Genomic DNA, 506,062 nt, shown 5'->3' with positions numbered 1-506,062 from the left:
AGGCACGCATGACCTGAGATGGGACCTTGTCTCAAGCCACATGACGTCACGTTGTGCATATGCACATGGGCTACATCTCCAAAGGTGTTAGTAGAAGTAGATGCTTCTACTTCTCATTGAAGATAGAAAAGCCTAATCTCTTTTCCAGACTGACAAGCAGGAGAAGTAGGCATCTGCTCCCTCTCTGGTCTCCTGGACAATTCGGACTATTGCTGTGGTTTCAACCACCACCTCTACTGAATACCAACCTTCTATTTTAGCCCTGAACTTTTTGATACATTTTTCGAACCAGTTCTGGTGATCTCAGTCCGAATACCTGGTAAGCCACTTAAATTCAGTATGTCTTAGACTTTCACATGATCAGTAACTGCAAGATCTCCATAATTTCCATGCCAAGTGGCACACTCTCCACTTAGCATTCCCTGGCTGCTTACTCCTGCCATATCTTTTGCCTCTCTTCACTCTACTATCCTCATTTCCCTAATAACCTAGTTTAAAATAAACACTCCCTTCGCTGACCTTCAGCTGCCTTGACCTTTTATTCTATTGTCATAATCACGTTGCATAAAACCTCAACTTTTGTTAGATTCAATTCATCTTCATAGCACCTGCAGAAGTAGATAAACCTGGCTGAGAAAAAGTTCACACCAACTAGTCTCACTTTAAACTTACGAGCACAAGACCTCAATATGACCCTTAGTGTTGCCTAGTAATCATACTCCATTTTATTCTCCTACTTTCCGAGATGGCTATTTCATTCCTTCTCTCCTCAGACCTCCAAAAACCTCCTCCACCTTCCTGCTGCTCAGTTGATGACTGCAATTTCCCTGAAGAAACAGAAACAGAGAGAATTTCCATAATCTTTTACCACAGTGCTGCCCACATACCTCTGTGTGTGCCCATCTATCATGCATCTACTCTTAACTGTCCATGGGTATACATGATCTTGTCCCCTCTTATCTACTCAAAGACATGTGTCTAGAAATCACCTCCTCTCTATTGCTTCATCCAATGTTTCTACTCTTCTGGAGTCATTCCCATTTTTTTTTTTTTATAAACATGGAATTATTTCCCCATCTTAAGAAAGAAAAAAAAATGTCTCCACTTTCTGCTCCAATTAGAGTCCCCATTTAAAAAAATTTCTTCAAAAAAATATCGGGAAAGTTACGTATACTCACTATGGCCCAGTCATATCCTCCTCTTGTCTTTTGATCTCATGTCAATCAAGTGTGCACTCCCATATTCCACTCCACTAAAACTAACTTGTGCTCCTCAGGATCACCATGAGTCACTTAGACAATTGATCCAAGAGTTAATCAGTCTGTCTTCACTACCTGACGCAATTGTTCCTGAGGCACCAAGTCCTTCTAGTGTTTCTCTTATCTCACAGGCTACTCCTCAATTCCTTCACTAATTGCTCCTCATCTTCTGGCTCATTCATGCTGGAGGGCTCCAGGATTAGTTGTTTGGTGTATTATTTTGTTTTGTTTTAGGTATAGCTGACATATTACATTTACATTGGTTTCTGGTGTACAATGTAATGATTAAATATGTACATATATTGTAAAATGATCACCACAATAAGTCTAGTTAACATCCATCACCACACATAGTTACAGTTATTTTTCTTACACTGAGAACTTTTAAGATTTACTCTCTTAGCAACTTTCACACATGCTTTACAATATTGTTAGCTATAGTCACCATGCTGTGTGTTACATCCCAGGATTTATTTTTTTTATAGCTGGAAGTTTGTACATTTTGATTCCATTCACTCATTTCACCTACCCTCCCACCCCCATCTCTAGCTACTACCAGTCTATTCTCTATATTATTTATGAGCTCAGTTTTTAAATTCCACATATAAATAGTATTTGTCATTCTCTAACTTATTTCACTTAGCATTATACCCTAAAGGCCTATCCATGTTGTTGCAAATGGCAAGATTTCCTTTTTACGGCTGAATAATATTCCATTGTGTGTGTGTATGCGTGTGTGTGTGTATACATATACACATGACATTTTCTTTATCCATTCACTTATCAACAGGCACTTAGATTGTTTCCCTATATTGACTATTATAAGTAATGCTGCAATGATAATGGGGTGCAGATATATTTTCAAGTTAGTGTTTCCATTTTCTTTGGCATTACTGGAGCATATTATAATTCTATTTTTAATTGGGGGGGGCAGAAATCTTCATACTGTTTTCATAGTGGCTGCTCCAATTTACATTCCCACCAACAGTGCAGAGATTGCTCTTTTTGCTACATCCTCACCAATACTTTTGGATTGTACTTACCAGGAATGAGGTGATAATCTTATTATGGTTTTGATTTGCATTTCCCTGATGATTATGGATTTTGAGTACCTTTTTGTGTACTTGTTGGCCATCTGTATGTTTTCTTTGGGGAAAAAATGTTTATTTAGGTTACATGCCCATTTTTAATTGAATTTTTTTGCTACTGAGTTATATAAATTCTTTATATATTTGGGAGATTAACTCTTTATCTGTTATATGTTTTGCAAATATTTTCTCCCATTTCATAAGTTGGGAATTTTTGTTGATGGTTTCCTTTGCTGTGCAGCAGAATCATTTTTAAAGCTCTTTTCTTCTATATTTTTTCTCACTTCTTTAGTGACTGCATCCATTCAGATGGCTTTAAATATTTTATTTTGTGAGTATTCCAAACTTACATCTCTAACATAGGATATTTCCTTGAAAGCCACAACAAATATCCTACTGCTTACTCATATCTTTTCTTCTAAATCTAAAAGGCATCTAAACTTGTCCAAAACCAAAATACTCTCCTAAAATTTTTTCATCTTCTGACCTCAATAAATCGTTACTCCATATTTTGAGGACTTATACTAAAAATCTTGGAGTCATTCGCTACCGTATTCGCTACCGTATTCAGCTAATGGTGTCTGCTTAATCTTGAAAGTACATTAAAACCTGACCACTTCTTACCTTTTCAACTTCTGCTTTGCAACATTGTCTAAGCCATCCTCCTTTGTCCCCTGGATATTGGCAATAGCCTCCTAATGGGTCCCTTGCTTCTACCCCTGACTGGCCTATTATCAGTGTAACATTTAAGCTGTGAAAATTTCATTAATCCTAAAGTATGTGTTTATCTTATTTTATTTTTTACTTATTTGAGAGAGAGTGTGTGTGTGTGTATGGGTACAGTTATTGTGTATGTTGACAGTGTCTGGGTACTATTTATAGTCTATAAAGATGTGGGTAAGGAAAGCCCCTTGGCACACCATATGAGCACAAAAGTACTTCCCACCTTCCGCACACTTTCTCCATCTCTATTTTTTTAATTAGTGAGAGAAAATGGGCAACCCGCTTCTTAGACCAGTGTCACCGAAGCAATAATTTTAGGTAAATAAAGTTAAGAAGATATGCAGCAGCAGAAGGCCCTCTGAGACATTGTGGAAGGAGCTGCCTCCCCTGCTGAAGCCAGGAGCTGGTCCTACCCAGCAGCTATTCACTGCTCTCCAGAGCCACTGGGCATTGACTGAACTGCAGGACTCTCTATCAGATGAGCCAAGAGAGCAATAATTCAACTCGATTCCAGTGGATCTCATTCAGTGATTTTGTGTCTAATGGGGAAATAATTTGACCTGAATGAATGAAGATTTGTCTCCAAATGTCACCAGAAACTGTAAAGGAAACATAGTCTCCCAAATCTATTAGTTACTGAATGAAAAGAGTCCCATTTAACAAATGAAGATCAATCCCTTACATGCCTACTATTCAGGCCACAGTAAAAATGAAAAAAGAATGGCTGTCAATATAAAATGGTTCTATGACTTTTGACATCCAGTTATACCACCACCCTCCAATATTAACAGCAACTGTCTCTGGAACTTGGGAAATGGCTGATTTGTATTTGTATTTCTTTATATTTTTCTGGATATACTAAATTTCTAACTAACAAATATATATTATTATTATATATATTATTTTATAATTTAAGAAACTGTTTTGTTTTTGTTTTTGTTTTTGTTTTTGTTTTAATTAAAAAAAAGTGGGGAGGGGCAGCCTGGGTGGCTCAGCGGTTTAGCGCCGCCTTCAACCCTGGAGACCCAGGTCCTGGAGACCCAGGACCGAGTCCCATGTCAGGCTCCCTGCATGGAGCCTTCTTCTCCCTCTGCCTGTGTCTCTGAGTCTCTCTGTGTCTCTGTATCTCATGAATAAATAAATAAAATCTTAAAAAAAAATGGGGCGGTGAAAGAGGAAATGAGAAATTTCTTCTCAATAAAGAAAGAAGAGTTGAAAGAAGTTATTGAAAGTTATTCAATATTGAAAGTTATTGAAAGAAGGCCTAAAAGTCCAAAAGTGACAGAACAGGTTTAATGCCAGCTTGTTGTGTCTATAGTATTGTGATTCAGTCCTACATTTTCTTGCAGGTCTTTGAGGTGCAATAGCTTCTTCCTTCCTTTACTTCCTTTATCAAGGGAAGAAAGAAAGCAAGAGATGGTTGACAGCCAGCAGAGAGCAGATTCTGGAGGCTTCTGTTCATCCCATGGCCACTTCACAGTAGACATGCATCCTCATGAATTCCTGCCACAGGAAAGGATAGGTGGTCGTTGATGGGTGTGCCAGCTCCTAAAAGAAGGTTCTTGGCCAGTGGCACTGCATGGATGTCTTCATTATCCTTCCTTCACTGTGTCCCAGTTGCATAGAAAATAATTACACCTAGACCAGTAGACTTGATGTCCATTTAAACAAGCTGATGTTTCTTGGTTGAATTTTAAACCCCTTACCCATCAAACTTCTCAGCCTCCAAAACTCTCCAGATGCAGACCCTTCTACAGTCATACACAGAGCCTTGTATCTAAGGAAAGAGAGTTCCCTTTCTTAAATACTAACTATAGACAAAACCAATACCCTTGGCCTAGTTTATATGGCTCTTCACTATATATCCTCAATTTATAATTTCAGCTGTACCCCTACCCAACTCATCTGACAGTTCAATTTTACCGGGCTGACATCTGCCTGACTTTACCTTGTGCTTTCTTACCTTTATCTTTGCTTCTATTTTTTCCCCTCTGCCAAGAATATAATCCTTTTGTATTGTCATTCATTTAGAAAATTTCTACTCAGCCATCTACACCTAATATTTTCATTTTTTTGACACCTAATATTTTCAGATGTCTCCCAGACCCAAAAAGCAAATCCTTCCCCCTCTTAGCGCTCCCACACTACTTTGTACCTGCATGTGGACTATCACACTTCTATCTAACTGGTGATTTGTTTGTCTTCTTATACATCTAGACTTCATAGGGGAAAACTATTCACCTCTATGTTTGCAATAACCAATCACATACTAGGAGTTCTCCTAATGTTTGATGAATAAATGAGTGGTTTCTTCTGCCAGATTTTCGAATACGGCAAGATCATGCATCCAAACGTAATATGGAGTGGGGTTGTTTTTTGTTTTTTTGTTTTGTTTGTTTTAAATGTCTTCCATCATGACTTGATCGTTTTGGCTTTGTGTTTTGTTTAAGAGAGTGAATGATTGTAAATTTAACTAGATACTAAATAAAGATGGGTGAATATATGCCACCGATCAACAAACAGTGAAGCCTTATTTTAGGCTAGCTTTGTGTTGTGTACTGGGAAGAAAGAGAAGGACATATGTTCTAAGTGAGGAGATGAACCTGAGAAAACTTAAATATGTATTTATTTTGGTTAATACAGATTAATTATGTGAGCCCGATTTACATTTTATTACAGAAGTACCTTTCAATAAGTGCATCTTTTCAGGGGTAGAAGGCAGCACTATATACAGGAATACCAGGAGAAAGCCAAGGAAGAATGGTGGGCTGTAGCTACTCCTCAAAGGACTGAGGCTTGCATATGTGCATGGGTGCAGAATCGTGCATGTGCCCAAACATCAGAAGGGGAGGAAGCCTTTATTTTCTTTGTGAGAGGCTGCCTTTACACATCTGGGACAGCTTATTTTCAGTAGATTGATTTTCTACAACAGGGTTTCTCTACCTCAGCACTATTGACATTTTCAGACAGGTTAGCTCTTTGTTGTGGGAGCGGTCCTGTAGTCCTGTATACTTAGAATGTTGTGTAGCATCTCTGGTTTCTACCCACTAAATGTCACAGAAACCCACCTTGCCACCCGCATTATGACAATCAAAAGTGTCTCCAAATCTTGCGAATTATACTCTGGAGGGCAAAATTTCTAAGGGTAGCCACGGTAAATGTGTCTTTCAGATTTGCATTGTTCAAGTATTCTTATGGTTTGTTTTTTTAGAATTCTCTCAAAGAGAGAGGGAGGGAGAGAGAGAAATCATGTGGGTTACCAGGAAGACAACTCTTAAGGATTCAGTGTTTTTGTTTTGTTTTGTAAATAGCTAGTATTAGGAAAATAAGGAGAACACACTATTCACCGTGTATTTCCTAGTGTTTATTACTCATCCAGGATGAACTGATAATACTCTAGTGACATGAAAATGGTGCCCAAGGCTATTGAATATGACTTTGAGTTAAGCTTTGAAAATATTCCTAGCAACACGTTTAATTAACTAGGATACTTGGTTTATATTAAATCCACATCAACTAATATTAAAAACATATATATTGAAGCTTAACAGCTTCAGGAGGGCTCAGGATCTGATTGTGGTGTTATTCATTTTCAGCATACAACAGGTTCATTGAATCTTTCCAAATTGAGCATTGGGGACTAGAACATTACCACTGATTTGGAAAACAAAATAGGGAAAATTAAATTCTTGTGTAATAATGTTTATATTTCTAAACAATGTTTAGAATCAGCTTTAAAAAGAAATTGGGGAACCCTGCTTCATTGATTGCAATATTCTTCTTTCTACCTCAAAATAACTGGGTCTCACTTCCTTAAGCAAATGCAGGACAGAAAGAGTGATAAAATTGTGATGTGAAGTGACCTTTCCTATTTATAGGAGGAAATCTTGCCCCTCTGGCAAAGTTTAGGTCGATGTCCAAGATCTTTACTAAGGCAATTTTTCACTGGACCTGAGCTTGGAGGAAATAAAATGACCAGAATCTGGAAGCAGTTTATCCTGAGATGAGGAAGGCATTGGACAGTGGGGTTGAGGAGGATACCAGGACAGCAAGGATGGTGGTAGATGCAGAGAAGTGGCAAAAACAACAAACAAACAAAAAAAAAAAAAAAAAAAAAAAACACCTCACTTGATGCTTTACCCAACAAATATGATAGATCTCAGTATAAGACATCTGATCTATAAAATTCAGTTTTTATCCATAAAATTCAGTTCTTACAACAGAATTCTTCAATATTTTGTTTAATGTTATAACTTTGTCTTACTCATCACATTCTATGTGTCATCGAATGCTCATTAATGGTTTCTTGGGTATTAGTTTCATTATCTCCAGAATATTAGAGTCCAAAAGACTGAATTAGAGAAAGGAGCAGAATCTACCTGGAAGGAAGTCTCAGCCCCAGATTCCTGTCTGAGCCTCATGCTCAGGAATTTGTTGACTCTGCCCTTTGAAACTACCCTTGGACCTGCCACAGTTACCAACATGGGGATCTATGGTGGGTGCTGGGATTTTAGTGCCTGTGCTGGTCGCTAAGGCCCTGACTCTTGGCCTGTGCCGACTAATATTAACCTGAAAATGTCAGAATACTTTGATCTAGCAAAGGCCCAACACCATGTACTACACTCACTACCACCAGCACCCCAATCCCAATCTCCCACTGAGTGCCTGCCAGGGCATTTTCCTAGACCTGAACCATTCTTAAGGCTCTGACAACCTACAATTTTTTTAAAGGTAACAGTGCTTGTGAGGTTTTCCTCCTAAACAAGAGACAAAGCATTTTTATGTTAATAAATTCCTATAACCACAAGATCTATCTGCAATGTTTATTTCTGAGTAATGTTATCACCTCTCTACTCATAAATCCGTGTTTTGAATTAGCAGACTCTGGATGGGATCAATATAACTTTGTGTAGGTTTGGCTGCTTCACCATAATATGCAAGTATCTTTGTGCTTGCCCACCAGTCAGAAGGGAGGAGCAGAACAGACTTATATATCCCTTTTCCACATTTTAAGAAATAGAATTAGCCAATACTTTGGAGTCGGTGTTACTTGAGCATGATGACATAAAGCAGAGAAGGGAAAGGCAGTTGAAAAAAGAGAGGGATCCTAAGGACATTTAAGAAGAAATATTGCCATTGTTATTCTCACATCTTAAGAAACAAGACAAATGTCCCCAGTATGGGATTCTGAGAGGTTCCTGACCACTTTAAGATCTTGTTTTGGCTGAGACTCATCTCTTTTGCTTATTTCTTTGACTTGAAGCTTTTTAAAACCTTTGGATAAAAATCAGAATAGCAAAAAAAAAAAAAAAATCAGAATAGCCACCTTATTAGGTGGACTCACATGTGTACCTTTCAGCTCTGGTTTCATGATGCAAATCGCAGCCCAGGGTAAGTTCCTGAAACTTGTGCTTTCCCTGGCTTCAGGGCTGAGCAATGGACCACTCAGCACACCTGGTGTAAGTGCAGAAGGTGATATCTACTGATATCTATCCACTGAGGATAGAACAGGATCATAATGATCCCATGGACATGGCTCCAGGAGCACCTAGCAGGTGTCTTGCCTTCTCTGCCCAACTTTTCTTAATGCTCCAAAAAAATATTATACTTGCATATGACCTTCAGAAGCCCAAAATTCTGATGAAAGAGGAAGCTCTGGGCAGCATGTCCTGTTTGCATCCTAACAGGATCTCATACCGCATGGGTAGTCATTTTAACATTAGCTGCCAGCAATAATCCTGTCTCATGGGTTGTTATAGAAGCTGAGCTCTCAGCTCTGCCCTCTCCCACTGGAGACTTAAGACTTCACTGAGAATGTTGATGTGTATGTGATAGGCACAAGTACCTTTTTCCTCTCTTTTTCTTTTTCTTAATTAATTTCAACTCCCAGGCATGAACACTGAGGTTGCACACAGGCACACCAGCACAGGTGCACACAACACAGAGATAGACAGATAGTAAGCTACCGTTGAAAGGAGTGTATAATTATGTGTGTACCCATTTCACACCAACTCATTAAAACTAGGAAAAGTCTATTAAAAGTTAAACCCCTTTTATAAAGTAAAAGAATTTGAGCTTGAATTTGGCTGATACAGCACACCACAGGACCCAATATATGCCACAGCACTCTGTGCTTCTGGGTATTTGTATGTGCTGTTCTATCTGGAATGCTCTCCCACCGTTAGCCCCCCAGTGAAAGGATAATCATCTATCACAGGTCTCCCAGGCCACAGAAGCTGAGGGCACAAAGAGGCACACACATTAGTAACTGGGCAGGAATTCATGGCTGGTCAGGAGCAGATCTGTATAAAGGTCAGTCCCAAACATCTCCTTCTGGTCCTCTGGCCATCACAGACCTTTTCCTGTGTGTTTGCAACTTTCCTGTCCTAGGTGTGATAACAGTCTCATCCTGTGCACCTCCACTCCTTTTCTCTGCTGCTCCAGGTGAGGCAGCAGTGACTTCTATGGGAACATTCTCTTCAGGAACATTGTCCTGATGGGAAAATTCTCCTCCCAGGGTCCTGGCCACACAGGCTCCCTGGGCACTGACAAGTCTTCAGAGCAGAGATGCCTTGGGCTTTAGTGATGCCATCTGTGTTGTCAAGGTGACCTCTTTCTGCTGTCGTTCTTCCTCTTCCTCTTGTGTCCTTCAGGGTGACTTCTTTGCCTCGCAGCTTCCCTCAGACAACTGAGGAGTTCCTCTTAGAAGGCCGCCAAGAAACTCTTTCAGAACAGTCGTTCCCTGGGCCACATGGACTTGGTTTCTCCCCCTTCTATAGCTCTGATGGAGGCAGAGTATTATTGTCTGCTTTCATGTATGTCTCCAAACCATAAGCGTGAGATTTAGAAAACTGAGTCTTATTCATCCCTGTGTACACATTTATACATCCAACTGAACACCTCACATTTTCATTTAAGTATCTAATAGACCTCCTAATGCAACTTGTGCAAAACTGAATTCATGATTTTCACCTTAAAATTTATTCCTTCCGGGATCCCTGGGTGGCGCAGTGGTTTAGCGCCTGCCTTTGGCCCAGGGCGCGATCCTGGAGACCCGGGATCGAATCCCACATCGTGCTCCCGGTGCATGGAGCCTGCTTCTCCCTCTGCCTATGTCTCTGCCTCTCTCTCTCTCTCTCTCTCTCTCTCTCTCTCGGTGACTATCATAAATTAGAAAAAAATTAAAATTTATTCCTTCCCAAATTTTGTGCAACTAAGTAAGTGAAAACTCTATTTCTCAGCTACTCAGGTCAAAACTCCGGGAGTTACCCCTGACTGGACTTATTTCTCATAACCCATGCCCTTTTCAGCAGTAATTCCCACAGGCTCAACCTTTAAAATACACAGAATCTAACAACTTCTCACAGCTGTCACCACAACCACCCAGTCCAAATCACCATCATCTCTTTCCTGAACTAATAAATAGCCTGCTATGAAAGACCTTTGCTTACTTGCCTTCTGAGATCTATAATCCTTGCAGTAGGCTGTAGAAGATGGAATGATGTCCCCCAAAAGGATATGTCCATATCTTCATCTCCAGAACCTGTGAATGTGATCTTATTTGGAGAAAGGGTCTTTGCAAATATAATTAATCTAAGGGTCTAGAAATTAGATCATCCTGGATTATCACTGAGGAGCCCTAAACTCAATATGTTTTTATAAACCCAGAGGAGTGCCTGGGTGGCCCAGTAAGTTAAGCATCTGACTCCTGATCTCAGTTCCCGTCTTGATCTCAGGGTCATGGATTCAAGCCCCACATTGGGCTCCACACTAGGCATGGAGTCTACTTTAAAAGAGAGAGAGACAGAGAGAGAGATTCAGAAAAGAGACCTTGGGAGGAGAGATGGTGATGTGAGTGGAGTCTGGTGATGTGATGTAACCACAAGTAATGTCAACAGCCACTGGAATCCAGAAGAGGAAAGGCAGGAACACCCCCTCTAGTTTTTAGAAGTACAGCTTTATCCATACAAGTAAAGCCCTTGATTTCAGACTTCTGGCCTCAAAAACTGTGAGAGAATATTTTTCTATTGTGGTCCCAAAGTCATAAGAATTTGTTATGGCATCCATAGAAAACTAAACATGGCGGGATCCCTGGGTGGCTCAGCGGTTTAGCGTCTGCCTTTGGCCCAGGGCGTGATCCTGGACTCCCCAGGTTTGAGTCCCACATCAGGCTCTCTGCATGGAGCCTGCTTCTCCCTCTGCTTCTCTCTTTCTCTCTCTCTCTCTCTCTCTCTCTCTCTCTCATAAATGAATAAATAAAATCTTAAAAAATTTCTTATAAAAAAAAGAAAAAGAAAACTAAACATGGGGCAAGGAACACTTTAGGGTATCATGCCTTTTATGTTCTACCAATATCCCCCATCTTAACCTAGAAAGTAGTTTTCATCTAGTTTCCTTTTTAGGAAGTTGAAACAAAGTCACTCTTTAAGAAAGCCCAATAAACATTATAGTACTGATGAGAGGTGCTTTCTATCCCCTGATAAAAGTAGCATCAGCAGTGACATGAGTTCCAGTTCCATGCCAGCTACTCAGAGAATTGCCAGGCCAACAATGGCAGATCAGAGAGTGACAAAACCAATATCAGGTGTTTCAGTGGCAATATTGGTGGAGTAAAAATGGTAAACTGAAAGACAAAGAACACTAGCCAGAGCAACACCATACCCTGGCCAGTGGGGTAGAGGATGAAGGCTGTGATTCTGTGGCTGGACACTCATGCTGTTGCATGTACTTCTTGAAGATTCTCCTTGTAGACTTGTGTGAACTTGGAAAGTAGGAGAACTAGGGATTTCACTCTACATTTACAAAGCCTTTTCTTTATATCATTTTATTTGAACCTAATAACTGCTGAAGAAAGATGATTTTATTTTTCTTTTTGGAGTTGTTTGTTTTGCCTCAAATTTGTCTCAAATTTATTTGTCCAAGTCCATTCAAATCTTTATTTTTCAACAGGAACAAAGTAACCAAATAGCTGGAGATACTCAGAGTCAATCCATCATTTTGTTGTTGCTATTGTTCTGGGTCAATTAAATATTTGATACTAAAATTAAAATATCTTAATTAAGAACATTTTTGACATTCTGCAAGAAATCCTAAATATTCGTTAAAGACAATACTGACTTTCATAGTCAGTGAGATAGGATATATATGTTGTTGGCCCAATTAGAAAACTTTTCACTGTGAATTTGATTGTACAATTTTGCTGGTCAGTCTAGAGGAGAAAAATGCATTTGGGAGGAAAGAATAAAAAAGGAGAAATCAACTGCAAATCATTTGCAACCCTTAGAAGAGTATACACAATCAAACTTGTTCTAAGCGATTGTGCTCATTTCTAACCTCAGAGCAGGGAATAAAGGAGAAAAAGGCAGGAAACTAACATTCTTCTACATTCTAGAATCTTAGTGCCTAGTAGACTTATTCTTCATGTAGTCGTTTCATTTAATCCTCACCACAATCTGCTTGACTGCATTACTTATCTGTTTTATATACATATAAAACATATGTGTGTGTATTAAGATGTTAAAAATCTTACCCAAAGTCACCCAGTTTTTAAATGACCAAAAACATTTTGAAATAAGCTACCATCATATATAGCTTCCCTTCATCTTAGGTATAGCACGGGCATCCTATGGAATTTTATGGCAAAATGTGAGTTTCTTCTGAGGAAAGGTTTCTGTATAAGAAACATTTGTTCACAGACCGGGTGATGAGTCATTATTATCGGGGAAACAGCAGCAGCATCTAAATCTTGAGTGATGTCTATGAGGACCAAGAATGTGCCAGCTTCATTAACCCCATTCATAACAGAGTTCTTCATTAACCTGCCAATAAAGTCAATAATGAAGATCTCTGTTGTTTTAGAAATGAAACCTGGCTATTTGCATTCCTGGAAGTTTGACTCTGAATTCTTAGACCTCTCTCTACCATTTGTGCTTTAAAATAGCTCTTTTAGGGTTACATGGGAGGCACAATCTGTTAAGCATCTGACTCTTGGTTTTGGCTCAGGTCATGATCTTAGGGTCATGAAATTGAGCCCCACATCAGGCTCCGAGCCAGCACAGGGTCTACTTAAGACTGTCTCTTCCTCTCCTTCTGCCCCTTTCTCTGTTTCTCTCTCTCTCTCTCTCAAATAAATAAATAAATAAATAAGGCTCTTTTCCTAGTTCTTGATTTGTTTACTAAGATTTTCTCATGTATGAACTCATTCAAACCTTGTGATAATCCTAAGGCACATATGAATATATTCCCTTTTCAGATCAGTAAACCGAAATTCACAGAATGTTAGTAATGTGCACAGAATCACACAAATAATGAAGAGGAGATACAGGATTTGAACTCATGTCTTTTGACCTTTATTAGGATCCCCCTCCCTGTACCCATCTGTCAAATGCCTTGGGCCTTCAAATATTATAGATATTGGAATATAGACACAGTTTTCTCTGGAGTACCATATATGCTTTCTAAGAAGAATGTTAGTGGGGCACACATCTTATGGTGCCAAGTTTAGTGTTAGACATTGCTACTTATTCACCATGCTTGAGACTTCCTTTACTCATAGCCAAGTTAAATAAAACTATCCAATCCCAATTATTTTATACTGTTTTTCAAAAGAATCCCACATTGGCTGTGAAATAGAGAACTTCAGATCTTTTCTTTTGACTTTTCATCAGAAGGTGTCCTGTTTCCTAGGGACGTAGAACACGGTCTCATACTCCTCAAATCTGCAAATCGATATACCCTCATACTTCCAAACTATGACATATCTGCTTCATTCTAAGTCTAATATTAAGCCTAATCAGAAGGAATAAGAATCCCTGGAGAATAAGGTAAGGAGTTAGTATTCCATCTCTCCATTGAAAAGTAGCTTCCCCATTAAATGACAAATCCTTCATGTCAGAGGTTGAATAGCACAGCACTTAAAAAAGACTTCCAGCTGGTTACATCTAAGGGGCTGGAAAAAAGGCCATTCCCAGAATACCCACTGGCTCGAAGCTGTGATGTATTTTTGTTTGATACGGAATTGGAAACATTGCACTTGTTCTCTCTTTCTCCCCCACGTAATTTGGTCATGTGGACACAGCGCATACACGTGAAAGCCTGCAGGGCCACAGTACCCTGCCATCATAACTCCACCAGACCTGCTTCTCTCATGCCCGCTGCCAGGCTGAGAAGTCCTCTAGATCAGACTCTCTGCTTGAGGATAAATTTGCAAGACCAAAGGCTGTTTTCCCATGAATCTTGATTTCACAAACTCTTCTGAGAAAGGGCTGCAAGAATGGGAAAGAACAGTCCTGCTGGGGCAGGGGATGTAGGTTTGGCTGTCTCTTTAATACTTCTTTAGGATTTGTTACCGTCAACCACCTCAGCTGCACCCTCTCTTGTCTCCCTCACGTGGCCCTGCCATCCTCCTACTACAGCCCTTCTATTCTTTCTCCTGCTTCCCTATTAGTAGACACTCTCAATGTTCAGGCTTTTAATCTCTAGTCACTTTTAAGTCTTGTTTTCTCAAAAAGTTATTGAAGAAGAAATAGTGCTTTGTCCTCTCCCAAATATAGCTGCTTTTTCTTTTGAAAAATAGTGTCTTATTTTTAAAAAGACAGTAAGAATTGGAATGTTTCTGGATGCAAAGTTTTGCTCTTAATGCTACTCGCTGACACATTTGTCCGTGTGTATCTGACCGTTACTTTAGTAAGTAACTGTAATTATGTGTTTATCTATGGAGATGACACAAAATCTGGATGTCTAACTCTGACCCCTTGTGTCAGCTTCAGTGTCTTACATTGAACTACCTCCCTAACATTTTGAATTGTGAATCATGCTTTTATCACCAACGATCACTTAGGGAATAGCCATAGTCACCCATCTCACAAGAATTTGAAGAAACCAAGCAGTGAGCTGGTTTTGATACCAAAAACTGGTGACAACTGGTAGGGCTAATCATAGTCACAAAGAAGGGGTAATCATCTAGAGAAGGAGAAGGACCAAGGCCACAAACTCAAAGCCTTTCAAGCTGATGTCCATAGTTAAGGGGCCTGGTTCAAGTGGGAGCAGAGCACTGAATGGCAGTGGTTCTCAGGATCAGGAAGACAGCAGAGCGTTAAATGAAGGTGATAAATCTAGGTGAAGCAGAATAAGGCAGAAACAAGATGTAACCTTGGGAAATAAGGCAGCAGGAACTTGGCAAAGGGTCATTGAGGTGAACTTGGTCTCAGACATGAGTTCTAGACCCAATGCCGGTCTGAAATAGCAACATCAAATTCTGATTGTAGGTGAGTTGGCCATGAAGATTGGCTGTGAGATGTGGAGGCTATAGGTAGAGACCATGAGACTAGCAGATAATGGCAAATCCTACCCCTGGGAGAGAAAGGGCTCCTGGGGAGCTTTAAGTCTGGGTTCTCAATGGTGTAGGAATGAGGCGGGACTGAGTCTGCAAGAGGCAGGACTCTGTGTCTTTAGCCAAACAGGGTACTGGCCCAAGCACAGGTGAGCATTGACCAATGGGAACACCACCTGCCTAAACCAAAACTCACAAATGGGCTTCCCATGGTGATAAATCTCTACCACCATTTTCTTAGACATCTGAAAGCTCGGTTAGGTTTGACTCTTCATCCCTCACTTCTTCATACCTAAACTACCATTAAGTCCTAATAATTATGCCGCCATTTCTCTGTTGGTACTTTTTCTTTCTCCCCCAAGGCTTTTACAACCATGCTAGTTAAGCTCCTGTTGTTTCAACTAATGTATCACCAGCTTAGCAGTTTTTCTCTGTCCACCTCTCTCCTATCAACCTATCCTGTGCGGTAACAGATTTATTTTCTTAAAATCTAAAAATATTTATTTTTCAATCATGCCATCACCCTTTCCGACAGTCCCTAACAACTTGGCATTATCTATAGAATAACGTCCAAATCCTTTCGTTCAGCTTTCCAGCCATTCCCTGACCTGGTCCTCGCACACTTTTCTCCTTTGATCTCTCACTCATTCTTAACAAAACTCTCTCTACTGAGGTTAGTCTACCCACTATAAATAATTCCTATTAATTTTTATCTTACAACTTCTGCCCATGTGGTGCATATCCTTCGGATAGCCTTGACTCCTCCTCATTGCCACTTCCACCAGCCCAACCTCACTTATTAAAATCCTGCTCACCTCTTCTCTGAACTTCCATTAGCCATCCCTGCCCACAAGGAAACTTCCTAGCATTACTGCCTGTTCTCTTATTTGATACACAGGTACTCACTTCTCTAGTTAGTTAACTTCCCATGTTTCTCATACTGCATCCTGGTAGCTAAGTATCATTGGGGATCCTACCTTGTGATTATCTGTTTCTACCAGAGTACCTACCTCCAGAGAAGATGAGTAATAAATATATTCTCAATAAATAAATGTTCTGTTTTTTTAATATCACACAAACTGTGATGGTTGCTATTACACTGAATACATACAATGCAGTGATCAGTTCTATTTTCCTTATACATAGGTCATATTTTGAGTTGCATTCCTTCTGATGGGAATGGATTTGTGTGGATCCAGTTATACAGTTTCACGAGGTTTCCTCTGTGACCAATAAAGTGAATTTGTGAGATGGCTTGTTGAGGTCATAACTTCTCAAAAGAGGTTTTTGCTTCTTTTGAACTAACTGAACATAATGGGCTTCGAACCCACAACTTTGGCTTCTGTGGCAGAATGCTTTAACCATCAGAGACATATGGGCCCTGGTCTATTTCAGTTTGGTTCAATTATTTTCCTTATAAATTAGCCCAAGTCATATAAATGAGTCCATGAGTGTGGGCAATAATGCCCACAGATATGCTCAATACAGGTGGACACTCCATTTCTCGTTCTACTCCATTCCTGTGTTATTACATTCCACTTAACAGTTTACCCTCCCCCCCACAAACAAAACAAAACAAAACAAAACAAAACAAAAAACCCTGTAAAGCCTTGAGGTGTTCCTTTATTGAGTAAAGGTAAAGGGTAGGCTCTGAGTACCCATGAGTGGTGAAGTCTTTGAGGAAGGGCAATAAATAACATATATTTTCCTCTGTCTTAATTCAAAACAAATTAAGCAATTAGATAAAGGGAAATAGCTCCCAAGTATCACTTTTTTTAACTGATTTTTTCCCCAAAGTTTCCAATCAGATTAGACACTCCACCTCCCTGGCAGAAAAATAGGTGAGAGCAGAAAGGAGCCAGGAACATTATACTTTGTAAGGTTCCCCTACATGGAGGGAAGCATCAGGTGTGGAAATGAAACACCCCACCTGCAACAAGGGATGTCCTCAGGTTGGCCCGAACTGCAAGTTTGCATCCATCTTGTTCCCACTGAGGTTCAGAACACTTCTGAGATACTTTTTCCTCATCTCCCCAACAATTTATTACTCTCCTAATCAAGTTCAAAGCCATATTTGATTTAGGACTGGAGGCTTCAAGAGAAAATAAGTGCTGGATTCCAGAGTGGGGACTAGACAGAAACATGGATGATCCAACAGTTCCATTCCAAATTCTGGAAGGCAGCTTATGCAGACATATGGCAAGAGCTCAATAAGATCGCTTGGAATTTGAACCGCAGTAGACCTGCACACATGTATATGAAACAGCCCGGTTTGAAAAACATTAATTTTGAAGGACTGGAGCTGGAGAAATTAGCTATGTCAGCTTCAGGCTTTGACTTGGTGGTAGGTAAGGATTTTAAGATTATCTAAAGGCTTAAGCTTTCTAAATTAGCTTGAAGAAGTAGGAAATAGGGTATGTATGACTACTTTTTAAAAAGATTTTATTTATTTATTCATGAGAGACACAGAGCGAAAGGCAGAGACAGAGGCAAAGGGAGAAGTAGGCTCCCCGTGGGAAGCCCAATGTGGGATTTGATCGTAGGACCCCGGGATCACACCTTGAGCCGAAGGCAGACGCTCAACAGCTGAGCCACCCAGGTGCCCCTGTATAACTATTTCTTATCAAATCTGTGTTTATTTGTTTGTTTTCAATTGTCTGTGTGTCGATAGATCCTGGCATGTGTGGCCCTTCCTATTCTCAGAGATTGAGCACCCCTTAAGTACCAAGTGTTGTGCTGGGGATTTATCGATATTAGCTCATCTAATGTTCACTAGAAAACTCTTGGAAAGTGGGGACAATTTCCAGCAGAACATCATTAGAGAATTTCTTCAAAGTCACAGAGCAAATATGTGCCGAAGGAAGGATGTGTCAAGGTCTTACTGATTTCAAACTTGTTTCCCACCTCGTGAGGTGCCAGTCCCAAGAGCATAAGAGAAAGGGATTGACCATTTGAATCTCACCCTGCTATTAACATAAAGACAGACTCACGGAAGGTTCTTCCCATCAATGTCCTATTTCTTTATCTGTAAAGTACCTGCCTCCCTGGGCTGTTGTGAGGAATGAAGGAGGTTGTCTATGTGAAAATGTTAGATGAACTCTAAGGAATTACAGGAGTGAAGATGCACCAGAATTTTCTTCACTTCCTGATCCACACCTCAGGGGACTGGTTCTGGGTGGCAAATTCAGTCCCTCCTTAGTGACTCGTCATCCCAGTCGTGTTGGCTCCCATTTCTGTAGCTCTGCATGCCCTCCACTTCTCTTCCTCTTTGTCCTTCTCTTTGCATTGGCAAAGCAGGTGGGGGAAGGCTTGGCATTTGACAAGTGCTTGACATGTGGCGGTAGTGATTGAAGGCAAAGATTCGGTATAAACAAATGATTTTAATGTTTCCATGGAAAGTGAGTGAAATGGGCAGAGGGAGTTCAGAATGGGAAACAGTTCAGGGAGATATGACACCCAGAGTAATGACTTCATTGTCTTCATACAAATAAATCAAATATAAAATCTCTCTTGACTTGGATATTGGTCAAGTTACTCCTACGCTTGCTTGTGGATGTATTTTCTTGGATTAATTTCCCTTCCAGTTGGGCCTTAAATAATATGTTTCAGATCCTGAAAGCCCAGGAGAGAAATAATTCATTTCAAAAGGAAAAGAGAAAAATTACATGCGAATATATATATTTTTTTCTTTTTTTTTTTTTTCACAGTGCCAGAAAATTCTATAGCAAAATGCTTACTGAGTAGCCCTGGGGAAGCCATGTTATCCAGGGAAACTGAAAACTCCCCTGAGGGGAGGCAAAGATACTGAAGGTGCAGTGGGAGGGACTGTCATAGCACAAGGCACAGGACATCCCTACCAGATGGGCTCAAACCTGGAAGTAGGAGAATTAAAATGTCAGGTGACGTTTCCTGTCCCCTTGGGAGGATGGAAGCTGGGAGTCTAAACTAATTTTTAATTTAAAAAATACAATATTCTCTGCACACCTGAGTTTGAGAACTTGGGTTCCTACTCACTATACCATCAGATGGAAAATCAGAAGAGACTCACAATGATTTTAAAATGGAAATGAGCCTGGATGAAAAGTTATATAATATACATAGAGAAAACTAGCTTTCAGACTGATCATTCTCAAATGTGGTTTGTAAACAAGCCACATGCACAAGGCAGAAGCTGGTTCTTTTCAGGGATTTTCAGAGTTCTTCATTTGTTTAGTATCATCCAATTTTGCCCGGTAATTGGGGGTTCATCCCTCATTTTCTTGCTCTGGTGTCAGGCAGCATAACGGAACCAAAGAGACCCAGGTTTCGGGAGCTGCTCCAGCAGAAGGGCCATCAATAAGACAGGGGCTTCAGTGCCCTCATCAGTAAATGAGAGGCTTGGGTTAATCCACTCTCAAGCAACTGCACCTCAAGGCACAGGCCACCCCAGTAAGAAGAATATTTCATCACTGCATTGTTTAGAATTATTCGTGCCTGGACAATAAAAAGCAGACTGACTGTTCATTCCTCTCCTATTGTTTGGAAGTTCTTCCAGACAATGCACTCCCTAATTGCTCAGAGGCTCAGACTGGTCCATCCCTGTTCCAAAGTCTTTTTCATTTCCTGAGGCCTACGACTTTTCTTTTCCTCATCAACATTTAAAGGTATCTTCTGCTTCTTTCTCAGTATTTTCCTGCTGGACTGGGAGAGATAGCAAACGAGGATTGTGTGGGTTACCAGCAGACATGATCTTGCAAATTGGCAGGGAAGGAGGCATGCTTTAGCCTGCCAAATGATGAGTGTTATTGAAGATGTAAAATACTCCATGACTTTGATAATGTAGAGAAATGGCTTGACATGAACTCGAACTGCCAGCCAAACAGAAGAAGTGACAGCTGATTCATTAGGCCTTCTTAGTTTCCAGGCATGAAGGTTCTTGTTGGTCTCCTGTGGCTTATTCAGAATCTGGCCTGAAGTATTAATTTGCAACCTGCTAAAAGAGCGGTGAACTTGGATAAATACAGATAAATACAAGTCAACACATTTTAAAATGCTCTTTTCCTTGTTCTGTTGATTTTTCTCCAGTGGGTATAGTATTTCCAAAGAGTTCTAAAGTCACTTCTTGCATTCCTTATGCGTGATTTTTACCAGCTCTGCCAACCTGGAAAACCCTTAAGTGCGCAGAGAGAGTAACTTTGAAGCTTTAGCTGTCAGGGCACAGAAAACAGGAAGCCAAGTGGCCCAGGAACAGAAACCTCAGAAGTGAGCAATTTCCTGTCAACTACCACAACCCTGGCCTACCCCAGACCCCAGTAATGATGCACTCAACATTCATTGTTAAACCCACTCCCAATACCTAAGCTATTCTTTTTTGTTTCCTATTTTATCTTTTGGGTCAAACTTTTTTGGCTTGTGGGGAATGGGGGGTCTCATTTGCCTTCTTGGTTTCTTTGTTTTGTATTTTTTTTTTTAAGAGAAAGGTAGAGAGGTAGGGGGGAGGGAGGAAGGGGCAGAGAAAAAGAGAAAGAGAGAATCTTAAGCAGACTCACCTCCCAGCACAGAGTTGGACTCAAGGCCTGATCTCACGACCCTGGGATCATGACCTGAGCTGAAATCAAGGGTTGGATGCATAACTCACCGAACTGCCCAGGCACTGCCTTCCAGGTAATTCTTACCTCATCTATCTTTTGTCTGTCTCAAAGTCCTTACTTTTTAAACTTTTTTTTTTTTTTTCTCAGTCCCAATGCTACCTTCTTTCAGCCCCTTACTATCTCAGAGTCATAGCAGGTTCTGACAGCCATGAGATGCCACTGACCTCACAGCCCATGGCAAATACTTACATGTTACAGTGGGACATCACTGCTGAGCCTGTGATACCAGGAGCCCACAGGGAACCTGAAGGATGAAGGACGAGGGGAATAAAAGATAAAGAATGAGGGAAGTGGAAGGAACACCTCAGTAGGTAGCACTCTCTCTCACCTTAGGAAAGAAGCTTGGCCTTAGATGGGAGCAGGGAGTACCAGGAGATTTCCTGGGGTCATGGAGCAAGGGAATTTTAAAGATCTCTAGATCAGTGTGGTGTGGAGAACAAACAGTTCTTTGGGGAAGTCTTTACAGGCAAAGAATCTTTAAACAAAGTAGCATTCATATTCAATGCATATTTTTATTGAACTTCCATGATGTGCCAGGCACCACACAGGCAGAGGTTGAACATGATGGACAAGGCTCCTACTCTCATGGAGCTCACACTCTAGTACAGAAGATAGACAATTCAATAAGCCATTGATTGCAAGTGTGACACATATTACAAAACAGAAGGTACAAGAGTCTGTTGGAGCATCTAAATTTGGAAGAATGTATTGACCTTGATAGGAAATGAGGAAAAAGCCCTAGAATGTCCTCCAAGTGAAAGCTCGGGGTAGAGTAACAAAAGGATCTGAATCCCACCAAAGTACACATTCCACCACTGCTAGAGACCAGGCTTGCACTGACCAACAGTTGGCCCCAGGCTGGATTGGCCTTGTCCAGATGCAGGCGCTACCCCATGGTATGTAACTTCTGTAACTTCTATCTGGATGCCTCTGCCTGACACCACATGTTCCCTTTCATCTGCATCGAATTCAACCCAGACCAGTGCTACCTCTCACAATATTATCTCAAGGGTAGAGCTGCAGAGATCCAACTGACTACAAACTAATTTTTAAAAATAAATACAAGCTCTGTTTGCATTACGTTGTTTCAAACTCAGTGTTCCATTAATCTACAGCTGATGATTAAGGAAGGACAAAACCATAGTACTACTGTTGACTCTATCCCTTTCACAGAATCACGGAATGTCAAAGCCTAAGGGGTCTTTGGGGACAATTTAGTCCAATGGTTCCCACTTGGGTGGGGTGTTCTTATCCGACCGAATATCTGGCAAGCTTTTCAAAGTTCACATCCTGCCTATACCCAACTCCAATTCTGATACATTTGGGTTGGAATGAGGGAAGGAGGCTGGCATTCTATTTCAAACATGATCCTCAGTAGATAACAGCATACGTCTGATAGTTCTTTTCCCACCTCCCAGCCTTCAAGAATTGTGATCTAATCCAGTTCCTCCTTTTATAGACTATCTGGAACTAGAGAGGTTAAGTGACTATGTTACACTTTATTTAGTAGTAAAGCTGGAAGTGGAACACACAGCTCATAATATTTTTATTGTTTTTCTATGCTTTGGGATCTAAAGGCAGTACTAGCTTTGGGGTTCCTTCCAGGCTTAATTGCCAGCTGGTATTTCTAGTTACAGCCGTGAACATAGGGTATGTTACAGATCTCTGCAATGGTCTGGGACCAGGGACAGGAAGGAAATGTTCCTCGTATCTTGGTCTGTCTTAATGCTGCTGAAGCCATGAGTGTTTGTAGTTGGAGTAGAGTGACCCCTGACCCCTAATACATTTACTATGTGGCCTTTTACAAAAAAACCTTTCCTGGTGCCTGATACAGAGTAGAGAGAGATTGAGAAAAGTCATGATGGAAAGAGGATTTGTCCTCATTCCCCCGAGGCTGGGATATAAAGAGAGGTCTCTCTAGTAGGACCCTCAGATCCTAGTCTGTGTGTATTTTTTCATGCCACCAATATCAACCTTTGCTCTGTATGTTCTTTCCACATAATAGGTGGTTATATCAGTTTTTACCACTGAAACAACAGGGAAGGAAGACTATCCTCATGCGTATAACCACACAGACATTAGGGACTTAGTCTCGCTGTCCAGAAACAGCTCTACCTTTGCAGGCAGACCAGTGAACTGGGGTATTTTGAATATATTCTGATACTCTGTAAAAAATAGAATGATGAACATGAGGATAGCCAACTGACTCATTAATTAACCCCACCTTATCTCTGGCTCTGACCTCCTCACCAATCTTTAAGTCCCCATTCACCCACACATCTCTGAATAAACACATGATTTTGATTACAGCAAATGGATCAGAGTGAGCACAGAACTGGGAAACAGAAAATGCACTTTGTTTTTTTTTTGTTTTTTGTTTTTTTTTAGAAAATGCACTTTGATACTAGCTCTCTATGTGTCCTTGAAAATGAATAACTGCCATTATAATTGGTATTCTTTGTCAAATGACTACTTAAGCTCATTGTCTCGAAAGAATCCTATAAGGCAAGTATTATTAATCTAATTTTAAAGAAAACTAAGACTGAAATCATTTAATCCACTGCCTAAGATCACCTTCCACTATCTTCCTAACAAGTGATGGAATCCAGGTTTATTCAATTCCAAGACTGTGCTCTTCTATGATTAAAAAAAAAAAAAAAAAAAAAACTTGTTTCCCTTCTGCTCCTCAGTTTCCTTATCTGTGAAATATGATTATGGTAAATTCACTTCAAGACTCTGTCAGCAAAATAAATTGTTGATCCTGAAGAGCCTAAAGGTTCTATTTGGCCACTTAGTAAAGCCAAATGAAGATATGCATTTTCTACAGGTTGAGAGAATCCACCAAGACCTTGGGGAAAGAGTGGCAAATAAGCCAGACCCACTGCCTTCGTGGAATTTTGTCTATTCCACGTTGGCTCCCTCTCTGTATGGCACAATAAGATTTCAGATAATTTTTCCGGACAAATGGAGTAGAAAGAAGCAAGTAAAAACTTTCATAAAAGAAGAAATTATTCCAAAACTGTACCTTCATTCTTATTAAAAGAATGTGTTCAATGCTGTACATTTCCTGAACTTCCAATTAGGTATTATGCCAGAGGAGACATGTATCCTGCAGGGAGCAGAGAAAGATGCAGACAAGAAAGGAAGAGACGGAGACGCAGAGCCACTGGCACCCAGTGGCGAGAGGGTCACAGAAAGCAAAGCCTGTGTAAGCACACTCAGGTGAAGACAATTTCAACTCTGATATGTGGTTTTTCCTTCCCTCCCTTTCCCCTGGAACAACCTTTAAAATAAAAAAGGCAAGTTAAATCACAGTCTCTCTGGAGTGAAGAAAATTGATGAATGGTCTTGTACTGAGTAAAACATAGGTAAAGCTTTGAGGTACAACACCTAGCCATGCAGACACAGGGGCAACTTTCACTATTTTGACTGTCTATCCCTTCTTGAGATGCAAGGGATTTTGGTCTAACAGAAGGCCAGCAGCTATACCTTTATTATGAAGCAACTGCTCTGTAGTGGCTGGGGCCTTTTCCCTCCCCTGTATCCATCCACCCATAAATGCAATCTGCAAATAGTCTCTCTCTGGGGAAATAAATTTCTCTGAGCATGGCTTTTCTGGGAATCATATTCTCAGCACTAGCCAACATGAGGAGTAGATAAAGGGGAATATTTTACATCTGGGAATAGTAAGAATGCAGTAAAGGGGGTGGAGATAGAACATAGGAATGATACTCGCAGTCAGGTCACTGTGGAGTATGCACACATGAACCCCACTATCTAGCACCATCGCCAAGTAGAACTACTTGCAGTGATGGAAATGTTCTGTGTCTGCACTTAGTGCCCATTAAACACTTGAAATGTTGCTGGTGCAAATGAGGAACCACATTTTAAAGTTTATTTAATTTTAATTAATTTATAACTGTTATGTGCCCAGTGGCTTCTGTATTAAACAGGGGAGGTCTAAAGGATACACATTAGGCAAATAAATGGTAGGCACCAGAAATTCCCCTAAGGCTTCTAAACTTCAACATATCTTTCTGCTTGAGATATAACATGAAAATTCAAATTGGTAAAAACAGGGTAACTAAGAAATTCCATTCTTTTTGAGGGCAAACCACAGACCTTAATACCTCTTGCCCTGTTTAAGGATGAATAGCAATAAAAAGAAAATACACTTTAGACCCAAGAATATATTTTGATACACAAAAGCACAAACATATCAAATATATATTTTTCATCATGTAGTGCAGGAAATAAAAATATATTTTGAAATTATTCCTTAATGTTGATTAAATTCTCAAAAATATTCAAAAATAAAAGAACTATATAAAAGGGAAGCTGAAAAATTAGCTGTTGACACAACATATTGAGTTAAAAAAATAGGTAGCTGAAAATCAAGAAGAGATAAAAAAAAGTCATTAGATGATACAAGGGAAGATTATAGACAGTTGGAATGCAGTCATAGAACTGCAATCTGCATGAGAAGTCCCAAAACACATAATCAATACTGTAAAAAATCAAAGGAGCAATCTGGAGGGTGCATTTTCAAGCTCCACATAAGTGTAGATTAAAAAAAATGCAAAGAGATGCAAACAACTAAAGTTAAGATAAATAAATGGAATAGAAGCAACAATCAAATACATAATCAGAGGAAAACATTTATATATATGAAGACAGACCCAAGGCACAGATTGAAAGAGTTGCTGAAAGCTAGCAAAATGAGTGAAAAGAAATAAAGAGCCATACATACCTTTAAAAAAAATTATTTATTTTAAAGAGAGAGCAAACATGTGAGCAGGGGTAGGGGCAGTCTCAAGCAGACTCCATGCTAAGTGTGGAGCCCAATGGGGGGCTCAATCCTGCAACCCTGAGGTCATGACCTGAGCTGAAACCAAGAGTTGGAAGCTTAACCAACTGAGCCACCCAGGAGTCCCTTTTAAGTTTTGTTAAAGATTTATTTGAAGAGCCATATATGCCTTTAATAAAAGGTTTATATTTCAAGAGTTAGTAAAAAACTACAAAAGTGTTCAGACAAATGTACCTCTCTTTCCCCAAATCCAAAAGTGGATGAATATGAAAGAATGACACAGGTAATATTTCTGTGAAGTTCTATAACATCACCCTTGATAGTCAACTGTATATATGCACATTCGAGCTGCAGACCTTTCACTCATCCTCAGTCTTTATCCAGATATACAGAACAGAATCATTCTTAAAATAAGAAAAAATATTTTAAAGTGATAATTTAATTAGGTAATTGAGAGCTAATATATTGAAGGGGTGTTAATTTTTTTCTCAATAGTCAATATTTCATCAATAATATTAGGCTTTTTTCCTTGTTAAAATATAGATGGTACTACATCTCCAGCATTTCTTTCACAGACTGCTCAAGGCGATTACATTTTGAACCCTTCATAAAAGTACATTTTTAACAATATTCAGAAATTGGTCCAAAATAGGCTATAACTTTTCATAGTTATATTTTTTATGACTGCTAAAACTGTTAAACTTTTATGTATCATGATAAAACTAGATCAGAAGATTCTTAAGGTCAAACCTCCCATGTTAATCTTGCTCAGAGTCCACACAGAGCTTTGTGCTTAGTAGGAATTTAATAATAATTTTAATATACCCTTGTAACCTGCATTTTCAAAGTAACAATGTACTGCAATACATCGAATTGTGTCTATTTTCAAATACCTCTTTCCCGGAAACTCTTCTGAATTTGTAAGTTCAGATACCACATCACCCTGATGGTGGTGACAACCTCTCAACCCTGTTTCAAGCTATTCTCCGTGATTTGCCTATTCTCCTTCATCCCACAGACCCTCCCTCCTGAACTTCAGACCACAGGACTGAGCAGAGCCACTGAGACTGTTTATGAAAACATAACATAAAGTGGGCAAGGAGTTCTGTGGCGGCTGTAACAGCCAGCTTTCTGCTTCCTCTCCAAGAACAGGCTTATGACCTGTCCCTCCATCTTTCCAACCCTCCACCCTCCAATACCTTGGGATTTTTTTCTCAGTCCTGAAGTCCAAGAAGTTTAGTTGATTTGAATTAGATTTCTGCCACTTGTCACTGAAAGACACCTGACTAATAATTATATACATAAATGAAATTGAAAAAAAAAGTACTTAAATTTAGATTTTAAGCTTTGGTTAAAAAGCTTGGTTGGTTAGAAAGAGGTACTCATTGTTACAGTTTAATTTACTGTCTGTTCTCTTAGATAGCTAACACTGTGCTTCCATATTGTTTTATAATTGTCTGTTTATACCTCTTGGTAATCCATTTCTGTGTAGCAAATTATTCTCATACCAAGTGGCTCAAAATAATCATTTTATTTTTATCTCACAATATAATGGGTCAGGAATTCAGGCAGGGCTTGCTGAGTGAATCCTTGGTTCCAGGTGGCAACCACAGGGTCACTTGGTAGTGTTCAGCTGGCAGCTGGTCTGGTCTGGTGAGTCTAAACAGTTCCGCTCATATATCTGCTCTTTGTAGGGATGATTAGGCCTAGCTGGGTGCCTCTTCTTCCTCATATGGCTTCACAGTCTCCCAGAGACCACCCAGATTAGACTTCCTACATACTGGCCCAGGGTTGCAAGAAAAAGGACCTGGAAACTGGCAGTTGGTAGGGCCTGGACCCCAAACTGGCACCTCATGGCACATGCTATATTATAGTGGTCAAAGCCAGCCAAGATTCAAAAAGGGGGAAAGTGTCAAAGGATCTGTGGCTTCTTTTATCCTCTTTTCCTAGTAGTCTCTGAGCACCCTGAGAGCAAGACATTTATTGATCTTTGCATTTCTCAATCAAAAATTGGGCCAGAAACACAAGTTAGAAGGGTAGAGAAGTGCATCAGGATCTAGACCCTTGGAAATATCCTTAAGTAGCTGCATTAGTCCTGGGCTGCAGCCCTCTCAACTTCCTGCTACATGGAAAGACAAACAAGCAAAACTCTCCTCCCTCCCCTCAAACATGTGTTTAAAGTATTGTTAATAGAGGATCGGACTAGGCTTAAATCTTCCTCATCTGTAACAGATCTTAGAATGCAGTTGAACAATGTTCACAGTAGGGTTTTCTTGGAGGGATCAAACAATTTTTACATAAACCATGCTGATTTCTAAATTTCATGTTAGGGAAAATTGATTTTTTTACATCAAAAGTTAAGGAAATATACTTTTGAGTGTATGATTAGAAAATGTTAAAGGTAACCACTACAAAATTTAAACTATTGAAAATTACAAATAACTAGAGGAAAAGAAAGGAAACAGCACATATTAGAGATACAAAGGAAACACACAAAACACAAAACAAAATGACCTCAAATTAAATGTTCTGGGACTGCCAAAATAGATAATGGTTTAATTCTTCTGGTAAAAGAAAAGACTCTCAGTAAAAATGTAAAAGAAAGAGAACTAAACCCCATAGTAATACACTTTTTATAAGAGACACAAGTAAAATAAAAATGACACAGAAAGCTAAAAAGCAAGGGGAGTGGGTGGGGGTAGGGTGAGCAAAAATAATCAGATAAATTAAAATTAAAAGAAAGAAGAGTGGGACAATCTTAATAACAGAAAATACAGTCTAACATCCTAACCAGGATAAGGAAGGTTTGTCCATAATATTAGCAATGTTAGAATTATGATATGATATCATAGTATAATACAACATAGTATAATACCCGTGATACTTCTCTACCAGGTCATTTTGAAATGCTTGTGGTACGACTACAGTGCTAAGCACATTTACACCTAGTGTCTTATTTAATTCTTACAACTGTGCTTTAGAATGGGTATCATTATACTTAAGTCACAGATGTGGAGATCAGCGATCCTGTCTTAGATGACAATACGGACTTGAAGCTTTGGAAGTACAAATGGAAGATGAAACAAAAACAAACAAACAAACAAAAAAACCACACACCAACCTGGGCCGAGCTGGGGTCTTGCTTTGAATTCTGCGGAACAAAGGAACCTGCAGGAGTCAACCGCCAGGTCTCATTCCCACGCTGTCAGGCATTTGAAATGGGCTCCAGAAACCCTGAAGGGGGCGCTCTCTTGCAGGTGGCCCTCATCGCAGCGGGAAGAAGGCAGGCTAGGGTGATTTGGACAAGGGAGGACATTTTTCACATAGGAGTTTTATGTCCTGCTTTTAAGAAAAAGAAAGAAGATTCCTCTCTGCCCCAGCAACGGCGCTGTAACCATCACTTGCAGCCAATGAGAAACCGTCATAACCTCGAATGCTTGTTCTTGTCAATGAACTTTGTTCAAATCAATCCTCTGCAGTTTCCTCCTAAAGCTTAATGAAAGCTGACCTTCCCCTTGCCTTTTCAGTCTGGGCTATGTTTTGTTTGTCTCAAATTGCGATTCCCCCACTCTTTCTGGGTTAGCTCATTTTGCTGGTAAAGTAACTGGCAGTTTTATTATTAAGGTTGACAGGAGCACTGCCTCTCTCCCTCCAGATCCAGAGACTCCCTCCCAGGCTTCGGAATGGCCCAGGACCTAGGGGTAGGTGGGCAGTGAGGGGCTCCACATGCACACAAGAGGGGTGCTTAGCCAGAAAAGGGATGGTTGGAAGGCTCTCTGTTCTGATCTCCTACTCTCTCCCTGGTTGCAGGACAGGGCCTGGTTTTGCTCCTGAAAAAAAAAATCACCCAGAGGCTCAGATAGCTGCATACTGAAAGCGTTCAGGCTACATCCTAGAACCAGTTGCTGATATCCTGACTCCAGGTAGGGCAGTTTGAAACAGCTTTGCTCACTCTTTCAACAGCTAAGAAATAGCTCAGGGCCTATTTTTGACTTGTTATAACTCAGCTACGGAAGTTTTTCTGCTTACAAACCATCAAATAATAATGTTCAGAGGAGCAAGCAGAACTACACACCGGAGCAAAAACCATCAATTATGGTTACCACCAAAGGTGGAGCCTTATGCTGATACACTCCAGCCCAATCATTGTCTTGGTTGGCTGGTTGGTTCAGTTGTGTTTGGACTTTGTAGTGTTTTACAAATATCATTAAGCTCATCGGGTGCAAAAAGTAACCAGAAGAATTTTTGAAAGCTCCAATAGGAAGAAACGTTTGACTTGGATGGGGCGGGGGGTGGAGGGGTGGGTGAGTAAAGATAAGGCATGAAAAAAATTAAATGTGGATTTTTTAAAAATGAAAAATATTGCATGTGCTTTTGCTTGTGGAAATGAGCCATTGATTGGGCTGTTGCAAGGATTCTGCAAGACAGAACAAATTGTGCAACAGCAAAGCATATTGCACAACAGCAACAACTAGGAAAAGTGGTGAAAAAGTGACTGACTACATGGGATATTCCCTTGGTCAGCTAAGATGGGTAGGAGCTGTTGAGGGGCTCAATGTAAATGTGGGAAGTGCTGCAGAACCATCTCCCATGTGAGCCACAGCAACCCAAGGGTTTAAGGCAAATTTGCCAGTGGTTTAAGTTCACCTGCCAACACGTTGGGATCATCAACACATTTATAATGCTCATGAAACTGCTGTATTCTAGGAGGAGGTACCAGATATGATGCACACATAAGCAAGAGAGAGAAGTCTGCTGATGTCAAATCTGTAAAAGGTGTTTTCTCCTCTCCTTTCTGTTGGAAAGATACTGTGGGCTGAGGTGAAACCCTCTCATCATTGGTTAGGGATTACAAACATATTGGTATATTCTTTCAGGTTTCTCTTTGGGGATTGTATCCCGAGTTCTCAATCCTCAGGGGTGCATAAAGCATTCTCAGGGCCTGACTTGTCACCAGGGGCTGCTGAGGCCATGCATGACCTGGGGCCTTCGCTGCCCTTGCCCGAGGTCTGGTATGGGAAACACCAAGCACTTTAGTTCACAGAGTGAGCACACCACCAAAGTTCTAGTCCTAATTGTGCCACTAGTCAGCTGGGACTTGACAATCATCTCTCCTCTCTTTGCCTCATTTTACTCAGCTCAAGAGTTCCAGCTGTAGCCACCCCAAGAAGTCTACACTTGGAAGGGAGCCAGAATACCACAAGGACCTGCCCTAGAGAAGGATGCTGCATCCCACAGGTGAGGACGTGTCTGCCAACAAGGCTTCCTTCTCTGATTCATTTTTTAAGAGACTCTAACCAAGTTCTTGTTAATTACTTCTCACCATCTATCCTTCACATTCCATGTCTGATGGCCATCATGCTTCTAAGACAACAATTAGTCCATCAAGTAATGGATGAAAATAACTGCTTTCCTGCCTTCAGCCTCTCATAGAAGTCATTTCACTTACTTTTGGAGGAGGAGGATTAATGAGGTCTATCTAATTTTCTTTTGCCAAAGTTACTAATTTAACAGACTTTCCTCATCAAAAGACCACATGGATGATCTATAGTTTTCTGTAAATGTGTGAAGAACTAACTCGTTCCACTCCCACAGAGTGATTTGATTTCATCTCTTCTCCTAAATTTGGGGAAAAGTTTTTCAAAAGGAAAAACGGCAGCTATTCCAAAACAATGGTTAAAGTTTTAAGATATTGTCTGCCTCCTGTCCATACCTTATTAAATTGGCCTGAAATATTTCACAAATATTTCACTCTGGAGAAAATTAACACAAGTTATTTTTTGTGAACACCAGAACACATTGGCTTTTCACGAAATAGAAAGCACTTCGTTTATGTATTCGAGAGCCTCATATTACTCCAGCACAGTTCTGTTGGTTTATCAGTGCAAAAAACAGTTTTACTTTCTGGGTGTATAAATTCAAATATCAATTATGTGATTAGCAATTGCATTTCTAATTAGAACTTTAAGTTTGTGACAAACACAAAGCTTCTCAGTTAACCTGTGAGAATGTTTCTATACTGTATTTTTAGCTTCTGAAATACATCAAAATAAGAACTACAGTAGCACAGAATGTTACCCACAAAACAGGTCTATCTTTTGGTACTAATTTGAGAATCAACAAAAGAGCCTAAGTTAGCACCTACAGGCAGCTGCTATCCACCTGTCTCAGCTGCCCTCATTCCTCAAAGTCATCCCTGCCAGGGCACTGTTTACCAACAGCTTTGCACCCACTGAGGCAAACCTGTACTGTAGTACCTGTGTCATTCCTGTATCTTGGTCTCTGAGTACCTTGGCTCACCTGACCACCTGGCCAGGAATCAGCTATAATCATCAACCCACCACACATAATTATGGGCAGGCACCCTGGAAGTCCTGGAGTCTCTACAGAATTCTGCAGAAATAGGAAGAGAAATCTGAAATAAACTTGGGGCATATCCAACTATTTGGTAGAATGTTGTGGATGTTTTGGGGAACTCATTCCACTCTCGGAGCTCCTGCTCTAAGCGCTGCTCACTTGGTCTCCTTGGTGCTGCTCCTTGGTCTCTCCTATGAGATTCTGCGCTTAATTCTGATTGTTGCCTTCCACTCTGCATCGCCTCCATGTCTGTGTGCTCTCTCAGCTCTCACCCTTGCTTAGCTCCTGTTCAGTCTGTGGCCAGCAGGTTGTAGCCACCTAGTCCCTGCTGCCAGCACCAGATTCACACAACCTGGGTCCGCTCTTCGGAGCCCTCCCTCAAGCACCAGCTGAGGAGCCATGACCAACCCCAGACAGCACACCTGTTACCCAGCTCTTGAGGTGGTTTTTTTGTTTGTTTTTGTTTTGTTTTATTTTGACTCAGAGACCTGGATCCCAGTCCCTCACTTTCCAGCTTCTTCCTGGCAACTTTGGATCTGCTGCTTGGTCTTTTTCACACATCCGTGTTCAGACAGTGCCATGTCACTGGATATGAACACTTTTCCAAATGTCACCTGAGTTTTACACTGTTGTCTGGAAACTTCATAATGGCCTTTCAAGCAATTCTGCCCATGGCAAGCCCTTGTCATCTGGCCATTCTCCTCAGTGTCTGCCCAGACTCGGCTGCTTCCTCATCCCTGCTGAGACATGATGCTGAGGTGTCTGGTGCCTCACTTGGGAAGGCACCCAAGATGTGATGACTCCTCATTCCCAGGCATGGCCACACTGCAGTAGGTCTCCACTGTAGACCAGCAACAGCAGGTGACCAGAGGCTCCTTCAGTTTCTACTTCTCTAAAAGGCCTAGAGCTGACAAAGTATGGTCACTTGGTACAGAAGGTTAGGCTCAAGCAGAGTGAGCTATCCCTCTGTTTTGCAGAGAAGGTAGGGCTCCATTTGATGGTTTCTTGACACATTCAGATGATAGTAAGCAGAACAGGCCAGTGTGAACTGACCAGAACAGGCACCTAGGGATCCTCTCCTACCAAGCCTACATCATATGAGGAAGGACAGTGAGGTTTCAAGAAGGGCTTTTCCAGAGTCTCAGAGTCGGCAGGAGAACAAGAACTAGGATTCTAGTGCCTGAGCCCTTTAAGACCTTGGGGGTGGGGGTACCTCAGAAGATGCCCCACAGGCACCATGCAAACTCTTAGCTTGTTCCCATTTCAAGTGACACTAAGGGAGTTCAGTTTCCGGCTCATCCTCTTTTGACTAGTAACAAATACCTAAAGAAATTTGTAATAACCACTCATACTTTTCCCCTTTCCTAAAGCCAGGATTTTGCCTGAATTCTATTTTCCTGTCCTTCTTCTTTTCCTCCCCTGCTCCCCCTCTCCCCCCAACAATCTAGAACCTTTGTGTGGCTACAGTGATTCCACAGAAGCCAGCCCTCCCTCCTGCCCAGGGAAGTAGAAACTAATATAGTGCCTTAATATTCCTAGGGAACATTATTATCATTTGATATGCCAATGTGATAATGGGCAGTTTGCCAGTCTTGTCATTTTAGAAGCAAATTGGCTTAAGTAATCACCTAAAACATCCTCTTCCAAGGGACTTCTTCCCCCCCACATAAGGAACAGCACCTGTCATTTCCAGCTGTGAGGCACAGAGAAAATATTTCCCCTACTAAGCAATAGAAGGAATTTGTTGGAAGCTTTTGCAGGCCTTCCATTTAAATAAAGCTCTTTTGTAAAAAATAAAAATTCAATGCACGCTCGCAGATCAGTGTTGTCAAATATTCAATTTAAACTCTCCCTGTTATTTACATTCTCCATCCTAACAACCATTATTACACAAGAGAGGTTTTTTTCCCCGCAGAGAGCATTCGTGCAACGTGGTGCTGGTGTTATTACCCAAGCGATCCTTGTCTCCCGTTCGCCCGTGTTCCAAAGCCTTATCTCCATTGTTCCCTTTGTCCCTCCAGCGCCGAGTGGGCGTTCTCCACGACAGCAGACAGCGATTTTCCGTCTCTCAATAGTCAGCCTGATTCAGATGGGATCGATTGGAGGGAGCCAGAGCCTGAAAACCACTGCAGCAGCACGTGCCCAAGGGTGTGACAGGTTCCTGCTCCCCACACCCTGTTCTCCCTGCAGCTTTCAATGTGACAAGGGCCCTGCCTCTTCTCTTTCTCACACAGGCATTTGCTAGCATGCCTGAAACCAGGCTAAAGAGTGCTGCCTCATTTCTTCTCAAAGGGCTCTCCCGTGTGTGCTTTCTTTCCAACTCAGGGGTCCGGGAGTAGTAACAGAATATTCTCTTTGGGCTGCGACAGGCAGGCGGTAATGGGATGACTCTTGGCAGTGACTGATGGCAGCTATGCCTCTGAGTTTTTGAGGACACCTAGGCTGCAGAACAGTCTAACTGTCATTATGACTGGGATGAGACTATTCCTTCTGCTGCCCTTGAGCTGCACATTGATTTGATCTTGGATTCTTTAGTTGTTTTCATTGCTAAAATTTTTAACATTTTTGGTAATAGAATTGAGGTAGCTCTCTTCACTGTAAGCTGAAACCAGGGGCATACTGGAAAATTGCACAGTCAAGAAAATGAAGAATGAATAAGTCAGAGGCATGTCATGTGAGAAGTAAGCAGAGGCTGCCACAGGCCACCGTTCTGTCACTACTAAGGCCACAAGGTAAAATGCCAGAGATGCTCTGGGCATTTCCAGTAGTTTATGGTAGTATAATATTCTGGGCGAAGTAATTGCAAACTCTGTTTAGTGATGTAAGTGGCATCAGTGCTATCCTCGTGTGGTCTGGTCATATGAATTTGTCTGCGCTGCTTTAATTCACACTCCTGAAGACTGAGATAATCTTGAAGCAGAGGCCATGCTTCATTATTTGTACAACAGTAAAAATGCACAGTCACCTTCTTTAGTTTTCCTTTGACTTCTCTGTGTTATATAGTCACGAATGCCGCCTAGTCCATACCCATCTCTCTGTTTCACCCCAAACAGCTGATCTAGGGAAAGGAAAGTAGCTTGCTTTATGAAAGCCCTCATTTTTTTCCCGGAGAGAATATGGGTAAACCTCCAGCCTCCTAAACTTCAGCTTCCTTCTTGCTACTGCACGTTGATGCCTCCTAATTCATAAAGTCTCAAATTAAATTCATGATTATTTCTATACGTGATTTCTTCAGATAATGAAACCAGTGAAACACTATACACTATATATATTCTCTATATAATAAATGTGTACAGACCATAAAAACACACGGTTCCTTTCTCCCCACCACTTGTCAGGACTACCAAGGTCCCAGCCAGTGCTGATGACAAGGCTAGCAGGAAGAGGCTTGTAAACTAGGAATGGCTGGTGCAGAGAGCTAACCAGGATTGCAGGACCCAACTCCTCAAGGGAGGAGTCAGCAGTTGTGAGTCAGCAAGACTGAAGGGACTAGTGAAATAAACACAACTTCTACGTAACTAGGCTTCAGGAATGAGGACAGAGGAGCTGGGTCCTGGACAGAAGAGTTAGTAGCTGGACACACTTTGAGTGCTGAACAGAGAGACACAACCTGATAGTACTTGAATGCCTAGTCTGAATTGCTCAGGTCCACCAGACTCCCAGGTTGAAGGCAAAGTATATTCCCAGGACTTTCCTGCTGCCAGGCACAGTTCTAAAGAATCTTGAATTCTTTGGCTCAGAGGCTGGGTCAGGTGGGACTCCTAAGCACAATCGTGCCCCTAATGGGACTAGGGCAGAAATAAGGTGGTTCCAACCACACAGGAATTCACTCGTCCACTCCCACGCTATGCACCGATACCTGCCGGTTTCTCTAACATCCGTGATATGGAGAACTTGAATTGTAGGGTAGATTTCTGAGCAAATGCATAGGGAATTCCAATCAGTTAGTAATGAAGGCCAATTTATAGTGCTAAAGGGTAGACATGTTTAGAGAGCTGCAAGATCTTCGAACTTCATGTCCATTGTAGTAAGCTAACTTTTTGGAGGGGTGGGGGGGCTCTTATCTAGTAAGCTGATTTATGTAGTGGATTAGGCTCAAACTCACAGAGTTTATGACTCAGCAATGTCTGTCTGACATTTATTACCACTCAACAGACTGGCAGTCATAAATCCAGCTTCATTTTTACAGTAAAATAGCTCCTATCATGAGACAAAGGAACAAAGGGAAATATTCCACAGCTGTGCTCTTCATCTTGCATCTTATCAAAAAATAGAAAAAAGTATAAAAATGAATAGGTCATGTTGTAATAGGTTCATATTTATACGCATACGTGCGTAGGTACTACATACAAATACTACCTAAAACGTGCTGAATTCCGCCTGATGCTCATGCTTTGCCTGTGGAAACATGGTCAGGAGCTGCATGTCTTGTCCTTCTGTGTGAGAGCAAAGCAGGTCATGGGCTCTCCTTCCTAGCTGCAAGTGTTGGGCTTTGGGGTCAAAGTCCAAGAGATAGAGCTCCAGCCTGGAGTAGAGGTAGGGGTGTGCAGAGGAAGTGAGATGAGAAAGATGCCCATTGGAAATTCACATTGACAGCTTCAGGAATACTTCAGGCTCTGTTCTTCTAGGAAGCTGTTCCCTATTGGAGTTTTATCAGCAGTGACCTTCTTGCTTGTAAGGTTCTATCCCATCATGCTTTTTTTTTCTTTTTTGCTACATAATTTTTAATATTATACAAAGGATACATATAAATAAGTGTAGGGGCACCTGGGTGGCTCAGTGGGTTAAGTGTTTGCCTTTGGCTCAGATCATGATCCTAGGGTCTTGGGATCAAGCTGTACATTGGGCTCCCTGTTCAGTGGGGAGTCTGCTTCTCTCTCTCCCCCTGACCCACCCACTCATGCTCTCTCTTGGTCTCTCTCAAATAAATAAATACAATATTTAAAAAGAAGAAAAAAATAAGTGTATATATATATACATACTTTATCATATATGTTCTTTTTCAATATTTCAAATTTTTATTTAAATCCAGTTAACATATAGCGTAATATTAGTTTCAGGAGTAGAATTTAGTGATTCAACACTTACATACAACACCCAGTGCTCATCACAGTGAGCACCCTCCATAATGCTCATCACCCTACCCACCTCACTCTCAGCAACTCCTCAGTTTGTTCTCTATAGTTGAGTCTGTTTTATGCTTTGCTTCCCTCGCTCCCCCCTTTTTTTTTCCACATGAGAATGAGCAAAATCAGAGAGATGGGCAAGATAGTTTTACAGGTGTCTGCTAGCTCTCACACTGAATGGTTTTATTTTATCTCGAGTAATTATTAGCCAGTTGAGTTGGATGGTGGAAAAGAGGGGAGAAGACAAAATGAAATTGTTATTTTGTTTAATTTTTATAACTCTATAAGAAATGTATCATTTGGGGACACCTGGGTGGCTCAGTGGTTGAGTGTCTGCTTTTGGCTCAGGGCGTGATCCTGGGATTTGGGATCAAGTCTCATATCGGGCTCCCTGCATGGAGCCTGCTTCTCCCTCTGCCTGTGTCTCTGCCTCTCTCTCTCTGTCTCTCATGAATAAATAAATAAAATCTTAAAAAAAAAAAAGAAATGTATCATTAGTCCCATTTGAAACATTGAGAAAGTGAAGCTCAGAAAACTGATTTTAACTTGCCCTAAATCATAAATAAATTGCAGAACCATATTCTAAATCCAGGTTTGTTTTAATTATGATAGCATTTCCCCCATAACATACTCATTGTCTGAAATTTTGTTTTCCATAAGTAACTACTAATTTGAAATATGCATATATGATCAATGTAACACATACAACTCCTTAGCACTTGTTATTAACTGGATTACTAGAGTTTGCAAAAAAAAAAAAAAAGATAAATAGGTTTTGGTTTTTCCCTCTCAGGGGTGCCTACCTCTACTCTCAAAACAATATTGGCTAAAGAAGATTGTTGCAAAGGAGATATGATTTGTTTTCTTCAAATCCCAGAAAAAAGAGAATATCCAAAATTTATGAAAGTTACGGAACTCCACTGTCTTGCACGCAACATCTACAGAGATAAGGTGCTATAGTAGCCAAGACATGTATAAGGCTTGAGTTTAAGTCCTCTCAGGGAGGCTTACCATTCATCAGGAAGATGGACAGTTTCTGAACCAGTGAGTGGGGAAAAAAACTCAAGTATTTGGTTCATTCACACTTCAAAACTATCAAAGAGTAAATGGCTGATGCAGTTCCCCAGGTGGAACACTCACCTTATTACACACCCTCATAGGTAGCTTGTAAAGGTACTTATTAGCTTTCATCACAATTAAACTCTCTACACCTAATGGACATGGAGAGATGGTAGCTTATATAAAGAGGTAGGAGATGGGCTTCTAATTGGCCTTAAATTAAGTGGTAAAGAAGAAGATAATGAAGACAGGCTTTAAAAAAGATGTCTAGTCAAAAGAAGAAACTTGATGAAATGGCAAATATTCTCCATATACTGACTGTATTTTCCTGTTACTAATTACTTTTTAAAAATAGCAGCAAGCTCTAGGTAAACAAAAGAGTGATGGAGAAGAGCACAAGCCACTTCAAAGTTTGCATATGTGCTCCTTAATGACAATGGACATGACAGCCACAAAGCAAATCTAACAAGTGACAAGAAGAATTAATTCAGAAGAAGAGAAGAGGGAACACTTGAGCCATTTATTACTGCTCCTGAAGTCAACTGTGGACATCTAGAGGGCAGGGATTTTCTTTTCTCTGTATGGTGCACTCTCCCTGATGTTCTGACAGTTCTGTCAGAATAAGAGTTCTGAAGACGGCCTTCCTTGCATTATGACTGCTCTTCATTCTGTTATTCTTAAACTCAATGAAGGAGATTATATTTTTTGACAAAATAGAGCAACATCCTTACTACCTTGCTTATATATATGAAACATTAATAGTTTCCTTGGAACTAGTATTAGGGAAGCTAATACCATCCTCCATTCTGAGCGTCTTGGAGATGATTTACAGCCAGAGTAGTGGACTGATAGAACATGGGGTAGACCCAACGTGGCAACTCTTTGGACTTGCAATGATAAAATCATTAACACCAATGTTATGCACACTGGTTAACCCTTCCACTTAGCTGTGAGGACAACTTCAAGAAATATGAGAATATACAGTAAAAAATTTGATTTCAAAGCAGAATATGTGGTCACTGAGTTGACCATCACAGGAAACCTTATCTTAGCATCATTGGTGGTCTTACAGTCAGACTTTTAATCATTTGAAGAGTGACAGGTCAAGTAGAAAATGTGCTAAGAAAGTAGTAAGGATGCAAGATGGGATTTCATTATTGTGTGTATCAATTTCACTTTTATTTCTTTAATTAAAAAATGAATAAATTTAGCAGCCAAATATCCTACATTTGTACATTACTTAAACATTCTGAAGTTGACACAGCCTCTGCGGAGCCTAGTGCCCACCTGCGCAATGAGGAAATCTGAGCTGGACTTCAGACAAGTGCAGATGATGTCCAGGTTTGGTGTATAACAATAGCTTAGTTCTTCAGAAACGATGTAATTTGTTAGTGATAGTTGGAAGTGGGGGAATAGGTGAAATAGGATTCTTCCCCTTCACTCATACAATTTGAAGACGATAGAATGTGTTTTCTAAAGGTCAGAATGAATTGCTAATTAAGTTGAGGCATTTGAAATTAGCAAATAAAACTGCTACTCAGAATAGTGACTAAGGAATAATTAATCATACAGGAAAAAAATGGCAGCAAAGTAGACCACAGTAAATTTAGTTTTTAAATAGCTGCCATAGACCCTTCAGATGATGTTACTAAGGATGGTGAGGTATTAATTCCTTTCCTTTCTGTTTAGGTTATACCCTTTCAAAAAGACAGTGTTCAACGTTTTTCTAGGAAGATACAAATCAAAGCCAATGTCCACCCAAACAACCTCTCTGGTAGGTATTCAGAAACATGTGGAGTAGTTATAACTCTTCCCTCTGTGTTTCACTCAATGTGTTATCATTATCCTAACCTTAAACCCATTATAATTAATTTTTAAATATAAATCACTGACATGTTTTGGCATTTTAATTATTATAATACAAAATTACTTAATACACTCTTTAAAACCAGTGTTAACCACCCCCACCCCCGACCTTTGTGAATGCCTGCTTTAAAATCTGCTTAAGAAAACATTTTGGTTTTGCTTCTAGTTGCTACATTTGCCAGCTTGAGTTTGAGTCCATACTGGGGCTCTCAGAGTTGCATTTTACATCAAGATATTTGTATATTAAGTTTAAAGACAAATTTACCAACATGAATATTACAATGAAATATATAGATAGTTATTTTGACATGCACATCTTAAACTAGAAAGCCAACTAAGGCAGCATTTATATAGAGATTTATATTTTTAAGCACTTGAAATTTATTAATTAGCGAATTCACACCACAAACCTATGAGGTAGTTTAGCATGACTTTAGCCTGAATAAATTAGGTAAGAAGCCAAAAAAAAAAAAGAAAAAAATCTGTCCCCATAGTAATATGTGGATCAAATCCTTCTCATTTTGGTCACAAAAGAACAACAATCAATTCTTTGTCTGAGCTGGTCAAACAATGGATAATTTAGTCTGAATAGAATGTAGAGAGGGTGGTTATTTCATTACCTGACAGTTCAGAAAGTTAATTTTGTTACTGGAGTTTAAAGATGCTGTGCTCACAGCGACTTGTCAGGAATGCCTCCCTCAAAGATCAGCTTTGGGGGAGGGTGGCTACTGCCCCTCCCCAGGGCTCAAATTCACCTCAGGGAGTCCTAGCATTTTTCATCTGTCTCATATTCTTCTTCTCTTGGTCTGGATGATCTAATAAACTCAATTCAGTAGAATGGTATAAAGACCCTTGCAGGTCCAATTTATGTTTATATGTTATCTAAGAGGCAAATGAAAAACAAATCCTATATGGGTCTTTGTGGCCAAACAATTGCAGATGAGAGTTTTATTACTATTTTTATCAGCCAAAGGGATCACTGCGGTCCTCTCTACTTAGCAGATTGCTTTATGATGATATTTACTAGTGCACTGGGCTACGGAGGTTATATATAATGAACACTCATTAATTCGGGTTTTGTTACCATGGCATTTGTGGCCACTGGCACAGATGCTAGTCAGAAGCGCACCTCTAAACTTAAGGAAAAAAACTTTGAAAAGTTAAGTGAATTCTATGACCAGGTCTGTAGGAGTATTTTGTCTCTATACGAAGACATAGATGATTTCAACCACTTAGCAAGAATCCTTTTAAATACAGAGAAAAAAAAAAAACACTCTAATAAAAGGTGCAGTTAGGCTTCTGCAGTTGTTAATTTTGCAACATTTTTCCCTCCCTGGGACAAAATTTCAAATGGCAGTAGTTGGTTACTTTAGTTGCCATTACTCTAAGTACTCTGGAATAGTGAAAAGGGTTTCTATACTGATAATTTAGGTAGTTTCTTTCAAATAGAGTTTTCTCCTAGGTCCCTTGGATTGAAGTTTAATGGGAAATCCCAGGATTCATTCTTATCTCTCTGGGAATCTGCTGACACCATGGGGCCCTACCCCTACCTGAGCAGCTCCGCATGTGCCAGGTCCCCATGGGTCTGTGCCTCTCTGCCAGAATTAATTTGGCTATTTTAAATTATTTACCTTACATCTCACTCCCATTGGTTCCATAATGAATTGGAATGTAAGACATGACCTAATTAAATATAACCATACTACTACTATTATGACTAATAATAAATAAGAACAGAAAAAAACAAACAACTAGCTTTCCAAGCAGAGGTCTCCATCGAAGACTTCCAAAAATATAAATAACATTCATAGGCTGTTCTTGTTTAAAACTTAGTATGTCAGCTCCATGGTATATTGGAACAATAATTTCCCTTACTTATGCAAAAATTAAAAAAAAAGAAATTTGAAAACAAACAAAATCTCTGGTTGGATATTCACTTTCACTTGACAAGTTGCCAAGGAGCGATGATATTTAGATGAGAAATTCTGAGATTCTGAGATCTCAGAATTCCTCATTCTGAAATAATCTGATTATTAAACCCAGAAGCTTATCTGTAAAGGGTTTGGCATGCCTCTCTATAAAGCAAAAGAGATCTATGTTCATAGACTCATCTATATCAGGTCATTAATAAAGTAAAGGAAAAAAACAAAAACAAAAACATAAAACTCGAGGGTATGAGCTCCCTCACTAAACAAACAGAAACAAAGTTTTGTTTTGGTTTTTTTGTGTGTGTGTTTTCTTTTTGGGGGGGGGGGGCTGTTTCGATTTGTTTTTTGTTTTTTACTTGGATAGTGCTTATTTTACAGCGGAATTGACAAATAAAGCATTATTTCACACATTGGCAGAAGAGTCGTCATCGCAGGTTTGTAGCTCTGTTCTGTGCTTTCCAAAACAACAAAATAGACTGCTTCCCATCAAACCCTCCTTCCTTCCCAGGGCACAGCATGTGGCTGGTGTAGCTGATTCTCTCTGTAGGCACGGAAGCTGGCAGCCCTGGCCCCTCCTGAGTGGGCTCTCTTGAGGAAATGGTGCCAACTTTCAAACACCTTTATAACAATACTGTGCATTTGTAAGTCATTTAATTTATTGCTCAATGAGCTGTAACCACCTCAGCTCTCTGTGGAAAAACAAGAGACATCCAGAAAATCCTGACACCAGGAGATCAATTGCCTGTGGTCAGAATGTACAAAGGGCAACCCCAGTCAGAGCACTGAGAAGCATTGTGAATAGAAGTTACATGTCTGACTTCCGCAGCCAGCCTGCAGGACACCAGATCCAGTCACGACGAAGAAGAGTTAAACCCAGAGAAAGCTTTAGAATTTATACTCAGAGGCATTCCCCATCAGAGCTTAACAGTTTTCCAGTCTGTCATACTGGCCAGTGGTGTTCTTTCCAAGTGACTGAGCCTTGGCTCAGCAAGAGGATTCAGTGAGAAACAGAGGAATAGGGGGACTCACCATACCCAAGGCTGTCATTTCTTCAGGACTTAGGCAATTCTTCCCAAATCATCAGCACCCCACATCAGAGCCCACAATTCAGGCCAACTTCATAAGAAATATTCAGTTATTTCCCTCTCATTCAGGGGTTTTTGTAATTCTTCTCTTGGCTGCCTTTGGGAAAACATTTCATCAAGGTCAACTGCTGTTAAGACATTTTTTGCCTAAGAGGATCATCATGCAGGCAAACTAATTCTTTTCCTAAGCTATTATTTTGGCAGCTTGCAAAGAGGACTTGGCTTAACCTTGAGAAACTGTTCTTTGAATGATCAGAAAAAAAGGATTTTCACCCTCTTTATTCTTGTTGTTCAGATGGCAAACCTGGCTCACAGTTTTGAAGGTGAAATGAAGGAGCTGTATTTGTGTCCATTATATATCTTCTACTAGTAGTGATTCATTCTGCTTCTGTGCATGTTGCCACCAATCATGTTCAGCGTGATGAAAAAATAATGTTTATGTCTTGAAAGAGGTGCTTCACATCTCTATCATCAAGGATTTAATGAAATAATTATATGTTGAAGAAATCTAGAATAAATTAGAAATTTAGATCTTCCCACTGTCTTTAAGTTTGAATGAAGTTCCCACTGTTTGCTATAGAATCATAATTGAGAACATGTGCTAAATAGATAATCAGGAAAGAATTAAAAAATCCATCCAAATATCATAACTTACCACAAAATTAAAAGAAAGAAAGCAACAAAGCTCACTTGCTCTCCAAAACTAAGATTAGTTATATGTTAATCTGTGAATCCTCATAAGAAATGTTCATTGTTCAAGAAAGAATCCTCCTCTGGTGGTTGATAAGCAATTCTCCAGGGCAGAGAAATCCTGACATTTTTTTTTTTTTCTCATCTCTTGATTGATGTTTTCACTACTTATTCTTCAGGCTATAAGACAGAAGGGAACACAGTCTTACCTTTTTTCATAATTACATATTCCAACCATCCTCTCTCTTTCCTCCCCCCTCTTTTTCTCTCCCTTTGTCTCTCCCCACATCACTTTAGCTATCAAATTAAAGTAAAGCTGAATTTATATGATGAATCTTTTACATTCTAAATAACCTGTAAATATAATAACTCAATTACCAATGTCATTTCTATGTATGCAAAAGAAAATATATGTCTCAATCCTGTCAATCCAGACACTAAATTCATTCTGCAAGTTCTTAAGATGAAAATAACAAACTGGTTTCTATTCATGGTAGACTGCGTATACCCATCCTGAAGTTTCAGATATAACAACTTGTAGAATCCTCTTGTTGGGAGGGAGAACATTATAGCATTTAGAATTCAAATTATTGTTATAAACCTTATTCTCAATTCATTCAGAATTTTCTCTTAGATAAATAGGAAAAAATGTTTTCTGGTTTTACTCTCAAAAAGTATTGACTTAAATAGGTAACTAATCCTCTTTTTTAAAAATATTTATTTTATTTATTTATTTATTTATTTATTTATTTATTTATTTATTCATGAGAAAGGCAGAGACATAGGCAGAGGGAGAAGCAGGCCCCCTGCCGGGAGCCCGATGTGAGATGGGACTTGATCCCTGGGCCCTGGGATCATGACCTGAGCTGAAGGCAAATGCTCAACCACTGAGCCACCCAGGCATCCCAATAGGTAACTAATCCTTAAATGTTCTTGGTTTTGTTTTTCTTTTGATGAGAAGATACTATCACTTATTGCATGCCTATTATGTGTCAAGAATTTCACTTTTTTTTTTCACTTATAATTTAATCCCCACAACCACCTTTAATTTGGATGTCACGTCTTCGCATTTTAACAGTGAAAACACTGAGGCTTAAATTGTCTAAGTGAATCACACAGCTGCTTAAGGGTGGGGGCTGAACCCCGGGAAAGATCAGAATCAAAAGGCAAAATGCTTGTTGACATCCATACAGTGAATTTCTCTCATGGTGCAGAACATGTCCTCTGGCTGTAGTGAGGCTGCCAAAACAGTATATGTTCATAGTTGACAATGATCCCTAAAGCTATATTTTAGAGGGGACGGTGGCAAAAGTTCAGGGGCAGGTTAGAATCCTTACACAGATTTTCATTTTCATTTTCATCACTAAAAGCTAAATACTGTAGTGGAAATCTGGTAAATGAAAATTCACAAGCTACAAAGGAAAATTCTATCACTCACCTAGAAGCACACAGCATATCTTAGAATTCTATTTTCCATAAAAAAAAAAAAAAAAAAGGTGCTGTCACAGAATATTCTTAGGATCCAGATAAGAATTTGAATGTTGTTGTATAATGCAGACCAAAAGAAAAAGGAAACTATATGCATCTCTGGGAAAAAAAAAAAAAATCACTTTGGAATTTTGCATTGGAATGACCCTGGTAAGCACAACCACTCCTAAATGGTTGTTATAAAAAGAAAAATCCTGTTTTGGAATCCCACATTAGGTGTCTGTTCCATCTGGTCATGACCGAGGAAATTCTACAGTCCTTGTCATTTTCTCATGCTAATCTGACATAAAGGTTAAAAGTTCTCACTAAGCAAACAAGTATAATCTCATTTTAATATATTGCAAAGGTGAACACTTTTCCAATTAAAATGGTTTGAAGTGCCACATCGCTGTGCAACAGTGAGAGGACCAAACACACACACACAGCTGAACAGTCTTCAGTTATGATTACATCATTAGAGGAGACTGAAAGAGATTTTTTTTTTGTAACTTCTAGTAAAAGTGGTATAGTAAGAACTTAATCCCATAATGAGCAAAAATATCACACTCATCCTTTTTATAGTCAGAATGATTATTCAGATCCTTCTGAACACAGAAGTAATGACAAATTAAAATGTCTTTCAATTCCATATAGCTTTTATAATTATTCATCCATTACTCTTATTATTGCTGAAAAGGCTTCATATTTTAGTCAGCATCCCATTTGATACAAAAGAACATGGAAAATTTTACTGCTATTAATAAATATACAGCCATCCAATCCAAGAAGAAAATTCTTTTTCATCTGAGAGATAAGCTGCATAATTCATGTATTTTCAGAAATTTCTTTAAATAGAAAATGAAGAAAGGCATAGGGAAAAAAGAATTCATTATACAGTTTCTATTTGTGGTGAGGGACAGTCTCTTCTCAGAGTCTGAAATTTAATTCAATTTGAAGAGAATTTCAATTGCATTGCATATGTACCAACATACTCATAGAGCTCACTTTATTTTTGACATATATCATCATAAAAATGATGCAACATAGCTGCCACTTCACTTAAAAAAATGTTCCTGAAGGTTACTAGGTACTTTTCTTTGGGTCTTGGAATGTAGTTAGAAAAACTTACAGCAGTTTAGAATGGGTACCTCTGCTCTCCAAAAAGAGAAATGTCCATGTCTGTGAAATCGGGGGCTCCATCTGACTGTGAGCTCCAGCCCCTTTAGGAGCTCGCCTCACACAGAGACTTGATGGCTTTGCAGGGTAGGTCTGCATCCTGAGGCCGGGAGCCTAATGCAGAACCAGTTAAGTGAAGAAGCTTCTCTTTGTACTAGCTGTCCTTCTGCCCATTCAGACCTGGAAGGTTCAGAGGAGGCGGTGCTCCAAACTGGGAATGGATAGTAGTCATATGTACATGGTACATTGGTAATGACTTCTTTTTTTTTTTTTAATTGAAGTATAGTTGACACACAAATGTTACATTAGTCTCAGGTGTACAACGTAGTGATTCAACAAGCTCTTCACATGCTGTGCTCACCACAAGTGTAGCTACCATCTGTCACGTACAACCCTATTATGATACTATTGACTATGTTCACTATTCTTTACTTTTCAACCCCATGACTTATTCATTCTATACCTGGAAGCCTGTACCTCCTACTCCCCTTCACCCATTGTGCCCAATCCACCTCCATCCTCCCATCTGGCAACCACCAGTTTGTTCTCTGTATTTCTGGCTCTGTTTCTACTTTTTAAAAATTTTATTTGTTAGTTCTTTAGATTCCACATATAAATCAAATCACATGGGATTTGTCTTTTTCTCTTAGATGCATTTCACTTAGCAATACCCTCTAGGTCTACCTAGATTGTTACAAATAGCAAGATCTCATTCTTTTTACCTTAAAAAGGAGTCTTCAATGCCAAAATCGAACTGTTTTCACCATTGAAAATGACCAGAAATGTATGCAGTCTTTCTGAGATGTTTTCAGGGGGAGGGAGAAGGATGGGGAATTTGTTCTGTTCAGTGTATTTGGAGATGGCTACTGGACCAAAATTGATGTGTGTTATCACGCACTGAATTTAAACTAGTTGATAAGCCGATTAAAAAACAAAGCAGAGTAACAACCTCAGCCATCATGAAGCCTGGTGTCTGATACCCAGAGAGCAAGTTTACAGGGACATGAGAAATGAACTCATGGACCATGGCTTCTATGAAATGATGTAGCCAGAATTTGTTCGTTTTGTTGGATGAGGAGCTTTGTTCTAGACATTTCCACACACATGCTGCTGAACAGTCATGGTTTCAATTTTGTTCAATCTACTGCCTGAGATGTGCCATGAAGGATATCTAAGGATTTGTCACCTTTGTTCAGTTTATTACCATAAGACACAGATAAATCAAATCACACTAGATTTCCCAAATCAAGCTTCTCCAAATTTCTATTCTTCCTTTTCCTGCATTCTGTAACTCAGCAAGTAAGAACTCATGGCAGAAATGCAGTGTTTTCCCAGGTTTGTTTCTTTTTCTCCCCTACCCCATGAGCAGTCAACCACAAGTCTTATTGGCCTCCTATTTCATTCTGAAATATGTCATGTCCTCTGTACCCCTGGCCCATGTCCAAATCTTGGCGCTTGACATGACACTAAACTTTTCTCTGGCATCTTTGCAACCAGCTCTGCTTCATCATCACACTGGTGTTCTAGTGCTTCACTAGGTTTCCACCGTCTACTGGAGAAAAATGTAATACTCAAAGGTCATTTGCAATGTGACCGCTTGCTTTCTTCTCCTCCAGCCCCATCTTTTTTGTCAGTGATGCCCATAATCACTCTAAACTCTCATCTCAGAGAGTTACTTGAGGTTTCTGAAACTGCCACACTCCCCCGCGCTTCTACAGTTTGCATAGGCTCTTCCTTCTGTCTGGGAATTCATCCTTCACCCCTGGGCTTCTCCAAATTTTCCCATTCCTCTTAGTGGAAGCATGTTCCCTTAAAATATCCTTTCCTGAACTTATCCAGACCCAACCAAATGTATTTGGAGTGTTTTGAGCAGCCCCTAAGGAATAGAGAACAAAGTCTCAAGAAATTGCCCAAGCCACAATAAGTGATCAGTAAACTGCTATGCTTAAGACAGAGGGGTGCAATGTGTCTTGCTTCTGAGAATGGTGAAGGGCAGGGGAATGCTGGGGGTGGGGGGTTGGAGAAGAAAGAGGAGAAGGAAAAAATGTGGGAGAAAAGATGAAGCATGGAGAGAATGGAACCAGGAAAATGGATTTGTTCTTTGCAAGGTGCTACCTCTGTATGATGTCCTAATCTTTGAAATCCATCTAAACGAATAAAATATTTGCAAAATGTTAACTGTTAGTGGGAGTTTAGGTAGTCTGAGTGATACGGGGTCAGGTGAAGGAGAGAAGCACTCAAATTTATAGAGGAAGAAAAATGTAGAAAGACGACAAGACACTAGGAGCTAAAAACATAGGCAGGTTAGGATCCTAGCAGGTTGCTGTAAACTTTGCTGGGTAGTCTCATGCTGGTCCAAGAGGGCTGAAAGTGGGGTGGAGTTTAGCTGGCAACTCTAACATCTGGGTAGTGCAAGGTGAATTTCCCCAAATCCTTCTTGGAAAAACAAGTCCCATATATTTATAACCTATTGTATAAAGAAATCATTTAAGAAAATTCAAGCTAATTCAGAGAAAAGTCTGATTTTAAGAATGTTCGAGAAGCTGTGAATATTCAAAAGTATAGAATATTTAAAATGAATGCAATCCATCACTTCTTAATACACAAAGACTAGCGAAATTGACAAGAATGATTTGTAATTAACTTACCAAAACACCTAAGAAAACAAGTCTCCTCTGTTTATATAGAATTTGCATTGTTTATATGCAAATGAATGCTACTGAAGTGCTAGAGAACAATTTATTCCCTTAAGAAGGCAAATATTCTCTCTATAATCTTGTTTACACTATCCATTTGCTTTGCAAAACATTTTTCATAAAATCACAAAATAATGAAATGTTGGAGGCAGAAGGACCTCAGGGATCATATAGGAAAGTCCATCATTTGATAGATGAAAAACTCAATGGACCCCCTGACATATCTGTATATCCCTAGCAAGTCTGAAACCTGCATCCCCAAACCCCCTTCTCTGGGGGACTCCATTCCTCCTACAATGGGGTGCTAGCCACAGCTGGGGCAGATGCAAACAGAGTAAGGGAGCTGCAAAGGGCCAGGCTTTGGGGCATTACCAGGACCCCTCAGCCTCTTAGACCTAGGTGAGAGAGCCCAGTATCCCTTTTCCATTCACTTACAGATCTGGAGGCCTGGTTAGTCCCTGTTTGTTTCTAAACCTCAGCTTCTACTTTGTCTCCTGCAGGAAATCTTTCCTGTCGATGTCCTCTTCTCTGTCTGGCCCATCCTAAGTGCTTTCCTCTACTATTTCTCTAACCACATCATGTTGCCATCTTAAGTATATCCACTGTCCTCCCTCCAGAGAAGCCTTGGGACTCAATTTCTGTATTTTCAATGCTTACAATAAGGCCTGGCACAGAATCTATGCCTAACCTTCTCCAAATAAATACCAGAGACTAGAGAAGGAATGCATTGGCATGTTGGGAAGAAGCCTAACTCCCAGATGCTCACATTCCTCAGTTCCCTGTCCTATATCTTGGGCAAATCTACTTCTGGCTTTAATTTAGAGAAAAGAAAAACAATTAAGAATTCAAAGTATCTCTATTTTTATCTTTGTCTACTATTCTTATAGATTCAAAGGGCTTGTGATTTAAAGTTAGAAATCTTGATTTTAAACTCCAACACCCATTATTACTACTTGGGTATTTATGTACCACACTTTCAACTTTATTTAGTTTCAGCTCATCCATCTATAGAACAAAGACATCAATAGTATTTTCCACAGAAGAGTGTCATAAGAATTAAATGAGATAGTATATATTAATATGTCCAGTACCTACAAAAAAATTTAGAGATTCTTCTGTCCTTATCCTTATTTTTAATCGCTTGAAGGAAAACTTTCTGAGGTAGCTGTTATATAATAAATAATTTGGGTTTTTTTGTCCTAGGTTCTTGGGGTGAAGATAAGCCTTTGGAATTTCCCAATCATTAGGAGTGTCTTTGCTTTTTGTTTTTGTTCTTAACATATACAAAGTGACATTTGGCTTTTTTCCCTTTGTTTGTTTGCTTATTGATTAATTGATTTTTAATTGAGATATAGTAGACATACTATATTGTATTAGCTTCAGGTGTACACCATGGTGATCTGGCAGTTATGTACAATAAGAAATGCTCACCATTATAAAAATAGTTACTTTCTATCACCATACAAAGTATAGTCAATTCACCTATGATAAAGGAGGCAATAGTATTCAATGGGAAGAACAAAGTTGGAGGAATTACAATTTCAGATTTCAAGATGCATTACAAAGCTGTAGTAATCAAAACAGCATGGTAATCACACAACAATAGATACACAGATAAATGGAACATAATAGAGAGCCCAGAAATAAACTCCTACTTTTCTGGTCAATTAATCTGTGGCAAAGAAGGCAAGAATATACAATGGGAAAAAGACAGTCTCTTCAATAAATGGTGTTGGGCAACCTGGACAGCATCTGTAAGAGTAAAACTGGACCATTTTCTTACTCCACACACAAAAATAAAACCAAAACAGATTAAAGACCTAAATGTGACATCTGAAATCATAAAACTCCCAGAAGAAAACATAGGCAGCAATCTTTTTGACATCAGCCATTGAAACATTTTTCTGGCTCTGTCTCCTTGGGCAAGGCAAACAAAATCAAAACTAAACAAGACTATATCAAACTCAAAAGCTTTTGCACAGGAAGAAAGCCTTAACAAAATGATAGGGGTGCCTTTGTTATTCACTGTGGGCCCTGAGGGGCTATGCTAATGAGCTGATTCATAGGGAGTTCCTACAGAATTTCAAGATGGAGGCTGGCCATTCTGGAAAGATCTACCATGTGATTAGAGGATTGAGGCTTTGAGCCACATTATGAGCTTTTTGTAGAGGTGAGAGGGGCTGAAGATTGAGTTCAGTCATGTGGCCAATGAGTCAATCTATCATTTATCATAAGTAACAGTAAAAACTCTGCACACTGAAGTTGTCAGAGAATGAGCTCTACCATCAGATGCCAGACCTCAAATCCCAGATCTGGCACTCAGTTATCTCTGTGGCCTTTACCTCAGTTTCCTGATCCATTAGATGGGGATGATATAATAAGAGCACAGGTCTCACAGACTGCTATGAAGTTGAAATGAGTTAGTATACATGGAAGTATAATGTACCTTGTCCATATGGAACAACAAATCAATGTCTCTTACTATCACTACCAGTATTAGTATTACTCTGCTACATGGGCCCCTGCTTTAGTTAAGTAGATTATTGTGCCTTATGTAACTGGCAGAAAGAGAGACAGTGTTGAAGTGAGATATGCTTTCTGGAACCTAAAGGCAGCTCTGGTTCTGTGTTTCCAGGGTAGGTGAATAATCATGGAAAACAATGGCATGTAGCACAAAGATAGTGGGAAAGGGATGAATGCTAATATTTGATGGGTGCACAATGTTCCCTCAATGTAAGACAATTAAAATTAAATACAATTACAAATTCAGTTCCTCAGTCACATTGGCCACATTTCAAGTTCTCCATAGCCACATGTGATTAGTGGCTACTATAATGTATAGAGACAAATAATTTCCATCATCACAGGGGGTTCTATGGGATAGTGCTGCTCTAGAACCACCAAAAGTATCTGAAATCAGATATGTTTTCAAATATAAACCATAGTTCTTTTATATGTTCTTTTATGTATATTTATACATGTATATACAATTTTATTATATATGTCTGGATATATTTAATTCAAGTATAATTAACATACAGTGGTATATTACTTTCAGGTATACAATATAATGATTCAACAATTCTATGCATTACTCAGTGCTCATTATAATAAGTGTACTCTTTTTAAAAAAGATCTTTATTTATTTATTATTTATTTATTTATTTATTTATTTTTTATTTATTTTTAGAGACAGAAAGAGTATACACAAGTGGGGGGAGGGGCAGAAGGAGAGGAGGATGGAGAGAGAGAGAGAGAGAGAATCCCAAGCAGACTCCACACCCAGCACAGAGCCTGATGTGAGGCTCGATCTCATAAACCTTAGATCATGACCTGAGCCAAGACCAAAAGTCTGACGATTAGCCAATGAGCTACCCAGGTGCCCCTGATGAAAAGTATACTCTTAATCCCCTTCACCTGTTCATCCATCTTTTCGCCCACCTTCTTTTTGGCAACCACTGGTTTTATTCTCTATATTGTTTGTCTCTTTCTTGCTTTGTTCAATTATTTTATTTCTCAAATTACATGTATAAGTAAAAGCATATGGCATTTGTCTTTCTCTGACTGACTCATTTCACTTATTTAGCATTATACCCTCTAGATCCACCCACATTGTTGCAAATGACAAGACTTCATTCTTCTCTGTGGCTGAGTAACATTCCATTGTGATATATATATATATATATATATATATATATATATATATATCACATCTTTATCCATTCATCTGTGGTATTTTTATTTTTAATTTCTTCAGGAACCTCCACACTATTTTCCACAGTGGCTGCACCAATTTACATTCCTACCAAGAATGCACAAGGGTTCCTTTTGTTCTATATCCTCATCAGCATTGGCTGTGTTTGTGTTCTTGTTTCTGTGTTTTTCATTTTAGTCATTCTGACAGGTGTGAGGTGATATCTTATTGTTGTTTTGATTTGCTCTTCCCTGATGATGAGTAACGTTGAGCATCTTTTTGTGTATCTGTTGAGAATCTGGATATCTTCTTTGGAAAAATGTCTATTCATGTCTTCTGCCTATTTTTAATTGGATTGTTGAATTTTTTGAATTAATTTGAATTATTTGATGTATAAATCCTTTATATATTTTGGATATTAACCCTTTATCAGATACATCATTTGCAAATACCTTCCCACATTTAGTAGTTTGCCTTTTTGTTTAGTTGATTGCATCCTTTGCTGTGCAAAATCTTTTTATTTTGGTATAGTCCAAATAGTTTAATTTTGCATTCATTTCCCTTGCCAAAAAAGGCATTTCTAAAATAATGTTTCTATTGTTGCTATCAAAGTGGTTACTGCCTACTTTTTCTTCTGGGAATTTTATGGTTTCAGGTCTCACGTTTAGATCTTTAATCTATTTTGAGTTTATTTTTGTGTGTGGCATAAGGAAATGGTCCAATTTCATTCTTTTTCAGGTAGCTGTCCAATTTTTTCCAGTGCTGTTTGTTGAAGAGACTTTTTTCCCATTGTATATTCTTGCCTCCTTTGCTATAGATTAATTGATCATAAAAGTGAGGGCTTATTTCTGGGCTGTCTATTCTGTTATATCAATTTATGTGTCAACTCTTGTGCCAGTGTCTTACCATTTTGATTACTACAGCTTTGTAGTACATCTTGAGATCTGGGATTGTGATACCTCCAGTTTTGTTCTTTTTCAATATTGCTTTGGCTATTTGGGTCTTTTGTAGTTCTATACAAATTTTAGGATTATTTGTTCCAGTTCTGTGAAAAATGTTTGCATTTTGATAGAAATTGCATTAAATCTATAGATTGCTTTGAGTAGTACAGATATTTTAACAATATTGGTTCTCCCAATTCGCAAGCATGTAATATTTTTCCATTTGTTTATGTCCTCTTCAATTTCATTGGTGTTTTATAGTTTTTAGCATACAGGACTTTTACCTCCCTATTCCTAGGTATGTTATTCTTTGTGATGCAATTGTAAATGGGATTTTTATCTTTCTGCTACTTCATAGTGTATAGAAATGCCAAGATGTCTGTATATTGATTTTATATCCTGGGATTTTACTGAATTAATTTATCAGTTCTAGTAATTTTTGTTGGAGTTTTTAGGGCTTTCTAGATATAGAATTATGTCACCTGCAAATAGTGAAAGTTTTACTTCTTCCTTACCAATTTAGATGCCTTTTATTTCTTTTTCTTGTCCTATTGCTATGGCTAAGACTGTCAATACTATGTTGAATAAAAGTAGTGAGAGTGGACATCCTTGTCTTATTTTGATCTTAGAGGAAAAGCTCTCAGTTTTTCAGCATTGAGTAGGATATTAGCTGTGGATTTTTCATATATAGCCTTTATTAAATTGAGGTATGTTCCCTCTATCCTACTTTTTTGAGAGTTTTTATTATGAATATCTGTTGTACTTTGTCAAACACTTTTTCTGCATCTAGTAAGATGATCATATGGTTTTATGTCCTTTCTCTTATTAATGTAATCTATCATGTTGATTGATTTGCAAATATTGAACCACCCTTGTATAATTGTAAATCCCACTTGATCATGGTGAATGATTTTTTATTTTTATTTATTTATTTACTTATTTTAAAGATTTTTATTTATTTATTCATGAGAAACACACACAGAGAGAGAGGCAGAGACACAGAGAGAGAGAGGCAGGCTCCGTGCAGGGAGCCCGATGTGGGACTCGACTCTGGGACACCAGGGCCATGTCCTGGGCCAAAGGCAGGTGCTTAACTGCTGAACCACCCAGGCATCCTGGTGAATGATTTTTTAAAATATATTGTTGGATTTGGTTTGTTAGTATTTTGTTGAGGATTTTTGCATCTATGTTCATCAGAGATATTGGACTATAGTTTTATTTTATTTTTTTAATGTTTATCTGGTTTTGGTATCAGGGTAATGCTGGCCTCATGGAATGAATTTGGAAGCTTTCTTTCTTCTCTTCTAATTTTTGGAATAGTTTGAGAAGAATCAGTATTAACTCTTCTTTACATATTTGGTTCAATTTACCTGTGAAGTCATCTGTTCCTGGACTTTTGTTTGTTGAGTTCTTTGATTACTTTCTCTTATTTGCAAATACCTTCCCACATACTTTCCATACTTTCTCTTATGATTCAATTTTATTGCTAGTACACAGTCTATCCAAATTTTCTATTATTCCTGATTTTGTTTTGGAAAGTTAAATGTTCCAGGAATTTATCTACTTCTTCTAGGTTGTCCAAACATTGGCATGCAATTTTTCATGCATAATATATAATCCTTTGTCTTTCTGTGGAGGTGGTTGTTATTTCTCCTTTTTTTGTTTCTGCCCTTATTTACTTGAGTCTTCTCTCTCTCTCTCTTTCTCTTTGATGAGTATGGCTAATGGTTTATCAATTTTATAGATCGTTTCAAAGAACCGGTTCCTGGTTTCACTAATCTTTTCTCTCTCTCTCTCTCTCTCTTTTTTTTTTTAGACTTTATTTCACTTATTTCTGTTCTGATACGATTTTAATCTTTTCTGATTTTGTTGATACTTATTTTGTGCCCTAACGTGATTTATCCTGGAGAATATTCCATGTGCACTTCAAAAGACTATGTATTCTATTTTTAGATGGAATGTTCTGAATATATCTGTTAGATCTTTCTAGTCCAAAGTGTTATTAAAAGCCATTGTTTCTTTGTTGATTTTCTGTCTGATGATCCATTCACTGATGTTAAGTGGAGTGTTTTAACATCCCCTACTATTGTATTATTATCAATTTGTTCCTTTGTATCTGTTAACGGTTTAGTTGGGTGCTCCTATGTTGGATGCAATTGTTGTATCTTCTTGTTGGATCATTCCCTTTATCATTATACAGTTTGCTTCTTTGTCTCTTGTTATAGTCTTTGTTTTAAAGTTGGTTTGGTCTGATATAAATATTGCTAACTCAGTTTTCTTTTTGCTTCCATTTGCATGGTAAATGTTTTTCTATCCTTTCACTTTCAATATTCATGAAATGAATCTCTTGTAGGCAGCATACAGATAAGTCTTGCTTTTTTTTTTTTTTTTTAGTATATGTGCTGCTGAAGCGAGCACTACGTCTTGCTTTTTAAACCACTTAATCACCCTAAGTCTTTTGATTAAAGCATTTAGTCCATTTACATTCAAAATAATTATTGATAGGTATGTACTTACTGTCATTTTGTTACTTGTTTTATGGTTATTTTTGTAGTTCCTCTCTGTTCCCATCTTGCTCTCTCCTTTGAGGTTTGATAGTTTTCTTTATTGATATGCTTGGATTCCTTTCTCTTTGTTTTTTGCATATCTATTACAGGTTTTTGATTTGTGTTTATCAAGCATAAGGTTGACATATAACATCCTATGCATATAGCAGTCTAAGTTAGCAGTCACTTAAGTTTAAACCCATCCTAAAGCCCTAAATTTTTACTCCCTCCTCCCATGTTTTATGAACATGATGTCATAATTTACATCTTTTAATTTTGTGAATCCCTTAACTGATTTTTATAGATATAACTGATTTTACTGCTTTTGTGTTTTAGCCTCTGTATTGTTTTTATAAGTGATTAATCTACTACTTTTATTATGCATGCATTTACCTGTGAAAACTTTTTTATCCTTTAATAATATTCTTAGTACTTTTCTTTCTACTCAAAGAATTCCCTTTACTGTTTCTTGTAAGACTAGTTTAGTGGTGATGAACTCCTTTAACTTGTGTTTGTCTAGGAAACTCTTTATCTCTCCTTCTATTCTGAACAATAGCCCTAATGGAAGGAATACTTTGGGTTGCAGGTTTTTTCCTTTCTGATTTTGAATATATTACACCATTCATTTCTGGTCTGCAAAGTTTCTGGTGAAAAATCAGCTGATAGCCTTATGGGGTTTCCCTTGTATGTAACTATTTTCTTTTTTCTTGTTGCTTTTACATTTCTTTCTCCCTTTTTTTGTCATTTTAATTTCTATGTATCTTGGCTGGACCTCCTTGGGTAGATTTTTTTTTTTTTGGAGGGGGTGGCGGTCTCCAAAAAAAAACCTCCTGGATCTGGACTTCTATTTCCTTCCCCAGATTAGGAAAGTTTTCAGCTTCAAACAAATTGTCTGGCCTGCTTTCCCTCTCTTCTCCTCCTGGGATCCCTATAATGTGAATGTTATTATGCTTGATGATGTTGCTGACTTCTCTTAATCTATTCTCGTTTTTATTATTATTATTTTATTTTTGCTGTTCAGCTTGGTTGCTTTCCATTATTCTGTCTTCCAGCTTGCTGATCTGTTTTTCTGTTTTCCTTAGTCTACTTGTTATTCCCTCTAGTGCATTTTTAATTTTAGCTATTGAGTTCCTCATCTCTGATTGGTTCATTTTTATATTTTCTATCTCTTTGCTGAAGGTCTCACTGAGATCATCTACTCTTTTCACAAGTCCAGTAAGTATCTTTATGACTATTAATTTGAATCCCTTATCAGACATATTGCTTATTTCCATTTCCTTTAGCTCTTTTGCTATGATTTTGTCCTACTCTTTCATTTGTGACATATTCCTTTGTCTTTTTATTTTCTCTAATTTTCTGTGTTTTTTTTTTTCTATGAATTAGAAAAGTCAACTATGTCTCCTGATCTTGGACACAGTGGCCTTATGAAGAAGAGGTCCTGTGCTCTGCAGTGCAGACTGTTCACCAGACTCAGATGATTCAGAGGTTTCTCCTATGTGTGTTTTGTGCACCCTCTGTTGTGACTGAAATGCTTTTGCCTTCTGTCCAATCGGCTGCAATTGTCTCCTTTATCTGTTGCAAGCAGGGTTTAGTCCCTGTGCCCTAAGGGACCAGTCTGCAGCTGCCTTGGGCTTGTAATTGGATCCGACCAGATGTCTGTCCTTAGTGTACCTGTTGGGGTTGCAGTGACCACAAACTACAGGTCTGACTTTTTTTCCCTTACCCCATAAAGTTTTTGTTGGTAGGTGGGCTGGATGAGATCAGATATCTGCTCCCAACCCATTGTTGGAGTTGCAGTTAAATTGGTGTGTGTGGTTATCTTCCCCTCTACTTAGGGCAAGAATCATGTCAGAGTGCTGCTGGTCACTATTGAGGCTGCCTGCAGAATGTCAGATGCCATCTTAGAGGGACTCCCATCAAGTTGGGTGGGTTAGTTGGATCAGATCTGCAGGAGAACATGGGGGCAGGGTGTGCAATTAGCAAGTTAGGTGGCAAGTGTTCGCACACTGGTTCTGGCAGGTGTTTCGTATCTAGGCTGGAGGTTGGGGGGTGGTGAGGAGAAATGGTGCCTGCTAGCTCTTGTTCTTGGAGAAATTTCAAAAAGATCCTGCCCCATCCAGTGCAAATTCTGAGATTAGTAAATAAATACCCTTCCCATATACCCCAGGTGCTTTTCAAACTGCTGCTTCTATGCTATATTTCCACAGGGTGGTTTGTTATCCTGGATCTTTAAAGATAGGGACTCAGTTTCCTATTGCTCTGTTGTTCTCCCGTTGCTAAGCCTGCTGATTTTTGAAGTACTCAGATTTAAGCCCTACTGTTTGTAAAAACTTGCATAGTTAAGTCCCTCTGGTTCCTAATGCCAAATGTTATGGAGACTCATCTTCCCAGGGCAGGTCCCCCATATTTGGGACGCCTGGTGTGTGGTGTGCTCCTTGTCTTTCTCATGCTCTTGGTGTCCCTCTGTTCTGTGGTTGGCCTCATAGCAAGTTTGGTTCCTTACCACATCTCTGACCCTCCTAGCATTTTCAGTGTGGACTCCTCTCTATGATTAGTTGTAGAGAGTCTGTTCAGACAGTCTTTGGGTTATTTTCTGGGTTGGTTGTAGCTATGATCTAGGTGTATTCACGGGATGAACTGAATTTAGGATCCTCCTACTCTGCCATCTTCCCAGGTTCCTTGCAGAGTTTTGTTTTTTTTTAAGAGTTTTTTTTTTAAAAAGTTCACTAATTTTCCTCAAAATGTGAGATAAAGAAAATTTAATGAGTACATTTAATAAGGAGAATGACCACCATTATACTCAAATAATGTATAGCTATCTCTCAAACATTTCAATGCCTCTAAGCTTGCGGATCAGGAAAGAAGAAATGTCCAAACTTTTGATATACTGTCTTCCTCTCCTTCAGCCCATGTCTAAATGTCCTGGGATACATGTCTTTGAGAACCTGGAGGCCAGCAATTCCAAATAATTCCTAGTATGCACAGATCAGCAATTGTAGAGGTGGAAAGCCATTCCTGAAGCTAGCCCTTAGGCAGAGAGGGGCTGAAGCCCATGAAGCATAGTAGCAGAAGCAAAGGAATGAGTTGGCAGAAGTATGTGTTGGTGGGGTACGTGGTGAGCTCACAGGAAAGGGGAGGACAGGTAACCAAAGAGATTAAAAAAAAAAAAGAAATATTGTATGAAGCAGATTACTAGGAAGGAGGCTGAGAAGCATGGTGGGATGGGATGTGGCCAGCTTGCAGGGAGAGATGCCAGGCAGAGATAGAGAGGAGGAGAGCTAGAAGCTGATGGAAGAGGCATGGGGTCTGATGCCAAGGGGTCACAGAGGATGCTGGTACTAGGGCTTGACTGCTGATAGTAGAAGTAGGACTTCAATGATAATGTAATTTTCTTAAGAAGTTATTTCATAATTGTTATATTATTATCAAACCCTTAAAACATTATGCTATGCAACAAGTAAACTCAGAAAAAGCATTCAATTAGGATCTGCACCTGGATTTACCATTAAATGCTACATTACATGTTTAGCTTTATCACCCTACACCCCGCCCAAACCTCAACTTCTTCATCCATTCAATGAAGAAATGGACAAGGCTACTCCTGAGGCTCTTTCACCTTCATCATGCTGAAATACGAGGGCTGGTCCAAGGTCATTGCTGTGGAGATAGACTGAGTCCTTTAAGATATTCAATTCCAAGTTCAGCAGTTTTCTGTCAGCCCATTTAAATTATCACAAACTCCAAAATGACAAATCCACAGATACAGAGAATTCTGCACTAACTTTCTTTTCCTTTCTTTTGCTTTTCCCTTCAGGCTCAGTTTATTTTCTAACCAGCATCAACTACAAACACAGTCAAACCTTTCAGGAGATGCTCAAATCCACTACTGAAAGCTGTCAGTACATTTTACAAACAAGGCTGAACTCTGTCTTATACATGTACTGATGGGCCAAGGAAGAGGATCAAGAAAGCCAGCATGTGCTCACAGTGAGTCTCTGGGAGACCATGGTCTGATGCAGCATCCTCCAGGGAACCTGGGTGTAGATCAAAACAAAACAAAGCCCACACTGCAAAAGTCATTGCAGTGTCTGTAGTAGGAAAACTCAATGATGTGGAAACAATCAGGTACATGTAGAAATATTCCTAGTGAAAATCTATCACTATCCCCACTCCAAATACCTGCACCTCATATGTTGTCCCTGTGATGCAGAGTGGGGTACACTGGGGTGAAGTCTGGAGTCTTGGTGCCACGTGACATCATCTAAATCATGTAACAGATAGAAAATGACTAACTTCTGAGCCTCAATTCTGTAATCTCTCAACTGAGGTTAGGACATCTCCTACATAGCACTTTTGTGAGGAATAAATGGGTTACCTTTGTAAATGGTAAAATTAGTGGAAAAGCTATTCAAATGTAAATCATTAGAGTTATACGACTTTACTAATCCTTAAAGTGCATTGAGATAATGTAGTGAGAATAACATATTAGCTAACTACAGCATTGTCAATGGTTTGCTTGTAAGATGAATCTGTCATTACAGATCTCTAAGCGTCCAAGGACTTGAATCTAATATACTTGAACTATTGGAAACAAGATGTTTGTCAGGCTAGGGGTGCTAAAAAATGTTGGTATAAGTAGTCAGGAACTGCAAAGGGCAATGAAGCCATGGCGTGGGGTCAGGGAAGAGAAGAGGAGGAAGATGACACAGGGAGCATCTGTATTTATTCCCAGGGTATGTGGGGGGTGGCTGTTAAAATACATTTTCCACCTCATAATTTGGTCTTGACCAGCACTAATGAACTTGGTGATCTAGCTCAGATTTTCAAGTTGTGTTGAAAATCACAACTTGAAGAGCAAGCCTCTTCTTGCTGCTTACAGTAAACTGTGAGAGTGACAGATTGAAGAAGAACTGCTATATAAATAGGAGCCAAGATTTGATGATTTTGAAAATTCTCAGCATCTCTAGATAGCAAAAGATGCTAAAATTAAGAAATGACTTCCAGGTAGTCAGGAAAATGTGGTCTAGAGATAAAGCTAAATGAGACAGCATTACCCTTGGTGTGGACTTCAAAGCGATCAAAGGATCAGACTGTTAGTGGGTCCCACCCAGGCTGCTAAAGAGAGTAAGGGCCCTACACACATATTGTCCCAATGGAACAACAGGGCCTCTGGGAAGTGGGAGGGCTTTGTCTCTGCCTTCTCAACGGGGCCCAAAGTTATTTTCTCCAAGAGATTTCATAGTGGGACTTTTTTTCTAGTACAATAAATCCCAGTAAGATTCCCAGAAGTCTCTCAGAGTTTTTGAGAAAAATCTATCAGTAGAAACACTGTTATTTTGGGTTAAAAGGAGTGGAGACAGTAAAAACACGAAGAGGCCAATAGACCCAAGCAAACTACTTGGGTGCAAACATATACTGGATTTCATGAAAAAGGATGACCCAGAGGGCAGACCAAGCTAAGAAGCTTCTGAAGTGGCTTCCTAAGATCCCCGTATCCCCGTATCCATGTCCTGATGCAATCCCCTCCCCTTGAGTGTGGGCTGGATCTGGTGACTTATTTCTAACAAATGGAATATGGACAGTATTATTGCACAATTAGGTTTTAGAAGACTGTGATTTCTATCTTGTTCCCCCCCACAGTCTCTTGCCTTCTTGCTTGCTTGCTCAGATTGTTGTGAGCTGCCCACACCCTGAAATGCCTCCGGCCAGTACACCCTGAGGAGCAAAGACTCTCATTCCAACAACTCACCAGGAACCAGACCCAGCCGACAACCACTTGAGTGAGATTGGAGGCAGACTCACTCTTCGTACAGACTTGACTGAAGCCTTAGAAAAAAACTCAGAGCCAAAAATCCTAGTGAAACTATGACCGGATCTTGACCCATAGTCACTGAGAGATAGTAAATGTTTAAGGGACTGAGTTTAGGGATAATTTGCTAAGCAACAACGAATAAAAATGATCAGGGTTATGGATTGAATTATGCTCCCCCATTCATATGTTAAAGTTCCAACCCCCAGTACCCCAGAATGTGACCTTATTTGGATATAGTCATTACAGATATAATTAGGTTATACTTCAGTAGGTGGGTCTAATCAAATCTGACCAGTGTCTTTACATCAAAGGGAAATTTGGACACAGACATGTCTATGGGGGGAAAAGCCATATGAAGATTGGAGTTAGGCTGCCACAAGTGAAGGAACTATCAGAAGCTGGGTGAGAGGACTGGAACATCCTTTCCTAGCACCTTCAGAGGGAACATGGTTCTGCTGACACCTTGACTCCAGACTTCTAGCCTCCAGAACTATGAGAGAATAACACTCAGCTTGTGGCACTTTGTTACAGCAGTCCTAGCAAACTAATACGGCCAGTAAATGGAGAAGAGGTGTTAAGTCATGTCAAGTAGAAGAGCAACCAAAGAATGATTTGCTCTGATCCCAATAGTCCTTAGAAACACTGACATACCTTCGTTAAATCTAGACAAACAAACAGATAAAAGAACAAACAAAACAATCTGTGTGCACCTAATCAAATGCCATCACCGCAGGCTCTTCTGCTCACAGCAGTTGTGGGGCCACTGCAATGAATCCCTCATGTGGGCATGCCCCTTGCCTCACAGCCTCCTTCACGCACCTCAGAAAGGTAAATGGGGTGAAGTAACTGGAGGAAAACAAACCAGAGCAAAACCTTGAGACACAGTAAAAAAAAAGAAAGGTGGATGGATATAAGGAGAATCCACATGTATCTCACCTCCTATAAAGATTTGATCCTTAAGCAAATAAGTAGTTTAGAGAGGATTTAATTCTTTTGTGTAAATTAATTTACAGCATGAGTTGACCCATTTGAAGAAGCACAGGGTGAATCACTTCAACAAGAAAAAAATCAGCTTCTAATATACCTCTTACATAAGTTTGGGCTCTATGGAGAAGCGCAGGCCAGCCAGGTTCTGAATGCAAATGAGATGTCTCCTAGGGGTCAAGATCTAGCAATTCTCAAACTTGATACATATTCACTGTCAATTAATAAACAAAAAGAAATTGATTATGGAAAATTCAGGGCTGAAAAATAGACATTGTGATTAAAATTCATGCTGACTGCTCTTCTCCAGGGCTGGCAAGTCCTGATGGGGAAAAAAAAAATCCTTTTTTGTTGACTTTGTTAATACTTGAGAAGAAAGACAGAAGAAATGAATTACATTCCAGTGGTCCACAGAGGCAAGCACTGATTCCTGAGGCAGCATAATGATCTGCTTCCAGCCCCTGACCTGTCCTCCCTGATGACTGACAGAGAGGGCAGGGAGGAGGGAGCCAGGGCTCTCCAGGACAATGTGTAAGCATAGGTGCCAGGAATGACTCTGCTCCTAACGGCCTGCTAGAGAAATGTAGGTTATGTGTGGCACATAAAGCTGCACTGAAATATGGTTTAACACTGTTTCTGCCCAATTCTCTGAACAGACTCAGACACATCCTGCCACCAGGGGTTAGTATGAGTAGCGTATAATTTTTAAAAACGTCTCATACACACACCAAACAAACACGGAAAGAATATGGAAATGCAATCATGATTAGGAGTGACATTTCTCAAGGTGCATCATTTGCAATATTTTGATTAACTCTCATTTCTGAACATCAAAGCAGCTTCTGTTAATAAACAGCGAACTCCAATTAGACATCTGTGAGCGTGATCTAAAAGGAACCCTTGGCTGACACGTGCGAGTCACCAATTTTTCCACAGTCTGAGCGCCAGCGATCAGCCTGGGTGTGGGGAACCAGGTTTCTGGTGAGGTTATGAGGCATTGGGCACCTATCTCCTGTGAGCATGCCGATCCCTCACTTTCTCCTTGTTGTCATTTCTTTCCTTTCTTGGCATTTCACACAGGCCCCTCACAGTCTGACTCCCTAACCCAGAACTCAGAGTCTAGAGAACAGCCATTCTCTGAAGGGAAGCCACTCCCTGATCCTATGAAAAGTATCTAGTCGACAATTTGAAAAGGAAGGAAATTATACTGTGGCAAAAAGAACGTGGATCTTAGAACCAGACAGACCTTGGTTTGCTTTTAAGCCTCATGGGTGACTAATGACATGATCTGGGAAAATTATTTTGTTTTTTTCAGCTAGGTCACTCCATCTATGAATGGGAATCATGAGCATTTGCCCCTTTAGAGTCAGGCCTTGTTGAAATGTGATGAGGACACAACAGGAAATCAAAGTGGCAAAACTCCATGCCTTATAGTCCAGTATGGAGAGACTCCTGATGGATGAAAATAATAAAATTATACAGCATATTGGAAGGTGATAAAGACTATGAAGAAAAACAAAGCAGGGCAGAGGATGTGGATGATGTGGGAACACGAGTTGCAGTTTTGAATCCAAGGAGATTGCCATTTGCATGTGCTAGGAACTTGCCAGGTGACAGGTGGTTGTTGTGGGGGAGAGGGATCAGCAGGTATGAAGACTCTGAGGCTGGAGTGCTGCTGAGGGCTCTAGGAGAAGCAAAGGGGTCAGTGTGGCTGGAGCAGAGGGAAGGAGGATGAGAAGCTAGAGGAAGGCAAAGGGATAGCTAAAGGTGGGAGGATTTGAATGTGTGCCAGGTCCTGTAGTTCAAGGTATAGGCTTGGATTCTTATGGTGAACAAATGGAAAACCATTAGCATGTTTTGAACCAAGAAGTGGCCTGATCACTAAGGATGCAGTGAACTAAAAGAAGATGAAGATCAAGAAGAAGATGAAGAGGGGAAGGGGGGAGAGATAGGGGATGAGGAGGAAGAAGAGGAAAGGGGAAGGGAAAAAGAAATGCAATAAAGTACTGAGCACACCTAAGGACTTAAAACCCTCCTCACATTCCCCTGAGAATCACACTCATCTTTCTTTCTCTCTCCCCTTGCCCCAAGATTGTGTGATTTATGCATACAATTTTGGTTGGCAATTTTTCTGCGGTCTGAAGTAATGGCATGAAACTTAAATAATAGGAAGGAAGTCTAGAAGCAAAGCATATTGTTTTGTTAGAGATTCTGATGATTTCTGTGGGTGATTTTTGCCTTTCTGGGGCAAAGACAAGGATGGGGTTGAGAAAGTACTTTGTCCATTTGGTAAGAAATTAATTCTGCAATCTCATGATCTCATAGTCATTACATTAATCTGCATCTGTTTTTCTTTTTACTAACTTCTGCTAAGGGGACAAAGGTCAAAAGAGAGACAGGGATTCAAGAGAAACAAGCTCATCCCCTTACAAGATTCGAGGCAGTGGGCCAACTCTGCTGGGTCATTAAAATGTCTCCTGAGGGAGAAATGAATGGGTGAAACAGTGCTGAGAGACCTCAAGTGCCACATTGTCTCAAGACTTTTTCGCTCCCAAGCCAGTATCTTTCCACATAGCCCTTTAGTCCTTAGCTGAGGGAATGGCTCCATGTTCCAGTCGAAGCCAGAACTCTGGGAATCAAAGACCCCTCACCCATAAGTGGTGATCGAGTGTTGTCCGTTCCACTGGTCAAGTACCTCCCTGAGCCTCTGCACTTCTAGTGTTGCTGTGATCGCTCAGGACATCAGTTCTTCTACCTCCCCCCTCGTTTCTTGCCACATCTTCTGAACCATCCACTGATTTACTAAAACCTTGATTAGGTCCCTTCCCTATTCAAAATTCTCCAATGTCTCCTCATTGCCCAAAGCCCTTAGATTTACACATTATACCGTGATCTGGCTACTGAACCTCTCCAGCATTCTTTCTTAATACCTGCCTTCTTGCTTCCTCCTTTCCTCAGCCAAAATGCACCTTATACTCCAGCCATTTTGAGCTGGTTGTTCTCTTAAAATGCACCAAACTGCTTTAAAAAATCCTTTATTTAATCTGGCCTATTTGCCTGGAGTGCCAATTCCACAGTGACCACATGCCTCCCAGACCTGCAGTTACAGGGAGCAGAGTGGACCAACAGTCTCCACTGCTGAGCTCTGACAGTTCCCCCTTGCCCTCCCCTCTACCCCATGGCTCTGCCCAGACCTTGACAGACGGCAGCCCAGATGTTAAAGCAGATCCTTTCCTGGAAGGCAGGCAGTTCTTCTGAGACCAACTTTAGTCAGTCTTCCAAGGACCATTCAGTGGTTTAGGATACTTCCACCCAACTTTCCTTCCCTCTTTCCCTTACTCAGGGCCAGCCATGTGGTCTGACAGCTTTCCCAGTTTCTCCTGCACCACATTACACTTTGTCTCTCAGATCTTTGCCTTAATGATGTGCTTGCACATTTCATCCTCTTTTAGCAGCTGCTTCTCAGAGGACCCATCCCAGGCTCCTGCAGTGACCATCTGGTGAAAGCCTCCTCTTAATCTGACATGTTTCTCCTCCATCTTATGACTCCTAGGTAAAATGACACATCATAAGTTATAACCGTATATTACTTATTGTAACTAATAAAAGCACTATTAATGTTAGACATGTAAATATTCAAACATCTCCCCTGTATCCTATCTGAAATACCACCACATCTCCTATCACATTGCATTTGTTCATGATAGTGATGGTGTCTTACACAACATGGCTGAGCACTGTGGCTGGCTCACGACCAAAACGGTTCATCAGTAACTAGAAAAGTGCTTAGCACATAGTACATGCTCAATAAGCACATGTTGAGGGTATGAATGAATGATGACTAAATGAGAGAATGCACAAATGAATGGCACACAAGCCTGGGGGTGGGGTAGTAACCAAAGGCCATAGAAAATCGCAAGGGAGAAAATGAAAATGTTTCCTTTCCTTGAAGAAGTAATGATGAATGAGCAAATTCTAACAGATAATGATTGTTAAAAAAGATATCAAATTGTCCTACTGATATTTTAAGTAAAAGGATAATTACAAATCAAGTATTTGAAATATTGTAATTGCATGTTGGCCTGTGTTAGTAGTTGGGTTGTCATTGGTTGTTACATGGTAGAAGATGCACTGGGATTGGATATAGCCTGAATGTTCAAGAAAGGTGGGCAATTTGCTGTGGGGAGCACACAACCTTATCTCTGAAGGAGAAAGATATAAATGTGCAGAAGAGATCTGAGAGAAAGTCACCACTCCTATTCTAAACTGTGTTGTCAAGACCAAGGTACTCTTCATGGAACAAGGTAGTCCTCTAGCTTCCCCATACCAGTCAGTTTTTCAATTAGGGAGTTACTATATTTTAAGAAATATTAATTAATCCCTGATGCATCTGCATTTACAATTTCTCATTTAAGAAATGAAAGCTAATAAAGTTTAAAAACTTGGATTCAGGGGTGCCTGGGTGGCTCAGTGGTTGAACATCTGCCTTTGGCTCAGGGTATGATCCCAGGGTCCTGGGATCAAGTTCCACACTGGGCTCCCCACAGGGAGCCTACTTTCTCCCTCTGCCAGTGTCCCTACCTCTCTCTGTGTGTCTTTCATGAATAAATAAATAAAATCTTTAAAAAGATTAAAAAAATAAATAAAAATAAAAATTTGGATTCAGATCCCGGGTTTCCCTTTTGCTACCTATGTGACTTTGACCAGGGACATAACCTCCCAGAGCATTAATCTCCTTTAAAAGGAGAATACTAGTAAAACTTCCCAGTGTTTTTGAGGGTTGAATGACATAATAAATGTGTGCACCATAAAACCAGTGTGTGACACACAACTGCTGCTCAGTAAATGCTGGCTAAATTGACAGCCAGAGTATGGTGGCAACTAATGCATTTTAAACATCTGAGATGAATTTACAACTTGGTATTTCTCCAAAATTGAAATCTACTTGGAAAGGTTTATCATAATAACCCTCTCCTACTCCTGTGAACCCACTCATTCTTTCGGGCTATATTCCCATCTCCAGTTCTGAGGAGGGCTCCTCTTTTGCAGGGTCTGAGAAATTTCTCCAGTATGGTTCCCACTCTTTAGGTCACCTGGCCCCCAGTCAAGCTGTTGCTGCTACTGCCACTTTTTAGAGAGTTTAGTCCCCATCAGTCTTACAGTCCAGCCCTCCTTGAACACATGCACTTGTGAAACTTGCTTTCTCTGTCTTGTTCTTACTCAGCACCACCCCCATCCCTGTTCCTACTCTTAAATTCTCATGTCTGCTCCCTAGTCCACTTATTAACACCTGTCTCCTGGAAAGGACCAGATAAACTATTTACATTAGAGATCTTTCAACAAATTGAACTAATATTTATATCAGATAAGTCTCCTCATGCTAAATGTATCACCAACCAGCACAGGTGGCCACACACTTTGCTGATGTCCAAGGGGAGCCCAGATGATCACTCCTTGACTTTAACTATAGAGAAGCATGGTGACTATAAAATATGTCCACAAACTCTTTTGCAGTCTTCCTTTCAAGAGAAGAGGCCTAATTTCCACCTCAAGTCCCATTGAGTACGGCTGGACCTGACTGGTTTCTAGAAAAAAAGTATAGTTAATGGCATATGACTTTAGAGACTTGGTTGCACATGATATTGTGTCTCCCACCTCACTCTTCTTGGATTTCTCACTCTGGAAGAATTTAGCTGCCATCTCATGAGGAGAAAGCCCCATGGTGAGGAACACAGGCCTCTTGCCAATAGCCACGTGAGTATGCCATCTTGAAAGCATACTTTTCAGCTTCAATCATGCCTGTGGATGACTGCAGCCCCAGGCTATGTCTTGGTATTTTTCCTGATTCACAGAATCAATGAGATAGCAAATATTTGTCATTTAAGCTACTTGGCTTTGGGGAAATTTCTTACACAATAGTAGGTATTTAATACAGAGGAAACCTGAACATTCTGCTGTTTTGGAGTTATAAGTAATAGGTGGTACACTGTGCTTCAAGGTAGCTGCTAAATCTCTTGTGTCATCACAGAAAAACAGGGCCTGAAAATGCTAAAAAGTTCTAAAGCCATGGTGGACTTTCATCCTAAGGTAAGAATGTCTATCAGGTAGTTTTAAGGACCAAAATAATGGCACCTTACATTCATACAGCATTTAATGCCTGGTGTCATTTGATCCACACAATAATCCCATTGGGAAAGTAGGAAAATTATTATTCCGCATTTTGTAGATGACTTAAAGTGAACTGCTTAAAGTTTCATAGAACAGAAGTGATATGGATGGCATGAGAATTCAGGACCCCTGAATTTCAATCTAACATAATTTCTTCTATATTACACTCTTGGCATGAATCCATTCCTACGCCAATGACTGCAGTAGTTAATACAGGAAAGAAAAGAAAGAAATACGTACCGATTATTCATTCTATGCCAAGAAGTACACCAGGTATTTCACATACTTTATTTCATTTAATCATTATATCCAATGGCACAGCTCTTGTTAACAACAGTTTTCAGATGAGGACACTTGAAAATGGGGGAAATTAACAAGAGCATAGCCAATGGTCATTTCTGCCCTTCGAGGGTGTAGGTATTACAGGTGTCACATATATCAAAGCCACTACTGTTCCATCTTAGTATTTCTGTCCCTAAATTCCTCATAGTTACAACCTGACATGATAAAAGGCGGGATCATCCCTAAGTAATTTTGTCACTTCAAGGTGTTTATATTTGGGTAAAAGGCAAGGAGAGAGCATACTTCAGCGATGACTGCAACCAGACCACCAACTTTTGCTTCTGCCTTGCACAATTACAAACCCACCACTGTCTTTTAAAACAAATGGAAATTCACTAAACAAACTAATCTAGATTTTGGAACTACATCAGTGAGAACACTAGACATAAATTTCTGCCTTCACAGAGCTCACTTGAAAGTATGAAACAATCGTAAATACACCACAATCTTCGGGAAAGGTCACTCTGCCTCATGCCACTCCCTCATCTACCTCAGGGGAGTTATCAATAGCATTTGCCAGGGGAAAAAAACAGCATTTGCCAATCTTTTTATTGGTTCTTCATCAACCACTTCTCAAATACTTCTTAGTCACCATCTCCGATATCCCCTGCAGCCTTCAAGATCAACAGTGACAACAATAGCAGAGTTAACATGAGAGTTTGCCTTGGCAGAGCACCATGGCTTTATGGTAACCTTATTGGATTCTCATAATGCCAGGAGATGTGCATGGTGTCCCCATTCTACAGATTAAGAAACCGAGTTCCAGAGAGGTTAAGATATTTTATAGACATCATATAATTAGTGAGTTATTTGACAACTAGTACCTGTCAGAGCCTGTGTTCTCTACTAGAAGGTATACAGCCTCTCCTCCAGATGGTCGGTCCTTCCTCACTGATAAGATTGAACTCATGCAGCTGAAATTCCCCCTGCCTCCTTCTCTCCAATGAATAACGTACCTATGATCCCTCTGTTCTTCCTCCAGTCTTAGAGTGCGTGTTCTTCTACCGGAGAGCAGAATCTTATCTTTCAAGCCTTGAGCTCTCTGCTCCTATCTTCTCTAGGTTCTCTTACATTCTATGCAAAGTTAAGTCATCCGGTGAATATTCCCTCCTCTTCCCTTCCTCATCTCTCACTCACCCTTCAACATGCCAGTCTATCTTCTCTCCTGACTGCTCCACATGCTACCTTCACTAAGGTTTTCGAAACAGTGCACTTCCAGACTTACGCAGATAGCACTTGGCCTGTATCTTACTGGATTTCTCTCCTGTTTTGACTGCCCATTATTCCTTCCTTCTTTAAAATCTGTCCAGTGTTGAGATGCTAGCCACATGATTCCCCTACTTTTATAACTATTCCTTTTTAAAAAAATTTTTTCAACTATTTCTTTTTGATCTCCTTCATATAATTTCTTTCACCCACACTTAAATTTTGCCATTTTCCAAGGTTTCATCCTTGCTTGCCTCTCTTTTATTCCATATCCTCTTTTTATTCAATAGCACCTTTGCTCATCGTTTGAACAAGCACCTCTATAAGGATTCATAAATTTCTATTTTCACTCCTAACTGATTTTGTAACTCCCTCCCATCTAAACTCTTATATCTGATTTTTATTGGAAAATCTTTCTATAATGCTGCACAGACATCTCAAACTTAACATGAATAAAAGTGAACTCATGATTTTCCTCTCTCTCTCAACTCCGCGTTTCCTCCTTTATTCAACTGATGCCACCAGTCCATGCAGCTTGAGTCTGAAGTCCAGATCATTGTACAGAGCCCACCTCACACATCATTCACTCACTGCATAGTGCGATTCATGTCTTAGATGACTCCCTTAGCCCTTCTTCCACCCAGGGCTGCAACTACCTTCCCAGTTCAGAAGCTCAGCACCTATTGTTGTCTCTGTTTCTAGGCTTTTACAATCTGCTGCCAGAGTGATATTTTTAAAGTCCTTCAACGTGACTCCATTACCTATAGGATAAGTATTGTCTGTCTCTCTCCTCCTCATTCTCTTTAATGACACAGAGGACCACGTATTGTAGCTCCTATCTCCTGCTAATGTCTCAGGCTTATTTCTCTCTCTCTCTTCACTGCAGACTCTTTTCTAAAGGTATAAATCAGCCTTTTCTAATGGTAGTGTCACACCTTAGACCAACATCCTTAGCTTTCTGTACATCAACTTATTAAAAACTCACGTCAAACTCCACCTCTTCCAGGGAAGTCTGCTAACACACTGAGCCAGTTGCCCCTCTTGTGCTTCCATAATACTCCCTGCCTTCCGTGACATGGCATTTCCAATTTTAAATTAAAATGATCTGCCTCTGACTGTCTTTAATACTAGAATACAGTTCAGGCTTCCTGTGTGTTGGTCTCTTCTAGGCACTAGAGATATAGCAGGGAACAAGATACAGAAAATCCTCGCTCCTCTGCAACTTTTGTTCTATTTGTGAAAGTGTTAAGTGGATAGATGGCTGGATGAATATATATATATATATATATATATATATAGAGAGAGAGAGAGAGAGAGAGGTGATAGATGATAGATGAGGGGAAGAGAGAAAGAAAGAAAGAAGAAAAGAAAAGAAAAGAAAAGAAAAGAAAAAGAAAAGAAAAGAAAAGAAAAGAAAAGAAAAGAAAAGAAAAGAAAAGAATGGAATGAATGCTAGGTACAGAGTTAAAATAGAGTGATGTGACCGAGAACACCTAGGAGACATTTACGCTTACAGTTGGTTGACAAGAAGGAGCAGTCATGTGGTGGTTTGTAGAAAACACATCAGGAAGAGGTTCCAGCTAGTGTAGGAAACATAAAGTTAAGACAGACAAAAGTTTGCTGTTTGAGAGTCAGAATGAAGGCTGGTCAGCATTCCCAGAGCACAGTGGGCAAGGGGAGGTCGATCTGACCTAGCACAGATTGGTGGATAGAGATCAGATCACACTGGGCTGTGTGAGCCAGCAGGAGGATTGGATTCTCTTCTGAGTTCAATGGGAAAGAAACCTTCAGTGGATTTGCAGTGGAGAAGAATAAAATCTGATTGCATCTGTAAAAGGCCACTTTTGCTGCTGTGTGAGGAATGGTATATAGAAAGGCAAATGTGCCTACAGTGTGAGTTAGGAGGCTGATGCAGGGAGTCCAAAAAAGATGGAGACTGGAGGCTTGGATAAGGATGCCAACAGCAGAGATGGAGGAATGAGAAATGCAGAGGTAGCATCACAGGACTGGCTGATAGATTGGACATGGAAATGAGGGGAAGGAAAGGCATCAAGGTTAGCTTGCAGACTTTCACTTTGGGTAACTGGATAAATGGTAGCACTGTTTAGAGATGTGGGGAGCCTAGGGAAGAAGGAGGTACAAGGAAGGAAATCAAGTGTTCTCTTTTTAATCATGTTAAGTTTGAGATGCCCGACTATAGAATCTGGAGTTTGAAGGAAAGGTGAGGGCTGGATTTGATGGTATGTATCAAGTGGATTAGATCTCTTCTGGAAAGTATGCTAATAGAAAACAATACAGCACCAAGGAAGGATCCCCTAAGCTCCTCTGTGACCAACATTTGTACCCTACCTGTTCACAAAGTGATGAAACTATTTTCTTTAGAATAATCTTTCATAATCCTGTCAAACTTCGCACTAAAGTGTTGAAAGTAAAATAGACAATTTCACAAAGGGAAATTGGATATTTTATGGTAACTTGTTGTCCTGAACAAATTATATAAATAATAATACTTGCAACCACAGATGGTCCATTTCCCATGAAAACTCTGCAATAAATCCTTGAGCCGTAGCACTAGCAGAATTTTTGTTTTGCTCATCAATGAGAAAACAAATCATTGTATCTCTCCCTTCAAATTAATCTCAGTATGCAGATAAAACCAAGTATTCTCCAGGTGATACTTTAGTTTTTTAGTATTCTGGGTATAATTCATTCCCAGGTGGATATCAATTATCTGACACATATGATCTAGAATATTTTCATTAAAGACATATGGTTCAGTTAACAAAGAAATGGTCTTTCCTTTATACATTTCATGTGTACCTAAAGCAAAGAGATTCAGAATGGCACTCATTAATAAAACAAGTTTATCTTCCTGAGAAAACTGGAAACCTTTGAAGTCACTCTATTTTTGGTTTTTTAAATTTTTTTTCAAAGAGGGACAAAACGACTCGGCCTTGATATTTTGGCCTCTCATTTGGCATTTGACCGTTCTGCCATATATTGTTATTCAGCACTTTATTAGTGTGCTGTGGTAGTTCCGTATCTTGCCTACAAAACATATATGCTACAAGGCATGGCCAGGCTGAATGACATTTCCTAGGATTCCCTTCCCTGACCATGTCTTGCTTTGTCTTTTTATACTCGGAAGGTCAGTGCTCCCATAGCTCATACACATGTCAGATTCTTCTGCAAAACATTCTCCACTGAGGTTGAAGGTGGTGAGCATTAACATGTTTCTGTCCACCCTCACAGGTTCCAGCTCATGCTTGGGAATTCAAGCTTGTCCTTGCTTTCCCCCACTTTATACCCATTCCCTTTCCAACATCCTCTCTTGCAAATGTCAGGCTCCAACATCAGATGTAAAGGCTACAGTTTTAGAGGGTGCTTAACTAACTTCCACAATTGTCTAGGGTCAAGTCTCTATGTGTGTGTGTGTGTGTGTGTGTGTGTGTGTGTGTGAGGGAATGTGTGTATGAGTGTTTGCCTGTGTGTTACTGTGTCTGTGAGAGTGTGTGTGAGACTATGTCTGTGTAAGTGTGTCTATGTGTATGTCTGTGTAACAGCATATATGTCTTTGTGCATCTGTGTGTGTGTATGTCTGTGTGTCTGTGTCTCTGAGAGTGTGAGACTCTGTGTGAGAATGTGAATGTGTGTAAGTATGCACCCTAGTATGAGTATGACTGTGTGTGAGTCTGTGTGTAGTGTGGGTGAGTGTGTATCTGAATGTGAGTGTGTGTGTAACTGTGTGTCTGAAAGAACGTGTCTGTGTGATAGTGGGAGTCTGTGTGAGTGTGTCTATGTGTGAGAGTGTAAATCTAGGTGTTTCTGTGTGAGTGTGTCTATGTGTAAGTGTATGAGAGTGTGAGTCTGTCTGGGTATGAGTATGTGTTAGAATGTGTGAGTGTTGTGAGACTATGTCTCTCTGTGAGAGTGTGAATATGTATAAGTATGTATCTCAATGTGAGTATATCTGTGAAAGTGTGAGTCTATGTGTGTGTGAAAGAGCATGTCTGTGTGACAGTGTGAGTGTGTGTGAGAGCATGTCTATATGTCTGTGTGTGAGCATGTATGTGTGGGAGTGTATGTGTGTGTGTGTGTGTGTGTGTGTGTGCATGTGCGTATATGTGTATATGGCAGAGGAGTGTGAATGGAGCAGGAGGCACCAAGAGAAGTGGTTTTGCTTCTCTGACTGAATCCTGGCTGATAGATGTTCATGGTGCTGCTCTTTCTCTCTGCCCCTTTTTCTACTCTGGAGGCTACACCCGCTCTCCAGGCTGTACTTTTCACCATCCAGCACACTCCAAATCTCCATTTTAGCCCTGGCTTGTATGTGAGCACCAAACTTGCCTCTAACTACCTATAACACATTCTCACTTGGATAAAGTACCATTACTCCAAAAGCACTTGTGTCTAAAACTTAACTCACTAAGGTGCTTCCAATCTCTATTGGAATTGCTTCCATGCCCAGACAAAGGCAGGCACCTGTGACTCTCCTCTATTGTCCTGTCAACATGGTTATCAGAGGGTTCCTCAGAGCTCCAGAGATCAGGAGGGCCCAGGGGAAAAGTTCAGTGGGTTTGCTTTAGACCCTATATGTCCACTTCTAATAGAGTTCTGTTTTTATGAAATTCCACATACTATTTGTTTTAAAAAAGGGTTCTTCTATTTAATTTGAGTTCTCATGCATGCCACGTAGCTATGCATCCTCCTCTGCCTTTCTCGCTGGGTCCATCTCTGGGATGGCAAGGCCCTTTCCCTCACTCAGTGAGAACACTGGTAAGGAACTAGCCGACTTTGTTCTTACCACAGCCATTGTGGTCATTATGGTATCAAACTTCAGCAAGATTCCTCAGAAAAAATCAACCACTACCTCCTCAGTGACAAACTCTGGATTTTTTTAGTCCTCTTCCTACTTGACTCTGGGATTTAGTGACTCTGATCTGCACCCTCATTCTCAACAGGTTTTTCTGCCTTGGGTTCTGAAGCACTAATCTGTCCTGCTCTCCTACTTAGAAAATAAATATTAAATGTGTCATTATGAGAAAAGGTACTGACTTCTCTTCCTCTGTCACCCTGTGTGTACGTGTGTGCATGAGTGCACAAGCATGCATAGATTTGTGTTTATCCTTGTTCTTCTCTATACACAATCCCTGAATGATCTCATCTATTCCCATTTCATCTACTTCAGTAATCTGCTATGAGTTGATGACTCCCCAATATGTATCTCCAGCCATTATTTATTTTCAGAACTCCAGACCCATAAAGCAAAATAGCTACTGGCATCTCCACCTAGTTGCTCCTAATCACAGCCCACCCCAACCTGTTCCCCAGCTCATCTCACCTAAACTCATTTTCCTCGTTATTCAGGTCTGCACTCATTGCTCCCTTCTCTCAATTCTTTGAGTAATATTATGTAGAATCGCTATCATATATTAGCATTGTAATGCTCTTTTATTATGTTTGTTTGTTAATTAGTTTTCTCAGTTAAACCCTACGTTTCTTGAGGGCAGGGATCACACTACTGACTTTTTTTTTATTGTGATATCAATATCGTAGCTAGACATCGAGTAAATACACAGAATGGAATTGAATTGAAAATGTTTAAGTATTGCATATAGCTTTAGAAAAGGAGGACATGCCAGGAAGTCATAACTATATCTGCTATCTAAATCCAAAAGTAACTTGATACAATTCATTTTCTTTGAACACTAGTATAGTAGGAGAAATAGTTTTAAAGTAAAAAAAAGAAATTAAGAAGAAAAGAGGGGGATCCCTGGGTGGCGCAGCGGTTTGGCGCCTGCCTTTGGCCCAGGGCGCGATCCTGGAGACCCGGGATCGAATCCCACGTCGGGCTCCCGGTGCATGGAGCCTGCTTCTCCCTCTGCCTATGTCTCTGCCTCTCTCTCTCTCTCTGTGTGTGACTATCATAAATAAATAAAAATTAAAAAAAAAAAAAAGAAGAAAAGAAAAAAAGAAAGAAAAGAAAAGGAAAGGAAAGGAAAGGAAAGGAAAGGAAAGGAAAGGAAAGGAAAGGAAAGGAAATATTCTAAACTAGATTTTAAAATTTGACTTAGAACAATGTTTAAAAAAATTTTTTTGGTCAGCACAATTCTGCATGACTTGATAATGTATTTCTTTTTAAAAAAAAAAAGATTTTATTTATTTATTCATGAGACACAGAGAGAGGCAGAGACATATAGGCAGAGGGAGAAGTAGGCTCCCTGTGGAGAACCCGAGGCAGGACTCGATCCTAGGATCCCGGGATGATGACCTGAGCCAAAGGCAGATGCTCAACACCTGAGCCACCCAGGTGCCCCAGTGATGTATTCTCTCCACTGCCAACTTTTTGATTGAACCCATGGATGATAAGCACATGATTTATTAGACTACAGTGGTTCTGTTCCTTTGTCTCTGAAAACCAGTCAGAGACTAGGGTAGTGGGGAGGAGGCTCAGAAGCAGACATGGGGCAGCTTAGACTCTTCCAGCCCCTACTTTTGCTCCCCATAGTCAGACCAACCAACAGCATAGGCCATTGGCCTTACATCCAGTAGCTGAGAGAGGAGAAATCTTCCCCACTCTCATCCCAGGCTCCCCTGGACTCTGGGCGGCCACATATCTGCTATCTACCCATCTCTCCCTGACTGAAAACAATAAAGGAACTACTTATTCCATCTTTCAAAAGCATACAAACAGGTGAGTCATGAGGTCAGGTACATTTATGATTGTTCCAGAATCTTTGCTTTATGAGCACTAAGCTAGAGAAACCAAAGAAATCATAATGGACAAAATTGTGATAGTAAGGGAATCTGGAAATATTTTTGTGTAGAAAACATATTTAACTCATTAAATGCTATATTTCTCTCTTGTCTTTCTCTAAGTCCAGAGTATAGGGAAGCAAGTATTATCTCTTCCAGCTTGCCTGGCCCTGGGCCCAGACAGGCCAAGTTTGCTCTTGCCAGCCCCAGTTCTCCCTTCTGCATTCTCTACCCAACTCAATGATACCCTCTGTATTTCTATCTCAGGCCCCTCCCATCTAAACTTCTTGCAGGTAAGATTCTGATATTTGTCATTTCCACATCCCACATCCCATTGTGCAATTATCCCCAGGACTTCTATGGGAAAGTAGACAATATTTTTTTTCCCCCTGTGGCAAAAAAAAAAAATAGTTTGGCAATTAGCTAGCAGGTGTGTATGGGGGAAGGGTATCACTCTGAGAGAAGAAAACAACTCCCTGAAATCACATCATAAGGCAGGTCCAGTGTTACGGCCTGTCACATCCTCTCCTGAGAATGAAGAAATTATTCACAATTAGCAGAGAATATTGTGGAATGATATTCATGATATTCACTGACTTTAGTCATTCAAATCCTGGGCTGGTCTCAACTCTAATTAAACAGTTGAGAAAAAGAATACTAATTGTTGAGCATCCACTATGGGCCCAGGATGAGATATTTTAATCAAAAAATCCAGGCATAATCCTACTTCTAGGTTAAAAGAAAAATTACCGACATGAATAGTAAAAAAAAAAAAAAAAAAAACCTGCTTTCGAACAATAAAGCACTTCTTGTTATAAAAATCTGACTTGGTCTTACTCTTTTATCTGTGCATTATCTTATAGGAGCTAATCATTTGCTATCATTTCCTAGAACTGTACACGAGAGAAAGTGTTATGAGCATGAAGGCAGAAAGAATAATTAGAGTGGTTTCTAACAGAAGTTGGACAGATAAATGTCTCTAATCATCATTCTTTGATCACAAATGTCATTTATTCTTAACATAATTTTCATTCTTGGTTTCTTCTCTCGCTTATTAATAGCATTGAAATATCCTATTAGGCGTTACAAGATTTAAACTACTATAAATAAGTAATGAGCACTCTTCAAAAAGAAAGAGAGAGAGAGAATCCAGAAAATGTGAAGTTTTAAAATGAAGAAAGTAGTTTTTTGTGGTAAGGCCTTTGAAGTCCATACAACAAAGCAACAAGCATTTCTTGGTGTGTTATCCTGTCTGTACCTGACATCCCTGATGGCTCCTGAGCCTGACTTCTTTCTGTTCTTCATAACTCAGGGTTCAGGCTAGCTTGGGCACTAAAAGCTGCATTTCTGGTGATGACATTGCAGGCACAGTGGTCCATGTTGTGCCCGATCCCCAAGCTCCACTTCACTGCCAGCCACTCACAGAGTTCTCTGACCTTCATCACAGAGAAGAGGCACCAGTGTCCTCTCCAGCAATTACAGTGGACCTAAGGACTGAGGGATCTTTCTGGAATCACAAAGTTTTAAGGTTCAGATTTTTAAAAGATTATATAAATTATATGAACACTTTAAAGAGAGGAAATGTGGGATCCCTGGGTGGCGCTGCAGTTTAGCGCCTGCCTTTGGCCCAGGGCGCGATCCTGGAGACCCGGGATCGAATCCCACGTCGGGCTCCCGGTGCATGGAGCCTGCTTCTCCCTCTGCCTGTGTCTCTGCCTCTCTCTCTCTCTCTGACTATCATAAAAAAAAAAAAAAAAAAAATTTAAAGAGAGGAAATGTAACATTAATTTGTTGTTCTCTACTAGGTGATTTAGAACCTATTACACAGTGAGTTACTTATTTATTAAGCTAATGACCCAATCAGTGAATGTTCATGACATGTCATCTTACTGAAAATCCTCAGACCATGAGTGGACCAAGTTCCATCCACAGAAATGAACTCTTTAGATTCACTATAGAAATGAGAAATATAGAACTTGCATGTTCCAGAAGGCTGATTCATTAGTTAGCTGCTACTGGGTTTCTTGAGAGTTAAACTTGAAATGAAAAGTGCCTCTCCAATGTATACATACATTGAAAACATCGATAGATCTTTTCCTTGCACTGATGTTTTTCTGATATACTGGTATGAGAGTGCCTGACCTCTTTCCTTCACTTTTAAAAGGGGAATAGTCTGCATGGCCTCTTGATATTGGCCCAGGTCATGATCTCAGGATGCTGAAATTGAGCCCTGTGTTGGCTCCATGTCTAGCATAGAGCCTGCTTGAGATTCCCTCTCTTCTCCTCTGCATCCCCACCCCCCCCCCATTCCCATACTCTCTCTCTCTTAATCAGTCAATCAATCAATAAAAGAGGAATAGATGTTGGCCACTAAATTTCCTGGCTATAGTGACCATCTCAGCGTACATTTTATCTGGTCTTTCTTTGCCGTGGGAGGCACATTTTCACTTTCAAGCCTCTTACATAATATAAAATAACACAATTATGACATCTGGCTCTAAGACTAAGAAATTGAAACCTATATAGTTGATTCCAACTTTCCAGGCATGGAGGCTGCTGAAAAATCTGAAGGTTTCCCCTACTCAGTTGCCACGAGTAAGAATTATGCTGACCTAAAGCTGGATTTAAAATGAGCAACTTTAGAATATCCAGCTAAACCCTTCTACCACAGAAACCTAAAGTGTCCTTTTCTGATATAGATACTATAAGGACATAGATTCTAATTTAGTAAGTTGTCTGACCATGAAAATCTTACCCATTAGTAAGTTTATCTTACTTAGCACTAAAAAGATGTTAGGAAATGAAATCTATTATTTCAACACTATCTATTGTCAGGGAAATAAAATTAAAGGTCTAAAACTCATCTTCTTCAAGGTTATTATAAGATCTTTTTGTTAGAACAGAAATAAGTTCGGTGGTGATGGTTTTGGAAATCAAAAAGAGTAAAGTGCACATGTTATCCTGTTAGGTGTCTTTAGAAGAAAGGGCACTTGAATAAGGAAAAGAAAAGACATAGATCTCTGGAGAGTATAATAGCACCAGAGGCTGTGGGTAGAGCTTTGAACTACTTGTGTCCTGTGCTTGAAGTATCACCAACATTTCCGAAAGCTAACTTTATAGATTTTGATTTGTATTTGACTACTCAGCATGAAATGGACTGAGATTTTTCTGTAACCCTAAAAGCTATAGAAAAACACATATTTTCTATTTGCTGTTAAGGACTATTAAGAATGACAGATTTATATGACTATAATGATGGTTATGTAAATTTATATTCTGACTGAAGTCCAGATTCTGGCTGTATCTTGCCATTCTTAACACAACATAGAATGGTCTAGATAATATTAACTCAAAAAAAAAAAAAGCACAAAAGTCTTCAAAATGTTTATCATTAAGTTATAACTTAAATAATAGCAGCCTATGCTTAAAGAGATGTCACCCTCATACACAGAGATCATTTGTTTCTTGAGAAAATCCTACCAATTCTGGAAGACCAGGCATTGATCAAACACTGTGACTCAAACTTGGATTTAATCAGCTAATGTTGACATTAGCAAGAATCTAGTATGAGCTGTAACATGTGGATGTCAGAGTAGAAAGGATACATATACTTTTAGACTGGTAAAATAAAAAATACAAATGGGAAAGAAAAATAGACTCATATACTCAAAATAGTAAAGAAACTCTATCCAGGGAGTCACAGAGAATGTTAGGACAGTGATTTTAGGAAATTCAGTCAGGAGGATTGTTCGATTTATTTTATTTATTTTCAAGATTTATAATCTTTGGAGCAAAAAGTGATAATTACAGATGTTTGACAAAATGCAACTGGTAATCAAAGTGCTGGGTAAAGGAGAAAACCTGAGTAGGAGCTGCAGTGTAAAGACCACATGTAAAGGGGAATATTCAGAAAATGCTCTTTCTGGTGTTGGGAGATTGTATATAAAGCTTGAAACTGTTGTATAAAATGAGGACTTGGAGCAGGTAGAAAGCATAACAGCACAAGAAACTCAAAATGAGGACATTCTTTGAAGCCCTCACTCAGATCACTGTTTATATCCAGCTGTCTGCTTAAGGTCGGTTTGAGTTCTAAACACTGAACACGTTTGTACTGGTGTATGAGTCCAGAAGCGGGCAAGAAATGAGTCTGTTATCAAGAATTCTGAAACAATCTTGCATAAACAGTACTTGGAACCGAAGTACTAAATGTTACCTCAGCATTCACCTACCCATTCTTTGAAGTGCATTTCGAATGCAATTTCATTAATATGAAATGCAATTAACACTTAAGAAAAAAAAACCATCATGCCAAGTACATATCTATACACTTCAGTATATTTTGCTATTGCTGTTTTTGTTGTTCTTAAAACTCAATTCTCACTACAGTCAGTTTGTTTTTTAATAAACATCTGCTGTATTTTCCTAATGTGGAAACTAAGTACAGAGAGGCCTTTGAGTAACATGCTCAAAGTCACACAGTTAGCAGACGGTGGAGCAAGGATTGAACCCAGATGGTCTCATTCCCAAACCACTTCATGGCACTCACTTCCCAATCACCTTTCCTAATGGTCCCCTACCAGATGCAATGACTTCTTCCTCTGAATTTCACAACATTTTCTTACGCTTATCATATCTTGCGTAGTTCTTAACTATAATTACTTGACTACTTGTTGCATTCTCTCAACTAGATTATAAACTTGTTGAGACGTATAATTATCTCTGCCTCTCCTTCAGTTGTCCCCAAGGCCTATTTAATGCCCCACACAGAGTAAAGTGTTCAATAGATTTTGGTCATGGAATTGAATTAAGTGGGGTGAGGGGCTGATCTGTCTAATTACTCACCACTACCCCATCCATACTATGGAAATCACAGCCAAGTGGACCTGCTCAATCCTCTCTCTCACCCTGAAGAGAGGTGATAGAGAGCTAAACAAGGTAATACAACCAAGAGCAAGTTTCCATTTTCATCTCATTTTCTCTCCCTACTTCCCCAACAAAATCGACTTACATAAAGTGAGATCTTTAATTTATTTAATCTGATTCCCTGGCATTTCATGTTCTAGGATAACCTTTAAGAGATTAGACAAATGCTAGCAAAACTCAATATTCTACTGAAGTCTGGCTGGAGTAAAAGTCAATGGCAGCTAAAGATAGCTTACAAATGGACATACTCTCATTTCTAATAAACTCTGGTGAAATGTGAGAGAGTGGTTATAGTACCTTCCAGAAGACCCAGAAGGAGTACAGGACTAGAAGCCTGAACTGCTCAGGTGAGGGGCCAAAGTCTACCTTAGAACCTTCCTGACTTTCTCTTACCTATTACTGCACCTAAGGAGCTACCAGCATTATGCTCTGTATTCACAGCTTGGAATAAAGTTAAAAATAAACTTCTGGGGCACCGTAGGCTCAGATCATGATTTCAGAATCTTGGAATCAAGCTCTGTCATCGTCAGGCTCCTTTGCTCAGTAGGAAGCCTGCTTCTCCCTCTCCCCCTGCCTGCTGCTCCCCTGCTTGTGCTCTCTGTCAAATAAATGCATTTAAAAAAATTAAAATAAGTTTGTTTCTCTGTCTTCTTGTACAACCAACTCCAACTCCTTTTGCCCAAAGTCATAAACATTTGAAAAGCCTCTTTGCCTTTTGCTTAAGGCCAGGCCTCCAGGACTAACTCTGCAAGGATTGGTCAGCTTCTGGGCCACCCACCAGTAGAGAAGTAAACACAAAAGCAGAATAATTTTACAGTCAATCTTCTGCCAGCTGAAACCTATTAAAAAGTTAAAGAAGTTAAACCTCAAAATCATAAAATTAGAGAATGTTAGAAATGACAGTCTTTGATGACCCCATATTCCAGCCTCCTTCTGTTTCCTTGAAGACACTGAAGTTCACTGAGGGGACGTGATTTGTTCAAAACCACACAGAGAAAGAAAGAACTGCTGCCACATGAAACCATGTGAATTAATTTCGAAAACATTATGTTGAATTGAGTGAAAGAAGTCAGACAGAAAAGAATGCATACTTTATTATTCCTTTAAGTTCCAGTATAGGACAAACTAAGCTATGGGGAAAGAAATCAATGTTTGCCTGGGGGTGGGGGGTTGGGGGGTTGGGTATGAGCCCAGCTGGGGCCCAAGAGAACTTTTGGTAGTTTTGAAAATGTTCTGTACTTTGACTGGGCTGCTAGTGACACAGTGGACCCAAGTGTCAAAACTCATCTCACTGTACCACTAAAATCTATTCATCTTGTTGTGTGTAAATTGAGTCTCAACAGACTGATTTTAAAATATATATTTTTTTGTTATTAAAAGCTGCACAGGGTGTGAGAGGTGGTGCTGACATGGGGACTCAAGCGATGTGCCTCCCAGGCCAGGCCTGTTGGGCTCCACCACCCTTCTTTCAATTCTTTTTCTTCCTGATTCAGATGGTCTCTTCAGTACCAAATCTTAGTGACTGGTTCTGGATGACTCACTGAAGCAGCATAAAAAGAACATGAGAGGTATCCAATGGGGTCCACAGTTAAATCCAAGAGATTAAACCATAGGCTCACAACTACTCTAGAGACAGCCATGACTTATGCAAATTTCAAACAAGATGAAATAATCATTATCAGTCCCCCCAAAAGGAGGAGGCTAGTAAATGAGTGAGCTAAAGAATATTAGGTGCCATTGGTAATTCTAGATGTAATATGAAAGAATGAAAGTGCTCCCCATTTAGTTCTTCTCAAACCTGCAAGGGCCTCATCTAGTCACACACTGTAATTATAATGTATCCCTCGTTATGGCATGTGTAGCAAAAGTATGCAAGTGAGACTTGGAAAAAATAGACTTGTCAGGATTGCCTGTGCATTAGTGCTATATATAGATGTATAGCTTTTCTCTGGCTTTTCTGGAATTCTTCCCTCCATAGGCTGTGGTCTCTTCCTTTTGAGAAGGTGAACTCTGTTTCATCAGAGGCCATCCTCAAAGAAGAAAGGGCTTTTGACACCGGTGGACTTGAATGTTCTGCCTATGAAAACCAGGGCTAACTAGAGAACTCTCCCTGACCCCCAGGCCTGCTACATCTTCATCCCTCATGCCTGCAGCAGGCACCTTATATACAGTGCTTAGGATTCCCCTTGGCTGCAAAAGCTTGGTGATAATCCGTAAGCCCCATTTCCTAGAAGAGCCATTTTGCACAGCCAGAATCATAACGTGAGACAAGCAGAGCAGTTGGCTTGGGTTCCAGATTTTGCCCTTGTATCCATGCCTTTCTTTCCTAGCAACTTACAAATGATTATCTGCTAAAGGGAAATAACTTGATGTCCTTTGGGAAAGGCACCTCTGTTTTAAAATCAGTCTTTTGTCCTGCTTATCCCAGATGTTAGTGGTAATACATATATTCCATGCTTTCAGAAAAGAAAACATTCTTATGAAAAAATATAATACCAAAGCCTCAACCCTTTTGATTATTGAAATCCGTGGTTAGGGGCACCTGGGTGGCTGCCGGTTAAGTGTCTGCCTTTGACACGGGTCATGTTCTCAGGATCTGATTTTTCCTCTCCCTCTACCCAGCCCCCCATCTGCTCATGCTTGCTCTCTCCCTCTCTCTCTCAAATAAATAAATAAAATCTTAAAAAAAAAAAAAAAAGGAATTCTTTGTTAGTGCCAGTAAACCACATTGAAAATTCCACAAAAAAATATCTAGATCTTGAATCTTTGAAGACATCCATGCATTGATTTGTTGCTCATTTATTTGCTTGCTTCCTACATTTCTTGGGGTTTTAAACTACTTTTATTTATTAAAAGTACAGACAGTTCCTGATGGCCGGCATATTTGTAAAAATATTTATTATTGTACACTCCTCAGATTACTAACTGCTATCCTAAATGCAGAAACTGATTTCCAAGGTATTTAAAACAAATATATTCCAGCTCTGAAAATTAGTCTAAATATTCATTCAATCACTGAAGAAATAAGTAAGTATGATGGGCAAATGAATAATATGAAGGCTTTGTCTAGAGCACTCATAATAGCTGGGAAAAACTGCAGAAAAAGAAATGGATATCACATTTAAAACTTCTTCTCAGAGGAGAAGCACATTTAGAAATTACTACTAACTTTTGGTCAGTCTGACTTACTCTTTTCAACACTTGTGTCTCATTTCCACCCAACTGAAGTATCAAAGTAAGTAATGACAATTTTTATACCCATTATTTCTAGGTAATATAATGTCCTGAGGCTTGAAGTGTTCCCTAAACTGAAATTTAAGTACATTATGGGAGAATTGTTCATTAGTCTATGATATGTACTCATGTGTCTTTAAATTTCATTTTAATCATTTGTACTAATTGACAGACTATATCCCCTGGAAACCCTGAAAAATCTACTAATAGGCAATTGCTTCATATGTCAGTGTGATCATTTGCATTTCTAAACCTTTAATCTCATTAGATACTTAATATTTCTCTTGTTATTTAACAGTAGAGCAAAATTTGAGTGCCATTTTGCTGTTTATGACATTTGCCAAAAAAGGAAAAAGCTTCTTTAATGCTAGTAAAAAGCAATATGATGATAATGGTATTATGTAAGTATTATTATATCAGTAATAGCACTGATGGGCAATAACCTGACTTCTGCTCTTGGGTCTGCCAATCAATTATTTTTGGGGCTTTGGACAAGTCACTTCTGTGAATCTCAATTTTCTAACCTTTAAAAAGGAGATGTGAGCATCTGATCAATTACAGGGATGCTGTGCATCTTATATACATTAACACTTTCAAAGAAGTTTAATTTGTTGCTATACTCCAGTTGTACAGAAGTTCCCTTCTAGTTAACAATGGTAGCCCCCTCCCCATATCCACCATCACCACCATCATCATCGTCATCATTATTGGCATAGACGTAGGAAGAAGGTGCCCAATAAAACATGACTGAGGGATACTTCTGGAACAAGGTAAATAGGTTTCACAATGTATACAATTCCTAAGGCTTCCCTAAAAAAAGTACAACAAATTGGGTGGCTTAAAACAAAGAAGTCTTATTTAGATTCTAGAGGACAGACGTCTGAAATCAAGGTATCAGCAGCTCCTTCCAAAAGCTCTAGAAGAGAATCCTTCCAGCTCCTGGTGTTCCTTGACTTGTAGAAATAATCCTAGTCTCTGCCTCTGTCTTCCCATGAGCCTGCTTCTTCATGTGTCCCAATATCCCTTTCCTTCCTCTCATAAAGACACCATGCACTGGATTTAGGGCACACCCTAAATCCAGAATGATTTCATCTTGGGATTCTTAACTGTTTACATCTGCAAAGACCCTATTTACAAAAAAGTTCACATTCTGAGCTTTTGGACATAATTTTGTGGACATAATTTTGGAGGAACATTGCTAGTTCCAAAGAATGGTAAAGGCTGACTAGGGACCTGTATTAAGAAAAAATGGTAAGGCTGAATTCAGGATTAGTAGGAAAAAATCTCATAATCATGAGCAAGATACAGGAAAGTGAGCACACACTCGTTATGTGCTTGTCATCACTAAACACTTATCTACAAGGGAATTGAGACCTAAAGAAGATTTGTCACTGCCCCTGGTCACTCAGTGGCAAAGTTGCACTAGAAATAAAATCCTCTGACTCAAAATTCTTTCCACTGCACAATTTAATAATCTCTCATCTCAACACCTCTTTAGAAGTTATTATTAAAAATATAAATATAAGACCTTGAAAATTACTGACACCTTAATACTTATGTTGATTTAATTGGTCAGATTAGAGTCGTTAAGAACCATCTGGCTGACTTCCAGTTCCAGCTCTAATAGAGGAATTGGTATTGTACTAACCTTCCACTTGAGAAAAAAACAAAAGCTGGATAAAATTTAAAGGGAAACTTTGAAAGTTTTGAAGAGTTGGGGGTACCAAAGTAAGGAAAGTATTACTAGTAATGAAAGACATTTCATGAGGACAAAGTATGGTTCAAAGGGCCAATTCAATAGGAATATTTTTTTAAAATTCTTAAATTTGTAAGCATCTAATAATGTACCTTTAAGTATATAAAGAAAAGAAATATAATTAAAAGGGCACATAGGCAAATTCATACTTATAGTCAAAAGTTTTTCAAATACCTCTGTTTCTCATGAATATAATAAAGCAGACAAAAAATCAGTAAGGACGTAGAAGATTGTACAAGATTTAAAAACTTGACTTAATTGATATATAGAACCATTTACCTAATTACTGAAAAAGGCACATTCTTTTCAAAGAAACATTGAGTTTTACCAAAATTGAACATTTGCTTGGGGCATAGAGCAAGTCTACACAAATTTCAGGAGATTGAAATCATTTAGAGTATGTCCTCTGACCACTGTGGAATTCAGGTACAAATTAATCCCCCAAAGCATAAATAGAAAAAGCCCCCACATATTAGGTTGTAAGCAAAGCACTTTTAAACAATCATGAGTAAAAAAAGAGATCAGTAGAAATCAGAAAATAAATTGAAATAAATAATAATAATAATAATTCTACATATTAAAACCTCTAGGATATAAAAAATAACTTGTGGAGAGTAGCTAAAACTATCTGTTGAGGAACATTGAGAGCTTTGAGTGCGTATATGAGAAAAAAAAGGAAACAATGATAAATGAAGCTAGGAGGAAATTAAAATTAAATCCACAGAGAGTAGAAAGAAAATTTTTTAAGTGGCAGAAAAGAACTGTATCCAGAGAAAATCAACAAACCTTAACATTCATTGAAAAGACCAATAAGGACTGATAAACTTCTAACAAAGATAAACAAAAAATTTTTAAAAAAGAGGAGACAAATAAACCATATTAGGAATGAAAACATCCTAAAGACAATTATACATAAAATCAGGGTATATCGTGAACAACTTTATACCAATACATGTAAGAGTGTAGATAAAATGCAAATTCACTGAAAAATAGCTAATTTAAAACTGATTACAAGAATAAATAGAAGATATGAATAATGTTCCATTAAAGAAATTAAATTTTGGGGAATCCCTGGGTGGCTCAGTGGGTTAGCCCTGATCATGCCTCCCTTCTGCCCAGGGCATGATCCTGGGGCCCCCGGATCGAGTCCCGCATCAGGCTCCCTGCGTGGAGGCTGCTTCTCCCTCTGCCTGTGTCTCTGCCTCTCTCTATCTCTCTCTGTGTCTTTCATGAATAAATAAATAAAATATTTTAAAAAAACACTTAGTATAGATCTAAAAATTTCCCAAGTTTTGTGAAAATGTGTTCAGCTGATCTTGAAAAAAAAATAAAGAATAAAACAAGCAAACAAAAGATCTTGTCATTACTTGTGCCAAAAAAGGAGAAGCCATTTTTAAAGTTGTGCTAGGTAGACCCTGGAGGCTCCAGCATAAATATTAGGGAAACTTTGGAGATAAAGAGATGTCATTTCTATAGACTTATTTTGTAATATGTAAAATGTTTAGCCTTTTTTCACGATACTATAAATTATTGTATGCAATAGGACTGAAGGGTGAAAGCATGAAAGTACCTACTTGGTCTGGTGTTTAGCTCCTTTCAGATGGGCATGATACTGTTCTATGGAGTTTAGAGAGACACTGCAGATGGTACATCTGTAATTGCGCCTCAGACCTGTGGACAACAGACAGACTTGATTAACTGCATCTTTGCCATCAGTTACCTTAATGAATACCAGGATCTCCAAAAGTTTAGGATAGAATATCTTAGAGGGCCTCTGGTCTACCCCACCAACACTTCAATATTCCTTCCAGAGCCCAGCCAGCATCTCCCTTAGCAGAAGTTAGAAGCAGACTGCTCTATTTCTAGATGCCTAAAATTATTAGAACATGCTTCCTTGAGATGCAATGTTTCTGGATATTTTATAATCCAAACAAAGGCAAATTCTACTTTTTTCTTATGGCATATAGACATGGTAAGCTGTCATCTCTGTAATGAAATTTGAGACTCCAGAGAAACACTGTCTCAATTACTCTTCCAACCCTATTACAATGGTATAATCACAAATTCAACTTTAGACCTCATTTGTTTGAGTTCTTCCAGGATCATCTTATAAAATGTAAATACCCAAGACAAAGATAACAATCTAATTCACATAAAAGCTTACTTTCTACCGAAGAGTTTAAAAGAAAACTATTCATTAATTTGTTTATTAATTTAATTCATTCAATTCATTCATTAATAAAGTACATTAATAATAAACTTTGGGCCAGGCACTGGGGATTCCAAGATGAATAAGATGTACTTTGCTTTCAAGGAGTTTAGTAAAAACATTGACTTCTTTATAATATTGATTCATCTAGAATCAAATGTGTTAGAAAGTAGCTTTAACCAAACTTTAAACATTTGCCACAGCTCAGAGACCTACATGAAACACATTCCTTCTGCTACTATGTCCCATCAGAGTAGAGAGAAAAGTAAACTGTGAGTCATGATCTGAAATTTTGAATTTAAATCTTGGCTCCAATTATTCCCGGTTGTATGATCTAGGGAAAATCACATAATTTCTTCCTGGTCTCAACATGCTGACAAAGTCCTTCACATCACAAGACTGATGTGAGAATTAGGCAAATAAAATATATTAACATCCTTATCAAGCAAGAGTTGTTATTAATTTTGCTCCAAAATTCTGTCTTACCCTTGTAAAGCCAGAATTATAAACAGTTGTAGCATTTTCCCCCCTGATGAATGCAAAGCATTTTCTAAGAGACAACATCATTCTTATTTTTCTAAAAAAGAAAATTGTGTAACTTGCAACCTGGGTGACTTTATACAAATTAGTTGACTTCTCTGGACTTCTCTTTCCTAAAAGGATTGTGGGAAGGACTGAGTGAGATAAAGTATGTATCAAAGAGTATCCAGTACATAATAAGTGATCAACATAAATTAGCTCTTATTATTTCAAAGTGATATTAAAATGGAATTATATTTTTCTTCAAGGTCACAGATGAAGCCCTAAATTGAAGCCCTATGCGCACATTACTAAAGTGAAGCAGGTCAAAACATCCAAAAGAAATAGTCAAGAACCAGTTTCTAATCCTGAGCTGACCACCCACCACCAGTCTAAAATAAAGGTTGGAGAAGAAAGAAATAGGTAGACTATTTCTTACTTACCCTCCTCCTGAATTGGAGGTGTCCTCTTTCACCTCAAACCTATGGGGAAAGAGTTTAATGGAACTAATGCCCTAGAGGGCTTGAGAAGTGCCTCCTCTTGCACTTGGGAAGTGAAGTACTAGACCCTTTATATGCCCTGCAAGATCCAAAATGCTAGAGTCTATGGCTAGTTGGCTATTTTGATGGCAAAGCAAGAAAGAGGGCAGGATTGGGGATGTATTCTCACAGCTTTTGATAGAGTAAAAGATTCATGACAGTTTCCCACAGACCATGTGTGTACTATGTATGAACAGAGCTGGTTTGGTGATGTTTTGGATATCGGAGTTGGAGGCAACATCTCAGCAGATAGATGCTAAAAGTGTTCAGCTGGATACCTAGAGGCTTAAAATGACCCCAGAGGGAATACCCATATCAAGTAATGCTGAGTTCCTGAAAAGCCATGAAATCACCCCTGAAAAGAAGAGTCAGTTTATAATCCCTGCCAGATCTGGTAGCTTCTATGCCAGCTTTGCACGTGTATCTATCAAGTCAATTTTTATCCCCCTTGCCTTTATAACCTAACACCCTGCATGCCTCAGCCCTGGAGGAACCTGAGGCAACCTTCTGAGCTAAAAGGATAAAAGCAAAAGCCCTAGAAGAAAAGCAAAAGTCCTAGGCAAAGAAAAAGAGAGGAGCCTACTGAACTCTCTTTTCTTGCAGCAAATAGGCAGCCTAGCAGATCTGACCTGAGGGAGGGAAAAAACTAACTTTTAACAAAGTTTGGAGATACTTAAAAATTATTTTTCTATCCTGGATATATCAATTAATGGCATAAAACTTTTATGTATCTAAGAATGAGAGTAAAGAACTCTTTCCAGTTTAAAAGTGAGTAAAAATTCATGAATCTTATCCGAGTTTTTATCCAAGGGGTAGGAATGAATTAATCCTACAGAGATGGTGGGGTTAATAAAGTTGTTTTCTGACTATATCCTATGAGTCCTACTGACAGAATGTTGTAATATCATCAATAATGCAACAAACAGCAGAACTTCCTGGAAACTTTCAAGTTCTTAGGGCCTCCGTGCATGTTTCAAAGAAATATGTCATGTCATATGATAAGCTAGGCTGGCCAGTGTGAGGACTAACTTGTGTTTATTTCAGTTTCAATTATATAATTGGACACTGACTTACCTAATTGCTCAAGTAAGAGTCAGTTTGGTTATGGGAAAAAAAAAAAAAACAATAAAACCGCATATCTGGGATCTTCTTGGAAATCAACCTAAGGAACTGAAAACTTTCAGCACAGGCTGACAGTATGCAATAGACAACTTTTAACTCTCTATTACTTCAAGCAATGACTCTCAAACTTCTGAGTGTGGATTCATCTTCCAGCAATCATGCTGAAATGCAGATTCCTAGGGACAGTTTCCAGAAATTCTGATTGGATGAGCTTTGCATCAGGCCTAAGATTCTATAAGAAGTTTCAGACCTGTAACCTAACCGACACCACACACACATGAACAAACACACTAACACTTTAAAAAGACTGGCCCATACACTCATACCCCTTTTTACTTGAATTTGTTAGAACAATATGGGGTCTTAAAAAAGAAATAAAGAAAAGGAAAGAGAAGAGAAGAGAGAGAAGAAAAGAAGAAAAAGAAAAGAAAAGAAAGAAAAGAAAAGAAAAGAAAAAAAGAAAAGAAAAGAAAAGAAAAGAAAAGAAAAGAAAAGAAAGGTATTCCATAAAGAAGAGCTGTGCTTACATCACCTTTCCATTTCACAGGTGTGCATGACTCAGAAAGATGATTGTAGTTCCCAAACCCAGAGAACATAAGTTATCACAAGCAGCATGTGAGTTGTTTGAATGCTTCTCCAGGACTGATCCATTCCTTCTTTTATGCATGGAATCAGAATATGAAAACCAGCTTCAGGTCTTCCTCCTTCCTGGGTTTTCCATCAATGCTGTCATAATAAATGGTAACTGCTATTTATATGGGTCCTCTTCAGACTACAAACTAATCAAAGTTCCCTCATAACAAATAGAGGTTCAGCTTGGCAACAGACATAAATATTTATGTTTAAAAATGGGCATTTTTAAGATCACCAACAAATCTAAAAAATATTCTGATCTGTGCTTTTCATTACAGTTCTCATGCTCTGCAGCCCAACAGAGGCGTGGGCAGAAAATATCTGGTACTTTATTACGATGTAAACTACAGGAAGCATAAACTAGAAAGGCAGTGGGTATAAACAGGAACAAAGGCAGAGAAGGGGCAGAGGAGTCCTCCCCCACACATGACACAGTGTCCTTGGTGGGAAGTTAGGCTTTTATTAATGCTCACTTGAAATCCTAATTAGTTTGGAATTATACAGCTCCTTTTCCTCAGAGAACTAGAGAATCTTATTAAACAAAAATGCCAACTTTCTTATTCAATTCATTTTCAGTGCAATACCATATGAAGAGTATCCTAAAACTTTTGCATACCTAAAGATTATTTCTGCAGGATTGCCAGTATGTGTTGGAAAATATAGCCACTGCTACAAAGAACTGGTAGCCCAGTTGGAGAGAGAAGGCATGTATACAAATAGCAACAGTGCAAGGTAGATCATAAAAAAAAAAAAAAAAAACAAAAAAAAACAACACAGTCAGGAGGAATGGAATGTAAGGGAATAGAGAAGAAGATTGTTTCTAACTCAGAGAATCTGGGAAAGCTTCACGAAGATGCATCACTTTTGTATTTATATTCTTAGCACAGTGTGTAAAACAGATGGTCCTGGAGTGTTTAGCAGTATGGGACTACTCAGTATGTCTTTTCAAGTCTCAAAATGCCAGACTTTAGATGCCCCTGCAACTTCAGTTGTATTCATTTTACATTACAGAAACATCATTGTACCTTTATTATGATGCCAGGTAATTTTGCTGAATGCCAAGAATGTAGGAGAGAATAAAACATATCAAATAATTTTGATGGAGGTGGTTGGGTAAAAGACAAGAAACAAGTAAACAAATAAACACATAACTACAGATTGTGAAGGTGTCATTCAGGCTGTTAACAGGACAATGTGAGAGAAACAGAGAAGGATGATTTTGGACAGTATGCTCAACAGAGTTCTCTCAGAAGTGTGAAGTGAAACCAGAGGGATGAGATTTAGGCTGTGATCTGAAAAACTGGTTAGAGTTGTCCAGGGAGAGGGAACAGTAAGTAGAGAGGGCCAGGAATGGAAATGGGCTAGGACTGTTAAAAATACCAACCAAACAAAACAAAGCAACTGTCAACCCAGGATTCTATATTCTGCAAAACTATCCTTCAAAATTGAAAGTGGAACAAAAACATTTTCAATAAACAAAAACTAAGAGAGTAGTTTGCCAGTAGACCTACATTACAGAAATGCTTATAAGGTTTTCAGGTGGGGGTGCCTGGGTGGCTCAGTTGGTTAAACTTGGGACTTCAGGTCATGATCCTGGGGTCCTGGAAGCAAGCCCCATATCAGGCTCTCTGCTCAGTGGGGAGTCTGCTTCTCCCTCTCCCTCGGCTGCTCTCTGTGTTCATTATCTTTTTGTCACACACACACTTCTCTCTCTCTCTCAAATAAATAAAATCTTTAAAAGAAAAAAAAAGATTCTTCAGGTGGAAGGCAAATGGACCAGATGTAAACACATATCTACAGGAAAAAAAAAAAAAAAAAAAGAAGAAGAAGTGATTAACACGTGGGTATCTATCTTTTTTATTTCTCTAAATTTATTTGAAGACAGAAAACAATTTAAAAAACTATGACATCATATTGTGTATTATGATATTTATGTAGTATATATGTGTTAAATATATGACAACAATAGCATAAGAATGGGTAGGAGTAGAATACTGTTAAAAGATCATATTGTACTAAAATAGCAAATATCAGTTTTAAATAGATAGTAGTCATTCAAGGATGCATATTATAATCCCCTAGAAACAAATACAAATATATAAAGCTAAAGAGCCTATGGAGAAATTACATAGAAAACAAATAGCAAATGTTTTAGTTATATTCAATCATATCAGTAATTATATTATATGTAAATGGACCAAACATTTAAAAGGCAGAAATTGGATAAAAAGCACGATCTAAATATATACTGTCTCCAGAGGTATATTTTGTATACTTATAGTTAAAAGTAAAGGGATAAAAAAAAAGATATACCATGCAAGCAGTAAGAATATGGAGTGGAGGTGCCTATATTAATGTCAAGAAAAATAGATTTCAAGATAAGAAATATTGCCAGATATAAAAAGGAAGTTTTATCATGATAAAGTGAGAAATTCATCAGGAGAACCCAACAATTCTAAGAGCAGTTTTGCTAATAATAAGGCTTATGGATATATGAGACAAGAACTGGTAGAAATATAGAAATAAATAGACAAGTCCATAAGAATAGGAGATTTTAACACTACTCTTTCAGTAGTTGATAAAGCAATAAGACCAAAAGATAAAAAAATAAAAACAGTCAAGTTTAAAAGATCTAAATAAAGTTATCAGCCATTTTGTACTGCTTGATATTTATGTAACACTACACTAAATAATTGCAGACTACACAAACTTTTTGAGTGTATATAGGAAGTAAACTAAGGGAATATACTGAGCCATTAAAAAATGGTACTAAATTTCAAGTAATTATATTTTGTATAGTGGTTTCTTTGACTACAATTGAAATAAATAAATAATGGTAATATTTATAAAAAGAACTAAAATACTTCTAAGTAATCTGTAATCAAAGAAAAAATCCAAATGGAAATTAGAAAATATTTTGAATTGAACAATAATGACAATATTACATATTAATCAGTTAATCAGTTTTTAATTTGTTTTTAGAAGGAAATGTATAGCTTCATACCACAAAAGAAGAGAGGCTTAAAATCAATGGTCAAAGTTTAAATCCTATGAAACTAGAAAAAGACAAGAACACTGAACCAAAACTAAGTAGAAGAAAAGAAATAATAAAGGGAAGAAATCAATAAAACAGAAACAAGTTACAGGAAAAAATAACAAAACCCAAATCTACTTTTTAGAAATTAATGCATATATTAGCTAATAGCAAATCTGACAGAGGTCATAAAAAAGGGAACATAAATTATGAAAAATAATTATTAATACAGATCCCAAAGATGTTTTTAAAAGGATAATTAAAGAAAGAATATCACGAACAATTTTATGCCAGTAGATCTGACAAAGTATATGAGACAGACAAATGTCTTTAAAAATTCAATTACAAAGCTAACACATGAAATGGAAAATCAGGATAGCCGTTTATCTATTAATTAAATTGAATTTCTTCAATTAGAAATAAAATTTTCCCACAAAGAAATCTCTAGACCTAGCAAATTCCTTGGAGAATTGTATCAAATATTAAATAATTACATAATATCAACTTATATAAACTCTTTTAGTAAACAGAGGAGGAAGAAATATTTCCATACTCATTTTTGGGCCAACATAACACTAATAAAAAGGTTTTCAGACTCTAAAAGATAATAAAATTGTAAACCAATATTTGTCATATGACCAAAAAATTCCTTAAAAATTAGCAAATCAGAAACACAGAACAGATATATGTGTGTATATGTATGTATGTGTATATACATAGATACATCAGTTCTATCATAATCAAGTTTGTTTATTCCAGGAAGTAAGAGTAGTTTAAGATTTAAAAATCAAGTAGTATAATTCACTACATTAACACACAAAATGAGAAAATAATATAGTATTAATAGATGCAGAAAAGGGAATTTGACAAATTTTGATATCCACTAATGATCTAAATTCTCAGCATAGAAAAGAACTTTCTTAATTTAATAAAGGGCAACTATAAAACACCTACAGCTAATATATTTACTGTGAAATATTGAATAGTTTCCTAAAATCAGAAAAAAGCCAAGAATATCACTCTTGTCACTTATACAACCTTGCATCAGAGATTCTAGGTAGTGCAGTAAAAAAAGAAAAAGTGAAAGGCCTGCAGATTGGAAATGAAGAAGTAAAGTTGTGTTTATTCATAGGAGATACGATTGTTTATGTAGAAGATCCTTAGGGATCTACAAAATAACTACTAGAATAAGTGAGCTTAGAAAGGTCACCATACACAAAGCCAGCAGCAAAAAATTGTGTTCTTAAAATAGCTTCAAACAACTGGAAAATAAAAAATGAAAAATACCATTACAATAGTATCAAAAATTTTTTAAAACACTTAGAGAAAAAGAAATAAATTTAACAAAAACTATACAAGACTGAGAACTACAAAACATTGTTAAGAGAAATTAAGAGCTACCTAAATAGTGACAGAATATACCATATTCATGACCCAAAAGAATTGTTACTGTTAATATTTCAGTTTTCCTATAGATTCAATGCAAACTTGATCAGAATTCCAACAGGCTCTTTACAGGATTAGACAAGTAGATTCTAAAATTTGTGTGGAGCTCTACCTAGAATGGCTAAAACAATTACTTTTAAAGATTTATTTATTTATTCATGAGAGAGAGGGGCAGAGACAGAGGCAGAGAGAGAAGCAGGCTTCTCGCAGGGAGTCTGATGTGGGACTTAATCCCCGGACCCAGGATCACACTGAGTCAAAGGAAGACCACTCAAACCCTGAACCACCCAGGCATCCCCCAATTTTCTTTTTTCTAAAAGAAAATATTGAAAACTCTCACTTGAGTATTTCAAGATTTACTACAAAAATTTATGTAATCATAACTGTATTACATTAGCATAGGGATGGAATATTGTATAAATGGAACACAACAGAGTCCAGAACTAGAGGTACACACAAAGGATAAATTGATATTTTTTCCAGTTTTACTTAAATATAATTCACATACAGGCATGTAGAAATTTAAGGTGTACCCCATAATGACTTGACATACCTATATTATTAAATGATCACCACAGTAAGTTTAGTTACCATCCATCATCTGCTAGATCAAAAAAAAATTTTTTTAAGAAAAGAATAAAGAAAAAATAGATTTTTCTTATTATGAGAATTTTTAGGATCTACTACGTTTAGCCACTTTCGAATATACCATATAGCGGTGCTAACTATAGTCATCATGTTGTACATTACATCCTCAATAGTTACTTATTTTATAACTAGAAGTTTGTACCTTTTGACTACTTTCATTGATTTTCAATAAAGGTGTCAAGGCAATTCAATGGGGGGAAAGAAGCCTTTTTCAACAAGTAGTGCTAGAACAACTGGATAAATGTAGGAGACAAAAAGATAAATATCAAATTCTGCCTCATAGCACACAGTAAAATTAATTATAGATTTCAATGCAAAAATTTAAAATTATAAAGCTTCTAGTAAAACATAGGAGAATATCTCCATTAAACTTGGCATAAGCACAGATTTCTTAGGGAACAAAACACCTTAAACTTAAAAAAAATGATAAATTGGATTTTATAAAAAGTGAAAGTTTCTGCTTATAAAAAGACACCTTAAGAAAACAAAAAGGTGAGCCACATCCTAGAGAAAAAAAAAAATTGCAATATTACATCTCATAAAGCACTTGTGTCCAGAATATGTAATTAACTCCTATATAATGTCAATAATTAAAAGATATACAACCCAGTTTTTCAAAGGACAAAATACTTGATCAAATTAGTCATAAAAGAAGATATAAAAATGATCAATAAGCACATGAAAAGGTACTTAACATCCTTTGTCACCAGTGAAATAAAAATCAAAAGAACAACTAAATAACTATCTTATGCTCATTACAAATGCTAACATCAAATAAAATAATACCAACTGTAAATGCCCATGTAGAGCAACTGGAATTCTCACATCTTCTGGAGGAGATTGCAAAAATGGTAAAACTACTTGGGAAAGCTGTCAGTTTCTTATAAATTTAAGAGAGATTCAGAAAGTCTATTCTTAGACATTTATCTCAGAGACACAAAAACTTAGTAAAATAAAAAAAAAAGACTTGTAGAAGAATGTTTACAGCAGGTTTATATCTAATAGCCAAAATCTCAAAACAATCTAACTGTTCATCAATAGAAATTGATTAGCAAATTCTTATATATTCATACAGTGGAATAATGACAAGAAACCAGTCTATAAATAAATAAATAAACAAACAAAACTGATCAATTCAATAACATCAATAAGTCTCAAGAATAACATGAAGGTAAAGAAGTCAGACACAAAGGAGCACATAATGTATGATTTTACTCATATAAAGCTCAACAACAGCAAAGCTATTCTCTAATAACAGAATTCAGAACAGTGGAGTGGACTGGCTTGAACAGGGCACAAGAAAATTGTCCAGAGCAAAGTATGTTCTATATGTTGATTGAGATGGTAGTTACAGGGTATATTCATTTACCAAAATTCATCAGATTGTATACCCAAGCTCTACATATTTCATGTCATTAATAAAAGTGAATGAATGTGGTTCTACACAAAAACCTTAGCAAACTAGATACTCGAGTTTTGCCCGTTTCTGTTCCTCCTCACGTACACCCTACGAATTCTATTGTTTCACATTACTAGAAAGTAAACTTCATTTTCCTATTTATGCTTTGATAACCTTGCAACACACAAAGAAATATTTCCATAGCTTCTGTATTACGGTGTTTACTAAAGCTGGGACCATTTTGAAAGATGATTAATAATATAAAAGTAAAAACAATAAGGCATTTGGTCTTGAATTATTTCTTTCTCCTCCATTTCTTACACATTCATTAATCAAATAGCCCTCTAAATGGATTTGTCATCTTCCAGTATAAAAAATAGTAGCTAATACTTACATTAGATATGCCATACATAAGCACCATTGTGCTCACTTTACCCATTTACTCATTGACTCTTTGCAACACCCTGTGAGCACACACTACTGTTATCCTGATTGAACAGAAGAGGAAATTGAGGCATGGGGACTTACTCAAAATTAGAGTGGTTGGATACACAGCTGGATTTTGAACCCATTCATTCTGCTCAGGAGTCATATTCCCAACCACTATGCATACTACTTCCTGTAATAGGTGACTAGGAATGAAGTCACAGAAATATGAAAGGTTCTTTAGGACTCATCTAATCCAGTGGTCCTCACACTGGCCACTAGAGAATCAAGTATAAGTTGCTAACACAAATTCAAGGTGACTATGATTCAATAAATCTAGAGTGGAACCTAGAAATCTACATTTTCTAATGTAGAAAGGTTCAAATTTTGGAGAAACCATTGGTATGGTCCAAAACCTCATGGCGGATGGATGAACTTTTTTACAAGCAGAATTCTTTATATGGGCTTGCACTTGGAGGTGTTCCTTTTTTAAAATATGGCTAAATTCAACCACTGGTCTCAGTTCCTCTTTTGTGCACAAGTTTGTTACCATCTCTCAAAACATATCACAATCTTTAGGAAAATTATCATATCCCTTAAGGTTCTGTTAACCAGGTTGTAAGTCTGTTGGCACTTTGACAATGTTTTTCATTATAACATAAGTTCAAGTTCCCTGCATCATCTCTATTGTTACTTTCTGAATGGCATTTCCTGTTTTTTTGATGACATTCCTAAGCTATGATCCTCAAACTGAAGGCCAAATCTCTAATGTGGTTTCATCAGTATACATTGTATAGCAGGACTGCCACAGCCATTGTGCACTATTAATTCTAACAATACCTTTAAAGCTTTGAGAGAGAGACAGAGAGAGCGAGTGTGTGTATGTGTATGTGTGTGTGTGCGTGTGTGTATGGCAACAATGACCCACTGAAATCTGTACTTATATTGAACCTACTGTCAATCAATTCTAAATCTTTTCCACACAGGTTTCTGCTAAGCCAAATTTTCATTTCCTCTAATTTTATATTTGATTACTTAGATGTTACTGTTTATCCCATTAAACTCCATCTCCATGAATACTACTTATTCCTCCAGGGATAGCAAATATAATGCAGCTCATGTATCAATTCGGATTGGTTGGTAGTAGCTGCCAGAGTGCTATGAAAAGATTATGAGCCTTCCTTGCAGATGACAGAGAAAGATCGTCATCATCTGTTGGCTAAGTCTGTCATTGATGAGGGGTAGAGTGCTAGTGGCATGTTTTTTATGACTGTGTCATTCCAGCTCCAGCATATTAACACAAATCATAGAAAAGTCAGACCAAGGAATATTCTGGTAAACTAGGAAGTCATCAAAATGTTGGTGGTAGTTAAAGCCATAGGAATGGTTAGATCATCTATGGAAATGGTATAGGTAAAGGGAAGAGAATAAAGGGAAGAGATTAAAGAAGTTAGTACTTCTTGATGTCAGAGCACTGATCACCTGATATCTCATCCTGATGCACAGGGTAAGAGCCAGGTCCATAGGCATCTCCTGCTCCCACTGGATCTCCACTTTTGGTGTTGCTGAATCTGGGGCCAGATGTGGGTGTGGGAAGTGGATGTGAGGTCATTTATATCCTTGAAGCTGGAGCACCAACACTCAGACACAGTCTTCAGTTCCAGTTTTCTCTCCTTAGTAGTTTGTCTTTGCTCTTGCTTACCTCACAACCATTTTTTCTCTCCTGGCTGCTGGCCCTGCTGACTTTAGGCCCAATGCTAGATATAGAAGAAACAGCATTACATAGACTGCCTCACCAGTTCCCATAATTACATAAGGTCTGATCCTTACGAGTTACTTACTCTATACCAATCATGGTGGCTGTACTCCTCTGATCAAATCCTAACTGATAGAAGTGGTATTGAGGAAGCAGAGGAAAGCCTTCCTAGAAAAATGATGAAGTCACTCTTATCATATTGAATAATTTATGATAATAATTTAATAGTTATTAAATATTACCACATTTAATGATTTAATAATAATAATTTAATAATGAGGTGGTTACTTTATGAACATTTTTCTTAGCTCACTTTACAGGTGCGAAAACTATGGTTTAAAGACATTAAGATGGGATCCCTGGGTGGCGCAGCGGTTTAGTGCCTGCCTTTGGCCCAGGGCGCGATCCTGGAGACCCGGGATCGAATCCCACGTTGGGCTCCAGGTGCATGGAGCCTGCTTCTCCCTCTGCCTATGTCTCTGCCTCTCTCTCTCTCTCACTGTGTGCCTATCATAAATAAATAAAATAAAAAAATTAAAAATTAAAAAAAAATAAAGACATTAAGATCACAGAACTAGCAAGTGGAAAAACCAGATCTGAATCTACCTATTTCTGATTTCAAAGCTAGTGACCTTATTAACTACATTAGGACTTTTATTAGAAAAATGGCAGTGAGGAGGTAAGTAGAAGAATCCTATTTCTAAAAAAAACCCCTTAACTTGAAACTAATATGTAAAATAGACAAAGCACAGCTGCTTTAGTTAAAAAGGGGGGTTAGGGGCTCCAATATCAGTTTCCCACCACACTCCAGGCATAGCACTTAGGGTATGCCAAGTAAGGGATGCTGAGCTCTGTAGAGCAGAATTTGAAAACCACTGCATTCTGTTCAGCTACCCTCACAAGGATAACATGAGGAATGCTTGTATGTCCAACATTAGACTTGCCTAGGGAATATCTCTTCCCTGTGAGTTTAAGCCAAGGAGACCTCACTAAGATCAGGATTAGCTGCAGTCCCAGTTAAAGAAGAGCCTGTATTCCTCCATCTTCCAATCATTACCATGTACAGGATGCTTAAATTCTTAGCCTTCTGAATTCACCCCATTGCCTACGGGTATAGACTGCAGAGTATCAAGCAGTCAATTAAACAAAGAACACACATTTTCTACAATTCTTTCTTTGCTTAAATTGTATATATGCAAAGCCTTAAAAATAGAATCAGGAAGCAAATGGCTTTGCATTATCAAAAGCTATTTCCAAACAAACAAAACCTAAAGCTATGGAATAAATTTATTCTCAGTAATTAAAAGACAATTTGAGCCATGTTGGATGCCTGACCCAAGAAAGGACTGGAAAACTGGCACACTACAGGGAAGACTCAGAAGGGACAGAGTAGTTTATTCTAAATATTTAAAAAGCTGCTTTACTGGAAGAAGGTCTAGATGTATTCTACATGGCAGAAGATAGATGATATGTTTTCATGCTTTGAGTACCTCAGCCCCATACAACCTTGATTTTAGCCTTAGAGGTTATCACTACTATTATGATAATACAAATGATTGAACTGGTTTTTCTTTTATTTTTGTGAATAAATTAAATATTAAGAAAACAAAAATAAACCTACTTTGAAGGAATCTATTATTTGAATTGTACTCAAGTGATTTTTAAAAACATATTAAATAACCACATATGAGCCAAATACCTTCTTCCTGGTCTTGATGTTGATGTGATACAAATGGAAATTCACAGAACACAATATGTGCTTTTTTTCATTTAAGGCCCACAGCCATTGATTTCTATGATATAAACAACTAATAACATAGCAGGGCCATTTTTTTTAATGTAAAGTGTTTTCATAAAATTAATTTTTTTTCAATGACACAACTGCTGGATTACAGATTCCATTATGCCTAAACTTGGCTATAATCCTAACATGAAGTTATAGGTTATGATCAAATTAAACAATGGGTTAAATTAAGGCTCAAATAGTCATTTGTTATCAACTAGGTATGTGGGAAAGCACAGATCTTCCCTTCTTCTCTGTCCTGTAGGGGTACCTCTTCAGACTATCTCTCATTTCTTCCCAAGGGCTCAGGATCACAGGCTGCTGTGATTTCCCTGAAGAATTGTCAGTAGCGCTATTGGGGCCACAGCTGTCAAAGAATCATGGTTTCGACTTTTAAGCTGCATCAGCTGAGGATGCCGTTAATTGTCAGCTCTTTCAGACATCTGGAAGTCCAAATGCCTCTTTAGCAACTCTTACTCAGGAGTTGCACCAGCTACCTGGCCAATCAAAAGGCCCCAGGAAGCAGGAGAAGCTTTGGTGGTCATTTTTAAGAGCTTGAGCCAAAGAAGGATTCAAAGGTGAAATATGAGCAGCAAAGGTGTCTTAATTGTCTGTGTATCCTTTGAATCACTTTATAAGTGAGACTATTCTCTTTCTATCATTCACACACAAACAAGTCACAAGGTATATGAATATAATCTTTGGTGTCCTTCTGGTTCTTTCAATCATTCTTCTAGTTGCACTTGCCTGCTTGTAGATGTCCATCTCCTATGGCCAGGTCTTTATCATCTTACTTTGAGCAGACAGCCTGACAAAGTCTGTAGAGTCTGGGCTATATGCTGCTTCTCTGCAGGACTGGCCTTTGTTTGAAATTAAACAGGATTTGAAATTCAAACAGGATGTTTGAAATTAAAAAGTCTTCAACACGTGGGGTGCCTGGGTGGTTCAGTAGGTCCAAGGGTCTGCCTTCGGCTCAGGTCATGATTTCCAGTCCTGAGATGGAGCCCTGCATTAGACTCCTTGCTTCTGCTTCTCTGTTGCTCCCCCTGCTTAATCTCTCTCTCTCTCATAAATAAATAAAATCTTTAAAAAAAAAAAGTCTTTAACATGCAAAGAAAGTAACTTTAAAGTTGGGATTTCAGGTTTGGTCAGATGGGTGGGAGAGAGCTTTATGAAGCCAGTGGCCTTCAAGTCACTGCAACATCATAGCTGCTGCTCTGCCTTCCACTGGCAGTCACCCTGATACATGCAGCCCCATTGTTGACTTGAGTAAGTGACTTTTCTCCAGAACACATGGCTAGAGAGCTCCCAACTTAATAACATTATTGCGTCAGCCTCATCTATTTATAGGAATGTGCCTGATCTTGTCTGATTTGCAGTGTAACATATTATAGCAAAATGCACAACTTACAAGTGGAAGAAACGTGATTTTAGAAAAAGAAAACATTGTGAAAAATCTAGGAAAGACTGACTCTATTACTCACAAATATATTGGAGCTCAAGAAGGGAAACGAATGACATGAAGAATGAAGGACCTGTCAATCATTTTTAGGAGGAGGAACCCGTGTTTTTCTCTCTTTTGATCTAGATTTGTTATTTAAACCTCAGGTGTCTCCATTCCCTCCTCTGTAAATTGGAAATAACTGTGCCTATTTTAGAGTTTATATGAAAAGAAAAAGAGTTAATATAGGTGAGTGACAACACAATAGCTCAATAAATGTAAACTACAATTGTTATTTTTAAGTGATGATCCTTTGTTTTGGACAAAAATACAGCCCCAACTCATGAATGGGAGAGTCATAATCATTTAATATTCCAGAAAGAATTCTCTTTTTTAGCATTCTGAGGCATATTCAAATTATTCTGGCAAGCTGCCATCTCTACAGATGCTATTTATACACATCTTTTTTGACAGGTCAAATACTTCTTTATATACTAATCATTCTATATATTTGCTTGGCATAAAGTTGAATTGAAAATTATCTCTATTCTTCATTTTAAATTTTTTTTGAAAACATAGGAGTTATGACATTACATGAACTGCTTCTTAGAAAGCTGTTGACACAGTCAATCTCTGTATATTTTGCCTGCTTTGTTCCTAAATTGAGTGATTGAGTCTATTGAATAGGTAATTAGCTAAGTTCATAAATTAGATAAAAAGGAAAAAGCAGAAGGGTATATTGGAAGTCGTGTAATTGCATCTTTTTTATTCTTAAGAAGTGCACTCAAGGATCTATCTGAAGACTTGGGGTTTTTTCTTCCATTAACAGCCTCTCTTAACAATGCCATTTGTTCTCTAGAGTCCTTATAAATACTGAGCAGGCAGCGACTCTGGTAAGAGTGGCAATTCCTTTCCAATTGCTCAAACTGATTTCCCAATAGACTTGAATGTATCTAACTAAGATATCTATCTACCCACCTTTCTTCTATTGTCCATATATCCATATGATGATAGATGATACAATATGACATGATATAGGATATCATTCTTGGATTCTTATTTACAAAATCACTTACCCGTGAAAACTTATTTGTAATCCCTGAATCAACAAATCCAACAAATCCAGCTTTGGAGCTAGTTGATGAGTTTGAATCCCAGTTCCTGTTAGTGGGGAGGCCTCAGGCAAGTCACTTAACACTTTCATAATATAAAGAAAATAGATTTTAATGGTATGAGTGGTTTATTGAGAAGATTATAATCTATGTGACATGTGTATACAGACAAATGTACATATTTCCCCCAGGAACGGTGGTTCAGTAGTAGCTCAGTCAGTTTTGGGTTGGAGGGATTTATAAAATAAGTAGCATAAATAAAGAGAATTGACTGTATATATTCAAAATGGGAGGCTGAGACCATGTGAGGGCCTGCAGTCCATTGTGATGGGTAGCTCAAAAAGCATAAAATACCAAAAATGAGGTTAGAATACCCTGTCTTTCCCCAAAAGAAGAAAGGCAAGAGAAATTTAACAGAAATATCTCTATGTGTAAAACCAAACTTTTTGCTTTCCATTCAGAACCATTCCTCCCTCAGTGCTCTGCTTTCTAGGCGGTTCAGACGCAAGTGTTACAGCCAGCCTCAATCCTCTTTCCACGGAACCCATCCAGCTCAGTGGCATGCTGCTTCCCTGTAGGACTGGCTCCATCTTCAAAATAGATCCAGAATCTATTCTTACATTTTAAAAATGTAAATAGTTTTCATTGTGGTAAATATACATAATATCAATTTGCCACTTTGACCATTTTGAGGTGTTCAGAGGTGTGAAGCATATTCACACTGCTATGCTGCTGTTGCCATGGTCCCCCCATGGGACTCTTCTCATCTCATAAAATGGAACTCTGCACCCATTGAACAGCAATGTCCCCTTTCCCTCTCCCCCAGCCCCTGACAACCACCACTCTACTTCTGTCTCTGAATCTAATTGCTCATATGAGTGGATCCACACACAGTATTTGTCCTCTTGGATTGGCTTATTTCATCTAGGGTCATGTCCTCAGATTCATCCATGTTGGAACATGTCAGAATCTTCTTCCTTTTTAAGGCTGAATACTAAACCATTCATGCATATATGCCACATTTTGTTTTTCCATTCATCCATCAACAAAAATGTGTCACTTCTACCTTTTGCCGATAGTTAATAATGCTGCTATGAGCATGGGTGTGCACTTCTTTGCATCCTTGCTTTCAGTTCTTCTGGGCATAGAAGAAGTAGAATGTCTAGATAAAATAGATCCCAAATCTATTCTTGACATCACTGCTACCAACCCTAGCCTAAGCCCTGCTTATTTCCCATCTGAATGACCACAATTGGTATCTACATCCATCTCCCTGCTGTTGCTCTTTATCCCCTGCTTAGTTCTCAACACAGAAGTCAGAGTGATCCTGCTAACATGTCAGTCCAATGGCTTCCCATCACACTCTGATGACAAGCCAGAGTCATCACAGTGGCCTCACACTATCATGCTGGCCTGACCTCCCCCATTGTCTCTCTGCCTCGCCTCCCTTGACCCGTGCCCCTTGCTCACCCCTCCATCTGCTCATAGCTAGATCTATGCATGGCTTGTCCTCAGCCAGCTCACGTCTTCATTCAAATGTCACTTCCTCTGAGAGGCCTTTTTTTGACTGGTCTGTTTGCACTGTAAACCTCCTTACCTCACCCCCTCTCTTTTCTCCTGATATTTCTTTTAGTACTTTGCAGCATCTAATATATTTTTTACTTTTAAAATTTTTTAAATGCTGTATTAAAATCTAACTTTCAAGAAGGCATATAGTTTTGTCTTTCTGTTTACCAAGCTCAGAGGAGTGTCTGATATATAGTGGCACTCAGTAAATATTTGAATGAATAGATGCATGGATGAATAAATGAGGGTAACAACCATTAAAAGATAATATAGAAACCAATATTGCACTGTATGCTCACTAAAATTTAAATTAAAAAATAAAAATAAATAAAAGGTAATACAGGTAAATAGAACACTGAAGAAATGCTTAATCTTTAGAGAAATATCCAAATGACACTTTTTTTTTTTTGGTTATCTGGATGGGAAAATTCATGTGACTATTATCTGAGTTTCACGCCTATTTAAAACCAGTGTTTGTGGGGATCCCTGGGTGGCACAGCGGTTTGGCACCTGCCTTTGGCCCAGGGCGCGATCCTGGAGACCCGGGATCAAATCCCACATCTGGCTCCCGGTGCATGGAGCCTGCTTCTCCCTCTGCCTATGTCTCTCTCTCTCTCTCTCTCTCTCTCTCTCTCTCTCTGTGACTATCATAAATAAATAAAAATAAATAAATAAAACCAGTGTTTGTGGATAGGGGAGCAGGGTATTTAAAATAACTATAGTGCCTCTCTTCCTCCCACCAAGATTCCAATGTGCCTCTCCTAAAGGAAGTATTTGAAGAGACAGAGTATGTGTATTTTAAAAAAATTCCTGAGTTTTATGATATGTTAGACTACAGATTAGAAAAAAAGAACACACACGATTCATTCTTTTCATATGCCAGCATGTGATATGCTTATTTTGAACAACAAAGTAATGTACAAAGCATGTTATTAAAGGGTACAATGAAATTTATTGTGGAATTTTATGTGAACATGTAAGAAAAATATAAATTAAATATTAGGCCTAGAATCCCATGAGATAATTCTCAACAGCTACAAAATTCCTTTTTTTATGTTCCAAATAATAGTTTTTAAGTATAACTATTGCCAGGTATGTGGATTGTCACAGGATTTTTCCTCATCAGCCAAGACACATAAGTGATCTTTAGTCAACAGTTAGAATTTGGTGGGAAAATTTGACTGGAAAAAAGTTAATTTAATAAGATAAGTAGACACAGTCAAATCAAACAAGTTATTTTATTTATTTATTTATTTATTTATTTATTTATTTATTTATTTATGATTTTTATTTATTTATTCATGAGAGACACAGAGAGGCAGAGGCACAGGCAGAGGGAGAAGCAGGCTCCATACAGGGAGCCTGATGTGGGACTCAATCACGGGTCTCCAGGATCACGCCCTGGGCCAAAGGCAGGCGCCAAACCACTGAGCCACCCAGGGATCCCTCAAACAAGTTTTTAATTTGAGATTTTTTTAGAACTCTTACAAATGCTTGGCATTGACCTCTATTCTGATGTATTTCCAAAATAAATTTTTAGCATCACAGATACATTTATTGCAGTTTCTCTCATCCTTTTTCCTCCTTTTATTTTCCTCCACTGCATTTTAATCACCTAATGCTCTGACCTCTTTTCCTACTTGATTATAAATCCCTGGAGAATAGGGGATGTCTAATTTATTTGGTATTTCTAACATAAAGCCTGATACACAGTAGGTATTCAATTTAGGTCTATAACTAAAGTTAATCAGGGCTCTGATTGTCAAATATACACACAGATACATACATATACACACACATATACACATATACATATAGACTTAAATGTTTTCTACACCAACTTTCAGGAAGTTGAATAACTAAATTTCCAAGGAATATTAAAGAATTTCACCGAAGAAGGGCTTTCCTAGTATAAGGGTTCCTCTCTACTAAAAGAGCTAAAGTTTTCTTTCCTTTGGTAAAAAATAGGGTAACCTCACACAATGATACATCATGTTTGAGAACCATCCATTTTCTTTAAATCTAAGAGTTGGAGTATACTGAGAGTTCCTAAGTACGTGGCTGTGTGGTGTCCCGAGTGTGGTTTCCTCTCCCCAGGCTGTGCCTAGAGGCAGCTTGGGGATTGGGTTGGAGACATCCAGAGGGAGGATGTATGAGGATGGTGATGGCTTAAGCATGTGCTGCATTAAGGAGAATGGTGGGGAGGCGGATAGGATACCTATCATTCAGTCCAACCAGTTCTGGCACCAATTCCTTCTTCCATCTATCCTTCTCATGGTGCACAGTGCCCAGGTTATCCTCTGGATCCTCAGATAGTGATTGTCTCTACCAATCATGCAGTTTGCAACTTTTCTGGGTCCTGAACTGAGTACTCAAAGTAGTACAGTTTAATTTTTCCTATGTTTGTGCCTCCCCATTTAAACTTAAAGCTGATTTGAAGCAACAATGGCATTTCAAGACAGTCACCCTTTTACTCACCCCAGCACCTGCAAAGAATCCTGCTCATAGAGCTGCTCACTAAACAGCTGTTTAATTAAACAAGATGGCAGGGGGAGGAGTGCAGGTGATGGAGAAAGCTCTTTTTTGCCTTATTTCCATGAATTGGAACATCTGTCATTCCTCCTAGGACAAAAACTATAGATAAGGAAGGTAAAGATTCCCCTGAATTCCCTTTTGCTATTATCTTGAACTTCTTTGTGGCTGAAGCCCTGTTAATTTTATCTTCAAGTTCTACCAGGATAAATATGGACCAACTAAAGCATTTCTACACAACTCAGTACAGGAAGTTGGCAGAGACTTGTCTGGATCTTAGCCCATATATCTTCTCTCCTCCTTCACAGGTGGGCCCAAATGCCCTTAACCATAGGCAAATATACCCACATACCCGTAACACCCTGCCTCACCTGGATAGTCCCTAGTGCCCCCTTCAATCTCAGGCAGGAGCAAGTGAGGGAGTTCTAGTCTTCGACCCTGGGACTGAACAGCCAGCCAGTCATACTCTGATCTTGCTGTGGTGCCCCACATAATGAAGCTTCTGAAGGGGCTCCAATGTCTAGACTGCTGCGTCTCCATCTCATGCTAGGTCGAGATTAGATTCTTGCCTTGGTCGTGCTGCCTAAAAAGTGCTTATGTCCTTATGTCAGTCCCCACTGCTGCCCCAGTGCCATTCCACCTGTCCACAAAGAGCCCAGCAACTGCTCTATCCTTCTCCTTAGTTACAGTATTCCAACACAACCTGTCTGGCCAGGTAAGTTTGAAAATCTACTGTTCAGTCTATACCTGAGCACTTACATGTCAAGCATACAACATAGACTGGCAGCAGTGTAAGACTCATGTCCAACCCTTCAATTTGAAAATAGTTTTCATTTTCAGCACCTTTTATTGCTTGAATATACTCAATTGTTGAAGGAAATCACTTAAGGGATGCAAATGAAACTGAAAGGCTTTATTCGGCTGATGTGCCATCAGGGAGCACTGAAGACCAGGTGGCACCCAGTTGAAACAGGTCAGGATTTATAAGGCAAGGGAAAGTTGAGTGTGTGTCCTTGTGGTTTTCAGTTAGGCTGCAGTCCGGGTACTGATGACCATCACCATAGTTTTTTTCTGCAAAGTGTTTCAGTAAGCCTTGTGATTTATCAGGTCTTCAAAGTTCCCAGGCAGGGGAGATAGACAGCAGGGGGGGGAAGAAAAAGGAAAATAGGGCAAAGGTAAAAGGCAAGGAAGAAACTGGGACCCACTGAAGTCTGTTTTATTTCTCTTACATAGAGCTTCTCGAAATATCTGTGATTAAAGACCAGATTTTTTCATTTTTATTGACTTTTAATTCTCAATATGTTGCAGACCATACTTGCATAAAATCCAATAAAAATTAAATTAGTAGCAAAATAAAATAAAAATAAAAAACAAAGACATTTAAGATGCAAGCCCAAAGTTTTATTATTAGACTGAACAGACTTAAAGTTACTCTATAAAGTTATGATAAAAATTTCTAAATGTTTGCTCTCAATTTCTATACCTGCCTCATTACAGATCAGTAAAAATCAGTTTTTGCACCAGTACCAGTCCATGAACTACATTTTGAGTAGTGCCATTTTAATCAACTGAAGTTTCTTCATGGCCTCTAGATCTCAAAAAATACTCCTCCTGCCTACTGGAACATTCCCCCACTTCACATTGGACATCCTTGTGGCTGGCTGTATGTTACACTGACAGCAGCATGCCAACCACTGCCCACGAACACCTCACTATGACAAAAGAGCAGTCAGATTTTTTTTTTCCTCTGGATTCTCAATTTTCTTCTTACATACCCTCACTTTTTAAAATTCTTTGATGGATAAGCAATCCTAGACCCTTTGGTCTGTCACCCTTTCAAATTTTCTCATAGCCTTGGACCTTGGCTTCCCTCAACTTCCCTTTCAGTTTGCTCAGTTACCTTTGAGACACTTGATGTTCCAGTTGAGCCCACATAGTGCTACCTCAGAGAAAATGCAGGTCTCAGAATTTGCTGTGCCAATGGGCAAATCTATGTGCTACTCTCTTGTTTACTCTATCCTGATGTATTTAAACAGTTCTGAGGGAAGGCAGCATCTCTAAACTTTATGATTGTTAGTAGATTAATCAGTGCACTACAGTTTTAACAGATTCCAATTGCTGAACTCTACATATTTGTTTAAAGAATACAAACAAAAGTATCTTCCAATAATACCAATCCTTAAAAATAAAACTACAAAGAATCCACAAATAAATCCCCATTGATTATTGAATCCAGGGCTTGGAAAGCTTTCATTTTATACAATATGTCCAGAAAACTGAGAAAGTATTCTTAGAAACACACATGATTAAATTTAAAGACTACCAAAAATATTTTTCACATGTACAAGGAACGCGTGGGTGTAGACTTATCTTTTATCCTAAATCAAATAGGCAAAGCTTTGTAAGCACATTACACTATAGATAGACACTATTACAAAGCAAAAATGGGTTGTGTGAGGAGCAATGCAGGGTCAGAATTCATTCCATGAGGGGCTATCCAAAGAAAATAACACAGAAATATCCTAATCAAGTAGATGATTCATCAAATTATATACATTTTTTTGATTACATCTGTCTGGAAAGCTTGATTGCCAGTTAAATCACTTAAGGGAAAATGAGTTGTATGCTTTATTTGGATGAAAGCAGGAACAATTTCTTTTATAAATGGCATGAATACAATTTAATTCTGTTATCTTTTCTGCCTGGGAAAACTGCCTGGATTTTGCACAGAAATAAGAATTTGACGTTAGTCACGTTTGCCATGTTTTCCTTGAGAATGTGAATAAGAAAGAAAGATGGTGCCTCATGCACTTTTGAATCTTTGGTTGTGTTTTTTATTTAAATTTGCAGCCTCTATAAACAATAAAAAGGTGGGCAATACAGAAAACAGGTTATGTGTGTAACCCAGGACAGTTCTAGACTTTCTCCATTCTCCTATTCTCAAACTAAATTGTCTGGTCTTAGCTCATGTGTGTGATGACTGTTATGGAGATTTCCCTTCATCATCACATAACAAATATAGAATTATCATTTTCAGAAAGATCTAGAGTGGCATCTGCACTTTCCTTGGAGTTCTGAGAATAGTGGTCTGTGCTTAATTGAAGTTTCTTTTGCAAATGCAAAAGTTGTGAAATCTTTTGCTATAGAGTCACTTAAAAGTAGTTTTAATGGACCATGTAAGAGCTTATTTCACTGTGGTCTTTTATTTTAGCATAAGGTCATAAATATTCCATTCAAATGTTGAAAATCTATTCAAGGCAAAAATATAGGTCCAGCATGTCAGCTACAGCATTATTTGGGTAGTGGCCCACTTAAACTACATTAATATGTCACCATTGATTGTGTCTGCCTAGGACTTTTACATATTATCTGTGAAATATATCTAATCTCTAAAATTCACACTTCAACGTATTATTTGGTCATGTAATCACATTTATTTTATTTTTTAAAGATTTATTTATTTATTTATTTATGATAGACACAGAGAGAGAGAGAGGCAGAGACATAGGCAGAGGGAGAAGCAGGCTCCATGCCAGGAGCCCGATTTAGGACTCGATCCCGGGACTCCAGGATCATGCCCTGGGCCAAAGGCAGGTGCCAAACCGCTGAGCCACCCAAGGATCCCCTGTAATCACATTTAGAAAAACATTATTCTGTCCTATTGCATGTCAGTGTAGGATTTCCTTCTGCAGAAAACGTTTGTATGGTGTTCACTATTCAGAGCATTAGTGAGGAAGATCAGTAGTGATGAAAAGTAAAAGTTTCAACTGTTCAAATGGTTTCTCAAGAGACGTTAAAAATAAAATTTTACTATCATCTATTTTAGTTTTAGAGACAAGCAGCTTAAGAACAGCTCTAAACTGGAAGAAGTAGGGTCTGGAATTCTCTCTTCAATCTAGAGAGCTGGTTTTACAGCAAGATTTTAAGGTCAGATCTTCACAGCTGTGGTTGAAAGTCAAGGGTAGTCCAGTATAGGGGAAGTACCTGGATCTTGGGTTCAAACAAACCTGAAGTTCCAATCCCAGCACCATTGTCTACTACCATCAGGGCCTGAGGCCAAGTTTCCTGCTTTGTAAGAAGTAATAATAACATCACTCACCTCACAGGATTGTTGTAAAGGAATAAAGGTGGCACCATATGTCAAGTGCCCAACATAGCTCAGGATCTAGTACAGATACTCAATAAATTCTCATTTGTATTCTTTCTTTTTCTCTTTTTCATGAGTATGTGCATACTAAATGAGTATGTGCACACTAAAGGTGATATTTACAGTCCCAAGGACTCATTTCTGTATCCACACAAAGAGTGGGCAGGAAATTCGGGTTCCATGCCAAGTAAGTTACTAGTGACACCCATAGGAAATTTCTAATTTTGTATCTCCAACAACTCTTTCTAAGTGTCCCTATTGCCAACTCTTGTCACAATATCCATTCCTTGGACATTGATAGTCCTCAAGTGTCTGTGCATGGTCCACTTTTCTCCTTCCACTTATCACTGATTTTATCCATTCAAGGATGTCCACACTCCTTCCATGCTAATGACCTAAAGTCCATATGGTTAGTCCTGGCTTCACTCCCAAGCTCCACTCACATATCCAATGGCCCACTGAGCATCTTCATCTGAGTGACCTGCAGGAGGCTCAACTTTCACACATCCAAAATCCTTTTACCAAAAAACAAGTTTCTCTTAATTTCTATATTTTGTTTACTTGGATTTCTACTCAATCATTTAAGCTAGATTTCACTTGCTGATTTAAAGTGGTTAAATAAACTTTGCCCTCTTCCCAACCTTCTTACATTCAGTACTCTACTAGCGATGGATTTTTTTATTCCCTCTTGCCTTTTTTCCACCCTACACCTTTAACCTGTTCCCTACTTCCTTATCTACTTGTATGTACATCAAGTGCACATCTTCTCAGGCATCTTGAATTTCTTCAGCTGGCCAGTTTCTTGGACTTGATGCCACTACCAGGTTCCAATAAGTCACCTGGCATTACTGAGAGTGGTGAGCCAGGCACATACACTGAGTTACTGACTTCTTCAAACAACTTCTGAATTTCAATGAAACATCACTTTGAGCATGGGATCTGGCAACCCAACACAGCCTGCCAAAGGCTTGGCTAACACACTCTGAAAGTAATCCATGGAAAGGATTAGCTTTCCCTGGGGCCAGTTTTGTTCCAAAGAAAATCAGAAATGGAATGAGTCTACACAAAGGACTTCCCCTCCATGTTCCTTCCTCCTATGGGCTTGTTTAAGGTAAGTCTTCTCAGTACAGACAGTCTAGAGTCATTCCACATACTGAGTGATAACCTTGCTGGACCACCTTCTATGTCTCTTCACAGCTCATCATGAAGCAGCAGCCCACACAGCAATGTATCACATTTATTGCCTCATATCCTTCTTTGCATTCCCTCTATTTTTCCTCACTTCTGCAACCCTGGGTTTGCACCTAGCAAACAAAGCAGCAACATTTAATCCTTGCCTCAAGCTCTGTTTTCTAGGGAATCCAGGACTGAGAAAACTTCTAAAAAGGATTTTATGCAACTTTAAAGAGAAGCCTCTTTTCAATAAGATAAGAACCGCTGGCTCATTTTCCTTTTCTCCAGCAAGTCTTAAAGGAAAAGAAAAATGAATATTTATAGTTTGAAATCCTACTGGGGGAACGCTGTAGTAATTTCAAAATATTTTGCTTTAGTTTTTCTAGCAGCCAGAATGAAGAAGGAAAAAATAAGTTTCACAAGTGAATAATAATTGGAAATAAATTTATCAAGAAAACTATTACTAGACCCTAAGCTTTGGGAGAAATTTCACATGATGTCATGATGATCTTTACACAAGGGTCATAAAGTGAGGTAATGAATCATATATCCTTCATATTATATAATTTTAAAAATACTTAAAAATACACAGAGTGCTCCCCATGTGTTTCTTTGAGATATATATATATTAGAATTTAGGGAAAAACAATAGCAAAATTTCAGGGCAGTGATTGTAAAATATTAATGTACACAAGAAGATTCTTAAACAATACATATTTCAGGGCCCTGTTCCAGACTCATGAACCAGAATTTCCAGAGCTAAGGTCTAGGCATCTGTATTTTGGACAGGATGAACCTAATGCTCACTAAAGGTTGACTACTGCTAATTTCTAACAGTTCAGCCTACATATTACCTAAAAAAATTGTTAAAATCTTGTAGCAGAAATTTTGTAGCTCTTAAGACTATATTCTAAATGTTACCATAGAATGGAAGATCACTACACAAATAGATACCATCTTTTGGATTTTGGGAATTTCAGAATGCTAAAATGAAATGGAAAATTTTAGATCAAGAACATTATGAATATTCTTTGAGCAAATATCTTTGAAACACCCTCTGTGGTTCCAATGCCTTAGTTAAGTAAGTAGAGTGATGTGGGATATGGGATACTTAAGAGTAGAAGCAGGGTCTCCACCATCCATAAGTTTATAGCATAATTCAGAAGAAAAGTCACACAACTAAATATATCACTGAGGACCAGATGATATACTATGAGCTATGCTCTCAGATACAAACTGTTTACTGACTATGCCACCCCAAGATCAGCCAAATGTATTGTCTTTTCTAAAAGGAAGTTTCCCTCCCATTGGTAGTTTTGCTGTAAATGATTGGTATAAGATTAAAAATAAAAAAAATAAGGCACATGGCACAGATCAGACCACTAGAATTACCTCTTAAATTCTATCCCACTCTCCACCTTTAGAAGTCTGATTGAGAATCACTATTACTTTTTCACATGAACTTATAGGTACTAGGTTTCCAGTCTGTGTGTGTTTTAATGAGACTTAACAACATTTAGAAATAGCACTATCATGTGTGGGAAATATCAGAAAGGGAGACAGAACATAAAGACTCCTAACTCTGGGAAACGAACTAGGGGTGGTGGAAGGGGAGGAGGGCGGGGGGTGGGGGTGAATGGGTGATGGGCACTGAGAGGGGCACTTGACGGGATGAGCACAGGGTGTTATCCTGTATGTTGGTAAATTGAACACCAATAAAAAATAAATTTATTATAAAAAAAAAGAAATAGCACTATCTTAATCTGTTCAGATTTGATATTTAGAGATTTTTAAAAATATCAGTCCAATTAGAACAAAAAGGAAAAAATCTTTTTCTGGGGTATCCAGGACAAAGGCAATATAAGGCAGTGTTTTTCTTTGTAACAGAGGGTCCCACATGACCCTCTGTTGGCATTTATCTACTATATCACTGCTCTAAGAGGCTAAATGCTCACAAACAATTCTGTCAGAGGGTCTGGGAAAAAAAGCAGGCATAAATAATACTTCTTGACATCAAATATATTTCATAGTGTCTAACCTGTGCTCCTGATTTAAAAAATGAAACCATAGTTTAAATATCTTTTAAGAGGATGCAGTCTATGTTGACAGAAAAGCAGCTACTACTTAGTACAAGGTCTTTAATTGTCCTTTAATACTTTGAAATCCAAGCTACTCACTCATGTATTTAATACAAACACTGAATTGCGTGGTCATTTTTACTGAGCATGTTACATTTTCCTATACCTAGAAAAAGAAAAAAAAAAGGGGGTTTTAGAGGTCAGATCCACACAAAATGTGGAAAGGAGAAGAGCAGCAAGGGGCTGGCTCATGCAAGCCAACCATGCATTAGTCTGAAAAATAGCTTCCTTAGTCATGTCCCTATTTGGTATTGTTTAAGTGGCATCTTTAGTTTGGGTTTGCCCAGAAGTGACTGATTCAAGGGATTGAGTGCAAGAAGTTTATTCTGGAACCAATTCCAGGAAACTCTAATGAGGGAGTGGGGAGACAGGCAGGTAAGTTTATTTTCCAGTAAGTGTGTTCTGAGAGTGCAGCTGACACCCACTGGGAACTGGAAAGTGAGTACAGAGCATCTGCAGCGTGTTGCAGATGAATGCCAGCTGAGGGGCAAAGGTCTTACACACCAACACTCCTTCAGTCATTTGAAAGTAGATTGCTGGGGAGGCAGGGGTGGCAGGGGATATTAATTCTCTGATACTTTCAGCCTACCACAGGGACAGGAACGTGGACTCTGATGATCAGAGAAAGCCCTCAGACAAAGAGATGCTGGAGATAATAGTGTTAACTCAAGTTGATGTGTACTGAGGAATATAGGTGGGGAGCACCTATGGGGTTGGCCCCACAAAGACTCACTAAAGGACATACAAATGCCCATTCAAACTCTTTGGAATTTCCCTAGTTCAGGAAGATGCTTCAGGGGATGGAGGAAACAGTAAAAGAAAAAAGCCAAATAAAATAATTTGGACTTCTCTACATAGGTGGAACATGCTTGGCACCTTCAATGCTTAGGCTGGGCTGGGTGGGATTCAGGCTGCAATGAAGCAGAGCTCACAGATGTGCTCTTAAGGCAGACACTGATGGGGAAGCTGTGAGTCCAGATGGGGACAACAAGAAGGGATAAGCAGGGAGAGAGACTGCGACAGAATCTTTTTCTCAGTCATGGGGTCACACAAAGGGGAGATGGTGTAGCCAGCAGAAATGAGGTCCAAGCAGGCAGGTACCAAAGAGAAGCAGGGACCTGGCGACAGTCCGCCACATTGGGGAAAAGGGCTTACCAGTAGCAGTTTTATCTCACCCATTTCTTAGCTCCAGCTGTCCACTGCTAACTTTTAAAGCCCAGGCATCAAAGGGGACTCAGCCATTTCTGCACCCCCCTGACTGAGGAAGCACACCCTGCAGAGTGCAGAGAGATCCACATAGACCCCATCCACCATAAACAGCCCAACACACGCTCTTTAATTGTGGCTTAACATGTTTTCCAGACTTGAAGAGCAGCTCATGACCAGTGGTCCGAAATACCTCAATCTCATTGTTCTAAGTGAATCATTAACTTACAAGAAGAAAGAATACTAGAAACATCTGGCCACCAGCCAAACAAAATCCCAGCATTTGGAGGGTGTTTGATACAAAATATAAATCTGGATTTTTCTCCCTAGCTATATAGAGTTCAGAGAGCTCCCAAGATATTAAAGTGTCTCAGCTTGTTTAGGAAGCAGCAGGCTGAGAATTGCTAGAGGGCGTGAGTACTGACCCATCTTGCGATAATTTCACCTCTGCCACTCTGGATCCTGAAGGGTCAACAGAAGAAGTGAACTTTAAAGTGAAAAATAAAAGTCTAGCCATGTTAAAGCAACAAGACAGTTGATGTCGGAGCAAAGGTTGATGTGGGAAACATGTCAGAGGGCTCCCTCCTCCAGCCTTCCCCAGAGCATGACAGGACCGATGGCCACAGGCCACAGAGCCTAGACAAAATGAGTTCTGCTCTGCCCAGGGCTAGGGGATCTGTTACCTGATTTACATAGCTTTTATTCCTCGGTCAAAGAACATTTTTGCAGCTCAAGATTCTTCCTATATAATCTAGGAAACCCATTTAATAGCAAGGCAAGGATTTTGTTCAAAGAGAGACAGATTCATTTCAGCTCTTGAGATGTTCCCATTGTAAAATCTATCTTACATTATTATAACATAAATTATCCAACTAACAATTCCTCACTACCAATTGCTCGTTTTATAGATTTTATTATTAAGGTCTTGATCTAGTCACTTGGTTTCCTATTGCTTCGATTTGAGTCATCCCATAACAAATGGCCCTGATGGGTTATATTTCTGCAATTATAGTGCCTAATGCAATCTGTATACGAACTGGTACAAAAGTATTGAGGAAGATCTGTTTATATTTAGTGGTATTCTCACACAAGCCTTTTTGTGGCTGAAGCCCTTTTTAAACTTGCACTGTATATTTATTTTTCAGCAGAGGCATTTGATTATATATCCCCCACTGCAATGCATCTTAGGCCATTTGGAATACTAGTAAAGTGTTGACAGAATTATTTATATTCTAATATTATCAATGTTCTTTTTCAAAAAATGGGAGACTAAGTCATTTTACTAGAGAAGTGACAGCCACCTTTTTTTGGTTTCTATCATTCTAGCTTAATATGAGTAGGTAATGTACTCACTGTAATGAGAGTACAGTGGGCCAAATGGAAAGAGAGACACTGTTATTCCAGTCTCAGCCCTAGGAGAAGACTGAGGGACTTTGGGAAAGTTACTCAGTGCCAGATACTGAGCCTGTACTCTTGAGGTAGGCCAGAAAACACACCTTGTCTGGGAAAAACCCACCAGGCAGAGAGATGGGAGCATGTCAGAACAAGGCCAGGTCTTGCTTCACTGAAGGATACAGACATAAGGGACAAGATAGTCTCAAACAAATACTCAAATCTGGAAAGAAATGGCTAGAAGCAAGATATAGTTCTACTAGCAGGTGCTCTGATGTGAGTCCAAGTCTGAGCAGCTTGTAATTTGCAGATTCAAGGGTTCAGCAGTTGGAACAAATAATAAAGAAGGGGAAAGAAAAGAGATTCACCCTGGTGGTACTAGGCAGGGCTGGGAATTTAAAGTCCCAGGGTTAGAGTCAAAAGAAGCAACAACAGTGATGCAATATGACATCATTAAGTTGATGGCATTGAGTCCTTGGGCCTCACCCTCAGGCATGTTTTATATCAGATCCGGAAGTGGTCTAGAGGCCTTGGTTTTCAAGGTCACTGGAAAATGGGATGAGGAATCAGATAACATTGAACGTCTCCTCTTTGGATATTCCCCTCTGTAAAATGAATGACTGGGACCAGATCTCTAAGTGTCACACAGGGTCGAAGATTTAATTCTTCTAATGATTCTTTCATGCTATCCATGAATCGTTCAAGGCAGGTCAAACCATATTTTTAAAGCTTACCCATTGAGGATCCCTGGGTGGCTCAGTGGTTTAGCGCCTGCCTTCAGCCCAGGGAGTGATCCTGGAGTCCCGGGATCGAGTCCCCACATCAGGCTCCCTGCATGGAGCCTGCTTCTCCCTCTGCCTGTGTCTCTGCCTCTCTCTCTCTCTCGTGAATAAATAAATAAAATCTTAAAAAAAAAAAAATAAAGCTTACCCATTGTTTTCCTATACCACTTGTGTTAGAGCTAACACACCTATTATAGGGTCATTGAATTTACTTAAAGGGCACTATAAATATTGAAACTTTCACTTACTTTTAGTAAAAATAGAAATCCTACTTCCATTTACTTAATAACAGTTATCATAAATTTAGTAACAATATTTCAAAGGATTTAACAACATGTGCAAACTGCACATCAGCAATCTGTGAAAACACAACAGGAAATTCAGTTGATAAATACTTGGCTTGGCTGGCACAGGGTTCTGGAGAGGAAAGAACCCTAGGCCAAGAATCTGTTCTCCTTGAAACAATGGCACTCACAAGGTGAGCTTACACAAATCCTTTCCTTCTCAGAGTTTTGTGCCTTATTTGCTAAAGAGGGTCTTTAAGGCCAGCTCAAATGGATTCTAAAGGAAGATATGACAGGAACATTTTGTATGACAAACATGTATTGTCCCCCTCCTAAGTGCCAGATTCTGTTACGACTAAAACATCAAGACAGGAGAAACAGCATCTGAGGCCTCAGAGAGGCTTCCGTCTAGCTGGGGGCCTAATAAGAACACTGTTAACCACTGAGCAGAAGGAGTGCTGGGGAAGGCGGCATAGGAGGCCAACAAGACAGAGGAAGGATCACTTAATTAGTGACTGGTCATCTGAGTACTTGGCTTCACGGCAGCCGCAGGGGGTGGCATGTGACACTAGGACAACATGGCATAGAGGCAAGAGTGTAGACTTGGAGGTTGCTCTTGGCAAGTACCATAATCACTCTAAGCATTCTTCTGTGAATCTGAAAAACAAGATGAATACTATTTTCCTTGCAGAGTGGGTGTGATAATGCATGAGAAAATACCAGCAAGTGCCTAGTGTGATTATTTTGCTTATTTTCACTTTTGCTAATATGCATCTTACCCAAAAGAGGAGGTAAGAAATCAAGAAGGCAAACTTGGCAATTTTGCCTCAGTATGGCCTTGCTTAATCTGGCTGGATGGAGTAGTCATCACTAAGCCCATAGATCCCCAGATCTATCTTTCCTCTTTCAGGAAATACCAAGAGCACAACGGACTGCATTAAACATTCTAGCAACAACCAAGAAACAACAGTTCTCTCAGTTGTTGGAAATTCATCATATCAGGGCATGAGACATGTATGGGTCTAGAAACCACAGGGACCTCTGACAGGTCACATCAATCCTAAGATGAAATAATGGACCCTTCTTCCTCGAAGCTTCGGCACTGCAGTAATAAACCACAGAAACAACCAAGTCTCTGCCTGTCCCATCCAAACAACATGGTGCCAATATGTTGACTTCAGTGGGAGACACTTTCTGGGAGACTTGGTGGCCCCTTATCCCTTGTGTCCTACAGACACTCGAGGCTTATGAGGAATATCAGTTTGCCAGGATCTCATTACTGGCCCATGCTGACTCCTTAGGGGAAGCATCTGGACCAGCTAACCCCTGCTTGAGCTACCTTTTCTTGCTTATGCTCCACAGCACCTCAGTTTCCCTCTGTTGGTGCACTGCAAGGACCTGTGTATGTGTCTGCTATGGACTGAACTGTGTCCCCCCAAATTCATATGTTGGGGCCCTAAGCCTAATGTGGTGGTATTTGGAGATGGGGTCTTTAGGAACTAAGTAGAGTTAAATGAGGTCAGGAAAGTACGGTCCTAATCCAATAAAATTGCTGGTTGTAAGAGGAAGAGAGAGAGAAATCTCTCTTTTTCTCTCCTTGCATACTCACTGAGGAAAGGCTGTGTGAGGAAACAGCAAGATGCAGCCATCTGCAGCCAGCAAGAAAGCTCTCACCAGAACCTGACCACAGTGGCACCCTGACCTTGGGCTTCCAGACTCCAGAACTGTGAGAAAAATTCACTTCTGTTACTTAAGCCACCCAGACTTTGGAAGTCCAAGCAGACTAAGACATGGTCCACTCTCTTTACCAAATGATAAACTCCTTAATAAGAAAGATCATGATTTACCTATCTTTGTTGCCAGCCTCTATTGCCCAACCATCCTTTGATCTTTAAGAAATATTTGTTGAATGATATTTGATTAAATGATTAGCTATGAATATATTTCAAAGTGCTCCTAGACTCTTCCCAGATCTCAATACACATTCCCTTCTTACCCGCCTCAGGGACTGAACTGATGGGACTGGACTACATAAAAGAGATTCTCTCCTATGAAGGTAACTTCCATGTTTTCAACCAGTTGCTGAATATGCAAAGCAGCAAGAGTTGGTTGAACCTAGTGGTCAATTAGTCAATCAACAAATAGAGACTGTGGACATCCCACAGGCCATGCACTGAGGATGTGGCTATGAATACATGAACAGAGTCACTGGCTCAAAGAGCCTATACTCTGGTAGACAGAAACAGATAGTGAACATTTGGGAAAATGTCAGTTAATTTCAGATACTGCCGAGTGCTCTGAAGAAGTTGAAATCAGTTAACGCAGGAGAATATAATGGAGTAGGAGCCACCTTTCCTAGAGTGTCGAGAAGCATCTCTCTGAAAAAATAACATTTGAGTTCAGCCTGAATAATGAGAAGGTGGCAGCCATGTGGATGTAGAGATCTGGGGAACAGAATTCCAAGCAATTAGGAACAGCAAATCCAAAAGCTCTGCAAATGGAATAGGCTTGATATATCCAGTGTACAGAAAATTAGGAGCTGGAGAAGACTGAATGAGGGGGAGGCAGGGGCCTGATCGTGTGGGACTTACATAATTTTACTGAGTTTCAATGGGAAGCCATTAGAGATGCCTTAACAGGGGTATTTAAGAATATAATCTATGCTTTAGAAATAAAATTCTGACTGTCCTGCAGGAAGAACATGGAGCCTGTGGCTGTGGTTGGAGGGATGAAGTAGCTTAGACTGGGGTGTTTGTGATAGGTAGATAGATAGATAGATAGATAGATAGATAGATAGATAGATAGGTTAAATATGACCAGACTATGTTTTGGAATAGAGAAAATTGGACTTGTAGGTGGATAAAATATGGGAATTGAGGGAAAGAAAAGAACCAATAATGGCTTTTATCAAGGTTTTGAGGATGAGTGACTACATGGATGTGGTATCACTTAGGGCGACAAGGTGGGGAGCAGGGCTGGCAGTGGTGGGGGTGAGGAAGCGACTGGCTCATTTGAGACATATTTAGTTTAAAATACTTATCAGACACCAAGTGCAGATGTACAACAGGCAGGGGGATACACCAGGGAAGAGGTTAGAATGAGATAAATAAATTTGTCAATCATCATTGTAAAGACAGTATTAGAAGTCATGGGACCAGGTAAGAGCATCAAAAGAGAACACAGAGATGGAGAAAAGAAGATAGGTCCCTGATAAGATAGGGCCCTGGGGCACTTCAATTTCTAGAATCAGATATGCAAGAAGAAGACAGGGAGCTGAAGAAGGCACAGCTACTGAGGAGGAAAACCAGGTAAGTGTGGTATTTCAGAAGCCAATAGGAAATAAAAATGTTCACAGTTGAGTAAGACAAAGATTCTAACAAAATTGGAATATGTGTAGCTGCTTTCTAGGAATAGCAAGATTAGAAGAGATCTCAGTTCTCGAAAAAGGAAACTGAAGAAAAAAATCCCCCAAGAAGATACAAGTCATCTGTTTATAGGACCAAAACTGCCCTCCCAAGAGGAAACTCACTTGCTAATTGCCAATCCTGCCTTCTCAACTTGTCTACCTGTCCCATCTCTTGTCACTCTCCCGTCCACCATGTGGGTGTGTGAGGAGTAGTAAACCAATTGTTTAAAGATCTATTTATTTGCAATTGAGCTCTGTACCCGGCACATTGGGAGGACAAATCAGCATCCTGCTAGTGTAGTTGGGCATCAAACTGAAGGAAAATGCCTGTGTGTCTTTTGAGTGAACAGAGGGCAAAGTTGCAGGTGCTAATGGGAGATGGTGGATGGACAGGCAATGAGTAGGGCAACTGAAGAGATGTTTACAAAGCACAGAGGAGATGTGGGTAAGGCTGGAGTGAGCTGTTTACTACTGCAGCCTTCCATAGGAGAAGCCACAATGCATAGGATTTGGAATTTGAGTAAAAGAAGAATAGAATGAGGAACTATGGAATTACTCATTTGAAGAACCAGATTTCCAAACCAGAGTGAGGGTCATATGACCCTGTGAAACTTTTCCTGATAAACTCATCTGAAGTGTTTGCTCCTTTTGCAATTTTCCTGAGCAATTCAGTTTATAAAATCACATCACTCTAATCTACATTTGCACCTACCTTCTCCACTGTACTATGCCTGGTCTAGCAGATAGTTAATAAATGATTATGAAGCTAATCAATGATTAAACAACTAATGGGTCAGGATATTTGAAATTTGTTTTGCCCTTATAAACCTGAGATGTGTATTTCTCTCAAGAATACTGCTGTGGGGATGCAATGAAACGCCGGGACACCTGCACCCCAATGTTTATAGCAGCAATGTCCACAATAGCCAAACTGTGGAAGGAGCCTTGGTGTCCATCGAAAGATGAATGGATAAAGAAGATGTGGTTTATGTATACAATGGAATATTACTCAGCCATTAGAAATGATAAATACCCACCATTTGCTTCAACGTGGATGGAACTGGAGGGTATTATGCTGAGTGAAATGAGTCAATTGGAGAAGGACAAACATTATATGTTCTCATTCATTTGGGGAATATAAATAATAATGAAAGGGAATAGAAGGGAAGGGAGAAGAAATGGGTAGGAAATATCAGAAAGGGAGACAGAACATAAAGACTCCTAACTCTGGGAAATAAGCTGGGGGTGGTGGAAGGGGAGGGGGGTGGGGGTGGGGGTGGATGGGTGATGGGCATTGAGGGGGGCACTTGATGGGATGAGCACTGGGTGTTATTCTGTATGTTGGCAAATTGAACATCAATAAAAAATAAATTTATTATTATATAAAAAAAGAATACTGCTGTGGGATATTCTATGAGAGACTGCGATTTTGAAGGGCATTAAGCACTCAAAGAATGTGTCACCACATTATGTCACTAGAACATTTCAGAACCAGATATAGCTGTAGTATAGTCAGGCATTAGAATTCTATGCTTAAATAAACAAAAGACAAAGAAAAATATATACACACTCACATATACATATACACAAAAGTATATATATGTGTGTGTGTGTGTGTGTGTGTGTGTGTGTGTGTGTATAGAGAGAGAGAATGAATATTCATTGTTTTACTGTCTTCATGGACTGGAAAGACATATACACTCCTAAAATTAATATTCAGTAACATTTATTAACAATACTATAATTCAATTTATCATTTGAATTATATTTCTTCTACCATTTAGAATTTTTCAACTATGTATAAGCAGGGAATATAATTAAAACATCTTATACCGGGATCCCTGGGTGGCGCAGCGGTTTGGCGCCTGCCTTTGGCCCAGGGCGCGATCCTGGAGATCCGGGATCGAATCCCACGTCAGGCTCCCGGTGCATGGAGCCTGCTTCTCCCTCTACCTGTGTCTCTGCCTCTCTCTCTCACTGTGTGCCTATCATGAATAAATAAAAAATAAAAAAAAAAATCTTATACCTGTGAGATTTAAATACTTTGTAAGCTTTTTTTTTCATATTTGAATTATTTCAGCTTGCTTATTCAGACTTTTAAATCCAGTGAGAGAAGAATCTTTTTTCATATAGCAATAAGCACTGTGTTTAACAAACAGGTATGTTAATAAGGTTTTGTAATTGATACAGCTCTATTTCTAAAAGAATCCTTTGAGAGGATGGGGGAAGAAGGCAAAAGCAACTCTACAGATGAAGAGGCAGGAGTCCATGGGATTTACCTCCTGAAGTTCTCAATTTTGTCTCTGTAGGACCAGAGGAAGCCACCTGCTAAGAAAAAACGTGGTAGAGGGCAAAGACTTCAGACAAGTTGTCAGACTTGAATTGTCTGTTTATAGGGAATGGGAAAGAATGTTATATAGGGATACACAAAAGAACTGAGGTCTGAGTTAGGAGCTAAGGAAGGTCTATATTAATTTATCATGGCACAAGTCTTAGGTGATTTTTCCCATTGGAGTCTCAACATCTTGATCATAGGTGAGGAAGTGAAGAACACAGGATGGCTCCAGGTTATAGCCTGTCTAAGGGGTTGCAAATACAAGAAGGCAAGGGACCTGAGGATACTAGAAAGATCAGGAGACATGTTCACATCTAGGCTAAATAAGAAATGAAATGAAGACAGGAAAGATTTGTTAAGATGCTAATGTATGGGTTAAAGGACTAAAGGTTGTAACACTGAATTGCAAAATTTTTGGAAGGCTTATTATCCATCAACTATGGTGCTAAGCATTTCAGATACATCATCTTATTTCATAATAACTTTATTAAGCATATACTATGCTTATTGCTATTATAAACTCAGAGAAGTTAAATAAATTATTCAAGGTCATATGCTATTAAATGGTGGGGCTGGGACTCAGACCCCTCATCTGTTACATGACAAGACCACATGGAGAACTGTTATAGTAGAATTAACAAACTATTTTAAAGTTTAGAAAGCTTTGGTTCAGGCATGAAATTCTGGATGGAACGGAGGAAGTGCTGGAGGGGATGACAAGAAAATCTATAAGTTGGTAGCTGGATGGCATGAGACTCAAAGGAACATGATTACTAATTTAGAGCAGAGAGATAGGAATTTGGAAATGACATTAATAAACTAGGAAGATGTCCATATTGTTTCCGGGTTCTTTGGAATTTAGAGAGCATGAAACTAAGGGGTAGTCACAAAGGGAAATGCCAACACAAATCAATACTATACAGAATCAATACTACTTCAAATCTAAATATGGTTATTAAGAAACACCGTACAATGGAAATAAAAAGACTGCATGTCTATGGAAGATCATGCGTAAACATTTTGTAATATCTACTTGAGAAAGTCTTACTCTCAGTCTTCCTTTTCAATCTTAATCCTGCTTCCTCTCAGAAATCTTATTTTCAACACCCTCTTATGATTGGCTGTTCCATAGGGGACGTTTCATGTCACTCATGTCATTTGGAATATCCCACCCTCACCTGTATTTAGGTAAACTCTCTCTTGTCTGGACCAAATCCCACACTCTACACAGCTTTCCTTCCTTCTTCAAACAGAAGAATGTACTTCTTGTTCTAAAAACTTCCCAGCACTTTTATTTGTACTTCAAATGCATATATATATATATATATATATATATATATATATATATATATATATACTGATTCCTTTAAGTGAATTATCTTCTCTAAACCTCATACATATTCTATGGAGAAGATAACTGGTATCAGTTCCATTTTGTAGATGAAGAAATTGAGGTTCAAAGAGATAAAGTTACTTGCATAAGCTCACATAACCAAACAGTAGGAGACATGGCATTAAAATACAGGCATTGTGATACTTATTATTTATCTTGTGCTTACCCCTGCAGTAGACTACACCGCATATACAGATTGACATTCTGTAACCTTACACACTTCCCAAAGAGTAAGTACAGGTTAAGATCTGAGTCTAATTTATCTTTGCATTTCCTTGGGTGCTTATGACAGTCTGCCCAGAGCAGGCTGTGCAAAGATCTTGAACAAGGGGATAAATGAATCTGGCTTATGATACTTAATAAGGGAGAACTTTTTTCTGAGAATTTAAATCATAAGAGTGGATAAATTATCAGCAGAAAGAAAATAGGCTTAGGAAATGAGGAATAATTGGTGATGGGAGAATAGAAGGAAAATGGGGCTACAAATGGTATATGTATCATAGGTGCTAAGGAGAACTGAGCCAGAGCAGGGCAGTAATACCATCACCGACCCCCCAGTCACCAGGAACACATGCCTGTTGTGTGAGTGTATCTGTGGATATGTTCATGAGGTCATCTTCTTATCCTTAAGAATTTGATTTTTTCTAATTTTAAATTTTATTTTTTTCTCATTTCCTTAATGCCTTACCAATACATAACCTGTCAAGGGCATGTATTATTTCCCCCACCCCCCAAAAAAAGTGATGTTTAAAAGGGTAATCTACAATATACATAATTTGCGTGAGGTCAGAACCTTTATTCTTCTAAATTGAGAGTTTATGATCAAGACTGGTGATGCTAGATTGCCTGATAGCAAAGGAAGGGGATGAAACATGGTTTTACAGTCATGTTGTTTTTTAAAAGATGTCTTATGTATGTGTATCTGTGCAGGTATTTATATGTATATACATGCAAATATAAGGCACACATGGCACATAATTACTGTATGTAACTCTGGACATATGATCCTTAGTCTCAAAACTGTTTTGCATAGATATTATAGAACAGCACTATACAATAGAAATATATTGTGAGCTACATGTGTATGTTAAATTTCCTAGAAGCCATAGTTAAAGAAATAAAGCCAAACTGGGGTGAAATTAATTTTCATAATGTTATTTTATCTCAGATATCCAAAAAGCTGTCATTTCCAACATATGATTAACATAAAACTATTATGAGAAATGTATATTACTTTCAAGTGTCCAACATGTGGCCAGTGGCTATCACATTAGTGCCATAATGGAAAGTTAGAGCTAGAAAGGCACATATTAGGGATTATGCATCCCAATGCCATTATTTTAAAGATTAGATACTATGGAGCAGAAAGTTTGAGTGATTTGTTTAATTCCACTTAGTTATAATGCAAGATAGTTTCAGTTTCCTTTTCTGTCCTGTTCCCTCATTGTTTTTTGTTTGAATGGAGGCATATGGAGATAGATTGGGATAGCCAAATCATAGTCTTTAAAACTTTCTGACATAAGAGGAGCATAATGGTACCATGTAATGCAAACCTCTTATTTCTCAAATGAGAAAGAGGAATGGAGTCACATTTCAAGAAGTTTTCACATTCCAAGATTTGGGGGATGAAAATTCCAAGGCTCTGATTGGAGAGCTACCCCTTAAAAGGTTCCTGAATCTAAGCCTAAGCTGGCACCCTAACCTTGAGAAGATAACACCTGATCCTTCAGTTCAAGGTGAATGCTTTAGCTTCAGATACAAAGACTAACGTAACCTTCTTAAGTCAACACTGCCCTGAAGATGCATTGTGTGTGTGTGTGAGAGGACTAGATTTCCGCTCACCTCTTCTTTCCAAGTTAAATGACCACAGGGAAACCTTTGCTGCCTTGTCCAACTAGTTAAGTAGAACCAAGAATTTCAGTGATTCTATTTATAGGGCTGTTTAGTTATTGAGCAGACAGGGCTGTGAATTCCTGGGGTGCAATATTTGATCCTTGACATCTTGAATACCCGCTTTACAGAGCTCATTTTTAGATAGAAGAATTGCTGTATAAAATATGGCCAGGCACAAAGAACTTCCTCAGGAGTGAGAGGCAGGGAAAAGTTGAGAAAGAGGGAAATCAGCACAGAATTTCATTGATTTTTTTGAAATCCATGCTATTTTATTACTAATAGATAATGTAGAAACAATACTATCACAAGAATAAATAATATGAGGGAATAATACATCACTATAGTGGTTTGAATAGTGGCCTCAAAAGATATGTCTACCTAGGACCCCTGAATGTGACCTTATTTGGTATGAGAGTCTTTGCAGATGTTGTTAAGGTCAGGATATCAAGATGAGATCTTGCATATTTTTGTCTTTTTTACTTCTTAGTCACCTCTGCTTTCCCAACCATCTCTTCAATGCAGCATTTGGGTATATGTGGAGAGTTGTGGCTTATGCAATTGTGTGGTCATGGAAGGTCCCTGGGCTCAGTTTCCTTCAGCAATGCTGACCTCCAAGGTGACATCATTCAGCCACTTGGTTCTTTCCCCACTAGCATTTGCAGTGGTAGCTGGGGTAACTCAAGGTCCAGCTGCTTTCTGAGCATGGACAGATCATAGCACTGCTCCTGGCTTCCCTGGACTCCCTTCAGCTCCCCCAGATACTGGAGACATCTTGAGACTCTGACTGTGAAAACCACGTACCTCTGCTGGGTTAGCTATTCAGAAGCTCTTCCTATAAAGCCATCCTGGACCTACTTCTGGAAGCTCCCAGCCAGGATTGCCAATATTTCTGGGACCTACCTATACCACTAAGGAAGCAAGGGAAGCTTGGAGAAGTGAAATTTTCAGGGCCTCCTAGTTTGCTTACACTATGTCTGGTCATTTTGATATTGCTGCACCAGGTTTACATGGGGTGGCTCATGGGATGGTAATGGAATGGAGAAAGCCCTCTTCTGCACTAAATATCACTTTCACTTAACACATTTCTGACTAGTGGTTGACAAGTTTCTTTCTCTACTCTATATCTTCTGCTGGCAAACAGCATGTGTCACTGACAAAGGCCTCACTATCAGGGCAGAAGCAGTTTTCTACTCCTAGGAGAACTCTGAATTGAGTTGCCCAGGCTTGACTTCTTATATACTCAGAAGGGTAGACTTGGGAGATGGACTTGTAGGTAATGAAAAAAAAAAAAGATTTTAAAAAATTCCCATTTTTTACATTAGCCTAGCTTCCATGGCCATTGTATTACTGCATAATCATATTTTGAATATCAAAAGGAGTAATGTTAATTGTTTTTCTTTGCATTTTTTCTGTAATAGATCATTATCTGCTCCTCATTCCAATCTACTACTACTAACCCTGGAAGATTCTTAGGACTAGCAGGATGAAAAGCATACTCAACAAAAAAGGAAAGCTCCATGACAGCAAATGCCCACTTCTGTTTGGCACACTGAATATGCTCAATAAGTAACAGCTTCCCTCCCCCCTTTAACTGGAACCTACACCATAACACTACTATGTTAAATGAGTGTGCACAGGAGGAATATAGAATGGAGACAAACAATTGGTGGGGTGCAGTAGAATGGTAGTCTCGAGCTGTATTCATTTCCTAAGGTTGCTGTGACAAATTACTACAAATTGCATGGCTTAAAACAACAGAAACTTATTCTCTTCCACTTTGGGGGCTAGAACTCAAAAATCAAAGCGGCAACAGAGTCCCATTAGCTCTGGAGATTCTAAGAAAAAGTTTTTTTTTTTTTTTTTTTCCTTTTCCAGCTTCTGGTGGCTCCTGGCATTCTTTGTTTTCCGATATACACAATTCCAGTCTCTTCCTTATCTCTTATCTTCAAATGGCTTTTCTCTCTGTGGTTCTGGTTTTTATTTTTTCTTCTCTATTTCTAATAAGACATTCATTATTGGATTTGGTGCCCATTAATCCAGATAATGTCATTTTGAGATCTTACCTTAACTACATCTGCAAAGACCCTTCATCCAAATAAGGTCACAGGTCTAAGGTTCTGGGTGGACATATCTTTTGGAAACCACTATTCTCCCCGCCATAGTGAAATATTGTTCTCTTTTACATTTTCTTATATCTATGATGGTATGCTTTTTATATTATCAATTGGTAATAAGAAGGCGAGAAAATAGCATAGCTTTCAAAAAAATCTATAAAACTATTCAGCGAGCATGATTTCTTGTTGTAGGCGGGGCAAAAGGAAAGGTCTGAGCAAGTACCTTATAGATGGAGCGTTATCTAAAGGTTGTTCAAATATCAGATACAACTAAGATTTTTAAATACTGTTGGACTGAATAAAGTTAATTTCTTTTCAGCCGACAGCAGTTAGAGGTACATGGAAAAGTCTCGATAGGTTTAGACAAACAAAAGAGTGTCCTTTCTCTATGCACCTAAGAACTGTGTGAGTGAACTCGTGTTTACCCTAGCTTTGTCCCTTTAAATAGCTGGGGAGAAATATCTTCTATTTGCTGTCACCTCTAAGAAATTATCTTTCATTAGCCTAGAAACACTCCTAATAACACCAATCCTAGAGAAAGATTATTTCCACATCCTTAATTTCACCCAGAAATTTAAAAGTAAGTCAAGGCAATAATGTTATGCATCAAGCAGTCATTCTACGTGTAATTAAGAGGCTCTAGAAGTTCCAATTCTGTATGTGGAGAGTTGGGCAGGAAATGTGCACTGCTTTCAGGTAAAGTTTTCCTTTCTGGGGGAATCATTCAGCACGGTGATCTTTAGCTCAATTGCCTTGCTTGCATTCATAATACCTTCTGATAACTTTACAAAAAACAACTCAAACATCAATAATCTCACACAATTAATTTGTGTGTAAAAGCTACTAACAAATGGAGCCATCCACCCAGTTATAGAAAGCTACTAATAAGTAATTTATTTTGCAATCTAGCTTCTTACAGATTCTGATGAGTCCATTACCCACATCCCTTCAACACCGTGTACATCATTTGCAGTATATTAATTTGTATACATTTACAGGGGTTTTCTAGTGATATTTCTGGAGTCCAGTCATATGTTTCGATTCGGTGTCCCCATTTAAATGGTAGATGATCTTCTCAAAGGGAAGAGTAGTAAGTAATTTCCCAGTGGTCTATGTATAAACTGCTTAGCTACTAACACATACAAGTCAATGCCCCCAAATCACATGAGCAACAGATAGCCTTCTTAGATTTTCTCTCCGAAACCCACACAAAACATTTCCATTTGTATGATTCCTGAGAGCCCCCCTTAGCCAAGGAACCAACTTGGCTTGGGAAATGATTTTCTATAAATCTTGATCATTATTTTCTTCAGGGACCTGAACACAAATGGTGAGAATAACTAGGGAAAATTCATTACTACTTCCTTCCATCTTACATTATGTATCTTCTTTTCCCCTAACAATTCCCTGCTAACTCCTCTACTCTCTGTGATCTCTTTCCTTTTAAAGAAAATCTTTACCCCACCACATGGAGACACACTCCACATACCTCTGCCTAGCAAGCACCCGGCCTACTTATGTTCTAAGATACCCTGTCCTCTGACCAAGCAATCAAAATTCCCTGGTGGCAGAGGCACACTAAATATCTATTTAAAGGAATTCCCAATCTCAGGATGAATTAAAAAAATTTTTTTTAAATTAAAAAAATAAATAAATAAAAGAATTCCCACTGAAAGAGTAGCTGCAATATTCCAGAAAAAGCACTGGAGTTCAACTTGAAAGTCCTGGGTTTGAAACCTTGTCTTATCATTTACTAATGCTGTGCCCTTAAAAAATCACTCTGCATTTTCAGTGATTAACTTTGGTGTCATGGCCATGAAAAGACTCCTGAAAATATCTGCTATTATAGAGCAGGTGACTAATAGACCTAGCCTTTATACATATGTTCTGAAAAACAATGTTTTAAAAGGAGAGCTTATTAAGTCAAATGAAGTATAATCTAATTAGTAAACGTTTGACAAGGAAAGACTACTTTCTGAAACATTATAGGGGCCACATCACTGCCGATCGGAAACAATGCCAGTGGCCTAGGTCCCTTTTCTAAAGGTTACAGACATTTGAGAAAGCTTCTTAACTGACTTCTGGGAGATGTGTGGTACAAAACTGACAAATTCTAGCAACCATAATTGAGGAAACATCCAAAAGAGCCCATGATTATTCAAACACACTTTGCAATATGTCATTGCTTTTTCATTTAATCGACATAAGAAAATCCCTTAATAGAAATTTAAGTATGCACACACATACACACAGACACACACACACACCCCTTGCCTTTTCTCCTTGAGAAACGTGTTTGCACTCACGGAACTGATTGCAATTGAAAAAGCAACTCCACTGAGCAGTAGGGGTTGAAATATGGTGCATAAAAGCTTTCAGTTTGAAAAAAACCAGCATCTCTGACACAAAGTCAAATAGTTGCCTCAAGTCCTGCATGTATCCATCATTTTTTTAAGCCACTGCTCCACTTATTCTGACAAACAAAATCAAAACTGCCTTACAATAGCTGTTCATTTGGGTTTTTTGGTGTTCAGAAGGTCAGCTTTAAATGCCTTCACATTTCTTCCATTGCCTTCTATTATTCTTCCAGGAAAATAAACAACAACTTAGAAAAGGAGGATAATTTGCTGTGCCTGCTAAAGCTTCTGAAGCTAAAAGAGAACAGAGAGCTATCACAAGTGGCACAGCCCAGAGGAGCTCATGATTAAATAGTGGAGTTCCGAGTACCAACAAGGAACCACTAACACTGGATCAATGGGCAGGGAAGAGTCTGTGTCTCAGACAATCAAGTAACAGTCTAACAGGTACATTTGGGGCCTTGAGGAATCTTTTATGAGAGACTGGGGCCCTGAGATCAATTTTAATTTCACTGAACTCATAAGATGCAATTGCCAAGTTTTTTAATGAAAACCTTTCATCTTTTTAACAAACACCTCCCTCCAGAGGGAGTCACAGTACCTTTTTCTGATCTGAGAGCTGCCAAATGGAGGACTAGGTATCCTTAAAAAGTAATTGCTTCTGTAGCTGAGGCTCGAATGTATAATTCCTGAAAAAATAACTTCCTTCAAAAGTTCCAAAAAGAAGACGACAGTCTGAGTCGCAAATATAAAAAATAATGAAATAGATTAAAAAAACAACAACAACTCTACAATTCCCATGAGGGTGCACAGCACTCATGAAATGTCTTCTCTGTCTTGAAGCTACATTTCTCAGCCAAATTGCAAGTGTCGGAGAAGGGGTTGGAGGGAACACTACAGTAATATGACCAAAATAGAATAACATGAAATTAGTTTCAGATTATTTTCAGAATGGAACCAATTTTAGAGAGACAATAAAAGTCAACAGTTGTCATGGGAATTGCTGAGCACCAAATCAGAATTAAAGACAATGAGGCTGACAATCCCAGTAAATGTGTGACTTCTATATAGAAGTCCCCGAATCACTCAAGGTCTGGATAAGGAGACTTGAAAAATGTGTTAACACACAATTCCTTAAGGTTATGCACCCACCACTCCTTGTCTCCCCAAAAAGAGAAAGAGAGAGAGATTAAAGGACTCAATCAGAGAATTATTAAAATTAAATTTCAGACACATAAATCCTCCTCATATATTAAAAATATATTAAAATAATCATTAAATGGGTCACTTGCTGCAATATAAGCTGTGTACAGAAAGCCCCTGAGACAGTCCAGGCCATGACAGCATCCTGGGTGAATGGCTATTATAAGAATACTTGAGCCACTCACTTTGCTGTTGGATGGAGGGGTCCTTCCTTCCCAAACCTGGCACAACACTGTACACCAGTTCCTGGAGGTCAGTGTGTGGAGTATCATACATCATGGCACTGCAGGTTTGGGGGGTGCCAGGAAGATGTTCATGCCAACAAAAACAAAAACAACAAATCTTTCATTTATCTTTTCTTTATATACATTAAACAGGAGATAGACTCTTTTAACTCATTGAATGGGACATAGTTTTTCATTGCACAGCTGAAGGGCTAAAGAGAACCTCTTATAGGAGGAAATCCACTGAGCGTCTGCTCTGTAGTACTTGCTACTGCTTACTGACACGAGAATATATGTGTCATCAGACACAAAGCAAAGAAGGTTAGGGGCATGGGCAGCAGAAAGAGAGGTACCGTAGGAGAGGTTCCGTGAGAGCACACAAGGCAGACTTCACCCACCTCTCAATTTTGTATTTCTCAGGCTCTGTCTGGAGGCCAAGGCCTCAGAAATTACTTCTAGTGTTTTGGAGAAATTTCGCATAAACAAGAGGATCAGCAATGAATACATATATTGTTTGGATTTCTATTAAATAGGGAAGCACTGAGCAAATGCAGAAGGTTCATATTTGAAGGTATAAAAAATGATAGTGAAGACACATTACAAATACTAAATGCAAAAGAAATGCTTTAATGAATTCAGTCTATTATCTAATTGTGACGAATCTAATACATAACTGTTAAGTCATTATATAATAATGGAATAATTACTCCATATTGTAGTTAGCTCACTCTACTCCTCTGGCACACTCTATGCTGGCAGACAATAGGGCCTCTCCTCCTGCCATGCAGCTCCCAGGCCTATGACTTGGGGCCTGGCCCTCCTGCTTAAGGTAAGCAAAGCCTGGAGGTAGTAGGGACTCATGCCATGGACAGGAACATGGCCAGAAACACTGGCTGGCTACACCTATAGAGGGAATTCCTGCATTCACTTTTTCTAATCTCTATAACTTTATTTCTTGTCTATGACTATTTAGATCTAGATGGGAAAATGGGGGTTATAAAAATCGTACCCTGGTAATGAGAATGGATATAGTTTGTGAGATGGCCAAGTCTTGCAGGGACTAATGCACTCAGGCTGGCTCTGAGTCATCAAATCTACATGAGATTACCAATCCAATTCAGGGATCCAGCTGTGGCAGTGATTCTTGAGCTCCAGAATTTCCACCATTCTTGGTCAGGGGGATTTTTCTAATGACCCTCTACAGAGGTGGAAAGGAAAGACAAAAGACTCTATCAAAGTAAAGTTGGATTTTCCCAAATGACTTTTACTACAAAAATAAAGAGGGGGAGGGGAAGAGTGAGATAAGGCATGAACACACACATGCACATACATTCATACATTCAGACATTGATGAAATCACCTGTATCTGAGTTCCTATTTGTCTGGGTCTAATCTTCTAATCTTTATAGCTTTGAGGATGGATGCTTATCTCAAACATTGTGTATATATATATATATATATATATATATATATATATATACACACACACACATATATACATATGACATATAATTACACAATAGAAAAATCAAGAAGAGGACTTAAGTGAGAAGGAGATTTTTTTAAGATTTATTTATTTATTTGGTGGAGGGGAGATGGGCAGAGAGAGAGAATCTTAAGCAGACTCCATGCTGAGCATAGAGTTCCACAAGGGGCTCGATCTTATGACTCATGAAATCATGACCCACACAATCATGACCTGAGCCAAAACCAAGAGTCAGATGCTTTAACTGACTGAGTCACCCAGGTGCCCCATCAAGTGAGAAGAAGTTTTAAAAACAAAAAGGAAAAATGACAAGCTAACATAAGTCCCTCCCTTACTCTGACTTCTTTTCTTTTCCTGTACTTATCTTAATATTGGTAGAAAACCTTACAGAGGATGTGAAAGCTAGGAAGGTGGCTCAGTAGAATCCAAATTGTGCAGACATTAAGTGATGTGTGAAGAGACACAGTTATGAAACCCTCCAACAATCACTCCACCTTGATTGCAGGGAGGAAGAATCATTATCCTAAGAGTTGCTTCTTTTTTGTATGGTTCTTATCACAAAGATAGAACAATCAGGGACTGCTAATAAACAACTAACAAAAAGTATTTTTTAAATTTATTTATTTTAGAGAGAGAGAGAGAGAGAATGCAAACAGGGGGAGGGGGCAGAGGGAGACAGAGTCTCAAGCAGACTCCCCACTGAGTGCAGAGCCCTGCTTGGGGCTCAATCTCATGACCCTGAGATCGTGACCTGAACCAAAATCAAGAATTAAATGCTTAACTGACTGAGCCACCCAAGTGCCCCATAAAAAGCATTTTTTGATATCTTGGCTTGGTATGTTGCCAAGTAATTTTGAAGAAATATCAAAGGCTTTTCTTGGTAGTTCTAGGGAGTTCTTGCTTGGAAGAATTTTTTTAAAAAGAAGCCTTTGTTAGCTTAATTCACTTTAAAAAAAAAGGCAGAATATATCACAGCAGCAAAAACAAAGCAGAAGACACATGACTTGCGCTGTTGGGGATTTACCCCAAAGATACAAATGCAATGAAACGCCGGGACACCTGCACCCCGATGTTTATAGCAGCAATGGCCACGATAGCCAAACTGTGGAAGGAGCCTTGGTGTCCAACGAAAGATGAATGGATAAAGAAGATGTGGTTTATGTATACAATGGAATATTACTCAGCTATTAGAAATGACAAATACCCACCATTTGCTTCAACGTGGATGGAACTGGAGGGTATTATGCTGAGTGAAGTAAGTCAGTCGGAGAAGGACAAACATTATATGTTCTCATTCATTTGGGGAATATAAATAATAGTGAAAGGGAATATAAGGGAAGGGAGAAGAAATGTGTGGGGAATATCAGAAAGGGAGACAGAACGTAAAGACTGCTAACTCTGGGAAACGAACTAGGGGTGGTAGAAGGGGAGGAGGGCGGGGGGTGGGAGTGAATGGGTGACGGGCACTGGGTGTTATTCTGTATGTTAGTAAATTGAACACCAATAAAAAATAAATTAAAAAAAAAAAGACACATGACTTGCTTAAGAATTCATAAACTTTTCTTTTTTTTTCATAAACTTTTCAAATCAAACTTTTTAAATATTTAAGAGAATGGCTAATGTTAACTCAATCCCAATAAGAACCATTCTGTAAATGTGTTAAATATTTCCAATAGTTCTGGAGCTTTATATCTAGGGGGCAGACAAAATCATCTACTTGAGAAAAGTATAGCAAAGATTAGTAATGGGCAAAATTGACATAAAGCCCCTTCAAAAGAAAAGATATGGCTGAGGCTTTGATGTCACAATATAATGGAAAAGAAATCAAACTTTAAGTAGAAAATCATGTACATTTATTTGGCTTAGGTTACTTATCAAATCTTGTTAGGGAAATAGGAATGTAGTAAAAGCTCAGAAATGTGTACATACTTTAAACTTCCTGATAATTTGCACCGAAATGAATTATTAAAAAAAAAAAAAAAGGCAGTGTTAGCAACCTGATTCTTTTTTTTTTTTTTTTTTTTTTTTTTTTTGTCAAAATGACTTCACAGGGCACCTGAGTGGTTTAGTCAGTTGAGCTTCTTGTTCTTGATTTCAGCTCAGGTCATGATCTCAGGGTTGTAAGACCCAGCCCCACATGAGGCTCCATGCTCAGAGTGGTGTGGAGTTTGCTCATCTCTCTATACCCCTGTCCCTCCCTGCCCAGCTTGTGTACTCTCCCCTTCTCTTTCTAAATAAGTAAATAAATAAATCTTTTAAAAAAATGACTGTAAATTTTGGGATAATAGGGAGCTCAAGCCTGATGTAAAATAGCGGTGAACCCATTTTCTTCTTCTAAAATAGTCCTTTATTCTTTTATTGAAATTAAAACTATTAAATATGTTTTGGCCTGAAGGAGTAGGCATGACATTAAGTTAACCAAATTTAGCAAATAAAAATATAGGATACTTGGTTAAATTTGAATTTTGGGTAAACAAAAAATGATTTTTTAGTGTAAAGATGTCCCAGATATTACATACTTGCATATTTATATTAAAATCCTATTTGGTTATCTGAAATTCAGATTTAACTGACCAGCCTATATTTTATCTGACAACCCTAGTAGCTATAAAAAAAATCATACCTGTACTATATGGCTCACTATTCTAACACATGAGCATTAAATAATATAGAGTATTGATAAAATGATTATCTTAGGTTATCAAAGATAAAGTGTAGGAGAAAAAATTAAACAGCCATCCTAATTAGCATGGCCAAGAGGGACAGTACATATACACAATCAACATGGCTTCTAGGAGACCAAAGAAACCAAACCCTTTAGTGTATTCTGCTGTTCTATCTTCCTTACTTAACCACACAGAGTATATCCTTTGAAGACAAACATATCCAGTTAACTCCATTTAATACCAAGGTGAAAGATTTTCCTTCCAAACCTGGGATGCAAGCATGTTCTCCTTTATGTGAAAAACCTGGTAAAGTTTGGCAGCTTTAGGCTCTCCCCTGGAAAAGCTATCTGTTACAGGAGGGTTATTAATATTCTCTCCATTCCCCCTCTAAGGGAGATCTAAGTTAAAAGGAGAGGATTGAAGGCAATGTCTATAATATACTATCAGATTTAGAGGAAGAGCATTGCTGTGCATATGTACAGAAGTAGAGATCATTTCCATTCGGGTAGCTCTGGAAACCTCACATTCAAGCCATATTTCCTGAGAGCAAAGTGATTGTCCTAGCTTCCCAAAGAAAAATATTTAAAAGATACCAAAGTTTTCCATGGGTATAAAAGGATGTGGGTGAGCAATGCCAAACTTATCTGTTCTTGTGTGAGAGTCTGAGAGTGTGTAACTGTCAGGATGAAAGTAGAAATTTTGGAACTTGTTTGGTAATACCTTTGAGACCAGGCTCTATTCTGAGCCATGAGGTGCAGGTGTAAATTTCTTGGCAGCTTTAGAATTCCTGTTCATCTCTCCATGGCTGGTTTCCCAGTCTGTTTAACCAAGCACATGCCCACACACTAGATTAGAACTGATCTCAAGCAGCCCAGAAGCTGCACTCGGCCTTCTGTTTGCATTTAGAAATGAATAACAAGGAAGCCAGAAATTCTGCTAGAAATTATGAGTAACAATAGATTGGTTGCAATAACTGTTCACATCTTCCCATTATGAAGATGTCTCACGTACTGAGGGATACTCTACCTACAAACATTCATATACATTTAATACTTGACAAATCTTTGGAAATACATCAGCGACTACTATATTGCTGAGACCAGCCTGACAGAAAATACCCCATGAGACACTTATTGATTCGCTAAACAAATGCTTCTTTAGTGTATATCAAGTGCTAAACATTTGGTTATGTTACTAATACAGTGATGAATCAAATGTACAAAGTCCCTGCCATCACAGAGCTTTCTGTCTGGAGGGAAGAGACACGTGAAAAGGTGACTGTCAAACACTGTGATGAGGCTGTGACAAGAAACCAATACCTTGGTTTTCCCTGAGGGAGAATGCAGGAAGGGAGCACCGCCAGGAGAAAGTGTCCTAGAAGATCTAGAAGATGATCATCTAAAGAGAGATCTTGAAGTTGAGGAGGAATCTATCTGAGGAGAGGGGTGTGTGCATGTGTGTGTGTGTGTGTGTGTGTGTGTGTGTGTTGGCAAAAAAAGAGGAGTAAGGGCAGTGTTCCCAGAATGAAACTATGCAAGGCTTATAAGGAACTAAAATTATTTCAGTATGGATGCAGTGTAAACCGAGGCTGAGAGTTTTTAGAGGTGAAGTTGGAGAGGAAAATAGCAACCAGATCCCAAAATCCTTTCCAACAATATTAAGTTTAAACTTTCTCCTGAGGGCAATGCTGAGCTTATGAAGGTTTTTAAGCAGTATAATGGCATAACGAGGTTTGCATTTTATAAAAATCCTCTGGCTGCCAAATGGGAAATAGATTGAAGAGAGAGACACTTTAAGAGACTCTTATAGTAGAGGAATGATGAACTAAAGGGCCTAAGTGGAAATTGCAAAAAAAAAGAAAAGAGAAAGAAAAAAGAAAAAAAAAAACAAAACATTTGAGAGAAAGAATTTGACTATATAGAGTAATGGAAGAAATAAAAGTAAGCAGGAAATCTAGCACCAGATCTTAGTTTCTAGTATCTTTCTCTTAAAATAAATAAATAAATAAATAAATAAATAAATAAATAAATAAATAAAGCCAGAACACTTTCCAGAAAATGCTGATTCTAGGACCAGGGCAGTAAATTTCAAAAATGAGACTTAAGTATCTTGTTATGCCAGAAAGTAAGAAAGTGCAAACAAAATAAAACAAACAAATAAACAAAAATCCCAATAAATTAAATCCAATAAAATTCCCAGCAATATGTGAATACATCAAAGAGACACAGGAGCTAACTAAAAGAGCCCTTAATGGTAAAATCTAGAACAATCTGAGCAACAAATAGAGTAGAACTGGCTTATAATCAAAAGTATAAAAATAAATGTATCATGAGTTTATAAATAAGTGATATAAATAAATGATTGGATAAATAAATGAGAAAAAGAGACAAATCTCTCATGCAGAAGAATTCTAATTAATTTATGTAGATACTCCTTTCTCACAGAGGTGGGGGATAATTCCTCACTCCTCAAATGTGAGCTGTGCATAGAGACATCCTTCCAAAGAGTTCAGTATGACCAACATCATGAGGCAGTTATCAAGGTTAACATCAACAATTATAAGTCATATTGATAATATGTATACTTAATATGATGTGATAAGAATGGCACTTTACTACCATAGCCTTTTCCTCAAAAACCCTGGGTGTCTGGTTGGCTCAGTGGTTGAGCATCTGCCTTTGGCTCAAGTCATAATCCCAGGGTCCTGGGATTGAGTCCCACATCAAGCACTTGGGGGAGCCTACTTCACCCTCTGCCTATGTCTCTGCTTCGCTCTGTGTCTCTCATGAATAAATAAATAAAAAAATCTAAAAAAAAAAAAAGACAGGAAGTTTAGTTCCATTGTAGTAAGGGTCTTTACCTGGTTAAATATCTGTACAAATGGAGAAAAAATAAATAGGAGAGAAATTTTATGGTCAAGACATATTCTTGCTTGTGGAAAAGAATTCTCTTTAGCCCAGGGGATGGGCCATGAATAGCCTTAAGTTAAAGGTATAGAGAAAATTCCTGATTGAGACATAATTGGGATGCTTCAAGTGTGGCAGTAAGAGACTTCTAGTACAGGTAGAGATGTTCATGCAAGGAAAGTGAGCTAAGTACAGCTCAGTGACAGCTCAAGAGGTGCATAGTTTCCATATGAAACAAAATATGTTAAAGTTAAAATTTCCTTTGAACACCCTTACATCATCCATAAAGTACAGTATACATAGTTGTATGATCACAGCCATCTGGAGTAATATGTACATAGTAATGTAACAGAAATAAAACAGGGTATTTTGCAGTGATAAAACACATATTTTACCAAAGAATCATAATTTTCATTCTGTGAGCTATTCACACTGTCATAGATAAACATCCCCTCTGGAATAATTTACACAAAGAGGATTTCTCCATTTTAAGCCAATATTGTTTAGGTCTTCACTGGTTTAGTTGAGTCTCAGATTTTGTCCACTCTGAAAATGTCTTTTGATCCATTTATATTTAATGTAACTATTAAGATGGTCAGATTTGGGGTCCATTTTTACTACTTGTTTTCTTTTCTTTTTTTTTTAATTTTATTTATTTATGATATTCACAGAGAGAGAGAGAGAGAGAGAGAAGCAGAGACATAGGCAGAGGGAGAAGCAGGCTCCATGCACCGGGAGCCCGACGTGGGATTCGATCCCGGGTCTCCAGAATCGCGCCCTGGGCCAAAGGCAGGCACCAAACTGCTGCGCCACCCAGGGATCCCTACTACTTGTTTTCTATTCATCTCATGTACTTTGTATTTTCTTGTTTCTCCTTTCATGTGTTTTTTTTTAGAATATCATTTTAATATATCTATTATCTTTTAACTATACCTCTTTGTATTTTTTTGTGGTTTCACTAATGATTGTTTTACACATACTTTAATTTGTTATTCTATTTAGAAATAATATTGTATCATTTCATATAAAGTGTTAGAACCTTACATTTCTGTTCTTTATGCTAGAGTTGTCAATTTTGTTCAGTCTAAATATGGTATAGAGATAAAGAAGAACATTTTATAATAACATAGATAAACTATCAATAATATATAACAATTATATATGCACCTAACAACAGGGCCTCAAAAGTACTTGAAACAAAAACTGATAGAGTTTTAAGAAGAACAGACAATTCGACTGTAATAATTGGAGATGTCAATATCCCACTTTCAATATATATAGAACAACTAGGCAAAAGATCAAGAAGGAAATTGAACACTTGAACAACACAGTAAATGAAGTAGACCTAAGAGACATTTACAGAACACTTAGCTCATCAACAACAGAATACCTATTCTTCTCAAGGGCAAATGGACCCTTCTCTAGCACAGACCATATGTTGGCCCATAGAACATGTGTCAATAAATTTGAAAGGACTGAAATCACGCTGAATATATCCTCCTACCATCATGGAATAAAATTAGAAATCAGTAACAGAAAGAGCTTTGAGAAATTCATTAATATATATAAAAATTAAATCACATATTCAAATAACCAGTAGCTGAAAGAAGAAATCAAAATAGACAACAGGATATACACTGAGATGAATGGAATGAAAACAATATATCAAAACTTATGGGATACAGCAAAAGCAACACTCAGAAATTTATAGCTGTAAATACATGCATTAAAAAAACACGATAAAGGGGTGCCTGGGTGGCACAGTCAGTTAAGAATCCAACTCTTAATTTTGGGTCAGGTCACGATCCTAGTATTATGAGATTGAGTCTCGTGTCAGTCTCCACACTGGGCATGGAGCCTGCTTAAGATTCCCTCTCTTCCTCTTCCCCTGCCCCCATCCCCCTAAAAAAACAAACAAGCAACAACATCAAAAAATAAAAACCCATAATAAAGATCTGAAATCAATAACCTAACTTCCCATCTTAAGAAACTAGAAAAAGAGCAAAATAACCCCCTCAGAAGCAGAAGGGAGTAAATGAGTAAATAATAAACATTAGAGTAGAAATATTGACATAGAGAAAAAATTAAAGAAAATCAACAAAACTAAAAATTGATTCATAGAAAAGATCAACAAAATTAATAAACCTTTAGCTAGATTGACACCCGAGAGAGAGAGAGAGAGAGAGAGAGAGAGCACTCACAAATCACTAAAATCAAGAATAAAAGTGAGAACATCACTAATTATCTTACAGAAATAAAAAGGATCATAAGTGAATCCTATGGACAAGTGTGTGCTAACAAATAAGACAACCTAATGAAATTAAATAAATTCTTAGAAAAAATATACAAAAATAGGTTTAAAAAGTAGAATATATGAATAGACCTGTATAAAATAAAGATCAAATTAGTAATCAAACTTTCCACACAAAGACAAGTCTAGGACTAGATGGCTTCAATGGCAAATTCCACTAACTGTTTAAGAATTAGTATGAATCCTTCACAAACTCTTCCTAAAAATAAAAAAAGCGAAATACTTCCTAATTTACTCTATGAGTACATGAATAATGGACTGGTATGAGATGATACCAAATGATCCAAACATAGCCCCTGTATATTGTCTCTACATTGTTTCCTTCTTCACAGTAGGCTAACATTTATTAACTCAAAGCCCACTGACACAAACTCAAACTCTTACACATCTAATTGTTTTTTTTTTTCTCATGAAATCCTTTTATTGTTTCATTTAGGAGGTGAAATGTAATCCCTTAAGAAAAGTACACCCCAAAAAATACTGTAAACAAAATGAAAGGATTCATTTTCATAAGACAGATCAGCTTATCTTTTTATCATATAAAAAAATTCGTTACCAGTATCTTTTCCACTGCATTGACATCAGAACAGGCTAAACTCTTTAAAGACTGACCTTAATACAACATTATGGAAGATTTACTTTTTAAATAAGGATAATTAAGTGAAATATAATGCTACTTTCCTTAATATCCATGAAAAAAAATTTAACTCATGTTTAAACGCTTTTGATTTTATTAAAGAAAGTATAAAATGTCAAATTCTATTTTTAAACACTTATTCTTTTACGAATCCATTGTCTCTTCATAGTGCCAGCCAGCATTTTTCCAGTATTTCTGGATATTCTAAATAGTGTAGCTCTAAAAAAATCTTGATATCTTTGAATAGGCTGGCACCACTTTTCAAGGAGACTAATAAAACTTCTTGGGTTTTCCTTGGGGTTTCCCCAACTTTCTTTCCGTTTCTTTTCTTAGTCTATGTGCCTCATACCTCTCGGCCATTGCCACAAGTTCCTCTGGGACGCTCTGATGTGCTATTTCCAGAATATTGATTAACTCGCCAGCAACTCTCCAGTCATTTCTGGTGAGGAGCGTAATAGATATCCCTGTCTTCCCTGCTCTTCCAGTACGCCCCACTCTGTGTACATATTCTTCGATGTTCCGGGGGAAATCGTAATTATAGACATGTGTGATATCGTTGACGTCGAGACCTCTTGATGCCAAATCGGTGGCAATCAATATTCTTACTTTACCTGTTTTAAAGTTTTCTAATGCTCTCTCTCGGTCACACTGCTCTCGATTGCCATGAAGAGATTCTACTGATACATGTTGCAGAATCAGGTCACTTGATAAATGGTCAGCAATGGCTTTTCGGCTGACAAACACTATGACTTTGTCCTGAGAAGATATGCTTTCCAGAAAACGTTGGATATGAGAGCGTTTCTCCTCTTCCGTGGTGACAATTATATTCTGTTTTACAGTACTTACAGCAACTAAATCCAAAGTGCCAACATATACAATCATTGGTGCTTTCAAATATGACTGTGCAAGTCGACGGACAGCATATGGCCAGGTTGCACTTGTCATAATGGTTTGCCTATCTGGGCGCACATCTAACAAAATCTTCATTATCTGGGGTTCAAATCCCATATCTAGCATCTTGTCAGCTTCATCTAATACCAAGTAGGTTATACTTCTGAGGTTGACGAAGTTATTCATTTGTAGATCATTCAGCCTCCCAGGAGTTGCAATAATAATATCTACTCCTTTTTTCAGGTCTTGTATTTGTCCATTTCTATCTCCACCACCATATATACACACACTTTTAAGGCCTTTATACGAATACTTAGAACATTCAGCTTCTACCTGAAGCGCTAATTCCCTCGTGGGTGTGAGGACTAACATGCCGGGGCCGTTCCTTTTTTCTCTAATTACAGGCTGTAAGTCAAGATGGATGAATCCTGGCATTAAATAAGACAACGTCTTCCCCGTTCCGGTTTGAGCTACTCCAATGAGATCTATTCCTTGTAGAACTATTGGCCATGCCTGTGACTGGATTGGTGTTGGTTTTTGAAACCCTGCCCTTTTAAAGTTTTCCATAACTTCTGGATAATATTGAAAAGCATCCTCAAATTTACAAGTAGGATTGGGTATACGGCGCTTTTCGCCTTCTTTTAAGTCATCGCACATTATATTATTATTTTCTTTCCTCCATGAGTCTACTTGCTCTTGTGACATTGAACTTGTTGTTTCTGATTGCCTATAAAAGTTTTTCTTAATTGGAGGTAAGTCAATTCTGGATTTCGAATTGTAATTTTCTTGTTTTTTAACAAGATTATCTATCGCTGTTTTGGCCTTTGCTTGCATCACCTTGTTCCCAAAAATTCTGACCTCTGCTTCTGGATAAGCTTTTATTATCTGTATTTTCGTGTTTGTTGTAGTTTGGAGGTCTTTTATTTTGGACCCCCCACGACCGATCACAGCGCCGACCCATACATTCTTCAACCCAAAGCAGAGCGGCGGTTCCCGGGGACCGGCGGCCACAGGCTGCTGGAGGCCGGAGTTCTTCCAGACGCCGCCCCTGCCGCCCCTACTGGCCTCCCTACTTCTTCGATTCGGGTCCTCCACCGGCCTCCTCTCTGGAGCCCGGGACACTGCCGAGCTTCGCCGAGAAGCAACGACCCATGAGGAAGCGTTGGCGCCTGCTTCTTGTCTCGACGTGGTTCCGAAGGAAGATCCGGCGTGTCTGACGTTGCTCCAATCCGGGCCCGCACCTCTCCACCGTGCCGTCGTGCCTTTCCACATCTAATTGTTTTAAATAGAGCTCAAATAAACAGATTTTTAGGTACTTAGAGCCTGCCTGTTTTGCACACCCCAAGAAACTGCATCCCAAATCTGCTAGCCATAGATAAAATAAGTCTTGTAGCTATAAAATCCTAATTGAAGCCCTGCCAGTTTCAGAGCTCTTTGATTCAGAGATACTCTGCCAAACTGCCCAGAGACAGCACTTATATATGTAAGCCTCTTCACTAAACCTTTTTTTCCCTTAGTAGGTCCCTTAACCTTCTTTTTCTGGATAGTGAGCCCTGTGCTATAGCCTCTGAATGGTCTCATACTATGAGGGACTTTCCCAGCATGCAAATCTGCCAAAGCATCACTCAAATGAATATCCTATGAGCTACTGTCACCTAGTGGTCATATCTTTTTCCTTGATCGGTCCCCAAATTCCTCAATCTCTATCTCATCACAGACCTATTATATACTCTGACACAAAACCCAGACAAAATCATAAGAAAACTATGCCAAATATCCATTGTAATAAAAGTCCTCAAAAAAATACTGGCAACTGAATTCATAAAAATAAAAAAGATTATTCAGCATGACCAAGTGAAAATCATATCAGGAATTCAAGGTTGGTTCAACATATAAAAATCCATGAATATAGTTTATCATATAAGTAGAATAAAAGACTCAAATCAAATGATCATCTCAGTGGATGAATAAAAAGTGTTTGATATTCCCAACAGTCTTTCTTGATAAAAACACTCAACAAACTAGGAATAGAAAGGAAATTCCCTAACTTGAAAAAGAGCATCCATGAAAACCACACAACTAGCATCATACTCACTAGTGAACAACTAAATGTTTTCTCTGTATGACCAGGAATAAGAAAAGTATGTCCACTCTCACCACTTCTATCAACAATGCCCTGGAGGTTCTTGCCAGGGCTGTTGGAAAAGAAATTGAAATAAAATGCATCCATATTGGAAAAGAAGAGATAACACTATTTGCAGATGACTTGATTTTGTATATAGGAAATCCTAAGGAATATACACACTCACAAACTGCTAGTGCTAATAAATGAGTTTTATAAAGGTGTAAGGTCAGTATAAAAAGTTCACACAATTGTATGTCTATCCACTTGCAATGAACAATCCAAAAGTGAAATTAAGAAAATTCATTTACAGTTGCATGAAAAATAATACAATATTAAGAATAAGCTTAGCAAAATAGATGCAAGACTTATACACTGAATACTATAAAATATTGTTGAAAAAAATGTTTAAAAGACCTAAATAAAGGGAGAGTCATCTTGTGCTCATGGAAGACAATATTGTTAAGATGGCAATATTCCCCAAATTTATCTACAGATTCAACATAAGCACTATCAAGCTATAGATGTTATTTTTAAAGAAATTAATAAAGTGACCCTAAAACTCATATGGAAATGAAAGGGACCCAGAATAACCGAAATAAATTTTGAAGAAGAAAAGCAAAGTTGCAGCACTGATACTTCTTGATCTCAACGTCTACTATAATGCTACAGTAATCAAGATTGGGTGGTAATGGAATAAAGACAGACCTATAGATCAATGGAATAGAACTGGTAGCCCAAAAATAAACCCATACATTTATGATCAATTGATGTTCAGCATGGATGTAAGATAATTCAATAAGGAAATAGTCTTTTCAACAAATGCTGCAGGTACAACTGGATATTCACCTACAAAAGAAAGAAGTTGGACCCCTTCCTCAAAACATATACAAAGATTAACTCAAAATGGATCAAAGTCCTGAATGTAAGATGTAGAAGAAAATTAGGTGTAAATTTTTGTGACAATTAGATTAACCAGTGGCCTCTTAGGTAACATACCAAGAATACAAAAAACAAAAGAAATATAAACATAATCAAAATTAAAAATATTTGAGCTTCAAAGGATACTACTAAGAAACTGAAAAAATAACCCATGGATGGAAGAAAAAATGCAAATCATATGTCTGCTATAAGTCTAGTATTCAAACTATAAAAAACTAAAGGTAAAAAGACAACTCAATTAAAAACTTGACAAAGGACATGCATAGGTATTTTTCCAAGAACATACACAAATGTCCAATATGATAAGATGCTCATGTCATTAGCCCACTAGGATAGATGGGATTAAGAAGATGGATAATAATAAATGTTGAGAAGGATGTGAAGAAACTAGAATACCTAGACATTGCTGGTGGGAATATAAAATAGTGCAGCCACATTTGGAAAACAGGTATATAGTTTTTTAAAAAGTTAAACATAAGAGTTATCACATACCTTAGCAATTCCATTCCTAGGTATATAACCAAGAGAACTGAAAACATACATCTACACCAAAGCTTTTACATGAATGTTTAAATTAGTACTAATCATGATAGTCAAAATAGGAAACTATCCAAATGTCCATTAATTGATGAATGGATAAACAAAAGGTGATCCACACAATGGAATATTATTCAGCAATAAAAACAAATGATGTATTGGTACAATACAGGCTACAACATGGATTAGCCTTAAAAACAATATGCTAAGTGAAAAAAACAGACTCAAAAAGGCTCATATCATAGGATTCCATTTACATGAAATGTCCAGAATAGGCAAGTTCAGGGACAGAATGGGGAGCTGTGGTAGGGGAGAACATTGAATAACTGCTGAGATAGTACAGGGCCTTATGATGATGATGAAGCATTCTAAAATTGATGGTGTTCATGGTTGCACAAGTTTGTGAATATACTAAAAACCACCATATTTGATACTTTGAAATGGTGAATGATCTCTCTGTTGAATTACATCTCATTTTTTTACAACAGAGGCATAGGAAAGGATCATATGTATTTCAAAGAAATTAAAATAAAAGAAAGCCTGTTATGCTAATCTACATTCTTATCATGCCTAATGATTTTCATTCCTTCTTCAAGATCTGATTTTCCATCTGGCATTTCTGGATAACCTAAAGAAGCCTTTAGCACTTCTTGTGTGGATCTGCTGGCAACAAATTCTTTAGTTTTTGTTCATTTGAAAATGTCTTTACTACACCTTTATTTTTGAAGAATATTTTCACTAGTTGACAGGTTTGTTTATTTTTCTTACAGTACTTTGAAGAGTTTCATTGACTTCTGGATTTAACTTTTTTGTTTTAATGAGAAATCAGCTATAATTCGTATGGTTGTTGCTTTATTTGTAGTATGTAATTTTCCTTCCTCAAGATTTAATCTTTTGTTTTCAGCAGTTTGACTATGATATGCATGATTCTAGGTGTGGTTTTCTTTATATTTATCACTTTGTGAGTTTCCAAAATATTTAATTTGTGTCTTTCCATAAATTAGAATTTTTGACATTGTCACACACTGCTGTGATGTTTTTATTCTTTTTAAATTTTCTTTCTGATTTCTTTAGATCAGAAATTTCTCCTGATCTAACTTCAAGTTCACTGACTCTTTCATCAATCCAATTAGTTATAAACACAACCAGTGTTGTGGGGAGATAAACACATGCAAGAATTTTAAAATTCTGGATGTTTTTCATATCTAAATTTTTCACTTAGGTCTTGTTTCTATTACAGATTAGATTTTCTATTTCCCAACTCATTATGATTGTATTTTCTTCTATATCTCCAAGCATATCCATTAGCTAGATCATCTCAGTATTATCTCCATTTATTACATTTTCTTTTGAATATGGGTCATATTTTCCTATTTCTTCAGATGCATATATATTAATTTAGTACTATATCTGGACATTATGATTCATTGTATAAACTCTAGATTTTGTTATATTTCTCCAAAGAGTACTTATTTTTAAAGCAGACAGTGAACTTAGCTGAACTCATACTCCAACCTCTGTGTCTCTAGTGATGCATGTGTTGGGCAGAGGAGGCAGCAGATAAAATTTCTACTCAATCCTTTAGCCTTAGCTAGGCTGTTTGGAGTTGGCCTCATGGATGTGTTGCTTAGTATCAGGTCCAAGTTTAATCTGAGTATATAGATAAAATTTGAGCCATCCCCTCTGTGGCTTTCTCCTTTCTTTAATTTTCCTTCAACTTCCCGGTGGTATGCACCCCATTACTCTTTCCTCTGGTTCTTCAAGCTAGCAAGACTATGGGTTTTTAATCTGAGTTTTAGCTAACCAGCTGGTGCTGTGTGGGGTTAGCCCTGAGTTAAAGAGCTATTAAAATTAGGAAAACCACTCAATGTTGTTTTCTTCTTCCAAGTATTCATTTTCTTCAAGTTTCTGGTTGCTTTTGAATGTTCTTCATTGCCTTCAAGTAAATAATTTTAATATATTGACCAGAGTGTATAATTATTGGTAGAGATTGATCTGATAGGAATTATTCCACTATTATTAGAGTAGATCCCCATGATTAGGTGGCAACAATGGTCAATTCCATTCACATGGTAACCATACTTGGGAAAAGTGAGAGATGATTGAAACAATATATATGATTAGCAATCAAGTATGTATGTGTGGGTACATGTGTGTGTGTGCATGTATGTTGCAGAGGCCAATGACCACTGATTACACTGAAGAACTTTTATGTCTGAGAATTAAAATAGGAAAGTTATAGATGTGCACTTGAAATAGAGGGAGAGCTATGGAACAGAGACCAGATAAAGGGATGAGTAAAAAGATAAAGTCAGCATTGACTTTTGAGGATTAGCAACAGTTCCAAGTATGAGGAGAATAGCTTGAAGTACCTCCTCGGTTGGTCTGCAAGTCGAGATACAGTTTGTTCAGATTCAAGCTAAATAGAATTCAAAAGCTTTTTTGCTATGACCACATACCTGAATCAATCCTTACATTGCCCTTGAGCTGCAGAAGTCCATGGGTAGTCAAAATAATAGAGAGGGACAAAATAAAACTCTTTCTTATGGTCCCAAGGTAGGATCAATTCTTCATTAAAACTGAGCTTGGACCATCTAATATACCAAATCCAATTCTGGAGGTGAAACTATCCATATGTCTAGCACACAAACTCACAAGGAAGTGCTCCTCTGTGGTTCACACTGACCTAGATGGAAACTAAATGGAAGATAATGTGAGAAGAGATGCTGTGAATGACCCAGCCCAACGCCTTCATTTTATAGAGCGGAAACTGTGACCCATGGGGTGAAGCAATTCATCAAGTCCTCACAGCTACTTGGTAACAGGACTTGAGACTCACCTCCAGGGTTTCTGACTCTGTGTCCACTGCACTGAATCTTAATGATTCACCAGGATTTTGTGAAACCATGGCTTTCCCCTAAAGGACTCATATTGAGCAATACATGCCTCTCTTTCACGTGTAAAGGCAAAGGAAATCAAGACTTATTTACAAAACAACAATGCTTGATAACTCATTTCAAATTATTTAACAGTTTGCCAGCTGGTATCTGTGAAAAGCTATGCTACCACTTCACTGGTCCATTAGCTATTTCAGTAAATGTATCATTATTTGTCATACTTTGTAAAAATAGACTCCAAATTCAACTTATTGCATATTTTTGTTCATTATTCAGGTCTAAGAGCCCACTTAGCTAATGTAGGCATCATACACACCTTCCAAATAAAAGATCTGTTTTGGTAAATAACATTTCTATTGGCAGCACACCACCAGCTTCTATATTCCCAAAGAAGTATTTAATTTTATTGCTGTGTATTTTTAAGTTAAAGAGGTTTTTCCAAGATTTTAAGGGGAAATTTTTCCATTTCTTACAGTAAATACATATAAACCATTCGGGGATTTTAAACACAAGTTTTAAGTAACATTAGAATGCTTAAATTTCCTACTAGCAATGAAGTTTCCTGAAGGCAAGGTCCATGCCTTCTTCATTATTGCATCTCCAGCGTTGAACATGATGTCTATTACATAATAATCACCTAGTAAGTATTTGTTGAATGACTAATGGATGAATAAAGAAAGATAACTTTCTTCCAGGTGACTCCATTATAGAAAGCATCTACAGGATTGAATTTCTCCATTTTCATGTGGCAGCTTTGGTGCTGGGCATACAGCCAATCAAAGATTCCAGACACAATTTATCAGGATGCCTGCTGATTCCTTCCTCATCTCAACCTCAAATATAAAATCCCCATATTCTTGGGGAAATATTCACAAGAGATGATAATTGCCAGTAGCAGAATCCATTTGAAAAAGAGATTGAAAGTATAGAATGGACTATACTTTTGTCTGTTTCTTTCTTTCCCATATATCTATACATTTACATACAGAAGATACACGAAAACCTTCAAGTAGAAAGCTTTATGGTATTTCACTTGCCACAGGAATTACAATTCTATAGACTTCTTGAAAACAGAAGAATGTCCTCTTTCACATTCCAGGACAATGTCATCTTTATATTCCAGGGTTTATCACAATGCTTGTCACATGGTAAGTGCGGATTGAAAATTAGTAAAAATAAGGCAGTGAACAAAAACATCAGTAGATATGTTCTTCTTTGAATAAACCTGACATTTGTTTCATATACTCTAATATCAACTTACAATCAACTTTATAGAATCCCACCTACTGCAGAAAATTAGGTTTATCTGTAGTAGTTTTATTTTTATTTATTTTTTTAAAGAGTTTATTTATTTACTCATGAGAAACACAGAGAGAAGGCAGACGCAGAGGGAGAAGCAGGCTCCTCACAAGGAGCCCGATGTAGGACTCAATCCTGGGACTCCAGGATCACGCCCTGAGCTGAAGGCAGACGCTCAACCACTGAGCCACCCAGGCATCCCTATCTGTAGTAGTTTTAAAATAAAAGACACATATGACTGCTTTTCTGCATGGAGTTAAAGCTGTGATTTTAGAAACAAACAAAATGGTTTTCCTATTTGTTGAAGGACAGGTTTCTCCTGATTTTGCATCTTTTCACAAGCATCCCTTCTTTTGTCAAATGAATACCACTAACAAAGCCCATGGCTATTTAAGATCCTTCGTAACAGATACATCTTCTTAGAACTTTAGGAAAACATTGTGCTGAGCTCTTGCAAAATACTATCCTAGTTCTTGAGCTTACACTAAATAGTAGAGAATTTCAATCAATACTGAAGAAGGGTCTTAAGGTACCAAGAAAGAAAAATGACTTGGTTAGCAGCTTCACATGATACTGTCAGCTTCCTCAGTGTAACCCAAATTGGCAACTACAGAACAGTTAAGTGGCTTAGATTTTGGTAGGTGTGTTTTGATGTTGCTTTTGTCTTTTTCTTGGTCAATATCTCACAGCCAAGGACACTGGTTCCATGTATGAAATTTGAGGCTGTTTCTAATGTATTAGCCAACTCTGAAATGACAGCACCCTACAATCCATAAATGGAGGCAGAACGATTCCATTTTAAAAGCCAACCTCATCTTTTTAAAACCTAGTCAGTGATGATAAAGAGTTAGCCGAATTTCTCTAGACAGTATTGCATTTATTAGCTTCATTAATAACAATAATAGGCAAGAATCTGTCTTGGCTGAAGAAAGATTTGCCTACAGGATGTAAATAGACAACTGTGAATGTTTGACCACATTCCTTGTTGAATTTGAGATTGAGCAGAAATTTAAGTTATTATTCATATTACTCATTAAATTTATATTTTTCCCTATTAGTGTTCCCAAGGCCTTGCCAAGGTATCTTTCAGAATTCTAATGCCTCTGCTCCCTTGCACTTTGTTGAGGGGAAAAGTACGCTGACTGATACAGAGAAATATATCTTTCACTGTCCCACTTCTCCTCTGACCCTCCAGTCCTCTCAAAGCCTTCACATAGACTTCTATATTGATTCCATCTGGTTTTCTGTTCTCTTGAACCTCCCACAGTCATCCCCCTAAAAAACACACATGAGACCAGCCATTTGCCATTCCAAAAAAAAAAAAAAAAAAAAAGTCTGTGGCTGGCAAAAGAAGTACAGGTTTGCCTGACATTCAAGGCTATACATTATTTGGTTTTGAGCTGTCTTCCCAGCTTTGTCTCACTTATCCATCTAACCCCACTGAACTTGTTTGCTAATTATGCTCATACTTTTCCCATCTCTCTATGCCTTTCATCACACAGATCTCCTGGCTCTAGAGAACCTGGTCACCAGTTTTCATATGTATGATGCTAACTCCAAGTTGGAAGTAGTTTCTCCATGATTTTCAAATCCCAATGTATTGGGCTGGAGTAATTCCTAAGCTCTCATTTTTTTAAGATTTTATTTATTTATAATTCATGAGAGACACAGAGAGAGGCAGAGACATAGGCAGAGGGAGAAGCAGGCTCCCTGTGGGGAACTTGATGCAGGACTGGATCCCAGGACCCTGGGACCATGCCCTAAGCTGAAGCAGACGCTCAATCGTTGAACCACCCAGGCATCCACAAACTCTCATTTCTTTTCCATATTTTGTGTTATATTTATTTCCATGAAGGTATTATCTTGCTCTCTACCTCTTCTTCAGACTTTAAACCCTTTAAGATTTGGAGGAGTCAGACATTTCAATATTCTATATAACTTCAGTCACAAAGCCTGCAGATAAGAGATATCTAGTAACTGTGAATGAATAAATGAATGAGTGAATGAATGAATGAAAATGATCTCTTCTATATCACACTATTTTCCCACTTCAATAATATGACAGGAACACGAGCCATTTAAGCAGTTTAATTATCTAACCCAAAATGTGGGCTCTGAAGATCAGAGTAAGTCTATATGCAACAGCTGAGGTGTCAAAACACATTAAAAATAATAATGCAAAAATAACCAGGTGTAATCTAAGCTGAGTATTTTCTTCTGGCACCTCTTCCCCTACCATTCAATTTAGAATTGTGTTCTATAATTATCATATCTGCTTTAAGTTCCTATTTTCTGCTGATTCTTAACTAGATAAAATACATACAGCTTTCAGAGATTGAAAATATTAGTACAAGGAATGAACTAATGTTTTTGCTTTAATGTACTAAATATAATAAAAAGGCACCTTACTTGACATAGTAATTTTTTTATCAAGTATTCAGCACTGTGAAATATCCACCCATCAACTTGAGAGCCACAATTCTGACTGCACTTAGAAATTAGAAAATATGGTCTTTGATTAGTAGGATAAGACCATGCAAATCTGTAGACATTCATTAAGAACCTTCTATCAATAATATACTGCTTTGGATTCTGTCAGCGATGCAAAGAAGAATAAGAATTCTGAAGAAATTTTGACAAGACCAAAACTGGATTAAAAGTATCAGCACTGATAGCACCAAATGTTCAGAGCTGGGCTTCACATTTCAGAAGAAGGCTCTCACAGTATGTGGGATGTAGCATAGTAAGTTAAGAGTAAGTCATGGACATGCTCTGCCATGGGAGAGGCAGCTGTCAGAGGCTCTAAAGGGCCAATTGGGACCAAATTCTTTGAGCTCACATTCATATTTTTTTCTCATTTTATTCCCTTTACTTATATGCTTAGTGCTATGATTTTCCTTATTTAAATTGGCATAATTACTCACTGGATTAAATTAATAGGCTTCCAAAATACCTCCTTGTCTTTTGTCTAGTTCCCTAACCCACCCTCCTCACTGCTGTCTCTAGCAACTTCTTTCATAAAAACAAGTTTCCTGCCAGAAATCTTGAAATCACTCCCACAGCCTTCAGGGCTAAGTGAAAGTATTTAAATCTAATTATGATCTGACTCTTTCTCCAGCAACTTCTCCCATTAATCCCAAACCTGGCATTAAACTCCAGCCACATCATACAGTTCCTCAAGGGGATCCTGTTTCCCTTGCTACCATGCCTTTTCATGGCTCTGTCCTCAGACTGCAACTTCATCCCTCTCAGCTGCCCTGTATATCTTCCAGGTGTCTTTTTTTTTTTTTAAGATTTTATTTATTTATCCATGAAAGACATACAGAGAGAGAGAGAGGCAGAGACACAGGCAGAGGGAGAAGCAGGCTCCATGCAGGGAGCCTGATGTGGGACTCCATCCCAGGTCTCCAGGATCAGGCCCTGGGCTGAAGGCGGCACTAAACAGCTGAGCCACCCGGGCTGCTCTTCCAGGTGTCTTTCAAGGCCCACTTGACTCCACTGATCTGAAAGTCTGGCAGCTTCACTGCTCTATTCTCACTATTACCTTTACATTTCCATACTTAAACAGTCTGTCTCTTCTACTGGCTCAGTTAGACAAGGCTTTTTTTTTTTAATTTTTATTTATTTATGATAGTCACATAGAGAGAGAGAGAGAGAGAGAGAGAGAGGCAGAGACATAGGCAGAGGGAGAAGCAGGCTCCATGCACCGGGAGCCCGACGTGGGATTCGATCCCGGGTCTCCAGGATCGCGCCCTGGGCCAAAGGCAGGCGCTAAACCGCTGCGCCACCCAGGGATCCCTAGACAAGGCTTAATCAGTGGCCAGAATGCTCTAAAATGAACACTTCAGTGGGTACTTGTTAGACCTATTTTTCCCATGAATCAACTGCCCCTAATATCCCCGAATACACCTACTACATTCCTATTTAATACCCCTGCTATTCTGCAGTAGCCAATATGCTGTTCCTGAGTTTGTTTCCTCTTCAACTCAATGAGTGCCAAGTAATTGTCCTTCACAACACATACTACATAGTAGCACATTTTCTCTTCTCCAAAGCACTCACTTACAGCCAACACCATGAAGGAAACATAGGTCAGTTGTTCTTTCCTTCAAACACTAAAGGAACTCCAGGGTTTTTTGTTTTGTTTTGCTATTTCGTTTTTTTTAGCCCTGAAAAACATGAATGAGTGATGGATTTCTTACCAGAAAGTTTTGCTACCCTAAAAATCTGCTAGAAGCATGAGAAATGCAGCCTTGAACAAAGGAAGTATGATAAAGGGTGTATTCACAGGAATGACGGAAGCAAGACAGTGGGAAGAGAGGTAACCTAGAGTGGAAATGAAACCAGCCCTTCAGTAGAAAATGTGGATCATGTGAATTCACAAGTAAGATGAGCTGCAAACACCTATGTATACTTAGAATAAATCAAAACTCTCACAATGACCCATTAAAATCTGCACAATGTGATTCTGTCTAAACCCAATCTCACTTTTTATCCCTTATTAGCTTCAGGCACTCTGCCTACCTTTAATGCGATAGGCCCCTGAAATGTGCCAAGCCCCTTCTCCACACTGGGCTGTTTGTACTTGATAGTACCTCTGCAAAAAATGTGTAGGTGTTTCATGTCTGGATCCTCTCCCTCATTCAGGTCACAGTCTAAAATGTCAGCTTCCCTGTAAGGCTGTCACTAATCATCCCATTTAAAGGAACCTACCTCCTACTTCATTATTTATTATAACACCCCACTTTTCTCCCTTTAGCATTTGCCATAGGCTAAAAATATGCTTCTTTATTTTCTGTCTTCTTGCCAAGATAGAGGCCTTTTTCTCTCATTCATCATAGTATCGCCAACACTTTTTGCCTGGTATACAGCAGGAGTTCAATATCAGTGAATGATTAAAAAATGAATAAATGAATAAAGGAAGAATCAGAGAGGAAACCAAGCAATAACATGTAACAATCTTCCTGTTTCTAAAATCTTGATTGGAACTTCTGTTTCTATCAACTCACATGGAGATTGGGAGCCCACAATCAAGTTGTTAACGCCAATTAATTTGGTCCCCAAATCTTTTGAATCCTTCAAGTATATTGAATTGGCCAAACACAAAGGGAGTATGGTTGTTGGATGAAGAAACGATGGTTGTTGGATGATAGCAAACTTCAGATGGTATGGTTATGTCCTGTCTCTGCTGACCCCAGCCGTGACATCCATCAGGCCAGGCCCAGACCTTGGGCAGAGGAAGACAGAGTACTTTCTTGGTTCTCCTGAGGATAGGCAGAAATCTCTGTTAGATTTTAGTTAAAAGTAAATAAATAAAATAAAATCTTTGACTTGATATGTTGACTGCATATATTAATTTCACCCGTAGATGAGATGCTTTTCACTCTAAAATCTACAAGGCTATGAGAGAACAGTATTTATCACATAGGTCAGTTGTCCACTTGCTTTCTGACTGTGTTGGTTTTAGTATGTTGCCACATTCTCTAACAATCCTCTCCTCAAAGATGGAGTCTACTGCTCTACCAGTCCTTGAATATGGTCTAGTACTGACTTCTAACTAGTAGAATGTGAAGCAGGTAATGCTATGCAACCTTCAAGCACTCCACCCAATCTCTCTCAAATGTCTCATTCTGTGGGAAGCCGGCCACCATCACAGGAGCATGTAAAACAAATCCTGGGAAAGTACTGTGAGGAGAAAAACTGAGGCCTCTTGCCATTATATGAGTGAGTCACTTTTTCTTTCTTCTTTCTTTCATTCATATTTTCAAATTTTCCAGAATCACCCAGCCAAGCCACTCCCAAATTCTTCCACAGAAACAGATATTTAAAAATCTATTGTTTTTTTTTTTTTTTTTAAAGCTCTACACTTTGAGGTAATTTTTACATAGCAATACTTAGACTGGTTGCCTTTGAAAACTGTTCATTTTGGGGGCACCTGGGTGGCTTAGTAACTTAGTGTCTGCCTTTGGCTCAGGTGGTGATCCAAGGGTCCTACATTTGAGTACCGTATTGAGCTCCTAGCATCGAGCCTGCTTCTCCCTCTGCCTGTGTCTCTGCCTCTATCTCTGTCTCTCATGAGTCAATAAGTAAAATCTTAAAAAAAAAAAAAAAAAAACCTGTTCACTTTTCTTACCTAGAGCACCTTTCTTTCCACTGGAACAAACTTTCAAGCAGACTCAATGCCTGAGCCCCCCTGCACAGGTATCTTAGGTAACTGAAGATAGAGGGGTGATAAATGATGGAACTAAGCTGTCTACTCCCTGAGATATGACCAATGACCAAACTAAGGAAGTGTGACAAAATATGAGACAGAAAACACTGAAAGTCCACAGCAGAAATAACAAAGAGTAAAAATCTCTTACTCCGGTGTTCTGTTCATTTTGAGGTACATCTGCTTTCTGACTCATACTACTTTAATGATTTGAAGTCCTATATAAGCTTCTTGTATCCCTTGGAAATTAATCCCCATTCCTATTAGTAAAGGTAGAAACTGCCTTATAGAGAGAGTAATAAATTCCCCTCTGGGAATATGTTTTCTCTTCACAAAACTTTACTTCTCCATACCAGGTCCCTGTGAATAGTGAATATGATTTCTCTGCATTTCTATATTCACTCCTGTTGAGATGGAGTCATGAATGTGAGGAAAACTCCTTTATTAAAGCTATATAAGGCACTTTGTAAGTGATTCATTCCCAGAAAACTGAGAGTTGACTGTGCCCATTCTATACTATAGTTCAAGGCTAGCTATATGTATTTAAAAATATATTAAGTCCCCAAACTCAACTGTTTTTTTTAAAGAGTTAATTATTCAGAGTTCTATTTAGTCAATGATGAGTCACTAGAAATTGGTGTGCACACAATCAGGAGCTGTGGGTCTAGCCATAATTTAGAAGGGTAACAGTCACATCTTCCCTTCTCTGGGCCTCAGAATGCTGCTCCACAAGGGGGGAGGGAAGGGAGAAGGGAGGGAGGGAGGGAGGGAGGGAGGGAGGGAGGGAGGGAGGGAGGCAAAAGGAGTATAATTCAATGATGTTTGATGTCCTTTCCAACACTACCTGCTTATATGCTCAGAAACATTATCAAATTTTCAAAAGAGTTCTTTGCTCTGTGTCTACAGCTGAGAATTGCATCAGATTTCTAGTTTCTTCTGAAGCAACAAAATAACTGCATTTTCTACCCTACAATGTTTAAAAGAATAAATAATAAAGAGCTGCAAAATGTATATTCTATTTCCCCCTAACTTTAATTTCACATTTTATACTGTCACTATTTTTAAATAAGAAACTACCTAATATCTGTGTTTTATGATAGCAAGAAGAATTTAAACTATAAAAACCTCTGAAGTACGTTGTGATCATTGAATTTTATAATTTCATAATTCAATGACTTCCTTTGTTTCCTACATTATACTCCATCTTCAGAAAAAGGTGACTATTTTTCTTGTTAAATTAAAACTTGGAAGTAGAGACATCTGTTTTCTGGAACAAATAACACTAACATTGAATCACTAACCAGGTTATACATATTAATAACCATTTAGGCCAATCTCATTTAAAATTCTTTGCTAATCTACAAGAATAATTTTTAAAATTCGACTTCTCACTTGAACAAAGGAAGGCAAGAATGCTAACACAATTCTATGGAGTTTCCAATGACTAAATAATGTGACTACCAAAAACTACAAAAGGTACAATTTCTTGTGCTATTAAATTATATACCAATAATGGGTAGCAAGTTATGCATAGGTAACAGAATCAAAACCAATGTAGAAAAACCAGGTGCATTTTCCATATCAGTAATCAACACATAAAAATGAAATTCCAAATAAATAATCCACATTAGTATTAAAGAGCAAAAATAGTTGAAGAAATTTTTTTAAAATGTGAGAACCTTTACACTGAAAACTGCAAAATGTTGCTAACAGAACTTGAAAAAATCATAAATAAATAAATAAATAAATAAATAAATAAATAAATAAATAAATATAGGATTTTCACAGAATCGAAGACTCAGTATTGTGAAGAAATAAAATAAATCTCCCCACATTGATCTTTAGATTAAATTCAACCCCACTCAACATTACAACAAGCTTTCTGTGTAGAAATTGACAAATTGACTGTGAAATTTATATAGATATGCAAAGGATTTAGAACAGCCAAGCAATACTGAGGAAGAAGAAAAAGCTGGAGAGTTTGCATTACCTGATTTCAAGACTTCCGTAATACTAAAGGAATCAATACAATGTGGTACTGGCATAAACAAAACAAACCAATGGAACACAATAGTTGGATGCAAAGAGACTCATGTACAATTAATAGATTTTCAATAATGTTGCTCAGATCATTCAATGAGGAAAAGAAGATATTTTAACAAATTTTCTGAAATAACTCGGTAAATATATGAAAACAAAATGTATTTCAACTCCCATCTCATGTCACACACAAAAGTTAGTTTGAGATACATCATAATCCTAGATATAAGAGCTAAAACTATGACATTTGTAGACAAAAACATGTAAGAACATCTTTGATCTTGGTTGCAGGCAAAGATTTTTTAGATGTGACACAAAAAGCAATGATCATAAAAGGGAAAAAAGATTAATCAGACTTTTATAATTTAGTAATGTCTGTTTGCCAGACATTATTTAAAGAAATGAATAGCCAAATCGTAGACTAGGAGAAAATATTTGCAGTGCATATATCTAACAAAGGATTTGTGTTAATAATATATGAAAAGCTCCTATTATTACTCAACAATAAAAAGACAACCACACTTTTTATTTATTTTTATTTTTTTTTAAGATTTTATTTATTTATTCATGAGAGACACAGAAAGAGAGGCAGAGACACAGGCAGAGGGAGAAGCAGGCTCCATGCAGGGAGCCTGACATGGGACTCAATTCCAGGTCTCCAGGACCACACCCTGGGCTGAAGGCAGCACTAAACCACTGAGCCACCCAGACTGCCCCAATCAACACTTTTTAAAAGTAGACAAAAGACATGCACGGATACCTCACAAAGGAAGATATACAAATGACCAATAAGCACATTAAAAGTGTTTGACATCATTAGCCAACATGGAAATGCAAATTAAAGCCATAATGAAATACTTTTCTATACCTACTAGAATGGCTAAAATTTTGAAAACTGACAAAAACAGATATTGGTGGGAGTATGGAATTTGTATATGTTGCTTTGGGGAATGCAAAAGAATGCAGTTACTTCAGAAAATATTTTGACAATTCCTTATATAGTTAAAAATACTCCCAACTTTATGACCCCATGATTCTATTCTCAGGTAAGTGACACACACACACACACACACACACACACACACACACACACAAGAATGTTCATGAAAGCTTTATTCAAAATAGCACACACACATACAAATTTAAAGGAGAATAAATAAATTGTGGAACTTTCATATAACAGAATACTATTCAGCAATAAAAAGGGGCTAGTCTGCTTTACATGCAACAAATGGATACATTTCAAAAACAATATGCTATGTCAGAGAAGCTCAACACACAAAATATATGTCTGTTCCATTGATATGAAGTTTAAAAATAGGCAAAACTAATGTAGGTGAAAAATTAGGAAAAGTGGTTCTCTGGAATGGGAAGTTGGATGGACTAGGAAAAGGCACTCAGGACCTTTCTGGGGATGGATAAATTATAACTTGATAGGGCTGTGGGTTATACAGGTGTTTGCAATGTCAAAACCCCCCAAACTATATGACACTTAATACCTGCATTTCACAGTACATAAAATAGACATCATTTTTAAAAATTAGAAGAAAAAATCATAATTTCATTTTAAAATTATCCAGTCAGGATCCTTTTAGAAATAAAAGTGATTATCATGTTAAGAATAAAGGCTTTCAGGTGCACTGGGTGGCTCAGTGGTTGAGCATCTGCCTTCGGCTCGGGTTGTGATCCCAGCGTCCTGGGATTGAGTCCCTCATCAGGCTCCCCGCAGGGAGCCTGCTTCTCCCTTTGCCCATGTCTCTGCCTCTTTCTCTGTGTTTCTCTCATGAATAAATAAATACAATCTTAAAAAAAAAAAAAAAAAGAATGTAGGCTTTTAGGTGAATTTTAAAAGTATTTGCTTCCCCTAGTTATCTATTCAATTATTGAGTACCTACTCTATGTCTGTCATTGTTCTAGACATTTTGAACATATCAGTGAGCAAAACAGACATAAATGTCTGTTTTCCATCTAACAATCTATAGAAGTCGGGAGAAGGACATAAGTCAGGATAACTAAAATAAGTAAGTAAAAGTTGTAGTGTTTAAAAAACTGAGAAATTCTAGGGCACCTGCGTGGCTGAGTCAGTTAAGCCTCTGCCTTTAGCTCAGGTCATGATCCCAGGGTCCTAGGGATCAAGCCCTGGGTAGGGCTCCCTGCTCAGGGGGGAGTCTACTTCTCCTTCTACCTCTGCCCCTCCTCCTGCTCATACTCTCTCTCAAATAAATAAATAAAATCTTAAAACAAACAAACACCTGAGTTCTATGAAAGAAAGAATGCCTGGAATGTTCTAGCTGCATGACACAAGTTTTTAAAAAGTTATAGATATATTTACTAATTAGTAGTTTTGTCCTTAGTATCTGATTAATAATGCATTAGAAGCATTCCAGAAATATGGGTGGGTGTGTATGTGCATATGCATGTGTGTGGTGTGTGTAAAAGTGCTGATTTATCATCATTGTTTTATTCCTCAAGCTTTTCCAATATTTTATGCCTGAATAAACATATATCAAGATGTCACCTGGGGTGGGTGAAAGGTTGGTTTCAAGGACATTGTGTTCAATGCTAATCACATCTCATGTGCTACTGAGTCATAGTCACATTGAGTTATCAAGTCAAAGAGCAGCCCTTTTTGTCTTCTGTATAAAAGACAAGCTGCTCAAATGTTACAGAATTCAGACGCCCAAGTCATTAAATGTGGTTGTACATAAAAGATGCAGCACTGATAATTCAAAATAGACAAGAAGAATGTGCTCTAGAAATAATTCTTCTACAAGTCATAATATCTGGCACAAAACATAAATAAAGCCCTATTTTTCTCCTTCAGTGCCCTGCCGTGAAGGAGTCACTGAGCCAACTCGTTATCTGCCAGTAACAGCGAGTTTCGGGAAGGCCTTCAGCTATGGAGAGACTTTTTCTGTATTTTTTAACAAGACATAGACAGAGAATACAAGAAATCCCCCAACAAAAAGCAATAGCACCAACAATTTGAAAAGCTTTGTGATGAAATTATCCAACATTCTGAAATATGAAGCCCTGTGTTGTTTTTCTATAGCTAAAAACAAACCTGAAATACAGTGTTTTTTAATGTTTGTTCTTATTTGTTGTTCTTAATTACATATCTTGGAAAAATCCATCTCTAATCAAGCTCTATAGATGTACTAATGGACCTCCAATCCTAAATCTATATGGTATTAGAGGATTCTTTCATGGCAACGTGTTTATTTGCCAGCTACAGCTAATGTTTTCCTGCCTTTTTCCCTGTATGTATTTGAATCTGCTCACATGGAAGTCCTGCTGAAATGCTACCCACATTTCTAATTCCCATTCAAATGTCTTTCCTGGGTGAAGTCTTCCTCAACCAACAAACTCAGAAGTGGCTTGTCTTTAGTTCACACAGCATGATATTCAGTCCCACTTGTCTGGTCTAGAATTATACCATGGCATTTCCTGACTACAATGACCCCTCCTGGAGGCTCATAGCCAGGTTAGGGAAGGAATTATAGGCTCCACACATAGTACCCAGTTTAAACTCAGACTGCATTCTCAAAATTGAGTTGCAAATATTCTTATTAGAGCTATTATGAATAAAGATTCTCGGCCAGCCCATAAAAGCTCATCTGGCCCATATAACACTTAATAGTATTCATAGCACCCTTTGCAAAATTATTTTCATGAAAAAATGTATTTTCTCAGAAAAAAAAATATTTTATGTGATTCTGTACTACTTCTACACTGCCAACATGAGTTGATCAAAAATGTTGAAGTGATTGAAAAATGTTTAAATGGTTGTTGATGAGAAAAGATCCTATTAAGTCCCACGATGTGGTATATGTCTTCTTAAGGAATCCACAGGAATGATCCTCATCCTATGGTTCCTGAGAGAAGATGCTCAAAAGGTCAAGTAGCATTACTCAGCAGCTTCTGTGAAACCCCATACGAATTTCAAAAGCTGCATGCTTTCCATTACTTAAGGAAACATCTGGCAGGGTGCGATTGGGAAGCTGGCTATTGACCATATGGTGGAACCATCTTACCTCAGCTTCCTAGATATTTCTATTAAAGGGACTTGGGCTTGTTTTAGCTATTAGAGTCAACATGCTGCTTCATTTCCGTTGGATTTATAAAAGCACAAAATTTCTAATAAGATAATGCTACTTGGCCTTTTTAGCATCTTCTCTCATATTGCTCATCTACAAAAGCATTCATTAGTGAAGGTGTTTAAAGATAAAGCAGAGGTACTCCTGGATAACTCAGTTAAGCATTTGGCTTTTGCTTTTGGCTCAGGTCATCATCTCAGGGTTGTGAGATTGAGCCCCGTGTTGGGCTCTGCACTGAGCATGGAGCCTGCTTGAGATTCTCTCTCTGCCCCTGCCCCCCTTAAAAAAAGGTAAAGCAGAAGAAAAATATCTAGTTCATATATGAGTGGCTTCAATCTGAAAAATACTCAATAAAAATATGGAAATAACAAAGAGTTTGAAATGAAGGAGATTACAAAAATTAAGCTAGCTCTCTGCTCATTTCTCTTTCCATCTATTTCTTTTAGATGAGCCTGGATTTTTCCTTAGTAACCAATGCAATCTGTGAAGACAATCTTTCTCAGACAGCCCAGTTTTGTGGCAGAAATTAAGAGTTTCGCTTACCTCTTAGTTCCCCCATGTCCAGAGTTGTCCCAAGTTGTTCTAATAAAGCAACTCTTGCTGCATTCTTTTTGTGTTTCTTGCCATCGTAATGTTGCTGGGCCATGAGAGGATTGTTAAACCAGGCTGCACAGAGTCCACAGTATCTGTCTGAATCTCGTCTTTGATAGGGAGATGCGACCACTGGAGCAGTGTCCACCCTCGGAGGCTTAAGTGAGTTCAGGGGTGTTGCTGTGAAGGAAAATAACCAGAGAGAACCACAGGCTAGGTTAGTTCGTTACTGAGTACACTTCTCTTCAATATTCGAAGATGGATGAGTCTCATGTTCATTCTAGAGCTTGAAATCCAGAGTTTACTGAAAGCAGGAAAATGATCTTTGCCAGCCTGCATTTTTGAAGCTGAGATACAACGGAAAATTCCTAATTTATTGAGATTAGATTTCTCACATTGTTATGCTTAAATCTGATGGTTCAGGAGATCACCCATTAGGAAAAAAGTAAGACTTTCAAAAATAAACTCTTGGAGGTAACGGACAGATCCATTCAACAAATTGTAGGCAAAACTTGAAATAAACATTGAACAATGATGGCTTGAAAGATTCTGAATGGATGAATTAGACATTTGTGTGTTACAATTGGAAATAGTCAATAAATAAGAATTTTCCTAAGTGATAGAAGCAGATCTTTCAGTGACAAAGATTGTACCAGTTGACAAAATCCTGCTAATTTTGTTGTCAGTTTCTTCTGTTTACTGTGATTGTTATTTTCAACCCATACCTGCTAAAATTGTTGTTGTAAGTACAATATTGTTTTAAAAGACCAAATGACAAACAGTATAGAGCTGATGTTGCTTATCTAAACTGAAAAGGCATAATATCACTATTTTGAGATTGCACAGCCCCTGCTATTAATTTAACACATTCCATTTTGAGCTTTCAGTGAATTTTGGCCCAGAAACAAAAAAGAACCTAACTTGAAGGAGTTTACTAACAAAAAGTAAAAATAACTTTTTCTTCTGCATACAACGTACAATTTGCTTTCATCCTTATAATAACCATGACTTGGATTCCTGTTCCATTTCTTACATGATGGGCTTGAGAGATGCCAAATGGTTCACTGATGGTGACAAATGTAGTTATGGTAAAGGCAGCACTCCAAACCAAATCCTTAATTTCCAAGGCTAACGTTCCTTACAATACCTACCTCTAAAGACTCTTTACACACTTCTAATAAGCAATTTTACAATAAGCAAATTTATATATTTTTCTAGACCTCAGTCATCTTTGCTTTATATAGATTTAATTTAATTTTGGAAAAAGGTTCTAATCCAAATATTTTCAAAAGAAGAAGCAATTTAAATTCTCATATGGTCCATTGGTCATAATGCAATATAGAATACCTTCTATTGGTCTTTACCCTGTAATGTGGAGTGCAGCTGGCAAAACCATGAACATTAGGGTTATTGCAAGGAAAAGCTGAAATCTGGAACCTCAACAACAAGTTAAGTAAACACTTACTCAGTTCCCTCAAATTTCAATCAATTTCCCAATTTTCAAATCAGTTTTATGTGGGCTTTTTTTCAAGTTAAATAACAAATCTACAAATAAATACTTGCTAAAAAACATTTTGATTCAAGAAATGACTGGTATTATGGCAATATCTTCAATAAGTCTTTTCTTCTCTATCCAGAGATTTCATCAGATAGAGAGATTTTAGCTAGCTTACATGAAACTAAATGGTATTATCTCTATAGGGACTTAGAGAAATAGTATGTCTCCTAAAATCCACATTGTCAGATTCAGTCATATATCACCATGTGAAAATAAAGTTTAAAAGTGGGCCATACCACCCCAGCAGCCACCCAATATCATCTGCTATGACTTAGAAATGCTAGTAAAAGCTACAAATACTCAGTTGACCTGTATGCAAAAGGACTTCTATCTACTTCTCTGAAGGAAATTAGATCTTACTTTCAAAGTTTCCTGCAACCTTATCAATTTCTGAGGATTTATATCCATCTATTGTTTTTATGACAATCGAAAACATATCAAATGTTTGCAATCAGAATGAATGTTGACTCTTGATGCATAACTTATTTTTCTCTAAACTGGGCCCTAAAAACATCTGAGGTCAATTTTACCTATTGATAGTCTACATTTCATTTCTGGCAGGAATGATGCACAATAGAATATCAAATAAGATAATCTTATCTTTCACACAAGAAATTGTAAGTTAATGCTGCATCTGTATTGCAGCTTCTTCTCCTTAATAATTCTATTACCCAGTGTACAGCTCCAAAGTTTAATTTTTCTTATGCCCCTATTTCTGTCACCAGTCTCAACCCAGTTTATATTTCCTTAAAGGCAAACAAAGGCAGCAACATGAGGGAGTGGAAACTACCTTGACTCAAAGTCAGAAATCAAGATTGGGTTGTACTCCATCACTCACTGAGCTGTGTGATCTTTGGTAAATCTCTGATGTCTCTGGTTTCCACAAGGTTGAAATTCAGGGTCACCATCTCTTTAAAACCCATTGTGTGAGGATGGAACGAATTATAGAAGCTCCCTCTGTCACTGTCTCTCGCTCTCTCTTTTATGGCTTTGATAAAACCAAATAATGTTATATGGGAAGAGCAGTTTCCAGATAATAATGCTAAATCTGTGTGTGAGCATGGATCATAACAACCATAGTTCTTTGGCAAAAGTATATTATTCTAATAAAATGAATACAAAGTAGGGCAAAGATTATTGTTTGGTTCGAAAACACATTTATGACAAAACATTTTAGTTGATGTATAGTTCATTTTTATTTAAATTTCATGCTTTATGTGTTTATTCTAATTGCAAAAATAGTTAGCTAAATACTGACTTTATCTCCTCTATGTATAACTTAAAACCAAGAGTTCATTCATCAAAACTAGTAGTTTTCAACCTTGGGTAAACATTAAACTCAGGGGGAGCTTTTTTCCCCCCAGGGGGAGCTTTAAAAATCTCCATGTTCAGGCTGTCCCCCAGACCAATTCTGTTCAATTATATCAGAATCTCAGGGTAGGAGCCAAACGTCAGGATGCTCCAGTGCATCCTCCCACACTACCTGATCCATGTTTCCAAAGTACAGCCAGTGTTGAGAAGCACTAATACAAATATTGCCAGATTTTGTCTGAAATGGCTATATAATAGTCTCCCTCGATCTTTGCATTAAAGAAAGTCACATGTTACATCCAGGGCCAATTATTTTGTAGACAATAACTGAAATGCCACCTCTTTATCTATGAGGCAGAAGGAAATAATAATTACTTGGCATTTTTAAAACCCTGATCAATTTCTCCATTTCTCCAAGATATAAAAAAGTTGCTATAAAATAGCAGCATGTTATAAATTTATATTATAAAAGTTAAATAACAATTATGACCCCTTGTCCCAAGCAGAAACTCATGTACACATTGAGCTGCAGAGGCACTGGACTGCCTACCTTGGACTGGCACCATTCCCAGCCTGATCTACCATCCCTCTCCTCCTAGCTAAACACCTACCCTGCGGGGTGTTGTTCAGTTCCATTTGCTCTGTGAGACCTTGACAACCAAAACAAGAAATAGTTCTCTCACCTCTAAATTCAAAACATTTACTAACTGAACAATTCATTTGACATTTCTTAAAAGTGCCTTATAATCTTAGTTGTGTACACCTATGAGTATATGTGTGCATGTATAAGGGAAATTAGTTCATAATATTGCACTTCAATACTAGATATTTTGGTGTGTGCTATCTTCTCTCATACCTGTCCATAATTCTTTGTTTCAATTCAGAAAAAAATTAAAACCATCTACAATTCAATTTTCCTTCATGATTCATTTTTTATTAAAACTGGACCTGAATTCAGAAGAGGCTATGTATAGTCTTTATATATATATATAACTTATATAAGTGTTTTACATATATATTTATATAAGTGTATATATAAGTTTATAAATAAATAAAAATAAGTAAATAAAATGTAAAGTAAAATATATAATATGTATAATATAATCAGTGTAAACATACATACATGTTGCAATAGAATTATTAATGTCTCTAAACATGGAGTCGTGTCTTAGATCTGTTGAAATATAATATATGGTATATGTACTTAATTACAAATCTAAAGCCCTAAAATTTCGGATTCTCAAAACACATTCAGTTCCCAGTATTTTGAACAGAAGATCATGGATCTGTAGCCAATTCAGAGGGACTAAAATAAATTTGTTGTTCTAATGCTTGAGACGACTGAAACAAGTCAGTCTCCAAAAGTTGATTTCTAAGAATCATCACCTGAAAATAGGAATCATTTTCAATATCGCTTTTACATCTTGTATAATATTTGTCAAGAAGCAAGTTCTCAATAGCTATTTATACACTGTTGGTTAAGTTGTCTTGAGTAATAGCGTAGAATAATATGCATCTCTGTCCTATATTTGTTTCTTCCTGGTAGGATAACCTCAGTTGATCTAAGGACAAAAATACTTTCAGAACACCTGGTGTGTGCCTCTCTCAGAACACTTCCTCAACTCTGTAATGTAACATGTATAACCAGACTCCCCATGAGTCAGCAGTTGCATGGTGGCACTCACATAATGTATATATCTCATGCCTTTTGCTAAATGAGTGAATAGCTAGATGGATGGATGGATGCTCTTTGCATTAGAAGTGAATAAAGTGCAGAGTTTTCTTGTTTTTTCTAAATTGTGTCATTTAGGGCTTGAGTACTAGTCAATATAAATATAAACACTAGCAACCCAGTGGCAAGATTCTGGGTGGAAGTGAGGGGAGGTGAAGGCTAAATTGCAGAAAGGCAACATGGCAAACTATAGACACATGCCCCAATCTCCCTATCTTTTGGATTTAACTGGATATACCGAAAGTCAGTATTATTTCAAACTTCTGTCTATTAGCTGGGGTGGTCTATTTCCGTGTATTTTAAAGAATTCAAATTATGCACATCATTCTGGAAATTTTACTTTCAAACAGGAAGCCATTTCCTCTGATTGGTTTAGCACAGCATCTGAACTCATCTCTCCAAGCTTCTGGCTTGGTACCACCCATCCCAGTTTGCCTGGCACTGAGAATATTCTCAGGACATAGGACTTTCAGTGCTAAAACAGGGAAAATCCTAGGCAAACTGCAATGAGTTGGTCACCCTAGCTTCTGGGGTCAGAACTGATTTAACATTGCACTGAAGAAAGGGATTAGTAAAAATTTTGGAAATAACTGCTTGGGAAACTAGAACAAGTACTCTTTCAACCAACCAGACAGGCTCTATCAATATATCTCAAAGCTTTACTCGTCAGCTTTTCCTTGTGGGTGTCCATAGCCAGAGAAGGGAATAACGCAGTCAGCAGGCAATAGTATTCTCACCTGCCTGTCTGCCCTCTGGAATATGGCCTCAGGGTGCCTTCAAACCAAAAACATGCAGCTTTCACTGACATTCACTACTCTCTCTCTTTCTCTCTCTCTCTCTCCCTCTCTATCTCTCCCCCCCCCCCCCCCCCGTCCCCATCTCTCCTCTCCCTTTCTCCCATGTCCTTTTCTTTCTCCCTCTTTCACTCATTCCGGATGCTTTCAAGGCCTTAGGGTAACAAAAATTAATCCATTCTCACAAAAGACTTGGGGGTTATTGAAATAGTTTTAGGAAAAAAAAAGAAATAGTTTTAGGAATTTACTTCTTTTAAAGTCCATGGCTTTCTCATCTAAGGCATTCTTATCCATAGTATTAATTCTTTCAGTTTGTATGCTATAGTGAGGTTTACTCCATTCTGTCTCTTCCATATCTTTTCTTCTTTAAGTTGTTCCCAAATCCTATTTGACCAGTGAAGCAGCTTGAGGTTCAGGGAGATAAGTCAGCTCTCACAGGGACCCTTAATTAAATAAGCAGCAAAGACAATGACCAGATCTTTTGACTCAAAGACCAGCGCCATATTTTAATGCCAACTAGTTTCTAATGATGCTGAGAAAGTGATAGGCCAAATAAACAAACAGATTAACTATAGAGTCAGAACACATTTTCTAGGCTTCAACATCCGTTCTCAGCAGGGATTATTTGGAAATACTCATTTTTCTCTAAAACAATTTTTCTAATTTCCAGTGCCTATAATCAACTGCCTTTCCTTTTTCTCTTTTTTTTTTTTTCCTACTCTAAATCAAATTAATGACAGTAGGAATCCTTTAGCAAGTATCACTGGGTTTTGGGGTTTTGTTTTGTTTTGTTTTGTTTTCTGTTTTTTTTTTGTTGTTTTTTTGCAAATGCTGTTGACAGTTAAATTTGAATGGGCCACTTGGTGTCTGGCTGGGGAGATGGCTATCAGTGTGGATGGACAGCTCAGAATTCCAGCCTCTTCTGCAAGTAAATGCCTCAACTTGATATAAACCGCAAAGTTGGGGCTCAAGATGTACATTTCTTTTATATCTCTAGCAGAGGACAGGGCCTCTTGTGTAGATGGCAGATATTCTATGAACATTTAATGAGTAAAGGAAGAAAAGGACTAACAAATTTCAGTTAATATCAATTTGGTGGATTTTCATGCTTTCATAAATGGCTTATGAGAGCTACATTTTAAATCTTGAATGATTTTGTTAGACTTTATAGGGTTAAAAACAAGTTAGATGTTCATATGTGGTGATAGATTAAATAAATTGCAGGCATCCATACTCTGAAATACCATGGAGCAAAGGAAAGCACATTTTAGAAAAAATATTTAGTGACCTGGAGAAATGCTCAGAATATAATGCAAACTAAAGATGTGTTTATATGTAGGGTGCAAACCTAATTACTTGTTATTAAATTATATACACCCATCTATTTAAAACTATATAAAGACTAGAAAGCTATAAATCAAATTTTTAGCAATGGTTATTTCTTAGTTGTGGATTATAGTGATTTGTTTAGTACTAAAGGATATACACTCTTTGATGCAGAGGGAAAACATTTTTATTTTACAACTTACATATAGGCCACATTTCATGCTAAGTTGTTTTAGAGCAAAGTGGAGAAAACACTGCTTAGGGGACGTGTGGTGCCACAACCAGGTCTTAAATTAAATCACAGATTTTATTTGCAGTGATTTATTTATTAATTTATTGTTGATTTGGGGGAAAATGTGTTGGGAAAAAAACTAGCTCTGTCAGAATATGATGTAAAAGCCCACGCTTCTCCTATTTCTCTCCAAAAGATACAGAGGAAAGCTGTTTTCCCACTGTATGGCAGACCCAAAAATCACTTTCATTATTTAGATAAAATGAAGTAACACTCTTCCTTCTCATATGTTTGGAAGTGAGTTCCGCTATCCAAGGCTGCAAGACAGAAAAATCCATGTGCTATTTCTTTTATGCCATGAAGGAAATTAAAGAACACTGCAAAATATCTCATGTCCCAAAATACATGCTATTAAACACTTCCTGAGAATAAACAAAGGCGAGGATGACTTAACAGAACCATCATTCCAATTCAATTTTGTATCAAAACTCTAATTATAATCAGCCTATTAACAGGAACTGCTTCCTCACCCACACTACATTTATATATCATCAGTCTTCATTAATATAGATTCATAGATCATTGATTTTCATTAATATAGAATAATTCCCCCTAGTTTCAGTCACTGATTAGGTTCTAAATATCTTCAGTACGCCTGTTTCCTGCAAAATCCCAATCTTTGAAAATGAGCCATTAAACAGAACTTTAGAGAAGATGCAAGTCCATTTATAATTTTCTCATGTTGTTTGACAAAAGGATCCTAAGGCTGCAACACTCCACATTCTTCCAGGTGTTGAAAACAGAGGATGTAGAATGTAGGTTCCATGAGGACAGGATCTTGCACTATTTTGTCCACTGATATATCCTAGGTCTAAAGAACCAGCCCTGGCACACAGTATGTGTTAAATAAACTCTTGTTGAATGAGGGGAACAGTTTATGCTCTATAAAGCTATCTGTGTAAGAGAAGGGATTTTAGTTTAGGAAATTCTGCTAGTAGGAGAACATCCTCTCTGTACAGACTGATCTTAAAAACACCTGTTTCATTATGGGTATAATGCTTTCATGGTGTTTGGTCTTCAAACATGATTCAGTTAAGGTGTTTTGCTCCCTCTGAATTCAAACTCAGAATCTTTGGTTAAGGCCATAGTTCCCAAACTCTGTGCAGAGGTACCAGAGGATGATGCAGGGGATCCATAAGATTATTTAAAATTGTGAGAAAACCATAGAGACATCCATTTAATACCATAGGAACCACTATCTTAATGAAGTTCATGATTTCAACATTAGATGCTACAGTCCTTTGAATGAGTTCATATTCCTGTGAACCTGGATTTTTGGAGGCTGCTGCCTACCTCTAATCCATCTAGCCAACCAATGAGGAACAGGACACAAAGGTGACAATGTCCAATCTAATCCAAAGATTTGAGAAGTTATACAGTGTCCAATAGGCAAATGCATCCATTAGTAAGTGTGGTTATTCAAGGATGAAATACAAATGTCAACTTTTCCTTCAATATATGCTGGCTGATTTATTAGGACATAAATATTTATTAAGTTGTTGGGACACTAAGAGTTATGACATCACCCTACTATATTTACTTATTGCTTGAGCAAGTATCAATGGTCTGCTAATTGGGTGCTGCTGTAAAAGCCTTTCCTCATGAACCTTAGACAAGAGGCAGAGTCTCAGAGGGCAGAGTGGATTTCCCTGGCGGGGATTCATTGATTTACTGAGACTCCCATGCCCACGCCAGCAGATGCCATACTTGGAGGAGCTGGAGGGCATTATCCAGATCAAACAGTATTGGCTGAGAGGGGAGGGTTGGTGAGCTGAAACCTGAGGACTGGTATCAGCTTTTATGCTTTCCTTCTGCCACCACCATCCCGATTTCACCTAACCTATACCCCATGCTCACAGTTGGGAATAATTTACTTATCCAGCAGCATCAGCTATTCAACTAGAGAGCCAGCTTCCTGGATCATTTCTTACATCCTATGAATATTTATGCAGGATTCAAAGACAAAAAAAGCAACCAGTTCCAGAAGCACAGCAGATATAAAGTATAGGCTAAGTTCAGAGGTAGACAGAGAGAGAGAGAGGGTGGCCTTTTTGAGCTGAAGGAAGCTGAAATCTTAGAAGTAATTTTAGAGAAGTTAGTCCTGACATTGTCCCCTGAAGAGAACATGTATATCTCTACATCACCCTAAGCTAGCATGCTTCCCCAGTCACTCAACCTGAGTGACCTTAAGCATAGATCCCTAAAAGTCACATTGTTGTAATAAACCACATTTTTCAGGTTACAAAAATTGCCTCTACTTCCATATTTAAAACTAAATGAATTTGAATATTAGCTATGCATATTTTTGCATGTATCTATTGGATTTAACCTAGAAATAAAGTACTTTTTATTAATTGGAAACTGCTAAATCTGAAGGTTCTATGCTATTCTGAGTCAGGTCTATAAAACCATAAAGCAATTCTAGAACTTCCTGAGGTCTTCTAAGACAGATGGAGCTACTTTGCTCCATACCACTACTTCTCATATTAAGCAATGAAGTTGGTGGGCAAAGGACAATTGCAAATAAAGAAAAGGTTTTAGGCTAGATAAGATTTTGCAAATCAATGTTAGAAAATCATTAGGTTAATTTAGTCCCTGGGGAAATAGAGGCCATCCCAGAGCCTGAATTATTTAAATGCATCATCCATAATCATTCATTTAACCATGGCTTGACCACAAATTGCATACTCCATTGTTGCCATGCAGACACAGCCAAAAGGGAGTGCATTAGAGAGAATATAAATGATTCCTATTGAAGAATCTTTAGGACAAGGGTGCCATTAACAGCTAATGAAGGTGATGTTGCTTAAAATTTGCAACTGCAAGTGTGCTCCACAGACCAAGAGCATCAACATAACCTGGCAGTTTATGGAGATGCAAATCTCAGGTCCACCCTAGACCACTAGATGAGAATTGACATTTAGGAGAGTTTCATGTGACTGGCATGCAAATTGAATTTGGAAAGCACTGGATTAGAATCAGTGGCTATCAGCCCTGGGAAGGGTTATAACCACCTGGGAGTCACTGAACACTGATGGATTCTAGGTCCCATCACAGGCCAATTAAATCAGAACCCCTGGGGGTGGAGCTGAGCTATGGCAGGCTCTAAAGCTTTTCAGGTGCTTCTATTGCGCAGCCAGGGTTAGGAAGGATCAGACAACAGCTGGCATGGACCTCACTTTACTTCAATCTTATGAGGCAACTGTATTTGTATGTTTCATTCATTCAACTCTATGCACTGGCACCATGTTCCACATTAGCACACAAGACCAGCCCTTGTGCAGCTTGAAATCCAGAATGGAAACACTTTTTTTTTTTTTTTTTGGAATGGAAATACTTTTAATTCACAGAACTATTTTATTAAGTTGCATTAATTCTACAGAAGCCTATTTACTCAAAAAAATTATAAGAGGCAACAGATATAGAGAAAATAAAAGGTTTTGAAATAATACCAAATGAGACATAACTCAGGATAAGGTTACTTTAACCATAGTGAGAATATTTCCTAAAGTAAAATGAGGCTAATGATTCTACCTCATTATCTTTGTTGTGCCTGATGAGAAGTTGGTTCCCAGACATCCTGGCCATAGAGAAAATGAAAACCGGAACCCAGATATCCTAATTCCTACTTCATGTTTTCCCTTGTCCCACACTGACATCAGTTCTGAAAAATGGATGCAGGGGCTTCCCTCAAAGAGACTGGGAAGATGATGAGCATGAGACAAGGGAGTGTGTGGGAAGAGGAAGTCAGAAAAGCTCACCTGCTGGTCATGAAATGTTCATGTATCTGGTCAGAAGTGTGTAGTGACTACAGCAATCTTAAGATTCTTTCAAAGCAATCCAGGATGGATTGTAGAATGTCAGGAAGTAGAGGGAAGATCTTGCCAGAGAGGTGGTGGCTTAAGGAAGAAAGGTGTCTGAGTAATAGTTAAAGGATTTGGGATTAGCCAGAAGAGAAGCTGAAGCATTACTTAATAACACTTGAGACACATAGAAGATTATAGAATTTAGACTGATGGCCAGCTGTTTTTCCAAAACTGCTAAAAAGGAAAAACAGACTGAACCTGAACGGTAGGCCCTTAGAAGACAAGAAGCTTAAGGGAGCTGTTGCATGACATTAAGACATGTTTACCGCCCCTAGGGTGGGCAGCTGAGGAAAATTCGTAGAATAAGAGCATTATTAATACCCAGCAGTGAAAGAGAGAGCCAGATGATGGGACAAGAGTTAAATGGAATCTTGCTGGAAACAGGTGGATAAGGTGGTAACTCAGGATTCTGTGAATTCCTCAGGATAACTCATTCACCATCCTAGGCATGGGAAGAAACAACACCTTTTTCAGTCAAAACTCTTGAATATTAAATCATCAGGCTGATGAAAATGTATGGACATCTTTCTTACTTTGACTAAAAATGATCTCCCCTTTGTGTAAAGAAAGATCTAGTAAAATCTTCACATATATGCCAGAGTTACTTCTTGCTTCCCTGTCCAGCAGCACACTTGGTATGAGTTTTACTAATTGAAAATGAAGGTCCAGGTATTAAGATTTCATCAGCTCTGTTGACTAAAAAGCAAAATAAAGATGATAATCACTAGCACTTTACACTAATCAAGATATAATTACAGTGGGAATTCCTGAGTACACCTTTAACCCCGGTCTCCTGCTTCTCAGTTATGAAATTTCAACAGGTGGTATAGAGCAACAATCATGCTTACAAATGACTGAGGACACTTCCAGAGACCTCCATATCTCTTAGCATTGAGGACTGCACTCAGAACTCCCAGACCATGCCTGTAGCCAGTATCAACAACAATAAGAATGGCCGCAATTCATACCTAAAAGTGGTCAAAATCCTCTTGAAAACCTAGATGTATTTATAATGACAGCCATAGGACTCAATAAGTGTGTGCTCAGCAGATAATTAGCAGGAAATCCTACACAAGAGAAACAGCTTCTCTGAAGGCTGAGAGTAAAGTAAGAAAACACAAATGTTTATCATTTCTAGCTTTCAGATAAATAAACTGGTTTGGCATCTGTGTTACATAACAATTTATATTGCAGAATAATCTATTGAGAAGTTAACTAATTGCCTTATTTTCCAATAGACTCACTTCATAAAAATGAAGGGTGTTTTCCATTGCATTCCAAAGTGAGGGCTAATCTTGAACTCTGGCTTTCCCCCACCCCCACCCGCCAGGACAGAATAAATGACAATGGCAATAACTCTTAAATCAACTGTTGGCTATCTGAAGAGCAAAGGGATCTGACTGTCAAAGAAGGGTGTGCCTTCTGGTATCAGGAAAGGGATTGGCTCATTAGGGGCTGGGAAAAAGAGAGTTACAAATATGGCTAGAGACCTGGCTATCTTAAAAGCAGTATGTCAGGGCACCTGGGTAGCTTAGTGGTTGAGCATCTGCCTTTGGCTCAGGTTGTGATCCTGGAGTCCTGGGATCAAGTCCCACATCAGTCTCCTCACCGGGAGCCTGCTTCTCCCTCTGCCTATGTCTCTGCCTCTCTCTCTCTGTGTCTCTCATGAAAAAATAAATAAAATCTTTAAAAAAAAAAAGAAAGAGCAGTACGTCTAAGGGGGCAGGACATCCCCCAGAAATGTCCATAATGGAGACTTGGCCTTCTTTATAACAGCCTCACCTGGCACAAAGGGGATGAAACCATCAGTGGAAGTCCTTGTCCTGAAGGAATATGTCAGCCTGTGAGGGAGACAGGTAAGTGAGACTCACTTCTCAGGAAGCCCTGGGGCTTCACCTACAGCCTGTGGACCAGCACATAACAGCATTCTGGGTGACCATAAAGTACCCAGAGCTCACAGGCTGGGAGATTTCTTCAAGGGTGCCCTCATGCCTCTAGGCCCTTGTGTGGCCCTGAAGAGGGAGAGGGTACCCCAGAGAATGACCAAGATTATCTTTCTAAACCATCTTTAGGGCTAGAGGACAGAAGTAATTTATACTGATTTCTAAAATACGAATATGATATTTATTGTACTCAAGTGCTATCCAGTAATTCATACTTATCGTATCTGATTATTAAAGAAACTAACCTGTTACACAGAACCTTTGAGGCTGCCATTTAAAATATACAGATATTTCAAAGGATGAGAATAAAATCTGGGACATTTGCTACTAATTATTTTAGGTAGAATGCTTACTTTACAAGTAGCTTCTCAATTTCATAGACTAGACGGTATTAGGATTCTAATCTTTAACAGTTGATTTAAGAGTTATTGCCAGAAAATCTTTCACTCAGAGTCGTTTCTGAATAGTAATGCATTCTGTATATGGATTTCGAGCCCTGACCACATCTCCTATTGTCAGTTTCAGTATAAGCACAAGAAACTGACAATTTTATTGTCTTCATAAAAATGTGTTAAAGAACACTTTCTGGAATAAAGGTATAACCACATCATAAAAGCTGCTGAAATCATCACCTATCTTATGCCACTATTTGATCATCCAAAAAAGAAAAGTGAGTTTATACTATTTTAAAGGATTTGTGAAAATCACCTAGGCAGTAGTCTCGTTGTTAAAATCTTTAATTCCATTCAATCTTTGATCCTTTGTTTCGCTGGTCATCAAGTATAAAATAAAAAGACAGCAGCCTTGATCTAACTATTGCTCCAAGCTTCTTGTGATCCACTGTTCAAAAGTAGTGGCCATAAGAAGTTAGCTCACCTCACATTGCTAATTTATTTAAACCCTATTTGCTGAATGACAGCAGCCTGATTCACATGTTTTCTCCTGACAGCGTGACATCATGGAAAGATTACTGCAAAACAAAAGAAGTCTCTTTGCCATCAACTGTTATATCATCCCAGCCAGATAGCTTTACCTCTCTAGGCCTGTTTCCTCATTGGGAAAATGAGATGGTTGAAACAATGACTGGTAAACACCTTCCAGCTCTGCAATTCTATGAATTTATTACTTGTTGTACTTGTAGGCATTAGAAAAGTCAAAGACATCATCGGAACAAATGCATTGATCTAGAAATGACATCTTAGAACATGCCAGCATTTCTAACTTAAGAGAAAATACACTGCTATGAAGATTTGCCTGTTTGACAAAGTATTGTTTGCGTCTATTAAAACAAGTACCTAGACAGGCTATGCTGGCAAACCAAATAACCTGATTCAGATGATAGAATTGCTGCAGTGTATGAAATCTTATATGCAAATAGGAGGTGCTGATTGAACCTGGACTGCATACATTATTTAAAATTTGAATTTATGTAACTTACAAACAGATCTAGAATCCCTGATCTTTATTCATTCAACAGAGAACTTAAATAAGCAATTCCGTGTCTGGCATAGAAATTTATGGAAAAGTTCTGAAGCTCTGTCTCTCTCATTTTCAGCAGCAAATAAGGAAGGAAAGAAGAGAACCAACAAGACTGCAGAAGAGGACTATATGATAAACACACACACAAGACAAGCAGAGTGGACGAGATCAGTGCTTATGGTTTCCTTTTCCCACACTGTTCCTACAAATGAGAAATACTTGATTTAAAGTTTATAAATATCTCTTTGTTGCTTCTGATCATCCTAGTGAGAGCCTTAGAGTCTGATCTGTGCTGTTCATTAAGTGAGCAAAAATCTGTAGATAATTTTATGAAGCATTATTTGTCACCACCTTGAGATGAAGGAAAGGTCCCAAAACGTGCAAGCAGAGGCCCTGGATTCAAGTTCCAGTTATGTCATTTTTACTACATAGCATCAGGCGGGTCACTTTACCCTGCCATCTCAGTTCCCTTATCAGTGAAGTGGAGAGAATGGTTTTATAAAAGGCAAGTGAAAAAATGAATGTGATGTTTCTGAGAGAATATCTTTAACATTATCAGTTATGATCATTTATTTTATTACTAATTTAGAGTCTGCCCTCTCAATTATAGTTTTACCACACCCTAGGATCTTTATAATATTCTATGTTTTTATTTATTTTTAAGTGATTTTTGAAAATTTTTTATAAGTGTGATGAATATAACTTCAATATAGTCAATTCCTGTTATTCACAGTCGTGTTCCTTACAAAGTCTCCAAAGAACACTGAATAAGCACATACCAAATCATTGCTCCCTAGGGGAAATTCAGGCTTAGTTCTTGTGAGCCTATGGTCACATTTTGGTCAACTGATCAATATAGAATCTTGTTTTATGTGCGCATCTGTTCAAAGAAACCTTATTTAATATACATTTTAGATTCATTAACATTAAACTCAAAGTAAACAACATATAACTCATGCCTAAACTAAATTAAGCTGAGTGTTGTATGTAGGTGATGAACCACTGAATTCTACTCCTGAAACCAATATTGCACTGTATATTAACTAACTAGAATTTAAATAAAAATTTGGAAAATAAATAAATAAATAAAGTAAGTAAGTAAGTAAGTAAGTAAGTAAGTGAAAATGCCTAAACACAGGCATTTTGCCATAGGCACATCACAGCTTTCTTGGATTTAGAAATAAAAGACTTCAGTGCTACCCTTAGAGGACATTTTAAATCACAAAGTCACCAACAAAAACCACAAAAATGTGTAAAACCTGGCGCTAAATGGATTGCAAAAAGGACACATATTTGCAGTATGAAAGTTGAAACAAAAGGCAGAGTATCGCCTTGTTCATCCCCAATGAGAATATGCACATGGGGCAACTCAAATTTTTTACCACTTTGAACATGACCATTAATGTGCCATGAATGTTGATTTTTCGTGTTACAATGAAATCTTAGTGAGTTCTCAAATTCACAAATACAGAATTTGCAAATAATGAATATTGACTATGTGTCTGTGCGTGTTCCCACCTATAGATATTTACATACAATAATAGGCTCATTGAACACTTACTGGTGTGGCAGGACTGTATTAAGTATTACTCATGTCTCCTTTTTGCATAATAATTCTAAAATTTAAATATTATCATTATCTTTCCAATACGAAATGGAGGGTTAAAGAATTAAAATAACTTGTAAAAGTTCACAAAGGCATAAGCAGATTGTAAAACTGAGTTTACCTTAGAGCCTTTGTTTATACCCTACATTACTCTGTATTTCACCTATTTTACTAGGAGAGAAAAGTTTCTTTAAATCAGGCAAGCAGATAGGCAGGACACTTCCTATAAAGCTGAGAAACCACTGCCTTTGAGCATTATATTTAACAGAAATTTAAATAACCAAGGTAACTTCATTCAAAAATAAAGCTGTAGATTATTTATTTATTTATTTATTTACTTATTTTTAAAGAATTTATTTATTTATTCATGAGAGGCACAGAGAGAGAGAGAGAGAGAGAGGCAGAGACAGAAGCAGAGGGAGGGAGAAGCAGGCTCCATGTAGGGAGCCTGAAGTAGGACTAGATCCCGGGACTCCAGGATCACGTCCTAAGCCAAAGGCAGATGCTTAACCGCCGAGCCACCCAGGGATCCCCAAGCTGTAGATATTTAAATGCTTATCATTATTATAATCTCCAGTGCTTTCAAGTTTCACTTATCCAACAAGTATTTATTAAATGCCTACTATGTGCCAGGAAGTGTCCTACATGCATTCATCAACAGAGCCATAATGCTGTAACGCCTCTGGAGCACACTGCAGAAGTATTTGCTATCAATCTTCTAATGCTGTTAAGACATACACACATTACAGCAACTTCCAACTCTTAAGGGTCAGAAATGAAAGAAAGGTTACTGCCAAGTTTGATGCCATTTCCTGTCAAGCCAATGATGTCTGAGGATTACATAAAAGAGTGCTCAATATCCATTTTTGCTAAGAATGATAGATGTATTCATAAAAGCTTATATGTGAAACAGTAACTTTAAGGGACAATGAATCAACCAGGATAGATTAGGCTCTCCTGCAATAACAAACAACCCCGAAGTATCACAATAAACACATCTTTCTTGTTCTTGCAAAGTCTAATGCAAGTTGAACAGCTCTCCTCTGTCTTGTAGCCTGGTTTTAAAGTAATGCTATGTTACATCTACACACAATCAATTCAAAGTCTGGGGAATGTAGGAAGCAAATGGATTTTGAATGAGTAACTCGTCTGCCACAAACACGAATTAATTTTCTTATTAATACTAAATGTAATACCTAACTATTTAGATTACAGATAATCTTAAAATTTCACTTTGTTTAATGGGAGACAATGGGGAGTACCTGTAGTTTTCAGTTTCTTTTTTTCCCTATGCTTCAGATTTCTGTTACATAATTCATATTCTCTTCAAAAAATTTTTTAAAGCACAGCTAAATGATGTCGTCTTTAGAATTTTGAGTAAGAAAGTCTCATTCTTATTTCAATTATCTTGTTTGAATGAGTTTATCATGAGAAAGAGGGGAAAAATACTAGCTAGCAGGCAGAGTATCAGGGCCCGTGACCTTTGTCATGTGCCATCATTTAAAAGAAGTTGGCCAAATACATATGCACTCAGAATTTCAGAATGTCCAACGAAAGATGAATGGATAAAGAAGATGTGGTTTATGTATACAATGGAATATTACTCAGCTATTAGAAATGACAAATACCCACCATTTGCTTCAACGTGGATGGAACTGGAGGGTATTATGCTGAGTGAAGTAAGTCAGTCGGAGAAGGACAAACATTATATGTTCTCATTCATTTGGGGAATGTAAATAATAGTGAAAGGGAAAATAAGGGAAGGGAGAAGAAATGTGTGGGAAATATCAGAAAGGGAGACAGAACGTAAAGACTGCTAACTCTGGGAAACGAACTAGGGGTGGTAGAAGGGGAGGAGGGCGGGGGGTGGGAGTGAATGGGTGACGGGCACTGGGTGTTATTCTGTATGTTAGTAAATTGAACACCAATAAAAAAAAATATGCTATTTAAAAAAAAAAAAAAAGAATTTCAGAATGTGAACCCCTTTGGAAACAAGATCTTTGTAAAGCTGAGATGGAGTCATACTAAATGAGGGTAAGCCTCAAATCTAGTAACTGGTGTCTTCACATGAAGAGGAAGGACATAGAGACACACAGGGAAGATGGGAATGTAGCAATGGAAACAGAGACTGGAGCGATAAAGTTAGAATGCCAAGGGAAGCCAGCAGCCCCCAGAGGCAGGAGGAAGCGAGGGAGGATTCTTTCCTAGGGCCTTCAGAGAGAACATGGCCCTGCCCACATCTTGATCTCAATCTTTAACCCCCCAGAACTGTGAGAGAATAAGTTTCTGTTATTTTAAACCACCCAGTTTATGGTAATTTGTTGCAGCAGCCCTGGAAAACTAATACACGTAGGATAATAGAGTTCAACTAGGAATTAAAAATCAGGAGTTATAAACATACTAAGGTTTTGGCAAAATCCAGGTAATACTCATCTGTTTATTCTTCACAAACGTCTTAAGATTTTAGACCTGGTGGAGACATTGGCTATCACTCAAGTCTTACAGCTTTTCTGGAGAACTTTCTTGCTCTTAACGAGGAAGGGTTCCCCTCATTCTCAATTCTTGGGGTACGTCCCCAAGGTGCATGTCTCAAACTTGCCTCTGCCCTCAGTTACATCTATCTGCTGATCCCTGTCTTGGTGCCTCCCCCGCTCCTGAAGGGTAGGTACCGCCCAGGAAAATGCTTGCATTTTATATACAAACCCATGCCAGCACCATTCTCCCCACACTGCCTATTCCTCGAGATCACTCATTATCAGGATCAGAGGTCAGCAGCAAATCTTTCATGTAAAGGATCACGTAGCAAATATTTTAGGCTTTTTGGAACATATGGTTCCTGTCACATCTATTCAGCTCTGCCACTGTAGCCCAAAATCCATCTTGACCGAACATTCATGAATGTGTGTGGTTGTGTTCCAATAAAACTTTATTTATGGACACTAAAATAGGAATCTTATTTATTTTCCCTGTGTCACAAAATATTCTTTCAGTTGTTTTAAAACCATCTGCAAATGTAAAAACCATTTCTGGCTTGCATGTAATACATTAGGCAGCAGGTCAGATTTGGTCCTCAGGTCTAAATTTGCTAATTCCTGATTTAGATCAGCAGTTCTTCCCTGGAGTCGGATTTGTCACCTAGGAAGCATTTGACTATGTCTAGAGACATATTTTTATTGTCACAACTAGTGGGGTTCTTCTGGAATCTAGTGGGTAGAGGCCAGTGACGCTGCTAAACATCAGGTGGTGCACAGAACAGTCCCTGCCCCAACACAGAAGGTCGAGACTGTGGAGATGAGAAACCATGTCTAGATTAAGGATTCTTTTAAGAAACTGAGACCCTTCCCTAACAATCCTCATTGGTTAGGTTAGTAAGATCTGACTTAAATGGCTCTCCTCCTAAATTCTTGTCAGAACAGTTCCACCGCAATTACTTTAACCACTCTTCAATATCCTATTGTATTTAAAGACCTTCACGGGGGGTGTTGTTTATTGTATTCCAGTGTCCATGTAGCCTCCTACTCCATAGGGAGCCTCCAGAGGGCAAGAGGTGTCTTATTCACCTTTGTGTTTCCAGGATGAGGGATATTTATTGAGAGGAATTAAGCTAAGAAAATAGTGAAATAAAACTTCCATGTTTGGAATTCTTTTATGGCAGAAGCCAGATGAGGGAATTTCAACTATGATGAAGAAATGGCTCTTATTACCTAGAGTGAACATTTTCTGCTGACAATGCCAGTTTTGCTGGGTGAGTCAGTCACCCACAGAAGGCCTCATGGTCGATGCAGTGTGACTATCGATGGCCAGAAAGCCTGGAGGGACTGGAGCTGGCTGAGCCTCCACTCATTGGAAAGCTCCCTTTAGAGGCAGCTGCAGCCACATCCTGCAACCACTCCTAGAGGCAACAGCGTCAAACCGTCAAGCATCACTTGAGCTCAGTGTTAGAAGCCACACTGCCTTCCGTGAGGTGGGGGCAATTGAAGCCACAGACAATAGTGCATTTGGCAGAACCACTCAGCCCTGACTTTGCTCTGTTCTGCTCCCATCTGACATACCTGACGGCCCTTGGATTCCCAACTCAGCTTCCCTCCCCATCTCTGGATTCTTACCTGAGATCTTCCCGGCTCCAGGCTCCTGGCTCATGTCTGCCCCCATCCCAGCCTCTGCACTGACTGTTCTTCCTCTTAAGATTGCTGGTATCAGCTAGTCCACACCCTGGACAGTGGAGTCCACTACTTTACTAATAGCTCCCTGCCCAGCACACACCCAAAACCCCCAGGGACCAGCCTTTTGAACATTCAGGCTGTTTCTCTCATCTTCCAACTTAACCTCTGTTCAAATCTGGTCTCCTGCTTCTTTCTCTTCGCTTTCCCCCTCTCCCCATCACCCTGGATTAAGGTTTTGTTTTGGCAGATTCCTGTGGCTGTTGTGATTCTTCTCACCCCCACCCCGCACCCCAGCCCATACTTCTAGGCTTGTACTTGTCCTCAGGGAGGGACTGAACACCAGTTACATTTTCCCGTCACTTTCTGTCATAGAGAAAACAAGGCAGGCAAGCCTGTGTATGGAACGTGGCGGAATTCGGAATGAGCGTGGGGACGTGGTTCCTCTGTGAAGAGTGCTTAAGGGCCGGTGGGTGAGGCAAGCTCACCAAAGGGAAGCAGACTTAGACAACAGACAATAAGATATTTTAAGTGCAAAATTCTATGGCACAGCGTTCATATAAATAGCTGCGTTTCCTGAGGGGACAGAGCTAAGATTTATTGAGCGCTTAATGATAAGCATTTTGCGTTGATTAAACAGTTCATCTAATCATCACGGAAAACCCTCGTTAGAAGTCCCGGTATTATACCCACTGTACAGATTGGGCAAAGGAGGCGGAGGCAAGCGAAGCCGTCTGCTAGTAAAGGGACGGCCGCACCCCAGGCCTGGGGAGGTCCGGCAGCCGTGGCACACTCTGGAGGCTCGCGGGGCCTGCATCGTGCTTGGGAAAGAGGCTACGGAGAGCCGCAGCAGGAAGACGGGGCGGCCTCCGGGGCAGGGGCAGTGGCAGGGAGGCACAGCTGGCGACGGACAGGAGGCCCACCCGGCAGAGCACCGGACAACCTGTGGGGGGCAGAGAGAGGACACAGGGTGGGAGGTTGGGAAGAGCTAACTCGAGCAGGCTCCCGCACCTGGGAGAAGGCGCTGGCCTTGCCGTCAACGGCAGTCGACCAGAGGCTCGGCTCAGTAGCGCACCGAGTCCTGTTCGGGACATAAGACCCTGCTACAGACACACCTTTCATCCCTCGGATGGGTGATGGCAGCGCCGCCCACGCTGCCTGCGAGGCGCCCGAGGTGGGTCTGAGGACTGCACAGAGAGGGCGGCCTGGTTGGTTTGTGTCTATCCTGCGGCCGCTGTAATAAATTACCACAGTCAGTGGCTTAAAACCACACAGTTTTATTATATTACCATTCTAGAGGCCAGACATGGTGATTCATCTGCAACCGTGACTCTCCCTTGCTGTGTAACACCCATTCATAGATTCTGCGGATCAGGCCGTGGACATCTCTGGAAACCCGTGTTTGGTCTCCTGCAGGTGGTGATCTTGCCCTCGGGGCTCCGCGGCTGGCAGACCTGCAGTCGTCTAGCTCACGTTCTTATGAGCCACCCCAGGCAGCCCCTTGGGATAAACCACGGTGAAGGGCCCAGGATCCCAGAACGAAGCCACCGTGCTGCGCACAGCCTCAAGGCTCTGTCTGCTCCTCATCCTCCTCACTCTGGCGGAAGTGCCCTCTTTCATGCACAGACTCAGCTCCCGTGAGGGGCCTCCAGGGCCAAATCTCAGCCTGACATAAGCAGAATTAGAGCAGCAGCGGCGCTTGACCTCTGAGGTTCGGCACCAGCTCCTAGCCCTTTATCACTTGGTGTTTCTACTCTATCAGAGCTTCTTCCACATTCCTGAGATTCACACCCTCTGTGGGCCCTCATTTGGGTGTCCGGGGCCTTCTTTTATCCTCTAGACATCTTGAGTTCTAGTCTGGAAAATGATTTACTACTGCATCTACTTGCCAGTTACCAGTTTCAGAGCCAAGGTACTGCCCCCAGCATAGTGACGGCGTCTCTCTCCCCCTGTCAGGTCCCCTCCATGCCCAGAGCCCTTTGTCTCCTCTGCTCCGTGGCCATCCCCTGCCTCCCCACCCCCACCAGCCCTGCTTCACTCCAGTGGGCAGCGCTGGTGCCAGGCCCTGCCTTAGCTCATGGAACTCATCCCAGAAAGGCTTGTCTCCAAGGAGACACACACGGTGTCACTTTGTGCTGTTCCTAAGGTAGTATTTGAACAACCTCATGTTAACCAGGAAGTCAGAGTCTTTGCTAGAAAGGAGTTAGGCCTCCCCTCCCCACCACCAATCAACTTATTTACCACATGCTCACCTGTGCATGAACTTCTAATTTCCAAAACTTTGAAAATCTATTGTTTCCTCCATAAAAGGGCCAGTGAGATAAAAGCATCCAGTGTTACAATCAAATGACAGGGGTGCCTGGGTGGTCAGTGGGTTGGGCATCTGCCTCCAACTCAGGTCATGATCCCAGGGTCCTGGGATCCAGCCCCATGTCGGGCTCCCTAGTAGGCAGGGGGTCTACTTCTCTCTCTGCCCCTACCTGCCCCCTTGTGCTTGCTTGCTCTCATTTTCTCTCTCAAATAAATAAATAAAATCTTTTAAAAAGAAAGGAATTAAATGACAGACGAGAAAGGTGAGGTTGGAAAGGATAACCCTGCCAAAGATCACAGAGCACCTTAGGCCAAGCTGGGGCCTGGGCTCCTGTCTTGTGACTCCCAGGCCAGCATTCTTACTGCCTGTCATGTCAGTGGGTCAAAGCTGCAGGTAGCAAGGGGCTGAGAATTGGGATGGAAGGACTCTAAATGTCATCTAGGCTGATGTCCTTGCCAAGTGCCAGCCAGCTTCCGTTTCAACAGCCCCTGCGCCCCACCAGCCACACACCCCGAGAGCCTGCTGTCAGCTCTGGGGCCTGCTGCTCCAGGGCGGCTCACCAGCACAACTGGGCAGGGACCGCCCTCTCCGGCATCGGGAGCCAGTGGGTTGGCTTGCCTTGTGGCCTCATCACAGAAATCTAATCTCTCTGGAACTTGGTCATCTTTTTCTTATCTTGAGTTCAGATCTAATGCCTTAATTTTCTATCCACTGGGTACAACTGTTGCATCCAAGTGCACACTCACACACCCCCTCACACACACTCATACTCACACATGCATATACACTGTTACATATGCTCACACATTCTCACACACATACACTTATACACACATATTCTCACATATTCTCTCACACACATTCTCAACAGTCAAATATGCGTACACACATACATATTCTCACACTGACACCCAGGCACACACACACTCTCACATATTCTCATAATGCTCTCGTGCATTCACATGCACACACATACACTCTCACATATTCGTGCACACTCACACATTCTCACACTTTCCCTGAGACACATATACACACATATTGCCTCACACACTCACATATTCTCACACACTTTATTACACACATACACTCATATACTCACATATTCTCATACCCACACGCACACACTCTCATATTTTCTCACAATGTTCTCTCACATTCACACACGCACACAAATGCACACACTCTCACCTATTCTCACACTCCCACTCACATACATTCACATATTTCTACATACTCTCTCATACTCACACGCACACAGACACACACACCATGAATCTCTTTTTTGCCATAACAGCCTTCCAAAGATCTGCTATATGCGGAATATAAGAAATAGTGAAAGGGACTATGAGGGAAAGGAGGGGAACTGAGTGGGAAAAATTAGTGAAGGTGACAAACCAGGAGAGACTCCTAACCCTGGGAAATAAACAAAGGGTTGCAGAAGGGGAGGAGGTTGGGGGATGGGGTGACTGGGTGACAGGCACTGATGAGGGCACTTGATGGGATGAGCACTAGGTGTTACAGTATATGTTAGCAAATTGAATTTAGATTTTTAAAAAAAGAACAAAAATAAATTAATTAAGTTAAAAAAATTTGAAACCAAAGATTTGCCCCTGAGCAATCTCTTTTCCATGCTAAACCAATCTGGCTTCCTTTATTCTCCCTCTAGTGAGAGGATTGTCATGCCCTTCACTATTCAGGCCTCTGATCGATGCCTCCTCTACATCCTTCTCACAGTGTGGCAAACTACCTGATTATGGCCACCTCTGACCTGGGCATGTCCTCCATGTGAGGTCTGCTGACCCTGAAAGAACATGTGGATCTAGAATTCTCCTCAAGCTTTCATCTTCCAGCAGGATCTAGAACAGCATGAAGGAGAAGAGATCCAGAAGCACACTGACCAACAAGAATGAGAGCTGTTATTTGCCCCAGTAGCTCTGTCAAGCATTTCAGAAATTCTAGTAAACATGCTCCCATCTGGAGAAGACAACCCAAACTGCAATAATTGATAATTCTGCAAGCTATCCAGTTGATGCTTGATCAAAGCACATCTTGAGTAGGCAGAAAGGTAATGATTCACAGACACCAACTGCTCACCCTCATCTGATGGAGTAGCTGGGGGAGTCACTGAGTCGTACTTCAATTATCCCTACCCAGAAATCACTACAGTTCAACAGCCTGTTATTCTTGGAGGGGTAGCTTACACAGCATACCTGAACAGGGGACTTGCTTCCCAGTTCAGGTGGTTGGGTTTTATATGTTCTTTTTCTTTTCCTTTTGTTTTCTTTATAGAAATAATTTCATGCCAACCTGGTTGGTTAGGCAGAGCCATTCCTAGACATGCATAGGGCAGCCACAGCTTAGAAGGTAAAATCCTTCAAGAACATCCATTGTGCTTGGCCTCAGGCAGCACGAAAGTATGGCAGGCTATCTTGACTCTTTAGGGAGCTGGAAGGACTGAACTTAGCAGCTCAGGAAGCCCACGGCCTAGGTATTCTTTTCTGGTGCCTCTTGCTCCTTACGTAAAGTATATGAATTTGTCTGAGACCAAGCTTCAACCTATATCCTCACTCTGCAAAGTAGGTTCCTGATTTGTTCCTTACGCTTGACTTCTAGTCCAGTATTCCTGTCTTAAATGATGGTGCCCTGCCACACTCATAACAGCCTTTACTTACACTAGCCTACAGCTAGGGCCCTCCTACCACCTTCCAGACTTTCCCAATGCCAGTACCTGGCCTGAGTCTCTGCAGGATCACTGTCCCCAGACTCTCCATGGCTGGGTTCCACTCTTCTATTAAAGCCCTCAACTCTTATCCTATGCCACACCTCCCAATGACTACCCTCTGCTTATACTTATACCTAATGACTCACCTGGCTCTAGCAGGACACACTACTTCCTTGGCTCCCTGCCAGAAGCTGAGTTGATACTAACCCAAGCCCAGGGATCAATTTAGTTCTCAGACCCTCTAATTCTGTCTGGTATTGCCATCTTCCAAGACCCCTTCTGCTCCAAGCAGCTTTAGATGAAACAGATGAAAGCCTAAGGAACAGAAGGGGGATGTGCAGGCTGGGCACCATGAGTTATATGAGGAAAGGAGATGCTGGCATAAAGCAATTGAAATCTGTTTCCCCAGCCCAAGCTACAGGCTGATAGAGCTACTTACCTCCCACCCCACCCCCATCCCCTTCTGGCCTAACTGGCAACCTGATTCTGGTCACACTGAGGACTGGGCCAGCTCTGTGGACACCAAGACAAAGTCATTAAGTAAAGGTTGCAGTTTAAGTGCTCTTGGTCTCACCTTTGAAATATATTGATGGGAACTGACAAATTACCCCCAAGTTATATTCACCAGCTCAGAGGGTATTTGAATTCAGGAAAACAAACTGGTGCTTGGTTATCTGGAGGATGCATTTAAATTCAGAAAGAACCATTTGTGCCATGTGGTGATTTTTTTTACAGAAATAATAACTCTCCCTTTTGGTAATTGACGTGATAAACAAAGATACAGCTTCTCCTCTTCCATCACTATCTCCAAAATTAAATTTAACAGCAATTCTCTGCTTAGGCAGAAAGAACAAATGGGCTAGTTACTCACTCGTGGAAAACAGGTAAAAATTTTCCAGTGACTGTTTCTTTGAGGTGTCTATTTTAAGAAATTTGTCGGGGAGTAGGTTACAAGGTGAATATCCAATCTTTTAGAGAACAAAAGTCAGGAGTTTCAACCGAGTGGCTGCTTATAAAATGCTAGCACAAGGAGTATGCCCAGGAACAATCTGAGCTTGGCTCTAGATTTCAAGTGTTTTGCAACCCCGTCCTACATCTGAATGTCATAGCCACCTTTACAAAAACAATACCCTTTAGTTAAACTAAGTAGAAAAATATAGTGAAAAGATTCCTTGCTATTCTCTAGGTGAAAGAAGATATTTTTCTTAAGGAAAACACTGGTGAGAATAAAAGCCAAGTATTGTTTTAGGCTTTCTCCAATCTCCAAAATACCATTTAAAAATAATTACGCCCACAATTTATGCACTATTCATTAGACGGAAAGATAAAATGAACTGCTAAATTTTAATTGCATTGGAAGAATAGACATCATGAAATATACTCCCAACTTCTTGGGATTATAACCCAGCCTCAGAGCATCTTTACCACAATTTAAACCTTGTCCAAATAATCTAACTTGATTCAATTATAACAGTATTTTAGTTTCATAATTTGATAGACTTATAAAGAATTATTTTAGTTAAGCAATTACAGGGTCACACGATCTTTTATCAATATTTAAACTTCTTGTTGTGAAAGTTAACGGGCTTGAATTATAGATAACAACAGGAATTGTCACCTCAGGGGAAAAAAAATAAAAAACACTTTAACCATCTGCAAAGGGAAGTGTTTTTAAAGACCACAGTTTTCCATGTCCCCATCCTCACCAACATAAGGACAGGATGATAACCTGCATTATACAGATACAGGTAGTGAATCCACCCACTGGACACAACACACCACCCATTACCCACATGGATTACACACTGAAGCTAAGGAAGAAGAGCATTTGTTATATAATAGGCATGGTATTTTATATAATATACAATAAATATGATAGGCAACATCTTGCGGGATGCAAAGAGCCTTGCAGAAGATGCCAGCTGCTGAATTACTAATCTGAAGGAGCCAGAGTTAGAGAATGAGCACCTGCAATTATATTTAATAGTCGTACAACGGCAAGGTCTGCTAGGCTACCTGTCCATCCCTTTAGGTTTCGAAAGGCATCAATGTTTAGACTCTATTCAGGCAGCCTCTTCTAAAGAGGGAGCACAATTAACGGGACAGGCACAGTGCCTGGACTTCAGTGTCTCCTGGGATCATTGTTCATACACATACCTGTGGTCTTTAGTGGTGTTTTCTCTCCTAGCAACAGTTTTAACCTTTTGGCATGGATTTTGCCTTGATAATGTGAGTCCGCCACCACTGCCGAGGTAAAGGACATGTTACAGAGTGTACAGCACTTATTCTTATCCACCATATCAGCGTCATTTCCCTGCAAGGAAGAAAGAAAAAGTAATAACATTAGAGAGAACCCCAAGTCCTATTTTTCCCCATTCTATTCTGTTGCAAATGAGATTTACGGCAGACTTTCTCACTGAAATGTCTAGTTTTTGCTCTGCAACCTTTTTTTTTTCTTCATGATAATCATCATCAAAACATTTTCAGTTACTGACTTCAATCTACACTTATTTAGTGGTTACTACTGCCAGAAACAGAAAATATAGGACACATGTGCAGGTACGAGTTACCCAGAGAAAAACAGTTCCCATGATTAGGTGAGAGCACATTGTGTCTGGCACCATGAGGGGAACAGTCTCTAATTGCACCCATTAGACTCATTAAAGTAACTAAAATATCAGAGTTCAGATGGCCTGAATTATTTAGCAGAAATTATCATTTAGCATTCAGCTCTATCTTCCACCAATTTTAGCCTCACTGGGATACATGGCCGCATGTTCAAGATTTTCTTTTTTTTAAGATTTCTTTAAAGAGTTGAACATTTTTCATAATTAACTGGAGTATATGCCATCAAGCTATGATGACCATGCTAGTAGAATTTTCCAAGAGAGTTTGTATAATTTCCTTTTCTTTGGGAAAGGTGATTAGTTAAACACAGCATAAAATATTTAAATCCAGATTGATTTTGATTCTTTTGTAAGACAATGAAAATGAATCATGAATCAGAAAACAAAAATAAATCCTTTGTTAGATCATGCGACCTGGCTATTGTGCACAAAGATCATCAATTACCTATATTATAAAAAGGGAAAATTAATCCATGGGCTCCCCTCCTGCCTAGTTAGAAATTGAGGGCAAAGCAGACTCTCAGATAAGGAGTTAATAATCTATTCCTTAATGGGATAGCAAGAGCAAAGCATCTTTCTGTTAAACAGCAGTGTTGAATGAGGACCTGGCCCCCTAATAGCCCCTTCTCTTATTCCAAGCAGGCCCGAAGAGTGCAGTACAATTTAAAATGGCATTAACAGAAGGATGAAGGTGGGGATAGGATGGAAAAAGAGAATTATATATTTTCTGCAGAATAACAAGATGTCCAGACTGCTGGAGAGAATGTTGCCTTGCAAATTATGTGGCAGTTAGAAAAGTAACTCCTTTCTCCTTAAGGCATTCATCTCTAATATCTCTCATAATTAGTGTTCATCTCTGAAAGGACTGTTGTTGGGTGGGGGGCACCTACTGCCATTTATTCTCTTGACCTTAAATTATTAAATGTTAGTGTGTCTCCCTGACCCCTTTATCACAGTTAATGGATAAGATTGGAAGAAATGTAGTGCTAGGGGTTGGGTCATTGAGAGGAAATGGGTCCTATATAGAGAAGAGGAGCTCCTCCAAAGGTCCTTTCCGGGACAGAGATAAATATTTACGGCAGGACACCTCGTTAAGGCATGAGGCTATGTCTACTGAGTCATCCTTACTGATGACATTTAAAGCTTTGAGTTACTTTGAGTGTTCCCTTACTCTCAGTAAAAATACCCAAACAAACAGAAAAATCACTAACACTTTCACACCTTTGTGCTGTATACTATGGAAACTAACTAGACCAAGCAATACAGGGAAGAGTTGGTTTTTCTTCACCTACTTCCCCAAACAAACCCAGGAGATGTCACAGAACCCATGGAGGGATTTAGAGCCCAGGGATGTCAGGACATTACAAATCAGGGGGTTACAAAAGTGCCTGCCAAACTTGGCCTTTCTCCATGGAGCTCTAAGATGTAGACATTTCTACAGAGACACAGGGGCTGGTATCAGTATATGAAGAACACTCAGAAATAGTTTCTAGGGCAAAGTACTGCACTTTAAACTGGATAATGATCAATTGATTCATTATACTCATTCATTCAACACATTTTTAAGGACCTGCCAAATATGTTAGATGCTGTGTTAGATGACTATGACTTTCTTCTCTGTTACTAAGGAGGTTGAGAGCAGGAGAATTGGAGAGGGGACTCAGAAAATAAAAGGAAAATAGCATAATCAAGAAATCATAGTCTCCTATTAGACTCACATTCTCCCAATCATAACAATTGTTTTAAAAAATTATGTAAAGTGGGATCCCTGGGTGGCGCAGCGGTTTGGCGCCTGCCTTTGGCCCAGGGCACGATCCTGGAGACCCGGGATCGAGTCCCACATCGGGCTTCCGGTGCATGGAGCCTGCTTCTCCCTCTGCCTGTGTCTCTGCCTCTCTCTCTCTCTCTATGTGACTATCATAAATAAATAAATAAAATTTAAAAAAAAATTAAAAAAAAAATTACGTAAAGTAAGCCTATTTGTGTGGATTTTCATCTCTAAGCCTTTCTCATGCCTTCCTTACCACTTATCTAATCAGTCTTTCTAGAATCTGCTTCAAGATGTAGTTTAATCATAATTTCCTTGAGATGAAGCTTTTTCTGCCTCCTACAAAACCGAGCATTGACCTTAGGTCCTCTATATGTCCTGCATACTTCTTTTATAATGGAACACTGAATTATTATATGTGTCTGTTTTCATGTTTGGTCCCCTCACAAGCCTACAAAACTCCTTTAAGATTAAGGAGATCATCTCATTGGTATTGAAGTCAAAGAACCTGGTACAATGCCTGTAACACCAGGGGCACTATAGATGTTTACTGAATGAGTAGGGCTGAGGGTTGGTTTGTGGGGTTAGTAATTCACATAATGTGAAAATCAAAAGAGGAGACAGATAATGCAAGGACACCTAGTTGTCAGCTAAATTATTTCAGACTGACAGGACAATGGCCAGGAAAAGAATCAGAGGTATCAGCAATTTATAAACTAACTTTATAAATTGGGTTTATAAGGTTCAAGTAGGGGAACATTGTCCTAAAATTCATGCTAGTTTCATCATAGTTTTAATATATATTCCTAGCTTTCTGTCTCCTAGAGAATCTCATTCACATAATCATATAGAAGAATCAAAGGATAATCAAAGAACCAATGGTTAGGCAAGAAAATATCATAGGATATAGCTATGCCATAGTTGTAGAAGAGGGATCAAGAAAGGTTAAGTCTCTGGCAATAGAGAAACTGTAGTAGTGTCCTGACAAGTTAGGCAGCCGTTGAAGCCAGCAGGATATGTTTATTGGATATTTTACTAAAGGAGTCACTGTAACTCATATTGTAAATACCACCAACTCAGACTATTCTAATGACCCTGGTGGAGCTACAACCACCCAGGAAGAATCTCAATACTGTCCAAGTACCTGTAAAGTGTTAGAATTTAATTGTGTACTCTTAGCTATTCTACATCCCAAACTAATGTTTTTTTTTTACATCTACAGATCATATCATCTTTACTGGAGTCTCCCACTGCACCCAGAGCAATGTTGATATATGGCTCAGGGCAGAAATTCCATAAAGTTTGATTAACTGACCTCAATGAATACATTTAAAGTTTCTGGCTTAAAAAAAAAAAAATAAAGTTTCTGGCTTAACAAATTTAGAATGGCTCCAAGATATCAAATAAATGAAGAGGAGTCTAAGATTGTCCTAAATTATGGGTTTCAAACTGGAGGCAAAAATTCAGACTTTTTCAATGTAATGTCCACACTGCTGAAAGAAAAAAAAAATGTGTGGAGTATCCTAAGGCAGCACAGTCAAAGCATTTTTCAAAGGTAAGAAGTTTTCAGAAGAATTCAATCAAGGTGGAAAAGGCTGGCTGACTCTAGCCAGAAATCAAGTCCTGAAAGTCCTTTTCATATTTTATAAGTATTTTTTTTTACTAAATTCAGATAACTGCCTTTATTCTCTGTCAGGTGCATACAAAAAGCCTAAGAGAGGGATTTTCACTTCCAGAATGTCAGAGTGAGAAATTCCATACAATTACTCCCAGCAAAACAACCATAAGTGCTAAAGATTATTAAAAAAAAAAAAATTATTTAAAGTCTCTTAAAATTATACTAAGAGCAAATAGGAAATTAACAAGTATTTATTCAAAAAAATATATTAACTCCCAGTAAGAATAGCAAGAATCTATGGCACTTTAGAGATAACCCTTTCCCTTCCTCCAGGTAAGCATGATAGAAGTACCATTTTGATTGGGTATGGTCAAGAAAATAGAGCTCCCTCTCTCATCAGCTCCCAGTTAGGGGATATTAGGAAAGTCAGACCACCAACATTAATACCCCTTTGGCTCCAAGATACAGAAGATAAATTCCTGGCAATTTAGCCAAGAGATTAGATATTCTCCTCCCCTACCCATACTCATCCATAGGACAGAAGCTCTATCCTAGGCACAGCAAAGAATATTGGCTTGTCCCAGCTTGCTTGTAGGACAGGGGTTCTATGCCAGGAGAGAAAAACTGAGAAGATCAAAACCTGCCATTTCTATCTAGCTAATAAAGCAGGGTTGTCATTCTAGGAGAAGCAAGCCACTGCCCCTATTCCCTACTCTGAAGCAGTGGCTCAGAAATTTTTCCATAAGAACAGATGGGGAAGAAGGAATCCATATAAACAGAAAGCTCCTAAACTCACTCCAAAGGAACTGACTTCATTTGAAATAGGGTATTGAAAGGTTTAAGCATAAAGTTGCTCTCAAAAGCAATGGAGATTTTAGTGGTAAGCAATTAAGAGAAAGCTGATTGCTCCATTAGAACAATGACCTAAACCATGGGCCAGCTAGCTTAGCAGAGAGAACCAGAGAAAGCAATAGCTCAGAACCAGCAATTCCTAGAGTCAGAAAAAGCTTCAAAGACTTCACTCAAAAACTAGCCTTACAAAGAGTACAAAATTTAATTAGATCACACTGTGCAGCATTTATACACCAAGGCATTGACAAAAACAATAGAGCAATTATCCAGCAATTAGCAGAGCCTGAACGATGAGTATGATTCCAGTAGTGGCAGGCAGTTTACCAGAGATCAGAGAAAGAGACAAAGAGTCTTATACAAATCACTGCAATCCTATAGTGACTGTCTCATTCCTATGGCTGAGCCTCTGAGCAGGGACATTAGTGGCTGCATATCATGGGAAAATAGACACTATTAAAATAGTCTTAGACATAAAGTAGCCAAGACATTGGATAAATAAATATGCAACAACAACAAAAACAAGTCCTGGAGCATGGAGTAATCTGTATCCAGCATCACTACAATATATTAACTAAAATATTCAGTTCTCACCAGCAACAATTATAAAACATGCAAAGAATTCAGCAAAATATAACCTATGCACAGGAAAACAACAACAGAAAGGGCTCAGATGTTAAATTTAACTGGCAAAGACTTCAAAGCAACTTCAAAATTTCAAACAATTAAAAATGTGTTCAAAAAATTAAAGGAAATCATACTTAAAGAAGAGAATGCATGATGACAATATGTTATCAAAAAAATTAGAAATTACAGCAAAAGTCAGACGGAAATTCTGGAGTTAAAAAGTATAATAACTAAAATGAAAAACTGACTAGAGTTCTGTAACAGATGTGAACTTGTAGAAGAAAGAATTGGAAACTTGAAGATATATCAATAGAGATTATTAATATTATAAAATAAATATTATTTATTTTCTCTCCAAGAGGAGAAAAAAATAATTTAAAAAATTGAACAGTTCCTGCAAGAAATGTGGGACACTATTAAGTATGCAAATATATGCATAAAAGAGTAATACCAAAGAGAAAGATAAAAGAACAGGATAAAAAAATTCATAGAAATAATGACTGAAAACCTCCCAAATTTGAAGAAAAATATCCATCTATGCATTAAAGAAGTTCAACAAAATTCAAGTAGGAGAAGTACAAAATGTTGTACACTCAAATACATCACATTAAAATATTGAAATCCAAAACAAAGGGAAAATGTGGAAGCAGCAGAGTAAAAGAGCTCATCATATACAAAGGAACCACAGTAAGAATAACAGCTAATTTCTTATCAGAAACAATGCAGGCCAGAAGTCAGAAAACACACCCATAGTGCTGAAAGAAAAAGAAATCCATCAAATAAAAATCTTATATCCAAACTATCTTTCAAAAACTAAGGTGAAATAAAGACATTGAGATTTAAAAAAGAAGAAGAAAAGAAGAAGGAGGAGGAGGAGGAGGAGAATTTGTTACCAACAGATCTATTTTAAGAGAAATACTGAGACCTGGTCTCATCAACTCACCTAGATAACTTTCAAATCATCCTGAAAACCTACCAATCCGACCTGAGATTTAAAGAGAGAACAGCTGGAACTCTACAGAGAAGGGTTTCGCTTCTAACAAGGTAGGAAAGGGGGGAAAAATAAAATAAAAAAGAATCAAGTGGCGGAGGGGCACCGTGAGGAGCTGGGCTAAGGGCCGAGGCTAAAGCCTCCGGGCAGGAAAAGCCCAGTCCCGGAGAAGCAGGAACTTTAAAAATCTGCACCGGATTCTTCCCAGATGGAAAGGTGAAATCGGGCAGAACCGCAGCAGGGAAATCGGGCAGAACCGCAGGAGGGGCAGTGGAGCCTCCAGTCTCCTGGGGTCATTAACAGAGGAGGTGCGCCCAGGGGGAGAGGGCACCACAGACCACAGGCCAAGCGTGGTAAAGGGCTGGGGCACACCCGGCGGGGCCTAGGGGAGAAGCTCGGGGAGGGGCTCCGGGCGGAGAGGGCTGCACCTTGCTGCCTTCGGGAGCCACGCCCCAGAGCACGATTCCAACAGGCCCCGGATCACAGGGTGCTACATGTAGACAGCCCATGATCCTACACTCCCCTGAAGACAGGCGGAGGCAGGGAGGGCACAGGACAGTGAGGACTCTCCTGCTGCCGGGCGCTCCCAGCTGTGTAGGTCAGCGCCCCTGCCACCCCAGGAGCATCTAGGCCAGTGTGGATGGGGGAGACTGTGTTAGTTACTATGGGGAGCTGACTCCAGGGCTAGAGAGCTAGCCGCTGCCAGTGGGTTTGTTCCTCCTTGTGTCACCCTGTGCCTGGGAGAGGCAGGACCGCCAGGGAACAGGGGCCTCACAGGATAAACAGCTCCTACTAAGCCCGGCACCCGGCAGGGGGGTGGGGCAGCTCTGCAAGGTGCACACACCTGAGAATCAGCACAGCAGACCCCTCCCCCCGGAAGACCAGCTGGAAGGACAGGGGAAGAGCAAGTTCTTGACCAAGCAGTGCTGGAAAGCTCCAGGGGAAAGCTTTATATACTTTATATACTATATACTTTATACACTATAAATATACAGATTTATGCTATATAGAACTAGAAGGTACCCCCCTTTTTCTCCTTTCTTCCAGTACAACTTGTTTTTATATCAGATTAAAGTTTTCCAATATTTTTTCTCTTTTCCCATCTTAAATACAATATTTTACCACCTCTTCATTTTAAGTTTCTTCCTTTTTGACTTTCATATTTCTACAATTACATGTCTTAGATATATTTTCCAATTCCAATTTAATTGTGGGAGATATACAAGATATGTTTTGTTCTGTTTTGTTTTATGTTTTTTGTTTTCTCTGCCTCATTTTGTTCTACAATAGCGGAAGTTAATACCTCCTAAAACATGTCCAGCATACACCCAGAACCAAGTGGAATGCTGTGCTGGTTCATTCTATGAGATTATATTCTCTCTTCATTCACATTCTGCCCCCCTTTTTTATCTCATTTATGTTTTGGTGGTCAATGTTGGGGCTCTCTACAAGTATTGCTGGTTTATATAAATTTGGGACTGAGCATCTTTTACATACGACTTAATACACTCAGAACCAAGAGGATCACCCGCTAAGACCCCACAGGTAGATTACATTCTCCTTCAGACAACACTTCTTCACCATCACCATCTCCCAGTCCCCCCCTTTTTTCTTCTCTCTTTTTTTCTTTGTTTCCTCTTTACTTTTGCTTTTTTCTCTTTTTTTTTTTCTTCTTTGGGATTCTTGGCCTTTTATTTTTTATTACTTTGTTTAAAAATTTGTTTTTCACTTTAGTGGTCCTTTTGTTTTATTTTGTTCTGATCTTTGTTTTCATTTTCTGGTCTCTGATCTCATCAGAATCATCTAGGGCTAAATTTAGTTAGGTCGTGGTTGATATTCTTGACTCAGCCGGCTCAAACAGCCACTCTGCACTGAGCAAAATGACTGGATGGAAGAACTCACCACAAAAGAAAGAATCAGAAACAGTACTCTCTGCCACAGAGTTACAGAATTTGGATTACAATTCACTGTCAGAAAGCCAATTCAGGAGCACAATTCTAAAGCTACTGGGGGCTCTGGAAAAAAGCATAAAGGAATCAAGAGACTTCATGACTAAAGAATTTAGATCTAATCAGGCTGAAATTAAAAATCAATTAAATGAGATGCAATCCAAACTGGATGTCCTAACAATGAGGGTTAATGAAGTGGAAGAAAGAGTGAGTGACATAGAAGACACTGGTGTATCCACTCTGGAGATTCCTCAAAGAGTTAAAAGTAGGGCTACTCTATGACCCAGAAGTTGCACTACTGGGAATTTACCCCTAAGATATAGATGCAGTGAAATACTGGGACACCTACACCCCAATGTTTATAGCAGTAATGTTCACAATAGCCAAACTGTGGAAGGAGCCTTGGTGTACATCGAAAGATGAATGGATAAAGAAGATGTGGTATATATTTATACAATGGAACATTACTCAGCCATTAGAAATGACGAACACACACACACACAAAAAGAAATGACGAACACCCACCATTTGCTTCGACGTGGATGGAACTGGAGGAACGTGGATGAACTATGCTGAGTAAAGTAAGTCAATAGGAGAATAATAATCATTCTATGGTTTCACTCATATGGAAAATATAAAAAATAGTGAACCGATTATAGGGGAAAGGAGAGAAAACAAGTGGGAAAAATCAGAGAGGGTGACAAAACATGAAAGACTCAACTCTGGGAAATGAACAAGCAGTAGTAGAATGGGAGGTGGGCGGAGGGATCGGGTGATTGGATGACGGGCACTGAGGGGGGCACTTGACAGGATGAGCATGGGTGTTAAACTATATGTTGGCAAATCGAACTCCAATAAAAAAATACATTACAAATTTTTAAAAAGTGAAATACTGAAATAAGTTCTTTAGGCTAATGGCAAGTGACACCAGAAAATAATTTAAATTCTTATGAAAAGAATTAAAAAGTCATAAGACAAATACGTAATCATAAAATAAAACTATAAATATATATTTTTTTCTTTCTTTTCTTAACTAATTAAAAAGTAGATGTGCGAAATATCTGTTTTTTATAGTTGGGCCAATAACATATACAAATATGTATTTGACAATAACAGCACTAAAGAGGAAGGTGGAAGTAAAGCTGTCCTGGAGTAAGGAAATGCCACTGTAATTCTCAAATCCACAGGAACAAATGATGAGAACTAGAAAGGGTAAATAAGAAGGTTAATATAACAAATGCTAAAATATATCCAGCTCACATTTCTTTTCTCAGCTTCTTTGAAAGTTATAAAATTATATAGATTAACTGGAGCACCTGGGTGGGTCAGTCAGTTAAGTGACTCTTGATTTCAGCTCAGGTCATGATCTCAGGGTCATGAGATTGAGCACCGTATTGAGACCGGGATCAGGCTCTCTGCTCACTGGGGAGTCTTCTTGAGATTTTCTTCCTCTCCTTCAGCCCCTCATCCCCATGCATACATTCTCTCTCTCTCAAATCAATAAATAAATCTTAAAATTATATGGATTAATAATTATAACAATATATTGTTTAGTTTATAATATAAATAGATCTAATATGCAAAAAAATAATAGCACAAAACGGGGAAATAGAGAAGACAGCTATATAGGAGTAAAATTTCTATATCCAGGTACAATTAAGTTAGGATAAATTTCTGATAAATTGAAATACATATGGCAAGCCCTAAAGCAACATCTAAAGAAAAAGTCTAAAATTATATGGGGAATAGTCACTAAAGGAGTTAAAATGTTGCAGTATAAAATATTTTCTTCATGCAAAAGAAAGTAGTAAAAAAGAAATAAAGGAAAAAGACACTATTCCTACAGTAAAATAAAAAGTAAAATGGTATACATAAATCCAACTGTAGCAATAACACTATATTTGAAAATAATATAAAATCTAATCAAAATATAGTGATGATAAGATTAAATAAAAAGAAAAACTAGGGGGATCCCTGAGTGGCTCAGTGGTTGAGTGCCTGCCTTGGGCCCGGGGCGTGATCCTGGAGTCCCAGGATTGAGTCCCACATCAGACTCCCTGCATGGAGCCTGCTTCTCCCTCTGCCTGTGTCTCTGCCTCTCTCTCTCTCTCTCTCTCTCTGTCTTTCTGTGTCTCTCATGAATAAGTAAATAAAATCTTTTAAAAAAGGAAAACTATATGTTGTCTCAAGGAGATAACACTTTAGCTTCAATGATACAGATGGATAAAAATAAAAATAATTAAAAGGTATATCAGGCAAACAGCATACAAAAAAAGTTGTAGTGTAGTCAAACTAAAATCAAACAAAGTACAACTTTAAAATAAAAACTTTCAGTAAAGATAAAGAGGGACTCTGTAATGATGAAAGTGCTGAGCCATCAGGAAGATATGATAATTATACATATGCATGCATATAATTATACATGTAGTTAGAAAATTCAGGAAGCAAAAGCTGACAGAATTAAAGGGAGAACTAGACAGTTCTATATGTGTCTGTTAGGTCAAGTTGTTTTAAGTTTTCTCATTCCTCCTATTCCCTTATTAATCTGCCTAGTCATTCTATCCATTACTGAAAGTATGGTATGGAAGTCTCCTTAGGAATTGAAAATAACCCAAATTTAAAAGTTTGCAAAGTAGGGCAGCAAGGTGGTTCAGTGGTTGAGCCTTCTCAATCTGCCTTCAGCTCAGGTCATGATCCCGGGTCCTGGGATTGAGTCCCTCACTGGGCTCCCTGCAGGGAGCCTGCTTCTCCCTCTGCCTATGTCTCTGCCTCTCTCTGTGTCTCCCATGAATAAATAAATAAAATCTTTAAAAAATTTGCCAAGTATTTGAATATACATTTCTACAAGGAAGATTTGCAAATGGTCAATAACATAAAAATATACTTGATATCATTAACCATCAGGAAAATGCAAATGAAGCCACAAATAGACACCATTTCACAACCACCAGGATGGCAAGAATGAAAAAGATGGGCAATAAAAAGCATTAGCAAGGATGTAGAGAATTGGGAACCCTCACACACTGCTGGCAAGAGTGCAAAATGCTGAAGCCACACTGGAAAGCCATCTGGCAGTTCCTCAAAAGTTTAGACACAGAGTCACCATATGACCCAACAATTCCATTTCTATTTACAGTCAATCTCCGTTACTTATATATATGCATTTTCCAATTTACCTACTTGCAAATATTTATGTGCAACCCCCAAATCAATACCCATGACCTTTCTGTCATCATTCATGGACATATGTAAAGGGGCAAAATTTTGAGTCACCTGATATGCATGATCCCAGCTGAGATTCAACTAGGCAATGCTCTGCCTTCTTGTTTCACCTCCCATACTATAAGCAAGTGTTCTTTTCATGGTCTATTTAGTGCCACATATTTTGCATTATGTGCTTTTTGTTAGTGATTTCACTGCCTAAAATGACCCCCAAAGGTAATGCTGAAGTACTTCCTAGTGTTCTGAAGTAGAAGATCATGATGTGCTTTACAGAAGAAATACATGTGTTAAATAAGCTTCATTCAGGCTTGAGTAATAGTGATGTTGGCTGTGAGTTCCATGTTAATTGATAATACTGTACATCTAGAACAAGGAAGAGGAAATTTGCTGATGTGTATATGAAACCACTCCAGAAAGTGCTAAAGTGTCATCTATAGTACACTTTACTTTCCATATGAAGCTATGAAAAAGATGGAAAAGTGGCTAAATTTGTGGATGCACGAGATAATAACTGATAGTAAAAGCATAATTGACAGCATTGTTATAAAGCTAAAAACCAATGGGATTTACCATATTACCTAGAGTCAGGAAAACGTTAGTCTTCTCAGTTAGAGTTTTATTATAAAGAAGTACTACAGGTAATCAATCATTTGTAAGAAATATATTAAATAAGGCATTTTTAAACAGAAGCACACATAAAACAAGCTTATGTATCGATCAGTTGATGAAAGTCTTGTGACCAGTGATTTACAGGCACTTAACCCTGTATTCCTCCTAGGAACAAATGGCTCAGTATTTGTTAATTCAGAGTTGGTGACTTTATACAACATAACTACCATGAAAAATGAGAAATGAATATATATTTCATTTGAGAGAAATAAAAATATACGTCCACATAAAAATTTGTACATAGGGATCCCTGGGTGGCGCAGCGGTTTGGCGCCTGCCTTTGGCCCAGGGCTCGATCCTGGAGACCCAGGATCCAGTCCCACGTCGGGCTCCCAGTGCGTGGAGCCTGCTTCTCCCTCTGCCTATGTCTCTGCCTCTCTCTCTCTCTCTGTGTGACTATCATAAATAATTTTTTTTAAATTAAAAATTTGTACATAAACAGTCATAGCAATATACTTTATAATAGCCCAGAAGTGGAAACAGTTCATATGGCCATCAACTGAAGAACGGGTAAATAAAATGTGCTGAATCCATACAGTGCCATATTATCAGCAAAAAAAGAGTACCAACACATGCCAAAACACACATGAACCTTGAACAGACTATGCTAAGTGAAAAATGCCAATCACAAAAGACCATACGTTGTATGATCCCCTTTATATGAAATTTTCAGAGTAGAAAAAATCTATAATTCAGAAAGTAGATTAGAGATTGTCAAGGAGTAGGAGAGCAGTAAAAGAGAGATTAGGGAACATGGGGAGCAAACACTAAGGGGGCTTCTTTCTAGTGATAATGATGCTCTAGTTTTATTGTGGTGATAGTTACACACCTGGGAACATACTAAAAACCTTTGAATGGTATACTTTAAATAGGCCAACTGTAGGATATAGGAGTTATATCTCAATAAAGTTGTTATAGAAAAGAAAAACCCTATGAAATGCATTTAAATTATTTCAAAAGCCTCAAGAAATGACACTTGAAGCCTAACTTTTCTGGGCACCTTCTGCTTGGAGGCAGACCCATTGAGAAAGGAAAAAAAAATAAATGAAAATCATTTTGTTCATGTGGGCTCCCATGTAATATTTGGAACTCTTCTGAGCATGAGCTGGCCATCTGTAGAATTCTGGTCATTGATGTTTATTTTGTCCAAAGGCATTTTACAGCTATAATGGAACTACCTGGAGCTGCTACAGAGCTACACCTAAAGGTAGCCCCCTGCTAGAGGCAGAAGGAACTGTCCTTCTCAATGCATACCCTATAGTAAGATGAATTGTCCAATAAATGCAAATTTTTCCAATGTTGTGCATGTTGTTTCTTATAGTCTGGTATTTAACTTTGAAAAGAGGCAGGAATAGTTAAGGATGTATTTCCCTTCTCTCCCACTTTATTGGGATCCAAAGACCTAGAAGTCACACTTTCCTCAGGACCCTGCAGTCAGGCAGAAACTTACCCTATAGTAAGACGAATTGTCCAATAAATGCAAATTTTTCCAATGTTGGGCATGTTGTTTCTTATAGTCTGGTATTTAACTTTGAAAAGAGGCAGGAATAGTTAAGGATGTATTTCCCTTCTCTCCCACTTTATTGGGATCCAAAGACCTAGAAGTCACACTTTCTGCCTGACTGCAGGGTCCTGAGCCATCTTCTCTGCTACTGTCTCTCCCATATGTCCTGTTCCACTCCATTTAGGTCATGCTGTTCTCTCTTCTCTCAGTCTATTCAAATCACATCTAGACGTCAAGGCCCATTTTATGCAGGAGGCCTTTCAGGACTGCTGTGAACTTCATCCACACCTTCACTGCTGACCTCTCTCCCTCCTTAACATCTGTGCTGGAAGTTTGGATTAGGTCTCAGCTTTTAATTGTTTTGCTAGTGTTTTTTTTTTTAGGATCGTCTCTCCAAAAACATCTTTTTAAAAATTATTTTTAAATATTTGATTTATTTCTTTGAGAGAGCACGCACATGCGAGAGAGAGAGAGAGAGAGAGAGAGAGAGAGAGAGAGAGGCAGAGAGAGCACAAGGGGAGGGAGAGGGAGAAGCAGACTCCCTGCCGAGCATGGAGCCTGATGCAAGGCTGGATCCCAGGACCCTGGAATCAAGACCTGAGCCGAAGGCAGATGCTTAACCCACTGAGCCACCCAGGCACCCCTCTGTAAAAATATCTTAAAGACAAGATTAATTTGGGAATTAGGCTTCCCTTCATTTCCATTGTCTGCCACAGGTCTGGATACACAGAGGAAACTTGATAAGCGTGATATAAATAGTTGTTGACAGAATGACTTGAAGTGGCCATTTGTTAAGCAATTCTACCTCAGTCACGCAAATCTGTTTTCCACATAAAATAACCTCTCCTTTGCTCTTTTACCAACAGTAGTGCTCTGTCTTAGGAAAAGACAAATGTCATTTGGCATAAAGTTCATACCCAATACTGATATGTATGTAGTGGCAATGACATGTTACAGTGTGTATTTGCCCATGTAAGGATGTGTTCTGCTGGCTAGAGAGGTGGGTGGTGTCTGGATAGCCCATGTGAGAAGGTGCATTACCTACATCTGCAGTGTCTACATTGTGCTGGCTATGAGTGTTGCTTTCCATCATTAACTAGAGAGATGCACTTGCACTTGAATCCTCTGTTCCCATAGTACGGGGGGGAAATGGTCATTTTGACAATAAAAGAAAGAGAGAAGTGAGATTTTTTTACTCAGGAGGGATATAGACTTTGCTATGTGCCTTTGGTATTTGGAAGGCAGCATCAGTTTGTTTTTCAGTCACTGAAGAAATATTTAAACAGATGGTAACCATACTTACAAGACCCCAAAAGGGAGAAATTAGCAGGGCTCCTGAGAGAGGATAAGTACCTAAGTTAGATAAACCCCACTAACAAAGAGAAGTAGCTGACAAAAATGTTACAAATAAATAGACATGCTAGAGAGAACGAAGATGGTATGAGAGGCAGTTGGGAAGACAGGAAGACAAATGTCTGAAAACACTGGGCATATCAAAAACCACCAAATGAAGTTTTATTTCTAGTTTGAGACATCACTTTGAAGATTGGATAGAGACAAAGCAGTCTTAAAATTGGAACAGAATCCATGCCAGAGAGATCTCCTTCATAGCAGCCCTATTCACCATGGCCAGGCACACCCTCAGACCCCATAGATGAGTACAGCTGGCATTTTCTGAGACACATAGATGTCAAGCATTGTAGTAGGTGCCTCATAAACTCTATCACCCTTAGCTTTCCTAATGCTCCCCAGGTAAGTGTGGGATTTATTCCTCTTTTCTTTTCCCTTATCCTCTAAACCCAATGCATCCACAAATCCTGTACCCTCAAACTATCTACTTCTATCCCTCAACCCACTTTTATGTTCTTTTCCCCACCACTCCTATTCAAGCTTGAGTGCCTCTCTACTGCACAGCCCTCTTTTACAGTCTTCACAGAAACTATTTTGCATTCTAAAATTATATGATTTTGATATTTGAAATCACTTATTTATTATCTGTCTCCTACCACTAAATTATTCAGTACTGTATGCCCAGTATCTAGAACAGCACTGTCATATAGTATATAGTTCAAGCCATAAATATGGTCACATTTAAATTTTCTAATAGCCAGATTAAAAAATAAAAAGAACTTGTGAAATTAATTTTTTAAAATATATTTTTATTTAGTCCAATATATCCAAATTCTTTTCCTTTCAACATATATTGAACATAAAAATTATTAATGGGGTATTTCATATTCTTTTTCTCATACTAATATTTTTGAAATCTGGTATATATATGTAAAATACTTACAGCACATCTCATTTCAAATTATCCTCATATTAAGCATCCTTTGGCTCCATGAGCTAGTAGCTACTAGATTGGACAGTGTAGCTCTAGAACATAATGTATCATTTTTAAATATTAGTTAAATTTAAAAATGAATGAATACATGAAGGAAAGAGTGGACAAACAAATGAATAAATTCCCATTTTTACATATCATGAAAATGAAATTTGCCAATTTGTGGTGCTTTTAGAATGTGGGAGAGCTGATTTTTTAATCTTTGTCTAGCTAAATTCAAAGTGGTACTATTTCCATCATACTACACTAGCATCTTGGGTCAGTCTTCCCACCAAAAACATTCAAGGGCTCTTTTCTAAGGAAAAATAAATTTCTTATCATGACATTAAGGTCTGCTACCAACTAATTCTCAACATACTTTTCTAGTCTTTTCCCCTAGCACTGCATCTCAAACAGGATATGCTCCAAGAAAATGGATTTCTTCAAGGCAGGAACATGAAGGACCCTGCCAAGAGAGTAGTTCAAAATCCCAGGTCTAAATTTCTCTGCTCTCCAGCTCCTAGCTGCTTACTCTAGCAAGCACTGCAAGTGAGTGAACATTTGATCCTTTGGGTCTCATTTTTATATCAGGTTAAAGTGCAATAGTTCCCTCACTAGATAGATTAGGCTCCTTTCTTACCTCTCCTTATATCTCTCCCCCAGCACAGTGCCTGGCATCTAGTAGCTAAAAAGTTGTTGAATGAGTATATGTTGGAACAAATAAACCAGCGAATGAACTCTAGCTATCCTCCAACTATATTGAGTACATCCCTACATGTCTTTGCTTACATGGCTCAGCCTGCCCAGAATTCCCTCAGTTTCCCTATATGCAAGGGTCACCCAAACACTATCTCCTTTATCAAGGCTTCCTCAGTAGTTTCCATCACAGAGAGACCCATTCTTCCCTCATACCTGCAGAACTTCCTATTTAACTCTCTCCCTACACACTAACATCATTTAGCATACATCTTACTATCTCTTATGGAATGTTAATTCCTTGGGCTAAAAAAGTAACATCCCCAGCCTCTAGCCTCCAGCTGGGGATATGGTATGAAAAACATGAAATATTAAATTAAAGAGGGGCAGAGTTGGTTTCAGAAGATGCCAGTTTAAGCCCTGACTTTAAATGTCCTGCAAGTCACTTAAAATTATTGTGTCTGAAATCCCTCCACATTATGTGGGAAACAAAATCTTACCCTATTTGTGAGATAAAAGTCAGGGTAAAAAAATACAATATATGAAAACATGCTTTGTCATTTAAAAAGTAATTTTCTAATTATATAAATGTTGAAATGGACTAAAGATTGGGTACATATTACCTTTTTGGATCTTCTTCATAGAGTTTACTTATACTCAACATTTTCTCACTTTTTTACCGGTGTACACATTTAATACCTATCTTTTTCCATTATAATTTATGCTTCTTGAGGGCAGGAACTTTGTTTTGATCAGAAGTATAATCTCACTGTCTATAAGAGGATCTGTCACTTAAAATCTGAGGATTCTGAGACGTTGGCAGCAGCTGGTATTTTTTTTAATTATTATGATTATTTCTCTAAATTCCCCAATAAAAACAGAACTGGATAGCCAAAGAAAAAAATACACAGACAATATTAACAATAAAACAAGGTAACAAGATATTTCTATGAACCCCAAAATATAAGCAAATAAAAATAAACCAATAAAAGCCATGAAGATATTGTACAATATCAGCATCTGTGCAGGGAAAGAGAGTGAAACAGCGGGGCATCTGATGGCTCTCAGAGTAGCAGAACCTCCAATAGCCAGTAGGTGCTCATGAGAAAGTGATCTTCCATTGCTTCTATTTGAAAGCAAATTGGGAAACTTCAGGAAAATTAATCAAGAAATGAAAGAGCAACATAAGAATGAGAAAATTCACAAGTTAGATATAAGAACCACAAAAATAATTGGAAATTAAAAAATAAATCACTTTGGAAATAAAGACTAAACAAGAAACAGAATATGAATACACACAATGAATAGTTCTGTAAGAGAAACAGAAAATAAGATGAAGGAAACTATTTAAAATTCTTAAAGAAGAGATACAAAGAGATTCAATAGCAAGACAGACAAAAATAATCTAATCTATGAATAATAAACCTTGAAAAAGATAGCCAATGAAGGAAGGGAAAGCAAGTATGCTGGTATTTCCTAAAATTAAAATTAAAAAAAGTATATATCAAAAGAACTGAATGCTGATTCAAAACAACTATTGAATTTTAGAGTAATGTTTTTAAAATTTAGTTGAGCCTTAGAGAAAATGACTTATTTATAAGGGAAATAAAATTCAGTTGCTATCAGACTTTTCTTTTTTTTAATTTTTATTTATTTATGATAGTCACAGAGAGAGAGAGAGAGAGAGAGAGAGGCAGAGACATAGGCAGAGGGAGAAGCAGGCTCCATGCACCGGGAGCCTGATGTGGGATTCGATCCTGAGTCTCCAGGATCGCACCCTGGGCCAAAGGCAGGCGCTAAACCACTGCGCCACCCAGGGATCCCCGCTATCAGACTTTTCAAATGCAATGTTTTATTCCAAAAACAAATGGAGTGATACATTTTACATTCTCAAGAAAAGAAATGTGAGCCTATTTTTTTTTTTTGTATATCCAGCAAAACTGACATTTAAATTTAAAAGGCCCAAAGTGAAAACAGACAAGAACTCAGGTAACTTTGTGTTCATGAGCTTTACTTGTATCTACTGGAATATAAGATTCAAATAACCAAAATGACTAGAGAGATATCAATATAAGAATTAATGATACCATGATATATATAATGACTTACAGAATCAAGATAATGGGGGTTTGTATTTATAAATGGAGGTCTGTATATAGTATGCAATGACTGTATGTTCAGGTAATGTGGATATACTTTGACGACTTAAATGAGAAGAATATATGCTACAAAAAAGATTTATCAGTTCATATATTAGTGGTGTAGTATTAACATGGTTATTCTGCAGAATGGTATGTGTGCAATATTGAATAGAGTAAATGAATACTTTGGGGATATTCTAATTTTGTCATTTCCTGAGTCTTTGAGAATCAAGATGCTCACTGTGGGAAAAGAATACAGAAGAATATAGGAGAGTAAGCACAAAACTCTGCAATCATGACTGAATTGGAAGAATCAGTATTTACTCATGAGGTTTTGTGTAAAAATATATTTCTTAGTCCACTAAAGAAACCTAAAAACAATTACAAACTCAAAACACCATCCTAGCACTCAGAAACCTTAGCAATCCTGAAATACTGTTCACACTAAAAGAAATTCAGTCTTTAGGGGGAAAAATAGGTGATTCCAGGAAGTCTATAAGGTTAGCCTGCCACATTAGCTAGCAAGAAAGGTATCAGAGATCACTACCACAGTCATGACACAAGGACTTGGGAGCACATTTCAAGAGGCTACCCCTGGCAAAACATGAGTCACAGTTTAAACTTGAAATGAGGTAGTAACTGCAATTGATCAAAACCCATCAAATATGTTAAACCTCTGCATTCATAACAGTATTTCTTAAAAGCCTATTTGGTCACCTTTGCAGAAGGATAGGGAATCAATTCCTTAATTGGAAAATTGGTAAATAAAAGGACAGAGTGAAGTAATTTTTCTGCCTTTTCTAAAGGAATCATAGCACAGAGTATCAAACAGTAAATGAGGAGACTGCTTGTTTAAAATTACTCCAGTGAATCAATGAAAAAGAAATGATAAAAGAAAACAATTTTGCAACCTTCAATGAATTAATGGATCTAGGCACTGTGTATCAGGAGCTGCTATCATCACAAAAAGAGAAACAACCAGATACTATGCACCTTTTGATGAAAGAACTCAACACCATTACACTCTTGCCAAACATATCCATCCCAATCAAGTCTCTGGAGCTACCTGCCAATTTGCAAGAAACAGAAAAGATAAAGTGTTAAATGAAACCACAAATACACAATCAGCAAAATCTACATCTTAGAAAACCCCATAGGTCAAATGCTCCTGAGTTCTTTAACAGGTAAATTAATAAGGAAAAAAGCAAATAGAGAAAAAACCTATAGACTTAGATGAAAAAATACGCCAAGCTTTTAAAAATTGGGCAAGACCTAACTTTGGTCACTAGGAAGGCATACTTTATAATCTAACTATACAAAAACCTGAGAAAATGGTTGTGGAAAAGTCAGGATAGCAGTTACCTTTGGTGGAACAAAGAGATTCAAGATAGGGATGAGACAAATAGAGGAACTAGTAGGAAGATGGGTCTCAGTCTATTTCTTGACCTGGGTAGTGGTTACAAGAGTATTTGCCTTAAAATTTAATAAGTGAAACAACCTTCTTTGGTAAATTTTGTATCTCTGCTTTATTTTTAATAAAAAAAAATATGAATCCCAGTTTAAAATGTACCTAGCTGGCAGCCCTAAGTTTTTCCCTAAGTATGACTATAAAATATTAATGAAGACTGAAAAAGATGGAACATACACTAAAAATTAATTTGATAGACCACCTGATGCCAGAATTTCAAGTGAATTTCTGCCTGCTGTAAGGCATAAGGAGTTCAATTGAGATAAGCTATAAAACTAGAATAAGATTTCCTTCATAAGGTACTAGTGAGGATTAAATGAATTTGTATATAGAGAGTATTTAGAATGGTGCCTGACCTAGAGCAAGACCTATATTTAGGAATAAGCTATTGTTTTTATCAGAAACCTCCCCAGAGCTGCAGCTCACAAAGGAGAAACCTCTAAAAAAAGACTGCACCCCCCCATCTTTTGCCCAAACACAGAATTGTACCAAAAAAAAAAAAAAAATCAAACAGCTATCCTTTATCATTATAGCTTCTTTTATTTTTTTTTAATTTTTATTTATTTATGATAGTCACAGAGAGAGAGAGAGAGAGGCAGAGACATAGGCAGAGGGAGAAGCAGGCTCCATGCACCGGGAGCCTGATGTGGGATTCGATCCCGGGTCTCCAGGATCGCGCCCTGGGCCAAAGGCAGGCGCCAAACTGCTGCGCCACCCAGGGATCCCCATTATAGCTTCTTGAACCGATAAAACATTTACTGCTTGTTCGCTTTCTGCCTGCATTCTGTGGCATTCATTCCCAGTTACCAGCTGGGTAGGGAAAGGCAAACTAATGCATTTACACTGGTGGATACAGCTTTCCATCTCACTAGCAAAAAGTTAGGCGACAGGGACAGACACAGGGGAAGCTGCAGTGACTCAGCATCTTGGGAAAGGCAGCTTTAATGTAAGGCATCAATTCCTAATGTTGGAAAACCAGGTAGCTAGGGTAGGTAAAGGTGCCACCCAGCCCAGTAGAGCTTTACTGTGAAGTTGAAGAATTTGCAGAAACTAGGAACTGGCCAGGAGCTGTACACATTGAATGACATTTAATAATGGCTCTTTAAAAAAAAAAAGAAAGAAAGAAAAAAAGGGTTAGATAATTAGCTAACCAGACACCAAGAGAAGTAATTTCTTCTCAAAGTACATACAAATTATGTACAAATGCAAGTTTAACCACTGGAGAAAAATTTTTAAAAAAAGAAAAAGTAAAAAATGCGGAACACCTGGGTGGCTCAGTGGTTGTGTGTCTGCCTTTGGCTTAAGGGCATGATCCTAGGGTTTGGGATGGAGTCCCATATCAGGCTTCCTGCAGGGCGTCTGCTTCTCCCTCTGCCTAGTATCTGCCTCTCTCTCTGTGTCTCCCATGAATAAATGAATGAAATCTTTAAAGAAAAAGGAAAAAATAATTCTGAATTTATTCTGCAAGCAAAAACAAAACAGTAAAAAGCTGATATAATTTTAAAAATTAAAAATGAGGAGTGATTTAGCCTCAAATATGAAAAACAGATGACACAACTAATAATTTTTAAGGTGGGTTTCTCCTACAGAAAGATACAGGTTTATTGGGGGATCCCTGGGTGGCTCAGCGATTCAGTGCCTGCCTTTGGCCCAGGGCGTAATCCTGGAGTCCCGGGATCCAGTCCTGCATCAGGCTCCCAGCATGGAGCCTGCTTCTCCCTCTGTGTCTCTGTCTCTGTCTCTGTCTGTCCGTCTCTCTCTCTCTCTCTCTCTCTCTATCATGAATAAATAAATAAAATCTTTAAAAAAAAAAAAGAAAGATACAGGATTATAAAACAAAATAAATACAGAAACAACCAAAGAATGCATTCAAATTACTATGTAATTCAGGGAAATTTCAAGTCAGCAAAGGAAATGACATTATCAAATAAATAGAAGTGCAAGATTAATAACAATTTAGGAAAAGTAATAAAGCCACAAAACAAGAAAAAATTATAGAGATATTCAGATAGTCTCAGCATGGGTTAAGATTTTTAAACAGAAAATAAAAAATAGTTTGAAACAGAAAAGATATACATATCTCATTCCATGAGCATTAAAATGTTCTGCATATCAAAAAATACCATGAAGATATTGAAAAGAAAATGGTAAACAGTATTAACCACATATATTTTTTAAATGCTTATTCATATAAAGAGCACCTGCAAAGCTGTAAGAGAAAGCTGACCTACCCCCACCCCAATTAAGCAGAGAACACAAGCTAAAAATGTATAAAAGAAATATGCATGGGGGTGACTGGGGAGCTCACTCTGTTAAGTGTCTGACTCTTGATTTCAGCTCAAGCCATGGTCTACGGGTCATGAGATCGAGCCCTGCATTGGGCTCTGTGCTCAGCAGGGAGTCTGCTAGAGATTCTCTCTCTCCCTCTCTCCCTGACCCTCCCCCCACTTGTGTGCCTCTCTCTAAAATATATAAATAACATTTTTAAAAGAAATATCCATGTCCAACAAAAATATGAAAAAATGATCAATCATACCAGTAATGAAGGAAACATGATTTTTCTAAAGTAAACATTTTTTACTCATAAAGGTGGGAATATTTTTAAAAAATATCTAGTGTTATCAAAGGTGAGAAGAAAGGAGCTTTCTAAATCATTGTTTTGATAAAGATACACCTTTTATGGAGAGTTATTTGAGAATATATATTTAGAAACTCAAAGACACATTCTTCTTGACCAGGAGTTTCTTTTCTGGAAATTTATCAGAAGGAAATTATCAAAGATATGAGCAAATGTATACAAGGTTATTTGCTAAAGCACTGATTACAGCAGTCAAATAAGCAAACATTTATATCCTGAAATTAACTGAGGAAAATATTCAAATGAAGTGTGGCATATTAAACTAATTTTTAATAAACTGTAGTGTATTTACATTGGTATATTGGAAAACAACGTTATTAAATGAAAACAAAGGTATTCAAATCAAGGTAAAAGGTATTAATGGACATGAGCCACGATTCCTCATGCATTGCTAAGCTTCTTCATTTGACATTTAAAAAAAAGTATTCACGGAGTGTCAGCTCTGCACTGGGGACAGTACAGGGAATAATGAAGGTGATGGTCCCTGTCATGGAGCTTATATTCCACTTGGGGAAGCTGATAATAAATAAGATAAATAAGTAGAATACGTAGTATGTTCATGATTGCTCGGGAGGAGAAATAAAATGAAGGGGAATATGAGGTTTGTGTAAGAAGTATGTGATATTTTAAAGTTGTCCAAGAAGACCTCACTGTGGAGGGAACTTTGGACTAAAGACCTGAAAGACATGAGGAACTGGTCATGCAGGTATCTGGAGGAAAAGTACTCAAAGTAGAGGGAACAGCACAGAGAAAAGCCCTGAGCATGAGGGGGACTCATGAGTTTGCTAGTTGGCAGGAGACCCAGCATCACTGCAGCAGAGTAAAAGGAGAGGCAACGGGCTCAGGAAGTGGACGTTGGGGTGGGGGTGGGCATGGTGCAAATCATAGGCCAGAGTGAGGGCACTGATTGGCCTCTATACTGAATGAGATACACAATCATCTACAGGCAACATCTGGCATGGTCCACATGCTGCCACATACAAAAAGCAATATTTGTATATGCCTGCATAGACTTTATTTATCCATATGTACATGAGACAGGGGAGAAAAGAGTGAAAACAAAAGCTAGATAGATAGGCCTTTAAACTTCATACAGATTGTATCTCTATGATCACATAATATATGTTTTTTCTTTGCCCTTTGTAAGTTAACTAGACATTCCATATTGACTATGTATTCCTTTTCCATTTTAAAAAAGAAACCAAATTTTGAAAAATAATTTTTAAAAGGAAGAGTGAGCAAATCTTGATTCCCACCATCTTGGAAGTTCACAATTAAAAGGGGAGAGATCATGCATGTTTAGATGAGATTCTTTTTCAGCTCTTTGGGAAGAGACCAATGTGGAGCAGATCTTCAGGGATATCTCTAGTAAGCAGAGTCACAGTATGACCCACTTCAATATCTGGTCCCCTGTCCATGACCCCTTATCCTACAGGTTCCCACGTGGGTCAGGTTACTTACCTATGCAGACTTCTGAACAAATTGCAGGGCTGGTAACACCCTCACCCTATAAGCTCTGAAGAAAAACTCCCAAGGCCGTAAGACACATGGTGCTTTCTGCCCAAATTTAAAACACTCAGGGTTTTTAATCTTTACCTCCCCAAATGCCTCTCTTCCCACCTTCAGTATCTATAGAGAGGACAATCATAAACAGACACTTGGACTCTAGCTCCTGCTGCTGTCTTTATTGCTACAGCACTGTAGTTTAGGAAAGAACTAAAAGGATAAACAAGAAAAAGAAAAAGAAAAAGAAAAAGAAAAAGAAAAAGAAAAAGAAAAAGAAAAAGAAAAAGAAAAAGAAAAAGAAAAAGAAAAAGAAAAAGAAAAAGAAAAAAAAACATAATGGAGGATTTTAAAGTAAAAATAAATAAATATCTCAACTAGATTCACCATGAATACACAGAAAGAAAGTCTACATTCTTGGGCACTTGATGGGATGAGCACTAGGTGTTACACTATGTTGGCAAATTGAATTTTAATAAAAACTTAAAAAAAAAAAAAAAAAGAAAGCCTACATTCTCAAATTGTGGTACCCTGGTCTGCAGCATCAACATCATGAGAGAACATGCTTCAGGGTCACATTCCCAGGGTCTCATCCTAGACACACTTCATCAGTAATCCTGCCAGTGGGACCGAGCTCAGGGAAGTCTGTCCCTGTCTAGGGAGTGCCCTAAGTCCACTGCGAGAATGGTTTTCTCGGACTCTCCCTACCTTTTACTTAAGGGAAAGAGCATTTGACCAGGGGGTGGTATGGGGGGGTCAGAATGTCTAAGAATTTTCTGTCAGGACAAAGCTCTTCATTATTGCTTTGTGCTTTATGGAGGTTTCTCAAAGCGGAGCCTCCTCAAGATAGCAACACCTACCAAGGACCATTTACTTTGCTAGCTGGTCTGAGTGGGCTGGAGTTGAGCATTCACACCTTCCCTAGCACAGCATGCAGAGACCACGTGCAAGCCCTACTTTTTCTGATTCCCTCAAATGCTAGCACATCTATCGCTGTGAAATTGTTTCGCTGGTAAGTTAATCTCTCTGGATAATAAATACTGTCCCTTCACGAAAAGTTCTGAGCACTTTCTTTTAATAAGGCGACTCACTGAAACATTCTGCATCTCTGTTATAATCCTGTAATTTCATCTTTGATTGCTCAGTAATACCTTCTCCCAGCAGGGTGGGATCATCCCTTTGCTATTAAACCTTGCACACACTGAAGGCCCTTAAGTCTCAATGTGAGGAGGCCAATGGAAAGGTATTCTGAGATTCTCATTTATCATTTAATATGTATTTGGTCTCTGATGCAGAATGTACAGAAAGGTCAGAAGAAATCACATATTCACTAGTCTTTCTGGATCAGTTCAACGAAGCAAGCCATCCAAAAGAAATACCTCCTAATAGGAAATATGCAAAATAAAACATTCAGTAAAAATGCATACTCCTTGAAAAAAACTTCTGTAAATTATGTAGTAATAAGTTCAGAGAATCTTATAACATCAGAGACCGGGACACCTGGGTGGCTCAGCGGTTGAGCATCTGCCTTTGGCATGATCCCAGGGTCCCAGGATTGAGTCCCGCATCGGACTCCCTGTGGGGAGCCTGCTTCTCCCTCTGCCTATGTCTCTGCCTTCCTCTCTCTCTCTCTCTCTCTCTCTCTCTCATGAATAAATAAATAGGATCTTTAAAAAAAAAAAAAAATCAGAGACTGAGTTTAGCAAAGTAAGGTTACTGTGAGTTTGTATGGTATGTGTCTTTTTGTTTTATTTTTAAATAAACTTTTATTTTGGAATAGTTTTAAATCTATAGAAATTGGAGATGACATAGTATTGAAAGTTCCTCTCCACCCTTCACTCAGCTTCCCCTTATGTTAACATCTTACATAACCATAATACATTCTTCAAAATGAAGAAATTAGCAATGGTATATTACTATGACCTCAACTCTAGACTTTATTCAGTTTTCATCAGTTTCTCCGCTAATGTTCTTTTTCTGTTCCAGGATCCAGTCCAGGATACCACATTGAGTTTAACATGTTGCTTTTTAGTTCTCTTTTACTCCTTCCTGCCAGCTTCTGGATTGGAACTTCATATAGAATAGCCACTTATAAATAGCTGTTAATTAACTAACACAGCACCCTGTGTTTCATAACTGGCAGCAATTCTGCCCTAACATGAGGTGACCCATCGTGCAGTGTCACCAGCCTACCTCAGAGGTTCAGCTGGCCTAGACCTTGGTACCTCTCAGCGAGGTCTGGAGTTGGAACAGGAAATCTATTTTGGGCCTACATAAACGGGACAAACTAAGCCCTACTGATTCCTACCCCTGAAGACAAAAGTAAGCACATTTGTTGTGGGGACAGTTTTGTAACAATACTTCCAGAATGGCTGGAACAACAAATAGTTTAGGAGACTGTAATTATTTATTTATTTATTTATTTATTTATTTATTTATTTATTTATTTTAATTACCAGCTTATTCAAAGGCCACAGTACGACAAATATCTGGGGAAAGGTGGGAGAAACAGAAATCCCTCATGATTCCTTGGATAGGACAGTCTTGACAAACCTCCTGTACAGTCAGCTACTCACTGGCCTCCCACTTCCTATCTCAGGGGATTCACCTCTATAACAAGGACAGGACAAGAGAGAGAGACAGGCTCAGAGAAAAACAAAACCTTTAGCCAAAAGTAAAGTTCCCAAACAGCCCACCCATACCGTTGTCCTCAGGGCAGCTCTAAAGATATGGTTTCTGGGGGTATAAGAAAATGGCTTCCCGAGTGGAAGCAATTATCTGTCACATTCCTGTGAATTCAAGCTCTAATATTTTTCCTCTAAATATCTCTCTCTCACACACACATACACACACACACACACACACACACACACACACACATATTTCCTAAGGTTCAACTGTGACATTGACACAGAATCTTAGAAATGGAAAAAAAAAATTACTCAAGTCTAATTATTGGAGGTACTTTATACTAACCGCCCTGATAGGAAATGGCGCAGGTCCAAAAACAAAAGAAAACAAAACAACTCAGGGGCCCTTCTTAAATGCATCGTATGAAAGTGATGTTTTTTTTCTTTTTATCTTTTTTAAATTAATAAGTTGGCATAAGAGTTCAATGGCAATGCATTAGAGAAAAAAATAATTTAACTAAAATATAAAATTTGTCAGCATAAAAAAATAGAAAAAAAATAAAAAGAAAGCAATGGAAAAAATATAATTGAACAGGTAGCAAGTCACATGGAGAAGATACTCAAAGCCTTATGTGCTGCTCTCCCATGAGCATAGGGCACAAACCCCCACACCCCTCAGCAGCTCCATCCTTCCTCAAGGCTAATTCTGGCTGGGTGCCAAGCCCTGGAGAGAGTTCTGGTGTGTCTTCCACAGCAGGACCAAGCAACCATCTATGTAATCTTCTGCCTCCCATGAGTGTAGGTCAACAATGGATTCATCTTTCCCTAATTCGAAAGTAAGGATGAATGTCTGCATCTGAACATACTTATCAACTTCTTGGCAATATTATTTAGCTTCAAAAATGTGTTTGGAAACACCAATACCATGAATGATCCATATTAAAGCAATCTCATTTAGGTGACTTTTGTCACCATGGATGGTGTCAATCAGCATTGTTGAGCATGAATGGCACTAGGATTAGTGCACCAAGCAGGGGTGGGACACTTGTCCCCAAACTTTGCTTAATAATTTTTTTTTAACTTTCTAGAAAGTGCTATGACTCCTTTGTATGAACACAGGCATTTGTCTAAAATCAGAAGCACTTGCATCATCTGCCACCTCTGCTGTCATCATCCATTTGAATTACAGGAAAAAGATGACAGGGAGTATGACATCAATGGCCAACTAGGTCACAGACCAGACAAAATTTCAGAATTATTGTGTAAACTCTTTTAGAAGTCCCCATCTCCTGACACCACAATCTGAATGAGGGGAGAGAGTGGAGAGACAGGCTCAGAGGCAGAATAGCAAATGTCATGAGAAAGCTATTTTTAAGACTTAAGGTGACATTGAGGTTAGAGGTTTCCTGAACCATACAGCTTTATCTTAAAGTCAAACCATGTGTCTGCATTTTAGAACTATTAGCTAGAAGCATCTTAGGGGGCAGGAAACTCGTATTTAAAACCAGATAAGAACACAATCAGATCACAAATATTTTAAAGCCACTTCCCCACCTCTTCTTATGCTTGAAATGATGTTTTTGTAGCATTCTCTGCTTTTCTTTATAGAAAGTCCTAAATGTGTCCATAAGTAAAATGTCATTAGACATAATAAAGTCATATATAAATCATTCTCTTGTTTCTCTGTGATATGCAAAAATAAAACTACATGATGAAACCCTAAGAGGAAAAGCCAGACTCAGCACATCAACAAAAAACCCTCTCTGGCCAAGAGCAGGAGGAGACAATTAAGGAGAAATGTAGTAGGCTGAAGGACTCATCAATGGAATGATGGGAATCTACATGTAGATCAAATTAGCACAAGGAAGTCAACACTGTTTCCATCCATCTTGACCTGTGAGCCCATGCACACGTGAGCACATACATGCACATGTACTTGCACACTCATATGCTCATAAAATTGTTCTCCTAGCCCCCAATATATACACTCTTTACACAAGAATGGCCCACATGAAGAACACAGAGTTGGAGGCCCCACCCCACCACAGGGACAAGGCCATTTCTTCCCCACCTGACTGACTCTCCAAGTGCATTTTCACTCAAGGAGAAGATAGAGATGGAGAAACATCTTTGAATGCAGTAGCAAAAGTGTGGCTTATTAGAACCATGGGAAACTACCCAGGACTTCAGATTGTAGCCTTCAGAACGTTGCCTATGAATACCAAGGGCCTAGAAGCTCCTGAGTCAAGACAGAGAAGGAGGGGAGAATGAGCATCCCAATATGAAGTCCAAAATGTGTCTCCTCACAGAAAGCATATTGTAGAGATTGGTTAGGTGTAGTTGAAAATGTTCTATTGATTCCCGGCCCCAGGTACATAATGGGCTAATGAGGATTAGTAAATCAAGTGGAAATTTAACCAGCTTTTAGAGTATTAGTTCTATGGATAAAAGGTTCCAAACTGGGATCCCTGGGTGGCTCAGTGGTTTAGAGCCTGCCTTTGGCTCAGGGCGTGATCCTGGAGTCCCAGGATCGAGTCCCACATCAGGCTCCCTGCATGGAGCCTGCTTCTCCCTCTGCCTGTGTCTCTTGTGAATAAATAAATAAGATCTTTTAAAAAAAAGCTAAAAAAAAAAGGTTCCAAACTCCAGGCAACAGATTCACAAATGAATTATTGAAACACAATACATTAATACTTTGGTGACTCCTGAGGAGGGCCAGGGTTAGGCACTCGATATTTGCCCTTTGTCTTGAAGAAAGGCAAACTTTTCCACTGCTAGTGGAAAGGGGGACAGTGCTCTGGGTGGGCAGTGAAACGTCCTAAAATGTTACATCTAAAAGTGCACTCTGATAAATGCCTGTCACCCTCCCATGTGTAGAGCAGTCTCCTAAAGCCCCTGTGGCAGGTGCCCCTTCACATCACACTCAGCTCACACTGTTCCCCAAAGGGCCAGATTAGCTACCCTGCTTCATTTACAGTTCAGGGTTCTCCTGTCCTCTGGGTGATTGTCTTCTCTATACTTAGACTTCTCTGTACAAAAGCCGCTTCCTCTTCTTCTCAGTTCTCTGCCCAGTCGAGTCACCCTGGGAGAGAGAACCATGGGAAAACAGATAGACTGACCACATTCCAGGAACTCCCTGGTGATGTAATCCAGATAGGATGCAGGGGAAGGGATGACAAAACTCTGCATGGAGCCAGATGTGGTATCAATGGTGGACCTAAGTCCCACAGGAATCAAGGTATAAAATTACTTCTGTGGCTTTGAATAGTATTTAAAGCTTATCTTACACACAGGTGAAGGCTGTCAGCCTTCCAAAAAAAAAAGTTTGATTTTGTCCTAATCTGTTTTGAAGATCAGTACATCATTAGACAATGTTTTAAGATGGCATCTAGCTTTTCAGTTGTCTGACACACTTGCAGCTATTTATTAATTTTCTACTATTGCTAGACTTCAAAGATGAATAAGATACAGGCTCTGACCTTCAGAAACCTGCCAGAAAAGGAGGGAGAATAACACACACCTGGATAAGTTGATTTCAATATGTGATATGTTCTATCACAGACAAGGGGAGGCACAGCAGACAGAATAACTCTTCCTAAGAGAGCTGGGGCCTTCTTGGAGGAAGAAACTTTTTTAAAAGATTGATTGATTGGTTGGTTGATTGATTGATTGATTGATTGATATGAAGGGGGAAGAGGAGAGGAAGAGGGAGAAGGAGAGAAGCAGACTCCTCACTGGGTACTGAGCCTGACACAGGGTTCAATCTCAGGATCTGAGATTATGACCTGAGCCAAAATCAAGAACCAACTGACTGAGCTACCCAGACACCCCAAGAAGAAATATTTAAGATGAATTTTGAAGGATGGGTGAGACTTTGCCAAACCTGTGAAATGTGGAGATGAGAAAGGAGATGGCACCATCTGGAAAAGGGAAGAAACGCAGAGTAGGGTACTTGAGGGAGGAGATGAGGTGGACAGGTAGGCAGGAGCCAGGACAAAGAGGGGCTCAAGACCTAGGATGAGAGGGGAAGCTTGTACTCACAGCCCTCCATGCTCATCAGCAAAAGAGCTGTACTAATTTGAAGGATTGCTAGTCAAGATAATACTTCTTGTTTAATCCATCCATATTTCCACTAATAAAGCTGGCATGATGATTCATCTTCACCTGACTTGCAAGTGGGCCACTTTCCGAGAGAACCAGCTAGGAGCCAAGCTGCAGGGAGAACACTCAAGAGGGAAGTCACTTCAGAATCATCAGGCATTAGAGTTGCACTTCCTGAGACACCTGTAAGTGTGTTAATTCCTGCTAAGTCACCTGGCAGCAACTTAAAAGCATAGGTTTTTCAATTAATTGTAAAGTGGCAAACAGACTGTGGGGAGAGTGATACGGAAGAGTTAGAGAGATTCATGTCTTGTAATGATTGTGTTCACTCAATCCCCAAAGAGGCAAAGAGGACCTAATTAGAAACAAACCTAATGTAACATCTTTCCTGAGGTGCTTCTTACGGGGCAGTATCTTTGGTTCTGTTTTCTTCTTGTGTGTGTTTGTATTAACTAGAATCTGCAAAGGAGCTGGAAATAAATATCTCATGGCAGCATACATTAGCATTACACAATATATACTGCTCTATTAAATGGGTGCAAGGAGCCATTGCTTGTGCAATCAGAGATACACAGATCTTGCTGATTCTGAGCTGCCATCACAGGGGAGGATCCACCCAACCATCCTTTGGGTGGCTTTCACCCTGGGGCTATGTACACTGGGGAACTCCTTTAAAATCATGATTTCATTTCTACCTACTGTCAGAGCATTGCATTTAAAGAAACAGGGAGAATGAGAGATAAGAGAAGGGCTTTATAAAGTCAATGAACATCCTCCTGACCATGCAATTACATAATCATATAATTTTGATAATATTTTATAATATTTATCACTATACAGTGATACAATATACAGTCTAAGCTGGCATACTCCAATTTCTGTTCTCCTTTTTCTCTCTTTTTTTCAACAGATACCCATCCATGGTACTTTCCTACACCAATCTTTCATCAGCTTTCCACTACCCCATGTTGTTTTTGACAGAGTTCATTATTATAGATACCTGTAAATATGTTTAAATAGTACATTGGCTAAATGTGACAGATGAGCACTTTCAGAAATAAAATCTTTCCCATTTCCCTAATTAGAACAACATCCTTGCAGGCTACCCAAATGCACCGACCGTTGTGCAAACCCTGAAGGCTAATCATGTTGCCTTTATTTGGTCAAAGAGGTTGTGTGTTAAAGCAGATGGACTGGAGCAAACTGCTCAGATGCATCTTTTTTCATTCATTCAGTGCCATCAAGTTCATGGGCTTTTCTAGACAAATGGTTTCAAAAAATGTAGCTAACCATCAATTATTCAGTAACTGATTAAGTAGACTGTCAATGATATTAATCTCTTATCCATTTTCTCTCTTGACTTTCCACCTTTCCAACATCTTATTGCAGATGACTCTTTCCCAGAGGACACCCAATTCAAGTGTACCAGAGAGAAAATGAGAGTCAGGCAGGTGGTCACACATAGTGAACTGTTCAGGGCCCCATCAGCCCTGAGCATCCCTGGCAGTCTGAGAATGTATATTAGGTCACAGATGGACAGACTATGGCCAGCCCAAATCTGGCCCACTGCCTGCCTTGTTAAACAAAGTTTTACTGGAGAACAGACACTCATTTGCTTATGTGTTGTCTATGGCTGCTTTTTCACTACAACAGCAATGGTTGAGTAGTTGCAATGGAAGTCAAATGGCTCTCAAAACTTCAAACGCTTACCTCTTGACCCTTTATAGAAGAAGTTTGCTAACCCTGTCTAAGGTGCTTGGCTAGTGAGGTCAGCTTCTTAGAGCATGCTCTGATTAAAGTGAAGCTTTCCATTCTCTAGTTCATTTCCTGGATTTCACACTGGCCTCCAATAGAACCTTTATAAATTTTAAGGCTAACCTAGCTCATCAGAAATGTAGAAAAAGATATTTTGGAAGGATATCTTTAACTGCAAATTAAAGAAAACCCTACAAGGACTTTTTTTATTCTAAGGAATTTGTTTTCTCATATAATAAGTCAAGCAGTCATTTAGCTCCTGGGTTAGTTTTGTTAGTGGCTTAGTAGCTCAATAAGTACTTGGGTTATTTTGATCTTTCTGGCTTGCCATGCATAGCCTGTCTGATTCATGCTTCAGGCTACCTCTCCTTAAGGTCCTAAGGTGGCGGCTAGAGTTCCAGTCATCTCATGCTGACACAGCAATGTCCAGCAGCAGAACAATCTTCTCAAGTCTATTTTTAAGATTGAGTGAATCTATTCCCATAACTGCCATCCCTACCCTCCAGCTGTCTTGCCTTGTATCTCAGTAGCCAGCACAGCACCATATGCTACCATATTAAACCAATGACTGACAAGGACACAAGAGCCACTGCTTACTCCAACGAAGTCTGAGCCCTTAGAGCTGGGATAGATGTCTTTCTCCCCTAAAGCTTATGGCTTAACTGAGAAGGGCCCTGATGTGAAAAATATGAGGGCTCTGCCAGAAGGAAAAAGAAAAGGGAAGATAGATATTGAGTAGACAACCAACAATGTCAGCTACAGGTTGGCATGAATCCCTTTTCACCACTAGAAGAATAACTCACAAGGTATGTCTAATTAGTGATGAGCAAGCTGCATGCCAGATATAAAGTACAGAACTTCATATATACAGTGGAGAATACTTTGTATTTTAAATATAGTTTCATGAAACATCACCATGAACTTGAGTACATTATTTTATCTCTCTGGACCTCAAGAGGTTAAGGTAAAAATCTCTTCAAGGTCCAGGATACAAAAGCCATTATTAATTCAAAATCTTGAAGAAAGGGACACTGGGTATTTGAATAAATATTTTATTTATATGTTTTTTATATTTATAAGTTGTATTTTTACACAAAGAATATGAGCTCACTTTTAAAAAACCCAAATACCAAAAGGAAAAATAAGTAGTCATGGGAATTGGTGCTGGCAGATAATAAAGGGAGGAAAACATTAATGATAGAGGTAAGGAGAACATGTAGAAATGTAAACCATATGTTCCTGGAGAATTGCTAGAAAAGTCACCTAAAAATTCCGTACTAAGCTCTTTGTATGTTGAAAGGAAATAGAGTAAGTTATAAGATTGACAACCTCCATGAGATAAAATCACAGTAACGGTTTAGAGGCAGAAGAGATTTTCTTGATATTAAGACTTCAGATAAATTTCATTCATGTCTCTTAATAAAGGAGACATTGCAATAAATACTATTCTTAGTATCAAAATTTGGAAGTATGAAATATTAAGGTAATATTACCACTAAAACAAACAAACCCTAATATTTCAATACCATAACATAGTAAAAAATTATTTCTTGCTCATACAACATTCAGTGCTGGTATTTTAGGCCAGTGGGTATCCACTAGTTTTCCATCTTGTGGGTTCATCTTTCTCTAAAGGACTCAGAGCCATTTGCATTCAGTTAAAGTCGAGTTTCTCAACTTTGACACTATTGGCATTTTAGAACAATGCTCTGTTGTGGAGGGCTATCCTGTGCACAGAAAGGTGTTTAGAAGCATCATAGGGCACTATCAGCCAGATTCCAGAAGCATGACAATCAAATATGCCTCCAAATATTGTCAAGTGCCCCCTGGGGGATAAAACTGCTTCTGGCTGAGGACTATTGAGTTAGAAATTGGGTTAAGAAAGAGCAGAAAGAGTATGTCTTCCTTTTATTGGTGTCTAATTTACATACACAAATGATCAGATCTTAAGTGTTCAGTTCAATGAGTTTTGACAATTGGTACATCTTTGTAATAATCACCATCCAAAACAAGGTGTCAATCATTTCCCATACCCAGAAAATTCCCTTGTCCAGTCAATCCATCATCCTCTCCCAGGCAACTACTTTCTGATATCTAACACCATTGGTTAGTTTTGTCTATTCTTGGGCTTCATATAAATAGAATTATACAATATGCATTCTTTAGTGTTTGGCTTCTTCTGCTCAACACAGTATTCTGAAACTCATTTTGTTGCATAAACCAGGAGTTCTTCCCTTCATACTGCTGAATGGTATTCTACTGTATGACCATACCACAAATGTGTTTAATCTATTAGCTGCTGCACACTTTCTTTTTTAAATAATTTTTCTTGAACGTGATATACATCACTTCTGTTCACATTTCATTGGTGAGAACTAATATTAAACCTGTCTAAATGTAACAAAGCCTGGGAAGTGACATCTTTACTGGGCAGACACTTGTCAGTGATGATTCTGTCCTCTGAAAGTTGGAACATAAATCTTGGAGGACAGTTAATTGTCTCTGTCAGATCCAGTATCCAAATTGGAGATCTATGTATTGCTTTCTGGCCTTTAGGCTAGAAGAGGTGAAATCAACTTGAACTTTTTGCATGCAAAAGTATATATGTATATACTTTTGAAATATAGTCTCAATAACTATCAGCAGAGGTACCTGGATGGCTCAGTAGGTTGAGCATCTGACTCTTGATTTCAGCTCAGGTCATGAGCTCAGGGTAGTGAGATCAAGCTCCACGTAGGGCTCCATGCTGAGTGTGGAGCCTGCTTAAGGTTCTCTCTCTCTCTCTCTCTTCCTCTGCCCCTCCCCCACCACTCATGCACTCTCTAAATAAACAAATAAATAATAAAAACTATCAGCTCTGCATTTACAAGTCAACAATGTTAAGTAACAAAATAAATTCATACCACAGTTAATTCCCCCAAGTTCTAATGAAATACTAAATAACCAATCAATATCCAAAGCAGCAAAGAACTTCCAGCTAATCTATATTAGTGGGTTTTTTGTACATTTTTTCTTGAAATCTCAATATTTTAAAAATAAATTGTTATTGATTAGAACATGATTGACAAGATATAAACAGTAATATATTTGCATAACCATATTATGTTTAAAATCTGCAGACCTATGATACACAGAAGGCTCAACTTGAATTTCATATGATAAAATACATTTGCTTTAACTCAAATTAAAAGAAAAAAGATTCCCATAATAATAGAAATGTAAACTGAATATTTATCACAGTTCACCATGAATGGATGCACCTATTTATGAATTCATGAATATTTTCAGAACAAAATCTTTCCCAGACTAAAGGGACTGGGACCCTAAAAATATAGTAAGAAAACACAGGTAGTCTTTTCATCAGTCTTTGAGTGATGCTGAAAAGTAATCAGACCAGCATCCTCTGCTTTATTTTTATTAATGACAAAATATATACAAAAACCCAATGAAAATACATAAAACTGTGACTGAAGAGGAGATGATATAAATATATCCCTCATTTCAAGAGATGTGCAAATCTTTTGCATCATATAGGCAATATATGATGCAATAGATAATCAGGCTTGGCATGAGTTTCATAAAATGGTTCAGATCTAGGTATGTACATGGTGGGTCTGACTGGGTGGGCCTATCAAGTCTCACTCATAAGGATCTAGGGAAGCCCTAGGGAAATAGCTCCCCCTGAAGGAAGGATCTGGCTCAGAGACAAAGGGTCCTGATAAGAGTGCCTGAAGAAGAAAGGTCAGAATCAGTAGCAGGTATTGGGAGGCTGGAAGTCCCAGCATGCAAGGGAGAGCAGGCTTAAGCACACAGTTGGCTTTAGAGAGCTAGAGAGCATACAATGAAGATACTGAGATTAGCCCTCAGAAGCCTGAGCAAAAATGAGGCACCTGACATTAGGACAGTTGGTCATTGGAAGCAAGGCCATGCCATTGGGCTTGATCTGTGTCCAGAACCCAGGACAGAAATGGGCTCCTGCCTCAGAAGAGCAGCTAAGTCACGAAGGTGGGACTCAAGTAAAGAAGAACAATTTAACAGCTATGTAAAGTATCCAGTGGTCCATGAGGTCAGGATAAGTCTCAAAGCAGGCATGACTGATGCTGATTTTAAGAGTCATAGGACAAATCTTCATCATTGCTTCCCCAAAAATGGTCTGAGGCCTGCATGCCTCAGTTGCCCCAACTGTGGGAAGAAAATGAATGCAGAAGTTGGGAACCAGGGACACCCATAAGCCACAAGCTGAACATGACCTCCTGTTTTTTAAAAAAATCTTAGCACAGTTGAAGTAAACTGACATTCTTTTATAAGAGCCTGAGTCTGCCTTTGCAGGGAGAAAGTTATTATAGGGGTACAGTGAGCAGAATAGAATCCACTCTTGGACCTCCATTAGGTATGACACTGTCTTTGAAAAAATCAAAAACTCTGGTATATTTCACTTCCAAAATGCCTTGAAACTCTATTATGTTCTACATTTTAAAAAGTCTTTGCCAGAAAGATGGTAACTGAATCTAATTTGCAATGCGCACCTAGTCATAATGTTAATTCACAGGAGTTGTATTAATAATATTATACACTTCAAAGTGAATCCTGTATATTCTAACAGGCGCCTGTTAACAAGTTGCTAAAATGCAGAAGCTTTTGAGTTTGTTGTACAGTCACAGCCTATTACAAGTTGTGTCAAGGCAACTCCAGGGGTAGGCAAAAAAGAATTGCTACTCTCTATGGAGCCTTAGGCACTGCTTTCAGATTTGATTAAGAATGACATATCCATGGATTCCAGATAACTATTATAGGTGGGCTTCATTTTAAGAAATATTAGTTATGAAAGGCAACCTTAGAAAATGTCTAAATTAGCAGGAAGTTACTTGCTTCAGTAAAGGATTTTCTATTTAATCATCAACTGTAATTCATTCATTCATCCATTCATTCATTCATTAAATGTCTCCTAAGCCTTTCCCCAAGTAACTATGCTACAAGGAAAACGTGATCCTTACCCTGAAGGATCTGACATCCCTGAAGACATGTATTAACAATTAGCTATATACAAGCGGTGACAGATACAAACAAGATGTTTGGAACATTAAAATAACTGAGACGCCATTTCCAGGAGGAAATTCAAGGAAGACTTAATTAAAAATATGGTAGAGACTCAAAGATAGCCAGGTTATAACTATTAGTGATTGTAAGTAGAAAAGATGAGCAATCTAGACATGCATGAAGGAGTGTGCAAAGAACAAGTAGAGGAAGTTATAAGGTATGCATGGGGCATAGCAAAAGGGACCTGTCTGAGTGTGGATTCTGACTTAGAGTGGATTGTAAAATTGTAAAGGTAAATTGGAGCTGAATCAGGAAGAGTCATAAATGCCAGGGGAAAGGAATGTGTGATGGATTTTGTTAGGGAATCAAAAGCCGCTAAGTTTTCTGTGAAGAGAAAGAACAGGATTGATGCTTATTTAATGAGAACAACATTTGCTTCTGAAATGCTGTGCATCTTATAGAGGAACAAAAGACTAGGAGCAGCAATATCAGATAAAAATATGTCACCACAGTTGGGCAGAGAAGTGATAGTGGCCTGAGCCCACATTGTGTTATCCACCAAGTGTGCTTAAGTGGTAATGTCACATGAGCTGTTGCCTGGAGGATGTTCAATTGTGCTACACAAGACATGTCACAGTGTTGCCAAAACTGAGTATAAATTTTTAGTTGGAACTTCAAAGGGAAGGAGGCTTTTCCTCTCAAAAGAGTTTTTCAGTGGCTCCATCATCACTGGCCTTGAGAAGGTGCTGCACACATGCACAGAACAGGTTAGAGGGATAGAACTGTAGTGCAAGGGCACAGTACCAAACCGTGACCAAGTTATTGATGAGGGTTTGAGGCAAGTACTGGACATTCCAGAACAGACCGGATTCTTTGGGGCAAGAGCAGTGGGAGCTCAGAGAACATCAGCTCTGAAATGATTTCCTTGGAGTTGCCAGTGAAAATCACTCACCAGTTCTTTAGAAGGGAGAAACTACAGACTGCTCTGAAAACCCACTGTCTATTCTTAAGTTGCACATAAGGCTATCCAGAAAACCAAATATCACTCCTCTTGGGCTATAGATGGGCTTATGTATTGCACATCCTCTCATCAGGGCTGGGGAGTGCCATGAGGAATGACCTCTCTAGGACCCATCTGAAATTTAAAGTCAGGATTCTTGTGTCAGAGAGCTGGTGTTCAGAGGCAAGAATAATGAGTTATGGTGTTAGGCTTGGATACATGAAGGAGAGGAGCTGAGAATCACTGAATGTTGAGTGTAGGTGCTGGGAGAACAGTGATACTACCCACCAGATGATAGTTGGGAAGGGGAAATTAGTTAGGTAAGATGATAATTTTAGTTGAGAACATGCTGAGTTGGGGGGGGGGAGGGAATCCAGAGTAAGATGCAGGCACTGGAAAGACAGGATAAAATATCAGCAGTAGGATAAGAGCAGAAGATCAAACATTTCTCAAAATAAAATACAGACCAATAAAAAATTACTATTGGAGTGAAGAATTCACTTATGTATAGCTTTCTAGAACTATTGCAAAAGTTTAAAATGAGGTACACCTTAATAGCATATTTGATATTAAATTGAAAGTCCTTTTATACATTTTTAGAGTAATAAGTTAAAAAAAACACCTCTTTTTAGGGAATTGTAAAATTCTTGTATGTTCCTCATTTTTGATTAGTCAATACTCTTATTGAGATAATACTATCACTTCAGGGTGCCTGGGGGGCTAAGCAGCTAAGTGTCTGCCTTGGGCTCAGGTCATGATCAGGGTCCTGGGATTGAGTCCCATATCGGGCTCCTGCTCTGCAGGGAGCCAGCCTCTCCTTCTGCTTCTCTCTCTGTCTCTCATGAATAAATAAATAAAATATTTAAAAATAAATATTAAAAAATACTATCATTGCAATAAAAATTTGAGTATACAATAATTGCTAATATTTAATATTTAATAAATGTAGTAGCTGTTAATTTAAGACATTCTGAGCTTCAAGAGTGGTTTTGATCATAAATTAAGAATCAATATTTGCAAAATTTTATTGGTATTTATAATTTTTAAAAACACAGAACTAAATCCTAATTCTAAGAATTAAAATATGCTTTGTGTTTCTGTCTTATGGATTTTCTTCCCCCACTGTCCCTCAGATGTACCGAGTATTGGAATTAATGACTTTTAGTCACTCTGGAAACAATTTATAAAGTGCTTCATACTGCAAGGCAGTCACCCGTCTCCCTTGTACTTAAGAGGCCATCTGTGCAATTGTTTTCCAACTCCGAATTCAAAATAAAAATAAAGCACACCTAAACAAACTCTTGAAACCAAGGAGACACCAGATTACTCCACTTCACAAGGACAGAGACGTTATTCATTGTATCCCTGATGCCTAGAACAATGTCTGCCATACAGTAGTGTTCAGTAAATATTTGCTGAATTGATCAATCAATAAACAACAAAGTTAAATTTTTATTTCTTGGCAGAAACATTTTTGGCATTTTAGATGGGACTGTTCTTACCTGTGAAATATTGCCTTGCATATCACAAGACATATAGGATCCCTAGCCATCTTCCTTTCAATGCCAGTAGACCCCAACACTAACAACCAAAAATATTTCCTCATTTCCAAATGGCTCCCAGGAGGAGGTATGGTTTCATTTTAAGATCTAGTATGTGAAATATGTAATTAACTATTGGCATCTGTCTATGAACCAGGACCAATTTCATGAGATTCTGCAAAATTAAAGAAAACAAAATCTGGAATAGTTGAGAGTAGCCTTTGATGATTTCCACATTAAGAAAAAAATGCCTCCTGCTATGAAAGTGCCCAGTGTCCCAGATTCTGAATTAGACAGGTACTACCAAGTGAGACAAAAAAGTAGGAGTGACCTGCTAGCATGATAGCATGTCTTACATTCAGGAAGACCCTGGCAAGCAGCCTTCTCTCAGGAGAAAATATTCACCAGTCTACTCCTCACCCTCTGAAAAGCAACTTTTCTGGAACACAACTACTTCATAGGACTACAGATAGCTATTTCAGAAGCCAACCTTGAAAGTCTCCTACCAAAAGAAATCTGAATTGTCCAAATTTAAGACATTAATGTCTTTAAAGACATTAATACTGAAATTACATTTTTGCAATCATGTTTTCTTAGTTGAACTTTGCAACAAGTATTTTGGCTTTGGAATTAAATAAATGTGCAAGGATTTGAAAAATACCCCAAATGCATCATATGGGCTCTGTATCAGTTTCTATTAAAAATAATATAATAAGGGATCCCTGGGTGGCTCAGTGGTTTAGCGCCTGACTTCAGCCCAGGGCATGATCCTGGGGTTCCAGGATCGAGTCTTGCGTTGGGCTCCCTGCGTGGAGCCTGCTTCTCCCTCTGCCTGTGTCTCTGCCTCTCTCTCTCTCTCTCTCTGTGTCTCTCATGAATAAATAAATAAAATCTTTAAATAATAATAACAATAATATAATAAAATCAGTACCTATTAGGATCAAATAATTATAGGGCTGGTTAAGTTTGAGTTTTGAACAACATAAACTATTTCCAGCTCTTTCTTGAGAGAACACCCATGACTAGTGCCTAAAATGCTGGGTCTGAAGCATAGCTGACCACTCTTGTCACATGCTGATAGAACACATGACAATCTGAACTGCTCACCAGGTTGGATGTTCCAAGTAGAAACTCTACCTTATCATTACTCAAAACTCCAGATGTCATATATAACAGCAAAATAGCCAAGTTGTATAAGTGGAGCCATAATAGTAAGGCATCTCTGGTGGTGATAAATCTGCACATGAAGATACTAAATACCCAGCACTTAGGACTGTGCTTGGCACATATTTGGAGCTTAATAAATATTTGTCAAATAAAGGAATAAAAAAGATGACCTTAGTCACACAGGAAATTTCAATTATATTCAATATTTTCTGTTTACAGAAGACAACATAATGTTCCATATATTTTAGGATTCCCATAAACATGGTTACATATTTTTAGTGCTCACAGTAGCCAATTATCTTAAAATGGTTGTCATCTAGAATAGTCCATATTTAAACAATACCAGATTTTTTTAAAGTTTTTATTTAAATTCCAGTTAGTGAACATAAAATGTAATATTAGTTTCAGGTGTGCAATATAGTGATTCAGTACTTCCATACAACACCCAGTGCTCATCACAACAAGTACACTCCTTAATTCCCATCACCCATTTAACCCATCTACCCCCATCTCCTCTCTGGTGATCATCAGTTTATTCTCTATAGTTAAGAATCTGTTTCTTGGTTTTCCTCTTTTTCCCCCTCTTTGCTCATTTGTTTTGTTTCTTAAATTCCACTTATGAATGATGTGATATGGTATTTGTATTTCTCTGATTCATTTCTATGTCATTGCAAATGGCAAGATTTCATTCTTTTTGATGGCTGAGTAATATTCCATCATATTTATACCACATGTTCCTTATCCATTCATCAGTCAATGGACACTTGGGCTGTTACGTAATTTAGCTATTGTGGATAATGCTCCTATAAACATTAAGGTGCATGTAGCCCTTTGAATTAGTATTTTTGTATTCTTTGGGTAAATACCTAGTAGTACAATTATTGGAATATAGTGTGGTTCTATTTGTAACTTTTTGATGAATCTACATACTGTTTTCCCCAGTGGCTGCACCACTTTGCATGCCCACCAACAATGTAAGAGGTTCCCCTTTCTCCACATCCTCACCAACATCTGTTGTTCCTTGTGTTGTCGATTTTAGCCATTCTGACCGGTGTGAAGTGATATCTCATTGCAGTTTTGATTTGTATTTCCCTGATGATGAGTGATGTTAAACCTCTTTCAATGTGTCTATTGGTCACATGTTCTTTGGAAAAATGTCTATTCATGTCTTCTGCCCATTTTTAAATTGAATTATTAATTTTTGGGGTGTTGAGTTTGATAAGTTCTTTACATATTTTGGATACTAACCCTTTATCAGATATGTCATTTGCATCTATCTTTTCCCATTCATTTAGTTTTGATTGTTTCCCTTGCTGTGCAGAAGATTTTCATTTTGATGAAGTCCCAATAGTTTATTTTTGCTTTTATTTTCCTTGCCTCAGGAGAATATCTAGAAAGAAGTTGCTATGGGACAGTGCTAGATTTTTTTTTCATTACTAAAACAGATTATGAGTTAGAAGCTTGATAAAAATGTTTGAGAGTTGGTATCAGGGATTTAACCCACTGTAAAGTCTGAGGAAATAAATTTTGTGTTGAAGCCACTTTTCCAACTCTCCTCACAGAGAATGGACATTCAAGAAACCACCTACCATTTCTGGCAAAATGTGTGCTCAGCACAGGCAACAGTCCTCTTAGAGCAGTGAGCTAAGCATCTCTCTATTAAAACATAGCAAACAAAGGCATATGGACATTTAACTACAGGAACTACCATAGTACTTAAAATCCCAGAATAGCATGCCAGGATAAAAGCTTGGAAAGCATCTTTCTTTTACAGATAAAAGAAACAGGCACAGAGAGTTTGAGTAGCTTGTTCCAGGCCACACAGTAAGTTGGTAGCTGAGATGAGACTGGAAGTCAGGTCTTCTAAAAAAAAGTAAGCATCCCAGATGAATTACAAAAGAACACAAAGGGGAAAGATGAGAAAAGCATCACTGTACATAGTGATGCTAGCAATATAGAGCAGCAGAAACATGATACACATTCATCTGCCAACTTTTCAAACCTCCAGTCCAACAGGTAGAATAAGGAAGAGCCTGAATTGTCTCACCTGAGCTCCCAGGTTGGACAATAGTCTCAGGAATATGAGGAAGAAAGGCCATCAGAGAAGTATATTTGCTGGCTGAGGGCCTGAGTCCAAGAACACATATAAAGCCTACTGGTAAAAATGATGATAGCTCATCTAATTTTTGCTGTTCCACTGCAAAAGACCCATCATGAAAGTGTACAGGACATTAAAGGGAAGGATCCTGTGGACCATGTTATATCAATAACAAGAAACCAACATAATTCAGAAAATGGCAGGCACTTTCCCTCAAATTTGGATATTACCCAGAAGCCTTTGCTTTTCTGGCATTGCTATTTTTGTATCTTTCAGCACTAAGTTTTAACTAACAACTCAAAGTAGCATCCTGTGATCTTCATTCATTAAGTAAATATTTATTGAACACCAACTGTGAGAAAAGTACACTACAAGCACTGGGAATACAAAATGAAAAGGCATGGTAGCTGCTAAGAAGGAATGCAGTCAAACTAGAGAAAAACAGTAAGTAAAAGCTACACAAATGTTAGAAGTATTTTATGACAAGTTATAGAAGAGGAAAAGGAAGCAGCCCCCAAGAAGGAGAGCAGGATGAGATTAGAAATAATAGTATGAACAGGGGAAAGATCATAAAGGAATGGATTTTGCAATTTGGAAGGATCCTCTGTCAGATGTGTGAAAAATGGATAGGGGTGAAGCCAATCGGGACACAGAAACCAGAGTGGTGGTGATTGGAGGAAACAGGTCAGAGAGACAAATGGGTACACAGATGGGACTTATTTAGCGTTGAAAGCAGTGGATGAAAACAAGAATGACCCCAGGATCTCCAGATTGGAGCCTCATTTACCAAGACTGGGAATATACAGAATGGGTTTAGTTCTGGCTAAACATGAGCAGTGCCTATGGGACTTTCAGATGTCCCATATGGCGAAATTCATGAAGCGTGTAGATATCCAGATCTAGAAGTAGGAGGGAGGGCTGGTTGTGAGTAGGCAGGGTGGTGACTGAAACCATGGGAGCAAGTGAAAGAATATAAATAGAATATTCAAAAAGAGAAGAGGTGGGGACCAAGGCTGGGGTCTCTAAGTATATCAGAATTTAACTTAATGAAAGGCAAGTCATCAGAGGAAGAATGAAAAAAAGAAAGAGAAATAGGAGATGAAAGAAAAGTCAAAGAATCTGAGAACAGGGGATCCCTGGGTGGCGCAGCGGTTTGGCGCCTGCCTTTGGCCCAGGGCGCGATCCTGGAGACCCGGGATCAAATCCCACATCGGGCTTCCGGTGCATGGAGCCTGCTTCTCCCTCTGCCTGTGTCTCTGCCTCTCTCTCTCTGTCTCTCTCTCTGTGACTATCATAAATAAATAAAAATTAAAAAAAAAAAAAAAAGAATCTGAGAACAAGTTATTTTATTTGTTTGAATATTAGAAGTCATGGCTGTCATATGCTCAAATCATGTAAGAAAAGGACTAAAAAGTCCCACTGGCACTGGTCATTGGTAACCTTGGGAAAATTCCAGCGGTGCCTGTTGTCCATGTGAGTGGAAGGTGAATGAGTTGAGAAGACAGTGTAAATGTGCTCAAGGAAAGGAAGTGAAGTTGAGGGGAGATCTGATTACATATCTATATATCTATAAGCATATACATATAGATAGATTTATCTAGAAATCTCTCTATATATAGACTGTGAAGAATGACAAAATGTCAGCTCTATAACTTTTAAATATTTGATATTAAGCGAGTTATTTCACCTATTTTATCCTCAACTTATTTTTTTTTAATGGACACAATAACAGTACCCACTCCAAAGAGTCACAAAAAAAGAATGAATGTAAAACAGTTCAGAGTTCAGTTGAGAGTCTGGCACCCTGGCTGCACTCAGTAAAGTGAGTCACTATATTCCTACCATTGTCACTACTATGGCTAGGACACTGAAGGTGCTAGCAAAGACTGGTGTGGAAGAGCACTGAAGAAAGCAAACCAAGGAGGTAAGTGCCAGATGAGTTGGAAAGAAAACAAGCAAAGAGGTTGGAGATTCCTTACAGGTAAAAAGAAAGTGACTCCCTCCACATTTAGGAGTTGGAGAACTAGAAGAATAGAAAGTTGGGACTTTCCATGTTGCATTTTAACACCTCAGAAGAGATTCAGTACTAGGTAACAATAAAGGAAAGGGCAGTGCTGACCTGGAATGGAGACAAAGATCATTTATTCACTCTCAGGTAGCAAATCTCTCTTGAGAAATGTTGATGTGTTGCCTGAGGAGCTGGAGATACACCTGGAACAAAGTTGAAACCCTGCTGCAAAGGTTGGAGGTTGGGGGGCAGGACAACTTGTCCACAAATGTAACAGTTGGTCAAGGAGGTGGCTGGAAGGCAGCCAGGAGACTGGAGACTCACCAGTCAAAGAGCACAGAGGACAGGAGCGAGCACGATAGCTAAAGGAGAGCTAGAGGCTGGTGTGTGTGGCTGGGATGAGCCTGGAAAAAGGGCCTTGCAAGTGAGTGGAAGATGTTAGGAGCTGGAAATGAGCTAAACTGCTTGTAGGGCCCTTGGAAAGGAGAGCCAGCAGCATCTCCTCCTCTGGACAGTGGCCCCAAAGTCCCTTTGATGGGGGGAGAGAGATTTTTGTTGAGGCAAGGAGATGGGAGATGTGTTCTACACAAAGGCTGCTTCTGGCAGCACATGCCCCACTGGCAGGACAAGCAAGGCCTCGGGCCCTAGGTGCTCTCCACAACCTACAAAACAGACTTTAAAAAATTGGTTCCAAAATAGAAAAAGAAAACTGCAAAATTGCTACCACTAAATGTTTAATTAAATGTACATAAAACATATCATTATGTCAACTTCATTAATTGTTAAATTTAGTGCTCATAAAAATTTCATTGCATTTAGAAAACAATTTGTATGTTGGATTTTCCTGCTTTTGCAAGAACCCCTGAGTAAGCACTATGGTTGTCAAGAAATCGCAGTCGGTTGTAAATTAAGGTAGTTTCTTATAATCAAGTAATTTAAAAAGTAAAATTACTATAATTCTTTCAAATGTTTATAATAAAAATGTATTTAATGTGGAATATGGATAGATGCTAATATATATATATATATTGTATATATATATATATGATAGAACATTTGAAAAGCTTCCATAGGCTCATAACAGGTACCCCAGAGAAGGTGGAAGAATGCTGAGAAAGAAGGAATCAGGGCAAAGGAAGGAGCACTAACTTCTCAAGGAATAACTTAGAATCTTCTAGCAGCTTTACCACTCTCCCCAGCTCAGAGATTCCTAACCTATGTGTGCCTTGGATGCCTTTGGGAGTCTGATAAAGCCTGGAGACTCCTTCTCAAAATAATGTTTTTAAATGCATAAAACAAAACATACAGGAATTACAAAAGAAACCAATTGCAGTGAAATGCAACTATCAAAATATTTAATGTTTTTGTGATAAAAAGAGTAACATGATTTTTTAATAAAATAATAAGGCTAGCTTCATTTCATTATAGTGATGAGCACAAATGATATTGCAAGGTCTCTTCAATAGCATATGATTTTAAAACGGTGGTTTTTATTGGTGTCAGCTATAGGGAACTGCTAATATTACTACAGTTTGTTGCTCACATTTATAGTTGAAAGAAATACTAAATTTCAAGACATCAGTGCACATAAAGATGTAATTTTTTTCCTATCTAATAACCTTACAAATCTCTAGAATTCTATGCATAAACCTCTTGAAAGTTCATCAATCTCTGATTAGAAACTGTAGCTCCTGTGCAAAAAAAATGAACAGAGCAGGACAAACATTCAAGGGACAAGGAGCAGGAATGGTCACAGACTAGCTGACTCTCAGGGACCCCAAATTCAAAGGTGCTCTCCCAAACTTCTAATCTACCTCATACATTCTGGCAGAATTTGTCTCAGTTGACTTTGGTTTCTTCTATTTTAGCAAAACTTCATCTGGCCTTTGACAAATACACACACACACACACACACACACACACCTCAAAGTTAGAAGACAATTGCCCAAATGGTGTGGGGTCAGGGGAGAGACAAAGAACAAAAGTAAAAGTCAGTAATTAAGGATCAATGACATAATATAAGATTTGGAAACGGTAATGAATATTTAGGAAAGGTGAACATACACAGGACATGATAATCGACCTTGTCAGTAATTCAAGCTGTATCAAATAACAAAATCTTATTTTTATCTAGCAAATTAGCCAAGATTAAAAACATTGATAATATCTACAATTTGTGAGGATGAGGTAAAGTGGACAACTTCATACACTGATAGTGGGAATATAATCAGTACAATATTTTTGCTGGGCAGTATGATTATATATCAGAAGGCTATAAAATGTGCATACACTTTACCATAGCAATGCCACCAGGACTTTACTTGTACAAATGAACAAAAACACAACTAAAAAGTTGATGTAACATACATAACCATTGATTGATAAAATAAATTGCAGAATATTCATTCAATATAATACTAAGAATATAAAGCATTAAAAATGATAAGATGTATCTGTTAAGTGTTGGATTAGGAATTTGACTAAACTGTTTCATTACACAGATCACTACTATAGTGTGACCCCATAATATATATATGTATATATGTGTAATATAGTCAATATATAGTTAGTATATAAATATTATAGCTTATATATAAATGTTATGTACTATATATACATCTGCAAACATATACACAAAACTATCAAAATATATAAATACATAATAGAATATTACATGTGTATATATATGCATACACATACCTACATGCAGATATATCCAAGTAAAGAAACCAGAAAGGATTTATACCATAGTGTTAATAATAATAGTGTTAATAATGTTAATAATAAAAATAATGGGATTTTCATTTTCAACTAAAATAAATAAAACAATATAGAAAATAATAATCATTGTATGTCATTTTATAATCAGAAAGCAAAATAATAAAATAATTATTTGACAAAAGGTAACCTGGTTTCTGGGTCTGTGAAATGTAGACTTCTTTGAAAGGAGTTTTGAATAATTGAGCTTTTTCTCTACTCAACAAGAATTCAGAGCTTTAAAACACTTGCTTAATTGGGTCATTTCAGTTAACACCTGAAAGTAGTAACCCAAGATGACAGCTGAGCAGGGAGCTTCCTTCCTGATTATTTCTTAAAGGTTCCGTCAATGTCAGGCAGGAGCCCCAGACAACTGATTCGAGGTCACCTGCTAAGCATTTCCTAAGAACCAAAAAGTCCATTTTAAAGGTAATGACACTCTGCACTGACAGATGTCTGGCTGAAACCCCAGAGCCGTTCTCTCATTCACAGATTTACTCACTCCACATGTACTAAGTATCTACTATGGAAATGGACTAATATTATCCCTACCCTCTGGACCTTACTATGGAGAGAGGAGAGCCCTGGACATACAGGAAACACACACATATATACTACAAAACAGAATGCTGCTAAGGGGTCATAGGTCATGGTGATCTTCATGGTGCAGGTGCTATCATCGTCATCAGGACGATGAATGAGAAGCAGGCTTCTCAAGGCATGAAAGGGGGAGAACAGGCTTTTATTCTGGAGGGCGAACAGCTTTAATAAAAGGCTAGTGATGAATCCTAGTCTGTAGTGAATAAAGAGTATCTGGTTTGACACGATCTTAGGGTCCATCTGGGTAAACGCCAGGATCTGAGTCCAGAAGGTTGACTGGGATGGGATAATGAAGGCCCATTAAGGGACTCTTTGGAGAAAACCCCATACCTGGGACTGAAGGTTCCCTGGCACTGCATGTTAGATGTCTCTTTCTCAAGGGAAGCTGAAGGGATTGATTCACAGATTGTGTCTACTGTCTTAGGTTTTTTTTATGCAGATTCTCCAAGAACTCTGGGACCCCAGCCAGCAGAGATGGAAGACAGCCCTGCTCAAGAGTGGGAGCTAGGTAATGGGGTGAGGAAGTAGAAGAGAGGCCATGGGGCAAGACCCATCTGTGGGTCCCCAGCTGGTTTAGTCATAATGCTTGATTTCTTATATGCTTCTATAAAATAGAGGGACACCTTGCTCATCAGTGTCCCAAATGAGATAAAATAAATGTGATCAGATATATTCAAGGGCCTGCCATTTCTGTCCTAAGTAAAAGAGTACATGGGGTCTGATCCATCTGTCACCTCCAGCACCCCTCTGTGGGGAAGTCACCTAGAACTGATTAGCAATAACCCACAAGTGTCCCTCCAACTGAATGACCAAGCAACACCCACCCTGGATATAGGTCCCTCGTAGAGTTCTAGAATTGCATCTTCAGACAGAGGCATAGAACTATGGACACCGCATTTGGCTGGTAATGAAGGGTGAGTGAAATCATTTGGTCAGTCTTTGCCCTTTGCATCCTACAATTTCTATGTAATTTCAAGCAAAAATAACAGGTAAGTCAAGTCCTGGTTTGGCAGCCCTCAGAAGGGGCCATGGGTACTCTGTCGTCAAGTTTAGGCTTTATCCTACAAGAAAGTACATCATCACAGCTGTACACAGAGGATAGGGACAAGATCAGATCTAGACATTGAAAGGCAATTCTGGTGACATTTCCAGGCTGGATAGAAGACAAGAGAGATTTAGAACAAGGGTCAGGAGGCAGAGGCATCAAGCCAAGTGGGAGTTGATGAAGGCTTGATATCCTTTTGAAATAGCAGAAAGGGACAGAGATGAGGTGAACAGTGTCAGACAGAGCTGAATCCCAGGATCAGGATGTGGCAGGTGAGTGGGGCCAAGTGTAATTCAATAGTTTTCAGCCTGAGGAAATGGAATAAGTTTGGTACTATTAAATCATAAAAGGAAATATAAGAAGGGAAACAGGTTTTTATGGAGATAAAAGGTAAGTCCATGGAAGTGTGGTTATTCTAGATTTGAAAACACCTAAAAGTCCACAATTCTATGACTATGGGGTTCTATTTTCAATATATAAAAGCAAATTGCAGAGTATATTCCAACTAAGTGGCATATTAAAACATCTTCACTGCACTCATATTATTGCACTTTTCAGAACAGAGAGAAATTTCTTCTTGTTTAAGATTTAGTGGTACATGAGATATGCACACAGAAAGGATTACTCAGCCATAAAAAGAATAAATTTTTAGGGGCATCTGTGTGGTACAGTTGGTTAAGCATCTGACTCTTTGGTTTCAGCTCACCTTGTGATCTCAGAGTCATGAGATCGAGCCTGACTAGCTCTGAATGCAGCAGGAAGTCTGCCTCAAACTCTTTCTACCTCTCTTATGCCCCTTCCACCATGCTCGCTCGTGTGCTCTCTCATTAAAATAAATAATACTTTTTAAAAGAGAATAAATTTTGTAGTTTGTGACAACATGGATAGATTTTGAGGGCATTATGCTAAGTGAAATAAGTCAGATAGAGAAGGACAAATACCATATGATCTCACTTACTTGTGGAATCTAAAAACAAATGAACAAAAACATGGTTGTAGATACACAGAACAGATTGGTTGTTGCCAGACGTGAGGGGTGGTGGGTAGGTGAGGTGGATAATGGTTGTCAAGAGTTACAAACTTCCAGCTATAAAATAAAATTGTGGGGATGCAATGTTCAGCATGGTGACAATAGTTAACATACCATACTGCATATTTGGAAGTTGCTAAGAGAATAGATCTTAGAAGTTCTTAGCATAAGGGGGAAAAAAATCTGTGACTATATATGGTAACAGATGTTAACTAGATTCATTGTGGAATCATTCATTTCACTATATCTACAAATACTGAATCATCATTATACATCTGAAACCAATATAACATTCTATGTCTATTATTCCTCATTTCTTAAAAAGAACTAAAAAATATTTAGTGTTCTGAGCAACACTAAAGACTTAGGCTTATCAGTCATTTGCACCTTAGTACGAATTAAACTTATAAAGTCCTTTTCCAGGTGAAGGCTTTGAGAAAGAAGTGAAGAGTGCCTGAGACTCAAGCACAGTGGCCCTCAGAGGAAATGAAGGTATAGAAGGAGGACTTCAGGCAGCATGCCTCTTACTTTACAATTGTGCCCAGAGCCAGAGCTGCCAGGCAACAGTGCCTCACTTCTGGACAGAGAATGGGCTTATCCTATATCATTTCTAAGGTCATCAGAACCACTGTCCTTCAACTCCATGTTCCAGAAAGTAAGAAAATCAAGGGACATTTGATATTTGTTAGTGCTGATCACTCAATTCCCCTCTTGAGGAAATAAAAATAGACCATTCAGTATTGCTGTATTGAACATACAATAGTAAAATGCACAAAACTTTGTTTTAAGCTAGTTTTATCCTCTATCACTACTTTGACAGTAATCAGCTAAGCTTCCCTTATACAACACACTTTCATTTGATGTCACTTCCTCAAAGTCAGCATGTCTAAACTAAACTGGTGCTCTTCCATGGTCTTCTTCCAATGAATACCTTCTGTATCTACTGCTATGTAACAAACCATGCCAAAATGTAATAGTCTAAAACCACAACTGTTTATCTCACTCCATGATTCACAAAGTCAACAATTCAGGCAGGGCTCAGCTGAGTGGTTCTTCTGGTCTGAGCCAAGCTCACCTGCTCTCCACATTTGCAGTCAGCTGTTCACTTGGCTGGTGCTGGCTAGGTTTCCAGATTTATGATGGCCTCCACTGATGCCTAGATTCTTTCCACATGTTCTTTCATCCTCCTATCAGCTAGCCCAGATTGCTTGCAAGAGTCCAAGAGCATCAAGAGTCCAAGTGCAATGCATGCATGTTTTTCAAGGCTTTGCTTGTGATGCATTTGCTCCCAGTCCACTGGTAAAAGCAAATTTCCTAGCTAAGCCCTGAGTCGAGTGGGGAGGCTACTACCAAAAGGTGTGGATACAAAGAGGGAGAAACAAATTAGGGCCTTTAGTGCAATCAGTTTCTATCCTTGGTGATATTAACTTTAACTTCCTTTATATCTGCTTACTTCCTATCTCTACTAACTTCTAACTCCCCTAAACCTCTACAACAGACACCTAACAGGTCCACCCACTCCCCCTCTGGGATGTCCTTTAGCCTTTTCTTCACATTGCAACACAGTGATTTTTATTTCTATATTTACTTTTATTGAAGAAAACCTGATATACAATTTCATATGAGTTTCAGGTGTATAGCACAATGATCAATCAGCATTTGCATACATTACAAACTGATCACCACGGTAAAACTAGCTACCATCTATCAACATACAATGTTAATACAATATTATTGACTGCATTCCCCATGCTGTACTTACATCTCCATGATTTATTTATAACTGGAAGTTTGTACCTCTTGATCCCTTTCATCCACTTTGCTCACTCGCATCTCTCCCTTCTAGCAATCATCAATTTATTCTCTGTGTCTATCAGCCTGGGCTTCATTTGTTTGTTTGTTCACTTGTTATAAGTGAAATCATGCAGTATTTGTCTTTTTCTGTCTGGCTTATTTTACTTAGCATAATACCCTCAAGGTCTATCCATATTATCACAAATGATAAGACTTCATTCTTTTTTATGTCTGGGTAGTATTCCTGTGTGTGTGTGTGTGTGTGTGTGTGTGTGTGTGTGTGTGTGTGTGACATCTTTATCCATTCATGTATCATTGAAGGACACTTGGGTTGCTTCCATATCTTGGCTACCATAAATAATGCTGCAAGAACATGGGGGTCAAATGATTTCTGAAAGCCAAATCTGATCATTTTATTCTCCTGGCTTAAAACTTTTCAGTGGATTCTGGTTGTACTTAAAATAAAACCCAAAACTTCTTAAAATGGTTTTTAAGTAGAGTCTTCCATCTTATACACGGAGTTACACCCATTGTTCTAGTTTCATATTAATAGTGCCCTTTCGCACTTAGAGATGTGCCCGTTTGGATGATGAATTACACTGTCTCACCTCCCCTAAAAACCTCAATGGTTTGCTTCCTACCCGTGACCCTTCTAGCCTCTTCTACTATCACACCTGCTGTATTCTTCCCTAGTCATGCTTGCCTTCTGTTTATATCCCAATGCTGGTCCCTCTCCCTAGCATGGTCTTCACCTACACCTTTACCCAGTTACTGCCTGTGCACCCTTCAGATGCCACTGAGGAATCACTACTCAGAGAAATTGTCCCTCAATTCCCAGATAGGTCACCTCATCTGAATGATCTCTCTCAGCACCATGCTCACTCAAGCACAGTGTTTATTAGAGTTGCCATTTCAATTGAAGGCAAGGACTCTGGGTCTGGTTTTGCTCACCACTTACTCTATGCCTGGAATAGGCACAAAGCAATTATTAATGAATTACGTGGATAATTATTGTGTTACAAAATAAAATAAATATTTGAAATTACAAACAATCCAATGATCTAGTTTATTTATGAATCATAATATCGGTTTCCAGAGAATATTTAAATCATGATTAATTAAAATCAGAAAGCAACTACTGGTCATTTGGTCCAAAGGAAGAAATAATCCATAAACGATTAATGACCCATCTAAGATCTCTCAACCTTTCTTGAAGTCCAAGTGAAATGCAGACAGGACAACAGTTTTCAATATGATTTCTAGGTGACAACACTTGAGTTGAGAAGCCTTAAAATCCCTTCCAGGCTCAGATATTCATTGGTTACAATTTAACTTTACTTTTGCCTTGATAGCATTTTTTTCTTTTTCTCTTCCCCTTATTTCTCTTTCTCTCCTTTTTGCATCATTAGCCATGAAAGCAGAGAACTGATGTCCAAGATGCCATGTCACAATGCAAAAAAACATAAAAATAAAAATCTTTATGGAAAAAGGGATGAGCAGGAAAAACACACTAAAGATTCATGTCTTGGTTTCCAGAAAATTTCCAGTCATAAATTCATCTTGAATGTTTCCATCCTCCACTACAGCAATGGATACAATTGCATAATGAGAAATCAAACAAACTAATTTGTCAATTCTAGGATGTGACATCATGACCATTCATTTCTGGGGTTGCTAATACCAACCAGTGACCTTCTAGAATTATGTACAGCTGAAATGTGAAGAGGAAATTTAATTAGAAAAGGTCAACCATCACTCAATGCACCAATAAAACAAGATTTTTTCCTTTACAATAAAATCTCAAAAATTAAAAAATATATATCTTATGATATACATTCAGTGCTTATATCCCAAACTATAATGACTATTTACATTATATGGAGGATAATATTTGCCCAGCTCTTGAGTATCTAAAGTCACAGACATTCCTTTAAAGGTCAGCTGAAAAACCAAGTTAATAACTAAAGAAAAATGCCTTTTTTCCATCAGGAATTCACAATAAAAATAATCTCCTTCCCTACACAATTTTAACTATGCTTGGCAAAAAGACAAAACTAATAGACAAATTATACATGATTACAAGACTATTTGGCTATTCAATGTCACAGATCAAGAGGAACAGTTCCTGTTGCAGTAAGTAATGGCCCTGTACCACATTCACTCACATATGCTTCCATAGAGAGTTTCAATGGGGCTTCAAGAATGACACGCTCAAACAGCCACATTTTTAATATCTATTAAAGTCACTGTGCCATGACTGAACAACGCCACCTGTGAGCAGAAGGGAGGGAAATATGAGCAACTGCACTGTGCATGTGGCTGAGGGGAACGTGCGCTGTCACCCGGGGCTGTTCCAAATATCTGACTCTCTTCCAGCTAGACTGAAATATTGGTGCTGGATAATAGCCAAGGAATGACAAGACATACATGTTCCTCCAAGCAAACCCCGAGGTGCTAATGCCAACACCATATTTTTCCCTCTTTGTATTAGTTTAGGTTCTTTAAAACAAGAATGTTATTGAACACTGCAATATTTTCTCAGTTTCTCTAGTTCCTTGGCAATTACTTACAGCTTCTATAGAAAACATCTCTCCCAGCAGCATTTAATCCTTGAATACAGACTGATGAATTTCCCCACCAGCTCACTCTAATTGGTCTGTTGTGTGTTTTCCCCTGATCAGACAGTATCAGACAGTATATGATTCTGACAGTATCAGAAAGAATGTCACTCTTACCCAGTGCTTTAGATAGGGAAATAAGTGACAGTTGTTGAACACCTACCCTCCATGCTCTATGCCCCCTACTCCTTATGTTTTCATGATCATTTTCATTCTTCATGGGAGTCATGGAATATATGGGCTGTTCCCACTATTTTTCAGTTGGCGAAACGAAGTCTAAGAAAGATCAAGAACTTGACAAAGGTCACTCTGCTAGCAGGAATTAGAGGCTATATTCAATCCCACGGCAGTTCACAATGCCTGTGCTCATTCCTTTACATGACACTGAATCAAGTGGTACCGTATAGTATCTGCCTTACAGATTTTCAATATGTGTAAGGCCATCAACCCCCAGTAAGGACCTGAGGGGGAAAAAAGAACATGATTAGGATGGCCCCGTGAACGTTGCCCCAATCTGCTGGAGCCTTGAGTGGAAGAATTCTTTGAGCCACTCCCATAAAGACTGTTCTACAGGGACCTAGCACTACTCATGTCACCAATATGTGAAATGGCTTAGGCAGAAGTGAAAGCATGTTCTTAAAGAAATGCAATGCATCAAAGCTGATGGGCAAAAAAGGCCCAAAAGTCAGATGACCTCTAGTTACATGCGCTTCTTTCCTCTCTGAACCTTCTTTATCTCATTTACAAAATGGGCATTGTAATGCTCACATGATAAAATTTTCTGAAAATTACATAAGACCACACACACGGAGCTCCCAGTATCATCTGTGATACAGGCCAGGTGCATGAAACAGGTTTGCTGGATCCAAGTCCAAAAAGACATTTTACTTCAAATTAGTAGAACTCAGTGCATCATCCCTATTTTTCAAATATATTTTTCTCAAGGCTTTCTGGTGTTTATCAGGGCACATTCATCATTGTCTCAGCATTACCTGCACCAAATCCAGGTCACACGAAGTTATTAATGTATCTTGTATTCTAATGGCACAACCCTTGGCTGCTTCTAGGGCAAGAAGAAAAAATATATATTCTTAAAAGAACACATCAACCTAAACAAAGCCAAACAGTCACAAACCAGAATGTAGTGAAGCAAACAGACTTCTTTGTTCTGCAAGAATAATATTTGGAGCGTGAGGAATGCCCAGAGGTTACTAAGGAGAAACAGAATAGGCACATGGGGTCGCCTAATGGGAAGACAGCAGGCATGATTTATGACATAGCCTTAAGAGAGTAAAGACTCATTGTGCTGTGTAGGACAAAGGGAAGAAGGGAGGCAAGATCCTCTCACACCCCTTTCTGCAGCAGGGGAAGAGATGGAGATAAATGGACCCAGACACAAAAGGGCAGACGTTTGATTAAAAGTGAGTGGTAAAATTTTTTCAGGAAAGAGTTGGGATTTAAGAGAAGAATAAACTTACATTTTGTGAAATACTAGGATATGAAGAAAGGAAATCTATCAGGGGAAAGAATTGAGAAAGGAAAGATTGCTTGAGATGCAGACACCTGAAAAGAGGAAATGCAGCAGACAGAGAAGAGAGCAGAAGAACCCACCTGGCCGCCCGCCACATGCTAGTGAGCCATCAAGCTGTGTCTAGAGGTTCCTGCCCAGCCCTGCTAGCTCCACAGAAAGGAAAGCCAATATATAGACTGACAGCTGAAAGCTGAAGTTAGTGAAGTCTATGGTCCCCAGAATTCTTTTATTCTCACTATCCTAAACAAAAACATATTTTGATTCATTTTTAAGAGCCCATTTGCTATGCAAAGTGAAAGACACATGCTCAGGCATTTGACCTCTACTCTTCCATATTTTATGTTGCCCAGTAAGTATGATCTACCCGTTTACCCTGGAGATAATGCCAAAAGGTCCTCCAGAGAAGTTCCTGACTACCAGTTTCCTTTTTTCTTACAGCGAAAATTGGGTGGGAATATGGGAAGGACATTTACCTCCATTAGCTACACATCAACTCCTGTACAAACAGCCTTGATTTGTGATAAAATAGGGTCAAGCCTCCAGGGCAGACAGGAGAGGACAGGCAACAGTTAGTCACAGAGCAGCCAGTGAGAGGGCAGCTAATAAGTGAGCAAGGTGGTTACAGAACACGTGGGTCCCCACCAGAGGCACCTGCTGGAGAGATCAGCTTATGCTGTGACATCAAGACCTTCCACATCCTCTCCCTGTCCTTACATTTTTCCTATCTGAAGATGACCCACACATATAGCCAAGCACCTGGTAAAGATTCTCATAGAAACAATATCCATAACTCTCAGATTTTCCTGAACAAACCCAATTTCACAAAATCTTCTTTTAACAAGGTACTTTGATAGGGATATAACTAAAATATGATCTCATGGTAATACTCTGTAAGACTTTGCATACAAATGATACTGTTTTTATTAAAACTATTTTTTAGTCATAATTGTTTTAAAGAAAAATAGGATAATATCTTATTATGAAAATATGAACAATAATTTATGGACTACCTCTATGGGAAGGGGTAAAAAGATGAATAAGGTAAAGCCTCTGCCCTCATGAAGTCTGAAACTGTGGGTCTTGCCATCTCTGCTTTTTGAACTAAGGAAGAACACTGGACCTACTGGAAGTCACTGGATCTAGGCCCTAAGACCACATCTGAGTTATTCCAACTCTTTAAATAACCCCAGTCCTCCTCCTGGAAGCACATTATATAATCACTGACAACATCATCTATCTCTAGAAGCCTTCCAAAAAACTCCCTGCTGGCTTAATTCAGAAAACCAGAGTTCTGATGCTATCTCTCCCCAACCCCTGCACTTGGCAACTGACTTGAATTCATTCAGCATGCTGTCCTGACTTTGGACATCAGTGGTCCCATAGCAAACCTCTTGCCCTTGCAAGAGGGATCCAGCTCCTGGGCTGGCATCTGGCTAGGCCTCACCCTACCATTAAAAAAAAGTACAAAACCTTTACTGGGAAGAAACACAGAGGACAAAAGTACAGTAGATGCTTCTTTCTTGCTGTCCTCTATGCTTGGCTGGAGGCACACTCACCTCTATGCAACTTTAGCTCCGCTCAGCCTGGACCAACATGGAACAACCTAGAGAAAGGGTTTTCCTCATCTTCTTCCCTGATTCTCAGATCTTTCTGCTCTCTGGATTGTGCTTTTTTTTTTTTTTTTAATTTTTTTTTAAGGTATTTATTTATTTATTTGTGATAGTCACAGAGAGAGAGAGAGGCAGAGACACAGGCAGAGGGAGAAGCAGGCTCCATGCACCGGGAGCCCGACGTGGGATTCGATCCCGGGTCTCCAGGATCGCACCCTGGGCCAAAGGCAGGCACCAAACCGCTGCGCCATCCAGGGATCCCTGGATTGTGCTCTTAAGGATGAAGACCACCTTGCCTGCAGGAGGGGCAGCAACAACTCAGTGCAAGCTCTGAACTGGTCATTCAGAAATCTCTTTCTGTTGCACATCCATTATCCAGTGGATCTATTTTTACCAACCTAATTATCCCTCAAATCTATGTATTTCTCATTGTTTGTTGCTGCCATTAGCCTCACTCAAGGCCATACTCTCAGTGGCTTCCTGAAAGCCTGATGCTCAATCATCCACCTCTATTCCTCTCTCCACTAATCCCTTCTCTGCATTTGACATCACTGCCTGCTTCCATCTCTGAACACCAGCCACACTGGCTTTCATTTTCTACTTTAAGTGTGTCGTAATTTCTTTAACTGCAGAGTCTTTGACATGCTGTCCCCTCTACCTGCATTCTTTTACCTACCCCTTGCCTCTTTGACTAGTTAATCCTTATCCACCTTTCAGTCACAGCTGAAGCAATCAGGTGTTCCGGGAAGGCTTCTCTGATCCCAAAGACCTATGATTTCCCCCATTCTATGCTTTTTCATTACTTTCCTTCATTTATATATTTGAATGATTTTTTAAAAATTAATGGCCACTTGCCCCACTATCCTATAAACTCTAAATAACAACTGTATCTGTTTCTTTCACCATGAAATTCTCAGCAATCAACATAGTACCTGACTCTTATTAGGAAGTCAATTAACATTTCTTAAAAAAATAAATAAATAAATGAATAATACATAGTAACACAGAGCTCCAGTTCTAGTGCCAAACTGTATTGTGTTTGAATCTTGGCTGTATCACTCACAAGATCTGTGAGTTTAGATAAGATATTTGACCTAAGCTTCAGTCTTCACCCCTTTTTAAAAATTTTTAAGAATATTTTTTAAAAATTTAAAGTAATCTCTACACCCAATTTACAACACCGCCTCCACCCCTCCATCCCAAGATCAAGAATCACATGCTCTTCAGAGCCAGCCAGGTGCTCCTTAACCCCTTTTTAAATAGAGGCAATAAAGATTCCTACTTGCATTTGTAAAGTTCAAATAAAATATCTATCAAGTATTTAGCATAAAGCTTGACACATAAAGAGGGCTTAATTAGTGACCAGCTAACAAGAGAATGATCTAAGGATATGTCAACAGTAGAATCAAAGACCCACTGCACTACCCCTGTTGTGGCAAAAATATATATATATTTTTTTCATAGCTGTCTTTGGGAAATCCTTTTCTTCCTCCTCTCTGGATCAGATTTTAGGTAGAAGTGATAACTATGATATAAGTAAGTTTCAGAACCACAGTCCTAAGCTAGAGCCCTAGTCTGGGGCCCGGAGAGTCATATACAGCCAAGTGCCATGCACACATTTGGATTAATGAGGACTTCTGGGTTTGTTTGTTTGTTTTCACTTAAATTCTTATCTGTGTATCTGTATAACAAAATTTTGATTCCACTTTTGGGTACAGTTTAGAGAGGAAATATTGGACTTTGCAGGACATACTATTGAGTTGTAGTAACAAGTATGAGTATCCTAAATCAGGATTACCTCAAAAAAGTCAGAGTTTTGATCTACCATGAGGTGGCTTTGATGTGTAGATGGCATAAGAAACCAGTTGTTATTGCTTCCACAATGTTGCAGGCTTCAAACAAACTCTTATGACATGACTCCTTCCTAAATTGCAGGCTATCTGCACTGAGAGAACCTAAGCAAAACAGCAAGGGTGTCGATTCTTCAGAGGTTTGGAATGATACTTCCTATTGGTCAAAACTTCCAACCTGCTGGCTACTAACAAACTAAAACTCAAAAGGAACAGAGGACAAGGCAGCTTTGATAGTCTGGAATGTCTTAAAGGAATCATCCCTGCAAGCAGAAAGACACACAACAAGAAGAGTGGCAAACCCCCTTTTCTTCACCGAAACTGTCCACTTCACAAAGGGGGCAGCAAACACTTTCTGTAAAGGGCTGGAGGGGAAACATCTAAGGCTTGTGGGACATGGAGTCTATTGCAATAGCCCAGTTCGCTGCTGCCCTGTGAATAGAGCTGTGAAGGGCTGAGTGTGGCTATGTTCCAAAAAGACTGTATCTGTGGACATTAAAATTTAAAGTTCAGGTATTTTTCATATGATAATATATTCTTCTTTTGATTCCCGCCCCCCCCCCCAACATGTAAGCATGTAAAAACCATTCTTAGTTTGCAGACCTCACAAGAATAGGCAGTGGCCTGCATCTGGCCAGCAGTTATTTCTGACTCTTGTTTTAAGACCCATAAGTCAACATGATCTCACACTTATTGGGGTCCTAATTGCTCTTCAGGGGTTCTACATGAGAACAGCAGGCCTGCCCCTAACTGAACTGTAGAAGTTGTATATTGCATGGTAGAGACTACAGATTGGAATGCATAGAAAAATTAAAATTAAAAAGTCAATGAAAGAAGTCTCCGCACACACTGTACCATTTATCATGCAGCCTCACAAAGAGGAAGCTTTTATTTGAGTCCCTTAACAACTCTGAGAGGTAGGCAGGGCAGTGTTTACAGGCCCTGATTATAACCACAGCAATAAAGGTTTAGAAAGTCAAAACAAAGCTGTAAAACTAGTAAACATAGCAAAACCAGGGACAAAATCCCTACTTCTACCTCTCAATACACAGCTGGAAGCCAAAGCATGCAGCTTTCATGGGTAATACATCTGTCTTTGAGAAGTGCCCATGAGTTAAGCTGCAGACCACTTGAGAAAACATTTTGACAAAGTAAATGCTAATATTATGCACAGTATATGTTTGTACCTTTCTTGCACCATCCCACACTTCACTTTGGTCTCCACTGCTATATTGATTGAATTCTGTGCCCTCCAAATTCACATCCACCTTGAACAGGTGACACTTGAAAATCTCTGCAGATTAATTAATTATAATGAGGTCACACAGGATTATTACAGCAGGTTCTAAGTCCAATGACAGTTGTCTCTCTAAGAAGAGGAGAGAACACACAGAGACACACACAAGGAAGAGTCCAGATGAAAATAGAAGCAGATTGGCCTGATGCAGCTGTAAGCCAAGGAACACCAAGCACTGCCAGCAGCCACCAGCAGCTAAGAGAGAAGCATGGAACTGATCTTCAATCAGAGCCTCCAGAAGGAGGCCCTGCCTCCACCTTGATTCAGACTTGTAGCCTCTAGAACTGTGAGAAAATAAATTTCTGTTGTTTTTAGCCACCTAGTTTGTGGTACTTTTTTACAGCAGTCCTGGGAATCTAACACAGCTACCCACTGGCATTTTACACTCTAGAAATACCTCTGAATTTTGTTTCCCTGAAGACATTACTTGTGTTGACTCCACACTCAGAAGCATACTTTGTGAGGCACTTGGGTGGCTCAGTTGGTGAGGGGGCTGCTTTGGCTCAGGTCATGATCTCAGGGTCATGGGATGGAGCCCTGCCTTAGGCTCCTGCTCAGTGAGAAGCAGGGTCTGCTTCTCCCTCTCCCTCTCCCTCTGCCCCTCCCCTCTCACGCAGGCACAGAGTCTCTTTGTCTCTCAATCAATAAAATCTTTCTTAAAAATTTTTAGAAAAGAGCCCTTTGCCCGCCTTATTCACTAGAATCACCCACATGAATAAGGGCTCACCCATCCCTCAAAAATCAGTTCAGTGTCACTTTCTCCAGGCAACTTTTTCCAGGAGAGGTTGGGGACCCTTCCAGGGTACCAGATGATGCCCTGGGAGACAACTATGGTAGCACCTGTCCAGCTATCACGCTGAAGTAGAAGACATGACTGCATACTGGACCTCTCTCCAAATTAGATCCTGATTTCTCTTGGGGAAGGGTCTGGGTTCTTTCTCTCTGTCCCCCTAGCACTTACTTGATGCTTACCATCTATACCAGGAAGTGACATGGTGAGCTAGTTTGCAGCACCAGACAAATTTTCTCTGGTTTTGTTTTATATTTCCCCAGCCTTGTCTTTGCCACTTACCAGTGGTGTAACCAGAGTCAAGTGACTTAATTTCTCTATTTCAGCTTGCTTTTCTGTAAAGTGGGGATAATGATAGTTCCTACCCTACACAGGAGTGAGGATTAAATGTGCTAATGTATGTAAAACATTTAGAATATAAGTGGGAAGTGCCTGCTAAGCACAAGCTATTATTACTTTGCCCCAGAACAGCACTGCTCTCTGGCTCTGGACCCAGCAATGGCTTCAATGCCTAAATATAAGGTACAATTTCAAGATATGTGGGAACAGCAGTAGGAATAGAATTTAGGGAAGCAAGAACAGTCTTAATCTCAGGCCTGAGTAATTTGGGCAAGTCATCGTACTTCTTTGGGCCTTATTTTCACTTTTGTCACAAGATGGGATGAAATCAGATAGAGTTGTTCAGATCTGAAACCTAGGATTTTAGGAACCCATGAAAGTTCTTGGGGGTACTTCAGCTCCATTGAATATTCCAGACCTATAGGAAATCATAAACATATTTAAAAGTGATAAGCATGATCACACTAACCAAATGTCAAGTTTCTCCACTGAGAAGGAATTCTATTAATTTCATGTAAAAACACTATTTACTTAATACTGACTGGTGATTTTTGTTGGTAGCTACTTATCCTTACAGAATAAAAATAAAAGTAAAACTAAATCATCTTTTTACTTAAAAATATTGTTTCTTAAGTAGATTTTTTTCCCCCAAAGCAGGTGAGAAGATACTAAAAAGTATCTTGAAAACCTGAGACTTTCAATAAACTAGATGTTCTCCAAAGTCCTTTTTGGCTCTAATGCTCACAGGATTACAGAAAATTTCGCTAAGGCAATCAACTATAACAATTTATTTCACATTTAATTTTACTCTGTGGCCCAGGAGGAAAATGTCTCATTCTACAATTTCAGGGAAAAAAACATCAATGTTCAAATGAGGATTCTACAAGTAAAGCATATGAAGGGGGAATTTAAAAAGCTGGGAATGCCAGGATAGGAGGCAGAAATGAATTTTTAAGTTTTTGAAAAACAACAAAAACAAGGTCAAATGACCTGGAGTAGAAATGATAATAGACCTTGGAAATAATAATAGGCACTTCTGTTCATCTGTATGTAAATTTGGAATTACTATGTATTCCCAGAAGGCTAAGAAGTGGGGAGGAAGAGATGACTGCCATTAATTATAAGCCCCACCAGTTTTAGGAATCAATATGCACCCAAGGGTTCAGGTATCGTCAGGATGTGGAAACTCAGCAACAAGTTTTCTCTATTTTCAGAAGATCACTCACTCTGTTGGGTATTCAGGGAAGCCATGAAACTGTTCTTAGGTAAAACTGTGACACAAAACTGTCACAGCCCCTGGAAGCAGAGCAATGGGGAGGATGGGCAAGGATGGAGTGGCAAGTGGAAGAGAGTGTTGCATTCTCCCAAGAAGCAGGGTATTGGTGGAGAGAGGCTCAATAATAATAATCCATGGAGAAAGAGCTTTGGAAACTAAGTGCTGAATAAATGAGTTATCTCATTTGGGCCTTGTGATAAAACTGTACATTAGATGTTCCTTTTATCTCCATTTTACAACCCCATGGAAATAAACAAAGACCAACCAGATGGGAAAAAGAAAGGCTATTTATTCAGAACTTACCATAGCAAGGATGTTAGCCACCATCACATGCATTTGGAGGAGACTCAAAGGCAAACAGACAAGCAGGAAAGCTTTGTAATAGAATAAAGGGGAGGCCTCAAGGGTGCCCTGACTGGAGGCTGTTCATGTGCAAAAATGATAGGTAGGCAAACAAGAAGTACACATCCTATGTGATTGATTAGGGGTACATATTTGGCTTTCTCTAACTGGTTTCAAATTGGAAGCACAGACAAAAATTAGGAAAGCTATCAGGTATTAAGAAAATCCAAACCAGTTGGGGCCTATTATTTCAGGGATTACAGTTTGGCTTCCTGGATCATTACTAGAGACAGTGGTCTCACCTCTTATAAGCTTAACTTAGATAGGCTTAAAAAAAAAAAAAAAAACAACTTAGATAGGCTTCCCAGACTGCTTACTATACATTTATGGGTTGGTTTCCAAGGTTAGTTGTTACAGGGGTGGGTCAAAATTCTATTTATTTTTTTTTCAGTTTTTTTAGTTAAAGTATGGCTGAAACCCAATGTTATATTAATTTCAGGTGTATCAAAGTGTTTTCTCTCTTGTTCTCTCACTCTCTCTGGCTGGTCTTTTTTTTTTTTTTTTTTTTAATAATCAGTCTTCCAACGCTTAGGTATGAGTCCATACAAAAGAAAGTTGGCCAAATAATTACAAACATCAACTTTCACAGCCCTACTGAGGAACTGGGGTGGCTTCCATGCTGTACCCTGTATGTCAAAATGCCTACGGCAAATTATGTATTCACCTTTGAAATGTACCATACACCCTAATAAAAGCATCAATAATTTCCTTCAAAAAGTAAGTTCATTATGGAGGTGCCTGGGTCACTCACTCAGATAAACATCCAACTCTTGATTTGGGCTCAGGTCATGAGATTGATCCCTGCATCAGGCTCCACACTCAGCATAGTCTGCTTGAGAGTCTCTCCCTCCCTCTCTAAATAAATAAGTAAAATCTTTTAAAAAAAAATTTTAAGTAAGTTCATTATGTTTCTTTTCCTGCTTACTGATTTACTCTTATACTATGATTATAGAAATCTATAGAAAACAATTTAATAAACACATCATTGGTAGATCCAAATTTTCAAGGATACACAGATTCCATGATAAACCAGAAGAAAAAGTTCTCAAAGGAGTCTGCAAATACTGCTTGCTCTTCAATGATCATATATTAATTCTTAGTCAGAAAAGAGACTGGCATTCTCTATAGCAGCAGAAAGAGAAAGGGATCACAAGCATAAGAGAGGGCGGAGGGTATAAATTATACACCTGCAGCCTCCTCAGAACTCAAAGGACAAGAGATCCCTGTTTAATCTGTGGTGTTTATCACAGAGGACCTCTGCAATGGATGGATATGAACACCCACTCAATAGGAAAAGTAACCCCTGCTGGGAGGAAGGATTATTTATTTCATTAGTCCCTACCTTGGCCTGGCTGAAGTAAACCCTTTGCTCTGTCTTTACAGCCTCAAAGCAACTTCCTAATTGTCATTTTCTTCCCAAGTAAATATTCCCTCAGGGAGAGGGGCACTGATTAAAAACAGAGTATTTTTATTTGCAAGATGTGCACAGTCTTTATTATAAACGAACAAATTTGCATTCAGTTTTATACACCAAAAGAAAACTAAAATATGTAAACAGCAAAGTATCTGATATTTCTCACAGGGTTTCTCCTTAGGCCACCTTTCCTACTCTTTTTCTTCTGATGACTCCTGCCTCCCTTCAGCCAGCTGCCCTCTGTCCCCTCTGTATATTCCTTCTCTGCTCCACCCCAGCACAGAATCATCGCAAAGTCCTCCAACACCATACTGGCAAGTTTGGGCAGGAAAAAGGAAAAACACTTGCTTACATGTAATATTTTCTGTAGTATTTAATAAGAACTATCTCTACTCCCTTAGCTTTCCTGCCAAGGTGGACATGACTTTACTCTCTAGCCCTACAAAATTCTTAGCCAACTGAACAAATCATCTAAGGATATCAGATGGTGCCAGATACTCACATTTTCTGACCGGAGCCTCTTGGCAGGACACCCACCATCCCTGGGATGAAGCATGTAATACAGTCGGACTTTGCTTGCATGTTTTCGACTCTGGGAAGGAAAAGCAGAAGCAGACACTATGAAAGAGAAGGCATTTTAAATCCTTGGAAACATAGCCAGTGACTGCAAACGCAAAGTAGTACTTTCATTAAAAACACTTTCCACGTCTCCTGAAAATTACGTGAGTTGAAGATTCAGATAGGTTAAGTGACTTGCCCAAATTATAAAAAGCCAACATAATTTCAGAATTAGAAAAGATAGTTTAAAAAGAAAGGCAAAAGCACTCCAGGACTTAAAGCCTGGAGTGAATAATATATTTAATTGTCCTCAAAATAAGAACAGATCAGCAGACAGACTCATACAAGGATCGGCTGTGATGGAAGGCTAGGTCCCCTGCCTTGTCTCACACTCCTGCTGTCCTGCCCTAAGGAAGTGGGGACAAAGCCCTCCGGGAGTCGGCACACATTGCATCTCCAACAGAAGTCTCTCTGTCTGGTTCTCCATGTTGGAGCCTCAGTAAGACGCTATCAAAAGAGATTTTCCTGACTCGGATGTCATGAGCAAACAAAAGATATCATATGCAAGTCTGAGGACTGATAAGAGCCCAAACTGCATGTCAACAGGCAGAGCAGATGAAGGATTGAAGCCCCGCCTCCTGCAGGATTAGTAGGACTATGGGTTTCGGCCCCTATGGACGGATCTATGTGCAGCATGAAGAACTCAATCGTATTTTAGTTCTATCCTTCCTCTACTCCTTTGCTCAACTGAGAGTCCACCTGAACTTCCCTCACCTTTAAAGAATACTGCAGTTCTAACTTCTCAGGTGCCGCCTGAGGCAGAATGGCCAAGTGAAGGGTACTAACAGCAGCGCAAGTTCAGAACCCAAGTGCAGCTCCGTGACTCTCTGTTGTGTGATATTGAGCAAGTCAGCCTAATTTGTTTATGGCTAAAATGAGTCTCATTTTCTCTGTGTACAAAATGAACATAATATTTATTAGGGTTGCTGTGAGATTTAAATGAAGCAGTGCATATGAAAAATTGCAATCTATGTAATGCTTAACATATCTCACCAGTGAGGGCACCAATCCTGAATTCAGAATCTACAAGTGGTGTGATATCAATTCTCCTTGAACCCATCACTACTTAATTCTGATTCCCTAACTCCTTCCTTTGCTCAGGGCTTATTTCCTTCTTTTCCAGGCCTTAGTTCCACTTTGCCTTTACTTACACGTGGGGTCCAGCCAATCTCCTGCATGATGGTTTGCCTTCATGGATTAGCCACAAAGGCAAAGTGATTTTCAGAGGACACACAGCAAATTGCAACTTGTTCACAGGATATGATATAAATCCCTCCGTCAGGCTTTCCTCTTTATCACTTTTTTCATTCCTTTATTGCGCTTCTAAAAAACATGCTTCTACACAGTCTTTGAATACTTTTAAGGCCTTTAAATGGGTTTAAAGGTGCTAATGGAACATGAAAGATATTACAGATGTGTAAAAGTATTGATGTGTGATTTTGAAATATATTTGTAGCCATTTCTAGGTTGCATTGTAAGGTGTGATCAAAGGTTACCTGGAGTCTTGTTTGCCTGGGAGATTGGTAGGACAGCAAAATTGAGACCTATGAGAACCTGTGCCAGATGATTTCAATAGCACTATTCAGCTTCTGCATGTTTTTGAGAATGATGCAGTCAGTGCAGACTAGTGCAGGTTTTTTTGCAGAGAAAAATGCTGATTATTAAAATCTGTATACATTTTTTAGTTTTGTTGGTTTTTTGGAAGCAAGGGATAGTGGAAAAGTGAAGAATACTGCTACACTTAAAAAAAAAAAAAAAAAAAGAACATTTAAAAACCTGCAGGTTGCTGAATATGGCCACAGGGGCTGGGCTGGAGAAAAGCACAATGGATAGGCAATTAGTGAAAAGACAAAGCGATACCAGTGAGAGCTCCAATGTGGCTGAAGGGGGCTTTCAGTGCTGCATTTGTTACCATAGAAGAAAGAATCACAGTACATAATATCATCAGTCTACTAGAAGCCCTGGATTCCCAGAGAAAAAAATCATGGCAAAATAGGAAATCTCATAATGTGGCCTGTTTTGTGGATGGAGTTCTTCCCTTCACTAAGATTCTTTTCAGCAAAGGCAGAGTTCACTAGGTTATTTAATTGCAGTTTGACAAAACTATTAAAAACCCGTATGTTAAGTTCTGCTGTGAGGCCATTAGTGACAAGAGATTTTAAAATCTGAGCCTTATTAGAGATTTTGTTCATTAAAGGCCTGTTGTTCTCTGCCAATTCACCCAGCCTCCAGTTTTGATGGAAGAACTGACCACCCTCCAGGTACTGCTTTTGCCCTTGAGTATGGTGAAGAAAAACAGAGCTTTGGAAAATCCCACCTCATTCTGGAATGATGGTGGAGGGATTCTAGTTAATTATGTAACTGCTTCCCCATTGCCTCTGCCCTCCTGCTGTTTTTCCCCTGGATGCCAGGGACTGGACTCAAAGCCTTCCCTGCCCACAAGCCAACCCTGACTTAGAATAGGAAGTAAAAACCCTAAAGACAGTCTACATCTCAGTGAGAGGAGTGTGGAATCACACCTGTTCAGGTAGACTGATCCAAACCCAACACCACTTCCAAAAGATGTCGGTTGATGAAGAGAAAGGTTGGTAGCAAAATGCTTCCAGGTACCCTACAACTCGCCTGCCTTGGCCTTGGAGCCTTCAACATTGGGGCATGCGGAGGCTGAGAAAATTAAGGCCATTCTACTTTAAGTTCAGAGTTAGCACAAGTACAGCCATCCCAGGCCCCTGTGAATAAGAACTGAACTTTACCTTACTTCAGTTACAGGAAGAAAACAGCTTACAGCTTAACGTCCTAGAAAGCCCCATATTAGAATAAAAACAGAGCCCAAGCCAGTGGCAGGAAGCCCCTATTAGAATAAGAACAGAGCTCAATGCCCTTGAAGGCCCCATATCAAAATGTAAACAGAACTTGAGGAATTGCTCCAGCCCTTCTGGAGGTCCCCTAGACCAGCCCTTAAAACTAAGCTGAAACCCACCTCGGGGTCCAAGTCCCTGCTCCGCGTGTCGGGTACACTTGGACCCAAGGTCGAGCTTGTAAATAAACCCTCCTGTGTTTGCATCGGTGTCGGCTCCTTGGTGGTTTCTCGGATTCCCAATCTTGGGCACAGCAGGGTGCAGCTCTGCTAGTGAGTCCTCTCCTTGCTTCCTGGCATCCTCCCCCCCTTCCTCAAGGCTGGACACACTGAGTTACAAGAAGCGTCTTCCTCCAAAGGTCTCCTCTCCACCCCTGACCTACCAGAAATTGCTTGAAATTTGGCATGGTAACCTCACTGCTTCCAATTTATTCTAAAAACAAACAAACAAACAAACAAAAACCTTCCCACAAAAAGTTAAACTTAAATTTGAGCAAAGATGTTCACTGCACATTCCCTAACCAGGAATAGCAAATCAGGGAAGCAGTTATATGTCTGACAAGAGGCTGGTTAAAGCAGCTACTGGATGTCCTTATGTTCAGTTAGAAATTGAAAAAAATACATAAAATACATAAAATACATAATTAATGCTGAATGAAAAATGCTAAGCCAAAAATTGCTTATATACTGTGATCAAAATTATATAAATATTTGTAAGGATATCAATAAGAAGTAGAAAGGAAAAATAAAAACAAGCATGACTGGGGATCCCTGGGTGGCGCAGCGGTTTGGCGCCTGCCTTTGGCCCAGGGCGTGATCCTGGAGACCCGGGATCGAATCCCACGTCGGGCTCCCGGTGCTTGGAGCCTGGTTCTCCCTCTGCCTGTGTCTCTGCCTCTCTCTCTCTCTCTCTGTGACTATCATAAATAAATAAAAATTTAAACAAAAAAAAAAAAAAAAATTCTTAAAAACAAGCATGACTTATTAGGGTAGAAAAAGTATGGATGATTTTCGTTCTTTATTTCTACAACAAATTTTCCCTTAAAGTAATAACTTCACAATGCTCAAGCTACTGTCATTCCTCAATAAGTATACTTTCTACTTATAATGATTATAATTAGTAAAAAAGCACACTGATCTGAAATGCTTTTATACTCGTATATTCATATACTGGTATAATTGACTACATCTCCATCTACCCTTGTTAATGCCTTATCCACATTCAAAATGTATCATTATTTTCACTGCAATACTTGGTGATTTGATGAGCCTACTGAACCCAAGAGCAATACACATTACTTTAACTTTTAAAACTTTATCTTGGGAGCAGCCCTGGTGGCTCAGCGGTTTAGCGCTGCCTTCAGCCCAGGGCGTGGTCCTGGAGACCCAGGATCGAGTCCCATCGGGCTCCCTGCATGGAGCCTGCTTCTCCCTCTACCTGTGTCTCTGCCTCTGTGTGTGTGTGTCTTTCATGAATAAATAAATAAAATCTTTAAAACTTTATCTTGGTACATACAAAAGCCATGGTAAATATAGGTCCTCTTCACGATGTGATCATTCCACTTCCTGTGTATAAATGGAGACTATAGGCACAGTGGGAAAATGCCATTCAGACAACCAAACTGGAAGGAAAGCCATTTCTGAAATGCATTTATGTCATCCAAATAAATATGAACAACAAAAACAAATCCTTATGATTTTTTCAAAGATTTATGAATACCTAAAATACACACTGCTTTTAAGAGTTTAAAAAGATTAATTGCCAAATTAAAGGAAATGTAAGGAGAAAAAAGTACTTGGCATGTTAAATGTATATATTACAGAGTTTCAGGGGGAAAAAAAGGACTATTTCTTTAAGGGAAGAGCCATGAAAAAGAAATTACAGTCTCTCGCTTGCACCAAAAGTCAGTCCCTGGCCCTCGCATTAATATTTGCATTTTAAGCAAAAGTCATTACTTTCATTCAAACCACATCAACTTTAAGCTTCCCAGATAGGCCAGAAATTACCAACTCTTCCATTTTAATTAAAGCCTTTGCCCCTGATGCTGGGCATTGTGCAGGGGGCAGACCCATCTGCAGATTAGTTTCTTTGACTGAAACAATCTCCTGGCACTCAAAGAAATAGTCTAAAGTGGAAATTCAGGCCAGCCTTCCCTTTGAGGGGATAAAGAACAAGACAAACCTCTATTTCAGAAGTATTGTGTGAAAGAAGGGGGTGGACCACATTGAAATAGAATGGCTTTGTGCTTCACCTAAATAGCCATCTTCCATTATCACATACTCTTAAAAAATTCACAACTCAAATTTGCTTCCAAAAAGGCTACTGATTTCTGGTCTCACAAAATGAAAAGATAACAAAGTAACTTAATATTTGCATAATGCTCCAAACAGCCTTCAAAGTCCTTTGACATTTACCATCTCATTTTATCCTCAAATCACAGTTGTGATGCTGGCAGGAGAGGTGTTATTTCAAATAAACTTTAAGATCCATTCCTGATTTCCTAGTTAAGTCTTCACCATTTTATTTCATCTTAGGTATCTAATTATACCTCTTCCAGAAACCAGCTAAAATAAGCCAAAGAGTATAAGAGAAAGGGAAAACCTGAAATACTGATAATTACAGAAAAGTGATTCTCACATGTCACCAATTTTGAGCTGTTTATACTCATTCTAGGGTGAAGAAGAGTTGATTAAGGGAAAGACAACAAATACCAAAGTCTAACTCCTCAGCTACCTGAGAATGACTGGTGAATGTGAGACACGGGCTCCATCCCTCAGGAAGGAGAAGGCATTCTGGTACAGTCTCACATAGCACTTCCAGGTTGAGAGCTCCAGGGCTGAGCCCTAAAAAAGCCAGAGCACAACTTCACTAGGAAGTCAAGGTTAAGTATAGATAAAACAAAGAGAAAACCCCAAGTGTTGGATATACCCTATGATGACTGGGACTCTTTTCCAGAGTGAGGCATCTTTCCATATTATCACAGGAAAGAGACTCGATACAGAAACCCCCCATATCTAGAGTCGGAGATGGGTCAACTAAAGATCTCAAAAGAGAAACATCCCCTATAAGGAAGAAATAAATCTCCTCTGCTGGAACTGCCCAAGGACCCACGTTCCAGACCTCCAGAAATGGTCCTACAAATGGATCAGATCAGAAAACCTGCAAGCTTTCAGCGGTAACATGAAAGGATCAAAAGCCAATCCTCACACACTAGGGACAAATAGGAGGCCTTTCATAACCTCTATTCTGCCAAGGATTGGTAGCACCTAGGAAAAATTTCTGTAATAGAAAAGAAGACTTTGGATAACTCTCAAGGAAAAGACATAAAGCAATTATTTGCAAAATATTTCCTACAATAAATAGAAGTATATTTTAAATGGCACATGCTTCATTCATTTAATTCAAGAAAATACAGACTGAGGGTGAAAGCTAAAAGATGAGATAAGACAGCTGATTGAAATAAGGATGTACTGTCTGAGTTAATAAAAAAGGACATAAAAAATATCATGGTTTAATTTTGAATGTCTTTCACATCAGTACAAAAGCAGAACCAGTACTGCAGATCAGTGTAGAAGTCAACATAGAGACACTCCTAGAAAGGAGAGGGATCGGATAAAGAAGTGGAAAAAAAATGATACTGGAGATTTTACATATGAAAGATCGGAACAAATGGGCAAATAGAATAAAAAACTCCCAAAATAGATCCAATAACTTGGAACCAAAAGAAAACTAGAAACTTATGTCTAACTTTGTCATTGGGAAGTTTTCTAAACAGCAAAGCAAAAGAAGGCCTGATAGATATAGCTTTTAAAAATAGATGTTTTTAATTGAAATACATATAAGAGGTAAACCATAAAATAGGAAAAATATTTGTAAGATGTAAAATAAAATGGTTTAATACCTAAGATACAGTATTCTAACAAATTTATTTAAAAATATTAAGATAGGAAAAAGATATAAATAGGAATTTCAGAAAAGCAAATAGCTAAAATATATAACAAGTTCATCCAAATTCTACCTTTTAATTTTTAAATAAAAAATATTTTTTCACCATTAAAGAACAAATATTTTCAAAATAAATATACCTATATTGGTGAAGATACAGGAAAATGAAGATTCTTGTACATAGTTACTAGGCATATAAATTGATATAAGCTTCCAGTATAGAAATTTTGCAATAGGGATCCCTGGGTGGCGCAGCGGTTTGGCGCCTGCCTTTGGCCCAGGGCGCGATCCTGGAGACCCGGGATCGAATCCCACATCGGGCTCCCAGTGCATGGAGCCTGCTTCTCCCTCTGCCTGTGTCTCTGCCTCTCTCTCTCTCTCTCTCTGTGACTATCATAAATAAATAAAAATTTAAAAAAAAAAAAAAAAAGAAATTTTGCAATATATATTCAAAACAGAAAAACTTTTCAATCCAATAATTCTACTTCTATGAATTGATTTTAAGGAAGCAAAAACATGTATTGCCATTTGCTTATAATAGTGAAATTGAGAAAATAAATTAGATATCCTAAGTGAGAAGAATAAACATTATATCTATATGATAGATTACCAAACTGCCATCATCAAATACATTAATAATATCAATGACATTTTAAAAATCTATCAAATAATATCAAGAAAAAGTCACTTTCAAACAAGAATATAAATGATGCCATTTTTATACTATATATATATATAGTATATGTACACATAGAAAAATTCCAGGGAGAAATATACCAAAGGGTTAACATTGCTTATCATGGATCACAGTCGATTTCAATTTTTCTTATGTAGTTTTTAAAATTTCTGTCACCCTACAACACTATTACAATACCATCGACTATATTTCCTACACTATACCTTTTACCTGCATGACTTATTCATACCATACTTAGAAGCCTGTACATCTCACTCCCCTTCCCCCATTTTGCCCAACACACTGTCCCCTTCCACTCTGGCAACCACCAGTTTCATCTATTTATGGGTCTGCTTTTTTGTTTTGTTTTTTATAATGCACATATCAATGAAACCATAAGGTATTTGGTTTTTTCTCGGACTTATTTCATTTATTATGATATCCTCTAGCTCCATCCTTGTTGTTGGAAATGGCAGGATGTCATTATTCTGTGACTGAGTAACATTCTGTTACACACACACACACATACACACAGATCCCAAATCTTCCTTTTTATTTTTTTAAGATTGATTTATTGATTTATTGATTTATGAGAGACACAGAAATGGAGAGAGAGAGAGAGGCAGAGACACAGGCAGAGGGAGAAGTAGGCTCCATGCAGGGAGCCCGATGTAGGACTCAATCCCGGGTCTTCAGGATCACACCCTGGGCAGAAGGCAGCGCTAAATGGCTGAGCCACCTGGGCTGCCATCTTCCTTTTTAATTCATGTATAATTAACATACAAAGGTATATTAGTTTCAGGTATACAATATAATGATTTTAATAATTGTATACATTTCTTAGTGCTCACCAGGATAGGTGTACTCCTAATTCCCCTTATCTATTTATCTATTATGTAGTATCTATCATCTGTCTGTCTGTCTATCTATCTATCTATCTATCTATCTATCTATCTATCTATCCACACACACACACACACACATATGTCACATCTTCTTTATCCATTTATCTATTGATGGACACTTGGGTTTCTTCCCTACCCTGACTACCATAAAAAGTACTGCAATAAACAGGGGTGCATGTAATTTTTCAAATTAGTGTTTTCGCTTTCATCAGGCAAATACATAGTAGTGGAATTACTGCAGCACACCGTAATTCTATTTTTAATTTTTGAGGAAGCTCCACACTATTTTCCACAATGGCTACAGCAATTTGAATTCCTACCAAGAGTGCACAAAGTTTCCCTTTTTTCCACATCCTCACCAACATTTATTATTTCTTGTCTTTTTTATTCCAGTCATTCTGACAGGCATAAAGGGATACCTCATTGTGGTTTTAATTTGCATTTCCCTGATGATTAGTATTGTTGAGCATCTTTTCATGTGTCTGCCATCTGTATGTGTCTTCTTTGGGAAAATGTCTATTCATGGCTTCTGCCCAGTTTTTAATTGGAATACTTGTGGGTGGAGGGGTTTGGTGTTGACTTGTAGAACTTCTACAAATTTTGGATATTAACTGCTTATTGGATATATCATTTGCAAATATTTTCTCCCATTCAGGAGGTTGTCTTTCATTTTGTTGATTTTTTTGTATGTTTTTTTTTTTAATTTTCCAAATTCTTTAAGAGACCTCATCATTCCAGTCAGTAATTAGAGAGGGGGAAAAACACAATTTTAAAGATTCATTTCAGTACTCATGATTTACCATTCTAATAGTCCTACTTTAAAATGATTATTAATAAGTCTCCAAAAGACCAAGAGACTTGCTCAAGATCCTACAACTAATAAATTCTCAGAGAATAGAGATTGTATCTATTTTGTTCATTATTGTTTCTCATCCTCTATCACACATAGTCAGTGCTCAAAAAAGGTTTTTCAGTTGAGTGATTGAAGGCCTGAATAAAAGAATGAGGCAATTCTAGAACGCGAGCCTAAGACCTTTGATTAATGAAAACAACAGTTTGAAGGTGGCATGTGAATAGTTGTTACACATTCCCTTCCATTCTAAAACGAAATCAAACCCGTCAATCATCTGTTTCCATCTCTGTACCCCACTACTGCAGTGCAGGTCAGAGAGAAGCACTGAACCTGCAGACCAGAGAGAGTTCTAAGAAACCATTTTGTCCACTGTGCCCATTGGAGGAAAAACTCTCAGCAGGTGAACTGATGAAGATTGTGAATGAAGCATAAACTCTGAAGAAACTGAGGAATTGATGCAATTGGCACAAAAGTCAAGATTCGAAGTAAGTCATATTGCCAAGGACATTACCATGGCACATACAGATCCAGCTTACTGAGGTAGCAGAGGTTTGGGAGAGGACAGAATCAATTCTTCCACTGTTTCCAAGAATTCCCCACTCACCAGATGCTGGTTTGAAAAAGTCTTACTTATCTTATGGTCAAATATGTAACCTGTTGTGGGCAAGGGTAATATATCTTTTAGTTTTTACTTATACGATCTCAGGCATTTGTGCTACATAGACTGAACTGTGTCCTTCCCCAAATTCATATTGAAGCCCTAATCCCCAACATTATTGTATATTGACAGGGACCTTACAGAGTTAAATAAGTTTCAATGGGTTAAAGGTGAGGTCCTAATTCAATAGGACTGGTGTCCTTTTAAGATGAGGAAGAGATACCAGAAACCTCTTCTTTCCATATGCACAAATTAAAGGCCATGTGAGGACACAGCAAGGAGGCAGCCCTTCTGCAAGCCAAGATGAGACACTACCAAAAACCAACCCTGCTGGCACTTCACTCTTAAACTTCCAGTGTCCAGAATGGTGAGAAAATAAATATCTATTGTTTAAGCCACCATTCCATGGTATTTTGTTATAGCAGCCAGAGCTGACTAATACATGTGTCATCCATGGGGATCCCTGGGTGGCTCAGCAGTTTAGCACCTGCCTTTGGCCCAGGGCATGATCCCAAAGTCCTAGGATCAAGTACCACATCAGGGTCCCTACATGGAGCCTGCTTCTCCCTCGGCCTGTGTCTCTGCCTCTCTCTCTCTCTCTCTCATGAATAAATAAATAAAATCTTAAAAAAAAAAAAAAAGACATGTGCCATCCTCTCAACTAGTTACTCTCTTGGAGTCTTTCTTCTTAATACAGTAATCAGTCCATTTTTCAAAAGCAAAGTTTCTAGTCATTTCATTTTTTCTGAAGTATTTTTTGAAGAGCATTTGAAATAAGAATGCTTATCTTAAACAAGCATTAGGAAAAATTAATTTCTGTTGGAAAAAAATGTATATAGTGGGATGTGCAATATTCATGGCTGTGTAAAAACATGTTTGCATTAAATCTGTACTTCTGTCTGCCTACACAAGTGACTATATCAATGCATTACAATTTTAAATCAAAGTCTTGCAACTCAGAATATTAAATTACCACCAAAGTGAAGAGGAACCATTTTTCTGTAGTGTGAGGATAGAGCTAAATATGTCTCCATGATGCCATGATGTCTGCACATTTTAAGCAGAATAATATGAAAAATAAAACACCAGAAGATAAATAATATGACTTACCTCATCTAGACCTTTCTTTTGCTGTTTGGGGAAAAAAAAGATATTTCCCCCAGAAGCCCTTTGTAAAGAAGTTGAAGTTAGAGATGAGGGGAAAAAAAATAAAGCCAGTGTGATCAGTAATTAAAGCCAAGGAGGACTGGGTGATTTGAAGCAACAAAGCTCTAAAATCCTTCTGAAATGTGAAAGCTTAAGCATCACAAGCCAATCTTGAGCTATCATTTCCCAAGGTGCCTTGGTTTCTCATATAAAATTCATGTCTAGAATAAGAAAAATTTTAGCACACTATAAGCACATCACTGTGCAAAGTCCTCCAAGATTAACCCTCCACTACCATGAACAGACACTAGTGCAGTCTCCACCTATTTGTCTAGAGTGAGGCTTAGTTTGGGGAGAAACCAAGGTAAGAGAGTCCCTGCCCTCATGAAATGGATGACTAGCTGAGCAAAGCAGGATAGTCACCCAGATGGCCATAATAAGAACAGCAGCAGGAAGGTTCACATCTGGCCTCTTTACACTGTCTAACATTTTCATCTTAGATTCTCTTTTTTTTCCTATTATGTTATTCTCCTTGGCATGTACCATATAATTTTTTGAAAGATTTTTATTTATTCATGAGAGACACAGGGAGACGCAGAGGCATAGGCAGAAGCAGGCTCTTCATGGGGAACCTGATGCAGGAATCGATCCCAGGACCCCGGGATCACACCCTGAGCCAAAGGTAGGCACTCAACCCCTGAGCCACCCAGGCGTCCCTGTACCATATAACTATTTTCAAGTAGAATTCTGTTTGTATGACTGAATCCTCAATTTCTTGTTATTATTATAGTTCTGATCCATCAATGCACCTTTAAAAGTTCTGCACAGAACAGTTCCTCTATAAATGCTGTTAACAATTTACACAGCCAGGTGAGAAGCTTTTTTGTTCTGTAGTTGGTTTTTGTTTTATATTCCCACTTGCTTATTTTTGCTTTTGTTACCTTTCCTTTGATGTCAAATCAAAAAAAAAAAAAAAAAGTCATGGCCAAAACCAGTGTCAAGGGGCTTATTCTCTATGCTTTTCTCTAGAATTTCTATGGTTTCAGGTCTTGTGTTTAAGTCTTTACTCCATTTTGAGTTGAGTCCCTATCATAGGGACACAGCTTCATTTCCTTGCATGCGGCTGTCCGGTTTTCCCAACATCATTTGTTGAAGAAATTATCCTTTCTCCATGGTATATTGTTGCCTCTTTTGTTGTAAATTAAGTAATCATTATAATTGTGGGTTTATTTCCATGCTCTCTATTCTGTTCTATTGATCTATGGGTCTATTTTTATGCCTATATCATGCTGTTTTGATTACTACAGTTTTGTACTATAGTTGGAAATTAGGAAGTGTGATGTCTCCTGCTTTATTCTTCTTTTCCAAGATTGTTTCAGCTATTCAGGGTCTTTGGTGGGTCCATACAAATTTTAGGATTGTTTGATCTTTTTCTGTGAAAAATGTTGCTGGAATTTTGATAGCACTTACATTGAATCTATAGATTACTTTGTGCAGCATGAACATTTTATCAATTTAATTTTTCCAATCCATGAGCACAGAACATCTTTCCAATTTTTGAGGTATCTTCTTTGATTTCTTTCATCAGTGTTTTGTAATTTTCAGTATACAGATCTGTCACCACCTTGGTTGAATTTATCCCTACATATTTTTTTCTTTTTAATGCAATTGTAAATATTTTTTAAATTTCTGCTTTTGATAGTTTGTTATTAGTGTATAGAAATGCGACAGATTTCTGAATTCAGAATCCCGGGATCACGCCCAGAGTCAAAGGCAGATGTTCAACCACTGAGCCACCCAGGCATCCCACATATGGGCTTTATTATGTTGAGGTACATTTCTCTATACCCAGTTTGTTGAGAGCTTTTATCATAAATGAATGTTGAAGTCTATCTAATGCTTTTCCTATATTTATTGAGATTATCATATAATTTTTATCATTGATTCTGTTTATTGTGTTGTATCATATTGACTGATTTTTAGAGGTTGAACCATCCTTACATCCTTGGAATAAACTTTACTTGATCATGGCATGTTATCCCTTAAATGTACTGTTAGGTTTGGTTTGTTAATATTTTGTTAAGGATATTTTCATCTATGTTCTTGAAGACTATTAGGCTGTAATTTTCTTGTTGTGTCCTTTTGTGGTTTCAGTATTAAGGAAATTCTGGCCTCAGTCCTTAAGGATGAGTTTGGAATTGTTTCATCCTGTTTTATTTTTTGGAAGAGGTTGAGAAGAATTATTAATTCTTCTCTAGATGTTTGGTAGAATTCACTAATGTAGCCATCTGGTCCTGAGCTTTTCTTTGATGGGAGGTTTTTGATTACTGATTTAATCTCCTTATTCACAATAGCCAACATATGGAAACACCCTAAATATCCATCAATGAATGAATGGATAAAGTAGTTGTGGGGTGTATATACCATGGAATATTATTCAGACATGAGAATAAAGGAAATTCTGCAACTTGTGACACACTAATAGCCCTTGAGGGCATTATGCTAAGTGAGATAAACCAAAGAAAAAGAAATACTGCATGGTGTCACTTATATATGGAATCTAAAATAAATACATAAATAAAAAGTCAAACCCCTACAAATAGAGAGTAAAAGAATGGTTGCCACGGCCTGGATGTGGTGAGGTGTGGGTAGGTAGGGAAAATTGGGAGAAGTTGGTAAAAGGGTATAAACTTTAGACTATAAGATGAATAAGGTCTGAGAATCTATCTAATCTAAAACATTGTGACTATAATTTATAACAATGCATGGGATAATTGAAACTTGATAAATGAGTAGAACTTAAATGTTTTCATATATATTATATGTATATATTATATTTATATGTATATTTATATATTATGTTTGTATATTACATTTAGACATAATGCATTATAAATTATATATGTCCATATATAAAATATGTGAGGTGATAGATTAATTAACTGGATGGGGGAATATCCCTTCACAAGGTGTAAGTATATCAAATTATCATGATGTACACTTTAAATTTATTTACCAATTATGCCTCAACAAAGCTGAAATAAATAAATAAGTGACCAAGGCTATATAACATGAACTCAATTAGGCCTCAGTGTAAACATAGCAAAAAAAAAAAAAAAAAAAAAGACAGAAAGAAAGAAAAGAAAGAAAAGAAAAGAAAAGAAAAGAAAAGAAAAGAAAAGAAAAGAAAAGAAAAAGGAAGGAATGAAGGAAGAAAGGAAAGAAGGAAGGAAGAAAACACTTTAAAGGACCAAGAAAACTGCCTGACAATATCTGCCTGACAAAGAGATTCTCTAATTCACAAAAAACTTTTATAACTTAAAGTCAGGTTCCTCTGGTGTACTTGAAATATGACTTCATATATGTCAAAAAAAGTTATCAACAAATTTATTAGGAACATTTCTCAATGTAAAATAATAGTCACAGAATGACATATCCATGTCTCCCCACCCTACTGTTTCTCACCATGTTTGAGCTAGATTTTTGCATGTGACATAGGGCACAGGTGAGAATCCTCACTGCTGCTGAATTAGAAGAATCTGGCTGTGCTGCTAGTGGCTGGTAGCTTTGTTTCACCTAATGATCAGGAAACAGACGTTTGGATTGGGGTTGGGATTTTTTTGTTTTGTTTTTTGTTTGGGGTTTTTTTTTTTCTTTTTTTTCTTTTTTTTTTTTTTTTTTGAGAATCCTGAAACAGAGTCAAGTACCCAGAAGCATATTTAATTTTTCCAGCAATAGTTGTTTTGTTTAATACTACTCTGCAGACCCTAAGGGGAAATATGCAAGTGGCTGCCAGCTGCAACTCTGCTATCATCTGCTGCTCCACCACCACCTGATTTTCAATTTGCTTATTCAAACTCACTGATTTTAGTTTGTTTGCTGGTTCTTTGAACTGATAGCATGATTAAAGAAAAATTGGAAATTTCTGAAATAATCTATCTTCCCTAGGTGGGTGGTTCAGAGAGATACAAGTGTTTGCTAGAAGACCATTTTATTCAATAAATACTCCCCAGATGTTCCCAGAGTCCCTAGGGTCACTCCTTGTCCTCATCTAGAGGAACAAGAGAGAGACAAACAGGGATTTACATTTCCAGATGCAGTGGAATGCAGAGCCCTGCCTCTTGGGACAATAAAGAGGGGAGTGCAGGAATTCCCAGCTCCCACCTTATTGTCTGCCCTTCTGCTTAAGATTAGATTGGAAGTAGTCATTTTCCTTCCAATCTTTCTCAAAGTTTGGTCTTTGGACTACCTGATTCAGAATTGTAGAGTTTTTTTAAAAAAGGTGTCAGATATTATAAAAATTTGCTAGGGTAGGGACCTGATGTTAGGGTTTTCAGCTGCTCCCTAAATATTTAGAAGGCAAATAGATTTTTGAAATCCACATCTTCACTTTCTACATTTCTAATCTTCTCTTCTCTTCCCTTCTATGGCTGGTAAGCCCACGTTGAAAGAAAAATGAAGCAGACTGAGAAACCTATCTTCAGCTGGACTGCACTTCTGTGGGAGACAAACTCAAGAAGAAGCAATCAGTCTCAAGGCCCGTCTTTCAGAACCAGCAGGAGCAGAGTGAGAAGTGCAGGGCTTGAAAGAAAACAGCTTTCGGCAGAGGCACTCCCAGCTCTCAAACTCTATGACTGTGAATTTTCATTTCTCACAATCTCTTTCCTTCTCCTTCCCAATGTCCATTCTCTTCCTAACTGCCTTCAGAACAATCCCCTTAGTCATCCTACTATCCTACTCAAATTCAATACTTCCAAAAAGAAGTCTTCAACTTGTTTCCTGGGTTTAACTCCCTTTTCAAATTCCATCTTTATCTGGTACAGCAGTGCTCTTGCAGGCAGGCACAAAACCAAGTGAAGCAAAGATATTTGAATGTACCAACTAAAAATTTAAAATAAGATTAATAAATATGTTAAGGAATTGAGAAGATATTATCAATATGAAACAAAAAGATACAATCATTAAAAAAACAAAGAACAAAAGTGTGAGATCGTAGGATTACCCACCACAACCACGTGAGATGTGAGATACAACAGATGAAAATCCATCAGTGTAATATACCACATTCATGAACACTGAGCTGTGTGAAACTGATGTTTCTGTAAGTGAAAAAATTATCATATATTTGCAGTTCTATATGGATCAACCTTTTTTCCTTTGCTAATCAGAAAAAAAGTCCTGATTTTTTTAATTGAAAATTAATGTCCACAAAGAAACTGCACATAGATGTTTATAGCAGCTTTATTCATATTTTTCAAAAATTAGAAGTAAATTTTTTATCTATTTTATTTATTTTAAGAGAGAGAGAACTCAAGCAGTGGTGGGAAGAGGGACAGAAGCAGGAGTGGGAGAGAATCACAAGCAGCTCCACACCCAGTGCAGAGCCCAACCCTGGGCTTGATCTCACAAGCCTCAGATCATGACCTGAGCTGAAATCAACAGTCAGGAACTCAACCAACTGAGCCACTCAGGCCCCAAAGCAGATTTTGAGATGTCCTTCCATAGGTGAATAGATAAATTGTCATACATCTGACAATGGAATATTATTTAGTTCTAGAAAGAAATGGGCTGTCAAGCCATGTAAAGACATGGAGGAACCTTAAATGTATATTACTAAGTGAAAGAACCCTGTATGAAAAGTCTACATTCTGTATGAGCCCAACTATATGACATTCTGGAGAAGGAAAAACCGTGGAGAAACTAAAAAGATCAGCACTTTCCCGGGGTTAGGGAGCAAAAGGGATGACAGGGTGCAAAGGGTTTTTAGGACACTGAATATATTCTATGATTTTTTTTAAAGATTTTATTTATTTATTCATGAGAGACAGAGACAGAGAGAGAGAGAGGCAGAGACACAGGCAGAGGGAGAAGCAGGCTCCATGCAGGGAGCCCGATGTGAGACTCGATTCCAGGTCTCCAGGATCACACCCTGGGCTGAAGGTGGCACTAAACTGCCAAGCCACCCAGGCTGCCCTATTCTATGATATTATAATGATAAATATCTGTCATTATACATTTGTCCAAAACCATGGAATGTAAAATACCAAAGATGTTACACTAAGGAAAACTATGGACTTTGGGTGGTTATGGTGTGTCAGTATAGGTTTACCAATTGATGCCCAGATGCAACAATATTGTGGGAGGTATTGATAATGAGGGAGGCTATGCTTGTTTGGGGTAGGGTGTATACTGGGAACTCTGTACCTCCCTCTCAATTTTCTGTGAACCTAAAACTGATCTTAAAAAACACAAAGTATTAATTTTCTTAAAATGTAGATGCCAAAACCCTTAGGTAAAATTAATAAACCAAATACAACAATATTTTTTAAAAGGTAATGTGTCACATTCAATCATGGATTATCTAAGAAGTGCAAACATGACACATTTTAAAAAATCAATGTTATTTACCACATGATAGGCTAGAGGAAGAGAAAAACATACCTCAACAATGAAGAAAAAATTATATGATAAAATCCATCACCTATTTATACTTTCTTTAAAAAGCTTATAAACTGGGGAAAGATAAAAATATTCTTTTTTCTCCCATAAGTTATATGAAGAATCTACAACTATTAAATTTGATGAAAAAAATTCTGATTGTATTCCTTTAAAGACTGGTAACAAGAAAAATATGACAACTGCCACTGTGGCTGCTGAACACAGCACTAGAGTTCTTTACTAACACCACTCAGAAAAAGAGAGAGAGAGAGAGAGAGAGAGAGAAAGAAAGGAAGAAAGAGAAAGAAAGAAAGAAAGAAAGAAAGAAAGAAAGAAAGAAAGAAAGAAAGAAAGAGAAAAAGAAAGATCTATGAATATGAAGGAAGGAGCTAAAATTCATTGTTTGCAAATACTAATAAAAAATTTATCTAGAAAAACTGAAGGAATCAATAGAGCTCACAGGAGAGCTTAGTCTTTGTGATGGATATGGAGATGCACTACTCAGATCCTCTTCAATGGAGAATCTGTTGCCCCTGCTCCTGGGAGTGCTATCAACCTTTTTGTGGGATCCTTGCAGCTACAGAGAATTGCCTTGCCCAAGGTCAAGTCCTTCCCAATATATGGCCATAAAAGTACATAAATAAGTAAATAACAGGAGACACACCTTGCATAGACCAATTTTGAGAATGCATTATAAATTTTGAATGCTATTTATTAACTTATCTCTCTATACATCGTGTTAAATTAAATTTATTAACTTATCTCTCTATAAATCGTTTTAAATTAAATTTAGCTTGTACAAGGTTGTACAACTAGTAGGTTGTATAGAGCAGGAATTTGAGCCCAGTTTTTCTGATTCCAGAGATTAAGTCTTAACTACAATGTCATACCAACAGGATAATTTCCCCTTAGACAAATTTTTGTCTTTCTGTTTTTTCCTGTTTCTGTATGTTTATTGTCTTCCCAATTCCTGAGATACACAATACCTCCCACTACGCACTCATATGTAACGACCATTTTAAATATGTTCTAAGACTGTTCCCTCTATGAACTCTTCCCCAGTTGCTCCATCCACTAATTTCATCATATTCTAACCCCTCACGACTCTCATCATCTTTATCATATATTTTAGCCTCTTTATTATTTTCATTCAAGCAATTTATAAAATACTGTCTAGCATAGCTCATGTAGCCTGAAACCACAACTACTGGCAAGGGCAATGTATAAATCTTCTAGATTTTCACAAGGCAGGGTGCACAATAGATGTCCAATGCTTCTTGATTTGAATTGAGTACATAGTGTATTAATTAATCTTGCTGTCTTAAGACTGAAATTAAAGCAAAGGAAACAGAACTGTCAAACTCAGTTCTGCTTGTCTTTCTCAAACAGATACTACTCTATAATCTCTCCCTTACCCTCATCATTCTTAACAATCTAATTTGATTCAGAATCTCTTCTCAAAAGTCAACCCACAGATAAATATGCAAATATAAAGTTAGCCCAAGACTCCTGAGAAGTATTTAACCAGTGTAATCATGGTTACATTCAGGCTGGACATTTTCTCATCCAAGGAATATAATGCCACCTTCATCCTAGCATTATTGGGCACCACATGACTATGTGGCACCATCGTAGCCCCTTCCCTCCCACCATCTGCTCTTAACTAGATTTCAAGTAAAGGCCATCCCACTTCTTTTCACTTGCTGATTTTCTGTTTCATATAAATGTACTAAAAATTTAAAAACTGATGAATAAGGGTACAAAAATTATGACTATTATAAAAAAAAAAAAAAAGGATACATGATTTAGCTGTCTTCAGCTCCCTTAACAGCCCATTGCAGTTGTTTCTGGCTTACATGACAAAACACAGTAGCCAAGGGGAGATTGTGGCTGCTGGTTCCTTTCTTCTTTGCTGAATTAGAAAGCCAGCAGAAATTAGTGCCTTCAACACAACCATCTTTTCTCCTCCTTGCATTCTTTTCTTCTGGACTTCAACAAGGGGGTGATATGTTGATTCTAAGTCATGTTTAAATCTAATTCCTAGTATTTCAAACCTTCTTTCTCTTGGCTGAGAGTGTATTTATGAAATTGTGCTAATATGAGGGAGGAAGTTAACTAATGTTGGTACTCTATTAGCTTTCTAGAATTCTTTTGCTAGATTAAATCAATTCTACAAAAAAAAAAAAAAAAAAAAAAAAAAATCCTGCGGTATTTCAGCTCCAAGAGGAATTAAATGACCACACACTGAGGCAAGTAAATAGTGTGTACCATTACATGAAAATCATTCATTCATTTATTCTCCAAACTCTTGATGCATATTATATTCAGACAAGGGTCAAAAAACAGCATAAGTCTTCTGGCATGTGGATTATTTCTGGTTGAGTTATTGCTAACAAAAGAAAAAAACATCCAGCACGCACCGTCTAGTTATTTTCTTGTGAAATCTCAACATCACCTTCCATGATCATCCATTTATTTATCCTCCTCATTCAGTCCTGTGCCTCCTGACTTTTTGGCCAGAGTTCACTCAGCAACTCTCCTTCAGCCTGGCATTCCTTGATCTTCTTTTGGCTTTAGTATGTCTAATGGCACCACCCTTCCTGGAGGGTGTGGGCCCCAGTGTAGACACACACAAACACAGGTCACACTAACAGAAGAAAGTTGAAGCTGCGTTTACCCAAGGCTATTCCAGGTACAAGAATGTGTAGGTAGAATGTACTTTTGAAATCTGTTACAAAGATTAAAACAGAAAAGAAATGTGAAGTTTGTTTCTGAGTATAAAGATAGGTTAACATTCTCAAACCAGTTTAACAAGAGAATTTTTTTCTGAATTGTTTAAACACTGATGGAGGAACATACATTAACTTTGAAATGATGACTAATTTATGATCCCTCACCTATAAAATGCAAAGGTAAAACATGACCATTTTTAATGTCCCAATCAGTGTTAACACTGTGATTTATGATACAGAGAATTTGAAAATGCTATTGCAAATCTAGGGCACTAAATGCTCATCTTAAAAAGGAAGAAAGGTCTCAAATCAAGGACTTCGACTTCTACTTTAAAAAACTAGAATAGGATGCAGTGCCTGGGTGGTACAGTCAGTTAAGCTTCTGACTCTTGGTTTCAGCTCTGGTCGTGATCTTGGCATCACGAGATCAAGCCCTGCATTATGCTCCATGCTGACTGTGGAGTCTATTTGAGATTCTTTCTCCCTCTCCCTCTGCCCTTCCCACTTGTGCATGCTCTTTCTCGCTCTCTCTCTCTCTCTCTCTCTCAAATAAATACATAAATCTTTTTTTAAAAAAACTAGAAGAGTAAGTTAATCCTAATGCAAGCAGAAGATGGGAAAAGATAACTATCAAAATAAAAATCAAGAAAGAAGAAAACAGAAAAAAATAGAGAAAAATCAGTGTAAGCAAAGGCTATTACTTTGAAATAAACAGTAAAACTGATAAGCTTCTAGTCAGACTGATCAGCCAAAAGAGATAAAAGATACAAGTCAAGATCAAGAATGAGAAAGGTAACATCATTACAGATTCTACAGATACTAAAATAACAAGAAAATACTATGAACAGCATTATACCAATTAATTCTATAATTTAGATAAAAGGAGGAAAATCCCTGAGAAATACAAATTAGCAAAGCTAACTCAAGAAGAAATAATTCAAATAGCCTACCTATTAAAGACATTGAATTTATAGTTAAAAACCTTCCCACAAACATCACACTCAGATAGTTGCAGTGGTAAAACTGTACCAAACATTTAAGGAAAAAATAACACCAATTGTACACAAACTCTTTCAGAATAGTGAAGAAGAGGGAATATTTTTCAACTCATTTTGTGAGAACAGCATTACTCTGACACCAAAACCAAAAAAAAAAAAAAAAATAGAAGGAAAAAAAAACTGGACTAGGATTCCTCATAAACAAAGATGTAAGACTTCTTAACACATTTTTAGCAAATCAAATCCAACAATGTATAAAATGGATAATATACCATGAGCAAGTAATTTACTTCAGGAATGCAAAGTAGGTTTCATATGTGAAAATCAGCTAATGGAATTCACCATACCTTTAAAAAATACATAAATAGGTTAAAAGGAGAGAGAAAAAGAAGAAAACTCATATGAACATCACAATAGATGCAGAAAAGACATCTGAGAAAACCCAACATCGATTCCTGACAAAACTTTTAGCAAACTAGGAATAGAAAGGAATTTCCTCAACTTGATAAAAAGGCATCTATAAAAACCCTAAAGCTACCATTATACTTAATGGTGAAAATTTTCCTCAAGATGGATTAGGCAAGGATGTCACTGCTTCTTACAATATTGTTCTGGAGGTTCTAACCAGTGGAACAAAATGAGAAAAAGAAATAAAATGAATCCGGTTGTAAAGTGAAAGACTAAATACACAAATGGACAGCAGCCAGACTATATGTAAAAATGGATCCCTGACACACAATAGTAGCAACCAGTTCTGAAAGTCAGTACTGTCTGCAGTACCTGGTCCAGAAAGTCAAACTTCTATTTGTAGCAACCAGTACAAGAAACCAAACAGTAATGCCTGTAGCAATAGCCCAAAACTGTCAGAATGTGATTAATAATCAAAGCTTCCCTAATAGTTTTCCCTGTTTCCAGCTTAGGATCAACTGGAAAAAGATAAATATCAGTCCCAAACCAATCACATAGAATAGAAAGCTCACTTCTAGCTAACCCACCTATAGGTTCCCATTGCCAAGAGCCTTCAATCAGGACATACCTGAATCCCTGCCTTTTTTTCAGCTATAAAGCTGCCTGCCTTTGAGCCTCTGCCAAAAGCAAGTGATGGTGGCTGACTTCCTAATTATAGCTAGCTATGAATAAATAGCCTTTACTTGTTCTCATTTGAGTGGTCTTCATTTATTTCTGCATAATGAAGAAATAAAACTGTTTTTATTCACAAATAACATGATTGTATGTGTAGGGAATACAATAGAATCTGTTTTTAAAAAGCTCATGGAACTAATCACTGAGTAATGTTTCAGGAATAAGATTGATATCTAAAAATCAGTTCTATATGTGCTACAATTAAAAAATCAGGAATTGACTTTTTAAATTCACTATTTATAATAGACCAAAATATGAAATATTTGGGATAAATCTGACAAAATATGTACATGATCCCCCATAGGCTAAACATTACAATATACTACTGAAATAAAAGAAGACAAATAAACCAAGAGATGCATTGTGTTCATAGGTTAGAAGACTTAACATTGTTAAGATGTCAGTCCTATAAGTTATCTGTAGATTCATTGTAATTCCAGCCAAAATCCATGCAGTCTTTTTATTTATAAAAGCTATTGAACTAATTATAAAATTCATACAAAATGCAATATACTTAGAATAGTCAAAACAATTTTGACCACAAAGGACAGAGTTAGAGGACTCACACGACCCTATCAAGACTTAAGATAAAGCTACAGTAATCAAGAGAGTTTGGTATTTAATATAAAAAAAAAGATCAATATGATAGAAAAGAGTGGTAGAAATAAACTCACACACACGGGCAATTGATTTTTGACAAAGATACAAAAACAATCAATAGAGAAGGAATAGTCATTTCAACAAAAGGTGCTGGAAAAATTGGATATCCATAGGCAAAAAACAAAAACAGGAAGAAAAGAAAAAACCTTGATCCATGCCTAACACCACATTGAAAGCATGAACTCATGAACTCAGATGGATCATAAATCTATGAAACTTAAAACAATAAAAGTTCTGAGGAAAAAAAAGGAGAAAAGTTTGAAACCATGGATTAGACAAAGATATTATACATATGACAAAAAAAGGGAAACCCATAGAATGTAAACAGACTTAATTAATTAATCAAATTTGGACTTAATTGGAATTAAGAAGTACTGCTTTCAAAAGACATAGTTATGAAGCACATTTGACATTCTCCAAATGTCGAATAAGCATGGAGAAGATGTTCAATTGACTTCATTTGCCATTAAGAAAATTCTTAAAGCCACAATGAAACACCACTGCACACCTAATAGAATGCTAAAGTTACAAAGACTGACCAGTCCAGTGTTCACAAGGATTTGGAACAACTGGAACTTTACAATACTGTTGGTGGGAATGCAAAATGGTACAACGACTTGAGAAAACAGTTTGGGAATTTCCTAAAGAGTTAAACAGGCACCCAATGTGTTAGTTTGTCAAGGCTGCCAGAACCAGTATCCCAGACTGGAGGGGGCTTAAACACCATACATTTATTTCCCCACAATTCTGAAGACTAGAACTCCAAGACTAGAACTCCAAGACTAGAATGTTGGCAGCTTTGGTTTCTTCTGACATCTTTCTCCTTCGCTTGCAGAAGGCTGCCTTCCCCTTGTGTCCTCACATGGTCACCCCTCTGTCTATACTGTCTGTGTCCTCATCTCCTTTTCTTATAAAGACCGCAGTATTTTAGATTAGGGCCCATTCTGATGATACTGCTTTAACTTAATAACCTCTTTAAAGGCCCTATCTACAAATACATTTTAAGGCATAGGAGACTGACTTCAATCTATAAATTTTAGGAAGACACAATTCAGCCCATAACACCTATGATATGATCAAACCATTCCATTCTTAGGTATTTAACTAACAAGATTGAAGCATATGTCCATACAAAGACTTGTCCATGAAGTTCATAGCAGCTTTATTATTATATATTTATTATTAATTTATTACATATTTATTATTATACCTAGAAACTTGAAACAACCTGAATGTCCATCAGCAGGTAAACAGATAAACTAATATATTCATACAATAGGATGCTATTTAGAAATTTAAAAAAACAAACTTTTGATACTTAATACATATGAATCTAGGTGAAAGAAGCAAGAGGAAAAAGATTATATATTATTTGATTCCACTTATATAAAATTTCAAAAAATGTAAACAAATGCATTATGACAAAGCAGATTAGTTATTTCTCAATGCAGCTGAGGGAAGAGAGAGGCAGGAACAAGAAATTATAAAGAGACACATTAAACTTTTGGGACAGATAGATATGTTCTCTACCTTAATTGTGCTAATGGTTTGTTTCACAGGTATATATATTTGCCCAACCTTATCAAAATATACATTTTTAAAATATATACTTCAGGGATACCTGGGTGGCTCAGATGGTTAAGCATCTGCCTTCAGCTCAGGTCATAGTCCTGGGGTACTGGGATTGAGCCCTGCATCAGGCTCCCTGCTTAGTGGGGAGTCTACTTCTCCGTCTCCCTCTCCTCCCTGCTTGTGTTCTCTCTCTCTCTCTCTCTCTCTCTCTCTCTCAAATAAATAAATAAATATTTTAAAAATAATAATAAGAAAAATAATGTATATACACTTTAATGTATGTCAGTTATACTTCAATAAAACTGCTTAAAAAAAAAATGATCCCCATGTCAGGCAAGAAATGACAGACCTTGACCAGAATTGTCCTCAAGTGATTACCAGAGAAATGTTTAGGCCCTCTTTGTAATGATTAAACACACATCAAACCATGCTACCTTCCTGGGAAAGATGAAGTATATACTGGATGTATTTTACCCAGCAAATCCACTTTCCCCTCTTCCTGACTATTCTGTGGGCCTCAAGATGCTGATCTGCATAAACTTCTTCCAGGCTTCTTGCCCTCTGGCCTTTGCTTAGGTTCAGTCCCCAGGTGACCTGTAGGCAGGACAGCTTCATGAGTATGTGTTCTAAATATAGCGCATTAATAGAAAATGTGAGGTATAGTAAGGTCAACAGATCAGGAGATAACTGCTTTTGAAAGATAGTCTATTACAGTTCCCAAGAGGAAAGGGCACATTACACTAAGGAGGTGCTTTGGAGTTTTTTGTTTTTGTTTTTGTTTTTTGTTTTTGTTTTGTTTTTGTGGATTGAGGAGCACTATCTTCATTCATTATAGCTCGAGGCCTGACCACCTCTGTACCCTCATACCCTCTCAATGCTCGCCTGAGTCCTTCTGGGTAGAAATGCCAGCCACAGGGCCTCAAAGCCTGGGGTTTTGTGCCCCCACCTGCCAGCAACTCTTAGGCCAGGAAGCCTTGGGGAGCCATACACAGAATCACCTGGGCAGTCAGGATGGAGAGGGAGGGGAACTGTGGGCAAAAAGCCTTTACTGTGGTTTCCATAGGAAGGAGTGGGTGAGGTAGAGTAAGCAAGTTTAGGATTGGTTTGTTTGACTAATTTCAACATGATCTGGGGCACAGAGGCTATCTTTACTTGTCTGGTACCTGGCCCTAGGATGATTAAGACAGGTGTATAGTGGCCAGAGGACAGCCCAACAGAGGAGGTGGTTGGGTGTATGGATTTCAGATTGGTTGGTTTGTATTTGAAAAGTGGCCTCCTGAGGTCAGGGGAGGAGAGAAGGGAGGCAGGAGACCAAGACAAGGTGACTCTGGGTTGCCCAGAACAAGGGATTTCTAACCTATCCATGCAGAGCAGATGTTAAACATCAATTTATAGAAGCTAGAAACATGGTTAACACAGTGACCCACACAGTCACAAAGGCCATAACATTCAGAAAGGGCTTATACTTGGTTTAACCCTCTACTTCAACCATCTTGAAAATCTTAATAATTTTTTAACAACATCCTAATATGTTGCACTGTGCAGCTGGTTCTGCATGGAAGAGCAAAAGAGAATAATTTAGGGTATGTATTCCTGACTTCATACTACCTCCCTGCTAGGCCATGCTTTTCCAGTGCCTTCCTTTGTTCTGCCACCAAAGGCCACAGCTCCTGCCACCTGGCCCTCTCCAGCTGCTCCGGATCCCCCAGGTTCCAAGGACCACACAGCTCCCAGAGAGGTTTGCTACTCCTTGATAAGTCATCTTCTCAGCCAAACCTTCTGCATGCCCCTGTGTCTAGCCTGGCTGGACCCTGCCAGACCCTGAGAGTAAATGGAAGCACAAGAGGAAGAGAGGAGGAGTGTGGATGACATCCAGAGAGCACAGGGAGAATTGGGTTCCAAAACCATACAAAGGAATTGAAGATAGTAGCATGGAAACTAAAAGGCTCTAAAGTTCCCTGAAGGCCTCAGCCTATGAAAGTCAGTCTTTCTAAAGCAGAAGACAAAGTTTGAAAGCCAATAGCCACAGAAAAGACCCTGAGAGAGTAATGCATAATTTACACAGTAATTTCAAATATACTAGCCCATCTCCTCTGATCCTCCAAGAATGCTGAGGCTCAGAGAGGCTGAGCAGCCTGCCAAGGTCACACAGGCCCTTCACAGTGGCTCAAGCTCTCAGGACATTTGTTCCCATCTTCCCTCTCCTACATCCAGCTTTTAATATTTGTTGACCTGAGGTCAGGGTACCTTGCAGGATATGAAGCAGTATGTCCCACAAGGTTTTGTCTGCTTTAGATGCTACAGATGGAGAAGCCAGAGAAGGCTGGGCCTGTGACTTGGTACCTACTGGCCATCTCACCAACAAGTCACTATGAGCATCAGCTGGCATAGCTGAAAGGGTCACTGTGCAGCTGAGGGCTGACATCTCCAGGTGGAGGAGGAGGCTTCAAAATGCAGCAGTATTGCTGCCCAGTCAAGATGTTCCAATTGTCCACTTCTTCCAGGATGAGGGAGAAGTTTCAGGCTGGGATGAGGTATTCTTGGGGTGAGACAAGTCTGGATGGGCCCTGAGAGATAATTTTATATTACTCTAATTTTATTACTTTACCTATAATAAAAATCCTGTTTCAGTTTCAATTTTCTACACTTCTGTACTTGAGCTATATCCTATGAGCATATATCCTGTGGAACCATGTTAAACTACTACCTGTAAGTGAAAAAGGTCAAATATCAGTAATTTCATATGATTCAATTTTATATTTATTTGATATTCAGGAAAAAAAATCTGGATTTAAACAAAAACTGAAAACTTAGGTCCACACAAAAATCTGCACACAGATGTTTATAGCAGCTTTATTCATAATTATCAAAATTTGGAAGCAATCAAGATGTCCTTGAGCAGGTAAGTGGATAAATAACCTGTGGTACATCCAGACGATGGAATATTAGTGCTAAAAATGAATGAGCTAACTGTGCAAAGACATCCAGGAAAATTAAATACATATTACTAAGTGAAAAAATTCTATGAGAATAAGCTATGTACTATATGTTTCCACCTATATGACATTCTGTAAAAGATATTATGGAAACAAAAAATTCAGTCATTGCCAGGGATGGAGGTAGAGTCAGGGATGAATGAGCAGAGCATAGAGAATTTTTAGGGCACTGAAAGTACTCTGGATGGGATTATAATGATGGATACATGTCCTTATGCATTTGTCCAAAGCCATGGAATGTGTACCACCATGAGAGAAGTAAATTATGGACTAGGTGGTTATGATGTGTCAGTGTAGGTTCATCCTGGGTTTAAAAACAAAAAGTCCCACTCTAATGAGATGTTGACAATGGGGGAAGGTGTTTACCTTCCTCTCAATTTTGTTATAAACCTACAACTATTCTTTAAAAAGTAGTCTTAAAAATATAGCAGGTTGCGCCATTTACCTTTTTCCTGAATTAGTCACTTTCTCCTATCAATTTTAGCAATTTTAATACAACCTAAGGGTTAAAAATCTTACCAGTAGCCACCAAGATGCCCTGCAGTAGATTAGTGGATAAACAGACTATGGTGCATCCAGACAACAGAACATTAGTCAGAGAAAACAAGAAATGAACTACCAAGCCATGAAAACACCTGGAGGAAACTTAAATGTGTATTGCTAAGAGAAAGAAGCCAATCTCAAATGACCGTATACTGTATGATTCTAACTCTCTGACATTCTGGAAAATGCAAAACTATGAAGACAGTGAAAAGGCCAGTGGATGCCCAGGGCTTAGGTGGAGGGAAAGACAAAAAGACAAACAAGTGGAGGGCACTGAGATCTGCTGCGAGGTTCTCTAATGTTGGAAACATGTTTTTACACATTTGTGAAAACCCATAGAATGTACAACACAAACAGTAAACCCTGAGGTCAACTATAGACTTTCAGTGATAAGGACGTGTCAATGTACGTTCATCAATTGTAACAGAATACCACACGAATGCAAGATGATAATAATAGAAGAAACAGTGAGGTAAGAGATTGTATAGGAATTATCTATACTCCACTCATTTTTTTTTTTGGAAACCTAAAACACCTCTGAAAAATAGTTAAAAAAAACAAAAAACAAAAACTCCACCTTGCCTTTCATCACCAGCAGAGAGAGGGGAGGACAAGAGGAGAGAGATGGAGAGAGGCTGTGTGCTTTGGGAGGGCAGCCGCAGGCTCAGTGTCTGCATGAGAGGCCCTCAAGGAGCACAGGGAAGTCCCACAGACACGCTCCATCAATTTTCCAATCTGCCTAAGGCTGACCTTTCTCTCCTAATAGCAGGACTTAACAGCTGCCTTAAAATCCTTTTGCAAATTCGCTGCTAGGACCTTCGAGCATTACACATTTTCCATTTGGGGGTGTTTCTAAAGCTCTGGTGACGTTTAATCTTATCTCCGAGTTATGTTGAAAAGTCCAACGTTTGGCAAACGTTTCAAAGTTAAATGAATGGCTCATGACAAGCTGCGTCTTGACGTTTTCAAACCTGCAGTTGTCACAAGGACTGAGGCCACTTGTTTTTACCTAAATCATTGTTCTGGCCCTGAAGTTCCTCAAGGTTGAGGGGTCCCCTGAGATGTGACATCTGTAACTACAATCCGTCTAGCTCCTTCTCAATACCTTCTTTAAGAAAAGTGTGATGGACCTGTCCCCCACCCCCAACACTTTTCACTATCTTGGTAGAAGCACACATTTGTGTATTTTCTGCCCCAGATCTGTACACTCCTCAAGGACAATTGGTAAGCTTCCATCCGTGGAAAACAAAACATGTTTATTTCTCCCCATTCTCCTGCATTCTCATTCTGTTAAGCAGAATGTCCACTTTCACTGAAAAAACGGAATTTCCTTTGGAATCAGTTATCTGTGGACTGAGGCAGGAGAAGTTAAAAGTCAATTTTTATTTTTAGCTTCACGAAATTATTCATACTAAACTACAGATACCACAAAATAAAATCCACTGATCTATTCATGTTGGCACATAATATGGCATGATACTAGGATACTGAAACTCACCATCTTTCTCAGGAGGTGGCGATACATTTAGGAGGGAATTACCCTCAATGAGAAAAATCTTGTTTGCACCATAATCTGAAGAGGCTCCATTGGCATTAAGAGGCATTGGGATCTTCCCTGACTCAGACACTGAGCGCTTCACAAATGTATTTTACTCAAACACACAACAACAGCACTACAGGTCTACACTATGGATCCTAACTCAAACCTGGAACACCTAGGGAGGAAATACATGCAACATTATGCTGCATTCCATAAAGCATTTTACCAACCAGATGATCCCAGGCACCATCTATAAGGAGAGTCAATAGTTAGGCTTCTTCTACAGGAGTTTACTTAGGCTTTTTGCTCACTGTGGACCGACTAAAGGATGGGAGAAAGATGACTAAGGCAGAAGCCACAGGCCTTCAGCAGGGTTCACTATTTGGAGCAGGAAGGCACATGGTGAAACAGTTCAGACACATACTGTCCCCCCTGCCCCTCTAACTCCCTTTCCTTATGGATGCAAGTGCTCCCACCTCAGGCGTGTCCCAATTCCACAGCCCCAGTCCCCTCCTCCTGGGGGCTCTGTCTCACCTGGGTACCAACTGGCCAGCAGTTATCACGTAAGCGGGATGCTATTGTGGGACAAGATTATATTAGTGGGGGTCGGGAACCCGGAGATGAAGTAGTAGGGAGATTCGGGGACAGCGGCAAAGGGAATCTCATCCTCCTGACAGCAGAGAAGACCGTGAAAGCTCAGAAGAGGAAGAGTAACAAATGCAGAAATACTTGGTCTCAGCTTAGAAACCCAAGGCAAAGCCATCAGAAGCCCCCTCTGGGCCTGTGCTTCCTTCCAAATCCGCTCACTAAGCTCTCATCAACAATTCCATTTTATGGTCCTGTCATAACAGTCATCATTTCCAAGACCCTTGTCCAATCATATATCTATTCTGGACTTGGCCTTGAAAGCCCTCACCTCCCGCCTGTATTTATGGCCAGGCTTCCCGTCATACCACCTGACCCGAGGCAGACCTCCATGAGTGGTCCTGGCTAACTAAAGGCTTGAACACCTCTACAGTGCATTCCTGCAAAGAGACCCTTCTACACCGACTCATAAATACACGGGTAGAAATACCACTGCATCTGCCCTATCATGCATTCAAAGAAAGAAATTGAAAGCTGCAAGGTATCCTTATGAAACACGATGATCACCGGACCATGAGACTGCTTTTTAGTGCAATTTCTAGCCAACATAGCTAACTCTAGAATTTACAGTTACAGAAATTCGATTCAGAATCTCAGTTGTCCCTAGGCTGAGGGGAGAATCTAGTGTCACACCTGCTTCCTCCCCAGGAGCTCCCTTTTTGCTTTGACTGGCTGCCCTGATACATCAATTGGGAAACTGTTCTCATCAGTGGAGTATTGATTGAAAAGCTCAGGCTCTGGGGCTCAGAATATAAACCTTCTCCCCAGATTTATTTTATATAACCCGTTATATTAATGTTGCATATAAAAATTTCCCCATACTTTGTAATAAACATTTTCCATTCCACAAATTGCAAACTGATGGTGTCCTTGCACATCCAGAGTAATGTGGGGTATTCCATGTACATCACCACAAGTATCTTAGGGTTTTTTTTTTCTTTTAAAGATTTTATTTATTCATTCATAATCATAATCAAAAGATATTATTCATTCATTCATTTATTCATTCATTCATATTCATTCATTCATCTCATAAGAGACACACAGAGAGAGAGAGACAGAGAGAGAGGGGCAGAGACACAGGCAGAGGGAGAAGCAGGCTCCATGCAGGGAGCCTGACGAGGGACTCAATCCCGGGTCTCCAGGATCAGGCCCTGAGCTGAAGGCGGCACCAAACCGCTGAGCCACCCGGGCTGCCCAGTGTCTTAGGGTTTATACAAGACACTGCTTACACAAGTTCTTGTCCCTTCCTATCACAAAATGAACCTGAAAAGCAAAATAAGTGCTTAAAAATACAGCTGTGACTTTTGATTTCTCCACCTTTCCTTTTTCTTTGCCCCCCACCACCTCTCCCCCCGCCACTCAGTCTTAAATAGCCACTAGGGCATGTGAGGCGATGGGGAGGTTTATGCTGTGACCCCCGTCGGTCAGAACAACCTCATTCTCTCCCCTCTGGTTGGCTTTCGGGGTGGGAGCAGCTACACGGAAATCCGAAGTCTCAGGCCCTGTTTAACCAGCCCTGGAAGCAGGTCTGAGCAGGTGTGCATCGCCAGGGAGGGGCGCCCCTGGTGGAGGCTCCAGGAGGCAGTGCTGTTGAGAAAACGGGCCACCTCGCCGCTGCAGTCCTGCCGGAAGGTCACGCCAGCCTCAATCCTCCCCACCGTTCCCTTCAGAGAAGTGGGCCCTGCACCAGTTACCCCAGTGGGCACTGAAAGCGGAAACAAGAACTTGGTATTCCATCTGGGGATGCTTCTTTTCGTGCCGCGTAGCACAGGAGGGAGAAAAGAAGACAAAGGATGAGTGCTTAAGTCAGCAGTTTGCAAAACAATTCACAGTTGTCCGCTCACCACAACCCTTGATCATCGTCTCAGTGGTATTTAAAAAACAAAACAAAACAAACTTTTGAAAGTGCAGACCTACAGTTCTGCCTTCAGTGCGGCTAATGAGAACGGGATCTGCTTCCCTCGGGCGCCCCCAGAGCCCCCAGACACCAGGGTGAGTGCAGGTTCCACGAGCCTGTGGCGGTTTTCACAGCCTTTCCTTCTGCCTCTTCATGGGATCCAAGCTGGGATTCTCTGCGCCTTTGGCCAAAGTCACCCTGTTTCCTCTCTTCCTTCTGGGTGGCAGGGAAGCTACGTGAAGTTCTAGGCCAAATGGAGAGCCGACCAACACCCAGGCAGGCTTAGTTTCAGTGCAAGACCTTCCACCCCACAGTCTGTCTCCTCTGGAGTTGCCCAGGTCCCTCGACCTCCACTTATGTGGCCGGGGGGCTGGGGGGGAGCAGATACTGGGGCCCGATGGGCTCATGCTTCTTTCTCTCTGTGCTCCAGCAGAATCAACATGTGTGCCATGCCCCTGTGGCCTGCCTCCAGAGCTTTTGTGCCACCACTGGCCTGGAGTCTCCTTTCCCCGTCTCACTGCTGAAACCTTCCTCCCTCTTCAGAACCCCGCTCAGCCCTCCTCCGTGCATCCAGCCTGACAATCCCCCAAACCCTGCAGCCCGCATCCCCGAAACATAGCACCAGCTGCTGCCCAGGCATCAGAGTGGCTCTGGCCTAACACCCAGGCCAATTGTGTGCACACTCATCCCAGCCATCCAGGGGACCCAAGCAATGACCATGACCGAGAGATAGCACCATTCATCCCGTATTCCTCAGCCTTAGGCTCAGGGCCCCGCACCTACGGATAGGACAGTACATGGTTGCTGAATTGAAGGGGACACAGCTAGATTCAACTGCATCATCACCTGTCCTTAGATAAAGAAAAAGGGGAGTCTGACAGGGCCAGGCAAGGTAGTATTCGGGAAGTTTCCTAAATAGCAATAGGCATTGCAGCTAGGCAAATCACATAACTTCTTTAAACTGAAATTTCCTCAAAGGGCAAGTACAAAACCATACCTACAGATCATCAGAGTTGTTGAGAGAATAAGATGAGATTTTGCCTATGATAACTGGCACAGGGCTGGTCCTCGGTCAGTGAAACTGCTGCCATAAATAAGGTCTGGAGTGGGGAGCATACCGTGCAGGGCATCAGCTGGCCAGTCACACACTCCTCACCTGCAACATCCTCTATATTGAGACTGGTTTGTTGGTAAATACGCTGGAACTAGAAGTATTGGATGTGAGGCAAGACTCTAAGTCCAGGCCAAAGCCCCCCATGGGTGAGCTAGGTGGGAAACAGACGAGGGCCTCAAGGGTGCTACCCATCCAGGAAGAGGCAGTATCCTGACCAAGCCTTTTGTCCCCTCTAGGGCCTTGACTGCCACCCTGGTTTCACAGGAGGCCTGCAAGAGCACACAGTATACACCAAATAGCCTCTACTACAGGCCAAGGGATCAGCTCCTTGCTCATCCTCTGCCTCCTCTCAGTCTGGGCAAGTCTTCAAAGAACTTTAAATCCAAGCGTGAGCCAGGGCAGTTGTTCCCAGAAACCTGATCTGCAAGTTAATGTCTGCCACCACTCCTCAGGAAGAACTTTCTGGTGTTCTCTTCCTCCTCCCCTTGCAAATATTTATGAAACCCCACAGTGGGATATGTTCTTGCCAACCTGTGTGGCTGTGTTCCAAGGTCCTAACACCAGGCTGTTAATGTATGACAAGCCGCAGTGGGCAGGACATCTTATTTTTCAAACCCTGCTTGCAAGCCAGATGAAAAAAGATGTTCTGAAAAGCAGAAAAGAACATTTAGAACCCAATAAACATCTCTACCCCCTGACTGATTCTACCTTGAAGAGCTGCCTTGAGTTTCCATACGCTGCATAAATCTACCTTATTTTAGAGCCACGGAGGTCCCTGTTGGTGCTCCTCACAGTCCCAATCATCTCCAACTTCAGTGGGCTCTGACACAGGAAATCTTCATGGATAAAGAAGATAATGTGCACTTGCTTTCCCAAAGCAGCCCTCGGCGGAGATGAATCTTCTCTCACCTTTACTGCTGTGGCAGCTATTTCTCAACTTCACTTCCCAGGGCTCCATCCTGGGCCAACACAGTATTTCACCAGCGAACAAAACAGTGGTTAAATTATAGGCCATTCACCTTCCTCCACCCTCTGCTTCCTTCTCCACTCCGGGTTGCAGAACACATCCTACCATTCACAGGGTTTGTTTTCTTTTCCCCAGACCAAAGCCTCCTGGGCTGACTGTTCCCAGCAACTTGTCCCTGAGCGTCTACACTAGCTTCTCTCTTGTATCTGCCTATGTCCATCTCTCAGATAGATAGATAATACATGATGAATACATAGAGAATAAAGAACTCTGCTTCCCTCTCTCTCTCTCTAATATATGGACAGAGACAGATATATAGGAACAGAGATATACATGAACAGAGAGAAAAAGAATAAACAAAAAGGGAAACAGTTTTTTCTTTATTCCAAATGTACAGATTTGTCCCTTTCACCACTAGAGGTTTCCCCTGAGAGCTCTCAGAGCTCTCCTAAATGGCTTTCAGTTTGAATACACAAAAGAAAGGCAGCCAGCCACAAATTTTTCAGTATAAAAAAATTTTAAAACATCACTGACACACCTAGAAAATTAATAAATCAATTCAGTGATCATTTTAATAATATAAATCATTGCTTGACCAGCTTTGGAAATCATTGGCACAAAAGCCATTTAAAAATATTGAGCTCCTTGGGACACCTGGGTGGCTCAGAGGTTGCGTGCCTGCCTTTGGCTCAGGTCGTGATCCTGGGGTCCTGGGATCCAGTACTGCATCAGGCTCCCCGCAGGGAGCCTGCTACTCCCTCTGCCTGTGTCTCTGCCTCTCTCTGTGTGTCTCTCATGAGTAAAGAAATAAAATCTTTGTAAAAAATTGAGCTCCACAAAGAAGTAATCAAATAGTGAATTTCAATATGCAATACGGTTTAAGCCAATGTTTCTCAACTATAAGCAAAAGAAGAAATTCTCAAGGATCCAATGACTCCTGCCTGAGAAACGATAACTTTTTAATCTAAAATCTTATTAAAATGTCTTTTAATTGTTATCACAGAAAAGAAGAATGTTTCATCTTTACATCCAGATGGTCAAATATACACATTAAAAATTATCATTAAAAAGTTTTTAAGTAGGGATGCCTTGGTGGCTCAGTGGTTGAGTGTCTGCCTTCAGCTCAGGTTGTGATCCCGGGGTCCTGGGATTGAGTCCCGCATTGGTCTCCCTGCATGGAGCCTGCTTCTCCCTCTGCCTGTGTCTCTGCCTCTCTCTCTCTCTCTCTCTCTCTCTCTCTCTCTGTCTCTCATGAATAAATAAGTAAAATCTTTTGAAAAATAAAATGAAATAAAAATACAAAGTTTTTAAGTCTAGGGGCACCTGGACTTAAAACTGGCCAGATGGCTCAGTCAGTTAAGTGTCTGAATCTTGATTTCAGCTCAGGTCATGATCTCAGGGTCATGAAATCGAACCCTGTGTTGGGCTCTGTGCTGGGAGTGGAGCCTGCTTAAGATTGTCTCTCCACAATCTCCCCATTCTAAAAAAAAAAAAAAAAAAGAAAAGAAAAGAAAAAGAAGTCCAAAAGAATATGCAGAATCTCAAGATTACATCCATGTGCCCAGTTTGAGAAATCCCATTCCAAATATCTTACATATATACAGTTCTCAGAGCTACAAACTCCTAAAATTCTAGGAACCAAACAGCAAGCATCACTGTAAGCATTTTGCTTTGTTTCCCTTTCCTTCCTTCCTTCCTCCTTCCCTCCCTTTAACTCAGAGCATTACAAATGACTATTTCCTGAAGACATGGATAAGTACTTCCTTATGATTACACACAGGACAAATGTCCAAGTAAAAAAAAAAAAAGCAAGATTTCCTGAAGTGTGACCTTGAGCAGCCATAATTTTTAGAGCTGTGCTGCCATAATCAGGGCTTTGTTCTGTATGTGAAGCAATCACATTTCCCCTTTTTAATTATTAAATATATAATAATACATTATCTATTCTACAGACAAGACACAGGCAGCTCTTTTTATTTTTTTCACATTTCATTAAATAGAGAAGAATAAGTCAAATTGCATTTTCTTTCTAACCAAGTCATCGTAAATCTCTGTGATGAATAACACATACCTATGCTTCTTTCAGGCTGCTTACCCCTTTCTCATTTGTATGGCTGTCATTTCTGCGCCTGCCTTAACTCCCTATCCGAAATAAGTGCAATATCTTTGTCTTTTTCATCTAGGGATCCCCATAGAGGAAGCAAATGGAATCTATTATGGTACATTTACAGAGTGTAGATGTTCAAAAATATGTTGGGAGAATAAATGCAGGCAAACATCAGGGGTGTTCATCATCATGCTCCTAACTCGGAAGAAAATGTTCAGAAATAGCTGCAAGTCACCCACCTCTCAGAATCCTGTACTACTTGGCTGACCTAAATATAAGCACATTAACCAGGGTGTTCTTCTGTACACCATTGTCACAAAAACAAGCTGCAGAGACTTGCAGTTTCCCACATGAGCATTCCCAGAGGGCAGGATGAGACCTTTCTGAGTTCCAGAGTCAGCCCTAAAAGGCTGAGCATGCTGAAGGGAGGCGAACAAGTTTTACACAGGTGCTCCATCTCTTTCAAAAAATTAAAGGGATTGCCCTGGACCTTACAACCCAGCACCATTCTTTATTTTTTATTAAAAAGGGACTGTGCATCTCTGCCACATTATTATATTAACTATAAGATTGCTTTTCTGAGCAAATATACACTTTGGTCTTTAAAGTGCTTGTATAGTAAACATTGCTTCTTACTCCTGTAACCAGAAAACATTTCATAAAAAATTCTAAATGCCATAAAGACCCAATGACATCAGATTAACTTCAAAACTTTGTTTCCTCTTCAACTGAATCAGAATATTGATTAGTCCATAAATATCACCACCAGTGTCTTATCTCAGGTATGCAAGCCATTCCAAAGACATTTGCGTTCTTCAAGTACTAGAGCTGAGGGATCTCATGCTTCTTTTAGAGGTCTCAACCTATTCAGCATCAGACTTTTAATTATTTCTTTCAAATGTGGTCTTGTTTTCTCACTACACACAGTCCCAAAGCAAACTGACTTAATTCCTTGCACAGTGACACAATCAGATTAAAACGACTTTTAAACCAGGAAAACCTCATTATCATATAGCTTATTACTACATGCATTTGGATAGGGTACAGGTCAAATCATGTCTCTGGATTATCTTAATTATATAGGTTGAAAAGCAGACACACGGCAATAATAGCCAAAAGGGTAGGGGTTAGTCATGTCACTAGCAAAATAAAGAGGATCCCTATGATACTTTCTTTTAAGAAAATAAAACTTTTTTTTCCCTTCAGATCAAAGGAGACTATTATGGGATCACCTGAAACAGTAAAAATTTCAATAAAGAATGTGATAGCACTTTACAAAGAAAATGTAGTAATGAAAATGCAGCTTAAGGGTGAAATTGGAAAAAAAAAGATAGCATATTTTGGCTTTTTATTACAGGATATTTAAGAGACAGCTTGGCAATAAATGTTAACATCTTTCTAATGGCTAGGAATGCAGTTGTATAAAGCTGAAAACTCACCTTGACTTATTGACACAGCAGAGTTTTAAGTTACATTGCTCATCCCCAGAGGAAATGCACCACACTGCAAAAAAAAGTGCTTAGCCTTACTCAATAAATGGAGGTAGGTGTGAGCTACTGTTACACAGCCACATTAGGCATTTTGACCCAGGGGAGGCAGATGGAAGGGGTAAGCAAACCAGGAGTGAGGCAGGAAAAGAGGCAACAATGTATAAAATAAAACAAAACAAAAATATAAACAAAAACAAATCCTGGTATTCATTATGCCCCACTAGGTTCAAATACAGTGAAAGAAATTAAAATCATGGCCCTCGCCTTCAAAATGACTACAGTTTAGTTGAAGAGCAATAATTAAACCTTAGCAAAAGATAATAATACATATATTATTAAGAACTAAATACCACAACAATCATATGCATGTTCATGTGTTATATATTACATTTTTCTGAAATTTTAATATAGAAATTGGCTTCAATGGAGTAAGTGCATAGATATTCCTGCTACAATGACCCAATACTATAAAGATACCAATTATCTTCAAGTTAATTCTTACATCTGATGGAATTCCAATACAAATTTCAACTGAATTTGTGAATTTGCTCAAGCATTTACATGAACAACAAAATTACACACTGTATAAATAGCTAAGTCACCTCTGCAACAGAAGAGGAAAGAGATATGACTTGTCACTCTCAGATATTACAACATAATTCTAAGGGATGGAAATTAAGTACAGCATGGGCTGGCCCAGATAAAAACAAATAGAACTATAGAACAGTATAAAAAGGTCTGATTTAGGGTCAAGTACCTGAAGAAAATTAACATATGATAAAGGTGCCACCACAAATCATGAGAAAGAAAGAGATGTAGGTGGTGGTAGGAAAACGGGTGAACTAGACACAGGAAAATCACTGTGGATTCCTACCTCATACAATATATAATTGTAGGCTCCAAATAGAGTTAAAGAAATGAATACAAACAATAGAAGTGTCAAATTAATAGAAGCTGGTATATTTCATGATTCTATCAATGAGAAGAACTTCTTAAAGTATAAGGCAAAAAGTCTGTTGAATTTATCACATAAAAATTGACAAGATTACCAAACAAAATTAACAAAGGGCGTCATGAATACTTTTAATAAGATGACTGAACAGAAGATATTTACAATGCCTAAATCCAACAAGGGATATATGAAGAAATCAAACAGAAAAATACTAGAATACTAATAGAAAAATTGACACAAGATATAAATAGAAATCACAGAAAAAGGAAAACAAAGACTAATAAATATACACAAAGTTGTTCAGACTTCATAGTAATTAGAGAAAGACAATTTAAAATAACAAGACATCAAATATCAAGCAGATTAAGAAAAAAATGGAAAACTGAACAGCTGAAAGAAAAAAAAAGGCAGAAACATGAATATGGGACCCCTGATGTACCAATTCGCTACCAAGCAAGGCTTAGATAAGTAATAATATGACTTCTGATGCACAAGGTCTACGCTTGCCTATATATCTATCTCATATAAATTCCCACACAGGTTCTTCAGGAAACTTGTCTAAGGATGTTTGTCACAGCATTGCTTGGGTGAGCGGGGCACCAGAAGCAATCTAATTCCTGAAGGAATGGGAAAACAAAATATGATAAATGGAATGTTGTACAGCATTAGGAGCAAGACATTTGACATCGTGTAGGAACATGAATGGTCCTAGAAATACATTGCTCACTGAAATAGCAAGATAAGGATGAGATTCACATCACAATGTCATTTGTATATATTAAAAATACATGCCTATGCCGTGCATAATGACTTCCTTCCAAAAAGCACACTATAGAAAGGGAGAAAAAGAGTAAATTTACAGTGGATTAACTTGACAAACACTACCTTGAGCTAGAAGATCATGGTGAACATTCAGAGTGGTAAGTCATATTGATGATATACCTTTAATATGATGGAATAAGAATGGTGCTTTACCTCTGAGATTTTCCTCACCAAGAACCTAGAACCCCAGACTGGTTATGAGGAAAACATCAAAAAATCTCCACTGGGTGTCATTCAACTAAATATCTGACCAGTAGTCCTCAAAATTATTGAGGCCATCAAAAACAAGGAAAAGCTGAGACCCTGTCAGCCTACGAGAGCCTAAGGAGACATGGTAGCTAAATGTAATGTGCAATCCTGGATGGGATCCTGGAACAGAAAAGGGACATTTGGTAAAAACCTAGGGAAATCTAAATAAAGTATGGATTTCACACTTTACAATGTGTGTTACATAATAAGAAGAATAATGTATCAATATTGGTTCAGTAGCCATTACAAATGTGCCATAGTAATGCAAGATGTTAATAATGGGGGAAACTGGGTCAGGGTATATAGAAATACTCTGTATTTGCAATTTTTCTGTAAATCTAAGCTAATCGGAAATAAAAATTAAAGTATACATGCCCACACTGCAATACATATTTTAAAGAACATATACAAATAAAGAACATGTCAAACCTAATAAAATAGTTACCTGTGGGGATGGGCATGAGGAGTGGAAATAAAACGAAAGAAGACTGAATCTTCTCATGTTACAGAAGAAGGAGCTAAAATCTAGAAGGGTTAAGTTACTTTGTTAAGCCTGTACTTAAAACACAGGCCTTCTGACCTTGAGTAGACCAGAAGTTCTTTTAATAACTCAGCCCTACTTTGCCTGCTCTGAGGATAAGCTGAGAGTGAATTTATTCCATGGACAGAAAACAGAGTTTAGCAGGTGAGTCAAAAGGGAGCATGAACTTTTTCATGAAGTGAAAAAGATGAAGACATCACTCTGGGGCTCTCAAGCAAATCACAGCATCCCAGTGGACTCCTAGGTTAAACACAGGGGCTGGCTTTAGGGCCATGGAACACTGGGGAATGAGATAAAGAGGCACTGTTCAGGCAAAACCTGGAGAAGCTTAGTTTCCAGAACTTATCTGCAATAACTGATTAGCTATAAAGAATTAATGAAAACAAGAAGTTACTAGGATTTCTTGGATCGGAAAGTAGGGCAACGTTTCAGGTCAGAGGTAAGTTTGCAACTGTGAGGCCAGAACCGGTCCTCTAGAAGCCTAGAGGAGGAAGATTGGTAGCAGATAGAAAAGAGTTTTGTTCCGTTTTTCCTATTTTCTTAGTAAAATCTAAAAACTCTCAAACTGCCTGCAGGTTCTTTAAGGTGAAGGAAGGGCTGTTTCCATATCTGAATCAGTAGAGTGGACATAGGAGCCTTTTTGGCAGCTGGCATAATGGTGGCCTCCCAGAGATCAAGGATACCTGAAGGATTGAGCAAGAAGACAGGAGCAGTAGGCACAGGAGAGTGGCATGTGTACTTCCCAATAAGGTGCACTTATGTCCTTTATAGGATTCTCAGAAAAAAGGATGTAAATCAAAACTAGAAAAATTCTACCCCAAATTAACTCATCTTAGAAAACGCCTAAAGAAACTAATTAAATTATCAAATCACAGAGAAGGAGGAAAGCATGCTGTCCTCAACACCTTCTCCCATCATCAGAAGAAATGTAGAAAAGACACATGGCTTAGATCAACACTCAAGCCCACTTACTTAGGTCATTAGCCTTTAAGAATCTTCTGTCTGCTAATATCTTAGGAAAAAAAAAATCAACAAACCCAGATGGCTTAGTGATAAGGAGGTTAGGAATTCATATGTTTTCAAGTGAATGCTGGGAATGGAAAGCTGAAAGAAAAATTGTCACTGTTAATAACCAACCAGCACGGGCTGGGATCAGAAAATCAATAGACACGTGCCTCACTCAATGAGTGTTCAGTGAGAAAGTCTTTTTTTTTCTACTGGTTTTTATCAGTGCTACCAAGGAGTTATCAGTCAATTCAGTAAATATATCCTTATGAATTATGATAATTTATATAAGGAGATCTATGCCACAATTAAAACAAATAAAAAATGGAGGATCTAGCATGTTGTCATTTTCAGAAAATATTTCAAAGGAAAAATTAAGTTGCATCTATATGCACAGAAAATTTCAAAGGAAATTGGTCACATTCTTTTCATCTGAGTATAACTGGGGAGCTGAGGAATAGGTGGGAGACTTTTCACATTACACACACTTTCACGCTTCTTGAATTTTGAATCACGTGAATTTACTGCCGCTGCCAAAAAGGAACAAAATGCTAAAATAAAAAGATTAAATATTTATATACTTATACCCTACTATTTTCATCAAAGACTATAACAGATCAAGTTATATCTACATCTAATGCAAGAGAACAAAATAAATAATTGAGAGATACAGATTTAAAATAAAACAGGGTAAAGAAAATGATAGTATCCAGAGGTAAAAGTGAGTATAATAAAATCCTGCATAGAACTTTGTCTAGTTGCTGGACATGGCCATGAATTTGGTGGCGAAAGCAAATCAGGAAACAAGATCAGAGTCGAGTGCCAATAATAACCTAGCCTCTCAGCAGAGGAATGACCTTTCTTACAAGGGAGAGCACATGGAAATCTCTCTCAAACATCCAAAAGATGCTGTGATACCATATATGTGTCCTCACCTTCGGCACACACTTTGATCCCTGCCGGGGGTTGCTCCCAGACCACCAGAGTGTGGGAAGTGCAGCCTGAAGTGAAGTCTGAAGGCCACAGAGCTCAAGGCCTGGGGGACTAGTTGCCTAAGCCCAAAAAGGTGGAACAGAGAAGAAATCCTTCATGTCAGACATGCCACTCAGTACACAGGCCCCAAATTCCAACTGGAAAATCTCTGTGTTGACCAATTAAGTCAGAGGAATTAGAGAGAAAATTCTAATTTGATAGCATATTATTCCCTTGTCTTTTAGACAAAAAATGTGTTTGCTTCTGTTTCCTATAGAGCACTGTAATGAATAGACATCATCTTCATAGAGGCCCCCAGACACTTGATTTCCAGAATTGTTCATGTTTCTTTATCAAGCACACTCCCTTTGGGATGCACGGGTAGTCCTCTCTTTCTATGTCTTCTCCACCTCCACCTCATTGCCAATATCCCCCAAACAGGTCCTAATCACCACGTGCCCTGTAGTCTCTGCCACACACACATAGTGCGCAGACACAATGCTATGTGCTCACCGAACTGGTTCCATTTTCTTCCTGGGCACATAGCTTACCCCATTTCCCAGCCTCTCATACAGTCAGAAGAAGACACAATTGAGTTCTGGCTCGTGGAATGTGTGTGGACATAATGCCTCTTCTGGGCCTGGCCCCCCAAAATGTCCTGCACAAATCACCCGCCCATCAGTGGTGATTGCCCATCAGTGCCCTAGGTGCCAGCTGGATCTTGATCATCAGGGCACTATCAGGAGCAAAGATGGTGGAACCTCTATTAGCTTGAGTCTTAAATGATTATGCAGCACAAAATCCCCCTCTGGAAACCCACAATGGGCTATAATGTGAGTAATAAATAATTTTTACTTCTTTGTTTATTACTACATTTAGCCTACTTGTCCAACATAGAAATTGAGGTTCTCCTATAATAGAAACTGTAAATATTTGACAGTGACTTAGATTAGATGGGTGATAAGTGGCAGGGAGGGGACAAAGCAACATGTCCAGGATATATAGTGATAAAGCACTGGCAAAACTATTGACTACAACACCATGGAAGGTAGGTCACCTGCCTATTGAGCTTACCATTCTAGGGGAATTAGATGATTCTGTGCTAGGAGATGGTTATAGTTCTAAAAGAACCAAAAGAGGATGGAGAAGTATAACACTTGGTATTTGTTGTTTGCTACTAATTGTCTACTATTGATTGTTGGTCAGGCTTTTGCAAAAGAATCAAAAAACCCTAAGAACTGGAATGTGTAACTGGCACATTAGCAGATAGAAATAAAAAAGGAGAGTCGTTCCAGAAATCTGGGACTTAGTTAGAAAAGTCATTTGCTAATTGCTTCCAGTAACTAAAAATGAAAGATATCACAGTAAAAGACATTGTATGCTGAAGACCCAGTGAGACTTCTCAGTTGTGCATTGTGACTAAGGATTTTAGCAAAAAAATGGATTAAGGATGTGATCTTTCCACCTATTATTAGGTAATCTGAAGATGGCTGCCATTAAACTGAAAAATAGAGAGAGACACAGAGATGAGGAAGCAATAAAATAAACAAGCAGCCTTGAAATTGTGTCTAGTAAAGAACTGTATGGTGACAACACATGAAGCTTTCTGAAAAAAAGTAAATCAGAAGCCTTCTATATTACTGAGAGAATTGTATTACAAAAGCAATTATTACTTTGAATTGGAAAAGGTTTGAGTATTCTGTATGCCTTAAATCTGGAAGAAAGTGGGCTATGAATGCTGGCAGTCCCCAAGGAAAGTGTAGGACCCAAGACCCACTTCAGATGTGGCAAGGACGATGGACAGGGAAGAATTGTGGAGGGCAGAACCAGGTCTCATTAAGAAAAATGAACGAGAAAGTCCCTCTCACAGAGGAAGATGAGAATCTATTCGGGGAACTTCCCCTGCTCCCTGAAAAGAGGAACTTCCTAATGTCTGCCCTGTAGGATGCCAAATTTGCTATACGCCAGTGATTACTCTCGGTCTTCTTTTCCTCCTTTTTCTGAATAAGAAATATTACCACTGTCATCACCACTCTAAAGGAGGAGAGGTTAACATTTCTGTGTTGCTCACAAGCTGTGGGACCAAGAAGAATCACATCCACATCTCATGGAGAGACCCACTCCCTTCCTAGAGACCCTGAAATTTGAGCTGGACAAAGTAACTGGGTAGGGCTTGAGCATGTTTCTGTGGAGGAGGGACGTGTACTCTATGTGCTAAAAGAAAAAAAGGAATAGATTTTTGGTGACCTGCAGGGTAGACTGTGGCAGAGATGATCCTATGTGTTTGTTGACCCATTTCATTTTCCTGCACATATAAACTATTTTTTCCAACCTCCCCTGAAGCTACAGGGGATCAGGGACCATCTGATTGAGTTCTAGGCAGTGGAATGCAGCCTGGTTCCTAAAATCCCCTAAGCGATGTCATATCTTCTCAGCAAATGAGTACTCATGCTGCAGGGCATACTCTACCTACCCTTAATCAATGTACATTAAGCACACACCATCTGACAATGGTTCTTAGCCAACCTGTAAGTTGCCCAGAGCTGAGTGTATTCTTCAGCCTGTTGTTGCTTGTTTCATTAGGCCTCTCTATTAACCATTTTTTTGGTATTCCAGTGAACTATTTTGACTAGTAATAATCGGTAAAAGATAAAATGACTGGACTTGCTGGAATAAAACAACAGAAAAATATAAGAATACGTAGAAACTTTACAGAAGCTCAAGAATCTTCAATGAAATGATCAAGAAACAGAGGTAAAGACTATTAGGCATTGGGGAATAGGTTGAAGTCCTCTGACATCACAAAGGGTAAGAAGAATAGCTTTAGCCTCGACAGATGAGCCAATAATTGTATTAACAGCATCTGGGAAAAATTAAGCATGTCATGACTTTAAGAGATTTGGAAAGACTGAAAGAATGATTCTCAATGTACAGTGCAGAGAAGCACCTCCACAGGAACCCTGCCATAAAGATCTTTTATTGTCCTCCCCCAGTTAGCATTCACATCTCCAGGAGCATATTACCTGCAATGCCCAGGATGGCTGCTGACCCAGTGCACCCTGACACAACTCCAGTGCGGTGAGAACCCATGGGCTGCAGAAACAGAACATGATACTGACCAATGACTCTCAGACATGGGAGAGGAGTTGTCCAGCCTGCATGCATATTCAGACAATTAGAAAAAAAAAAAAGGGAAAAGCAAAGTCAAGAAGGTGTGAGAGATGAACAGAGAAGTCATTAAAGGCAATGGTAATACAGAAAATCAGGCTGCTTCAATCAGCACATATTAGGAACCTCAGTTATCACCTTGTTGTGTCTAGCCCCAAAGCACTTACATCCCATCTACTACCAGACTTATAGAGACCAGAAAATTGTCCTTTAGCTATTCCCCTGGATTAAAAAGAAGCTAGGGAAGGCCAAAGTTCTGTTGGAAGACAATCAAAACAAGAGAAACAGGAAAAATCAGTTTCAGCAAGCCTCTATAGGCCCTATGAGCCTGCTGCTTCCCTGACTAGAGAACAATCCTGGACTCCGCCACTCATGAGTGGCTTAATGGGGTTCATTTGTCAGGACTGACATTACCTCAAGATTCAGAAATGTTTGAAGAGTTTTTCATCAGTGTAGAGAACCATCTTTCCTATAACTACAAAACCATCACCTATACCTTGAGGCCAGCTCCCTGACTCCCAAGTTATACCAATACCTCTCCTGCCCAGCCATCAGTGCTTCCACTGAACTTGACCCATTGCATCCCTCCTCCAGCCCCCAACCTCAGCCTCTTCATCAACCTACAACCCACAAGAACAACAACCATGGACTGAATTCTAGGGTAGGTGCTATAGAAATAAATGAAGAAACTTAGTGCACGACTCTTGCCTACCCTCAGGAAGCTTACAATCTTGTTTGAAGGTGCCAGAACACTTGAGCCACTGATTTTGCAATGAACAATTAATTGCATACATGGCACAGCAACACAAGAGATATTAGCATTCCCAGGAAGGGGTAAGTAGCTGAGACTGGCACATTTATGCTGACTTCACTGGGCCTGCCTGACAAGAGTTCTCTCTTTCCTCCTAGATCACTCATTCATATTTTTTCTTTAGCTTTACTTAAAAAAGAAAAATTTCTGTCCTTTTGGTTTCTATACAAATCTTCTTTTTCCTACATGCCAGAAAACCACTCCTTCACTCATGTAAGAAATTCTCTCTTTTTGCAGAAAATGATTCTTTAGCCACTTAAAACTATGACAAACTACTCAAATGAACTCACTGGGAAACTATTCCTAACCTCTATATATTCAGGCATGTTGAAAGGCACGTGTGAAAGCTTTCTCTTCCCCTCTGTCTATACCTACTTGTTCGATTGACTCGGTGAGCAGAGACAACATCTAATTGTATTTTCCACCAAAACATTAACATGTTATTAATGCTTAGCAAGTAAGAAAAATAATAATGCCTTTATATTCCCCATATTTTCCACTTTAGGATTTCATATGCAGAAAGAGATTTTAAAAAATAAAACCTGAAGGGTTTGGTCCATTAGACATATATTAGGTTTTTCTGTCCTCCTATACAAAGGTTCAGCCTTTTAAATGGAGCATGCAGCTATTAAGCATTAACCCATCTGTTCTGTTTCTCTTTTTTACTTCAAAAGACTGGCATACTAGTCTCAAAGCAAAAGTTGTACGAACGCTGCTCTTTTCCCAACAATGCAGCTTGACCACCACCAAGGGACTGCTACTCAGAAATGCTTGATTACACTGTTAAGTTCCCAAATGCTTAAGAGCCACACAAGAGTACAAAGTCCCCTTTCCTTTACATTCTGCCCTCAAAACACCCCTAACATACTACTGTGCACCTCGTTTCCTGAACACAAATCCTCCCTCCAGCCAACCCTGCCTCCCCAATGCTCCTTGAAGCCCTACTTGGAGATTCTAAGACTTCTCATTCCAACAGCCCTAAAATGTAACCCATCTACCAAGGACTAGATAATTCATGACAATCCCAACACATCTTTCTTGACCATAATAACTCTGAGTGGTGACACACTCTTTAGAATTTGGAATATGAAAATATCTAAAAAGTTAACAGCATGATGCAGCATATGTCAGAAAGTCAAATGGACAGAAGAATCAACACTTGTGAGATCACATCAGGTGAGTACCTCCTTAGGGGCAGGTAGGACTCTACAGATCACGTTCTCAGGATCACACATGTATTTATACCACACTGAACTACCTATGGCTCTTCCTCCCAGCAAAGTTTATGAGCTTCTTGAGGGCAGAGACTAGTTCTCACACAGCTTCAGAATCCCCTGCAATAACTAACACTAATAGTGCTGGACATGCAAAAAGGACACAGCGGATTCTTTTTGATTTGTCCCGTAGGGAAGCTGGGAATATTTTCTAGTTGAGTAAAATCAAGTTAAAGCAATACATCAGTGATAGAGCATTGAGACTCAGTGTGACAATATTTTCAATGAATTGAATGGGATTTCAGACTCCTAGAGACCCACTCTTCATGCAATTTCAGCAGAGAGAGTGTATGTGGAAGGAGGGGGCAAATGAATAGGATCAGGCTATCAGTTCTCCAATGGCCTTCAAAATCATCTGATGGAAGCCCTCTTGTTAGAGATGAAGAAGTACCTGAAGAAGCCTCCCGACAGAAGCTAGAAGACTAGAGATCTCATGAGATATGAGCCCTGTTCACATCCCCAGCTGCTTTACAGAAAGAGCACACGTGTTGTTTGTCTGTGAAAGAAGTGCCCCACCTCTGCCTGGAAGAAGGGAGTGAAACATCATTCAGAGCCCCCATCCATGCTTAATGGCAATGCATTTAATGTTGTTTTGATGATGTGTAACACTGTTAATTGCAGATCTATTGTAATTGCTTTCTTTTCCCTATCCCATCTATGCTACATGCAACAAATAATAACACATTCTCTAAACAATTTAATTATGCCACAGCAAGGATACAGAGTAGTAACAGGAAAACTTGAGTTCAAATAACTAAATTCTTAATTGAGCAGCTAAGAGCTTTTTCTTTTTTTTAATAAATTGTTTTCAATTTTCTGACATTCCTTTTCTAGTTCAGGTAACAATAAAGCAGTGCTGGACTGTGCCATCAGGATATTTTTGTAGACAAATGCTAAATGCACATCTGTGAAGTGCAGGCACTTTTCCAGGAATTATGGAAGATCAAATGAATAAAGCTCTCTTTCTGTCCTCAAGAATCTAGTAAGATGATTACAAACGAACAAAAAAATCTAATAAAGGGAGAACATAAAGGGCTAATAGGAAGCTATGGAATGTGAGAGCAGGAACATATTCCCTGATTCTTCTTCACTGGGGAAATCATATTAATAAAACCATGTGTGTTTACAAAGCAATATACACAGAAATTAGAAAGTTCTTAACTTCAAAAGATGGTTATCTTCCATTTTAGATAATTCTTTTAAGTTCACATTTACTTCTAACATTTGAGTGCCTACTGACAAAAAAATATGCTAACTTTTTTCACAGATTCTGATTTCTAAAAGTTTTCTCAGAAGAGCAAGTTTTATTTGCCTTCATCAGAATATTGCTGCAATGGAGTTAATAGTGAAAAGCAATATAATTTTGTATGTTACACCACACTTTATCACTTCCAAAGCATTTTCACAAATACTATTTTAAGAGGTCTCATTTGGTCACCACAAAATCCTGAGAAGCACACAGGGTCAGTTTATTGTGTTTCTGGGCGTGTACGTGTACATGTTAATATTGTTTCCTTCATTGTGCACAGAGGAACTGCAGGCTCAGAGATGTCTGGTGAGTGACAGTGACAACTGGCATTTGTCAGACTTGTCAGACAAAAAGAAAATTGCTGGCTAAGCCCTCCAATCTAAAATTACTCACAAGTTATTACACTTGAAAACTCATGTTCCCACTGGTATATGTTCTCTACAAAAGCGAATATGCTCTGGGCATCACTCAGCTTCTGGGGCTCCCCCAGCTTCCCATTGTATCCATGCGCAGCACCTTGTCCTCCTCCCCCATCCCCCCAACAGACATTGGCAACCTCTCGTCTCTCATTCTCTGTTCTCAAAAGAAGATGGAAAGGCAGCCATTTATTTGTGTGCCCATCCTAAAGAGCCAGAGCCACTGAATTATGTCCCTTACGAATATTCGGATTTTAAACTTTGTTTTAACTTTATGGGGGAAGTCTTTATGCTGATAAACACATTTAGGCCAGCAGCCATCACGTAGAAGGAACTTGGTGCTGATTCACTGATGTTGCCACATCTCTCCGAACAGTGATTCACAAAAGGCCTCTTGAGCTTATATCCAGGGTCACAGAAGAAAAGAGAAGCTGCCACTAATGCATCCTGCCCTGTTGTCCCTGAAAGGAACTTCAGGGGATGAGCAATGACAGATTTAACAAGTAGAGAAAGCCCACTGAGTCCCCAGTGGCTGAAATACAAAAAAAAAAAAAAAAAAAACAGAATCTAGGAAGTAGCCAGAGCCAGAGACTGATGTCCGGAAGCCTCAACTCCAATCCTGCACATGAACATTTGCCCCAGCCTGTTCTCACACCGTAAAGGCTCCAGGCCTCTGGCCCTGGAAACCTTCCTCGAGACCTCGAGAAAAGGAGCTGTCCTCAAGTCCACATTCCTCTTTCTTCCACTGAAACACCGAGTGGGAAAGCCGTCCTTACCTCGTAATGAGCCACGCGCTGAGATTCGGATATCAGTTGTGCACTGCACACCTTGCAGTAACTGTCTGTAAATAAATCCTGATCGATATCGGAGGACTTCATCAGGCTAAAGGAGAATCAACAGAAAAGAAAAATGAGTCCACTGCTTTGATGTTTATGCAGGACATTAACTGCATGAAAAAGCCAGGAGCAGGGTAACAGACCCCATGATGCTAGCAGTGGGGGAGACCTCCCTATCACCTAAGGTGATACCATGTCAGTTAACCACAGCAAGTATAGACTTTATGATTTTTCCATAAGTGCCCATACCCTACAAAACAGAAGTGCACCTTTAGTTTTCTCTTTTTGACAAATCAGATTTATATCTGTAATGCACTGCTAAGGATTTATGTGAGAGGAAGCTTTCATACATGATTTATATTAACAAAATATTTTAAGCATTCAATATATGCAATGTAAGAAAAAGACTGAATGAATCTTGATACATCCACAAACTAGAATACAACACACCTCCTAAATCCAAACTCAAATCAAACTCTTCTTTAAAAGAACATTTAAAGAAATAGGAAAAACTTTACCATTAACAACACAAGGGTTTACAAATCAGTACATACAGTATGATACTAAATTTGTTTATATGTATTAAATTTAAGTTATATGCATACATTATATGTATACATGTTTATACATATTAAATTTAAATTAAATTTGTTTATATGTATTAAATTTGTATAGTGCATAGAGTTTTAACAGAGTATTAATAGCAGTTACTTTTCAAAGATTTTAAGGTAATGAGTTACATAATTATGTTTATTGTTTTATTTTCTAAAATAAACATGTTGCTTTTATAATACATGGAAACAAGTTAGCTTTGTTCAGAAACTTATAAGCAATATAAAATTTAGTTTTGAGCTCAGTAACTATACTTACAGAATTAAAAAATAAAATCAGTTCAACTATAACTTTTCTTGCAAGCGTATACCTTGTAAAGAGAGGAGCCTGTTCATCATTCATGCTGACTTTTCCACATTTAGGGTTACTGATATTCATAAAAGCCACCTCCATCATTCCACACTGCAATTAAGCCCACAAAGGTAAATAAACATATCATCAAATTCCAAAACCTGAACCAAAATGCAGCCAAGAGTCTCAAGCTGGTGAAAGTGATCTGTCACAAAGGTGTTTCATAGCATCTGAACCGTAATGTTGCCACTGTAGAAACACACACCAGAGCATCAGAATGCTTTCCTCCAATCCACAAACTCTCATTTTACCTCCTACCAGCCAGGTAAAAACTAAGGATTCCGCCAGACAGCATACATATGGAGAGGCAAATGAATTTCAGACAACAGGGATGTGGTGGGAAGCTTGGAGTTCATCCTGCTCCCACGCCCTCATTTCATATGTGAGACTGTTTAAGTCACACCGTCAATTATTGGCATGGCCATGTATGCGGCCTGGTTTGCATGATTCCAATTTCCACATTCCAAATCCATCTCAGGTCTCATGCTATTTGCCAGCCGTGTGATGTTAGATGAGTCACTAAACCCTCTAGGTAGTTTCCTCCTACACAAATTAAGATAAAATATTAGCCATGCCTTTTTAGAGAATTGTGGTGAAAATCAAAAGAAGAAATATGAGAAGGTACTACTATATAAGCTCTAAAACTCTTCATTTGAAAAGGATCATCATGACATTCTTAATAATATCCTAATTATGGCCAAGTCTTGACCAATACAACAAAATAAAGGACAGTGGTGCATTTTATGTGATTTTTAAAACCATTTAAATAGCTGGTCTACAAAAAAAAAGTATCTGCCTGAAATAAAAAGCTGCCTTCCTCAACAACTACAAATTCACTTTCTATCTTTGTCCTTGGTTATAATGGCCCATTCAGAGCATTTGATTTTCAAGATTCGAAATGATTCACAATTTTTGCTCCTAAGAGACAATGGTAGCTCTGGTATTTCAATGCCCTGAGTACCAACAGTAATGGCAGATAGTAAGGACCACTGACTTTCATAGCTGAAGTGGATCTGTTATTTCTGGAAGGCTCATTCCTGGCAGAAAGCTCAGTCAGCCTGGAGTCTAGCACCTACAATGCCTGGAGACTCACTACCTAACATGGCAACCTGTTACAAAGAGTCTGGCAACTCTAGTAGTTAGGTATTCTTCAGGTTGAATCAAAATCTGTTCCACTGTTACTTCACTCATTGATTCTGTCTTTGGGTGCAACACAGAAAAATTCTGCTCTCCTTTTTCATGAGATATCCTCTCTTAAATGCTTGAAGAATAGCTGCCTTCCATCTATACTCTACCTCTTTCCTGAATTATCGTCTTGGTCTGTGTCTATTTCTTTATGGCCCATTTTCAAAGGCTGTGCCAAGAACAGAATGAACATTTCAGATATGGCCTAATCAAGCAGAGGATCACAAATCCAAATGAGCATCCAAAATATCCATTGACATGTGTAATGGTCTCTATTCACATCCCAGAATGCAAATGGAAAAGAGGGGTTTTGATGATGGCAAAATGTAGTACAACATTTTGAAATGTCAAATGGGAAAAGAAAACCTACTAAGGTGTATTTTTTTAAGCCAAGCTTCTATAAGTAGTTGTGTTTAAATATCATCATGTTCCCTGCTATTTCTAATAAAGAAGTGCACAAAAATAGATTCATGGGTGACCTGGTTAATAGGAATCTCCAAACTCACTGCACACTCCTTCCTCATTATACAACCGACTGCAGAAATCAAACACTGTGAAAGGATATTCAAGGTACGTGTCGGACCGAGTGGGGCCCGTAGGAGTCTGAGTCTCGGTAAAACAGCTGTGCAGCAGAAATAGCTTTAAAGGCAGAATATAAAAATGTGTATACTAAAAAAAAAAAAAAAAAAATTCAAAGGAAGGAGAATATCATGGCTTTTTCCACTGTTTTATATAAGAATATTGATTGGAACAGGCCCATATGCAGTAAAATGGCAATAAAGACCCCTCTGAAATCTGCAAGGCCCAAATAGAAAACCTGAATAAGTTAAATTCCAGTGGGAAGCAATTAGTAGGCAAGTGTCAGCCTGGTTTGTGCATAAGGTCTTTTCTCCAAGAAAAGAGAACTCTCTGTGTAGGTCACTTTAGACAACTAGAGAGCCTGATTTATGATTCAAAGAGTGGAATTCCCCAGGAAGAGGGCTGCCATTTGTTGCCTGCTCTGCCTTGCTTAGAATAGAATTCTCAGCTTCTCTTGTCTTCAAAAGTGTACAGATGAGCTGGTAAGAACAAGGAAAATCCGACTACCTGTCTTTAGCCTTGTCCATGGTCCTGAATCAGCAACTCGAGCAGAGACAGAGCAGGGTCGTTAATCAGTTACTAACTGGTCAGTCCCACCAGCTCACAAAAGCCAATGTGTGGTGACCCCCAACCTGAGGACGTGCTTGCTGCACTACATCTGAGGCCCTGGGGCATTTTAAGGAGGGAGAGAAGAGCAGGGAAGGGGAGGAGTTTGATTTCCTGGATTTGAAACTGATCTGAATGCAAACTTCCACAGTGCTCCCCACAATGGCACATTCCAAAGCAAACACTGAAGATCTGAATAACCTATCACTCTGCAGTATTCACAGAGGACAGTGTTACCTGTATTTTACTAAAGAAGTCCAGAGGGAAGTTGGAAGCAATATTAAAACAGGAGTCTGATCAGATTCTCATTTGCTGTCCCAGGTCTCTATACAGCAATAAATCTATTTACATCTGGTAGCAGTGACAGTATAAGACTCAGAGGTGTAGCTAAGTATAATAAATTAAAGGAATATAGAGGAGGAAAGCTTTTGTTTATTCAATAATGATTACTGTGCATCTACTATGTGTGAGGCACAGGGATAACAAAGGACACAACTCCCATCTTCCAAATCTTTATGAGCTATTGAGTGAGAAGAGAAACGTGCACACAAATAGCTAAGGCAGGGGCAGCAAGTGTAATCTGGCTAGTAAAAAGCAATACAGGATTTGAGAAAACAAGGGGATTATAAGGAACCCTTCAGGGAGGTTCTAGGACAGTTAAAAATTTTAAGAATGAATAGGATTAGAGTGAAGGGAAATGGGTTTAAATCCAATAGGTTCCAATTGTTTTTGTTAGCATGGAGAAAAATATTACTACTAGTAGGTATGAGAAGGTACATACAAAGGGCTTCAGTAGGGCTTGTTTGAGAATATGCAACATAAAGGAAGGAGGCAGCAAAATGCAGGGAGAGAAGGGTATACAAAGATCAGGACCCAGATGGAAGGAGGGGAGACTGAAGGGAAACAGCAGGCCCCAAAATGTTTCTCAAGGTGCAAGGAATGGCCTTTTTTAGGATCTTTAGACGCAACGGGAAGCCTTCTCCTCTGCTGCTTTCTGCTTCTCAAGAACAGATTTCAGGAACACAGCCTGAAAAGCCAGAGAAACCTGAGGCTTCATGGCCAAGAGGAACATTCTTCACTCCATTCCATTTCTGATAATGCCAAAATAGCTTCTGACTCAAAGATCCCAAAACCTATGCAGGGTTCTTCAGAGGAAAAAAGACATTACTTCAAATCCACGTTTGGTTGCTTGCCAAGAAGATTTTTGAGTGTAAAGTTACATATCCTCCCTGAACCACCATTTCCTCATTTGTGAAACAGGGGAAACATTCTTACAGGCTCATTGTGAGGATTAGAGATGATGCAGATAAAAAGCATCTAACAAAGACTGTGGCATATGGTAGACCCTGAAAAAAATGGATATTACCACCATTATGATGAATATTATTAATTTTGTATTATCATTATTCTTATTTTCAGAAGGGATGCTATAAATATTTAAGTAGAGAAATAAATAGAACCACATTAAAAACTAAAGGGGCAGATTACAGAGTTGGTGAACTGAAGTCATAACTCTGATTGTTGTCACAGGCTTTCTCTTCTGTATTAACAATATCAGCCACAGAAAAGGCTCACTTCCACTGAGTTCCCTGTGGCAAAACTCTGTGTGAAGAGCCCTTCAGCCAGTCCCCCACTGCCAGTCTGAGGAGCACCATTAAACATACTAACATGAAAGCAGAGGGCAGACATTCTCCCCAGAATTGACATGCTATGGTCTGGAGAGCCCTGACTGTCCAGACAAAGCCATGCAAACTTTAACTGCTTAGGGCCCACACTCTCTTCCCAGCATTTATCTGAACCAAGATAGGATGCACGGACATTTGCCCAGACATCCTGATCTGCTTCTGCCTGCACGTCCAGAGTCGGAGCCTCCGTAACCTGACTGACTCCCCCCAGATCCAGTAGCCGCTACTGCCCTCCCACTTGGTGTGACACCCTGAAAAGCCACCACTCCTTTCTCTCCAGTCTGGCTGGTGCCTTCATCATCTAGTCTAAGACCCTCCACGTATGACACATGCCCACTCCCTCCAAGGGGCCCGGCTCCAAAGGCCACCACTCTCAACAGCTCTGGCCCTCTGCCTCCCCCTGCCCAATGCAGAGAGACAGGATCTCTGTCTCTTTCAAATTTGACAAGCTGAACAGTGGATGAAAATGCCACCAACTAAAACAAACCTTCTCCTGGTTAAGAATGTGAAACAGACATGAGCCATGACACTGCTGTCTCAATTCAGCCACATTTTAAAATTACTAATATCCAAGAGCTATTGAAATTGTCCCTGCTTTGTTTTATCAATTTTGGAGGGGATTTCCCGCTGCTCAGAAAGGGAAAAGATATGAGAATTAGAACTGGCCCATCTTTAGCACAAAACATATGAGCCTTTGTGATCTGAGTTTTCATTTCACTTGCAAAAGGGTTCCTGGACCAGAATCCCCCTTTGGTGTTCTGTGGCTGTTGCCTGGTCTTTGCTCCATTACCATTTCAGACCCTGCCACTGTCCTTTTCCTCCTCCTAGCAACAAAAGGAGGAAGATTTGTGAGACAAGCTTGTGGCTTCAGCATGCATCTCCACAGTGACCACCCATCCTCACTCAGGCCCAGGAGCCCAGAGGATGAGCTGGAAGCAAGGTCTGTCCTGTCTCCTTCACACCTCCCTCTACATGACAGGGGCAATGCAGGGCCGGCTGCTGTGGCAGCAGACCAAGCAGCCTTAGAAGACAAAGAACCATGAACAGTACTCCAGAAAAGAAAGCATTCTGGTGTTCAGTGAAAGTCTAGAGAGAGGGGGCCGGGAGCCATACAAGGCAGCACAGATGAAGCAGATGCCCCAGCCCGGCTCAGGAGGGCCTGCACACTTGCTTGAATTCACCACACCTCCCACAGGTGGCCAGACAGAGGAACCTGGAACCTCCCAAGAGGCAGCCAAGATCTGGTGAAGGTCAAATACAGGATCAGCTTAAAGAATCTTTGGATTCCTCCTTCCTGGGGATGGAGGCCTTTTCTGTCTGAAGCTACCGCCCCCACTCCTGATGTTGCTCAGACAAAGGAATCTGGCAGTCCAGGCCCTTATCATACATCATCCACATGCAGGTGCAAGCTCTGCTATCCAGCCTGAGCTTTGTTTAAAAAAGAGAGAAAGAGAGAGAGAGAGACAACCCTCCCCACACCACTCCCTCTTCCTGCTCAGCATTGCCAGAAGCTGCATGGCTGACTCACACCACTTGAATAATTGCCTTTTAATGGAACCATTTTCTTCACGTGTAAAACCAGGTTCTGTGATTCCTGACTCTGAGGTGTACGCCACTGCTGGGTACCGATGCCTCCCCCTCGGCCCCAGGGCTGCGGAACCAAGTCTGTCAGTCTCACTCATATATGGTACAGGTGAGCCTGCTGACATTTGGGGAAGGAGAACAGCAAATGTGCCCCCAGCCTGCACCCATCCTGTGGGCATGCATATGTGCCTCTGCCACATCTGAGGAGACATGCATGCCTGGTTCCTTGCCCCTTGTCCCCTCTTCTGTCCCTCATCTTTTGCCTGAATGTGCAAGTCTGAATTGTGGACTCCTGGAGCCATGGAGAGTCCGAGGCTTCAGGCTCCTCTAGCCCTTCCCAGAGTTTGTGAGACAATTCACCAAATGGCCTCTGCCCAAGTCTAGCATATTATACAGCCTCACTAGGATTCCTCCTTTATTCATTAAACAGATTTTTACAGAGCATGTGCTATGCGCATGGCACTGTGTAGGCACTAGGTCTGCAGCAGTGAACAACACCTACAAAGGTTGATCTTGTGGAAAAGGTTCACATCCTGGGATCTAGCAAACATCAGTCTGCATAAACACACAGGATTCCCATCTCCATCTACACATAAATAAAATATTCACACCAGCTGGTAGACAATGGCTCTTGCTGTCTTGCATGTCATTCTAGAATCTCCACTTGCCCCATGGTCCATGGTCCTCACTATGATTCCAGTGTAGGACCTTTGCCTCCACTCAACAGTAAAGACTGAGAGTGGAGAGGCGGTCAGGACTAGCAGGGACTACAAAGGATGAAGGCTATTCCGCCTGGGGTTCCAAAAGGCCCTTTCAAAGGCCACTTCCGGGCAGGGCCTGCGGTGTCTGGCAAGAACAGCGCTCAGCTGGGTGGCATGCCATAGTGTGCTCATAGGGAAAACACGGTTCGCTTTGGTAGGATATTAATGGGTAAAGTTCAGCACCTCCGCCAATCGGGGTGGGTCAGAAACATTTTTTGCTTTTCTGTATTTTCAGAGATGAGACATGGGTGGTAGATAGAGAGCTTGGATTTTCCATTGGCTTATCACTTAAACCAATGCAATAGCAGAGCCCCGGCCAGAGGAGAAAAGCCAGAGGCAGAGAGAAACAAAAGGCTCACTAGCCCAAAAAGAGTAGGAGAGGAAAGGAGGAGAAAACCTGAGGGAGTAGAACATGCATCTAATGTTTTCTGTCGCTCATTCCATCAAAGTAAAGGGCTGTGCGCTCAGCGGAAAAGCCACTCATATTTTAAGGAATAGGCTCCCACCATCCCCCAACCACTCAAAGGAGGAAAGCCAGCGTGGATTGCTCCCTTTCCAATACATTAGCTACCTGTGCAGAGCAGGTGCATACTCAAAAGACGGGTGGATTTTCTTAACACGCTGAAAGACAACAAGACCTTTCTTTTTAACAGTTGTTACAACAGCCTTCGAAAATACAGTGCATAAGTAAGTATTCCATTACTGTAACTTGTTTACATGATTTATCTTCACAAGACTGCCCCTACTGAACCAGACAGATTGAGGGCAGATTTAAATGCAGCTATCACATCCAGGGCTTGAAGGCACAGTTCTGCACCTGCATCCAACTTCAGAGGAGGACACAGACGAGCCGGACCAAGCTGCTGCCGGGAAAACCATTACTTTTCTTTTAATCCGTACTATGGGACTGCTGTACTGGCCGTGGGTCAGCATGCAGACATTTTCAGCCCCATTCTCTGATACAGCAGACAGATTTGCCTTGGCTTCCCTGAGGAATCCAGTTTGGTCTCCGTTTGTCTGCTGCTTTTCCTAAAATCAGCAAAATTGTAGCATCCACATATAAGCATCTGGAGTGGCCAAGATGGGAAGACACAGGAATTCATATGTTGCCAGGTTAGGGACTACCCATCCATAAAGTGACAAGTGGCTGCATACAGGTCTGCTCCTTCTGTGAAATCTTTCGGTCAGAATTTATTTTCTGACCTGAGAGATGGTTTGAAATCTCCTTCCACCTCTTACTTTGGGATATAACAAGAAGGAGCAGAAGTAGTGACAGCATAGGGAATTCGACTGTCAGGGGAAACTAATAAGCAGATAAAAGTATGCCTTTTATGCTCAACAGTAAACAATAAAGGGATGTAAAAAATTAAAATATCTGACTACATCCAGTGTAGGAAAGCTGTGACACGGGATTTTTTAGAGGGCCAGTTGCAAGTTAAGCGTCATCTCACCAAGTTAAACAACCCAGCAACTGCACTCCTAGTTTACAGACAAGAAAAACTTCCACCCACATACAATACGAGGCATGTAATGGATGATGGTAGTAGCACTGTTCAAATAGCGAGACCTGCCATCATTCCCAGCGCGTATCTCCGGGAGCATCTCCGGGAGCATGAGTGACTACACGGAGGTATAATCCTGTACGAATGAGGAAAGGCACCGCATCTGAATCGCAGATTTAGTATTTACATAAGAAAAGTCAAAGAGCACATACACTGAGGTCCTTTTCACACACACAAAACAACTAAAATAAAATTATATGTCTTGGGGGGATACATGTAGATAAGACACAACTCTAAAAATGTCTGGCAAAAAAAAAAAATGAGGACAAGATTCAGGATGATGATTACTTCAGAAGAGGAGGATGAGAGAAAATCATACAAGATATAAGGTCTTGTCAGGCCTTTGCTTTGGGAAGAGTCATGGGGGTGCCCTTTCTTTACTAAAGATGGGAAACGATAGATAGGTGATGCCGGGTGGGTAGATAGACACCATGTATGCACCACTGATGAGACAGGATTTTCTGGAAATGAATCCTCACTCTAACAGACCCAGTTGTTTTTCCCTTTTCCCAGCCACAAAAGATTCGGCAAACCTTTGCTTCCTCTCCTGAAGTCAGCGTGCCATGCCACGGAGTTCTGGCCAGGGGAACACGGGCACAAGGGATGCGCTCCCGTCCAGGCCTGGGCCTTCGGAGGCTGCGCGGGGTCTTTTCCTGCGTTCTCTTCTGCGGGTTGGATACCCTGCCCCGCTCCCGGGGGAAGCCACCAGAAACAGGGGAAAGTCGGAGTTCCTGCAGGAGCAAGTGAGCAAAGCTCCGCGATCCCCAGCCCTGGCGCGCACGGGACTTCAGGGGACTGGGAAGTAAACGTCTACCGTGCTAAGCCACTGATTCCAGGCTTTCTCCGGTATTACCTCCACTTGCTCACCTCCAACCGGAGTAGCGTGGCTACCTGGAAAACAATTACACAGAAGTATACTTTCTACGTGCTTTGTGAGGAAGCTGGAAAAAGCCAAAGACTTTCAGAGGTCTGAAATTTGAGAGCCTCGACTTTAGCATTGCTTCTTTCACTCAGTCAGTGCTCTGGGCAATAGCATTCAACAGCCCAGACCTCAAGACAGTGCTCATTCAGGACAGTACCAAGCCATTCCTCATTTAGAGGGAATGTGATGGGGAAATAGGGGCTCTAAAATCAAGACATTTATGGGAAAGATAGAGCATTTAAGGACATGGCCTGTGTGCTGGGACACTGACCAGGCACCAGCAGCACCTTCTAGGAAGGCCACTCCGTTTCTCTCCAGTTTTGAGCATATCTGTGTATACATCCCCTGGCATGTTGGTGCTGGTATCTTGAAAAATCTGCTTTGCCATCTTGTGAGGGGGCAAACTGAGCAGATGGTCATGACCACTGGGATGCCAGGTAATGAGCAAGTGCCTCACATCAGAGCATTGGGGTCTTGTCACCTTGCCAGAAATGACAGCTTGGCTGTCTGGCAACAGCCCTGATGTTGGGAGTGAGCACATATCTCACCACTTCAGTTCCTAATGTGGTTATACTTTCAAATTCTTGCCCTGAATCAATTCTTCTCATCTTTTCAGCTGAGGTGAGCACAGACTGGGAAGTTTCCAGGTAATGAAAGAAACCATATTGATCTAGATCCATCACCTGGCTGAGCAGTTTCTGGCTTTGGGGAAAAGAGCAAGCATATCAAGTATAGGCTAGGTGATTCCCTTTGAAAGCCACTCCTCATTCCTCTACTAGAGCCAGATGGACCCTAAATCAATGCCAACACTCCTGCTCCCTCCTACCTACCTTCCCTTGCTGGGAAGGAAGAGTTGCTGCTCAGTGGAACCGTAGATCAGTGTCATGGAACATGGATGCTAGCTGGAGGTGGAGGTTGAGGCAGGGAAAAAGTAGAGGGGCATGGGACTCAGGCTACCCAGAAGTGAAGGGATGAGAGAGGGATGATTCCAGGTCCCAACAGAGATGTATATAAAGAAATCACAACACTAGAAAGGAGCTGAGGTATCACCTAACCTCATCCTCCACACATACAGAGACTTAGAAAAGGCACCCAGGAACATTACATGGCTTAGTCACATTTTGCCTGGAAGTCAAAGGCAAAATGGTGTGTACCTAACTGCTAAAATAACATTCTTTCCTCACACCTACTGCCAGTCCAGAATATTTACTATCTTCCTTTTAGGAATCATTTTGAGCAAGGAGGAAATCAAAGCTTCCCTCTTAAACTTGGGGAAATCCAGACACCTGTGACTGACTGGTGGGAGCCAGTGATGGAGAGAAGCCCAACAAAGACCATCTTCCCAGGTCATATCCCAGGAGGGCCAGGGAGAGGGGCCGAGAGGAGCAGCATCTGGGTAGGGGCAGGCTCACTGCTCCTACCACATTCTTGGATTTTATAGACAAGTGTTTGTCAAGAATGATAAAGCCCAGAGACCTGTGACATGCGAAGATGTTAGGGTCTGAGTGGGAAGTAAATTTAAGTACCAATTCCATATAAAACAGAACCCTCACAATGCAACTTTATCACAAGCAGCAATTTCTGTTTCTCACAAACCAAAAATAATAGGCCACCCTCCCAAGTCGATGGACTGTGATTTGCTCACTGATTGAGTGGTCTGGACCCACATCAAGATAAATACCTAGAACTTGGGCAGCCCGGGTGGCTCAGCGGTTTAGCGCCGCCTTCAGCCCAGGGTGTGATCCTGGAGACCCGCGTGGGATCCTGGAGACCTGCATGGGACCTGCTTCTCCCTCTGCCTGTGTCTCTGCCTCTCTCTCTGTGTGTCTCTCATGAATAAATAAATAAAATTTTTTTAAAAATACCTGGAACTTCTTGTGGTGGACAGGGAGGTGTCCAGATGTCCTTTTGAGGAAGAACTTGCCTCAACTGCTGGTAGGGAGGCTGGCATTAGTTTTCAGCTGCCTTCCCCTTCAGGAATGGCTTCTGCTATGGAGAACTGTCCCACCCAAAGTCACACCCCTACCCAGGATGGCCCAAATGCAGGGATGAAAAAGCCTGGCCACTGCAGTCCACCATGGGGAAACTCCAGCAGGCCACGGTAGCCCCCAGCCCTCCTCAGGGGCCCCTGAAACCACTACACCTGCACCAAAGCCCAGCTGTCTCATCCTGCTTCTGCTCCTCCCTTCCCTGGGTATCCCTCTCAGGAGCCATTCTTAGCAAACATCCTGGGCACTAAACTCTGTAGGGTCTGTCTCCTGGCAAACCCTTACTGGGACATTTCTTCTCAAACCTGTCTCCTGGCAAATCTCCCATGGTGGTTCCACTATGGACCACAGCTTGTCAGAAATTCAGAGACCTTATCAATTCCTAAAGCCCCAGAACTCCTCCAAGGGTCCATAAACACAATCCCAGAGTATCACCGTGCAATGCTAGGCAAAGAATTGTTGCTGGTAATGCTGTACCTTGAGACAAGCTCCACACTATTTAATAATACACAACAGAAAGAGAAATATGCTAGTGCTGAATCCCATTCTATTCTTTTGATCTGTGGCCTCCAATGTGGTTACAGTTACTATTGTACCATCTGATTTGAACTGATGATTCTAATTTCCATAATGTCAAATAAGTCATATTTCAGTAACACTTCCTACCCATTGCTAAAAATATTGTTTCTTCCCACACAGTTATTCCTAATGAGATATTTCAAGCCACCTGGCACCCGGGGGAGTTCCCTGGCCAATCGTCTATGGAGTCCCACAAAATGGAAGCTGTATACAATAGAATCCCATTGGATGCTGGTGTCAGAGGCAAGAAGAGCAGTGACAACACAGGTTATTTTATCTTACAGTAAGAGATGTTCTTTGGGGATGTCATTAGACCAACAACAGTCACTGTGACCCTAAGAGAACATAGGACAGTGCTATGTGTGTTTGTAGTGAACACACAGAGGAACAGCCCCCAGTTACTGGCTGGCTTCCCTCCAGGACCTTAGCTGCCCTTACAGTTTCTAATGAGAACCAGTTTGAAACCTGCACAACTCTTAACTCCCACTGAAATGTAAATGCATCTGGGAACCAGGCAAGCCTCGTGTCCAGCTGCATTGCAAACCAATTCCAGCCATACCCAAGGTTTGCCATGCCTTGCTGATTGCACGCCCTGCTTGCTCTTCCCTCCTATCTTGTGAAATGCTACACTGTGTTTTCACCTCTTCATCACCTGGCGAGGCTGTGCATTAGATGTTCCTTCCCTGAAGACACCCTCCTCCTTCTCTCATCCAGGCCGGTTCAGAGTTCCTTTCTAGGCTCTCCTAGCTGCCCCCTAGCTCCCTAGACCCACAAATGACAGACACAATACACTCTGTAATGATGTGCACCCTCATTCCCTAGGAGCCTCTAGAAGGAGAACCCTCTCTTCCTTGTACTCAGTACCCAACACCATTGTAGACATGTCAGCTAGTGTTGCAGTAGGAAAACCAAAATGCATGATGTGGCCAACCATGTCTAAACAGCACTTTCTGTTTTCAGTCTTTGAGCCTTATTCTTAAAATTATTAGAAGAGTCCAGAAGGTGGTCCCAAAGAAAACAACTCCAAAAGCACCTCCAGGATATCTCTGAGCTGTCCTGGGCAGGGCCTTCTCCAGGGAGAGCTAGGCAGCACACATCTACTTGTGCAGACATTTCAGTACTTTAGAGCCCATGTAGGGGCTCCATTCTCTAATTAGAAACTGAGGCTCTTTTATTAGGAATAGGTCTGGAAGGAGAGGTCAGTATAAAGTCTTCCCTCCTCCAGCACTAGCCCCTCCTTCACACCAGGTTTTAGCTGGAACAGGAAATAAATGTGCCTTCAGATGGCAGCAGCATCCCAAGGGAAATAGTGAGTTCACCAACTCTTCCTCTCCCCAGCAAGTGAACCTCTGTTCTAAGCCATCCCATCCCATGGCCTTAATTGAGCCTCATCCACTATTCAGACCACATTCGTGGGGCATCTGGGAAAATGTTACTAGATACTCATCTTCATAGCCAGCATTTACTGACTTATGGGTTGAATTGTGTCTCTCAAAAAGGGTATGTTGAAATCCTAACTCCCAGGACTTGTGAATGTGACCTTATTGGTAATGTAATGAAGCAAAGAGGTCACACTGAATGAATGCTGATCCTAATTAGTGTCCTTATAACAAGAAGGGAACTTGGACAAACAAATAGCGGCAAATGTTATATGAAAACAAAAGCAGAGATTGGAGTAATACACCAACAACCAAGGAATGCCAAGCATCGTCCAATAGCTAGAAACAAGGTAAAGTTCTCCCCTAAACTCCTCAGGGAGAGAGCACTGTCCTGCTGACACCTTGATTTCTTGGAAACTAACACACTGACCAAGCATTTTATGTGTATATATTCAGAAGTTCCACATAGTGACTTTACACAAACCTCACAATCATACTGAAAGGTGGTTATTAAAGCCCAGAAAGCCCTTGTGATGTGCCCAAGGAACGGTCAGTATAAGTTCCATATAACTAGCATAAATAGAGCAGGGACTCAAACTCAGGTCTCCTGACTCCAAATCCAGCCGTCCTTCCAAAGCTTTTATTTTTTTCTTAAAGATTTTATTTATTTATTCATGAGAAACACAGAGAGACAGAGAGAGAGAGAAAGAGAGAGAGAGAGAGAGGCAGAGACACAGGCAGAGGGAGAAGCAGGCTCCATGCAGGGAGCCCAACGTGAGACTCGATCCCGGGTCTCCAGGATCATGCCCTGGGCTGAAGGCGGTGCTAAACCTCTGAGCCACCCGGGCTGCCCTTCCAAAGCTTTTAAATCAAATTGTTTCAGTGTTTGCTTTAGGTATCTTCTCATCTTTATTAAAACATTCTGGTTATCTTCCTTTCTTCCCACTTGTCAAAATGAGAAATAATTTGAGGCTCTGATGGAATTCCAGATCTCATGTTTAGGAAAGGCAAAGTCAGTTGCAGCTGCTGCCTGCCTACTTTTGTCAGAGATCCTGCCTGGGTGGTGGCACTTGATTTGGGGTCAGGAGAAAGCAGTAATTTACAAGCTGTCTTCACCTGCCAGTATCATAAAGGGAGTCCATGAGCAATTAGGCACTTCTAATCACTTAATCCACTTCAAATCTCTGCAAGGGGAAGGTAATAATTATGGAGCTCCAATCTGGCTGGTCCTTGGTTGGTCTTCAGTCAACCAGAGTTACTACAGAATATTAGAAAATGCATTTCCTAATGACTTTTCCAAAGCATCTTCCGCCCTGAATTCAAGCCCTGTGCAGGATGGGAAGGCCAGGGAACAATATGAGTTTCCCTCTCCCCTCTCCTTCTGCATGAAGCCTCACTGTCTCAAAGTCCCTCACTGCCAGCAACTTGACTATAAATTGGAACCAGACCCTTCATCCTATCACATCATATGGGTGATCTCTGCCAATACCACTCAGCTCCACAGCTCCTGACAAAGGCCCCACCTATACACTTGACCAGGTTCAATGGGATCAGAGATCCAGTGCAATCTCAGGACCCCTGTGTCCAGCTCACTGCAAGGTGGCATTTTGGGCTGGAAAAGAGCATAGAATCAGGAAGGAGCCAAGAATCAGACTAAGGCTCCCTGTTTTTCCAGGGAACAGAAGGCCTTCCATGGGCATGGATACCCCCTCTACATGCTGGACTGAAAATTCTCCTCTGATATTCCCAAAGCAGCAGGAGGAGCAGTTCTAGATATTTCAGGCTTTTATCTCCAGGTCCTTAACAATTCTCCAACCTTCAGCACCCACAATAGTTATTCCACAGAAGCACATTATTTATTCAATGGCTGCCAGCTCTATGTACTCAAGTGTCACACCTGAGACTGTTCCTTGTCTTCTTTCTGGGGAATGTACACCTGCAGGTCACCAACACATCCCAATGACACAAGTGGCTCAAATGAAGACCGCCTCAAGAATTATCAGTGAAACGAAAATCAGTTGAATGGATTTGCTGCCAAGTGTGATTTTTGGGGTGGTTGGGCAATTTGGAGTGTAACTGGAAAATAAGTCCAGCAGGGCAATGCACTCATTCTCAGGATCTATGCCTTCTTTCCTCTCAGGTTTACAGGCTGTGTATACACTGCATCCAAACAACCAAGACTCACCCTACCAAAATTGGAACAATTTAGCAAAAACCCTGACCAATGGACACTGTACACCTTCTTCAGCCCATCCTGGGACCTCTGAAAAATTCCCGAAGAATAACCTGCAGACCGGACAACTGAAAAATGAAGAAGGGGACATTAGTAAAAAGCAAAGGAACAAAAATATGTACGCCCATAGAAGTTAAATGAAATAATAGTTTACCTTGATTTAGTAATAAGTCTAACTTTCTAAAGTGATTCCACATACCATCATCACAGTTTAAACATACTCAAGGGTAATAAAAGTATTTCGATCTCACATCTGCCAAAGCAGAAACTGAAGCCTAGAGAAATTATGTGACTCGCCTCATGTCACGTGGCCTTGTGGCAAGGTTAAGGTATGAACCCAGGCACTCATGGCATTGATATGACCAGAAATAACAGGTTCTTTCAGGCAGAAGTCCACAGGGTAACTTCAGGACTACAGACTGTATCAGAGGAACAAAAGCAAAGATACAGACAGCCCTGTGCACCAGGAGAGGGGCCCAAGCGATCTTGACTGCACATGCTGAGTGAGGCTCTGAACTGTATATCAACCACCAATAAAAATCACATCTCTGGTGCTTAGACCTTTGCCTTCCAATTAGTTCAGCTCCCCCACTTCCTTGGGACTTGGGTCTTCTGAAAGAACTGTGTGCATGCCCTGGACCCATTCCCAGATCAATATGGCTAAACAGCATCAAATAGCACATTTTAGACATCTTCATTATTATTTTCAAAAGCTTTGCTTCTCCAGAGAAAATACTCTCAAGATTCAACACTCTGCTGATTGCCCATGGAAGAGGACAAAAAGTTTAAAGTTATTAATGGCTATCTCCAGGCAATTACAAACACAGTGCCCTCGCTCAGGCTTCTGGTCTACCCAGCTGCTATGTGCCAGTTGGCACTGTGCTGCTTCTGAGAGATAATGCAGCCCTGCTGCAGTTGGTGAGATGCTCTATCAGACCTGCAGGTTGTGGCAGCTTCAGAAAAACTAGCGGCATCCTATAACTTGACTGCAGGCAAGACAGTTGCTCGTGTTCTGGCAAGATAGTCCTGACACGGCAAGAACCCCAAGAGACCGCTGGGAGAACACAGTGCAAACCTGTGTTCACGGTGCCGAGGAATCGCAAAAAGCCTGTTATGAAATGTTTCGACCTCCCAGGCTAAAGGCACTTGCTAGTTTAAAACAAAAATAAAAACAAAAAACGAAGGTTGGAGGGGGCAGCAAGGATGAAAAGGTGTTTAACAGCAATACAACGGGGCACCAATCAGGAGCAGCCCAGAAAGGAGGAGAGATGTCAAAAGAAGGCAGCAGCCAGCTGACATGCAGAGGAGCCACGACCTCTCCTCGGCTGAGAACCCTGGGCATCGAGGTTGGGACTTGGGCCCCCTCAAGCCCCAGAGAAGCAGCTTCACCTTCCTGAAGCCGCAGAGCGCGGATCTGCCAACGCGGCACCGAGTCGTCTGCAGAGCGGTTGGCTCTGGCCGAGGCCTGGGAGCTAGCACCGATTCGTGAGTTCCCTTCCCGAGGACCCCCCAAGAACACTGGTTGCTTTTTCCTACAACCTGAAGGTCACATATTTCTCTCTGCTCGATCCATTCCACCGTTGCCCCCACCCTCACACTCAATCCAATCTCCAGATGCCCCTGCTCCCACGTGTCCTGGGGCCGGGGGCTGGGGGCTGGGGGTGGCGCAGGTCTGTTCTGCAGATGGAGAGCATCCCCGGCCAGCCGGCAGCCTCGGAGCTCTGTGAGGCTGCCTCCCAGCTGCCTGCCTCTGGAGTCCATAATTAAAGTCACTGGGTGTTTGATCACCTCCTTGATGCAGAGTAATTAAAATTGCTGTACTGTTTGTTTTTCATTTCCTTTGATAAATGGTGAAAGTGTTGAGCGAAAGGCCTGAGGTTCCGCCTCACCCTGGCTTCCTCCTTTGCAGGGGTGCCTTGCTCCCCTCTAGGCGGGGACAGAAGGGGGACACAGGAGCAGGGACTGTGTGGGATGGACCCGACCCCAGCTGCTGGGAAGGAGTTTGCAGATAACCCCTCGGGGACAGCAGGCTCTGTCCCTGCAACCTTTGAAGGGTAGTAAGGTTCCAGGTAGGTCTTTGTTTCAGAAGGAAAATGAAAAGTACAAGTTTAGGCTATTGTTTGGCTTTTAAATGCACCCCCCCCCCCCCCCCCGCCTCAAGCCGTCCTAAAGAGAAATGGGGCCATTGAGTCACCCCGGAGAAAGCAGCCTCTGTGTTCCAGTCTTCCCATCTAGAAAACAGACTTCCTCATATTTGCCCTGCTGATCACACTAAAGTGTAATGAGAGCTAAATGTCACATCGTACATGAAAATGCCACACAGACCACAGCGCTCAATGTGACGTCAGTAAGTTCCTCGCATTATTCTCGCCTCCCCATGCCAGTAAGTACATAGAGAGCTTGGCCGGTTCCCAAAGCAACACAGTCTCTCTAGTGAGAGCCCTGGCACTGAGGAAGGATGGGGAGGGGAGGAGGTAGGAGGGCAAAGGGCCTTCCAGGGAAATCTGCACACTTTCCTCTCTGTAGCAAGAGGAGCTCACCCATTCCTCTTGCACACATCTAGAAGGTTCTGCTTTAGGCCTTGGGCAGCCGGCTGGCCTCATACTGCAGGCTGCTCTCCCAAGGAGCTCCGCTCCATTGGCAACTGCAAGAAAAATACCCTTCCTCTAATAGCGTACTTGGTCTCTGTAATTGGGTTGTGAGGCAAATGAAGGTGCCTGCAAAGGTGACTTCTGGCCCAGGAGTGTTCCCTGGCATCACCCCTATGTGGGAGCGCAAGTCCACCCACCTGATGCAGTCTGAGCCTGCTTCAATCAAGTCTGGTGTGGCAGGGCTCCGACAAGAAAACCTGAGGTCAGCACTTCTGGGCCTCCAGAGAGCGCTAACCTACCCAAGGATTATGAGAAATCTATTTCAAAAGCACACATGATATGGCCTCTAATTTAAGCCTGAGTCTTTCCCTCAGAACCACAGGGACCAGGCAACCTTCTAGTGGCAGTAATTCTGACAATGAGGGGAGGTTTATCTCCTGGAACCCTGGATTTAGGTGCCCCCTTCTATCTACCTCTTCACGCCACCGGCTGTCCTGGGAAATCAGCGTTAACCTAAATAGAAAGAAATGAAATTCAGCAGACCAGAGAAACCAGGGGAAAGGGCCTTGAATGGTGAGCAGGGATCTTTAGAGGGAAATGATTCTGTCCCAAAGCAACATCTGGCCATGAGAAAGAAGGCCACCTTGAAAGTGAGACATCTCTATGTCACACTTCCCTCTCCATACCCCCAGACTCTATACCGTGGCCAGTGTCCGTCATGTCAGGTGTTTGACCTGGGTGGGCCCAGAACACTGTGTTTAAATATAGGCCCCCACCAACACTACCACCCAAAAAGATGTGATTGTTTTTAGTTCTTTGGAGGACTCTAAGGCTATTTAACTTTTTAGAAGAAAAAGCAGGAGCTGGGGTAGGCATGAGTCAGGCAACAGATTATAATACAGGAACAAGAGCCCAGGGACACGTACATGGCTGCCTTTGCCATTTGCTAGTTATACAACATTGGGGGGAGTCATTTAATCTCTGACCCTCAGTTCCTTTATCAATAAAATAAGAATATTAATAGTTATTTCATTGTGATGAGGAGAACAAAGAATATAAGCCTAAAAGTTCTTGGTGCATAGTAGGGATTAAATAAATGGTAGCTACTATTATCTTTATTACCACCAATAATATTACTGCTTTGGCAGAGGGACTATATAATTCTTTGGCCATTGCCATCCTCACATCAAAACTCCCTTCACTATGGTTCTTGATCATAAAGAGAAAGCCAGTGCCCACATCATTCCAGTTACCCCCAAAGAATCTGTTTTGGAGAGGACTCCACACTCGGCACCAAGGAGAGCTCAGAGGTCCCCTGCAGGTCAGTGATCTCTGTTCCTGGCAGATGGCAAGTCATGCAGGGAGGAGACAGGCTGCTGTCAGGTTGGTGGATGCCACCACATGCTGGCATCACAAATTGCCAGGCGAGACCTGCACAGCTACCTGGAGAGAACCAGAGGGCCCAACCTGCAAATCTAGGAATGATGTAGGGGTAGGAGGAGGTGACTGAGGAAGAAGCTAAGCCCCTTGGGCTCTTCTCTGATCTGCAGCACCATGGCTGACTGCAGGCCACTCTCAACACACAATGGCCCTGTTTTTATCATCTTTAAACCAAACAAACTTGGCCAGACACTCCACAAGGAACAGTCTTCTTTTCTGATTTTCTGAGTACTTTCATTATTTACTCATAATATATTTGTAAGTAATGACATTCTCCCGCCTACCTCTCTTCCGCAGACACAGGAAGGAGGAGTAAGATGAAATGCTCTAAGCTTCTAAGGAGAAAAAGATAAAAGACATTATACTGCTATCTCTTGCGTTCCAAAAAATTGCAAAATGGTTACCCAAACATGCCACCTGTTTCCCAAAGAGCACACACTACCCTGATTTCTAGATGTTCCCCTGTACCCCAATCAGCACAGGAAGAGAGAAGTCACCCAGATGGTATTACTCACTCTATCTCCTCTGCTTCCAAAGCATTATGAGAGAGAGAAATAAATATGGTGTGCGTGTGTGTGTGTGTGATGATGATGATCTCCTTCAACACTTAGAACAGCGTCTTGAACAGAGTAGCTACTGAATCAATGTCTGCACATTCAGATTGTAGTGTATATGCTAGGATATTCAACAGGGCTCAAATCCAACCTGAATCCAAAGAGCACTACTGAATAACATCTGCGAATTCACTGCTTTCAAGGTTTCTTCATTTCAGTAAGTGGTACAACCATTCACCCAGCTCCTCAGGACAGAAACTTCAGATCCCTCTTTGATTTGTTTTTTCTTCCTGCCCACATCCAATCTATTAGCAAAACATGCTGCTTCTAACACAAAAATGGATCCTGAACCTGACAATGTCTCAACTATATTCAGCAGCATACCTAGAACCCAAGCCACCATCCTCTCTCCCCTGGCTAGTGCAAGGCACCTAACTGCTCACCCTGTCTCTATCTTGCCACCTGAGACTCCATCCTTCATATAGCCAGGGTGAGTTCACCAATCAGACCCTCTCACTCCCCTGCTTACAGCCTAATAGAGCTTCACAGACAGTGAGAGTAATATCCAAACCCTCTACCTGACGCAGGAGCCCTACTTGATCTGGATGCTGCCTGCCTTGCTGGCCCCATCTTCCCCGACTCTGCTCCTCACTTACCACCCTGACCTTCCCTCCATCCGCTGGAACGCACCAAGCTCATACTTGGAATGTTCATCCACCAGATCTTCAGCTGGCCAGCTTCCTCCAAATATGACCAAGCCCAACATAGGCACCCACCCACCTCTTTCCTACTGCCATGGCTCTCTATGATATCACCCTATTTCCTCTGCCTTTATAGCAAATGCCAGTACATAAAGTGATATGATTTTTGTTTGTTTGTACATGTGTTGTGTAACTTTCCTCAAAAGAATTTAAGTTCTTTAGATAGAGACTCCTTCTATCTTATGGAGAGCTGTATCTCTAGGGCCTGGAATGCTACAAGGTACATAGTCAGTGCTCAGTAAACATTTGTGGGCTGACCAAACTAAGTGGCTTGATCTTGTGCTATCTCCAGTACTCAGGTTCTTTCTCAATTAATTTAGTTTTGCACACCCATGGGTATTTATAGATTGTGTTGGGAGAGGGGAGGAGGGAATAAACTCTCCAGAGACATTATATAAACCCTCAACCTTATGACTATCCTTACAGGCTAGCTGTTTGCAAATAAGATCATTCTCCTCTTACAGTATATTCCAGGTCAACAGTCTTCAAACATTTGTTCTTAGACCCTTTTACGTACTTGAAAATTGTTGGGAATTCAAAAGGGCTTTGGTGAGTCACATCCATCCATCTTTACTGTGTTAGAAATTAATACTGAAATTTTGAAAAATATTTATTAATTTATTTTAAAATAACAGCAAACCATTATATTCTCACATATGTATTTATATAAAATTAATTATATTATAAATGCAGTGTGATATACTAGACTGGACCCCAGAACATAAAAAGGACATTGGGGCAGCCTGGGTGGCTCAGCCATTTAGCACTGCCTTCGGCCCAGGGTCGAGTCCGACGTCGGCTTCCCTGCATGGAGCCTGCTTCTCCCTCTGCCTGTGTCTCTGCCTCTCTCTCTCTCTCTCTCTCTCTCTGTTATTCATGGATAAATAAATAAAATCTTTTTAAAAAATTAAAATTTAAATTAAAAAAAAAAAGACATTGATAGGAAAACCAGAGAAATCCAAATAAAGTCTGTAGTTAATAGTGTGGTATTGTTAATTTCCTAGTTTTAAAAATATACCACGGTCATGTAAAATGTTAATATTAAGGAAAACTAAGTGAAGAGCACACAAACTCTTTGGACTATGTTTTGGGCTTTTCTAGAAGTATAAAATTATTTTAAAATAAAAGGTTTATTTTTTAAACTATTTTTTAAAAATTAGTGTGAAGAATAGCATTGTTTTATATTTTTGCAAATCTCTTTTATGTCTAGCTTAATAAAGAATGTTGAATTATCATATCTATGTGTTTTCAATTCTGTTGCAATGTGCTATTTTAGTTGAAGTATATGAAGAGAATCCAGTTCACACAGATATGTACTTGGAAAGGGAAGACTGAATAGCCTTATCAGATCATTATGCATATTTTTCTTTGATACTACACCAAAATTTGACAAGGGTTAAGTGTTAATTGCAGTGTGAAATATGAAACCATGATCAGTGAACTCCTTGTACTCCATTATATTAAACTCTGTTGGTTTTATCTTGCATTTTGGACAGATCTTTCTCCCATCAATGATTTTGTAACAACATGCACTGATCATTTGGAAAACAGTCACTGAGTTATATAGATCTTCCAAATTTTGACAAATTTCATTATATAATGTCAAAAAAAAGAACATTCCCCAATATCAACCATCTCATCAGAAAAGTCTTTAAGGTTTAGAAAGCTGTCAAGTTCATCGTAAGGGATATAAATTTTCCAAAACTCTAATTTTTGCTTGAATGCTTAAACTGTGTCACTAAAAAAAAAATACATTCAGTTGTATGCCTTGAAATGGCAGGCTTATTTTATTCACTTTTGAGAAAATGTTTCCCAAATATTTAAATCTGAATAGCCATAATTTGTCTGCCAGCCATTTTTTAAAAATAAAAACAGTGTTCAAGAAAAGAGTTTTAGGGGTGCCTGGGTAGCTCTGGTAGTTAAGCATCTGCCATCGGCTCAGGTCATGATCCTGGATCCTGGGATTGAGCCCTACATTAGGCTTCCAGCTCAGTGGGAGTCTGCTTCTCCCTCTGCCTCTCCCCCTACTCATGCTCATACATTTTCTCTCTCTCTCTCTCTCTCTCTCTCTCTCTCTCTTCCTCCCTCCCTCCCTCAAATGAATAAATAAAATCTTTAGGGAGAAAAAAAAAAAAGGAAAAAAAGAGTTTTTAAGTCAGTTCATAACCCAAACAATTACATAGGTACATTGATGTGGAACAGAAGTCCTTAATGTATCATCCCCACTTTGTCACACAGGATATTTAAAAAGATGTGCACTCAGGGGTTGGTATTTATAATACAATTAATCATTTCTAAAACTTGAACTAGTACATTGTTAAGTGAAACTGGCAGTTATTATTTTTGTTTGTATTTATTATTACAAGCATGTGGGAGTAACACTGACTCCTAGGACAGTTTGATGCCATTGTCTTAATTCAAGGAGACACCAGTGGTTCCACCCATCTTTGTTCTGTCTCATCAGTCTAAGTGTAGAAAACAAATAACCCCTTACTATTATTATGAAATGAACCCATCATCACAGAGATTCTGAAAGGATCTTAGGAAACCCCAGTGGTCTTTGGAATCACATTTCATAAACCAGTGTTCTAAATGATTTACCAGTAAGATACCCCAAAAGGGAAACATTTATGGAGCATCAGCTGTATGTAGACCAGCTCTAAATATCTGTAGATATTGAGGCTAAGACAGCACAAAAGAAATGAAGACAAAGTCCCTTCCCTGGGAATTTAAAACATACTTATGTAAACAACAGTAATATTTCCTGAGCAATATAAGGGAATGTCAGTGATAATAAAATAGAGAATTCAAAGCACTAAGACAATGCAGACTGTGGACCTGCAGGACCAGGTAGATTAGGTAGGTAGGGATTCCAGGTCAGTCCTTTGGCAGAGTTAGCTCAGGCTTCTGGATTTCTCCTCCCACCTCCCTCTCAGTGGTCAGCCTAACGTGAGTTCTAAAGACCATGGCCTAGCCCAAAGATTGCAGGTGGAACTAGAGCCAACACAGGCAGGGAAGAAGGACAGCAGGATGCGTGAAAATGGTTTTTGGAGGTTACAACAGTACAGGAAAGAAAAGCAAAAGACCCTGACCAGATATCAGGGGTAGTCAATTTCTATATTGGGGTAAAAGAAAGAAAAAAAGAAAAGGAAATATTATGGGATGCTCCAAATGGGCTAACTTTTGAGGGAAAACCAAACAAAATGACCCACAGAGTTTGTTTAATGGGAGATCAGAATCCAAGGACAGGTAGGGCATTTTTGAGATGAAGTTTATACCAGACGATCACTGTACACCAACAAGATCTGAAACTCCCACAGCTAATTTGAACACAGCAGCTTTCACGGTTTTTCTCCATCCCCCGCTGTTTGTGTTCATTTCAAATGACACTAGACTTCAAAAATTGGCCACCTGCCCACTTAACTTAGGCTCTTTGTAAATGGTTTGTCCAGACCAGAAGCTATTTGAGCCTGCATTATTTTTCTGACAAGCTGTGGTCTTTTACCCTGCAAAACCAGCATGTCCTGAATCCTAATGGAGCCCACTAGAGCCCATCAGAGGTGGTTATGGGCTTTTCTGCTGGCTGCTTTGACCGCCTCGGTGCCAAATGACTCAAAACCCCCCAGGCTCTCTGTTGCTAAGTTCTGAGGATTCCGAGCAGAGGGCCAGAGATATCTTCAGAAGAGATAAAAACTGTTTCTCTTCCAGCAAATCCACAGGCACAATAGGGTCAGGGAGCCACAGCCCTCTACCACAGAGCCAATGGCACTTGGCAGAATCAGAGCCAATTCTCATGGAGGCTGGAGCATTTTCCCAAAGAGAATTGACCAGTGACAAATATCTATGACAATAAAAATTGTCTTCAGCCTTCCCCCCCCCCCAACAATCACTTACATGAATAGCACTATCCTTCCAGCATTTGGTGCTATCATAATGCTCACACCACTTTTTAAAGAGGAGTCCCACCCAGTGAGCACCTCCCATAAGACCCTCACACTTTGAGCAGTGCATGAGCCCCGGGGAGTCAGAGTCCACACAGGCTAGGTGAGACAAGGGGAGGGTTCGATGAAGCCCAGCTGTTACTATCTCTTCCTCTGAATTCACCTCAACCCTCAAATAGATGGTAGGCCTTTAGGAGGGTTATGATAAGTGATACAGGAGTTTAGAAATACTAAGTATAATTCAGAGGAGAAAGAGTTCACTGCTACATCGGGTATTTGGGGATAGCTTATGGAGGAAGTGGAATCAGGGGGCCGATAGAAGGTGGAAAGAATTGAGAAAAGAAGATAAAGGGAACAGGGCATTCCAGATAAGGGAAGGCATTACAGGCAAAAGTCAGAAGAGAGATGCTTGTACAGTATGGTGTGTGCACCACTCTGGCAGAAGTGCAAGGTTAAAGCCTGGAAGTTAGTGAACATAATATAAGAAAATTAGGTTGAGACCACAATGTAAAGGAAATGGAACATGGGATGACTGGGCACTGTAGAGGCAGAGATGACCAAGACCACTATAGCCCAGTGGGAGTGTATGTACAAGCAGCATAAAGCAGGGAGACCTCAAGAAGGGTAGATAGCTGAGCATGTTGGCACAAAGGATGCCACATTTCCCTGGGCAGACACCAGGAGATGGGCAGAGAAGCCATTTCCAAGGACAGGGAATAGCAGAGGCCTTAAGGTTTGCAACCTCATGTTCATTCAGACTATAAACACTCATACACAGCTAGAAGGGAATGTAAGGGAGACAGAGGAGCTGGTGCTCTAGGACAGGTACCAGGTCCGGGAATGGCCGGGCAGCTGAAGGTTCCCCACAAACACTGCAGAGAACACAATGAATGCACAGAGGAACCCCAGGACACAACTGGACATCATGGAGAATAAATGGGAATAATAAACCAGCAGGTTCCCATCCCCCTTCAACCAGATGAGCTCTGCTCCAAAGAAAGAATTTTTTGATACAATTCTACTTAATTAAAAGCTTGAAAATTATATCAGTGTTAGTCATTACAGGCTTTCAGCAGCAAAGAACTTATGTGATCAGGAAGCCACAAGAACAATATGAGCAGTCTGGTCGCTTAGAGAAAAGGAGGCAAGTGAAGAGACCATTGCTCAGTTCAGATGAGAGATGATCAAGGCTGGGCTATGACTGTGAAAGAGAGAAAGAGGGAGGGGGAAAGAAGGAAAGAAAGAAGGAAGGAAGCAAGGAAAGAAGGAAAAGACACACCTAAGGGACAATATCAAGAAAATGTCTACTGGGACTTGGTTAATTTTACATGAGGAACCAGGATGATTCCCTGTATACCCACTGAAATGATCACAACAAAAAGCTAACAATACTGAGTGTTAGGGAAGAAACAGAATCTTTTGTGCTCTAATGCATTGCTTGTGGGAGTGAAAAATGATACATCCACTCTGGAAAACTGTTTAGTAATTTTTTGTTAACAAAATATACACCTATTCTATGATCTAATTATTTCATTCCTAAATATTTACTCAAGAAAAATGAAAACATATGTCCCTGAAAAGACCCAGACAAGAATATACATAACAACTTTGCCCATAAAAGTAAAATGTTGGAGGGATCCCTGGGTGGCTCAGTGGTTGAGCGTCTGCCTTGACTCAGGGTGTGATCCCGGAGTCCCAGGATCGAGTCCCACATTGGGTTCCTTGCAGGGAGCCTGCTTCTCCCTTTGCCTATGTCTCCACCTCTCTCTCTCTCTCTCTCTTTCTCTGTCTCTCATGAATAAATAAAATCTTTTTTAAAAAAGACTAAAATATTGGTAATATTACATATACTCATTATCAGGAAAATGAATAACCAAATTTTAATATATTCATACAATGGAATACAACTCAATAATACAAAGTAATGAACTACTGACATAAGGAACAATCTCAAAAAATACTATGCAAGCAAAAGCCAGGAATAAAAGAGTACCTAATGTACGATTCCATTTCTATGAAGTTCAAGAACGGGCAAGACTACTCTGTATAGAAAACCAGAATGATGGTTGCCTCTGGGGAGGGGAAGCCATTGACTAGAAAGGAGCAGGGGCAAACTTTCAGGGATGAAGGACAAGTTGTATATTTTGATTTGGCTGAGAGTTACACAAGATAAACCCATACTAAAATTCACTGAACTCTATACTTAGGATCTATGCATTTTACTGTAGGCTTCAAAATATACTTCAATGATTTTTTTTTTCACATGAGGAATCTGGAGAAAGAGAAAGTCAAAAGTGACTCAAGAGTTCAACTGGACAGACAAGAAGAAGAAACTTGCCACTAATAAAGCAGGGAAATCAATGAGGGGGTAAGACGGTGCTCATTTTCACCTCCTTCGAAACATACTCTTTATAATTGCAATGTTTGGTTTTTGTCTTTTGCCTTCTATTACATCAGAAGTTCCCTGATTGCTCCTCAGTAGGTGGCCTCGGGCAGAACAGCTCTCAGTCAGAGTGTTGCCTGGGCATTGAGATCAGGTGGTGATTTTCTTCTCTTTCCTCTGGATCCAGAGGTATAGTAAGCAAGTATATGGAAGCATTTATGAGAGATGACAGGTCAGTGTTATGTGCATCTGCGAAGATGGCTTCACTTCTGTAGGTCTTAGATTCATACATTGATCTAGAGGAACAACCAACTGGAAAAGTGTGGGTTCCATGGAAGGCCAGCAGCAGATGCATGAGGAGGCCTTCCCTATCCCTCAGCTCACATTGTCCACTCTATCCATGAAGATTTCACCTGAGTTTTCAGGTACTAGCAAATGCCTCTCATTCCTTCTCTTCACAGCTCTTCTGTTTTCATCTACCATGTTCATCTGCCTGCCATTGTCTTCCTTGTCAACATGGTCAAACACGTGAAACCTGTCTACACTCACTGTCCATGGATCTTTGCCATTTACCTGCTCTGGGAGACAAAAGGTGGCCCCAAAGGATAGCCGTGTTTATAACCAACGGTAAAGCGTATTGTGTCCTGGCATCCTTTTTATCATTAAGATGCATCTAGCTTACATGTAACTAAATTGAGGCAGGGTTTCCTGAGGTCCAAAGAAAGCCTTTGTAATTGCCCTTGACCACAGAGTAAACACTATGTAAATGTTGTTTCCTCCTCAGCTGGGCCAGGGCTGCCAGTGCCTGCCTTGCCTTCCTGACCTCAGCAACCTCAGAAGGATGTGTTTTCCAGGGAAATTAGATTTATGCAAAATACCTAGTAAAGTCACATGTCTGCTGCCTTCAAGACCTCCCTGCTTCCCTTCTGCCTCAGAAGTGGCACAGGAGCAATCCCAGGTAGCTCTCCCTAACAGGGATGGTCCGTCCAACCCTCAGGAGAGGATGAAGAGGCTTAACCAAAAATACAAGCCCACAGGAAGAAAACTGATGCTCTTTGCTCTTTCTTTCCACCCCCCTCCTCCCCAAAAGCAGTATATGCGTGGAAGCCCAAATCTCCAATCTTCTCAATGCCCTGACAGTGGTTGTTGGAGGGTCTAATAACACACACATATATCTTAAGGATTCTGAGTTAATTGGCAGACAAAGAGAATTACAGGCCAGCTATTGCCTTTAGTGGGCTTTTAACAACTCTGAGTAAGAGCAGAAGCTCAAGGTAAGATGCAGTAACTCTCCTATCAGTCCACACATGTCCCATCGGTGTCAAAGCAAATGTTGTATGTTCACGTGAGAGATGCATCAACTGAAAAAGCAGTGGTGAATATAAGTTATCTGACAGTATTTATCAAGCTTCTCTATAACTGCAAACAGCTGAGTTAAGTTACAACGATTAAATGGAGTAAGAGGGTTGGAAGAATTACAGAATTTCACATTTCAGTGTAGTGATGACAAAGGTGCATTCTCTTCATCATTTCCCACATCTACTTTTCAACCTTACTACTCAAACAACCCTAAAATTAAAAAACAATTAAAAAAGGATGTTGAGGTTACTCTGGAGGAAGAGGTTGTTAAATCTATTTACCAAGAAGGGATAAAATTCTATGCGGCACAACAAAAGGAATCAGGACTTTGAGGCCAGTTGGACCAAGGACTAAACCCAGCTCTGGGATCTGTGCCTGGGGCAAGTCACAGATTGTTTCAGTCTCAGTTCCACATCTGAAAATATGGGTAATAATATTTGTTTATACACAGTGTTTGGTAATGACCCAGCCACAAAAGCCTTTTTTTTTTTTTTTTTTTTTTTAGAGAGAGAGAGATCTTCTAATCCAAAACAAAATGATCATTGGCATGGCTTTAGTACTAGCCTGCAGTGAGGCAGGGGATCCATCAAATGAGTGTGAACCAACTGAACCCAGATATGAGGCAGTATTCACCAGCATCATTATCATACTTTGCCCCTCAGAACTTACAGGCATAATTAATTTATTGATTAGAATGGATGTATTTTCACTTATTACAATATCCACTATCATTATAGGTCCTTTCAAAGAATATGTTCTCTCTTTTCATCATGATATTGTTACTTTGGACAATGAAAATGTCTCTTCCTGCTTGCTTCCAGGGACACACATGAAGCTCTAAAGAGCCACAGTGGAGAGTGACACACAGCCCTAGAAGTATGGATTGGCCACCTTGGGCATTAGGATAATGGCTCCTGCATCTGTTTGGCCCATGTAGAATTTTGGCAGGGAACACAGACTACATACCACAGTATCTCTCACATTCCTGGAAAGAGCTTCCAGCTTTTCCTAAAATTGTCAAAAGATATTCATGAGCATCTACTTGTATGCTAGAATTTAGAGTTACAGCAAACCAGGCTCTCACCCTGCCCTCATGAGCTTACAGTCTGGAGATTGACAGGTTGCATTATATTGCAACATAATAGATTAAAAAAAAAAATCTAACAGGGAAGTGTGTGGTGCTACATGAGCCCAAAGGAGGCCACTAAACTCACAGTTGGACAGCCACCTGGGTGGCTCAGTGGTTGAGCATCTGCCTTTGACTCAGGGAGATCCCGGGGTCCTGGGATCGAGTCCTGCATTGGGCTCCCTGCAGGAGCCTGCTTCTCCCTCTGCCTGTGTCTCTGCCTCTCTCTGTGTGTCTCTCATGAATAAATATTTTTTAAAAATAAAAAATAAACCCACATTTGGGAAGGCCAGGAGAAGCTTCTTGGAGGAAAGACCCCAAAGAGGGGCAGGTTTCAATCTCCTCACTGCCTCAAGGAAGCCCTCCCAACCATTCACCCCAACCTAAATGAGGCCCTTCCCAACTCTCATACAGTCCTTGTCCCTTCTGTCACTTATCACTATTTGCATACTCCTATTTAATACCAGCCTCCTTGACTAGTTCAAAACCCTATGAGAGAAGGGACCATATCTATTTTGTTCACCCGCCCTCAGTACAGGACCTGGTGCATGCTAAGCACTCTGCATGTATGTGTTGGATGAATTAAGACTGAAAAGCAGAAAGAATACGCTGTGCAAAAGATTGAGGGTTGGAAACAGATGGTGCATTCAGGGAACAGAAAGCCATTCAAGTGATCCAATGATCTTCTGGAGGACAAGCATAGTAGCAAGAGATGTCTGGAAAAGAAAAGAAAACAAGGAACAAACCAGACACTGCCATGTAAGTCTTACAAAGACTTTAGACTCTATCACAAGGACAATGTGGACTTTAAGAGCTTTAAGGACAATGAAGAGCTTTAAGTAGGGAAATGAGGTGATCAGATTGGCATTATTCTTACTATGGTGAGGAAAATGCTTAGAAAGAACCAACACTGAAGGTAGGTAAATTGGTTAAGAGTATATGTATAAAATCATATGAAAGATTATGATGGGATGCTCTAGAATTGAAAGAGAATTTTGAGAAAATTGAGGTACAAAAGAAATAAGAAGTTGAGGATCCTTTGAAATGATTGAAGGAAAAGGAAAAGTCAAGACCTATGCTGTGACATTTGGCTTGAATGGTGGTGCCATTCGTTGTGGCAGAGAAAAACCCAGAAGGAGATTGAAGGTGAGGCTGGGAGGAGGAATGTAGATAGGTTCAAATTTAACTGGTTAAGTTTAAATTCCTATAGAACTTCCAGGGAGAAATGCCCAGTAAGTAACAAAATGTACAAGAATGAAGCAATTTGGAGTAAGAACTAAACTGGAGATAGAGATTTAAGAGAAATCCATATAATGGCAGTCATTGAAACAGGGAAATCAATAAAATCCACCCCAAATTAATCAGAATAGTAGACTTTTATGAGATACCAATTATGGAAGACCTAGTGAAAATCATTAATTTATGTCAGAAACCAAAGTAAAGCTATCTATCATGAGTACTTATGATCAAGTATTCATTTAAAAATTATACACATACTTTTATTGCAGCATTTACCTATATAAAGTAATTATCACACTTTATTACTTGCCCAGCAACTAGATCATAAAATCCTAGACTATAGGAATATGTTTGTATTCATATTTTATTCATATCTGTATCTCTTGTACCCTACACAACATTCAACTTATAGAAAGTACACAAGCAATGTTTGCACATGGCATGGAATTATGTGCCTGGATGAAATGGCCTTCCCCGGTAAATGAATGCATCTGACTTCTGATTGAATAGAAATATAGCAGAGTTGTGTTGTTCCAGGCTTAGTAAATCTGGGCCATTTCACCCTGGACAGAAAGGCTAGTCCAACTGCCAGTGTCCTGAAAGTGAACAGCAAATGGCCTAGGTTATGATGCACATTCCTTTGAGAGTTTCCTCTTCTCCCCCTACTACACTGTATATATGCCCACAGATGAAAATGATGGTAAAATGTTACTTACCTGATATCATTTGCATTTCAAAAGCATCTGGAGAATAATTGAGAAACGCCACTCTCTAATGGTGAGGTGGATCTAGGATAAAGAGCCCTAGGTGACCCTAGAATAGGTAGCCATGCTGGCACACCTCAAGTTCTCCCCATACAGGGGAAGGGATAACTCTGATGGCTGAGTCTTCTTAGTGCTAAGGGCAAAAGAGGTCAAATGCCATGTTTACCCTGTGTCCTGTGGGTACCTGCCACAGTTGGTGGCAGCCGTGACTGATGACAGCATCATGACTCGAGGTCATTCAGGTGGCACAATGTCTCAATTCTAAATTCTTGGTCTCTGACAACAGCGGGGTCATGACTTGCCCAAGGGACTGGTATTTTTATGCACTGTGATGATATAAGTTGAACTTGAGCAAATATAGAGACAGCCTCTAGCACGTTAGGAGATGGCTATAAAAAGTCTACCAAATTACATTTCTCAAAAACTGAACTCTGTGTCACCACATATCAAAAATCGAAAATGCACTGATGCTGATTTGGAGGATATGAAATTCCAATATTTATGAAATACCAAGTTCCTAAAAATATAAAATCCTGAGCACTTTTATTGAAATTCTTTCTCTACTTAGGAAGTTGGTTCTTTGAATAAAAGAGCAACGCTGCACACATTACAGAATTTTACTGAATGGATTCTGAACAGGGTCAGGCAAAAATGGGAAATTAAATTGTATTGGCAAATTTTGATGCAAGATTCCCCTAAAATGTCACTGGGGGGGGGGGGGGGTGTATGTGTGTATCTCGGCAAAGGCAAAGGCTGAAAGAATCAACCTTTTGCTGAATTCACAAGTTCTAAACAGCTCGTAGCAAGAGTGGCAAATGCTACTTTCTCCCACTTCTGAGCTTCACACAATGTTTTGTACTACAAAGTCCAAGACAAAAAAGGAAGTTGTGAATGCAGAATCAAATGTGCCAATACATGCCAAGACTGATAGCCCTCAGAAAACGTCCCCTTCAAACAAAATCTTGCACATGATTCTGCTGGCCCTGCCATCAGAGCGTGAGGAGAGCTGTGCGTGTCTGCAGCAGAGGACAGACAGGCCTTCCAGGCAGGACGTGATCCAGCTCCCAGGGCAACCTGTCAGTGACCCCAGGCCTCTCTCCTCCCAGGTCCACAAAGGATGAGCAATGAACACTGACACCACATCTGTTCCATGCTGACCCCCAGCTGGGTGATTTAAATACACAGTTTCTCTCTCCCAGGGATAACCTAAGAGGGATTACAGCACTCTTATGTAGCTGGGACCAGAGGGAAACTGGAACTAAGACAGTTAGTCACCTAATGTCCTCAGCCTCGGTTTATAAAGCAAAGCTTTGTGATTTCACCTTAGGCTGTTTCCACTGTACCTGGCAAAATGTGAAAGTCTGAGTCCTAAAAGATGGCCTTCCTTCTCTGACTATTTGCTGAGCATCAATCTGCTTTTCCCAACAAATGTTTGGATTCTAGGGTGCCAAAGCAACCAACTTTTCACTTTCTCCAAAAGAAAGAGAGCCGTGAACGAGTGAACGGGTATCCCAAAGCCTGAGCTCCGGGAGCCGCCCTAGACATCCACGCCACGCTCTAAGGCAGCCTCGTGTGCCCGACTGTCTCATGGCCAAGAACGAGCCTCAACAATCCTGCTCCACAACTAGAACACGGCACCCTCAGAATATCGCACCTAGAAGGAAGGTGATTCACGCAGCTCTCCCTCTGGAATCTAAATCCAACAGTGCAAAGGCATGATGTCTGCTGCTGTGCCTCTTTGCTGTGTCCTCTCTTCCTTTGCCCCTTTTAGGGGTTGGTGGGCCCCGGAGGATCCAGGGCTGGGCTTGAGGGTTCCACACACAGTGCCGACGCCCCAGGGCTAGGAAACCTCAAGCGCCCCATTGTAAGCGGATCCGTTTCCACTAATAGCTGGTGGATGTGCATTCGGAGCCCATAGGCACCCCAGGCACATTTCCAACAAATGATGTGGCACACACAGGAATTCATCCGAATCCAGCAAAAATCACTTAGCTTAATAACGCTGCCCTGATTTAATTTTAACTTTTCATAAAGCAAGAGAGATGAGTGGGGTGTGTTTGGTGTTTTATGGATTACTGATGAGACTGGGCTCACATCTGGCTGTTTTATGTGGTTTTTTTTTTTTTTTATAACTTCCAAAAAGGAGGGGGTTGAAAAAGGAAGTAGATGGATAATTAAGAGGAGGGCAACACCTGCAAAATGTGCAACCAAAATGCTCTACCCATGGCAAGAGGAAGTTTTTGATCTCTCCAGTATGTGAGTAGCTGGCAAGAGCCTGAGAGTCCAGAGATAATGCCCTTTGTTAATGGATTCAGTGCTGTGGATGTGGATGGATCCAGCAGGAAAAGTGACACACATACACACACGCCCGTAGATGCATGCACACATGCGCGCACGCGCGCGCCCACACACACACACACACACACCAGGCACTCAAGTGGAGAAACAGTTTTATACTTATTTCCACTGGACTGCATTTAAGCCACACCCTGAGGGCACAGTAAGCCCAATGGCTACCCACAGAGTGACTGGTTTGCAAGCACTAGATTGGAACAGATGTGCTGACAACATCATCCTCAACACCTTTCTCCTACTCTAACTTCAAAATACACCCAGCTTGTCACCATCCCTATAGCTGCGCTGTCAGAAGGCACCATTGTCTCTCACCTGCATCATCAGGCTATTCTCCCCCAGGTCCCTCCATGCTCTCCCTGCAGCTTACTCTGTCCTCAAAGGAACAACCAGAGTGATCTGGAGAAACAGAAGTTAGATCCTACGATCTAACTTTGCTCAGGCCTCCCCGGTGGCTTTCATTCCTCCCAGAGCAAAAGCCAAAATCCTTACAGAGGCTGCAGAGCCCCACATGATGTGTATGGTCCGCATGCTTCCTCCCTCTTTGCCAGTTTGTCTAAGTCACCTATTGCTCCATCCTTGCTCCTTAGCTCCAGCCACACTGGCCTTCTGACTGTTTCTAAAACATGCCAGGCAAGCTCTACCTCGGGGCCTTTGCACTTGCTGTTTCCTTTATCTAGAAGGATCTTCTCAGATAGCCACGTGGCTCACTCACTTCTTTTGTGTCTTTGTTCAAATGTCACCTAAGCATCCTATGTATAATTCCAATTCTCCTGCTACCCTTCCCCCCGCAATTCCAATTCTTCCTATGCTGTTTTATTTTTCCACCCTGTACCTACCACCTTGTAAAATACTGTAGAATTTGCCAGTTTATTTTTCTTGTTTGTCTCCACTAGCAGACTGTAAGCTTCACAAGAGTAGAGACTGCTGTCCTCAGTTAGACTGCAGAGGCCAGCAATGTCTGGCACATATAAGTTGGACAATACAAGCTGGAATCGCACAACTTTACTCACATGCAGATTTTTTTCAATAAATATAAATAATTATGGTATAAATAAATATAGTACAGTACTGTAAATGTGCTTCTCTTCCTTATGATTTTCTTAAAATATTCCCTTTTCTCTAGCTTACTTTCTTATAAGAATACAGAATATAATACATATAACATATAAAATATGTACTTGTATTAATCAACTGTTTACTTTATGTTATCAGCAAGGCTTCCAGTCAACAGCAGGCTATTGATAGCTCAGTTTCGGGGGAGCCAAAAGTCAGGATTTTTGAACACACAGGGGTCAGAGCCCCTAACCCCCACATTGTTCAAAGGTCAACTATATTAACATATTTGTATAGTATAAATAATAATATATTATTAATACACATGTTGCATGAAGAATCAACAAATGATTTGCTCTGATTTGCAAGTGTAGTCATATAAAGATGTTTAATCCCATTAAGTTTATATTTGCAAATCTCCTATATTCGAAATAGTAACAATGGACAAAATCAAGAGAGCCAAGGGCTATTGGGAGACCAGTAGGCAAAGCAAGCATGGGCCAGAGCAGCTTGAAAACCTCTGTGAGGGGAACAAGTCATCCTCCTCCAAGCCTACCTCTCCCAGCTGCTCTAGGACACTGTCTGCAGGAACAGCTAAGCTTTGCTACAGAACCATGAACAAAGAATTAAATCTGGCACGCACCTCCTGTCCTGCACTGTCTGAGGGTTTACTCCAATGGCTTTCTCAGGACATAAACTTCCCTGCCTTGAGACCAGGGTCAAGAAAGCCCATTAATCACAGACTACATGTAGACATTATCAGGGCTCAACCAGGGCCAGGACATGAAAGCTGAAGGAAAGACAATGTTTGGGTGGGACTTTTCAAGGCAGAACAAAGTCCAAGGTCAGAGACCTTCCCTGTACCCCACCCCATCTTTAAGCAAAGATCATCACAATCCCCTCCTGCTTGTAATGCAACTTGGTGAGGCCTAAGGTTTAATGCTTACCTTAACAAGCTCTTGAGGAACATCTATCCATCCCTCTCCATTGCCAACAAACACAGGTATACCCGTCAGCCTCCCTGACTTCAACCAGTCTCTGCTCATCCAGTCTCTTCAGCATACCACCACCAGTCATGACTTTATACACCATCACTCTTATGGAGCTGCCTTATTAAAAAGTTCATAATTTTACCTACTACATCAAACCAAAGCTCTCCTTTCTGACCTCCCAGTCCTTCAAGATGGACTTTGTTGCACCTGTCCAACCCCATTTGCCACAGTACTCCCACACACTAGAGTACACACACCATTCTTCATTCTGTCCTACCTTGCACATCTCATGCTTGTCCCCACCTCTATTCACTCATGTTTGCACTATTGCTTTTCACTGAAAGAACCTCCCTTTAGCCATACAAGAACCATTCATGCTTCTAGAAGATCCAGTTCAACCTTCATCATCACCAAAGGAAATTTACTTCTCTTCTGCAACTTTATAACACATTTGGTTTTGTCTGCATAACACCACTATCTTATATAATATGCTATTAGTTGGATATATATAAGCCTCCCATAAATATTTACCAATTGACTGGTGCCTACTGCCTTTGTACTGATATCTAGAGGATTATTCTTTGCCTGAGAGCATAACTCTGGGCTTCAGTGTCAGGCAGACTTGGATTTAAACCTCCAGCCTGCCACTTACTATGCCTGAATTTGGTAGAGTACTTACAGATTTAACTTCTTTTAATCTCGATTTCATTCTCTGTAAAAGATGAATAAAAATATATACCTCCCAAGGTTATTACAGGAACAAAATGAGATGATCTCCAAACTCTATTAGGGTGGCGACTTTGCCTTAGTCCAAGATAGTAACTGACACACGGTTCTCTTCAGTAATAAAAAATGTGAGTGAATAATGTGCATAAAATTCCTCATATGATCTGGTGAGTGGTAGATAATTAAAAACAGAGCTATCACTGATAGCCTTGTTCTGATGCAAACTTAGAATAATGTACAACCTCTTAATGAAGAACCCCTCCATGCACCTGTCAGCCATCAGCAGGACACTTCTCCACTCTCTTCTGGCTGAGGCAGTGCAAACGCATTAGCTCTTTCTCATTGATCTCATTCCCTAATCTTTTCATCATCCTCCTTGAGGATCTTTCCAATTTCACACAAGATAAAAATTAAGAAGTCTGGTTACTTCTAGAAGGAAAGATTGTCCCTCCCAGAAGTTATTTATTTCCTCCGTGTCTTCCTTGCATTATTAAACACCTCTGTATTAGCCTTTCTTTACATGTTATATGTTCTCCTCCCAGACGGAAGATGGATTCGTAGAGCCACAGAGCAGTTCTGGCATATATTTGTCCATTGAATATCATGTACATAATAGATGCCAAAAAAACTAAGTGTTGAGTAATTGAATGAATGTGCCAATTTATTAAGTAAAGCCAGTTTTGCGACTGTGGACCTTAAAACTGAATGGCAGAAATGAGGCTAGACTGTGGTCTTCCAGTCTAAGGAAGAGGATACTAGAGCAACCACAGGCTTAAACTCTGAGGAGGAGCTTTTGTTTGCTGGGCCATCTGCTTATTTTTCATAGTTATCCAGATGCACATGTCACCCGTCCCTCTCTTCACCTATTTGTAAAGCAAGCCCCATGACTTTTCCATGACCTTCCAAGGAGGTTGGTTGATGAGTGAGACAGTTTACTTGAAACCTTCTCCATCCCCAGTGGAACAGGAATCTCCAAAGGAAGCGCGTCATTACTCCACTGTCATGTGAACAGGGAGCTAATGCCTGACTGCCCAACAGAGACACCCGGCAAGATTTTCTACTTTACAAGAGTTGCCACACCATTTGCTTAAGAGTGATATGAGGCAGGTAAGGAATATGAAAAAGAGAAGGAATTTCATAAGGAGCAGTACTCCCTCCTCTTCCACAAGAATGCAAAAACAACATGAATAACTGGGGGCAGTGGAGAAAAAAAACACCTTATCTTTCCAGAAACATCAAGAGCATTAGGTTGCAATAGACAGGAATTATCAAAACCTTCATGGCACTGCAGAGAAGGTTAGGGAGGAGTGGAAGCAAGGAGATTTGGGGGAAAAGCCATGAGAGGGGTTCCTCCCCAGGATATGAGGACATGATTGACAACGTCACCAATAGTGAACCAGTCTTCACAAGAATGAGATGCACCAGCCAGCCTGGGATAATGCTGAGATGTGGATCTATCCACCTTCTATGACCCCCCCGTTTTCCAGTTGGTGCTCCTCTGCCTCTGCAATGGAAGCCGGCCCAACCCTTCCATTGGATGGGCCCATTCCCTCATGTTCTCTTCTCCTCCACTAAATCAGTGCTCTCAGGAATGGATTTGATAAACTGCTTCCTATTGAGTCTAAGATGATAATAAGAACTCATAAGTTACCACTCCTAAATATATGTGTTTTTCAGCTCAGATTAAAGCCCAATGTGAAAGAAATTCATCTCAATTTTGGGCTTTCAGGGAAAGTATGTGACATGATTTCCAAGTAGAACAGGATATTTGAAATCAGGGCCAACATAGGCCAGTGTGAGAAGTGTGGTCACAGCAGGAGTCAAGGGGAAATCAAGAAAAGGGGAGGCTTCTACTTGAAAGTAGAGGGCAATTTCAAGATCTCTAGAATCACACCCATGGAGCTGCAGCTGGCACTCTACTCGCCAACACGGAAACCATGCTCATGCATGCACATATGCTCACATATGTAAGCTCACACGTTTGCTCTCACATGCATGCTCACACACAGGTTCACATGCTCATTCACACATGCTCATACATGCATGCTCACACACATGCTCACATGCATGCTCACACATACATGCTCACACACCCATATGCTCACACACACGCATGCTCATACACGCATGCTCAAGTACACACAGGCTCATATACACCTCACACTTCAACAGGAAGCCTCTATTCAGGGCAAGAAAAGCACCCACAGTGAGGAACCCTGAAGGGGGTGCCCACAGAGCAACCCAAGATCTCCCCAGCTTGCGGAGGGGCACAGGGAACCTCTCCAGGTGCCTGTGAAAACCTCTTTCCTTCAGACCAAGTCTTATCACAGGATGTGGCTGTTGCTAGGTAACAGTGATTCCCCCCCACACACACACACACCTCCTGACTTCCCTCCCTGGACAGGAGCATGAACATCCTGGTAAATGCCTCCAGTGTGATCTCAAAGCCCCCTTTTGGGAAGGCACACCTCTGGCCCTATCCTGGGGGCTCATGAGGGTGACAATGTGATGCTCTCTCCAGTAGCCTCTCATCCTGCACCCCCGTGGGTTATGCCCGAAGTAAACTGCATGCAACATTTCTGCTGCTTAAAGTTATCAGACTATCATCAGAGGACTAGATTTGAATTTAAGGAAAGAAGTACTGCCGGTTGGCAGTGGCAGGGAGGAGTGCAGGGGACAGGCTTGTTTTTAGTTTTTGTTAGCTATTTTAGAATTTAAAGGGAGGTTTTTCTCTTCCATGTGGCCCTTAGAGCATGAACTATCGGGGCGGTCAGCAGGGGTTGGCCAGCTGAACTCTCTGTGGACCAGCACAGCAGAAATCGTGGCCTCCAGGATTTTAAATAATCAGGGGCTGTCAGTACCAATAAACCTCAGTCTCTGAAGCCCTGAGAGGTTAAAAAAAAATCCTCCATGCAAGGTGACAAAGAGATTTAGATGAAGAATCGTCAGGGAAGAGGAAGGGGCAGCCACAGCCTTGAGGGATGTGTTGCCTTCGCCCGTCTCAGAAAGCCCCAGTGTCACCTGACTGGCAACCCCAGCCCCAAATCAGTCTTCCGTGGATGCACACGCACATGTGCACAGAAAAGATAATGTTAATGTCGCTCCTTATTTGTTTTTCTGTCTACAAAAATGCCCACTTATCAGTATTTAATGGCTCTCAGAAATAAGCTATTTTAGAACATCATCCAAGATGCAAATGAGTCGCTGAAAGCTGTCGCTCTGACCTTTCCCTGTCACCGGGTAGGTATTTCCAAATCAACAGCAGCCTTCCTGGTGGCCTCTGCTGGGATTCCCTCCTGCAGCAGAGTAGGATCAATGGCTAGCCCCTTGCTTCTGCTTCGGGGGGTGACGGGCCCCCAAACGGTCCACAGATCTAGAAGAGGAAGCTCCTGCAGCCATACTCAGACAGAACACTTTCTCCCCAAGAGGCTGCTGCCCTCAGCTTTTCTTGATGAGAAAGCCAAGTCATCCAGTGACTAGTGACAAAGGCAGGCCCACACAGAGAGCCCTCCGTCACTTGGAAGATCCAGAGACAAGAAACAGGTCAAACAAGGTCCCCCCAAAGGAGGCTCAGAAGCTCTTCAACTAGTTTAAGCAGCACTGGGAGTTAGGAAACGCGACCTTGTAGAGCCCTCCCTACTGTTTTCGACTTGCGTTGTTCTTGATGACGTCAATTCCACTTTGACAACCTGAGTTCCACCCTCAGACACTTGAAGAGTCAGGTGGTTAATATTAATCGAGTAAGAGAAGCTCACAGGAGGGCATTCCACTCCCACCCCATACTGACTGCTCCCACACCAGAGGAGGAAAAGGTGAAGGGAGTTGGTGACAGGGTGACAATTGAACTGTATTTTCTCATGTCAAAGGTTCTTTCCCTACTGGAACACACTCACATGTGTTTTCTTCTCTTTACCTGCTACCCCAGACACTACCCCTTATAGAAAACTCACACCTGTTGACAGGATTTTCATATTTCCCTATATCTGAGAATCCCCAAACAAGGCTGTCTTAGACTCTTCCATTCTCCTCATTCCCCAGAGACCCCTCTGTTTTCCTTATCCCTTCATCCATGAAATGGGATGATTTTACCTATCCTTTAGGTAGTAATAGTGATATGGTTAAGGGCATGGATTGTGAAATCCCTGGTTGTGGGAGATCTTGGGCAGCTTATCCAAATCTGTGTCTCAGTTTCCTTCACATACCATTTTTTTTTTTTCACATACCCATTCTTAACAGTACCTACCTTATGGGGTCATTGGAAAGATTAAGAGAGGAAAGTGCCCAACTCTTAGTAAATGTCACTATCATTATAGAGGAGTTTTAAGAATCAAAAGTAACCTAGTTACAGTAAGGTACCAATGCCTTTCCAAGTGGTCTTCACCATTAATGCCTTAATCTAGGTCATCATCACTTTTGGCCTGGACTATCATAAAAGCCTTTCATCTCTCTGACTCTAGAATCCCACCTCTCCATCATGACACTCTAGGGACCCAGTCATTAATGTAATTACATCATTCCTCTGCTTAAAAACCTTTAATATCTACCTGTTGCTTATTGGATAAAGTCCAAATTTCTTGTTCTAAGAGCCTAAAAGGCTCTTTACGGCCAGACCTGCCTCTTCAACCTCATTTCCCATCACACTGTTCCTGCTTGCCTGTAACAGCCTCCTGTTTCATCCGCCAGAACCACTCTACATCATCCTTCTCCACACAACTCAATTGCCATCTTCTCTAGAAAGCCCCTCTGGCTCTGACTGAGTAACTGACCTCTACTTCCTCTAAGACTCCACTCCACGTATCCCTGTTTACACATCTGCCTTTTCGAATAGACTGAGAGTTAAAGAAAGGACAGTGTGTCAGTTATCTTTATTTTTCCCCGTGACTGGCATGATGGCTGGCACCGAGTAGATGTTCAATAAGTACCTGTGGGTGAAGAGTCTGCTCTTCCAATGACATAAACATAAGCAGGTTCAATGTCAACAATTCTAATTACTCATACAACCCCACTAGGAATATTTTTAACAAAGTAACCCCTGAGTTAGCCTGGGTATGCTTCCAGCCAAATCTCTCTACTAACAAAGTAGGATTCTGACCAGAAATCTCTGCAGCACGGGGCTATATGTAAAGCCAAACACACTCTCCTTATCCTCCTCACCCCCATTCCAGTCTCTCCAGAATCCAAAAGGAACATTTAGTTTTTAACGGGACTCACACTCTGTTGGCATACTAATTAACACCAATTAATCATTTTCATTAGGTGTGATAATGACTGGGAGAGAAAAGATTAGTTCCAACAAAACATTCTGCACCTAGATCAAGTGTCCTGGTGGCTCAGGAGATTACCCCACCTAAGGTCAAATCCTCACCAAACTATCTCTTCTCTGCTGGAGACCTGTCACTAAACCTCTGGATGATGTCAAAGAGGCAAAAATGCCCAGCTGGGGAAGCAGCCAGACATAGGGATCTGATCTAAACGATCCCTAAAAAATTAACTTGTCCTCCCAAAGCAGGAATTTTTTGCAATCCTAACAGCCCTGGTATATGATACACCCATCAAGTACAATTCCCGAGTCCCTAAGAAGACCACAAAGTACCTCATACGGTGTACCTACTCCTACGTAGTTTCCAGCCCAGGAGGACCAGTTCAAACACTCCTCAGTTGCCCACTGCCCCTTCTCACAGCCTGTCCTATCACCTGCAATGGCAACTCCAGCCTTCCAACTGCTCCAGCCAAAATCCTTGCAATCATTCTTGGTTCCTTTCCTTCTTACCTCTATCACAAGCCACTCATTAAAAATAAAATTCAAAATATACAAAGTCTCTGACCATTTTCTTATTGCCCCCTCCCTAGGACAGGCTACACAGACCATTGCTGTAACCTCTTGACTGGTCTCCACCTCCACCTTTCCCTGTCTTTGGTCTATTCTGAAGACAGCATCTAGCGTGAGTCTTAAACAATAAATCTTGATCATATCACTCTTGTGCTCAAAATCCTGCTTATCTCTGTGAGTCCTTAAAATTGGTTTACAAGGCCCTATATGATGTCCCTCCCCCCAACACTCACACTCTTCTCTGACCTCCTTCCCTTCTCTCTCCGTTTCTCAGACTATACAACAATATCGGCCTCGCTGTTGCTTGAACACATATCAGGTATGCTTCAACCTCAGGACCTTGGCCCAAGTCTTTACACATGTAACCCTCTTCAGGAGAACTATTTATAGGCTACCCTACTTAAAATTATAACCTGATGCCATTCCCCCTAGGTCAGCATTCCCAACCCCTCTCCATTTCCCTGTATTCTGCTTTCCTTTTTTAAAAAAAAACGTTTTTTTAATTTAAATTCAATTTGCCGACATATAGTATAACACCCAGTTGGGATCCCTGGGTGGCTCAGCGGTTTAGCGTCTGCCTTTGGCCCAAGGTGTGATCCAGGAGTCCCGGGATCGAGTCCCACATTGGGCTCCCTGCATGGAGCCTGCTTCTCCCTCTGCCTGTGTCTCTGCCTCTCTCTCTCTCTCTCTCTCTCTCTCTCTCTCTCTCTCTTTCTGTCTCTCATGAATAAATAAATAAAATCTTTAAAAAAAAAAAAAAATCCAGTGCTCCTCCCATCAACTGCCCTCCTCAGGGCCTGTCACCCAGTTGCCCCAACCCTCTGCCCACCTCCCCTTCCTCAACACTTTGTTTGTTTCTCAGAGTTAGGAGTCTCTCATGGTTTGTCTCCCTCTCTAACTTTTTCCATTCAGTTCCCCTCCTTTCCCTTATAGTCCCTTTCACTATTTCTTATGTTCTACATATGACTGAATTTTCCTTTTTTTTTCTATGTTATCACCTTCTAACATTTTATATAATTCTACTTATGTATCATTTGTATTATTATCTGTTTCCTCCAGCTAGAACATAAACTCAGTGAGAGCAGAAGTTTTTAATTTATTCATTGATTTATCCAAGGTACAGAGAATAGTACATAGTATTCAATCAATATTAACTAGGAAATAGTAAGAGCATTTAAGAGAAGTACACAAAAGTGACTATACTCAGAGTCATCCTTTAGACTAGGGACAGGAGAGGAGAGATAGGGCAGTTTCCATGGAGGACATGACATTGGAACTGAACCTTGAAGGATGGGGTAGGATTTGAACCTGTACAGTTGAGGGGAGGCATTCTGGTACAGAGGGCCAGTTCAGATAGCGGGCCAACAGAGGGCATCTAGAGGAGAGCCAGTGTGCACACAGTGTGCAGGGAGGTGGTGGAGAACTGCGTAGAACAAAGCCACAGCCTTGCTGGCCAGAGAAAAGGCTTGCTGATGGCAGTTGCCAGGGACTCTACGAGGAGCTAGAAATGTCTTCTCCCTTCACCACTTCTGCTTTATAGAAACACAAACTAGGACTGTTCTGCAAAGCATCATCAACCCTCACAGGCTGGTGGCCAAGAGACCTCAGGTCATTCCCCTTTTCATCTCACCTGCCACATTCATACCTGTGTGGGGGCCTCTGCTCACACCACCCTCCTAGCCTGAGGCCCTAGCTTCTTCCCTCTCCTTGACTTCCTAAGACCAAACAAGCCCTAGCTCAGCCCTTCCTTGTACTTATACTTGCAGCCTTCTGTGGCCACCACCCAATGTCACCTTCTTCTGCATGTTCACTGTACCCTCTAGTACCCACTGAGGTACTAGTGGGTACCTTCTTCCTTCTTCTCCGGTCATGTGACGTACGTCTGTCTCCTCATCTACTGCAGCTTGTGGGCAGGGCCAAAGCCTTCACCTCTGTGGCCTTGACACACTCCTGAACACTCAGGAAATGTCACATTTAATGCCTATGTTTAGGTGCTCTTCAAGAAGCAGAACTGATGTGGGCCACTGTGGCATCTGTAACAGTACATCCATCACATCCAGCTGCTAAGATCAGCATCTCTTGGCATTCTCTTGAAGAAAAGAACCTCTGAGAGAACAAGAGATACATTCTGGGCTCACCTCAAGATGATGGGGGTGGAAGGTACTGGTAAAGTAAAAGAATGGGTGTAACATATACCAGGACCTCCCAAGTGCAGTAAACTCCAGTACACACCTAGCAGTTTCCTGCTGTGTGGTTAGAATGATCCATCTGCTAAATCTAAATCTCCCAGACGTGGCTGACACCCCCAGAAAAGAATGCTCCCCACCCCCAAGCTAATGAGATGGAGCTTTCCTAAGCTTTCCCTTCATTCCCACTCCCAGGCAACATTATAAAAGTCTGCTTTACTTTTGGCATTTGTTCTCTGCACCCTTCCCAGGGCAGCGAAGCATATCTAATTTAAACACATTTCTTAATGTTTACACTTTTGCACATGAATGACTTTTTGCTACTGGAACTTCTTTAGTGCTTGTATCTGATCAGCGGCCCAAGGCATCCCCTAATTATAACTCTTGGTCTGCCCTGACTGGCTGCAACAGGTGTCACTTCTGACATGGCTTATCTTGGTAGGAAAACCAAAGAAGCAAAGAAGGTGGTGTGGTGTCTGTATTCATAATTCAACAGAAGAAAAAAATGTCTCCCCTTGTTCCCATTTTTCTACTGGATTTTCTTTTTTTTTTTAAGATTTATTTATTTATTTATTCATAGAGACAGAGAGAGAGAGAGAGAGAGAGAGAGGCAGAGACACAGGCAGAGGAAGAAGCAGGCTCCATGCAGGGAGCCCGACACAGGACTCAATCCCTGGTCTCCAGGATCACGCCCTGGGCTGAAGGCGGCGCCAAACCGCTGAGCCACCCGGGTGCCCTCTACTGGATTTTCCATCTGTACTATTCAGAATTTCAGGAGCAGGGCAGATGAAAGCACTCAGAAAAAATAATATATACCTGCTGATCCTCCATATGCTGAATGTGTTTGTGTGCTTGTCTCTGGACCTGGCCACTATATCCACCTGCAGCATCTAGGAAAGTAGCAGGACAGCCAGGAATGAAACTAAATTTTTTCTTCTCAGCCACACCAGGCTCTGTCCCTGTACTTCAGGTCTCTAGCTCTCCCTAGAATAACTCTAGATTCTTCCTGAGCAAACATATCTCACCCCCTGGCTCCCTGTCCAAGTGTCACCCATGAGAGGACACATAAAATCTCTTGTCCAGGCAGGTACCCTCAGTACAAAGGCATCCGTGAGTCAAAGTCTTGCCTCTGCCCTATACCATCCCCTTGGGTGTGATGACTATGGGTATAAGGACATGAAACACTGAGCATGAGACCAAGGAGCATGTAAATTTGGTTCACACAAGGGAACAGGTTAAAAAGAAATAGCTAATGAGCATGTGTCTGAAAAGTATTAAGCACAATACAGCATATTGGTGCTCGCAGCCCATTAGAAAGAAATGAATGAGCATGTGTCTGAAAAGTATTAACTACAGTAATAGCACATCGGTGCTTGCAGCCCTCCACTGGCAGTAAAAATACTAGCTATTACCTATGGGATTTCTGAGTTAAGAAGAACAATGGGGAAACAGGTGCTCTGTGTGTGTTATATGGTGTCTTCACCGGGTGTAGAGGAGGGTATGAGAAGTGGCAGTCAGGGCTTGGGCCCCAGAAGACAGCTAGGCTGGGAGCTAAATATAGATGAGCTCTTCTCTGTCCTGTCTGCTCCCCACTCCCCTCAATGGTGCCAAGCCTGCCCACAGTACTCAAGGGCACCCAACTGGAAAAGGACAGGACCTCCCCCAAGACATTCCTTATAGGATCCCACTGGTCAGGCTGCAGGAAGGCCAAGATGTGAGGGAGAAAGAGAAGAGAAAATGTCACATCCTTCAAGATGGCTACTAAGCCACTAGATCAAGGCTGGTGACCAGCTGTCCTCCCTTTCATACCCCAGAAGAGGAAATGGGTTTGGCTACAGTAGTAGGTAGATTGGGTAAGTAAAGTTAAATTTGAAAATAATATGAGAAGTGGAAACCCATTCCTCAGTGAGGGAAGAGGGGAAGAACTATTATCAGTCTTGGATGGTTTAAGGAAAGTTGTTCCCAGATGTACAAGTATAACCTAAAAGATTATTGTTGTGGGTTGAATTGTGTCTCCTCCTCCAGAAAATTTATATTTGAACTTCTAATGCACAGCTCCTCAGAGCCTGACCTTATTTAGAGACAGGGTCTTCACAGAGGTAATCAAGCTAAAGTGAGGTCATCAGGGTAGGCTCTAATCCAGCACGACTGGTACCTTTATAAAAAAGGGGGAGATTTGGACACAGTGATGAACATGTAGTGGAAAGACAAGTTGAAGAGACACAGGGAAAACGATGGTCATCTACCAGCCAAGGAGAGCAACCTAGAACAGTTCCTTCCCTCAATCCCTGAGGAAGTATCCAGAGGACTTCCAGCCTTTCCACCTGTGAGACACGAAATTTCTGTTGCTTAAGCCACTCAGTCTATGGTACTTTGTTCCCATAATCCTAGCAAACTAAAACAACCATTAGAGACTCTTTCTACAACTATTAAAAATCCCCAGGAATTTATAAAAAGAATCTTTTCATCTTTTATGCCCAGGAAGCCTGGTAGGATTAGTTACTAATAGAGCTGTCCTCTCATTGGACTGGGAGTTTTGGTGACAGGGAGTAATTTAATTGAGTACTCTGCCTGGAAATCATAGAGACTTGGGAAAGTCATTTTGTTTTCTGTTGTTGCTGAAAGCTCTTTAACTCCTTTTTACCTAATTCCTAAAAAACAAAAGAAACAGAATACATGTGTGTTTGAACACATTCAGGGTTTTTACTTATGTCTAAATATAACTGTGTGTGTGTGTGTGCGCGCGCGCATGCGCCTGTAGAGAAAGAGAGAGAGAGAGAGAGATTTTTCTCCCAAGACTTTCAGTGGGTGGCAGGAAAAAAAATCGGCATCATGCCGGCATTATAGCTGATGTTTGGTACTATTTATAGAGCCGGCCATGGCCATGTCAGATCTTTAAAAGAAGAAAACATCTGGGTGCATTCCAAAGCAGAGAGGAAAAACCTAAGTCACAACATATTATACAGCAGAAGGCTGCAGCTTTACAAAAGTTACAATTACATTTGCTAAACATAATCCTATACCTCAGAGGATCTTCGGGAACCTTATTCTGGTGCTCAGTGTAATGAAAAAAATTACACAATAGTCATCGTATTCTCAAGTTTAAAAAAGCTCCCAGGTGAACGAGTGGTTTCCAGAGGGCAGAGAACACACACTGCCTCAGCGACGGGCCGCCAAGTGGCCAGTGGCCACCAGCAGGCAATGAAGAGAAGCAGCCTCATTGAACTCAAGTCAGCAGCTGCGCTGACGTTCCCAGCAGGGCCAAAGTTAGAGCCAAAAACATCCCTTCACGCCCCTCACTGGAAGGCGGGTGGCACCCCCTCCCTGCCCCAACTCGCAGAGATGTCATAAGGATGAATTAAAGAAAAATATTTAAACTTATATAACATTCGGGACATCTGCACTAAGAGAAAAAAAAAAATCACTATTTCTACAATATTTTGCAGACCTAAAGCGACAGTGTCCTACTTTAAGCAAAACCAATATATTAAAAAAAAAAAATTCCAGATTTTGAAAGATATATATCAGAACTAAATTGTCCAATGCATAGGAGAGAGTAAATTCCATAGAAGTTGAGGTCTCTGCTTTACTCACCAGGGAATACCCAGCACCTAACCCCAGTCTTGACACATTACATATCCTCAAAAGGTATTTGTTGAATAAAAGAATTATTTCTATTAAACAGTCCGTTCCATCAGTACACTTAATGAATTATAAAATTTGCAAACATTCTGTTCAGATGCTCCATCCTTCAACATGCGGGAAGATATAGGTACCATAGGGGAGACGGCCCTCTAACATGGCCCAGACTTGGGGACCACTGTGTCCTGTGAGACGCCTCTGCCCTGGACCCGCTGCCGCTGCCAAGTGTTTTCCTACATTCGTCCCTGGCATCTTCGGCCCCCGTGTTCTAGAAGCATTATGTGGGCAGGGCTGCTGTTTGAAGATCCTTCTTCCTAGTTTCCCAGCGACAACCATAAGGAAAGAGGGCAGCAGGTTCCAGTCTGGCTATGGCTTTGGGAGTGACTAGATATGTGGGTTGTCACCATCTGTGGCTCCCAGGAAGCTAATGGATTTCAGGGCTGAGAGCAAACCAGGGCAGGCTATCCCCTCTGCTTAGTGCTCTCTTCACAACATACCTGCATCTGCTTCCACTTTTCTAAATGTTTGTTTTTAGCTACAAAACACCTGGTGCTTCTGCATTGGGGAAGGGGAAGAGAAGGATCCCTACACAGCCTCTTAGCAAGCTTCCAAGGATCCACAACAGGCCTGATCCCCAGAGAAATACTTCCCGGAGACAGCAAACACCTAATCCACTCAGGCTACTGGATATCTTTCCATCATTTTTTATTACTTTTACTATAAAAAATTAATAAAAGCTCACTGTGAGATATTTAGAGCTGCAGAAGAAAATATAAAAAGGAAAACAGAAATCATCCATAATCTGGTGAGAATTTCTGTTAGCATCTCGGGGTACTGTATTTCATCAGGCAGTTTAGAAGATATTTAACCTACAGCTTAATGGACATGGCACTAACATTCTTCAAATATTTTTATTTTATTTGGCTGCCTACTACTCCACTGTATGGATGTACCATAGTTTCTTTAACTAGTTCCCTGCTGTGGGGGAAAAGTTGATTCCAGTGTTTCAGAAAAGTTAAGAGCACCACAGTGTACACTTTTATAGACACAAGCTTCCTTGCATCTCTGATCGTTTCCTTAGGATAGAATCTTAGAAGTAGATCTAAAGTACAGAACTCCCCAAAATCATGCTTACCAGAAAGGTTGCACCAATTACAGTTCTAATAATAGGACTTTATACCATTCTATCATATCTCCATGACACTGAGCAATGTCATTTTTAACCTTCAGTAATTTTATAGCTGGAAAAATGGCATCTCATTTCCATTTTGATTAGCACTTCTATTATTGTTATTATTGGCACTGTTATCAGTGGTAAGAGCTCAACCGGACTTTACGTCACTGCCACATGGCATCCTGGCAAGGCAGGCCCTCTCCTCCTCCTGCCACAGAGAGAAAAACTGAGGCCCAACTGAATGATCCTTCACAAGGTCAAACAGCTAAATTTTGGAGCCAGGACCAGAGCCTGACTCCAGAACCCCATCTGCCTAACCATTCTACTCTACTGATTAGTCATAGAATCAAACATTTTTCTGTGTCTGTAGCCACTGTATTTCTCTTTCTCTGAACTCTAGTGAATTTATTTTTCTGTGTAGAAAAACAGCCTTCAGCATTTTGGATGTTTTGACACTATAAGCTTGTGCCAAGATTCACACATCACCCCCAACCTCTCCTTCCTCAGCCCAACCCAGCCACCTACCCATCTCCCCACACGTCAAGTGTGACACATCAAGTGTCTCCTCTCTACGTTGCAAAAAAGTTTAAACTGGCTTCACCTAAGCCCTCTAGAGATTACTCAGAATGCCCTGGAATTTAACTAAACCTAGACTGAGAAATATACATTCACAGTCAAAAAAGTGATCCTCAATATCAACCGCATGGAACCAGATGGCATGCAAGGGTTTGAAAACACAGCCCTCACAGGGGCGCATCCTATCAGAGCATCCATTCCTTTCCTTGTAGGAGGCAGAGCAAGAAGTGTTCTCCCTATGCAGAGACAGGAATATCTGCTGACAGAGAGCTCCCATGTCAGAGACACCCGCCTACCCTGCAAACAGCCCCGCTCGGACAGCTGAAAGGGAGCTGGCTAAGGGGGCTCCCCTCCTTGGGAACCACCTAGTTACCTGCTTGCCTGGAATTCATGCTGCAGGAAAGTTCTGCAGGGTCATATACCAGCCTTTCGCCTGCCTCGGAGCTCACTCCGCAACTTGCAGCCATCATTTGCTTGATTCAGCTCAGGTTAGGGAGATGGATAGGATTTTCCCACAAATCACTTGATTAGTGTGAGAAATCTATGCTCCTGCTGTTCTAAGCATTGCAGGGATTTTAGGTTCCCTTTAAATCTCTCTGAATAGTATGGTTCTTGCAGCTTTCAGAGTTTGTTTCCCAAGATTTCTTTTTTGAAGGCATGGCACTATTTGGCAATCCTATATTGTTCCTCCCTGGTACCTTGACCAGCAATATTTCGGAAGAAGCTCCTGAGCTCTGAAATTCAGAAACAGTATTCCAACCTTTTTACTAATCACTCTAAGATGGCTACTGCCACAGAACCACATGGAATCCATGACCTGGCTCCTGCCCACCCTAGCCCATGAGCCTGACCCATCCTGGCCCATCCTTAGAAGAGAAGCCACCCTTCCACTCGCACCGTTGTCACCCTGTATTCCTACAGATTCTTGCACACTTGCTATGTTATAGGCACTACGCTGGATACTTTTTAGCCAGTACTCCACTTAATCCCTACAACAAATCTATGAGATGGGTATCACCAGGTATTTGAGAGCTGGGGAAACAAAGGTTTGGAGCAGCCACATGGACTCTCTGAGCCAGGCCTGTGGAGATAACTTGGGTTTGGATAAACTCCGGGTCCTTACACCTCTGCACTTCCATTTTCTCTGCTTCATCTCAGAAAGACCACCGGAAATAAGATTTGGAGAAAAGTTGGATGTGTCCTCCTGCCTGGTAGCCCCGAAACACAAACTCCTTACTGCCGTTATCGCTCCCACAAACAACCTCGTTCCCTAAGTGAGCACAGGGTTTGGGACCCCTGCCATCCAAGAAGAAGAGCATCCTCTCCAAAGCACAGAGGGGCCTGGTATAGTCACATATCCTATACACACGGGTTTTGTGCAAGGTCACGTCCCTCCTGGGGCCGCATTGATGGTGCATCGCAGACCCAACGCAGTCTCCAAGGTCAGCATCTGCTCAGCTTCTCTGCTGCATCTCTCATCATGCATTGTTCTCTTTCCTAAAGCCACCAAATCAGTGTCCTTCTACCAATCCCACTTGTTCCCTGGCCCATTTTGCTTGCTTTCTCCCTACAGGCCTCTAACTACAACTAAGGAGGTGTTCTACTTCTTCCCAGTCTATATGAACAGGTCCCTCTTCCCAAACTGTAGGGACTTCTCCAGGAGGCGGCCTCTCCATCTTTCCTCCCTTTGTCCTCGGGCATCAGAGAGGAAGACACCAGAGGGTTTGGCCCCCACTTTATGGGTTTCACCCCACATTCAGATCAAGGACCTTGGGTAGGTCCCTTCTCTCTCCAGGACAATATTAGGTAAAAATCAGGGAGAGGAATCTTCCTCCCATTCCCTCCTCTCTCCTGCCTCAGAAAAGATGTAAAAAAAAATAAGTAAGGAGTCTCAAATAAAAAAAAGCTTTAGGAGAAGAAAGAGAAAAATGCAGTGGGCCTTCCCTAACTGGCCCAACCCCAGGCCAGTAGTCTCTCTCACCTAGCACAACTGTCTGATCTCAGAGGAGGGATTGTAATTCCAGTGAGCAAGTCCATTTCCTCAAAATACAATCGTACCAAAAAAAAAAAAAAAAAGTAACTATGCATAGTGATGGATTTAACTAGACTTACTGTGGTGATCATGTTGCAGTATATTCATATATCAAATCATTATGTTGTACACCTGAAACTAATACAATGTTATATGTCACTTATACCTCAATTAACAAAAAAAATACAGCCACAAGAGCCACCTGGGTAGGCAGCTCCAGGCCTGCGGGAATCTGAGACTATTTTTTGAGGACTTTGAATCCACACCCTCATCTTGGCCTTATTAATTCAGTCATAATTCTTCAGAATTTACAGGGGCCCTATTACAGTGGGAAGCTCAAGTGGTAGCATCGGCACAAACCTTTTAATTTTGATTTAGAAACTCAGACCCTCTGTCCTTATCTCCCGATCCCCTCCTCCTGTGCTCAGGGGGCATCTGTCTCCACAGCCCTTGCCCAAGGTCCCCTCCCTACATCAGAGCTCTTGATCTTCCTTCCCAGTCATTGAGAAAATGAAGCAACAGGAGAGAGTCCCCACTCTGGCCGCCACCCGTCCCACAACACCCCTACCTACCCACCCAGCCAACTGCCTTGTGACCATGGCTGCCCTTCCCTCCCCTGGCTGTCCACACCGCCAGCCGAGCCACCCCTACCTCATTCTGGATCCGAGCCTCTCCCTCCCTCCCTCCTTCCAGACCAGGGCTGCGACAGTCCTCACCTGCTTCTCCTGCATCACCTTTGTGCTCTTGACTGGACTGTTTCCACCGTACACACACATCCCGGGATTTTCCCCATTTCAAGCACACACACCCCACTCCTCCATAGATTGTTTACACGAGCTATCTCCAACACCTCTCCACCAACCCCTCCAAGGCCCTCACCTCACACACCAGCAGCTCGCTGGCGGCCTTCCTGTTAATGTCTGGTTCTCAATCCACACCTTCGTCACAGGCCAGCACTATGTGATCTGCTGATCACACCCTCCTTGACGATGCTTCACTTAGTTTCTGAGGCAACCTTATCTCAGGGGCCGCTCTTCAGTCTCCTTTGCTGGTTCATCTTCACATCTTAGAACAAAGGCCAGCAAACAAGGCCCACTGGCCAGCTGCCTGATTCTGTAAAGAAAGTTTTACTGAACCCAGCCACACTCGAACATTTACATGTTGTCTCTGGCTGCTTTTGTGAGGAAAGTTTAAAATGTTTACTATCTGGCTTTTCAACAAAAATTCACCAATTCCTCTTCTAGATCTACAAGTCCTGGGGTTGCCAGAATTCAGTCTTTGTACCTCCTCTCTCTACTCACTCTTGAGGTTACCTCATCTGACCCCATACTTTAAATAGTATCAATACACTCACAGCTCCCAAGATTTTTCTCTAGCATAAACGTCTTCTCAACGTCATCTCTGAACTCTAGACTTATAACCCAATTGACTAGCAGGCATTTCATGTAGATGTCTAATATCTCCCCAAACAAAATTCTCACCTCCTGTTTCCTCCAATTTATTCCTTCCCCAGACTTTTCTATCTCATGCCAAAAGCCTTGGAATTCATCTTTGAACCCTCTTTCTCTCAAACCCTACATTCAATCTATCATGAAATCCCACTGGTTCTACCTTTAAAATATATCCAAAATCTGACTGTCCCACACCCCCCACTGTTAACACTAATCCAAGCCACCACCACCCCCAGCCCCCTCCACCAGGATCATTGCCTTCATATGACTCTCCTGCATGCCCTCAGGGTATGCAACATATGGCCTGAGTGACCTGTTTAAATCATACACCCTGTTACCTCTTTACTAAAAACTTACCAAGGATTTGATGAAGCCCCCCTTGGCCTCATGGCTACATCTGACACCACAAATGTCTCCAGCTTCAGGGCCTCTCCTGGCCTGGACTGCCCTTACCCCAAACATCCGCATGGTTCACCCTCCACAGCCCTGGGTCTCTGCTCCAGCGTTACTCTCTCACTGAGACCCTGCTGGACACACCCTCTCCACACACTCTCCCCCACTGCCTTGCTCTGCTTTGTTTTTCCCCATTTCACATATTGGCCTTCCTACATATTGATTGATTTGTTTGCCATCTGTCTCCCCTCACTGGAATATCATCTCTGGAAGGATGGGGACTGGGTCAGTTTTGTCCACTACTGCATCCTAAAATCTTAGAACTGTGATGATCAATTATCAATACTTTGAGCAATGAATAAATGAACACATAACATTTCAAAAACTCACATCCCTATTCAGAAAACTGAAGGATGAGGGAGAGAAGCCCATCACTTCCATCATGATGAAATCAAAGAGCAGGGCCACCCTCAAGCTCTCCCAGCCCTATAGCCTATAGCATCCCTCACCAACCTGTCCCAGGGAATGGACAAGTAACCTGGTCCCCAGCGACAAGGGGCCTGCCCACCAGCTACTCCCCATACCTGTCTGCAGAGCCTCCTGCAGGACGTTAGGAGGCAGGATGGAGAATTAGACAAGGGGCTGCTCTGCAGACAGAGGGAGCCCCATTCCTACTCTCCTGTAGCACCCCCTACCTCAGTCAGCAGGCGGGAACCTGGAAAGGGGGAGCCACAGGGCATGGCACAGGGACAGCACCAGGCTGCAATCCGCCACTCACCAGGTGTGTTACCCATACCATAGCCTCAGGTTCCTTGGTAAAATGAGGCTGACAACCAAATGTTTAGAAATTTGAAAATAAAGGTAGTCTCAGACTCTTTCTCCTCTTCTTTTTTGTGCCTCATCACACTTAAAAAAAAAAAATCTACAATTTAGAAAGAGGTTATGCCTCTGCTTTTTCAGTGTGCTAGTGAACATCCCTCTTGAGTTCCCTACCTACTCCCCATTCTACTCTCTTTTTCTTTCTTTTCCTTTTGGCTCATAACTTTTCCTTCCTCTCCTCACATTCTGAAGACCCTAAGTTCCAGGCAGGCAGGGGAGGACTGGCATCCCAACACCCCCTCCTGTCTTCTGGGACCCTACAGGGCAACATCGCTTTCTGCAGGAGCAAAGCCAAGACAGGCAGCAAGAAGGGGGGACTCTGGGGATCCCTGGGTGGCTCAGCGGTTTAGCACTGCCTTCGGCCCAGGGCCTGATCTTAGAGTCCCGGGATCGAGTCCCATGTCAGGCTCCCTGCAGGGAGCCTGCTTCTCCCTCTGCCTGTGTCTCTGCCTCTCTCTCTCTCTGTGTGTGTCTCTCATGAATAAATAAATAAAATCTTAAAAAAAAAAAAAAAGGAGGGACTCCTCAGGAGAACCCCAACCCATTCCCTCACCCCTCCCAGCAGCATGGCCCGAGCTCATTACACAGGAGTGAGAGATTCTGAAATCAAAGCAAAGCCTGGCGTAGGGGACATGCAAGGCACCTCTCCCATCAGTTCCTGACCGACCACAGGACCCCTCTGTGGCCCCCAGTATTGCGTGCTAGCTCTTGGCTCTGGATAGCCACTCACACCAAGAAGATCCTTCCTCTATCCAAATCAGCCTCATCCTTCACAGCTTAGGACCCCATGCCTCCAGAGCCTTCTGTGACCAGATTCTCTCTCACTGGCATCCACTTTTTTCAACACTTCCTGGATTCAGCCTCACAGCAGGAATCAGCTGAATGCACCCGTGTTCCAGACATCACCTCAATGTGTGCTAGTGTCAACTAACTCATCAAGAACCTGCCAGGGCCACACAGGTGCTTGCCCCACCCTGCTGCAGCCAGGACATGTGGCCACCAAGAAGCCCCTGTTGATTACAAGGTAGGGTGGTGTCTGTGGGCAGAAAATCTGGTTTGTTCCATGCTGGCTCTTCTGCCTACTGCCCATACGACCTGAGGCAAGGGGATTTGCCTTTCCGAGTATCACTTTCCTCCTGTGCACAATGGGGATAAAGATGCCTGCCCCATCCACCTCTGAGGCTTGCAAATACAAAACACCATACACATGTGCATTAGTATTAAAATAAACAGAGCAGCAAATCAGCCACGCGGCCCACATCACTCCTCATCCAGGCCGACTTTCCAGCAGGCCTCTCCACTTTTCCCGGTGAAGCCTGTGAAAGCCCAAGGATGTGCCCCTCAGAGCGGCCACCTGCCCCGCTGAAGGAAAGTGCCTCGGAGCCCCCACATAAGCCTGGACACACCACGGAGCCAGCCAGCTGTGACTTGCACAGAAGGCGAGACTCTCAGGCTACCCGGAGTCTATGCAACAAAGGAAAGCACCATGGGAAGCAAAAGCACTCTGGAAAACCAGCCACAAATGAGGCACTATGTCAGGAAGCAAAACCAGGAGGGCACCGCTGGAGACCCTCTGCACCCAAAGTCGCTCCTCTAAATATGACAGCTGTCGGGAGCTGTCGGTGCATTCCCTCAACCTTAATTAATAAGTGAATTAAGCATAAGGCATGGCTTCTGGGAAGGTAGCTCCACACCTTCCTGCTGGAAACCTGCCAGCTGTCCTCACTAGCACCAGAAGCTCTGGGGATCCCTGGGTGGCTCAGCGGTTTAGCCCCTGCCTTCGGCCCAGGGGATGATCCCAGAGTCCCGGGATCTAGTCCCACGTCAGGCTCCCTGCATGGAGCCTGCTTCTCCCTCTGCCTGTGTCTCTGCTTGCTCCCTTTCTCTCTCTCTCTCTCTCTCTCTCATGAATAAATAAATAATAAATAAATAAATAAATAAATAAATAAAATAAAACCTTAAAAAAAAAAAAAAGCAGCTCTACACAACAGCCCACTTTAGGCTCTGATGCCCACGTTCCTTGTCCCCGATCTCTGCCACTCACTAGATCTGTGACCCTGACCCTGACCAAGTCAGAGCCTCTCTGAGCTTCAACCTCTCCACTTAGGGCATCTGCAGGTGTGTGTGAAGCACGTAAATGCACCATCTAAAGGCTAAGTAAGGTCTGAACACCATAAGGGACAAGGCTGGGGATGTGTGTGGAAGGGAGAGGGGGGAGGAGGAGGGAGCAAGGTCGTCACTGCCAGTGGTCACCATTCCTGGCACAGATATCCTGCACCTGCAAACTCTCCAGCCAACTTTGAGCAGGGTAGCCCATGCTGCACTTCCTGGGGTGCACCTGGCTGACCTCACCCAATGCACCTAGGCAGCTGCCTCATGAAGTTTAAGGAGCCCCACAGTGCCTGACACGTCGCTACATGTATAGTCCCTGCTCACATTTATGGTTTGAATAACCGATTTAAAGAGCATGTTTTTCTGATGTGTAAACAATACATTCGCTGTAAAATTTTAATAAAAGAATCAGGTGTTTCCTAAAACAAGAGATAACCACCATTATCACTCTGCTTTATCATATTCCGTTCTATTTTTCATGACCGTATGCATTTTTTTTATAAAATTGTATTTCTACTCTATTTACTTTTAAACCTTTATGCACTTAATATATGTTATTAGCAATTTCTCATATTCTTATATATTATCAATGTACTTTTAATAGCTTCCCTGCTTTCCATTTGATGGATGAGCCATATTAGATTTAATTAATCCCCCCATACAATGTTTTGTTATAATGAATAATGCTGAAAGGAATATCCTTGATTAGAACTATTTTGCACAGCTCTGATTATTTCCGTAGGATAAATTCCTAGAAGAGGAATTGCTTGCTGGTTTAGAGGGTATATTTTTGAGACATGTCTCTCGTGTTTGCAAATGATCTTCCCACCAGCTAAGTCTGCAAATGTCCGCATCCCGGCATTCATATCAACACAGGGTGTATCGTTTTCATTTTTGCTCATCTGGTAGGTGGATAATGATATCTTGTTTCTAATGCAATGTTCTAATTATTACAGAGGTTGTGTGCTTGTATACCTTTTTCTGGACATTTGCATGCTTTTTCTCTTTGTTTGAACTATCTATTCACATCCTCTGCCTACTTTTCCATCAGGAGACAGACTGATTTTTTTTAATACTCCATGGGGAAGAGAATTAGTTCATAGCCATCTTTGCTGACCCTGTCCTCGTGTTTAACAATCGCTCCATTAAGGCATTAATGCTAATGTCTAGCTTATATCCTTTTCCTGTGACTGAAACCCATTTGCCCCCATCCTGTCTTCAGTGGGGGGCACTGCTCTCTGTCTCTCATCCACCGGTATGACCTTTCCTTGTCACCTGTCAGCTTCTCCAGAAGATGAAAAATTCCTCCTCATTTTTGCCCAATTGAGGATAACTTAGGAAGTCAAAGCATCACCCTTCGGTGCTGTCTCCTCCCCTTCCATTGCCAGGGTCTTCTTCAGGCCCTCATCACTGCTCACCTGGATGGCAGCAAATTACTTCAGGACCAGCCTCCATATCCCAGGCTGGCCCCCCCAGACCTCAATGCCACCCACCATTCCACCACCACTCGTTTGTCCTAAATGCAAATGGGACTGCCTTTTCCTACCTAAAACCCTTCTGCTCCTCCATTCGGCCAGCTGGTCCTTCCCTACCTGGGTACACTCCCACTCCCTCTCTCTCCTGCACCCCCCAAAAGCATACCTCATGTGCTCAGACGCAGCAACACCCAAGTATTACTCGTAGTGCTCTGACACACTGCACTGCTTCAAGCTTCTGAGGCCTGCCAGGGTGGCTGCCCTCCTTCTTGCCCCTCCCCATCCACCTGGGCGGGGAGAGGGGGTGGATCTTATTTAGTTCTCAGGTCTCTGTCAGGGGCTGCTCTCTCCAAGAGGCCCCCTCTGGCCATACTAAGCAAGAGGAACTGTGTGTGCCCTGCATTCTAGGATGTACGACCACCGTGCCCACCACACCTGACTGTGTCCTAGCGCGGTCTGTGCCGCTGAAGTCCCAGGCAGGCGTGTGAAGCCAGCTGAGTGTCCTGCTGCATGGAGAGGAACAGTGGCAGCAGGGTTGACACGAGGCTGCCCCAGGTGAGCTTGCCCATCTGTTTCCTCGAGGTCCTCTCTAGGGACCTGGGCTCTTTCACCTTCCAGGACAGGCTCAGCAGTCCTTTCTGTCCTTTCCTGGGCTGCGCCCCCCCTCAGTTTACCCAAACCCCTCCACCCTCCTAGCCTGTCTCACAATCCAGGCAGCCCGGCCCCCTGTGCCCACGGGGTGCTCTTCCCCTGGGCTCCTCAGATACCCACCCACCTGGCTGCCCCAGGAGCCGACACTCTTCCCTAGACAGGGTCCGGCTGGACAGGGACCCCACCTGTCCCGTTTCCGATGGACTCCCCAGGGCCGCCCTCAGCACTGGGCACAGAGACGGGGTACTGGGCAGCCCCTGCCAACCTCGAGCTAGCCCCGCAGAGGGACTGCCCTGGCGCTTTCCCTTTCACTCAGCGACTTACACACATGCGCTTCATTAGGAATTTATCGGGTGGTGCTCAACTCACCAACTCATCTTGCTCCTTACCTGGCTCAAACCCCTGCAAGGCAAAGCCGGCACAGCCTCTGCCTCATTCTCAAGAGTGTGAGGGAGTTTTCATCCCAGGGCTGCCAGTCAGACAGCAGCACCCCACTGCTCCCCTGGCCCCCCAGGGAGCCAGCCTCCAGGACCCAAGATAGCCCAGCCCCTGGCCGCAGTGTGCACCTTCCTGGGGCCTCCCCGAAGGCTCCCCACCACCCACAGGGCTCCAAGCGCGCCCAGGAGATGCGTCTGCCCGGTAACAGAATCAAGTCTGGCTGAAAGGAATGTGGCATTACAGCCCCACATTGTAGAGGCTTCTCTCAGAAGTGAGAAGCTGAATGAAAATTCCAAATTCTGTTTTGTTTTGCCCAAGTAATGGGTGATTTCAGGGCCTCATCCAGATCCTGTGCTTGCTGCGGACATCTCATTTCATTTATCCAACAAGATGCTAGAACTATATGCCTCAAGTCTCTCAGCTCCTCAAGATTCAGATTAAATAATATTTCTCACATCACACCTCCTGCTGCTCCTCCCACTATACCCCATCCAATCTTTTCTGCTCCAATTTCTGGCAGGCACTCCGCCAGCCCTGGCCCTTGCAGCAGCCCTTCCCAATCACTGAGGCTGAAGAGCCTGCTGTATGAATCAGGGGAGGTGGAGCCCGGTATATGGTGCTAGTACAGGGCACTCAATAAACACTGCTCAAATGCACGTGTCCCTGTCTCCACCATTTGGTTAGAGAAAAATTAGGAGCCCAGAAAAAGTAAATGGTCTATTCAATTTGGAAGCTGGAGAAAAAATGAGCTACAAAGCAAATAACACTGACTCAAAGGATAGAGGACCTTGATTCCGGTCCTGTCTCTGCCATCTGGTCAGTGTGTGAGGACACCAAGGCCCGCTGCCTCTCTGGGCCTCTTTGCCACATCTGGAAATGAGAGATTAGACTTAAAGGGAGGGCCTCACGCAGCAGACAGGCCCTGCCGGTTGAGACAGTATGCGGGGAGGGGGCCATGCAGGATGCCTACACCCCTTCCTGCTGTCCCAGGAACTTTGGCTCCCAGTCACTCTGATAGCCCCAGAACAGGGGTGAGGTTTCTGAGAAGCCACAAAGGGCTGTCCCAGGAAAGGGCCAGGATTCCTGGACCAGACAGCCCCTCCCACAGTCTCCTCTCAGCGCTCCGCCTCCTCCTCCAGCTGAATCTTCTGCTTATCCATTTCCTAAAGATCATCACGGAGGCTCTACAACCTTCCCTTTTTAACAACTCTTGCTGACGGAAAATTCTTCCTCATACCTAATCTAAGTCCATCTGCTGCAATTTCTGTCTATTTTCTCTCGTTCAATCCTACTGGAGATGGAGAACAGCTGGTCGCCATCCTCCATATAACATCCCCTCCTAAACCAAAACCAGTTATTACATCACCCCTCAGCCTATTTTTCTTGTGGCAGAGCATCCACCATCCCTCTGACCTGCCTTTACGGATTCTAGCTCTGAGCATCACTGAGCTCCGTGGCCCGCATTGGAGTAGGCTCCATAAGCTCCGAGTCCTTCTGGAGTTCTATCGTGCCCAGCTGGATCTAGGACTCCAGAGGCAACATCCAGAGAGAAGGGCAGTGCAGAAAGAGATCGATGAGAACATAGTCCAAGCCCCTGGCTTTATATATGAAAACACTAAGGTCAGAACACACGAGTAAGTGCAGTGCCCAAGGTCAAGTCTGAGGGATCGGGCTCCAGGTGCTAGACGCCAGATATTGCCGGCGCATTGTCCTGAGCAGCTGCAGCATGTCCTTGATGCGGCAAGAGCAGGACCAGCCTTCACTGAAAAGCAAAAGCCCACCACTGCCCAGGCACTCCCCTACCCAAACTCCATCTTCTGAATCCTGAATCCCGAGGCAGAAGTCTGCAACTCCACCATGAATGGCTCGGATTTCCATTAGGAACTCAAACACCACAGTCAGTGGCAACACTCTTAACTATTTACACCTTAGTATGAATAAGTAGATTTGATCCTATCTAACTCTTGCTACGGAGATTTAGAGGTGAGAAGAGAACAAAGAACAAAGGAACTGGGAGAATGACAGGCACGTTTCCCTGTTGGCTACTGTGTCTAGGGTCAGTCCTGTGCATGAGGGCTGATGGCAGGCAAGTGTCAAGACAGTGGAGCAGCGAGGGTCCTACCCGATGGAGTCCCTGCGCATCTAACAGGCCTGTGCTCAGAGCCATCTGCCCTGCCTGCCTCCTGAGGGGTCGCCGCACCACCCCAGGTGCTCTGGTGAGGTCTGCGTGGAACAGAACACGGTGAAGTCTTGCTTCACTGCTCCTGCAGGGCAACTCCAGGAGCATCCCAGAATTCTTGACTTCCCCTGGTTAACTGTTGGAGAAGTGAGGTGAGCAGGGTGTCTAAAATTAAATCTCAACCTCTAGGGTGCCCTTAAGTGACAGGAAGGAAGAATCAGAAGGAAAGAAAGAAAGAAAGGCACATATCAGATTTTAAGTAAGATCGTTCCTCATGCAATAGCTCCCGAGTGGGCAGGGAGGAAGGAGGAATGTGGGTGTAAGGAAAAGTAAGTCAAGTGAACTATTTACTAATAATTTAGGGTATGAAATTTCCCTAAGCGAAGAATTAAGGGGAAATAACCTTGTGTGATGAGCACATTTCAGAGCCTACATTTCAAAACAGCCTTCACCCCTGTGGTGAATAAAGAGAAGCATCATACTCGAATCTCTTCACCTTTCAGGGGATATTCCAGACTATTTCAAACCTCCAGACACCCCCCCCCAAATAACTGGGGAGTTCACAAGCAACCACCCAAGAAGAAAGAAAAGGTCTCAATGGCACTTAAAAACACCTGACACGATAAACATGTTTATTTGATCTCCCCAAAACCCCAAAATTAAATTTTAAAATAGAAGGACTCTGATAAAAAAAATTTTTTCAAAAAAAAAAATTTCATGTTTTCAACCCTATTCTCAGAGGACAGTTTTCTTTAATAGCAATATTGGCACAAAATGGTGAGATCAAAGTAGGTTGGCAAAGAGATTGTTAACTGATGTGTTTATGATGCAAAGGAATGACAGGAAAGAGGAACAGAAAAGTAAGGAAGGGACTTCTACTTGCCAGGTAAGTCACCCAGGGCTTGTATGAAGGCAGAAAGGGGCAATGCCTGCTCAGCATAGTAGTTAAAAGAGAGAAAGCCTAGTTGCCTAAACAGGGAGAAGAAAAAATGCAGATCTAAGGATCGTGCTTGTCCAGGGTCCTGGCTAAAGCTACCATGTTTGATGACATGACGAGTAACAAATTTAATTTTCTGAGCACCAATCAGTCCCTTCCCACATAAACAGGTGCCATGCTTCACAAGGAACCAATCAGCCTAACGCAAGAGACTGAATTCTCCAAAGTGGATCACAGCAGTGGGGCTGGATCCTGGATTTCATGCCCCATCCAAGGTGAAGTGGCAATGATGGTGTTTTGCATGTCATCAATTATTCTTCAGCTCCGATTATCCTTTTTTTAGTCTAGAGTTGTTATTTTAACAATCTTTGTTCCAAATGGGGAACTCCAAGGAAAAGGAATGGGGAGGAGAGAGAAGACAAGGCGAGGGCTCCAGTGTGTCCCACTTGCTCCCTCTGCTCCCTCCCCCCACCCTGCCTTTTTCCTCTCCCGGCATGAGTCACCATTCAGGAGCTGGTTTAAAAGCCTTACTTTGAATGTCCTCTATCATGATAGAAATCTAGCAGATCAGCATCAATTGAAAGGACCCTCAATTTTCACTACCGGTTTTTGGTTCAAGGCACCCCAGAAACTCAAAAGCATTTTCTGGTTTCATTACTACCTTCTGGAAAACCAAAGAGGGCCCCCTCTCCAACTCCCTCCACTCACTGGGGGCCTCCTCTCCTGGGCTCTCTGGGGTCACCTGCCCTAGAAAGACCACAGGAGAGAAGGTGTGTGGCCAAATATGCCCCAGTGGCAGACAAAAAGCTCAGTGTCCACTCCAGGCTCCCAAACACAAAGGCATAATTTGCAGGGCTGCAAGTTTGTTTTGTTTACTGTCAGACATGTGCAGAAGAGAAAGCTGACTGTATCCTGACCAAAGGAAAAAAAAAAAAAAAAGTCAGGCAGCTGTTTTTTTAACCATTGTGAGTAGAGCTCCGACAATAAGGACTCCCACCCAAAATAGCTGCATAAAGGAGCTGGAGGACCTGTTGTGGCAGTTAAAGAAGAATTAAAAGCTGAAAGTGATGTGTGAAGCCAGAGAAGGGTGAATGTCACGGGCACCTCAGCAGGAAGGATGTCATAGGGACAAGGGGTCGCTAGAGGTTCCCTCCCAGGTTGTTCACTTCTCGCCAAGACTGGGAATCAAACTCCCCAGCTTCAGGTCTAGGAGAGAGATTGGGGTGAGGCAATTCACCTGAGCTGCCCAAAGCCCCTGAGACTTTTAAGATCAGACCCGGACTGGCAGCTTCAGAGCATCCCGCAGGTCAGAGGACACACCTGGCGAAGTGCTGTAGGGCATTCGAATAGGAGCTGCCTGCGCCAAAGCAGGAAGTTCAAGACCAAGCACATCACCTTTCTCTCCATGGGGACCTCGCTTCCTAGGAGGCCTATCTAACACCTCTCACTTGCAGAAGCCCGGGGAAAGGAGTTTGCCCCGGACCCAAAAGCGGGTCTCAGAGCAAGGGAGGCCCTTGCGGTCTCACAATTTAGAATGCACGAGGGTGTTTTGAGGCCGAACCAGCTGCTGACCGTGGCGAGCTTTTTTGCTTGAAGAGCGATGATCAGAAACAGGGTAGACGGTGGCTCCAGCACCCTCTGGGGCGGGGACCTACCTGCGCACCTGCGGAGGCGGCTCCTAGGAGTCTGCCCCTGCCACCAGCCTCCACCCTTTAGAGCCACTGGCCTGTCTGCCCTGGACAGCCCTTCTCTGATAAGGGTGTAACCTTCACAGGGGATCCGTTGAGCTTCACCCCCTTTACTTCAGGACACACCAAGCCTGGAAAGCCTTCCGGTTTTCGGGAGCTATAATCAATTAAGTAATTTCTCTTCAAGCTCTGAGAACTGTGTCTCGTTGGTTTCTCACCAAGTTGTGTGTCACACGGATGCCCATCAGGTCAAACAGGACAGCCACCCACACCCCCGGGAGATTTCTTTTTCCACCAATATAAGGAACAGAGACAGAGCAAGCAAAGGGTGGGAGGGCGGGAGGAGACAGAAGTTTGAGGAAGGCCTCAAGTTGAAGGTCACGGAGTTAGGGGGAGGCAGGTCAAGGTAAGGAAAGGGGCAGACCCTCCGGCACAAAACCCACCCCACCAATCCTGTTTCTGGGCACCGGCCTCGCAACGATGGGTCGGCCAGGAAGCCGCGCATCCAGGGGTCCCACTCCCTTCACCCCACGAACCTGGATGCACCCCCCGGCCGTGCAGTCAGTCACCTGGCCCCTGACCAGTCCTATTTCCACAGACCTGAGTGCAGCTAATTGAGAGAGTAGTAAACAAAGCCAGTTCCCGGCAGCGCAGAAGTTTTCCAGATCGTCAGCTGGTTCTCATCCCGACAAAAGACGGCGATCTCCCACCTCTGCCGCGTCTCCCGCCCTAAACTTTTCTCTTCTTCCCGCAATTCCTCTGCCTCTGCCCCCCGCCAGCCGCGGAGCACGGCCGCAGGAGCAGCCCCCCCGGGGCGCGGGCGGGAGTACCTTCTCGGCGGGGCGGACGGGCCGGCGGCGGCTGGAGCCCGCGAGCGGCGCAGGACGCGGTCGGGGGAGCCCCTGAGGACGACGCCTTCCCGGCTCGGCGACCAGACCTTTCGGCGGCGCGGCCCGACTGTGCGAGCGAGGCACTTGGCAATTATCTGCGGGCGCCGACGCCCCGCCCCCTGCTCCCGCGATTGGCTCTCCGCGCCCGGGCAGGACCGCATTGGCTTCAGCCGACCTCACTCATTGCTTCGGCTCCTACTATTATCTAAGCCATCAAAGGAAATAATTCCGTGTTTCATTGACAACCTGTAAGGCTCTCCTCGGGCCCCGGGGTGGGGGCAGGACTGGGAGTCCAGGGGAGGGAGGAGGGGAGAGTAGAAAAAGTGTGGGGGGGGGGAGGAGAGCTCGAGAAGGGGTGGGGGGGGAGAGAGGGAGAGAGAGGGAGAGAGATGGAGCTATCAAGCAATCAGATTCTTGCTCCAGCATTTTAACTTCCACAAAACAGAGCCCATAGCAACAATTTTCTGGCCTTATTCCCCACCCCCCCCCGCCCCCAAACTGGTGCCTGTTCCTGAGGGCAGAGAGAAATGTAACAGCGGGGTTTCTGCCGTTGTCAGGCTCTGGAAAGCAGAGCTAGGGAAGGGCTGAAGAAATATAGTGATGTTTAGCCCGGGGCCACCTTGGAGGGCATGTGAAGGTCATTTTAGATTATTTGGGGGAACAAATGAGGCGCCTTCACTGGAGTTGGTCCATCAGTTCTTGGACTCACGCTCCACGGAAGCCCCCAACCTGGGAGCCGATTTCCCTTTGCAGGCTATGCAGAGTCTGGGAAGAGCAGCACTTAAAGTCAGTGAAAGTCTGGAATTCCTCACTGTTCTCGCTGGGAGGTCCAGAGAGACAGGCACGCCGGAGCTCACCATTCTGTTGAACCCTCACTTTGGCTTATTCTGACCTGGCTTCAATTCGTGGTTTAGACCTGTGTCATCCGCCAAGGTGGGGACGGCTTACGCATTTCCTCTTGTTCAACCAAAAATCATAAAGCACAAAGTCTGGCCTTTATTTCCCTAAATGTATTTTTTCACCATATGCAAAGATGCTAATTGGTAGGTGAATCTTTTTTAAGAAGAAAAAAAGGGGGTCTTTTAAAGAAAGCCCTTAGAACGTCAAGTTTCAGATTCATTAGAAAACAAGCCTTCACCTTCTGGGATCAACACATCTTTGAGCTTAAGCTGTACTTCCAGTTCCTCTCCGTGGCCTTGTAGGTCAGCAACCCTTATCACCATCTGCATCCTTGGAGGACGATGGCATTACCCTCCTGCCTTGTAGGGTGAGCTTCTGCATTGTGGGTACATGTCTGGCTTTCCTAAATATATTGCAAGCTCTGTAAGGACAGAGACAGCCTCCTTTATATCTTTATAACCCCACAGACAGCACCCAGCACCCAGGGGTGGGATGACTAATAAAAGCCAATCAAAACAAAAAGTGTGAGTGGCACTATGCCCCGTGGAATCATCATTGCAGTGAGCTCTCATCCAGCCGGGGCAGGGTGGGGAGAGGGCCCAGCCTGGAGTCCAGGAGGCGAAAATTTAAGACTGACACTGTCACTCCAGCACCTCAGAAGTCCCTCCCACCTCTCAGAGCCTTGGTTCTCTCTAGAAAATGAGGCAGCTCTTCATCAATGCCTTCCTTCTCCCTCAAGCATTAGAAGGAAATGAGATGTGGGATGCACATTTTATTTGTGAGACATATACCTCCAAATTAAGTCATTTCCATAATGGCTTTGCAAATCTCAGTATAGCTAAAAGGAGAGTGACCATATATTAAGAATGAAAAACTAGGACAGGGGATGTAGCAAAATATTTGTTTTATATTTTATTCATTTGTCTAGGTGAAATTCTTACAAGGATGCAGTGATGAAATTAAACTTAGCTATTCATTTAAAATTGACACTGCCCCAGAAAATCTGGCATGTTCGGTCATGGTGTAAAAACCATAAATAACACCTTTATGATTTAAGCAGTAAGATTTCCACATCCAAGAGAAAGCAGGCTTCAGCTTTGTTCCCTCAAACTATCCTTCCGTCCCCTGTAAAAAAAAAAAAAATATATGAGAAATAAACTAAATTATTAGAACTCTCCTGAGCATCTATCAAAAGTTCAGTTGTCCTTAAAGGAAAAGGAAAACATTTCAAGTGATTTTCTAAAATGCTTTGTCTAAAACAGCTTGTCCTTACATGTACTATTTGCCTTTTGAAGATGAGTGAGAGAGAGCTGCAAACAGTTGTTTATGTCAGTGCCTTTTAAACTGCCTGGTCATAAAATATTCTCTTTGAGAGAAGGATGATCCCTTTGTGTCCCATAGATCAACTGCTTATTTCTGAGAGTTAGAGAATGCATATTAAATATGCAGATTCCACTGGCACTTACATTTGTATTAAATATCAGCTTCATACAATTTAAATGCACTGGGGTATGAAATGTACGGAATTCAATTCTGTGGCCAGTACCCTGGTAAAGTAGTCCATTTTGACTTAACAGTTTCGGTGCATTAGTGGTCTGCGGGGCTTTGGGGGCTTCATGTTCCACTTTGAGTAATTAAGGAAAGTGGGTTTCTTTATTAAAACACAAATGAAATAGCAACCGCTGGAACTATCACCTTCTTGTGGGTAACCACTTGCTACAGCAAATCACCCTGACCTTCCGTGTGAGGCTGGAGACACCCTGCGTTTACGCTTCTGTTTATACCATTTTCTCAGTTATCATTTATTTATGCCAAATTCCGTTCCTAAAAGGGAGAAGAGGAGAATAAATCTAGGCAATGCCAAGAAAGAAGGAAATGTGTGAAAACAGGAGGGGGAAAAAAAGAGGGTGACTTTCAACACTGCATCTTTGCTAATTGAGTTGAGCCACACAATGCCATTTCAGTGAAAGCATGATATTAGCAGGATTTCTTACAACCAGCATTGGATGAAGGAAAGGTTTTTCAGAAAACTTCTCCCAGCACAGCTCCCTAAGTAGAGAAACTTGGAGGAACATACTCACAGCTTTCCCTTCCTGCTGATGGCTGTTGTGAAACTTGATGTAATCTAATTCCCTCTCCCTCCACCTGCCCACTCCACCCCCCCCAATCAAACCTGTGGAGCCAGTGACATTTCCACTAAGTACGAGAGGGGATTGTGGTTGCCAGGAAGGTGTCAGTCACCATGAACCATTCTTAATGATTTCATTAATTACTAATGAGTCTTCAGAAAGTTGGTATTAAAATAGACAGGGCTTCATGAGGTTTGAAGACAGTAAGGAACATTTTATTATTTAAAATACCCTGCTAAATAAAAACAGGTGATTCTGGTGGTTCAAGTTGTGGTTATACTTACTTATACTTAGTGAGCCAGAGTTGTAAATAACCTAAAGCAGAGAGAGAGAAAGACAGAGACAGAGATTTGCAAGATTAAATTGCCTACCTAAGTTCTGTTTTGCTTCAGTTAAATTCTTCCTAAGAAATATGGAGCTAAAAGCTGTCATTAAATATTGTCCAGCAGTGCACCAACTGACACAAGTTGGAGCACTGAATTAAGAAGGTCAGCATGCCTTCCTTGAGGCTAGCTGATCCATGTGGCACCCAGCCCTCTTCCAGAATACAGGTCCGCACACGTGGACGCAGCTGTTGGACCACCTGCCTACGAGAACCCATGTCCTAACATAGACGTTTTCTTGAAAGGACCCCTTGAACATGTTGACAATACCTGCCACAGATTTTCTCTCTTGTAAATCAGAGTAAGAATAATTATTTCTATGGCTGTTGAGAGAATGGTGGCAAACCACGTACAAAGGATCACAGAAATGTCCTGCCACTTGATATTAAGCAGTGACGTCCTGGCATGGGCCACTATGAATGTGATGCATAACCATTTCGCTCCACGAGTCCAGGATGTCAGATCAGCTCTTGGATTGAGACCAGAAGATGCTTAGGGGGGCAGAAAATACACTCCAGGCACAGGGCACAGCTTTAGGCAATGACACTTCACTTCCTCCTGCCTGAGGATATTCTCAAACTGCCCCATCGACATATACCATGTGGAATGGAGTACCTGGGGTATGAAAGTGTCATCCAAGTGATCTGCTGCAACCCCACATTTTTTTATGTATGCATATTTTATTATGAAAGTCATGCTGATTTTGTGTTCTACTCCAAAATACATCCGTTTGTTTTAGTATGGGAGTTAAAGAACGATTTGCCCCCAATAGTTGGGTAATTCTGAATTTCTAGGAAGATGCTTCACACATATGAGTAGCCTGGGGTTTGAGAAACATAGGCCTAAGTAAGATTCCTGGCCTCCCCTCTGTCTGACTTCTGCAGTTAAGTGACACCTGGTTCCATCTCACCTGTCTAACCTCTTCCACCCCCATCCTCACACACCCCAGCCCTTCACAGCCACCTCCCATTCAAGCTCATTCTGGCCTCCTGATTTTCCCCTGGCTGCTCCTCACATACCACCATCTCCTAATGAGACCATAGCCAGACTTCAAGAGCCAGGCACCTCTCTCCTTCCCTCAGACTCCCATCTGCTTTGGCTGTTTCAATTTCCCCTTCTGGGCTACTCTCCAGAAGACAGGTGCTGGTTTCCTCTGAAACAACTTCCAGAACACTAGCTTCCCTTAATTTCTCCCCACTAAGACCCTCATCAGTTTGCTGCTAGAGTTATTAGCCTTTCAGCCTATGTCCTTAAAGGCTCTGACTCATCTTAAAAGGAAGTTGACAAGATTCTATCAGGTTCTCTTTAGCCACCACCCCCTATCAAAGAAAACAAAAATCTCCTTTCTCCTCAATGAGGAATGCTTCTGTTTTACCACCTAGTTTATTAAGGGAACCAGACACTTTTTCTTTTGACTTTATTTCAGGATTATAAGACAAACAAGGCCTATTTTAAACAAGGTCTCTTTGCTTTTGTGAAGAGTAGGGAATGACCAATTATTGCTGATTGCCACAGAGACCAGGGCAGAGGGCCTAGCTTTTGTCCCATGGAGCAAGACAGATGGGCTAACTGTAAAGAGGCAGTCTTGGGATCCAGACTGGAGAGCAATGCTAGCTCTTCCCAGATCTTAGGAAACAAGAAAATCCTCTCCTGTTGGAACAGTCCTCCCAAAGTAAGGTTCCCACATTCCCTGCTGTTTCCTTCTTATCTCTAAACTCCAATGGTGTATTTCTTTTTCATCCCCTCCTTCCTCTCCCTTGTGCCTCTTTCTCTCCTCTCTTCTCTTACAATTCCTGCTTTCCTTTTTAATTTTCAATCTTAGACCTCATGATAAATATTCCTAAAATTGTCTTATAGTCAACCTAAACTGATCGTTGAGCCATTTACAGAAAAGAAGGCATGAAACTGTAACTAAATGGAATAAATAAAATGCGCCCTCTTTTCCTAGATTGTCTGGAGGGGAAAGAACAAGAAAAACAGATATTTGGTGTTTAAAAGATTTTAGGCTACGTGGTGTCTGTGAGGGCAGGCTGACATAAAGCCATATTGTGCATGTTCCTGATTTTTCTCAGGAGTTGGGTTTGGGGGGTTATTCTCAGGTAACTTCAGCAACTAACTACAAAATCAGCAAATTCACCACAACCAGCCCCATTTCCAAGCATGCAGCATGGGTGTCTGAGGGGGCTGGAGGATCCAGCAGGTTGGCAGATGAGGAAGGAAAGAATGATGGCGCCAACTTTTCAGCTTAAATCTTCTTTGCACTGGTTTTACAAAACGTCTGAGCTATGAGGTTCAGAATCCAACTCTGCTTTTTAGCTATTAAAGAGCTGTTAAGAAGGTCTTAAGCTTCCAGAGGAAAGCTTTGAAATCGACACAAGCTCCTTAAAACAGTCCCCATAGCTCAAGACATTGAAGGGCTAGGAAAGAACAGATATGCCAATATATTTATAGCAATGTCACTGCCATGATTAGGAGTAACCTTCAATTTTTTTCCCCAACTTTCAAGGCACTGCTGGGCTTCTGTGATCTACAGCTTCTATGAACTGGTGTTCCTTTCATAGTTCTCCCCTCCTAGCTCCATTGAGGGCAGCATTTCTGTAAAGAAATATGTTCCTTCTGCCCTTAAAATAGGCACAGTGCAATGCCCCAGTCTATGGGAATAAGGGCACAAATGTTGCAGATTCGTAAGTGTAAGTTTTAATGAAGCTAATCATCAGCTGCACAGAAAGACCCAGATGGGATTCTCCATCTTGGCAGGTTAGAAACATATTTCTTGAGGTTATGAAGTAAATGTAAAGCTTCTCCAAAACTAAGCTGGGAAAATTCTACTGGACTCCTCACTCTGATAGTGAAGATCTTAAGATGGTGGGGAAGAGGGGGCGTCATAAACAAAGGTTTATCAAAGAGACCTGACCAATAGAACATTTTAAAAACCAAGATCAATAAAAAGAATATTTGCTGTTCAATATGTAATGATAATGGAAGTTGGAGAATCCAAGAAAAGCTTCCTGACCTGATGAGAGCACAGGGCCTGATACACATTAGAGCACCGTTAAGTATTTGTTGAAGAATGGATGAGTGGATGAATGAATTATATCACTGGCTTAAATCTTTGGCCCATTTACTGTGACTTTTCATCTTCTGGAATAACAAATCATATGTCTTTATGAGGGAATGATTTCCTTTCTTGACTTCATATTTAAAGATTAGGAATGCCCCCTAAATATCACATCTTTGTGAGTTCCTGTACACACAAGCAACTCTACACAAAACTACCCTCACTTTTTCCAATCTATTTCGTCAGACATCTTCACCAAGTTTCAAGGGCTCCCTAGCACTCCCTAAAATTGCCCCCAGATGCAGGGTATATGTGATTAACAAAACTTCCTTCAGTTGCTCGGGAGGCTTCTCACCTCATTGCCAATCCTTTATCTATATCCGATCGCTGTCAAGGTCACTGATGCTAATGAAGAGTTAGTAAAGAGTTCAAGTTATAGGGAACTATTCTAAAATATAATATGTTCATATCAGTCAGCTCGAGCTGCCATAAAATATGCCATAAACTAAGTGGCTTAAAAATCAGAAATCTATTTTCTCACAGTTCTGGAGGCTAGAATTCCCCGGTCAACCCCTGGCAGGGTTGAGTTATGGTGAGGGCTCTCTTCCTGACTTACAGATGGCCATCTTCTTGCTGTGTCCTCACAGGGTGAAGAGAGAGAGGTTCCTGGGGTCTCTTCTTATAAGAACACTAATCCTATTAGATCAAAGCCATGCCTTACAACCTCATTTAACTTTAATTACTTCCCCCAAAGCCCTATCTCCACAATCACATTGGGCATTAGGGATTCAAAAAAGGAATTTTTGGGAAGACACAATTTAGTCCAGAACTATGTTCTTTCATCTTATCAGAACATTTTCATTCTGCCTGAAGATGAAGGAATGGAATGGATGATATCCTAATATCTTATACTTCCCAAATTGTAATTTTCAGTGGCTTCTGGAGACTGTTTTTTTCCTTTCCTTTTCTTTAGCTTCTTCTTTTTCTTCTTGCTCTTGTCATTATGAATTAGCTAACTTTCAGTATTAGAACCTTTAAAAAACATAAAATAAAGAGCCACTATTTGTATATTACAATAAATGACACACTATTTGCAACTTTTCTTCCTGCCTGCTTTATTTCTCCCTTCCATGGCCTCTGACCTTCTTCAGCCTTTGGAATATCCTCAGAATCCCGGGTCTGCATTTTTCTTGAGTGATTGCCTCCTCTGATTCCTGGCTCCCAAGCCCTACAACCGTCCCTTTGCATAAGCAAACATTCTGGGTAGCAAAGCAGCTCGCCCACTAAGAGATCTCTGTGCAAGGAGGGTCTTGTAGAAAGTAGGTGCTCTGGGCACTGGGTGGCTCAGTGGTTGAGCGTCTGCCTTCAGCTTGGGTCAGGATCTCAGAGTCCTGCCATCCAGTCTTGCATCCGGCTCCCCATGGGGAGCCTGCTTCTCCCTCTCCCTCTGTCTTTACCTTTCTCTGTGTCTCTCATGAATAAATAAATAAAATCTTGAAAAAAAAGAGAAAGTAGGTGCTCAATAAATGCTTATAGAAAGAATGAAACATCTGTCAGTCTGACAGAATTGCCATTATCAGAGAAGACTAGAAAAAAGATATGCTAGTTGACTGATATTTGACAAAAGCTAGATGAGGAATCAGAAGATCTGGTGTTAATTCCCAGCTATGTCCTGTCCTGTCCACAGCAAGCAACCTTCTCTGAGGTTTAGTTTCCAAAATATTAAAAGGTATATTGATGCCTACCTTAAAATAAAGTTAGGAGGATTATTACATGAGCTAACGTATCTGATTCATCAGCATAGTGCTGAATATGAAATCCTTCTCAATAAATGTATTTCGAGTCTGAATAATGTTATATGAAAACAATACATTACTTCTCATTACTGTACACATAGAAGTTTGCTGGACTATTTACTACCTCTTAGGTAAATTCTCCTTGACTGAAGTACACTGCTACAAAGTAAATTATGGTTTCTTCCCTATGAATATGACTATTATAAAATACTCAGCTCCTTTGAAAATGGTTATTTAAAAGGATTTTGAGAGACCAAAGATAATAGTAACTTCCTTTTTTTTCTAGTAGTTTAGTAAAGAAAAAATGTTAATCCATTTAGATATGAACATTAATTCAAAATACAGTATTTGGGAGCAATGTATTAAGAAAATCAAATCATAAATATGGTTTGGCACTTTTAACAATTATCACACTTATTTTAATGTGACCTGATTTTATTATCCCAAATATTTGAGTGGAAAACTATTTCAAATAAGCTTATAAGTCTTAATATTTATTCCTCTAATCAAAAGTCTTTAAGGTGATGACACTGCCTGGCATTATGGGGACATATGTCAGTTTGGCATCAATTGTCCTTAGCTATGAAAACACTATGTAATAGAATCTATGGAAAACATCTAAAATAGTGTTTTGAAGAAAATTCCTTAAGAATGTATTAATAAATAAAATGTCTTGGGGCACCTGGGTGGCTCAGTGGTTAAGTATCTGCCTTTAGCTCAGGTCAAGATCCCGGGGTCCTGGGATCGAGTTCCACATCAGGATCCCTGCTCAGTGGGGAGCCTGCTTCTCCCTCTGCCTATGTCTCTCTCTCTCTCTCTCCCTCTGTGTCTCCCATGAATAAATAAATAAAATATTTTTTAAAAAAATAAAATGTCTTACATACATTAATAATCAAAAGAGACTGAAAAATTAAACATACTATAAGCAAGCTAGAAATAAAAAACAAGATATGCCTAAAATAAACAGGAACAATGATTAATTAAAATAAAACTAGAAATTAATAAGTCAGGAAACTCAAAATGGTAGGATAAATACATAGTTAAATGGTTCCTTGACAAAAGCAAACAATAAAATTAATAAGCTTCTAACTCAGCCAATCAAGCAAAAGAGGGAAGTAGAATGACCAAAATAAGAAATGATAAGGAGAAAACAATCTCAAATACAGGAGAAGTTATCTAAAGAGAATATTTTGCATACCTTTATGCAAACAAATTTGAAAACGCAGACACAACAGAAAATATGAGACTAAAATGTTACATAAATGAGACAGTAAATCCAAAGAGACCAGTTACCATAAAAAGAAATAGAGAAAATTGTCAAGGAACTACACCCTCAAGAGACAACAAGCCCAGCTGGTTTTACAGACGAATACTACCACAAACTTAAGAAAAAGATAAATCTGACATTATTAAAACTGACTCAAAGCATATTAAAAGGAAGGAAATCACCCAAATATTTCTATTAAAAAAAAAGTAATACTGATACCAAAATCTGGAAAAAAAGAGCACATACAGAAAATAATAGCTAATTTTACTTCTGAGTTAAAGCATAAATCTTAAATAGAATAAAGACAAACAGTATCAAACAGTATATTAAAAGAATAATGCACCAGGACTACATGAGGCTTACCATAGAAATCAAAGAATGATTGAACATTAGAAAGTTGATTAACATAATCTACCATATTATCATATCAAAATAGATTTGATTACTACTGGACTACAAGTAAGTGGAGAACTATCTCTTCAGTTTGTTACTATATTCCCTGTGATTGCAATAATTCCTGGGACAGAGTAGGCTCATATGTTGAATGAATCCAACCCTTAAGAAAGGATCACATAATAATTGCCATAGATTTCAAAAAAGTACTTGATGAAATTGGAATCAATTATTGATAATTTTTTATGAAATAGAAATACACATGTACTTCATTAGAAAGTATAAACACTTATGCATGTATTTGCATGTATCTGTATATAGATATCATCACAAAGGCTAGTGTGAGGGGCTTACTGTAGAAATAGAACAAGCATTCCCAATAAAATCAAGAATGAAATAATGATACCTATTATCACATTTTTATTTAACCTAGATCTGGAGGCACTAGTCTATACAATTATATAATGAAAGAAGAGATACAAGTTCTGAAGGAAACAAAATACAACTAGTATTAATTATGTGTGTATGATATATGGGTATACTTAGAAAACATAAGAGAATAAACTTAAAAATAATGCCAATAAAAATATTGATAAATATATCTGAGTATATAATTAATATATCAAACTAAATAATTTTTGTATAAATAAAAATAAAAATTAGTTGGAAGATATAATTAAAAAATAGTAGGGATAAAGTTAAAATAGTTGGGAAGATACATAAAAAAATATGTAACATCTATGTGATTAAAACTTTAAAGTACAGTGAGGGACACAAATAAAAATATTTAATGAATAAAAGGCATGCCATGTTCTTGAGCAGAAATATTCAGCATCATTAAGATGTCAATTCCCCCTAAATTAATCATAAAATAATGCAACCCATAGTATTTCTGGAAGGAGAGGGGCAAACAGGCAAATGGGTTTTATTCTCCATAATAAAAAATAAATAAGCAAAAAGAATGAGCAATGTTTTTAAAAAGTAGAACCTCACCAACTATTAAAATATATTGTAAGCTATAAAAATTAGAATGTTGTACTGTTTCTTGACTAGACAGACCAACTAATGGCTCCAAACAGAAAGGCCAGAAGTAGATTTGAGTTCATGAAATAAAGTAGCATTTTAAATCAGTGCACTAGACGTGGATTACTTTATGGAAATGGTATCGGGATAACTGTGTTACCATCTGAAAAACACAGATATATTCTTTAATGTATGTTTCCCATAAAATAAAGTTTAGATGGATCAAAACTTTAAATATAATAATAGAAATACTAAAAAGTATTAGAAGTATACTATGAGGAGATTTTGTACTATAGCTTTTTGTGGAAAGGTCTTAGTAAACATGACATGGAATCCAACACAAAGAGAAAGATCCACAATAAAGAGAGCTTCCGCATGGCCATTTGGGGGGGAGGGGGGAGATATGCAATAAACAAGATCAGAGGCAAGTAACAAAATGGAGATGATGCTCATAAATAATAATACAGATAAGCAACTCATTTTTTTCATATAGGGAAATGTTTTATGAATTAGTAAAAGGCCAGTAACCAGTAGGAAAATGAACAAAAGAAACAGAATATTTATTTCTGCAAAGACTTAAAACATAAAGATGTTCAACCTGATTTGGAATGCAAATGAGAAATACAATCAGATATTTTGCACCTACTATAATTTCACATACCTAAAAGTAAGAACAAAAAATTATTTTAATTAAAAAAAAATCTTGATAAGTCTATGTGTTGGAGGTGGGGTGGGGAAATAGGTAACCCATTCTTTTCTAGTGGTATAGAAAGCTGGGAAAATCACCAAAATGTAAAACACATCCCATTTGTCCCCATAATTTCACTTCTAGGAATTCATACTACAGATTTATTCCTACATGTAAAATGATGTGTGTATAAAGATATTAATCACAGCATTGTTTGAAAGAGCCAAGAGAGGACGCAACCTTCAAATGTGTTAAAAAAATAATAAATCAAAAAAAAAAAATCCCAGTACTTCCAGACAAAAAAGACGGTAGCCATTTCAAAGGAAAGAAGCACTGGATGGAATCTGACATGTTAGCACTCCCCAAGGTCTGTTGCTATTGAGGAGAGGAATATTTTCCCTGAAACATCTAGATACTTTTGGCTGGTCTAATTAAACTGACACGAGACACATTAATAGAAGGGGGGGGTAAATTAATTCCATATGTATAGGGGTCTCATTCCATAGCACCTAAAAATGACTATAGCACGCTGTTTATATACCTTTTATGCAAAGAAGCAATACATATGTGAGGCACCTGGTTAAGCATTGGCCTCTTGATTTCAGCTCAGGTCATGATCTCTGGGTCTGGGATCAAGCCCCACATTGGGGATCCCGGATCAGTGGGGAGTCTGCTTCTCCCTCTGCCATCCTCCTGATTGTTCTCTCGTGCGCAGAATAAATAAATAGAATCTTTTTTAAAAATTTAAAAAAGAAAAGAGAAACAATACATTTGTAAAGAACTGACAAGAAAAAGTGATTTAGGCTTGGGTACTCACTAGTGAAAAAACCAAGCACAATTTGTTTACATAGCCTTCCTTCTCAGGCCTGAATTCTCAGATCTCTGGTGATAAGAATTCCTTGCTATCTTTGGCTCAGGGAGAGTACCTTTCACCTGGGGAGATTTGTTTCCTGCTTTTAGGGGACAGACAGGAGGGTCAGAATGCCCTCTTGCACTACCTGTTTCTCAAGCAACTTTCATTCAAAATAATCAATATGCGACATTGGCATACTTAGGGGCAGCCTGCCCTAAGCACCATCATTGCTAAATGATAAAAGCAAAATGAAGGACACCATGAAGAGTGTGCTGTCCCTTGTGTAAACCAGAAAGAAAAGGAGAAATGCATATTTACACATGTGCTTGTCCATGGGTAGGATACTGTGAAAGCCACAGAGCGACCTGTTGGCAGGGAGCCCCTCAAGGATGGAGAGCTGCATTGCTAGAGTCAGGAATAACAGGGAGACCATTTTGTAAATCCTTACCTTTGATAACTTTTTGATCTTGTACCCTATGCATATAGTGTTTCAAAAAATAAATAACATTTGAAGTCCTTGACTTTGGTCTTTTCTTTAAGGAGACCTTACTGATTACAGCTAATTCAAAAAAAGAGAAAAAAGCCTCATATAGGGACAAAATGGGTTGTTGGTTGTTTTTTTTTTAAGATTTTATTTATTCATGAGAGACACACAGAGAGGCAGAGACATAGGCAGAGGGAGAAGCAGGCTTCTTGTAGGGAGCCCGACGTGGGACTCGATCCCAGGACCCCAGGATCACACTCTGAGCTGAAGGCAGATACTCAATTGCTGAGCCATCCAGACGTCCCCAAAATGGGGTTTAAAGGCAAATGGTACCAGAGATATGGTCTAAGCCTAGAAACACAAATGTTCACCACCTTTTCTGCTTCTGATGCACACAGCTATTCAAAATATAATATTTAAGAGAGTTTGTGCATCACAACTGTATCTCTATGACTGTAAGGAGGTTTTGCCTTGCTCCACTTCCATTCCTGCATTTTTATAATGAGATCATTGGACTAGATACTTCCCAAGGTCCCTCTAGCCCCAGATTTCTATAAAACATCACTCTGATCTTTCCCGGAGGTCATTTTATTTACTTGCTTCAACATCAGCTCCAAAATTAGGGATTACCAGATGCTAACTATTGCTTGAAACTTCTTCTTCATTTATATAAAATGGCTCCCTCATCAACCTTTCCTTAAGCCAAGTTTATATGAATAGACTCTATCTCTTTTTAATTAACAAAGCTTATATTTACATACTTTATACTATTGTCTTGTTTCCTAAAAGCTAGTATTCTTTTGGTCCAAACTATGTCTAACCAAAACTTAAAACATGGCCAAATTTAGGTCTAAACTGTAGGTATAAAGTAGTTTCCCCTTATAGATTCTTTTAAAAGATAAGACAATGTTCTGGAAAAAATTGTTCACCTCCTGTTAGCTTCTCTTTGAGAATGATTTGCTCTTTTTTCTTCAAGGCACCAGAGACTCTGTTTTCCAGGGGTTTATTTAGCCAGTGGGGGCATTACTCATTTCCTTGGGCCCTTTTTCATTATTTCTGCTTGATTCTGCCTTTTGGTAATTTCTGGTAAAGCACTAGTGTCCTATTTTCTGCTGTAGTGCTAAGCTTGAGGGAGAGTTACTTAAGCCACTTGACCAAAATATGTTTTGGAGCATAGCTTTTCTGAAAAAAAAAAAAAAAAAAAAAAAGGATTACTAGGATTCAAATCTCTGTTCAAGGACTTGTTAATAGTGATATAACAACACAACTTCCTAGGCTGTCAGAGCCTCTGCTTTCTTATTCATAAAATGAAAATAATAATATCCACCTTGCAAGGCTCTTGCAAAGATTGTAAAAAATACGTGGTACATAAAATAGATGATATATGTAACATGTGTGGTATATGTTGCAGAAATATTATATATATATATATATATATATATATATATATATATATATATATATATATATTCCACAATATATATTAGGGTAAGGGGTCAAAACATGGACTTCTGTTGCTTAATCACACTGAACTTTAGTTTCCATTTCAGTAAGATTGATATTTTAGTAGATGTTAACTCACAATATTGTCCAAAGGGTTGAATGATTGGACTCCAGCGGTTACCCACCAACAGGCCAACAATGGCTAATGCCACTTGCTGCCTCACGGCCTCAGCACTCAGGAAGTAGTGGGCATTGTGCTTGCTCCTTTCTGTCAGCCCCATGCAGAAGGTGGGGGGAGTTGGGGAAGGGTGCTGGGGAGTGGACCCCCTGCTGTACACAAAGGAGGTAACGGCACAGAGCCCGAAAGGCAGGAGTTTGGGGGTACCCCAGCAGCAGTCACTCTGCCTGCCCTATCAGCCAAGATGGTCCCTGGGGCTGGCTTTATATTTTCAAATGATGGCACAGGCCTTCCTCAGAGAAGAGGTGGGGCGAGCATGATGGCTGGTGAGGGTGGGGAGGCAGGGGGCCCACCTGCAATGTCAATACTCCACCAACACCTGGCTCTGATGCCTCACTTAATTAACGAGGATTTATCTAGTTGCAGGATAAGCATAAAATACAACGATTGTCCAGAAATCTTACGGTGGGATCCGGTTCCTAGATCTCCTGGGAATGGATGAGGGAGTGAGGTACCAAAGCAAGAGGGCAAGCATTCTCCCACGGAGAATGGTGGGAGGTACATCTGGAAGCGAGAGCTTGATAGAGGCTCTTTCTCCAGGGGCCCTAGGAAAAGGAGCTGCTTGGACGGAGGAGAATTGCATTGGTCCAGGATAAATCCCCTGAATTTCCCTCTAGGAACACTTCAAACCCCAAGGTTGCCAAATCTTCATATCCGAAAAAAACAGATCACGAAAAGCAGATGGATGTTAGGGCACACATTAGAGTCCTGTGAGCAGCAGCACTTTTGAGGGCAAACAGCTCTCTCCAGAGTATTGATTTAGCCACAGCAACGGGTATTCTGCTTAAAAAGAGAAAGTCTGCTTGTGCACAACAATCCCTCCCCCCCGCCCCCCACCACCACACACACACAAATCAGCCAAGATAGACGTGAGCAGCAGCAGCTGACTGCACGGGCCCTGGGGCATTACTCCAGACACCACGGCCAGGAGGCCAGGAGCCCGTTATAGCCAGTGAGGTTTAGGGCAGGAAGGAGACGCTTTTGAACTCAATTAGCATTTAATAGTCTTGATGCTTAATCACAGGCGTTAGCTGCGAAGTTACTAAAGCCAGAAACCAGGGGCTGGAATAGCCAGTTGTGTTGGAAACGTTGGTGCGTTTCCCCTGCAACCACCTGCCCCCTTCTCACTGTCCCTCCCAGTCAGAGGTCCTGATATTTAATAGCGTTTCCCAAGGGCGTGGAGTGATCCCTCGGTCCTGGAATCAGAGACCTTGAAACACCCACAGAGTCAACTACAGTTTTGCTCTGTATCTGGGAAAATCAGCCCGCAAAGAGATCTGGAAGGAGTTAGGGATGTGGGATCTGCAGCAGGTATGATCTCCTTCCCCCAGATGGTGTCCTGTATCCTGCCAGAGCTTCTGGGGGGACAAGGAGGCCACAGAGTAGAGAAAAGAGACTGAGAAGAGCTTATAGGGAGATGTGGCAAGACCAAGCACAATGTCTCTATAAGCAAAACACAATTCTCTACCATTGGCAAGGGATCACAGGAATGTAACCCTTTATATTCTAAAGCTCTGAGAGTAAACCAGTATGGTTGGTTCTTAACCATGACCCATGTCCTTTCCCCTTTACCTGAAGCCAGAGTCCCTTTGCAGCCTCCTTGCATGTAGGTGGATGGCGTACCAGCAGTCTCTGAGCTTCCTTCCTCTTTGCCTTCCAGGGCAGAGGAGAGGGCTCAGTGCCTGGCTCTGAAGACCTGAGCAAGGTGGAGCCACAAGATGGAAGGGGCCCAAGTATCTGCAGAGCTATCTGCAAAGAACAGAACTCCCCCACTCCAACACTCAGCAGTAAATTGAATAAAAAATAAACCTTTAAGCTGCTAAACCACTGAGACTTTAGGTTTTTGTTACACCAGGTACCATTAAGTACCCTGACTAACAAAATGACATGATCAGAATTAAAGACAAAAATATTCATTACGGATCTATTCATAAGCAAGAAAATAATTGAAATTAACTGTCCAAAACCAGAGGATTGGTTAAATGTATTATGGTACACGATATAGCCATTAAGACACATATCTTTAAAATAATGCTTAATGACATGGAGACACGATATAAAGTTAAGTGAACTGAACTTTTTTTTTCTCTGCAGAGTCCAGCAACCAAAAAGGAATCGTAAAATAGCTCAAGCACGTTCGTTAGAGTCTTTGAGGGGGATCTATAAATCACAGAATTCTTTTCTAAATTCGCCTTTTCTCTTCTGGGCACTCTTCTTACCACAGCAAATGCTCCTACACTTTTCAAGATTTCTTGCACCAACTCTCCTCCACCAGCCCACTCACCCATTCACCTGTGGCCCCTCCTTCCTTTTTCCTCCCCTCATACAGCACCCCAAATCCAAGGCACAGTCTACCAGGCAGAGAAGGAAGCAGCAGTAGGAGAAAGGCAAAGATTGGTAACAGTCATACATCCATTTGCCGCCCCCCCCCCCCCCCCCCCCCCCCCGCTCATCATACTTGTGGCAGAAAGACTTCACTTTTCGACATTTTCCCAACATCAGAATCTTGCTCACTTCTCCCCCAGGGTCAAAGGGAATTCTTGTCATTGGAGAAAAATGAAGGAATTCTCCATTGCCAGTTAAAATAAGGAATGTCTTCTGGTGAATTCCAGGCAGGGAAGGTGAGAATGTGTAGCCAAGTAAAGGTCTTGAGACCAGGAAACTACATGAGAGAAAGTTGCTTTTTTTAACTTTGCTCCTTATCCAGCTTCTATTCTTGCTAGGCACTGTGCCCCTCCCACTCTACACATGCCTCCAAATGCAAATAGCATACATCCTCCTCGTAAGGAACAAGGAGTTAATGATTTCTCTGGAACAGATAATACCTAAGGAAGAACCAGGGGAGGATGACCAGAGTAAGTTATCACACATGTATTCCAGATCACTGATGCTAGATGCCAAGACCCCTGGCTTCAGGGAATAAGTGACTTATGATGGGCACCTGGGCCTTGTCCTCGTTCTGACCAGTTCCTGCATACCTGAGAGGACACATGCACCAGACCACAATCATCAATAAAAAAAAAATCCCAGACCCCAAGTAAAGATTGTACTCCCTCTTTTCCTTTCCTAATCTGGATGCTTTATCTGTATCTCTCTCTATTGCTGGCTCATGTTTGATTTTCTTCCTGTGAGAAGCCAAGGACCCTCTTGGCTGGTCCTGTGGGTCCTCAGAACTGGCCTGCCTGCATCAGTCTTAGCCATGACATGGAAAGAAAAGGGTCAAAGTTATATATAAATGAAAAATGGAGAGAAATCATTTTCTTGATGGCAGCATAACTTTTATTTTTCATATTAGGGAAAAAAGTCAGATGCAGCCTGGTTTGGAATTGCCTCCGCAATGCCAGCCACCATCATACACACCCTCCAACCCCATCCACGGAACAATGTCCCCACCTCCTGGGGGAGGGTGCCCTGAGTTGGAATTACCCCAACTTCTGGAGCAGTTGAATAGTATTGAGCAGATGGCTTAAGCTTAAAAATGTGAAGCCAAAGAAGTGACCTGAGGGAATGGCATTGGATTATTTAACAGGGAAGGGAGATATATCCTGGAGAAAAAGATACTGCAGGAATGAAAGGAAATGAATATGCAAAGTGAGAGAAAAGGGGTGTCAAATGGGACACCCCGTCCCCACAAAATGCTTAGACAACCATGACTACATCCAAGGGAGTGAAGTAATTTGATCCAGGGGACTGTACTGGGCCAACTGCCTGAAGTGTTTAATAAAGAATCGCTTAAATTTGCACTGGGTCTCACACATTAAGGCTTAGGGAAATGGCACCTGGCTTGGAATCATCAGTAGATGATAGTATCATCTTCTTTGGACACTGGATGGCGAGAACCACCCTATGAAGGACAAGCAACCTGGCCTCCTCAGTTCCCCAGAGGGTAGCTACAGGCATAGCCCAGGGGACATTCCATTTCCCCACGATGGAAATGGCCCACCAAAACGTTGTGTGGGTGTGTTTAAAAACTAAATAGGTAATTAAAATTTACCTAGTTATCTAGTCAAGATAACTCACAAAGAGCAAACTCACAAAAATATTAAAAGTGATTTCTTCTATGTGATGGGATTAAGAGCGAAATTTGTTTTCTTTTTATATCTTCAGTATTTTCTGAATTCTCTACAATGAGGATAAACTTTTTCACAAAGAGAACAAAAGAAACATCATTTATAAATAAAACCTCTGTAATCCTATTACAAGTGAATGTCTCCTGAGCAGGTGTCATCAAAGAGAAGCTGGATTTTTTTTCCCCCAAATAAATTAAGTAGAGCAGAAGCTTATCCCAGGAATAATAATGCCACTTGTGGGCACCACTGATTTTTCCAGCTCTCCATTAGCTCCCTGAGTCTTCACAGCAGCCCTGGGCAGTTGGTGGGTATCGTCCTCATTTTAGAGATTAGTAGCAGGGTAAGAAAGCCACCTGAGCTCCTAGTGAAAGAATCCTGATGAGAGTCCAGAGCATTGACTTGGAACTTCAGGTGCCCCTGGCCAGAGCTGCCTGAAATAGGAAGCTTTCCCATCTGCAACACACGCACACATAGCCCCGAGCCCCCACAGTCATCCATTCCCAACCCTGAATCTGAGACTTAAGCAGGAGTAAAGAAGAGATTGTGCACTCCCAACCGTGGTTATTGTTTTCCTTCCAAGGGGGAGTAGGTACAGTGGTCAGGGGAACCCAGGCTTTCTCATCTGCAGATGGTCAATGGCAGAGACCCTGAGTGAGTCACCCTCGCTTGTTAGTAGTTTCATACACCAGTTTGCATGATGTGTTTATGACTGTGTGCCTAAACTAGGAGCTCAGGCTTACACACTGATTAATAATAAAATGCTTCCCCACCTTAGTAGCCCTCTTCCTTCTTACGTCCAGCTTTCTCTATCACTTTGCCGGGGAAAGTGTTTTTCCCTTCTACATGGGTCAGATTGGCTGGGAACGTGTTACTTTGAAAAGAAGACGCCCCAATACTTGTATGTAAAAAAGGCAGAGTGCCACTTACCTTTGCCTTGCCACCAGTTCAGGGTACCCATTCAGAGCTCCAAAATGACCCCATTATTTGGGCCTTCATAGATGGTAGGGTGGATGAGTTAAAAAATAAAGCTCTAGGCCAGCCGAAGGGATAATTAACAGTGGCTCATAGGACAGGTGTTTCGGCCTTTTTAATAATTTTTGCACAGTGGCAGTCCTTTTCAACTCTGACCCCACCTGAAAGATACTTTTTCCCACCAATTGTAAATTTCAGCTTCAAAAGAACAGGGCACCCAAGCAGACACAAACAGGAGGCCTCAGAAAGAGAAAAAGAGAGAGGTAAGACCAAATATTATGGAGGAAAGCAACAGGCATTTTGCAGAGAGCATTGCTTTAGGGAAAACCGCTGTTGCTCTTTCACTGATGAGGATTCCACTGAAAACAGAACTTTGAACTACTTCAGCTGCAGGGACCAGCATTCTCTCTAATTAGTAAATATGTAGTTTGCATCATCTCAGGAGAATATTCGAGACAAGGCAAGTGATAAGGTGCTGCCAGTTAACAGACCTGGATTTTGAATAAGGGGAACTCTGAACTAGAAAGAATGTAGATGATTGTACTAGATACAAAAAGCTGAGCATCATCAATCCTTCTGAAGAAGGTTAATATTAAGAACTGCAGGAAAAATTACTTAGATTTTTTTCAATTAATCCTTTTGCTGTCTTTATAAAAGCCGAGGGAGAAATAGTCTTAGTAGTTGTTCTGAATCAGTATCTGGATTAGGGGTGTGCAACTGGCAACTGCTGACAATGATACTATAACCATTCACTGAGTATCATGATGGGCTGGGGATTTGCAAGTACCATGGCTGATGTGTCCAAACACGTGGCAACGTGGGCATGAAGAGCCCTGTTCTACAGAGCAGTAAACCGAGGCTCCAAGAGGATACACCATACCCTATTGTAAGCACCAAATACAGAGGAATATAAAGAGAAAATCCCTCATAATCAGATCCCCACTGCTATTTTAATCATTTTTTTCTGTACTTGTATTATTAAAATTTTAACAAAATTGAAATACTCCATCTAGTATTTTGTGTCCTGCTTTTTCACTATTTCCTCTCATCATTAAATATTCTTTGAGAAAATCATTTTTAATGAATGAACTGTTATCCATTTTTTAGTTGTGCCATCAATTATTTATTCAACCCCCCTATTGTGGGACTTTTAGGTAGCTTCTCATATTTTTTCTATTACACTAATGGCTGAGATGAATATTCTTGAACATAAATCTTATACATAAATTTGATTGTTGCCTTAGGACAAAATCCTAAAAATAAAATCACTGGCTCAATGTCTATGAACATTTTAAGGCTGGTGACACAAAAATTGCCAAATTACACTCCAGAAGGTTTGCACTAGTTTATATCCACAACCCCCCCCCCAAGCAATAATGGATGAAAACATCCTCTTTCCTATATCCTCAGCAGTAAATTCTGTGCAGTTTTTTTAAAAACTCTCTACCAATTAGATGAGCAGAAAAATTATAGATTCATGCCTTTCATTTCTTTCATGAAAAGAAGCTGAACAGCTTTCCTTGGTTATTGGGCATAGGCTTTTGCTCTACTGTGAATGTCCCTTCATGTCCTGTTCCCATTTACCCATCACTGTTTGGAGCTACTGGCATTCAGAACCTTTCAGTGCTCTAGTGTGCTTCTGCTCCAGATGAGACAGAGTCCTCTGGCCGAGAAATATGGTTGCTCCTTAATACCAAGCAAACATTAGCACCCTAGAGTCTGGCAGGGGCGCTGGATGGAATGTCCCCTCAGCCTAAGCACAGTGGCTCTGAAGAAATGATCAGGTCCCTGTATTTAGAAACTTACCGGTACCCAGGACTGGTGACTCAAGGCTAACTCTGTAGTGTATAATTTCTCAAGAACTTGACCCTCCCAGTGACTGATTTCCCCCAGAATTGCCGTGGAGGCGCAGCAGTGGCTGTCCCCCAAGGAGTGGGGCTGAACGGCCAGCACACAAGCAGACCATCGTGCAGATGGCAGAGATACCTTCCATGTGACCCTGAGACACAGCAGGAGGAAAGAAGGCTGGTAGTCTCACATCAGAAGGGGGAGCAATGCTCCGGAAAAGAACCCTACGACACCCGTGGGAATAAACGCAAACCACAGAACAGCCCTGAAGAACTTGACCTCAGCAGTTAGAATTAAAGCTCTCTCCTCTGTGCAAGTCCACCGCCTGCCCCGTGCCTCTCTCCACTGGGGGCACTTTGTACAGGTTGTAATCATTATAGTTGTAGAATGTCAGGTTTAAGGCACTGAGTTCCTAGGATGGGTTGAAGCCTTTGCAGTTGCTATGGGTGAATGAATGAATGAATGAATGAATGAATGAATGAATGAACAAAACAACACTTTTATATAGCTTTCCTCCATACAGCTATGGACTCTGATGACATTTCCATCTCTCCTGAGATGCCTGGCACAGGGGGGATAAACATTTCTTGAAGGAGTGAATGAACCAAGCCTTATTTCAACCACAATAACACCTACTTGCACTCATCTTTTCAGAAGTTCTTCCCTCAGGAGACATGTAAAATACAGCAGGATTCTCAACTATGCCCCATTGTTGCTTGTGCAAGATGGAGCTCTCTCCATCGCATTGTTCTGCGCAGGCTGTGGGCAGCAGGAGTAACGCTGTGTGACAGCTGCCCCCACAGGACTTTGGAAATAATGAAATGTCTGTCTTCCCAGCCTCACGCTGCTGAAAACCATGCTTCCCCAAGAAAGAGAAAGATCCGACCAGTATACACCTGCATACACACTTTTACATATTCAGATAATGACAAGCTCTGTCAGGACGAAAAAAAAAAAATCAGCTTAAAACACAGAGCTCGTGGTGCCAGCCCCCGATAGCAGCTAAAAGGAGTGTTTGCAACAAACTGCCTCAAACCCAACCCCAGACTGACTCAGAAAGAGACTCTGTTCAAAGAAATAGGCTGTTGCCACACTTTAATTATGAGTTTTGTCACAGAGAAGCACCCTAGAGCTCAAGCACTCTGGGGAGAAGCCCCACATCATTCACAGACCAGGGCACATGACAGGCCTGGGCCACTGACCCCCCAGCAGACCCCCTGGGCTCAGCAGCCCCCTCCACCTAACAGGGAGGTGGGCCTGCTCCATGTTCCTGCCTTCCCAGACTCCGAGGGAGCCCTCACCTTACTGAATAATTGAACTTCCCATCCAAAGGAGGTTTCTGTTCTCTCCTCGCACAAACATTAGAGCTTCTAAATATTTCAGGATTCCTGGGTTGTGTAGAGTCACTGGGCCTGCCCTTCAGATAACGTAAAGCCAGTGTCAGCTGCCTCAGGGAGGGCTTTGAACAAAATTGTACAGACGGCCCCCTCACCCATCCCCTTCCCCCATCAGGGCCCTTCTCTGCCACATTCAGTGATCCTTCTCTTTTGTGAGCATTTATTGAGCACCTGCCTCACGTAAAGTTCTGAAGGTCTAAAGGTATAAAGAATGACCCAAAAGAGGAGGGTATGGAAAGATGGGGTGCTTGAGGCATCTCTCCAATGCCTACCTCCTGTGCTCCTGCTGCAGTGATGAGGCCCAGAAGCATCTCTCCAATGCCTACCTCCTGTGCTCCTGCTGCAGTGATGAGGCCCAGGCCACCACTCACCCTGCCCACCCAATCCCCAAGGGAAACCTTGGTACTGGCTTTGGCACAGCCCCAGCAGCCTCAGGAGGCCCGTGGGACCACTTGGTCTCTAGTGGGCTCTTACTGGGCCTTTCTGAGAACATTACCACAGAGCAAGCTTTATAAATACGAAGCTTCATCAAGTTTGAAAACTCTGTCTTCCTCCCAACTCCATCTACATCCCCCAACATGTATATTTGTTTTCCCCAGAAAAAGCTTCCAAGCAGCATTGACAAGGGGGTTGCCTTACTGCTCTGTGCTCTCCCTGCACAGGGATCTGGACACAACGCAGGAGGACTCACACTGGGAGAACCCACGGGGATAAGCAACAGGGTGGTCAGGCTGACCATGTCTCGGGCAACTGGCCATGGACAGTGGCTCTGGCGGGGTGAAGAACCCTCTGCGGGTGTGCATGGAATGGGGTGGGGGAGGCGGCTGTCCATGGTAGGAGTGACAGCTCCCCAGGCTGGCCCTGCTGTGGGTGGCTATCACAGGGGCTGCCCTTATGGTGGCATTATAGCACAGCCCTTGCAGTGTGAGCCACACAATAGACATCTATGCTTTGAGAGGCTGCAGGTGGCTGCTTCTAAGTCTGTTTCCCCCTCAGGGAGTCGATGGAATCCCACAGATGGAACCCCACAGAAGCTTCTTCCTGGCTGGAGGGGAAGGGGCCAAGGGCAGCAGATGACCTGCACCCAGAGTTAGGCTCTCTGATGCTGGGTCCCTCGGAGAGAGTCATGCAGCCTCCCTCTCTGACCCGTCTTCAGTCACCTGGGAACCTATTCTCATGCCCCCTCTGAAGATAGAAGCTAAACCTCCTTCCAGGGCATGGTCTGGAGAAAACAGCTCTGCACAAGGTCAAAGCACATTCTCTCTCTCTCTCTCTCTCTCTCTCTCTCTCCCTCCTCACCTCCAGACCCCTGTGGGTGAGGCTCAGGCCATGCCATGACAGCTAAACTCACCAGGGTCTTATGTCTCAGACCCACTAAATGATAAAAGAGGTAAAACTCCCTAAAAAAAATCCATACTCTGCCTACAATAGATAACATGGTCCTGAAGGTTTTTCTTAAACTGCCACCCTGACTTTCTTAGTTTAAGTACACACACCAGGGATCCCAGGGTACAAACCTTTAGCCACAGTGTTTGTTGGCTGGTAGCAAGGTCTGAACCATCCCAGAGGTTTCACATTTCCAAGGGCTCTTGGATGCAGAGATAGGTCTAGGAGTCCAAGGAATTTCAGTCTAGTGATGAAGTTACCGGTAGTCTGGCAAATATCTAGAGCTAGAGGACTTACTAAGCATCCTTTCTATCTCACCACATAGACATCTGCCCATCTGAAAGCGCCTTGGGCTGACACCCAGCTCACACCCTCCCAGCCAGTGTAGTTCTGTCAAGGATACTTGTGATATTGATTGTCTCTCTGTACCTCCTAGCTAAAGATGAAGTTTCTGGGGCCTCCTGGACCCAGACCAGCAGGCAATCCTATTTACCCATTGATCTACCATTTTCTTCTTTCCTTCCTCCCCCCTTTGGAAGCTTTAGCAAAACATATTTCAATTCCCACTTTAAAGTGAAATTATTAGCATCTAAATAATTAACCTTACATCGATAGGAGGGTATGTAATCTGCACGCACACCTATGCTGGTCGATCTGCCCAGTGAGGGGAGGAACAGAGCTTTCCCCCAGGGTTTTCTTAGCGCTTCAGAGACTGAAATTTGAGGATTGATGAAGTATATAGGTTTGAAGTGAAAGAAGGAGGAAGGAACTGTAGGAGAGGAGAGAGGTTCTCTGTTATTCCCAGGTAGCAAGCTCTTACAGCAATTGGCCTCCCTCCCCAACACTACCATGAAACATTAATTTAACAAACATCTCTACACCCTTCTCCTAACACCTAACATATTTTTTAATATTTTAACTCTGAGTGTTGTTTTACACCAAGATCACATGGCCTGCCTCTGTGAATGGCAGAGTTAATAACTGATACAGCCAGGATGCTGTGTAGCCTTCTAGGACCCCAACTGCCCAAGACCACTGTGCACTGATGATCTACATGCCTACTCATTGATCATACACCTGCAGGCTCCCCTGTCAATTGCTTACAAGCCCCTCCTCTCTGTACCTTCCCACAGGCCCTTCCACAATGCTGGACTGCCTGAGCATTAAGCATCCAGAACCTCTTCTGGGCTCATGGAGCACTGGTCCTGAGAGATATGCCACCCAAATAGGATTCTATGGTCAATTAAGTGGGAAATCTTGCATAGCTTATGCCCTTTCTAGGGATCCACATATTTTTGGTTAGTAAAGCCTTTTAGATGACCTTCAGGAAGGACACCTACTTTTTTCGAAACTCACTAACCTTTCCCCATAATGAAATTTTTATTACTATCCTGCAGACTCGTGCTCCACAGAAACACTTGGAAAGGCTTTTCCAGAATGGCATAGGATGATGTTTGCAACAATAGTTCTTCTGCAAATGCAGCAGTGAACTTTGCATGGCTGTTTCAAGGATGTTTAATTAAAGCCAAGGGCATGGTTCCTAAAATGCAATTCAAAGAAGATAATTATGCAAGGAAATAAACTAATATGGTTCAAGTAATTGGCCTTCTGGTGGTCCAATGAGATCCACAGGTCTCTAGTGCCCATGGGGGTGGGTAAGTTGGGGGTCCTTAGACAGTCACCCCTAAAAAGCACTTCTCTCTCAGACTTTGGTGAATACTAAATAGCCAACAATTTGAGGTTAGACTCTCAGAGGGAAAACAAAAGAAGCATTATCTTACTTTAATAATTGAGGGTAGGATCTATATGCTTTGAAAACAAGACAAGCAATTGGCAAGATGCCATCTGAGTTGGAAAATTGATGAGATCGGTATTCTTATCTGAATGGAAATGTCCATTCTCCTCAAGGACAGGAGGCATGAACTTACCCATCTGAGGTCACACCATGAGTTGGTAAGAGGATTCCTGACTCTTCCCGTGATGACCCTGCCCAATGATTACTCACCCCACACTGACTACCCAAAGGTTCAGCTTTTCCTGATTATTTTGAACTGAGTTGCATGCTGGGCATTTTAATGTATCCAGAAGTTTTTGTTATTTTGTTTTGCTTTTATTAAGTAAACGGGAGTCTGAGGCCATGGGTAATGAGGAACCAAAGAGGAAAGGGAAGGAAAAGAGGACAACTGTAGGTAAAGTGCATGTTCCTGAATCTTGCTATTTGTGCTTCAAACTTCATTCTCCAGGACTTTAACCATAAAGACAGCGGTGGCTGGGAGGCTGGTGGTTATGTTTTACTGAGCACCTACCCTGTGTTGTGTCCCATGCCCTGTCTTAAGCATACCTTCCCAGACTCTCTTGGAGATTTTGGTTTTTTTCAACTTCTAAAAGTCAGAGTGTCCCACAGACCGCTTCTTTTCTCTATCTTCACTCATTCTCTTGATGATCTCATGCAGTGACAAAATTTTTAAACTGTCTAGACACCAATGATTTCCAACCTTGTATCCCGGCCCCAGGCTCTCCCCTGGGCCCCAGACTGTCATATGCAACTGTCTGCTCATTATCTCTACTGGGTGTCCAACAGATGCTTGCCACCTCACATAAAGCCAGACTCTTGCCTCTAGCACCCCCACACGTAACTCGAGTGTCTGTTTCCCATCATATTCCTCATTTCAACATATGACAATTCCATTTTTCGAATTGCTCAGGACAAAACCTTAAGGTTTTGTCTTTGTACCTCGCTATTCACATACCCCATCCCACTGACCAGCACATCCTGTAGGTTCTACCGATAGAATATATCTAGAACCTGACTACTGCTTACCACTAACACCACAGCCATATTCCAAACTGTTGTAGTTGCTCACCTGAAGATGCAAGAGCCCCCCGAACTGGTCTTTCTGCTTCTCCACTTATAGTCATAAAATCTATTTTCCACTGAGCTATCAGAGTGATACTTCTAAAATGTACATTGGGCCTTGTCATTTCTCTGATCAAGGCACCAGTGGCTTTTCTATCTCACTTAGAGTAACTCTGCAAGGCCCACGTGATTCCACCACCCACTACACACACACACACACACACACACACACACACACACACACACACAACCTCTGTACTCTCTTCTCTCCCACTCTTCCCTTGGCCCCACCCCTCCAGCCACACACAGCACCCTCATGTTGCTTGAACTTGCCAGGCACTCTCCCAACCCAGTACTTTTGAACTTGCTCTTTCCTGTGTCTGGATGTCTGTATGGCACCTCACTTTCTTCCAGTTTCTGTTCAAGATGCCTTCTTTAAAAAAAAATTATTTATTTATTCATGAGAGACACAGAGAGAGAGAGAGAGGCAGAGACACAGGCAGAGGGAGAAGCAGGATCCACGCAGGAAGCCCAATGTGGAACTCGATCCCAGGATACTGGGATCACGCCCTGAGCTGAAGGCAGACACTCAACCACTGAGCCACCCAGGCACCCAAAGATGCCTTCCTCGATCATACTTGAGGAAAGAATCGGCTCCACACATATACACTGTCTTTCTCTGTTCCCTCACCCTGTTTTATTTTCCTTACTAGTGTTACTACCACCTGACACAGTGTATAATTGTTTGTTGATTTTCATCTTCCCACATTAGACTATAAGCATCTTATGAGGAGAAACTTTGCATTTCCTTTACTGCTTTACTTCCAGTACCCAGAATACACCTTAGTATGTTTTTATAGCTGTTTTTATTATTTGGTAAATAAATAATTACAGGTATCTTAATCCAATTTTACAGATGAAGAAATTGAGACTCTTAGAACTTGATAACCTGTCAAAGGCTTGTACGTGGAAGAGGCAGGATGTCCACCCAAGTTTCCCAGGCTCCAGGCACATGGGCTTCCACTGTAGTCTTGCCTCGGTGTCCAGTCCCCATGGGAGCACCACCCCCATCATGTCTAAAACAACAACTATCTGCATGTTCTTCCTGGCTCTTCTCACACCTTCAGGAAGTGAACAGCTCTCAGAGGTCACGGCCAGGAAATATGCAGGCAGGTGCAACAGTTAGAGACGAGGCACAGGCTGTGTGAGAATTTATTTGGCCATGCACCTTGCCTCTTCTGTTTCTTGTAATCGAGATGCTGAAATGTCTGCAGCTGGCACAGATTCCAGAGCATCTACCTCAGTGGAAAAGCAAGGCTTTCCAGTAAGTCTGGAGGTTCCCCACAGTCGCGCTGTGGCACCTCCTTCAGCCTACTCTCTACGCATGCTGTTGGCTTCTGTATTAATGATGAGATATGGAAAAGAGCAGGAGATCTACCCCGGGAACTGCAACCCAGCTCAGTTCCTTAGGGCCTTTTCCACCTCAGCAGTGCGACCTCTGCTTGGCTGGTACTGCAGTTCCATTGTTACAATGAAGGTACGGCTCCCCTCCCATTAGAACCGAGTGCCCTGACCTGTGGCTGACCAAGGCTGCAGGTGGAGTCCATGGAGCTCCCTGAGTGAGCCCTGCTCCTGCATCACCAGCATGGTAGGTCACATAGTGCCCCCCCAACCCCCCACCCACCGCCCCTCAGCTGCCCACGAGGATGGAGCTGGAAGGGAAGAGGGGAGCCAAGGAGGATCTGTAGGAATGCAGAGACGGCTTAGTGCTTTCATTGTGGGGACACTGACTTTCCTCCCACTCCCCCAAGAGCCTCAGCACCTGCTCTGCATGCTCAGGAGCAAGTCATTGCTGCCACTGAGATCTTGAGCTATTTCCCTTGTACTCCACCTCCCAGGCTCTTCCCTGAAGCTGTGGGAAGAAATTTCATCAGAAGAATATCAATCTATTGATATAGGTCCCGACAGCCTTTCTGAACAGAATACCAAAGCTCAAGCCTGCTCTCTCCCACTGCAGGTGCACCTGACAGCAGCTCGGGGCTCCACTTCCTTGACTCTTGACCAGAGCCATGGCTGAGCCCCCAGGATTTTGAGTGTTTACTCAGCCAGCCCAAGAGTTGTGCCGGGGAGCTCTGGAGGGGAGGCAGGGATGCCGCCAGTGGCCCTGCTGTTGTGCCTTCCTAGGAAACTTCATTTTCCCTCCTGCCTCTGACTACTGCATAAGCCAAGGAGGCAGGCACTAGGAGTTTTGCTTCTTCCCACTTCATAGACTGCTCTGCAGGCCCACAGATAGGCAGCACGCTGGGCCTTGTCACCTACTGCTGCTGTCATAGCACCTTTCCTGATGTTTCCCTTTTCCACTTTCTACTTGCAGCCCTACTTGCAAGCTCCAAAGTTCATATGAGTCCCCAGCATATTAAGAGTTGTCTTGTGAGGGGAAGCTATCCAGGGATCATGGGGAGAATATTGTAAAGTAGGGAAAGTCAGGCAAAGGAAAGGTAAGCAGGGTTCTTTACTGCAGGACTTCTCAGAGCCCTTAGTATCTATGCTTAGATGTGAATCCCAAGAGGTAAACAATAGTGTTCTCCTAACTTATTTCACAAGGGAAGGTATTTTTCAAGGCACTCAGCTATAGAGCCAGATTTTGGAGACCTATTTGGGCATAAAAATTGGCCTGAGGTAACAGGAGGGATTGGGAGAAGCAAAGAATGCTGCATGTCTGGTGGGTCAGAAAGTACCCCCTTCAAAGACCCCTGTCCCTACTGCTCTGTCCTGCAAGGAGTTGCTGTGTGTTTGGAGAGGGAGGGCTGAGGAAAGAGAGGGGCCATGTAGGAGGCGTACCCAGAGAGGACTGGGGACGACAGTAGGGGATGGGAGCCAGGAGCCATGGCTCAGTGGGTCAGCTGCCCTCCTCGGATGGCCCGGGACCACCGTCCTCACCCCCTACACACCTCAGCCTTTAAAAGAGTGAGGGAGGAAATTGCAGGAAGACTGGAGGACACGCTAGACCAGGCTCTGCTTCCAACATTTAGGTTCGGTGTTTACTTCTGTAAAAGGAGTATACGGAGCCCTGCATCTCTAAGCATTTCAGCTCATTTCCACCAGTATCTGCCGAGTGCCTCCCATGGGGCCAGCACCGAGTCAGGGGCTAGGGAATGAAAGCATGCAGCACAGTGCAGCTTACAAAGAGATGGCAGTGCCACTGGAGGGACAAGAGCACACGGGCTAAGGATCAGAGGCCTGGAGGCACTCACCGAGAGCAAGAGGGAGGAAAACAGCACGTTCAGGAGGCAAGGGCTGTGTGCACGGAGACCTGGAGACCGGCACGGAGGGCCTGGGAGGGACTGCATTTATGAAGACAGCTGGAGGAAGGAGGGCCTTCCTGCAGAAGGACAGTCAGAGAGTCTTCCCGCAGCGAGGGGGCTACGAGCTTGAGATGACGGCGCACCTGCTGGTAGACGCGGAGTCTAGAAGGATGGGGAAGGCCGAGGCAACATCCCCTACCAGGTGACCTTAGGCCTTGTAGGAAGGCAGGGGGTCTGGGGTTGGTAAGGGCAACACCCTCTACCCACAGTGTATGGTGCTGGTGGGAACACCACCTGCATGACCTTCCTCCCCTTCCCATCTGCCAAACAGAAGTTGTCACCTGATTTGGGCCCCCCCAAATTCATGTGTTCAAGTTTCACCCCCAGTGCCTTAGAATGTGACTGTATTTAGAGATGGAGCCCCTGAAAGAGGTGTTTAAGTTAATGAGGTCATATGACTGGCCCCTAATTCAAAATGGCTGGTGTGTCCTTATAAGAAGAAACTGGGACACAGACACGCCAATGGAAGGCCACCCGGGGACACAGGGAGAAGACGGCCATCTCCAAGCCAAGGAGAGAGGCCTCAGAAGAAACCAACCCTGTCAATACTTTTTGATGTAGGGCTTCCAGCCTCCAAAGCTATGAGAAAAGAAATCTCTGCTGTTCAAGCACTCAGTCTGTGGCCCTTTGTTATGGCTGTGAGAGCAGACAAATATAGGGGATTGTGCCTTCTTCCTCACTTTCCCGGAGGAGGACTGCCAGTCTTCTTATTTCATGGGTTCATGTCCCTTTTGCCCTAAACTCCCTTCTTCTCCACAGTTTATTGTCAAGATCAAATGAAACACTGAATGTGAACAAGCTTTGAATGAACATCATATAAACATCTGTCCACTAGGAATGTGTGCTGTGTGGGATGCTAGCAAGTCACAAACGGAGGATATAGGGGCCCCGCTCACAAGGAGCTGGCACCAGGATGCAAATGGCATTCACAGACGCAAGTGGCAGGGGTACCGGGCAGGTGGGAGCAGAGCAGAACTGAGAGCACAAGGAAAAGCATCCAGAGAGAGGGCATTTGCAGTGGGCTCCGAGGGGTTACGAGGAGTCTATCAGAGAAGGAGGGCAAGGTATTCTCAGAAGGGAAAGAGCCTGTGCAAAATCCAGATGTGTATGTGGAACCGTGAGGAATCAGGGCAGCCACATGGTCAAGGTAGGGAACAGTGGGAAGGAGCTGGGAATGGTGGCGAGGGTTACAGTTCTGGATGCTGGGGAAAGAGGCCGGCGTTTAACACAGAGTAGTGAGAAGTTGAGGCAGGGAGCTAAGAGGGCCTCCAGGATCAGTACAGAGAGAGCCCAGTGCAGTGGGTGGACTAGAGATCTCTCTTTGGAGCTCTCTGGGAGCCCAGGGTCCACTCGTGTGCCGTGCAGCAAAGACATAGGCATATGGCTCAGGGGAGGAACTGAAGCTGGGGTACAGGGGATAAGTAAGGTGGTATAGACCTCAAAAAGAAAAGGCAGTGGGGCTGAAAGTCCACCTGGGCCTAGTATTTAAATCTTCTAGGTCTCAATTTACTCAGGGGTAAAATGTGGGGAAAAAAGAGCTTTAATCCCACCTGACTATCCTAAGGGTGAAGTCAATACAACAAGCTGTGAGAAGCTCTCAGCAAGGCCTGGCAGGTGGGCTCAGTGACACTGGCTGCTGGTCCCAGGCCACGAAAGGACATGTGGAGGCCTGGTCACACAAAGTAAAGCAGAACCCCATCCAAAAGGAGCAAAGACACTGAAGCCTGTTGGCAGCATGTTTGCTGCAAGGCCACATCTCTCGAACCATGGGTGAGCACAAATTCAATCACCCCTGACACTGGGCAAAACTGACCTGGAGGCTGGAGGACAGTGGGAAGCTGGCAGCGTGGCAGGAGCACCGTGGGGAGGCAGGGGCAGGGATGTGGGCAGGTTCCCAGGGTGGCAGGACTGCAGAGCGCGTGCAGAGAAAGGCAAAGGACAGAGGCACGGAGTAGAAAGGAGAAGGCAAAGGCTGTTAGTAAAGTTGTCGGCAAGAGACCCAGAGGCCCAAATCCAAGTTCAAGCACGGAAGAGATAGGGCGAGTCTCTCCTGGCTCTGGGCCCTGCTGGGATCAGCTGATGTGTTTGCAAGGTGCTGGCTGGGTGTGCTGGGGCCCCCGGACTGTGTGGGGCTGGGGGCTGCTGGGTCCTGCCGGCCTCGGTGGTGGAGCCAATCCAGGGCTGCCCTGCATGTCACAGGCCACCCTTTCTCGTTGAGCTCTGCCCCTGTGCTTTGCCCACCCCCCACCCCACCCCTACCACCACCACATCCCCATGAGGAACAACGGGCGCCTTTCTTCTCTATAGCTATGAGATGGCAGGTCCTCTCACTCCCTTTGCAACTTTGGCTGCTTGGCCCTCACCTTTCCTGCTGCACAGCTGAGTAGAAATTCAAACCGGCAGAGGGAATTTTTACAAGGCAGACCAAGAAGAGATACTTGAAATTCAACACAACGACACATTTAGATGTCTGGGATCCCCTGCATGGCTAGACTCTGCGCTTAATCATTTTGAAGTGTAGCACTGAACACATTATCACGGACTTTCCTCATCTAATTGAGGCTCTTGCATCTAATGCAGAAGTTCTACGGAAGATTGACATTCAGAAGGTTAACCAGAAGCCTCATTCTGCTCTAGGTGGTGCTTTCTGTGTGTTTTTTATGCAGTGGGTTCACCAAAGGTCAGGGTCTGTCTGGGTCTCAGTGCTAGAGATTAATAAATTAAATTTTATTGGTTCATCTAGGGATGAGCACATATTTGGGGATGAATGCATAACCATCAAGTCCACAAGGTACTGGCTGATAATCCTTGTATCGGCAGAGGCATGCCCAGCAGGTAACCCATTCAGGTCATTGCCCAAATTTAATTTTTGGTGGGTATATTTACACCCAAAATAAGATTAAAAATTCTGCTCAGCAAATATCTTCTGAATCCTTATTATGAGCAAGGCACCAAGCCAGGTACTCTGGTGGGTACAGCAATAAGTTCCACATGGGTCATGCCCTCGAGAAGCTTCCTCGCACACAGATATGATACAAATAAAAACATGCCACAAGAAAGATACAGAGCCCTGTTAGGGGAGCACAGAGGCGGAGGGAGTGGGGAAGGAATCAGAACCAAAGGAGGAGGCTACGCTTGAGCTGCATCTAGGAGTTGTGAAGGTTTGTACCCAAGGTTGGGGTTGGGGGTCACTCCAAGGACACAGAGGATGGGAAGTGAGGTATAGGTTCAATGCGGGGGGGTGGGGACGCTGGAAAGAGAAGCAGGTACCAGATTGTGCCTCGTGGTCACAGAATGCAGTGAGAGGGAGCTCTTCAGGCACAGCCAACCAAGCAAGGAAAACTCAACAAAGTCGCTTTTTCCAGGGTATGGAGCCTTCTGTCCATGTCGTCAGCACCGGCTGCTTGAAATTGCATCTTCAGTGAATCGGGGGAGACACCCTGACATGTTTCAATCTGTTGTGCTCAGACCCTAATTCTTTCTCAGTCATTAACCTCCTCTGTCATCGCAACAGGACCCACGACAGTGTCCTACAGCTCCTGAGACCGTCGCTTACCTTGCACGAGTTCCCGTGTGTCCTGGTCCTCCCGACAGCATTCCAGAGAGCCCCTAGGTTCCTCGCGACGGCCACAGACCCTCTGCTCTTACCAGCAATACAGAGACAAACTGCTCCTGAAAGCGGGTTCCTTTCTCAGAGCCTGAGCTCATTCACGGTTGGCAGGATTTAATTTGCTGCCATAACCGAGGGTGCCATTTGCCTCCATCCTCAGGGTCCCTGCTATCCGGGTTTCCACACTCCTTCCTGACTGCAGTGGGGTCAGAGCTGGAGACAGCCGAGGGTGAGCCAAGCATGGCAACCTGGCCTCCAGGGCCAGGTCACTAAGATCCTGTGAGTTCCTGCTGCAGAGAACCAGACACTGGAAAGGACAGAGGACGTGGCCACCACCTGATTGTCTTGAGTTCCAGAAAGGGCCTTGACTTTGTATTTGGTGATACGTCATTAGGAGTGAGGAGATTGTGTTTAGGAAGATGGGCTCTAGATTCAAATGAAACCAGCTTCAAATGCCAGCTATGCTACTTCCCAGCTGTGTCACCTGGGGCACATCATTTAATCCAAGCTTCAGTTTCCTTATGCGTAAAGTGGAATAAAGTTCCACTTACCTCCTGGGGATGTTGTGGAGATGTCTATACAGCAGCTAGCATGCTGCCTGGCCTCTTAATGGAGCTTGATACATGTTAGCCACTCGTTACCACAACCTTCTGAGGCTTGCATTAACGGTGTCAGAAAACTTCCAGCCAGTGAGAGGAGCTGCAATGTCTATCACTGGGAGTCGAGAGAGCTAGATCAATGGCTGGCTTTCCCAAGTGACTGCAGTGCTTTTCCACTTACCCTCCTTCCTTCCTGCACCTGACCGTGTGGTGCCACCAGACAAGTCACAGAGCAGTCACTGAACTCAGAGGAACTCAGTCTCCAAAGCTCCATGTGATTTCCCAGTTCCTAACTTCTACATTAGTGACCTGTGCTGGGACCAGAGAAACCCACATTCCTGGCCCTGTGAGGCCCTGAAGCACAGGGAGACAAGATACCTCGTTCTATCATGGCTGATGGTAAAGGGCATGATGGTAGCTTGGGTTTCTAAGCCTCCAGAGACAGCAGGACCAGTGATGTGCTGGAGAAAACATCTACCGGCTGTGTGAGACTACTGCCATGTCTTTGGGAATTGTGCAAGCCTCTAGACATCCTATTGGTGGTGTGACATGGGTCGGGGGGAGAGGACTGACGCCAGTGAGGTCAGCAGATGTTCCCAATCAAGGGTCCTCCTCTGTCCCCCAAAGCGGGTTGTTGAACATTGATCAGCATTGCACTAGACACAATTTTTCTCACCACCTGCCTCGGCTGCCATAACTGCCCCCTCCTACTGCGCACCCCACCTCCAGACCAGCCAGCTAAACCTCCAGTAGTCCTGGGAGAAGCTGCCAGAGACAGGCTGATGAGAAATGGCTTGAGGTGTAAGAGGATGCTCCTTTTGAGCTGATGTCAAGACTCCGGGTCTTTCCCTTTACTCCTTTCAGAAGGAAGTTAGCTGGTATTTAGATGCAAGGATGGTCCCACTCATCAGGGATGAAAAATCTTCCCGCAGGTTCTCTGGGGTGCTTGGACATCAAAGGGGAAAACAGAAGAGTGACTCAGACCATGGGAACATTGACCACTGGGGGACCATACTGGGTGACAGGGACTTTTAGACAATACCCAGAGCACAGAAGGAAGTCTCTGCATGAGGAAGAGCTCATGGGGCTTGTGGAGAGGGGAACCTACCCAGTGTCTTCAAGTACCTGCAAGTTTAGAGAGACTGCAGCTTTCCTAAGGCCAGATTTGCATTTCCCTTAGCAGGAGCTAGAAGAAACCCCAGAGCAGCAGCCTGGAGGCTGAGAGAGGTGGCGCCTGTCCCCACTCCACCACACCCCCACCCCCACCAAGGGGACACTTGCAATCACCTTACATCGGAGCTTCACTGAGCCGAGGATCTGGGAGCCCCCAAGCCTGGCCGGGGCACCAGGGAGCCCCCCGCGGGAATCCCACCCCTGCCCCCCTCTCTTCCCACAGGCAGGAGCTAGTTCTCTCTACAGCAGGAAGTTTCTCCCTTAGCTTTATCCTTAAGTGTATCTGGCACATTCGCTCCTGCAATATTTATGCCTCACATCAATTTTTCATCCATCCCATCACTCAGCTTTTCAGGCGAGTTTGGAAACTTCCCTCCTTGAGTTCTCATTCTCCTTAGGGTGGGTGGAGACCGGAGTAAAGCACCAGGGCCCTGCTGCTCTAAGGCCGCGCGGCCACCGTCCTGCACGAGAATCCTGCCGCATGACCTGCCCTCTTGTCGCCTCACCTTCTAAGCCATTCACAGTCAGACTACACCTCACCCATCCAAATTTACCCACACCTCCCCACCCTCTTCTCACCAGGATGTGCCAACCCGAAGTCTCTCCTCCTGCCCCGGGGGACTCCAGCTGCTTCTGCCACCTGGGGACCCCTTCCTTCCTTGGCATCTGGAACTGCCTCTTGCTCCAAGCCCAGACCGATTCCACATCTTCCACGAAGCCAAGCTTTCCCTAATCTAACCCCACAGCTCCTTGCTCACTTGTTTCATTTCCGCCATTAACTCGTGACTCCCTATAGAGCTGTTCTGTAACTCTTCTCCCCGGCTGAACTGTGAGCTCCCTACAGACAAGAGGCTGCACCTCCATGTGTTCCTGCAGGGCTTAGTTATGTCGTGTTGGCTATGTACTAGGTGCTTCATAAATAACTAAGTAAATTAATGACAAAGAACAAATATTAAAGAAAAAAACCAAATATTAAATAATCATAAATAAATAATTTAATGAGTAGCTTGCTTTGTTAAAGGCGTTAGGGACTTTTTCTTGCAATAATTGGTCTAAATTCAGATGTAATAATGATAATACTTGCAGAGACATTCTTATCTCTTATCTCTGAGACATACATTAATGCATTAAATGCATTAATGATAACAATTGCTCCAACTTGCTAAGTCCTTACTCTGTACTCAAAACAGCAAAGTATTTTGCAGGCATTATCTTAGTTACCTCTAAGGTAAATATTATTACAATCCCATTTCACACACGATCCTGAGACACAGAGAGGATGTGACTTGTCCAAGGACACACAGCTCATACATGGTAGAGCACACATTTCAATGCCATGGTCTAGCCCAGGACTCATACAGGAGTTTTTCATTAGTAGGCACAGAATTTCAGTTTGAGATGGTGAAAAATCCTGCAGATGGGTAGTGGTAATGGTTGCACAACAATGTGATGTACTTAATGCTGCTGAAATATACACTTAAAACTCATGAAAATAATAAATTTTATGCTATGTCTATTTTATCACAATAAAAAATAGCATATACATTTTTAAAAAGATATTTTATTTATTTATTCATGAGAGACACAGAGAGAGGCAGAGACACAGACAGAGGGAGAAGCAGGCTCCATGCAGGGACCCAATGCAGGACTCGACCCCAGGACCCCAGGATCACACCCTGAGCTGAAGGCAGATACTCAACCACTGAGCCACCCAGGCATCCCAGTGGTATAGATTTTTTTGTTTTTTTAAAAAAAGTTCACTTGGGAGGTACATAAAACACCACAGAGGAGTGAAGAGGAGAGAGGCCAGCAATAAGGGTTCATGACCAATCCGAAGCTACCTGGGGCAACTAGATCTTAATTGGGCAGAGAAAGTCTGGGGAATAGTGTAGCACATGCCTAGGGTTAGTCTAGCAGCGTGCCAGAGCAAGGGAATTGTACGCCAAGTCCCATCAGGTTGGCAGCCACCTCTAGGCTAATTCCTTGGCACTTCTGGCCTGCCCCAAGCACAGGTGGAGAGGTCTCTGAAAAGTCTTCAGGCAAAGAGATGCAGATATTGGCAAGTAGAAGCGGGCCATCTGCACTGAAGAGGGAAGGCCCAAGGAACAGGGGTCAGGCGCTGACAGGCGTTGCAATGCCTGAAATTGATAAAATACATAGGTTACTTAGAAACATGGAGTCAAGCACCGCAAGACGCAGCCAGGAGAGGGAAGAGGAGTTGTATCCGGGAAACAGGACTGAGGTATGGGAAGGAAATTGCTCTGTGTTGCCATAAATTCTTCTGATTCTTTAAAGCATTATTTCACTTTTAAACTATGTCCATATCTTATTTTGAAAAAAAAAGATGAATTTTAAATGAGTGTGAATATCACCAGGAAGTCATCCCACACTGATTTGGTTCTAATTTTTCATGAGAAAATGTCACAAAATGATTAACCAGCCCTGTGAAAAGGAAACTCAGTGAATGTTAATTGAAGAGAACCGTAGCCAAACACACTGGAAGCCAATAATCAGTTGCATTCAATTCTGAAAACTTTTTGTTCAGCTCCTACTATGTGCCAGACACTGGGTCTTATATGAGCAAGATGAAGAGGTCAACACATTTCTACTGGGATGAATAGTGTCCCCCAAAATTCATGTCCACCCAGAGTCTCAAAATATGACCTTACCTGGACATAAGGTCTTTGCAGATATAATTAGTTGAGAGCAGGTCATACTCTGGGAGGACCCTAAACCCAACGACTGGTGTCTTTATAAGAAGGGCAGGTGAAGAGACACGGACATGGAGTAAATCCCCTGTGAAGATGGGGGCAGAGACTGGAGTGATGTGTCTATACACCAAGGAATGACAAGAATTGTTAGCAACCACCAGAGCCGATGAAAAAAGCATGGAGCAGATCCTTTCCTAGAGCCTTCAGAAGGAGCCTGGCCCTGCCAACACCTTGACTTCAGAAATCTGGCCTCCAGAACTATAAGAGAATAAACTTTGTTGTTTTAGGTGCGTGGTGATTTGTTACGGCAGCCCTGGGAAGTTTTTTTTTTTTTTTTTTTTTAATTCATTTATGATAGTCACAGAGAGAGAGAGAGAGAGAGAGAGAGAGAGGCAGAGACATAGGCCGAGGGAGAAGCAGGCTCCATGTACCGGGAGCCCGATGTGGGACTCGATCCCAGGTCTCCAGGATCGCGCCCTGGGCCAAAGGCAGGCGCCAAACCGCTGTGCCACCCAGGGATCCCCCTGGGAAGTTAATACAGTCCTCTTCTCAGAAGTTTGTGGTCTGGGAAGGTGTGTCCTTCACCCTTCTTTGCCTCCTCCCTGCTGGCTGGAACGTAAACCCAATGGGCTGAGCTGGATTAGCTGGCTATTTGGACCAGGAATGGAAACTGTACATTAAGGGAGGTGGGTCAACCAGGTAGAAGCATCTGGCAGTCATGCCAGCCTGGGACTCTGCCTGATGACTTACACGTGACTCAGAAATGAACACCTACACGGTTTATGCCACTGCAGTTTGGGGTTTCCTGCCACTTGCTGCTAAATCTAATCTTAATTCATATTGGAAGACAGATTTACAAATTCAAATATGCAATTCAGTGTCGTAAATAATATTATAGAGACAGGGCATGGTAGGGGCACAAGGGGGTAAATGATTAACTCACCCTGGGTAGATCAGGGCTGACTTCTCAGAAAAAGCACTGGCAACTGGTTTTAAGGACCTGAGGAGGAGTTAACAGCCAGCCAGGACATGGGATGGCAGGTAGGCATTTCAGAGGGCCACTGATGGTGGAGGGAGACCACCTGTGGTTCTGCATGGGTGACGTGAAGGTGTAAGGCAGACAAGGGGGGGCAATAGAGGCAAGGTGATGAGAACACTCAGAATGCCATTCCTGGGTGCTCACGCCTTCTTATGTCACAAGGAAGAGCCCTGGATGAGGGCACAACAGTGGAGCCATATAGCAGATTAATTTTTTGGAAGATCACTTGGCCTAGGGCGTGGATGGCTTGGAGGGAAGAAGAAACAAGTCAAAGAGGCCAGGAAGGAGGCCACTGCAGTTGTTGCTTAGTTTGATGATGACAATGGTCGACCTGAGTGCAAAGCACTGGGAACAAAAAGGAAAGAACAACTTCAAAGCACAATTTACGGGGGGCACCTGGGTGGCTCAGTCGTTGAGCGTCTGCCTTCGGCACAGGGCGTGATCCCAGGTCCTGGGATCAAGTCCGGTATCAGCTCCCCACAGGGATCCTACTTGTCCCTCTGCCAGTGTCTCTGCCTCTCTCTCTGTTGTCTCCTGTGAATAAATAAATAAAACCTTTAAAATACAATTTAGGGGGCCACAAGCTAGCTATGAGAAAAGACAGCATCCAAGAGGACCTCACTTGACTGGCTTGGAGCATGGACAGGCAGACCATTACCTGGGACACGAGGGCGGCACAGAGAGAGGAGCTGGTTTGGAAGCGAATGATGAAACGCTAAGGATCAACAGGTCCAGGTGAGCCTGAATTCTGACCACCTTGCTTGGTTTCCCGCGGGCTCCCGGCGGCTTCTAGCAGCAGGGCCGCCAGAGGGCGACAGAGAGGGAGGAGGGGGAGCCTTGCAAGGTTCGCTTCCTCCCGCGCAGCCAGGGAGGTTGTCCCCGGGCCCGCAGAAGGAGGTGCGGATGTTCTCGCACCTCGCACCTCCCAGAGGCAGCCGGTTGTGTTGCTTCCGGGTGTGTCCCTTCCGAGAGAGCAGCACCTCCGGGGGCTCAGTCTCCTCAGAGCCCTGCGTGCCAGCCCGTGGCGTCTCCCAGCTCCTGAGGGCCCCGCAGCGGCCACCGCGTGTTCTCTGTGCGTGGCCTCGGGCCACCTCTGCGGCGCCTCTGGCTTCTCTCAACCACCTCTCCCTGGCGCACCTGGCGCACCTGGCGCACCTGGCTCGGTGCTGGGGGCTGCTTTGCGCTGCTTCTTCCCCCGGCTAGTGACCTTTCACCGATGTCCCATATTAAATTCACTCTAATAAAGGGATACAGTCGCTGGCCTGCAGGGTGGTCTCAGGGAGGACACCCCCTCCCGAGACGAGCCCCTGGGCGTGTCCCTGTCGCCCCTCGGGGTCTCGCGGAGCCTCTGGAGTCGGGGGGGCGTTGGCGCAGCCTCGGGGCCTTGGGTCCTCGGGGAGCACGGGGCCGGCAGGCGGAGGGCCGAGGGGGGCCCCGGGGGCCCCGAAGGTGAGGAGGCGGCCTGCAGAGGAAGACCTGGGGCCGGGGGCAGCAGGAGGCCCGTGACCCGGGAAACAGCAGTAAAGCGCAGTATTTCCTGGCCAGGAGAGGGGAGTCTGGACGGGGAAGCCGCCCTCCGGGGGCGCCGAGGGGGCCCAGCCACAGGCACTGTGACGGCAGCAGCCCCTGGCGACCTTGTGGAGCTGCGGGGGCCGCAGAGGGCGGCGGGGAGAAGCCTGAGGAGCGGACGGGAAATGAGACCAGGCAGACAGAATCTTAGCTGGAGGGCCCCGGAGACTGTTGCTATTTTTACCTGAGAGACTTGAGCTCCTTTCCAAGCTACCGGGAGGGGAGGCTGACCTGCAGGTGCGTCCCTCCCACAGACATTCAGAGGGACTCAGGCGACCACGGGTCACGCGGTCGAGAGGCGGTAAAGAAAAGGGATGAAGCCAGGTGGTTAAAAGGGGCTCAAGGGGCGAGATCTAAAGGAAAATTTTGCGGGGGGGGGGGGGGGGGCTGTTTAGGAAGCTGACTTCCTCTGCTGGTTTTGTCCCTCTGCCTCTCTTTCTCAGGCAGGTGACCCCAGAGTGAATTATGCATCCCTGACTTGGGACACAGCCAACCGGCCGCAGGGTAAGGGTAGTACCCGACCTTGCTCAGGAAATAATCTGCCAAGAGAGGCACAGAGAGTAACACGCTTGTTCCAAACGCCCGTGTAGGCCTCAGGCTCCACACAGCCCATGGGGCTAGCTCTGGCCATTCTTTTGGCTTTATAACGCACGGTGGCTTTCCTTTTCACTGGACACTGTCAGTCCAATTATAACTAATCACTATCATCACAAAGATGACCCACTAGGATGAGCACTGGGTGTTATACCATATTTTGGCAAGTTGAACTTCAGTAAAAACAAATGAATAAAAAAGAAAAAAAAACACACAAAAACCCAAAGATGACCCACCAGACATGTCTTAAAAGGAAGCCGGCAACTAATGCATCAATTCCAAACTTTAAGGGGCAGTGACGCTTGAGCTCAGGCAGCACAGCTCTGCACGGTGGGTGAGGCTGAATTATTAGAACAGCCCCTCACAGGTCTCCATGTTCCAGGCCTTCTCCCTGCCAATCCATTGGCCATTTCCATTTTCAAAGCCCTTGACATGCAAAGACCTGATCCTCACTCACCTCTCCAGGAGCTTCCCTTTGGAGCACCCTTCACACTACATTTGGGCCACAGGTATGTGCCGTGCTCTCTCACAAGTGTCCTGATCTTTCTCTGTCTGGAACACTTTTTCCCCTTTTCTTTGGCCAACTTCTACTCAAACTTTCAAACTAAAGCCAAGCATCACCTCCTTTGGTAACCAGTGTCACGGAACCCATCACTCATTGCCTGTCACTTCACGCTGGACATTTTGCAAACATTTTCTTTAATGGTGGCAACAATCTTGCCCCAGTTACTGAGGCAGTGCCACATGAAACTGTATCCCTCACCAACCATTTAGGAAAAATCTAGCAAATAAAACACAGGTTCTTGAATCAAAATCACTGGGAGGCTTATTAAAAGACAGATTCCCAAACCCCACACATCTCTACAAATTCACTGATTAATCTGGGCATGGGCCTGTTACTATTTGTCAACGTAAACAAGTTGGGAATAATCACGTGGAGCCAGAAGGAGAAGCAAGTGTTCTCAGCATTAGAAAGCCAGAATCTGTTCATAAGAAATAAAATCAGAGCTAAGACTTTAGTAGTCATAAATATCAGTCCCAACACTTGAGCATAAGAAACATTCATTTTATTCTCAATTCAAGTGCAGTTAACTTACAATGTTATACTAGTATCAAATGTTACAATATAATGATTCAACAATGGATTCACATTGCTCAGTGCTCATCATAGTAAGTGTGTGCTCTTCCCTCTTTTTACCTCTTTCACCTCTCTCAACCATCCCCCCACCCACCTCCCCTCTGGCAAACACCAGCTTGTTCTCTGTAGTTAAGTCTGGTTTTTTGTTTGTCTTATTTTTCTGTTTGTTTGTTTTGTTTTTTTAATTCAACATATGAGTGAAATTATATGGTATTTGTCTTTCTCTGACTGACTTACTTCACATAGCATTGTACCCTGTAAATCCATCTATGTTGTTGCAAATGCAAATGTCCCACATTTTATGGCTGAGTAATATTGCATTGTATATATGTGTATCGTCCACATCTTTTTTATCCATTAATCTATGCACGGACATTTAGACTGCTTCTGTATCTTGGCTATTGTAAATAATGCTACAATATATATAGGGATAAAGATGTCCTTTTGAATTGGTGTTTTTGTTTCAGAAATATTCATTTTTTAATTTTTTATTCTCCTTCAATCTGATTTTAAGTCCTCATCCCTCCAGGATGAAGTAATAACCTCACTTCAGAGAGCTAAGCTCCATGAGGTGCCCAGAAACTGCACAAGGACCACTGGTTCTGCTTTAGCCATGGTACATGCTGGCATCCACATTGTGCATAGTCACAGTAGACTTGGAGATAAGAAGTTTGATCTTTTTAAAAAATTGTTTTAAAGATTTATTTATTTATTTATTCATGAGAGATAGAGAGAGAGAGAGGCAGAGGGAGAAGCAGGCTCCATGCAGGGAGCCCGACACAGGACTCCATCCTGGGTCTCCAGGATCACGCCGTGGGCTGAAGGCGGCACTAAACTGCTGAGCCACCAGGCTGCCCAAGAAGTTTGCATCGTGCACACTGTCCTGCAAGCATAGAAATCCTCGTTGAGGCTGGGAATCTCCGGATCCTACGGGATGACCTTCCATTTCCAGTGAGCTGCCATAGTTGGATGTGTAGTTTCTCACTGCTCACAGTGTCCACCAGCCACCTCCCTTTCCCCTTTATCCCCATCACTCAAAATCTCTTCTTCCTTCTCTTCACTCTCCCTCTTCACCCAAAGCTCTCCTTTCTCTCCTTTTCTCTCTCCAAGTCTCTCATCCATGACAACTAATATAACCTGCGCAGTGAGCACTGGCCTTAAAGAAAATGGGGGCACCTAGGTGACTCAGTTGGTTAAGCATCTGCTCAGGGTCCTGGGATCAAGCCCGGAGTCAGGCTCCCTGCTCAATGGGGAGCCTGCTTCTCCCTCTTCAGCTCCCCTTGCTTGTGTACACACACACACACACACACACACACACACACACACACACTCTCTCTCTCTGTCAAATAATTAAATAAAATCTCGGGACACCTGGGTGGCTCAGTGGTTGAGCATCTGCCTTTGGCTCAGGTCTTGATCCCAGGGTCCTGGGATAGAGTCCTGCATTGGACTCCCCACAGGGAGTCTGCTTCTCCCTCTGCCTATGTCTCTGCCTCTCTCTGTGTGTCTCTCATGAATAAATAAATAAAATCTTAAAAAAGAAAAGAAAAAGAAAACAAAGGCCTGGTAGGCAATATGTGAAGAACAGAGTTCCCCCATTCCCTCCCCAGGAAAGCTTTCAGTCATGGAGATCAGAGCCCATTGGAATGCAGCAGTCACAGTGGAGGAGAAAAACACAGGACTATCTAACAATACATGACTACAGTCCTTGCAAGACATATAAAGAGTCTGGGGGGGGGGAACCCCAAAACCTCCTAAAAATGTATAATTTCTATAGGGAAAAGTGATAGACCCCAGGATAAAAGAAGAGAAGAAATGAAAGGGAAAGGGTTCTAGAAAGAGAAAAAGGCAGATGAATCTGTATTGCACAAAGAATATCAACAGACCAAAAAATAAATAAACAAGACAAAATTGGACAAAACACATAACTACTTGATGGAAGAAGAAACACAAATAACCAATGAAGATAAGAAAAGGTGCTCACACAGAGCAATGAAAGTTAAAACCACAGTGAGGTACGGTTGCTTTTCCATCATATTGGCCAAAATATAAAACTCTAGTCATCGAGTACAGTGAGAATGCAAAGAAATGAGAATCCTTTACACCCTTGATAGGAGTGGAAATTGTTACAATCACTTAAAAAATAATTTGATAGGGGTGCCTGGGTAGCTTAGTCAGTTAAGTGTCTGCCTTCAGCTCAGGTCATGATCAGGGGATCCTGGGATCAAGTCCCGCATCGGGCTCCTTGCTCAGTGGAGAGCCTACTTCTCCCTCTGCCTCTGCCTCTCCCCTGCTTGTGCTCTCTCTCTTTCTCAAATAAATAAAATCTTTAAAAAATAATGATAGTTTGACATTATCTAGTAAGTGTGAAGATATGAATACCCATATAGGTACTGTAGAGTAGAAGCACTCCACACATGGTCCACAACCTCCTAAGGATCCCTGAAACCTGCTCAGGGGGTCTGCAAGGTCAAAGCTATTTTCATTATAATACCCAGACATATTTTCTTTTTCCATTGTCTATATTACACATTATCACATACTCATATTTTTTAAATGCCATCATTACTTAAAGTCAAGTAATGACTTGTCCTTAAAGCAAAAAAATAATAATAAAAGAAAATCCTTAAAGCAGTAAAAGGTATTAGTTTTATTAAATCTCAACCCTTGATAAACATCTTTTTAAAATTCTAAATGATGAAATGAGAAATATACCTGAAACACTTCAGTTGCATTTTGAAGTATGAAAATTGTCTTGAGAAAAAGCCCTTGTGTAATTGCTTGGGTTGTGAGCTCAACTAACTACTTATTTCACAGAATATCATTTTTGTTTGAAGCAAATACTGACAGGTAAACTATGGTTATTCAGACTTGAATATTTGAGAGACATTTTCTCAAAAATGAACAATGGGAGCCTTTCACTCTAGGGAAAACTAACATTATGTGTTGCCAATGGTAAAATTCAATCTTTCAAGCAAAAATCAGAATCTTGAAAACCTTGTAATTACCACCATGAGCTTGACAACTTTCCAATACTTAAAGGCGTTTCTAATGAGATCAGTGGAGATATTAATGAATGTCATCTCCTGATATAATGAAATATGTCACTATTTATAATATCTGCATAATTTAGTGAAACCAACGTCCAATGACCAACATGTGATATCACAAAATCATACATGAGTAAAAGATCCACTCAAAGTGCAAGATAGGCCAATCAATTTTAATGTAAGAGAGTACAAAAGGGTCATCTATATGGTTTCAGATTTCACATTGCAACTAACCTTTAGAGATATTAATCGTTGTCAAATTTTGATACACAGTAGCCCCTCCTTACCCACAGGGGATACATTCCAAGATCCCCCCAGGGAATGGTAGAAACCATGGAGAGTGCTAAACCCTATATATACTATGCTTTTTCCTATATATACACACCTATGATAGAGTTTAATTTATAAATTAAAAGCACAGTAAGAGATTAAGAATAGCTAATAAAAAATGATAACAATATACCATACATAATACAATTTATGTCATTGTGTTCTCTCTCCCCCAAAATATCTGATAATGCTACACTTAGCCTTCTTCTTGTGGTGATGCAAAGAAGATAAACCACCTATGTGATGAGATGAAGTAAGGTGAATGCCATAGGCATCAACCTTCTGATGATGAATGAGGCAGATCATCTACTTCCAGACTGTGGTTGATCGTGGGCCAGTGGCAAGCAAAACACAGATACCGGGTGGGGTGGGGGGGACATCTACTGTAGTATCAGAGAAAAATATCCACAATCATCTGAAAAGGCTATGAAAATATCACTGCCTTTTCCTAATAAATATTTGACTGAAGCCAGATTTTCTTCGCATACTTCAACTAAAACAATAATTAACAACAGATTATAGAAGGGGCTCCTGGGTGGCTCCGTCTGTTGAGCATCTGACCCTTGGTTTTGGCTCAGGTCATGATCTCAGGGTCATGAGATCCAGCTCCATGCTGGGCTCTGTGCTCAGTGGGGAGTCTGCTTGTCTCTCTCTGTCTCTCTCTCTTTCTCTCTCTCTCTCTCCCTCCATCCCTGCCCCCACATGCACACTTTCTCCCTCTAAAATAAATAAATTAAATAAATAAAATTTAAAAATAATAGTAAGATTGTAGAAGTAATTGTGAAGATCTAGCTATCTTCTCTTAAAGAGGTTTTTTTTTATTGTAAAACAATAATACTCTTCATTAATTTTTCTTACATTAGAAAGTAGAGTTATGTTTCACAAAGATGTTATTTATATCAGTCCTTAAGGGGTTTATTATTTTTTTATTAAGGCTTTATTTTTCAGAGAAGGTTTTTGGTTCACAGCAAAATTGAGGGAAAGGTACTGATATTTCCCATATACCCCCTGCCCGCACACATGCACAGCCTCTCCTATTATCAACAACCTCCACCAGAGTGAGACATCTGATGAGCCTACACTGATACATCACAATCACCCAAAGTCCATAGTTGACATTAGGGTTGACTCTTGGTGTTGTTTATTCTATGGGTTTGGACAAGTATAAAATGACACGTATCCATTGTTATGGTATCATATAGAGTATTTTCACTGCCCCAATATCACTGTTATTTTAAATGAATTAATACCTTTAAATTTTCTCCATTTTAATGCCAAATACAGTAAATAAACATAATTGGACATAACCCATATAATCAATAGTTTCTTAGAGTCCTCAATAATTTTTAGAAATAAAAGTCCTGAGGCCCAACAGTTTAGGAAGTTCTATCGTAGAGAAATACTTGTTCATGAGCAGCAGGAAGAACATATTTCTATTTATAACATATTTCTAGCAGCACTACTACTAGTAGTCAAAAACTGAAAACAATCCATTCAATTGTTGTTAATATATCATTAATAAAATATGATATTCATACAATGGAATACTGTACATTAGTGAATATTAATTATATAAAGCACATGTAACAACAGATATTAATTTTGCTAATATAAGGCAGAGGGAAAAAAAGAAAGTGGAAGGAGAAGACATTTGTTATCAGTCCATTTATACACAATTAAAAAATAATCAAAGGTAAAAACAAAACTTCAAATCTAAACCATCTATATTTAGTTATGCAAGCTACCAAGACAAGCAATGGAGTGATAAACACAAAATTCAGGGTGAAGGCTGTCTCCAGAGGATAGAGCCACAGGAAGAGGTTGTAGGCTAGTGCACTGGGAACTTAAAAGAATGTTTTATCTTATCAGTTGGGCATAAGTACATAGGTATCTATTGTATTTTTATGCTTCATACCATAAACATATTTTATAAAGAGTTTGTATCTTTCCAGTTTGTATCCAAACAATAACAATATATAGATGAATAAAACTTACAAAAAGCTAAGTCAACTTTGAAAATAAAGAGTAAGGTGAGAAGACTTTCCTTACTAAAAATACTATAAAACCATAGGAATAAACAGTATAGAACATATGTGAACAAACACAATTCAAAGGAAGAGAAGCAAGAGCCAAGATGGAGCCCTGTGTAGATATGGTAATAAGCTGGAATAAACTATTAATACAAGGGTTGGGGGAATTGGCTCACTATATTAAGAAAAATAGAACTTGCTCTTTACTTAATCCAGCATTTTAAGATGGACTCCAGGGCTACAAAGGAATTTCTTTTAAAAAAATCTAAAAAGCATAAGGGAAAAAATTCATGGATTTGAGAACATCAAAACTAAGGAATTTTGTACAATGAAAGTTCATTGACAAAATAGCAAAATGGAAAGAGATATTTACAGCATCTAAAACTGACAAAAGATTAATATTGAAAATCTTCAAGGAACTCCCGCAAATCAAAATTATCAACAAGAAAAAGTCAGAGGCCCCAAAAGAAAATAATCAATAACCATGAACAGTCAGTTCACAGCAGAGAAGTCTCGCAAGCACAGCAAGCACAGCAAGCACATGAAGAAATGCTCATGTTGATTAGTAATTAGAGAAATGTAAATTAAACATCAAGGCTCCATCACTTAACACCTACCAGCTTGGCAAAATTCAGGAAGCTAGATAATGCCAGAAGTTTTCAAGGATATGAGGATATAGGAACCTTTGTGCAGTGCTGTTGCAGTGCAGACAGATATGGCCATTCTGGGGATCATTCTGCCATTCTGGAAGTGCTTAGATTCAGCATTCAGATACCCTTTGGCCCAGAAATTCTGCTGATGGCTATAGATGGCAGGGAAATTCTCAGAGGTACCCACCTGGGGCTGCTTGCTCCAGCATTGATTGTGGAGTGAGGGTGAAAGCCAACTTAAGGGTTCATTTCTGGAGGAAAGATGGAATAAACATGGTAGATACACAATGATGCACTCTGCCATGTTAGAAGCAACAGACCAGTAGTACATAGACCTACAGGAAGAGATATTATGAACATATTGCTGAATTTAAAAAGAAAAGAAGAAAAACAACTCAATTCTATTTATGTACATTAAAATACTTGTACTCTATATGATACATAGTCTAAAATGAAACAAACTAAAATGAAAAACAAAACCATGAATAAATAAAAAACTAAAATGAAAAAAAAACATATCAAGGAAGTTAAAAAGGTCTCAGACAGGGAAGGAGAATAAAAAGGAATAGCATAAGACAAAGCATAGCCAAAAAAGAGGACTTGCAAGAACATATGATAAGATGCCGTGAAATGAAAAGCATTTCAGGATGCTTAATTCAAACCTTTGCACCTACATTAAAAACAAACAAACGAAACCAATACAGGAGTAAAGTTTAGAAGTCACAGCATGGCTTCCTGGGCCTCCCTGAATGCCTGACCCAGAGGTCTTACCAGTTCATGGTCAAAAGACAGAGGAGCCTCCAGGGCCATCACCTCTGATTCTCTACCACTTAAACTTAAACTTCCATAAGCTCAGTGTGCATTTGGATGGGAGAAAGAGTACAGATCTGGGATATTAATGTTTTCCAAAGACACAGAACCTATGGGTGAGATAGATAGATAGATGATAGATGATAGATAGATAGACAGGGCATGAGCCAATTCCTTGAAATTCTTTCTTTCTCTCTATATAAATGAAATACATGTCTGTGTGTATATAACATGTTATATATAATTGACTATGATATATATACACCATATTATGATATATGATATATGATAATTTTTCTCATATCTAATATCCCTCTATATGATTTCTCATATCTAACATATCTCTATATGATTTCTCATATATAATATCTCTATATAAACAGAGATTTCTAGAGTGACATGTGTGTATATATCTATATATAGGTATCTGTATTCCTATATATAGATAGAGATGTGTGTATATATATGTGTATATATATCCATATATATGTATACATATGTGTATATATATGTATACATATATATAGATAGAGATAGATATAAATATATACATATAGAGAGAGAGATAGAGAGAGAGAGAGAAGGAGATGCACTCAAGGAATCGGCTCACGCTACTGCTGGGGCTGGCAAGTCTGAAATCCACAGGGCAGGCCAGCAGCTACAGACTCAGGAAGAAGCTGATGCTGCAGTCTTGAGGCAGACCTTCTTTCTCAGGGTAATCTCAGGTTTGTGTTGAAGGACTTCCTGCTGATGGCATGAGGCCCATCTACATCGTTGAGACTAATTTCCTCTATTTAAAGTCAACTGATTATAGATGTTAACCACAGCTACAAAATGTCACCATACCACCACTTGGGTGAGTGTGTAATTGAATAACCAGAACAATCAACCAGCCAATTTGACACATGGAACGACCGGCACAGATGGCATCCGGATCAAACGGGAATAGTCTTTGGCAACAACAGACTATCGTGGACTGTTGGGCACCTAGGGATATCTGCTCCTGAATTCTATCCAGGTAGAACAATAACATTCCTCTTCTCTCTTCTTTTCTACCATTTACCCTCCCAACTTCCAGCATAGCTCGAGCTCTGTTCTATCAGGTTGTAGCATTATCTTCTTCCTTTTACAAATGAGGAGCCTTGTTCAGAGCGGTAATTTACATAACTTGCTCTAGGCCACTCACTGGTGCTGGAATGTCAGTCTGAGTCAGATTCCTTCCACCGCAGTAACTATGCTTTCAACATCCGACATCTTTCTGAGCCCCTTACCCCTTACCCCAGTCACTTTGGCTGCTTTTCCCTTGAGCTCTCCAGAATAGCCCATGAAGCCTTCCTTATAAGGAAAGGCTGTTTTTGGAGACCCAGATGTCTGCCTCAGGTAAAATCGGACCCAGTACCAAAGCCTTAGCACACCAGTCCCATCCTGTGTATAACATGTGCCATGTGAGGAGCCAGGGGCATGTTCAGAGGTCCCAGGGCTTGCACACAGACCGTGCAAAAGTGACCAGATGTACCTAGTTCTTCATTTAGGAGCTGTTTCCTGAGAAAAGTCCACATGGGTTCTGGGGAGGTGCTAGAGTCCCTGAGCACCAGTGAACATGACCCCCCTGCCCCCCCACGCCAGCCCAAAGTTCTTCAAAAACAGAAACCCCCATATGCTTTTAAAGTCGAGGCTTTCACAGTCATTTGGTAAACTAAATAGCTACTTTCATTTCCCAAATACGACTGAGCCCTCCCAGGTCCAGAGGGACCCAGAACAAAGCCAGCCTGAACAGGTTCAGGGACAAATCCCCACCTGCTGCACAGCCAGTGGTCCACCTACCTGACTGCACGGTGCCACCCCCGCCTCACCCTACTCCTTGCCACTCCTTGGAAGAAGCACCAACAGGCTCCTGTCTGTATGAAAAGGGTACTTAGAGCTCACATATTATGCAGAGGAGAATTTCCTTAAGTCACATATAAGAAAGTGAGAAGGAAAAGGTCCATATAGTTGACGGGGTGGAGGGTGACCCTGTACACGGGCAAGGGGACCTTGAAAGCTGTTTTATGCTAATCATATAGATATACTTCTCACCAAATAAGCTACCTCTACTTTTATATACACGATCTCATTCGATGCTCAAACAAAACTCATGAGGTAGGCCAGGCTGTTTTTATTCCATTGTCTGAACAAGAAAACTAAGGGCTTCTGACAATACATTATGTTCTTTTCTCATACTTCTTATGTTGCTCTCTGAATTCTAAGTCCAGTGACCCTACCTTTGGAACTAAGAATCATCGTAGTCAACATTGTGAGCACTAGCTACACACGGGACATCCGTCTTCATGTGCACAATCTCATGTAAGTCTTAGAGCTCTTAAACAACCTGTGAGAGATACTATCGTCATTCCCATTTGACAAATGAGTGAACAGACTCCAAAACACTGGGAGGAAAGCTTCCTACAAATCCTGATATAAAATATGAACTTCATGGCATCATAATATCTTAAGGCTGGGTGGTTTCAAGAGCTGACCTAATTCTTGAACCTGTTTTGAGTGAGAAACTAAAAAGTTGTGGGGATTCAGGAGACAATTGCACCACCTCCCTTGGCTACTTTTACAAGGTCCCTTATAGATTCTACATCTTAATTGCAGAAACCTCTTCATGCTTTGGTTTTGGTTTGCTTTCATTGTTGTTGTTTGTTGTTTTTGTTTTTGTTTTGATACAGACACGAGTCTTAAAGCACGGAAAATACCTATCAAATTAACCTGTAACAAGAGACTCCAGATTGGCCTAAACTGCATTCTCCCCAGGTAATGCTCAGCAACTGAGAAACCCCATGCACATTTTGCAACAGGGAGCATTCCAAACCTCTAATTTCAAGTAAGATGAAGCATATGTGAATAGCTTTCCTCCTGGGCTGCTCTCTCCTGACTGCAAACGATCTTCACCAGTGGGCCCTGTGGGTGCTTTAGCCGTGGCAGGACTCCAAAATTCTGGGTCCATTTCCTGGGTTTCAGGCCACATGTCTGAGGATTCTCAAAGCTGTGAGTGGATTGGCAGCAAACATCAATGTGACACACTGAGTTTCACTTAAAAGACATCTAAGTCTCAAAGCAGACAATCTATTAAGAGCATCTCATTAAAATCAATCCATAGTCCCAGTGGACATTAGCCCAAGTTGGGTCATTGACAAGCACCCAAACCAGAAAAGCACGTGTCCTGGGAATGAAAAATCTCCCCAAGATAGTAAGACCAGCCTAAGAAGCTGTATATTTATGTGGTCCTGGCAGTCACTGGTTTCATTTGTCAGTTTTCAATTAGATGCTGTCACATACACTCCCCTCTACTCTTCCCCACCCCAAACTACATGGGTTAGTTTTACACTGGTGACTGGGAGCAGGGATTGATCGCTGGGTTTTTTCATCCTACCTGGGATCCTTCTCACTCACACAAGCTGTAAAATCTAATTGTTCTTTGTCAAATGGCTATATTGCTTTTCCATATGACTTGTTAATGCTACTCAGAAGAATTTCAATCGCAAAACCCCTAATTTTTAAAATGCTATTAGCAAGGAGGTAACACTGTCAACACTTGCTGGAAATGACACTCCAATGGCCTTTTGCATTTTAAGTTTATTTATTTATGACTAACACAGAAATGATACTATTTCAGCAGGGGATCAAGGATAGCTCTTTGTGTCAAACTCATTTTCTGTCCCCTCAAAAGCTCACAGTGGGGACAGTAAATATGTTGTGTGGAGAACACTGCAGCCACAGGGTGATTCGCTTGAGAAACTTCGCTAGAGAATTTTAGAGCAATGGAGAGGAACGTTTTGCTTTTGTCGGTATTCAAAAATTGGCAGTACTTACAGGCTGGAGCTTAAAATTCATGCAGATGCCATGTAAGATAAATTTGCAAACGTGATACCCATTTCTTGACAATTAGCTGAGCAAACTGCTTTTAATGATAACAAACACATAAGCCCTCTGGAGCAATTTTATTATGGTTCTCCTTAAAACCTGCAATTAAAAAATAAAAAATTTAGTCATCAGAACAGTACTGGCCTTCAACTTCATTTAATATGGGGTCTGGATTTTCTTCCCATTTCATCCACTGGGTCAAGTGATGCGCTAAGGAAACCAGACCCATCACTTGACCCCGATTTAGTGATCCAAAAGATGGGGACAGGGCAAGGAAGGGGATGACAGGATAGAGACAAGCCACCTGAATTATAAAACGTATTTGGTTTCTTGTAAAATATCTGACCTTATAGGCACAAGGAGGCCTTGCAATTTAATGGAAATCTATAAATGCTTTTTAAAGAGAAGAAATCTTTTTTTGCAACAGTATTTAATTACTTTGAAAATAATGGTCGATAAATCTAGAACCAATACATTGTTTTACCCAAGTATGTTACCAGTGGACCTCTTTTCCTTATACCAGACTGATGACAGAAGGCTAGATGTCAGACAAGAGTCCTAGACCGAGGTCAGAAGTCCTGCATTCAAGTCCTTTCAAGTCCCAGCTCTGCTTGAATCCCTGAAATTTGAAGTAGTTGCTTTCTTTCTCTGGACCTCACTTTTCTTGTCTAAGATAGCAAGGCTAGGCTACCTATGGTTTATAAGGTCTGTGGTTTCTAGGGGTGGTAGGTTTGGCATATACACTGTAGAGGACACTTTGGAAGTGTCCACCTGGACCTCTCTGGATCCTGTGGCCTCTCTGCATGCCCACTTCCCTATATCTGCCTTGTGTCTAAAGGCTCTACCTGCACTTCCTGACCATCAGAGTCAGTTGGCTCCTTAGCCCAGAGAACTGAAGTGCCTGGGAGTCCCCGCCTCCCTCCCTCCTTAGCCAATAACTGATTTGGGAATGTGAGAGCCCAGCAAACTTGCAGGAGTCAGGACAAACTCTGCAGAATAATTCCTGCTTCCAGAGCTCCACATAGAGTCAGTGAGGCTACCCATTCACCTGGCTTCTTCCCCTTCCCCATCTGCCTCCTTCTCGTATTTGATCCCAGGAACATTTTCTTTCTCTGCCTCTGGAGAAACTGACTTAAAATGCACATCTAACAGGCATAGCAAAAATAATAGTCATAGAAAAGAGCTTTTTTTTGGGGGGGGGGAGGAACAGAAGGAGAGAAAGAATCCTAAGCAGGCCCCACACCCAGCATGGAGCTCAACATGGAGCTTGATCCCATGACCCTGAGATCATGACCTGAGCTGGAATCAAGCACTGGACACTTTGGCAACTGCTCCACCCAGGCGTCCCCATAGTAACAAGCCTTTCTGCATCCAAGGTGCAGTATTTGAAACTTAAAATGGTTTGCACCTGAAATGAATAGACTTGTAGAATTGGAGCACCCAAGAGTCTGGTTCCCCCCTAACTGGTGGATGGGTGGGTTGTTCTTGGAAGGGAGCCTGTTCAGTTTTAAACTCACTTTCCAAGCGGTCCAGAAGAAGCATCTGAGTTTGATAACCCAATAAGTGGGGGTGGAGTGGTAAGAAAGTGTGCATTGGGATGAAGTCTAAAGGCTGACGGAGAGAAGAAAGTGGATGAAAAGTGCTCAAAGCCAGTGTCCAGTGTTGGTGGGGTGAACCAAGGGATGTCACCAGGAAGCAGGATATCATCTCAATTCTTCACCAGATACCAGGTCCTGAGGAATGTGGAATATCTAGTGGATTCTCCCTCCTGTACAGCCTGCCCTGCCCCTCTTCCTCCTTCTCCTCCCCCTTCTTCCTTCATCCCTCCTGGACAACAGGAGCCAAACAGCCAGTCAAGCCCTGGATCTGAAGAAGAACCCACCCACAAGGCTTTAGGGTCCAGGAAGGGTGAGGAGGGTGTGCGATGACATGCTCTCAGGGGTGTTTTCAAAATCTCTGACAGTTCTAAGGGAGGAATCCAGGGGTCAGAAATGTCTTCCTAGAGAGGAGCGTCTTGAGGTGAGTCTTGAGAAAAGCCAGATGGAAGCAGGAAAAGAAAGAGGAGTATTCCAGGAACAGGAAACCGCAGGAGCTGCCCAGTGGGCGAATCCTTCAGGCCCCTGTGTATGGCTGGGGAAACAGGGGTGAGAGAAGATATCAGTTAGGCTAGGAGAGGCAAGCTGCAGAGAAACAGCAAGGAGGCCCTTCAATTCACTGTCAGGAGTGTGAACTTCGTCCTGTGGACTGTGAGCAGGGATAGATGGGACTGCCCTCCATACACCTCCAAGGTCATTCATCTGTCCCTGTGTCCCCCAGCCCTCAAATCCTGGGAAATTTATTTCCCTTCCCAAGACTCCCTACTGATGCTGCTAAAGGCAGAGGCCGCTAATTTAAACGACCATTAAGCTCTGCTGCAAGCCCTGAAGTAACTTAATGAATAGGAGCCTGATAACCTGTTCTTCACAAAAGGAGGAATTAAGAACTCATTTATATCAGTGACAGGGTAGAAAGAAAACAGCAATCTTACTCCAGCCAGATCATGGAGATACCAGCCTCTGCTTTATGGAGTCTTAATTAGATCTCCTCGGTCCTCTTGTTTTTATTTTGTGGTTGCCTTTTTAAAAAATATAGGAAGAATATTGATCAGCTCACACCGCTGGAGAGCATATTTTATGGAAAGAATACAGATGATGAGGCTCTGTGTCCTAAGAACTCACAGGGGTTTGAGGAGTAAGGGAAAGGTAGAATTTGCTATGCCTGAGGCATTTGAATAATTACTTTTCCTAATGAACTCTCATTCTAGAAACACCAGAGCTACCTGCAGAGGATACTTTACCTGCTTCAGAATCTGAACCAAGGTGGTTTTCTGGGTGGGGGTGGGGGTGGGGGTGGGGGATGGGTTAGAGCAACAGGCAGGAAGACGTGGTAAGCTGATGTGGTGAGAGATTTCCTGGGAGTCTTTTCCACATATGTTGGCTTATTCTTCAACATGAACACCTCAGGAAATCCGAGAGAGAGAGAGAGAGAGAGAGAGAGAGATACTGAGAAGAGAGCATATTGGGGAAGGTAGGTACACTGCTGAGGGCAGATGCCAGAGTCAGGAGACTGGGGTCCTGGTGTGTCCACTCTGCTGTTTACTAGCCATGTGATGTTGGGTGACTTGCTCTATCCCCCTGAGTTTTTGTTTACTCATCAGTAAAACACAATAAAATTAGATCCAGTGACCTCTAGGGCTCGGTCTAATTCCAACAGGCTTCCAGCCTGAGTAGAGTGACACCTCAGAGGTCCAGCTAGAGGCAAGGAGAGAGGCCTGACACAGAGGGGACAGAATGACATGTGTATCCTCCAAGGGTCTCTATTAGTTCCAGGTGACATCCAAAAAGTCAAAAGATTTTCACCCCTAACTCTCAGACTATATGCCAACCTAAACCAGAATTCTCTAAATTTCTCCCTGGAGCCTCACCTAGAGCTCTAGCATCAGTTTTGTGCAAGGGAGATTCTAAATAGCAGTCTCAGCTGACTTAGAAAAGAAGTTTGGCTGAATTATATTCTTCATCCATCCATCCCAGAGTGGACACCTGCATCTCTCCTCTTGAATATTCCACTGTCTGCTCTGGCATTGCCCTTGACTGGCTCCCTTGTCCTTCTCTCTGTCTCTCTGTGTGTAGTTATGGCAGTGTCAGCTGGAGCAAGAGTACAGTTGGAATAAAAGACAGAGCCGGCGGTTGGGGTGGGGTGACCAGGCTGGGGTCAGAACAACAGTAGTCATGGTCTGTGGGATTCAGCAAATTGAAAAGGTCAGGAGCCAGGCAGCCATCCTAGGGATCGAAGCACATAACTTCCTAAATCCCTAAGATGTTTAACTGTATTACAGTAGCATATTTGGCTGCCCTTAGGAGCTAAATATTATAATTTCCTTTTAATTCAATGGAAACTAAAAATAACTCAAATTTAATAAGAATCTTGATGTAAAATTCCAAAACCAAAAAGGAACCTATCTTATTAATAACTCTTTAATTATACGAATTCATATCATCATTTTTAAGAATAACAAAATTCTGTGAATTTCTCAAAAAAAAAAAATGAAAAGGTCAGGAGCACAGAGATCAAAATCAAGTTGTCAGGTCAGAATGATAAACTTAAAGAAGAGGATAGCAAACTACAGTCCATGGGCCAAATCTGGTCTGTGCCTATTGTGTAAATAAAATTTTAAACATAGCCACACCCATCCATTTATGTATTGTCTTTGGCTGCCTTTGCACTAAAATGGCAGGAATGAGTAGTTGTAACAAAGAGCGTACAACCCACAAAATCTGAACTATTTACCATCTGGCCCTTTACAGGAAAAGCTTGACAATGCCTGGCTTTGATGATGTACTCACATTGTTTGCTTGCTCCTGCATGAAGAGTTGACATGCCAGATCTCCCTCCCTGACCTCCAAGCAGAGCTTCCTTCGGGAGGCAAGTCTACTCAGGACAAATCCCAGGGACAGCAGTGACCCTTGCACTCATCTCCCCCAGCGGTGGGAATGGAGAGAAAGCTCTCTCTTAGCTCCATATGGAGCCCAGAAAGATGGTGGCAGAGGAGAAATCACCAAAGCTCTTCCTCCCTCTATGGATAGAAGGTAAGAACTGATCCCACTCCAGGTCCCCTTTACTACCATTATGCCCACTGTTCCCCAGGTCCCACCAGAGGGACACTTCTACATCCATGAGGGCCCTGTTTTAGAAGCCACACCACACACACGGCCACAATTCTAAGCACTCCCACTCCCTAAGACAGGGCTTTTGTCAGCTCCTCATCTTGTTTGATCAACACAGGATTTAAATTGTCGAGGAGATCACAGATCCACCCACTGGCTGAATCATGCCTGAGCACCCACTCTGTGCCAGGCACTACGCTCAGCACATGGCAATGAGCAAAAGGTAGTCTGTTCACTGCCCATGCCTGTGGCTCTCAGCCCACTGTCCACAGTCCACTCAGCAAGGGAGGGCTCCAGGAATCCCTATTCCCTGGTCAGACAATTATTTATGATGTGTAATTTACAACTAGCCAACCCTCAAAGACTTGAAAGTGGAGACAGAGTAAGGACTATTAAGAAAGAAAGAAATATATGTACTTACATGTTTTCATATATATTTGGAATATATATTTACACATATTTCAGCAGATATAGAATCAGTTGCAAAGACTTTAATGTGACAAGTTGTATCAAATGTGAATGAGGGGTCACCTCAGGTTTTGAAACCTCCTCAGCGAGGATTTCTGGGGAGGAGCCTTCATGAAATGCATATGTATAGGCATGACTGTCCCCATTGATTGAGAAAACCATCAGCTCACAGAGCAGCTTACCCTAATGGGGCAGAGTGATGGGGTGTAAATATCAAGGGAATACATATGTGAGAAGGAATAGAGCAGAGAGGGGGACAAAAGAGAGAAAAACGTGTTATCTGTAGGGGGTGGGAATGTAATCAGGATGAGAAGATTGTTGTCAAGTCTGAGTGATATGTGTTTATTGGGGTTTGGTTGCAGAAATAAAACCTGATAACAGGACCCTGATTCTCCCCCAGGTGAGATGCACTCAGGGAGGTGGGGGTTGACCTAGTAAAAATGTGGGGAAGGTTCCCTTTCTTCGGGACCTCCACCTTCTAATCAGGCCCTAATTGACTCTTATGGGATTTGTCTTTGATAAAGAGAGAAATCACTGAACCTAAGCAACTGCTTTTGCTCTCAAATTTCCATGAGGATCTTCCAAAGGCCCCTTTCCCTTCCTTTGCCTTCAGAGAGCACCATGAAAGTGGACAGTAAAAGAGTCTCTTTGAAACTCTGTTTTATGAAAGGTCAACCAGTTGTACCATTAGAAATCTACAAAGTGCACACAAAAGAAATATTTGGATTGGGTTTCATGTGGTCATTTTTTTTCTAGGGGCAGGTAATTGTAAAGAAATTCTAATAATTTCAATAATGACTTGACATCATTTCACACTAAATGTCTGACTATTCACCATAGTCAAACCTGTGGCTTATATGGAGGGGCCTTTCCTTCTGTAGTGTGGGCCCCACAGGAGGAATATGCAAACCTGGACTTAAGTGTATGAACTTCTGTATAGGAGATAGATTTTCTCTCAAACCAGTCCAGTCCCCATGGCTGTACACCCACTATTCCTCCTGCCTCAGGGCCTCCTCCCAGCTCTCTTCTGTCCCTCCCACTCCTATCCAAGTCCATTGGTGGTCTCTCAGTCTTCAATCACAGCTCCTCTGAGCCATCTTGTTGGCCTCCCCCACCCAGACAGAGGGAGTGGCCCCCTCCTTTGAGCTAGAATGACCTTTGCCCAGTATCCATGAGAGCACCTAGACATGCAAATAATTCCAAGTGCTCTGACATTACCCCACCAGACACTGAGTGCCTCAAGGACAAGGCTGTGTCACATTCATCTTCACATCTCCAACTGGGATATTAGGCAGTAAGACATAAAAGATTTAAAAAACAGCTGGCAAATGTCTTGTGCATCTGTTGAAACAGGGCAGGGGTTCCTGAATAGCAAGATGGCTGAACTCTTTCAACCTCCCTAGAGGTTGAGGTCCCAAGTGGAGAGCTCCATCAGATACACAGTACATAAAGTGGGCGTCCTGGGAATGGCTTTGCCCTGGGAATACATGGTCTGGTTCCTCATGCTCTCCTCCCTTACCCTCTGCACCCACTGCCAGATCATTCATTCCTAACTACTGTGTTAGCAACCCCAACAGCAGTTCTACCAGAAGAAGTCACACCACCTGTCAGAGCTGGAAGGGTCCTTACACATCCCTGGGGGGAGGGGACTTCAAGTTGTATTATTCAGAGTCTTAGAGGTAAAGTGGAGACACCGCAGGAGCCATCCATGTGCACAATTTGAGGGGATATTCTTAACAGTCAACGCTCTGGGCCACCTCAACCCCTCCCCTTTTCATTCAGAGCAGTTTTGTTTTTGATTTGATCTGTAATAACCATAAATTTGGCTTCCACATGAAATACTGTTTTAAAAAATGATTCTGCCAGTAAAACAAGATTGAAAACCTTGAGGGCTGAGAAAGGAAGATGGCTTGTCCAAAGTCACAGGATTAGTTAGTAAACAACAGATCAGAAGTAAAATTAGGCCTTTCAACTCTCCGCCCTGCCCCAACTCCTCCCCATCAGTCACTCAGCGTCTAGTGGCAGCAACGAGCCATTTCCAAACCCAGGTGCACCTGGGGACCTTGGTCAAAGCTCATGCTTTTGACATTCCTAAGCAAATACCCAGAGGCTTCAACAAACGGTAACAGTTGCTGTTTACATGTTTAGGTGAAGCTGACTCTGTACAAATGAATCCTCTGCATTCTACCACATGACCCTTTAATCATACTGCTGCTCAAGTCCCTTCAGATGTTTTTAATTGTGCAGTTGACCCAAAGTCCGAGGGTAAATGAGCCTATGAGCTGGGCAGGGCCAGTCTGGAATGGAGAGCCTCTGTAAGTCAGAAGCCTGAAGGTTCCCACCTCTAAAACTACTGGCTCTCACCTACCCCTGGCATCTCCTTCTTACATGACCCAAAGCCCCTGGTACCATGATATACCAGGGAGTCCATCAGGACCACCTAGTCTCAAGCTGGTGCCACAACCAGCTCTTACCCAGAAGAGGTCTAGTGTCTCTGAGGTGGGACAGACTGAGCTTGGGTTGGTCTAAATAGCCAAGAGATATGAAAGAAGGAAATAGAAGAGTCATGACAGCCAAAATTGAGGTATAGTCTGAAACCTGACATCAAGTGAGTGTCTATGATTCCATAGACATGTACTTAGTGGATGCAGGACCTAGCCAATAACCAGGAATGCAGTGAAAAAGGTTTCAAACATCTATCCAACGATAACAAATGCTGTGACAATATGAACCAAACCCAACAACATCATGATATAGGAAGTATTATTACCCCATTTTTCAGGTGAAAAAACTGAGCCCTAAAGAAAGATTAAGTAATGTGTGCAGGGTCACCCAGATGAATTTGCACCCAGGTGATCTGCTTCAGGAACCCACAGAACAGAGCACAAAACTGCCATAGAAATGTTGAGAAATTGGTTAGATCATGTATGTGTTTTGTAGATAGAGTCATGTCAGTAGGAGCCACAAATGGGTTAAAGAAAGGGAGGAATCAATGACGACACCCAGATTTTTACCTGAGCAACTGTAAAGATTGAGTTACCATAAAGAGATGGCAACAGACACTAGGGGACAAGTCTGAAGTGAGAAGTCCAGCTTTGCACAGCTTGAGTTATGGTGGCTATTGGCTGCCAAATGGAAAGTCTGGGAAGGCAGTTGGATATGTGAGTGTGGAGTTTAGCAGAGGAACCTGAGACCCAGGGATGGGGCTGGGAGTCATTGCATGCAGGCAGGGATACTCATACAGTCACTGAGTGCGTGAGCATGGAAGAGAAGGAAAGAGTTCCCACCCCAGGGAGGACCCAGCAGGCGGGACAGAGAAGGAGAGCCAAGTAGGATAAAAGAGCAGCTGAAGAACATGCTGTCCTTGAAGGCAAGTGGGGGGAACAAGTGCAGCCAGGAGTGGGGAGGGGCAGACAGGCCAAGTGTTGGCCACAGTCATACAAATGGAGAACTGTGAGCCCGCCCCTGGATTTAACCAAGAGAGGGCCCCAACCACCTGACTAAGAGCAGGTTCCACAGAGCTGTGGTGCCAAATCAGCCTGACTGGAGGAAAGGAGCCTTTTTGCAAAGCAGGGTGAAAGTTGAAGGGCAAGATGGTAGAAGTGGGGTCAGAAGATATTTTTTGTTGACTTTTTTTAAATGAGAGAATCAATAGCGTATTTGCATGCTGACTAGACCCATCCAGGAGAGGAGACCATGAGTCATTCCTGAGGGAGAGGGAGAGGGCAGAAAGAGTAGAGCCAAGACCCCAGATGGTGAGAGAGGATGCACAGGCAGTGAGGGGTGCCCGGGGCGGGGAGTACTCTACACCGCTCCCAGCAGAGAAGGGGTTCAGGGGCTCTTGGGGAGTTCCCTTCCAGTGGCTTCAATTTGTTCAATGAAAGAGGAAGAGAGAAGTTTGAGGATTAGAGGAGAGAGGAAGACATGGAGGAAAGTGAGGCCAAACAGGGCAGAGTGTCTGCAGTCATGAAACCCATCCAAGCTCCATGGTCACAAAGTGGAACCGATCCTTGGATATGTGGAGCAAGCCCAGGCTGGATTTCCCTGGGTCCATTGGGCCTGCCTGGAATAGACTTCTAGTCCCTACTGCCCAGAGTTTTAGAGGCCAGACGAGTGTGACACTGAAACAGGGGCTTGCCTCGCCTCTAAAATCCCATTACACACTCCCCTTCAAAAGCAACAAATTTAGAATCCAAGCAAAACTACCTTTGAATCCTTAGGCAGAGAATCTTGAAAAGGTGATATCCTGTCTGTATTATTCCATAGAAATTGCTTCTAGGGCAAGACTATAAGAAGCAATATGTGCCCTGGCTCCTTGATTTGGAAACAGCTGTGAGCAGCCAGTGCCTCTCCAGTCAGGAGCCCAATCCCCAGCTCAGCTGATGTGCCCTTCTGTCTATGCAGGGCTGCTGGTCGCTCTGCCCCAGGCCATGGGTGTCCAGATAAGAGTTCTCCCCTATTTGGGGAACTGTCATTTAGGTGCTCTCTGCCTCTGGCCAGAGAGGGTCTCAGGGTCTCGGGTTCTACAGCCTTCCGATTCATGCAGCTCAAAGTCCCCAGAGTAGAATCACCCCAGCTAGGCTTCAGCCCAGGAGCAATGAGTGGTGATCAGAGGATCAGGGGCCAGGGACCAAGAAAATAGGACAGAGGAGGACATGCAGCAGGAGGGAGAGACTCTGTCATCTTCATGGTTCAGTTTCAGGTTTTCTATGAATTCATCACCTTTGCATGAGATTTCAAGCCAGTATCATGAAAAATGATTGCCTTAGACCCCCAAAATAAAACACTGGTATAGGGATCCCTGGGTGGCGCAGTGGTTTGGCGCCTGCCTTTGGCCCAGGGCACGATCCTGGAGACCCGGGATCGAATCCCACATCGGGCTCCCGGTGCATGGAGCCTGCTTCTCCCTCTGCCTGTGTCTCTGCGCCTCTCTCTCTCTCTGTGACTATCATAAATAAATAAAAAATTAAAAAAAAAAACACTGGTATAAGACAATTGTCTGGCAAAGAATAGATGCCCAGCAAACTACTATGTTAATGGGGAATTAACAGGGAGTTAAAGGGGGGGGAGGGTTTCGGGTTCGTTTCTTGTTTCTTTGCATTTTGGGCAGAAAGTAAAAAAGCAGAATGAGAACTCCAGCATGTCCTTCACTCTGTGTTTCTTCTCAAATATGTTTTTGTAGGGCAGTCGTTTCTGAGAACACGTATCAACACTTAGTCAAGGAAGCAGCTGTGGAACAACGGTGTTGGGACTTGGCAGGCTGTCTCCACGGGGTACGAGCCTGTGGGAGCTGGGGAAGGCCACAGTGACACCAAATCCGTGCAGAGCCCCTATGTAAGCATCATCCTGGCAACACAAAGGAACGGCCAAAAAGCCATTCTCCACTTTCTGAGTACTTAGAATAAGGCAGTATGGAGATATTAACTAACGTCACAATGAAAGAACAATTGCATGGAAAGCTCTTCCCGTGTCTATCCCATCCCTCCCTTCCGCCTCCTGCCCCGGGGATTCTAACCATTATTTTTGCCTGATCTAGTATAATAAGGACGCATTGAAAGGGTTAAAGACTTACTTACTTGCTTTAGTTTCTTTTTCTAAATAGAAAAGGCAATAAACATCACCAAGAATCTACCCTGAACATACATTCTCTCTGATGCATTAACAAAAGCAATCTATAAATTATGTTTGTCAAGGAACATGATTCTGTGAAGCCACGCCTTGGAGTGGGCATGGCCCTGAAGAGTCCCTTTTCCAGGCAAAACCTGCCACCTTCTGGGATAGAATTGAACTGCAGGCACCTGTGTTTGTGGGGAGGAAGGGGAAGCCCACATCCTCTTGCAGGTTTTCTCTGCAAAGGATGTTCTGAGTCAAATCCCAGACGGAATTTACTGGAAACAAAGCTAAAATCTTCTCCAGACAAAGATCAGTGAAAAGCCAATCCCATCCCATTTTCAATCATCTTAGATCACCAAGGAGATATTTATAATAAGTGCAGAGTCCCTTTAGATCAGGCAGGAAGGCAGGTTAGACAGTGCAGAGCCTCTCCGAGCAGGGGGGGGGGGGGGAGCACAGCGGACCTCCAGCGAGGTGAGTCCAGTCCTTCTGCACCTCCTCCCACCACACACCTGGGGAGGTAGCCCTTTCCTGGGGGTAAATAACACCCATCCTACAAGGAATCAAGCCAGGAGTTTGCACTGATGGCCCCGATGAGGGAGACATGGTCCTGCTCTGTCCCTATGACCTGCTCCCACAGTCCATCCAGAAGGATGTACTTGTCCCAGTGCCTGTCCACATCCCTCCTGGACTCTGAGCCTGGATCCCTTCATCTCTGAAAACTGCAGAGCCTAACAGCTCAGTAAGGAGACAGGGAGGGAGGAGGAAGAAACAGAGTTACGTGACACAGGAACATTCCAAGTAGACAGTGATGAGAACAGTGGTCTGGTGATTTATTTCACCCTCGGACACGCAAATTGTCCAGCCATTACTGCTTTCCTCACCAATCAGCAAGGCAAAACCTGGGGATGCTTCCTCTCCCCCAACATCTACTCTCATTAGGCTGTTGGGGCGGGGAGCTGGGGACGGGGGGAGAGTGTTGTTTTGTTCCTTAAATTTTCAACATCTGTTTGACTTCAAAACTACAAAAAAAAATAGATCAGCAAAAACAATCTTGTTCACTATTTTATTAGGGTCTAGTCTATCCTTCCTTGTATTTCCTCTTTGCAAAAATAGACTAATACATATATATTTTAAATTTCCCCACCTTTCATATACAGAAGTTAAGGAAGGCAATGTAACCATTTTTCATTTTGGTCTTTTCTGTTACTATATTTCGAAAATGACTCAATGTCAGTTCCTAGAAATCTTCCTCAATTGTGTTTGGTGGTAATGGTGCTCTGCTGTGTGGATATACCAGTCTATTCAACTATTCAACCAGTTTCCTACTAACAGGCTTGCAATTTGTTTCCAGTATTTTGCCCTTCTAAATACCTGTAATAAAGAAATATGAATATAAATATACACATACACACACACACACACACATATAGTTTTAGATTTGTGAAGACTGATTTTTCAGGGAAAATTTCTAGAAGGACTGTGGGTCAAAGAGTAAAAGACCTAATGCCCTTTTGTTTGCTGTTCCCTGATTCCTGCACACAGGGAGGTGCCCCGGCACGTGCTCCCCAGCAGCACAGCAGAGTGCCTGCACCGCCACATCTCACCCCCACGGTGTCCTGTGAAGCTTTCCAACTTTTCCCCAAATCAGTAGGTCAGAAATTATAGTTCAATGTGGTCTTAATTCACATTCCTTCTTTTTTTTTTTTTACAGTGAGGTTGAACATCTTTCATAAGATTAGGAGTCAGTTATATGTGTTATTCTGTGAACCGTCTGTTCCTTATTAGCTCATTTTTCTATCAGGTTTCTGGTTGTCTCATCCACCTCAATTTCAAGATTTCCTAGGATGATTAGTCCAGTCTCTGTGAAATATATTATAACTATTTTCTTCTGATGTCATTTCTATAGTGTTTTTTGACATTAAAAAAGGTTTTTTTTTAAAGATTTTATTTATTTATTCATGAGAGACACAGAGAGAAAGAGAGAGGCAGAGACACAGGCAGAGGGAGAAACAGGCTCCACGCAGGGAGCCCGACGTGGGACTCGATCCCGGGACTCCAGGATCAGGCCCTGGGCTGAAGGCAGAGCTAAACCGCTAAGCCACCCGGGCCGCCCAACATTAAAAAAGTTTTGTCAAATTTTATGTAGTCCAACTTTTTTATGTTGTTAACCTTTTTTATTACCATCTGGATTGGCCAATGCTTTCAATGCAGCATTATCTAGCAGGGGCCATGTTGTCCATCTTGCCTTGCTCCTTTTTTTTTTTTTTTTTTTTTTTTAGTTTATGATAGTCACACAGAGAGAGAGAGAGAGAGAGAGAGGCAGAGACATAGGCAGAGGGAGAAGCAGGCTCCATGCACCGGGAGCCCGACGTCGGATTCGATCCCAGGTCTCCAGGATCGCGCCCTGGGCCAAAGGCAGGCGCCAAACCGCTGCGCCACCCAGGGATCCCCCTTGCTCCTGACCTATGGAAAAGCCTCTAGTGTTTTACCAGTAAGATGCTATTTAGGCCTAAAGTGTGGTACAACTTTGCAGTGTAATGCTATATATAAATATCATGTTAAAGAAGTATCCATCAATTACTATTTTATTGTATGTTGGGTTGTGTTAAAGGCCTATATCTATCCACTAACATAAATTGTATTAATTTATGTTATATTAATTAGAGTATAGATTATATTAATTATAGGTTATATTAATAGGTTTCCTAATAGTTAACTATTTTTGGATTCTTGAAATAAATCTCGCTTGGTCATAATGTATTATTTTCTTTAAATCTTTTTTTTTTTAGTATTTTTTTTCTTTATTTATTTATGATAGTCACAGAGAGAGAGAGAGAGAGAGGCAGAGACACAGGCAGAGGGAGAAGCAGGCTCCATGCACCGGGAGCCCGATGTGGGATTCGATCCCGGGTCTCCAGGATCGCGCCTTGGGCCAAAGGCAGGCGCCAAACCACTGCGCCACCCAGGGATCCCTTTAATGTATTATTTTCTTAAGATGATATTAAATTCTGTTTGCTACCTTTTAGGATTTTGCCAAGATATTCATAAGTAGAGAACACTCTGCATGCTCTTCTTTTTGTGAAATTTTTAGCACATTTAATATTAATATTGCATTGCTTCACAAAAATAATTTCAAAGTAATCCATTTTAAACTCTGAAAAAAAATGATATAATATCAGTATTTAAAGGTCTGATAGAAATCACCTTCAAAATCATCTGGGCTCGGTGAATTGTTTTTTGAATGGCTAGTTCTTTGATGACTTTCTGTATTTCTTCAGTGAAAATTAATCTTTTCAATAATTATCTCTATTGAAATCAATTTTTGGTAAATTGCATTCTCCTAGGGAATTATCCATTTCATCTAGGTTTTAAAATTTATTTATATGAAGCTCCTGGGTGGTTCAGTTGGTTAAACATCTGCCTTCAGCCGCAGGTCATGATCCCAAGGTCCTGGGATGGAGCCTCCTTCTCCTTCTCCTCCCCACTCATGCTCTCTCTCTTGCTATCTGTCTCTTTCTCTCCCAAATAAAGAAATAAAATCTCTTTTAAAAATTTATTTATATAAAATATATAACTTCCTTTGTGATACTGGGATATAATAAGAAATATATATATTCGGTTTTCATGCCACATTTTTGTCACAAAGCTTCTAAAACTTTGTTAAGTTCCTCACTAGTAGAGGTGATAGGAGCATGTTTTGTTGTATTTGCTTTTAGTCTTCAGTCCCTGACACAGGAAGTTCTAAGACACTTAGAATCTACTGAGTGATATGAATGCCTTTTGCATGCTAATGAGATGGCTGGTGGCTGGGGGCCCTTGGATAACAGGATGTGTTTATGTACATATCTTTTCTTTGTTGATTAGTTTAACTAGCCAGTTATAAATGCAAAGACATAATATTTTAACTTATTCAATGTTACTTTTCCATTTTCTACCTATTAATTTCTGCTTTTATCTTTATTATTTCTTTTTCTGCTTATTTTTAGTTTACTTTGCTGTTTGTTTTCTAGCTTTTTGAGCTGAGGACTTAATTCATTTAATTTTAACATTTCATTTGTATTGACACAAATATCTAAGATGATGAATACACCTCTGATCACTACTTTAATTGTATTCCATAAATTCTGATATAGTGTTTTCACTGTAACTTTTTTATGGAAATATAACTGACATATAACATTATATTAGTTTTAGGTATACAATAAAATTTGATAGTTGTATACATTGTGAAAATGATCATCACAGTAAGTCTAGTTAACATCCGTCACCATACAGAGTTAAATGTTTTTATCTTATTATGAGAACTTTGAAGATCTACTCTTTCAGGGCACCTGGGTGGCTCAGTTGGTTAAGCATCCGATTCAATTTCAGTTCAGGTCATGATCTCAGGATTATGAGATTCTCTCCCTCTTCCTCCCTCCTCTGGCCTTCCCCATTTTATCTCTCTAAAATAAATAAATAAAATCTTAGAAAAAAAAGATATACTCTCTCAGTGGGTTTCAAATTTACAATGCAATATAGTTATTAGCCACAGTCACCATGCTGCCAAGTACATCCCAATGACATCTATTTTAATAATTGTAGGTTTGTATCTTCACCTATTTCATTCACCTCCCACCCCTCAACCTCTGGCTCTGTTCTCTGTATATGATAATTTTTTTAAGTAACAGCTTTATTAGACACCTGGGTGGCTCAGCTGTTGAGCATCTATCTGCCTTTGGCTCAGGGCATGATCTCAGAGTCCCGGGATCGAGTCTCAGATCAGCCTCCCTGCATAGAGCCTGCTTTTCTCTGCCTATGTCTCTGCCTCTCTCTCTCTCTGTGTCTTTCATGAATAAATAAATAAAAATCTTAAAAAAAAAAAAAAAGAAAACAGGTTTTTTGAGATACAATTTACACTTTGGAGTGTACAATCTAATTAGTTTTAGTATATTCATAAAGTTGTACAACCATCATCAGTATTTAATTCGAGAACATATGGATTTGCTTATTCTGGGCACTTCATATAAATGGAATTATATCATATATATGGCCTTTTGTGACTTGCTTCTTTCACGTAGCATAATGTTTTAAATATTTGTCTATGTTGTAGCATTTATCAGTGCCTCATTCCCTTTTATTGTCAAATAATGTTCTATTGAATAAATATACATTTTATTTATCTGTTGAAAAAATATGTATATTGACACCCACAAAATGGAGGCTTCCCAGTGGCCTGGCCCATGTCACAAATCTAAACCTAAGTCAGCTTGTACTTACAAGAAACACTTGTCAGGAGAACCTAACACACACACTAATCACAATCCTCCAACTCAGGGTAAGCTAGTTTACCTTACCTTAGAAAATAGAACCTGTTAGCTCTGTAAGGAAATTCCCCATCTCCTCTCCAATCATGTCTCTTTCCTACTTTGCCTCTTCTAATGCTCTATAAAACTCATGTTTTCCCCAGATCCCTCGGGAAGAGTACCCCACTGCTTGCAAGGCACTGTGCTTCCCCAATCCATGGATTGTTTTCCCTTGAATAAAGGACATCAAACTTGTTACAAAATTGTTTTAGTTTTGTCATTTGACAGCATCAGTTGATAAACATTTGGGTTGCTTTCACTTTTTGACTATTATAAATAATGCTCCTATGATCCTTTATATACAAGTTTTTGTGTGGACCTATGTTTTCAGTTCTCTTGAGTGGAATTGTAAGGTCACATGGTAACTCTTTGTTTAAAGTTTTGAGGAACTACCAAACTGTTTTCCAAAGTAGCTACATAATGTCATATTCTCAACATCAGTACATGAGGATCTCTTTTTCTCCACATTGTCACCCAACACTTGCTATCCTCTGTCCTTTTGAATATTCTATCTAGTAGATGTGAACTGATAATCTTATTGTGATTTTTATTTGTATTTCCTTGATGACTAATGATGTTGAGCATCTTGCGACTTATATATCTTCTTTGGAGAAATTTCTATGCAAATCACTTGCCTTGTTTTTTTTAATATTTTATTCATTTATTTGTGAGAGATAGTAAGAGTGAGAGAGAGAGCACAAGTACAGGGAGGGGCAGAGGGAGAAGCAGACTTCCCACTGAGCAGGGAACTCAATATAGGACTCAATCCCAGGATTCTGGGATCATGACCTGAGCTGAAGGCAAATGCTTAACCAACTGAACCACCCAGGTGCCCATCATTTGCCTAGTTTTTAATTGGAATATTTGTTTTTATCGTTGAGTCATAAGACTATATATTTTGGATCCTAGTTACTTTTTTTTAAGATTTTATTTATTTATTCATAAGAGACACAGAGAGAGAGACAGAGGCAGAGGGAGAAGCAGGCTCCCTGCAGTGAGCCTGATGCAGAACCAGGATTCAGGGATCACCACCTGAGCCAAAGGCAGATGCTCAACCACTGAGACAACCAGGCGCCCCTGGATCCTAGTTACTTATGAGATATATGACTTGCAAATATTTTCTCCCATTCTGTGAGTTATCCTTTCACTTGACTGAAGATGAAAAATGTTTTTGAAGCACAAACATTTTTATTTTTCATTAAGTCCAATTTATCAATTTTTTAATCTTTTGCTGCTTGTGCTCTTAGTTTCTAAGAAACAAGTGCCTATTTCAAGATAATGAAGATTACTCAGATGTGCTTCTCTAAAAGACTTATGATTTTAGGTTTTATATTTAGGTCAATGACTTACTGTAAGCTAATTTTTGTATATGATGCAATTAAGAGGGCCAACTTCATTCTTTTGCATGTAGATATTCAGTTGTCCTACTCTCATTTGTTTAAAGTACTATTCTTCCCGCCACCACCACCCCATTGAATTATCTTGGCATCTGTGTCAAAAATCAATTGACCATAAATATATGGATTTATTTCTAGACTCTCAGTTATATGCTATTAATCTATATGTATATACTTATGCAAGTACTACATCCTTATAAATAGTCTTGTAGTAAGTTTAGAAATTGAGAAATGTAAGTCCTCCAACATTTTATTTTCTTTTTCAAAAATTTTTTGGTTATTCAAGATCCCTTGTATATCCATCTGAATTTGAGGATCATCTTATCAATTACTACAAAAAATCTAGGTAAAATTTTGATGGGTATTATGTTGAATCCGTAGATTATTTTAGGAAGTATTGCCATTTTAATAATGGGGCTTCCAATCCATGAACATGGAATGTCCTTCCTTTATTTATTTTATTTTTTAAAGATTTTATTTATTTATTCATGAGAGACACAGAGAGAGGCAGACACATAGGCGAAGGGAGAGGGAGAAGCAGGCTCCCCTCAGGGACCCTGATGTGGGACTGGATCCCTGAACTGTAGGATCATACCCTGAGCCAAAGGCAGAGCTTAGCTGCTGAGCCATCCAGGCATCCCTCCTTCCATTATTTAGATCTTCTTTAATTTCTTTCAGTTGTATTTTACAGTACTTGGTGTCCATGTCTTACACTTTTTTATAGATTTATTTCTAAGAATTTTATTCTTTGATGCAATTGTAAATGAGATAGTATAAGTAACTTAATTTTTAGATTGTTCATTTCTAGCATATATAAATACAACCGATTTTTGTTATTGATTGTATTAGTTTTCTATTGCTGTTGTAATAAATTACCACAAACTTGATCCTTAAAAGAATATACATTTATTATGTAAATCTGTAACTATAGAATTCTACAGATCAGAAGCCCAATACTGTACTGAAATCAAAGTGCCAGAAAGGCTGAATTCCTTTCTGGGGGCTCTAAGCAAAACTCTGTTTCTTTATCTTTTTCAACTTCTAGATTTCTTAGTTTATGGCCTATTTCCTTCAGTTTTAAAGTCAGTAACATCAAGTCACACTCTTCATATTTCATCATTCTGATCTCTTCCTCTGCTCCATCTTCCACTTTGAGGGACCTTTGTGATCCCATGCGTCCACCCTGACAATTCAGGATAATCTCCCTATGTTAAAATCAGATGAGTAGCAACCTTAATTTCATCAGAATCTTAAATCCCTGTTGCCATGTAACCAAACATATTTACAGGTTCTGAGGATTAGGATGTGGACATCTTTGAAAGGAGGACCATTATTCTGCTTACTACATTGATCTTGTATCTTGCAACCTTGCTGCGCTCATTAGTTCTAAAATATTTGTGTCTACTCATTATAATTTTCTATATGCAAAATGATGTCATCTGTGAATAAACATAGTTTTCTTTTTCAATTTGGATAAAATTTATTTCTTTCTCTTGTCTAACTGCTCTGGCTAGTACTCCTATTACAATGTTGAAAAAAAACATGGTGAGAGCAGATATCCTTGTCTTGTCACCAGTCTTGAGAGAAAAGCATTAAGTCTTTCATCTTTAAGTATGCTATTACCTGTGTTTTTCATAGATGGCTTTTATTAACTTGAGAAAGTTCTCTATTCCTAGTTTGTTCACTGTTTCTATCATGAAAGGTGTTGGATTTTATTAAATTATTTTTCTATGAGATTATCGTGTAGTTTTGCCCTTTATTCTGTATTTGTATCAAAATATTTGTAGTGGAAGATGGCAGAGGAGTAGGGTCCCCAAGTCACCTGTCCCCACCAACTTACCAAGATAACTTTCAAATCATCCTGAGAAACCTATGAATTCGAACTGAGATTTAAAGAGAGAACAGCTGGAATGCTACAGAGAGAAACGTTTTCACTTCTAACAAGGTAGGAAGGTGAAAAATAAAAATAAAAAAGAATCAAGTGTGGGAGGGCCCTGCTAGGAGCTGGGCTAAGGCTGGGTAGCGAAAGCCTCCCAGACAAGACAGCCCAGCCCTGGAGAAGCAGGAACTTTAAAAATCCGCATCAAAAAAAAAAAAAAAAAAAAATCCGCATCAGATTCTTCCCCGACAGAAAGGCATTCAGCAGGGAAATCCGGCAGAACTGCAGGAGGGGCAGTGGAGCCTCCAGTCTCCTGGAGTCACTAACAGAGGAAGTGGGCCTGGGGGAGAGCACAGCACACACCACAGGCTGACCTCAGTAAAGGGCTGGAGGACACCTGGTAGGGCCTCTGGAGAAGCTCAGGTGGTGGCTCCGGATAGAGGGGGCTGCACTCTGCTGCCTTCGGGAGCCTTGGACCCGGGAATGCAATTCCAGCAGCGCAGGCCCTGGATCCCAGGGCGCCAAGAGGACACAGCCCAGGATCTCCCCCCAGGGACAGGCGGAGGCCTGGAGGGTGCCCCCAAGCTGTGCAGATCAGCACCCCCTGCCGCCCTGGGAGCATATGGGCCAGAGCCGACTGGGAGCTGCGGTAGTTACTGCAAGAGCTGACTCTAGAGCTGGAGAGCTGGCCACCACCAGTGTGGTTGCTACTCCTAGTGTCACCTCGTGCCTGAGAGGGGTGGGATGACAGGTAACAGGGACCTCAAGGGGTCAACAGCTCCCACGGAGCCCGGCACCTGGCAGGTAGTGGGCAGCTCCCCCAGGTGCACACACCTGAGAATAAGCACAGCCGGCTCCTCCCCCAGAAGACCAGCTGGAAGGACAGGGGAAGAGCAAGTTATGACCGAGCAGAGCTGGAAAGTTCCAAGGGAAGTCGAAGTACTTACAGTATATAGAACCAGAGGATACTCCTCCTTTTTTTCTTTTTTTTTTTTTAATCCTTTTTCCAGTACAATTCTTTTTTAGCCACTCTGCACTGAGCAAAATGACTAGAAAGTAGAACTCACCACAAAAGAAAGAATCAGAAACAGTACTCTCTGCCACAGAGTTACAGAATTTGGATTAGAATTCAATGTCAGAAAGCCAATTCAGAAGCACAATTATAAAGCTACTGGTAGCTCTGGAGATAAGAATAAAGGATTCAAGAGACTTCATGACTAAAGAATTTAGATCTAATCAGGCCAAATTTAAAAATCAATTAAATGAGATGCAATCCAAACTGGAGGTCCTAACAATGAGGGTTAAAGAGGAGAAGAAAGAGTGAGTGACATAGAAGACAAGTTGATGGCAAGGAAGGAAGCTGAGGAAAAAAGAGAAAAACAATTAAAAGACCATGAGGAAAGGTTAAAGGAAATAAATGACAACCTCAGAAGGAAAAATCTATGTTTAATTGGGGTTCAGGGGGTGCCAAGAGGGGCAGAGGATCAAAAAGCATATTTGAACAAATCATAGCTGAGAACTTCCCTAATTTGGGGAGGGAAATAGGCATTCAGATCCAGGAGATAGTTCCCCCCCTAAAATTAATAAAAGCCATTCAACACCCTGACATTTAATAATGAAACTTGCAAATTCCAAAGATAAAGAGAAAATTCTTAAAGCAGCAAGAGACAAGAGATCCCTAACTTATATGGGGAGAAATATTAGATTAACAGCAGACCTCTCCACAGAGACCTGGCAGGCCAGAAAGGGCTGGCAGGATATATTCAGGGTCCTAAATGAGAAGAACATGCAGCCAAGAATACTGTCTCCAGCAAGGCTCTCATTTAGAATAGGAGAGATAAAGAGCTTCCAAGATAGGCAGAAACTGAAGAATACGTGACCACGAAGCCAGCTCTGCAAGAAATATTAAGGGGGATTCTGTAATAGAGGAAGTCCAAGGGAACAATCCAGAAAAACAGGGACTGCATAGGTATCATGATGACTCTAAATTCATATCTTTCAATAGTAACTCTGAACGTGAATGGGCTTAATGACCCCATCAAAAGGCGCAGGGTTTCAGACTGGATAAAAAGCAAGACCCATCTATTTGCTGTCTACAAGAGACTCATTTTAGACATAAGGACACCTACAGCTTGAAAATAAAAGGTTGGAGAACCATGTACCATTGAAATGGTCCTCAAAAGAAAGCAGGGGTAGCCATCCTTATATTAGATAAACTAAAGTTTATCCCGAAGACTGTAGTGAGAGATGAAAGGGACACTATATCATACTTAAAGGATCTATACAACAAGAGGACTTAACAATCATCAATATATATGCCCCGAATGTGGGAGCTGCCAAGTATATCAATCAATTAATAACCAAAGTTAAGACATGCTTAGATAATAATACACTTATACTTGGTGACTTCAATGCAGCGCTTTCTACAATCAACAGGTCTTCTAAGCACAACATCTCCAAAGAAACAAGAGCTTTAAATGATACACTGGACCAGATGGATTTCACAGATATTTACAGAACTTTACATCCAAACGCAACTGAATACACATTCTTCTTAAGTGCACATGGAACTTTCTCCAGAATAGACCACATACTGGGTCACAAATCAGGTCTTAACCGATACCAAAAGATTGGGATTGTCCCCTGTGTATTTTCAGACCATAATGCTTTGAAATTAGAACTAAATCACAAGAAGAAGTTTGGAAGGATTTCAAACATGTGGAGGTTAAGGACCATCCTGCTAAAAGATGAAAGGGTCAACCAGGAAATTAAGGAAGAATTAAAAAGATTCATGGAAACTAATGAGAATGAAGATACAACCGTTCAAAATCTTTGGGAAAAAGATACAGCAAAAGCAGTCCTGAGGGGGAATACATCACAGTACAAGCATCCCTCCAAAAACTGGAAAGAACTCAAATACAAAAGCTAACCTTACACCTAAAGGAGCTGGAGAAAAAACAGCAAATAGATCCTACACCCAGCAGAAGAAGAGAGTTGATAAAGATTCGAGCAGAACTCAATGATATAGAGACCAGAACTGTAGAACAGATCAACAAAACCAGGAGTTGGTTCTTTGAAAGAATTAATAAGATAGATAAACCATTAGCCAGCCTTATTAAAAACAAACGAGAAAAGACTCAAATTAATAAAATCATGAATGAAAAAGGAGAGATCACAACCAATACCAAGGAAATACAAACGATTTTAAAAACATATTATGAACAGCTATATGCCAATAAATTAGGCAATCTAGAAGAAACGGACGCATTTCTGGAAAACCACAAATTACCAAAACTGGAACAGGAAGAAATAGAAAACCTGAACAGGCCAATAACCTGGAAGGAAATTGAAGCAGTCATCAAAAACCTCCCAAGACACAAAAGTCCAGGGCCAGATGGCTTCCCAGGAGAATTCTAGCAAATGTTTAAAGAAGAGATAATACCTATTCTACTAAAGCTATTCCAAAAGATAGAAAAGGATGGAATACTTCCAAACTCATTTTATGAGGCCAGCATCGCCTTAATTCCAAAACCAGACAAAGACCCCACCAAAAAGGAGAATTATAGACCAATATCCCTGATGAACAGTGATGCAAAAATTCTCAACAAGATACTAGCCAATAAGATCCAACAGTACATTAAGAAGATTATTCACCATGACCAAGTGGGATTAATACCCGGGATGCAAGGCTGGTTCAACACTGGTAAAACAATCAACGTGATAGATCACATCAACAAGACAAAACACAAGAACCATATGATCCTCTCAATAGATGCAGAGAAAGCATTTGACAAAATACAGCATCCATCCCTGATCAAAACTCTTCAGAGTATAGAGATAAGGGGAATATTCTTCAGCATCTTAAAAGCCATCAATGAAAAGCCACAGCAAATATCATTCTCAATGGGGAAACACTGGAGCCTTTCCCATAAGATTGGGAAGACGACAAGGATGTCCACTCTCACCACTGCTATTCAACATAGTACTAGGAGTCCTAGCCTCAGTGATCAGGCCACAAAAAGAAATAAAAGGCATTCAAATTGACAAAGAAGTAGTCAAACTCTTCCTCTTTGCAGATGACATAATAATGTAACATAGAAAACCCAAAAGACTCCACCCCAAGATTGCTAGAACTCACACAGCAATTTGGCAATGTGGCAGGATACAAAATCAATGCCCAGAAATCAGTGGCATTTCTATACACTAACAATGAAACTGAAGAAAGAGAAATTAAGGAGTCAATCCCATTTACAATTACACCCAAAAGCATAAGAATGATTTATACCTAGGAATAAACCTAACCAAAGAGGTAAAGGATCTATACCCAAAAAACTACAGAACACTTCTGAAAGAAATTGAAGAGGACACAAAGAGATAGAAAAGTATTCCATGCTCAGGGATTGGAAGAATTAACATTGTGAAAATGTCGATGCTACCTAGGTCAATTTACACATTTAATGCAATCCCTATCAAAATATCATGGGCTTTCTTCAGAGAGTTGGAACAAATAATCTTAAGACTTGTGTGGAATCAGAAAAGACCTCGGGGAAAAAAAAAAAAAGAAAAGACCTCAGATAGCTGGGAGAATATTGAAAAAGAAAAACATAGCTGGGGGCATCACAATGCCGGATTTCAAGTTGTACTACAAAGCTGTGATCATCTAGACAGTGTGGTACTGGCACAAAGACAGATACATAGATCAATGGAACAGAATAGAGAACCCAGAAATGGGCCCTCAACTCTATAGTCAACCAGTATTTGACAAAGCAGAAAACACTATCCACTGGAAAAAAGACAGTCTCTTCAATAAATGGTGCTGGGAAAACTGGACAGCCATGTGCAGAAGAATGAATCTAGACCACTCTCTTGCACCGTACACAAAGATAAACTCAAAATGAATGAAAGATCTAAATGTGAGACAAGATTCCATCAAAATCCTAGAGGAGAACACAGGCAATACCCTTTTTGAACTTGGCCACAGCAACTTCTTGCAAGATACATCTATGAAGGCAAGGAAAACAAAAGCAAAAATTAATTATTGGGACTTCATCAAGATAAAAAGCTTCTGCACAGCAAAAGAAACAGTCAACAAAACTAAAAGACAACCTAGAGAATGGGAGAAGATATTTGCAAATGACATATCAGATAAAGGGCTAGTATCCAAGATCTATAAACAACTTATTCAACTCAACACCCAAGAAACAAACAACCCAATCATGAAATGGGCAAAAGACATGAACAGAAATTTCACCAAAGAAGACATAGACACGGCCAACAAGTGCATGAGAAAATACTCCGCATCACTTGCCATCAGGGAAATACAAATCAAAACCACAATGAGGGCAGCCCTGGTGGCTTAGTGGTTTAGTGCTGCCTTCAGCCCAGGGCCTGATCCTGGAGGCCCAGGACTGAGTCCCATGTCAGGCTCCCTGCATGGAGCCTGCTTCTCTCTCTGCCTGTGTCTCTGCCTCTGTGTGTGTGTGTGTCTCTCATGAATAAATAAATAAAATCTTAAAAGAAAAAAAAAACCCACAATGAGATACTACCTCACACCAGTGAGAATGGTGAAAATTAACAAGACAGGAAACAACAAATGTTGGGGAGGATATGGAGAAAAGGGAACGCTCTTACACTGTTGGTGGGAGTGTGAACTGGTACAGTCACTCTGGCAAACTGTGTGGAGGTCCCTCAAAGAGTTAAAAATAGAACTACCCTACCACCCAGCAAGTGCACTGCTGGGGATTTACCCCAAAGATACAGATGCAGTGAAATGGCAGGACACCTGCACCCCAATGTTTATGGCAGCAATGTCCACAAGAGCCAAACTGTGGAAGGAGCCTCGGTGTCCATCTAAAGATGAATGGATAAAACAGATGTGGTCTACGTATACAATGGAATATTACTCAGCCATTAGAAATGACAAAGACCCACCATTTGCTTCAACATGGATAGAACTGGAGGGTATTATGCTGAGTGAAGTAAGTCAATTGGAGAAGGACAAACATTATATGGTCTCATTCATTTGGGAGATATAAAAAATAGTCAAAGAAAATAAAGGGGAAAGGAGAGAAAATGAGTGGGAAACATCAATGAAGTTGACAGAACATGAGAGACTCCTAACTCTGTGAAACGAAAAAGGGGTAGCAGAAGGGGAGGTGGGTAGGGGGTTGGGGTTACTGAGTGATGGGCACTGAGGGGGACACTTGACAAGAGCACCGGGTGTTATGCTATATGTTGGTAAATCAAACTCCAATAAAAAAATATACAAAAAACAAAAACAAAAAATATTTGTAGTGTTTTTGTCTGGTTATCAGGATAATACCAGCCTCATAAATGCATTGTGTTCATTACATGAAGTATGAAGAGTTTTCACTAATGCAGTATCAGATTGGAGGCAAATCCATTAAATCTACCTTAATAGGTTCTTTTATATTCTCTTTAATATTTTATCTCCTGGACATGTCTTGAACTGAATGTTAAAGTCCCATATTAACATGTGCTTCTATTTCTCCTTGTTGTTTCAAGTTTATGAACTTGGTTGCTATGTTATTTGTTGCATAGATATCATAATTTTATCATATCTTTATTATGAATAGTAGTTCTTATCATTTTTAGGTATTCTAGTATTTATTTGCTTGATTGGTAGTTGTTGCTATTCTTTAAGATTTTTAAGCCTAAATTTTACCTTGTCTGATATCAGAATCTCAACTTGTTTGCTTCTTATGTCTGTTTTCCTCAGATACACTTACTCATCTCTTTATTTTGAGCCTTTCTGAATCACTTTGCTTTATGCATGTTCCTTTTAAAAAGCAGAGAGTTGCTTTTTATTTTGTGAATCTTTACCACCCACCTATTGCCACCCAAAAATCACTGAGCTTATTCTCTTTCCCTTCTCTTCACAATTTTTAGTTAAATTATTACTTTGTTAAAACACATAATATTTATAAAGTATTTCTCTAGCCACACACATACTTTTGTTTTAGACTTAGTTTAAGGATTCAATCTACTCGCTGCTCCTCATCAATATTTTCACTAATGAAAATCAGTATTTACAGGAAGCTCCAGTAGATTTTTAAGAAGAGTTTGTAGGAACAGAATTTAGAGTTCTTCCATTTTTGAAATTTTTTCTATATTCTTGATAACTGATAAGCAGTTGGCTGGATATAAAATTGATTAGATCCACACATTCTTTTTTTGAAGTTTATTAAAATATTGCTCCTCCAGGGGCTCTTGGCTGGCTCACTTGATTGAGCAACTGACTCTTGGTATCAGCTCAAGTCATGATCTTGGGGTCATGAGATTGAGTCCCATGGGGAATCTGCTTGAGATTCTCTCTCCTTCTCCCTCTGTCCTTCTCCCCATTTGCATGTGCACTCTCTCTCTCAAATAAATAAATAAATCTTTAAAAAACATATATTGCTCTTCCATTGTCTTGCTGAAAGAAAATAACTCCTCTACTTTTCCTTACTACTACCACTACTACTGCATCCCTTCAAAGAATACTTTGACACCTGATGTGTGAAATTTTCCACATCAAATAATTCTTCACTTTTCTGCAGATGCCAACTGGTTGTCTTACTCAATTCTGACACTAACTAGAGTTAATGCAAGTTAAGGACTTGGTCTCATAAGACTACCTGCTCCCCACTTTAAATGCCAATATCAATTAGTAGGTCCATGGGTTACCTACAATTTCTGTCTAACTTGGCTATAAATTGGGAGTTCCCATGACATTCTCCTCAGGGTTAATAATTTACTAGAATGGTTCACAGAAGACAGGAAAACAATTACTTATTAGATTATCAGTTTATTACAAAAAGATATAATTCAGGAAGAGCCAGATGGAAGAGATGCATGGGACAAGGTATATGTAAGGGGCTCAAAGCTTCCATATCCTCCCCAGGCTTGCCACCCCCAGCACCCCACATGTTCTGGACCCCTTCAGTTAGGGTTTCTTATGGAAGCTTCATTAAAAAGATATGACTGATAGGAACTCCTGGGTGGCTCAGTTGGTTAAGCATCTGTCTTTGGCTCTGGTCATAATCTCTCAGTCCTGGGATCAACCCTGCTTTAGGCTCCCTGCTCAAAGGGGAATCTGCTTCTCCCTCTCCCTTGGGCTCCCCCTCTCTCAAATAAATAAGATCTTTAAAAAAAAGTATGATTGATAAAATCATTGGCCATTGAAGATCAACTCAACTTCAAACCCCTCCTTCCTCCCCAGAGGTTGAGTGATGGAGTTGTAAGTTCCAATCTAACCATGAGGCCAGTTGCTCTGGAACCTATTAGTCCCATCCTTGAGGCTATCTGAGAGCCATTGACCACCAGTCACCTTATTAGCAAACAAAAAGATATTTATCACTTTGGAGATTCCAAGGGTATTATGAGGTTTATTCCAGGAATGGGAAGATGATTAAATATGTATTTATTATAAATCAAAATATCACACTTGCCTTGTATGTGAAATTGAGAACTCTGATGCCAATGCAATTATCTTTACGTTGTGAGTGATTTGAATATTGTATTGGAGACCCAGAGGATTTTTCCCCTTTATCTTTAAAGTTCAACTGTTATATTACAATAGTTGAAGTTGATCATTTCAACCTCTTTTAGGTAGATTAGCTTTTTAAATATAAAGAGTCAAGATTTCTCTTATTTTCAGAAATACTTCTGGACCTGTGGCTTTAAGTATTCTGTTTCTCTTCCTCCTCCTTCTTGTCCTCAATTTCTTCCGTTTCCTTCCACTCCAATTATATATGAGGACCTTCTTGGCCTCTTTATCTGTTTATCACTTTCTCTCTGATCCCATTTATCTCTTGTTTTAATTTTGTTTTTTTATTGTTGGTTGTTTTTATTCTCTTTTCCAATGCCCCCATTTTTATTGATTTAGTCATTTTATCTTTAATTTTTGGCTCCAAGGCTTTTGTTTCAAATCTGAATATTCTTATTTAGGAATACATAAACTGGATAGGATGTTGAGTTATGCTCTTCATCTTATGGTTGGTTTTGATTGGAAAGAGGGTAATATTTATTGTCATCTTTGATTTTCATCTCATAGTAGCTTTATATGAATGTTGTCTTTTGTGTTTTTCTAAAACGTCTTATATTTTCCTGAGTCAGCAATAACAAGTGCAGGTAAGTGAGGTAAAGAATTTAGGTGACTCCATGGGTTTCTTAACTCAAGTTCTCACTTTTCTCTCACTATAGTAAGATGAAGGTTTATTTATTTTTAATTAAACATGTCTCTTTTTTATCGGGTTTAAAAAGACACCCGATAGTGTGTTTAGTGTGTCCTTGAATCTCCCAGCACCCTTTCATTTCTCTAGGCGCCTTAATTTTTACCTCTTACTTCCTTCTCTCTCTTTCCCATCAACCTCCAAGGAACATCTGACTCTCCTGAGTCATCTACCTGAATTGGTGCTTTCCCAAGACCCCTGGCCATCTACACTTTCATGTCCTTTTCTTTTGATTCTCTAGTAGGTATCTGATTCCAAGTCTCAGACTTGTTTTCATATTTCTCCAGTCATGTAGGTTTCTCACTTTCTAAGATTTCTAAGATTTTATCTGAGTTTTTTCACTGCAAGGACCCATATGTACTTTCCTGTATTCTGCACGATCTCTACCCTGTGGTAAGGACTCCAGAACTAAAGCTCTAGGTTTCAGATGTCTGTTCCTCACACATCACTGAAGGTTGTCATGTTCTGTCTTTTAGTTATGTTATAGACATAGGTTACAGGTGTTACCATTTGCCCTCCTTCCTGCTCTGTGTAATTTCTGCAAAAAATGTACATTCCAATTTTGGCATCTACCATTATCCTAAGAACGCTTGAAAGTTCCTCAGACTGACTTTTAAAGACTCTTTTTACTTCAAAACTTTCTCTAAAATTTTTTAACTTGGCTTCACTTATAAAAATGTGTTGAGTGGTAAAAAGGGAAGTAATATAGAATGGTTGAGCTCAGCCATCCCTTAACCTAAAAAGACACTTTCTTAACCTACTTAGGAGACACTTTCTATGTTGAGAACACTTGCAGTGTCCAAAGATCCCACAGGAACCCTGTACCTCCATATCCTCCTTCCCTTCTGTCTTCTACAACCAACACTCATCCACCTGTCATCCAAAAATAATCCTTTATGTCATCATTGTAAGTGAGAGGACAAGTTCTACTCACAAGGAGAGTCAAATGAGCAAATGGTCCACATACAGTCTAGTGCATCCATCCATCCCCCCAATCCCAACTAATTACATTTCCTTGGAAAGGTCATTACCTGTGAATTCAATATTCTCATATATAGAACTGGATAGTTATCTTACCTTAAGAGATCTTGAAAAGCTTGTATGAAACATAAGATGCTTTAAAAAGTGAACAATGTCATGAAAATGTGAATTTTTTTATACAAGCCAGAGAGAAACAAATAGGTATCAATGCATCATGTATTTCAGTACGATTAGTGACCAACTTAGATGTAGATTATTTTAGGCATTGGCAATGTAACACAAGAGACAAAGGAATGAGAAAAATAATTATCTTTGCTGTTAACTTGAACATCATCTGGGAATGCTCTGTAAGTACCATGGAGATATATGTATTGTGTTTGAATTTCAAAACCCTAAATTAGTTCATAATAGTCTCCTCTGGCAACAGACAGTTTTGTACCAGGCCATTTGGGGACCAAACTGAGAGAAAAGGCAGCTGACCTTGGCATCTTTAAAAGGAGTTTTATTATTTGCTCTCCTTCCCATCTTTATTTACTTCAAAAATAGAAAACAAGAATTAGAAAAGGCTATAGCCTTTTCTCTACTTCTTGGTTTGCTAACCCTTTCCTGGGCTCCTAAACAAATGAATGGTGAGGGTTGTTTTCTATAGAAAAGCTGCTAAGTCTCAGGATGGCTGCATTTGAATTTTATTCACTTAGTTATTTATAATCTGATTTGCAAAGTGAGAGAGCCTCTAGCTTTGGTCTTCCTGTAGGTCTTTGAGACCACGAGGGAAGACACCATCTTCTCTATACTCTAGAGCCCATTGACTTAAGAGGACTCGTCTTTGATACATTTCCTGTGGAAAATTATCTCAGCATCTAATTTATGCTTAGTACTTTAATCTTCCTCCCTGCTATCATCTTAGGAAGTCACTAATGAGAATTTATGCTATATTCCATATGCATATACTATGTTATACTAAATAAGCAGATTTAGGAGACACTGTTAATTACTCATCCAGTTTCTATTTCTCCTGCCTTGCAAATAGAATCCTATTTTGTTTAAGTATCAACCCTGTGTAATTCAGAGAAAAGAGATCCCATTTCCAAGGGTAGATCCTACTTAGTCTGAACCAATTCTGGTAATTCCATTCTCCCTTTAGTGATTGGCTTAATAGCAGATGCATGGTTTAATTCTGGCCAACAATATACAATGGGACACATCCTGGACCACTTCTGAAAAAAGAATTTCTTACTCCCAAAAATGAGATGAAGGAAAAAAATACTTATTTTATCCTATATGGAGAGAAGGACTATAATTGCCCCAGCCATCATGTTCCAGTCTGAGAATGAAGCCAGACCTCTTCTTATGTGGAATAATAAATGCTATTTTGTTTAAACCAGTTAAATAAGAATTTTCTGGTCCCACAACTAAAAATATCTAATATAATAATGTGGGTAAATAAACAACTTGTATCTTAAATGTCCACACATAATCATTCATCCCCATGAAATACATCTCTGCATCTTCACAAACCTGGAGAGTAAAAATGCATATAAGGTAGAGGGAGTAATTTTGATGTACTGAACATTTCCCCCACAACCCCTTTATAACACAAGGTATGCAAATTTTATAAAAAAAATAATTTATACACTTAGGCACTTCTCAAGAGAAGTCTTTTTTTAAAAAGGGTGTACCTTGGGTATATAACATTTCAATTCCAAGAAAATAGAAGACATGCCTTTGACTTATTCTACAAACTGGCTTCTCAACAAAGGCTAGATACTAAAAGAAGGTAGCAGCACTTGATGAGCTTATAAAGCAGAAACCAAATTGAGTCTTCATCACCAGCCATCACTGCATTCCTTTCCTCAAATAGTCATTTTGGGTTTGCCATAAGAGCCTACTATTTGAACGAGCCAGCCCAAGGTTGTTATCTTACTGAAGGTGAAAAGAAACTAAAACTTGAGGGCTGTTTAACAACCCTAAATATCATCACAAAATCTGATAATACAGTAAAATTAAATTTATTTTAAACCACTGTCACAAAGAAGACCATCACCTTGATTGAGTCTTAGCTGTGTCTTGGAAAGGCTTAGCTAAAGGTGGATTTTTTGTAGGGCTTTAACATCTCTCAGCTCAAGTGGTGAAGTTGAATCTTTTAAGATAGCAAACTGATTGGGAAGACTCTGTGATAAGACAGTTTGGAAGTGATGGACACATGGAAGCAAGAATCCTAAAGCTCATCTTAATATGTAAACTTTTATCAAATAAGTGGGTGGTCTACCCAAATAAACAGAAAGTTATCTCCAGTAAGAGAGAACAGTATAGTTGTTCATAGGTTTGTAGTGTTATATTTCCCAGGAAAGTTTTGTGTAACAAAAAAACTTAGTTTTGTTGACCCAGCTGGTCTCAGCATTATCTCAAAAGATCATGCATTTTAGGGAGCAAGAAAAATTTAAATTCAGTGGCAAAGAAAAGAATTGCACAAGTATCCTGTCTTGTTACCCAACACCCCCTACTACATCCTGTCCAAAAGTGCTAGCTTTGTTTTGTTTTCTTTTTAAGGACAGTCCATCATGACTTCTTAATGAACAATAACTATATGCAACTATCCATGCTAGATATTTTGTACCAAACCATGGTCCAAGTGCTTGTGACTTTAAGCAAGTCACAGTTTTTCTGAGCCTTTATTTCCACAGCTAGAAAAAAATGAATAATACACAGAACTAGAACAAATAACCCTAGAATCTGTATGGAACCACAAAAGACCAAATAGCCAAAGCAATCTTGAAAAAGAAAAAACAAAACGGAGGTATCACAATCTCAGGTTTCAATATATACTACTAAGCTGTAGTAATCAAAAAGGCATGGTACTGAAACAAAAATAGACACATAGATCAATAGAACAGAAAAGAGAGCTCAGAAATAAACCCATCCTTTTATGGTCAACTAAACTGTGATAAGGAAACAAAAATATGCAATGGGAAAGACAATCTCTTCAACAAAAAACAAATAAATCTCTTTCCAGCACTGGGAAAACTGGATAGTTACTTGCAAAAGAATGAAACTGGACCACTTTATTATACTATCCACAAAAATAAACTCAAGATGGAATAAGGACCAAAATATAAGACCTTAAACGATAAAAATCTTAGAAGACACCATAGGCAGTAATTTCTCTGACATGGGCCATAGGAATATTTTTCTAGATATGTCTTCAGAAGCAAGGGAATCAAAAGCAAAAATAAACCATTGGGACTACATCAAAATAAAAAGTTTCTGCACAGCAAAGGAATCAATCAACAAAACTAAAAGACATCCACTGAATGGGAGAAGATATTTGCAAATTAAACAATCCAATAAAGGGTTAGTATCCAAAATACATAAAGAACTTAAACAAGTCAACACACACACAAACAAACAAGTAACCTAATTTAAAAATGGGCAGAAGACATGAACAGATATTTCTCCAAAGAAGACATCCAAATGGTCAGCAGACCTATGAAAAGATGCTCAACATCACTGATCATCAGGGAAATACAAATCAAAACCCACAACGAGCTATCACCTTACACCTGTCAGAATGGCTGAAATAAAAAAATGCAATAAACAACAAGTGTTGGTGAGGATGGGAAGAAAAAAGGAACATTTGTGTACTGTTGATGGGACTGCAAACTGATGTGTCTGCTATGGAAATCAGTATGGAATTTCCTCAAAAAAATTTAAAAATAGAATTACAATATGATCCAATAATTCCACTATTGGTTATTTACCAAAAAAAAATACAAAAACACTAATTTGAAAAGATATATGCACCCCTATGTTTATGCATTATTTGCAATAGCCAAATTATGGAAGCAGCCCAAGTGTTCATCAATAGATAAATGGATAAAGATGTGATACACACACACACACACACACACACACACACACACACACAATGGAATGTTAGCCATGGAAAATGATGCAATCCTGCCATTTGCAACAACATGGATGGATTTGCAAGTTATAACTCTAAGTGAAATAAGTCAGTCAGAGAAAGACAAACACCATACGATTTCATTCATACATGAAATTTAAGAAACAAAACAAACAAAGAAAAAAAAGAGACAAACCAAAAACCAAACTTAACTATAGAGAACAAAGTTAACCAGAGAGGAGGTGGGTGGGGGGAGTTAACCAGAGAGGAGGTGGGTGGGGGGATGAGTGAAATAGATGAAAAGAATTAAGAATACATTTATCATGATGAGCACTGAGTAATATATGGAACTGTTGAATCACTATATTGTACACCTGAAATGAATATCACACTGTATGTTACCTACACTAGTATTAAAATAGATAGTGGAGCATCTGGGTGGCTCAGTTAAGCATCTGATTCTTAATTTCAGCTAAGGTCATGATCTCAGGGTTGTGAGATCAAGCCCCATGTCAGGCTCCATGCTGGGCGTGGAGCCTGCTTAAGATTCTCTCTTTCTCGGGCAGCCCCGGTGGCGCAGTGGTTTAGTGCCGCCTACAGCCCAGGGCATGATCCTGGAGATCCTGGATCAAGTCCCACGTCAGGCTCTTTGCATGGAGCCTGCTTTTCTCCCTCTGCCTGTGTCTCTGCCTCTCATTCTCTCTCTGTGTTTCTAAGAATAAATAAATAAATCTTAAAAAAAAAAAAGTTTCTCTCTCTCCTCCCTCTGCCCTTCCCCGACCCCCACCCTCATCCCTGCTCACATGCTTTCTCTCTCTTTTAAAAATAAATAGGTAGATGGATGATAAATGATAGATGATAGATAGATAGATAGATAGATAGATAGATAGATAGATAGACAAAATGAATAATGCATTCCAGAGTTGGTATATGGATCAAACCACCTGATGAATGTAAAATAAACTTAGCTTAGTACTTAAATTACTTGATAAATTGCCTTCCTTTTCCTTTCTTCAAGAAACTTATGCACTTTTGGAGAGGCAAAAATAATAAAATTGCCAGGTTAAGCAAAAATATAAGATTCCACAAGACAACAAATGCCACGTGGATCAAATAAGTACTAGAGACAATAACCTGTGGAGCTTGTGGTATTGTAGAAACATCAGGTAAGGCTTCACAGTGGTGGCAGAGCGCCAGCATCAGATCTGAAAGATGTCTTGGTTTGGTTTCCTGATTCCTATCGAGAAGAGTCCAAGGTAGCATTTGCTTCAGTCCCCAAACTCCCAGGAGTTGCAATTACTATGTATGTCTATAGTGAAATACTCTACTTTCCTTGAAGAGTTCACTATAATGAAAACTACCATATGTGAGCATATGCTTTACATATTGTAGGATAATTCAATTGTAAATGAATGAATGGAAAAGTAAAATTACTAAGGCAAAGGAAACAAAAGCAAAATAAAAACAAAGGAAACCATCAACAAAACAAAAAGGCAACCCACTGAAAAGGAGAAGATATTTGCAAAATAAGGATTAATATCTAAGATATATAAAGAATTTTTATAGCTGAACACCAAAAAACCCAGAAATAATCTGATTAAAAATGAGCAGAAGACTGGAATAGACATTTTTCTAAAGAAGACATACAGACACACAAGAAAATAATCAACATCACCAATCATCAGAGAAATGCAAATGAAAACCACAATGAGATATCACCTTACACCTGTCAAAAAGGCTAGAATCAAAAGAATAATAAGTGTTAGCAAGCATGTGGAGAAAAAGAGATGACTCCCATGCACCATTGCTGGGAGTGTAAATTGGTGCAGCCATGGTGGAAAACAGCATGAAGATTCCTCAAAATATTTAAAATAGAAATATTATATGATCCAATAATTCCCCTACTGGGTATTTACCCAAAGACCTAATTCAAAAAGATATAATCACCCCATGTTTATTGTAGTATTATTTACAACAGCCAAGATATGGAAGCAGCCCAAATGTTCATTAATAAAAGACTGGACAAAGATGTGGTATATATATATATATATATATATATATATATATATATATATATATAAATGTTAACCATAAGAAAGGAGGAGATCTTGACATCTGCAATGATACGGATAGACCTAGAGGATATTATGCTAAGTGAAATAAGTCAGGCAGGGAAAGACAAATGCCAATAATCTCACTCATATAGAGAATCTAAAAAACAAATTAATTTTTAAAAAGCAGAATCACACCCATAAATACAGAGAACAAACTGATGGTTGCCAGAAGGAAGGAAGTGAGGGGTTATGCAAAATAGGTGAAGGGGATATCCATGCTTCTACTTATGGAATGATAGGGCAGCCCGGGTGGCTCAGTGGTTTAGCGCCGCCTTCTTCGATCTAGGGCGTGATTCTAGGGCGTGATCCTGGAGACCCGGGATCGAGTCCCACGTCGGGCTCCCTGCGTGGAGCCTGCTTCTCCCTCTGCCTGTGTCTCTGCCTTTCTCTCTCTCTCTCTCTCTCTCTCTCTCTCTCTCTCTCTCTCTCTCATAAAAAAAAAAAAAGTCACAGGGATGAAAGGTACAGCATAGGGAATACAGTTGGGGGTATTGTAACAGTATTGCATGGTGACTAAGAGCAGCTACCCTGTGGTGAGCACAGCATAATGTATAAAGTTGTTGAATCACTATGTTGCACACCTGAAACTAATGTCATACTGTGTGTTTACTATACTCAAAAAAAAAGAAGAAATAAAAGAAAAACAAAAACTCCTACTCCTTCCCCTCAACACAACTTCTGTCCTGAATCCTCAACTATTCGTCACCTAAACTGACCAAGATACCCCCTGTCTGTCCTCCCCAGAGCCAGTGAATCCAGAAAAGGGACTAGGCGGCAAAGGGACTAGGCGGCCAATCTCCCTCTCTTCCACGTCCCACTCTGGCTCCTCTAATTTCCCAGAAATAAGATGCTCTCAGGCAGTAGATATCCGTACCCTACAGGAAAGAGGCAGAGAGAGGGAAACCGACCCAGCAGTTAAAGTTTTCCACCCTGAGGCAGCTGCAGAGCCTTTTTTCCCACCAAAAAAATCCATCTCCCACTTGAGCACTCCACCTTATTACATCTGCTTCAGAAGCAAAGGACAGAGGACACCAGTCATTTCTTCTTTCCGCCCCAGGAAGCATCGTTACTTCTCCTCCTCTTCACCTTTCTTTGACCATCAGGACACCTCCTTACAGAACTCCCTAAACTATTGAAAGTCTAGACTTCGACTCAGAACCCCTCCCGCAGGGCTGAGGCTGGAGTGGGAAAGCACCCCAAACTGCAGCTCCACCAAGGCCATGCAGGTGTTGCAGCTCCAGTAGAAACAGGTCTTGCTGACCTCAGCCTTTTAAATTGGACTGGAGTTCGGGCCCCTGGGTGGTGCCGTTGGTTAAGCATCCAACTCTGGGTTTCAGCTCAGGTCATGATTTCAAGGTTCTGAAATTGAACCCCAAATCAGACTCCGAGTTCAACAAGGAGTCTCCTAAAGTTTCTCTCTCCCTCTGCCCCTCCTCATGCTCTCTCTCTCTGTCTCTCTCAAATAAATAGGTAGATCCTTTTAAACAATAAAATAAAATAAAATAAAATAAAATAAAATAAAATAAAATAAATTAGATTGGATTGGAGTTAAGAGAGACCTGCAAAAGGGACAGGAATACCCAGACTCGGACCTTTCAGGTATGATGGTTCTGACTCTTATTTTTGTCAGATGCCTTTTCATTAAATTTCTTACGGACATCTGTAAGCCTTTTCCGGATTCTTCTCATGGAGGATGAGGAAAGCAGCAAACAGCAGAGCTCCCATGGTAGAGAAGGAAGTGGTACACATGGTATAATTAAGGGGAAAGAGGGAAGTAATGAAGTATGCTAAGTGCTGCAACATAGAGTAGTCCATTTTCACTTGAGAATCACTTTAGAGGATAAATACTGGAAGAGGCCATTGAATAACATGATTAAAGTCACATGGTTATTAAAGGACAGAGCCAAGATACAATAATTCATATAATTTCCAAAGTACTTTCCACATATACTATTTCTCCGACTTCGGTTGTTGAGTACCACTTCAATGGTTTTGCCATGTATGCAGACATATGTGCTTTCACTTGGATTTTCTCTTAAGAGGACCCCTTTTTAAACTTAAATACACTACACACTTATGTGTTTAATAGTATTTATATTTAACATATATAAATATATATTTAAGAGGCACCACTTTTCTTCAGTAAATGGAAAACCATGTATGGATCAATTACCACAAATAGAAGATAACTCTGAAGATAAATATAGAACAAATGAAATAAAGTTATTACTTTCTAGTTAGATACTGTTATCTGCCTAATGGGCTGAGCCTCAGGCCTCCTCTTCCATTTTTTAGAAGGAAAATTAGCCAGTGTTAGACAGATGGTGGAGGTGTCACATGAAGGTTTTCTCCTGGAGGTAATTGGAAGGACGGGCCAAGAATTAAACAATAAACAGTTTTCTCATTCTGTTATCCAATTTAATGCCATGTCTGTCCACCTCCTAAAATTGTCTCCGGTAACACCAAGGGTAATACCCTACATTAAAGGTTAACTTGCTCTTTATCACGCTGCTTCCAGGAAGGGGAGGAAGCTGTTTCTGACTACTGCCCAAACACACGTGCACAGCACAGTCAGAAGCCTCTGGGTTCAGACAGCGTGTCTTGAGCCTGGCAGAGGGCCAGCTCCATAGCAAGCTAATAAGGAGTGCTTGCCAAAGCTGTGAATAAAAATGTTACCTGACAAAGTATTACCTGGGATGTCTCCACTAACCTCATCATGAGTGTGTTATTCCTGATCCCCTATCAGATGACCTAAAAGGAAGTTAAAAGGAATTCAGTGAATGAAATGTGAGCAAGTTTTCTATTGGTGGGTGAGACAGGCCATGGAGGGAAAAATCTCAGGCAAAGATGACCAGGTAGTTGGTGGGGGGAGGTGGGGAGAGAAAGGCTTCTATAAAACGCTTTTTCAGAGACCCTTGGCTTTGGGAAGAAAACATCCAAATATGAGACCAGTGTTGGTTTTGAAAGAAAGAAAGAAAAATTATAGGATATGTGCCACGTGCCAACTTGGTAATTAAATGGTATTAAATTATTTAATCCAAAATAAATAAATAAATACATTATTTAATCCTCACAAAAACATTATGGAGAAGATACTGTATTTACCCTTTTTACGGATGGGAAAACTGAGACACAGAAAGATCATAGCCAGCCAATGTCAGAGACACGATTCTACTCCAGGCCATCTAACATCAGAATCTGTGTTCTTAACCATGACCCTCATCTACACGAGTACACCACAGATTTTTCAGCAAGAGTGCTGGAAATAGATCAGTAATCAGTTCTAGTTTATAGTATTGTTTTAAGTTTTCATCTTTTCTGATGTCTTTGCAGGCATTTTGGGAGGAGATTTTGGGAGTCAACCCACATATAGGCAGTTGAACTTGTCCTACAAACTTATGTGCCCTCCCATTCCCCCCAAATAGTCCATCATTATGGGAATGTTTAATGTTTGGGAACAAATGTGAGAGTCAAGATGCCTTCTAGATAAGGTCCTGAAATTCCATATCCATAGGTGATTATCACAAATGCTACTGTGTATAACATGTCCAGTTCTGTGGGGAAGAGAGAAGAGAGATCAATTAGATGTGACCCTTTCTCTGATAAAGGCAATGATCGAGTGGAGACATTTGGCCCATGCACAGGGCAAGACCCTTCATAAATACTTTTTCCAGTGCACAACACAGATAGCCCAAATTCCAGACAAAGCTTTGTCCTGGAATGGCCAGGAGACCTTCAAGCAAGAAGAGAAACTTGTAAGGTGGTCAGAACTGGTAATGACACAGAAAGAAGAAGAGAGTATTCATGTGAGGACCGTGAGTAGTGTGTTTACCAACAGTGAGGAGGAGAGGCACACATGTAGGGTGCAGGCTGGGACACAAGGGCAGACCCAAAAGAAGCCCACCATCATAAAGTCCCCTGGGGTCAGCAGCCTCTGATACAGCCTCTCAAAGTATCCTCTCAAAATGCCTGCAAAGACATCAGAAAAGATGAAAACTTGAAACAACACTAAAAACTAGAACTGATTACTAACCTATTTCCAGCATCTGGGAAGAATTCCTATTAACTATAAAGCAGATGGAGCTAAACTGAAAAATACCCCACCTGCATCCTGCTGACAGTAATGGAGTAATCCCATCTTCCTGGAAGGTGGTTAGGTTCCTCAGTGCCCCCCCCCCCCCACAACTCTCTGGACCCTGGCTCAGAAACACAGAGTGCCAGGGAACTCACTATTTACTGCACCAGTCTTTTTTTCATATATCCATTATCTCTCTTTCTATGCCAGTTGAAGACCATAGCATCCAGAAAATATGTCAGTGGGAAGAAGAGTCTTAAAAGTGAGACCTTGGGAGATATGAGCCCTTAAATAAAGAGACAGACAGAGAGCATGTGATCTGGGCAGCGGGAAGAGAATTCCATATGAGTCTAGATGAGCAGCACTGAAGGGAAGCCTGCAAACACCATGAATTTTAACATCCAAGATCCACTTTAACCAGTGCAAAGGCAAAGCATAAAGCTTTTCAGCAAAGCTATATAAATTGAACAAATGGCAGTTGACTTTATGTTTCTCTATAAAAATAAATGCTGGAATACAATGCAGCCACATACAAACACTTCTGAGGGAGAGGCCTGTGTCCCAAGAATTTTTGAGGTGTGGGGAGGGACAGAGGGAGAGAGAAAGAGAATCTCAAGCAGACTTCGCACTCTTCACAGAGCTCGACACAGGGCTCAATCTCAGGACCCTGAGAGCATGACCTGAGCTGAAATTAAGAGTCAGTTGCCTAACTGACTGAGCCACCCAGGTGCCCCATGTCCCAAGAAGTTTTGGACAGCCACTTTGTTCTTCATGTGTGAAACCTTTCTGATATGTAAAAAATAATAATAATAAATAAACACATATCCATATATGTTTATTGAATATTAACTTGAAGATCATTGTAGCTAACCAATAAATGAATAAAAATTAGTTACTGAAAAACGAAACCTCAGCTGTAAAAGGATGTGCTATTATCATAAAGACCAACTAAAACAACATGAAGAAGCAATGTAATGAAAAGGCAATATTTCTGAACCAGAGAATGAGAAAATATAGAGGAGAGAGGGAGGGGAGTGTCCTGCATATAATTCCAACATGTATATTTATAAATGTATGAAATCTTAATAGCACAATAGGCTTAGGATAGAAAGTAAACATTAGAGAAGGAAAGGAAATGTTTAAGTTTCTCAAAACAGGAGATGAGAAGTTTGAAAAGAAAAACGTGGGGGAGAAATCCTACTTTAGAGAGCAAATAAAAACCTGGAGTCAGATGACCCAAGATGAAATCCCAGCTCTCCCCTGGTTGAGTATATTTGGGCAAATCACATAGCAGTCTGAACATCCATGTCCTTATTTATAAAATCAGGGTTATAATGAAATCTACCTAACAGATTTATTGCAAGGATAAATTGAAAACTGTATGCTGAAGTTTTCACCAAATACTCTCAAATGTAAGGAATTCTTATTAATGGAGGTATTTGTATTTGTGCTTCCAAGTTCTCTAGCAGAATAATCACAGTACAAGTATCTATCCTTTCTAGACTGTCCCTGATCTTCCACATTTTTGTCCTGCCTCTATCTGCGAGTAAGAGATTTGAAGGTGAAAGAGCATGTCACATAGGAAAGTCCTAAATATCCCACTTTGATTTCCAAATATCTAAGTTCTGGATCTAACTATAGAAAATGATGTGGCTCTAATATATCCCTGAGATAAGAAAACACACCTCCTTTGCCTGGGTGACAGGTTCTCTCAAGTCCAGCTGCACCCTATTTTGATCACATATTTTCCCTCTGCCTATATGAACGAGCACGATAGCCAGTCGTCTTGCCAATCCCCCCTGCACAGACTGATGCTGCTGGAGCCTGCAACCACGTCTGCTGGAATTGCCATGACCGGTGCTGCCCCCTGGAGCTGTCACTACCATTGCTGCTGCCAGCGTCAGGAGTCTCTGAGCTCCTTTCCCTGAGGATGCAAGGTTCCTTGTTGCAAGACAGTGCTGTCTTGCGGATGGCTGGAAGCAGTAGTGCCACACTTCTTTCATCTCCCACCAGCACCTCTTACAAGCAGAATGTGTTTACAGAACAGCAGGGATGCCGGTCAGAGATGTGCAGTTGGCAGACTCCCAGCCCCTGAGATGAAGGAGGGCGCAGTCCACGTCAGACATGAAGCCCAAGTATGTTGGTCAAACACCAAATGACCAAGTGTTAAATTTGATGCTTGACTATAGTCAAAATAGTATCCCCTTAGAATGGATTTCTGAGATACAGAATTTCAGCCTGAACCATTGTTCCATATTAGATTATTATACTCTTATTAGAAGTTTTAGTAGTAGGGGAATCCCTGGGTGGCTCAGCGGTTTGGTGCCTGCCTGCCTTTGGCCCGGGGCATGATCCTGGGGTCCCAGGATTGAGTCTCGCGTCAGGCTCCCTGCATGGAGCCTGCTTCTCCCTCTGCCTGTGTCTCTGCCTCTTTCTCTCTCTCTCTCTCTCTCTATCATGAACAAATGGATGAAAAAATCTTAAAAAAAAGTTTTAGTAGTAAATCTGAAGAGCTTAATATCATAGGGTAAGAACAATAATAGTTTGCTCTATAGAACTTCATGTTCAATCTGGATTGATGGGGGAAGAAGCAAGGTGTTTAGGGGTATTAATGTTTCTTTTATGCTCTGTTTTTTTTTCCTACATACTTTTCTTTATAATTTTTATGTTTGGATCAAAGACAGTCTATCTTGGGAGTCATAGTATAGGATTTGGAAAGGTTTTTTTTTTTTCTCCTTATAAAGTTTTGTGCTTATGAAAATAACAATTTTGCTGTCTCAAAAATACATAAACATCCTTCCTAAAGTTTTGCTACTCACATCCTGTCTCTTAAACTTGTATAGGGTCAGTCTATTTAGGAATTTGAAAGTACTTGACAATTTTTATATAAAACTAACAGCTTTCACAAATATTATTACAGCATTTTACCGATAGAATAGAATTTCAGTATATAAAGCACACAGAGATCTTCCACTCCAAGTTACATCTGGAATCCTTACCTTTATATGAAAGTGAATATTCACTTATTAATACTAAATTCAAATCACATACTAAGTGAATATAATTAACATTAAATATGCTGTTAACCAATGTAATCTCAGGATCTTTGATTTCACAAGTCCAAAGGTGGCATGACACTGAAGTCAGCATGGGGCTATTTGACTTTCCAAAGAGGCACCTAAGTCAAGTAACAGATTTTAGCAAAATATCAAAGCTGAAGCTACTTTTGAGGTACGATAAGCCATGTGTTTTATTTTGTTTCATTCATCTTCACCAAAACACAAAACAAAACAAAAAGCAAAAAAAACTTCATTTGAGCCCATACCTGCCTGGAATCGGCGGCATGGAAAAAAAGCAGCTTGCTGATGTGGCCAGAGCAGATTCCTCCCCTAAAGAAAAGCCAAGGCCATAGGAAGAATCTGGCCTTGTTCCAATCCAGCAGGCAACTCCCGGCCATCCTTAGATTTTTTTTTTTTTTTTATGCACCTTTGGCAGCCCCAGCATCTATCTAAGAGGCATGTGTGTCCAGTGCACTTGTTCGTGTTTTCAAGCAGGAAAAAGTTTCTTGGTGGAATGTGGAAGAGGCAAGTACAAAAGACTTAAACCATGTGTCTCCAGAAAGCTCCATGTGAAATTGCCTGTCTGGCTGCAAACAGCTGCTCAATTGTTTTCTCCTCTCCCAGGTCCCCCAACATCCCTTCAAAAGCCTTTCCTTTTAATAAGAAGAAATAATTTGGGGGAAGCATTCCTGGAAGATTATCCCTAGAGGAAGGCAAAAGAGGACATTTCAGATCCATGGTGGAGAACAGTTAAATTTGAAATCTCTTATTTGCACTTGAGGTCTGACATTCCTTTAGTTTTAGCATGAGAAGACCTATTGCCCTCCTTGACCTGCCCTTGAAGATGGGCCAAGGGCCTTCCCTGAAGGAGTGTGGAGCCCAGGGCTCACCCCACTGAATATCCCTCCCTTCCCCAGCAGGTCTCTCCAGGAGACGAGCAAAAGTACCTTGCATTAGACAAGGACATAACCAGAGGTTTGCCTGGGAGAAAGCAGTTGTGCTGAATTGGCTTCACTGGCAAATTGATGGCCTGTTTTTATATTTTCCATGAGCTAAAAATGATTCTTAGAGTTTTCATGGTTAAAAATTGTTAATGCTTAAAAAAAGAAAACTATTTTATAATGTGAGAATTAAATGAATTCAAATGCCATTGTCTATAAAGAAAGGATACAGCCATGCCCATCCATTTACAAACTGTCAATGGCTGCTTTCACTGCACGACAGGGTTGTTTGTTGCAACAGAGACTGTACAAGCTGCAAAACAGAAAGTATTTACCATCTATCCTTTTGCAGAAAGTGCACTGACCTCTGGCCTCAGTGATGGTGGGCAGTAGTTTCTAAGTGAGGTCTAGTATTTTGAGTTTCAGGCCTTTTTTTTAGCTGTTGTCCAAATAACTCACTTCCCCAGTCATTGTCAAGTCAAGGGACACTTCTCAAACCATGGCACTCTGGTTGCCTGAATTTATCTCATGCCAGGAGATAGTCATGTATATGGCCCACATGTTACTTCCTAAGCACGGGTGATGATGATGATAGTGACAATGATGATGAAGAAGATGATGATGATGATGAAGGAGCAGATGGAGAAGAAGGACAATATAGCATTTAGTTTGTGGACACTGTGTTAGGCTTATTTGTCAATCCTCATGCCACCTCTATGAGATAGAAACCATGTTGCCCCCAATTTAACAGATAAGAAAAACAAAGGTTTGGAGAAGTACAGTATAGTAAATTGCCCAAGGTCACACAGGGAATGGTGGCACTCAGTGAGCTTAGTTGTGCAAGTCTTGAACCTGTGATCTTACCATCATGTCAGATTGTCTCTACTGTTCCCTTCTGAGTCCTAGGAAGCTGTGAGACTCTGTGCTGCCACCATGATTGATGATGATGATTCAATCTGTTTGCTCAGCACAGGATACAATGGGGAAGTGGGATAAATAGAGAGGGCTCAACAGCAAAAAAGGGGATTCAGAAACACTATTAAGGGTAGGAAAATATACAAGAAAATGTCAGTCATCCACAACAACAAAGACATGTTCCCAGTATCAAGGGATAAAATTTCCAAACCCCAAAATCAAACATGGTAAATTAATTTCCCACATATAGAACTCAGGGGTCTGCACAGATCCACATCTTTGTAAGAATGAGTCTTCACAATGATTGAATAATGTTCTATGCTTACAAATACATTTTTTAATAAATATAAACACTGTTGTGGATCAGAAAAGATATTCATTTAATGGAATTATTGAGAGTGCATTATGCTTTCTTTTTCCATTTAATAGTTATTGAAGTCAGAAAAACTGTCATCCTGGATATCCTCATGTTGCTGAAAAGTGATTAGGGACCACAACTAGAACATGTGGTCTGACAAAATGTTTGTAATCAATGCTTTTCAAACAAACTCAGAGCATATGGACACCAAATTCAGAGCCCCTCCATTTCCATGAGTCTTCAGATAGAATTACCTAGCTCTGTCTATGTATATCCACAAGAAATGAATATGGAGAAAATTTATTTTGGGCTCCATCCAGAAGCTTATTCTAGAAACAGATTATATTTTTAACCAACTACAAAGTAAGTACTTGCTAACACGAGCTTTCTGTTTTCTAAAAATAAATGGCGGCCTCAAGCTGCAGTGAGCTCCCTGTCACTGGGAGTGCATGAAGAAAAGCGGGATATAACCATTTATCAGGGTCACTGCAGATGGCATTTGTACCCTGGGTAAGAGATTCTGATAACCTCTAAGGTCCATTCTGATTCAAAATCTATTATTCTAAGACCCCAAAGCATTTTCTGAGATTGCCCCAAAGAAAATTTAATAACTACAGACACACAATGGCTCTTGTTCATCATTTACCTGTTGCTACTGCCTGCCTCCTGAGCTTTCCATTAAGTTCACAAAGAGTAGAAGATTTGGCTTCTGGGCTGCAATTTAATATGTGTGTAAAAGTGATATGAGGATTTTGCCATCAAGAGGGCTGCAGTCCAAGGAACAGAGCTTGCTTTCTTAGTTCTTCATCAATTAAACAGGAAAAAAACTTCAGGTTTCAAAATGAACTCTGTCTCAGGGGTGACAGAGAGAGCTCATTTTGTCTAAGGAAACAGAAATCCAGCCAGGACAATGGAGCCTCTGTCTCACATGGGAAAAGGGTGGGGGTATTTTATCTGCCTAAACAGCTATTTTCCGTGAGGTGAAAAATCCCCTTGTGAGGGAGCGGGTAACAAATAAAGTTACTATGGGGACTTTCTCAAATTTTACATCCTTCCCCACCAAGATTTGGACACATCCTTCTCTTTAGGAACACACTCTTTTTCTTATGAGACTCTTTTGTTTATAAATGAGTAGTAGTGTCTTCTTCTGTTGTGGGTAGTAATGTCTTCATGTTGACATGTTAGTAGAGAAGGAGTTGAGAACTACAAACTGTGATAGGTGTGTGTGTATGGGGATGGGATGGGTGGCGGTATTTGGTGGTATTGTGGTATACAGCAAAAGGCAGGAACTATAGAGTGATCGTGTTAGAAAATGAGGCAGATGGCTGCTCATGGAGAGCCTCATGTGCCAGGTTAGATGCTCCTGCAAGTATTACAGGGCTGAAAAGGGATTATAAGAAATGAAGTGATGCACAAGTAGATCTGTGAACCATCTACTGGAGAAATATACTTGGATGACCCACAGGTTTCAGAAGCAAAGAAAAAAGGTTTGGCTACAGGTATGAATTTGGGTTATATCAAGCTGTAATGATTGATGAGAACATAGGAAGCCTGAGGCACTCAAGGAAACAAAATATTTAAGGGGTATAGAGAAAATCAGGAACCTATGAGTGAGATTAGGAAACAACAGTCAAATTGGTACAAAAGCAACCAGGAAAGTCAGAAGACCAGGGAGACCCAGAAGCCAAGACAGACACAATCAAATCACCACACAGCACAGTACCCTTCTCTCATCCAAGCCCCACTTCCTCTTTGGAAGATGGGGAGGGAAGGTGCTGAGATCCAGGCAAACTTGAATCAAGGATAACCACTTTCTTGGATATCAATTTCATTCTTGGCACTAGAGGTGATGGGGGACACAGGCTGGAGAAGTGGACATGGCACTGGTCTCAGTACCAAAAGTTTTGAGTCTGATCTCGGACCTTTTCCATATATCCTTGGCCAAGTCACTTTACTCCTCTTAGGTTTCATTGTCTCAACTGGAAATTCAGGATGTTAACTGATCTGGTTTCTGCTCTCAATTCCGATGAGCTCCATTTCCATAAGGAGATGGATTTATCAATTGTGTCCCCAGCACAGCTGGACCAACAATCACCATCATTCTCAGTTGTCATAAATATAGAAATAAAAAAAGTTCTTGAAAAATCAAAAGACTTCTTACTCAGAATAAAGGCAGTCCTTGTAAAGAAACCCCTGATGACTTGTTCAAGTAACTAAGCTATTTTCTCATAAGGATGTAGAAAAGAGCAAATGTGACTTGAAGGTATCAAGCCCAGAGAGTTGAGCCAGAAGTATGGCACCCCTCTCATCGTTTGTCATGCATCCTGATTACTAGTAAATGGCAGATTCTGTTTTAAAATGTTGAATTTATGGTCTTTAGTACATAATACTGCAAGCACAAAACACTGAGATGTGTCAATTATTCATTCTACTGGTGCACAGTACAATATACATAACACCTGCTAGAAGACCCATTTGTAGTCTAAAAAGATTTTGACAGTAGGATGCACCATGCTGGCCTACCCATAAGTCTTGGTATGGTGCTCTTACCACTTCCACCCATAAGGGCTCACCCCAGCCACAGGCACCACCTCTCCAAACAACAAGACTGTACCTAATTGCCACCACCTGCAAACCACTGCATAGACCTTGGGTGATGGTGGAAGAGGAGAGAATCCTTACACCAGAGCTTCCTTCCAAAACAACTGAACTCTCTGAGGCCTGAAAGTCACACACCCTCCAGCGGACTATCAGGTCTCCAATCACCAGGCCTCATACCTCTATTTGCATCCTGCATATTTCCAAATATGAACGGCTTAGTCTTTTATTCTCTGTTCTTATCACAACCTACTTTCTACTCCCCAAATCTATGACTGCAGACTGTTCCATCATAACACATCCAAAACCAAGCTCATCATCTCTGCCCCAAAGTCTGCTATTCCTACAGCATCACAGTCTCACTAAATCGCACCATCAGTGCTCAAGCCAGCAACCCGAGAATCATCCTTGATATCTGCCTGTCATTCCTGCTCTTAACCTCTCTACATTGAATCCATCTCCAAACCTCTCATGTACCTCCTAAATCTCATGGTTCCATTCACTTCTCTCCACCTGCATTGCTAGTGCATCTAGACGGACCATCATCTATCACCTAGACTAAGCCACAGCCTACTAATCAGTCCTTCAGTCTCCAACATCTGTTCCCTACAATTAATTCTTCATTCAAAAACAAATCTCATTAAGTCATTTTTCTGTTTAAAACCTCTAGGCAACTTCCCTTGGCTTTTAGCTAAGCATGAATCCTTGCTATGGTCCAGAGGCTCCTCAGTCACACCTGCTTCCCATGATGACCTCACCTCTCCTCTGTTCCTTATTCCTTTATTGTCCACTCTCACAATTCTACTCTTCTTCCAATTTCTCAATATTCAACCTTTAACATCAATTCCACAGGGAGGTTTTTTTCTGTTTTTCATTTTATAATGCAATCCCCATATTTACCACTGTGTCTCTAGTGCGTAGAGCTGTGGAGGGCACTCAATAAATATATATTGAATGAAGGCATGTCATGACCACATGAAGGAATTCACCTTTAATGGGGCCATTGGTGTTTCCAATGAACTCTGGTTTGCAATGAGGATTGCATAGACTAGACCCAATTGGCCCTGGTTAGTCAAGTCTATTGAGATCTCACAGTTAAAGTGACCATTTGTCTGTCATTCAAGCTCAGACCCTTTGAGAGTAAAAGTCAGTGCTAAAAACACTTTTTTTTAAGGATTTCTTTTTTTTGTTTGTTTGTTTGTTTTGTTTGAGAGAGAGAGAGAGAGAGCTAGAGAAAGCAGGAGAGAGGAACAGGCATTGTGAGAGGGAGAAGCAGGATCCCTGTTGAGCTCAATCCTTGGACTCTGTGATCATGACCCAAGCTGAAGGCAGATGCTTAACCAACTGTCACCCAGGTGCATCTACAAATATTTAAAAATATACATTTTTGAATATACATTTATTAGAATAAATAATGTATTTATTTTATTAAAATAATTAAAACCTGCTGGTTTTATTATATTGAGGGACTTATAAAACAGTTGTATTTTAAGATAAAGTTATTTATAAAAGTAATTTCAGGGATCCCTGGGTGGTAAAGCGGTTTGACGCCTGCCTTTGGCCCAGGGCGCGATCCTGGAGACCCGGGATCGAATCCCACGTCGGGCTCCCGGTGCATGGAGCCTGCTTCTCCCTCTGCCTGTGTCTCTGCCTCTCTCTCTCTCTCTCTCTCTCTGTGACTATCATAAATAATTTTTTAAAAAAGTAATTTCAAAAATAAAATATTTCTATTTCAAAAGTAAATACAAATTCCAAAACTAAAAATATTTTTTTTATTTTTTTAAGGATTTTATTTATTTATTCATGAGAGACACAGAGAGAGAGGCAGAGACACAAGCAGAGGGAAAATATTTTTTTAGAAACTGAAATCCATACAATAAGGGAAAAAATTCACTTATTTATATCAATGATCTCAAATTTGAAAAATAACATCAGCAGAATAATTCTATTTTGTACATATTCATGAATTTAAATGGGTTTGTAAAATGCATTTGCCACAAGTCCCACATCACAGATATTTTTCTGATTTTTTTTTCAAAATGATCTTATTTTTAATTTTTTTACAAAATTGCTTATGATCATCTTCCAAGTTGCATTTATGATTAATAAAATGAAAGTGTTGACACATTCAATTGACTTTTTCTGTAAACCACAATACTTTTGAAGTATTTATTCTAAGAATAAATTCTGCTAAATGAAAGATAGTCTCAATTCTCATTTTTCTCATATTGAAATGTATAACTACTTCAGTTCAAATATCTTCACAGACATATTTTCTTTACCTCCATTCTGAGCTCTCTTTGACAAATACTTTAATAATACAAAACATCAAATAAATTACCTGATCCTTTGGGATATTTAACTATATTTAGATGCTGCTGTATCGTAGGTCTTGTCAATGGCATTCCATTTTCATAATGAATATATATTTTTCTATTAAAAATAGAAGTTCCCATAAATTGACCTATTTCAAAGTAAAATCAGAGAATATCAGTATTAGCTCTTGTCGACCATATGCATTCACATTTGTTTAAGTTGTTCGGTTCCTTCTTGATTTTTGTGGGGATAAACTTCAAAGTTTTCCTGTTTGCAGACTTTGCCTTGAGTAATTACAACATAACAATCTGCAAAGTTTCAAAGGCTAATGGTTTTTAGTGTTTTGTTTATTCAATACTTTTCATTAAATACTTTCAACCACATTTTGAACACAATTCAACTAAAATTTAGAGGCCTCATTTCCAAAAAATGTCAAAATCATCATAGAAGTTGGTTCACAAAGGTTCAGACATTTTCTAAAGTCCAATTAGTGTCAAGCAATGAAGAAAGAAAGTACATGCCCACCCTAGTTTTGGAACTGGAATCAACTTCATCAAAAGAATTTCGTATTTCAGTTATTCTGTGTATATCTGAAAACATTTGTCAATGATGGCACTTACGACTTCTATTTTGATTATTAGAATAGGAGAGCTTGTTTTGACACAAATATAAAATTTTAATGGACCACAACCAATTACAAGTATATTATCTGTTCCATACTTTTCTTCATTGAGTAAGAACATTAGTTTTACCACAAAATTGTGTCCTACCAGACTTTGTTCATTTATCACTGCAGAAACAATCATTTTATCTTCAGTATTAACCTTTATAACTGCATTTACAAATGCATTCACAACAATGTACAGATTTTGCCTTTGAAAAAATAAGCTTCAGGACATTTTACTTTTATGTCATGGATTATATAAAGTGGCAAGCTTTTATTGGCATTGACTGATTTTTCTATTTGTAATATCTGATTACATTTTATAAAACTGGCATCATTTAACTGTGTGAAAAGTTCTTCTCTTAACGGAGTCTGCATATCAGACTCCATTGCATGTTTTGTACAAGCCCAGACAAACTTGGAATTCAAGATGCTTTCAGAGATCTGCTGTACAAGATAGAGCCTATAGTCAACAATACTTTTTATAAACGTAAATAGTTAAGAAGGTAAATCTCATGGTAAGTATTCTTACCACAAAAAAGTGGGGAAGGGAAACTTTTGAAGGTAACAAATATGTCTATTGGCTTGATTATGGTGATGGTTTCACAGGTACAAGCATATGTACAAATTCATCAAGTTGTATACATTGAACATGTACAGTTTATTGTAAGCTAATTATAGCTCAGTAAAGCTGTTTAAAGGATTTTCAGTAGAGGCACTTGGGTGAGTCAGTGGGCTAAGTGGCCAACTCTTGGTTTCAATTCAGGTCATGATCTTGGGGTTGTGAGATCAAGCCCTTGGTTGGGCTCCATGCTTAGCAGGAAGTCTGCTTGGGATTCTCTCCCCCTCACACACTCACATACTGGTGCTCTCTCTCTCTCTTTCTCAACTATATAAAAAAAATCATTTTTAAAAAAGAATGTTTAATAAAAAATTTGAATGAGTCGAATTTAATTTAAGAGATATATGTGATGTAAATAAATGCACTGATATACATGAAATTCTTCAGACTATTCTTCAGACTAATTTGAAAACATACTTTGTAATGCTACATATGTTTAGTCTTCTTGTATTAACTACTGGAATAACTTTCGAAGTAGACATGGACTTTCATCAGATTTGAAGTTTCTGGTGTTTGAAGGGTCACTGATTCCCTGTAGCTCCCATAGTGGACTTCAAAAGCCAAGAACATTTTGTGCATATTCCATGTTCATTATCAACCTTCTTAAACAGAAATTATTTCATTTAATATTAAATATGCACTTAATTTTTCAACTCATTTTTGCAATTGGGTTTAGGGCCTTAAATAAAAAATCACCTCCAAATTAGTTAAGTTGTCCCATAAAGATAAATAACAAAATTAGTGTAGTTACAGTTTTTAAACTGCCAAGTATCCATGCTCCACACTATATACGTTTCACAAACACCTAACCTAAAATTTCTCACATTTTCCTGCATGCCGACTAGCGACCTAAGGGTTCCCCACAGCACAGATGTCAATGAAAGTGGCCGATGCACCAACTGGTCCCACAGGTGCAGGAGGGGCGAAAGCTTCTCCCACAATCACTTGAGACCTGAGGAGTTCATTGTCCTTAGCAGCTCCTGTCTGAGTGCGCTTCATTTTTTCAGTTTTTGACAGAAAGCCAAACTGTCTTTCAACTGGAAGGGCCAGGAAAAGAGATGAGTTGTAGCTGGTTATCTTCCAGATAAGATACTGCATATGCATCTCACACGCTGCTCCACACGGACATAGAAGAAGCTGGAACCACTAAAAGAAGTCTACCAAAGCCATCCAGGCTTATTATGGAACTATTGATAATAGTATTTCACTTAAAAATGAAGAATCCAACAAATGCTAAAGCAAACTGGATGTTGGGCCAACAGGCACAGACTCACTCAATCCCAGGGCAACGAGATAGATGTGCCTCTTTGTTCTTAGCTAGCACCAGACTTTCGTCCATGTTCTATTACTTTACATTGGTCAAATATGATAAAGAAAAAAATGGAAGATGTCTGAGACATAAGTATGTATTCTCCATCAACAATTTGAATGTTTTCCATTTTAGGAAGTTGATTTTAGTGTAAAGGGAGGAGCTGGGGAAGGAAGGCCTGGAGAGAGAGAAGACATCCATATCCAGACAATGGGAAACAATTCTAGAACCTCAACGTTATTCTGTGGGCCTTTAGAACAAAACAAAAGTGAAAAGTAACCAATTTTCCAGACATTGCTAAAAATTCTCTGTGTGGGAATCCACCTTTCCCCTCTGACTGGCAGACTTTGGTGGGAGAGGAGACAAGAAAAAGCATGAGATCCATGTGGAGAGGGTGAGTGTGTGTTTGGTGGTGTGAAGGCAGGAAAATATGTCATCCTCAAAATATTGTTGCCCTAAAGCCAAGCCTTCCCTTCACAATAGCTGATGTTTTCCAGTTTACTATGAAAGCATTTAAAAAACAAAATAGAAAAACCTTTCTTCCAAATGTTAAACTTTCCAATAAATTGATGTTTGGAGCCCGGCATGCTGCAGAATAAAGACTAGGTTCCCAGAAGGCTTTGCTCCAACTCCCAAGTTTCCAATAAAAGCTGGAGGATCAGCACTGGTATGAGGGGTGACTGGGAAGGGTGAGGAATAACACTGGCCTTGGGTATAATCCAAAGAGATTTTTGGCTGCTGAAATTTTAAAAAAACATCATTGTCCCAAAATCTGTACAAACATCATCTTCCCTCCAGCTTTCCCTTGAAACAATGCTTCAGCAGAGTCTCGCTGGCAAAAATAACATACGTCATTTAAGCCACCCCAGTCCCTAGGGCAACCCTGAAGTTCGCCTTCTGTCTCTGCTAAAGGTGCCAACTCTTTTTTTCCCCTCAAAGGGAGATGCTTCAGTTCAAGAACTTTGGATGTTGTCTTTAGCATGCTATACCTGGCTTTCAAATTACCTAGAGTCAGAACTCATCATTGTAAACTTGGTTGATCCCAAACTCACGACAGTTTCTTTGTCCTGGATGACGTTAACTTTGGCTATTGCCACTAAACAAGGCACATAGGAGAATTTAAGGGCTGAGCAGATGAACAATGGATGTGAATGCTTTCTGGGCAGTAAAACATTTCTAAGATTCTCAAGGCAGAGTGGCCTCATCATTGCTACTCTCTCCTCTTGCAACTATACTCAACGCACAGGCATCTGAGAAGTGAAGTACGGAATTTGGCTTCAAATGTGTTCTATTACAGATATTCAATTAATACACAGGAATCCAGCCCTTCAAGCCTCAAGTAGGCATGGTTTTCTCAAGTGTTCTTTTCTTACCCAGGAGGAGCCATACTGCCAGGACACTGGAATCTATTGTTGGCAGAGCCACTCAAGTCCCAAGTGACCACGGACCACAGCAGCTGCCTGTCTGCCTGTTACCCCAAGCATGTGGTGAGGGTTCCAGGCTCAGAAGGGCTGTGATTTCATGCAGGTATATGTGAGGATGCCTGTGAGACAATCTGTGGCAGACCATCAGTTCCTTGAGGGCAGAGACCCAACGGCCTCATTCCCATATTCACCATGTCACCAAGCAGTCAGTGCTTGGCCTACAGCCTAGACTCAGCAAGCATCTCTTCAAGGGAGGTCACCGTCATGGTGGGAGGGGCTGGTGCCACAGCGAGGACTGTGTACTATCTCCATAGATTTGTACCTCTTGAGTTGAGTAAACTCAAGAGGTACAAATGGCAAATTAGATTAAATAGCACAAGCATTCTCAAGCACAATAGTTTGGACAGGATGCACACAAAATGTAGAACATATTTCAAACCAATTCCTCTCATGACCTTCTAGATTGGGACAGGCAGACTGATAAGGAAGCACTGTAGAAACAGGGGAAAGAAAAGAAGGGAGGGGTGTGAAGAAGGTAGACAAGGAAAAGCAGAGAACAGACCTAAAAAGAAGTAAACAATAGGCAACAGATGCCTTGGTTTTCATAATTCTCCAAATTTTTCTTTGAGACAAGATTGATTAGTTCCTCAAATGTTTGAAAAGTTAACATTGTTTTTGTGTAGACTTTTCACGTGTGAATGACCTGCAATGAAGTTGAAGGCTGAGGGGGATGGAGATTTTCTTGTCTTTGTGCCCTCAGCACCTGGCCCAGGGCCTGGACTCCAGCACTAGAGTGCCATTTTTTTTTTTAAATAAAAACATAATTTTTAGACAGCTTTCACATACATTGTCTGAGATGATGATAAATGCCACTGTTGATCATACTACCCTTGAACTCCTGCAGAATTGAATGGTGCTACCCAGCAAGTATTGTGGCACTGTCAGCTTCACTTCAGCAAGAAAACACAACTCCTCAAAGATGAACAACAACTGGGATTCACATCCAAGGCAGGCTGGGTAATTCTTATCAGCCATGCAGGGCTGCTTCCATTGCCAACACTTCCAGATCACAGATTGCAGCCACTTGGGAGTGAGGGAAGCTGAAATTAAAGATACAATGGACAAAGACTCAGGAGTTTGACTGTGAGCATGTGCAGCAAGAGAGATTTGGAATTCTCTGTAATTAATGTAGCAAGCTTCAAGGAAATGGATTTTTATGGCTTTGGGAACTAATCTGACAAACGAATTAAATCAAGCAAGGGTTACTCTTTGGAATCCCTGGGTAAAAAGAGTTTTCTGACTCGGAATCCAGGGAGCAACTGAAGTCAGAGATACCTGGGCACTGCCATTGCCTTATCTGCCCACGGCCCTGCTGGTGATTTTGGTGCAAGAACCAGGAGAGTTCAATGTCTGCAAACATTGCTCTGAGGCCATGGTTCTCATCTAGTAACTGGAGGGGTCTTAGAAACTATTAGTGCCTGGACTTCATTCCCAGAGATTGATTTCACTGATATAGGGTTCAGTCTGGGTATCCAGACTGTTTTCTTTTTCTTTTGGATTTTTAAAAAGTCTTTTTTAAAAAAAATCCTATTTGATTTTAAATAACTCTTACATGTATAAGACATAGAATTAAAATTAAAAGTGTACACAGGGATGATACAATAATAAGTCTGCCCTTGGCCACTCACTTCTCTCAGAGACAACTTCCAGAGATTGTTTGAAAATAGACAAGAAGGAAAAAAACAAGAAAAAATAAAACAATAAGTCATATATATTTACATATAAAAATGTAACATACACTGTTCTACATTCTGCTTTGCTATGTTATCAGTATGTCTTGATAATCCTTGTTTATGAAAAGTTGCCTTGTTAGTAACATCTGGCATTAGTGTGGTACATGTTTTACAATGGATCTGTCAATATTGACAGGTATTACTAACTACAGTCTATAGTTTACCTTGGGTCCAGTCTTGGCGATGTACATTCTCTGGGTTTTAACAAATGTGTTAATGACATGTACCCACCGTTGCAGTACATACCGGACAGTTTCATTGCCTTAAATGTTCCATGTTCTACCAATTCATGTCTCCCTCTGTTCTCACTCCTGGCAACTACTCATCTTTTTACTGTTTTCATTATTTTGCCTTTTCTCGAATGTCATATAGTTGGAATCATGCAGTGTAGAAGTCTCAGAATGGCTTCTTTCACTTAACAATATGAATTTAAGATTTCCCCATGTCTTTTTGTGGTTTGATTGCTCATTTCTTTGTATAGCTGAATAATATCCCACTGTAGGAATGTGCCACGATGTATTTATCTATTCACCTACTAAGGACATCTTGGTTGGCAAGTTTTGGCTGCTATGAATATAGCTGCTATAAATATTCATGTGTGGGTTTTGTGTGGACTTCAGTTTTCAGTGCATTTGGGTAAATATCAAGGATAATATTGCTGTATTGCTGGATAATATGGTGAGAGTATGTTTCATTTTGCAAGAAAATCCCACACTGGCTTCCGAAGTGGCTGTACCATTTTGCATTCCCACCAACAATGAATGAGAGTTCTTGTTCCTTCACATCCTCACCAGCATTTGGTATTGCCATTGTGCTGGATTTGGGTCATTCTTGTAAGTGTGTAGTGCATCCCATTGTTGCTTTAACTTGCAACTCCCTAATGACATATAATGTTCAGCATCTTTTCATGTGTTCATTTTCCATAAGCACACGTATATCTTCTTTGGTTAGGTGTGTGTTCAGACCTGTTGCTCCTTTTTTAATCGAGTCATTGGTTTTCTTACTATTGAGTTTATAAAGTTCTTTGTGTATTTTAGATACCAGCACATTATCAGATATGTGTTTTGCAAATATTTTCTCCCAGTCCATGCCTTGTTGTTTCATTCTCTGAATAGTATCTTTTGCAGAACATAAGTTTTTTATTTTAATGATGTTCAAATGAATCTTTCTCTTCCATGGATTGTGCTTTTGATGCTTTTGATGCTAAATGTTGTCACAGGGATCCCTGGGTGGCGCAGCGGTTTGGCACCTGCCTTTGGCCCAGGGCGCGATCCTGGAGACCTGGGATCGAATCCCACGTCGGGCTCCCAGTGCATGGAGCCTGCTTCTCCCTCTGCCTGTGTCTCTGCCTCTTTCTCTCTCTCTGTGACTATCACAAATAAATAAAAATTTTAAAAAATAAATAAATAAATAAATGTTGTCACAAAAGCAAAGGTCACCTAAGCTTTTTCCTGTTATCTTCCAGGAGTTTTATAGTTTTGCATTTTACTTTTAGGTCAATTACTCACTTTGAGTTGATTTTTGTAAGGTGTAAGGTTTGTGTCTAGATTCATTTCTTTGCATGTGTATATTTAGCTGTTTTAGCACCATTTACTAAAAAGACTATCCTTCCTCAATTGCATTACATGCCCCTTTGTCAAAGATCTATTAACTACATATTTCTAGAAACCTGGGTTGTTTAACTTCCTACCCCAGATGATTCTAAGATACAACTAGGCTGGGATCCACAGCTTAGATGAAAGTTTTATGGAATGAATAAGTCACCCGAATGAAAGGCACAGCACAGCATAAGGAATATAGTCAATGATATTGTATGGTGCTGTATGGTGACATATGGTGATTACACTTATTGTACTGAGCACAGCATAATGTAAAAACTTGTTTAATGACTATATTATACACCTGAAACTAATATAATATTGTCATTATACTCAAACTGACATATTTTTTTAAAAAGAAAGTGTATGAATTGTTCATTGTAAGCCCTGAATATAAAAGAACATCAGCCTAAGAAGAATCCACCTGCTTGGAGGTGCCCGGGTGACTCAGTCGGTTAAGCATCCAACTTCAGCTTAGGTCATGACCTCGGGGTCCTGGGATCAAGCCCCATATTGGGCTCCCTGCTTAGCAGGGAATCTGCTTCTCCCTCTCCCTCTGCTGCTCCCCCTGTTCATGTGCTCTCTCTCTTGCTCTCTCTCTCTCTCTCTCTGAAATAAATAAATAACATCTTAAAAAAAATAAAAAGAATCCACCTGCTTTCTCAATTCTGGAGGATCCTACCTACACAAGTGTCACCAGCAACTGCATGCCCTGTAAAGTTCAAGGAAAAGCCACCCCAAAATATGTTGCCTCTACCCTTTCTACGTGATCCATTCACTTCTTTTAAGAGGAAGTTTCCTGACTAAATAAATCAGCAACTTATAGCAGGTGTGTGTGTGTGTGTGTGTGTGTGCACATAGCCTCCTCCCTCTGATCCATAAATCATCTGAGATGCTGCACAGGGATTAAACTCAGCCAGGGGCCCTGCATGGGATTCAGGAGACTTAGTCTAGAAGGTAAATGAACAGCAGATGAGGCCACAGGGCTGGCAAAAGAAGAGAACTCATGCTCTCCATGCTTCTGGCTAAGGGCCTCATCAGTTCCTATTCAAATCACTCCCTCCGTAGGAATAAGATACAGGGGCAAGGATGTGGTGGGTACAGTGAAGCCAGAGCCTCAATTTGGGGGGCAGTGGTGGAAGACAAAAGCAGGAAGAACAGGGCTGGGAATACATGGCAACATGCATGTTGGTGGCAGAGGGTCTGTAGCCAGAAGCCTGGTACAGTGCCCGGGTCACTGAGGTAGCTAAGAGATTACACTAAAGAGAGGGATCTCCTGCTGTGAACTGGGGGGATCCTAGACTAAAGTGGGAACCAGTACAAAGGGTCAGACCCTAGTCCCTAGCATGTGGCCAGCTTTCAGAAAGCATCTGTGGAAATAATGAATGCCAGTTGCAGATTCACTTGCTTCTAATCACTCTTTCTGTAATCATCATCATCTCTCTCCTTCATAGGATTCATATTTGTGCTACAAGATTACCTATAAGGTAAATATTATTCCCATGTATTATGGGATGAGTTGTGTCCCCTCAAAAAGATACATTGAGGTCCTAACCTCCAGTGCTTCAGAATGTGACCTTATTAAGAACAGGGTCCTTACAGGGTGCTGGGTGGCTAAGTTAAGCGTCTGTCTTTGTCTCAGGTCACGATCCCGGGGTCCTGGGATTGAGCCCCATGTCAGGCTCCCTGCTCAGTGGGGAGTCTGCTTCTTTCTCTCCCTCTGCCTTTCCCTCTGCTCCTTCTGTCTCTTTCTCTCTCACTCTCAAATAAATAAATAAAATCTAAGAAAGAAAGAAAGAAAGAAAGAAAGAAAGAAAGAAAGAAGAAAGAAGAAAGAAAGAAGAAAGAAAGAAAGAAAGAAAAAAGAAAGAGAAAGAAAGAAAGAAAGAAAGAAAGAAAGAAAAGAAAAGAAAGAAAGAAAGAGAAAAAGAAAAGAAGAAAGAAAGAAAGAAAAAAAGAAAGAAAGAAAGAAAGAAAGAAAGAAAGAAAGAAAGAAAGAAAGAAAGAAAAATAGGGTCTTTATAGAGGTAATCAGGTTAAAATGAGTTATTTGCATGGGCTCTAATCCAATATGACTGGTGTCCTTATGAAAAGGAGAAATTTGTTTGCAGAGACTGATATCACACAGAGGGAAGACCATGTGGAGATGCACAGGCATGTGACCGGAGTGACATGCTTCTAAGACAAGCATCCCCAAAGATTGTCAGCAACCACCAGAGAAGAGGCAATGAAGGATTCTCCCCGAGAGCCTTTAGAGGGAGCACAGCTCTGCAGACACCTTGATTTCAGACTTCTGGCCTCCAGAACTGTGAGAATAAATTTTGTTGTCTTAACCTACCCAGTTTCTAGCACTTAGAAACTAGTACATCTGTTCAGGTGAAATAATCAAAGGACAACGATATAATGTACATTGTCCAGGTTCACACAGGTGGGAAGTGGGACCATTCCTAGTTGGACTGTGGTCTTATTTCTGCAAATCTTTGGGCCAGTCCACGAGGCAGCCATGATATAAGTCTCAAGAAAGAGATATTTTCCAGTCATGTGTAACCAGACTCAGGAAGACACGTGTCATCATTTTAGTCAGGATTCTGTGGCACAGCATGAAAAGACTCTCTTCAGGGGTTAGTACCTTAACAGGGCTTATTCCCACCTGGATGAGCCATGCTTCTTTCCAATGAAAAGGAGAGTTTCAGTAGGACATCTGACTCAATTTCATTTTGAAGAGAGATACAGAATCAGGGCATTTACTCTGATTGTCATTCCGAGGGATGATTCTCAAGACAAGGTGAATATAGGGTTAAGATCACAACTAAAAAACCTGGTAAACAATTTCCCCTCCACAACACCAGCCTCCAAGGCCACCCCCAGGGGACCAGCATGGAGTTAAGGACCTAAAGAAGTAGGACTAAGTCCAGGAGCTTCCCTGAAGTGATCAGGAGGAGGAACATCTGATGAGTGAGCTCACAGAAACCTCATCTGTTTTTCAAAAAACAGAAACAAAAACTAAGGTGAAATGGGGATAGAGTCAGGGTGGAGTGGGATTGGACTGGGACCCTGCAGGAGCAAGGGCAGGAGGGAGGGCTGGAGGGTTCCCAGCACTTTCTGCCAATGGCTCCCTAGTAGCCTGCGGCTGACTAGTCACTTCCTCACCATCCGAGAGACCTTCTCTAGGGTAAGAGCTATAAACAGCTCCCCACAATCTGTCCCTGCTTGCTTCTGACTTCTGTGCAGAGGGGAACAGCACATAGCAGGCATGCACATAGCAGGCATTCAGTGAATGGAAGGTTATAAGAAATCTGCAAACCATCTAGAATGCAAAAACCGCCATAGCACCAAAATGGCATGTCCGTCAGTGGAGTCTTTTCAGGCAATGTTCCTTTTCACTTACTTTAAGTCATGAGTAGACAACCACCGTATCCAAAGAAGAAACTAATGAAAAGTGAGCATGCATGTAGAGTTTATTGATCAAGTAAACACAAATTTATTGAAAAGCAACATGTTCACTGCTACACAGAAGTGTTATTATATTACTTGGTAAATGAGCTTAAGTGGTCAATCATGCTCACAGATGACTGCTATTAATTATAGTCTTACTAAGGAAACCAACTTTTAGAGTGTGGTTTTCTTGCTACTCTGTATGATTTATAATTGGCATCAATCCTCTTTCCCCTGTATTTCCTAAGTCTCATTTAATCAAGTATCCTTAGACTCTTTAAGTTAAACTGGAACTGGTGTTCTATTTAAGCCTCTACCTAACACAGAAAATCTTTTCACTATAAACATCCATTAACACACCCATACACACACTCTCTGTGTTCACACAGCTGCCTCCAGCTCACTTCCCCTGAGGTAGATGCCCTAGTTGCTTGAAAGCCCAAATGTGGGCAGCCCGGGTGGCTCAGCAGCTTGGCACCACCTTCAGCCCAGGGCCTGATCCTGGAGACCCGGGATCAAGTCCCACATCTCTGTCTCTCTCTCTCTCTCTCTCTCTCTCTGTCTCTCATGAATAAATAAATAAAATCTTAAAAAAAAAAAAAAAGAAAGAAAGTCCACATGTCAGAAGCTCTGGGTCTCGGGACGTGGGTAGCCTACCTAGAGGGATGGCCACACACAAGGAGAAGAAATGAAGGGGAGAGGAGATGGCTCTAGGAGAACTTTGTGCATGCAGCAGTCTTGGATGTGGAAAGAAGATAAGGTGGGTTAGGACAAAGGGGCAGGTAAGGAGAGGAAAGGGGACAGCATGCTACCTGGTATTTTACTGTCTCTTCTAATCCAGCTCTGCCCCTAGATGAACCAAAGCAGATTTGCTTTCCCAGGCAGCCTTGGCAACAAAGGCCAGGAGAGGTCTATTTCCATTTCTCTAAAAAATTACCTTGCTATTGCCAGATGTTGCTCTAACCAGAAGCAGAGCACTCTGGGACCTGTTACAGATAAAAGGCTGTTATAAGCAAATACCTAGGAGGCAGAACTTATTGGTGTGAATGAGTTTCTGTCACAGTGTAAAAAAAAAAAATTCAGATATTGTTGATATTTTGATAAAGATAGCCAGATGGCAAAGAATTCAAGCAGGAACAAAACAAAAGAAAGAAAAGGTCAGGGAGGAAGAACTACAGACTTTGGACTTTCCGATTCAGGATTTGGCTGACAATTGATCTAATTTCCAAATGCAACTTGAATTTTTTATTCCATGAGTTTTAATATATTTCTAGCCCCTCTACCCTTGTGTCAAAAGACCCCAGCTAGAGGTGTTCCCTTTCTTTGCTAACCCACGTGATGCTGTGCCTCTATCTTACAGTATTCCTTCCTGTATTGTATTTGGGGAATATAAACCACCTCTCAGTAAACCATGAACATCTTGAGGGTATGTAGCATTTGTGCCTAACTTCTCTCTTTAAGATACCTTAAGGTATAGCAGAGCGGGCAAAGGGATCTGTTGTTGGGGTCCTGAAGACCACTCTCAGTTTCAATGATTTGCTAGAAGGACTCACAGAACTCAGAAAAGCTATTATACTCAGTTATAGTTCGTGATAGCATAAGGACACAATCAGCAAAAGTAAAGGGCACATAAAGCAGAGTCCTGAAGAAAGAGATCATACATAAGCTTCTAGTTGTCCTCTCCCCCATAGAGTTATATAGACACTGCAATATGTGACAATACCATGAAGCACTGCCAACCTGAGGAGCTCACCTGAGCCTTGATGCCCAGGATTTTGGGGGAGGGGGGAAGTCAGTTACATAGGCACTCTTCACCATGAATTCATGTGTTGACCTATCACAGGAAGATTCTAAGCAGGCCCCATCTAATCTTATAATCTCTCTTGTAAATGAGATCCAGTTACGGCTGACAGTGTGGTATGAAACCTCTGGAGCTTCCAGGGTGAAATCTGAAACATACACAGAGGGCAAGGAGAGACCAAAGAAAGAAGTAGACCACTCCAGGTTGGTAGGTAGCAGTTGAATTAGCAGGAGAACTTACACACAAGGTTTGCTTAGGCATCACAAGGCAAGTAGATCTCTGCACCTGCCCACTAACATCTGAAGAGTACACCAATCTTACACAGTGGCTTTAACTGTGTTAAAGTCACATGGTTCAGTCACATGGTCCAGATGGTCTCAACAATTCTTTACTCTCTCAACAATAAGTTCTTGAAACAGGTCTGCTGATCGCAATAGTAAGCAGAATGTACCTTCCAAATACAAAGGAGAGAATCAGATGCCTCTGATTGCCCAGGTCCGGGTCTCAAGTCAACTGGTGGTTATATTTTCTCAATAACCTACTTGAACAGGATGGAGTCCACATAAATGAGAACAGTTACCTTCCTGGTCTTGAGCTTTTAAAATTTTATATATATATCACCTGGATGGCTCAGTTGCTTAAGATCTGATGCCTGATTTCAGCTCAGGTCATGGTCTCAGGGTCATGAAAATTGAGCCCCTGAATCGAACCCCACATCAGGCTCTGGGCTGGGTGTGTAGCCTGCTTAAGATTCTTGCTCTCCCTCTGCTCCTACCCTGCCCTTCCTCATGGAAGCACACATGTACATGCTCTCTCTCTCTCTAAAATAAATAAATAAAATACCACATTTAAAAAATGAAAATGTTTCCAGAATAATATCTCTCATCTTTGTTGAAGTTTTTGACTGTGAATTTTATGATTCTCACTGCAAATGTTAAAAAGAGATGTGAGGGGTTATGTTTCATTATGCTAGACATGCTTGCTTTCACTACATGCAGTGAAACTCCACTATATTAAAAGATTGAAAATGTAAAATGGAATTAACCCATATCAAAAAGAGAATTCAAGATACCTCTGAAGGAAAGTGGATGGGAGTGAGTTAATGGATGAAATAGAACAAGAAAGACATGGCCTAGATGAGTTGTTCTCAAAGTGCAGACTGCAGAACACTGGAGACCCAGCAGATCCTTTCCCAGGGTCTATAGGGTCACTGTTACATTTTCATACTAATAGTATAATGTTACTGGCCATTTTCACCAATAGTACCGAAGCAATGGTAGGTAAGATTGCAGGAGTCTATCATGGATCTAGGCAATACACCAAACTGTACTGGCAGTCATTGTATTATTCACTCCCATGAAACTTGAAAACAAACAAAACAATTTTGCTTAAAAATATACAATTGTTACATGTTGAAACAGTAAAATTTTATTAATTTTGACCATAACTTTTGATGTAGAAGAATATACGCAACTATCTAGAAAAGCTATTAAGATACTCCTCCCGGGATCCCTGGGTGGCGCAGCGGTTTGGCGCCTGCCTTTGGCCCAGGGCGTGATCCTGGAGACCCGGGATCGAATCCCACATCGGGCTCCCGGTGCATGGAGCCTGCTTCTCCCTCTGCCTGTGTCTCTGCCTCTCTCTCTCTCTCTCTCTGTGACTATCATAAATAAATAAAAATTAAAAAAAAAAAAAAAAGATACTCCTCCCTTTTCTAGCTACATATTTGTGCAAACTCCAATTTTCTCTGTATACTTCACCAAATAACATATCCTGGCAGACTGAATGATGAAGTAGATATGAAAATCCAGGTGCCTTTTATTAACCCAAACATTAAAGAGACTTGCAAAAATATAAAATGCTACTCTTCTTGCTACATTATTTTGACTTAGAAGATATAGTTATTTTTCGTAAAAAAAAAATTCTTTCTAGTAACATGTAATGAGTTTGTTATTATTATCTTAAAATAAGTGAATAAATAATTTTCTTTCAATCTCTTAGTTTGAATTTTCTGGTATGGTAAGTATTTATAGATATAAACCAGATAACAAAAAGCTCATTAGGGTCTTTAATAATCTCTGAGAATGCAGAGGGTCCAGAGACCAACATGTCTGAGAACCTCCACCCAAGATCACACCTCGCAGGAATCTGTCTGCCAGTCTTCCTGGAGATCTTGAGGGTGACTCAAGTGAAAGGGTAATTCTGGGAGAAGGAACTGAAAACCAGGGAATAACAATAAGTTTGTGTGGGGGACTGTTGAACAAGCACTTCCTCTCAGCCTCCCACAGAACATAGACCTTTCCAAGGTAAACACTGCCTCATTTTGCTCAGGACTGTCCTGGTGTTTTCACAGGAAGTCCCACATTCAGGGCAATCCTTCCCAACGTGAAAAGTGTTGATTTTGTACCTTAAGTGTGGGATACTGAGGAAGAGTACAAAGCCATACAGCAGCCCCTAAGACATGAGCTGAAAGCACTATCTTTTTAGCGCCAAATGAGTGTGGCATAGACTACCCACCTTCCACAATGCCATCACTATCATTTCCCGAGTACTGACGTGGGTAAGTGTGATTTCCAGTTCACAATGATGGATCTTCCATTGTTTTGTCACCCTGAGTGATGTGATTTATGTGTGCAATTTAAGTACATTGTAGTTTTGACTTGGTCTCTGGAGTAACCATTGTGCTTTGTGTTGAGATAGTGCTAGTTTAATTTTTCACATGGTGAATGCTGTGATCCCTTTTCCTAAGAGCTCTTACAATCAATATGAGAACAATTTCAATACACATACCTTCATGACCCAGACGTGACTGAACAAGAGGGATAAATGGCTGTGTTACGCTAATGACAGATGGAAAGACATGCACACCTGGATTAGAGAATTCAATAACTAAAACACAGTACACTGCACAAAATGCCAAAAATAGTTCAGGTATGATGGAGAAGTGCTGTGAAAGTACACGTGGAGACTGAATCTAGAGTATCTGGGATGAGATAGGCCAGTGCTTCTGAACCCATTCCAGGTTTTTTGCTTCTCCAAAGCATACCAATGCTCACTCAAAAATAGTGGCTGCTGGATTATCTCCAGTATACCATGCAAATAAACACACATTACTTTATCCTTCCCTTCATTGCTCTACAACAAAATTAAGTAGTAAAACTATATATTCTGATTAAGAAAATGCAGCTTAAATACCCTGTAGGTGAACAAAGGGCAGATTCTGACAAATTTTGCATGGTTTTGTATGTTCATTCTGTAAGATCTTACCAATTATCATGCTTCCTACTGCATACCAAATGAAGCACTGAATTGCAACTACTAAAAAATTATTTCCCTAGCTCATAGGTACTTTGATTTTAAAAACAGAATTTCAAATCATCTCAATCAACAACCTTGTCCAAATAAAATTAGATTTTGCACTTCTATCTGTATATTTGGCAAACCACACACAAACCTATATTTTGGCAAAAAGAAACTTCTTTTTTTTTGTTTATTGTTTTATTTTAAGATTTTATCTATTTTTTTGAGCGAGAAAGAGAGGAGAGAGAGCATGAGCAGGAGGGTGGGGAGAGGCAGGGGGAGAGATAGAGAAGCAGACTCTCCACTGATCAGAGAGCTGATTGCAGGCCTCCTTCCCAGGACCCTGGGATCATGACCTGAGACACCCAGGTGCCCCTCAGTCTACAAGCTGCTTAACAAAGAAAATAAAACAATCTTACCTGTTAAATGTTCTCCATACATTGTATGGAACATTGCTAAAAAAGACATGTGATTTACTAACCTATGCTATTGATGCTTTCATACAGAAAGTTTTCGATCACTTTTCATGTTATTCAAAATGTGCAGAAGTGGAGCACCTGAATGGCACAGTAGGTTAAGCAGCTGACTCTTGGTTTGGACACAGGTTGTGATCTCAGTGTCATGGTCTCAGGACCAAGTGACCCTTGTTTAGGGCTCTGCATTCAGTGCAAAGTCTGCTTGGGATTCTTTCTCTCCCTCTCCCTCTGCCCCTCCCTTCACACTCATGGTCTCTCTCTCACTCCCAAATAAATAAATCTTTAAAAAAAAATTAACAAAATGCCAGAAGCATATAATGAGATTTTTGCCCTCATAAAGGTAGAAGGAGGTACGTTTCTGCCTACAAGATAGCTGTCATTGTTGCCTGCCATAGAAAATAAGCTAAAATGTTGGCCTACCATAGATCATATTTTCTAAATGTGAGACTAGAAGAGTGCCCTCCTCTGTTTAGAAATATATTAAAGATGAAAATGGGGGAAAGGATTATAGTAAAACATATGCTGTTTAACATATGATTTATATGCCGTTTCTCCAAAGCAGCTTGACGAGGCTATGAGAATCCTAGGAAAGGATGAATGGATTGCACCTGAACTGTCTGATATTACATGTAGGCTGCAATAAAAAGTCATACAGAAAAAAAGTGACTCACTTTTTGGGGAACAGAACTACTTCAGAACTCAAAAACTTGTTACCAGAAATGAGCAGCCAAGTTAAATAGAATTTTCTCAATTTGTTTACTAAAACTATAGCTTAGGGGCACATGGGTGGCCCAGTGGTGGAGCATCTGCCTTTGGCTCAAGGCGTGATCCCGGGATCTCTGGATCTCAGGATCTAGTCCCGCATCAGGCTCCCTGCGGGGAGCCTGCTTCTCCCTCTGCCTATGTCTCTGCCTCTCTCTGTCTCTCATGAATAAATAAATAAATCTTTAAAAATATATGTTTACAGCCTAAAAATTAAAATATGTAGTAAATAGTTCCTAAAAAGGGGTTAAAATAAATTGTATCATGGATAGAAACTTTATAAAAAATACTACTACATTCTCTCACATTATACTATTTGTTAGATACTATCAAATTTTTTTTAAGATTTTATTCATTTACTCATGAGAAACAGAGAGAGAGAGAGAGAGAGAGGCAGAGACATAGGCTGAGGGAGAAGCAGGCTCCATGCAGGGAGCCCGACGTGGGACTCAGATCCCAGGTCTCCAGGATCAGGCTCTGGGCTGAAGGCGGTGCTAAAGCGCTGAGCCAACCGGCTGCCTTCAATTTTTTCTTTTGTTAAGTAATCTCAACTCCCAACATGGGGCTTGAACTCATGACCCTGATATCAAGAGTCTCATGATCCCCCCCCTCACTAAGCCAGCTAGATCCCATTACTGTCAATAATTTTAGTTATTTGCTATTATTTTACTATTAATTACTAATAATTGCCACTATTAACTAGTCTTACTAGTTGATATTTATTTTCTTTAAATAACAATATATATGAAACAGAAATGCAAATATTACATGATAACATATAGTTTCAAATAGACAGCTGTTTTTCATACTTCAAATTATAACACATATAGGTATAATTATTTATTTTATATTACGCTGTTGTAGGTTTTTTGGTTTTGATTTTTTGTTTTTTGTTTTTGTTGTGTTTTGTTTTGTTTTGTTTTTGTCTATTACAACTGTATCCCAAGTTGGAGCTCTAAAAAATAATCAATCCTCTACCTTTACCATGAATATTGCACTATCCAGGTCTTACAACAATCAGCTGCCATTGACCCTCCTCCAAGACCATTTTCTGTTTGGGAAGGACTGACCCTTAGACTGGGAAGTGCAAGCTCAGCTTCCTATTAGCATCAACAGGATCAATAGACTCTTCCATACTTTCACATTGAAGCCTAAACCTCTCCCCTTTTTTGTGAAGTTGTTGTATAAACCTTTCTTTACCTTTAACTGTTCACTACTGAGTAACTCACTCCCATGTGTGCAATAAACTTTTCTCCTGTTCATCTCTCATTGCCAGTTCATTTGCAGGTCCAAGCAGTTGGCTCTAAGTGTGTAAAGATGTTTTTCTCCCAATGGCGTTGGTAACAACGTTGGTCAGGACTCACCCAGACTGCAGCTCACCTATTAGGGGCTCTGACCAAGCCCACAAAAGGAAGGTTTCTTACCAGATTCTGGATCCCTGCTCAGGTTCTGATTGGATGAAGGCAGTGAGACACTCTTGTTTTCTCTCTTTTTTTGAGAATGGGGATTATCTAAAATTCAGATTTACAGACTAAAATGTTTTTTTTAGAACTAGCTTTTTGGGCATTTTGATTCTTCAATTTGGATTAGTACCTCCCAGAGATAGCTGTTGCCTCTGTTTATCACTACCATTTGTGTTAAAGGTGTTTTATTATTCCTCCCCAAAATGTTATATTTTGTGTTTTGGGAGCCAGAAAGGGTGTTCTCTTTTCAAAGGGGCACAAGTTATTGACTCTATACCTAGAGACAGCCAGCTGTCTGGTGTGGAACCTAAGCATTCTTATTGTTACCAGCTCTCCTATGATTATCTAAATTCAAATCCTTTACTATCTAATTCATTGTCTTCATAGTGCTGAGAAATACCACCTCAGTCTTACCCATTCAGAGTCATGGATTAATGGGTTTATGATCGAAGGTAATTGGCAGGATCAGCCAATTCTTAATCATAACACAGAACTTTCCATTAAAATTATTTGTGTGTGTGTGTGTGTGTGTGTGTGTGTGTGTGTGTTTTAATTAGAATAGGAAAGGGAAGGGCAGAGGGAGACAGAGAGAGAGAGAGAATCTTAAGCAGACTTGATGCCCTCGATGCCCAGCATGGAGTCTGACACAGCGCTCGATCTCACAATCCTGAGATCATGACCTGAGCCAAAACCAAGAGTTGAAGCTGAATGGGCTGAGCCACCCAGGCACCCTATCTACTAAAATTAAAATAGAGAATCAGTAACTGGGTATTTTTACAACTGATACTGGTGCAACTTTCTCTACCATTGCTCAAAAGAAGCTTGCAGTTATAATCCTTTTTTCTTTCCTTATAAGATAGAATCTTCTACAACCCAGAACTATCTTCTCAAATTCTCTGGTGAGTAAGCACAAATGAACACCTCCCCCTTCCTGAACTATTACTGACTATTCTCCACCACTAGGACATTAACTCTGTTTCCCTTTTTATTGACACGACTTTAAAAAAAATGATTTACAACGTCAAAGACTTCTTTGAGAAAACTTCAGGTCTTGGGACACCTGGATGTCTCAGTGGTTGAGCATCTGCCTTTGACTCCGGTCATGATCCCAGGGTCCTGGGATCAAGTCCCACATCCAGCTCCCCACAGGGAGCCTGCTTCTCCCTCTGCCAGTGTCTCTGACTGTGTCTCTGCCTGTGTATGCCTCTCTCATGAGTAAATAAATAAAATCTTAAAAAAAAAAAAATTCAGGACTGGCTTCCTTAGCACCTTTATTTTCCCATTCAGCCCTTAAGTTCCCTGTCATCACTTAAGCTTTAGACCACCTGCTATATCAGGAGGACTCAGGGACCCCCTCCCCAAAAGCAGCCACCTAAAATTAAAGAGGCTAGGCAGAAACAGACTAAATATTTTAACCACAAAGCTGAGCTTTGGAGACACCTAGACAGCCGTGTGATACCTCCTGAACCCCTTGCCCAAACTTTAAACTACAGCATTCACAAAATTATCTACCAGGGCAAGTGAATACCTTAATAACCTTCTCTACAAATATTGGTTAAAAAGCTTCTGTCTACATTCTGAGCAGATAACCTTGATTTGCTCTAACTGCCAGAAACACAGCTTGGATAAAAACATAAAGACAAGCAAAAATGTGAACTAATTCTTACATAAACCAGTAAGTTTTGTATTACTATGTCTAGGCCTAACTTATGGCTAACATTTCAGAATGAAAGCTCTAAGACCTCTGTCTATATCTGTCTGTGCGCTTATATAGTTATGACATGTGATATTTTCCTACCACCAGATGACATGCCAAATTAATTTGTAAAATCCCTTACAAGAGCTCTATTCTAATTGGCTTAGAGAAAAATGAGCACTTTGATAAAAATAAAAAAAAAATTCCGAAAATTCTCAGAACCAAGAAATTAGCCCAAATGCTTTTCAAGTTTACATGGTTTTGATAAATCTTTGATCAGTAAGACTAAGTTGAGGTCATTAATTTAGTAAAAATGGGCATGTCTGCAGAGTTGTCAGCATTAAATATAATTCAGACATACATTCAGGTCTTGGGACAGAATGTATGTTTTTTCACCCATGCTTACTAGTCAAATAAGCCAATAGAAAATCAACTAGATATTTAAGATTATAAAATCCATAGATTTGAAAGTAATCGAGTCATTGTGCTGTCAAATGTATTTGAAAAATGATTATGTCTTATTATATCTGCCTAAAAATAGTCTCCAAAATCTTTTTGGTGACTTGCAACCTTAGAGCTATGCTAAAATAAGTAATAGATATTTATTAAAAATCTAAATTCTTTCTAAATAAGAAACTACTACACTATTCATTACTGAACATAAGCTTAAGCTCATATACTTCTGACTTCTTATTTTTAAAAGAAACCAACAATTTATCTCTTAAAAAATATATTCTTAAAAAAATATATATATATTCTTTTCCCACACTGAAAAAAAAATGCTTACTTTAAAGAAACATATACCTGTTAAATTGTGAGATGGTATATCTTACTCATAAAGTTTGCTAATCTGCTACAAAATGCTAATATATGGCAGACAATTCACAACTGTTTACACCCTACTTTAATAAAAGTTATTAATGGTTAAAAAATATAATCTATATACATGAAACTACTGGAAGTAATGAGTGGAAGAAAACAACTTTGTATGCAAGGAATAGAAGATGTGTTCTTGTTAGGAGAAAAGAAAGTAATTTTGTCCTAAAGGTTGTTCCAAAACAAGAATTAGAAAAATATTGGACAAAAGTTTGAATGGCTATAGAAAGTTGTAAGAGGTCTACAAAAAAAGGCAGTGCTCAAACTGGCCAAGATTAATTTGTAAGCTTTATTTATTTATTTGTAAGGTTTTTAAATGGGCTTTAATATCAGTAGTGTATAGATGTAAAACTAGAGCTTTCTCTCTCTTAAAATGATTAAGTTTCTTAGGTTATTAGTCCTCTCTTCATAAGAGATTGTAAAAGGTTTTTCTTTACCATTTGAGTAATGTATCTAGGAAACAGATTGTGTGTCTTAGAATAATTTCCTGCTTTATCGTGGACTTGATTACTAAGGAGAAACATGTTTTCTCATTGTTTGAAGAGCTGAGGGATTTTTTTTTTTTAATCAAGCATGTTACCTCCCATATTTACCTTTAAAATCTTTTGTTGTCACTTTGGTTACGTAGATAACTAAGTATTTTTTCATAATGACCTCTGATTGTATTTAATCAAGTTCAAAACTTTTGACATATTTGACAATTTTTGATAATTTGGCTTTTCAAAATCATATTCTAAATTAAATCTGTATTTCAAGCTGACACAGATTTTCCTTTCACCTTCTAAAGGATACTTTCTTTCACCTTTTTTTAAAGATTTATTTATTTATTTGAGAAAGAGAGCATGCTCACATGATTGCCCACACAGAGTGGGAGGTGGTGTGGAGGGGCAGAGGGCAAGGGAAAGGAAAAGAATCTTGAGCAGACCCCCTGCTGAGCGGGAGGCCCAACTCAGCGCTTGATCACACAACCCTGAGATCATGAGCTGAGCCAAAACCAAGAATTGATCACTTAACCAACTAAGCTACCCAGGTTCCCCACATTCTCTCACCTCCTAAAAAGAGAAATGTTAGAACATAATTAGGTTTATTTGTATATTAAACTGCATGAAAAGTATTATCAAGTCAGAAAAGATACTTAACTTTCCCTGGGTTATATTTGTATAGGTAAATTCTATTCATATAAATTTCAGGACTAATATAAAATTCTTAGAAATTTGTTAATAACGCAGTTGTCCATAGTATGTCCTTGTGCTGCTTTCGTGATAATAGATTAAATGGTATAGTGCTATCAGTTGTAATTCCAGTTGTTATTTTAAATATTTTATGTCAAATAAATAACCAAATTTCTTAGTCAATTACACTATTTTTATCATGAACCCTCATCAGATCTTTAACCATGGCTGTTTCATTTTTCTATTTCTGTCCAGTTCTTCTCTGAGAACACTTGCAATCAGCTACAAATCAAAGTGCCTCACCTTCAACAAAGAGGAAATGTCTCAGGAATCTGTGAAGAGGACCATGCCTGGGGTACATGGCATGGTTTAACTAACTTTGAGATCATACCACTGGACTAAGCTAGGCTTTCCAAAAATTCTAGTGGAGAAGCTGATGAGTTCATGAAATGGTAACCTCAGTTCGAGCAGAATAAGAATTAATGACATGGAAGTAAATAAACTAATGCAGAATAACTGATTTTTTATAACTTTTGTTTGGAACATTTCTGGCTCTTTAATGTTTTATTTTCTGGATATAAAGGATTGGGAAGCTCCAGAAGAGAGGAATACACCTACATCTATCAGAACTGCAGGTGAAGTCTGATGGCAAATTATTGGCTTGGCTTCCTAGTCTCAAGATGCTTTTAAAAGGAATCTGAGATTTCCTTATGAAAGTTCCAGTAAAGCAAATTTAAACAGGTCTATGTGGTCAATTACTATTCTTGCCGCACTTAGGTAAACAATCAGGTCGAATTCAATGAGACAGGAATTATTTTGTAAACAAGAATAATCTCCCTTTGATTATCTTTGATCAAAGCAGAAGGTTAGCTCTGGAGTTTACATTTCAATAGAGAACCATAACACACCTTTGTGGGCTATCATATTCTAATTCTGTTTCTTTTCTTTGAGATTTTATTATATGTTTGTAAACAGACTGGATCATGCCATCTTACCAAATTCTCTATTCTTCTAACTTCCTTCTCTATCTGCTTAAAACCCTAAAACTTAACGTTTTCCATTGTTCTTTACCCTACTGACTTGGTGTCCCTGAAAACTAAGACCTGATTGCCCGTGATGTGGGGAACAAAGGCAAGAGAAATGTAGCTTAAATTAAAATCTCTTTACAGGGGATCCCTGGGTGGCGCAGCAGTTTGGCTCCTGCCTTTGGCCCAGGGCGCTATCCTGGAGACCCGAGATCGAATCCCACATCAGGGTCCCGGTGCATGGAGCCTGCTTCTCCCTCTGCCTGTGTCTCTGCCTCTCTCTCTCTCTCTCTCTATGACTATCATAAATAAATAAAGAATTTAAAAAAAAATCTCTTTACAGCTTGCAGCCCACTGATAGATCCCTGAAACCTGCAGAGTGTGACCTCCTTCAAGGAACTTGTGGCTGCCTTCCTACCTTTATGTTTAAAAGTAACCTTATCAGGCAGCCCGGGTGGCTCAGGGGTTTAGAGCCACCTTCAGCTCAGGGTGTGATCTTGGAGACCCGGGGAGTCCCACATTGGGCTCCCAGCGTGGAGCCTGCTTCTCCCTCTGCCTTTCTCTCTCTCTGTGTCTCTCACAAATAAATAAATAAATAAATAATCTTTAAAATAAAAAATAAATAAAAGTAAACTTATCTTGGCAGCAACTGGCCCCTCAATGTCCTGAAAGCCTTGCTTCCAGATCCCTTGGAGACTTGCACTATCCCTCACCCCCACTAATTAAAAAGTTTATAATCCATCACTCCTCACAATCCCAATATAGCTCTTTCTGCCCACAGGTCCTGTCCTATGAATAGGGAAGGGGTTTGGAAATAGGCAGGAGAGAGATAGGAGGCCTCTGACTCCCCTACCTACACAGGCTCTGGGACTATTCCTGGCAGGTGATGATGCTGACACAGAGCTGTGCAAGAGATAAGGGGACAAACCAAGATGGCACAAGGATCTCAAGGCCACAAGTTTCCTAGTCAGTTCTCAATAAAAGACTCACTAAAAAATAAAAATAAATAAAAAAATAAAAAATAAAAGACTCACTAAAAGTCCTCAATGGCAACCCATTTAGGATCCCTCTCACTCTAGAGAGCTTTCTTTCTTTTCTGTTCTCGTCTTCACTTAATGAACTTTCACTTCACCCTTCTGTGTCCATAAGATTCATTCTTCAACTCTGTGTGACAAGAACCCTGCTATCTTACAACACCCAGATCCTATTTGGAACTCTAGATTGGCTTGTAGCTGCTCTTTTACCCAAGGGTCTAAAACAGCCTTGCAAGCTGAGGCTGGTTGACTTGATACAAACTTCTAAGGACTGATCATAATAGACCATATATGGGATGCCATCATCAAAGGTATTCAAATTGTAAACCAGAAAATCCATTTAGTTGCCACTGCCATCTACTCTCCACCATTTTGAACACAATTTTTAACCCTCTGGATTCAGAATTTACATTCTTTCCCTCAGCAAC

At 40.4% G+C, this 506,062-nt stretch overlaps 2 protein-coding genes and 5 long non-coding RNA genes across 18 annotated transcripts; 4 read left to right on the top strand and 3 right to left on the bottom strand.

Annotated features, from left to right (window-relative positions):
* Positions 1 to 21,523: 21,523 nt before the first annotated feature.
* Positions 21,524 to 377,631, bottom strand: ZMAT4 (zinc finger matrin-type 4). 8 transcript variants are annotated; one of them, XM_025438949.3, is made up of 8 exons: positions 371,781 to 372,057; positions 365,310 to 365,543; positions 311,621 to 311,726; positions 261,384 to 261,473; positions 194,756 to 194,912; positions 167,448 to 167,675; positions 89,225 to 89,321; positions 21,524 to 44,129 (listed from the first exon to the last, which is right to left on the bottom strand). In XM_025438949.3, exons 3-8 carry the CDS (start codon positions 311,720 to 311,722, stop codon positions 44,114 to 44,116), a joined length of 690 nt encoding a protein of 229 aa, XP_025294734.1. In that variant the 5' UTR covers positions 311,723 to 311,726; positions 365,310 to 365,543; positions 371,781 to 372,057; the 3' UTR covers positions 21,524 to 44,113. The 8 variants fall into 8 exon arrangements, with proteins under 8 accessions (XP_025294734.1, XP_025294665.1, XP_025294597.1 ...); XM_025438880.3 differs by lacking the exons at positions 365,310 to 365,543; positions 371,781 to 372,057 and adding an exon at positions 377,464 to 377,631; XM_025438812.3 differs by lacking the exons at positions 365,310 to 365,543; positions 371,781 to 372,057 and adding an exon at positions 377,234 to 377,425.
* LOC112654602 (uncharacterized) lies at positions 29,646 to 63,083 on the top strand. Of its 2 annotated transcripts, XR_004805608.2 has the most exons (5): positions 29,646 to 29,761; positions 30,977 to 31,076; positions 40,070 to 40,154; positions 60,284 to 60,456; positions 62,110 to 63,083. It is a non-coding gene; the product is annotated as an uncharacterized LOC112654602 (long non-coding RNA). The 2 variants fall into 2 exon arrangements; XR_003133175.3 differs by lacking the exon at positions 62,110 to 63,083 and having other exon boundaries at positions 60,284 to 61,132.
* LOC112654194 (probable ATP-dependent RNA helicase DDX43) lies at positions 145,663 to 148,031 on the bottom strand. The gene has a single exon (XM_035700209.2). It carries the CDS (start codon positions 148,029 to 148,031, stop codon positions 146,139 to 146,141), a length of 1,893 nt encoding a protein of 630 aa, XP_035556102.1. The 3' UTR covers positions 145,663 to 146,138.
* Positions 244,757 to 246,720, top strand: LOC112654562 (uncharacterized). The gene is made up of 2 exons (XR_003133132.2): positions 244,757 to 244,874; positions 246,384 to 246,720. It is a non-coding gene; the product is annotated as an uncharacterized LOC112654562 (long non-coding RNA).
* A 37,407-nt stretch (positions 377,632 to 415,038) lies between the features above and the next one.
* LOC112664580 (uncharacterized) lies at positions 415,039 to 418,792 on the bottom strand. Its single transcript, XR_003139829.3, has 3 exons — positions 417,864 to 418,792; positions 416,125 to 417,739; positions 415,039 to 415,593 (listed from the first exon to the last, which is right to left on the bottom strand). It is a non-coding gene; the product is annotated as an uncharacterized LOC112664580 (long non-coding RNA).
* Positions 418,793 to 418,864: 72 nt separating this feature from the next.
* LOC112654695 (uncharacterized) lies at positions 418,865 to 442,059 on the top strand. Of its 4 annotated transcripts, none has more exons than XR_003133274.3 (6): positions 418,865 to 419,011; positions 419,218 to 419,877; positions 429,624 to 429,719; positions 430,088 to 430,172; positions 435,626 to 435,907; positions 441,636 to 442,059. It is a non-coding gene; the product is annotated as an uncharacterized LOC112654695 (long non-coding RNA). The 4 variants fall into 4 exon arrangements; XR_003133333.3 differs by having other exon boundaries at positions 419,751 to 419,877; positions 441,636 to 442,053; XR_003133357.3 differs by lacking the exon at positions 419,218 to 419,877 and having other exon boundaries at positions 441,636 to 442,052.
* Positions 442,060 to 484,035: 41,976 nt separating this feature from the next.
* LOC112654799 (uncharacterized) lies at positions 484,036 to 488,207 on the top strand. The gene is made up of 3 exons (XR_003133394.2): positions 484,036 to 484,173; positions 485,157 to 485,306; positions 486,108 to 488,207. It is a non-coding gene; the product is annotated as an uncharacterized LOC112654799 (long non-coding RNA).
* The last annotated feature ends 17,855 nt before the right edge of the window (positions 488,208 to 506,062 follow it).

This window comes from Canis lupus, chromosome 16 (assembly GCF_003254725.2).
Source record: "Canis lupus dingo isolate Sandy chromosome 16, ASM325472v2, whole genome shotgun sequence".
NCBI lineage: Eukaryota > Metazoa > Chordata > Mammalia > Carnivora > Canidae > Canis > Canis lupus.
Note: the sequence above shows the minus strand (reverse complement) of the source record. Positions and strands in the feature narration are given on the sequence as shown.

Excerpts from the sequence above, each read along its gene's own strand:
- ZMAT4 (XM_035699720.2), bottom strand. The coding sequence starts at position 356,691 with ATGACCGGAGAAGAAGGAAGAAG. Across the intron at positions 194,913-261,383 it reads AGAGGCTCCGGTCAGAAAAT|GGAAATGACGCTGATATGGT; the intron begins GTGAGTATCTGG and ends TCTTCCTTGCAG. Across the intron at positions 167,676-194,755 it reads AACACCACTAAAGACCACAG|CAACACCCCTGAACTCACTT; the intron begins GTATGTGTATGA and ends TTTCCTTCACAG.
- LOC112654194 (XM_035700209.2), bottom strand. The coding sequence starts at position 148,031 with ATGTGGAAAGGCACGACGGCACGGTGGAGAGGTGCGGGCCCGGATTGG.